The sequence below is a fragment of the Sebastes umbrosus genome, chromosome 6 (assembly GCF_015220745.1).
Source record: "Sebastes umbrosus isolate fSebUmb1 chromosome 6, fSebUmb1.pri, whole genome shotgun sequence".
Lineage (NCBI taxonomy): Eukaryota > Metazoa > Chordata > Actinopteri > Perciformes > Sebastidae > Sebastes > Sebastes umbrosus.
Window position 1 is genome coordinate 1202411 of NC_051274.1, and position 416912 is coordinate 1619322.

Consider the following 416912-nt stretch of genomic DNA (forward strand, 5'->3'; position numbering starts at 1 on the left):
AGCTGGAGCCTTGCCGTCTCTGAGCAGCTGTCAATCACTCACAAACTCTGATCAAACAGTCAAACTAGGCAGCGCATTATAGTAACAGAATATTGATTCATATTTGATCAGCGCTGCCTAGTTTGACCGTTTGATCGGAGTTTACGAGTGATTGACAGCTGCCTCCGTTGAATGAACAGACAATAGGAACGCTTTCTCTCTGAATGATCTGTGATTGGCCAAAGTCTCCTGTCAAGGGGCAGATGTTCTAAAGTCTGAAAACAGAGCCATGAGGAGGAGCAGAAGTCTAGTTTTCTCTCAGAACACTTGAATTACAATATGCTGAAAGGTTATTATGGAATTTTTGCCCAATGATGCCAAAAACATTCTGCCTACTGAAGCTTTAACATGTTTTCCTTCTCGCCCACTGACATGCAATGAGCATCCTTTTTGCTTTCATTTCCTTTGTTCTCCCTCTCGTGGCCTGAGCACCTCTTCTTCTTTGGTCTCTGCGGTGCTTTAATCCTTGATGAAGCGGTGTTTTCTTCCACACCATAATGGGATTCTCTGTTGTTTTTTTGCAATTCTTTGCATCCCAGTCTGTCTGCCATCGTTAGCCAAGGGGAGATGCTACTGGCCGCACGGTAACACACGTGTTCGCTTATTCGTTCGCTCAATAGCAGATCTAAGGACTCCTATTGATCACGCATCTGATGGTCCCCGCGCAAAACGTAAGGCCCGACACTGTGCAACTTCAGAGGAGATGCTGGCGGGGCAATGTGGGGAAGAGAGAGGAAGCGAGGGAGCACAGAGGAACAGGGCAGTTGGTGGTAGGAGAGATGAGAGCAGGACGCGACAACAGAGGCACTTGTGCATCGTTACTGTTTTGATGAGCTGGCAGTGGCCCCTGTGTGTGTGCTTGTGTGTGTGTTTGCGTCACACACACCAAGCCATCGCATTGGCAGCTGCGACAGAACATCTGGCTGCCTATCGCAACAAGGGAGCACAGCTCATTAAGCCCCAGAGTGAGGGAAAAGCTTGAAGAAAAACAAATGGGAAAGAGGAAATATTGAAAGAGGGGTTCTGAAATATGCAGCGTGAGACCGAGCATCACCTTGCTAATTCTCTCACAGCAGAGACACGGGGACCACACGGAGGCATTACCATTCCTAGGGCTCACAGCCTCCCAAGAAACCCCACTGGCTATTTACCCTGCCACATGGGAAATAAGGGTTTACATAAACCTGGACTAGGAAATGCACACTTTCCCAGCTCCCTGTTACACCAGAATTAAAAAATAGAGCGATAATAACGCGTTAACACAAATTTGTTTTAACGCCACTAATTCTTTAATGCGTTAACGCAACTTGGAGGTTAAATAACACTCCAAACTTACACTAAATTCTGTCAAGGAAAAACTGGCATGGCCATTTTCAAAGGGGTCCCTTGACCTCTGACCTCCAGATATGTGAATGTAAATGGGTTCTATGGGTACCCACGAGTCTCCCCTTTACAGACATGCCCACTTTATGATAATCACATGCAGTTTGGGGCAAGTCATAGTCAAGTCAGCACACTGACACACTGACAGCTGTTGTTGCCTGTTGGGCTGCAATTTGTCATGTTATGATTTGAGCATATTGTTTTATGCTAAATGCAGTACCTGTGAGGGTTTCTGGATCAATATCTGTCATTGTTTTGTGTTGTTAATTGATTTACAATAATAAATATATACATATATTTACATAAAGCAGCATATTTGTCCACTCCCATGTTGATAAGAGGATTAAATACTTGACAAATCTCCTTTAAGGTACATTTTGAACAGATACAAAAATATGTGATTAATTTGTGATTAATCACAATTAAATATTATAATCGATTGACAGCCCTACTAAAAACATAAATGCACACATTCAAAATGAGAATCTTTATTTAACACCTTGGCATTCACAGTCAGGGGACTAAACTCCCATCCTCCCACGCCACTCTTTCTTGCATAGATAAAGACAGAAGAAGATAGAAGCACACTCAGATATGCACACCATGCATGTGCACACACATACAGCATACACATACAGCACATACCCGCATTGCACATGCTTATACACAGTTGAGATAGAAGATTTATGAGATTGGAGAGTTTTGGGCTGATTATTTGGATCTTTTTGTTTGTTTAATCTTCCACCCGGTCAAAGGAAAGGGTGTCATCACACCTTTTTTTCTTCCCCACCTCCCCCGTCTTTGTCATCTCGAGACATGTTGCTCCTGCTGGATGCAGTATCCAGGCAGTAAGCAGGGACAAACTGCGCCACAGCCACATGAATCAGACATCTTAACAATCCTCATAAACAGGACATTATTATGAACTGAAGTTGTCAGACTGCTTAGGTTATTTATGATGATTCAAATTGCAAACAGGCCCACGTCGTATTCACCGGGGCTGTGTGAGTAATTACATTGATGATGTTTGACAGAGTGTTGGTTTATGACAGGTGGGCTGCGGCTGTTTGCAGGGACACATGGGCAGTGTGTGTTTTGTCTGGAATATTATTCCTAATGTGCAAGTGAGTGACAGTAAAGGGCGCACTGCTCCCTCTCACTTTGGGCCGAGACTGCGTCAAAATGAAAAAGTCCTTTTGGAAACTTCCATCCCTACTGCTGCCTGGTGACCTCTGTGTGTCCTCCTCTCTGCGGTGAAGGAACAGGGAGAGCAGACACTGATGACCACACCAGGAGAGCCTGCCAGCTAGATCCTGTTACCCACCTTGCAGACATCACTTGGGGCATTTTGGGCTATTTTCAACAGCCCCAGACACAACGGATACTACTACATCACTATCTGTTCATGAATCTGTCTTGGCTCGCTGGTCCCCTTTGTAAATCTGAATACAAATCTCGGAATATGAAGGTTTTTAGGAGGACAAATATTGAGTAAATATGTTTTTCCCATTAAAAGAGACATATTTGATTAACCCTGCGCTGCGGCTGCACCCTGCAACAAAACAGCCAAGTGTGGCCAGCTACATTTTCGCTGTTGAAGTGTTGCTCGAGCACTCGTTGACGTAGTTATGTTGTTAAATAGCACTGAGAACTGGCTAACGGCATTTTTTAGATAAAACGGAACAGAGTGAAACAAAAACATATGATTGGTTGATGTTTCGCCGCATCATTGGAGTGCGGAAAAAAGTTGAGACCAGGCTTCTGTTGATAATGACTGGTGGCCTGTTGTTGTGTCGCTCGCAGTGTGAACGCAACGTAAGCCATATCTCTAATAGCAACAACCATAGTATTTGTAAAAACTCACAATGATTCTTCAGTGACACATTTCATCAATTAAAACCAGAGGACAACTCAAGGTCTGAAGAGTGAAGCCAATGCAGAAGGGCCTTAAACTGTCATTCCTTCTAACAGCCAGCAGGGGGCGACTCCTCTGGTTGCTAAAAGAAGTCTGGTTGTATAGAAGTCTATGAGAAAATGAGTCTACTTCTCTCTAGATTTATTTCCTCAGTAAACATTGTAAACATGAGTTTATGGTCTCAATCTCTAGTTTCAAGTCTTCTTCAATACAGCATGATGTTCATTTAGTAAATGATGGTCCCATTTAGAGTCAGATAGACCATAAAGCAGGGGATGCTTTAGGGTGTAGCTTGTGATTAACAGGTCGCTACCACGTCGTTGTCTGTTTTTTCATCTTTGAACTTTAACCCTTTCACGGTGTGTTTTCAGTTAATGAAAGCCTAAAAATGTCTTATTCAGCTCTCTGCTCACTTCTGGTTGCAAAAAAAACAAGATGGCAACGGCCAAAATGCTGAACTTGATGCTTCAAACGGCAGTCCGCAAACCAGTGGGTGACATCACGGTGACTACGTCCACTTCTTATATACAGTCTGTGATAAAACCCAACTTAAATTCCATCAGAAAGACCGTCAGATTGGCATTTAACTCTTATGAAGATTCTCCCAATGTATCCACCTGGTGGCCTGGCAGGAGGCTTTGCCGCCACTACCCATCACACATTTTGTCATTCCTGACGAGGAGGGCACGTATGAACAGGTTGTGTGTTTCCAAGCTACTGGGCAGAGTGGACAGGTATGATAAGCATCATGATCTCGGGTCACGAGTCCAGGAGAGATGGGACACCGAGGGGAAACAGGCTAGCACCGGGCCTGTGGATTGTGTGGGGAGAGAGAGCTGAGGACAGAAAGATAGAGGCTGACCGCACTCTGCTGTCTGGTTGGCTCTGCACTGTCTAATGGAAGGTCTTATCACAGGCAGGGCCCACAGCCCTTATCTCACCTGCCCACTATCAGCCCCACACTGGATTATCCCTGAAGGGCGAATCTGCACGCCTTCAATCATTAACTCTATCACAAGGACCCATCTCTGCTGTAGCCTCTCTGTCAGCCATAAAAAAAGCAGAGAGAAAGGGATGGAGGGAGGCGTAAAGGGAAGGGGGGAGGACAGAGAAGCTATTTCATGCTCCTCACAGAAAATGTATCACAGGAATAGCGGTGGAAAACTTCACGGAAGTCCACGCTGTTGGTGTATTAGAGTTGGTCTGTGCATCGTCAGCCGAGAGGAGGCTGTAGGATGGAGAGGCTGTAGAATTTAGGTTCAGGAAACCCGAGACAAATGAGAAGGAGGTGAGGTGAGAGATGGAAGGGTCAAAGATGCCGGTCGTGCATAGGGGGTGGGGGTTAGGAAGATCATTTTTCATTTCCCTCCAAGAAGCCGGGGTCTTTTAAGAGGATTCCTCCAGATTTCATCCCCAGTTTCAAGTGCCTCTCCAGCGAGGCCAGTAGAGGCCAGATGGCCAACTCCGGCTAATAGCACAGCCGAGATTAGTTTGGGAAGAGTGGGAGAAGAAAGGGGTGAGGATGAGACTTAGGGAGAATGAGAGGCAGTTGGGTCTAGAGAGCAAGGAGGAACTCTGTAAATGCCCATCCCAACATCCAGCAGCTTATTCTCCAACAAGGGATGGAAAGGAGCCCAATCCTACTAAAGCCAATGAAAAGAATCATTTTGTGTTTTTCTATAGAATCTTTGAGGTATTCCTTTTGGATCCTGGCATTTGTCTTTTGTTTATTTCTCCACTGGAGAAGTTTTTTTCTTCTCTGGGTCTGAAGCACAAATCCCTCCTCGGGGTGGACTGTAAATGCCAGCCAACAAGCTGTTTGTTGTTTGGGATTTCAGAAAAGAACTACTAGTTTTGTTTGCTGTGTTTTGCATTTTTTTCTAAAACAAGGTTGTTATGGTGTACTAACAGAAGTACCATTTTAAAAATTCATTATGGTTAAATTGTCATCTCATGATTAATTATTGCTGCTGCGCAGCTGTAGGTCGGGGCCGGGCATTTTGAGGAGGAGGAAGAAGAAGAGGAGGAAGACAAATGAGAAAAACAGGATGGTCCACCATCATTAAATCTTCAAGGACTTAGCATGTTCGTTGTGCCTCTATCAGGTCTCGAACTCACAACCTCAGACACCAAGGTCAAGTCAGCATCTTGGTGAGGTTACTGCCCGGGCGAAAGTCCTACTTCACACTATGACTGAGGCAATCACCAGGGTTGCATGTAAAGGCAGATTTCAAACTAGTGTCAAAAATTCAGTTTCTGTACTTCATCCAGACAACATAGAGATGCCAGTAATTCATTTTGACGACGATTGATTGCTCCATAAGTGACAAACTGATGTTTAAAAATGCTTGATTTCCATTGACTGCAATGGTTTACATGAAGATAGAATTCAAAATACTGTCAAAAATACAGTTTTTGAGATAAAATGATGATATTTCCACACTACATCTAGGGTGACCTCAATATTTTGTCATATATTTTCAGAAACATTGGAGCTTTATTTAGCGATAATTTGCAGTAGCTGTGTACAGTAGTGTTTACACTAAAACATTGGGCTCAATTTTTTATTCTAAAATCTGTCTGGATTGTTTGTGGAGGACAGTCTGAAGATGCAGCTCAGCAAGTTTGGTGTGAAATGAGCAAAACGTTCAGGAGGAGATAGGTATAGTGATGGACTTCATAATTCCTGCCAGGTTGAAATATATGAACATTTCCACTCACCTGGGTCTACATTTTGGTGAAAGTTGCAAAGTTGTAGCACGTACGGCTGATTTGTTATGACTTTTCAAAGTTTTAAACTTTAGACGGTTGCTGTACCGCCACCATCAGGACTAGTAGCACACAGTTGACGAAGTTTGGCATCGGACTGGACCTATGTGCAAAGTCTGATTTATTTTCATGCATGGGAAGGCAGATTTCCTCGGAAGAAGAAGAAGAATAATATTGACAAAAACAAGTGGGCACAGTTGCCCGGCCCCTATTTAATTACACTGTTAGATGATTATGGATCTCTGTTAAAAGCAGATTTTAAAACCCTCCTTTCTAATGTCATTTTCATCAGTTTTTCTCTGCTTATCTGAAATGACATCACACAGGACCAAGAGCCCTTTGTAAATATAAACCACAGAGGGGGAGAAAAGAATGAACCTCAGTCTGACGACACTCCATCTTTCACACAGCTTCTTCTCTTCGTCTTTCTCTTTGACTCCGACTCCGTGCTGCTCTACTGCTATTATTATACCTGCGTACCCCATTTTCTTTAAGGGTGAAAAGTGTACACGAGATGAGACATTCAGCATTCTAGTCTCCGTCTCTCTCTTTCTGGCAGTCTCCCTTTCCCTTTTCCTCTCTCTCTTTCACTCCCTCTTAGCGTCTTATCCCAGTTCCAAAGCTTACATCATGTCTCTAATGTTTGTGAAGGGGGATGACAATGACAGTCATGTTGAGTACAGCCATCATGCAGCCACAGCACTCTGCTGTGCTGAAGGAAAGCCACGGGGCTGTGGTAGAGAACAGCAGGGAGCGCAGATATGACAAGAAGGGATGGGTTGCGTAGGGGTTTGGGATATGTTTTGTTTACGGGATTATTCACTAAGGGCCTTACATTCCTTCACTGTAACCTACCCTTTACTAAAACATTTTTCAGGGAAACACATGTTTCAGAATAAACACCCATCCATCATAGGTCTTATAGATAACATTTTTTCGTAGACGAATATTTTTGGCTGTAACGCAAATGAGCCCGTCCAGCACGACGCGTCCGACTCACAAAACTTGGACCAAGCTGTTGAACGGCCAGTTGAGTGGAGCAGTGCGTCCCCTAGTGTCCTCGCCGGACCGGGTGGACATGTACCGCTGGATTTAATGATATAGACATGACCACTGACTATTTGTGTAACAATTTTGCCACATATTCACAGACTGACCGTACGCGGTCCAGCCATATACAGTGTACTCAGTTTGGACCGAGTCTTGTTTAAAAAGTAATACATCCACAGACCTTGTAGAAAGGTGCCGAGTAAAAGTATGGCTTTTCCTAAAAAAAAAAAAAAAGATTATGATTGTGAATTAATCATTTGAAAAATGTTGACGGGTCCAAAATGAATGTTTTGTTTATCTCTGTGGAAGATATCTGACGTCAGGTTCCCACTTCTAACAAGGCTTGTTAGACAATAGTGTAAAAACGTTGGGATCACGCAGTGTTTCAGTGTCATCAGCAATCAAGTCAGTGTGGAAACAGATAAATGGCTGAGTTTGACACTGGTGTCTCCATCAGTTTGCAGAATACTTGAATATTTACCGTGGCAACAAGTGACACCAGACGTTAGCACATATTAGCTAATATCTTAGCTTAATCAAAAAACAAAAAACAATAACCCATAAAATTACATTTCGGTATATTTAAACAAAACCAACAACTACAAACAGCCATAGTCCTTACAACCTTAACTAATGTGTTGTCACTGGTTTAGATTGTCAAAGTGAGAAAAATAACAGCTTCAATCCCTGAAGCTTAGCTGAACGTTAGCATCTTGGCATTAGTGACGGTCGCGTCCAGTTAATGTTATAGTTCCCTCAAACAACGAAGATGCACATCAGAGGGGATTGAGAAGTGGGTGGCCGACAGAAAAATATATGAAATAAGGGTTTATTTGGACCAAACCAGAGTTGGTGATTGATGGAAAGGCTAACCAAGACGGTTTTGGTGAATTTTGTTTTGTTTCTCTCGAGTTTGAATGCAGTGTGTTTTACGATGCTCGGCACACACCTAATGTAGGCCTATAGCTACATGTTGCAAAATGACTTCATTTTTCACCACGAAAGATTCATCACTTGACATGACTGTCAAGTCTTACTACACTCAACCATGAAATACGCAGTTCGTGCAACGAACTGGCAACCACTTGTTGTAAAGTGAATGCAATGAAACAGGGGAGGGAGAACGTGACATCTAGTGGCTGAATGTTATCAATGTTATCAATAGCACCTTTCAAAATTGTGAAAATCACCATTATGGTACCAGCTGATTCATGTTGTATGTGTCTCTTCACATAGGTGTCAGACCGCTGCGTTGTGGCTCTGGTGCCCAAACAGACCTCTTCGTACAACATCCCTTCCTCAGCCAGCATATCCCGCACCTCCATCAGCAGATACGGTGAGTCAGTGGACCAGATTGCTCTTTTTATACCCTTGCTGCGACATTGATTACATTGATTTGCAAAATGACATACGGCATAACAATTAGGCAATCACGTATGTATGTATTTGCAAGCTTATTCAACAGTTAATCAACAGTTAATTCCATGCAAATGTAATCCTGTTGCACTTGTTGCCTCACAGACGCATCAAAATGTTTTTTTATATTAGTTGTTTCAGATATGAACAAAGCCAAATTCACTTCTCCCCGAAGCCATGGTCAGCCCTGTTTGGAGCTGCTCTTCTCTCTGCTGCAGAGGGGTTGTTGTGTTTTTTTGCAGCCTTTTTCTCTCTCCAACTGTGTGTGCTGCAGTTTGCTTTACTGTTCAGTTCCAAACTCTGTTGGATGGTACGATAATGGGAAGACTAGAGAGAGAAAGAGATGAAGAAGAGGGGGGAGGGAGAGACGTAACCATTGTTTGATTTTAAAGCCGTAATATGATTATAACGAGGATGCATTCTGTGCAGGACACTCTACTACTACTACATTAGTAGTAGACGTTGCACCCACACTTGGATACAGCAACCTAATACACACATGCATGCAAACACACGCCATACTTCAGATGTGCTTGTAGTTTGTGCCGCTGGGTGCCAAATTTGGTCCCATTCCAGACACACAAAGCAGCACCAGGCAACTTGTGATTGCTAATTATTCTGTGTGAATGATACTTCACACAAACCGCAGAAAAGATAAGTGAGCATGGCCAATTATCAGGATTGGGGACAGAAAGTGAACACTGCCTTTAAACTGCCTAACACAGAAACAAAACTATAATCCCTCCGAGCAATTACACGCTCTTATTTGGGATTGGATACCTGTGGATATTTTATGTGAAAAAAGACATTTATCTTCAGTGTATGTGTTGTAAAATAATGTGGAGTGACATTCGCAGCATAACTGATGACAATTATCCAAGTGTTAACTACTAGGGCTGTCAAAGTTAGCGCGAGAATCATGTGTTAACGCAAAATTCCTTTAAACGCCACTAATTTCTGTAACGCATTAACGCAACCGATATTTCGGAGGTTGTAGCGGGCTGATTTTTAAAGCTAGAGTGAAGTTACTGGTATCATATGAAACTAGAAAAACCTAAGGAATCCATCCGTACCAACCATGTCATACTAGCTTGTCGCAAAGGAGGCTACATAACGCTCCAAACTTGCGCAAAATTTTGGCGAGGAAAAACTGGCATGGCCATTTTCAAAGGGGTCCCTTGACCTCTGACCTCCAGATATGTGAATGTAAATGGGTTCTATGGGTACCCACGAGTCTCCCCTTTACAGACATGCCCACTTTATATTAATCACATGCAGTTTGGAGCAAGTCATAGTCAAGTCAGCACACTGACACACTGACAGCTGTTGTTGCCTGTTGGGCTGCAGTTTGCCATGTTATAATTTGAGCATATTGTTTTATGCTAAATGCAGTACCTGTGAGGGTTTCTGGACAATATCTGTCATTGTTTTGTGTTGTTAATTGATTTAAAATAATAAATATATACATTAATTTGCATAAAGCAGCATATTTGCCCACTCCCATGTTGATAAAAGTATTAAATACTTGACAAATCTCCCTTTAAGGTACATTTTTCCAACAAATAAAAAGTGCTATTAATTTGCAATTAATCGCGATTACATATTTTAATCGATTGACAGTCCTAGTAACTACTAACGTAACAACAGAGAGGAACCCTAATTTGCATTTGGTTGTTATTTTGTTATCGGATCTTAATCTGCCCTCTGCTTCTGGAGTTTTACCTCTAGTCATTACTCTCAAATATCTTAGTCACAAATTGCAATGAGCTGCTGGGAGGCTCTCTCTCGCATTCTTCTCTTGATTTTAACTTTGTGTGTGCGAGTGCTCTGGAGCTGGACGTGCATGGCATAGAAAGCGGAGGCTCTGCTGGCGTGTGCCCGTCCCTCATCAATCATGGGTTGGCACAGCAGGCACAGCTGCACCTCGACACCTGCTGATGGATTCATACCAATTTCACGTTCAACACTTAGCATCTTGACTCAATTTACACTGCCGGCACCCCCACCCACCCACCCCCCTCTTCGAGCCTTAAAATCCGCCAGAATACACTCCCATACTGCCTGGCTGTGTCCAGGAGCTGGGTGGCTGCAGCAGAAGGGCTGCGGATCAAAGAGTATAGAAGCAAAGAGGCAAAACTCAGTTGCTTTTTTTACAACAGCTGTTAGATGGAGCTGTGGTAGCACTTTTGCCATTTTGGAACGAAAACGCCAATGAATCCATGGCCATGGATGTATAAAGAGACGTATACATTTTTTCGAGGTAAATCAACTTCACCGTAAATAGCCCTCATTCAAATTGTTATGTCTTAAAAAAATTTAAATTCTTTAATAGCTGAATTCAGAGTTATTTTCCTCGGCATAATGAACGTGCATCAGACCTACAGGACTGCACCGCCCTGCACGCTCATAAGCCGTTTTTTTTGCTAGCTGTATGTGGCTGTAATAATGGATATATTGGCTGTAATTCATCACTTTTATTATCTTATAATACCCCCATGGGCTGTATGCTGTAAGCCTGTACCGTGGTGGATGTATTAACGTCTCTGTTCCCAAACAACCGGCTATCGGCCAGTAGCTAGTAGCACGACAGGCAGGGCAAAAGCACAGGACACAACCTCTTCTACTTCCACGGTCTGTGGTCTATTGGACCCTCTTCTACATCCATGGTCTGTGGTCTGTTGGACCCTCTTCTACATCCATGGTCTGTGGTCTGTTGGACGATTTTGGATCCTTGACATGAAAAAGTTTGAGATTGCTCTCAAAATCTGTGTGCTGGATTTTTCTAACTTCCATTTATGTCCATCGCTCACTTTATGCTCCTCTGGGAAGCAGCCAGGCAAAAAAGTTAAGTTAGGAAGTAAATAGTTATAATACTATGCATATTTATAATATTTTTATTGTTCAACACAGGCCATTTTGTTGCAGACATTAAATATGACAATAGAATAGAAATAATTATGTTTAACTTTTGTACGGCTCTTTGTTTGTCGCTTTCAGTCCAAAATGGCGGAAGCTTAGCTTCGCTGCTGGACGCTAACGTTGCAATAGAACGACCAATTGACTTTCACTTCTTAGCAATATACTGTACGTTCTTTGTGCGGGTGCCTGCTTAGTGTTAGGGGAATTGGGGAGTGGGAGTGGGCGAGGAAATACCAAAGCAGTAAAAACCAGTGACTGGATTAAGATGGGATCTGGGACCTCAATCCGCCCTGCACACATTCACATACGTATATTCAACCCCTCTACTCAGGCCCTGGTCCCTAGTGGTCACTGCAGAGGTGCAGGTCGGTCTTATTTGAAAGGTGTAAGTGGCTGTATCGGAAGCAAAAAGCTTTCTTGTTCAGCTCAGCCTTTGAAGTCAGGTCGGAGAGATCCTCATTGAGATCTTCGGATCCTGAATCTCCAGAGAGCCCGCTGCCAGGAGTGGATGCCTGCCGGTTAATTAGGGAAACTGAAACCAGCATTATTCAGACTGAGTGAAAAGCAAGGAGGCAGGAACACAAGAGCAGGCGACGTATGGATGAAGGAGGGTGACTTCGTTGCTTAACGAATTAGGGATCTTTTGATGCATTGACTAGAGTGTGACAGGGACGTTTTCAACATGGCGTCAGTACAATGTGGCAGAGAAGAGCCAATTATGAGTGCTTTTAAGAGGAGCCAGGCACAACCTTGTCTCCATCAGTGAGGCAGGGATTATATCAAGAGTGAAAAGGAAGAGAAAATGAGTTCAGAAATGGAAAAAAAATAAGAAAAAAGCTAACAACGATCAAATTATTCATGATAGAGAGAGCAGAGGCAAACGAAGCATAAATATGTAGTGTTTTGTAAATACCTCTGTCCTGCACACTGCATGTAGAATGAAGATAAATGGGTGGCAAGGTCTTGTGTGACATCTAGGATTCCAGTTTCAAGAGGGCCACTACTAATCAACTTCCCCTCCCTTTCATTACTTTGCTGTTCTATGAAATTATCCACCACTGCAATTTCCTTTACAGCACAGTTTGGGGGGGGGGGGGGGGGGGGCACAGAGGATTCGGCTTCATAATGAGTTGGAAATGAGATTGTGTATGTGTGTCATTTAATCATTTAGGACTGATAATTCTGCATCTCTGTCATTTTTTTTTTCCCTGGACAGACTCTTCATTCCGCTACACGGGTAGTCCCGACAGCCTCCGTTCACGTGCTCCCATGATCACCCCCGATCTAGAAAGCGGTGTGAAGGTGTGGCACCTGGTGAAGAACCACGAACACGGAGACCAGAAGGAAGGAGACCGTGGTAGCAAGATGGTCTCTGAGATTTATCTGACCAGGCTGCTAGCTACTAAGGTATGATATCACCACATCGCTGCTTAAAGGCCTTTACACATCGAGGGTGAATAAACCAGTGGGCAACCTCCGAGTCTGAAAAGTGAAGCCAACGCAGAAGTACCTTAAACTTTCATTCTTTCTAATAGCCAGCAGGGGGCGACTCCTCTGGTTGTATAGAAGTCTATGAGAAAATGAGCCTACTTCTCTCTTGATTTATTACCTCAGTAAACATTGCAAACATGAGTTTATGGTCTCAATCTCTCAATACAGCATGATGTTCATTTAGTAAATTACGGTCCCATTTAGAGTCAGATAGACCATAAAGAAGGGGATGCTTTAGGGCGTGGCTACTGTGGCTACCAGGTCGCTGCCATGCCGTTTCCGGTCTGGGAGTTGTCCGTGTTTTTGTCTTAGAACTTTAACCCTTTCACAGTGTGTTTACGGTTAATGAAAGTTAATTGTTAATTAAAAATGTCTTATTCAGCGTTCGGTTGTACTTAGCTCCACCCTCTCATGTCACTTCTGTTTGCAAAAAAACAAGATGTCGACAGCCACAATGCCGAACTCAAGGCTTCAAAACAGCAGTCAACAAACCAATGGGTGACGTCACGATGACTACATACACTTCTTATGTACAGTCTATGGAATAATCGTCACGAGAATGTGAAATTCTCACCTGCAAATATTATATAACTAGGGCTATTATTGTGAAAGGTACAACGGAAGGAGTGGATCTGGTATGCGCTGCTTTTGTCAAGGTTTGATAGAAATAATAAAGTGTGCCGTCTTCGCTCAGACTACAGAGGCTCCGAGTTGTTGTAGATAAATATAGGTGCAACTGATTGATTGTTGCCTTCTTTTCGCAGTGTGAAAGCTCAGAAATATTGACCTTGTTCTGAGAAAAAAGGCTTTTTTGCCGCATAATATTTGCGTTTTGTGTGAAAGTATTCATGACAAAAATAACAGTTTGAAAAAATATATTGGTGTGCAAATTAATAATACAAAAAAAATGTCCCCGTGGTGTAAAGGCCTTAAGTGTTGTGTCTCGTTGCCATCAAATTGCTAATCTCTGCGTACTCTCCTTTTCCCAGGGTACTCTACAAAAATTTGTCGACGATCTGTTTGAGACGTTGTTCAGTACAGTTCACCGAGGGAGCACTCTTCCCCTCGCCATCAAATACATGTTTGACTTCCTGGATGAGCAGGCAGACAAACATGGCATTCATGACACAGACGTACGTCACACGTGGAAAAGCAACTGGTAAGGGCCTTTTTTTACAAAAGTAATATCACATACAGCAGATCCTTAACATAACATGACGTATGGTGAATCTATTTTTAGGCTTGTAAAGCTCAACTTGTCTGACCTCAGAGAATTCACTCACCAAGTGAGATAACTTTTTCCTCTCTTACTCATTCTCTTTGTCTCTCCATCTTCCAGCCTTCCACTGCGTTTCTGGGTGAACGTGATCAAAAACCCGCAGTTCGTGTTTGACATCCATAAGAGCAGCATCACAGACGCCTGTCTGTCTGTAGTAGCTCAGACCTTTATGGATTCCTGCTCCACTTCAGAACACCGCCTGGGCAAAGACTCCCCATCCAATAAGCTGCTCTACGCTAAAGATATCCCCAATTACAAGAGCTGGGTAGAGAGGTAGGAGCTGATGCAATCGCTTTACACGCCATCCTGATCCCCTCTGTCACATCTTTTTTGTATCCTCTTACTATAAAAACTGGGATATTTGGGGGGAAATGATTGATAATTCTCTTTCTTTAGCCTACACTTCTCAACCCGATTGTGTAAAAGGCTTTTGTGAGCGACTGTTACTAGAAATTCATTGTTGGTGAAAGTTATATTATGGCTCAAAAACTTTGACTATCTAAAGAATTTGGGTCTCTGTTGAGCTATTACATTGATTCAGTGATGCCAAGTGTTGCCCCTCGTCTGCCTCCTCAGGTACTATGCTGACATCAACCGGCTGCCAGCCATTAGTGACCAGGACATGAATGCCTATTTGGCAGAACAGGCCAGACTCCACTCCACAGAGTTTAACATGCTCAGCGCTCTCAATGAGATCTACTCTTACGTCAGCAAGTACAGTGAGGAGGTAAGTGATACTTGCACACACGCATGTACTCACACATGCACTCCGAACATGAGCACAATTCTTTTTTGATGCATTATGCAGGAATCACTGAGGTCTGTGCAATTTACAAGGGCCAGTTTTGTACAAAAAGCAGGAGTAAATAGACCCTTTCACAGCCGACGTCACGAGTACATCACAGTGTTAGCTGGAGGCAACAGAGGAAAGACTGGAGGCAAAACACAAACCACTTCAGAGCAGGAGACTAAAGTTGCACATCGAAAAATGTCATCTTGCTGTGTTGTTGGCTGCCAGAATCCATCCATTTGAGATGACAAACTGTGATTCGAGGCTCTAGTGAGCTACAATATCGGCAAACGTTTCAGATATAGAGAGAAAACGTTGCTAATAGTTTAGCTTAGCTTTCTGCTTACCACAATTAGCCATCATGGCTGTTGCACCGTAACGGTGAGCTCACTGCTCTCACAGAAGGCTAAACTATAAGAGAGATGGAGAGAAAATGTTGCTAATAAACTAAACTATTAGAGAGATGGAGAGAAAATGTTGCTAATAAACTAAACTATTAGAGAGATGGAGAGAAAATGTTGCTAATAAACTAAACTATTAGAGAGATGGAGAGAAAATGTTGCTAATAAACTAAACTATTAGAGAGATGGAGAGAAAATGTTGCTAATAAACTAAACTATTAGAGAGATGGAGAGAAAATGTTGCTAATAAACTAAACTATTGGAGAGAAGAAGAGAAAATGTTGCTAATAAACTAAACTATTTTTGAAATGGAGAGAAAAAATTGCTAATAGTTTAGCTTAGCCTTCTGCTAAGTGTAATTAGCCGTTCCAGCTGCTGGCCGTAGTGGTGAGCTCACTGCACACACAGAAGACTAAACTATTAGAGGGATGGAGAGACAATGTTGCTAATAGCTTAGCCTTCTGCTAGCCGCAGCTGTGAGCCATTGGCTGCAGTTAGCAGTAGCTAAACTATTAGCAACATTTTCTCTCCATCTCTGAAATGCTTCGCCAATATTGTACGAGTCCCTTTTTGATAAGCCCATCTTGACACTAACACTGCGTCCCTGAGAGCGAGTATATTCAGCCACGCTCTTATTTGACTGTTGCTACTAGTTGCATTACTTTCATAGCAAGTTACTGTATCATTTGTACAGTAAGTTATTGTGAAATGACAGCTATATACTGTGACCTCACAGTAGTTATGGCAGTATATTACTGTGATTAGCAGTACGCTCCTGTAGAAGAACTGGATTTAACTGTAATTGTTAAAAAAAAAAAAAAAGCCAACCAAACTTTCCAGTTACTAGTTAGCTAATGTGTTCTCTGCCTCCACCTACGCTCCGCCCACACAAACACTTCATGTTTAGCCTACTAACAGAAAAGGGCTTTATGGCACAGGAGTATTTAAAAGAAAAGTTGTGGTGGGGGAAAGAAACATGAATCATCTTAGTGACTGCAACTAAATAAATGAATCAAAGACAGACAACCGATGGAGAGAAAGAAAATGAGAGCGATAATTATAAATGAACACAACATGCAACTCTAAACAGTAAACAAAGAGAGGGTGGGAAATTGTGTTTTTTGCTAATTAAATTTGATAAGACATTTACCTCTGTGTTCTATTGAAACGTCATCAGTATCAGCACCATCTCCATCCTCCACATGCTCTGCTTTGAGCTTCTACTGCTCCATACTGTTTCTCTCTCTCTCTCTCTCTCTCTCTCTCTCTCTCTCTCTCTCTCTCTCTCTCTCACCATTTTCATTTAATGACCCCAGTTGAACTGATATTATAAATTCCTACAAATAAATGATATAATAATTTATAGTGTAACAGATAGTTTTTCTCAGGTGGAGTTGAACTCTGCCCTTTATTAAATGTTTTAGAATGTTTTTACTTCATTATTTAGGTATATCTGGGCAGCATAATTTCTTGTCTGAGCTTGGTGATTTCCGATAATCCCTCCTCTCTCTGAACTACACACTGAGCTCCTTCACTTGCAGATTTCACCTGGAGGGCAGTCCCAGGCGCTGATTGCGTAATGAGCTGCCTCCTTAGCAAATTAGCTGCTAATTACACGCAGGTTTGAACAAAAGACGTGCAACAAATTTGCCCCATGCTTTTAATGTATGTTTATCTTGCCCTTGGTGTTCCCAGACCATTCGTAACTGTCAAAGGTTAGTGAGGTCAGCCCAGAGTCTTCAGTAGACTTCCCCAAAGCCCAGAGGTCTAGTGAGACCAGCACTTAACAAGGCAGTGCGTCTGATCTGCGGAGCAGAAAGTGAACGTCTGCAAGCTCTCGGCATGCTGCTCTGTCCTTGCGTCTGTGCTGAGTTAGAGTGGACTATCTGTTATATAGGGCTCTCGTGAGAGGAATCATGGGCAACACACACACACACACACACACACACACACACACACTGTCAGATCACAGGAAGCATAAAAATGGAGGGAAGGAAGAGAAAGAGAGTGCATTTATGGAGACATTCTGCTTCTAATGTCAGCTCCTCCTCTGGGAAGCATTAGCCTGACCTTTATGTTGGACCGCGGTGTCTCTCTCTCTTTCTCTCTCCCTACCCCTTATTTTCTCTCCTTCCTGTATGTTCCTTCTCTTTTTACCCATTATCCAGTCAGCTCCCCCTTTGCTCTCCATGAATCTCACACACCCACTTCTGCTGCCTCTGCAGTTGTAGCTGCCTGATGCACACGTGCATCGAGACATATGCAAACGCATTTTGCACACATGCACTCTACACACATGATGTACCCCATCAGTGCTGCGGTATCTGCCGTCTCCCAGAGTGCAGCGTGTAAAAACCTCACCTAGCATTAACGGCTCTTCATTCTTACTCAGCCCTTCACAAAGGGGCTAACCAGGCCAGAGCTGCAGCCTACTTAAATGGATTTGGGAGATGACAGTGGGAGCTGCACCTGCATACAGTGCTACAGATTAATAATAGATTGCTATCGGGGCCCAATGAGGAGGAGGAAACGCTCCGCCTGTAGCTGCCAGCCTTTGAGAGCACTTAAGCAGATGAGTGGAAGATGGTAGGTGTGGGCAGACTGATACTGTGTTCTGCAACAGGACAGGCAGCAAACAAAGGTTTGCCATGCTTTGCAAAAAACATTTTGAACAGATAAAAAATGTGCAATTAATTTGCAATCAATAACGATAAACTATGGACAATCATGTGATTAAACACGATTAAATATTTAAATCGATTGACAGCCCTAGTATCAATATATATTATTGATATATGTATCTGCCTTTGCTGAGCCTCTGAGCGACCCTAAGTAAGAATAAATGGACAAGAACCATTAATGAGCAAAGGGAAAATCATTTTCCGTTATTAATCTAGTGGGCCTCAGCGTGAATAAATGGTACATTGTGGGTCACAGTTTTTCTTTCTCCCATATTCATTTATTATTTATCCCTTACCTCAGAATATTTGAAATGACACATTGCATAAGAGGGGTCAATTAATTATTTTGTTTGATTCATGAATTATTGAGTGAAACACTGCATTCCAGTGTAATGTAGTTTGATGTGAAATGGATCTACAATAGCAAACAGATACACAGCGGCAAGCCAGAAACCATATGTTGACATAAAAGCTGCGGCATTTGGACACAGACATATCAAAGGTGGTGACAACTTGGCCTATATTGTGTTCTTTTTTTTGCTGTTTTATGTTCATATTAAAGGCCTTTGCCATGTGTGTAGCTGCCACTCTGACATAGATTCATCCTGACAGGGCAGACACTAGATGAGAGAATGAAGAGGAGAGCCTGTCTGAATTCCTTTTGAACCCGATTTGACAAATGCCAAATTTACAAGAAATGGGCTCAGAAGATAAAACGGGAAAGTCTAATACACAAATATTCTCCATGTTGTCAAAGACAAAGGCAGTGATGTAATTCTTATCTTTCTCTTTCATGTGATGTCCATATGGAAACCTAAAAGAACAGGCCCTGCTCTAGGGCTTGGTATACTCGATACCTTTAAGGTATCGACCGAAATAACGCAGTACCAAGTAGTATTGAAAAATCTCCAGTCAAACGATAGCTGCACTCCATCCTTTTATGCTCAGATCTAGAGAAAAATTTATATTTGTTTGGTTTTGCATCCACCGCGAGTGTTCTTTGATTTAATGCGACATGTGATTGGCCCACTACTGCAGCAGCTATAACCTATACAGCCGGCAACAGTGCTGACAGAGCTAACAGTGTTAACCTGGGGGGGAACTGGAGGGTGGGCGTTACACTTACTTGACAGTGTTGTCCCGCCACCGTGGCGGAATTGTGAAAGTGTATAAGGGCTTAGAACATTATGATATTATTGCAGTAATTTTTGGCTTGCTAATATTTGTTACACAGATTTGGTGCTAAATTTAACCATTTTTTACCTCTCCAGAATTTATAAAAATTATCAATAATCCCTCCAAAATACCACATTAAGACACTAAGATCTTGAGGAACACCATAGAAAAAGCCATGCTGTGATTTGGGATCAAAAACTTTTGACATTTAGAGATTTCTGCAAGAATTAAATTTTCAATACGATGGCGAGCACTTCTGTTGTGTAAACTGCTCAGAAACCCCCTTATTGTCAATCTAGCTAGGAAAGCCATCCATCATCTGAATGCTCTAGGTCTCTAGTTTGATCCACCCATCCTCTGAATGCTCTAGGTCTCTAGTTTGATCCATCCATCCTCTGAATGCTCTAGGTCACTAGTTTGATCCATCTATCCTCTGAATGCTCTAGGTCTCTAGTTTGATCCATCCATCCTCTGAATGCTCTAGGTCTCTAGTTTGATCCATCCGTCCTCTGAATGCTCTAGGTCTCTAGTTTGATCCATCCATCCTCATAATGCTCTAGGTCTCTAGTCTGATCCATCCATCCTCTGAATGCTCTAGGTCTCTAGTCTGATCCATCCATCCTCTGAATGCTCTAGGTCAATAGTTTGAATCCATCCATCCTCTGAATGCTCTAGGTCTCTAGTCTGATCCATCCATCCTCTGAATGCTCTAGGTCTCTAGTTTGTGGCTGTAAAGTTTCATGAGGCTGTGATTATCCTAGAGGTCATCAAAGGTCATTTTATACAGCGACATCAAAAGTTTCATATAATGGTCTCACTACAATGCAATGTCTCCTATGGGGACTAACATCATAACACATGAATACAGATGGGCTCATTGGATCCACAAGAGTCTCAGCTTTACAGTCTTACCTGATGTATACAATTCCAAGACTGTTTAGGGACCCCAGTAAGCAGAAATGTTCAAATACACCATTTTAGTATAGGGTACCCTATACCCTATATATAATAATGGGTACCCATAGAACCCATTTTTATTCACATATCTTGAGGTCAAGGGACCCCTTTGAAAAACGGCCGTGCCAGTTTTTCCTTGCTGAAATGTAGCATAACTCTGGAGCGTTATTTAGCGTTCTTTCTGACAAACTAGGTTGACATGGTTGGTACTAATGGATTCCTTAAGTTTTTCTAGTTTTGTATGATTCCACTCTAGCTTTAAAACAGATTCTGCTATAACCTCTGAAAGACAGAATAGTGGCTGGGCCCGCCAGCGGGCCGTCGATTGTTTAGAGGTAAGGGGACTGGTATTGGTAATGTCATCGTAATTTAATTCGTAATTTAATTCTTTAATTTAAAAAATATCCACCCCTAATCTATTCCATAAAGAAACACACAATTTTCTATTAAATGTATATCTATAAATGTATCACAACCAACAAGGATGCAGTCACACCATGTATTTTTTTATTGCTGCTGGTATTTGACCACAGTTTTTTTTCTCCTTGTACAGATCACAGCGGCCCTGGAGCAGGATGAACAGGCGAGGAAGCAGAGGCTGGCCTACAAGGTGGAGCAGCTCATCTCTGCCATGTCCCTCGAGAGCTGAGAGTGACCGCTACTCCAAGAGAGAGAGGAGAACGAGAGAGACAGGACCACAGTCTCTACAGGACCTCCCTAAAAAGGTCCCGCATTACTTACCTCTCATCGTGGGATCTACGACCACGAACCAGACCTGGGACCTCTCTGCATCCACAGCCAGACAGACATACAACTGCTTTAGTTTGTAATTCTCTCACCTCCTTCCATGGCGGCGCCAAGCTGAGGGCCCACAGACTGAGACAGAGGCCCTGCAGCTGGAGCCGATAATGGCGTCAGCAGAGAAGGCAACAACATGGCTTGTGTTTATTTTTTGTTAATTTTTCCTCAAAGGATATTTTCTCTCAGTTTGACAGGAAAATTGTGTGTAGTGTGCGGGTGTGTGTGCACGAGCGTGTGTTTGCATCATACTGAGGAAGACTCCTGCAAGACCGTGAGAGCAAATAGAGGAACAGATTTATTCTCCACTCAGTCAGAAACTCACATCTGAGTGTGAGACGGAGACAAGAAGAAAGGCGAGAAGCAGAGGTGCAGATCTCATGTTGGACAGTTTGCATTCAGATTTTATTTTTGTACTTGTACATTTTGAATATTATCAGTTGCAGTTGAAACCTCCACCCAGGATCCCACACGTGCTGTTGTATAAAGACATAAAGAGCGCAACACTACATCCGGGTAGTGTGGCAGTGAAACAGGCCATGGTCCACGTCTTCTCTCACTCCTTCCCTCCTCAGACTGATGCTCCATGTGACACAGACTAAAACCTCTGCTCTGTATCCAATCAGAAGTGTACAGGAAAACATGAAACTTGTGCTCACCACCTAAGAGTCAATGGAACTCCTCGCTCGTGGTGGTCACGGTTCAGCCAGCATGCTTGCACCTGAGGATGACGGAGATGAAGTCTATAGTGTATTTAGGAGATGACCTTAAATCAGCATCAATCTGGTGTCCAAGGCTTTGTTTCAGCAGTTAGGTCATCTGTGTATGTACCGGTTGATACTTGCCAATCAGTGTATGTGAATGTACAAATGTTTTTTTTTTATTTGTTTGTTTGTATGTCTATTTGAGTTTTGCAAACAGAAAGGGGCTCAGTTGAACTGAGCTCCGTAGAGATTTGCAGTAGCTCGTCAAGTGAACAGCTCCATTTGTCCGTCTTGGCCCAAGCCCGTCCGACTGCTTCCCCAACATTATTTATCACTTTTCTGCTAGAGGAGAGTGTGTGTCATCGGCTGCGACTGCGCTGCTCATACGGCACAGTATGTGCAGCATGTAGTTAGTAGGAACCAGACGAGAGCAATTCACTCTTTGCTAAGCCCTTCCACACCTTGGTTACTGTTGCTAGGTCCGTCGAGCTTTCGCACCCAGCATGTCAATATCGCGTTTTCAGCGATATTAGCAAAGAACATATGTTGCCAAGAAGTGAAGTCAATTGTTTGTTCCATTGTAACATCAGTGCCCAACAGAAAAGCTACGCTTCCGCCATTTTGGACTGAAAGCGACTACCGAGCACCGGTAGAAACGTCCGCCTAAAGAGTGCCATACAAAAGGAAAACAATTATTTCTGTTCTGTTGTTCATATATTTAATGTCCCTATCGAAATGGCCCTGTGTTGAACAATAAAAAATATTTAAAATATGATAAGCGTTTTCAGTCCAAAATGGTGGCAGCGGCTGTTGTCCAAAGGAAACAATAGCAGATTTCTGGAGTAATTGTTCCGAAATATCAGAGAGAAGTAGACAGAAAGGACTAAATTTGAGAGCTACGTTCACAATATCATTTGTCTGCGGAGTATTGTGAATGAAGAGGCCATTCATGAATCGATCCCAATGCAAGCGTTAGACACCCCACGCCTTGACAACTCATGTGAAGGACAAACGTAAACAGGAACAACAATGTTCTAAGTCAATATATTGTTGTTGTTTTTATGTTTAGTTATTACTCCCTTTAGCTTTCCATTATCTAACATAAAACTAAATTATCCCGCTTTTCCCATTTGTTTATAGCATGCTAGGTACATCATGGGCTTGATCCATACTCTGGATCTCACAAATTAATAATTATTGATATTCAACAGTTTGTTTCCTTACACGCAAAGCTAGCTAACGTTATTAACATCTTACTTTGGAGCAAATTAAGAAGTTTTTGTTGATCTTGGATGGATTCAGCTGCAAGTAATGTCTTCCACAGTTTAATCCATATCCCGCATCACTCTTCTTGTGTTCTTGGTTTCAGAAAAGCAAAAAAAATCCAACCCTCTGCTCTAAATTTTGAGGAAAACTGCCATCAGACTCAGATACACACCAAAGAAAGCTTGACAGGCCTCCTGCACCTAGTTCAGTTGCTAATAGGGCAGGGAAACCACCAGAGGCCCCACGATGCGATATTATCACGATACGATCTTATTGCAATTTTATAAATATTGCAATATGCTCAGTATTGCGATAAGATATATTGCCATATATTACCTTTTTCAACTTAAAATGATGCAGTTTCATCTAATAAGATACAGTTTTCACTCTGTTCATCTCAGAGTTTTCATTCATTTCCTTCTTGAGGTCAGAGGTTAAGGGACCCCTTGGAAATTTGCCATGCCAGTTATTCCTCGCCAAAATTTTGCGTGACTTTGGTGTGCTATTTAGCATTCTTCCCGACAAACTAACGCTAAGCTAATAGTTGGTACCAATTGATTTCTTAAATTTTCTAGTTTCATATGATTTTTATGAGCCCGCTACAACCTACCTCTGAAAGACAGATTAGCGAATTGTTTAACAAGTTAATGGTTTATATATAATAAGAAACGATACTTGACATCCATCTATCAATACAATATTGCCACGAAAAATGTCGCGATACTATGCTGTATCAATTGTTTCCCCCACCTCTGGTTTGCTGATGTATTGGACAGTCGCCTAGGGAAGGGCTTCGCGAAGGGTCAATTGCTCTCTGTAGGCTAAAACTCTCCATTATATAACCACAGTTTATATCTCTTTGGGATCAACTTTATGTGTACTTTGCATGCACGCTATCACACATCAGAAGTGTTCTAAGGGTCCATCTTTGATTTTTTATCAAGTGCCAGTGAGTCACGCCAGCTCCAGCTGGCCCGTTGAAATGTTAGCTTGTGGGAGATCTTACCCGACCACCACCCATGTCCTCCTCGCACAGACAATAAGAAGCCTAGGTCCGTGGGTTCAGTTTGAACAAGTGCCAAAAGATCCTGTTGTTTCAAATTGTTCACTAATGTGTCAAAAAATCGGTTTATGCTTTACAGAGGGAGCAGAGCTCTCATATTGGAGCGTAGAGCCGGTTGAAGTTGAAGCTTATATAACTGGAATGGTGAGTTTTGAAAGGTACGAAACATAAGCAGGAGAAAAGAGATCTGGGAATGAGGAACAAAACATGAAAAACACAAAAACAAAGTATGTCTCATGTTATGTGGCTGCGTCTCCTGACTTAAACCAAAATGTCACAAGTTAAAAGGCTGACCTTTCAACCTTCTAGCTGGATGACAACAAACTGTAGATTCCATCCTCTGGATTTCATTTTCTTCCAGGATAAATGTTCGCTTGTTGTTTACATCAAGTACTTGAAAATAGGTAGTATTAAAGGTTTGCACAGTATACTGCAATTGTATGTGTTGAGAGCATGATAAACACCAGTAGTGGGTGAAAGGTGCTTCTTTTCTCTGTGGCCTTAGATACACCACCTGCTTAGAGATCCTGATCTTATTAGTCCTCGACTCGGGCACAGTCCTTTCAACGCTCCGGAGCCCAATAGTTCTCCAGCGATACCCAGCGCCGGCACTCTGCTGAGAACTGTCTTAGCGAGATAAAGTAAAAGGAAAGGTGAAGAGGCTACGGCCCGGCTCGGGCAGACATCACCTCGCTCAGCACTCGGCTCGCCTGAGCTGTTTGAAGAGAAGTGTTGAGAAATGAGGGGAGAGGGAGAGGTAGAAAGAGAGAGAACCCCTTTAGCTCTAGTTTCCTGCTCCGGCTTTGAAGCTGCTCTTTGATCTGAGTCAGTTGTGTGCACAGTGTGATCAGGAGATGGAAAGAAGAGAAAAAAAACATCAAACTAACAGGCAAGGAGAAATGGAGGATGAGGTGATGATTGACGTGCTATGACTGAGTCCAGCCAGCGGGGGCAGAAGTGGGAAAGAGTAGCTGTATGGCGAGTTGTTTTAACATCTGTTAGCTAGACTGGATATTCAGATAGATATATACAGATATCTGCAACGTCATTTGGACTAGTAAGATTCCAACTACTTTTGCCATTCATGTGTTTGGGGTTTCTCATTACAGTTTTTTCTTTCAATTCATTTGTAGATATCCGCAATGTGAATTATGGATATCTGCAACTAAATTATTTCTAGTCCTTATTCCAGTTGCGGATATCTACAATTTAATTCTGATTGGTCAGAATTGCAGTACAAAATATCTTTAATTCCCCTCAATTCAAGATATCTACATTGTCCTTTTTAGATATCTTAAATTACATTTTAACTAGTCAAAATTATGTTGCAGATATCTCAAACTGGTATTAGGAATAGTCATAATTTAATTGTAGATATCTATTATTAAGTTACAGATATCTTGAAATAAATTTTGATTGGAGATATCGCATTTGGAGATATCTTTAACTTTCATTCTGCCTAGTGAAAACGTAATTACAAATATCTTGAATTAGAGTTTTGACTAGGCGAAATGACGTTGCAGATATCTGTAATTATGTCAGAAGCAGCGGCAAGTGGGAGGTGGAAGCTATTCAATCATGCTATGTCACTGCACTGCAACCGTATGGGTTTATTAAATGTGTCTGGACACAATAAATCTTCAATACGCTGTCATATCTACCACAACTCTCTAGTGAACAAAGGTCTCGTTTTCCTTTTTCAACCAATTCCTTAATGATTGGCTTTCCATTTTCTAACTATCTTATCAACAACAACAACAACAATAGCTTCTGCTGACACTGTTCAGATGCTTTGTTGGGCCAGTATCCAATGGGAAGCCTTGCATGAGCAACGTCATGCACAATAGTTCAGACTAGTCATAATGATGTTTGAGATATCTGCAACTATTATTTGGGATAGTCAAAACTGAATTACAGTCAGCTGCAATTGTCATACAGGATGTGTGATGAGTCGAGTGTCGTTTTCAGTGACATCACTGCAGTTTGGACTAGTCAGAATGAAGTTATAGATATCTTGAATACTAGTCACAATGTAATTACGACTAGTCAAAATGCCGTTGTTGATATCTTTAATGTTAATTCCAGATAGTCAATCTTAGCTAATGGATGTTAAAATGGCTTGCCATAGTAGCTGTAACCTCCTCACTCCCTAACCCCGGTAATCTGTAGGTACACAATGGCACACATATACAGTACATACACAAAGCTTCTTCCTTTTGATTAAGGTGTCTTCCCAATTCCAGCAAATAGAATTGTATCCTCCTCATACCTCACATTGCTTATATGGAGTAATGCTTTTTATCGTTTTAACAGGACCTAAATGCCTTTTTCCTTTTTGCAAAGGGATGAGAAATGTATGTTTATTAGAGTCTTTCCAACTCTTAGACGAGCTCCCCTGTATTCAGAATTGTGACGAACGTAATCAGAGGCACGCAAATTGGTTGAAAGTAAGTGGCTTTGATTTTTCTCTCAGAGATCATTTACTGTATATCAGGATGTTTCCGCTTGTCTCCTATGAGATTTTTGCATGCGTTTTAATTCAGTTCTGCCTGGTATTCCATATCGATCCACGCCGTCATTAGTCAAACTGTGATTCTTCCCATCTGTACATGTCTTGCATCACAGCTGAATGCACCTTTTTTTTGTGAAAGAGATTTTTTTTTGTTACTAGATATAGCCTGTTTCCATGCTGTACACTCCTTTCTGGGGAACATTTTAAATTCAGTTTGAACTGAGAAAAGTTTGTTTACTCTTTCTGCAGCGCAGAATCCCATTTGACTGCCAGTTGTGAGAGATATGGATAGATGCTCATAAACGCAACCTCATTTCAGCTCCAGCTGATTGCTAATTGAAGATGAATGGTGTTGTGGTTTTGACTGGCACGTGTCATTCCTTATACAAAACAAAGCATTTAATCAGCATTTTTTGTTTGTTTTCACGGCATCAGACAGAGGAACTGAAATCTCCTTCAATGTATTGCTCTCAAGTCAAAATATCACAAAGTATAAAATGAGTATCCTTCCATTTTAAACACATTGTAAACAAACCCTTTGTAGACACTGGAGTTCTGTAAAATAGTAATTACTGGCAATGATGATGATGACGATGATGATAATAATAATAATGGCTGTCTGTTCTTCTTGTTTTATAAAAGTGTTGTGAAAATTGTAAGAAACTTAAAGTATTTAAAAAAGGTTGTTCTCTTGTTTTTTTTATTTGCTTTGATTTTGTTATGATAATATATTATTGTGTACCTATTGTAAATATGAAGCACACCTATTTTGCAAGCCAAGGATTCACTTTGTACTGTTGTTATATATAAATAAACTTTGCTGGTTAAAAATTGCATAGAGCCGAAATATGTATTCATGTCTTTTTGTTGAGCAACCTCCCAATTTGGGCAAATAAAGAAGAGGGAATCACCTCCAACCCCCTGAAAATACAATTCCCACAATGCTTTGGAGAATGTAAACAGAAAGTATGTTTCCATAGATTCAGTAAGTTACATGCACATTACATTACATTAAATAAGACATTATTTCCATTGGGTAAAGTAAATACACATGTATGCATTGTAACAGGTTACCTGTTTCATGTACTACTGTCAGGATATAGCAACTGTTTTATAAAAATCACTTTTTTTAATCATATTTGCTCCAATCTGCCTACTTCAGCTTTAAGACAAGTATTTTTGGACTATTTGTAAAATTGGCACCATTAAAAGAATGCCAAATTAGCTATTAGCAGTTATTGTTTGCAATGTGCCCATGGATATATGGACAACTATCACTGGATTACCTTGATACTGAAGAAAACTTAAAAATTGGTGATTTTCAGGCAAGATGGAGCGTTTTTTCTTCAATGATTTCTAGCAGATTTACGGATGTTTATACGCGACGGACATCAGAGGTGATGAGATCCTCGGAAAGGGTAAGTCACACTGAATATAAGCATTTGTGTATTGTGTCTGTGTGTTCAGATTTGACTGAATTATTATGACTCCGAGAAGGAGTACTGTTTTGTCGGAAATTGCGGAAAACAGACGCTAAGGGGTTTAGATTGCTGCTAAAGTAGCCTAGCTTAACCCTCATCCTATGACCGGCAGAGGTCTACTTTTGTCATATTTCCCAGGGGCTTTATTCTGACATTACAATTTTTCATATTTTTGTCAATTAATTTGTTCCTAATGACTTCTCATCATTGTTTTCTTTTTCTGTTTTAATTAGTGCTTTTTAAAAAGACAAATGTATTGGGTCCTGTGGGACAGAATGTACCTTAAAGGGAGATTTGTCAAGTATTTAATCCTCTTATCAACATTGGAGTGGGCAAATATGCTGCTTTATACAAATGTATGTATATATTTATTGTTGTAAATCAATACATTTTTATAAAATGGTTGCTATATCGTGACAGTAGTACATGAAACAGGTAACTTGAAAAAAATCATGTTCCTCTGTGTCCTCCGGTGCTCCTAACGGCATCTGCAAGATTTCACAGTTCTGAGGAAAACAAACAGCAAGATCTGATCTGAGGTCTGCTGTCCATCTGCCGTCTATGAGAGCCGGCTGGCAATCACTCACGAACTCTGATCAAACTAGGCAACGCTGATCAAATGTGAATCAATATCGGTGTGCTGCTGTAGCTCACCTGGTAGAGCCCCCCCCCCCCCCCATTTCAATACTATCTCTGTCACTTTCAATAAAGGCATAAAAACAAAAACAAAAAAAAAATATAAATCAATATTCTGTTACTGTAATGCCTATTGCTCTCCTCAAATGTTTTCAGAATCATCTTTTGCCCAATGATGCCAAAAATATACTGCCTACTGCTGCTTTAATTACATAACTAATAATGTTTGGAGAAGAAATAAGTTCACATATTGCTATGATGGTTGTTTCTTACAGTTGTTTATTTTTGGGGTCCCCAGGGACCCGAGTGGGTAGTCCTTGTATGTTTAATATGTTGGTAAGATGAGGGTTAAATGCGTCGTTCCGTGAGCTGTGTACTTCTGCAGCCGTTACTGATGACGGTGTTGATCAGCGGGCCAAACCACAATAACTAAATCCCTGTTGTTTTCAGAACACCTGCATATATCTGTCCCTTTCACCTCCCGCAGTATATTATTTGCCTCGTATCTCTCCCTCCCGCCTCACAGTTTGAAAACCTCTATCCAAAAGGGGATGCCAATTTTGGCCTCTGTCAGGCACATCCTCAAACTCCCACAGTGTAGGTACAGGCGCCAGGGAGACACCGACCATCTCTCTCCTATCCCCTGGCTTCATCCTCCATTCCCCACTCACTTCCTGGCTAGCGGCGGTTAACAGAGTAACCCACGGCTGTAACAAGCTGAACTGCGGTCGTTTGTCTTCACGCGAGTCTGTTATCTCAGACTGGGCTCAGCTTCTCTGCGCCACCACAGGGGCTGCAATCACATTAGGTTGCTAATGGAAGAGTGGGTCAGTGTGTTTAGCTGGAATGAAAAGCCCCGAGGTCAGTGATTCCCCAGAGGACGGTTGTGGATGACCACTGAGGCACAAGCTCGTACGTTAGTAAACTAACTGGATGCACCTGTCTTTTATTAGACAGGAAAGAACATAGTAGAAAATAGTAGATGAGTGGGCAGAGAGAGAGAAGCAGGAAGAAGGTTCAGGTGCCCATGAAAGCGTTCAGTGAAGTCCTTGAGCAAAACACTGCGTCTCTACCAGCTTATTCTGTAATAATAATCACATTGTCATTATGATTGTTGGTTGTTTTCATCATCCACACTGTGAGAAAATACATTTTGGCAACCATGCCACCACTTTGCAAGAGCAGATTTAACCCTCGGAGACCCGCTGTCTTTCAGAGGCTGTAGCAGGTTCAGTTTTAGAGCTAGAGTGAATACCATTGGTATCATGCTAGCATGTCAGGAAAGAGCTAAATAACGTTCCAAATTAGGATACATTGTGACAAGGACAAACTGGCATGGCCATTTTCAAAGGGATCCCTTGACCTCTGACCTCCAGATATGTGAATGTAAATGGGTTATATGGGTACACACGAGTCTCCCCTTTATAGACATGCTCACTTTATGATAATCACATGCAGTTTTTTGAATGTATTACAAATGTGATATGTTCACCTATTCTAAAAATGCTATATTTGAATATTTCTGCATACTGGGGTCCCTAAACTGTCTTGAATTACATAAATCGGGTATCACTGTAAAGCTGAGACTCTTGTTGATCCAATGAGACCAACTGTATTCATGTGTGATGATGTTAGTCCCCATAAGAGCCATTTGATATAGGGAGACCATTTTCTTAATCTTGACCTCACTGTATAAAATGACCTCTAGTGACCTCTAGGATAATCACAGCCTCATGAAACCTTACAGCAACTGTCAAGTTATTGTTTAAATATGTGCAGTATCCCAACTTGAGAGAGATTGAAACAACCACTCGAAGATTTTTAACTGGAATCCACTCAATGACAAACAGCTTTTCCTTTTTCCCTCCTTTATTTTGTAGGTTGAGTTGAAAGTTCAGTTCATTTTGGAATTATTATTAGCCATTAGTCATTAGGTGAAAAACCTTTAAAATAGAAAAAATACAGAAAAAAAATATACACATTATTACAAAATAAGTATAAATAAAAACAAACTCATTTTTTGAGACCTTGCAAAATTCATTAATCCTTATTTAATTTAATACACACACTCCTATTAAATGCCTCATGTTAAATGCAAATAAGCAAGTGCCCACTGCTGCCATAGCCTTTGCCTTAACATAAAGGTAATATATATATGTGTATTATATTATTTTATTTATTTACCATTTTTAATTATTTACTTAAACACAAAGTATTTTATAATTACGTTTGAGTTCATATTAAATCATGCAGTAATTTTAAACTACATTTCCCATAAGCCCATGTAATTCTCACCACATTTGTGAATGAATGAACCAGGATATACCCGCACTTAACAAGCAAATCAACAAACAATCAACACCCTTTTAGCGCTTTGATCGTCACAATTCACCGTGCCTCTCACTGTATTATCTACCGGACATTCAAATGGATTCAAACAAACAATCGGCAGCATTAAACAAACGATCTGCTACAAACAGAGTTAAACTACCGGCACAAACAGACGGACTACCGTTCCCCGGTGCATAACAGCACTAAACAACAGCATCAGCGATATCTGTCAGGTAAACAGTCTCTCAGTCTGTGATCCAGTATATTCTGACCGTCTGCCTCTCACACTTTGGAGATGTCCACTCTGCACATAGTCTTACTGCAGATCGCAGCGCTGTTTGAATGACAGCACTGCTTGTTGACGCGTTGCTAACTTTTCCAGACCCTTTTTACTGTGACACTGAGAGTGTTGCTTTTCTAATGCTCCGGGCGTAATTAGATTAATTAGTTCCCTCCGGTTTACTCCCTGAGCACTCAGTTTTGCTAGTGGACTTATTAATTTACAAATTACTTTCTGATTTATTTATTTTCTATTTTTCTATTTATATTATTTTCTTAATTGCAATTTATTAATATTTATAAAGCTTAATTTCCTGGAACCTTCAGTTTGACTTGACACCTCCCACTCAATCTTCCCATGGAAACACTGGGGAGGTCGCCAGCTTTAAAGGCAAACTTGGTCTTTGTACAGTGGTCTTGAAACCTTTAAGATGTGTCGACTTGACTCTCCATCTGTTCCTCAGCAGGTAATAAGACAACCAGCCGCCTAACGTCCCTGTGAAGGATGGTCGCTTGGAATTTCCTTTTCTTCCCATCAGAGGTCGGATGGTTTGTCTTTGGTTTCAAAGCTTTTGTCACAGGAACATGGTAGCTTGGGAAGATCCTGACATTGATGTCCCTCACTATGCCTTTGCCGTCTGGATTAGTGCCGACGACTCTGCCAAGCTTGAATTGACCCCTCAGCGCATTTTGGTCGCTTAGCCAGACAATGTCCCCAACAGTGACGTTTCTTTGTGCAGTGTGCCACTTGCTCCTTACAAACAAGTTGGGGCCAGCGAGTTGACTCCAATGCGTCCAGAACTTGGAAACCTCTGACTGCATTGCTCGGAGTCTTTTGTAGGGGTAGCTGGAAAAGTCGAATGTCTTGAAATCCCCGTTTTGAGACGCTCGACCAAGAAGGAGCATATTTGGTGTGATATATTGAATACAGTCCTCCCGGCTCTGTACCCTGGCGTCAATTGGGCGGTCATTTGCCAGGCTGGCTACTATGTGAAGAGTTGTCTGAAACTCAGTGTAGCTGAGCACAGACTCCTTTCCAAGGCTCTGAAGTGCTCTCCTTACAATGTGTACAGCAGCTTCTGCAGCACCATTCCTGTGTGGAGAATCAGCCGGATGGATTTTCCACATCCACTCTGTTCCATTTTTTGCTGCCGTTTCCTCCAGGGTTGTTTTGTTCAGGCCATCCAAGAATCTGTACAGCTCCTCCAAGACTGGCTTTGCTCCAATGAAATTGGTGCCTGGATCTGACCAAATCTTTCTTGGATGCCCCCTGATTGCCGTGAACCTTTGATAGGCCATCAGGAACCCTTCAGTCGATAGGGTGTTTACTACTTCTCTGTGGATGGCTCTGCTGGCCATACAGAAAAATACAACCTCCCAGAGTTTTAGTGTCACCCTTTTGTTGATGTCATCTTTTACTTGGTAGGGGCCAAAAAGGTCTATGGTTGTGAATTCAAAGGGCGCAGCAGGTTTAGTTCTTTCTGGCGGCAAGTCACCAATTACTTGTTGACATTTCCTTGCCTTTGCCTTCCTGCAGATCATGCAACCATCGACAACTTTTTGGGCAATCCTCCTGCCTCTTATGACCCATACCCTCTTTCTCATCTTGAGTAAGGTTCCGGCCACTCTGTCATGACTCATATTGTGGGCCTCTCGAGCTAACAGCGTTGACACCCAGGCATCATAGGGCAAGATGGGGACACCAACTTGATCTTCTTTGAAAATTTGTACTCGGCTGCCGCAAACCAAAAGCCTAGACTCTTTGTCTTTGTATACTACCAGTCTGTCTGTGGTAGTGCTTGGGAAGGTTGCACCCTCTTGTGCTGCAAGAAACTAGAGACCTAGAGCATTCAGAGGATGGATGGATCAGACTAGAGACCTAGAGCATTCAGAGGATGGATGGATCAAACTAGAGACCTAGAGCATTCAGAGGATGGATGGATCAGACTAGAGACCTAGAGCATTCAGAGGATGGATGGATCAAACTAGAGACCTAGAGCATTCAGAGGATGGATGGATCAGACTAGAGACCGAGAGCATTCAGAGGATGGATGGCTTTCCTATCTAGATTGACAATAAGGGGGTTGAGCAGTTTACACAACAGAAGTGCTCGCCATCCAATCGCTGAATAATGCAATTCTTGCAGAAATAAAAAAAATGTCAGAAGTTTTTGATCCCAAATCACATCATGTCTTTTTCTATGGTGTTCCTCAAGGTCTTGGTGTCTTAATGTGGTATTTTGGAGGGATTATTGTTGGACATTTTTATCAATTCTCGAGAGGTAAAAATGGTTAAATTTAGCACCAAATCTGTGGAACAAATGGTATCATGCCAAAAATTGCTGCAGCAACTTATGAGACACAATAGAGCATGGGGATGATCATCATATACTTCTATTATAATGTTCCCTTATACCCTTTACAATTTATTTTAATTAATTAATTAATGTTTATTTCTGAGTTATGACTGGAACAACTTGACACACAGTGCTTTGATGCATCTCAAATTAATCTTCAGGTTCCAGCTTTCAGATGATGTACACCACTTCTATATGACATCTACTATTGACCTGCTATCTCCCCCTAAAGACCCCCTGTACCCACCTAAAAAAGACAAAAACGGTCTATTGTGGGTCTCAGAGGGTTAACTAATTATGTACAGACAGACAGAGGTGTGGTCATTCATTCATTCTACATGACATTAGTTTGACACAGTTTTTACTGAGATGGAGTAGTGGTATGCTTCTCAGCTTCTTGTTGCAGCCAGTTTATCAAGCAATATGTATTCTATATCTGGAGTCCCTTGGCCACCCCTGCTCCTGTATTTCCTCCAGGGAAGGTCTAATCCCCGCTGCTTCTAATCCTGTACTGCTGAGACCAATTCAAATCCACGCGGGACTTAACGCCCTGTAATGCCTTTACAAGTAGTTGCATAAATCTGACATCCCATTCGTTCTGGGTAGGATTCTCAGCCTGGATTACAAGACAAATTCTGAAATAATTACCGTAATGTGAGTTGGCAAAAGAGGATGCCAGGGGGTGATTTCTGCCCCATTTTGAAGAATAGTCGGGTCTTAATTTAACATGAAACGAACCCTGACACCTTGTTGGACCTCTGTGATTCTCATTCTGATCCTGATGGTTGTCAAATGTCTTTGTTTTCCCGTTGCCGCTGTTTGAGATCATCATTAAAGTGAGGCAAACCACTGCATTGAGGATTTGTAGCTCACACCTGTCACTTTGTAGCCATGTATTTGATTAAGAAGAACAGTTTTGTATTACCATGTATTGTGGTGTTGGCAGGGCTGTACTTCTGTAGACTCATAGTGTAGGTTAGATTTATGGGCGACAACTCCAAGTGTCCTTGAACAAACACCTCAAGCTGCACAAATTTGGGGCATTGTAAGGTGCTTGCTTCACACCAAACTGTATACCTGCACACCATTTATCATTTAGATTTATGCATGCAAGTCTTATAGGCTGTATCATAAAGATTCTGTTCAGAATCAGCTATAGCCCTATTTGCTAGGTTATCCTAGCAAAAAGGGCTATAGCTGGGATAGGGATATAGTCTATCTAGCAAATAGATAAACTATATTTTTACAGAAAAGACAAAAACCAACAGGGCATCGGTCTCTCAATACTTCCCCACGTAACTCTGTAAAACGGGTCATCAATATTAGGGGTGTGAGAAATCGATTCTTAAAAACACTATTGATTTTTAATTAGTAGTTTATATTAGGGCTGTCAATCGATTTAAAATATTTAATCGCATGATTGTCCAAAGTTAATTGCGATTAATCGCAAATTAATTACACATTTCTTTATCTGTTCAAAATGTACCTTAAAGGGAGATTTGTCAAGTATTTAATCCTCTTATCAACATGGGAGTGGACAAATGTGCTGCTTTATGCAAATGTATGTATGTATTTATTATTGGAAATCAATTAACAACACAAAACAATGACAGATATTGTCTAGAAACCCTCACAGGTACTGCATTTAGCATAAAACAATATGCTCAAATCATAACATGGCAAACTGCAGCCCAACAAGCAACAACAGCTGTCAGTGTGTCAGTGTGCTGACTTGACTATGATTTGCCCCAAACTGCATGTGATTATCATAAAGTGGGCATGTCTGTAAAGGGGAGACTCGTGGGTACCCATAGAACCCATTTACATTCACATATCTGGAGGTCAGAGGTCAAGGGGCCCCTTTGAAAATGGCCGTGCCAGCTTTTCCTCGCCAAAATGTTCTGTAAATTTTGAGCGTTAATTAGCCTCCTTCACGACAAGCTAGTATCAAATCAAATCAAATCAGAATCAGTATGACATGGTTGGTACCGATGGATTCTTTAGGTTTTCTAGTTTCATATCTTGCCAGTATCTTCACTCTAGCTTTAAACTAACTGAGCCGCTACAACCTAAAAATTGCAAGTTGCATTAAAGAAATTAGTGATGTTATTACAAATTCATGTTAACACGTTGACTCTGACAGTCCTATTAGAGCTGAAGCAGGCGAGATTGGAGCAAATATGACTACAACAAGTTATTTTTTATAAAACCATAGAACCCATTTTTATTCACATATCTTGAGGTCAGAGGTCAAGGGACCCCTGTGAAAATGGCCATGCCAGTTTTTTCTCTCCAAAATTTGGAGCGTTATTTAGCCTCCTTTGTGACAAGGTAGTATGACATGGTTGGTACCGATGATTCTTTGGGTTTTTCTAGTTTCATATGATACCAGTATTTTCACTCTAGCTTTAAACCTGAGCCCGCTACAACCTGAAAGTCACAAGTTGCGTTGATGCGTTAAAGAAATTAGTGGCGTTAAAACAAATTTGTGTTAACGCGTTATTATCGCTTTAACTTTGACAGCCTAGTTTATATTCAAAGACTTGTGGCAGACAGTGGCTCAGATTGCACAAGAAGTAGTGCTATGATGTTGGATGTTACAGGGACTGTGATAAATACAAATGTAGATCCCACGGTTCTGATTGCATGACTAAAAACTGTACTTTTTAGCAAGCTTTACTCAGTCAGGAGTAAAGTGCATTTGTTGGAGACTGTTTTCAGCTGCATATTAATACACATTTGATGTACTAGTGATATTTACAGCAAAAACATGGTGTATGTTGGATGGACTCAAAATAATGGCCGATGTTCATCATAATGAAGAAACATTATCCATCTATCTATGTTGTTTTTTAATAGTTAATGGGGTCTATGGAACAAAGGAATAAGCTATATCAGGCTTTGGATACACAGGCAATATTTGTTAGTATAATCAGTTTAGTCTTTTCGTGGGGTTTGTTGACAATAAGAAAAATATATAATATCATCAGACTTATCCTTTAACATCTTTTTTGTTTGACTTTGACATTTCATGATTCTACAGTACATTATTTAAGAGTGAAATACAAATGAATCAAGTATTTGTACAATATCATATTGTAGGTTGCTGTATTGTTGAATTTTGTTGGTTTCTAATAAAAATACTTGTAGAATATATAATTAATTTGTAAAATACAAATTAATCAAAAATACTAACTATCATACATTTCAGGATCAGCTTTATTGGCCAGGTATGAGTACACATAGCAGGAATTTGACTCTGGTTTTTGTTGATCTCATTGAACTTACACAGAAATAGAAGTACTGCTAAAACAAGGACAACAAGGCTGAACAAGAGTAAACAGAAACATTTAGCTAGTATGTACTTACAAGTGAAAGAAAATAAATATATTTTAAAAAGTATATATAGAAACAATACAACCATGAACAACAACGTACAATGTGTAAGTCAGGCTGTTTCTGTAAATCATAAACGATAATACGGTGGTGCACTGGTGCACAGTGTGAATATGCTGGAATTAATATAGAATGATTAGTGTCAACAGGTTATTTTATATACATGACATAGGTGCATATGTACAGTGAATGCATATATGCATGTCAGTTTACAGTATATACAGTAGGCCATATACAGCAGCTTAGATTTATAGGCCTATTTGACAGCTATATGTAAAATAATGTGTATTTAAACGCTAACATCTAAATGTATGGTGTGATTTAACTGATGTTAACTGTTTATCAGAGTTTGAGGAAGAAACTGTTCTTGTGTCTGGTTGTTTTTGCGTACAGTGCTCTGTAGCGCGTACCAGAGGGGAAGAGTTGGAACAGGTAGTGTCCAGCGTGTGATGGTCTTCAGGGATGTTACCTGCCTGTTTCCTGACTCTGGAGGAGGAGAGGTCCTGGATGGAGTGTAGGCTGGCACCAATGATTTTCTCTGCAGTTCTGATTGTCTGTTGTAGTCATTCTTGTCCTGTTTGGTTTTGCTGGTCCGAACCAAACAGTAATTGATGTACAGGAAACATGATAAATCAGGCTTGGATTTGGTCATAAGCAAGTGTGTATTGGCTAATACAAAGGTGCATTACCTCTGTCTGGAATTCATAACCCCAACTTGTATAGCTTATATTTTCAAATGCAGGTATTTTTCCTACTTAAAGTACACCATCCTGATTACCTACATCACTTTGATGTGATGTAAAATGCTCATTATTATGTATGCTACACATATGCAATGAGGTCGGAATGAGAAATTTAAGCTTAAAATGTTTGGTAAACTTAATTCATTTAAAGAAAAATAATAATTTGAGGTGTTTAAATTGAACCGATTGGAGTTGATGGAGGAAATGACAAATGAGTGACCGGAAATGTTAAAGAAGAGCAGGCCGATACATTCCAAAACACATGGCCATCTGAAGAACCAAAAAAAGCAGCACTTTTGACAGAGAGAAGACATAAGAAGCAGCACCGAGGTTGAACGGGACACAAGAATGAGATGTGGGGGGCGGTGGAAGTTGGTCGGAGGGAAATCGCGAACGAATGTGAATCCAGGTGTCATAAACTCTCAGCACAGGCTCTATTTATAGTCTGGCTTCCCGCCGTTGGAGCTGTCATTCTCGGTGTGCTCTGCAGCCCGTCTCGCCTGCCGCCCCGCTAGCCGCTCTCTCATTAGAACTCCACAGCACAACACACGCTCTGCATAATTCACAGGTCGGAGACTCGTACAGCAGCATGTGTTAGCCTCACACACACACAGCCACACGTATAGGAAATAGTACGAAAACAGCACACAAATGAGCAAACAGGTGCATAACGAGACCCGGGAATCATGCAAACATGCATGTTCGAATGAAAAGGGAAACGGCGCGGCTATTAATTAACTGCTTCGCTCGTGCGTACAGAAAGTTTCCCTCTGACATTTGCTGACAACAAGTTATTCCACTTTTCCGAGCACCGTGACTGTCCCTATCAGCGGGCGAGGCTGGCGATCAGTGTCTTTCCCTGGACGGGACTTGTGCCTGCTCCCTGAGATGGTAATGAGGCTCTCCCAGCAGGCCCACTGATGGCCTCCTGTTGTTTGGCCTCGTCTCTTTTAGCAGCGCGCAGCAAAAACAAAGAGGTGGGAGGATGGCGTCCATTCGACCCAGTGCCCCCTGGTCCACCCGTACCAACTGTGCTTCTGAAAAAGTGCAGGCGTAAGTGTTTTTCAGCTATGCAAATTCACCGGGGCATTAGAATACACAAGTGCACCCAGGAACAGGGGTGCGTTATGAATATGAAGTCACAGAACACACATAATTGGATTTTGTGTGTGTGTGTGGGTGCACCCTGTGTATACACACACACACACACACACATACACACACAGTGACACAAACTCTGCTTTCAGGCACAGGGTGCAGGTGAGAAACGCCTGCCAAATTTCCCCTAGCTGGAGCATTCGTTTGCATATGCAGATGTTAATTACCACTGGAGCTTGTATGGGCCAATCAGCATGCCGCTGGAACAGCTTGTGCATCCCCCCCCTCCCCCCCACAGTTACTCCCCCGGCTGATAATAAAGATAATCACCTCCGATTTCCTTCATGGCTCATTTTCTCCCGCTCGCTTCTGAAAGGCCAGAGCGCCGCTGTCTGATTTTCCACGCCGAGCTCTTATCAGCGCGCCAGGGCCGAGGACCGGGGCAGGGGGCCAAGTCGACGCACCGCCACCTGCCGCACGCTCACCAGAGGGGACAGATTCGTTCAGTCAGGGTCTCCGATACGGAGGGGTAATGAGTGTGAGATCATCCATCCGGTACGGTGTAATTGTGGTTGGGATGAAGTCGTGGATGAGAGCAGGGTCAGATCAGATGAGATCAGGTAGCGGTTGTTAGCACACAGACTGTCAGGGCTGAGTCTGGCCTGCTCAGTCACAATAAAAGTAGGTTCTCAAAAACCTTGAAATTAAGATGTAGTCCACTGAATCAATAGATAATATCCATCAGAGTGGTTTATCCTAAGCTCTTCATGGTACTTAAAGTGTCCAAAAGGTGATGAATCAGGATATTTAACATTGACTTCCATGATCTTAATTTGTCATTACAAAGCAAAATGTTTAAATTTCAACCCGATATCACACCAAAGCGTGTAATAGACCCGCCTGTCCAACAGAGGATAGCATGTGCCACGCTGCGGCCTGACTATTACACATGTGTATTAAGGTGCAGTACCAGCAGGGGGCAACAAAACCACTTCGTTAGGTTTAGGAAAAACATCATGGTTAGGCTTAAAATAAGTACGTTGTTGTCTTTTTATTTCGGCGTCCATATTAACAGGTTAGAGCCGCCACACGGCCCACGTGAGCAGCGCAGCTCACGCACGGCTCGGCTGCGTGTCACCTCTTCTAGAGATTCGAGGTCTCGCCTATTTTTACCGCGTGCCGTTCACGGCAACAACAGACAGTGAAAATGTTCTTTTGACAGTATCTTGACATCATACAAGCAACATTACTACAGTTTCAATATCTATATCTGTTTAATATATCACAGACAAATATTTTACATTTCCTGTCTGCATTTCAAAATAAAAGCCCTGTAGAAGGTTTTGGTGGAAATAATTCATTCATTCGTTAACACAGTGCTTTTATTCTGAAATATTGGCAGGAAAGGGTCATGAAAAAGCAGTTACTTGCAGGTCTTGCTACACACAGCTGATGTGCCCAATCTGGCCCTGGCGTAAGACCATTTTATACTACTATATCCTAAAAAATTAATACAACTCAATATATACAGACAGAAGGCCCTTGGACTCAACTGTAGTAAAGGGGTGAAGGCCTTTCACTATGAACTGGGTCACAGCTAGGTGACACTCATTCACCCTCTCCTCAGTCATCCTCCCACCAGCTGCGATCGTGAAGGGGCTTTGGGCTTGTCTTTAGCTGAGAGAGAGAGATCTCCTCTGGATTGGAAAATGCATCATTGACGAATGTTTTAATCTTATTACAAATGAGAAAAAGAGTTTGTGAGATTAAAGGTGCAAAATAACGTTTATGTAGCGTAAATAAATAGGAAATCCATTTTCTTAATTTCTCCACTACCAATTGCAGAACCATTAATGTCGGAGCCAGGGTTGGTAATTAACTTTTCTGTCCACCTGCCACTGTGGCTGGTGGATTCCAAAACCTACCAGCCACTTACCATTGTTGTTTTTGGCTGGTGAGTGAAGCAAATTTAGCAGCCACTTGCATATTTTACCAGCATTTGGCTTGTGCTGATTTCCAACCATGGTCGGGGCTTACCAATACTACAGTCTTGAAAAAAATTGCGGTCTTTCTCCCTTTTTATTTGACATCATAACATTGCAGTCAGTACAGACTCTAAAGCAAGAACGACGTTCTTATTACACGCTTTTGCCTATCGTGTCTTTCACACACCTTTACGTGCGACCGAGCTCTAAAATTTTTACACTCCTTTTAATCTCCTTTAACATAATCTGTTGTCGCTGAACATGTTGCACATTGCATATTCAGGTGATACCTCTTAAAGCAACCCATCTGTTATGGGCCCACACAAAAGATCCAATTCCCACTCACTGTCTCTCTCTCCGCCGCCCCCCCCCCCCTTTCTTTCTGTCTCCCTCCTCATGCTCCCTTGAATCCATTGTCCAGATAGAAACGTGCCTGGGATTGCAAGGGCTCGCTTTCGGCACACTTCTTTGAGAATTATTTAAGGCTTAGGAGTTTCTGTGAAATGAATATTTGATGTGGAGGACCTGAGCGTCTCCCGACGAGCCCAAAGCAACACTTCAGAGAACGACTGGGGTGAGGTGTATAGTTCCCTGCTTCAAAACACACACACACACCACCTCATCCACTAATCACCATATCCAAAAAAACACCCCTGACGTTTTATAGCGGGTTATTGAATGAAAAGGTCTGCCTCGTAAAGTCTCGAGGCTATCTGATCTGATCTTGGATGCATGTTGTCTGAGACTCTTCTTTTATTTGCCATCTTTGTTGGGCTTTAGTTCAGCTTTATTCGAGGTCCCTCACAATAATATGGGTGATTTTCCTTTTCTTTTTGACATGAATTGCTCATGTTCTTACATTTTCCTCTTGCTCTCATCTTTACCTCAATTTATGACATGATGACAGGTTCATGGCATGTCAGTTCCATATGTTTTCTATAGCAAGAATTGGGGGAATGTAACATAAGAGGATATGTTAAGTTTTTCCTTTTGCCACAAGAGTGCAGAGTTGAGCCATTCAGAAATCTCTCTTCCCCTTGTGACAGGCATGAGATGGCTTTAAAAGCCTGGTCCTGTAGTGCCATCTCATGGTCTGCTGTGTGAAATAACTTTGGGGTAGTATTTCCTTGTAAAATGAAGCACACCACTCAGAAAAACAGATATAAAACCAGTTAGACCAACAATAGAGAAGTTTTGTCTTTTTTAGAGGGCCCAGGGGATCTTTAGGGGAGATAGCAGGTCAACAGTAGATGTCACATAGAAGTGGTGTACATCATCTGAAAGCTGGAACCTGAAGATTAATCTGAGATGCAGCTCAGCACTGTGTGTCAAGTTCTTCCAGTCATAACTCAGAAATAAAAATGAATTAATTAAAACAAATTGTGTACGTGTACAAGGGTTTAGAACATTATAATGTAAGTATGATGATGGCCATTCCCATGCTCATTTATGTCTCAAAAGTTGTTGCAGCAATTTTTGGGGTTGATACCATTTGTTACACAGATTTGGTACTAAATTTTAACATTTTTTACCACTCAAGAATAGATCAAAAATGATCAATAATAGCTCCAAAATACCACATTAAGACACCAAGACCTTGAGGAACACCATAGAAAAAGCCATGCTGTGATTTGGGATCAAAAACTTTTGACATTTGGAGATTTCTGCAGGAATTGCATTTTTGGGCAATTGGAAGGCGAGCACTTCTGTTCTGGAAACTGCTCAGAAACCTCCTTATTGTCAATCTAGCTAGGAAAGCCATCCATCCTCTGAATGCTCAGGTCTCTAGTCTGATCCATCCATCCTCTGAATGCTCTAGGTCTCTAGTCTGATCCATCCATCCTCTGAATGCTCTAGGTCTCTAGTTTGATCCATCCATCCTCTGAATGCTATAGGTCTCTAGTTTGATCCATCCATCCTCTGAATGCTCTAGATCTCTAGTTTGATCCATCCATCCTCTGAATGCTCTGGGTCTCTAGTTTGATCCATCCATCCTCTGAATGCTCTAGGTCTCTAGTCTGATCCATCCATCCTCTGAATGCTCTAGGTCTCTAGTTTGGTCCATCCATCCTCTGAATGCTCTAGGTCTCTAGTTTGATCCATCCATCCTCTGAATGCTCTAGGTCTCTAGTCTGATCCATCCATCCTCTGAATGCTCTATGTCTCTAGTTTGTGGCTGTAAAGTTTCATGAGGCTGTGATTATCCTAGAGGTCACCACAGGTAATTTTATACAGTGAGGTCAAGTTTAAAAAAATGGTTTCACTACAATGAAATGTCTCCTATGGGGACTAACATCATCATACATGAATAAAGTTGGGCTCATTGGATCCACAACAGTCTCAGCTATACAGTCATACCTAATTTATGCAATTCCAAGACCGTTTAGGGACCCCAGTATGCAGAAATATTCTTTCTCTCCTTCTTCCTGAAAAGCTAACGTGACACGGTTGGTAACAATGGATTCTAGTTTCATATGATATCTGTACCTTCACTCTAGCTCTAAGACTGAACCTGCTACAGCCTCTGAAAGACAGTAAAGTTGGTTGGATCGCGGGTCTCAGGGGGTTAAATTAGGAGCTTGCAACTGTTAATGTCATGTAAACACCTGCATTTAACAGTTCAGTAAGAGCCATTTAAAAAATAAGCATATTCCTTTCTTCATATTGTGGTAGAACAAATAAATACAACAATTGTTTAACATCTGTTTCAGCAAAGCTGTATTTAAAACTTTATGTTGGTTTTTAATGGGGCCCCGAGAGACCATAATATCAGTCAATACGGCTAGAATTACCACGTTTTTTACGGAAAGACCACTGTTACTGCCGAGTGTTTGACTTATGTGGAAGTACTTCAGAGATGAATCGAACAGATACATGTAATGAGAGCCATCTGGGCAGCCAGCACTCCAATGAATTAATCCCACAGACCTTATCTGGCCATGTGCTGCCAGAACACACACAGTTTATTATGTACTTACAGGATGCCAATACGATGGTGGGGTGCTCTCGTCTGGTGTAGCGCAAACAGCAGCGTTTCCTTTTCTGTGGTTCCTCTTTGTTGTGATTAATGAAAGAACAGTCCGGAAAGTTAACCATTTCAAAAACAGGATATTAATTTGGAAACACGAATAACACTGATGAAAACGAATATGGTAGAATTCTTTAATTTCTTGTCCTTCTTCTTCTCCCTCTTTGCCTTTTGTGGCAAATTAAAATCAGAATAGTTATTAAATTGGACATTAAAGGGGACATTTCATGAAAAACTCACTTTCTCAGTGCTTGTGCTCATACATTTGGGTATCTGGAATGCCTACCAACCCACAAACTGCGATATAAGCAGGCTGTTCTCATACACCGTTCGTAGCTATGCCTACTATGCCTACGATTTTGCCTACGAGGCCGGTGTTCGTACTAGGGCTGTCACAATATAAATTTTTCCCAATACGATTATCATGGCAAAAAATTATCATCATTAAAAAATTACACAATCACTCAAAATACATCTTTAACTTTATTTGGTGCAACGTTTGTTTGTTTTCTTTCCAAAACAACAGATAGCAGTGTGTTTTACATGCCAGTGAGTGTGTCTGAACCGAATAAACTATAGATAGTATATCATAAATAGGCTGAGCTGACCTGCTCCTTTTTCTCTCCCTGATGATTTCTCACGTTTCTTTGATGCTGCTGCCTGACCACAAGAAAAGTACCAGCTGTCACTGTCTTGTTGAAAAGACTTCAATTAAGTTAGCCAACTTTACTTAGCACATATATTAGCTAGCTAGCTAACATAGTTATTAACTATCACCGGCGGGTCCGGCTAGCCAACACTGCCCAGCTCCAGCTGGCCGGCCAACATGGTCACTCTGAGTCATTCAGAATGGCTCTGGGAGACTACGTCAGTACGTCGGCAAGCCGGGACCCGCCGGTGGTGACGGGTGGCTCGGCTGGTTGGAGCCGGGTGGAGCCGGGTGGTGTTGGCCAGCCAGTGACCCAGCCAGCCAAAGCCGAGCAATGCCAGCCGACCGGTTCACTATCGCATTAATTCTGAATGACTACGTTAGCCAGCCAGCTCACGTAATCATTCACTAACCAAGATATGCTAACGTTGTACTCATATAACTCAACTGACATGTTTATAGCTATGCTAACATTACAACTTACTCGCTCTACGGTTGCAAAATGTTCAGCATGATGATTGTGAAGGTGACTATGCAGCATGTTTGAAGTATTAGCTCCTTTGGCTAATACTGTAGCCCCGCATTCGCTGCACACTCGAGCAGTATCAAGAAGGACTTGGTTTTTCTTGCGCAACCCGAAGAATTCCCACACTGCAGAGTTTACGTTTTTAGCAGGGCAAGTATCTCCTTTTCATTCGTCATCATTTTGACAGAATCACAAAGACAAGACGTGCGCTTGCTTGTGGTGAGTTTACTTTATAGTCTGTTTATGACGTCATGTCTGCGGCAAACTTTTATTTACTGCGTGCGGTAGAACACAAAAGAGAAATAGCTAAACCAAGGGCTAAATGCCATTGTTGTTGTTAAACACAATATATATCGTGGCTGGATTATTTACATGATATTACTATTTTCATGTTTTTAATACTGCGATTACCGCAAAACCGGTATACCGCGACACCCCTAGTTTGTATCCTGTGTGAAACCATTATTTGTCCGTACTTAAGTTATGTCACTAGGTAGTAGTTCGGGGTTGATGGGTGGGTAAAAAATCCACCGGACTTTTGACGAGCAGACCGCTGTTCGTGTCCCGTGTGAAACCAGAAGTCAACACGGATTTATTTGTCACGTAGCTTCCGTACTTAAGTGACGCCACTTCCGTAGTTATTTTAACCCAAACCACAATCTTTTCCTAAACCTAACTAAGTAGTTTTGTTGCCTAAACTAAGTTGTTTCCTGTGAATACGTTTATTTTGAAAAGGCTGTATGCATGTAGTGTGTGGAAACTGACACGTGTTGCTGGACATTTGTAGGAGAACACACGAAAAATTACGAATAACTTTTCATAAGATATCATACGAACCGTTGTATGAGGTATTGCGATATCCGAATCCTAATCGATATTATATCAATATCGATATTATATCGATTAGGGATGTTAATAATTAACAGTTTAACCGTTAACCGACATTAAGCATTTTAACCGATTAAGGCTATCGGTTAAACCTTAAGAGAGTCTGAGCCAGCGTTGGCTCAGGTCTTGAGCTCGCTTGAGCGAAGGAGTTGTAGCATGCGGACCCCGCTAAAGTTACGCCGCACTGACAGACTGTATGTGTGTGGCGGCGGCCGCGAGCACGAAGCCACTGGCAATGCTAGAGCTGCTAACGTAGCACAAACACGCAGTGTTTGTCGGACACTTGCTAAAGTTACACCAGACAGACACAGTGTCGTCACGCCGGGCAGACACACAGCTGACAACCTGCTAAACTAGACTAAATATGTGGTGGAGACTTTTACTGGCAAAGTGGCTGCATGTCCGCGACACTACACGCAGCATCGTAGCTGCTACAGTGACTCTCCTGACGGTGAACTGGAGACTCAGTTGTCTATTGTGCTCATACACTGCAGCTGGCGCACCGCTGCATGCGAGGCACACTTGTCGGTAATGGTTAATAATCGGTTAACAAGGGTCAGTTACTGGTTCCGAAAATTTTTCAAAATTAGTATCCCTAATATCGATATTGTGATATGAGACTTGATACCGTCTTAGATTTTGGATATTGTAATATGGTATTAGTGTTGACTTTTCCTGGTTTTAAAGGCTGCATTATAGTAAAGTGATGTAATTTTCCAAACTTACCAGACTGTTCTAGCTGTTCTAGTATTTGCCTTTACCCACTTAGTCATTATATCCACATTACTGATGATTATTTAAAAAAAATCTCATTGTGTAAATATTTTGTAAAAGCACCAATAGTCTACCCTACAATATCGTCGCAATATCTATATTGTGGTATTTGGTAATAAATATCATTATATTTATTTTTCTCCATATCACCCATCCCTAACATGAGGATACGTTGAAATAAGTAGACCCAGTCAGTTTTTTGTGGGCTGGCCAGATCAGAAAATGTGATTCAACAAGCCATTCAGATTTGGCTCCCCTTCCTATGTCACATGCAGGCTCATTAGATCATACCGCCCTCCCCCCCCCACCGCCCCCCATCTGAGTATCTCCACCCTCGGGTTGAGAACTACCTTTGCAAAGGTGCACCATATTTTTCTCGCTAGTCAATCAGCGCAGACTGGGATTTTTCTCAATGGTGGCTTAAAGAGAGAGGCGCTAAAACTGAGTGTTTCAGACAGAGGGTGAAATATGGAGCAGTGAAATATAAGTTGTGAAATGCCTTTTAAAGTTCTTAATGCTTTGCTCTCATTCTCTGCAAGTGCTTTCTTCTGCTTCTATATGCATAGACACTTACTAGATAGAAAATCTGGATCGGGGATTCAAAGCTCCTGGGGCTATGATTGAGAATCTCCGAGACCCAAAGCACTCCCAACCTTCACAACCCTCCCAACCTTGAGCATAAATCACTTCAAGATGTCTACCGAGCCACCCAATCAGAGCCAATTAGGGCTAGTTACAGGCCTGTAGAGTTTGCCCTTTTCCAAAAAAAATACAGGGAAAGGACACAAGGAAGCTGGGGACAAAGAGGAGACTCAATGGGAGGTTGTGGAGAAACAGAAAGTGATCAGAAAGAGAGAAAGAGGGGATATTTGTGAGAGGATATTGAGTTTTGTTATTATGTTGCTCTCATTTGAGCTGGGATTTTTCCCAAAAATGTTGCAGTTGTTGCTATGTTGACTAACTTTCCATGCTGTGTTATGTATCTGATCATACGTGCCCAAGATTGAGCATGCATGCTTGTCCGCTCATGAAACTGTATGTGCGTGCTTTGTGCGTTGGGCTGGGTCGGTTGGACCATGGGATTGATTTTATGAACAATAGGAGTAGGCTCCCTCCAGAGGGGGAGTGCTAAAGAAGAACATCTGTATGGGATCAAGGCAGCAGAGAGAATGGAGGAGAGTAAAAGGTGGGAGGAGAAGGAGAGGGAGGATTTTTGGCGTCGGGCTCTGTGTTTTGGAAAGTACAACAATGCAGACCTCTCAATCAATAAAGCAATCAGGTCATGCATATTGGAACCAAACGAATAAGAGAGGGAAAGTTTCTCCAGCTCCACACAAAATTGTCGAGACCGCGTATCGAATATTCACTTTATTGTCCCTGCAGGACGTTTTCAACAGTATTGTGTGTGTAAATTGTTTACACAGAAACATTCTTTGGGTTTCCCAGAACATGATGTCATAACAAAAGAGGTTGAGGAGGCCTCTGTTATATTAACTGTTTGCTTCTGTCTCCTTCGGCAGACTGTTTTCCTCAGAAGGACTCGTGAGTGGTGTCAAGATAATGTTATGGTGACATCATGTCCTGAAAGCTGTTGTGGCCTCAGGTTTCGTTCCTTCTTCTTTGTTTTTGGTTTAGTGGGTGAAGTGGGATCATATCCAACTACAAAGCAGGAATCTATGTCTGTCTGTATATGGGTGTGTCCGTCCAATCTACGGGTGTATTGCTGGGGCCCCAAGGACATGCAGCATCGAAGTTGGTGCAATTTGGGCACGCAACATGTTCAATATTATATATATAATATGAGTCGAGCATGATGTCCACAGCGGGCCTTTACAGGCTGCGACTCATTGGCTGCAGTTCACTTTTGCTGTTGGATGCTGGATATACTAACGTTACAACCAGGGGAAACCCTCGGGGTCTGAAAAGTGAAGCCAATGTGGAAGTACCTTAAACTTACATTCTTGTAAACATGGTAAATGGACTTGGACTTATATAGCGCTTTTCTAGTCTTCCGACCACTCAAAGCACTTTACACTACATGTCAGCATTCACCCATTCACACACACACTGATGGCAGAGGCTGCTAAGGAGCCAACTTTGCCCATCAGGATCTAATCTAAATACTCATTCACACACCGATGGCTATGCCTTCGGGAGCAATTTGGGGTTAAGTGTCTTGCTCAAGGACACATCGACACGTGACCTGGAGCAGCCGGGGATCGAACCACCGACCTTCCGATCGGTGGACAACCTGCTCTACCCTCTGAGCCACAGCCGCCCTAAACATGAGTTTATGGTCTCAATCACTAGTTTCAAGTCTTCTTCAATACAGCATGATGTTCATTTAGTAAATGATGGTCCCATTTAGAGTCAGATAGACCATAAAGCAGGGGATGCTTTAGGGTGTAGCTTGTGATTGACAGGTCGCTACCACGGCGTTGTCTGTATTTTCATCTTAGAATTTTAACCCTTTCACGGTGTGTTTTCAGTTAATGAAAGCCTAAAAATGTCTTATTCAGCTATCTGCTCACTTCTGGTTGCAAAAAAACAAGATGGCGACGGCCAAAATGCTGAACTTGATGCTTCAAACGGCAGTCCGCAAACCAGTGGGTGACATCACGGTGACTACGTGATGTCACCAACCCTTATCCCTAACCCCAAACGCCAAATTCACATCAGGCAGCGTCAAAGTGTGGCTCGCTGCAATAATTACATTTTCTACGTTCGGGAGGCGTGTTCATGTGTTTCAGGCAGTTTGAGACTGGGGGTATGCTTCTCTACATTGATCAACTCACCAGTGTATTCTGCAGAGGTCTGGCTGTTGTCTTACACTATGTTGTTATCTCCATTTTTTCTGTGTTGCTCTTTCTACCCAGCTCCCTTGGTGAGAAACTGGACTCCGGCGCTGCACCACCATCATGGTGTGGAAACACTTGGCCAGGTTCATCCCGTTTGTCTTATGTAACGGACATGGAAGGCAGGGCATCGAGATAGAACAAGCCACAGGGTCAAGGGTAAGTATAAATACATTTCCATGTTTGTCTTTCACTGGTTTGGGGTCATCGCCGGCTCTGTCTGCACACTTCTGGACTCACACACGGCAGGGCAGGTTCCTGGCTGTTAGGAAACATCACACACAAGGAGAATGTCAGGAAACAGAAGAGGAATTTGGATCTGGAGTGGCGATAGATGGATCGGTCAGCAGGATGATGAGGGAGGAGAGGAGCCCATCAGACTGAATGGAGAAGCACCGGCGGTGTCATTACACGAGAGGGAGGATTTTACATTGTTTCTTCTGCTCCATTGGTCAAATCATCACTGATATCCGTTCCTGGGAAGTCTTTCCAAACAGAGTCACTGAAAAGGAAAGCCTCTCAACTTCCAGGAATGTTTGTTTTTAACAAACTGATTGAATTATTGTGGCACAGATCCTTTCTCATACTGTCCCATATGACCCTGCATTGACCTCTTTTAATGGCATAGTGCCATTACATTCGCATCAGCTTCTCCTTCATCACAATTGCCTGTTAAAAACAACATAAGTAAAACAGGTGTGAAGTTTAAAGCAGAATGATTATAAATGAATAAAGGGCAGGTTCACAAAAAACTCTGTTCAATTATTTTCAGGTTTTACAGCTGTCTACAGCAAAAAACAATCTCTTAGTATTCAGGATATTGTGACATGCCACAGTACAGGCGAAGCATACCGACTAAAGAACTGGGCAGGGAGACAGATGAGGGGAAAAAAGGCCACCACTTTTATTGGGAATAGCAACTCTTGTTCTCTCGCAGTGTTCTCAAATTCATGCATTTTAGCAAAAATGTAAACTTATTAATGTAAAAATATAACTTGTGTGTTTACGCCTGTTAGCCTATCCAGTCACATGTCAGTCATGCTCCGCAGCTGGCTTTAAGACTCACAAAACACCCAAATCCTCAAAAAATACAACAACAAACCCAAAGAGGTCCCTGAGGGTGAGATTCTCTGCTACCATGTGTCCATCCTCGTGGTGTGCTCCCTCCTCTCCCCCCCCCAACCTTACTGCACAGAGATTCTTTGTGCATTTAAAAATAATTTCAAAATAAGACATGTTAAGATAGGGAGGGTGACCAAAGGGAGGGAAGGAATGGAGAAAGAGATATACTGTAAATTTAATCCACCAGAAGTACTCCCCTGCCAGGCTTAGCTAATCAGGATTCCTCAGGACACATGCTTCACATTCAAATAAGTGTTAGCCAAATACTGTGCAGAGGTAATCTTCCACAAACACATATCATGCCAGAGGAGAAGTTGGAAGATGGATGTGAAAACATGCGAATTTATCCACATATTTATATTACTCTGTCAAGTTTACTGGCCTGTTGAGGTCCATTATGTTCATTTATTTCTATTTGGGCAGTTTAAGGGTTAATCCACTGTGTTAAACCCCTTCATAATGATTCTCTAATAGTGTGATAATTGGCAGTTTAAATGTTATCAGAGATATTTCTATGTAATAGTGTGAAGTCATTTTTACACACAGCTGTTTATGAAATTGTCTTTTACTGAATTTAATAAATACTTTCTAATGACTGCCACATAACACAGTTGTTTGACTCTTAATTATTTCCCATTTTGGTATGAGTTGTTTTGAGCTGCTTTCTTTTGTGTTTTAGATAGGGCTGTAATATAAAATGTTTAATCGCGATTAATCACATGATTGTCCGAAGTTAATCGCAAATGAATCACACATTTTTCATCTGTTCAAAATGTACCTTAACGGGAGATTTGTCAAGTAGTTAATACTCTTATCAACATGGGAGTGGACAAATATGCTGCTTTATGCAAATGTATGTATGCATTTATTATTGGAAATCAATTAACAACACAAAACAATGACAGATATTGTCCAGAAACCCTCACAGGTACTGCATTTAGCATAAAACAATATGCTCCAATCATAACAAGCCCAACAGGCAACAACAGCTGTCTGTGTGATTATCATAAAGTGGGCATGTCTGTAAAGGGGAGACTCGTGGGTACCCATAGAACCCATTTTCAGTCACGTATCTTGAAGTCAGAGGTCAAGGGACCCCTTTGATAATGGCCATGCCAGTTTTTCCTCACCAAAATTTAGCGCAAGTTTGGAGCATTATTTAACCTCCTCCACTCCTTCGAGCCCGCTACAACCGAAAAATCGCAAGTTGTGTTAATGCGTTAAAGAAATTAATGGTGTCAGAACGAATTTGCGTTAACGCGTTATCGGGTTAACTTTGACAGCCCTAGTTTTAGATGTTTCTCCTGTTAAAACAGTGTCATTAATCCCAGCATATAAATCTGAAAAAGTATAATAGAATCCCTGAAAGAAGTGAACTGATTCCCAGCGAGGCATCAGGGCTCAACATGAACCATAAAAGTGGTTGCCAGGCTGGCAACCAGGCATCAGCTTTCATATGTTTTGAGTATTAAAGATACTATGCTGTTATACATCAGGTTAATAATGAAGATGTGACTTAAAAGAATAAACAAACAAAATTGTTTGTAGTTTGTGTTTTATCAAAACACAAACTATGGTATAATTTTCCATCCAGCTCAAAGATGCCAGAATACTCCCAAGATTTCACAAATTTCCTTTTTGTTTTTCGTTCAGGTTCATCTGGTTCTTTGTCACTTGAATCAATTTGCACTTTTGTTTGTGATGTTGACAGGTTAGTTGAACTTTTCACCCGACAGTCAAACAACATAATTTCATAGACTGTATATAAGAAGTGGACATAGTCACTGTGATGTCACCCATTGGTTTGTGTACTGCTGTTTTGAAGCCTCAAAGTCATTTTGGCCATTGCCATCTTGTTTATTTGCAACCAGAAGTGGCACTAGAGGGTGGAGCTAAGCACAACCGAAATCTGTCATTTTTAGGCGACCAAAATGTTACAATTAACTTTCATGAACTGAAAACACACCAAATTCTAAAACGAAAACACGAACAACGCCATGGTAGCGACTACAGATGCACCGATCCAACTTTTCAGTCCCAATACCAATAACGTTACCTGGGCTTTGGGTATCAGCCGATACTGAGTACCGATCCGATACCAGTATTTAATTAATAAGCTCAATAGACCAATAAATACATATATATGAATTTATTTATTTGTTCTTCATTATTAAAATAATAAATCGTACATTAACAACTTGGTAAAAATTCTTCAAAACTAACAGGAATTACAATTCAAATGTAAACTTTTAATGCAGCAACAAATTGGTCAAAACTTGAACAGGAATTAAAATTAAAGTATTTAATGTATATAGTATATAAACATAAAATTTAATTGAATAGATCTGCCCCATTGTCACCAATAGCCGATCCAGCTATTTTAATTAGTATTGGCCCGATATCCGATCCGGTATCAGTATCGGGGCATCCATAGTAGCGACCTGTCAATCTGTCAATCAAGGTAGCCCCGCCCTAAAGCAGCCCCTGCTTTATGGTCTATCTGACTCTAAATGGGACCCTCATTTACTAAATGAACATCATGCTGTATTGAAGAAGACTTGAAACTAGTGATTGAGACCATAAAGTCACGTTTACAATGTTTACTGAGGTAATAAATCAAGTGAGAAGTAGACTTCTCATAGACTTCTATACAATCAGACTTCTTTTAGAAACTAGAGGAGTCGCCCCCTACTGGCTGTTAGAAAGAATGCAAGTTTAAGGCACTTTCGCATTAGCTTCACTTTTCAGAACCAGAGGTTGCCCCCTGCTTAATGTGCTTCGGATGCCAGGTGCAGCGTTGTTTGGTTCCGGTTCTGACTGTAACAGCAATATTTAAATATCACTAATGCAACAACTATTCACAATGTATTTATTTTGGGGTTCACGTTTTGCTGTTTGCTGTACCTATTTATGTTGAAAAGTGGTTGCCACTGATGGCAACCAAAGGCCAAGAATTGGTTGCCAATTTCTCAAAATAGTTAGCCCTGGGCATGTTCAAAAACTCCAAAAATTTCCAAAGTGCAAACATACTGTATGAACAAAGCAGTTATTATAGAAATTCACTTTTTTTTTTTTATTAATTGTGAATGTGATTTTAAGGCCTCCTTAACAAACTTTAACAAGTACCTGGTCTGAAACATACATTGTGACCAGCAGGAGTGCCCGTTTCCCAGACACCAGCCTGATCTTGGCTCGATTCAGCCCCATATGGTTGCATTGTTTGACAAGCTTGTCTCCAGGCAGGCAAAAACCCAGCGGTGGGACTGCAGTGCTTCCAGATGTGGCCTGCCTGCATTCTCTGGAACAGTCCATCTCTGAGCGAACATGAATGGTGAACACCCAACATCACACAAAACACAACAGTTTGTCACTTTCTGCTGATGTGGTGCAATTGCAAAATTGCATGTGTGTTTCGTCTATGATGTCAGTGCGTTTGCATTACAGCATTTAAAAGAAAAGCGTGTGTACAGTACATGTAAGCTCGTATGTGTGTACTTGTGCGGTTCAATGGATGACTCAACGTCTTAGTCATCTGTCCAGGGACGCACAAAAATCAAGGGCCAAGCGTTGTGTGTGACGCCATGTGCTTTTACAGGCGTCTCAGCCATGTACACAACATGTAGACGGCGGGAGGAGTGCTTCCTGTTTACCAAGTGCATCTTCAAAAAAAAAGAATGAGAATAAGGACACTCAGCTTCTTTAAAACTGCAGTGGATAGAATTGGAGAAAATATGATTAAAAATAAGGTCACTATATCCTGACAGTAGTGCATGAGACAGATAATCTGAAAAAATCCTGTTCCTCTGTGTCCTCCGGTGTCCTCCGGTGTCCTCTGGTGCTGCTAACGGCATCTGCAAGATTTCACAGACTGGAGGAAAACAACCAGTCAGAGCCGAGCGGAGTTTTGAGTCTCTGACCAGCTGTCAATCACTCGCAAACTCTGATCAAATGGTGAAACTAGGCAGCGCTGATCAAATATGAATCAATATTCTGTTACTGTAATATTTATTTCTCGCCTCAAATGTTTTCAGAATCATCTTGTAGTGTACTGTTTAGCTGTAAAATGAGAAAGTTTGAGACCCGGCCATGTTGAGATGAGTTGAGGAAATACCAAGCACCGCCCACCAGCCGGAGCAAACTTTCTCATTTTACAGCTAAACAGTTCACTACAGGGTGTTTCTGAAAACATCTGAGGAGAGAAATGGGCATTACAGTAACAGAATATCAATTTATATTTGATCAGTGCTGCCTAGTTCGATCGGAGTCTGCAAGTGATTGACAGCTGCCTCCGTTGAATGAACAGCCAATAGGAACACTCTCTCTCTGAAATGACCTGTGATTGGCCAAAGTCTCCCGTCGAAGGCTAGATGTTCTAAAGCCTGAAAACAGAGCCATGAGGAGGAGCAGAAGTCTAGTTTTCTCTCAGAACACTTGAATTACAATATGCTGAAAGGCTTTTTTGGAATTTATGCCCAATAATGCCAAAAGTATTCTGCCTACTGCTGCTTTAGCGCCTTTGTACAAATCCTGTCTAAGTCAAGCTGAAGCCTGTTGTACATATTTCAAATTAACGTTCACATAGGAGTCCATAAGTGTTGAGCCAGTGTACTTTATTTTCATAGACAGACCACTACAAAACAGCTTGTATTTATCTACTTTCTACTAAAGCATCACCTGAGGCTTTCCTGAAGTGCAACCGCAGTCACTACGTTGCAGAAACAGTTTCACCACTAGCGTACTTTTCCCCAACATTTTCACCAGGAAACAAAACTTCAATAAAGATAAAGCTCAACAGGATGTCACCCACTAACATCTGGTCCTGGTGCACACACACACACACGCACAGGGACCAGGGACTGTTGCATTGGGGGAAACGGCTTAACAGCAGGCAGTTAGAGAAAGGGGTGTGGAAAGAGCAGAGAGAGAGAGAGAGGCCATATAAAGAGCAACAGAACACAAGCCAGGCTTTATCCTGCTGGACTGTCCCGCTTACTTAGACACTTAGACCTCACAGGAAAAAACTCCCAACTCCCCCGGCCCTTACACGCTCACTCATTATCACTTACCACACTTTTTTTACTCTCACACAGTCCCACCGGCTGCGCCGAGTCTGACCAGAGAAGGATGACTGCATCCATGTGGAGAATGAATGGGCTCTGGAGGAGGATGGCTGGAGTTCTGGTGCTCTGCGCTCTATTACTCAGCAGTGAGTACTCCGTTACCGTTATTGATTATATTCCTTTGCAACTCCTATATTCCCCTCTCTTCTTGTGTATTATGTGTAGAATTTAACTTTTTGCTGTTCCTTATAGTGGGCAAAATTCCGTTTGACGTCATGCAGTATGTGTGCATCAACAGTGGCTTTTTACATGCTGGTTGGGGGGTTTGCTTTGATGTGTTCTGCCATGAGGTTGCATGCAGATGCAAAGAGGCATGGTTAGCGGCGGGGTGGCTGCAGACACAAAGGGTCTGCTCAGTAGTGGAAAGTTGCAGTTGTGAATAATTATGCTTTACATCCTGCAGTGCATCTGGGTGGAGCTGTTTTGAATGTGTGTGAACGGATTAAAAAACCAAGCACACAACACAGTGCACATGTATTTTAATGTTAAAAAACAGGATCAGTTTGGTCTTATCTGTTGCATATGGCTGACTGTGACTCCAGTGAGTTATTTCATGTGAGCTGCGTGTGTGCTACACAAAGTGACCACATAAGACGTGCAGCAAAAAAAATGACTGTGTTCCCTGCAGATCTGCCAACAGCAAGTGTGCGTGTGCGTGTGCGTGTGTGTGTGTGTGTGGACTCACTGGGCAGTCCACTCCAAATCAGTCTGAGGCCCCGGTGCTAATTGCAGGGTGATGTATGGCTTGGATGGTGTTGCTGCCTCGCAGCTTGTAAAGTAGGACTAGTACTAGTTCAGCTCAACGTAACGACTTGTGCAGGTCCCATCTATGGGCGCAGGGGCGGGGAATGTTTGGGGTGACCTTGGGTAGACTGGGACGAGTGTTTCCAGACCGATGTAAATAACTACTTTAAAAGGGAAAAGATCATGAGATGACGGAACATGCTTGTAGTTTGCGCAATAAAAAGGGCACACCGCATACCGTCTGCATCAGTAGCTTAACAGATGGTAATTAGATTTACATGGAAATCTAATTACTCTGGGCACACCCCAGCAAGAAGATACAGGGACAACGTTTTTTAGGCACAACTAGCAAATCAAGCATGCTTTTTTTGTTGTTACTGTTATTGATTGAAAAACAGCTATTCTACTATCTTATTATCTTTATAATTAGGATTTTTAGTGATCGTGATTAACTGTTTGAAATAGGATCTTATATTAGCACAAACATTAATAACATTTTATTATAACCACTTTATATAACCACCATAAATTGATATTTAATTAAACTTAGTAATGCTTACTAATTATTAGTAATGCTATAATTTGTTATTTTAGCAGTTTATTGTTGCACATAATATAAAATTGTATATACTTTATATAAGTAATTGTTAATGATAACGGCAATATTTGTAAACCAGAAAGTGTTTGTAAAACATCTATAAATGTTACATATTTATATTTGTAAGACTTTGATGATGGTTAATAACAGGTTTGTAAATCATCTACAATCATTATTTGGATGGCTTTTATAATATATGCAACTGATGATTATAATACCTTGTTAAATGGTTAATAAATAAAGCATCTATAAACATTATTTAAATAGATAGTTAATACTTTGTCAATGATTAATAATTGGTTTGTAAACCATCTATAAACATTATTTGAATGGCTATTATACATGTGTCAACTGGTATTTATAATACCTTGTTAAATGATAAATAAATACTTTTTAAAGCATCTATAAACAATATAAACAATATCTAGATAGATAGTTAATAGTTTGTCAATAGTTAATAATTGGTTTCTGGACCATCTATACGTAATGTTTATAGATGTTTTACAAATGATTTCTGAAAGGTTTACAAATCATTTGGTAATCATTAACAAATACTTAATTTAGTATATAAAATCTATATGTACAACAATAAACGGTTAAATAAATAGTTTACTAATGTAATCAGAATGTAAATGTTATCGTCTCTTATCAGCTATGATGCAATGTAAAATGTATTAACGAATTATTTCATATTACACAAACTAATGATAAAATAAGAGAAATTATAGCTTCACTAGTAATTAGTAAACCTTATTTTTATTTGTTAACAGTGAAATAACTATTAACTAAGTTTAATTAATCATCAATTTACCATTTATAAATGATGGTTATTATGAAGTGTTACCCAAACGTCTGCCTCTGTTTTAGCTGTTAGCAGACAGCTTCTTATTTTCTACTTTAAGAATATCACATGGGTGTTGTCTCGAGACTGCTGACCCATCTTCAACTCTTCACCACATCCAACAGCAGTCCTCCGATCTCACAGACCTGCTACATTGTTGACACTTGTGTCCAACTGGCAACGCGGTGCGAATTTTTCAGAGGCATGATGGTCACATACGGCTCCAAAAAAATGCTCGCTTAAATACTTGCAATGGTTTATTGCTGCTATTGTTACTATGATCTACATCCTGCCAGTTCTACCGTCCTGTGTCTGCATACTTGTGTGGCCAAGTCACAATGGACGATCTGTCTCCTCGTTGACTCTTTTCACAATATAGGACTATGTGGCTGCAGTGGCATATGGGTCATTATTCATACAAAGACACAAGCCATTTTAATGTTTCATGCTCCATTATGACTGCCCTGATCTGCATAGAGAAGACTCTTTGTTAAGTCTCCTGTCTTGTTGTGTCTCGGCATGGAATCATCGCGTATCGTGAGGTTTAATCGATGACACATCAGATTCGGTGTCATTAGCCCCAGAAGGACGAATGGGTGTGGCAGCTGATCCCTGGTCAGTCTTAAAAACTTCGTAGTATTTCTACAAAACAAAGTAGAGCCTGACCATTAACTTTTCTCTCTGTGTCTCATATTTTGGAACCATGGAAACCAGCAAACAATTTGATTTCATTTCATTTCACAAAGGCCTTATTATTCATCCAAGTTTATGGACTCAGATAGTATGTAATGTTGTTTATGGAGAACACAAAGTAAACTTTCAAGCATTGTGCTGAGTCAAAGACAATGTGGCATCACAAATATTAGCTGGACAGAATCACCCGATTCGACCGTTAACAGGCCATTAAATAGACGTTATCAGTGGCACCATAGATGTGGGTCAGTAAGGGCATACTACGCAGCAAAAGTGAAAGCAATACTTAAAAACAACACGTTCTAACAAGTAAAACTGAATGAAACGTTACGTTTTGAACACAAAGAAAAAGGCTTCATTGGGTTTAGGCAACAAAACATCAACTTCTTTAGGTTTAGGCAAAAAACTATTTTTTTCACAGGGAAAAAATCATGTTTTGGGTTAAAATAACTACGAACACAAAGACAACTACACATCGTTAGCTTCACACGGGATGCAAACTCTGGTCTCTGTCGTGATTATTAAGGTCTCTGGAGGTCACTGTTGTGTTCTTCTTTCGGTGATCTACTATGTGAATAGATGATAAAACCTAGTGGGTGTAGTAGCCCCCTATTGACCCACATCTATGGGGCTTATAGCTACTGATAAAACCTATTCAATAGCCTGACAACAGTTTAATCGGCTGATAGAATATATGTTGTACTGGCATACTGTTTACCTTATACGGCAGCTGAAAACACAAATCACAAAAATCTTGTCAGGCTTCAAGTAATGCGTTTGTGTCTGGCAAGCCAGAGCATGGACCAATCGACATCCTGTGAAGAGCTACTGCGGCTATGGCTTGGTTTAGGTGTGTGAGACGACACAGAGAGGCGAAACAACAATGGCGGCTCTAGAGATTTGAGACAATTGATGGGAAAAATGTTTTGCTCTTCTCCCGACTGGCTTCTGCAAGAGTTTGATTGACAGATGGTTCATCCAATCACCTGCCAACTATTTTTTTGAAAGTTTCTGCCCTTTTCCAAACCATTAATTACTCTGGCGGGTCATACTGTACTGCAGGCTGCAGCTAGAAAGTGCAATTAATTCCAATTGTGTTTATCTACTCTCAACTCAGTTGTGCAGCTGGAAAACATCTTATTTTAGATTTCTAGGCTAGAAACACTGATTCAGAGTAAAAAAGGATGAGTGGATGGAAGATGAGATGCAAGAGAGACAGGATGAGAGACTTTGATGCACCTGATAAGTGAATGAGTTTAACTTTGTCAATCATCCTTGTCATGTATAACAGGCCAATCACCTCGACTCTCCGGCAAACAGATCTAGTTCATGCCTCCACTTCCCATGGCTGTCATTCAGTAGTTATGCAGGCGTGCAAATATGTAGCGCCGAAATGGGCACGGACTGCAATGTTGGATGATGTCATTCAACGCCTCTTGGAGTATGCCATAAGCTGTCGCTCTCTCAAGATTTTGGGGGAAAACCCAAGCTTTAAATCCGCTGTGGAGAAGGGGGGGAAAAACATTGTGTCAGGTTGTCATCCACAATGACTGTTTCTGTTGCTAAGTCGGGGCCTCGGGCCGAGCTGAATGAGCTGTGACAAGCACTGTTAGAACATTAAAGCACGATATTCACTCGTGGTTGGGAGATTCCATATTTGGCATGCATGCCATCGATGCTTAGTAGATTTGCGTGACACGCACTAAGTGGCCTTCACTGAGACAAGTCATTCAAGATGGCGTGAACTGAATTGATTGAATACAAATGAAGAAGAGACACAAGAGCTCACAGACTGCTGGATTCTGTTAGAGAATATGTAAGTGTGCAGAAATGTCCAAGACTTTGTTTCTCAGACAGCAGCTTGGCCCTGCCAACGTAAACACGGGCAGAATATTGCCACTCTCTTTCCCATGGCCTTCGGCTGTTGACCAGCATTCTTTCAATCCCGAGCCGTGATGGCGAAGTTCGACTCACGTCATCTGCCAGAGGGTGTGGGTCTTTTTTTATATAAGCCTTGGCAGATAGCGGTCTTATGTCAGGCTAGGGTGTGTGTGTCCACTTGGGCCCAAAGTTATGGCTGAGGAGCCACGTGAGCTTGCAGAGTAATTAAACCTGGAGCCTGTGTTCTGTCAAACTGCCAATTTGCCTCAGTGATTTGAGAGCCAGGCCAGGCTACAGCTGAAAGCATTAAAATATTCGAACAAACAGCGCCTGTCACCAGTGTCCGCTCCGTTACCTCGTCTGCTCGCTCCCGTCAGACAATCACCATAACAAGGGGAGGACGTTTTTTAAAATGATCCTCATTTGAAGCCAACTCTTTTCCAAAGAAAACATATTAATGATAAGAAAACAAAACCCACTGTCGCCGCCGACTAAACGACCGTCCAGGAAAAAGGAGTCGACTTGGAGAAGTAGATCATCTAGCAACAATATTTAACAAAACAATGTTAATGAAAAGCAGACGCTGCGTTAGCGTTCACATCTTCCTTTTCCAATTACTGCTGTTCTGGTGAGCTTATTGTTTCTTGTTCCCCTGGCACCCTGCTGCAATTTTACAGCTGTTGGTTTTTACCAGCATAAAGGAGGGATGGGGGGGGGGGGGGGGGGGGGGGGGGTGCATTGAAGTAACAAACGAACAAATGAATGAAGAAAGAAAGAAATCCCTTTTCACCGCTGTAACTCTCATTGTAGTGAAACTGACACGACACTTTTAAGCCAACAATATCAGGTACCAACTGTTTCATTATATTAGAATAACATATAATACAGTTATTTATGAAAATTAAAACTATTGTGATGTCTGATCTGTGTTGCAGTTTACGGGGCTCGGGTTAGGGTTAGGGTTCTGGGGGGTTGAACCTAACCCTAACCCTAAAGCTGCGGCGGCATGGGGGGTGCTCCAAATCCGAAGACACTTTGGCAGCAGCTCAGTGATCCTCCTTGCACTGATTGATCCGAGGTTATGGTGATGTCATGCCAAACACCAATAAAAGCAATGGGCACGTATAGCTCATAGTGTATGTTGGCTAACCAGTCTTCATGGACGAGGGGTATATTGTTTACCTCTGAGAATAAAAGCACTTAATGAGCTTTGGCTGAGGCCTTTTGACTGCCAGAATAATTGCTCCTGGTAATTAATGTTCGGTGAAAGGTATGCTGTTGAAGCCATGCTTTATACTTCCTAATTGAAAACAGAAGACCGTGCCCTTTTGCTGAAGGTCCTGAGTTTGGACTTTATTAATTTTTATGTGTGTGTGTATAAACAGTGTTTTTTTCTTTCTTAAAACAAAACTGCAGCCATATCTGGAAGGCTATTATTTCTCAATCTTCCTCTCCCACTTTGGCTCCTTAGACTCAGTCATATCAGAGCCAGATTGTTTAGGGCTATAGGTTTCGATATCTTTTTACAACCTCTCCCCACACACAGTCTCGTGTAAAAACAGCAGCTGGAGTCGGTCCACAGACATCTGCTGCTGCAGCCCAGTGCTGGTTCTGACACAGAGTAGAGAGCAGCTGCTGTTTCCAGTTTCTAATCCGCTAACAAAAAATGGACGGACTGTTTTGGAAACAGGTTTTAAGTTTCAATGCACCGCTGAAACTATTTTAATGAGTAAATTAGAGGTTGAGTAAAAACAATGATCAGTAGCTGCTATCAATCATAAGGTTACCTTTTCATTCTTCTTTTCGTCACTCTTGAGGGTTTTTACCAACCCTGCATCAGTGCACATGAAGGAAAGACGAATGTTTGATGGTATAGTGTGTATGATTTGCCGACATGTAGTGGTGTGGTTGCAGATTGCAACCAACTGGATCTTCCCTTTCCAAGACAGCAGTAACGTGAGCCACACTCAAATCTACATAGGGAGCGGGCCACCGTAGTTCCCCAACACGCTTGTGAAACTATGGTGATGTGAGCCGCAGAGTGCAAAACCGTGGTAATAACGTTCTCCTTGCTCATATGCCATCCATACCATAACTAGCAAAGGAAGGAAGTCAGATGGCGGATGGCGGTACCACGGTTTTGCACTCTGCGGCTCACATCACCATAGTTTCACAAGCGTGTTGGGGAACTACGGTGGCCTTCAGGTAATGTAAAAATGTGAAAGGCTCTCACTAGAGCCAGAGTTTGGTTTGTCAGTTCTAAGCTACTGTACAAACATGGTGGTGCAACATGGCGGACACCTTGGAGAGGACCCGCTCCCTATGTAGATATGAAAGGCTCAATCTAAGCTAACGAAAACATGATTCTTAGTTTCATGTGAATATGAAAACCACGCCTACCGAGGCCAACACATGGGCTGAAACGCTAACAAAATGCCTGTAGCTAGCTAAAAACATCAGATTTCAGCATGTCAAAGAATTATGTTTGCACCCTATGGAGTGCAGTTGATACCTAAAATGATTATGGGATGGGACAAGTTAGCTGTTAGCGTGCTAATGTTAGCAATGTGTTAGCAAGTTACTGTAGTAAGCTAAGGCACTTGCAAACATAATACTGCATAGCTTTCAGATTTATCCACATTCAAATACAACACAAGTTGCATACTGTCAAAACGCTTTAGCTTAAAGTAGGCAGTATATTTTTGGCATCATTGGGTAAAAATTCCATAATAACCTTTCAGCATATTGTAATTAAAGTGTTCTGAGAGAAAACTAGACTTCTGCTCCTCCTCATGGCTCTGTTTTCAGGCTTTAGAAAATCTAGCCTGTGACGGGAGACTTTGACCAATCACAGGTCATTTCAGAGAGAGAGCGTTCCTATTGGCTGTGCTCTGGTCATGTGACCGGAATTTGGCGTTCCTTCACCAGATTCCACAGTCCACACAAACTCTGCGCCACAAACTTTCTCATTTTACAGCTAAACAGTACACTATAAGATGATTCTGAGAACATATGAGGAGAGAAACAGACATTACAGTTACAGAATATTAACTCATATTTGATCAGCGCTGCCTAGATTAACAGTTTGGTTGGAGTTTGTGAGTGGTTGACAGCCGGCTCTCATAGACGGCAGCTGGACAGCAGACCTCAGATCAGCTCTTACTGCTTGTTTTCCTGCGGTATGTAAAATCTTGCAGATGCCGTTAGGAGCACCGGAGGACACCGGAGGACACAGAGGCACATGATTTTTTTCAGGTTACCTGTTTCATGTACTACTGTCATGATATAAAAATAACTTTTTTTAATCATATTTGCTCAAATCTCACCTACTTCAGCTTTAACTTACAGAAATAGGCCTATAGTTAGCCTAAAACTGACTTTGGACAAAATGCTTGCTGCACACGTAACCTTAGGCATACTGTGCATCAGGATCCCCCAGTCATCCAATTCTTCCTGCTGATGGCTTCACGTCTTATTGCCTGTATCCTCCGTTTTTTTCGGCAGCTTATAAAAATGTAGTTCTGGGTTCTTTACCCTGTTGGTAGTGCATCCACCACACAGCAGCTTTTAGGGCATTTTTCTGTTGTTTGCTAGCAGAAGATAGTGACAAGGAGGCATCTTCATGTAATACAAAGTCAGTGGAGAGCCATGAATTGTTTTCCCCTCCAGTGTTGGTGGGATTTAATTGCACTCTGTCTCTATAGATCCTCAAAATGCTACACACAGTCCCTTTAGGTTAGAGTAACATTTTGAGTAAATTATCATGTTATCATTTATCGTGTTTCTGTATTCCAGTGTTATCTGTAACCCCCAGCATGTTCACCTCTGCAGTTCGTAGAGGTCACTGTACGCCGTGTGCTGTGACAGCCACATCCTGTCCTAGGATGTGCATAGATAACATTCCAAACCTGTTGTTAATTCCTTTTCAAATTTTTTTTTTCAAAACTATGTTGTGTTTTGTTTAAAGACACCATAGAGGGGGGGGGGTGGAAAAGTCAACTTTTGTAACCCGTCTGTACAGAAATAAAAATAGTTTTCACGTTCAAGGGCCCAAGCGGTGTGTACTCCTGCGATATATTTTCTTCCTGATTGTCACTGGAGTAGCAAGTAGTAGTAAAGTGGACTGTATTTGGTTCCATGGGGACACTTAGTGGTGTACTCTTTTTAATTTTCGTACAGCCCGAGAACTTGAACAGTGTATTATTTGTTATTTGTTATATGAGAGGATTTGCTCCTTTTTCTTCTTCTTTTTTTATTTTAATGTGAATACCTTTAGACATTACCCTTTGTTTTATTTTTATTTTGTTTTCTTAATTATTTTTTTAGTTATTTTATAGACTAAATTAATTGGAAAAAAAACCTGATCAATTAATCGATAATACAAATAATTAGTGTAAGGCTCATTTCTCCATCTTGGTGTCCCTCCCTTAGCATTTCTTAGTGCCAGAATTCCCTTGAGCATTTATGAGATTGAAAGAATTCCTGATCTAAGCTGAAGGGACATTTCTACTCGTAGGGAATGAAAAGAAAGGAGTGAGGGGAGATTTTCGGCTCTTCTGGAAGCAGAGTACATGGATAAGTAAGGAGAGGAGGGTGGGGCACCTTATGACAGCCAAGGTGTTGTCTCTGTGGTCTGGGTGGAGGTCAAATGCAAGATTTAGAGCTGAAGCTTCCCCCACTCCCCTTACCCATGATGTCAGACACTTCACAGCTCTCTGACAGTACAGCACATATGCAGGGAGGGAACCAGCTCCCTGAGGGGACTCACTGCAGCTGCTGTCCCCTGCTCATACACTGACTGCACCCGCATTTTAATCAGGTGTGACTTTGTTTGTTTCTGCTGTACTTCCCTCGGTGTTCCCCACCCTAAATCTGAGCGCAGGAAGGGTAAAAGCTGGCAGTCACAATGGCAGGGAGAGAATGGGAAAGGCTGTGACAGATGAGTGAGGCGGAGACATGGTGAGTGACTGAATATAGGACCAGATAGCACTAACCAAAATGAACTTAACCTCTATCCTAAACCTGCAGTAGGCAGAATATTTTTGGCATCATTGGGCAAAATTCCATTATAACCTTTCAGCATATTGTAATTCAATTGTTCTGAGAGAAAACTAGACTTCTGCTCCTCCTCATGGCTCTGTTTTCAGGCTTTAGAACATCTAGCCCGTGATGGGAGACTTTGACCAATCACAGGTCATTTCAGAAAGAGAGCGTTCCTATTGGCTGTTCATTCAATGGAGGCAGCTGTCAATCACTCGTGAATTCCGATCAAACGGTCAAACTAGGCAGATCAAATATGAATCAATATTTTGTTACTGTGATGACTATTTCTCTCCTCAGATGTTTTCAGAAACATCTTGTAGTGTACTGTTTAGCTGTAAAATGAGAAAGTTTACTCCGGCTGGTGGGTGGTGCTAGGTATTTCCTCAACTGATCTCAACATGGCTGCCAGGTCACACCGGAGGACACAGAGGCACATGATTTTTTTTTCAGATTACCTGTCTCATGCACTACTGTCAGGATATAGTGACCTTTTTATAAAAATAAGGCAATTTGTTTGGCTGCAGCTGCTTGTAACTGAAAGTTAGCGGAGAGTGATAAAGACAGGCAGAGCATTGTGTGCAGTTAACAATCCACTCATTCAGCGTGCTGATGCCTCTGTTCCAGCTGAAGGGGAGCTCACTGATCTTAATAAACTACATCACTGCAGGGTCCAAAGACAAAAAGAGGTGCTCAAACCTGATGCTAAAAATCCTTGTAAGAGGGGAGACGGTGCCAAACTGGGAAGAAAAGCCTGGGTTTGATTTTTGTAGCTGTATGTCAGGTATGATAACGCTGTACTCACCACAGTAATTGCTGAGATCCCAGAGCAACATTAAAAACAAGTCCAATCAGACAATCGTAAATCATGTAAGAGCTTTTGTTTTTGTCTTTTTATCCCAAAGCAAACAGCAGTTCTCCATGGGCTTTAACAGAAAAGAAAGCAACTACTGAGCAGTAGAGAGGAGTCAGTGCAGGATGCTGCAGGATTGGACCTGAAACTAGATTTCAAACTGAACACACTAGGATCAGCAAACATCCAAAGTCAAAGTAGCAGCAGTATCAGCATTTTAGACTGATGTCTACACTCCCTCCAGATAAAGTTCTGCGCTCTATGTTCTCCAGCTTTGTGATCGTAGGTGTGTGTTGGTGAACTTGTGTGGGTATGCCTGGAGAAGTTGGAAGGCTTTTCCCCAGTGAGGAGGAGGGTTGAAAGGAAGTTGTCTGGCAGGAAACAGAACCAAATGTTTAAAAAAGAAATGTAGGATCTGGCTTTCAAAAACAACTACATTATATAGAGTGATGATGAGACACAGTCTCCCCCTCCACCTTATCATCTCTCTTCCCTGCTCACCCCTGAGTCCTCTATTGCCTGAATGTCTTGGAAATAAATCTATGGTTCACCACCTGACACAGAGCTTAACCCTGGAACACTCCCGTCTGCACTTATCTCACCACTGTCCCTCATGCATGCATCCGTCCAACCAGCACTTCTAGTGTTACGGAGCATTTTTATGTGTTTGTGTCTATCTCAGCACTCAGCCTTGTAAATATGATTGATTTTTAATGTGGACTAGATCCTGGAATTCAAGCTGTACATGATGATGTTCAAATACCGTAATGTCAGTTCAGTAATGACCAGAGTGCAAGTTATACAGTGACAATTTTAAATGGTGTAATTTAGTTTTTCTGGCATCATATCCTCATACAACGTTTTGTATGATATCGTACGAAAAAGTTATTCCTAATTTTTTGTGCGTTTTCCTACGAAAGTCCAGCAAAACGTGACGTACTTGTCAATTTCCGCTCCAGTCTTTTCAAAATAAACATCCTGTTTACAGGAACCAACTTTAGGTAGGATAGGTTTAGGCAATAAAACTACGTAGTTAGGTTTAGGAAAAGATCGTGTTTTGGGTCAAACTAATTCCGTAAGTGACGTAATTTAAGTTACGTGACAAATAAATCAATGTTGACTTGCGGTTTCACGCAGGACACGGACACAGGTCTCCTGGGCGAACATCCGGTGTCCCATGAGGCACGTGCTTCAGTGAAATTAATTCTTACAATCCTACAGTATCTTGTAATGTAATGTCTACAGTCTGTAGATGATGATGAGTTAAATCCATTACAGTGTAGACACTTGGCACAATCTAATTCAGAAACTCTGAAGGTAAGAAAGCAAAGTGTATTAAAGGGATAGTTCAGGTGTTTTGAAGTGGGGTTGTATGAGGTACTTATCCATAGTCAGTGTATTACCTACAGTAGATGACAGTCGACACGCCCCCAGCTTGGAGATTCAGACAGGAGTACCAACACCGGAGAAAAGCAACACAGTGCTCTGGACGGGGCCGGCTGACAAACGTATTTTAGCCACCTAAAAGAAAGGCTCACCTAAAAAATATATATATTCGTTTAAGTGTACGCTATATTTAGAATATTTTCACTGCTTTATCTTGCCGTCAGACAGCCCTTTCCTTCTCCTTTTCGATGGAAAACTGAACTGAAAGTGAAACTTATCTATGCTCTTTCCAGAGCCAGCAGGCCCTGATGACAAGAACGGTATAGATACGTTGCACCTTCAGTTCAGATCGGTGTCAGAAAACATTCTAAATATAGCATACACTTAAAAAGATATCAATTTCTTTATGTGAGCCTTTTTTTTAGGTGGCTAAAATATTTTTTTTTGCCAGCACCATTCACGGCATTGTATTGCTTTGCTACAGTGCTGGTGCTCCTGTCTGTTTCTCGATGCTGGGTGCACCCGACCGTCTTCTACTGTAAGTAATACAACTACTATTGATAAGTACCTCATACAACCCCACTTCAAAACGCCTGAACTATCCCTTTAAACTGTCTAGATAGCAGCTAGCTACCTGCCTACGTCTCCACTGGCTTTCACGAAGCACGCGAGCATAGAAGGCCACGAGCTGCTGCACCTCAGGCAGGCAGTCGAGACATTCAACTAACGTCAAGGTTATAAAATGGTATGGTCTACTTTAGGGGTGTCTGGAATCGTATTACAAGATTCTTCCAGGCATGACTATGAGAAATGTATTGTAATATACTGTATATGTGTACTATAATATATACATGTTTCGACACCCGCCGACCTGTTGTATTTTAATCCCCCCCTGATCCCTCAGGTAATTCGAACCCTAGTAATGACATTTCTTAATCCATTTCTCCATATATAATCCACGACAGTCAGTTGTGAAATTCTTGACAATCTTCCAAGGGATTAGACTTGCTTATTTATAACACCTGATATCTAATATGTTTAACTGAGTTTAGGAGCTGCTTGCATTCCCTTGGTGTTAAAAGTGGAGTACAGCTGGGTCAGCCTACAGACCAGTAACTCGTTAGCTGCAGCACATTCCAGCAGCATGTCAACAATAACGGTTGTGGTCTTGTAAATCTTCATAGACAGAGCCAATAACTCGCCTGAGGCTTCGTGTGCTAAATATGTCAGCAGGCATGGTGCTGCAAGGCATTTCAATCCACCAAATTACATTTGTCATTGAAAGTTCTGCCTTTGTGCTGCCTTATAATTGTTGTTGATTTGTCCAACAGGCAAAGAAAATGCAGTATTTGAACTGTCACTCAGCAGCACTGGCCCATATCATATCCTCTCTTTAACCTATGATTTAGTTCCTTACATCTGGCATGGCTGCACACCACACACCACGTCAAAGACTGGAACACCCAGACTGAAAGCTTCAAGGAGGACAGCCAGGGCAGGAAATCCACTTGATATAGCCCGGTAGTGAAGATCAGAATTGAGCCCAGAGGTTACATAGTCTGCAGCCTCGGCCTTATGCTCTCTGAGCCCATTAAAAACTCTCTGGAGAGACACCAAGGTTGTGTTTATGGAGTAGGAGTGTTATGTATGTTTCCCTGTGTTTGTGTTGAGGCTGGACGGTCCTAAAGGTTTCATGTTGATGCTGAGGGGCCTGGCTGGAAACACAGTGAGATTTCTCACACAGCTGCCTGATGTGTCCACAATGGGGGAGTGTTGCTGACATAGTGCACAGAGTTTCAGCATGTATAAAGGGAGTAGGTTGGAGTGTATGTTTGTGTCTTTCCATGCGCATCACGAGGGTTTATGTGCTTTATATATCTATATGTGTGCAAAATGTGTGCATGTGATGTGTGTTTAATCATGCGTATTCCAGCCAACTCTTAATACTTAACTGGTAAGACTGTGAAGTGCTTTAAAAACATTCCATACATATTATTTGTCCAAAGAAAATCTTTATGAGGCATAAACTGAGGTACTAGGTTAATTCAATGCAATGCATTTTTGTCCAACATTATTGCTCTTTTCAACATGGCAGCTCAAGCTGAAGGCAGTTAGCTGAAGGCCCCAATAGCACAGTTAGACATTAGTTAAACATTTATGTCCACTTACACCAGTTTAAATGCAGCACATGACCAGCTTTGGACAATGTTCAGCTAGCTGACGCCACTGTTGAGATAAAATTGACTACAGGAAGGAACACAGACTGTATAAAATATGGACGTAGTCTCCGTGACGTCACCCATACTGTAGGGTTCTGAAGGTTGTGAAGCTCACAGTGGGTGGATCCAGCCGTTGCCATCAGTGAGGGCTGAGGTGGATCACTGGTTGAGCTGAGGCGGACCCGGGTGACGCAGCAGAACAGATAGCTGGCAGCTAGCGACCTGGTACGGCACCCACCTGTCACTCAAAGCGGCCACACCCTCAATTATGGATAACTTTAAGCATTAGTATAATTTAAACGGGTGAGTTATATAGAAATTCACCAACCGTACAGTTTTCATTAACTAGGTAATAAACTATAGAGACCAAAACCGTTTTTGTACCAGGCTGTAAACATGTTTATTTCTGCTGTAAAGTTGGGCATTTTAACATGGGGGGATGGGGATTGACCATAGACTGTGTATAAGAAGTGGACGTAGTCACCGTGACGTCACTCATCGGTTTGTGGACTGCTGTTCTGAAGCCTCAAGTTCGGCATTTTGGCCGTCGCCATCTTGGTTTTTGGCGGCGCCATCTTGGTTTTTGGCCGTTGCCATCTTGTTTTTTTGCAACCAGAAGTGTCACGAGAGGGTGGAGCTAAGTACAACTAAATGCTGAATAAGACATTTTTGGGACCAAAAATGTTACAATTAACTTTCATGAACTGAAAACACACTGTGAAAGGGTTAAAGTTGTAAGACGAAAACATGGACAACTCCCAGACAGGACAACGCCGTGGTAGCGATCTGTCAATCACAAGGTAGCCCCGCCCTAAAGCATCCCCTGCTTTATGGTCTATCTGACTCTAAATGGGACCATAATTTACTAAATGAACATCATGCTGTATTGAAGAAGACTTGAAACTAGCGATTGAGACCATAAACTCATGTTTACAATGTTTACTGAGGTAATAAATCAAGAGAGAAGTAGGATCATTTTCTCAGAGACTTCTATACAATCAGACTTCTTTTTGCAACCAGAGGAGTCGCCCCCTGCTGGCTGTTAGAAAGAATGACAGTTTAAGGCTTCATTTCTCAGATCTGGAGGTTGCCCACTGGAGCAGCTAGCAGCTAGCGACCTGGTACGGCACCCACCTGTATTTAAATGGGTGAGTTATATAAAAATTCACCCCCCTGTGCAGTTGTCATGAATGGGGAAATTAGCTATAGAGACTAAAAACGATTTTTGTACCAGGGTATGAACATGTTTATTTCAGTTGTGAAGTCGGTCATTTTAACATGGTGGTCTGTGGGGATCGAGTCGTTTTTGGAGCCAGCCTCAAGTGGCCATTCGAAGAACTGCAGTTGTTGACACTTCCACGTTGGCTTCATTTCTCAGTGCTGGAGGTGCTGTACACATACTATCATGGTGGCCACTTGCCAGCTGCGAAAGAAATGATGCAACACTACCTTTTGTTTGGGGGTACTAATCTTCTAACTTCCCACAACAAATTTAGAACTTCATCCAGAGTGTGTTAAAGTCAGTCATGTTTATAGGATCCCAAACACACACAAAACCAAACATGTTGATTAACTAAATACTGGTAGTGGTGCACCAAATGTTTCTCTGATTGCAGGGTAGTTTCTGGTTGGATTTTAAACTGTTTACAGACACTACATTGGTTTCCTCCATGCAGAGGGGAGTGTTTAGAAAGGATGTTGTGTTAGCCTCTGATTTATACCAGAAAGTAGTTTCCTTGTTAGCTCTCTTTTTGATTGACAGCATGATCCTTGATTTGGCTTAAACACATCACTTTTCCTTAACATTATCTAGATGGCTGTCAACAGATAGTTCAAAAGAGAGAGTTTGCAGTTGTCTCTACATATAAATCAACATATTGCTTAGATATTTACTCGTCATAATATTATTCTGACTTTAGACTTCGAAAGGTAATTTAAACCTAGGGAAGCCATTCATTCAATTACCCCAAAAAACCTCACATGAACTTGGGAAATGCTTTCTTACTTTTCTTAACCTTCCTATGTCAGAAAGGTTTTAGCACCACCCAACTTAATCCCAAGATTATTACAGAAACAGGATCTCTCCCAGAGGATGGACGTGTAGTCAGGAGGTCATGACCTTCTGACTGAGCCGTTTATTTGCACAGGCCGCAGACAGTGAAAATTGGCCCACATGTGACTACTAATTAGTTAGAGCCCCTGAAAACACATGCCAGATTGGTTTGGCAACTTCGGGTCGGGCATGAGGCAAACCTCACCAGGCCAAGCTGTTCAAACCAACCCTCATTCAACCCCCATTGACCTCATTCACACAAACATGCCGCTGAGCATGTGCTTTATGAATTTTATTCCAAGATACCATAAAGCTTTACATCAGAACAGTCACAAAAATGAGATATAATGATGATCTAGAGAACTAGAACTTCCATATTAAACCTCTATAGTAAAAGTGTATTCACTGCAACAGAGGTTTTCAAACTTTGTGGGAGTGGCTGAGAAGACATGAGGCAAAGATATAGAGTGCTACAGGAATGAGTCCTAAAACCCGGAAGTGAGTTAGCATTTTAGCACTTCCGGTTCCGTCATCTGGAAGTCAATGGGTTTTTAGTTAGATGCCTGAAATAAGGTCTGTGGTTAACACAAGCTTTAGAGATTTTAATGTTTTGTTCTACGATATAAAATACATCAATAAATACTGCTGAATTTTGAAGCCTTTGTGTGTCATAAAAAAAGCAGTTGCAAACAGGTGGCTAAATGAGACTACTAAACGTCATCACGCCGACTCGTCCGCCTTTACAGCCTCCTGTATCCTCGCGTTCATGCGACCGTGGTTAGGTATAGCAGAGATAATTGTTTGGGGTTAGGGTAATGTTGGGGTTTGGTTGAGCACCTCAGAAGACGCCTGGTGTGGGTTAGGGATAAGGTTGGGTGCAGGTTAAGGTTAGGGGAAACAGATTTTCGGCGTTCTAAAAACAACGGGATGTTAGTTATTGTAGTTTGGCCCGTACCAACAAGGCCAGCACTTGGAGCTGAAGTACGTGCTGTGACAGCTCAGGGAGGGTATTAAGTTATTTTAAAACCTTAGCACCCAATTGTCACAATTTGAAAACTTCCTATCAAAGTCATAACTCAGTAATATCAGAACACATAGATATGATACACATATTTTAGAGTTAAGCTGACTAAAATTTCCCAAGGATATCATTATCTTTGTTGTCCATCACAGATAAACATCCAAAAATGTGCTTAGAGCTCAGAGAAAAAGATGCTCCTTATAACTCCAGATCTTGCCTGAGAATCTTCAGGTTTTTACATTTTCTTCAGCATCAAAGTAATCCAGTGATAGTCTTCTGTACATCCATGAGTACACTGCAATCCAGAACTGCCAATAGGGGTGTGACGATTCACTGAGCTCATGATATGATACACGATATTGGGTTCACGATCTCGATACGATACGATATTATAAAAAGAAATTTTAACAAAACTTGAATGATAAACAGCCTTTTATTCAAAAGACACAAAACTCAAATCAATGCTGTTGTTTGCCCTATAGTTCCATTTTTTATGGTATCAGTTCTTCCTCCTGTCCTCTGTCCTCCTGTCCTCCATCAGTCAGTAACAGTCCTTCCTCCTGTCCTCTGTCCTCCTGTCCTCTGTTCTCTACCAGTCAGTAACAGTCCTTCCTCCTGTCTTCTGTCCTCCTGTCCTCTGTCCTCCATCAGTCAGTAACAGTCCTTCCTCCTGTCCTGCTGTCCTCTGTCCTCCATCAGTCAGTATCAGTCCTTCCTCCTGTCCTCTGTCATCCATAAGTCAGTAACAGTCCTTCCTCTTGTCCTCTGTCCTCCATCAGTCAGTATCAGTTCTTCCTCCTGTCCTCTGTCCTCCATCAGTCAGTCACAGTCCTTCCTCCTGTCCTGTCCTCCATCAGTCATTAACAGTCCTTCCTCCTGTCCTCTGTCCTCCATCAGTCAGTAACAGTCCTTCCTCCTGTCCTCTGTCCTCCATCAGTCAGTATCAGTTCTTCCTCCTGTCCTCTGTCCTCCATCAGTCAGTATCAGTTCTTCCTCCTGTCCTCTGTCCTCCTGTCCTCTGTCCTCCACCAGTCAGTATCAGTCCTTCCTCCTGTCCTCTGCTGATGTCACTCACTGCTGCTGGTAATGTTAGGGCTGGGGCTGGGGGGGGGGGGTTAAACTGGTAAACTGATAAGTTTACCAGTTTACCAGTAAGATACATGAAGATAATAAATGAATACCACGGAGCCTCCGTAGTCTGCAGCGCATCACCGCTTCACGTCTTCCGTTCCTCCCTTCACAATAAACTCCCCGGACACATACACTGAAACACGGCTTACTAGAGGAACTAAAGTCATTCACAACTCAACTAAATAACTTCCACGTGTTAACAGTTAGCTGTTAGCCGCCGAGCTAACGTGCTCTGCTTGTGTAAACAGCAGCGGTGGATGAGAGACAGCAGACAGAGCAGATTGAAACGTCGCTTTCCTTCATGTTTAACCGCTTCATCGTGTTTATGCTTGTTGAACAGGTGTAATAACGTATAATAATACTAATATAATAATAATGTAATATCTTGGCTTTACACTTGCAAAGTTTTATTGCACTTACAGCAACGGGCATAGTTTTCAGCTCGTCTCCACCGCGGCCTCTCTGATCAGCTGTTCACTGACTGCGCTGTGTGTGTTGATGTATGTGGACCTATGAAAGGAGGCTGGGACACGGGCGGACATGGCTCTCGGGGTATGACATATGCGTAGTGTAACTGAAGCTGTGGCCGTGCGCTGCGATTGGTTCAATTTCGTGAAGGGCAGACCAGATTTTAGCATGTGTTGTACCCTGAAGATATGACGCGTACTCAGCCTCCTTTCAGAGGCCTTGAACAGCAGCAGGAAGAGGCTGCAGCTTTAGAAATTCAAAGTGTTGAGTTGCTATCTCTCTCTCTGTGTCTCTTGCTCTCCCTTCCTTGCAGATGAGGTGATGTGTCAGGATGATCCAACAGATGCGCCTGCTCCAGCTGCAGACGACAGTGCAGGTAGGATCCTTCATAAACATGCATTGAGACTTGAGACTAGCACCGAGGTCCTCCTGGCAATTATAGTGGAATTTTTGATAAACTATGCCAGTTCCGATTTTCTTAAATTATATCACTCAATGTCCTCTTCTAAGAGCAGCCATAATGCCATAGTGACATGACAAGTGACAAATCCTGACACACCCGGTATGTGCCTGTGTATAATAATATAGTCTTTGGATTGTGTTCTTCAGTGACGGATGCTGCGGCCTCCGCTGCAGCTCCAGATGCCACCGCTGCCCAAGCTGCAGGCGCTACTGCCACTGCTGCTGTCGGTGGCGAACCTGCTGCTTCTGCTGCTCCTGGAGATAGTCCGTTACCAACAACCAATGGAAACATTCCAATTGATAACATCCAGGACGGATTCACCACAGGCGCCACTGCTGCCCCCGTTGTCAACGAGGTCCCCCACATTGTTAGAACAGTGGTGGTGAGTAAAATCTAACTCCAATAAAGACTATGTGTTTTTATGCTGTTTAACATTTGAACAGATATTTCTGTTAAAGACACCACTTTTGTTTTGAAGGAAGATGTGTTTACAACGGAGGATGACTGATGTTGTTGTTGCAACCATGTGTGCAAAGTGTGCAGTCTTCTCCTGACTAAATGTCTCTCTGACTCCACAGCCTAAAGTGATGTGTGTTGGGAAGGAGGGCATTCCAGAAAGTGATGCTGTCAAGGCTGCAATCAAAACAGATGACTGTGTGAGTAAGACCACATTGAAACAAGAGGAGAGAGCTGAGCCCGGTTACCTTCTAGTGACTCGTTCCTTTTACAGAAACCTTATCTGGCCCCCGACACCTGGGGTCCAGAGGAAGTGGCTTACTCCACTTAGAGGAAGAAGATTAATGTGTTTTAAAGCGTTACAGTTGGAAATATGGCCCTGATAAAGGCGGATCTTTTCTCAGACATTCCTCAGGTGTTGTAAATCTTGAGACTGTGTTCCTGGCGGCAGACAAATGAAGAGGAGGGCTAATGTTCCCTCTCTTCCTCTGGGGTCCTTAAGAAAAAAGGAGAAATAACAAGGGTGTGGCTTCATTTAATATTGCAGCCTTTTAAGGGGACATATCAGGCTCATTTTCAGGTTCATACTTCATACTTTTGGGTTTCCACTAGAACATGTTTACATGCTTTAATGTTCAAAAAACACTTTATTTTTTCATACTGTCTGTCTGAATATATCTGTATTCACCCACAGCCTGCATGTGACATAGGAAGCGAAGCCAAATCTGAATGGCTTGTTGAATCACATCCTCTGATAAAAAACTGACTGGGTCATCTTATTTCACAGTTTGTGGGTTGGTAAGTTCTCCAGATACCCAAGTATATGTAGACAAGCACTGAAAAAGTGAGTTTTCCATGATATGTCCCCTTCAATACAGGAGCATTTAAGGCTTTTTACATCAGGAATGGGTGAGGCATCTATGTCAAATACTCCAAGCTTTAGTAAATGTCATATTTGGAGCCATCTTAGTATATCATTATAGATTTACCTTTCACTGTTAAAGATAGGGTCGACGATGTTGGAAAGCTAGCATAATTTGAAAGTAGCATGGCGTCAGGAGCTCCGTCTAAACCCAGACGTTTTACAGGATTACAGCAGCTACAGATGACGGCTCTTTTCCGGTCCTTTTTCAGAGCGCAGCAGTAATGGATCGCTGTCGGGGTGTAAAGACCATTTCAACCAATAGAACAAATAGTGTATACTGGAGAACATCGTCAACCCTGCCTTTAACACCTAATTGTGGGCGCAGTTGTTAGATAACGGCTGTGGCTCAGAGGGTAGAGCAGATTGTCCACCAATCGGAAGGTCGGTGGTTCGATCCCCGGCTGCTCCGGGTCACATGTCGATGTGTCCTTGAGCAAGACACTTAACCCCAAATTGCTCCCGGAGGCATAGCCATCGGTGTGTGAATGAGTATTTAGATTAAATCCTGATGGGCACCTTAGTAGCCTCTGCCATCAGTGTATGAATGTGTGTGTGAATGGGTGAATACTGACATGTAGTGTAAAGTGCTTTGAGTGGTCGGAAGACTAGAAAAGCGCTATATAAGTCCAAGTCCATTTACCATTTACCATAATGCCTCAAAACCCATTAAACTCATGGAGCCCTATCTTACACCCGGCACAAAGCGGTACACAGCGCAGCGCAACTGTCATTGCTAGTTTCAGACTGAAGCAGTTGTCATTTCCACGGCCAGCTCCCAAGTTGTTTAGGTAGCAAATGTACTTGCGCCCATCCGTGCACCCATGGGTGTGTTAATCTTAAATTGAAGTCTGGTCAGGCACATTGCTATCTTGAGGCAGCAGAAAGTGATTGTAAAGTCATGCACAGTATTGTCCTGCTATTTAAAGGGTGCAACATTCAGATAGTAAGATGCATCTACATAAGCTGGTTCACAAAATGCATACACTGCTTGTTACAAACACAGGGACGCACAGCAGCGCTCCTCCTCTCAGTTAAATACAGTGTCGGCACTAGAACAATGTTTTTATTTATGTCAAGGAAAATCCTAAATTCAGGCGGCAGGTGACAATTCAGAATATAATGGAACATAAAGAAGTAAGGCTCTCAGGCATTCTGTATTGTTCAACCTGCAGCGCGCTCTCAGCGCTCCTCCGGTCACTGACCAGACCAGAGAGATCACGCTGCACACAGCCTCTGTGGCATCTCCTCTCATCATCCCTTTGTGTGTGCGAGTGTAGACGTACAGTAGGCTACTTCAAAGTTTCCTCAGCAGAAAATGGCCCCCACTTCTCCAATTTGACAAATCCGCCTTTTAAATGGCAATGTGCCAGGTGCAGGCACACCTGGCTTTTAAAGGGAATGGGAGACGACACTCTGATTGGTTCAATTCCTGTTACCCCCAAAACACACCTATGTTTAATAAAGAGACTAAATACAACCCCTTTGCCCTTTGCGCTACACTTTGCCCCCAGATTATGTGCCGCTTAACTTGCAAAAGTGGAGTTGGACATGCCCTAAATGCACTTTAGACCATGTGTAGATCGTTTAAATAGGGCCCATGATGTTCAAATACAAGCCATAACATTATACAGTATGCCAGTCCAGGTGCACAGAGCCGAAGCAGCAGGTCAGATCCCAGTCCGCATATTTTAGTTAGCCTCTATTTGGTCATTATTACTGTGTCATCCACAGAGCCAGGGCCATCTGCAGAAGTCATCTGTCCAACTCAACCTGAAACTAAACATGGACTAGAGTGCCAGAAGCCTTAGCCAGCTGATGATTAGTTCAAAATGCACGTAGGAGAAAAAAACAAGATTCTTCCCTTCAGGCATGAGTGAGTGAATGGCATGACCAACCTTGATAAAGGAACAGCCTGTATCAATGGAACAAATTGAATAAAGCAGAAATTCTCTGTAGTAGTGGAAAATATGAAAGATGTTTCTCAAACTCATCAGTCGCTATAAAAGGCAGTGTTTGATACAACAAAATAAAAAACACATTGTTTTCCTTCTTCATGCATTATTTCGGTATCAAATGAAATCGTTGTGTTGATTCAAGTGCAAACCAATTGTAACCGGAGGAGGCCACGTAAGGTCAAGCAAAGCAGCGTATGAGACAACGTAGGATTCCTGAGAGCAACATGTGATGGGTCACAAGTGACGCCGACAGATGGAGAAGAGAGGAGATTCCATTCCACTGTTTTGCCGTTCAGCCCTCCAGAGTTTCTTCCTCCCTGCCTCAAAGATCTGGGTGTTACGGCAGAGTCCAGCTGTGGGCCCACTCCCAACTAACTGAGGATTCAGGGTTTGCTCACAGTGGTCTTCTGGGAGCACTGAGAGCTGTCTGGCTCACATTATAGAAAATGAAGAGTGTTCCCAAGTCGCAGGGCCTAAAGTTGTGCAACGAGGTGATTTCATAGTTCGGGGTTAAGGTGGGAAAAGGAAGGTGTGGTCGGCGAGTTTTCCATCCAACTGCATTTTGTCTCCATTACTCACACAAAGGCCTACGTGCGCTGATGGTCAGAGGGGAAAATCCAGGAACACAACTTGGATTGTTGGCTCTAGAGCTACAATTTATTCACAACTCACAATATATTTCATGTTTTTGTAGCTGTGAGAAGCTCCTCCATTTCCTTTGTGCATTGCACAGTGTCCACCAACAGACCAATGACTTTATATGGTTTCAAATTCACACTCATATATCTTTTAACCGTGACCTTATGTCTTCAACTTGTTTCCAGCTGGGTGTGACAAAGACCCCATCATCATCAGGTTCCTCCGTCTTTGTGGGAATACTGGTCACTGGTCTGCTCGCCGCCCTCGCCATCACTGTAGGTTACCTTAAATGCCAACGCAGGACTGATACCAAGGGAGTGAGGCTGGTAAGCACATTTTCTGTACTGTACTGTATGTTGCCACTCTGGACCTCATTAACTTATTGTTCTGGTGTACATGTTGATGCTGGCTCTACAGGAGTTGCCTATCAGTGGTGCATCATTCAGCACAAAGCCCATGAATTGAAAATCATTGCATAGATTTTGCCTTTTCCACTGCAGACCCTGCATAATGCTTGCTCGATCATGTTTGCAATGGTTCTGATTTGTTCACCTGAAAACGTCTTATTATTCTATTTCTAACACTGATTTGAGCAACCTTACATAATGACCTGTAGGTGTGTTTATCATAAATATGTAATTTCGTCACCATGTGTTCTGCAGGTTTCTGCAGTCACATCCCTCATTATAGATTCAGTAACACTATGCATAGATTTTCTCAGGCAAGGTTCATGTGTTACTGCATCTGAAATCAAAACAAGCACATTTTGGAATCAATTGCTGCCAATGCTTTAATTAGGGAATGTTGCTGGCCAGCTATCACAGAGAATACCCCGAGAAAGAGAGAGCGTGCGTTATCCAAAGACCCACGCCCTGCTCTCTGCTGCCTTATTCATCTGCAGAGCTCACTGTTTCATCTACTAGCCAGACACAGCTGTTTCTCTGAACCACTCACAGTATCACATGATAGAGGAACCACATTAGAGGATGTGTTTGTGTGCGTTTAGAAGCAATAGTGGAAGGGTGTGGGGGGTTGGTGGACACATCTGTGTACTTTATGTGCATGACAGAACTGTGTCTGATCGTCAAATCAAATGCTTCATTTTGGACTTCCTCGAAATATTTAATCCAAGGACCTAGCACAGTGAAGCTGTACTGATGTTTTCATCTTTTAATATGCTGAAAGAAATACATGGGAAAAAAAGGGATTCTCCATTATGGCTGCTATGTTAGTGTTAGAGACTTTAAGGGCTCTCTGTAAGAATCAGAAATGTCTTGTTAACAGTGACACCTGTGGGCATTCAGTCAACAACAGTCAGCGTCGTGTTGCTCGCGCTCATGCTCGCTCTACCAACACACACGAGACTGAACGTGATTGACAGGCATCATGTTGATTAACGTTAGCAACATTAGCAGCTAAAACCACAATATCACTTTATATTTCACCTGCTTGGCAGTAATGTTCGCTGACTAGACGAAGGTCTCTCCATGAATGGAAGGCCCGGCTGATGTTGATCCTAGTGTTAACTTTTCCTGCTTCGGCCTCCCGACCGTGGTCAGAAGACAGGGGACACACCGTAGCTTTGGTCTCCTGGGCCGGAGTCGATAACGTAACTTGCTCCGGATTTAACCCTCGTCACTCCACTCAGCAGCAGGAAACAGGACACGGGAAACCTCTGTTGGTCTGGAGGAGCTGCAGCATTTATTTCTGCACAAACGGCAACTTCCACTGAACATTCACTGATTTTCTCAAAGCTAAACTAACTCTTGTTTTCTCACAGACTCGCCGCCGCCGCTCTCTCTCTTTTGCTTCACCACTCAATTGCCATGCTCTTCACACACACACACACACACACACTCTTCGCACTGGCTCTGCTATTCTCTAATTGACCTATGCTACTCCCACACTAGTTTTCCCCGGACTTCGATCATATTACTGTTTTGCAAGACGGGCTTCAGGAGATATAACTGTTTTTTTTGCGCCTCTGTTGAGTTTGTGTTGAAGTCTGAGCTGTGGTAGGGGCTGATCGTTTGTTGTCGTTAGCGGACTCCATTTCTAACCGAATGTTAGCTATGGTTGCACACTGTTAGCCTAAAGCGGAGCTGAAGAGAGTAAAGGCACTCACGAGCGCGCATGACTTCCCAACGGGTGTTCTTCACATTAAAAGCAGTCTACAGGCTGATAGAGGAAACCCAGAAAGGCAAGTCTCATTTTGTAGGTTAGGTTACAACCTTTTCACACAAAAAATTATTAAAAAATGTTAGTACATATAAAAACTTGCAAACAAACTTCCCTTTAATACACATGGCTCTAATGTACACATTCATAAAAAAGAGGGGGCTGCTGCTTAACAGCTAGTTCAATATACCTACAAGCAATACGTATCCTGACACCCAGATGTTGTTGACATTTCCTATCTATCCTTTCCATGATGAGTTGTTCATTTGTGCTGTATTTGCAGGCAGAGGAGGCCTACCCAGCAGATCAGGAGAACCAGGGGAACACTCTTGTGTCTGTGGCCCCCCTCAACCCCCCTCCGGAAACCCCGGAGAAACCCAGCGTAAACGGAGAGACCCCGGAGGCTGACAAGACCCAGACTCCTCCTCCTCCCACCAACGGCCACTCCACCACCAAGACAGCAGACACCGAGCTGTGAAATAGTCTACTAATCATTGCAGCCCAGGAACTACCCCTACAAACACAACCATCCACCCACACACAAACACACACACACATACACACACACACATATGCCTATGCAAACTCCCTCCTCCCTCCCTTCTGAATCCTCTCCTGCCCAACCACAGAGAGTCCACAGCAAAGTGGACATCAGGGACTAGAACAATTTCCTACATCAACGCTCCTCTTGTTATGGTCCCATGCCTCACTCTCTTTGGCTATGTGCCTCAATACACATCAGGAAAACTAGTCTGACGATGACGATGATGGTGGTGATGAATGATGTTGATGATGACGAAGGCTCAGTCCCTGGGTTGTTGACGGCAGTCAGGCTGGAGGAGAGACAGGAGATGGGCTGTTCTGGGTGGGATAGAGTATATTTTAGCATTAGTCAGCACTGGTTCCCATGATGACTGCAGCCTCTGGAGTCACACAGCAGAGTCTCTCCATGTCATCAGGTTTAAAGAGGACATATCACGCTCATTTTCAGTTTCATACTTGTTTTTTGCGGTTTCCACTAGAACATGTTTACATGCTTTAATGTTCAAAAATCACATTATTTTTCTCATACTGTCTGTCTGAGTATACCTGTATTCACCCTCTGTCTGAAACGCTCCGTTTTAGCGCCTGTTTTTTTAACATCCCCCTCCCGAAAAAGCCCAGTCTGCTCTGATTAGCTTGCGAGAAAAATATTAGGGCTACCCCCTCTTATGGTACGAGTCCACAGTGGCGTTTTTTTAGCGCGAGGGATCACCTCGCTTCCCAGCATGGAACCAACCGGAACCGACATGGCGGCTCGTTTGGAAACTTTCTTCTCTTATATCAGAAAAATAGTTCACTGAAATATTTTTCTTTGTGAAAAATAAGCCATGCAGTTGCTGAATCTGTCTTTAATTTGGATCGATAACGGTTAGTTTAAAAGTTTCTCGGGCGAGTTGCGCCGGACGCAACTGATTTGCATAAAGTAGCCTCAACTTTATGTAAATGGGAGCGGCCAACATGACGCCACGCTACCAGAATGCATTGCACAGTTGCTTACATAGACAATGAATGGGAAGCGTGGAAAGGACGGAGGCTGTGGACATGTACCACTAATCTGTCGTTTTGGTCTCAGTCGACTGATTTCTTTAGTCGATTAGTCATTTTTTAGGCTTCATGCTGAATGACTTATTTCTAAGAAACTTATGAGCACATCTCTGGTAAACACAGGATTTAAAGTGGTGCTTTTGTGTGATTCTTTGTGGAGAAAATCAGTTTTACAGACCTGTGGATTCAATCAACTAATAGATTAGTCAACAAAATTGTCGACTATGTTAGTCAACTAAGAAATTCTTTGATCGAGGACAGCCCTAAAACATATGGTGCACCTTTGCAAAGGTAGTTCTCAAGTCGTGGGTGGAGATACTCAGATAGGGGGGTGGTATATTCTAATGAGCCTGCATGTGACATAGGAAGGGGAGCCATATGTGAATGGCTTGCTGAAACACGTTTTCTGATCTAGGCAGCCCACAAAAAACTGACTGGGTTGTTTTATTTCACTGCATTTCATTGTTTGTGGGTCGGTAGGCACTCCAGATACCCAAATGTATATATACACTGAGAAATGAGTTTTTCATGATATGTCCCCTTTAAAGCTCCAGCCAACCCTCCACTAGTAAATACAGCAGAAGCACATCAATGAAATTGTTCCTTACTTTATTGTAAAGCCATGACAGACGGAGAGGAAATAAATCACAAGGCCTTGAAATCTGTTTACAAACTCAGAGAGAAAATCCATCGGGCTCTGATCTTGTATCCTCTGATCGAGTTATCGATAGTGTATGAATGCGTGTGCTGCTTTCAAATCCCGCATGTGTGTTAACGTATACCTGCATCTGTACTGTGCATGGACTGTATGTATATCCATACATGCATCTAAGCTTCCCTTGCTTTTACTGTATATGAATGATGACAAGTGGTAGGTTTTGAGCAAGTGTGCGAGTGAATGATAAGTGTGAAAGTGCATGTGACATTAGCCATGAAAAAATGTACAATATTGTAAAAATGAGTTGGCAAAAGTGATGGCTCGCCAAGATTCCCATGGTGAAGAGTATTGAAGTTTTAATTGTGCCATTTTCTTGAAGAGGGGTAGCCCGCTTGGAGCTCTCCAATCCATCACTGCAAACTGTAGTGAAATCAATCACATAGCCAACAGGCCTCTTTACATCACCAGACTGACCGTCTGACCAACAGACTCATAAAGGCCTCGGACGCAGAGCCTCTTACTGTCAACTCTGCCCATCCATTTGTCAGCATTATTCTTTTTTCAATATACTGTGTATTCTCTTTTTACTATCAGTATTCTATTGAGCAGTGTGTATAGGATGATGCCTTTTTTGTCTTGTTTTTATTTTGTGTACCAACACTTCCTTCTATATGTGCCAAAGAATTCCATGTCATATCTTATGTTGTGCTAAAATATGTACTTCTGTGGCACCTTTATAAATTTGATCCAGGTAACAATAACATAAAGAAATATGTTCAAGGGCTATTACTGTTAGAAGGAAGCATCCAATGGCTCCAATACTGACAAGCGTGAGATCAAATATAAAATAAAACTGCAATGTTTTGTAGTTGTACTTTTCATTGCTAACATTCCAATGTGACTCATTATACTAGCACCCTGTAGTTGAAATTGGATTAAACGTGAATGAAAAAATAAAAAGCGAAAGATGAATAACTTTTAAGAATTGTGGTGTTTTCAGCCTTGTTTCATTTAAAAAAGAGTGAGTGGGAAGAGCGATGGGTTCTTTAACCACAGAAACATGTGTACATGTACTTGCACACACAAGCACCCACATACATACAACTAACACATGCTGAATTTAAATCCCGCACAGCCCATAAGGTCACACAGCTGGTTTGCATAAGCAGTAGTAATGACATCACTTCACACTGTTTTGTCTTTCACAGTTCGGGTGGGGCAGCGAAAACATTCACCAGCTGTCTTTTCTTAACGGCACAGGACATGTTCACGAGCATCATTTCAGTCCAGAGTCTACATACCATCCATCACCATGTTCATATACATATTTTAAATTAATTTTCTGTCACCATCCGCTGCATGTGACAGTGTGACTACATCCACTCACTCACGCCCTTCTCTCATCAGAAGATCAAGCCCCATGTGAGTTCCTACCCTGGCCTGTCATCCCTCCACACCCTACAAGGAAAATATTTCCTCAAGGCCATTGAGCAGTGCTGTACAACAGTCCTGTTGTCACAATATGCTGCGACCGTAAAGCAATAACAACAAGCACATACCACAGACATAAATATATTGGTCATCTACAATCTGAGACTGGCCAACTGCTGCACAGTGCAAATTTAAAAGGTGTAAATCCCAATGGATGTGAACATTGCTGTATACACTTAGACATCTCTGTTATTTGCATCCTATTTGACCTTGACCTTTGTGAGGTGAAAGCCAAGATCATCAGCGTCTAGATTAAAGAAAACAGACCCCACCCATGTGAGAATATTGAGTCTCTTTAGTCTGCTCTCAACCTTGAAGGGTTGGTTCAGTCAAATTACACACCAAAATATCCACATTTTCTTACTTATCCCTAAAAGAGTGCTCCAGGGATGATGTGTTTTTGTAGGCCAACCAGGAAGTAAGCATAACACCGGGTTGCTCGACAAAAAGCCAATGGGATCGTTCCATTAGGTTTGGATTATTGCAGAAAATAAACTCTAAGGCAAACCCGTTTATGATACTTACAAGTTTTGTTCAGCAAGATAATCTTCACAAACTAACATCACTTTTATGATTTTTGAAGCGTGGATGCAACCGGCAGAAGTAAAAAGCTAACGCTAGGCTATAAACGAACTACACCACGGTCGCATGAGCGTGTGTACACACAACGAGGCTGTAGAGGAGGACGAGTCAGCGTGATGACGTTTCGTAGTCTCATTTAGCCGCATGTTAGCAACCGCCTTTTTTAAGACACATAAAAGCTTCAAAATTCACGAGTGGGGTATCTACTGACGTATTTTACTTTTACTACTTTTACTTGTAACAGAATACTTTTACACTGTGGTATCTTACTTTTACTGAAGTAAAAGATCTGAGTACTTCTTCCACCACTGATTTGTAATTTGGGCAAACTGACCCTTTATATTTTTCCACCCATCGGCCCCTGTACTCCCACAGTATATCACTCCAAATGTGCTCTTCCACAGCTTTTCTTCAATGTCACACAAGTCCCCCGGCTCCAGCCTGCTCCCCACCCATCCTTCATCCCATCCAGCTCTTAGTTCCTCCACCCCTCTATTCCTCCATCCAGCCAAGAGTAGTGTATGTGCAGTGGAATCTGGGATTACGAACAAAACTCAGCTGGTTGTTTTTATTGAGGGGAGGCTCCCCCCTCAGCGTGGTTACAGCTGCCAAATACGTCATGTTTTCCCTCTCCGTGCCAAAGCACGCCCCTTCTAAACTCATTGATGGTAAGATAATATTGGGCGGAATGGAAGGGTGGGAGGTAAAGGAGAGCACACAAGAGACCGAGCGGGACCCCGAGGTCAGGGGGTGTGGTCCGCAGGCGTTCAGCCTTTTCTGATGAAAATTAAAAGCTGATAAGGTTCATGAAGAGGTTACAGGAATACCAGGAGGCAGTATGAGCAAAGGAGTCCATCAAGTCTTTGATCTTGCATGATAATGGATTTGAAGCAATTTTTAAAAATCCTCATAATTATCTGTTACATCATGTCTCTCATCCTGAGTTTCCTGTTCTCGGAAAAAACACAATAAAGAATGTTTACCAGCTTCCTTCCGCTCTGGAACATCACGTATGGTGCTGATACTGACTGGAAAACTATGAATAAAACAACATGACCTCTCTGATTCTTAGGCAATAACAAGATAATATCTGTTGAAAACATGTTTTCCCACTATAAAAATACATTATATTCAGTGATTATTATGGGCACATTGTAGTTATTCACAGAGTAATTAAGCACAAGACAAAGTAAATATGAATGCACATGCTGGGAAGTCATGACATTCCGTTTGTTTGTCTAGAAAAGAAAGAAAACCACCAGATATAGCAGTAGATTATTTAAATCGGTGAAGCAGAAATCATGTTTTATCATAGACTTAAAAAAAAAAAACAATATGGTTCAAACGTGCAGTAGCTGATTTTGGCCATTTGGGGGCAACACAAACAAGTTGCGAACAAATCCCTGACACGTGGCGAATTTATTAGCAAATAATTGCTTATTAACACATCCAGCAGATATGGAGCAACATTAGCATTCATTTGGAGTCATGATCTGGCTGTTTAGTGAATGTAAATCCCATTCTTTGAGGTCTGTTTTGGCTGCCACTAACTCCTGATGGAAATATCACATGAAATGGGCCTAATCATTAGGCATTAATCTAGGCCTCAGGTCATTACCATCAGTTGCATTCAAATTAACCGGTGATATTTGAAAAACTCAGGTCATTTAAAAACACGCACTGTTTTTCTGAATGCATTTCCAAAATTCCCAAACACTCTTCTAACAATTTGGAAGAAAAAATAATACCCCCGTTGAATGACGGAAAATAGTTTAACCCGCTTGGCCTAACTACGGCCTAACTAGAGCCGCCACACCTGCTACCTGAACAGGTAGGCCTATCTACAGCCGCCACACCTGCTACCTGAACAGGTAGGCCTATCTACAGCCGCCACACCTGCTACCTGAACAGGTAGGCCTAACTACAGCCGCCCCACCTGCTACCTGAACAGGTAGGCCTATCTACAGCCGCCACACCTGTTACCTGAACAGGTAGGCCTAACTACAGCCGCCCCACCTGCTACCTGAACAGGTAGGCCTATCTACAGCCGCCACACCTGTTACCTGAACAGGTAGGCCTAACTACAGCCGCCCCACCTGCTACCTGAACAGGTAGGCCTATCTACAGCCGCCACACCTGCTACCTGAACAGGTAGGCCTAACTACAGCCGCCCCACCTGCTACCTGAACAGGTAGGCCTATCTACAGCCGCCACACCTGCTACCTGAACAGGTAGGCCTAACTACAGCCGCCACACCTGCTACCTGAACAGGGAGGCCTAACTACAGCCGCCACACCTGCTACCTGAACAGGTAGGCCTATCTACAGCCCACACCTGCTACCTAAACAGGTAGGCCTAACTACAGCCCACACCTGCTACCTGAACAGGTAGGCCTAACTACAGCCGCCCCACCTGCTACCTGAACAGGTAGGCCTAACTACAGCCGCCACACCTGCTACCTGAACAGGTAGGCCTAACTACAGCCGCCACACCTGCTACCTGAACAGGTAGGCCTAACTACAGCCCACACCTGCTACCTGAACAGGGAGGCCTAACTACAGCCCACACCTGCTACCTGAACAGGGAGGCCTAACTACAGCCGCCCCACCTGCTACCTGAACAGGTAGGCCTAACTACAGCCGCCACACCTGCTACCTGAACAGGGAGGCCTAACTACAGCCGCCACACCTGCTACCTGAACAGGTAGGCCTATCTACAGCCCACACCTGCTACCTGAACAGGTAGGCCTAACTACAGCCGCCACACCTGCTACCTGAACAGGTAGGCCTAACTACAGCCGCCACACCTGCTACCTGAACAGGGAGGCCTAACTACAGCCCACACCTGCTACCTGAACAGGGAGGCCTAACTACAGCCGCCCCACCTGCTACCTGAACAGGTAGGCCTAACTACAGCCACCACACCTGCTACCTGAACAGGTAGGCCTATCTACAGCCCACACCTGCTACCTGAACAGGTAGGCCTAACTACAGCCGCCACACCTGCTACCTGAACAGGGAGGCCTAACTACAGCCCACACCTGCTACCTGAACAGGGAGGCCTAACTACAGCCCACACCTGCTACCTGAACAGGGAGGCCTAACTACAGCCGCCCCACCTGCTACCTGAACAGGTAGGCCTAACTACAGCCGCCACACCTGCTACCTGAACAGGGAGGCCTAACTACAGCCGCCACACCTGCTACCTGAACAGGTAGGCCTATCTACAGCCCACACCTGCTACCTGAACAGGTAGGCCTAACTACAGCCCACACCTGCTACCTGAACAGGTAGGCCTAACTACAGCCGCCACACCTGCTACCTGAACAGGTAGGCCTAACTACAGCCGCCACACCTGCTACCTGAACAGGTAGGCCTAACTGAGTGCTTCTCGGGAAAAAAACGTGTTAAAAACCTTTTTTATCGTGCATTCGACGAAATATGTTTCATCCCGGTGGTTAGAAGAGTCTTGTGGATTCGGAAAACACCGTCAGAACAGCGGTGAGTGCTTTTAAACGATTTTCTGGATTGTTCCTCACATTTCCTCTGTGACCTGAATGGAACCTGAATGGAACCGGGGCTAAACCGGGGCTAGCAGCTAGCAGCTAGCAGCTAGCTCACTTAGTCTGTCTGTTGTTTGGTGCTGGGCAGGTAACGTTAGCGTACAGTGGGTTTAACGGAGCTTTTCTTTAGCTGAGAACAGTTGCCGGCTGCCGTTTAAAACCACTGAGAGGAGGAGAGGAGTGAATTGAACCAGAAGAGTACATTTCCAGTCATAAAAGCAGAACTATGAGCTAAAAGATGCTCCAATACTCAATAGAGCTGAGGGTGATAAATAATACATTATGTGGTCAACCCCTTTCACATACTAACGCTTGTCATAATTAACATAAAACTATTGATTATAGCCATATGTAAGAAGTAGCACGTGTAGGACAGGCTAGTTGAGCCACAGGTGCTCCATCCACATTGAGCTCTGCTAACAGGTGCTCCATTCACATAGAGCTCTGCTAACAGGTGCTCCATCCACATCCACATAGAGCTCTGCTAACAGGTGCTCCATCCACATCCACATTGAGCTCTGCTAACAGGTACTCCATCCACATCCACATAGAGCTCTGCTAACAGGTGCTCCATCCACATCCACATAGAGCTCTGCTAACAGGTGCTCCATCCACATCCACATAGAGCTCTGCTAACAGGTGCTCCATCCACATCTACATAGAGCTCTGCTAACAGGTGCTCCATCCACATAGAGCTCCGCTAACTTGGCTTCTCAAAGTAAATGAGATGAGTGCTGCTGGCTGGAGAACTGGCTGCATGCTCAGTCGCCCTGGAAAGGAAATTATTACACAAATTTGTAAATATACTGTTACTGTGGAGGAGAGTAAACAAAACAGTTGTCAGAATTAATTGCCATGGATAATTTAATCTCACTTAGTGTTCTGTGAATCAACAAAGAATTCATCTTGCATGAGTTTACACAGGCTGAATCAAACAGTGTATCAAAGCAGGAGGGTCAAAGAGGGATAAATCTGAATCAGTACACAATCTGACAAAATATCCTTTCCAAGAACTGTGACCAAAATGGAAAAAACATGCTGACCAATGTACAATTGATCTTAACCCTGGAATCAATTCCTATAGTTGTGTCAGCGATCAACCAACCAATCAACTAAGAACAAATACAGTTATGAACAGTTTGAGTGGAAGAGGAAGTTTCAGAAATGCACTCCACTTGACCTTGATGAAATGATTTGTTTGGCAGCTTGGCAGCAGTGAAAGGGATTTTTTCTCATGCAACACCCTTGAATGATCACAACAGTGTGCATCCACCCACACTCTCATAGACATTCTCTCAAAATCCAGAGTTTAAGTGCCTGAAAACTGGGGAGAAACGTAATATACTTTAACATACTTTGAAAAAAAAGAAAAAAACATGCATCATGGGAAATGTATTATGCAGTTTCAAAGCTGGGATCCACATTAAGGGAGGGACCCTCTGTAAGACAAATATGGGGCCCCACTGACTAATGTGCACGCATGAGGGAGTGACCAGATACATCCTACTTGTAACTGTCCCATCTGACAGCTGTGTCAAAGGCCAGTGAGTTTTTAATTGATGCTAGCTTTTAGCCCTGATAAAAAGTCACTACAAAATGAGTTTATTGTTAGTAAACTGCAGGTTCATGTCATGTATGTGTGGTATGAGGCTATACGTTATGTATATTTTTTAAATCTCCTAGCCTAGGGTATCATAGAATTTTCTGAGGAGTCTTTTGCTATGTAGTATCTTTCTGGAATTTCTAAAATTACTAAAATCACTGTTAAAATGAAGGGACTGTGCTACATTATAAAAGAAAAAAATATACTATTGAACAAATTATGAAAATTTAAAAACTTAAATTAAATATTTTGTTTCCATAGACACCTAAATCGCAAACAACAATGGAAACTTAAATTGATATCCCGTCTGTTTCCTGCACATTGCTATGTGCTGTCGTTGTCTGTTCCCAACATCTGCTGAGGGAAACAATCTGGAAGGCATTGTCTCTTTCTTTTTTTCTTTTTTTCCAGTGATGCAACTGTCCACAGAAGGCACATCACAGCTGTAGTAAACTGTAGACCACGCAGTTGATTGCATACTAATGATAATTTACTAGAGCTGACTTAGTAGTGTAGTAGTGCAGACAGATGGCAAAATAACACTAGAAACTGTACTATAAATAAAATAAATAAATCTAATTTATCAGGCTTATAAAAAGGTGTGCCATTAGCCTCTAAATACTTAAACTGAGATGTTCTTTTAAAATGTACACACAGGTAAATCCACAATATTCTGCAAGTGAGCCCACATTGAAATAATATAAACTTTAGATAGAGTGAATCATGCAGAGGGAAGTGAAGTTTGAGTGTGATTGTTGGGTTAGGATGCCCCCTGCTGTGGCCTTAGGGGCAAACTAAAAAGAGCAAAGTCAAAGTGAAATGAAACAAATGTGTTGGTAGATATGTTCCTTACTGAATAACGGGGCCTTGGCTCTGGATCCAAAGGAGCTGATTGATCATGAAAATAGCCGTGATGAAATTGAATGTACATGATGAAACTGAATGTAAGTAAGATAAGGACAGATAAAGATAAGATAAACTAAACTTAATTGATCTGCAGGGAAACAGAACTGCCACAGCAACAATTTAATAACCTTAAAACTTAAAAAAACTAAAATACTATTATGATCATCTATATGTTCAAAATGAAGCAGTAAAAGTACTAAATAATATGTACACCATACATTAGTAACTGTAAAGTGTATTAAGACACAAATGGCCATAATTAAGTTAGAAAAATGCCAATAAATTTGAAAAAATGGCACTTGAGGTAATGAAGCCAATGGTGGGTAAATAAAAGTATCGAAATAACTTTTACATACTTCCAAAGTTACTTTATTAAGCTATTTTATCAGCCCAAAACTGAGGGTACATAATAGCTTAGACTCTAAGCTATTATGTACCCTCAGCCTGGAAATATGTCCTCTAAGCCTTAGAGGACATATTTCCAGTTACAGATATTCAGTACACATTGTTTCCCACATAATGTGTGTAATCCTGTAGCTTGGTGTATACTCCTGCTTTTAACTGCTGTGGTAAACTCAAATTACATAGGATTCTTTTAAAGGCCTCTGTTCTCCATCAGCTTCTTTCTATCGGTGATGGGGTCCTTCACGAATACACAATTTTCTGCCAAAGTTAGAACAGCTTTGGTTAGAGATTTCCGTAGGGATGCACCAATCCAACTTTTTCAGTCTTGATACCAATAGCGATACCTGGGCTTTGGGTATGGGGTTATACCGAGTACCAATCTGATACTTAATTAATAAGCTGTATGTCTCACTGTGTGGAAGTGACTGGGATCATTCTTTTATGTGTAAGGCAACATCAGACTTGACTTAAACATTGCTTTCTTAACTTTGTAAAACAAAATGTAACAAATAAATACATAGATAACATCAATTTAGTGAATTGTTATTTATTATTAAAATAATATATTGCACACAGACAACTTACATAACAGGAATTACAATTCAAATATAAACCTTTTTAATGCAACAACAAATTGGTCAAAACTTAAACAGGAATTTAAATCCCAGTATATACAGCTCTGGAAAAAAATAAGGGACCACTTCAAAATTATCAGTTTCTCTGGTTTTACTATTTGTTGGTATGTGTTTGAGTAAAATTAAATTTTTTGTTATATTCTATAAACTACTAACAACATTTCTCCCAAATTTCAAATAAAAATATTGTCATTTAGAGCATTTATTTGCAGAAAATGACAACTGGTCAAAATAACAAAATAGATGCAATGTTTTCAGATCTGGAATAATGCAAAGAAAACAAGTTCATATTAATTTTTAAACAACACAATACTAATGTTTTAATTTAGGAAGAGTTCAGAAATCAATATTTGGTGGAATAACCTTGATTTACAATCACAGCTTTCATGCGTCTTGGCATGCTCTCCACCAGTCTTTCACATTGCTGTTGGGTGACTTTATGCCACTCCTGGGGCAAAAATTCAAGCAGCTCAGCTTTGTTTGAGGGCTTGTGACCATCCATCTTCCTCTTGATCACATTCCAGAGGTTTTCAATGGGAATCAGGTCTGGAGATTGGGCTGGCCATGACAGGGTCCTGATCTGGTGGTCCTTCATCCACACCTTCACTGACCTGACTGTGTGGCATGGAGTATTGTCCTGATGGAAAAAACACTCCTCCGAGTTGGGGAACATTGTCAGAGCAGAAAGAAGTAAAGAAGAGCCAGGCTGAGGTTTGCAAAAGACCATAACGATTGGACCATAGAGGACTGAAGAAAGGTCATCTTCTCTGATGAGTCCAATTTTCAGCTTTGCTCAACACCTGGTCGTCTAATGGTTAGACGGAGACCTGGAGAGGCCTACAAGCCTCAGTGTCTCGCAAATACTGTGAAATTCGGTGGAGGATCAGTGATGATCTGGGAGTGCTTCAGCAAGGCTGGAATCGGGCAGATTGTCTTTGTGAAGGACGCATGAATCAAGCCAAAGTACAAAAGTACAAAGTTGTCCTGGAAGAAAACTTGCATCCTTCTGCTCTGACAATGTTCCCCGACTCTGTGTTTTTCTCTTTGCTTTTATTGCTGCTTTGTAGTGGGCAGGTTTCAGCTGGAAAAGGGGATGTCAGGTGTTTCCGTGCACCAATTACAGTTTAGCAAATTTTAATAAAAATGTGATAACTGTTGTGAAGTTGTTTGCTAATGTTGCCAGGCAGCACTCTAAATCAAATTTGATCAAACAACTCTCATGATGAAGCTGATTAGCTGAGATTTTGAGTGTTAAATAAATAATAACTACGGATTTGTTTTTTTCCCAAACCTTAAGTTTGATTGTTGCTTATTTAGCTAGAAGCCAAGGCAGCTTTCATGTACGTCTTTTCTGTTGATTTATTTATTTGGGCTACCAGGAAGTCCCATTGAGATCAAACATCTATTTTACAAAAGAGACCTGGCCAAGGTAGCCGCCGTACAAAATCACAACACTTTAAAATACAACATCTGCAACATATGTATTGTATGCAAAAATGAACAATAAAACAGAAGAGCAGCTGTTTAACACAGTGGCCTCTTAAGAAAGACAACATGCCTCCATCACCACATTCTTTATGACATTAAATTCATGGGATGATGAGAACAGTGTAAGACCACAAAATCAACTGCTACAGTCTTCTTTGTTGATCTTCCAGTCGACTGAAAGGTGAAAATAATCTAGCAAAATAGTGAGCTATTATAGGCAAGATCAATAACTTTGAGCTGAGGTCCCATTGTATCTTATATTATGCAAATAAAGTAATAAAAACACGTATAGGCTTGAAATAATTATCAATTCAATATTTATATTGTCTGAATGTGTTTTCCTTAATCCCTCAAATAATGTCCTTAATTCTACAACATGTTATCCATGCCGTTGCGCTCGCGTTCCCTAAAAGAGGAAAGAAAGGGAATTGAAGCTAAAGCGGAAGTTTGGAGCAGTGTGTGCTCTTGTTCCGCCTGCGCTCCCTGCTCTGTACCGTGGATGGAGAAGAGAACGCTCTGTTCTCTCTCTCTGCGCCTGTTTGTAAACCTGCGTCAAAAGCACGTGATCCTGTTGACGCCATTCTGCGCGACGTCCAATCAGAAAACGGGGGTGTGTTGGGTGGGCGTGGTTTGTTTGTGTTGCTGTGAAAATGTCGATGAACAGGAGTTTTCATGAATGCGAGGGACCACTCTGGGTTTGATCCTAACTGGGAGGTTGATGGGAGGTAATGGCAGCGGTGACGGACTAGTAATGCGTAGTAAAGAGAGCGGAAGTGTTGCGGAAGAGGCGCTGTCGGTAAGTCATCGAGACTGTTTATTTACATTTGGCTACTGGTCCAGTCAATCTTATCCCATCAATTACATGGGCATTGATGATACAGTGCCTATATGGCGGCCGCTAGGCTGTTTTAGTCATATGGTTGTTTAATTATCATTTGTTTTAAAACTGTTTATTGTTTTTTATTAAAGGTCAGTGATCATTCTCGCTTCACCGTGATTTGATTATTGTAGTGCGCACTTTCCAGCGTTGTTTCCAACGTTTCCCGGAAATACGCAAGGTATTTGCTCTCAGCTGTTTCCATATAAAACATATCGTGGGTAAGGGGGGGGGGGTATTTGTGCCTCATTGTGTTCGGAGCCAGTGAGAGGGCAGTGGAGCAGGGTGGGATGGAGAGATGGAAAGGAACAGTGTGGGATGGAGAGGAGCATGGTAGGGTGGAGAGATGGAGAGGAGCAGGGTGGGATGGGGAGGAGCAGGGTGGGATGGTGGGATGGAGAGGAGCAGGGTGGGATGGAGAGATGGAGAGGAACAGGGTGGGATGGAGAGATGGAGAGGAGCAGGGTGGGATGGAGAGGAGCATGGTGGGATGGAGAGATGGAGAGGAGCAGGGTGGGATGGAGAGGAGCAGGGTGGGATGGTGGGATGGAGAGGAGCAGGGTGGGATGGATGGTGGGATGGAGAGGAGTAGGGTGGGATGGAGAGGAGCAGGGTGGGATGGAGAGGAGCAGGGTGGGATGGAGGGTGGGATGGAGAGGAGCAGGGTGGGATGGAGAGGAGCAGGGTGGGATGGAGGGTGGGATGGAGAGGAGCAGGTTGGGATGGAGAGGAGCAGGGTGGGATGGTGGGATGGAGAGATGGAGAGGAGCAGGGTGGGGTGGAGAGGAGCAGGGTGGGATGGTGGGATGGAGAGATGGAGGGGAGCAGGGTGGGATGAAGAGGAGCAGGGTGGGATTGTAGGATGGAGAGGTGTGTGCTGGATGCTTGCTGCTGCAGGAGGATGTTGCGCACTTCAATTTACCTCCGGAGTGAGTGCTCTTTGCATCCATGCGGTACTGCGTAATGATTTCATTTTGTGATGGTAGATGTTGTTATTGTCTATGTCTATATTATTTTTTGTTTGCTAGTAGTAGTTTACACTTGAATACAATTGATTCAACTTATTATATCCCTAATGTCGGAATTCTAAGTAGCAGGAGTTTAATTTAAAGTTAAAGAGGACGGGGAATTACTTTAAACTAATGTTTTGGAAAAACAAAATCTATATTGTTGCTACTTTTTCACAAAATTTAAATTATAGTCCACTGACTTTGAATTGTGTCACCTGTCAGTGTGTCATGTTGTGCGTAGTTAGCACCATTTCCAGCTGAGCATACTGTAATTCATTTATACCATATGTCAAGAAATGTAAAATGAGTTACTACTTCATTCAACAGCATTTTGTTGCATATAGGCATAAAGTTGACATTATATAAGTTTGTTTTTTTCATTGTTCATTTGCAGAAATAGATTTTCTTCAATGATTTTTTTTTTTTTTATTTAAATAACGTATTATTGATTATTTCGGGATATATTTGTGTTGTTTGTGAACCTAAAGTGCGTGTGCCTGCTGTGCCAGTGCCTTGACTCAGCTCCAACCATCCAGAGGTTTCTATGTCATACGCACTTTTTATTCCTGATGTAAACAAACCCTCCAGAAGCAATACCCTCACTTTAACACAGGGTGGCGTATTTGTGCAGGCTTTTACAGAGCATGAAGTTATCAGTTCTTGGAATGAGTCAGATATTTGAAGTATTCATGCAACACTACAGAGTGAGGGTAAAACAGCATTTTGCACATTTACATGAGAGCAAGGGTATTAATGTTTTCATCCATTTTGTGCTTTGTATCTTTGTTGACAGGAGGACTAGTGCTTTGGAAAAAAAATGGCCCGACATCTCCTGACGTCAGAACCCCAAACCGACTGCAGTCGGCTCACCGATTGATTTGCTGACTGCTTCAGAGGCACAGTAAGAGAAAATGTTGTTTCATGGTGTGATAGACTGGGCTCTAAGGAAATAAATATGTTGGAGAATAGAACATCACAACAAAGGTAAGCTTAGAAATTGCTTGCCTTCCAGATAAATATTGCTATTTCTCTTTCCACAGAGGGAAAGCAGGTATTACTTTTGAACTTCATGTGAAAGGTAAGAGCCAGTACACTTCACAGCAAACACAGCCAGCAGCATCAAGGATGAATGGCACAACGCTGCACTGTTTATATTAATTATTGTCATAGCTGAATAACAGTTGGCCAGTTGCACAAAATTATAAAAGCCTACAATTGCACAGCATCAAAGTGTCACATTATATCTGTACAAAGGTAATTTTTCTCTGACTTTGTCTAACACTGTGATGCCAGAAACCGCTGAGCTAAGGGGAAACATTTGAATTCACTGTGTTGTATGTTTGACATGTCTCGAAATAATGTCTGGGATTTCCTCATGACCTGCCGAGGACAAGGCTCTTCTTGTTCATCATACAGGGAATGATGCTGGAACACGTGCTGACATCCTCAGAGAGAGCCTGTCTGCATTCTTCAGTGGTAACCAGGTAATAACAGAAAAAAGATTACACTGTTTACTTTGAATAAAACACTGTAAGAACATTTTTTTTTTTTGCCTAAATGTGTGTGTGTGTGTGCGCATTTAGGAGTCCATTGTTCCCAATACAGCCAAAAGCAATATCAATGGAGCTGACTGGGCACCTTTCCAAGGGAGAGATTAAGGTTTAGGAAGTGGAACAGGCATGGCTGATAGATGACATGGCTAAAATTAACACACTGCCCACTGGATGAGGAGCATAAATAGCAGACAGGAAGGGCCGGCACTTGAATGCATCTTTAAAGCCGTAGCGTGTCTCTGTCAGCATAAACACAAACCGCTGTCACAGTGAAACCTCCTGTTCTCGTTAGAGGCTGCAGGATGTTGGGAAAAGCAATCATTCCCAAGTTATCAACATCGAACTGCCACGGGCACATGACAGCATTCAATATAAGAGACACTAAATTCATCAGTTATTTGATATAGAGTGAAAAGTAATGCGTTTTAGAAATGCAACTATTTTATCAATCAATCAAACTTTATTTGTATAGCACCTTTCATATCAGGTTAGTGCAGTTCAAAGTGCTCCACAGATGACTGACAAGCCGTAAATAAGGCAGATCAAGTGTGGACGTGAAAACAACAGAAAAGACAAAAACTATTCAGCCATTTGACAATATGAGGCCAATGCACGCAAGATGATAACAATGTGATAGAATAGTATTAAAAGCTATAATAACAGTAATTGTAATAAAACAATGTAAAATAAAAACTAGATTAATAGAATAACAGTAAAATTATAGAACTTAAATACAATAAGATACATGATTAATAAAATACAAACACTTTTGCAACTTAAATACAATAAAATAATGTAAAAATTAGGGCTGTCAATTGATTAAATTATTTCATTGCAATTAATTGCATGATTGTCCATGATTAAATTAAAAATGAATCACACTTTTTTTATCTGTCCAAAATGTATTTTAAAGGGGGCGCCCGATAGCTCAGTTGGTAGAGCAGGCATCCTTATATCAATGCTGAGTCCTTAGCGCGGCAGCCATTTCCGCATGTCACCTCCTCTCCCTCTCACGCTCTCTAAACTGTCCGCTGTCCTATCAATGAAGGCTTGAAAATGCCCAAAAAATGATCTTAAAAAAAATATATATATATATATATACCTTAAAGGGAGATTTGTCAAGTATTTAATACTCTTATCAACAAGGGAGTGCTTGCTTTATGCAAATGTATGTTTATATTTATTATTGGAAATCAATTAGCAACACAAAACAATGACAGATATTGTCCAGAAACCCTCACAGGTACTGCATTTAGCATAAAACAATATGCTCAAACATGGCAAACTCAAGCCCAACAGTGGGAGACTCGTGGGTACCCATAGACCCCATTTTCATTCACATATCTTGAGGCCAGTTTTTCCTCGGCAAAATTTAGCGATAGTTTGGAGCGTTATTTAACCTCCTTCGCGACACACTAGTATGACATGGTTGGTACCATTAGATTCCTTAGGTTTCTCTAGTTTCACATGATTTCTGGACCTTCACTAGCTCTAAAACAGTAACTAAAAATCACAAGTGGCATTAAAACGATTTTGCGTTAACACGATGTTATCGCATTAACTTTGACAGCAGTAGTAAAAATATCTACAGTATCTTCTTAGCAGGAAATGTGGCACCAAACCAAGTGCTCAACTTACATTCATATTCCTCAGTTTTATTATCTTGCATACATAAATCTTCACCCTAGAAGAGAAGATAGACCTCAATCCTCAGATCAATACCCTCAGCATCTACCAGCCTGCTCAGAGCAAACATGCCCTGATCCCTCAGATCCCATATAGCCCGAGAGTGAAAGCTGATTTGTTTGGCGATGCTCTCCTTTCTCAGTCCTGTAAGGTGAAGCTGTAGGCTCCATATCCTCTGGCTCCAGTGGGGAATTAGGACAGCCCGAGCTACAAGTGCTTTAGGGAAGAAAATGTTTACAGCCACATGGAACTCTTGACCTGTAACTGGAGGATAATGGAAAAGACGAGACATTAAAATAGAGGGATGGTTTATGCCTTGTGTAAACTACAAAGTTTAGGTGGTCAGTGAGTCTGCACTGCAACGTAGTACTAGAGTTCTAGCACACAGTTGTGATGTTAGGAATGCACATTGTGCCCAGTGGAAGTATTTTTCCAAGTTTGTAAAACAAATGAATTATTGGTGGTCAGTTGACACAATTAGTTTAGCTTTTTGTTAACTGAAACAAAGCTTTTATTTCAGCTAAAGGGGACTTTATGCTTCACAAATGTGGACAGATCTAATAGCAGCCTTGTTGAGAACAGAAAAGCTCATAAAAAGAGACCTAACTAAGCTGGGTCCTCTTATTTGCACTATCACAAAAATTGGCAATTTTTTGTAGCTACACTATCACAAATTTGGCTAATTACTACCATGATAGATATAAACATTATTTTTCATTGGACTTGCATTCCCCAGAAAGATCCCCTCCTCATTGTAACACCGAATAAGCATAATGCTTACTACCAGTTATAAATATAGTGATAAACAGAAACCCATTTCAATTTGAATCATGTTAATACCACTTTGTTTTGCCCTGATATTCCGGCTGCATTGTAATCAGATGTCTCTGTAGCTTGGCCGGCTTCATGGCTTCGTTCACTAGTACCTGAAGACACATGACGCATTTTAGTCTCCCATTGCTGTCGCTTGATATAACCCTCGTCATATTCTCTCAATTTAGCTAGTTTGGTTTTAGCGCCCCTTGACGATATGGACTATCTCTAATTTTTCTCCATGCTCGCCAGCTAGCTAGCTGGCTAATAAGCTAAGCACTAGCAGGAACGGTTGGTTGTGCCCAGAGTGAAGAGACTGATTCATGGCAGATTAACGTGATTTTTTACAGTCATATCAGAGTTTCTATTGGCCCAAAGCTAACGTGGGTGGGAGTTTTATTGGTGCATATTGTCCCCATCTGTAAATAGAGCACAATTTTATCATTTATAGCAAATTATTTTGTCCCTGGACCCCACTTTGAGAATCACTGTTGTATATAATAGAATACTAGTATAATTTGGTCCCATTGTTGTTCATGTGGCATTGGTTGGCTGGCTACTGTAGCATTCCCAAGGCTGTATTTGCCTTGACTCCTATCAATGTTAAAAGTAAAATAAAGTCAAATTGTTGATTTTTAGGGCATTATTTTACACTCTAAAAAGTGTTTTCCTCCTTTTATCTCCCCACAGCTCCATCCGTCTGATTTCCACTCCAAACGAAGAATCATCTGATCAAGGTATGTGAACAATCAGATAAAACTGCAACGACTCAAGTTCTTAAAATACACTCTGCTAATGTTTGACTGAACCAAAACAGACTATAAATAAGACAGGAACGCAGTCCATTTAAAGGAACAGCTACATTTCTGGTTTTCATTCAATACAATACACAGTCATTTTACAAGATTCAGGATTAGTTTTATTTTGAATAGAAGCAGCGGATAAAACCGTTTCCTTTATTGTGGTAGGAAGCACCAAGAACTGAAAAAAGGAAGTACAAGTGTGGTAGGCCTGTTCATGGTAAAGTGTCAGTGGGGTTGTGACAGTCAATCACCTCACACTGTGTACTATTTTTCAACGTTTGCTCCACTCTGGAGGTAAAAAGAAGCGTCATTGAATAAGGAACGACGTGTATTTTACATCAGAAATCACTGTAGTTACCAACATATGGGTATTACAATAGTATCACATTACAACACAAATATTCCCTTCGGTGCAGATTCAGAGATGAGTGGTATCCCTCCTTCCCCTATTTAAAAAAAGCCAAAAGACCATCGGAGTGCTTATGCAACTGATACACAAGCTGGTGATGTGCCTTTAAAAACAGTGGGTTGTCAGGTGATCGAGGAGGCTCAGTCAGCTCACCCTCACAGACAGAGCAGCCAGTGCGTCTCTAGCCGAGAGCAGAGAGGAGTGCGCCAGAGAGGAGGGCAGCGGAGAGTGAGACCCAATTATAAGGGGACATGGGGGGAAATGGGGACACAGCAGCGTCACAGAGTGGGGGACAGGGAGCCATGGTGGTAGGGTCCCTTTAACTGCAGTCTGCTCATGCTCACTTGCCTTGTGTGGCAGCTAAGCTAGTGTGGTTTTGGCTCAGCCTGATCAAGAAGTTGCGTTGTGTAGCCACAACAGTGATATAAAAGCACAGAGAATTAAGTGCTGCGTCACACTGGGGGTGAGGAATAGCGTGATGCGTGCGCGTGCGTGCACGCATGCGCACGTACATTCGTGTGGGTTCTTGCTCTGAATGTGTGTTAGCTAGAAGTAGCAGTCTTAATAGCAGTTCTGCTGTTGCAACAAGATGAAAATAAAGAGTGCGTGTGTTTGAGAGGCGAGCAGAAAGGGAGAGAGAGGGAGATACAGGGAGGGAGGGAGAGCAAGTCAGAGAGTGAAAGAGAGAGAGCGAGAGATTTTGGATTAGTTGCTACGTCACTTTTTCATGTCAAGAGAAACTGAAGCTGTGATAACAGAAGCCCAGAGTCATCGAGTTTTCCACCTGAAGTCGTCACAATGGTTTCGGACAACCTCGGCTTTCTCCTCCTCTTCCTCTTCCTCCTTGGTAGTTTTGATCTGCTCTACCCGTCTGTGTGTGTGTGTGTGTGTGTGTGTGTGTGTGTGTGTGTGTGTGTGTGTGTGTGTGTGTGTGCGCGTCTGTGTGCACTGTGTAGGTCCTGCGAGCTGGTATCGGGGAGTTTCAACATGGATGCTGAAGATGTGACACAGTTTCTCTAGGTCTTGTTGTGATAGCATGGTAAGGTGTGTGTGTGTGTGTGTGTGGTTTGGGTGGGCAGAGGTGCGACAAAAGGGTTAACAAAAGAATATTCTGGAGGGTTCTTAATATCACAGCGAAGCTCGGTCAGGAATGTTTTGCTGAGAATTATCAAGGCATTCGAACATCGTTTTTTTTTTGCCGCCATCACCTTAAGGAATACGGATGAATACATTGGTGAAAATAGGTGAATACAACCATGCATGGTGCCGTCTGACCTATTATGAAACAGTATCAGACATTGAATACACCATTATATGGGAGTGTGTGCAGACGCAGCCAGGTGGACATTACAGCAGCCTTCAGAAACGACAGGATAAGTTCGTTGAATTCAGTCAATTTTGATGTCACTAGATGTGTACATATACGTGTCTGTGTTGGAATTGCTGGCCTACTTGTTGTGGTTAACTCTTGATGGAGTTGAAGTTAAGAATGAGCATGGAGAGGCAGGCATGTATGAAGGCTGGTTGGGATCCAGCCGTATGTTGCTGTCAGACAGCAGATCAGCTTGGTGTCTGTGGCTAGTGGCACTTTTGTCATGTGATTTGTTTTCACCCTCCAGGGCCACCGGGATTCGGCAAAACCCTTCCCAAGACACATTTGTTTCTGCGTAGTTAGGAGAGACAGAGATGGTGACGCAGTCATTTTTTTTTGGGGCTGGACCTCTCTTCAACCAAGTACACAGCTCATATCTCTCCCTTTCTCTCTCTTATCTGTTCATCTGTCTCTCTCGGAGAAAGGGAGCAGCAGAAGGGGCTAAATGTCACGGATCAGAGAGAGAGAAAGAGAAGGAGAGAAGGAGAGAAGGAGAGAGAAACCGAGACCGAGAAAGAGAGAGAACTTGTTTACCTTGCTCTCTTGGTGACTCTGCTTTGGCTTCTCTCCAGTTGACATGCACTGGACTTCCTAAAGCTGCTGCATCACAGGCCATCGTGCCAAAGCTGGATTCTCATTGGGTGGGAGGAGCTCCACAAGCTGCACAGCAGTGCTCTATTGGCTTATTGCAAGCAGACAGCTGGAGTTCAACATCTGATTGGTTAAAAAGCACTGTTCTCTTATACAAAGGCTTTGCAGTTGCAGATACACTTTTCCATGGATACACAAGTACCGTGTATGTTTATATGGGTTGACCTGTTCATATATTGTTAATGGTAAAACATTTGTTTCCTTTGTAAATGTAGAAAGCTGGTAGGTGATGTATCAGATCACTGCCTGTGTTTTTTTGTGAAGTCATTATCATACATCTATTGTCTAGCCTATGCTGACATTTCTATCGCCGTGATAACACATTGTCTAGTTGGTGCCGTAATTTCCTAATAATTTCTTTGATAGTTTCCTGAAAAGAGCCATTAAATGTGTATTAACGACAGGGAAATAGACATTAATCAGTCTGTAGCATTGAAGGAGATCTATTGGCAGAAATGGAATATAATATTAATAAGTATGTTTTTTTTTTTCATTGTACCTGAAAATAAGAAATGTTGTGTTTTAGTTACCTTAGAATGAGCCGTTATATCTACATATGGAGCCAGCCGCCGAGTTTCTACAGTAGCTCAGAACGGACAAACCAAACACTGGCTCTAAAGAGGGCCATTTGTGTTTACACGTTTTTGCGCCGGCCATCGTAGTTCTCCTACACGCTTGACACACGGGGGAGGTTTCAGTTGGTTACAATCGCCAACCTCACTACTAGATGTCGCCAATCCTACACTCTGCACCTTAAAAGGGATAGTTCAGGTGTTTCTCAGTGGGGTTGTATGAGGTACTTATCCATAGTCAGTGTATCACCTACAGTAGATGACAGTCAGCATGCGCCCAGCTTAGAAAAGAAGACAGGAACCCGCACGGAACCAAAGCAATGTACTGCTGTGGACGGGGCCGGCAGCAGAATGTATTTTAGCCACCTAAAAAAATCAATATCAGTTTAGGTGTACACTATATTTACAATATTTTTGCTGGTTTACCTTGCCTCCAGACAGCTATACAGATGATGTTTCTGACAGGGAACTGAAGCGGTTATCTATGCTCTCGCCAAAGCAACCAGACTCCATTGAGAAAAAAAACTGTAAATTTACCTTGCGGAACACAGAAGTTGCTGGTCTACTGTTGCCTTGATTGGTTAGTTTGTTTGTGTTATTGTGTGACTTTGGTTAGTTCTACAATTTCATTTGAAGTTTGCATTCACCAAACAAAATAGCACAAACAAACTAACCAATTGAAGCAGCGGTAACCCAGCCCACTCTCGTGTTCTGCGAGGTAAAATTACAGTTTTTTTCAATGGAGTCTGGTGGCTTTGGCGAGAGTATAGATACAATGGCTTAAGTTCACTGTCGGAAAGGGCTGTCTAAGGCAAGGTAAAGGGGTGAAAATATTCTAAACACAGCGCACACTAATATTGATTTTTTTTTTTTTAGCTGGGCCTTTCATTTAGGTGTCTAAAATACTTTTTGCTGCCGGCCCCGTCCACAGCAGTACATTGCTTTGCTTCTGTGACTCCCATCTGCTTCTCCAAGCTGGGGGCGTGCCGACCGTCATCTACTGTAGGTAGACTATGGATAAGTACCTCATACAACCCCACTTCAAAATACACTGAACCATCCCTTTAAGCAGGTGTTAATTTCCAGACAAATTTCCTTGAAAGAACTGCTAAAATATGAATGACTGGAAATACTGACAGAGATCCATTTAAAGGGACTGTTTGTAACTTTTTACATGTATAAATCTACCGGGTCGGTTTCCCATGCGCGCTCAGACTTTCGTCTGGTCAGCTAACATTACTGCCAAGCAGCTGAAATATAGAGTGATATTGTGGTTTTAGCTGACGTGTGTCTCCTCACTGTGTTGAGCGATGCTCCTTCATGTCTATGTAGAGCGAGCCCGGTGCTGACTTTCGTTGACTTAACGGCCACAGGTGTTGCTGCTAACAAGCATTTCTGAAAATTACAAACAGTCCATTTAAACCAGAGTAAATATGTTTATTTGATGACAACATTTTATTCTCCATATTCTTGCCTGTTGACACATTTCATATTCTTGCATGTAACCAGTAGCCTGCTGTGCAGTGACAATGTCTAGGCTGCACCAGCAATTAATCAGAGTTAATTAATTGGAAATGTACACGGTCTGCGTGTGAAATCGCATGCTATGCACTACTGTGTACTACTACTGTGTGTGAATTAACAGTAGTATGTATCTTTTCGGATGCACTGAACTGTAATTACCACATCACTTCCTGAGAGCCTTCTTGCCGGTTGGAGAGGCGTAACCATGGCAACCCGTGCCAACAATCAGCTTTACCGGCATCTGCAATCCTAATTTTAAAAACATATTACGCCTAGCAAAGTGAAATCTCATACTTGCACTTAGATTGAAGAGTTATTGACGTTACAGCAGAGCTACCGCTTTAGTCGCTGTCCGTCTTTTGTCCGTTATGAATGTTGTCGTCACTACCGCATCGCATTGTGGGCAGTGTCTGAAATTCTTCCTCACCTCTGATATCTATGTAGAATGCTTTAGAATTGAAAACACTGAGTCAGTGTTAGCAGACATTACAAATATGGAATATATCATGTAACCTTAATTCCTGACTATGTTTAATTTAAGAATTGCTTTTTTTTTTTTAAATAGTTTTTCCTTATATTAAGAAAAATATGTGACCTGACATTTTGACCTGCCGCAGCCAACATTGACCCTGTATTAGGCAGGCGCTCATATCATTCCCTCATTGTGGGATATTTATTTTGCCGTAGTGTCCAGTGCGAGTGAGCAAGAGATATATAGATATAGACAGGCAGATAGATATTGATATTAATGGATAGATATTGATATATATGGATATAGATATATAGAGATAGACATATATAGAGAGAGAGAGATAGATAGATATAGAAATGTCAGAGATATAGAGAGATGGATTGATTGATTTTGGATTAGTTGCTACGTCAGATATAGAGCTAGAGATAGATATAGAGCTCGATATATAGAGTTAGAGATAGATAAATAGATTGATTTTGTATTAGTTGCTATATCAGATATAGAGCTAGAGATAGATATAGATAAATAAATTGATTTTGGATTAGTTGCTACATCAGATATAGAGCTAGAGATAGATATAGAGCTAGAAATAGATAGATAGTATGGAATTTCGGACGCAACCTCCATCTACCAAATGACATAGTCCCTCCCAGGAACCTTCCTACAAATTTACAATGACCCATCAGCTCCTTTCTAGGAAATGATGGAAACTAAGGGGCCTGTAAAGTAAAGTGTTACCCAGGCCTTCCTGTTCACTCTGAACTGTCAGTAAAAGAGAGCTGCTCAGCATCTTCTGCATAGCCTGACACTCTGATACCGGTGAGGAGGAAGGATTTAAATCCCTAGACAAGAGAGGGTTTCTCGTTCTCCTGGCTCGTAGTCCAACGTCCAAAAGATACCACATTCCTGAGATGATGCAAGAGCGTGTGGCTGCCCGTGGTCTGCATTGCAGCTCCAGCCTCTCCAGTCAGCGTCTTTCTCTCTCTCTCACTCTCTCTCCTCTAAATGTGCTGATGGTATAACATACTGTATACTATCGCTGCCTGTTTATTTTTTCTTTATAAAGATGACCGTAAAGAAAATGATGATTCTTAGCATCAGCGCTGAAGCTGGTACTCACCCCATCACTATGGGGGGGGTCATTCCTTATGAATAAGTTAACATTACGGTTAGTTAGTCTGTGTAGGTTTCACATCAACACAAAGCCTAACCCTGACAGTCAGAGATAGAAGTACACTATTCCAGCTCCAGATATGTATATCTTTTTAACAATGAGCTGTATATTAACTTGATCATATTTTGTACGTGTTAACAAGTACGACTGTAAGCTAACAAATTGCTTATCATGTATGTTTCACTGCGGTTTACTCACTCAGTGATTTACTGTTGCTATTATAATCCTATTACTCTGTAAATATGGACCACTGTGAAGACTTTCACCCCCATGGGCTTCCCCAGGATGCTTCACAGTTCCATCCTGATTGTGTCGGTGACCGCTCTCTGAAGGCCTCCTGTCCCTTTAAATCTTTTATAAGCGTTACACAACAGGTCCAGTGGCACACAAGCCACAAACAACCCCGAAAAAGAAAACTGACAGGGTTGGGTTGAGCTAGCCAGGCGAAGGAACCAGACACCTACGGACAGACAGGCCCTCTGATCAGAGCCATCACTGTGGCTACAGTGTAAACACACACACACACACACACACACACACACACACATAGCTTTACATACAAAAGGCCCTGACAAAAAACAAAAAAAGGCTTGGCTCGGTCTATCTGAAGCCTGATAAGGACTTGTAAGGGCCGTGGGGATTTTGTCCTTCCTCTTATTGTGAAAATCAAAGTAAATTGCATCTGATGTTTTGAGGCTGGGGCCAGGCTTCTCTGATTTTGCTTTTGTCAGTTTCGAGAAAAGTGCTATTTGTGCGAGTTGTCATTGTAAACATGAAGAAATGAAGGCAGACTGTGTGTGGGTGTGTGTTCTGGAGAGACAAGGGGGGTTTGGAGCAAGACAATGAATTGTTATTGGTCCTTTCACCTGCATGCAAAGAGTAAAAACAGCAGGAGGGTAAAACCAGATATTAGAAACGGTTGGGTAGTTTTGTACTTTATTGAGAACACTTGGCAACAAGTCAGTGAACTGGCCACTACCTGTCCTTGCCCCACCCTCTCAGTGTTTAGTAGCTGCGTGTCTGCGTCATGGCTCTCATTGCCAGCGATTGACTGCCACTTCCTTGCTTTTTCCCTTGTAGTGGCCGGAGAGTGACGCACCGTCATCCCCACTGTTCCACCGAGAAACAGAGAGAAGAGGACTCATGGAGATCTGTGTGTGCAGAGCTGCAGGTGAGTCTGAAAGACAGTGGCAGTGTTTTGTGCGTCTGTTCTTGTTTGGCCCTTCACACATCCGTGAAGCTTGGATCAAGTATCAGATCAGTCATGTGGGCGTGTTAGAGACAAATGGACAGAGAGAGAGGAGGGGAGGTGGAGGGGGAGTGCTTTCTCAGTGGTTTTCCATTTCATCACTCTCTCTCTTTCTCACTTCATCTACTTCCCTCCTCTGCTTTCTGTCCCAAACCAGGGCAGGGCACGAGCATGAGCCGAATCCATCCCAGAGTGCATCACACTTGAGGTCTCTGATTGACAGTCTCCCAAGATGCTGTCAGGATTCCCTGGAACCTACTCTTGGTCCTGTGAAAAACAAGGTAGAGAAAGACACAATTTAAAGCTTACTATGCCTTATTACTAATTCATCAGTGTAATGGAGACCACTGAGGCATTGTTTAAAAAAATAATTAACTACTTGCAAATGGCAAGGCCTCCAGATGAACCAAGACTTAACACAGCAGTGTATCTAACAGCTGTTATCTCTTCAGTGTCCCCTCACACATCTTATTTAAAGGGGTGGTTTGGGTGTTTTGAAGTGGGGTTGTACCCAGAGTAGATGACGGTCGGCACGCCCCCAGTTTAGAGAAGCAGATAGGAGTACCGGCACGGGAGCAAAGCAATGTACTGCTGTGGACGGGGGCAGCAGCAACATTTAGTTTAGTTTAGTTTAGGCTGTCAAGTTGACACAAATTTGTTTTAACGCCACTAATTTCTTCAACACAACTTGCAATTTTTAGGTTGTAGCGGGCTCAGTTTATCATACTAGCTGGTCATGAAGGAGGCTAAATATTCCTTCCTCCTGTCCTCTGCTGATGTCACTCACTGCTGCAGGTGATGTTAGGGCTGGTGGGGGTGGAGGGGGGGCTAGTTTGTCTACCAGTGAGATACATGACAAACTAACCTAAACAGTGAGACTACACAGCCTACTGCCAGCTTTAGTTTCAGTCTTGTGTAGCCGAGGGTTACGCTGCTCCGATACTTTATGAAGATAATAAATGAATACCACGGAGCCTCCGTAGTCTGCAGCGCATCACCGCTTCACGTCTTCCGTTCCTCCCTTCACAATAAACTCCCCGGACACATACACTGAAACACGGCTTACTAGAGGAACTAAAGTCATTCACAACTCAACTAAATAACTAACACGTGTTAACAGTTAGCTGTTAGCCGCCGAGCTAACGTGCTCTGCTTGTGTAAACAGCAGCGGTGGATGAGAGACAGCAGACAGAGCAGATTGAAACGTCGCTTTCCTTCATGTTTAACCGCTTCATCGTGTTTATGCTTGTTGAACAGGTGTAATAACGTATAATAATACTAATATAATAATAATGTAATATCTTGGCTTTACACTTGCAAAGTTTTATTGCACTTACAGCAACGGGCATAGTTTTCAGCTCGTCTCCACCGCGGCCTCTCTGATCAGCTGTTCACTGACTGCGCTGTGTGTGTTGATGTGTGTGGACCTATGAAAGGAGGCTGGGACATGGGCGGACATGGCTCTCGGGGTATGACACATGCGCAGTGAGACTGAAGCGTTGCGATTGGTTCAATTTTGGCGAGGGCAGACCAGATTTTACTGCGCATGTGTTGTACCCTGAAGATATGACGCGTACTCAGCGTCCTTCCAGAGGCCTTGAACAGCAGCAGGAAGAGGCTGCAGCTTTAGACCCGGAGCACGTATGTACGTAGTACTCGTGGCACGATATTTCGTCACATCACTACTATATTTACTTTTGTCAGTTAACCTTGCTGTCAGACACAGTCTGTGGCTGTATTTGAAACCGCCTACTACATACTAACATACTGATGTATGCAGTATACAGTTCATAATGCGTATTGCGTTCCTTAGTAGTATACAGTATGAAACTGTTAAATGTATTCATTTTGCAGTATGCTAGACCAGGCTTTAACCTTTAAACCAGCTCTTAAAATTCTGGACAAAAAAAAGAAACTCATACCACCATTGCAATATTATTGAAAAATGCAGCTTATTGAACTTTGAATTTTTTTTACTTTACATTTCTTACTGTAGATTTTGCTTTTTTTTTGCATACTGCATACTACATTTCAAGCTACATATTGGCCAAATCAGTACGTACTGCTTTTATAGAATGCGTTTTCAAATACAGCCTATGTTTCCATCTGAGAAATTGAGCCGTTCTCTATGCTCTCCCCAAAGCCACCAGGCTCCATTGGGGAAAAAACTGTCATTTTACTTCGGAGAACACGAGACTTGCTGGTCTACCACTGCCTCGATTGGTTAGTTTGTTTGTGTTATTGTGTGACTGGTTAGTTCAAATTCAGCAAAGTCACACCATAACAAACCGATTGAGGCAACGGTACTGTAGACCAGCAACCCCCGTGTTCAGCGAGAATTTTTTTTTTTTTTTTTCAATGTAGTCTGGAGGCTTTTGGCGAGAGCATAGATGTATACCATGGTTTAAGTTCCCCATCGGAAATGGCTATCTCACGGCAAGGTAACCAGGGAAAATAATAAACCCTTACTGATTCTTTTAGGTTGATAAAATAGGCTTTGCTGCTGACCCTGTCCACAGCAGTAGATCGCTTTGCTTCCATGCGATAACTCCTGTTAGCTTCTCCAAACTGAGTTTGTGCCGACCGTCATCTACTGTAGGTAATACACTATGGACTATGGATAAGTACCTCAACCCAACTTCATAACACCTGAACTATCCCTTTAAAGCTTCAGTAGGCAACAAGGTTTCGGCATCACTGGGCAAAAGAGGACACTGGCACATGATTTTTTTCAGATTACCTGTCTCATGCACTACTGTCAGGATATAGTGACTGTTTTATAAAAATCTATTTTTTTTATCATATTTGCTCCATTTCTACCCACTGCTGCTTTAAGTCAACTTTCCCAACTGAAAGAAGGAACGAGTCTATTGTGATTAAATGCGATGTGTATTTGTGTCATTATTGTGAGTGTTTGGTGAAAGCAGCAGTAGGAAGAATTGGAGCAAATAGGATTTTAAAAAAGTCATTTTTATAAAACGGTCACTATATCCTGACAGTAGTGCATAAAACAGGTAATCTGAAAAAAAAAATCATGTTCCTCTGTGTCCTCAGGTGCTCCTAATGGTATCAGCTGGAGCTTCGCCGTCTCTCATCAGCTGTCAATCACTCACAAACTCCAAATGATGCTCAAACTAGGCAGCGCTGATCAAATATGAATCAATATTCTGTTAGTGTAATGCCTATTTCTCTCCTCAGATGTTTTCAGAAACATCTTGTACATACGGTCACTGTTTAGCTGTAAAATGAGTGTGACTCGGCCGCCATGTTGAGATCAGTTGAGGAAATACCAAGCACCGCCCGCTAGGGATGAACCGATCCGACTTTTTCAGTCTCGATACCGATAGCGATACCTGGGCTTTAGGTATCAGCTGATACCGAGTACCGACCCGATACCAGTGTTTAATTAATAAGCTGTAGGCCTCACTGTGTGGAAGTGACTGGGATCATTCTGTTATGTGTACGGCAACATCAGGCTGGACTTAAACATTGCTTTCCTAACTTTGTAAACCAAAATATGACCAATAAATACATAGATATACATTTATTGAATTATTTATTATTTTAATAATAAAACATACACCAGTAACTTGGTAAAATTAACAGGAATTATAATTCAAATATAAACTTTTTTAATGTAGCAACAAATTGGTCAAAACTTAAACAGCAAATATAATTCCAGTATATAATGTATATATCATATAAACATAGAGCTGAATTGCATAGATCGGCCCCGATCCAGCTATTTGAGTCTGTATCGGTGCATCCCTACCACCCACCAGCCGGGGCACACTTTCTCATTTTACAGTAACAGAAGTATAACAGAATATAGATTCATATTTGATCAGCGCTGCCTAGTTGGACCCGAGTTCACGAGTGATTGACAGCTACCTCGTTGAATGAACAGCCAATAGGAACGTTTTCTCTCTGAAATGAGAGATGCTAACGAGGGATTATCAACACTTAGTGACAATGTGGCAGCCTGGAGAATAACACTTCTCGGTCACTGCCAAAGACATCAAGAACTCCCAGCAAGCATGCTGATGCTGTGGGAACCAACGCACGGGCATCGATCACAGGGACGTCCCACACCAACACACATGGACGTACTGAGGAGAGATGCTGGACAGTGCTGGCGAGCTAGCCAGATGTATGGTGGACTGAGACAGCTGGAAGCTCCTCTTGAAAGCCCGTCTGGGGACGACCAAATTACATCAATTCCGATAGTTGTATTATCACTCTTTCCATCCACCACTATTGGTTTTGTGTTATTAGTCCTACTTGTATTAGCTATTACAGCTGCTACGCTACTATTCTCTCTCTCTCTCTCTCTCTCACTCTCTCTCGATCTATCTATCTATCTATCCCCCCATCCGGTCTCGGCAGATGGCCTCCCACCCAGAGCCCGGTTCTGCTCCAGGTTTCTTCCCAGTAATCGGGGAGTTTTTCCTGGCCACAGCGTGCTTGGTGGATCTTGTTGGGTCTCTAAACTATGGTGTACGGTCATAGACCTGCTCTATATATAAAGCGTCTTGAGATAACTTCTGTTGTGATTTGACACTATACAAAAATAAATTGAATTGAACTGAATTGAAATGACCTGTGATTGGCCAAAGTCTCTTGTCACAGGCTAGATGCTAAGATGTTATGTACGGTAAGAGCAATTTGTCTTCCATAACACACTTTTCCCCCTTGAAAATATAATGAAAATATTCCAAACTAAACATTTTTATGTATCGCAACTCCTAAGTGTGGGCCTTCTCTCTGGCTACTACCATATCAGTACCTGATTCCCATCTACACTATCTTTCTTTTAGGCTCTATTTTAATTACAGTACATGCAGATATCAAGCAATGTGTGTCTGCAGCATCTGAATCACTCTTTTGTTCTCTCAGATATCGTTCTGTTTCAATGAATCTAACTGAAATGTGTCTGAAATCCCCTAAAGGGAGTTCTGGTCGTATATTCTCCATTATAATGGAGAATGACTTCTTTCTTGTGTTAAGCTAACAACTCATTTTACTAATTGTTTTCCACTGTTTTCTAATCTCATTAATGCCAATTTCCATTCTTTTTTAGATTCGAGGTTGTTTTACGCCACAGAAGGATGCTTTTTGGCAGATGAGCCCCCCTTGGAAGCTGGCTTCAGATGGTGGCTTAGAATATTGTCATCTATCTAGCACCATTTGAAATCAGTGTTCTTGGGGTGGGAAGTGGATTTCACTGGCCAGCAACAGGCAGCTGTGAAGTGTCGCCAGAGGGATAAAGGTATCACCCCCTGAAGCACTACTCTACAGTGACGTTCTGACAGCTCAAGCTCTTTGTCCTCTCTCCAAGGTTGACTGATTACTTTTGGTGTTCAGAGTATGCTTTTGTTTCTAGCACCATTTGAAATCGGTTACAGTGAAGAACACATGTCATCTTACCTTGAGGAGGATTTTGCAAGTAAGCTGTGCTCTTTATTTTACAGACTGTGGATTGACTGTAGTGAAATTACAAATTACTGTGTTTAATTATAAATTAAACAAAATGACACTCCCCTGGATCTTTCATTGATATCTAAATTGATATTTGGAGGAAGAGGTATAGAGCGGCGAAGTCCCATCCCTTCCGGTGGACCACCATGGGACCTTATTTTAGTAAAAATATGAATGTAGTCAACGGCGAGAGACAAATAGTTTTTTGATCCCATTTGAATTGCGCCATGAATCACACATACAATGTTTGATAATTTAAAACATCATTTTGAAAGGCAAGAAAATCTGTTTGTTGTAAAACTGTTGAAGTATCAGACTGAAAATATGTCATTAGAAAGACGACACACCCAAAAGTCGCGTAAGTGACGTCTCTCGCTGGAGCTACAATGCTGTGTGTTTTGCTCTGGGATGGACTCACATGAGCAACGGGTCTCGCTCGTTCTCTCACTTCCTGTCTGAGAAAAAGACCAGAGGCCTGTACTACGAAGCAGGATTTGTGGTTAGCGAGGTAACTTCAGGGTTAACCGTTCAGGGTTTTCAGTCTTACGACGGTGGTTCACTTCTTACTGGGATGGATCACCATGGTAACTGATGATGAGCTGACCTGCTCCGAAGCAGGTTATGCTCCAGAAAAGAGGTCAACTCGTATGAAAGCACTGCCGACTGTACTGACCAATCAGAGCTCCGTGAACCGATCATATGATAATATTTCACGAATACAAAAAAGTTACAGTCATAATCAGACTAAAAACAACACAGTTTAAACTGACAGAACCAGGAAGGACAGCTGGCTGTATGCTGTGGGTGTTTACCGCTTTGATTTATATTTTTATATTTATTTTTTTACTTGCTCTCAAGTCCGTTTCACACCGCCGGAGACGGGGACGCAGCTGAAAGAAGGCTGAAATAGTTCTACACGCCATGTTATTAATAATAACCAAATGTAGGCTACTGTAATCTATTCATCCATACTCTTCTGAAAACTAGTTATATATCACTGCCCCATCTAGACGTCTATATCTGACTTTTGAGTGTTCCGTTAAATTATTAAGTCTGTTAATTTACATATTCACATGTCGTGATTTTTTTCTTTCTCCAGCTGTTCTTCCTGCATCTGGCAGCTTCAACTGTGTTACTTTTAGTCTGAATTATGTGTTTAACTCCTTCGTATTTGTCTAATATTATTATTTGCTCTTCCTTTGTAAAAGATGTGCCGCTCTGCTGACAGTAGACTAGTCCATGTCTGTGATTGGTCATATGGTGCAAATCCCGCCCCTTTCACATGAACAGCTCATAGTCAGATGGATGATTGATTTACTGAGTTGATAACCCCCGTCCCAGGATAGCGGTTGTTCGGGTTAGTGAAACCAGATAAGGAGAAGATACCCTGGGTATGTTGAACCGAGTTAAGTTAGCTAGCCAGCTAGTGTTGGTGATGTATATTGTGCGAGACGAGAGATGTAGTTCACTGAGCCGTTACACACTAAACTAAATGACACTGTGACAAACCTACGACAAACTGCCACTTTGTTGACTTGAATTTTTGTTTTAAATTGATAAACATCATATGTGATTCGTGTCGCAATTAAAACGGGATCAAATAACTTTTTGTCTCTTGCCATTGACTACATTCATTTTTTCCCAAAATAAGGTCCCATGGTGGTCAACTGGAAGGGACGGGACTTTTCCTCTTTTCAGATCCTTTAATTAAGTCACAATCCCACACTGTAAAAATACTCTATACATGGTGAGTACGTATTATTAGCTAAATTGTATTGTTTTGTATGTAAGACTTAAATCTGCAAAGAAACAAAACAGTCACATATATATAGTTCCATAAAAAGTACAATATTTCCATCAACTTGTAGTAATGTAAGTATAAAGAAGCATTACATGGAAATACAGGGAGGTCAGTACAAGTACCTTACAACTGTAGTTACCTACTGTACTTGAGTAAATGGATTTGTGACATTCCACCACTGGATGTTTGGGATAATGTTCTAGTCAAATCCACAAGGTGTCACTGTAACATAACAAAGAGAGGAATGATGTCCCCTTGATCATGAGGTAGACCCAGGACAGGTCACTAGTCCCAGGACAGGTCACTACTCCCAGGACAGGTCACTAGTCCCAGGACAGGTCACTAGTCCCAGGACAGGTCACTAGCCACCACAGCCCTGCTGCTGTGAGGCAACACTACTTACCACTGCACCACCCTTTAAACCATCTTTCATTTTCAAGACCTTAAAGTGAGTATTTGTTCTATTGCTCATATTAAATAGATAGTAAAGGGATTACAGATTACTACTCTATATTATACAGTAGTTTATTCAAGGATAGCCACACCTTTAGATTTAGTCATAAGGGTTATATTGTACAGGCTATATGCACATTAAGAGTACAATGTGGACACATACTGTGGCTGTGGCTCAATTGATTACAAATAGTAGTGCCAAACTAATATAAAAGCCTTACTTCTTCTTCAGAGTAGTGTGGGGGTCAAATATCAAACTGACACTCTGGAGGAGGGATGTGCCAAACATGACATTAAACATGGCTAATTATTTAGCATAAACATTAAGCTAAGGTTGACCCACAATTAAATGTCCATTAAAAAACGTTCAACAACTGTTATTTTCCTTTCTTTTTTTTTAGATTAAAGGGTGTTTTACGCCACAGAAGGATGCTTTTTGGCGGAAGTGCCCTCCTTGGAAGCTGGTTTCAGATGGTGGCTTAGAGTACTGTCATCTATCTAGCACCATTTGAAATCAGTGTTCTTGGGGTGGGAAGTAGATGTCCCTGGCCAGCAACGGGCAGCTGTGAAGTGTCGCCAGAGGTGTCCAAGTTTGACCGATTACTTTTGGTGTTCAGAGTCTGCTTTTGTTTCTAGCACCATTTGAAATCGGTTACAGTGAAGGACAGATGTCATCTCACCTTGAGGAGGCCTAAGCTGTGCTCTTTATTTTACGGACTTTGGATTGACTGTAAGTAAAAAGTCATAATACCACACTATAAAAACTCTCTTCACATTGTGAGTAAAAGTGCATAAATATTACAAGTATTATAAGCTAAATGTATTGTTTTGTATGGAAAACTATAATCCGCAAAGTAACGAAACGGTCAAATACATGTAGTCACGTAAAAAAGACAATATTTCGATTGATATGTAGTGATATAAGTACAAAGAAGCATTAAATGAAAATAACAGTGGATCAGTAAAGGTACCTTACAATTGTACCTGGGTACTGTACTTGAGTAAATGGACCTGTGACATTCCACAGCTGGGTGTTTGTCTGCCAACTTGATCAAAGGATCATTTGAACAACTTTCTAGTGAAATCCACAAGGTGGCACTGCAATATAAAATATTAGAGGGATTCTGTTTTTGGAGTAGTCTCTGTACCCACGGTTGGTATTTCAATTATGTTTAGAATAGCTATTGACAGTTTCCACTTTAATTAGTTCTTACAACTTGCTTAAGACATTTCGGATGTCTCCAACCCGGGACAGGTTGCTAGTCAATCTCATAGAAGCGTTTCATTGTGTGACTGATTGTCTGTCTCTGTGTTCAAACTCCCCTTGAATCCTCTAGCTGTGAGCTGACAGCACTAACCAGTGCACCGCTGTCAACAATGTTTCATTTTGAAGGTGTATACATCATAAAGTGAATATTTTACTGCACCTGGGTCAAACAAGACTTAGTAATGATAAGAAAGCTTCTGTATGTATTGTACAGGCTATATGCACATTAAGAGTACAATGTGAACACATATAGTGTGGTTGGCTGTGGAGCAGGAGGTAGAGCAGGTCATCCACTGACCGCAGGGTTGGTGGTTCCATCCCCACAGTCCATGTGTCGAAGCGTGTTCCAAATTACCCCCGATGGTTAGCCACACCTAGCCACTGCCTGTGTCAGTGTAGGACTCAGTGGGAGAATTAGAGGCAAAAATTGTACAATGCCACTGTCTGTTATTGTTTAATTTAATCAACTGATTACAAAAGGTAGTGCCAAATAAAAGCATGCCTCAAAATAATACAAAACTCTTACTGACATGTTCTGACACACATTTTAGTTCAATAAATACAGATAATAAGCCACGCAAGTGCAAAAATTTCAGAGATCACAGTCTATCCATCTTTATGTAACCAGACACAACACCTGTGTCCTAATACTCTTAAGGTATGCTTCTTCTTCAGCCTTCTTCTGATTAGTGGGGGGGGGGGGTCAACACATATTAAACTGACACTCTGGAAGAGAGATGTCTTCAATACCAAAAATTTGGAGAGGAAAAAATATATTTTTAAATTAATTTAATTCTTTTTTATTTCTCTTTGTCAGGGGAATGTTTCTAACTTAATTTGGTGAAGCTACAGGGCACACAAAAAACATACCAAACATGCCATTAAACATGGCTAATTATTTAGCATAAACATGAAGCTAAGGTAGGCCCACAATTAACAAACATACAACAACTGACACAAAAGCTCAAACACTTTTTGCATTAAGGCATATGGAACGTGCCTTATATTCAGGCACTATGCACGGGACTGTTTCACAGATCCCATTGTCATCCCTAGACAGATTGAACCCGGAGGACCGGTTTATCGGCTAGGAACCTGTCTTTTACACAAGTGATTTTTCTGGTGAATAAACTATTTCCATTTCACTTACACAAATGGTGTAATTTCTGATAGAAGTAAATAGGGCCTAAATGACTGAGGGCAACGATTTTTGAAATTGGTCCAGTATTGAGGGAGTCCACTGCAGCTGCTAAATGGGCTGTAATGTAATCATTTGGGGCAACCCGGTACCGTCAGTTTATGTCCACTAAAAGTGCTTGATTTTGCCACTGAGAGGATCAGATTGGTATTATAAGTGTCTGACAACATTATGGAAAGGACCCTACAGAGAAATCAAACCTTTTTCTTTACCTCTCTCTATCTGTTTATTACTATATCATGTGACTTGATGCTGGAAGACAACGGTGGAAACGTGAGTGAGAGTTGGAGAGGAGTGCCATGGAACACCGGTGTTGTCAGAGTTTGTTGTGTTGGACTACAGAAAGTGTAGCTTAGTATTATCTAAAAGATTTTCAATATCATGGCGGATAATTAGCGGATTTTGCCAATGTGGATGCAATGGGAGGGTTCCGAACGAGACTTCTCCGAGCGAGACACACAATAACAAACAGACCGGGTCGAGCGAAAAGTAAGAAAAAGGTTTCATTTCTCTGTCGGGTCCTTTCCAGCCCGTTTAGCGGCTGCAGCATTTTCCCTCAATACTGGACCAGTTTCAAAAAGTGTTGTCCCCGTTAGTCACGTAGACACAAAAACATGGAGAAATAGGGTTGAATAATACCAAAATTACCATTTAAGCATCAAACTAAATTTAGATTTTTTTGAATGTTTCTGAAGTTTAAACAAAAAGTGTTTAATCCTAACAGCTGTATTTAAGGTCAAGCATGCAAACTGTCTTTACTGATTTTGCTTGTTTGAAGCTGACAGTGTAAAGGAGCTACAAAGTTCCGGCTGAGCTGTGCTCTGAGCTATAGTGCAAACATTTTAAATCAACATGGAGTTCAAGCCTCTCTGATAAACAGGAAATCTAGTTTCATCATGGTTACAGTGTAGAAATGCTGCTGTGATGTTGTAAAGGAAAGGGAAGGCATCTCAAACATCACTGAATTGAGTTATGCAGAATAGGAAAACGTGGTTATGAGTGGTCTATCAAAGATTGAAATTATTGTCAACTAATAGAGGAGTCTAGGTACAGGTTTGAGCTCCATTGGATGAGGTTTGTGAATCTCAGACTGGCATTCAGAAACTCATTTTGGGGGTTTCATAAGCCTGCGCCATCCATGTGCACATGGACGGCACAATTACATTCAAAGACTCTTCCAGTGACGTCCTCTTCTCAACCGCTCATCTTTACATTAAGCAATGCTGGACCAACAGGACTGTTCCGCTTACTGCAGGGAAAAAGACGCAAAGAAAAATAATCCAATTAGACATTTTAGACAAATTATAAAAAACCCTATAGTCTTGTGAAAGAGGAACAAATGTGAAGGGTTTTTAGAGAAGTAACAGGTTAGTTAGCAGCCCAGGATAATATAGAAGAAGGAAGAAAACATTAGTGATACATCATGGACATACAGTATGAATTATTAAAGCAACATTTTCACATATTACTCTTCGTCAACATATCATTATCTGTTCATTTGGTAGAAATGAGTTCAAGTGTGCTTGGCGGTCCATCTTCTTACCGAGAGTGCTACCTCCTCTCCATCTTTTGGAACCACATTGTCAGGTAAGCCTCTCCGAGAGCTGTAACCCAATAATGACCGGTCAACGTTACTGCTTATGCACGACCAGGCAGACAAGAAGCGAGGAGACTTTAAGGAAGTCCAGAAAAACACCCTCTTCACTCACAAGACCAGCCATGTTCAAAGAATAGCACACCCACTCACCCCAAATAGGACTGTTGTACCAACAAACGCTCTGTTGTCACATTTTGAGCATATTTCATTGACATGGCCTCCATCTTTTTATTCACAAGGATAACCAACCAATTCAGTTGCCTTAAGGGCCCAAGTTGTGAAACTTGGAAGCATGTGTAAGTATCAAAACTTTATACAAAGAGGTGTGACGGTTTATGTTGTAGACACTCTCCTACAGCTCACAGTGAGTTTGGCATTACACATGAACACCTCCACCCCAACAGGGAACTAAAGCGGTTTCATCACAAAGATTAGCAGAAATGTGACATACCAGCAGCCACTACTTCCTATTTTGCAGAGATAAAATTAGTCAATGTAAAACTTGAATGAACCGGAAAGGCTATTTCAAACAGAAACTTCCGGTCGCACTTCAACTGACCAGTGCTTTGGTTGAATCTAAGATTCCTTTAAATGGCATTATGTTCCTACGGTTTAATCCAGATCAAGTTTGCAAATTGCACTAGCAGACCCTTGTGCAGAGGATTGTGGGTCAGAATAGCTAGAAAAGCGTGCTGGCTTGCAGACTACAAAATGTGACCGGATGTAGTAGGACTTCCTGGTATTTTGGCATACTGCATTTGACACACTATGTATTGGAACACACACTACAGCTTTTTCTGGCATACTAAATAGTGTGGTAGTATGGTTATTGGAACGCACAGATTGTGTGTATATGGAGAGGCTGTGTGCTGCGACGTTACCTGTGTTCTCTCCAATGACCAAGACAAATTTCTCCCAAGGGAGACAATAAAGGCTAATCCCTTCTATTTTTAGATGTGGGAGATGTGTGCCATTCTGTTACTAGAACCTGTTTTTCCTCTTTGGTCATGTAAATGTATGGCATCCATGAAAAAAGAATAGGAAACAATAAACGCAGTAGAGTATTAACAAAAAACCTGCACACTTAATACTTAAACATGCTTTATCATCTTTGTTGCATTTTGCTGATTAAAACCACCATAAGGCCCTTTGGGGCGGAGCTCTGTCCACTGAGTGACCTCCAGCTCTGTGTAGGAGAGTGACCCCTTATGACAACACTGACACTGTGTGGTAGAGAAAAACCTTAGTCCAAAAGCCCTTACAATGCACACGACTTCAACATGCAACACTTGACAGACAGAGAGAGCTTCAACAGCATGAGGAAGCTGACTAAATACAAAGCACTGACATAAAAAAAGGTTGGAAAAGCCTTGACAGGGATAAAGCGCCTTTAATGTCTGAGATGTCAATAAAAAACATGCAGGCATGCAAACTCATCAGGGTGGAAGCGAGGAGGAGGAAAAGGTGATGCAACCCTCCTGGGTTGGTTTTTTAAAACCTGCAATTTGGTGCATTCTGGCCATGAGTTGATCTCTGGCAAATACACCAATTTATCTATGAAAAGTATCAAATAAAACATTTGACCTTCAGAAAAGTATGCTGGTAATGATGGAGTCCTATTTCCCTCCTCACTGCCCAAAACTTGTACTTATTTAACTATCCAACTATATTTTACAATAAAAATAACAGAAACATCTGTTATAACATCTGTACTTATTATCTTTATCAACTTTAAAGGCAACCAGAATCTACAGTACATTAGTCAAAAGAAAAAAAACAGGGCTGTCAAAGTATCGTAACGCGTCAACGCAAAATCATTTTAATGCCACTAATTTCTTTAACGCATTAACATTGACGCAATCGAGCTGTCAGAGGTTGTGCGGGTGGACTTTAAAAGCCAGAGTGAAGATACTGACAGAAACTAGAATCCATCTGTACCAACCATGTCATACTAGCTTGTCGCACAGGAGGTTAAATAACGCTCCAAATTTACGCAAAAGTTTGGCGTTGAAAAACTTGCATGGCCACTTTCAAAGGAGTCCCTTGACCTCTGACCTCCATATATGTGAATGAAAATGGGTTCTATGGGTATCCACGAGTCTCCCCTTTACAGACTGTTGAGCATATTGTTTTATGCTAAATGCAGTACCTGTGAGGGTTCCTAGGGAGGGTTCCACATTGGCTATATGTCAAAAGTCAATTACTTCTGTAATTGTTTTGTCCCGTTCTTGCGTCTAAAGGCTGCTTTAAAGCAACAGGGATAAGGAGTTGGGCTCCGGGTTGTTTTTTTCCTAGTACCGGTGATCGGCACCCCTGGGTGATGCTGTAAAATTGAACTGTCATTCACATGCCCTACTACGGTGGAGCGACGCTGACACAACATCCTCGTTTAATACACAACCCTCTCTCTGTTGCTGTAGTAGCTGACCTGGAACCTGCTGGCTGGTCTTCCAGCTCCAGCGTTTCATTTGCTCATTATCGGACCCCAGGAGGACTAGCTAGTGCCATTGGTATCAGCTAACGGGGATCCTTTATAAATAAATAAATAAAGTCATAGTGTGACTGACTTTCACGCCAATCCTCTTGTTGTGCTAACCTCAGCACTTCTTGCTTGCAGCGTACGGCTATAAGTTTCCGATCGGAACTTGCACTTGTGAATTTAATATTAATTCGATAATTCACTTTCGACAGAAATCCGTCTGTAGACTGAGCACTTGCAGCCATTTACACCCCCCTATTTTGCAGAAAGGGGAAGAGTTTGCATGCCTGAACATGGAGAAAGTAATTGTAAGGGTTAGTCGGCGGAGTGGAATAAAACAACATGTTACCGTCGCTTCTCCTTGATGATTGCCGGGACTCCACAGAAATAGCATCCACAGGCAGTGAGGACACTAACAATGAGGACTATTTTGATGAGAAACAAATAGAGATGTTTGAAGATGATGGGGTCATAAAGCCAACAAATGTAGTGCCATTTACTTTTCTGATATGAAAAAGGTTAGATTGGTAATCCCAAAAAGCTTCTTTTTTTTTTAAATGAAATTATGGCTTTTGCTCTTTGTTAGAATACCAACTCAAAAATGATTGTTTAAACCTTATATGCACCTTCCATACCAAAATGCAAACCATTTATCAAACACCAACCACAGTAAAGTGACACACATCCAGCCATTACTACATGAGTATGTTGTAATGGCTGAATGTGTCACTCTGTTATTTGTTGACCCAAATAAGAACATGATGGCCTCTCCAGAACTCTACTGTAATATAACCAAGCTGTTCTTCTGAGGCCATCATGCTTTTATTTGGGTTAACATTACCTCTTTACATTCTTGATCTACTGTTCAAGGATGAAGTTGAAACTTACCCGTCAAACAAACACCCAACCATACAGCTTTGGTGTCTCCATCATTGCTAGTTCCATCTGAAACAAAAGTGTAAAGATAAAACATTTTAAAAAATCAAGTTCATCTACTGTATCTTACAAAGACAGATCAACTAGGGCTCAGCAATGTTTTGAGGAAACATTAAGGTGAAGGACATAATGATGAGATAAAGTGTTGAGGAATGGCTAGTGTGTTGTGCCTGATGTGATTTAAGAAGGGTATGACCGGATGATTGCTTTACACGTATTGAGAAGATTCTATCACCACTGTTAAGTAAAGATTTTCTCATGAAAAAGCCTTAACAAAAGTAGATTATATTGTTGCATTTATTTAAAGTGAGTTTTTCAGTTGGCATATTGTTTGAGCCAACTGGAACGTGTTTAGGGTTGCAAAATTCCAGGAATATTCAAGGTAGAAGCATTCCATGGAAATTAACGGGAAAAAAACATCAATAAAATGGGAATATAGTGGTCATTTGTTTGTTTGTTATTTGTTTGTTATTTTGCCAAACAAATCCCTTAATTTGTAAAATACTGTACATACAATGTGAAATGTGTCGAGTTAGCTTGCTAGCAAGTTAACTAATATGGAGTATAGCACAATGTCTGGGGTGAAGTGAAATTTGAGCCAACAATGTGGGCTGTGTGCCAACCTAGGGTTTAAAGTGAACAACTTATTTATAAAAGAAATGTTTAACATTAAAGAATGAATGGTAACGGATTCATTAAAACTCCTCAGTTAGCATTAGCATGCTCAATCAAGCTACATCCCACATGGCAAGGCCTGTTGAAAGAGGCTGGCTCACACTTCATCAACACCTCATATCTTTGGGGGTATAACACATATGCAGTCAAATCTGGTCTGAACTCGCCGAAATGGAGCCAATCGCAACGCACGACTGCAGCTTCAGTTACACTGCGCATGACCCATGTCCGCCCGTGTCCGCCCGTGTCCCAGCCTCTTTCAATAGGCCTTGCCACATGGTAACAGCTAGCTGGCAAAAACTAACAGAAGGTGTTAACAATTTATAAACTGTGTACTTTGCTTTAGGCTACTATCTGCTGGTTAACTGAAATATCGTTTTTTTTTTTATTAAAAATATATTCACTCCAGTAATATAATCAAGACATACATGACTGCAGAGTGCAGTAGAGCTGGCCCTAGTGTGGGCTGCACACGTGATGGGAGAGCGTGTTGCTGAACGCAGTGCATGGTTACAATTCAATTAAATGGGCATAGTTTTAACCCCAAATATGCCATAAGACCTAGTATTGCTTTTTTATGTATATTTTCCCCCCCAAAATAAGTTCACTATTAAAAAAGGTATGGCTTTTTATATTGAAATTGTGGAAAATTCTCAAGCTAACAGAAATGTTCCAACCCTTTGCAACTCTTGAGTGTGTGCACTGCAAGTTGCAATTTCCTGTGAGGTCAAAGTGTGAAAATACTGACTTTGCTCAGCCCTAGTATAAACAGAAGTATAAAAGCATGAGTGTTAGACAGATTTCTTAGTAAAGCAAAATTCTGTAATTATTTCAAATTCGGAGTGAGCAATATGAGCAGAGACTAAACTATAAAGGCTTGTTCATACTTCACTAGAATCATTCAACTGTAACAATATACCATCAAATAGGATCATTCAACTGTAATTCCTTAACACAAACACAATGATAGCTGTTGGATCCAAGATACATTGATATGCTTTGATACTGTAAAATAGTTCAGTCCTTTGGAGTCAATCACCCCAACAAGGCTTTTTTGGCCCAAAGAAATTGCAACATTTTATCAGGTGACAACACTGAAGGACTATAGATGGTTCCTACTGTAAGCATTTACACGGACTATACCTGTAGTAGTGGTAGTAGTAGTGGTGGTGGTGGTGGTGGTGGACAGTTTAGGTTGGGGTGGAATTGCTGCAAAAACATAGTTTTTGCAGTATGTCAGGTATGTGCTAATATCACATAGATACACATTCACTTTAATCATGTTATTGATTCATAATTAAGAGCCTGCAGAAACTAGCTAAAGTGCATTTCACACACACTGACTTTTAAACAAAAGAGTATTTTTTTTAATTACCTGTACTATTACAGTAACTTCCATATCTTTCCATTAATTTGCAGTCCTTTGGAGTCAATCACCCCAACAAGGCTTTTTTGGCCCAAAGAAATTGCAACATTTTATCAGGTGACAACACTGAAGGACTATAGATGGTTCCTACTGTAAGCATTTACACGGACTATACCTGTTGGTTTGACGGTGACAATAGGACGTATAGTGGTGGTGGTGATGGGGGTGGTGGTGGTGGACGGTTTAGGTTGGGGTGTAATTGCTGCAAAAACATTCATAATAACATTCATAATTAAGAGCCTGCAGAAACTAGCTAAAGTGCATTTCACACACACTGACTTTTAAACAAAAGAGTATTTTTTTAATTACCTGTACTATTACAGTAACTTACATATCTTTCCATTAATTTGCAGTTTCTATTACCAATTCGTGCTGCTATTTTATGTTGAAAACATGTAGGAGTAAGCTAATTTAACTGTACTGGATTGTTCCAGCATTGTGTGGAAGGCACATACAAAGACACACACAAAGCACATACATACTTGCATATAGAAAGGTGTTATATTAAGTGACCGGGACCTTACTCCTTTAAAAACTTCTGCCCATGAACAAAAGAAAAGTTTTCACAAAAGCAGTAAGTAAGTATTACACAGCAGCAGGGCCTCATCCAAAAGGTACGCTAAAAAATGGATGCAATATTTCTGATGATGGTAAATCCTGATTTTTGTGTTATCAGTATTCTGTATGAGCATAACGAAACCATCCAAAATGCACATCCAACTGTGAGAAATATTTGATGCACTGCAGCCTTGTTGAAATTATTAAGTGGTCATTTTGGTATTTTTCAACCTGGACCTTATTTTCCCATGTTTTTGTGTGTAAGTGAATAATGGGGACAACCATTTTTGAAATTGGTCCAGTATTGAGGGAGAACGTTGCAAACGACAGCTGCTAATTGAGCTGGAATGTAATCGCTCGGGGCAACTCCTCACCGTCAATAGAGCGCTGCAGGGATGACGGATTTTAGTAGGCCAACCAGGAAGTTAGCATCTGCCTGGTATCCCTCGACAAAAAGCCAATGGAATTTTTCCATTGGCTTTTGGATTATTTCAGAAAATAAGCTCTGTGGCAAACACACGTTTATGATTCTTAAAATAAATGCACACCACTTTTATGATTTTTGGAGCATAAATGCAATCAAGAGAAGTAAAAAGCTAACGTTCAGCTATAAAAAAAACGACACCACGGTTGCATGAGCGCGATTATAAGCAACGAGGCTGTAAAGACGGACGAGTCGGCGTGATGACGTTTGGTAGTCTCATTTAGCCACTTGTTAGGAACCGCCTTTCATAAAGACACATAAAGGCTTTAAAAATTCCTGAGTGGAATATTTACTGACTTATTTTATACTGTAGAACAAAACGTTAAAGTCTCTTCAGCTTGTGTTAACCACAGACCTTATTTCAGGCATCTAACTAAAAACCCATTGACTTCCAGACGACGGAACCAGAAGTGCTAAAATGATAACTCATTTCTGGATTTTAGGACTCATTCCGTTAGCACTCTATATACTTCCACTAAAAGTGCTTGTTTTTGCCACTGATGGGCTCACATTTTCATTAAAAGTGTCTGACAACATTATTAAAAGGACCCTACAGAGAAATTAAACCTTTTTCTTACCTTTCTCTTTCTGTTTGTTACAGTGTCATGTGACTTGTTGCAGGAAGACAACGGTGGAAACATGATTAAGAGTGGAGAGAGGAGTGCCATGGGACACCGGTGTTGTCAGAGTTTGTTGTGTTGGAGTACAGAAAGTGTAGCTTAGTGTTATCTAAAACAATGATTCCCAAAGAGAAGATTTTAGTTGGGTCGTCAAATCAATTTGCAGAATTTCCGTACGCCTTTGAGTCACATGAGGGAACCTGAATATTCGTATTTTCTGATAATTGTAGCCTACTTATAACATTGAATCTAGTGTGAAAGGCAGCGTACATTCTGTTTGTTTTACTAATGAAAGGAAAAACACGAGGGCCTGTTAACACTGCCTAAATGCATATATTTAGTTTAATTTAAGTATTTCAAGTATTTAACATGTTCCAAATGTTTTCAATAACACGTGCATGAAACAAAGTTGTAATTTCTCAAACATATACAGCTTCAAATTGGCTGGTTTATCTATTCAAGATAATATGAGGTGATACAGAAATGGCAGTAAAAGTGATCAGGAACATTCATTTACCCACAAATTCACTCTTATCACGATTTATAGACAAGGCCTATTGTGAATTTGGGTCGGGATGGTTTGTCATTTATAAAAAGTGGGTCCTCAGAAAAAACGTTTGGGAAAGACCGATCTAAAAGATTTTCAATGAAATGGCTGAATGTTTAGCTGATTTCAACAATATGGATTTGACACGAGATTTGATAAGACTTCATCGAGCGAGACACACAACGTAACAAACGGACCGGATCAAGCAAAAGGTAAGAAAAACCTTTAATTTCTCTGTCGGGTCCTTTCAATAATGTTGTCAGACGCTTTGTAAATTGACGATGAGGAGTTGCCCCAAACGATTACATTACAGCCCGTTTAGCGGTTGCCGGTTACAGCGTTATCCCTCAACACTGGACCAATTTCAAACATTCTTTTCCCCATTAGTCACTTAGACACAAGAACATGGGAAAATAAGGGTCCAGGTTGAAAAATACCAAAGTTACCCTTTAAGTCCATGGCTCTAAATGATACTTCAAACCTTCTCCTTCATATCTTAGCAATCAGAGGATGTATGGTAGAAGACTTGCTGTTCATTTTATGGATTCATTTTAAATTTGCCATTTTATTTTATGTTTTTTTATGTAGTAATTTCCTAACATACGTAAAAGGGGCATTTGAGTGTGAGAAAAAAAAATCGTGGAAATAAAACTTAATTTAACTACAGAGCAAAGGGGAAATATCTGTTTTAATTTAATCTAAAAGGGAAACCACAAACAGCTACATATATAGAAAGTTATGCCATTAAGCTCATCACTTGCAAGAATGCGATGGTATCTGGATAATTATAAAATCATGTTTTCATCATGTTCAAACATAACAGGTGGACTTTTCTTTACAGACCTAAACCAAGTAGTAACTTTCATTTATGACTTACCTTGACATTTTGGAAATTCAGGTGACCACTGACGGCCTATTTCACATGTCAGGGTGGGCTGTCCTATCATAGCAAACCCGGAATTGCACACGTACGTCACCGTAGCCTGGTATCTATGAGGGGGTCGAGAACCCCCAACCCAGTGCGCATCTGGAATATTAGGCTCTGGACATTCAACATCTGCAGGCAAAGAACATTTAAAATGGAAATTAATAGAATTGTCCAAAATGTTCTTCTCCGGTCCAGAGTATGCGAGACTATCTGTCACAGCTGAGTTTACACTGGGAAAATGTTGAGAAAGGTTGGAAAAAAAACAAAAAAACACTTACAGATACATGCTGGAGGAGCAGGCTCAAACATCCCATTAACTGAACATGATGATTCACTTGATCCAGAGAGTGTCACATCGTTTTGACATGTGTACTGTACAACTTCTCCGTAGGTGTAGGTATCTTTGTTTGGCCTGAAAGTGACATTCTTTGGCGCAGGTGGCGGATTACAACTCACCACTGCAAAATAAAAGTGACATCTATTAAAATGGAAATAGACACAAATGTAGTCATGTGCCTTGTATTAACACACAGAGATTACCAACCTTCACATACAGGCAACCTGCCCAGCCACCCTTGGGCTCCACAATGGAGATGTTCTTGGCCAACCCTTCTGTAACTATTTAGGGGATCAAAAAGATATTAATTATTTGACTTTTCTTTTCTATAATAGTAATAAAAAAAGTGTCTGGCCTCATATTTCATCCACTTAAACCAGCGTCTTTTGTACTTTGATTATTCATTTCTAACTCTATTTAATCTGGGTAATTTCCTACATTAAATCATTGTGTTATAACTCCTCCTCTTTGACCAACACCTCTTATATTGTCTCTTAATCTCTGACTCTATAAGTTATTCTCTCCATTTCTGAGATTTCCTGGATTGTTTCCTTCCATCTTTGAATCGATGGACTTAAGAGTTTTAACCAGTAGTTACCGGTAAATACCGGTCTGTTTCCTGCGTTAACTCAGGTGGTGATTTTCCAAGAATAAGGGACAACAAATTTCAAGAAGGATCTGTAGTAGCCCTTTCATTTCACATGACAGCACTGACTGGTTAGCCCTACTGAACACCCACATTGATTAGAATACGTTTTTTGATTTAGAACATATTGGGTGCTGACATTTTACAATTAAATACGCTTCTGGCAATTACATATTTAAAACTAAATCTCGGAACATTAACCATCAGAGTTACCAGTTAATTACTTACCCAGTTCTGCAAGTCACCTTTAGTCTATCGCCGAACTCTGTCCCTTCAGGGTAATCGATATTCCCATATTCCACATCTCCAGCAGAGCCACAGTTATTCCCTGAAAAAAAAACCCTCATAAGGATTAAATTCCTCCCTTAAAAATGTCTGGATATGATAGAGAGGCGAGGTCCCGTCCCTTCCAGTGGACCCCCATGGGACCTTATTTCGGAAAAGATATGAACAGTAGTCAACGGCAAGAAACAAATATTTATTTGATCCCGTTTGAATTGCGCAAAGAATCACACATACGATGTTTGTCAATTTAAAGCATCATTTTGCAAGTCAAGAAAGTCACCGTTTTTTGCAGGTTTGTGGTAGTATCATTTCATTTTGTGTGAAACCGCTCAGTGAACTACATCTCTCGTCTCGCACAATATACGTCACCATCACTAGCTAGCTAGCTAATTTAGCTATGTTCCATGCACACTGTAACGTTATTTGACCTGATGTATTTTGTTAGTGACTCCTGCTCTTTTTATCAGACGGGAAGAGAAAGAACGAGCAAGACCCATTGCTAGTGTGAGTTCATCCCAGTAGGAAACACACCGGCATCATTGCTTCAGCGACAGAGACGTCACTACGGGACTTTTGGGTGTGTTGTCTTTCTAATTACGTATCTTCACAGTCTGATACTTCAACAGTTTCACATCAAACTGCAACTTTCTTGACTTGCAAAATTATCTTTTAAATTGACAAACATTATATGTGTGATTCAATGCGCAGTTCAAACGGGATCAAAAAATATTTGTTTCTCGCCGTTGACTATAAGCCCCAGGAAGAGCGCCAGGCGTTGATGCAAATTTTCGTAGTGGCCAAACAGCGTTACTACAACTTCTGTGTCGGTCACGTGATGCCATTGGGCCAAAAAAGACTTTTCCCCATAGACTTACATTGGGAAAGAGATGTCTGTAACTCAGAGGATCTTTTTTTGAGGTAAACCAACTTCCCAGTACGAACACTTGAATAGCCCTTATTTAAATCATTAGGTCCTAAAAGTGTAAAATGCACTAATAGCTGAATCCAGAGTTATTTTCCTTCCTCCGTTCATGTGAATGAGACTCGGACCAAGGCTGGGGGCAGAGTTACAGGAAACACTACTGTTCCTGCTCTATGGGCCCAATGGATGCGGAAAATCACCGGATGATCCGGGTACCTTATCACACGACAGTCGAGCCATTTTGGATTCAACTGAGCAACTCTCATAGGAATGAACGGGTGCCCACATTCAACGCTGTATCCAGTTCTCTTTATACATCTATGGTTGACTACTGATCATATTTCTTCCGAAATAAGGTCCCATGGTGGTCCACCGGAAGGGGCGGGATTTTGCGTTTTTATTATACACAAATGATTCACCAGACTGGTTACTAGATATTATCAGTCACTCATCTATTCATTCAGCATTTACTAAATGGTGCAAAAACCAGAGAATATTGCCAGTTTAGACTAGTTGTGAAATACTGCTACTATTACAAATTTGAATGTAAAAATGAAGTGCAAATATTCACTATTGCATCTCAGCCGCAGAGTACTCCAACTGCCAGCAGTGCAAGTGATGGCCGTAGACCCTGCTTGCACGTAGCCAACATTACAGGCAAAAGTGACTCTTGTCCCATCTGGGTATGTTGGTAAGTCGTCGTTCAATGTCATGTTGCCTCCTCCAACGGGTCTGAGGCAGTCTTGAGCTATAATGAAAAAGACGGACAGAGAAAGAACACCAGACGTGAGGACAAGATAACTTAAGACCAAACACCAGCTTGTGCATAATCACACATACAGTAAGTCACAAGCTTATCTGCTCTGCCACTCACCTTGAGCTGTAATGGCAAGGCCAAGACTGCTCAGCAGAAGGAGGGAAGTGACACACATGACGGGATCTGGCCAGTCTGTCTGAAGTCAATGAGCTTTCTGGCAAAGACAAATGCAAATGTAAGCAAACCCATCAGAGTACAGTAACTTATTAACTTGATTAACATTGTTCATACTAGTGCTGATTCCAGTCAAGCAGAGCAGTCTCTAAGGAACACATCACATTACAGACATGCAATCTAACAGCAAGTGACTGTAGGCTACTTACATCGAACTCAAATATCAATATAGAATGCTCAGTATCACAAATGTTGATACATATTTGCTTAGAATTGTCCTTTTGTTGCCTTATAAAGAAATCATCACGCCAGACTCCATTCAAAATAGATCAATATTAGCTGATTAGCGTGACACTGCTGATGTACCTGATCTCACCGACCTAGTTCACAACTTCTCTATAGCAACAGCTTCGACTAGCTAATTCGGCATATGTTTCAACAAGAGAATTACACAAATGACAATTTAGCAGTACAATTTCAGCGCGTAAAACTACTAGCTCACGCATGTTGCTCCCTCCGTCTCCCTCCATCAGAACACGGGGTGGGCGGTGACGCTGCTCAGCTTCAACTAACGCTGGAAACCGAAATCGAACCTCCACTTCTACACCACATATGCCGAATGTACCAGTAGATCCTCGGGCTGGGGGAGAGCGTTCAATTGTGTTCAATTGAATGAGCTCATTATCAACACATGATTCAATCCGTGAAGTCGCCTGTCAACACTGGCTGGGCGAAGCTAGCTAGCTAGCTAGCAGTTAGCCAACCAAACATCAACACACGTCAATAAGACCTGGTTTTAGTCACCCTTCTGTTCTCGGTTAGTTGTGATAGTGGAGTTTGTTCGGATCAGGTTTTTGACTTACCAAACTAATGTGAAGAATCACTTTGGTCCCTGCTGATCCACTGATCCACAGAGGTGAAGAGAGTTGCTTTTTGTTCTTGTTCTTGACTAATGCCTGAATTCTACCGGAAACAGGAAACAAGAAACAGGCGTGGCCTTTTAATCAGTGACGCACATCTTGTCCTGAAATCACCAACTTTACAACACACTGGCTGTTTTCGAAACCGCATACTGCATACTACTGAGGAGCGCAGTATGCATCCTCAGTAGTATGCAGTATGGAACGTAAATCGGTTTATTTTGTAGTACGCGAGGCCGAGTTTCGCGGGCTTCCGGTTTTGGAAAGCTTAAAAAAAACTTAAAAGTTACGGCTTTGCTATGGGTAAAGTTAACGTTAGTAGGACAGATTACGTTCGTTACAGATAGACAGTAGCACTTATGAATTGCTGTCCTTACATTAAATTAGAAAAATAATATGCTATTTTTACATTTATATTCCTCCCTGTCCACCGCTGTCACCGGGATGTTGACGTCCGTCATTTCCGCCATTACAAAAATTTCCAAAAAGTGACCGTCGCAGTGCATTGCATTGTGGGATACAGTAGGCGAGGTAGACTGGTCTGATGCATACTGGAGAATTTTTCCAAATCAGTACGTCATCCGGGTATTTTTGGCATACTGGAGATTTTGCTTTTGTTCGCATACTGCATACTACATACTACATTTTGGCCAAATCAGTACGTACTACTAGTATAGTATGCGGTTTCGAAAACAGCCACTGTTAACCATACATCCATGGTTAACCATGCTGTTAACTATGCTGTCAACCATACTGTCCAACATGCTGTCCAACATGCTGTTAACCATACTGTCCAACATGCTGTTAACCATACTGTCCAACATGCTGTCCAACATGCTGTTAACCATGCTGTTAACCATACTGTCCAACATGCTGTTAACCATGCTGTTAACCATACTGTCCAACATACTGTTCAACCATGCTGTCCAACATGCTGTTAACTATGCTGTTAACCATACTGTCTAACATGCTGTTAGCCATGCTGCTGTTAACCATGCTGTCCAACATGCTGTTAACCATGCTGCTGTTAACTATGCTGTTAACCATACTGTCCAACATGCTGTTAGCCATGCTGCTGTTAACCATGCTGTCCAACATGCTGTTAACCATGCTGCTGTTAACTATGCTGTTAACCATACTGTCCAACATGCTGTTAGCCATGCTGCTGTTAACCATGCTGTCCAACATGCTGTTAACCGTGCTGCTGTTAACCATGCTGCTGTTAACCCCTGAAACCTGAATACTGATCAAATGATAACTGGTTTACTGGGTAAAAATACTCGATTACAAGTAAAAGTCCTTCATTCAAACACCAAAAATGATGCAGAATGGCCCATTTCTGAATAATAAGCTATATAGTATATCACATGACTGGATTATAATTATTGATGCAAGTTTGATTTATGTAAACAGAAATGACTGAATTAATTTCAACATGGTAAAGTTGATCAGCCTATTTTCATCTGTAGTTTGAGATTCATCCTATTATTGTTACTGTCAATATGTACATTATTTATTTTATCTTCATTTATTATTTTTGTAATCTTATTTTCTTTCTTTTTTTCTTCTTTTTAAAAAATATGAATTAAACTTTGCTTATTGTTCTTTATCCTTTTTGCATCTGCAATGGGTGAGGGTTGGGTGGGAGGGGGCTTTGGATGAAATAAATAATGGAGAGGAAAAAATACCAAAATATGGAAGAACAATCATTGTGTGCTCTTTTTGTATGTTTCTGTACACCTGATGTTACTCCCAATAAATTATTATGAAAATATATATTATTGATGCATTGATGTGTATATTTAAAGTTACACCTAAAGGTGATGCAAATATGAACTAGCCTAGACCTACTTTCCTAGGCTACTATTGGATAGCTTAACCATTAATAATAATATAATATAATATTAGTTAATTTATTGCTTGTATTCAATCTAAATCTGCAAAGTAACTAGTAACTAAAATAATAATAAAAAAATGTAGTAAGAAAAAGTACAATATTTCCCTCTGACATGTGGAGTCGAAGTAGAAAACATCATGAAATTGAAGCCTACTCAAGTGAAATACATTGTACTTAAAGGTGCTATTAATAACATTGATAACATTCAGCCATTAGGTCACATTCTCCCTCCCCGTAAGTTGTTGCCAGGCACTTACCGCCAATCTCTGCCGTTTATCTGTTTTTTCCACACTAACTGACGACCCAGAGATACCACGTGATACCAACGTCGTTTTACTATTGGCTCACAAGCCTTGTTAGAAGTGTGAACCAAACGTCAGATATCTTCCACAGAAATAAACAAAACATTCGTTTTGGACCCGCCAACATTTTTTAAATGATTAATTCACAATCATAATGTTTTGTTTTTTTCAGGTAAAGCCAAGGATCTGTGGATGTATTTTTTTTAAATATTGGTCTACATAAAATGTTATCAATATAACTTTAAGTAAGCTACAGTATTTGAATAAATTCAGCCCACTTAGTAACATTCCACCACTGCTGATTCCAATCATCATTTAAGCCTGTAAAAACTGCCCTGTATGCTCCAACTTATTTCCAAACAAACATGAAATCAATGCTACACCAAGAAAAGCCTTTTTAGCTGTTGTGTATTCCAAGATAGGGTTTATGAGGCCATGGGCAACTGGGCTCAGTACCTAGCAGTCCCCCTCCCAAGAGCTGCAGGGTCCATGTGTTCAATACAGAGGACTAGACCTAAACATCATATAGAAAACCTGAGGGGACAAACAGAAAATGTACAGATCTCTAATGTGAATGCTGCTCCTTTGACCTCTCCTGTAAACCACACATGGTTAGATGCCTGATGTGTCTCCTTGAGGCGAGTCGCAATTTACCATAATTTCAATGGTAACGATGGAGACCATTACACAAGACATTCATAGAGCGTGATGTAATGGACCCAACCCAGGCAGGGTCAATATGAGGAAGTGATGTACTTCCCACTGAGCTCAAGCTATTGGTCTTTTTATATGAAATGTTCCTCTTTCACTATTTTTCTCTCGTGCCCCTGAATCACATAGCCCATTTCCCTCTTATGTCACTTCCAAGCTCTTAAAAATAATACAGGTTGACTTATGTAAGGAAGTTTTTGGAATTTTTGGAATGGAAAGTTTTATTTTTAAAGGGGACCTATTATGCTTTTGTGCTTCTTCCCTTTCCTTTAGTGTGTTATATAATTTTTGTGGATGTAAAAGGTCTGCAAACAGGGTCCGAAATGAACTTTTTTCACTTCCTGCCACTGTGGCAGGTAAGTATTTTTTTTTGTCTGCCAATCAGATATTTTATCTGCCACTTTTGAAATCTCTCTGCGCTAAATGAAGGAATAACATTTTAGATCTGATGTAATTCAATGTTTAATATATTTTACATGAAAAACATTATATACATGGTAAATTACAGTGTTCAAATTACACCGTAGCTTCCGGAGGAGCCCTGTTTTTGGGGGTCGGGAGGGTACTGTAGCCTACACAGTGCTGTACTTTGTTATTGCCATCTGTTGTGGTTATTTGCATAAAAACACACAATTAAAAAGATTATGATTATTTAAATATAATATTTATAATCAGGTCATAATTCCCTTTCTATTATCTATTTTATATTGCTGTGAACAAAATAGCATTTGGTCGAAAAACAAGATTTTGCATAGGGCCCCCAAAAAGTTAGGACCGGCCCTGCTTGGAACCGCTAGCTGGAACCGGCCCTGCTAGCTGCGCTCCTAAAGTTGGAGGAGCTGCTGGAGATGCTCCTGTCATGGGGAGAGATGCAGCATGTTGGTACGGACTAAATTCATTCATTGCAGCCTTATTATCCATTGAGGACGAAGAGAGGAGGAAGTAAATAAATAAGTGGTTAACATTAGTAACATGATTTGAGCTGTTGCAGAGTTTTGACTCCTCGTTAACGTAACGTTATCTTCAGCTCGCGACGGCTGCCGGCTCGTTAGGGAGCATTAACTGTAACGTTACCGTTAAAGGGACTCAATCTAAGAATCAGAAATTGCTTAACAGCGACACCTGTGGCTGTTAAGTCAACTAAAGTCAGCGTCCTGTTGCTCGCACTTGTGCTCGCTCTACATAGACATGAATGAACATCGGTCAAAACAGTGAGGCATCACACGTCAGCTAAAACCACAATATCACTTTATATTTCACCTGCTTGGCAGTAATGTTAGCTAACCAGACAAAGGTCTCTCCATGAATCGATGCTGATCCTAGTGTTGGCTTTTCCTGCTTCAGACTCCCGACCGCGGCCGGAGGGAACGGGAGACACCGGAGTTTTGGTCAGAGACGATAACGTTACTCGCTGCGGTGCACAGTCTATTCAGTCAGCAGCAGGAAACGACACGGGACACCTCTGTTGGTCTGGAGGAGCTGCAGCATTATTTCTGCACAAACGTCCATTCACTAGATATTCTCAGAGCTAAACTAACTCTCCTGCAGTGTGGAGTGTGCGCGCATGCACGTGAGAGGTGGAGCGAGAGAGCGTGTGAGAACGAGCGCGGTGTGTGAGTGAAGGCATGCAGAGGAGCAGAGGAGCAGAGTACAGCAGAAACTCCGGCCCTGGAGACCAAAGCTACGGTCTCCCCTGTGTCTTCTGGCAGTGGTCGGGGGTGGAGCAGGAAGAGTTGACACTGTTTAACAGACGGGCTTCACTAGATACAACTGTTTTGGTGCTTCCGTGTAGTTTGTGTTGGAACAGCGTAGCCACACGGGAGCGCGCATAAGACACCGACCCGCAATGATTTCTAAGAGTGTAAGAAGTTAGAAACGGTCCCTTTAACATCAGACAGTCTAACATTAGCTAACTGGTAACGTTAATACTAGAAAGTTTGCCTCATTAACTTGGGAATAATTCCCCATTGCTTGAAAATAAGCATAATAGGTCCTCTTTAATTATTTTGACAATGTTTTAATGTGAGTCGTACTGAATCAGGGAGCAGCTTCTCACACTGAGAACAAATGGAGAACAGCATGGGTCGAGACTCAACACCACTGCCCAGTTTTACACGGCAGTTACTGTTCATCAGATGTTCAAGGATTAGATCTCATGCTTTCTAGCTTCTGATGGGAATGCTGTCATAGATGTTGTATTCTGTATCGAGCACTGAACATATTCCTCTGCCAACACTTGGAATTTTTTATCAAACCAACATAGACAATATTTCCATGCTATAAAACACCTCACCGCTGATTCATTGTTTGTTCAAGAGATTAGTTTCCAAATATGTGGGATGAGGTATTTGCATTTCTTTATGTTCCGAAGAAACTATCCTTGTGTACATAGGCCTGCATCACTCATCATAAAATTTACAGTTGTACCTGTAACTGCTTTACACTCACTGAAACAGAATCTGCAACAACAGCAAGCTTTATTTACAGTTTTATTTACACACACTCCTTTGTTTAATTGTCTCTCAAATCATACTTATATATCAAAATAAAGCCAATATACAGTATTAGAAGTCGGTGCTAATGCGAGGGCTTCATTAAGGCATCTTTTGGAACATGATGGAGATGAGTCATGCTGTTTGTGGGCAGGATCCGTGGGTTCGGCTTTCTGTTGTAAAATTAAGTCCAGGGCCTGAAACACGTCCACTGTTTCCTGATATTCTGTTGTATGACCGGTTTACATGGAAGAATGGAATGGAAATAGTCATTAGTCATGGTGATAGGGGAGATAGCAGGTCAGCAGTAGATATCTCATAGAAGTGGTGTACATCATCTGAAAGCTGGCAACCTGAAGATTAATTTGAGATGCAGTGTGTGTCAAATTGTTCTAGTCATGAATCAGAAATAAACATGTATTAATTAATTAATTATTTAAAATAAATTGTATATGGGTAATAAAAATAACACTTTTATACTACTTTCAAAAAACTGCACGTTTTCTGTCCCAAACTGCATGTGATTATCATAAAGTGGGCATGTCTGTCAAGGGGAGATTCATGGGTACCCATAGAACCATTCATTCACATATCTTGAGGTCAGAGGTCAAGAGACCCTTTTGTAAATGGCCATGCCGGTTTTTCCTCTCTAAAAATTACCCTAACTTTGGAGCGTTATTTAGCCTCCTTCGCAAGAAGCTAACATGACATGAACCTACTGGAGCCTCTAAAAGACAGTAAAGTCGGCAGGTCTCAGAGGGTTAAAACTATTTCATTTTAATATAAAATGTAACAAATGCAATGTTATTATAGTAGCCTATTATTTTAGCAAACATGGTGACAGATCATTCCTCTTTTTTTCACCTCTTGGTAAGGCAAGCAAAGACCTCACATAACTTGTATGTGTATGTGTTGGTATTGGAAAGCTATCACTTGAAATAGAATACAACGCTGATCAGTTTGATAAATGCTGCAATGAGACACTGATAAACACGCTGACGTACGTTATGACTCAGACTCTTTACAAATCATTAACATACGACTTCCAAAGAACTACCACTGTAAACTGCAGGTCAGTGAGCCAACTGGGGCATTCGCCTGACGCGAACCCTCCTCTTCCTCTGGGCACGTTTCTGTCTTGCTTTTGTACATTTGAGTACTATGCACAGAAATATCAGTAAGGCCGCAAAAGCACCCCAACGCAGCAATGTATACCAAAATGGCACTCCTGTCCATGCCCTGTAAAGACAAAGATTTTTGATTAGAGACTGATTTTTAGACAACAAACACTTTGTGGATCCATTTTTAGATATATTAATGAATGAATCTAAAAAGTATAGTATAGTATAGTATAGTATAGCATGCTTTAGTATAGTAGGCTATAGTACAGTATAGTATAGTATAGTATAATATAGTATAGCATTGTACAGTATAGTATAGTATGCTGCTATAGTATAGTACAGTATAGTATAGTATGATATATTATAATAGGCTATAGTATAGTACAGTATAGTATAGTATAGTATAGTATAGTATAGTATAGTATAGTACAGTACAGTACAGTACAGTATAGTATAGTATAGTATAGTATAGTATAGTATAGTATGATATAGTATAGTATAGTGCAGTACAGTATAGTATAGTATAGTATAGTATAGTATAGTATAGTATAGTACAGTACAGTATATTATAGTATAGTATAGTATAGTATATTATAGTATGATATAGTATAGTACAGTATAGTACAGTATAGTATAGTATGATATAGTATAGTATAGTGCAGTACAGTATAGTATAGTATAGTATAGTATAGTATAGTATAGTATAGTATAGTATAGTATAGTATAATATGATATAGTATAGTATAGTGCAGTACAGTACAGTACAGTACAGTACAGTACAGTATAGTATAGTATAGTATGATAGAGTATAGTACAGTATAGTATAGTATGATATAGTATAGTATAGTGCAATACAGTATAGTATAGTATAGTACAGTACAGTACAGTATAGTATAGTATGATATAGTATAGTACAGTATAGTATAGTATAGTATAGTATAGTATAGTATAGTATGATATAGTATAGTATAGTATAGTACAGTACAGTACAGTATAGTATAGTATGATATAGTATAGTATAGTGCAGTACAGTATAGTATAGTATGATATAGTATAGTATAGTACAGTACAGTATAGTATAGTATAGTATAGTATAGTATAGTACAGTACAGTACAGTATAGTATAGTAAAGTATAGTATAGTACAGTACAGTATAGTATAGTATAGTATGATATAGTATAGTACAGTATAGTATAGTATAGTATGATATAGTATAGTATAGTGCAGTACAGTATATTATAGTATGATATAGTATAGTATAGTATAGTATAGTATAGTATAGTATAGTACAGTACAGTATAGTATAGTATAGTATAGTATAGTACAGTACAGTATAGTATAGTATAGTATGATATAGTATAGCATTGTACAGTATAGTATAGTATGCTGCTATAGTATAGTACAGTATAGTATAGTATGATATATTATAATAGGCTATAGTATAGTATAGTATAGTATAGTACAGTACAGTACAGTACAGTACAGTACAGTATAGTATAGTATGATATAGTATAGTACAGTATAGTATAGTATAGTATAGTATAGTATGATATAGTATAGTATAGTATAGTATATTATAGTATGATATAGTATAGTACAGTATAGTATAGTATGATATAGTATAGTATAGTGCAGTACAGTATAGTATAGTATAGTATAGTATAGTATAGTATGATATAGTATAGTATAGTGCAGTACAGTATAGTATAGTATAGTATAGTACAGTACAGTACAGTATAGTATAGTATGATAGAGTATAGTACAGTATAGTATAGTATAGTATAGTATAGTATGATATAGTATAGTATAGTGCAATACAGTATAGTATAGTATAGTACAGTACAGTACAGTACAGTATAGTATAGTATGATATAGTATAGTACAGTATAGTATAGTATAGTATGATATAGTATAGTATAGTATAGTATAGTACAGTACAGTACAGTATAGTATAGTATGATATAGTATAGTATAGTGCAGTACAGTATAGTATAGTATGATATAGTATAGTACAGTACAATATAGTATAGTATAGTATAGTATAGTATAGTATAGTATAGTACGGTGCAGTATAGTATAGTATAGTATAGTATAGTATAGTATAGTATAGTATAGTACAGTACAGTATAGTATAGTATGATATAGTATAGTATAGTGCAGTACAGTATAGTATAGTATAGTATGATATAGTATAGCACAGTATAGTATAGTATAGTATGATATAGTATAGTATAGTGCAGTACAGTATAGTATAGTATGATATAGTATAGTATAGTATAGTATAGTATAGTATAGTATAGTATAGTATAGTATAGTACAGTACAGTGTAGTATAGTATGATATAGTATCGTCACCTGCTAAAAAACAGATCTTGATCAGTTTGATTGATTAGTAAAGACCGGTTTCTTGTGTCAGAGTGGATTTTCACGGTGGTTTGCTGGATTTTCACGGTGGTTTGGCAGGTGCTCATTCTGTTGTCACAGTCATAAAAGGGTTGGCCTGATGATTAAAAAGAAAGACATTACAATGGCCTTCTTTTATGAGCTTGTACTTTGTGCAATAAGGATTTCACAACAGCCCCAAAACAAATCAGACCCTATCAGTCCATTCTATAAAGCCATTGTTTATAATGTATTATATATTCCTATTCATATTCCCCTTTGTGTGTGATTTTTATAGAATGTTTGTTTATAGAAAAATAAGACAATCCAATTGAAAACTGGTGCAGTTTACTGTATGTGTCCTTGCAAGTTTCTTTTTTAATACGGCCACTAGGAGTCGCCAAAGTCAAATCCTACACACCAGGGCTTGAATCCATTATAAATTAACAATATACAGTATACATAGCCTAACCATAGTCATAATAAAAATAATGTTAACTATATTCATGATGATGAGGCATATCAATATCAATAATTTACAATATCCCAATCACCAATTTTTCATGAGGTGGAGTTTTTTAATATGCTTTCATGGTAGTGATTTCCTATTCTATAAGTGAAGGATGTATTTGGATGGCAACCATCGCCATGTGTTGATCCTGACATCAGAACCGCAAGAACAAATTGTGAAAAGTGTGTTGGCACAGAGGAAGCAGAGCCACAGCCTTACCAGAAGAGCAAAACTGACTCATAGACCCATAAATAACTGATTCTTGGCTTCCTGTTAACTTTTATCCTCCACTTGTACTATGTAAAGTTTTAAAGTTGAAAAGCATAAAGCTAGGTTGCTTTGTTTAGCCTTGATCTATAAAACTATACAGTAAAACTTCAAAACAGCTGATGAAATGTTATCTGGAAGCAATAAGCATTCATAATGACACAAACCTTATTAAAAGGTTATATTGTACATACTGGATAAGCACTGTATAAAAGCACCTACAATATATGCACTTATTAATATCAATACACCTTTGACTTTACTTTAAACAAACCGCGAGGTGTCATAAAAGCATAATTATATGCCATAACCACACTCACCATTTATTATGGTTGCAGAAAACACATTAAAGCTAGAGTTGGTAATCTTCAAAAACATTTTTTGTTATATTAGTTGAAATTTTCTTAGCATCCCTACAACAATCAATAAATCAAATGCTCTGACCAGACTGGCTATAAGAAGCGGCCTTAGTCACTGTGACGGTACTCATTGCTTTGTGGACTGCTGTTTTGAAGCTTTGAGTTCTGCATTTTGGCCATAGCCATCTTGTGTTTTTGCTACCAGAAGTGACACGCGAGGGTGGAGCTAAGTACAACTGAATGCTGAACAAGACATTTTTAGGCGACCAATATGTTACAATTAACTTTTATGAACTGAAAACACACTGTGACAAGGGTTAAAGTTTTAAGAGGAAAACACAGACAACTCCCAGACCGGACAATGCCGTGGTAGAGACATGTCAATCACAAGGTAGCCCCGCCCTAAAGCATCCCCTGCTTTATGGTCTATCTGACTCTAAATGGGACCATCATTTACTAAATGAACATCATGCTGTATTGAAGAAGACTTGAAACTAGTGATTGAGACCATAAACTCATGTTTACAATGTTTACTGAGGTGATAAATCAAGAGAGAAGTAGGCTAATTTTCTCATAGACTTCTATACAACCAGAGGAGTCGCCCCCTGCTGACTGTTAGAAAGAATGACATTTTAAGGCACTTCCTCATTGGCTTCACTTTTCAGAACCAGAGGTTGCTCACTGGCTCTCACAAAAAAAAACGGTATCTGTGACTGTCGCATGACTGTAATAAGCCCGTACAATAATTTAATTCGGCCCAAATGAAATGATTGGACGGGCTATCGCCTGCCTGCCTGCCTGAGTCTTCTGCTAGCTTGACAGCTGTGAGTACTAACAATAGCCATGTTCATGGTTTAAGTTCATTATGAGATGTTTACGTTCATAATGATAATTCAAGTGGAGTGGCTTTTGAGGGAGGCCTGAAGGGACGGACTGTCAGTGTTGCCGACTTCCTCTCTAGATTTAGGGATTTTTGGAGCTAATGCTGCTAGCTACTTTCATTGGAAAAGAATTGGCAACACTGGGCTGGGTTTTTGGTTGGATAATGTTAAAAATCTACCGTAGCCTACTCTTGCTAGTTTCTTAAGTTTACCAACTTTGCTTTAGAGTTCATGAACATTCATACATAACCGATAGAGCAAAGCATTATGAGAGATTCTGAGAATTATTCTCGTGAGGTAATGTCTTAAAACCAGGGCTGTCAAAGTTAACGCGATAATAACGTGTTAACGCAAATTCCTTTTAACACCACTAATTCCTTTAAATCAATCAATCCATCGGTACCAACAACGTCATACTAGCTTGTCATGAAGGAGGCTAAATAACACTCTGAACTTGCGCTAAATTTTGGTGAGGAAGAACTGGCATGTCCATGTTCAAAGGGGTCCCCTGACCTCTGACCCAAGATATGTGAATGTAAATGAGTTCTATGGGTACCCACGAGTCTTCCCTTTACAGACATGTCCACTTTATGATAATCACATGCAGTTTGGGGCAAGTCATAGTCAAGTCAGCGCACTGACACACTGACAGCTATTGTTGCCTGTTGGGCTGCAGTTTGCCATGTTATGATTTTTAATGCTAAATGCAGGACCTGTGGGGGTTTATATCTGTCATTGTTTTGTGTTGTTAATTGATTTCCAATAATAAATATATACATTTGCATAAAGCAGCATATTTGCCCACTCACATCTTGATCAGAGTATATAATACTTGACAAATCTCCTTTTCCGGTACATTTTGAACAGATAAAAAATGTGCAATTAATTTACGATTAATAGCAATTTAATATTTTAATCGATTGACAGCCCTATTTAAAATCTTTACTTGTAATGTCTGATGTCCTTTTGTTGTATTAATACTTCTGCTATAAAGAAAATGATACTGACTATGATGCATTATAGCATTTCTTATAAATAATTCTGCATGTGTTATGAAGCATTCTGTGAAGGTATCGATATAAAACATTCTAAACACAGGCTTCTTATAAAGTGTTCTTGCTTTGGAGAGAATACGACATGACATCTGTTCTTACCCTGCATAGAAACGGCATAGATACAGCTGTGGTCTGCAGGCGTCAGAACCCGCACAGAGAAGATATCACTCTCATGACTGCTTATGTCATTACTGGCTATACAGTAATAATCGCCGTCCTTTTGCACAGTGCCGCAGTGTAGGTATAAGTCTGACGAGTTGTGAAGCAGAAAATCCTCATGGTGTGTGTGTTGGTACCAGGCGTAACGGACGCCAGTGCCCTTTGTACAACCACAGCGCACGGTCACTGGCTGACCCCAACATGTCGGCCTGTCCACAAGAGAGCTCAAGGGCCAAAGTCTGGGTTTAGATACTGGAACTGGCACAAGAAGAAAGCAATATATTGGAATTCAGCTTGATAGTATATAGGAGTAAATGTCCAAAAGCAATCCATAAATGTTTATAACATTGTGTTTTATTCTTACCTTCAGTGATAACCACTTTAACTGAAGTCATGATGTCAGCATATATTTTGTCAATCCCAACCCAGTACACTCCAGCGTCGTCAAATTGGAGATTAGTGACTTTCACAAACAGGCCTCTTCTTCCTGTATCTACTATTTGAGACCTGTGTGTTTTTCTGGGACTGCCATCCGAATCTACCAAAATCTCACAGGTGCTTCTAGAGTCCCCACGGCACCAGTACTTTTTACTGTACAAGAATCGGTTTGCTTCATACTCGCACTTAAGAAGGAGCTCACCTCCAATATGTGCTGTGATGTCCCTTTTATCACACTTGAGCTGAAGACTTGCTGAAAGACAAAAGTCCAATCAGACTGAAACTGCTCACAGCAATCAGATAAATACTCTTGTTTCTGGTTGTTCCACAATATATTCAGCTTTCTATTTAATTCATTTCCTTTTTGACACAAATTTTGATATTAAAGTGGCAGTAGGCAGAACGTTTTTGGCATCTTTGGGCAAAAATTCCATAATAACCTTTCAGCATATTGTAATTCAAGTGTTCTGAAAGAAAACTAGACTTCTGCACCTCCTCATGGCTCTGTTTACAGGCTCCTGTGATGGGAGACTTTGGCCAATCACAGGTCATTTCAGAGAGAGAGCGTTCCTATTGGCTGTTCATTCAACGAAGGCAGCTGTCAATCACACACAAACTCCAATCAAATGGTCAAACTAGGCGGTGCTGATCAAATATGAATCTATATTCTGTTACTGTAATGCCTATTTCTCTCCTCAGATGTTTTCAGAAACATCTTGTAGTGTACTGTTTAGCTGTAAAATTAGAAAGTTTATAGCTTGGTATTTCCTCAACTGATCTCAACATGGCGGCCGGGTCACAAACTTTCTCATTTTACAGCTAAACAGTACACTACAAGATGGTTCTGAAAACATCTGAGGAGAGAAATAGGCATTACAGTAACAGAATATTGATTCATATTTGATCAGCGCTGCCTAGTTTGACTGTTTGATCAGAGTTGGTGAGTGATTGACAGCTGCTCAGAGACGGCAAGGCTCGGCTCTGTTTGGTTGTTTTCCTCCGGTCTGTGAAATCTTGCAGATGCCGTTTGGAGCACCGGAGGACACCGTAGGACACAGAGACACATTTTTTCAAATTACCTGTCTCATGCACTACTGTCAGGATACGGTGATATTTTTATTTATATTTTTATTTATATTTTTATTTATATATTTTTTTGTCATATTTGTTCCATTTCCACCCACTGCTGCTTTAACTCATTTCATTTTCATTTTTTTGCCCACATTTTCATTTTCATTTTGCAAAAACATGCAAAAGCATCAATAGGTCACACAAAAATTCCTATTGTCAATTCAAGTGGGTTGGCAGCACATGTTGGTTTTCAGGTGATTACGTTAAAAGTGAAATTACAATTGCATTTATAAATACTTTCTGTGCATGTGAAAGGTTTTTTTGTGTGTAAAAAATATTTCCACGTTGGGCAGATCACACAAATTTCACATATTAAGAAGACTGCATGTTGTGAGAATATAACATGATAAAATGGTTATCATAAACATATCCAAAAATCATGAACTTATATACATACATACATACATGCATACACCTATACATACATATATATATACACACATACACATACACACACACACACACACACACACACACACACACACATATACATACATACATATACATACATACATACATACATATATACAGTATGTATTTATATACATATACATACAAATATACACATATATACACAGGTATTGGATGAATAATAAAATTACAGTCACTATTAAACTTTGTTATTGAAACAGATGTTTTTAAAAAAAACTGCCCATTAAATGGACATTCTAATCCAGTTTTTCATTCAAAATGCATAGAAACTAGTTTCCTTTTTAGTATTTTGAGTATTATAATTATTAATACAAGTAGCGCACTCACCATGAAAAAGCCAAATCAGACACAGTGTCCTCATTTTGATGTTTAAAGTAAGTCTGTGCAATCTCACCGACTGTAATCGGCACACAGGAAGCTGTAGAAGTGGACTGTGGTGCTTGCAGCTTCCTGTAGGTGCATTGTGGTTTAAAGAGATGCTTTCGTGTGCTGCTATGTATGCCCTGAACACACATACTGTACGTCATACTGCACAAATTAGGTTGTGTCATTGAAAAGCCCCTTGAAACACTAGTTTCATAACTGGGAAAACTGCATTTTGAATACGGCAACACACATTGCAGTGTTACTCGTTCTTCCACCTTTGAGATAATCATTCCACTCGGTCACTTAGATTATCGTTAGACTGTGTTTCTATTTTGTCACAAACTAGCCTAAAGTCAGTGACAAAAACACAGATTCACGCAGTAAATAAACTTTAAATAAGTTAAGTTTATTGTAAACTTAAGGTAAAATATCACTAATTATGTTAATCAGGTAGGTCAGTAATTAATCCAGCGTAGTGTGATAGTCATCTTTTACCCAGATCTGGCCATATTCTACTAATGTAACGTCATTATCCACCAGAATAAATGATCAAATGTAGTTTAAGAAGTAAAATGTACATTAGAAGGTGTCTTCTGTAGACAATTTTCACTGAAAAACGTCATCCCTTCCCATTCAACACAGTCACTCTACTGGATGGCAGCCATCTTGGATTTCTGAGTCAAAAGTATGTCATAACATCAAACTGATATTAAAATTGTAATCCCCGTGGTCGATTTACACGAAAAAGGGTCTTCATACGTGATTCTAAGTGCTGTTTGGCCCTCTGGCAAAAAATCCCAGGATGTTTGGAAGGGACCTGGGGGTAAAAGATTTTAATTTGAGGTTCTGGACCTAACTATGATGGCTGCAAATAATTCATTAACCTTCACCAAACCAGCTGGTGGGAGGAAGAGAGAAGAGAGATGTTAGAGATGAAGCCACTTAAATAGACTGAGGCCCAATTTACTCAGATGCAGGCAGCTTCCTGACGTTCTTCCTTACTCTGCTCATCGGTTCCTGAGCCAGGAAGTGAAACCAACCATACCAGCAGCATGCAGAGGTGGAGGGACGTCACAATTTGCAGGAACAGATTGATTCAATCCGATGATGATAAAATCCCACAAACCTCTGTGTAAATTGAACCACTTAGTTCCATGTTAGTTTAGTATAAAGCCACTAGGTGTCACCATGGTAGTGATGTAGTGTGCAACATCTGCTGAATGCAGTGTGCAATGTTTCCTTCATCCTGTCGACTAAGGCACAGTAGACTACCTCTCACATGAACTGCATGTCCGTTACTCTGGTAAGTATGTTCTCAGTACGTCTTGATACTGGTATTTGCATCTTTATATCATTATGCTAGCTGCACAGGGTATTCGTATATATGTACAGTATACGTTTCATCATTTTTATTCATACTCTTATCCAGCTTGCTATGTGTAAAAAAGAGAAGTTGTACGGGTGACTTAATGCCCATAGTTCCTTCAAACAGAGCTCCTCCAATTGCTCTTTAAAGCCCATTAGTCAAATTAGAAACTGTTCACCCACTAAACAAATTACACAGGCACGGCTCTAGCCCTTTTGGTGCCCTATAGGCGAAATTTGGATGCGGAGCCCCCCCCACCCCCTGCTGCGTCTCTCACTCGTGTGGTGTCCACACTGTCAGCCCTTTCTTTCTACATTGAGTTTGCCTTTCATAATGGCCATTTCATTTCATTATAAATGTCATTTATATTTACTTTAGAAAGAAAAGGTTAAGAAGTGTGTGCTCATTTGTAAATAGTAGTAATAATCCACAATCAAAACCTGATACTTAATTCATTCATGGAGCCTTGCAAGTCACTGCATAACAATGACCTGTAAATATTTCAGAATAAAAGCCTTGTGTGGTGGTGCCCTAGGCGAACGCCTATATGGCCTATGCCTTAAGCCGGCCCTGTACATTTTACAAGAAATGGCAGAGTTTACTTGATAGTGTTTTATCCACTGCGCGGCGCCTCACCAAAACAATACAGTAGGCATAAATGAAGAGAGTTGAGTGCATTGCTGATAAATGCTGACTCAGAGCAAAAGGATTTTCAGGATTCTCAGACACCCTCTCTCTTCACCACTCCCTCTGCTTCCATCCCTACCCACGTCCCTCCTCCACTCCTCTTGTTGCTCCTGAATGTCGTCCAACAGGCTAGACTGCCTTCACTGCGCTCTGACATTGGGTAGCAACAGTTGTTCGTGATTGTTTATTTGCATAAATGTGTGGCCCACTTATGTTTGTGGGTGTTTCCCACCTATAGTCCCTCTGCGACGCTGTCATGCAATGCAGTGAGACACCCGGGTGACTTTAGGACCCAGTGAGAGACACCCAGGGGGCGCGGCAATATTTTTAATCTGACCACAGAACCTGTTAGCTTACTCTTGCTTCCTCTAAGACAGTTCACACGTTCCCTCACAATAGTTCCTTGATGTGACAGTTGCAATAGAGAAGTGCTCTGTGCAGCAGCAAACAGAAGCGCCACGGCCCCTGAACCCAAGCCTCGGCGACCCTAATCCATGACCCCTGGATGAGGACCTTGGTGTCCTGACATGACAGGTGTGAGAGGTGCCCTATCTCAGGCAGTGTACAGCCAGCCATGGAGCAGCAGGCCAGGATACTGAGGAGCCTCCTGCCCCAGCTGGAGAGACAGGAGGCTGTGGACGAGCAGGCACCGAATGGCATTGCCGGGGAGTTTGCGGTGAGTCAACAGTTATGTTCCTCTTGTTGAAGTACTGTTGTGAGTAGTATAGACGAAGCCTCCACATAGTAGACTTATTTATTCCGTGGCTTTCATTATCACATCACCAGAAGCCGTGTTATATTGTTTACTCTGAATGAATTGACAGTAAGTACCGTGAGAGGGAAAGTTCATAGTTTTCCAGGCTTCCAAAATGTCACAAAAGAAGTCATGTTCAGGGAAGTAATACGCTGCGATAGTAACGCCACATTTGTGCTTCCTCTTTGTCGCTGAAGGCTCATGAACAAGGAAGACCCATAGGCAAATGCATTATAACACTCAACAACTAACAAAAGATTATTCAGTTGGTCATATCATTGGTTCATTTATCAGTCTTGTGTACATTCACACAGAAGCACATATGTACACACAAAAAAATAACCTCCTCTTCAGAAGTCTTGACACCCAGGATGACATCATCTGTGGGCTGCTGCCATGGTGATGAGTGACATGCCAGTGCCTGAGGACAGCACCGTGTGCTTCACATGCTGCTCCCACCCCGACCACTCCAGAGGAAGGGGTCTATTGCATCACTTCCTCTAAGAACAAAAAGCACTCTGTGGTGTCGGCAGCGCAGATGGTCTGCGAGGCCTTTAACAGACTGTTTGGAACTGGCCTCCGAACAAAAAGAGCAGTGTCTCAACAAATCCTGTAAAGCACAGACGTGCCATGTCTTTAATTTGAGCGTCAGACCTTCTGCACAGTAAATTCCGGATGGAAATCATCTCAGTTTGTGAGCAAACGTGCCAGTTTCTAGTAAAGTGAGTCATAGATTCTGGTCACCCGATGTTGAATCACATCAAAATTGACCATGTGCGATTGGTCACATGTAATCTGCTTGCCATTTGCCTCCTCTTTTTCCTGACTCTGCTGTAAGACTGAACAACTATGAAAGTACTGCAAAAAAAGGCAAAGAATTCTGAATTTTAATAACACAAATGCGCCACCACTATTTGTGTCACAGCAGTAAGGTGGTGAGATGTCTGTAAAGCATTGTACACAAGGCAACAATATGAAACTAGCATTACCTCCTTACAGTTGTGTACCTCCGGCAACCAGTCAAGTTGCAGTTTACATCCATGTCTGTCCAAAATGTCATCACTTCATCATTTTATCCTATGAGACATTTGTGTAAAATTGTCATAATTAGCATATGAATTCTTGATTAATGGCCAAAAACGTGTTTTGTGAGGTCACAGTGACCTTTGACCACCAACATCTAATCAATTAATTCTTGAGTCCAAGTTGACATTTGTGCCAAATTTGAAGGAATTCGCTCAAGGCATTCCTAAGGTATCACAAGAATGGGACGGACGTAAGGTCACAGTGACCTTGACCTTTGACCACTAAAATCTAATCAGTTCATCCTGGAGTACAAGTGGCTGTTTGTGCCAAATTTGAAGAAATTCCCTCCAGGAGTTCATGAGATATCGTGTTTACGAGAATGGATGGGACGGACGGACGGACAACCCGAAAACATGATGCTTCTGGCCACGGGCTGTCGCCAGCGCGGAGGCATAAAAAAAGATATATACATTTTTCAATACAAAACATTAATTTACTAATTGGCCCAGATATATTTACACTCATATTACTAATAATAATAATTAAAAAAAGCACTCAACAGCGTGGCGCACCCTATTTTTCCCTGATAATGCGACACTGTGAGCAACAAATCTGTGTTTAAATCAACAGGAGGAGAGTTAGTAACGTTAGCTGTTAGCAGCCGTTAGCAGCACAGTCCTGATTGGTTAAATAGCGGAGCTATTAACATTAAGGGAGGTGCCATTGAGTTACAATTATGAGGCGTTCATGGTCTGCTCAGCAAAATGACAATTGGGTGAAGGTAAATTACAACTTTATCATGATGTGTTCAAATGTAATCTCGTAAAATTAAGTTTGTGGCGAGAAACTTGAATAAATCAATTTCTTTGTAGGAGATGTTTTCACATCAATATAAAATAGATATTAGAGAGAATTATGACCCGTTTAACTTCATAACCACTTATCAAGATTTTTTAAAATCAAAGCAAATATTGAAATAATCATAATCATTTGAATTGTGTGTTTTTATGCAAATAAACACTATAGATGACAATAACAAAGTACAGTACTGTGTACAGTAACCTCCCTTCCCCCAAAAATAGGGCGATAGATCGCAAATTAATCACAGATTTTTATCTGTTCAAAATGCACCTAAAAGGGAGATTTGTCAAGTATTTAATACTCTTATCAACATGGGAGTGGGCAAATATGCTGCTTTATGCAAATGTATGTTTATATTTATTATTGGAAATCAATTAACAACACAAAACAATGACAGATATTGTCCAGGTACTGCATTTAGCATAAAAAATATGCTCAAATCATAACATGGCAAACTGCAGCCCAACAGGCAACAACAGCTGTCAATGTGTCAGTGTGCTAACTTGACTATGACTTGCCCCAAACTGCATGTGATTATCATAAAGTGGGCATGTCTGTAAAGGGGAGACTCGTGGGCACCCCCAGAACCCATTTACATTCACATATCTGGAGGTCAGAGGTCAAGGGACTCCTTTGAAAATGGACATGCCAGATTTTCATCGTCAAAATGTAGCGCAAGTTTGGAGCGTTATTTAGCCTCCAACAAGCTAGTATGACATGGTTGGTACCAACAGATTCCTAGGGTCCATAGGGTTTCTAGTTTCATATGATGCCAGTATCTTCACTCTAGCTTTAAAACTGAGCCCGCTACAACCTAAAAATCGCAAGTTGTTATTATCGCATTAGCTTTGACAACCCTAGTTATTATGAAACTTGGTTTTGCTAATCAGGAGTTGGGTTAACCTAATTTAGGTGTGTTTACTGGACCCTTGACTATATCCATGCATACAATACCTCAATATAAGCCAAAGCATGTTACAGTACATGTTACAACATTATATTCCATTAAAGAAACAGTTTTCTCCCATTTGCACCTGTCATGTTTTGTCAATGAGCACCACCTCAGCTTTTGACTGTGACTATTATTTCTGCTGAATTCTATTTCATGACGTTGTGAAATAGAACAGACTCCAAACTACATGCAAAGAAAACAAGGTATTAAGTTCATAATGCTGCAGACATGTTTAGAATGCTAGGCAATCTTAATACAGCAGAAATCTAATAGTCAACTAGATAGATCATTAAGTTTCATAAAGTCAGCATTTTAACCACCACAGGCACATTTTTAAACTTCATTCATCAGCAATGTAGAATTGGGCTGGAAAGCGTTTCCCTTCATGTGCTATACCGTGAGAAAAAAGTCCTCTGACATTCACATACGACTTCAAGGAATTATGACTACAATGAACTACATGTAGTTGAATGTACAGTAGTAGGATTCAGTTTCTTTCCTGTTTTTCAGAGGTTGAAAAGCCTGTCAACCAAGTACCGCACTGACAAGACCTACCCCACCAAGACAGCAGAGAAGCAGGAGAACATCAAGAAGAACCGATACAAAGACATTGTTCCCTGTAAGCTTTGCTCAAGGCACATTTGTGCAAATTGCGGTTTGCCATTTATACTTAATATACAAAATCTGTATCACTGCATTTCAGATAAGATATGACGAGGACACTATGACTTTTTAAACCTCCGTATATTTAATCCTCTGACACATTAATGACGAAACTAAATGTAGATGGATCAAAGAATCATAGGCTTACAGTACTATGGGTTGCATGACATTTAGATGCAAATACATTAAACACTGATGCAAATTATGTCCGTAAATTAATTAATGTTGATGTGTATGGCGACCTGAAATTAAGAAAATGTTATAAATAATTATGTTATGACTCCTGAGTTGTGCGACATTGATATTCTAACTACATATTCCTCTCCTTTTAGTTGACCACACCAGAGTAAAGCTCACTCTCACCACAGCTAAAAATGACTCGGAATACATCAACGCCAGTTTCATCAAGGTAAATTAAAGGTGCTCTATACCAGTGGTTCCCATTTTCCTTGAAGCCCCTTGAAGCCTTCTTTTGTGTGCGTCAAGTGGGAGAGCAAATAGGTTTTTGACTGCAGTGAAAGGCTAAACGCCAACAAATATGGATTGAAGCAGAATATTTCTTTAGATTTTGCTACTAAGTAGTAAAATATATATCTTGGTGAGTGTGTTATTATGATTTTAGTTATACATGAGCAAAACTAATTTTGACAACCTCAGAGCAGACAAATCCTGGCGCACCCCCTGAGATCTTTGGTGTCCTGTAAGGGGGGCCTGGAGCCCAGGTTGGGAACCACTGCTGTATACGATATAAAGAGCATTAATATAGCAAATAACTAATTGTTTTGTAAAGATATAGAGGAGTAATGTCTACCTAAGTAGAGAATGAAGTTGCTCTTCCTGTGTTGCAATCAGAGCTTCTCTGTGCTTTGTTGACATTGCAGCTGTCTGTGCATGCCTTTCAGTGCATGTTCATGCATGTGAGCGTGCCCCACTGGGTAGCTCACGGCAGCCGCAATGCACTGTGCTCATACAACGGTTACAGCTGATAAAGGGCCTTTCACACAGAACACGATAAAAACAACACTGCGCTCTGAAACACATTAATACCAATGGTGCTGCTCACCAGGGACGTGCGCTGAACCTAGCAGCAAGCGCAGCTCAAACCGCGTTCTGTGTGAAAGGTTCATAGCGCCAATCTGACCAACGGCGCCGTTGCAGAAGCGTAGCACCCACCCTCGAGTTCCCCCACCAGTCAAACTAGTCATGTTGAAAACAGTCAAACCAACACCAAACACCGCCCATTGGCCTGAGCGGATTGGGCCGTTTGGGGTTTTGTCATGTCTTTGCTTTTTCTGGCCGGACTTGGTGTATCTGCACCATTAGTGCTGTTAGCAGTTAGCTGCGAGCCACCGGCTCAGGCGTCGCCATGTTGAGAGCCGTGCGGAGGCAATAGAAATGCTCCCAATCTGGTATTTAGCACATTTAACAGTGTCCTTGTAGAGGAGAATCATTTATATTCCTGTAAATTGCATTTTCAGCATATGTACATATACTGTAGGTAACTAATTTGTGCAGATGTTACTAACATCCTGTGACTCTTGACTATAAGCTGTGTTTTGTCTCCAGGGAGCGTCAGGTTCAAGGGCCTACATTGCTACTCAGGGTCCTCTGCCTCACACAGTACTGGACTTCTTGAGGATGCTTTGGGAGTACAATGTAAAGGTATGACCCGCCTTTCACATGGACACAACAAGCTGTTTTTTAACACATAATGTTGCTCTCAAAACTATTAGGTAAGATGATCAAAGGAGCTCTGACCTTGCTTACATGAACTGCCCTTTTGAACTCCTTGAATCTAGATCATAGTGATGGCCTGTCGAGAATTTGAGATGGGAAAGGTAACACCATTTTCTACATTTCCAATTTTTTCCTCAACAGACAAACTGTGTTCCATTGCTTGTAAATCATCTTTACTTCTGCATGCTGTGTGTCAGTTTACCGTCAGCTTGCTGTGGTTTTATAAACCACTACTCTAGGTCACTGCTTGTGTTGGTTTGATGTGTAGGTGTGAAATGTAAAATGTGCCTCTGTATATTTTTTTTTGTTTGTAGAAAAAGTGTGAACGCTACTGGCCACAGAAACAAGAGCCGCCATTTGTTTGTGACCCTTTTACAGTTTACTGTGTGAGTATTTTTATTCTTGCACTTCCTCAATGGTGGGTTCCAGTAGTTGAACTGTTCTATAACATATGCTGACAATATAATCTCACACTATCTTCACACAACATCTGTTTCATGCAACACTTGGTTCTGCTAATATTAATACAATACAGAAGAAACTCACATTATTAAACAGCAATAACTAGTACTCACCTTAAAGATGCACTGTTGGCTTTTCTTTTTACAGGATTCTGAGGAAAACAAAGGAGATTATCTGACAAGGACGTTAAGGGTGACTTATCGCAACGTAAGTAGTGTTTATATTGTACCCTGACTGTGAGAATAACTGACCGCTAATTCTCCTGAGACAAGCAAAAGATTATCAGCTGACATTGTTGTTAGTTGCTACAAAGACTAGAGGCAGTCACAAAATGAATGTGGTCATATTTTACATTTTTGAGACTACTAAAATCATTTGTTAATCTTTAGCTTTCACAATGATACAGTAGCAAAAAGCAAGGTAAATGTTTTATTCTCTGGAAAGAGGCTTGTATTGTTATTGTCTACAATGCTTTTATTTTTTCTAGTGTAGCCGAACTTTGAAACAGCTGCACTATTACAACTGGCCAGATCATGGCGTACCGGACTCCATCCCTCCCATTCTGGACATGTTGCATGAGATGCGTTCCTATGAACCCAATGATGACCTCCCCTTTTGCATCCACTGCAGGTCAGGCTTCCCTATGGAACTCTATTTAATTCTCCTTGAGAAAAGCAATCTTTACCATTAGATGTATATACAGACGTAGGCAAAGTTGTTGGTAACGTTCCGTTAAAGAGAGAAAAACCCACAATGGTCACTGAAATAACTTGAAACTGACAAAAGTAATAATAAATAAAAATTCACTGAAAATTAACTAATGAAAATCAGATATTGTTTTTGAATTATGGTTCAGCAGAATCATTTAAAAAAACAAACTAATGAAACTGGCCTAGACAAAAATGATGGTAACATTAACTTAATATTTTGTTGCACAACCTTTTGAGGCAATCACTGCAATCAAGTGATTTCTGTAACTCTCAATGAGACTTCTGCACCTGTTGACAGGTATGTTGGCCCACTCCTCGTGAGCAAACTGCTCCAGCTGTCTCAGGTTTGAAGGGTGCCTTCTCCAGACAGCATGTTTCAGCTCCTTCCACAGATGTTCAATAGGATTTAGATCCGGGCTCATAGAAGGCCACTTCAGAATAGTCCAATGTTTTGTTCTTAGCCATTCTTGGGTGTTTTTAGCTGTGTTTTGGGTCATTATCCTGTTTGAGGACCCATGGCCTGCAACTGAGACCAAGCTTTCTGACACTGGGCAGCACATTTCGCTCCAGAATGCCTTGATAGTCTTGAGATTTCATTGCACCCTGCACAGATTCAAGACACCCTGTGCCAGATGCAACAAAGCAGCCCCATAACATAACCGAGCCTCCTCCATGTTTCACATTAGGTACAGTGTTCTTTACTTTGGATGCTTCATCTCTTCGTCTGTGAACATAGAGCTGATGTGACTTGCCAAAAAGCTCCAGTTTTGTCTCATCTGTCCAAAGGACATTCTCCCAGAAGCTTTGTGGCTTGTCAATATGCATTTTGGAAAATTCCAGTCTCGCTTTTTTATGATTTGGTGTCCTCCTCGGTTGTCTTCCATTAAGTCCACTTTGGCTCAAACAGTGACGGATGGTGCGATCTGACACTGATGTACCTTGACCTTGGAGTTCACCTCTAATCTCTTTGGAAGTTGTTCTAGGCTCTTTGGTTACCATTCGTATTATCCGTCTCTTCAATATGTCATCAATTTTCCCCTTGCGGCCACGTCCATGGAGGTTGGTTACAGTCCCATGGACCTTAAACTTCTGAATAATATGTGCAGCTGTAGTCACAGGAACGTCAAGCTGCTTGGAGATGGTCTTATAGCCTTTACCTTTAACATGAAGGTCTATAATGTTCTTTCTGATCTCCTGAGACAACTCTCTCCTTAGCTTTCTGTGGTCCGTGTTCAGTGTGGTACACACCATGACACCAAACAGCACAGTGACTACTTTTCACCCTTTAAATAGGCAGACTGACTGATTACAAGTTTGAAGACACCTGTGATGCTAATTACAGGACACACCTTAGTTTAACATGTCCCTATGGTCAAATTATTTTCAATCTTTTCTAGGGCTACCATCATTTTTGTCTAGGCCAGTTTCATCAGTTTGTTTTTTAAAATGATTCTGTTGAACCACAATTCAAAAGCAACAGCTGATTTTCATTAGTTAATTTTCAGTAAATTTTTATTTATTATTACTTTTGTCAGTTTCAAGTTATTTCAGTGACCATTGTGGGGTTTTCTCTCTTTAACGGAACGTTACCAACAACTTTGCCTACGTCTGTATATATTCTACCAACAATGTGTTGGATTTTGCAGTCAAATTAGATGGGAATAACTCTCTCTAGACCCTCAACCCCCCACACCACGGGTCCAGTGCAACCACACTGACTGCACTGTCTATATTTACACCCCTGCTATAAGGTGTTCCACAGGGCTCAATACTTGGGCCTCTATTCTCACATGCTCCCACTGGGCCAAATTATAAAACAACACAATATGACACAAAATGTACGACAGACAATGGTGTTCATTCACAACTCCAACAGGCTACGTTGTTTGACTGCTTAAAGAGTTTTGCAACTTGGATGACTAACGACTATCTGAAATTAAATAAGGACCAAAGAGAGATTATAGTTATTGGGGCTGAATCAAAGAAAGACAGAACTTTACAGGTTCAGATGCAAAAAGCTTGGTATCATTAGTATCATGATGACTTAACTTTAAGAAAGCACTCCGTGTCACTAAGTTTACACTACTTTCAAATTAAGAAATATAGCAAAAGCAATTTCTGATGCAAAGACATTGATTCACACTTTGGCCCTCTCTCACCTTGACACGTCATAGCAGGGTAAACACAGGTGTAATTGATGAAATGAATTATGGTCCCGTTCTATTTAGTGTGTCACAGCCATTTCAGTGAGCCAGCATACACAATACCAGAGGCCTGGCCCATCTAAATGGAACTGGGCCATAATTAATGTTATTAATTACACCTGTGTTTACCCTGCTATGTCAAAATGGCTGCTGTGCTCTTTTAACTGGACTAAAGGACTAACTGAGCAAAGGGCTGCCGGTCTGAAGCAAACCCAGGCCAAGTACTCAGCCTACATGGGGCGCACGCTCTACCAGGTGAGCTGTAGGTCGCCCCAGCTGTTAAAAGACAGCACCTCACAACCATGTTAGCATCTTTCCCTGGCTCCCTGTCTCCTTTACAAAGCCCTGAATGGTTTAGCACCTCCATACTTACTTGACTGTTTCTGCCTCTACACTCCTTTACATAATTCATATTTAATATACTTCTGTAAATAAAAAAAAAAAACATTTCCAGACTTAAGAGAAGTTTATAATGACTATTATCACTATTATTGACAGGGTTTATTTTATTGCAGGCAAGCAGTGATCACACTGAAGGATCACACTTTTGGGGCCTGACTGAGTAGTTACTATGGGAACATATTGTCTGTGGGCAGCATGTATATGTCCTCTACTTTAGGCCTTAGAGGTTAGGCACCCCCTCCCTTTTCTTTGAGACAGGAAGTGTGCGTAGGCGGGTAGCCAACGAGCCACTAGGTTTTTCTAAGTGTATGTGGGGGCATCATTTCCCCTCAGCGTTTCCAGCACTTACACTTTGGCTGATTTAAAACCCACATCTACTTTTTACCGAAACGTACAAATTAAGGAAATATTCCGTTTCTGTGAATCAGTGCAAACAGAGCTATTAGATATTTTTGTGGTGTGCACAAATTTACATGAAGTTGCTATAGGGGGGATATTGGATGGTTCGCTGGAAGATAGGTGTAGCTTAGTCATGGAATCGGCTACTTGAAAGGAAGAAAGGTGTGCCATCTCAACAATATAGAAAATGAGTTTCATCTTCTTTGCTGGTGTCCTTTGATTGGAAACTATAACTATGCAATATTTTTTTAGCAGGATTAAAATCAGAAATTGATTTTGCAAATACGGATGATACACATAGATTGAGCTGGCTGTTCCAGAAATGTGTTATTTTTTGTTTTGATGACTATTTAACTAACTTTGCTGTGTACTATGGATATAAATACTGTAGAAAAATGCATTATGAAAGCATGCCACAGTATGAAAGCATGCCACACCATGACGTGCCCACACCTCTTCGAGGATGATGTGTCAGAGATGGAATGTTGAGTCAGTGGCAGATCCAACCTACACAGCAGGAAATCAGCCCACCTCTGAGTTGTATTACTTATTAGACAGCTGTCAAAGACCTTTCACTACAAAATGGGATTTTGTTCCTCAACACTCACAGGAAAAATGACATTCATATTGTACAATCCAACCCTACCACTAACTGCCGCCTCATTGAGTTGAATCAACTTCTGTCTGACACAGTGGCACAGGTTTGTTGATGACATTGATTACTGTATAGAGCACAATCTTGTGCGATTTTGTGAATGAGCAAATTCTATATTTTTCTACAAATTACTTCTTATACCCATACAGTATAATATCAGGTTTTGAGTCAAATCTTTGATTTATCGAAGAAGTCCACTGAGATGAGCCTTTTTAAAGGGGACACATCATGCTCACATTATAAGCTTCATACTGGGTTTCTGTTAGAACATGTTTACATGCTTTAATCTTCAAAAAACACATTATTTTTCTAATACTGTTTGCCTCAATATACCTGTATTCACCCTCTGTCTGAAATGCTCCATTTTAATGCCAGTCTCTTTAAGCCCCTCCTCCCAAAAAAGCCAAGAGGATTGGCTTGCGAGAAAAATATGGTGCACCTTTGCAAAGGTAGTTCTCAAGCCGTGGGTGGATATCATAGACTGTATAGATTGACGAGAAGTCACCACTTCCTCCCACTGTACAAAAGTGAAGCCAAAATATCCTGGATACAGGAGAAGCCATCTTGAGATTTTGACGTCATTTGGAGCCAGAGTCTGCAAAAATAATGATCAGGGTGTGCTGGTGCCGCGTTATCGAGGCCCCGCCCACACAACCGCCCGAGCCAATCAGGAGGTGAGCACGGCCACTGCTTGTTAGCGTGAGCCACCTAGCTGCTACATTATGACCATGGTAGTCGTTTGGCTAGAAAGACACAAAAACTTACTATAATATCTCTATGACTACATTTACGATCAAATTGACAAATATTCTTTGACACAGACTCGTGACAGATATGGAAAGTTAAAGTTACATCTTTCTCGTACAATTCCAAATTCAACTACTTCACTCAGAGCAGCTGTCAATCACAGCTGTCAATCATGTCTAGCCCCCTTTTTATAGCATCAAATAACTAATTAAAACCAAACCTTTAAGAAAAGTTAACACATTTACATACATCAGTGTGATGAGAACTACTTAAAATGACAGAAACCATCTTCTGGAAAAATTGATTTGACGTGTTCTTTGACTTTTTAGTTTGGCCCATGTTCCATCCGGGGCGATCAAGATGTTTTGGCTTCACTTTTGGAGGGCTGTCATGTCGTCCATCTTTATATACAGTCTATGGTAGAGATACTCAGATGGGGGCGGTGTATTCTAATGAGCCTGCATGTGACATAGGAATGGGAGCCAAATCTGATTGGCTTGTTGAATCATGTGTTTCTGATCTAGGCAGCCCACAAAAAAATGACTGGGTTGTCTTATTTCACAGTTTGTGGGTTGGTGGGTCTCCAGATAACCCAAACACACTGAAAAAGTGATGATATGTCCCCTTTAAGATGGTTGAATTAGGAGTTAGAAATGACAATCAGCGTTTGCTTAAGCCTGCTTAGTACTGAAGGGGAGCGGTTTGGACAGTGCAGTACAATGAGTACCAGAAATACTAACGACTAATAATTGTTTAAAATGTGACTTTTTGCTGCTGTGATTGTAGTGCTGGCTGCGGTAGAACAGGAGTCCTGTGTGTCATTGATTATACCTGGAACCTCCTGAAGAAACAGGTGAGATTTTCCTGCAATTACACGAAACCTTCTGCACATTATCCATGTAAAGCCAGATTATTCTAACAGGAAAGATTCAAGCTGTATTGTGCTGTTTGTGTGCTTGTTTTTAGATGATCACTCTGGATTTCAATATCTATGACTTAGTTCAAAACATGAGAACCCAGAGGCACTCCATCGTTCAAACCAAGGTAGTTGCTGTTTTTTTTTTAACAAAGCATCACAAATCTTCCAACAAGCAGAACCACATTTCAGGAAACTCTTCATGCTTCCTTCTATCAAAGATCTTTTGATGATTCGTGTTTTCGTGCATCATGCTCCAGGGCTGTGTCACCTAACAGAGCAGGTTTTTGTTGTGTAACCTCAGGAACAATATGAGCTAGTGTACAGAACCATCAAGTTGCTGTTTGAGAGATATCTGCAGTCCGTGGATGCACAGAGCCGCAGAAATGAGGTGAGCGACCGGGAAACCTCCCTTGTGAATGAGCCAGAGTACATAAGAATACAGTGGAAATCTATAATACATGCTTCACCAATGCCTACTGACAAGCACAACCATCACAATCAGCAACAACAGCTGTGGTAGGCTTGTGGTTTCAGTAACAATCATATAGAATGCAGTCACGTCTGAGTGGAAAATCATCAAATTTGCAGACAAATGAACTATGAAGGGTGTGTCAAAAAGGCTACTGCTTTACTTGAAGTGAAACAGAGGAAGTTAGTGATATGTTCAACTGTAAGCTCCTCGGTATTTACAAGGGCTGCCAATCGATTAAAATATTTAATCGCGATTAATCACATGATTGTCCATAGTTAAATGTGATTGATCGAAAATGAATCACACATTTTTTTTATGTGTCGAAAATGTACCTTAAAGGGAGATTTGTCAAGTATTTAATACTCTTATCAACATGGGAGTGGAAAAATATGCTGCTTTATGTAAATGTACAGTATGTATATATTTATCATTGGAAATCAATTAACAACACAAAACAATGACAGATATTGTCCAGAAACCCTCACAGGTACTGCATTCAGCATAAAACATATGCTCAAATCATAACATGGCAAACTGCAGCCCAACAGGCAACAACAGCTGTCCATATTCATTAACATATCTTAAGGTCAGAGGTCAGGGGACCCCTTTGATTGTAAGTTTGGGGAATTATTTAGCCACCTTCCCGACAAGCTAGTATGACATGGTTGCATTAAATGTTGTGTTAAAGAAATTAGTGGCGTTAAAACGAATTTGCGTTATCGCGCTAACTTTGACAGCCCTAATCATTTATTTAGATACTGTATAATATCGCACACACCATGATAATAAACGCACATATTTGCCGAGCATGAATGCATTTACATGCACATTTTCTTCATTTATCAAAAGCTGTTGTGGCTCACACTCCCCTGTTGAATTGGCCAGGTGACGACAGTCCCGTCCGCCATCACGCCTGACACTGAAAGCGAGCTCTCTGACCTGAGGGAGGAGTCGGATTTGCAGCCACAATTCCAGCACCTGCTCGATGAGGAGAGGGATGTTCTGCTTCAGTTCCACACTCCCTTGCCTTCAGAAAATCCCATTACCTCGAGAGCCAAGGATGTGCAGAGGGACCAGGAGCAATGGTTCCTACTCCAGACCCTTCCTGAGTCCAGCCAGGCCTCACAGGAGGGACCCAGGACCTCCATCACACTGGTGCACACCAACCAGAGAGCCCCTCCAGTAGAGGGAAGGATACAGGAGAGCGACGACGTGCCGTCACTGAACCCTCCGCCTTCACCGGCTGTGGCAGCAGCCATTTGTCTGATGGTGGAAGACCCCTACTTTGACACCCCAATGAGCTCCCCATCATCAGAGGAGGCACCGATGGACTCTACCATAGACGGAAAACAATGGCCAGCTAGTCCCATCTTCAGCATGCCCTCATTGTGTCTGAATGACCACACTCTGGAGCTCAACTCAGGTAGCTGGTCATATTTGTGCACATGCTAGTCCAGAGTACAGAAACTACAGGGTCGTAGAATTTCATTTTGTAGATAGTTGCATTAACTGATGTGCATTTTGTAGGAACTGAGGAGGTACCTCCTCCCCTACCTCAACGAACCCCTGAATCCTATGTGATGGCGGTGGATGCAGGTTGGTGTTCTCAGTGTAGATAGAAAGTCTGGAACATAAAACATTAGTTTCTATGAGCATATTCCTCACTTTCTTACGTTTGTTGTATTAATTCCTATTTCACAGTTTCTGATCGTCCAATTGTGCTGTATACATTGAACTAAGCACATATGGCTTTCCTGTTATATTAAAGGGATAGTTCAGGTGTTTTGAAGTGGAAGTATTACCTACAGTAGATGACGGTCGGCACGCCCCCAGTTTAAAGAAGCAGATAGGAGTTACATTGAGCAAGCAAAGCAATGTACTGCAAAACGTATTTTAACCACCTAAAAGAAAGGCTTACCTGAAAAAAACGATATCAGTTTAAGGTTACCCATATTTAGAATATTTTTACGACTTTATCTTGCCATCAGACAGCCCTTTCTGACAGGGAACTCAACTGAAAGGGAAATCACAATCATTATCTATGCTCTCTTTTTAAAGCCACCAGAATCAGTTGACAAAAACAGTATAGATAAGTTTCACTTTCAGTTCAGGTCCCCGTCGGAAAATATTCTAAATACCATCATCTACTGTAGGTTATAAACTGACCTCTTACAATCCCACTTCAAAACATCCAAATGATCCCTTTAATCTTGCTATGTGCTAATGTGTCCTGGACTTTAGAGGATAGACATGTTATATAACATGGTGTGATTTTTGTCTTTCAGAGCACCCAGATCCCTGTGAAAGGTTAATGGTTATCATTCCACCCAATGCTGCTGCTGAGGCAGTCAGGGAGTTGGGAGGTGAGAAAAGTAAGTGAAAAATATCTGAATCTCTTAAATATCTTTTATAGCACACTCAATTATGCTTTTCTTTCAGTGCCACATCTCTGAAGATGGTTGATACCATTATCTTTTCAATGTACATTTTAATGTCTGCAAGTGTAACTTTGGTATTTTTCAACCTGGACCTTATTTTCCATGCTTGTGTGTCTAAGGGACTAATGGGGAAAATGATTTATTAAATTGGTCCAGTATTGAGGGAGTGCACTGAAACCGGCAGCCGCGAAATGAGCTGCAAATTTGGCAATATTTCTGATTTAACCCCAATGCTATAAGGGAACCATACTGTTGATGAGGCGGTCACCGTGCGGAGGACAGAGCGGTCGCAGCCATTGTGCGCAACACGGCGGCGCCTGGTGAAAATCTGACCAAACTCTGACCGGCTGGCACTCACGTTTCCACCATGGATGTATTCCATTTTTCCACCGTTGTCTTCCCACAACTCGTCACCTCACCAGATTTCAGAGCGAGACTTCTCTTTGAGTCCTTGACTCTTTCCATAATGTCAGAAACTTATAATAACAATCAGAGCCTGTCATGGCAAAAACAAGCACTTTTAGTCAGAGGTGGAAAGAATACTAGAATATTGTACTCAAGTAAAAGTACTTGTGTAAAAAATGTACTTAGGTAAAAGTAAAAAGTAGGTCAATTAAAATGTATTTGGAGTAAATGTTACTGCGTAACATTTTAAAAGGGGGAGGAGGGGGAATGATGATATATGATAGCTTACTAATGTTAAATTAACATCTTTAGGCTACGAAATAGATTGTATTAAATGTCATCTTAAGCTACACTAGTCAGACAACATCAGCAACAAGACCCCTTATGTCCAACCAAGAGATAGCACTATGCAGTCTGTGCGTACTACTGATTATCAATTACAGAACTATACAACCGTCCTCCTCTGTGGAGCCTCACAGGAATTGACCTGCGACAAAACTCAGACAATTAAACAAAAATGATCAACAATAACTAAAACTAACTATGGATACCACGGCGCCTGAAACAGAGTAAATGTAATTTGTTAATTCCACCACTGCTTTTAGTGTAAATGACGGTGCCAGCTTGCCCCAATAGCACACGCAACTATGTTATGAATTGGTTGTTGACGCTCCCGTGGAGAGTTCAGTCAGTATGTTGTTGGTACCCACCTGTCTGAACGGCACTGTGAAGTCCTCCACAATATGCGGCTGGTTCAACTTCTCTACTCGTTCATTATTAAAGCAGAATATATGCTAACCAGTCGACTCGGCCTCTCTGTCCCACTGTGCTCCTCATATGACTTTGTTACTATAAAGAGAGTAAATGTAATTCGTTAATTCCACCACTGCTTTTAGTGTAAATGACGGTGCCAGCTTGCCCCAATAGGATCACACTGTAGGCCGTGAGCAGCTGCTGGCTTCAGCGTTCTCCCTCAAAACTGGACCAGTTTCACAAATTGTTGTCTCTATTAGTCACTTGGACTAAATGGGAAAAGGGATCCAGGTTGAAAAAGACTGAAGTTACCCTTTAAAGTAGGAGTGACTCTTTGATGTTGAAATGTTGAGTATAATATCTATAACAAACTATGATACTTTTTTAAATTTTTCCCAGGCAGCCCCCCCTCACCCGTCCCCCCACTTCCAGAGAGAACACCAGAATCCTTTGAGTTGGCCCTTGATCAAGGTGACTTAACAATATCATAAACAACAATCCTTTAAACAAAAAACAATAATCTGTATAAAAGTTTGACATAAAAATTGAATAACAAAATAGATTATTCTTGTTTGTCTTTCAGCTCCTGTGGAGCAGAAGTCGGAGGTCACACCTGCAGTGAACCTGAACAGAATAGGAATGTCCTCAGAGTGGTCTGGTGACTCAAAGCCAGCTGTCACCGGGTCTCAGAGTGAGACCAAACCGTGGCTGAGGAGTAAGGTAAGGCTGATGTGTGACTTCCTGTCAGTTAGTGCCATGAGAGTTTGAAAGATAAACTGAATGATGAATTATGCATATTCACATTTTTTTTGCAGCATCTGTTTGACAAACAATGAATGTGGATGATACATGTGTCACCTGAACCAGTGGTGGCTCAAATAAAAGGCGATTTAATCCTCTTTCACTACATCATAACTGATGGGTTTCTGAAGATAAACATACTTTAAGATGAGACCACCCAGGCAAAAACATAAGTTTTTCATGAACTGGTCAATTTTCAGATTTGGGGCAACTTTTGGTTCCATAACATGTCTTCTTTCAGACTAGTGGAAAGAAAACATCCAAAATATACATTTAGGTGTTTATTTTACTACACTTTGTCTATTTACGTCTGTAGATTTCTCCTAAATTCACCCAAAGTTAGCATTAGATAACGCCTCACACATTAACATTTTTAAAAAAGTGTAATATGAAAAATAATTGTCTTAATGTAAGTAATGAACTGGGGGAGTTTCACGGTGATATCTATCAGTTAACATTTTGTACCCTGTAGTGTTTTCAAAATGTATGGAATTTTACAATCCATATCTTTATAGGCCGTTTTCTCTAAATGAGTTTTGAGAAAGAAATCTCCACTTCAATAACACTTACATCCACCACACTTTCCAGTTTCATTCTTTTCTATATTCTAAAGATTTTTACATAGGGGTTTGTTCATATATCATTCATAGCCTGATTTATAGAATATTTTATTCCTAAAAACATGCCGAAAATTTATATTTTTTATGGCTTTTAACAGTATTTTCTGATTTATGGAGTGATAAAAAGAGATATCCAAAATCCCCTCTGTGAAACTCTAATTTGTCAACAAAATGAAACCAGAATTTTGAACCTGGCTTTATCCGATGTCCAGATTAATGTTTTTGGAAATGTATTTAAATTGATGCAAATTATATAAAACGCATCATTTGCATATTTAAACATACATTTTCACAATTGTCTTAATGTCAGTAATCAATTGGGGAAGTTTCATGGTGATATCTATTAGTCACCTTATTCACCTGGGGTGTCTCCCTGTAATAAACAGTTCAACATATCAGTTATGTAACAGCAACATCTTTCTCTTTGTTGCAGAGTCTGAAAGCAAAAATGACCTTCACAGGTAAGATATTTATAACACACTGTTCTGGGATAATATATATATATGCATTGGCTAATAATGTAGCCAACCAACAATGTGATAAATGATGTGATTGCTACATGTAGCTCTGTCAAAGTAACACCACTAATTTCTTTGAAATTAACTATGGACAATCGTGCGATTAATCGCGATTAAATATTTCAATTGATTGACAGCCCTAGTAATTACATGATGATGTATTAAAATTTGCTGATGTAACACTTATGTCATTACCATATTATGTGCCTGTTTTAACCCAATTAGAGAGACTCAGGCAGTCTGCCAGTAGTTATGAAATTACTAAATGTGTGCGATAATTTCAATAGTATTTTCTTGTACTATCTCCAGTAGCAGTAACACACCCTGATCTTGCATCAAGTCGAACTTCAAACCTCCCCTCTAACTGTCCACCTCTGGACCCACCGACTCCTCCGCTGCTTCCTCAGAGTAAGCTCACTAGACTCAATGAAAAATCCACAAACATTTCTGTCTATGCCACTTCAAGGGAAGTTGTGCAAATGTGTAAAATCATAACCAGTATAGAAGTTGATTATCTTTGGTTGTGCAGCTGAGGAGAGCCTGACTCCTCCACTTCCTGACAGAACCCCAGAGTCCTTCATCCTCACCACAGAGGAGGGTGAGTATATCATCACCCCTCTTTTAACAGAGACACATGCTGCAGTACTCGTTGTCTAAGTGAAGTGCTCTTTTCCGACAGTTCACGAGAGAACAGCGTGGCCCTTACCAAGGGTGGGCTTTTCATCTGAGTGGGACGGCACTGCTCAGCCCAAGAGATTCCTCGACGTTGTTATGAGCAGGAGCAAGGTAATGATCTTATCAAAGAAGTCAAAAACTAGTGTCTAAAACTAAGTCAAAGAGTAACACTCACTGACTCATTTTCCTACACTAATCTCAGTGCTTTTCCATTCAGTGATTAACATGCTACATTTCCATTTGATGGGACATTAACATTTTTGCTTTTCAATGTTTCCCCCAGAGCGTTCGAGCTAAAAGTTCCAGACAAGGTAAGCTATTTTATCTCATGAATAAAGACTCCTTCCTCTTCTGCTTTCAGTCTACCTGACCTGGCAGTTAAAGGATAAGGCTAGCAATATTCTATATTTGTTACACTGTATATAGCAGGCTATATCCCATGAGAAGACCAAAACCAACAATTGCTAGTCCATCTCTTAAAGGAACAGTGTGCAACATTTCGGGGGATCTCTCAGCAGAAATAGAATATAATATTCATGTTTTCATTAGTGTACGATCACCTGAAACTAAGAATCGTTGTGTTTTCGTTAGTTTAGAATGAGCCCTTCAAATTCATATTCATATAGCTTCAAGATGTCCACGATGTTGCTCCGCCATGTTTCTACAGTAGGACAGAATGGACAAACCAAACACTGGCTCTAGAGAGAGCCTTTCGCATTTTTACGTTACCTGAAGGCCACCGTAGTTCTCCGACACGCTTGTGAAACTGCGGTAACGTGAGTCGCGTGTTAAACCGTGGTATCGCAAGCCTCCGTCTGACCTCCGTCTGACCTCCGTCTGACCTCCGTCTGACCTTCGTGGCTCCTAAAGCAGGATTATTATGGTGAGGATGGCCTCTAAGCGAGGCGAACGGCGTTACCATGGTGTTGTACTCGGCGGCTCACATTACCGCAGTCTTGGAAAGGGAGGAGTGAGCAGAGGAGTACTCAGATCTGCAACCACACCACTAGATGCCACCAAATCCTACACACTGTCCCTTTAATGCTTTCTATCTTCCCCAGCCTGTCTGTGGCACTTAGCTCAAGCCTATTCGTTCTTACTGAAGATTTAAGTCGTGAATATAGGCTTTCATTTAAAAAAACATTTTTTTAAAAAAAGGGCTAAATTCCCAAAACAGCTGGACATTGTAGTTGTAGTTTTTATCAAATGTTTCTCAAACATGAGTAAATAGTATATTTGTTGGGGACTATTTTCAGTCACAGGTGTGGTGTGCAAGTGAGAGTTAAATGGGGAAAACACCTAAATTCAGAATTCCAATTTGTTATTTTCATGGCCTAGTAAAATTCAATCAACATTTGTGAACATGAGCTGCTCTCTCTCAAAGCCAGAAACCAGAGAATTAAGTCTCAAACTTGTGATGTCAGAGGGCACTGGTTATCAACCTGGGGGTCAAAACCTTTTTTTTAGTTTTTTTTTAATAAACAGTTGGCCTATATCTTTAATAATATAATGCATTCATTTTTGTGAAGAAAACTAAATGAAATTGTTATTTTTCAAAGTTTGGATTATTATTAGATGAGATATAAACAGGACGAGGGCAAGGTGAAGACCTGAACACGAGCTATATCCACAGAGCCTTCCCTCTCTGCTAAACAGCCTCGACCTGCATTAGAAAAGTACACAGTTATATTAGAACAACAAACCATAACAGGGAAAACTCATCTCTGATGCAAAATTCACAGGAAAAAATATGCAAATAATTCTCAAAATTCATCCAAATTGCTCGTTTTACACAAACATCCTGCCTATTGTGTTCACTATTTGGTTTAATTGTACAGTTGTTCTGTACTGTTATTGTTACGCATTGAATATAAAATGAAATATCAATGAAATATGTCACTTAGTCAGAGGTCGTCAGTTTACTCAATGATGGAAAAGGGGTCCCTTAAGGAAAAAGGTTGGGAACTACCGTCATAGGGTATAAAGTCTGGGGCTGCTCCATAGACAATGAATGGGACACTGATTTTGTGTTGTTTTCTTTTTTTATACCCAAATGAGCTTTATTCTATCGTAGTGTTCTCAGTTGTGAAGCAGAGAATGTTCCCATCTACTCAGAACATTCCTCTGGTGCTCTCAGTGTCATCTACAACATCTCTCTCCCAATTCATCGTCTATGGAGCAGCTCCACACTTTATACCCTATGACATCACAAGTTTGACTTTTAGTGCTCTAGTTTTTGGATTTGGGAGAGAGTTGTTCATGTTTACTGATATTTTTTGGACTGTCTTAGACCATAGGAATAATGTGTATGAATTTCTAAAATGGGCTTAGTTCCCCTTTAACAGCAGCAGGATGGTGTATGGGTTTGTCTCGATATAAACAGTGCTCATGTCAGTCCAATTGCAGCTCAATTATGTGTTTTTAATAGCTTTTAGACCTACAGTATATCGCAGGGGGGAATTAGTTCTATGAGGCTTTGGCTGCACAGATAATAATTCATTGTTTAATGTAGCAGTTTGGGTCAGAGGCTACACATTTTTTGTTGACTGTAATCAACCAGTTTATCAAATTTTTTCGAGATGGCATTGTGTGTTGTTTGTTGAGTACATACAACAGCCTGCAGGTTCGAGTTTTAGAAGTACCTATATTCACCTGTTGGAGGTATCCTTTACCAAAACAAGAGATGAGACCTTGACTGGTAAAATGCCAGCTTCGTTGCTGTCTTGTTCATGATTAATGTAAAACACGGGGCTTCTATGAAGGGTAGTTTATCATTGTGTTTCTACTGCAGAGCCCCTCACTGCAGCTCGGCAGCTCACTCCACCTCCTGTGGTTGTGGCTGGAGCAGGAAGTGGTGAGTTGCTTCCGACATTAGAGGGGCTGCACACGACACAGTAGCCTCTTTCACACACATTGGTATTATTAGACACATATTGACTAAGTTATTAAATAAATGTGCAAGATACTGTCATAAAAATGTTTAACCACATACATCTAAGGCTGTGGAGATTCCGAATAAGACTCGATAATAATTATTCTTTCTCACAAAGCCTAATGTATCTAGCACATGGGGGGTCCGCCATTAGGGCATTTTCAAAAGCAGCAAATCGCTTCACTTCCTATCTGTTTCTGTGTTCATCAGCACAAGTCGGGCAGCATGATGTGAACCGCAGGCCGTCCCTGAACACGGAGACATCAGGAAACAAATCAGACAAAAGCAGCGAGAAGGGCATGTCTCGAACAAAGGTAACACACGAGCTACACACTACTAGTTAAAAGGAACATTTGAAAGTGTACCTAACTAAATCTATGCTTTTGTTTCCTTTGTCCAGAGTCTGAAGTTTTTTAGACACAAACTAAAACGTAAGTGCTAATTTACATTTTAGCTAAATAAATGCACTGATGTTTATTTGAAAAGTAGGACTAACATGTTTAAAAACTATATTCTCAGCTAAAACTGCCCCTCCGCCGCCTCCCACTCAACCTGGAACACCACCTCCATCAAACGGTGCCTCATCTTCAGTCTTCAAATTTGGTAGGCCTGCGTCTACTTCACTATGACATTAAAGAGGACCTATTATGCTAATTTTCAGTTGCATACTTGTATCTTGGGTTTCTACCAGAACATGTTTGCATGCTTTAATGTTCAAAAACTAGGGCTGTTAGAGTTAATACGATAATAACGCAAATTAATTTTAATGCCACTAATTTCTTTAAAGCATTAACGCAACATGTGATTTTTAGATTGTAGTGGGCTCAGTGTTAAAGCTAGATGAAGATCCTGGTATCATATGTAACTAGAAAATCTAAAGGAATCCATTGGTACCAACCATGTCATACTAGCTTGTCACGAAGGAGGTTAAATAACGCTCCAAACTTGCGCTAAACTTTGGCGTGGAAAAACTATCATGGCCATTTTCAAATATATGTGAATGTAAATGGGTTCTATGGGTACCCACGAGTCTCCCCTTTACAGACATGCCCACTTTATGATAATCACATGCAGTTTGGGGCAAGTCATAGCCAAGTCAGCACACTGACACACTGACAGCTGTTGTTGCCTGTTGGGCTGCAGTTTGCCATGTTATGATTGGAGCATATTTTTATGCTAAATGCAGTACCTGTGAGGGTTTCTGGATCAATATCTGTCATTGTTTTGTGTTGTTCATTGATTTCTAAAAGTAAATTTATATGTAGATTTGCATAAAGCAGCAGATTTGTCCACTCCCATGTTGATAAGAGTATTAAATACTTGACAAATCTCCCTTTAAGGTACATTTTGAACAGATATAAAATGTGTGATTAATTTGTAATTTAAAAGTTTAAAAAAGCTTAACTATGGACAATCATGCAATTAAATATTTTATTCGATTGACAGCCCTATTTTACATGTTCAAAAAATGCTTTACTTTTCTCATGCCAGCTGTGCTGCAGCACTTCTTTTGAGCTCCTCCCAAAAAGCCCAGTCTGCTCCGATTGGTCAGCTGGCCCACTTTGTTGTGATTGGTCAACCAAACCTAATTCTTCGGACTTTGCTCCAACTCCGCTCTAGCTAGCTTTGTTCGAGGGCGCGCCAAACTAACCGCTAGGCAGGTTTTATGCAAATGTGTTACATGGTGACATCACCATGTTACAGAAGAAAAGGCGGGACTTTAAACAAGGCATTTCAGTAGGAGTGTTTCTGTGGGGGAGAGTAACTCCCTTTGGACTGGACTTTGGGTTTTGTAACTTTGCAGACCTTTTACATGCACAAAAATTATATAACACATTAAAGGAAAGGGGAAAAGCACAAAAGCATAATAGGTCCTCTTTAACATATTATACAATGTTACATACTATTTTTATGACACCATCTTCATCTTCCACAGGATTTGGGAACCGTTTTGGAAAGCCAAAAGGCCCCAGGAGTTATCCAGAGACCTGGGTTTGATATTTAGAGTCTCCAAATATCAAAAATGGACCTGTTCTTCTAATGATGATCAACATAATACATTGCATCGCTAAAGGACTCATATACAGTGGGCCTGAAAAGCACTGCGAGACAGCACAGCACAGTAGCACCCTCAGCAGCAGAGAACAGGAAGTGCTTTTTTTACCAGCTCTGATGCACTGTACAGTATATGCACAGTACATCAACTAAGGTTGATTTTTAATTATGGCCTCATTGAACAACATGGACCGCCACTTGGACCAATGACTTGAATCTTGAGCCTCTAGAATAATTTGCTTGAAGTTTGACGCTTCTCGTTTTAACGCTCAAAGCAACGCTGTCAAACTCAAATAGATTTAGTTATGTATGTGTGTGAGTTTGTGCTTTTTTGGCATAAAATAAGAAAACGGGTATAACGTTGCATGTAGTTCATCAGCATATCACTTTTTCTATTAAAAAGACAACAAACTAAACATCATTCAATGTACCATGCGTGTCATTTAGTCTCTGCCATAATTTACACATCGCTGTGTGGTTTTTAAATGAGTTTAAAAGCATTGTCAACATCTTAAAATGTATATCTGAAGGTACAGCAAATGCGATGTATACTGAATATGTATATGATGCAACTGTACAGTTAAACCGTGTTACATACACCGGTTACACACAAAATTATTTATTAAAAAATATAGAAAGTCTATGCATTCTCATTGTGTTTTTTTCAACCTACTTAACAAGACTGAAACATATTGATGAAGGATCTCTACTGTCTGTAACTTATCACCCAGGAAACTGATTCAAAACGCCTCAGTACAAACATGAACAACAGCAATCATTGGTGCTAGAACACAGATCATCACAACAAACATGACAAAACGGTCGTCTTATTTGTGCTAGTAAGTCAAGACCCTATGACAGCCATATTTCTGACCAACTAAAATAACCTGCTTCCTGATTAGGATCTAGTATGTTTGACACTATGTTGTAGTAATTGTTTCTTCCATATGAAATGCAGATGTAGAAATCAAAAAGCATCATGTGAGCAATATTTGTCATAAAAAGAAAAATAAAACAACCGCGCCAATGCCCATTTTACCAATTTCTACTCAAACCTCACAGTTTAAAGGGGACATTTCATGCTCATTTCCAGGTTCATACTTGTATTTTGGGTTTCTACTACAACGTGTTTACATGTTTTAATGTTAAAAAAACACGTTATTTTTCTCATATTGTCTATCTGAATCTGCTCTGATTGGCTTGCGAGAAAAATATGGTGCACGTTTGCAAAGGTAGTTCTCAAGCTGTGGCTGATATATTCTAATGAGCCTGCGTGGTTTCTACAGTACCAAAGGTAACAGGGATCAGGGCTCGAGCTTAACGGCGTCCCAGGGATGATAGAACATTTCCCCAATAATGCTGCATAGAGTGCTCCAGGGATGACATATATTTGTAGGCCAACCCGGAAGTTAGCATCGCACTAGGTTGCTCGACAAAAAGCCAATGGGATTGTTGCATTGGGTTTTGGATTGTTGCAGAAAATAAAATCTGTGACAAACACACGTTTATGATATTTACACATTTTGTTCAGCAAGATAATCTTCACAAACTAACACCACTTTTATGATTTTTGAGGGTGAATGCAATCGGCAGAAGTAAAAAGCTAACGTTAGGCTATGAACTAACTACACCACTGTTGCATGAGCGCGAGTAAACACAACGAGGCTGTAAAGGAGGACGAGTCGGCGTGATGACGTTTAGTCGTCTCATATAGCCACTTGTTAGGAACCGCCTTTTTTAAGACACATGAAGGCTTCAAAATTCACAAGTGGGATATTTACTGGCGTATTTTATGTCATAGAGCAAAACGTTAAAGTCTCTTAAGCTTGTGTTAACCACAGATCTTATTTCAGATATCCATCTAAAAATCCATTCAAAAAACCCACTGACTTCCAGACGAGGGAACCGGAAGTGCTAAAATGCTAACTCATTTCCAAGTTTTAGGACTCATTCCTGCACCACTCTATTGTGAACAACAAATTTGTGTTGAAATTGGCAGGAGGAGCACTAGTAACGTTAGCTGTTAGCTGTTAGCGGTCGGTGGGCAGCACACTCGCTTGGCTAAATAACAGAGATTACAGCCAATGTTAACGGAGGTTGGATTGAGTTACATTATGATCTATTCAGTAAAAATTAGTAATAGGCAAAGGTAAATTATAACCTTATCATGATGTGTTCAAATGCTAAATTTAGTTTTTGGCGAGAAACTTGGGGCGTAGCTTCAAGTTCCTCGCCATCCATATTTCTGACTCCCTCTCCTGGTCCCTGAACATCAGTTGGGTCATAAAAAGGACACAACAGAGACTTTATTTTTTGAGGTGTTTAAAGAAACATGGTATGTCCACAAAAACCCTCATCAACTTCTACCGATCTACAATTGAAAGCATCTTAACAGGATGCATACTGGTCTGGTTTGGCAACATTACATCATATGACCATAAACTCCTGATGAGGACAGTGAAAACAGCATCTACAATGATTGGATCACCGTTACCAGTTACAGGACATTTACACCACTCGCTGCAGGAAGAAAGCTCTTTGTATCATGCAGGACACAAGTCATCCAGCATATATACTCTGTTCTCTTATCTCCCTTCAGGGAAGCGCCTACTGAGCATCAGAGCTCGGACCTCTCGCCTCAGAGACAGTTTTTACCCTCAGGCAGGCGGTCAGACTGCTAAAGCAGCGCTAAATGAATGCAGAGCTGTGGATTGTTTTTATGGATGTTTTTATGGTTTTTAGGTTGTTTTATAATTTTATACTTAGGTAATGTCTTATTTATTGTAGTATTTATCTAGTGTACTATTTATAGATTGTAAGGGCTGAGAGAGAGCCAGGGTAAAATGCCTTTCATTGCATTTCACTGTACTTTTAAATGCATATGACAAATAAACTTGAAACTTGTATCATCAGGGATTAATAATATATTCGCAAAAAAACAGTGTGCACAGGGTAATAAAGGAGAGTGTGTTGAAGTACATGGGATTTGTTTGTTTTTTTACCGTGGTATGGAATTGAGAATCGTGGAATTTCACTGGCATTGGTATCGACTACTAAATATCTGATATCATTACATCCCTACATGTGACATAGGAAGGGGAACCAAATCGGAATGGCTTGTGGGTTGGTAGGCACTCCAGATGAAACAGTGAGTTTTTCATGATATGTCCCCTTTAAATTAGACTAACCGTATACAGTACAAGGCACTAAAACATAGTCAGTGGTAGAGCAGAGGCAGTATCACATCATCACTTCTTTTATAGAGGACGACAGAACGAAGGCCTCTGTGAGGTTCAGATTATCTGTAAATATCGTACTCTGATCAGTAACTCGGGACGACCATGTTCAACGTTATTTTAGGACAGACCATTCTGAAAGAAATGTGAAGTTCACTTCCATCTCTCACATTGCTGAACAGTTCAGTCTCGGATCATTTTCCTTGAGGCATCATTATTTCAGATTTTGCTGGAACTATGAGAAAAGAAACAACAGGCATTCGCAGTATAAATCCACACAGTAATACTCCCATACAACCACAGTAATCCTCAACAACGGTGCCACCATCGCCCGAGTGACACATCACCAGGGAATTTAAATCAAATGAAAAATGAGAGCACTGACAGCATTCACATATTCCAATCCCAGCTATAACAATATACAATAATATTTACATACCAAATTCTGAAGACAAACTCAACACCTAAAGAAAAGATTCAGACCATTATTGCCAAGAGCAATAACAGTAATTCTTTTGTCATTTAGAGGTGTTCCTTTAATTAGACAACATATGAACATAGGTTTATAACCAGAGATGAATATTTAAGACTGTTGAGCTTAATCTTTAGAAAATAAATAAAATATCAAAAACAGTATCAACAGTAAGAAAAAGGGCAGTGTAGAAACACGGGTTTTAAATGAAAACAAATGTGCAAACTGCAACTTCTAAAGCTGAAAAAGTGTTTGAAGTAGAATTAGATGATTATAAATCTCAACCCAAAGGAAAGTCTTCTTTAAAGGAACAGTGTGTAACATTTCTGGGGATCTATTAGCAGAAATGGAATATAATATACATAATTATGTTTTCATTAATGTGTAACCACCTCAAACTAAGAATCGTTGTGTTTTCATTAGCTTAGAATGAGTCCTTCATATCTACATGGGGAGCGGGTCCTCTTCACGGAGTCCGTCATGTTGCACCGCCATGTTGCACAGCCATGTTGCACCGCCATGTTTCTACAGTAGCCCAGAACGGACAAACCAAACACTGGCTCTAGAGAGGGACTTTCGCATTTGTACATTACCTGAAGGCCACCATAGTTTCCGAAGTGCTTTGTGAAATTGCAGTAACGTGAGCCGCCGTCTGACTTCCGTTGCTCCTAATGCTATTATGGTAAGGATGGCCTCTGATTCACGTGAACGGCATTACCATGGTCATGCACTCGTCGGCTCACGTTAATACAGTCTTGGAAAGGGAGGAGTGAGCGGAGGGGTACTCAGTTGGTTGCAATCTGCAACCGCACCACTAGATGCCACTGAATCCTACACACTGTACCTTTAATTTAAAAGAAACATTTTTAAAAAAGACTAATTTTGTTTTTCCTGGTTTACTGGCTGTAACCATTCCGAGAAATCTAATATGTGGCGAGCTTTTGATTCAAATGCCAAAGGCCCAGCTTTACACCTAACAATGTCCTCAATCTATGAAACTACTGTATATTCAAGGTACGGTATGTCTGTATGCCTCTGTTGCTGAAATGAATAAAACAGTGTAATGTCAATATCTAGCTTCCAGTGTAATCATATATTATGTATGTAAACTATTATTCCACCTGCCACAGACTTCCATCTTCCATGAAATAATTATGACAAAAAAAGAAACAGCGGAGCCTTGAACGGAAATTAAAATGTGTCTCTTACAGTAAATGTGGCAACGCATATCTTCAATCTAAAAATAATAGTTTCTTTATGATTCACACCTTTTGAATGAGACAGTAGAGAGTTCCAGGTGCCATCAAATAAAAAAAGAACAAAATGTGTTACACAGTCCCATTAAATCCTTTTGGCTGAGAAACATATGGGAACATTTTATCAACATTTAAAGATACAAAAACAAATAATTTAAAGGCTTCCTGATTGACAGATGTCAGTTTTAGTCTACGATTCCTTCATATAGGCTCTTACCACACTGGGCAGAGAGGTCATTTAGGGAACTCTGCTGTGTGGAAGGATGGGCTCTTGTGAAGGTGGGCATCCAGAGTGGACTGTTTCCAAGTAAAGGAGGGGATCCTGGTATGTTGGGGGCAAGTGAACGGATTTGGTGGGCTGTGGAGGGGCTGGCTGAGGCTCCTGGGGAGGTGTTGCCGGTCTCTGGAACTCAGGTTCTTCAGTCTTGGCCACGCCACCTTGGATGTTGTCTCCCTGTGGTCGTGCACAGGGGGTTACGGTGGTGTCAGGCCTGGCAGGAGAGGAGAAAGAGAATCGCCCTGAGGTGGCACTGAGATCATTGGGCCGCCGCTCCTCCTCCTTGCCCTCCCCCTCTCTGTGGTACTGTTTGAGGCGGATGTGCCAGGCCAGGCTGCAGACCGCAGACACCGTCTTAAACTGGTGGATGACGTTCCTCGGGATGAAGTAAATGTCGTCGTCGCAGAGCTGGACGCGGACGTAGCGGATGCCCTCCCTCCTCAGCTGGTTGAGCTTGGCGTCGTCTACCCACTGGACACACTGCGGGAAGACAAACGGTGGTTTCAGGTTTAACATTTTAGCACGATCTGTAGTATAATAATCAGAAATAAAGATGTGACATGACACATCCTAATTGATTATGTATGAAAAGTCCAGATCTCACCTGAGACACTGGGGGCTCATACAGATCCAGCTGCAGCCTGTGGACCACTTCATTGAAGTCCCCAGCTTGGAAACACACGACGTCTTTGGTTATCCGAGGTCGGTTATTCCTGGAACGGATTACAAAACACACAGACATACTGATCTACATGTTACTATGTCCCTATGGTCTAGCGTGTGTCGGACAAACCAAACAACCCCTTAAAGGACCACTATGTAATATATTTACTGTAATAAATCATAAAATGAAAATGATGTTCATCAGAGATTAAGGAAACATACTGGCTTCTCTGGCAACAATGCTACAGCCAGTATGTCCTCTTTAGAAATTTACATTCCGGTCCAAAACATCCGTTTTTGTTTGGCCGGTGTGACCCCATCCACTGCCCATTTCAACACCTCGTTTCCACATATGAAACTAATTGTTACTCAATCTGCCCTCTGCAGCCACGGAAGAAAGCAAACCATCTGGATCAACAGTGATAACGTTAATGTTAGATTGTACCCGACCTGAAAAGACTCGGCACATCTCTCTGTGGTCCGTGTGCAGCTGGTTATCAAAGCAGCGAGTATTTGAGACAGACAGCCGGTGAAGTGATTCGAACTACTGCTGCTGGCCAGAGGATAACACGGTCGGGTCTAGAAGGTAACCCCCAAATTGTAGAAATGTGTCAGTCAAACCAGAGTAGCGGACGGGCCACGGCTCCGATGTTTTGAATTTGGACTACCGTTACCCATTTTAAACGCTAGTTGCCAGTGCTATATATTGTTCCTTTAAACAAGGAATATCAGAACTAAACTGCAATATGCACAGGCAATATGGATCATGCAACTGCAGAACATTATGCTGAAGCAAACCACGGTTCACCATCTTCATTCAAATTCCGTGGGATTGAGAAAGTCATGATGCCTACTAGAGGAGGTGATGTTTTAAAGACACTGGCCCAGAGGCAAATGTTTTGGATACACACACTGAACACTATGACACCAAGTCTTCAGCTTAAAATGCTTTTTAGGTTAGGACTATAATCTATAAACGTATAGACTACGAAGGTGACCACTGACCACGATGATACAGGATCATCTGTAAGACCAGCCTATAATTAAAAACGAATGAGGTATATTTACGTGTCTCCATATTGCCATCTAGTGTATGGTCTTAATAGTGAACTAATAACGGCTAGAAACAGTGTTTAGTGGAGCCCAGTACTGTATGTGATGGGGTTTGGATCAGATTCAACTATAGGTTATGCCTGTGATTGGTCCCTGTATCTAGAGCCATTAGAAAAGAAAAGTGATTGGTTCCAAAATAATTGGATCCAACACCCAGCTGGGTGTTAACTCTTCCCTTGTGTATATTACTGAACTGAATATGTTTACTCCAAACGCTCTGAAGAAGACTCCGTGCTGTGAGCCAAGTAAACAAGTGAAACGTTAGGAATTTCTCCTCCTTGATTTGGAAATCTGGGATGTGCTACTCTATCACATTTTTTATGCTTATTGGATTTTGGGTCTAGCACTCCACCGTGTATCCCATTGTTGAAGTGCAAGCTCTTTTACCAAAACATACTGTATACTCCTTCCTCATCACATACCATTATGTCACTGCAAACATTCATGTTTCCCAACATTTCTGTTAAAGCATATCAAAAGACACTCACCATTCTCCAAAGTGCACTGCCTTCAGTACCCCCACAGCAGCAGTGCTCTGCCAGTCAAAACTCTGGCCTACATGGTCAGCATGGGCCTTAGTCCGGTCCTCAAACAGAACCTCTCTGGGTTCACTGGCCCTCGGCAGGTAGTGCAGATTTTTGATCTCATTCATGGACCTAGACATAAAGATGGAAGGATGGGGGGGATAGGGAAAGAACAAGAAGAGACGGGTTTTCAGTCAGCACTTTCACAATCATGCCTCAAGTCATAATCACAACAATTATTGTTTATCATATGGATATGGAACTGTGTTTATGTAGTTCCTTTGCAGCTGGGGTTGTACCTTCGTCTTTTGAATGGAGACTTGGGCATGTCAGCAGTGGGTACCATTTGTTCCCCTGGTCGTACCCACATGATGGGCCCATCGTCACTCTGAGAGCGACAGTCCAGCTTCAGACTGGAGAGGCTTCCCCACGGTAGGGTCATCTGTGGTGACGCGCACACACACACACACACACACACACACACACACACACACACACACACACACACACACACACATTCATACACACAGCTGTGTTGGTCAGATAGTAGGTTTGTGATGCAACTAATGAACAACGTAATTGCAAGCCACCAAAATAATAACAAAATACTGTATATGATTTAGTTTATGCTGACATTATTGTTATGAAAAGTACAACAGACTGAACAGATGTTACAGCAATAACAATGAATCAGCAATGGGGTTATTATGGAGTGTGACACTTCTTTATGAGCTTCTTGAGTGAAACATACTGTATTCAGCATATTAAGTGACTCTGGCCTGAAGTTTAGAGGAGAACAGACAGATGATGGATGCACTAGGAGAGGAAATCACCAGAGGCCCCACGATACCATATTATCACGATACAATCTTATAGAGTGCTCCAGGGATTACGTATTTTAGTAGGCCAACCCGGAAGTTAGCATCGCCCTGGTTTCCCTCGACAAAAAGCCATTGGGATTGTTTCATTGGGTTTTGGATTATTGCAGAAAATAAACTCTGTGGCAAACACACGTTTATGATATTTACACGTTTTGTTCCGTAAAATAATCTTCACGAATGAACACCACTTTTATGATTTTTAAATGCAATCGCCAGAAGTAAAAAACTAACGTTAGGCTATAAACAAACTACACCACGGTTGCATGAGCACGAGTAAACACAATGAGGAGGTAAAGGAGGACGAGTCGGCGTGATGACGTTTAGTAGTCTCATTTAGCCACTTGTTAGCAACCGTCTTTTTTAAGAGACATAAAGGCTTCAAAATTCACGAGTGGGATATTTACTGATGTATTTTATATTGTAGAACAAAACTTTAAAGTCTCTTCAGTTTGTGTTAACCACAGACCTTATTTCAGGCATCTATCTAAAAACCCATTGACTTCTTGATGAGGGGAACCGGAAGTGCTAAAATGCTAACTCATTTCCAGGTTTTAGGACTCATTCCTGTAGCACTCTATTACGATTTATTACCTTTTTTCAACTGCAAATTATGCAGTTTGTCAACAGCGGTCTTATCTAGTAAGATACAGTTTTCACTCCGTTCATCTCAGAGTTTTCATTCACATATCTTGAGGTCAGAGGTCAAGGGAACCCTTTGGAGATGGTCATGCCAGTTTTTCCCAAGGCTTATTGAAAGAGGCTGGGACACGGTCTTGAGTTATGGGGTATGACACATGCACAATGTAAGTGAAGCTGCGGACGTGCGTTGCTATTGGCTCAATTTTGGCGAGGGCGGACAGGGCATGTGTTGTACCCCAATAATATGACGCGATGATGACGTGTGACATCCTCTTTTCACCCTCCTTGGTTTTTCCTTAGCAAACTTTTGCAAAACTTTGGAACATTATTTGGCGTTCTTCCCGACAAGCTAACATGACATGGTTGGTACCAATGGGTTTATTTGGTTTTGTAGTTTCATATGTTACCAGTATCTTCACTCTACCTTTAAAACCCCCGACAACCTCTGAAAGACAGAATAGCAGCCGGATTGTCAAGATGTTAATAGTCTATATAATAAAAGATAAATACTTGACGTTCATGTTTCAATACAATATTGCCATGCAAAATATCACGATGCTATGCTCTACTTATTTTTTCACCCACCCCTAGGATGCTCTGCGAGTTTAAATCATCCAATCAGGTGGCAGCCAGAGCAGAAACATTTCTGTTCCAGCCAGGTTGCCATGGTGTGGTTCAGTACATAATGCTGATGCTACAAAAACTTTACTGCTGTGTGAGTCCAAACTTTCCCCTCCAATATGGTCCTTAGACTATTTATAAAAATATTATTATTATATTTTAAAAGTGAATCTTGCTCTGACCTTGAGAAAGGGTGACTCTTCCAGCATGTCAAGGAACTCTGGGAAATAGTCTCCAACTTCCTCGTCCACAGCTCCCACCAAGCTGATCTGCCTCATGGGTCCGGACCGGTAGGTTCCTGAACAGTAAGTCCGGCTCACCTACAGAAGGACAAGAGAAACAGTTTGTCATTCAATGTGTCCCATTCGAATCTACACACTCATTGTATCCGTACTATATACACAGTAGTATACTCTATATCTATTTTCTTATATATCTACAAGATAGATTTCTAATGCTGTACCGAAACATCCTCACTTCCTTGGCGTTGTCATCACCGCTCCGAGGAAGCAGTATGCAACTTACAATATTATATGTTAATATATGTTTGTCTGACATAATCCTTTAAGCTGGAGGTAGAATTTGCACTCGCACCACAGGGGAGTGGCTGTGACGAAGCTACAGCAGCACATTGTGCCTAACGGATCCTTTTTACTCTGAAAATCCACACACATTCACACTGATGGATTCCTTACATGCTTATGAGTGTGTCCAGGAGATAAGCTGCAGACCACAGCCTATGAGTTTTAAACTATTATATGTAGATGCCTTCTTCTTTACAAAGGAACTCAAAGCTACCACGGTGAAGGTAACATAGAAAATATGCCAGACTGTAATCATTGGTTTTAAGGCTATGAATCTGCATAATGTTATTATCCTGGTATGTGAACAGTGCTGGGAATATAATATGTTTTTATCAGACAGTGTGCAGTTTTATGTACAGCACTGACCCAGCAAACTGCAGTAGATATACAACGAGGCATTTTAGTGCAATCACTCTGCTTTCAAAGCATCAGTGTATTCTCTCTTCAGTATTGAAATGACCAAACTAGGTCTACTTTGCCGACATACTGTAAGCATAGAACCACTGAGCTCTGTCTGTCCTCTGCAGATCTATAGTAACATCACACATGGAGGAATCCTGGCTCACTCTGTCTCCTCTCTGCCATCTTTCTCAGGCAGTGAGTGTGGGTAATGGCGACTCCATTATATCTCTGTAAAAACTGGGAAAACTTGGCACCAGCACGGGTTTCAGATTTTATAGAGTGTACTTTGGACTGAGTCAACTACTGGGTGGCGAACAGTCCTACATTTACTGTACTGGGAACTTCTTTTTATGCCCTAAACACACTACAGTCAGGTCGTTGTTGTTTTTTAACACATGTCATCTAATCCACTATTATCCAAGGATCTAATTTACTAATTTATATTATTTTTAGTCACTTAACCCATTTGCGCCCAAAGACTATATTTAGTATGAGGAGGAAAAATGCCACAACATTTTTTCTGATTGGTCTAAATCCATGAATCGATGTTGATACTGTGTTTCCTGCTTCAGCCTCCTGACCGCGGTCAGAAGGAACAGGGGAGACAACGGAGTTTTGGTCGGAGACAATATTGTTACTCTCTGCGGAGCACCATCTATTCAGTCAGCAGCAGGAAACGACACGGGAAACCTCTGTTGGTCTGGAGGAGCTGCAGCATTTATTTCTGCACAAACGTCCACTGTACATTCACTAGATATTCAGTGTGTAGTGTGCGCCCATGCACGTGAGAGTGGCACGAGAGAGCGAGTGAGAACGAGCACGAAGTGTGAGTGAGGGCAGGCAGGCAGAGGATCAGAGACTTTGGTCCTGGAGACCAAAGCTACGGTCTCCCCTGTGTCTTCTGACTGCAGTCGGGAGGCTGGAGCAGGAAGAGTTAACACTGTTACAACAGACGAGCTTCACTAGATAGAACTCTGCGGTTTTGATGCTCCTGTGTAGTTTGTGTTGGAACAGCGTAGCCATACGGGAGCGCGCATGAGACACCGACCGGCAATGATTTATAAGAGTGCAAGAAGTTACATACGGTACCTTTAATAGGACAACTTTGATTTTTTTTTTTTTTTTTTTTTAAAATCACACTTATCAATGGTCAAAGTCTGGATTTTTGAAAAATGAGGAAAAACACTAAAATTGTGTTTATTATATGTCTTCCATATGAAATATTTTTTTCTCACTGCATATATGTGCATATCTTTGATATTAAACTTGTCATGAGTTCATAGATACCATCATAGATCATAGATGCTTGATTGTGCTCCTTGTAGTCTCTGAGATACAGCCATTTTCTTATCATACTATATTTAGTCTTTGGGCACATGGGACTACTGTTTTTTCAGAAATGGTAGAAAATGCCCTAGAATAAGCAGGAAGTTTTCTAATTTCCAGTACACACATTTGAGGGCCTCCTATCTGAATTAGTTTCAATGCACTTTCTGGAAGTATGTCTGTTTGCTTCTATAAACTGTGCTTCTATAGGTGTTTGAAGTAGGCCTTGAACTTTTAACCTCCTGATCTGCTGGGCTGTCACGACGGGTCAGAGGAGAGATGGAGAGAAAATGTCTGACAAGAAAAAGTACAGTGCACAGCACGTAACAGATTCAGCACAGATTCATCCAGGGACATTCTCTCTTTGATTCCATGTTTCACAACTATCAGGTCAGCAACAGTATCTAGCCGTTCACCACTGTTCACCACTATCCTCTGCACCGTCTCCACTCTCACTGTGAGGCGGTTCAATGAACATTTCTTCCACATCCACATCTTCTGATTGAAATAGTTCAATTAACAGCTGTACATTGTACTTGTTTTCTTGTGAGCCATTTTCTCTCTATCTGTACTCTGACCCGAGTCATAAGACCCCATTTTCTGACATTTTATAGACTAAACAATCATATTAATTGATGATGAAAAATAGTTGTTAGTTGCAGCCCTAATTTAAACCAAATCCAAAAAAGAAGCTGACCAACACCAAATGGCCACTGCTCTCATCAGAAGCTATGATCTGTGAATCTTGTTGTGATAAAAGTGCAGTTGTTGAGTACAAAGACCACTTGCCTCTTTACATACCTGAGAGTGAAAGTTGGCAATGGTGGTGGTCTCGATGTCTTTCTTGCCCAGTATCTCCATCTTGACTGGTGTGTTGGGGAAGTTGAAGGCGAAGTAGTCCAGGAAGTCAGGTAAGAAGGCGGCCGCACTGTGCACCACTGCCAAGGCGTATGCGGCTGCACCTCGAGGCTTCTCAGCGAAGGCCAACTCCAGAAACTCCTGGGCGAAGCATTCCATCTCAGCCGGGCTGAGCCGCGCTATCTCATCAGCATAAGCGTGCAGAACTAACCCCCCGCCGTTGGCTTGCCTTTCCTCGTGCATGAAGCGTCCGCACCAAGTGCCCGTCTGCAGGCAGGAGCTGCGGATGTAGTGGTCTTGGTGGGAGAGGAAGGAGGCGTGTCCGGGTTTGAGAGCGTGGAGGTGGGGTTGGTAGTTAGCGTCTCTGCCAGCCGGGCGATTGCTTTCGTGCTTCACGGTAGCAGGCAGAGGCGGATCAGGGCGGACGGGCAGGGTGAGATCTGCCCCGAGCCCTGCACACACAGTCTGAACCGCTTTGTTGTGCATGTACCGGACTTTCTTCTTGGCAACGTGCTCACCCTCACGGTGCTTCTTCTTCTTCTTTTTCTTCTTCAGGAGATATTCCTCCAGTGTTAGAGACTTGACGTTGTCAATGTGGGGCCTTGGCTCTGCAGGTACAGGGATAAGTAGAAGTCAGAGGGGCATGGTGCACGTACAAAGTGGAGGGGAAGTTGAAGTTTGCTCTGTGACCTTGCTGAACGCTACATCTGATTATTTTCTAAATAATGCATAATTCATTAATTAGCATGCAATGGCTTCCCACACTAACAACATTATTGTGCAGGAGTTATCAAACTTATCTGTTATTAGCAAGGCCGGCTTAAGGCATAAGCCATATAGGCGGTTGCCTTGGGCGCAACCTTCTGGGGGAGGCTACTGGTCACCCTCTAAAAATAATAATAATAATAATAATAATAATAATAATAATAATAAAAATAATAATAATAATAATAATTAAAAACAATAAATGCCGGTGGGCGCCCTTAATCATTTTCTGCATTGAGGTAACAAATTAAAAAAAGAAAGAAAGAAAGAAAGAAAGAAAGAAAGAAAGAAATACACTTTTCACACCTGTAACTCTCTTTCTCACTTTCTCATCTGCCCGCTGCTGTTATTTGTTTAGTGTAAATTGCAGTGAAACTGACTAAACACTTTTAAGCCAAAAATATTAGGGACCAAAAGTTACAGTTATTTATGAAAATAAAAATCTTAATTTGTGTCTTAAAACAATTGTGATGTCTGATGTGTGTTGCGGTTTACGAGGCTAGGGTTAGAGTTAGAGTTCTTTGGGGTTGAATCCTAACCCTGATGGTACGTGTCCACAGAGGCGTTTTTTATTGCGAGGGATCGCCTCACTTCCCAGCATTGGACTTGATGGGCTGCACACACAAGGCACTCGGCACCTGATTGGACGAACGCTTTCTCTCGTGGGCTGCTGCTCACAGCTTTCAAACCAGAACCAACATGGCTGCTTTTTTGTAAACTGTCTTCTCTTATATGACGGAAATAGTTCACCGAAATGTGTTTCTGAAAACATTTTATGCGAGAAATAAGCCGTGCAGTTGCTGAATCCGTCTTTATTTTAGATCGACAGCAGTTAGTTTAAATTTTCTAGGGAGTTTCCAGAGGCGGAGAGTCACGCCAGAAGCCCCTCGATTTGCATAAAGTAGCCTAGACCTCAACTTTATGCAAATGAGGAGCTGCCAACGCGACGCCCCGTCTCTCGAATCGCGCCGCCGCGCTACCAGAATGCATTGCACGGCTGCTTACATAGACAATGAATGGGAGGCGTGGAAAGGACGGAGGCTGTGGACATGAGCCATAACCCTAGAGCAGCGTCGCCGCCATAGACTCTAAATCTGAATGTCATCTAGGGCACCAAAAAGATGATTATTTGTCATGCACCCTCAATTGACTTACACTGGACTGCAGACCACAAATTTATAGGAATTTGGGGGCATTATATATCTATTTACTTCTTTATAATGGCTCCATTGTACAGTGTGCCTCTCCTGTTAGAGAACAGGTAAAAGTTACTGAAACCTGGTAACCAAAACACGCCTTTCACTTACTGTTAGGTATTAAAGCAGCAGTAGGTAGAACTGGAGCAAACATGATTAAAAAAGTTATTTTCATAAAACTTTCACAGACCGGAGGAAAACAACTAATCAGAACCGAGCTGGAGCCTTGCCGTCTCTGAGCAGCTGTTTACAGCTAAACCATGCACTACAAGATGATTCTGAGAACATCTGAGGAGAGAAATAGGCATTACAGTAACAGAATATCGATTCATATTTGATCAGCGCTGCCTAGTTTGACCGTTTGATCAGAGTTTACGAGTGATTGACAGCTGCCTCCGTTGAATGAACAGCCAATAGGAACGCTCTCTCTCTGAAATGACCTGTGATTGGCCAAAGTCTCCCGTCACGGGCTAGATGTTCTAAAGCCTGAAAACAGAACCATGAGGAGGAGCAGAAGTCCAGTTTTCTCTCAGAACACTTGAATTACAATATGCTGAAAGGTTATTATGGGATTTTTGCCCAATGATGTCAAAAACATTCTGCCTACTGCAGCTTTAAGATAGGTGAGTAAAATCCAAAATGCCTAACAAAATAGGTTTGTTGTTCAGTTTATCTGTCATGCACATACACAAGCACCAACACACAGGGCAGGAAGAACATGAGTCACCTCTTGCAACTTGTCAATGACTTGTGTTGTCCCTGGACACCCCTATGGGGATATCTAAAAACAGATATCCATTATTTAATAAGATTTGGACATGCAGAAAATAATAAAACTCACCCTTCTTTTTCTTCAAGTTCACATTGGCCTCTGTGTTTTCCTTCTTGAGCTTCAGCTTCAGGTCTTTGTCCCGGGTCTTCTCGTGGACATCCTGAGGTTTGGCCTTGACCAGGTTGAGAGGCGGTATCGTGAAGAGCGCAGCTGGCTGCGGAGGAACCGCGAGCTTCTTCTGCAGCTGCTCTGGTACGTTCCGCGGCGGAGGAGATGGAGGTACAGTCGGGTTCTTTGTACCGTTGGTGAGACTGTGACCGTGGTGGTGGTGATGGTGATGGTGGTGGTGGTGGCTGTGCAGGACATGTTTCTCCGCGCTGAACTTGTGGGGTTTCGGGTTGTGTTGCAGCTGATGCGGCTGCTGGCTCCACTGCTCGGCGGGTTGGTGCTGCTGGTGCTGCTGGTGGTGGTTGTGATGGTGCTGCTGGTGGTGATGGAGATTCACTTTCTTCGCTTCTTTCACACACTTCTCCCGTTTGTCAGCCGACGGCGACAGCTCCCTCTTCTTCTTCTTCCTCTTCTTCTCCTCTTTAATGAACCTGTCGAGACTGTCCCTCACCTGTTCTTCTTCTACTTTGGCTCTGAGCAGGTCGACTCGGGCTGCCATCTTTGCACGTAGGCTCGATTTAAAGGGGCTCGGGGGTTCCTACTGCGCAGGCGCCCGAACATGAAGCGTGTAGTCCTCCTGCCGTTAGTTTGTAGTTCATTTCGCTATCTCGGGTCTGTTGCGCACGCGTAACTTGCAAAGCTACATGGGAGTTTGAGTGTAATGTACTCTGACTGCATGCGACTTCGCACGCACTCACTTCTGTTCAGCTGACGTAATGGTTAATGTAACACAGCCACGAGAGGCAGAACTACCCAGTCTACACTAGTGAGACATGCTGTCAACGTGAAGGAGAACATACTGTTACTGTCATTCAGCTTCACAATGACACACTAGAGGTGTCAAACACCACTGACTTGTATTAAAGGTTAAGTTCACCATTTTTTCAAAGCTGCCCTAAAACATTAGTCAAGTCCCCATATGTACATTGAAACAGGTTTCTATCATTCTACTGGTGTAAACTGGTCATTAAGAGATCCCTTCCTGAAGCTTTCAATGTAAGTACTGGGGGACAAATGCAAAGTCCTCGTTCTGTGCAAAAATATATTTCAAAGTTTATAAATATGATGCTTCAGCAGGCTGAGTTAGACAAATCAAGTGAGCATCTTCCAGAGTATCCAAAGTATAGTAGTAGTAGTAGTAAAGTAGTTTAGGTACAAAACTCCTGCTATCTCTCACTGCAGCTGAACACAGAAACACTGTCTATACTAAAGAAACTGACACATAAACTAAGAATGTGTATTTGCACAAAAGGAGGACTGGGGACTTAAATTGGAAACAACCTTTTAATAGGCAGAATCAGACCGGAATTAATGGGATAAATGATAGCAACAAGCAAAACCTGTTTCAATCCCGAGCTGCAACGATTAATTTATTAGTTGTCAACTATTAAATGAAACGCCAGCTAGCTATTTCAATTAAGTGGTTTGAGTAATTTTTTTAAGAAAAAAAATAATCTAAATTCTCTGATTCCAGCTTCTTAAATGTGAATATTTCATGGTTTCTTTACACCCCTATGACCGTAAACACCATTTTCGGACATTTTCCAGACCTAACAACTAATCAATTAATCGAGAAAATAATGAACAGATTGATTGACAATGAAAATAATCGTTAAATATAGCCCTAGTTCATATGGACGCCTGACTTAGGAAAAACTTGAAAAATTGGGTCTTTTAAGAGCATCTGTGGTGGCAGTCAAAGACATTTAGAAACAGTAATATTGCAGTGGCACACCTACAGTACCAATATAAACTGTACAAGAGGTAAAAACTTCTGAATCTTGTAACAGGCCTATAATTGTTTTACTTACAAAAATTAAGTGCAGGATCAACAGGATATAGTCACTGCACTAAATCCACAACAAAAAAACAAAAACACTTGAATCATGTTTATTCAGTAAACCTTTATTTATCAGTGCATGAACAGAATGCCATGACCACATTATTTCTTTTCACCCATTTTATATCATTTTCCTCTCGGCTCCCTTAAAAAAATAATGAAACGATTTACAGAGGATTCTTCTTTTCTGCATGAAGGCAAATATTTATACAGGTGCTGTACAATTTATAAACATTTCCAACTACCATGATGTCAAAACTAAAAGTCTTTTTTAATATATTTATATATGTTGGAGCAATGCAAGGCCACAGTATCATACATGGTAATGGCATGAACAGTAAATAATACAGTAGCCCATCGTATCAACAATAAAGTGGACAATAAATTAGTAAGCGGTCTCACAGACCAATAGATGCATGTGTTACTGCCGTACATCCCTAAACAGGCTGATGGAGGGGGTGGGGTGGGGTGGGGGGGGGAGAGGAGGGGGGTAGGGGAACGGTTCGAGCAATGACTCGGATGTGAATAGCAGTTAATGAACCACTAGATGTCTCTGTACTCCACGGTAGCAACATTTAAACAACACCAAATTTTGTCTTCAGAACAGGGCACAGCTGATCCCAATACATTTTATATATATATATATATATATATATATATATATATATTACTGAAATTTAATTAAATTTAAGTCCCCCAGATGACATTGTATGTGAATTGTATTACATTACTACATTTTCTCATCTGGGAAAATGCATCCATGAAATGAATACATTTTTCAATTAAATAAATTTCAGTAATTAGTAAGTAATTAATTTCAAATAGGACTCCCACATAACCAGTCAAGCCATTTTCACATTATGCACTGTGTGCAACCACTAATGGGATATTGTGATGACTTCCCCTATTTGTGTGGATAATTAACTGCATTCTTAGGGAGTCTGGTTTTATTTACATACTATTTTTCCTCACATTATGGGTTATGTACTTAATAAAAAAAATAGATTTGGAGGTTAGAACGAGGCGAAAGGATATGTTTTGTGCCTATATTTGTGATGATAAAAATACAAATTGTTATTATAAGTTGAAGGCAGAGGTCTCTTCTCTTCTTACAATCAAAGCTCTGTTAATTCAACTCATCTAAATGATGTGCCAATATATGTGTAATCGCTTTGTTAAATAATAATATATGTTTCAGATTATAGTCGATGCTACAGCGACGTCTAAAATACACAGGCCTACAAGTCAGCTTGTATACATACACACACACACACACACACACACACACACACACACACACACACACACACACACACATAGCCAGAGGACCTAAAATACAGAGGTGCTAACAGTAGACGACATTATGAATCAGGCTTGTGTGACCGTTTAACAGATCATAGAAATAGAATGTATAGATTTCATAGTGTTATTATTTTAGATGCCAATGCTTGTCTACACATTCTATTTCCATCATTAAGTCCACATTAAAAGTGAAATGACTCAGCGTGGATATGTGTACTAGGTTTTTGTTTACATATAATTTCAATAAATTACATTATGCTTTATTATTAACACACATGTAACAAACATTAGAACTATAACCACAAGTATCTGGTCTGCTGATTGATGCATATAAAGCTCCGGGGTGGTCTGTCCACCCTCTGGTAAGCTAATGGGGTCAAAGAGTCTTCTCATGTGCTAAATACAGTTCACAACTCTAGTCGGGCTCTCCAAAAAAACAGACAGTAGAAGACGCTCTGTCACCCTTTAAGAGAAACTCACCCGCTTCACTTTCTAGTGCATCCGTCAGTGACAGCGACAGTGTATCTATCTCGCCAGGAAGAAAAGCTGAGTGACTGCGTGAATATGTCTTAAACCTTCATAGTGACAAAAAGAAAAAAAAGAGCAGGATCCTTCATGGAGGCGGGTAGACGGGGAGAACGCTTCATCCCGTTACCCACAAACAGTCTCACAGTGAGTGCAATACGGAGCAGCTTCTTTAGAACCGGAGTCTCTGATTGGCACAAAATAGACTTCATCTGCACTATCCTGTTAATAGCACGCGTGTCAGATCAGACATCTTGATGCAGCTTGATGCAAACTGACCGACCCGAGGCAAACTGGGTGAAAAACAAAACAAAAAAGCAATGAGAAGCTATGTTGCTGGTTACACAGTGATCTGCTTTGTTCGAGATTGCTAAAAAGTAAAAACTAAAAATCCTTCCAATTCTGAATGTCCATCTTTCAGAGGCTCAGCTTTTTCTTCATACACGCAGGAGGACGTCAGACATCCGCGTACGTTGTGTCCACCTGGGACTGGATCTTGGCAGAACTGGGAACTTTCCACGGACCGGGGGTGATGGGAGCCTTCTTGCTGGTGCTGGTCCCGTTGCAACTGGGGTCCTGGATGCTACTGCTTGAACCTCTGGGATCCTTCCTGTTCGCTTCTTCGGTTGGCCCGTGGTGCTTGCTTTCCCGATATTCCCCCTTCTCTTTCCGACTCCTCCGGTTCAGGGTGCCGCTATCAGGATCCGACCCTGCCCTGTCCCTGTGGGATTTCTGTGCCGCTGCCTCTTGCTCGGCCCTTTTGCTCTTCTTGTGGCGCTCGCCGGTCCCCGAGCTTTTGTCTCCGCTCTCCCCCCTCTCCTGCCAGTAGGCTGCATCCTCCTCCTTGTGCCTCCCTTCTCCAGAGGTGACGCCGGGCTGTTGGCCAGCTGGACGCCTGGGGCTTTGGGGCTCCTCCAGGTTCTTTAAAGGCACAGCAGGGTCATGATCCCTCTTGGAGCTCTTCCTGGGGCTAGAGGAACGGTGGTCTCTCTGCCCTTGAGCTTTTCTGTCTTTTCTCACATCCTCCAGTGATCCGCCGTGTCCTCGCTCGGTTTTCCTGGGGCTCTGACAGCGCTCTTCGTGATCCGCCCGGCCGTCAGCGTTTCTCTTGGGACTAGCAGGCTTGGAGTTGTTCCTGCCTGGTTTTCTGGTCTGGGTGCCGGGGCTGGTGGTACGCTTGTGGTCGTGGTGAGAGAGCTGCTGTCCTCTTGATCTGTTCGCCTGCCCAGCACCGGGGGACCCGGGTGCCCTGGGATCCCCCCCAGAGAACTCATCAGGGGCGGTCATTTTAGGTGAAGATGGGGACAGTTCCGAGGTAGAGAGGGAGACAGAGGATGGAGAGGCCGGAGACGAGTGCCCGTCAGATACAGAAAGTCTGGGAAAGCTTGAGGTTGGAATGGTTACTTTGTCCTTTGAACCTGAGAAACAAGCAATGGGAAGTAAGATGTACGCACTCTAAGGATCTGCATAAGCTAAAATATCCCTTACATGGGATACTTCGCACATTCAACAAAAATTTAAGATAATTAAATTAGGGCTGTCAATCGATTTAAAGGATTTAATCGTGATTAATCGTAAATTAATAGCACATTTTTTATCTGTTCAAAATATACCTTAAAGAGAGATTTGTCAAGTATTTAATACTCTTATCAACATGGGAGTGGGCAAATATGCTGCTTTATGTAAAAGTATGTATATATTTACGATGGGAAATCAATTAATGACACAAAACAATGACAGATATTGTCCAGAAACCCTCACAGGTACTGCATTTAGCATAAAACAATATGCTCAAATTATAACATGGCAAACTGCAGCCCAACAGGCAACAACAGCTGTCAGTGTGTCAGTGTGCTGACTTGACTATGACTTGCCCCAAACTGCATGTGATTATCATAAAGTGGGCATGTCTATAAAGGGGAGACTCGTGGGTATCCATAGAACCCATTTACATTCACTGATCTGGAGGTCAGAGGTCAAGGGACCCATTTGAAAATGCCATTTTTTCTCACCAAAATTTAGCCCAAGTTTGCGTTATTTAACCTCCTTCACGAGAAGCTAGTATGTGTATGTTTGGTACCTATGGATTCCTTAGGTTAGTCTAGTTTCTTATGATGCCAAAATCTTCAGTCTAGCTTTAAAACTGAGCCCGCTACAACATAAAAATCGCAAGTTCCATTAATGCACTAAAGAAATTTGTGGTGTTAAAACGAATTTGCATTAACGCGTTATTGTGTTCACTTTGACAGCCCTAAATTAAATATCTCATGCAACAGAAGCACAATATCCTCACATTGTGAAAAAAATATGTCCACCTTGCTCGCTTTCTGTAATAACCCTCTGTAATATCCCGCTAAATATTTGCCTTGTTTGAGATATTCATCAGCCATCAATGGAAAAGATGATAGTGTTCACCCAACACTGACGTTTCAATTTCCCCCCCGAGCTGATAAGAATTGCGCAGCTGTGATTGAGAGCAGATATATGCGGCAGAGAACCAGAGAGAGAAAAAAAGAGTGATGGACTTTGTGGTGCTGAAATGAGCTTTTGGATTTCTAGGAGCGACAACTCGTAGAAATTCATTCTAATGTGGCCTTTGGATTGAAAGGTTGATGCCAGTGAATGCACACAGATCCTTTCGCCACTTGTCACTCACTGATCAGTATCTAGTTCAGGGTTTTTTCCTCCAGGATGTGGTGTGTGTTCAGTGGCATCACAGCTTTTTGCAATACCCTTAAAATCTTGCAGAGCTCTGAAGCCTCCCAGCAGCTCCTGCAGGTCTGCTTGTTCTTCTAGGACTCACTGCTTTGGTTCAGCCCTCCAGGGGGAAGAGTAACTCTGCTAACTGATCTATGTCCGATTGATCATGGGGGATGAAGGAAGGGGACAGAGAGCGACATTTAAATCTGGGAGATGAATCACTTTGAGAGGAGAGGTCAAAGGCAAAAGTACAAGGTTTACCAAGGTTATTAGGGACAGACCAAGAAAAGCAGTGAGGCCTTTAGTGATGCTCTGGTTTCATGTAGAAGCACAGGGTGGAAGAAGAGTTCAGACCTATAGGAGGAAAAGATAAATAGGTAGAAATAGACGGCCGTGCCAGTGCAGAAAACAGGAGCAGATACAGAGCTTGATCCAGATAGAAGTAGAATGACAGGAGAGAAAGGTCGAGAAGCTGGCAACACATGCATGAGAATAAAGAAACTCAGCACCCTGCTGCTATCAAGCATATCCATACAGAAGCTTCTATGGTTAATATGCTATAGTGTAGATCTATGTGCAGTGGTAACAATGCGTGCGCATGCATGCAGCTGTCACTCACTGTGATCCGGGACCAAGCCCTGGCCGGGTCGAAGCAGCAGGTGAACTTTGCTGCCTCCTGCTTGGATCAGCTCAATAGCCCGAGTGTGTGTGATGCCCTGGGTGGCCTCGCCGTTGATCTCCACTATCTGATCTCCAACCTGTGGTGCAGATATAATCCGTTCTTACATGTTACAAGCGGGGGGTTCTTTCAAAATGTACTAAGCAAGAGTAAGTGCATTTTCTGTTCTTTCCAGTGTTCTTTTGCAGTGTGCAGTGTCCGGTTCTGAAAAGTGAAGCGGAAGTGTCTTAAACTGTCATTCTTTCTACCAGCCAGCAGGGGGCGACTCCCCTGGTTGTATAGAAGTCTGTGAGAAAATGAGCCTACTTAGTTTATGGTCTCAATCACTAGTTTCAAGTCTTATTCAATACAGCATGATGTTCATTTAGTAAATTATGGTCCCATTTAGAGTCAAATAGACCATAAAGCAGGGGCTGCTTTAGGGCGGGGCTACCTTGTGATTGACAGGTCGCTACCACGGCGTTGTCCGGTCTGGGAGTTGTCCGTGTTTTCATCTTACTACTTTAACCCTTTCACGGTGTGTTTTTAGCTCATGAAGGTTAATTTTAACATTTTGGTTGCCTAAAAATGTCTTATTCAGCATTCGGTTGTTCTTAGCTCCACCCTCTTGTGTCACTTCTGGTTGCACATAACCAAGATGGCGACGGCCAAAAACCAAGATGGCAAAAGCCAAACTGTCAAACTCGAGGCCTCAAAACGACAGTCCACAAACCAATGGGGGACGTCATGGTGACTGCGTTCTTGATTCTTTTGAGTGAGACCGGAGGTTTTAACCTGCGAGACACGCCTCCCCTCAGGGCGCGGGAGAGTTGAAGGTGCGACGGAGTGGGAGAGACAAAAGAAAATACTGGATGAGGTGAAAGGGACAGGTTTATTTGGCCCGCTTATCAACACGGTCAGCAGTTGGAGCTGCAGCAGAGCACACAAGTCACAGAGGCAGTTAAGGTATTTTAAAGGGATAGTTCGGGTGTTTTGAAGTGGGGTTGCATTAGGTACTTATCCATAGTCAGTGTATTACCTACAGTGGATGACCGTCAACACACCCCCAGTTTGGAGAAACAGACAGGAGTTACCGTACGGAAGCAAAGCAATGTACTGCTGTGGACAGGGCCGGCAGCAAAACACATTTTAGCCATCTAAAAGAAAGGCTCACCTAAAAATTTCTGTTTAAGTGTAGGCTATATTTAGAATATTTTCACCGGTTCACCTCGCCGTCAGACAGCGCTGATGGGAAACTGAAGCCGTTGTATCCATCTACGCTCTCACCAAGGCAACCAGACTCCATTGAAAAAACTTGGCAGAACACGGGGGTTGCTGGTCTGCCGCTGCCTCCATCTGTTAGTTTGTTTGTGTTATTGTGTGACTTTGGTGAATCCGAACTAACCAAGGTGAGGTGAAATTACTGTGGAGTCTGGTTGCTTTGGTGAGAGCATAGATAACTTCATCAGTTGCCCTTTGGAAACATAGACTGTATAGCTGTCTCATGGCAAGGTAAACCTACAAAAACATTCGAAATATAGCGTATACACTGATATTGATTTTTTTTAGGTGAGCATTTCTTTTAGGTGGCTAAAATACATTTTGCTGCCGGCCCCGTCCACATTAGTACGTTGCTTTGTTTTCGTGCGGTAACTCCTGTCTGCTTCTCCACACTGGGGGCGTGTCGACCGTCATCTACTGTAGACAATACACTGACTATGTACTGATGTATGTACCTCATACAACCCCTCTTCAAAACACCCAAACTATACCTTTAAAACCATTATCGCCCGATTGCCCCAATTTGTGTAAGAAATCGTACTCCTTTACTGAGTCACAACTCTGTAAAATCTGAACACACAGACATGATGCACATATTTTCAGTGTGACTTACACTTAAGGATATCATTATCTGATGTCCATCACGTATAAAGTCTGTTAATCCGCATAGCAACCATAGAAAAAAAGACGCTCCATCAAAATCGTTTCAAGTTTTCTTCAATATCAAAGTGATCCAGTGTTAATTGCCTGAACATCAAGGAGTACATTGCAAACAGTAACTACTAGTAGTTAATTCGGCATACTTTTAATAATGGTGCCACACAAATTCTAGCTGACCGCAAACAAACCCACTCCATGGCAACATTATACTTCCTGTCTACATCCTCCAAAGCACCAAATTATGGGCACTGTAGCTCCAAAACTTAGAGCATGATTATCCCCCAAATAGAAATAAGACAAAAATATTATAATAAAAGGGTAGAAAATCCAATCATTTTAACTTTGGGTGCAGTTGTGTTGATTTTGTCTGCGGAGGGCCCACAGTGTCAGACTTTGAAAACCCCAAAGTAAGACCTATCAATAGTGCCAAGTAGTATTTCCCAGTTTATTAAAAAAAAAAAAAAAACCTCACATGTATCCTGCCGTCTTTAAGAGCAGGTCCGTCCTCAGCCAGTCGCAGGATAAACAGGCCCATGTTGTACTCCTTCCCTCCTCTCAGACTGAAGCCGAAGCCCCGCTGGCTGCGGTCCAGCTCCACCACAAAACAGCCCTGTAGTTCACAGACGAGAATACAAGCTTTTGAGACTGGGGCACTTCTTGACAAACATGCCATAAAGGTTACAGGCTGGTTGATATATATTTTAGTCCAGTGAACTAAAAGGACAACCCTCAGATTAAGAATGTACTGTATTAAACTGGCACCAGAGCAGAATGAGTCAATTAGAAGCGTCATGTACTGAGAAACACATAATAATGTTGGCTATGGTCTTACCTGCTTAGAGCCTGACAGGCCAAGTGTTCCCATCTCTATTGGTGGGAAAGAGTTCCTCACCTCAGTGTCACCGTTCCTACCCCATAAAAGACCAAACACACACACATTATAATGTGACTGTAGATTTGAAATATATTTAGTCATGTTTTAAAGGGGACATATTTAGCTAATTTTCAGGTGCATAGTTGCATTTTGGGTTTCTACTGAAACATGTTTACATGCTTTATTTCAATCAATCAATTATTTTTCTCATACTGTCTGTCTGAATATACCTGTATTCACCCTCCGTTTTAGTGCGTGTCTCTTTAAGACCCCTTCCTGAAGACAGGAAGGTGAGCCAAATCTGATTGGCTTGTCGAATCACATGTTTTCTGATCTAGGCAGCCCACAAAAAAAACCCAATTAATTTTTATTTTGTTTTAGTTTTGACTTTTCGATTTCATTCTAGTTTAGCTTTCGTTAGTTTTCAGAGTGTGTTTGCTAGTTTTAGTTTTTCAGAAAGGTTTAGTTTTAGTTTTACGGTAGTTTTAGTTTTTGTTTGGGCCACTTCTAATGTCTCAGAAGTATGTAGCTATATAAATACAAAACACATGGTTGGAGAACTGTGTAGGAATGACCATAATGTTTAATGTTTAATCTTCCCGCTACTTTAGTGAAGCAATTGCACCATCTCCTGGAGGGTCAAGTCTGTTCAATTTATGTGGTTAGATGTTACGAGAGTTAACGGAAATTCATGCCGTCTCCTTTTTTCAGTGGTGATATATTATAGCTGAAAACCTCAAACTGAAATGAATTTACGTTCGTTCGTATTTTATTCGTTTTTAACCCAGGCAATATAGTTTCAGTTTTTCTTAAAGGATATAGCTTTTATTTAGTTTCACTTTACTAAAAATATTTTCCACTGCTTATTTTTGTTAAGTTTCGGTTTCAGTTGGTGGGCACTCCAGATACCCAAATGGATGTGCACAAGCACTGAAAAAGCAGGTTGTTCATGATATGTCCCCTTTATAACAATATGGCACAATATCTCTTCTTGAGATGAGAATTGAATGTCAGCACATAAATAGCATTTGAAAAAGTCTTAACAGTCTGGAGAAACAATAAAAGAAAAATTATTACAAGGTTCAATTTCAGCATGTGTTTCCATACGATCTGTGGGGAAACTTGTGCCTAAAAGTGTATGCAGTCAGTACTGTGCTATGTATAATCTTCCACCATCTTGTATGTGTCATGTTGGCAGTAATGCCTGTGTGTGAGCTACAGCACATATTGAAGAGAGCAGAGAATAGGTCTCGTTCTCCTCCCCTTCTGCTGTGTCCAGTATGATCCACACACTGCCACGCCTATATCACAGCAGCGGGAGCCTCTTTCTGTTGCTTTTTATTATACAACACAGATCTATGTAAATCCTTTAGAGAGCCATGTTTCTCATACAGGAAGATAACGGGGGCATACTTTAATGCTTCGCAGAGCTCATTACAATGTCTTTGTAGGAACTTGGCTGTGCTGACACGCTATCTAAAAGAGTCTAGGCCTTCTCAGCAGCTCTGGCGTGGAGCGGAGTTTACACACTTCATGCAGCCGAGCTGACAGCCTCAGCTCATATCCAACCCGGGCTGACCCAGGGCATGCGTTGGAGATTAGACGCAGAGGGAGGCAGGGCGCTGCCGAGGAATGGACAGAGGGCTAAATGAGGAGAAGGGGGAACACATGCTGATATAGGCAGCGAAACGGAGCGGGTGAGGGCGAAAAATTATGCTGCTGCGGCAACGGATTAAAAAAAAGTCTGACACAGGTAATCTTGTTTAAAAAGGAAGATCAAAGAGGAAGAGAGACTCTCTGTTAATGGGCCTCTTTTTCTTTGCTTCGCCATCCAAACAGTGACCACGGGGGGGATTTTCTGTCTTTCTGGATAACAAGGACCACAAGAGATGCTAATGGGCCACATCGTAGCACAAACCAGAGCCTGCTTTGAGAGGATTTAGGGCTGATTTGTGGTTCAAGTGGCAGGACCTGTATTAGACTTAGTCTCCGGTGGACTCAGTGTTTGAGAGGGACGCTGGAAAGCTTGAGTGAATGCTTGCATGTGTGTATATATTCGTGTACCTGTCTGGATAGCTGGGAGGCTGTTGGCCCATAGCTCTGTGTTGCGCCGAAGGGCTCTGCTTGGCTGAATTTGTTCCAGATGGAGGAGCGCTGTCTGTGAAAACACAACACACCCATTTAGTACGAGGCGCAGATCTTGTGCATCTGCTACTGAACGCCACAAAGCAAATCTGTGCATCAACATCCCTGATATCTTATTCCCAGAAAAATACTCCTGATATTCTTTGTGGAAATCAGCTTCACAGGACTGAGACCTACCATCTTCAGGCACAACAGTGAGGGTGACAGCATTGCCGGCGTCCTTGATGAGCTGGACGATATCGTTGTGAGACAGCTCCATGATGGACAGGCCGTTGACAGCAGAGATACGGTCTCCCACCTTCATCTGACCTATGCGGTCTGTAGGGCTGCCCTCAATAATACGGCCAATCTTGTGAGGTATGACTGAAACAGGGAAACACAGACATGACAACCTGGGCTTTTTTTTTTTTTATCTGAGCAGCACTGAGTCAGTAACCCCAAATCAAGATAGCATTTTTAAATTCAGCATTGTACAGTCTTTCGGAGTCACTGGGATCAATAGGATACATGGCTCCACTGTAAAAACATGGAATGAAATGGTACAGGATATTATCTGATATACAGTATGCCTATTTACAAAATTTAATTCATTGAATGATGTCCTTACATTTGAAAAAAACAAACAAACAGACAAAATGGTGAAAAACAAGACTACAACCAAGCCAGCTGTGTGAGGCTAGGACTCGACATAGCAGTGCTGTGAGCTAAATGCTAACGTCAACATGCTAACAGTGTTTACTTACTGATGTTTAACATGTTTAATGCTTAAAGGGGACATATCATGAAGAACTCACTGTTTCAGTGCTTGTGCACACACACTTGGGTATCTGGAGTTCCTACCAACCCACAAACTGTGATTTAAGACGACCCAGTCAGTTTTCTGTGGGCTTCCAAGATCAGAAAACATGTGATTGAACAAGCCATTCAGGTTCAGCTCCCCTTCCTATGTCACATGCAGGATCATTAGATCATACCGCCCCCCCATCTAAGTATCTCCACCCACAACTTGAGAACTACCTTTGCAAAGGTGCACCATATATTTCTCGCAACCTAATCAGAGCAGACTGGGCTTTTTTGGGAGGGGGGTTTAAAGAGACAGGCACTAAAACGGAGCGTTTTAGACAGAGGGTGATTATAGATATATTCAGACAAACAGTACGAGAAAAATAATGTGTTTTTAACATTAAAACATGTTCTAGTAGAAACCCAAAATAACCCAAAGGCCTCCTGCTTGGATCAGCTCAATAGCCCGAGTGTGTGTGATGCCCTGGGTGGCCTCGCCGTTGATCTCCACTATCTGATCTCCAACCTGTGGTGCAGATATAATCCTTTCTTACATGTTACAAGCGGGGGGTTCTTTCAAAATGTACTAAGCAAGAGTAAGTGCATTTTCTGTTCTTTCCAGTGTTCTTTTGCAGTGTGCAGTGTCCGGTTCTGAAAAGTGAAGCGGAAGTGTCTTAAACTGTCATTCTTTCTACCAGCCAGCAGGGGGCGACTCCTCTGGTTGTATAGAAGTCTGTGAGAAAATGAGCCTACTTAGTTTATGGTCTCAATCACTAGTTTCAAGTCTTCTTCAATACAGCATGATGTTCATTTAGTAAATGATGGTCCCATTTAGAGTCAGACAGACCAGAAAAGCAGGGGATGCTTTAGGGCGGGGCTACCTTGTGATTGACAGGTCGCTACCACGGTGTTGTCCGGTCTGGGAGTTGTCTCTGTTTTCGTCTTACCACTTTAACCCTTTCACAGTGGGTTTTCAGTTCATGACAGTTAATTTTAATATTTTCGTTGCCTAAAAATGTCTTATTCAGTGTTCGGTTTTACTTAGCTCCACCCTCTCATGTCACTTCTGGTTGCAAAAAACCAAGAAGGCTACAGCTAAAATGCCAAACACTTCAAAACGCTTCGCTCCAAAACGGCAGTCCACAAACCAATGGGTGACGTCACGGTGACTACGTCTACTTCTGATATACAGTCTATGCTAACTTTTGGGGACAGAGCTTTCAGTGTGACAGCCCCCCCCCCCCTTACCCTCTGGAACTCTCTCCCCATAGGAGCTCCGCAACCCCCCATCTCTGGACAGCTTCAAAAGACTTCTCAAAACCCACCTCTTCACCAAGGCCTATGGCCTCTAGCTACTGCTATGTTCAGTTTGTTGTGTTTATTTATGTCTATGTTAAGCGTCCTTGGGCTTCTTGAAAGGCGCTATATAAATCCAAGTTATTATTATTATTATTATTATGCTAGCACTAAACCTAAAGTACAGCTGAATCTGTTGGGAATGCCATGAGTTTTGAAGGTCACAAACCAAAGACAAACTAACATTTTGATGGCGCTAAAACGCGAATGGCCCTCTCTAGAGCCAGTGTTTGGTTTGTCCGTTCTGGGCTACTGTAGAAACATGGCGGCCGGCTTCATGCAGAGGACCTGCTCCCCATGTAGATATAAACGGCTCATACTAAGCTAACGATAACACAGCGATTCTTATTTATTAATATTATATTCCATTTCTGCCAACAGATCCCCCTAATGTAACACACTGTTCCGTTAAGTCCTTAAATTACCTTATTTATTTTATATAACACTATTTTTCAAAAGGTTGTATATAAGATGTGTTTTTCTTAATGTCTGACCTCCAGGTGGGGGCTTGTTCTTCGACGTGAGGATGACAAAGCCGAAGCCCTCGTTGTCTTTGCGCTGCAGAGTGACGTCAAAGCACTCCGGTCGAGAGGACTGAGCGGGCTGGACTGCGTTCGGAGCGTCTGCACGAGGCATCTTGGGGGAACTGTTGACCAGGGCGGACGCTACCTGCTGGGGCTGCTGACCGTTCTCCTCCTCCTCGCCATCTGACAAATGACACAGAAACATGAGGGGGATTGCTTACAGGAACAGCTCCTCTCAATAGGTTACAGAATCCCATCAATCTAGTGATGATACTGGTACGTCTATCCATCGAGGGTCAGCTCAGATGGTAAATGACATTACAATTCGTCACTTTCACCAACATAAATGTTTATTTTGAGCTGACATACACTTTAATCCGTGAGCATTTATTCATCAAAATGTTCCCAATTTGTTTTCAGATCCTTCCAAAAAGAATCCAAAGCACAGCGGCTTTATTGAAGATAGCCTCTTTGCTGCATTTATTGCACACATGAAATACAAGACTGCCATCTCTACACTTGAGATGAAAGCCCTTTACAATTTGCTATTCATATGACACGCTGATCTACCTCCATCTCTCTTCATTTTAGTTCGCTTTGCTGACTCCCCGTTTTGTCAGCCGGCATCAGGGAATCTCTCTCTAAAGCCCTGCTTTGAAAGCATAAACCCCTACATGATTGATGCTTAATTTCTGCGACTCGATCAAAGCTGTTGTTGCAATACATCACATCCAAAGTCATTTCAAAAAGTGCTGCTACTATTCACGGGGTGGTTATTTGTGGGGGTAAACAAGCCTGAATGCAGAAGGGCTTTGTGCTGTTGAAAAAGAAAACTCAGCATATTCTTTTTTTTCGGTTTCATCCTTTGAGATGTAAATCAACTCTACCAGCTGATCTAATCTTCACTGGCCTTCAAACAGCTCCCATCAGCCTCGGCAGATAAACACAGAGCAAAGCCACTTTTGCAGTTTTCTATTTTGGTGGGTGAAAATACTTCATTCACTTTCCTGTCATTAAAGTAAACACGGCATCCTCTTTCAAAACTTTACTTTTCTATTCAGGAAAGTGTCTGCATAGAATAACATCCTACAGTAAAAGTCAATTTTGACTGAACTTCATTTATCCGGATTTATCCGCCAGGAAGTCACCCAGAACAAATTTAAAAGGATTAGATTTTAAAAATCCCAGATCAAAGCTTCTGCTCAGAGGTCCTCCTCCAGCATACGGATCTAAACACAAGGAGTAAAAGCAAGAAGTCGTGCTTAAAAGCACTGAGTGCTCTCAGAGAAACGTAGAGCCCATTATTCAAAAGCAGACTCTACCCGAGTGTGTCAGTTTCCTGCGGACTGTGAGCATGACTTGGCCGTTACGGGCAGCGTTGGTCATCAACTCCAGCACTTGTTTGTGGGATTTGCCCTTCACTGGCACGCCGTCTATACAGAGCAGCTCATCCCCCGCCCGCAGGCGCCCGTCCTTCTCAGCGGCACCGAGCGGCACGATGGCACCGATGTACACCTGTGGAAGCAAGGGGATACGAGAGAAACAGCTTGACACAAGCATGAGGATTGACTGGCATTATGGTAAATAATCACTTGAAATTCTTTAACCCCTACGAGACCCACTTAGAACTGTGTTTGTCTTTTTTAGGGGGGTTCAGGGGGTATTTAGGGGAGATAGCAGGTCAGCAGTAGATGTCAAATAGAAGTGGTGTACATCATCTGAAAGCTGGAACCTGAAGATTAATTTCAGATGCAGCTCAACACTGTGTGTCAAGTTGTTCCAGTCATGAATCAGAAATAAACATGAATTAATTAAAATAAATTGTGAAAGTGTACAAGGGTTTATATCATTATGATAGCAGCATATGATGGTCATTCACATGCTTTTTTATGTTTCATGAGTTGCTGCAGCAATTTTTGTGTTGATACCATTTGTTACACAGATTTGGTGCTAAATTTAACCATTTTTTACCACTGGAGAATTGATAAAAATGATAATTATCCCTCCAAAATACCACATTAAGACACCAAGACCTTGAGGAACACCATAGAAAAAGCCATGCTGTGATTTGGTATCAAAAACTTTTGACATTTTGAGATTTCTGCAAGAATTGCATTTTTTGGTGATTGGATGGCGAGCACTTCTGTTGAGTAAACTGCTCAGAAAACCTCTTATTGTCAATCTAGCTAGGAAAGCCATTCATCCTCTGAATGCTCTAGATCTCTAGTTTGATCCCTCCATCCTCTGAATGCTCTAGGTCTCTAATCTGATCCATCCATCCTCTGAATGCTCTAGGTCTCTAGTTTGATCCATCCATCCTCTGAATGCTCTAGGTCTCTAGTCTGATCCATCCATCCTCTGAATGCTCTAGGTCTCTAGTTTGATCCATCCATCCTCTGAATGCTCTAGGTCTCTAGTTTGATCCATCCATCCTCTGAATGCTCTAGGTCTCTAATCTGATCCATCCATCCTCTGAATGCTCTAGGTCTCTAGTTTGATCCATCCATCCTCTGAATGCTCTAGGTCTCTAGTCTGATCCATCCATCCTCTGAATGCTCTAGGTCTCTAGTTTGATCCATCCATCCTCTGAATGCTCTAGGTCTCTAGTCTGATCCATCCGTCCTCTGAATGCTCTAGGTCTCCAGTTTGTGGCTGTAAAGTTTCATGAAGCTGTGATTATCCTAGAGGTCACCACAGGTCATTTTATACAGAGAGGTCAAGTGTGACAGTTGGGCTCATTGGATCCAAAAGAATCTCAGCTTTACAGTCATATCCAACTTATGTATTTCGGAGACTGTTTAGGGACCCCAGTATGCAGAAATATTCAAATATACCATTTTTAGAATAGTCAAAAATAACACATTCATACTGCATTTTTGCCCCAAAACTGCATGTGATTATCATAAAGTGGGCATGCCTGTAAAGGGGAGACTCATGGGTACCCAGAGAACCCATTTACATTCACATAACTGGAGGTCAGAGGTCAAGGGATCCCTGTGAAAATGGCCATGCCAGTTTTTCCTCGACAAAATTTAGCCTAATTTGGAGCGTTATTTAGCCTCTTTCCCCACAAGCTAGTATGACATGGTTGGTGATGATGGATTCTAGTTTCATATGATACCAGTAGCTTAACCTGAGCCTGCTACAGCCTCTGAAAGACAGTAAAGTCGGTCTGAGGTTAAGTTGCTTTGAGCATCTGATGCCGCGTTTCCTACGTGCAAAATTTGGTTGTTGTTTTTTTGACAATCCATTTCCCCATTGTCCTACAGCAAGAGCAGCTATTTAACTGAATGCAGCTCAAATATTGATTTGCTTGGTGTCTGACTGCCGTGGTCTAGTATCTGAGGGTTTGGGATTCTAGCAGCCCATCAAGCCTGGTTGTAAACGGCTGGACCCGCTGCTACGGTACCTACCGGCTGATCCGGCCCCTCGCCCCCGAGGACTCTGAAGCCAAAGCCGGACTCCTGGTTCCTTTTGATGTACACATCCAGGTCCTTGGTGTTAAGAGCTGCAGAGAGAGGAGGACAGTAGGGAACGTTTCTTATTCGCCATGAAGACAAGACCCATGAATTATGCGGTTTGTATGTTCTGTGTTTATCGGGCATGTGGGTAATATATAATGCAGTGGTTGTAAGCCTGCGGTCAAGGCCAGCAAGTTTAAAGAAATATTTGATTCAAATATCTAAAAGTTTATAATATTTTATAATGTCTTGCTTAGATAAGAGATAACATCTTTAGCTTTCTTTTGTCAGATAAAATGCCCTAAAGTAATATGAAATGATTTAAATTCACAAGTAGAGCAAATAAATGATTAAAAATTGATGAATGGATAAGTTGTGATCAACAGAAAACCTTTGCTCTGTTTCATATTATTGTACATTTAATACCACATAATGTTGATCAGACAAAACAAGCCATTTTAAAACATCAATTTAAACTCTTGTGGGCATCATTATCTTTGACAATACTTTTCTACCGGAGGAATAATTTGTATGATTGCTAGATAAGTAGGGGGTGTAACGATTCATCTACTATATCGATGTATCGATTTCTATTCCTACAATACAACTACATCGATAGGTACTCGACAAGTTATCCTTCACGGGAGACGTATATCAATATAACATCGATTTGAAACGTAAAAATCGATTGTATCGATATTAAGAATTTGCACTTTGTATTTAAGGACGACAAATGTTATATGAATTAGTATTGAATTAGTATTAGTAAAGAAATGTTAAACGTAACTCCAGTTCTCCAGACATGCCCGAGCTCTGCTCTCTGCAGCGTGAGCGCGCATCCATGACTCCTCCTCTCTCACCAGGTAGCGGCTGGAGGGAGATGAGCAGCGGTCTGCAGGAGACAGGGAGCGGCTTCAACCACAAGAGCTTTCCCCGTGCGCTGTCGGTTTTTCATTCAGAGAAAATGACTTTCCTTTCCCCCGTCATGATATATACTGTATGTGAATGCAGCATCAGCCTCACGTATCCAACAGGAGAGCAGACGGTCCGCGAGGCAAAGTATCACGACAAGTGATGGGAGTAAAGTAAAAAACTAAACAGAAACTCAACTAACGTTAGTCTAACATAGTTTAAAATGTCTTTCCAGATGTTTTCAGGTATGAAAAGACCCCAAATGAACACTGTAGGTGGACTATTTGATTACTATAATAAGATTATTTAAACAGCGTTTGTACAGGAATAATTCTGCCATTAATCGTTGTTTACTTGTTTATATCCATAATTAATTTATCCCTGATTCCCTAACAAGAAAAGCTTTGAGGAATCCTGACCTGCTCTGTCCAGTATCACATATTTATTTCACAGTCACACTGACTGAATTTTTGGCAAAAAAAGTTACTGTATCGATTTCAAATCATTGAATCGTATCGTATCGCTCTAGATGAGCCAAATATTGTCCTGAATCGTATCGGAACCATGGAAATCGTATCGTAGTAAAAGCATATCGTTACACCCCTCTAGATAAGCTACAATTACCGCCTCACAGTTGTATGCCTCCACCAACCAGTCAAGTTGCAGTTTACATCCATGTCTGTCCAAAAGTTAAAGACTTTTGTGTGAAATTGATTAGCATACGAGTTCTCGAGTTATGGCCGAAAACATGTTTTGTGAGGTCACAGCGACCTTTGACCACCAAATTCTAATCAGTTCATCCTTGAGTCCAGTTTCTTCAAAATTGTGGCAAATTTGAAGAAATTCCTTCCAGATGTTCCAGAGATATCCCGTTCAAAAGAATGGTACGGACGTGAGGTCACAGTGACCTTGGCTTTTGACCTTTTAACAACCAAAATCAGTTCAGTTCATCCTTGAGTCCAAGTGAAAAGGACCGCTCTAGGAGGTCCTTCCTACCAGCTGTACAACCAGCCCCCTCTGAGTCAGTGACATTTTGTTAATTGCTCATTTTTATATTGCTAAATTTTGTTTATTGCTAATTCTTGTATATTGCCAAGTTTTGTATTGAAAAGTACTCTTTAGTTTTTTTGCACAATATTTTGGTCTATTTTGCTAAGCTGCTTTAACACGCTATAAATCTGTGCCAAGTTTGAAGAAATTCCGTCCAGGTGTACCTATCCATATCGTGGTCACAAGAATGAGACGCACGGACGGACAACTCAAAAACACGGCGGCATTATGTCATTAGTCTTGTCACACACGCATCCAAGATCATGTTGAATAGTATCAAGAGGGTGGCCCCTTTCAACAGGGGCTTGAGCCAGGGGGGCTGAAAACCGCTCATGCATTTCATGGTGTACACTCACGCTTGCTGTCCAACAAGGCCTTGGACTTGAGGTAGAGCTCAGACGCGTCTGGTTTGGGTGAAGACGAGCGCAGGGTGTTGGTGGGGAAAGGGAGCGGGTTGGGGGCCACCTCGGGCTGACCGAGGGCCTCTGTGCTGTTCATCTCCTGACGCTGTGGCGGTGCGATGGGCTGGGAGCTTGGATGGGGGGCCTGCTGGGCTGCGGGATGAAGCACCTGTTGAGGAGTAGGCTGGGATATGCCTTGGGACATGGGAGCTGTGCACTGCAAGGCAGAAAACATACTTCTAAGAACACTGTAAATGTATTCTACCCCTATATAAGGCAAGGTAAACCGCCAAAAATATTCTAAATATAGCGTACACTTAAACTGATATTGATCATTTTAGGTGAGCCTTTCTTTTAGGTGGCTAAAATACGTTTACGCTGGCAGCCCCGTCCACAGCAGTACATTGCTTTGCTTCCGTGTGGTAACTCCTGTCTGCTTCACCAAGCTGGGGGCGTGCTGACCGCCATCTACTGTAGGTAATACACTGACTATGGATAAGTAGCTCATACAACCCCACTACAAAACTATCCCTTTAAGGTGGGCTTACCCTCCAGAATGACAATCCTAAACTCCTGCACATGCCTTCATTTTCAAAAATAGTGCAACCACACATTGTAATCCTGTATTAAACCAATAAAACAGTATGAGTAAGCCTGTTGTTGCCTCTCTATTTTGAGAGTGCAGCATGGAGGAGCAGCCCAAGAACAAGCTGTTGAACATGGCATATCATCTTAAACACCCATACGCAGAGGGATGTTGAGTTGCTGTTTGCCAGGAGCCAGCATATTTACCCACATGCAGTTCCAGAAATAACAGCCTGGCTAATGTGGGCTCACTGAATAATGTAGCTAACAACAAGCTTCCACAGCACACACACACACACACACACACACACACACACACACACACTAAGTGGTGCTTGCGGTAACCAAGCTAAGAACCTTTTCTGTTGAATAATTCAGCTGCAGTTTTATCATCAGTACATTCTTTGTTTCATCCTACGAAATGGAAGAAACATTAAAAAGAGTTGTTTCAACTTACTGGTTTTAGGGATTTCACAGGAGATGTCTGACCTGGAAGGAGAAAGATAGAGGTGGATGTTAAATTCTACATTCAATTCATTAAGAAAAACAACAAACATCTATTCAAACATAAAGCTTAAAGGATGAGTTGTTCATCTATCTGTCTTCACTGCACTGACCTGTTGGCTTCCAGTGTGGTGCTTCACTGAACATCCTCTACACATACTCTGCACTTTGTTTTCAGTCACTTAGTGAAATAAGTAATAGTGCCTATAGGTTTTTTAGAACTGAAGTTTTTAGGGCTGTCAAAGTCGACGCGATAATAACCCGTTAACACAAATTAGATTTAACGCCACTCATTTTATTAACGCAACTTGCGTTTTTTAGATTGTAGCGGACTCCGGTTTAAAGCTAAAGTGAAAATACTGACATCATATGAGAAAACGTGAGGAATCCGGTGGTACCAACCATGTCATAATAAGTACATTGGGAATTTATCAGTTCACTCAGTAACATCTTTTGTTTCTATTAGGGCTGTCAAATTGAACGCGATAATAATGCGTTAACACAACTAGATCACCATAGAGTGAAGATACTGGCAGCATATGAAACTAAACAACCTAAGGAATCCATCGGTACCAACCATGTCATACTAGCTTGTCAGGAGGGAGGTTAAATAACAATCCAAAGTTGTGCTGAATTTTGGCGAGGAAAAACTGTCATGGCCATTTTCAAAGGGGTCCCTTGACCTCTGACCTCCAGATCAGTGAATGTAAATGGGTTCTCTGGGTACCCACGAGTCTCCCCTTTACAGACATGCCCACTTTATGATAATCACATGCAGTTTGGGGCAAGTCATAGTCAAGTCAGCACACTGACACACTGACAGCTGTTGTTGCCTGTTGGGCTGCAGTTTGCCATGTTATGATTGGAACATATTGTTTTATGCTAAATGCAGTACCCGTGAGGGTTTCTGGATCAATATCTGTCATTGTTTTGTGTTGTTAATTGATTTACATAATAAATATATACATAAAATTGCATAAAGCAGCATATTTGCCCACTCCCATGTTGATAAGAGTATTAAATATTTGACAAATTTCCCTTTGAGGTACATTTGGAACAGATTAAAACTGTGTGATTCATTTGTGATTAATTGCTATTAACTATTTTAAGCGATTGACGGTCCTACTGTAGTTCTTTTCATTTAACCTCACTCTGCTTTCCTCTCTGCTGTCAGTGAGTCACAGTGTAATCCAACCAGTAGGGGGCAGTATACTCCAGTTGCAAAAATGACTTCCATGTCACTACAGGATGGGAGACACAGAGGTGACCCTAGGCCATGGGAAACATGCACTACTCTGGGTTAAACTTGCCAGCTGTCTGCTACACTACCAGAACACTGGAAATATCTGCAGTCTGTAGCTTTCAATAACCACTTTTTGATGACATCAACAGAATTAAATACATTTACTGAATGGGGTGGGTTTCGGATACATTTTTAATAAGTTTGATTAATTCCTTTTCAAATATTAGTAATGCAAAAGTACTGAAGGTATCTACCTGCTCATATCATATCATATCATCGAGTGCAACTGAGTGCAGTTAATGTCCCACGGGAGAGGGTACTGTATCTCATTTCCAGATTTAAATCCCGAACAGGGATCAGGGCCAAATCATTTCCTGTTTCATCTCTCTGCTGCTGTCATCGGAAGGGAGTTCTAGCCGCTGGCTGGGAGCAAAGCCTAACCTAATCCTGGTTTATGGGTGACTTGAGGGAAGCCCTGCGGTGATGCTCTTTTTAGTCTTGGAAAGCTGTGATCTCCTGCCCCTTTTTAAGCAGCAACACACACCCTGCATATGCACACCTACCATCAAAAGAATCCATATAAGGCTGGCACAAATGGGCAAATAATTAGTTAATAACAGCAGCGCACGCACACACACGCACACAAGGGACAAGCCCCAGGAGCTCAGAGCGGAGCCCAGCTGAGTACATCTGATATGTGGGTGCAACACTGATCTCTGGAATCTAGGCTACTGCACTGCAGTAAAGGCAAAAGGGAACAAGCCCTTCGAATCTGTGAACGCCTCAAGTAAGAAGAAGGGCAATAATTACCCACCATGCACTCCTTCCCTCCTTCTCTCTTTCTCTCTGAGCAACGAGTGAATCACTGAAAACTGCCACCTCTCTTCTCCTTCCCAGCACAGCTCACCACGTGACTAAGCATGACTTCCTCCCTGTTTGGTGAAGGTGCATGGTGCATGATGCAGAGTTGGTGTGGACCAGAGAGCGTGAAATTGCTTTATTTAACATCGGGAGAATCTGTGTGTCCAAGCAATACCTCCAGAAAACCACAGTCCACCCTGGTATTTATAGATTAAAACATGTTGCTAAATCTCAACTCAACTAAGTTTAACAATGTTGCTTTCTCTCTTAAAGGGCCAGTGTGTAGCATTTAGGGGGATCTATTGGCAGAAATTGGAATATAATATAATAGTAGTTTTTATTCAGTCATTACACAATAAAATAAATATAAACAGTATATACAATCTAGTATACAATATGACTGAAAAGGCACAGACAGAAGCATAATGCTTATATATGCCTATCCTAAATTCTTATCAATTTAGGCTACCCTCCAGAAAATCAAAATAATCATCAAAAAATAAAATCAATAAAAAAATAAAATCGAATTAAAAAATAAAATCATGTAAAAAAATAAAATCAAATATAAAAAAAAAAAATCATAAAAAATCAATAAAAAAGAAAAACAATTAAAAAAAGAAAGTCATATAAAAAAAGAATATCAAATTAAAAAAAAGTAAATCAAATAAAAAAAAATGAAATAAAATAAAATCACTTAAACAGGCGTTAAAAAGTATGTCTTCTTTAGGGTATAATCAGCTGAAAATAAGAATTGTGTTTTCGTTAGCTTAGAATGAGCCGTTATTATCTGCAACCTCACCACTTGATGCCGCCAAAACCTTCACTGTACCTTAATGAAATTCATTTCAAATGCAAGCAGGTGGGCTTCTCACCTCTGTTGTTTCATTAATTGCTTTCTTTTGGGAGAAGGGAAAGTAAGATAGAGGGACAGACTACAGGCGACACAAAGCTGTGTGGGGATTAAACTGATTTCAGCAGCGTGGGACTAAAGCTCCAGACTATCTCCGGGCACTAACACCTGTTTGTTGTCTGAACAGTAACCTGAGTAGATTAATACAGACAGCAGCGATTTAACAGAAGAGATGTCACAGCGTCAGCACTGTAACCCCCGCCAGCTGCGACATACTTCTGAGGATTAGTTCCATGTTGCAGGCTTACCTGCAGCTGCAGTGAACACATTTCCACTCTCGTTTCTGCCAACTCACCTCCTCTGAGCACCAGAACGTTGACCTCGCTGCCCACGGGAAAGTCTTTGAGGATGTCCACCACCTGGGAGTGGCTCAGCGTCTGGACGTTTTGTCTGTTGATCTCCTTGATGACGTCGCCCTTCAACAGGCCGCGGCACCACTGGGCGTCCAGGATCATCTTCACTTTTTGGCCCAGGGGGCAGTCGGCGATGGCGAAGCCGAAACCTCCGGGGCCTTTCACCAAGGGCACGCTCACCAGCTCCGGCTGCAGCAGAGTGGGGTCAGGGCCTTCTTGGTTGTGAGGAAGGTGGTGGTGCTGGTGAGGATGGTGGTGGTGACGTCCTCCGTTGGTCATGGGTGGTACGGCAGCAGTCTGCCTGGAGAGGGTTCCTCCGTCTGGGACTGTGTAGTGGGGGTCCTGTGGCGTGGAGGTTGAGGGGGAAGGGGAAGTGTCCTTGGAGGTGGAGAGGCCTCCTGAGGCCTCCTCGCTGCTGCTGGAGTCCTCAGGCAGGGGGTAGCCCCGGCACAGGACCATATCCACGTACTGGTTGATGGGGATGGTCTGGAACATCTGCACCACATCAGCGTGAGTCTTCCCCAGCACACACGCCCCATTGATGTCCACAATCACGTCACCTAAAAGAACAAAGAAACTAGGGCTGTTAATCACTTAAAATAGTTAATAGCGATTAATTAATCGCATATTTTTTATCTGTTCAAAATGTTCCTTAAAGGGAGTTTTGTCAAGTAGTTAATACTCGTATCAACATGGGAGGGGGCTAATATGCTGCTTTATGTAAATGTATGTATATATTTATTATTGGAAATCAATCAACACAAAACAATGACAGATATTGATCCAGAAACCCTCACAGGTACTGCATTTAGCATAAAACAATATGCTCAATTCATAACATGGCAAACTGCAGCCCAACAGGCAACAACAGCTGTCAGTGTGTCAGTGTGCTGACTTGACTATGACTTGCCCCAAACTGCATGTGATTATCATAAAGTAGGCATGTCTGTAAAGGGGAGACTGGTGGATACCCATAGAACCCATTTACATTCACATATCTGGAGGTCAGAGGTCAAGGGACCCCTTTGAAAATGGCCATGACAGTTTTTCCTCGCCAAAATTTAGCGCAAGTTTGGAGCGTTATTCGGCCTCCTTCCTGGCAAGTTTCCTTAGGTTTTCTAGTTTAATGTGATGTTAGTATCTTCACCTTAGCTCTAAAACTGAGCCCGCTACCACCTATGAAGAAGAAAGATCAGTTGTGTTAATGCGTTAAAGAAATTAGTGGCGTTAAAATGAATTTGCGTGAACACGTTATCGCGTTAACTTTGACATCCCTAAAAGAAACATTTGTTAAATTTGACAGTGGGGACTGTGATCACTACATCAGCACACAAGTGCAAATAAAAGAAGAAACACTAATGTCGCTGACAAAGTTATCACAATAAAGTCATAATTATGGAGCTGGATTGCACAAGTAGAATCTGTTTCTCCTTCTGCTCTTCAGAAAATTCAAAGATGTTAATGTGGATGGAGAGAGCGAGCGAGAGTATAAAATAGAACAAGATCACTGACATGCCGCTCTCCTCTTCCTCCTTTCATCTCCCTACAAGGGGGAGGGAGACTCTCATCACCCCTCGCCTGGCTGAGATACAGGCCTGGATGGATGGCCGGCTGAATTGCTGACTGGCTCGCTGGCTGAAAGCCCAGTGGAGAATTCAGCCCACCTACACAATCAATACCCTCTCCTAGCAAACACAGCTAAGGTTTCACTCTGAAATGAGCTCCATATCACGATGCAGTGCCTGTTCAGAACCCACTACACATATCTCTAATGACTTATCTAATAACTAACCATCCACAAAACAATATTGTGGGTAAAAGTCTCAGAAACTTAAAAAACATTCCACCCTTGGCATAAATAAAGTCTCCAGGCCTGTAGTCAGAAAGTCTTCAATCCAGAAGAATGTTACACAGTTCAGTACTTCCTGTTATTACCTAATAATTACATTCATTTTTTAGTTTAATCAATTACCTTCCTTCCCAATGGAACTGAAACATTGAAAACAATGACTTTGTATTCTACGTTCACGTTGATTCTCAGCAGCTGCAGCAGCAGCAGCACTGCTGTGGCTGGAAGACCTTTCAATGCAATCGATATGACTGTAATGTGAATCCAGAAGCACTTCTCTAACAGTAATTCTGATTACTACAATCACCATGCATGTGATTACAGTGTTTATATGTATAATAAAAGGGAATTTACTCAGCCACTGACATGCGGGTGCTACTAAAGTAGCGCTAGTGAGTTTATAGACCGCTTCAATGGAATTGCAATAGCTTGGATCTCTGTTTACTTCCTGTCAGCTGATGTCATTCAAAGACACTGCAACAGGAAATAAACTGGGATACATTTGGAAGGTTTACAACTATGAAATGGTCTATAGAAAGCAGACTAGCAAAGCTACATGTAGCATACATGTCTGTGTTGTTTGAATGCATGTCAGTGTGCTGACTTGCCAAAAACTGCATGTGATTATCATAAAGTGGGCATGTCTGTAAAGGGGAGACTCGTGGGTACCCATAGAACCCATTTACATTCACTGATCTGGAGGTCAGAGGTCAAGGGACCTCTTTGAAAATGGCCATGACAGTTTTTCCTCACCACAATTTTGTGTAACTGTTGAGCGTTATTTAGCCTCCTTCCCGACAAGCTAGTATGACATGGTTGGTACCAATGGATTCCTTAGGTTTTCTAGTTTCAAAAATATTTTGACATAACTATCCATTTAAAAAATTAGACAGATTAAAGTTATGAAAAAAACATGGTTGTGTTCTGTTCTACCTCGGTTGGGGGTATCTTAGTTCCTCTACTTAAACTCCTGCATGTACACATCATACAGATAGGCAGGCTTTGTCACCCAGCAGCCTTTGCAGGACTATTACATCTGTTATATATGACTGCATATAAAATACGGGTGTCAACCATAAAATGAACATGTGCTTTATTGACAGAAGTTTCCTATTTTTAGAGCTGCTCCACTGAACACTGAAACTTGATCAAGCAATATGCCATTCACGCTAAAGAACCTGTTCTCTAAATGTGTGTACTCGGGGTACATGAAACGGTATTATGTACAGTACGTATGTGGATGCCAAGTCGAGTGTCACTGTGTGCATAGGCGTACATGCCATGCAAACATTATGCGTGAATGCGACACTAGATTATGTTTTGTTTAGACAAGTAATAAAAGCCTGTTTGTCTCTCCTTAACTCTTCTTTCTAGCAATTCAATAGCATTTTGAACATGTAGGATGGCTCTAAGGAAGCTAAGCCAGTCAAGATAATGGAGATCACTTTCATAAAGGGCAGCTGTGGCTCAGAAGGTAGAGCAGGTTGTCCACCAATCGGAAGGTCGGTGGTTCAATCCCCAGCTGCTCTGAGTCACATGTCGATGTGTCCTTGAGCAAGACACTTAACCCCAAATGTCTCCCGAAGGCATAGCCATCGGTGTGTGAATGAGTATTTAGATTAGATCCTGATGGACAAAGATGGCACCTTAGCAGCCTCTGCCATCAGTGTATGAATGTGTGTGTGAATGGGTGAATGCTGACATGTAGTGTAAAGAGCTTTGAGTGGTCGGAAGACTAGAAAAGCGCTATATAAATGCAAGTCTATTTACCATAAACAGTCTGGGGTCTGTGGGGGAAGACATACCTGAGGCAATTTTGTTGTCATGCGCAGCAGGCCCATCTGGAAGAACGTTTTTGACCTGAAGGAACTCGTCGGGTCGGTCTCCTCCTATAATGGTGAACCCAAAGCCCTGGGGGCTTTTTCTGAGCGCCGTCTGCAGGATGGAGCCCTGCAGCTGAGACGGATCTCGCGTGAAGACCCGCGCTCCCCTACTGGGCTCCTCCGCTGTAGGGATGACGGTGGGAAAACAGAGGAGAGAGATTGACAAGGGGTAATGGACAGGGAAATGGAGAAACATATCTTTAATGGCCTAATTAGTGTAATCACTAAATTGCTTCTGTTGCCTCCACTTGAGCACATTACACAGTTGTATTCTAACAATAAATAGTGAGGTATAAAATTCAGCTTTTATATTACATGAAGTGGCATTAAATCTATAGATGAGAGCAGCACATCTTAAAAGTTCACAGATTTACGTGCCGACACGGACTATGTGATGAGTAAGCGTGCATGTGTGTGTGAAAACGAGCCCGAGAAACTGAAAAGCTTTCTCACAAATTGCCATGTGTCTCCATCATAACAACATTGGCACAGTGACAATGTGTTTGACAGCACGTCACTCACTGCTGGTAATTACACGAACACTCTGGGAGCATCGTGATTTAAGTGCAAACTCAAACAAATCACACATGCACTGCACGCGCACACACATATACACACAAAACTTGCGAGTCTGCTGTGAATCTGTTTATGAAGCTAATAAACATCCAGTTATTGCATAATGTCCATATTCTGCCCCGGCCTCACCGCAAAACAACCAATTCCTTTCACTGCGGTGATGAATCCGTCCTGAAACGCGCCTGACATTTTCCAGGTAAACTTTTCATTGCAAATTTCCTTTTGTGGAGCCTGAGCCTGCAGGATGTGTAAAATGGGGCAACTTTTTAGAAGACAGGAAAGGAATTATATTAGACGGTGTGTGTGTGTGTGTGTGTAGTTGTGAGGAAGAGAGCGAGATAAGAGCGATGAGACAGAAAGAGACAGAGAGAAATAGAGTTAGCCTTGACAGAAAGAGGGAAATTCTAACTAAATTCTAGCTCGCCCTTCCCTGTGGTGTGTGAGCCTATGAGATAGTGAGTTATGTGCCGTGTCCCTGCATGCTGGGCTTCTTCCCTGGCAGTTCCCACACTGATAGATGGTGGGACATCAATCTCATTAGGGAGGCTACAGATAGAAGCAAAGCCGCCGCCGCCGCCCCCCCCCCCTTCCTCCAACACCACTCTCAATGTGTGTGTGTGTGTGTCATGGGATTTTGATTTGCATAATTGCATAGCAATTGGCAGATGACCGCCCTGAAGAAAAGAAAAAAAGATTGTGATTAACATGACATTCCAGCATCGGAGCTGTGTCAAAGATATTTTCAAGATTATATATGTAAATTGATGTTGCACAAGCGTATGCATCAGACGGCAACCTCTGGGTCTGGGAATTGTATGCGGAAGTACCTTAAACTTGCATTCTTTCTAACAGCCAGCAGGGGGCGACTCCTCTGGTTGTATAGAAGTCTGTGAGAAAATGAGCCTACTTCTCTCTTGATTTATTACCTCAGTAAACATTGTAAACATGAGTTTATGGTTTCAATCACTAGTTTTAAGTCTTCTTCAATACAGCATGATGTTCATTTAGTAAATGATGGTCCCATTTAGAGTCAGATAGACCATAAAGCAGGGGATGCTTTAGGGCGTGGCTACCTTATGACTGTCAGGTCGCTACCATGGCGTTTGTCCGGTCTGGGAGTTTTAGAACTTTAACCCTTTCACAGTGTGTTTTCACTTCATGAAAGTTAATTGTTACATTTTGGTCACCTAAAAATGTCTTATTCAGTGTTCGGTTGACCTTAGCTCCACCCTCTAGTGTCACTTCTGGTTACAAAAAAACAACTTGGCAATGGCATAAAAACCACAATACCAAGATAGCGACTGTCAAAAACAAAGATGGCGACGGCATAAAACCACGATGGCGACGGCATTAAAACAAGATGGCAACAGCAAAAACTAAGAATATGACGGCATTAAACCAAGATGGCAAGGGCCAAAATGCCAAACTTGAGGCTTCAAAACCGTAGTCCACAATCCAATGGGTGACATCATGGTGACTACGTCCACTTCTTATATACAGTCCATGGTATGCATGCATAACATGAAATTCCTCATGACAATTTAAGGTGTGGGCATGTGTGCAATATGTTGGTTTGACATGATTCACACCGCCCCCAGGCCTTCCGTGTTCACACACTACATTAAGAGACTGTCAGCACCGCTTCTTACATGATCACCATGAAAGCAACGCTGACAGAGGAGTGAAGAGAGAGCGGGGAGTGGGATGAGGAGGGGGCTATACACCGCAGCCATGTTTACATGGTCTTGATTAAGCCGTGGGCCACAAAGGGACAGTCTGTATTCTCGGGGGTGAGGTGATTATATGAAATGTCAGACAGGATTGTCAGCGCTGTAATTACGGCTGAGCACAGTGCTGCGCTTTGCTCCTGTGCTCTGCAACATTGTCTGGGGGGGGGGTCAGGCAAAGCCAGCCTTGTCAAAACAGTGTTTAGATGCCACCTCACGTACGTCCGCACACTCCATACTAGACCACTGGCCATTAATTCTCATTAACAAGGGTGGGAAGGTGCAGAATGTGCACAGGGGGAGGCAGCTGAAGCTGGAGGCTTGGAGGTGGTGCACAGGGGCTGCGGCGAGGCTCAGCCGTGGGAGGTGGGGTCTGCGTACAACAGAGTGAGGCAGACAGCTCTGTCCAAAGGGTGTCTGAAATACAGAGGCTAGCTGGAATACTAATGTGTTCACGCTTTGTGTGTGCGCTTCATAGATGAGTAGAATAATTCTTACTCATGTTACAACAACAAAACGCGTCTCAGAGCTTCACGTTGACGGAGAAGAGGGTGATTAGAGCAGTCAAGCAGCAGCGTTCGCCACAGGTGGTAAATGATGAACAGATGACCCAGTAGAAACGCAATTTATGATCATAATTCACTTTCAACCGCAGTCCCCTCCTTCCCCTTCTCCATCTCTCGGCTCTCTCTCCCCTCCTCTGTTCCAAAGAGATCTTTGAACTGCGGCGAATGACGGGGGCAAAAGCATTTTCAAAGAGACCTCAGAGCTCTCTCCCGATTTCATAATCTACTTGTCAAAATGAATTCTGCCGCCCAGTGAAGCGCTGCTCCATTATTCAAATTGAATATCATTGCTTCAGAGGCTATGGGCTGTTTATCAGCGGCCCGTCAACTGTTAGAACATCTTCCAGACAGATATCTCAGCATGACGGAGAGGATAAAAGTGCCCTAGTATTTGGATAACTCATCCAATACCTTGTTATATAGCTTTTTTATCTTCACTGAACAAAAAGATAAAACTATAATGCCAGAACCTGCGTCTCAATAAGGCTGTGGCTTCATAACGCCTGAACAGCAGGAGGAGTAGGAAAAACAAATGTAAAAGTTACTGAACTAAAGCACAATGGGGGGGGGGGGGGGGGGGGGGTTAACTACACACTGACTGCCACCATTATTTATTTTTGAAAACCATTTTGTGTAATAAATGTTGTGAAAGGTGAGAAGTATTTACATGCATCCTCTCTTGTCAGTACTGAATGCAGTTTGAGTGACATAATACCGGCCATGAAACTTATAAGACTAGAGTCTACAGCCATACAAGACATTATGCACAGAGGCATTTTGAGCTAAATGCTAACGTCACTATGCTAACATGCTCACAATGACCATTTGAACCAGAGACTGTATATAAAGATGGACGACATGACAGCTCCCCAAAAGTGAAGCGAAAACATCTGGAACGTCCCCTGGTGGCTGGCTGCAGTACAGGTCATGAATCCCGCCCCCTCCATGTTAGAGGATGGGACATGGACCAAACTAAAAAGTCAAAGTACACGTGAAATACATGTTTCCCAAACATGGTTTCTGTCATTTTAGGTAGTTCTTGTCATGCTGATGTTTGTTCAAGTGTTCAGTTGTTAGTTTGGTTTAAATAGTTATTTGATGCTATAAAAGGGGGTGAGACGTCATGACTGACAGCTGTGATTGACAGCTGCTCTGAGTGAAGCAGTCGCAGCTGGAGGCTCAGGAATTGTACAAGAGAGGAGATGAATCTTGAACTTTCCATAACCGTCACCAGTCTGCGTAATAGAACATGTGTCAATTTGATCATAAATGTAGTCATAGAGATATTATGGTTAGTTGTTGTGTCTTTTTAGCCAAACAGCTAAAGTGGTGCTAACGTAGCAGCTAGGTGGCTCACGCTAACAAGCTGCGGCCGCGCTCCATTTGTAATTGGCTCGGGCGGGTGTGTGGGCGGGACCTCGATTCCGCAGCTCGAGCCCCCCGGATCACTACTGCGAAGACACTGGCTCCAAATTACATCAAAATGTCAAGATGGCTGCCCCCGTATCTGGGATATTTTGGCTTCACTTTTGTAAAGTGCCAGGAAGTGGAGACGCGTCGTCCATCTATATATACAAAACAATTTGAACACATTGATGTTCAGCAGATATGATGTTTACCATGATCACCATTTAGTTGTGTGTGTTAGCATGCTGACGTTTGTGAAATGTTAAGGGATCACCAAAGTTATAGCAATTCATCTTGAATGAATGAACCCAACTTTCATAGTAATCCATCCAACTGTTGTTGAGATATTTCACTAAAAAACACAAATGCCAACCTCATAGTGGTGTTAGAGGAAAAGTCACGAGTTTCCCAAAGTCAGTAGCATTCATCAGCATTAGCATTCAGTAGCATTGTGTCTGAACACAATTTCATGTCATTCCGTCTATCTGTCCTAACTTATAAAGGGAAAAAGGCCAAAAAAAATAAGAATCTTTAAGAAAAAACAAAACAAAAACGATTTCACGTCAATCCATCCATTGGTGATTTATTTCAATCTGGACTAAAGTGGTGGAATGACCGAGCAACCGCCATCCTTACAGCCACGCTGGAAGACACATTTCTAAGAAATAAAAACAGGATTTTGATTTCTCTTTAAGGATTATCTATAACTAGAGTCAAAGACTGAAAATATACATTCATGTGTTACGTTGTGCTCCCTCTCGCTCTTAAATTCAATTTAAAGCAAATGATCTCACTTCCTGTCTATTTCCCTGATGACCAGCTAGAGTAAAAGTTCCCATTGAATGTGAACATTGCAGAACTGACTTAAGTTCTCTGTAAAACCACAATATCAATGTCTATAACGTTGAGTTCCTCCTAAACTGTAAAAACACATTTATTATGCCAGCAGAAAATTCAAAGCAAATTGACATGTCTCAGTGTGGTTTTGTTTTTCAAAATAAATCTAATTTAATTTCCTGAACTGACATTCCCTCCCTACTACTCTCTCCCCATTGACACTGGTTTACAGAACATTCGGCAAAAAATAAATGAACAGTGACAGAACTGAGGCCTGTACTACGAAGCAGGATTTGGCGATAGCAAGGTAACTTCAGGGTTAAACTGATAAATGCAAGAAGAACAGATGGATTTATGCTAGGGGTGGAACGGTTCACAAAATTCACGGATCGGTTCATATCACAGTTTTGGGGTCGGTACATTTATGTTACAGCTTAGAGGTCAAGTTCTGATTTCAACATGCTTTTCATTTATTTGGCAAAACTAAATTAACAAATGTTTGCCTTAACAAAAGTATGTCTTACATAAAGAACAAACATTTCTTCATTGTCAGATCTTAACTGAAAGAATAGGTCTACAGTCATTAGTGCAAACAAAAAAATGCAGCTTTGTTTTTTTTCATAAAAATATGATGTAATTATAGACTAAGGCCATCAACATACATTGAAGCATAAGCTCAACCAGAACTATAATTAAAAAAAAAAGAAAAGTTTAACATATGTCTCATTCCCTGATCATCAGCTCTTAATTGAAAGATTAGTTTTTCCACTCACAAAGTGCAGTATTTGGAGGAATACGGTTGGATTTCTGCGCCACTGTGTTATTTAGAAATAATTAATAAATATTGTAGCGTCCCTTGTCAATGAAGCTACGAGGCATGAACTCGTTTTGCTGGTACTTTATTCCTCAGCTTGAACACAGGCTACTGTGGGCCGTAGCCAACGCCAGAACAACAAACCTGTGTACTTTACAGTGTGCTATCTGCATTAGCAACTCACTCTAACATCTCCCGCTTCTCGTCTCACACACACACACACACACACACACACACACATCCACGAACTAACAGGAACAACAACAACAACAACAACACTCCCTCCTAAAGCCTCAGCCACTCACAGGTGGCTATCTCACACAAATCACTGTCATAGGTAACTGATATGAGTGACAGGCTGCCCAGCCTCTAAGAACACCCAACTTCACTGGCGATGCTACTTCGCTGACATCATGTAAAACTCACTAACTACAATAACAGAACTATTAACTTTAGCTGGATATAACACAGTCATCACAGTCACAGTATAACATACCAGTTAACCCCACGTCACCCAGTCCGTTACTATATAAAACACATTACAGGGACAGTGCTACTGGAATTACTGTGTTGCTGAAGTGTATAGCGCGGCTCAAGTAACGTTACGTTAATCATATGCTGAAATCCAGCGTCCTCCACGACTGCATAAGGCTGCATATCTTTCACTATAAACCTCCCCGATGCTGTGGTTGTGTTTGTTGCCCTGTCTGAGTCGGAGTCTGAGTCTGCATGTAGAGGCTGTTTAAATGCTGCGGGGAGAAGGCACCGCTACTCTTTCCTACCCGACTCTCTCCTCCTTACGCTAACGACGGACACAGTGGAGTGTTGCCGCTAGCATCAACCACACGTGTTGCACAGTGCTCACACAGTCGCCGTTTTATCCACCACTTTTTTCCCGTCATTTTCATGTTAACACTAAATCCGTAATGCTTCATATAGCAGAGCCAACCGATGCTGGTGGATCCTCTAACTGGACTTTATCGTATCTACTCGCCATTTCCTAAACTGACTGACAGCCGCACTCTTCACCGTGAACGGGTCTGGGTCACGCTTCATCAACGCAGTAAAATCTGGTCTGCACTCGCCTAAATTGAGCCAATAGCGACGCACGACCATAGCTTCAGTTACACTGTGCATGTGTTAAACCCCGTACTTCAAGACCCATGTCCACCCTTGTCCCAGCCTCCTTCAATAGGCCTGGTTTTCTAGTGTGACAATAACCGGGAGCCTAACTCTACATGGAAAAATACACAATCGGCCTCATAACTTATTTCAAATGAATCAGACAATTCATACACGTCCCGAACCGTGACTACAGAACCAAACGGTTCGGATTTTTTACCTGAACCGTTACATCCCTAATTTATGCTGTGGGTGTTTAATTGCCTTTAATTATATTTTTATATATTTTTTTTTTTTACTTGTTCTTGAGTCTGTTTCACACCGCCGGAGACAAGTCACACCGCCGGAGACGAGGACGCAGCTGAAAGAAGGTTGAAATAGTCACACAGGCCGTATCTTTCTTAATGGGCATAATGAAGTGTAGTCCATTCATCCATACACAACTAAAAGCTATGTTTATCTAGACAACTGTATCAGACTTTTGAGTGTTCTGTTAAATTAATAAGTCTGTTAATTTACGCATTCACACATCTGGAGTTTTTTCTTTTGCCAGCTGTCCTTCCTGCATTTGGCAGCTTCAACTGTGTTACTTTTAGTCTGATTAAGTGTTTAACTTCTTTGTATTTGTCTAATATAGTTTGCTCTTCCTTTGTAAAATGTGCCGCTCTGCCTGTCTGTAAGTCTGTTGACTTGTTCATGTCTATGATGGGTTTGCAAACCCCGCCCCGTTCATGTGAACGCGCTCATATCCAGATTGAGAAACTCTGGGTTGATTTACAGAGTTGATAACCAGCATCGTAGTACAGTTTAGCGTGATCTCTGTTGTTCGGGTTAGTGAAGCCAGATAACGAGAAGATACCCTGGGTATGTTGAACTGGCTCCAAAGTACAGGCCTCTGATCTCACTGCATTGCAGATCTTTCCTCACTACATTCAGCTGCAGAGGGCTGCACTGTGTGTTAGTGTAGTTACCTGAGGGTGTGGCTGCTGGCGGCAGTAGTGCAGTGGGCGTGTCACCGCTCAACTTTCTCTTAGCTTCCTGTACTGGATTCTCAAACTGGGTCTTCTGGTTGATGTGGCTGCGCAAGGGAGATAACAACATTAGATGAACAAGAATTGTAAATAGTAACAAAGTTGTCAGATAAAGCTTCACTGTGCGGAGGTGATGCGTTTCCTTCCTGTTTCTGATGGCATACCGCTCATCACACATCCTACTATTGGTATTCATGCAGTTTCCTCCATCAGTTGACTACACACAATCTGACTGCCAGCTAATGATTCTGCTTTTGTATTCACCTGTGGTCTTATGTTTGGCCTCCGAGAACACTGCCTGTCCACTGCTTTATTTTTCTTTGCCTGTTATGCAAACCTGTGATTTGACTGTGAGAGCTGGATGTGAGATAACCTATGCTGGATAGACAGCATGTCATCTAGAATACAGGCTGTTCTAATACATATGTAAACCACAAACCCAAAAGTGTAACACATACAGATGGATTGAGAGCATGTCGACACCTCAGAAATAAAGAGATGAATTGACATCCCCAGTTAATTCAAAGAGAATTGGACAGAGAGGATCAGTCATGGATGGATTACTCAATGGGCCTACCGGGCTCAGGCTCAGGAGCCCAAAGTGTCAGGGGTCCTTCACCTAAAAAATGTCACTCAAAGAGACATACCAACCAGGAAGAGGCTCAAAATGACCACAAAGAAACTAAATAAATACATAAACTACTAAGACCAAGAATACAAAAAGACCAAACAACTACAAAGAGACTCACAACGGCTATGAAAAGGGGTAAAACAACAACAACAAAGAGACACAGAATGACCATAAAGAGACAAAACAACCACAAAGATACTCAAAATAACAGACACAAAATGACTACAAAGAGACACAAAACAATTACAAAGAGACACAAAACAACTACAAAGAGACTCAAAATGACCAAAAAGAAACACAAAATGACAAATACTGACCACAAAGAGACTCAAAACAACTACAAAGACATTCAAAATGTCTACAAAGAGACACAAAATGACTATGAAAAGGGGAAAAACAACCACAAAGAGACACAAAACAACTACTACAAAGAGACACAAAATGACTACAAAGAGACACAAAACAACTACAAAGACACTCAAAATGACTAGAGAGAGACCCAATGACCACAAAGAGACACAAAACAACTACAAAGAGACATAAAATGACCAGAAAGAGACCAAAACAACAGCAAAAAGAAGCTAAACGATAAAGTCCGTGTGTCTTGCTCATAAGGTGGGGCCTGTTGCATGTCTGTGCCCAGGGCCCCGATGGCTCATAATCCGCCCATGGGATCAGTAGCAATCTTTCCACATTGTCATGATGGGATCAGCATCTGCTCAATGCATTGTAATCCCAAGGATCAAAAGATTAAATAAACTGTAGATGGATGTAAACGACAATGTGTCTCATTCTCATATGACATGCCCAGAGATGGCCTTCTTGTTAAACAACTCAGACGATAAACAGCCTTGCTAACTCAGGATCAGCAGCTACACTGGGGAATTCACACCAAACTCAATCTAAAAACAATTAATGTTTGGCAGGTTACACACCTGTGTGCTGAAACATTTCCTTCTACCTAGATGAAATGTTCCCCCCGTGGTTAGATGGTAACAGAGAGAGGTAGCTCATCTGTGCAATGATCTTGAGCAGTTATAAATCTCGGTCATCACAGCACCTTGGGAAGGCAAAAAAGCATTGATGCTGCACAGCGAATCAGCCACATGCTGAGACACTGATGATATGTATGTATATATGTGTGCGTGTGAGCACATTCAACACTGCGTATGACTCATGCACAGATTTACCCTCCCCATTAAGTCTGGAGAGATAAACATCCCCCTCTCTTTCATTTCCTCTCTGTCTAACTTTCTCACCCCTTGATTGCAACACCTCGCGTTTTGTTGGCCAGTTGAGGAAATAATGAGACTTTGTGTCACGTCGTCGCATTCGGTCGTCCATTCACGGCAAAATTTGCCAGACAAAGAGACAGAGAGGGAGGAGAGGCAGCCTCTCAATGACCCTCTTGCATAAACAGGTTCGCTGGTCCCCCCCCCCGGGCCGCCCTCCTGCCTGCAGGTCTCTCCCTCTTTGACCACAGTAATGGGAATCAAATGGAACATTGTGCTCTTGTTTACACTCTTGATCAGAATGGAATCTCGCCCTTGTTTCCCTCTCAGGGACCATAAACCTTCATTGTCTGTTGCTGCCTTCACAAAGCTTGTTACCCACCAGTGTTATCTGTGCTGACATAATTGCTTTCTGCAGGACTGTGGGAAACTATCATATGGACAATAGTGCATATACCGCACATATCACATATTTCACATTTAATACTTCTATACCTCTGGAATTCAGCGATAGGGCTTTAAGTCGCATAAGATGTGAATATAATAACACAGAACTCATTCAGAAAAGTGTAGTTAGTGAAATCAAGCATGCAGACACAGCTATACACAGGTATACAGTAGGCTGACACAAAGAGACTGAATATGAGCAAGCCACATCTATGGAGGACAGAACCTGCCGAAATAAAAAAATTATAAATAAATGACTTGATAAATAAATATGCCATAAAATGTACCAAAAATAATATAGGCATTAATTAATTGATTAAATGAAATAAATTGATATTTCTGTATTAATTTGCTTCTTTATTTATTTACCTTTGTATTAATTCCCCTATCCATCTACTCTTCTATTTAATTATTCCTCTTTATTTATTTTTATTACTGTTTAAATTTATTTGTCTATTTTTGCATTTATTTTTTATCTATTTTAAATGTATTTATTCATTATTAAATTGTATGTATTTATTTTTACATTTTATTTATTTCTGCATGATTTTCCCTTTGCGTCATCAATTTAAGTCACATTTAATCAATTAATCAATGCGTTCATTTATTTTGAATATTATTTTTGGTACATTTAATGACATTTATTAATTTATAAATGTATGATTTAGCAGGCTCCGCCCTCCGTACACATCCTCTACAATCCATCATAATTCACAGCCGTGTCCCCTCTGGGACCCTTCATGCACAGGGAGAAGTTTACTTACTCCACGTAGTAGGTTCCGTACTGTGGGTCCTCAATCTTCTCCCAGCCGTAGGGCAGCTCTGGTGGGGGAGCAGATGGGGAGAAGGCACAAGCGAATCACTTTAGATACTGCTGAGGCACCACATGGACTATTGGACACACGCAATGAGGCGTGGCGCTTTGACTGGCAGCTTCCCAGCATGCTTACCTACACCTAGAGAACAGGAGGACTGATTTTTATTCGTCACTATGTGTTTAGGGCTTTAGACACACTGTGGAAGAGGCAGGAGGAGAAAGAGGAAATGCTGAGTTGTTCTATACAGCCTCCTTGGAAAATAATAGCCTTTCTTTCCAGCAGTGTGTGTGCGCGCAACATCTTGCTGCTGTGTGACAAACACATGCGGCTCAGAGGAGATCTTAACGCAAGAGGGGCCAGAGGAAATTGCCTTTTGAGAGATGCTGCACTGATGAGCTCCCCGCATGTGTCCCAGAAGCCATTAGGAGGAGAGGGGCAGGCTGGAGGTTTGTGCTGTGTCACCGGCACGACTGTGACCAGGCCCGCTCAGCTGTTCAATCGTCGTCTGTTTAGCCAGCGCCCTCTTCAGAGAGGCAGGGATGCGGCTCATGCACCCGTTGCTCTATGCAGCGGGGAGTTGGGATGGAGAGGAAGTGTGTGTGTGTGTGTGGGTGGGGAGGACTGAGGGGTATGAGTGCCCAAATGTTACTACTAGGGCCGTCAATCGATTAACATACTGTATTTAATCACAATTAATGGCATGATTGTCCATAGTTAATCATTTTTTATCTGTTCAAAATGTACCTTAAAGGGAGATTTGTCAAGTATTTAATTCTCTTATCAACATGGGAGTGGAGAAATATGCTGCTTTATGCAATTGTATGTATATATTTATTATTGTAAATCAATGTACAACACAAAACAATGACAGATATTGTCCAGAAACCCTCACAGGTACTGCATTTAGCATAAAACAATATGCTCCAATCATAACATGGCAAACTGCAGCCCAACAGGCAACAACAGCTGTCAGTGTGTCAGTGTGCTGACTTGACTATGACTTGCTCCAAACTGCATGTTATTGTCATAAAGTGGGCATGTCTGTAAAGGGGAGACTCGTGGGTACCCATAGAACCCATTTACATTCACATACAGTATGCTAAGGTCAGAGGTCAACGGACCCCTTTGAAAATGGCCGTGCCAGTTTTTCCTCGCCAAAATTTGGCGCAAGTTTAGAATGTTATTTAACCTCCTTCGCGAGAAGCTAGTATGACATCGTTGGTACCAATAGATTCCTTAGGTTTTTTAGTTTCATACGATACCAGTATCTTCACTCTAGCTTTAAAACTGAGCAGCTACAACCTAAAAATAGCAAGTTGCGTTAATGCTTTAAAGAAATAAGTGGCGTTAAAATGAATTGGCGTTATTATCGCATTAACTTTGACCGCCCTATTTACTACCACACCAACTATCGTGGAGATGTGGCCTCACCTCCTTCCTCGCATTTCTCAGGAGGCTTTGCCTTCTTGGCGAGGCGGGGGTCCAGCCAGGTAGTGGTCTTGCTGTTGTGACTGAAATACAAAGAAGAGACGTGGCTTCAGTACAAATCGTTTTACAAAACATGCTGTGACAATCAAGCAATTAGCAACTCTCAGGAGCCACGTTACCCAGGAGCTGTTCCACCAACTCTAGCAAACAAACAGAGCTAAACGCTCACCAAAAACAGTGGCTAACTTCTAATCTTTTGGGATCAAATGGCTTATTAAAGAAGCCTTTAAAAGTTTAACAAAGCTCAGAAGACTCCTTTGAGGTAAAAGGAAGAGAGAGAGAGAGTAAAGAAGAGGAATACATAGAGCACAGAAAGCAAAGAGTGAGCAGCTGCAGGGATCATAAAGAGCAGAACTGAGAGAGCGGGTCAGGGGTGGCGAGCTTCATTTAGCCTGTTGTTTCTCCGGCTGGCAGAATGAGCTATTGATTTAGCAGCGAGCGGCAGCGAGCGGCAGCGGCACCTGGCTCTGTCAGCGGCTCAGCATTGACTGCTTGCCACACTAACGGGCCAGGTAAACAATGCGGGGGCCTGCTGCTTTTAGCACCAGCCAAACAAACCTGACATCAAACACCGGGGAAATAAGAGAAACAAATGTAATGGAGAACAACGCAACTGAGCCTTTCAGATAGCTTAACACCTGCTTTGATACAGTACAGAGGAGTGTGCGGTTTGGGGGAGCAGAAAGGACTTACAATAGATATAAAACAGTAGATGTGACATGTTGTAATGACTTCCCATTCCAGGATGTAACCAAGCCCTCAGAAAGAGCGCCGGTTGTTGATGCCAACTTTTGTAGTGGCCAAACGGTGGTACTACAACTTCCGTGTCCGTCACGAGATGCCATTGCGTCCAAAAAGACTTTTTCCCATAGACTTACATTGGGAAAGAGACGTCTGTAACTCAGAGGATCATTTTTTTTTTTAAGTGAATCAACTTCCCAGTATGAATACTTGAATAGCCCTTATTTAAATCATTAGGTCCTAAAAGTTGTTAAATTTTGCAAAACTGCGAGCTTCACCTGAACTGCTGAAGCACAAATCTCCTTTCTCCGACTGGATTACTTTACCTGATCAAGACATGGATTCTTTTTCTATTTGCTTTACTGAAGGGAAAATCGTGGCATGAGGTAAGCTGATAACAAGTGATGTTAATGTATGATGACTGCCTGCAGGTTTCAAGTCGGCTAATTTGGGGTTAGGAGTGGCTTGCTGGATTTGACTTGAAATATTATAAAATGTTATTTAGGACGAGCGTTTCCCCTTGTCGTTACCATGTTGTTTTCACTTGATTGGCATTGAATCAGCTGCTTAGCGGTCAAATGTTAGGGTAATATTAATAACTTTGTTATAACGTTAACGTTACATTTGAGCTAAGTTTGCATAGCTAACATTAAAACGTCTGTTTAGCTAACAGAACGATGCTGTTTAGCAATCAGCATAACTTTGACTTTAAACTCAGCTGGTCCGTTGCTTGGTCGCCAACAGTAAAATCAGCTAGTTCACTAACTTTTTGTAGCTTTAGTTGACCCATAAGTAAAAAATAAAGATCTTTTCTACTCTATACTGACGTGTGGAAAGTGATGCCAGCCTCCCTGGTCTCTTTGGATGTTATGGTGAAGCAGTTAGGTGCTGAACAGGTGGCCATTGTAAAAATACCCAGTTAAGTTGGCGGACAGTTATCCCATTAGTTATGACGTAATATCAAATCTACTGTTGTATATCTATGGGACTCACTGCCAGATCTGTCAACACCATGACGGTAAAAGAGATGCATTGTGAGTGGGGTTAGCACAATGCTGATGTAATGGGAGAGTAAAATGACCAAAACAATGCAAGCAAGTAGCAGGAGAGAGTCAACTTACTCTATGAAATAGACCATGCCGGTCTCTGTGTAGGCCATCTCCCAGTTTTTAGGCAAGGACTCCTGACTTTCATCCTGCGTGTTCCACACACGCAGGTCCATGGCACCGGCCGACTGGTTGTAGCTGGGCACCGTCTTCCTCCACTCCGCCTTGTCCTTGTGCTCTGTGACCCGGCATGGCGTGAGGGACACGGGCATGGAGACAGACAGAGGGATGGGTTGGGTGTAGGGGTACGGGAGGTGGTAGAAGGAGAAAGAGACAGGAGGTGAGAATGTGGCGCCATTGGAGCTCCTCCGGGCTCCTTGCATCTCTCCCCGCTGCTGCTGCTGCTGCTGCTGCTGCTGCTGTCGCTCCAGTTGATCTTCCTCTGTACACTGGGTGGACGGTTACATCCACGAGAGAGGAAGGGGTAGAGAGAGAGAGAGAGACAGAGAGAGGACGGAAGCGCAGCAATTGCCATAGGATTTGCATGTCAGCAGCGATGCACTGGGAACTGCCTCCCAGGCAAGGGCAAGAGCTGACCAATGCTTCAACCCGGCTGCGAGCGCCACATCACAACTCTATTAGCATCACGCATGCTGCTGCATGTGTGTATTTGCCTAATCTTGATGTGTGTGTGTGCCTGTCTGTGTGAGGCTCTTATCTGCAGGTTTTCATCTGGCTGTGTGTGACCTAGCTTCATCATCGTGGCATTGAATGCTCAGTCTGTTTGGCTGGGGTAATTGAAAGGCGGGGATGGGAAGTGACAGCTGTTGACTGGAAGAAGCCAAGAGCTTTTTTTGTGTTGAAATCGGGGGCCTCTTTTTCATCATGGAACCACGCGCTACACTTATGAAGTCAGAATAATTGACGGCACGCAGACACTCGCTCCAGGCTACAGCTGCTTTCAGCGCTTGTAGAGATACATAAACTGGGCTGTTGCAGACACGGGCATGCGGGCTTCATAAAGTGACGAGAGTGCTAACAGGACACAAAAGAAACGGCAGTTAACAATAACGCACGGACATTATTAAACTACCTTCAAGGCATGGCGTCTTCCTCTGCCCCTTTTATTCTACATCCACACCACTTTGACAATCCAATCTAATACAACCACATTCTGGCAAACGTATAACAAACTGCATTTGAGGTTAAACAACTCATGCACTACAGAATTAGGAGTGACATCCTTCTACAATGAGTGTTTTTTTCTTTCTTGGCTGGGCTCCACACTGCCATCATCACTGCCCAGGGCCACAGAGATGATGCGTCTCTGACAATGTTTCTCTCTTTTGCTCCTGGATGTGAGATGAGCAGTTACACGCTCACTGATCTTTTTTTACTGACTTCCCCTCCCTCCCTAGACATGTTACCATGTCTCACAGAGTGAAGATGCTAGTCCCTTCCTCCTGTGGATACACACAATACACACAAATAGTTTTGATTATTTGAATAGCCGTTATGTTCCAGATGGGAGTGGGAGTCATGACAGACTGTATAGAAAAAGTAGATTGAGTCACCGTAAAGTCACCCATTGGTTTGGCCATTTTTAAAGCCTCAAGTTCGGCATTTTGGTCGTTGCCATCTTGGTTTTTGGTCGTAAAGCATCCCCTGCTTTATGGTCTGTTTGACTCTAAATGGGACCATAATTTACTAAATGAACATCATGCTGTATTGAAGAAGACCTTAAACTAGTGATTGAGACCATAAACTCATGTTGACAATGTTTACTGAGGTAATAAATCAAGAGAGAAGTAGGCTCATTTTCTCAGAGACTTCTATACAACCAGAGGAGTCGCCCCCTGCTGGCTATTAGAAAGAGTGCAAGTTTAAGGCAGTTCCGCATTGGCTTCACTTTTCAAACCCTGAGGTTGCCCCCTGGGTCATGCAAGCCAACACGATCGCCAGGGAATCGACATTTCCTTGAGAACATACCTGAACTTGGTGTGTTCAGTACATATACCGTATGTGCTAGTAATGATAGCACTAACATGGGAAATTGTTATTACTCTGCCATTGATAAAAAGTCTTCACAACCCTTGCCGTTGCATTGCTCTGGAATCTAGTTAGGCTGGTGTCAGTTAAAGGTGCAGTGTGTAGGATTGGGCAACATCTAGTGATGTGGTTGCAGATTGCAACCAACTGAATAACCCTCCGCTCACTCCTCCATCCATACCATAATAACACTACTTTAGGAGTAACGGAAGTCAGATGGCAGCTGGCGGTGCCAAGGTTTTAAACTCTGCAGCTCACGTTAAGGCAGCTTCACAAGCGTGTGAAAGTGGCCTTCAGGTAACATAAAAACATGAAAGGCTCTCTCTAAAGCCAGTTTGGTTTGTCCGTTCTGGGCTCCTGTAGAAACATGGCGTGTCTAGAAGTTAACCTTGCAAGTTGCGAAATCTGCCAATGACCTACCCTAACCTTAACTATCTCGCGAGAGTTTTCCAACTCGTGGGTGACCTTCTAGACATGACCGTGCAACATGGTGGACTCAGTGAAGAGGACCCGGTGCCTACCTAGATGACGGGCTCATTCTAAGCTAACAAAAACAAAATGATTCTTAGTTTCAGGTGATTATACACTCATGAAAGCATTTTATGAATATTATATTCCATTTCTGCCAATAGATCCCCTGAAATATTACACACTTGCTCTTTAAGATATTTACATGAATTTACAGAATGGTCAGTCTTAAACTATGCTATGAGCTGCAAATATCTTGACATGACAGTTCAGCTATTCTCAAGAATCACAAATACACCAAATAACAACATTGGCAATATAATTCAATATGCGTTGTTAATTAGCTGTTCTTGCAGCACTGGGTCTTTTTCTTATGCAGAGTGGCTCACTTGGCTAACAATCTGGAGTGCAGCACCGGGCCAGGATGTGTTTGAGACTGGTCAGAGGCCCGTCATTGAAGCCATAACAGAGGACAGGACAGCTGAGGGAGCCTAGTCCAGCTGGAGCAGCTAAGAGCCAGAAGCTGCTACGATGTTCAGTTGGCTGGTTTGAGATGAGAGAAAACTATTTCATATGGATGGTTGTTATGCAACGTGTTGGCATATAGTCCTGACTATTACCATTTTATTTTGTGGAGTTTTATAATAACACAGCAGTTAGAGGTTTCCAAACTACTTTCACAGTGAGGACCGTTCTCCATTAGCTGTAACATATTCGGATTTAGTTTGTGCCGTGAGCCATGTGAGGACATCCAAACAAGGACAAAGTCTATCCCTTTAACCGAGGGATTGCTTCTATTGATCCCAGCCAGACTTTGACTGCTTCTTGACTTTGCAGTGCTGTGATTTAGTGCTGACCTTGCATGCAGAACAGCTAATCCTGACAATGTTTGTTTGGGGAAAGGAATGATAAGGAGGAAAGAAAAAAAAGATCCTGCTGTTTTGCATTCAGAGAATAATATGATGAATGCTGGACAAAACGAGAAGAAATGTGTTGAAAAGTGGTAGGAAGCACAGCTGCATTACAACTAGCTGGAAGAATGGCAGGAGCAGTAAAAGAAGGAGACAATGTTGTCTCTCACCAGCCAGGCCGTTGACCATAGGAGGCCTCTCTTCTTCCTCTTCCTCCTCCGGTGCGGCGCTGTCCTTTCTGTCCATCTTACTGACGGAGGTTGTGCGTTTTCGCTGGACCTCCGTGTCAAATTCCTCATCGAACAGAACCTGGTCCACCAAGTCTGGCTGCACCGGGCTGGGCTCTGCAGGCGGTTTAGGGGTCCCATAGTAGTTACCTGGAATGAGGAGAGGGAGACGGAGACAACAAAATATACTTGTGAATATGTTTGACTCTTTGACTACATCCATTGCACAACCCTAACCTGTACTAGAGGTAGATAGGACGTTTTACTAACTATCGTTATCAGCCCAACTGGGCTATTATTGTGGCCGATGGCTGCACAGCCGCCACCGGCCACGCCGGGACATACATCACCATTTTGCATGGAGGCTCCATACACAAAGTCAAGGTAGAGGGGGAGAAATAAAGTTATCTCTCAAATAAACTGGAAAAACAAAGTTCGGAAACTTGTGTTTGGTGGATTATTTCTCTGTTGTTACAATGCTAATTGGCATTTTATTTAAATCGTTGGAAAGCCTGTTTATTTACCTTCGCAATGATGTCCAACTTGTAAGGATCATGCATTTGTGGGATGAGCAGCACAGCTGATTATGTGGGGAGCGCCCAAGAAAAATTTGCCAAAATGCTCCGTCAATGGTAAACAGTGTATTCTCCTGTTGGTGTTAACTCTTGTTTTGCGTTGTTTGGTGGATTGGATGATTGAACTCTCTATCAGTAACAAGGAACAAATAAGACATACTGGCAATTTTACACTTTATTCATTTAATACAATATGTCAGGAGCCTCAGTAGCGAGTGGAAGATCCATACGCAGTCACAACAGCCTGGCGCCTTCTCCTCATGCTGGTCACCAACCTGGTCACACGTTGCTGTGGGATGGCGTTCCATTCCTCAACCAGGATTGGTTGCAGGTCAGCCAGCCTGGTTGTGTTGGTCACTCTAACACGTACAGCTGATCCCACAAGTGTTGAATTGGGTTGAGGTGTGGACTCTTGGCAGGCCGTTCCATTCTCTCTACTCCCACATTGTGGAGGTAGTCTGTGATAACCCTGGCTCTGTGGGGGCGAGCGTTGTCATCTTGGAGGATGAAGTTAGGTCCCAGATTGTGGAGATATGGGATCGCCACTGGCTGCAGAATCTCATCCTGATATCTCACTGCATTGAGATGGCCTTCAATGATGACAAGCCTTGTTTTGCCAGTGAGGGAGATGCCGCCCCCCCACACCATGACACTGCCCCCACCAAAAGCTGTTACTCCATCGGTGCAACAATCAGCATAGCGTTCTCCACGTCGTCTCCATACTTTGACCCAGCCATCCAACTTTGGCAGACAGAACCTGGACTCATCACTGAACATGACATTCCCCCACATGTTCAGGTTCCATTGTCTGTGTTGTTGACACCAGCGCAAACGGGCCTGACGGTGAAGGGCAGTCATTGCAGGATTCCTGGTAGCCTTATGAGAATACACTGTTTACCATTGCTAGAGCATTTTGGCAAATTTTTCTTGGGCGCTACCCACATGATCAGCTGTGCTGCTCATCCCACAAATGCATGATCCTTACAAGTTGGACATCATTGTGAAGGTAAATAAACAGGCTTTCCAACGATGTAAAATACAATGCCAATTAGCATTGTAACAACAGAGAAATAATCGACCAAACACAAGTTTCCGAACTTTGTTTTTCCAGTATATATAATGCAACACTATCAGGTCTTTGTCCCAGACACAAGACAAGCAGACTGGGAGGAAAAAAATCATTCAACTGTTACTTTAACTTGTTACTGTACCAATTTGGTGTTCTCTCCTCCAAATAATCCAGCCACGTAAACATCCATTCATGAAATGATATCACACACTTAAGGATCCTCCTTACTAAGGCTGACTCCAATGCTTCGAAGCTATGACCGTTGCCATGGTAATCGACCTCCAAATCAGTATTCGAATGCTTCATTTTTTTTTATATATATGTATAAGTATGTAATAATAATGTATAAATCCCCAAATAGTCCATGAAATAGGGAATAATCCCACAACATTATTCGTATTCCACATTAATTATTATTAGTTATGCTCAGACGGATATCGCTATTTGTTATGTGTAGAGGTGTGTGTGTGCACAGTAGTGCGGCAGCGGTGCTTTAACGAAGCTTCGAATACCTTCGAATATTTCTCGACGAAGTTTCAAAGCCCAAAAAAATGGAATTGGGGACAGCCCTACTCCTTCCCCTGGGAATATGCACAGACAATGGTTTGCAAGGTATGTAACAATGTACGAGACGTGCAACAGAAGTAATCCTGGCCAGTCATAGTGTAAGCCACAGAACGGCGCATCGACCATTGCAATTAAATAAAAAAAATTCCAATGATGTATGTTTAAAACGGTGTATGCAAAAGTAGCCGACTGCGCTGCTGCAAAGAAAATATCGGCTTTTTCCTGCTCCAAACTATCGTTATTATATCGGCCTTTAAAAATCCACTATCAGTCGAACTCTAACTTGTACACTCCATTACTACAAACCTAATATTAACCCGTACACTCAGCTAACCCAAAATATACTTCTAATCCTAAACCCATGCACTGACCCCAAAACAGCCCCTCGTGGAAGCTAGGACTTGGAAACTGTTGGACCGCCTTGCTTGGAGGATTTTTATACCCTTGTGAAAACATTTGGTCCTCATGAGCATAGACATACCAGAATGCACGCACACACGCACAAATTGTAGATCTCGTCTTGGCTTTGCAATACACCACAGAATAGAAAGAGACAACTACACACCAGTACAACTGCAAAACCACTTCTTTGTTACCAGATCAAGAGGAGACCATCTCACCTCAACTGTAGCGGTTGTTTAAATGTCTTTAAAAAGGCAGAGGGGAGTCGGATTGTTAGCTACAAATCATATCTGGCAGAGCTGTATTTGCTGGATCAAAACGAGGCCAAGCTTTCATTGTCGTAACTCAAGTTTTGGAACAGTTTCCTGGATAAGGGATAGTGTTTTTCTCCTCAATTTTTGACACCAATTAGTCTTTGCTAATTCCCATTGGATACCGCTATTGCTGTCACTACTGACCAACACTGTTGGCCCGGTATTGTTTTACCCACAGTACCATATGCCTCATCCAACACACGGAGAGGCCCAGACCTGCTGATTAGGCAGGCACACCTACCATCTAGCAGGAGCTTGTAATGTAACAACAGAGACATGACCCCCTGCTGGCTTCCCACCTGTGAAAAAACATACTTTGACACGGAAGCCGTTTTTTTCTTATTTGTTTTATTTTATTCTTAAAGCTGCAGTCGGTAACTTTGAGCAAATGATAAACAGTTATTTTTATAAAACTGTCACTATATCCTGATAGTAGTGCATGAGACAGATAATCAGTGAAAAAAAAAAAAAATCACGTGCCACCGGTGGGTGTCCTCCTGTGCACCTAATGGCATTTGCAAGATTTCAATCAGAGCCGAGGAGTTTCTGGGCAGCTGTCAATCACTGCTCGTGAAACTCTTTGAACTCTGATCTGTCAAACTAGGCAGCGCTGATCAAATATTAATCAATATTCTGTTACTGTAATGCCTATTATATGTCTCTCCTCAAATGTTTCCAGAAACATCTTGTAGTGTACGGTTTACCTGTAAAATGAGAAAGTTTGTGACCCGGCAGCCATGTTGCAAACAGTCGAGCCAAAACCAAGCACCGCCCACCAGCTGGGGCAAACTTTCTCATTTAAAGCTAAACAGGCTCCTCGGCTCTGATTGGTTATTTTCCTCCGGTCTGTGAAATCTTGCAAATGCCGTTAAGAGCACCGGAGGACACCGGAGGAACCTGTCTCATGCACTACTGTCAGGATATAGTGAAAGTGTTATAAAAATAACTTGTTTTATCATAGTTGCTCAGTTACCGACTGCAGCTTTAATGTCCAATTCAATCTTTGTGTTTATGTACTCTTTTTTTTTATTATTTCAAAACAACAGACTAGGCCTGTCACAGTTGTAGTTTCAATGCCACTAATTTTATAATGCATTAACGCAAACGATCTTTCAGAGGGTGTGGCGGACTCAGTTTTAAAGCCAGAATTAGATACTATCGTATGAAACAAAAATAGCGGAAAAAATGAAGGAATCCATTGGTTCCAACCATGTCATACTACTGTAGCTACTAGTGAAGGAACCGAAATAACGCTCCAAACTTGCACTAAATTTTGGCAAAGAAAAACTAGCATGGCCATTTTCAAAGGGTCCCCTTGACCTCTGACCTCCAGATATGTGAATGTAAATGGGTTCTATGGGTACCCACGAGTCTCCCCTTTACAGACGTGACCTCTTTATGATAATCACATGCAGTTTGGGGCAAGTCATAGTCAAGTCAGCACACTGACAGCTGTTGTGTTGTTAATTGATTTCCAATAATAAATATATACATACATTTGCATAAAGCAAGAATATTTGTCCACTCCCATGTTGATAAGAGTATTAAATATTTGACAAATTGCCCTTTAAGGTACAATTTGAACAAGTAAAATATGTATGATTAATTTGTGATTAATCATGGACAATCATGCGATTAATCGCATAAATATTTCATATTTTAATCAATTGACGGCCCTACAACAGACTAAGCTAAAAAGCCTGGACTGTTGTACTGTCGTATTTACTGCTCCATTCCCCGGGGAACTGTGACTAGAGCATTTACGCCAAGGCAGGCTCTCAAGCACTCGATTGCTCCTTTAAGTCCATCAGCTTGCCTTTGCTGTCATGTCGGCGCCTAAGGCAGCAAACAGCCTTACAGCACAGAGTGAGTCTTCGTCTTTCCTCAACTATAGGAGAGGGCTGACCCACTTTACCACTCGCTACCTTCTCTCTTCCTGCAGGAGAATTAGGATGAAAACTTCAAAGCACAAGAGGTGAGAGAATAGTTGGGAAGGTTTGGTACAAATATTGATTCACTGGTTCTCTGTGAAACCACATTCCTCCGAGTGTTTGTGTGGGATCTGCAGCGTGGTTGAGACTGAGCTGTGTCTGAGTGGCTGAACATTGTATTGTAACAGTTAAACGGCACATCAGGGAGTGGACAGCCACTGTGACGAAGGAGTCCGCTGGGAGGAAGAGTGAGAAGTGAGAATGGAACAAAGGAGGAAGGACTGCAGAGAGAGAGAGAGAGAGAGAGAGAGAGAGAGAGAGAGAGAGAGAGAGAGAGAGAGAGAGAGAGAGACAGCGCTCTTCCTGACACAAATGTTGTGACAATGAAATTAAGGTTCTACACAAAACAAAATGAGGCAAAATCTTGCTTTCTTAGAAAAGCGTATTAAAGCAGCAGTAGGTAGGATGATGATGATTAAGTTTGTGACCCGGCAGCCATGTGGGATCAGTTGAGGAAATACCAAGCACCGCCCACCAGCCGAAGCAAACTTTCTCATTTTACAGCCAAACAGTGCACTACAAGATGTTTCTGAAAACATCTGAGGAGAGAAATAGGCATTACAGTAACAGAATATTGATTCATATTTGATCAGCGCTGCCTAGTTTGACTGTTTAATTGGAGTTTGCGAGTGATTGACAGCTGCCTCCGTTGAATGAACAGCCAATAGGAACGCTCTTTCTCTGAAATGACCTGTGATTGGTCAAATGTTCTAAAGCCTGAAAACAGAACCATGAGGAGGAGCAGAAGTCTAGTTTTCTCTCGGAACACTTGAATTACAACATGCTGAAAGGTTATTGTGGATTTTTTGCCTTATGATGCCAAAAACTGTTTGCCTATTGCGGCTTTAAACTTTTGTTTGCCATATTGAAAGTAAGACAAACAAGATAGAACATAGATTTGGACATAGATTTGCCTCACATGTAAGTCACAATTACAGAAAAGTGGAAATAACCATTACAATTTGTTGAGCAGCTTCTTTATCAGCTATAATTATTAGCTATGCTAAATAAACAATCAAATCAAAAGCTCAATTTATCTGAGCATCATGTTAAACAATACATTATAACTGATTACGGTAATTACATTAATCTGTGTTTAAATGGATGATGTATTAATATCGGTGCCTTATCGAAAACCATTAAATCCTATACTAGGTTTATAATTAACAGGATGCTAACTGACGGAATGCAAATTGAGGGAGTAAAATAAATCAGAAGTGGTAATTTGCTGTGTGCACTCTGAAGCTCAGGCACACGTAGCCTCTGTGAGTACCCATTAGACGGTGGCCACAATAAGGAACTGCAGTGAGATGGACCGTGTTGTAATTATACCGTACTAATGAGCCACGGCCATTGATGAGACTGTAAACTTCATTCAGTGTGTGGATATAAAAACCATGCCGCCTGAAAAAAATAACTCTGGAGGAGAATTAAGTGAGATGTCTCTTTGAGGAGTCGGGTCTTTTCTGTATAAATTTATTAAATGAGCAGTTTGTTTGAATCTCAAGCGGCTCCTCATTTAGTTGTACTTCAAGATATTTCAACAAAATTAGGTTTAATTTAACATTTATATCCCGCGACTCTGGGGCACTCAGCGCTCTCCAGCTTTCCACAGTCAGTCATATCATTTTATTTAATGTGTAATTATATTAAAATTAGGGCTGTTAATTAAAATATTTAATCACGATTAATGGGAAATTAATCGCACATTTTATATCTGTTCAAAATGTACCTTAAAGGGAGATCTGTCAAGTATTTAATACTCTTATCAACATGGGAGTGGACAAATATGCTGCTTTATGCAAATGTATGTATATATTTATTATTGGAAATCAATTAACAACACAAAACAATGACAAATATTCATCTAAATATACATCTGTGTCTTCAGTGGAGTAAGGGTCAGCTCTCTCAACTTCACTTTAGTGCTTCTGAGTTTTTTTTTTCCCAGCAGTGAATCACACCCTGAAGCATAAAGCGATACTCAACGCAAACTTGTTTTTGTATCACATCTGTCCTAGATAGAGATAAAGAAAGCCGTATAGAGAGCAGCTTGACTTGTTGTCGATTACATTGGATTCCAAAAGAGACAAGTTTACGTTGTGGAGAAAATAAATACATACACAAGCACTCGGGCTGTAAGTCCATTAAAATATTTAATCACAAAATTAATCACACATTTTTTATCTGTTCAAAATGTACCTTAAAGGGAGATTTGTCAAGTATTTAATACTCTGATCAACATGGGAGTGGGCAAATATGCTGCTTTATGCAAATGTATGTATATATTTATTATTGGAAATCAACACAAAACAATGCCAGATATTGTCCAGAAACCCTCACAGGTACTGCACTTAGCATAAAACAATATGCTCCAATCATAACATGGCAAACTGCAGCCCAACAGGCAACAACAGCTGTCAGTGTGTCAGTGTGCTGACTTGACTATGACTTGCCCCAAACTGCATGTGATTATCATAAAGTGGGCATGTCTGTAAAGGGGAGACTCGTGGGTACCCATAGAACCCATTTACATTCACTGATCTGGAGATCAGAGGTAAAGGGACCCCTTTGAAAATGTCCGTGCCAGTTTTTCCTCGCCAAAATTTAGCGGAAGTTTGGAGCGTTATTTAACCTCCTTAGCAACGAACTAATATAACATGGTTGGTACCGATGGATTCCTGTTCCAGTTTCATATGATGTATCCTATGAGTCCTACCCTCAAAATCGCAAGTTGCATTAAAGAAATTAGTAGCATTAAAATGGATTTGTGTTCACACGTTATTATCGTGTGAACTTTGACCGTCCTAATTGTAATAATGTAGTTACTAAATACCCAACGTTCCATTTAATAGAGTAAGAATGCTCATCCTATTAAAATTCTAATGTCACAAAAAAATCCCCCATCTTTCTCTTGATGTGTATATAGAGTGTTTCACTATATCAAAATTTTTACTAGCTCCGGCAATATCAATTAGACTTTATTATTAAAAACAGCCAAAACAAAAAAATGGGCTAGATGAAACGGATGGATATTTGTGATTCTAATAGATACATGATTAATACAGTAAATAAACAGCTAAGGAATATCAGATTAAATAATACCTAAAGGAACAGTGTGTAGCATTTATGGGGATCTATTGGCAGAAAGGGAATATAGTATTAATAAGTATGTCTTCTTTAGTGTATAATCACCTGAAAATAAGATAATAGTATTTGTCGTCTACATACAGCGCGGGTCCTCTTCACAGAGTCCGCCATGTTTCTACAGTAGTCGAGAAAAGACAAACCAAACACCGGCTCTAGAGAGAGGCCATTTGCATTTTCATGTTCTTGCATCAGCCACCGTAGTTCTCCTACACGTTTGGCACGTGGGAGAAGTTTCAGTTGATTGCAATCTGCAACCTCACCGCTAGATGCCGCCAAATCCTACACATTGCACCTTTAACATGTGGCAGGCACAACAACTAAATTAAAACGGTGAAAGAATAAAAACAAACAGACAGTGTTCTTACTTTAGCACATTCTAGCAGAAAAATTGGCAATAAATTAGCCTTGATAGAAAATAAATTCTTCATTTGATAAAGTATTGAGTAGTCAGAAACTGTGCTTGTAAATTAGCACTTATATTGCTGCTGCTGCTGTCTGGATAGAAAAAGCCACACTTAACCAGATCTGAAGATTTGTGGTTCAGAATGAGCCATTTAGTCCCTGGCCCACCAGTAATTAGACTGGCAGAAGAGAGATAGTAGTTTGCCCAGTTCATCATCTAAATTCAATATAGTTATAGCTGCTACCATAATAGCTCATTGAGTGACGTGGATGCTGCTGCTGTGCTTGCCCTCATGACTGATGCCAGAGAGAGACACAAACACTGATCCAACCTGTCTCCTGGTCCTGATACATAATTCTGCCTCATTAACAAATGCCCAATGTCTCATTATCAGGACAAAGACCTTGCCTATTGGGATGCCAGGACACATTCTAAAATCAGTCCTCATTTGAATAGGATGTCTGGTCACCCTTTGGCAACCCTGGTTATGTTAGAGGGACCAACTCCAATCTTCCACCTTAATTGCTGCCTTCGATTAAAGGGTTGTTCATTCTTGTGAAATGTAAAAGGAGCCTGGGAGCCACCATGCTAACAGCTCCCCATGACCATGTGTGTGTGACAAAAATAGACACCTGTTGATACGGGCACTGGATCAACACGTCAACATGCTGTGTTATAAAATGTAACAATGAGCAAGAAATGGAGCAAAAATAATTACTGCAAGGAAAGAATCATTCTTCCCACAAGCTGTTCTCGACTGATGGATCAAATCTCTGACCCTGATATTCTCCAATATGCTGTACTGTAGGTCGCCCACTCACAAACACTTCAGCTACATGAACATTTCAGGCAATAATACAGTATACAACACACACATACAAAATGTATACTTACTACTGTCCTGTACTAGCCTAAGAATTCAATATGGAAGGCTAGAACTGTCCTACATGCCCCAGAGGTCCATTCATTCCTGATTATGGACACCTTGAAAGGCATTATCCCACTTATACCATGGTCAAAAAATAATAATATATAAATAAAACCATTCATTTGTATTTTCATGCATTTTGCAGCCAAAACCTACATTTTTTCACAAGTTAATATTACCCACTGAGCTACAGCCCTGACTGACACGCTTGCATCGCAAATGATACACATTTATGAGAAAAAAAATCCTCATGAAAATAGTATATTTTTTGCCTTTTATTGTCCTGGCTATTTTCTGCGGTCATTATCAAACCTGGGGTGCACTTGCTAGTCTGTTAACAGCGCCTAATGCAACAGCGTCACCAAACTTGTAACCAAGCAGCGTAACTCGTTTAATTCACACCTGATTGGCAGATCATTTTGTGTCAGAAGGGGGCAGGATGTCTGCAAATTTGATTGGATAGAGCTTTAAACAGGTTTACAAAGTGACGAGGTTATAAAATGTATGCACATATTCTTTGAACCTTTAGCCAGCCACTCAGTAACGCGAGCCACTTGTTGGAGACCCCTGCTATAGTGTATACAGCTCAGGACATAATGGAGGAGAATGATGTGTAGAGGTCCGCTTGGAACCCAAATGTTGGTTAAAATAAATCGTGAGTAGTGTTTTCCAATAGCAGTGTGCAGGATTTTCTTCATTCATTCAGCTTTATTGTTCAACTCCTGTGCGCCTACACCCAAGAGTTCTGCTTATGGGACTATCACTAGAAGAATAAAAACTCTTGATGAGGTTCATATACGTCTCAATTTGGTGGCTATGTTTAACCTGTTAGAGGTAAAGGTTTGTCTTTAAGAGAAGAAATGGACAGCAGATACAAATATTACAGCTCATCACACTGTAAAATTCTAAATTTCTGGTCATCAACAGTTTATGCAATTTCAATCTGGCATCCCTTTAGTCACGCTGTGGCAAAATGACAAGTAGCAGTCGTGTTAAAGGTAACAGCAGCAGAAACAGTGGGCACGGAAGGCTGATAATTTCGGCATAGTGTGATTACATTAAAGCTCTTTTTTGCGGCTTTCTGAGAGTGGTGGGTGGACAGTGTAAAGCAAAGCCACTTTCATTTTAACAGCCTGGGCCAATGCTTGCTTGGCACTGTCGGTAAATTACACGGCCATTCACCCATGTTACACATACAGGGTTGTGTTGGCTGCCAGTAAGAAGCAGTTTCATGTCAAAGGGAGCATTTTTTTAAAACTTGCTTCCCGTTATAAGGCTCTGAACTACTAAGTACTAACTGCTAAGGCCATGTGTGTTTATGGGTGAGAAAGAATGTGTGTATATGTGTGTGGATGTCACGTCATCCATTTTAGTCAGCAGCTGCCAGCATATCTCATCTCCAACTCGTGAGAATCTGAATAAATGAGTACAACTGTGACCACAGTTACATCTGCATACATAACCTCTCTAAATCACACTATACCCTTCAGAAAAAGCTCTCATTTATGGCTGTCAAAGTTAACGCTAGGGATGTCCATAATTAACCGTTTAACCATTAACCGACATTAAGCATTTTAACCGATTAACGCCATCAGTTAAAACGGTTAAAAGAAATGTTAATAATTAACTCAAAAGCTGAGCGGCTCAGAGGAGCGGCTCGTTTCTTTAAGGAGAAAAGCTGGTCCACCTTAACAGTCCACCTTGAGAGGCGGAGCCGGAGTTGCAGGATACAGGAAGTTGGCTCCGGTCTCTGGCTCTCTTGAGCGGAGTGGAGGAGTTGTAGTTTCGTAGCATTTATTCACCGACAAACAAACTGTACACACACTGCTACACCTACGATCACAGCTAGAACGCCACCAACAACCTCACACTCACCGCCAACACACACACACGGTCTGTTGGAAACTCACTAAAGTTACTCAGACTACGTGTGCGGCGGCGAGCACGAAGCCTCCGGCAATGCTAGAGCTGCTAACGTAGCACAAATACACACTGTTTGTTGGCCATTCGCTAAAGTTACACCGGGCAGACACACAGCTGACAACCTGCTAAACTAAACTAAATGTGCGGTGGAGACTTTTACTGGGAAAGTGGCTGCATGTCCGCGACACTACACGCAGCATCGTAGCTGCTAAGTTAACGCTCCCGGACGGTGAACTGGGGACTACCGTCAACCAATATCTGTTGTGCTCCTGCAGCTGGTACACCGCTGCATGCGAGGCACAAGTCTTGTCGGTTAACAGTTAATAATTGGTTAACAAGGGTCGGTTATTGGTTAAGAATTTTTCAAAATGAGCATCCCTAGTTAACGCGATAACGCAAATTTGTTTTAACTCCACCAATTTCTTAACGCATTAATGCAAATTGAGAATTCTAAGGTTGTAGTGGCTCGGTTTTAAAGCTAGAGTGAAGATACTCGTATCATATGAAACTAGAAAACCTAAAGAATCCATTGGTACCAACCAACTTGCCCCAAACTGCATGTGATTATCGTAAAGTGAACATGTCTGTAAAGGAAAAATAAATAAATAAATCGCAAGTTCACCCGTTATTATCGCGTTAACTCTGACAGCCCTAATAAATATATACATACATTTGCATAAAGCAGCATATTTGTCCACTCCCAAGTTGATAAGAGTATTAAATACATGACAAATCCCTCTTTTAAAAAAGGTACATTTTGCACAGAGAGAATTTTTTTGATTAATTTGCGATTTATCGCAATTAACTATGGACAATGATGTGATTAAATATTTTAATTGATTGACAGCCCTACTTTCATTGCTAGCTGCGATGGAAATGCTAGAGAGCAATGTGGTCATGCTCGTTTAGTATTGTTAAATGGTTCTGTGTTTTCAAACCCAAATGGGAATCGGAGACATCCCTTATGTTGTGGAAGTTTGGGAAAACCTCTTGAGGGTTTGTACTCGGCCTTCACCAGCTCCCTCCCAAAGCTCCCCAGTTTATCCCCCCGACTCTTTGAACCTGCCAGCCACAGTCAGAGACCCTCATTAATCATTGAGGATGGGCTTCCACTCTCTCGAGCAGTGCCCTGGCTGCCCAGGCCTCATCAGTGACTGCCAGTGCCCCAGGCGGGTGAAGCCCATCTTGTGCTCCAGCCTTGGCACAGGGCTCCGGCCCTGCTTGGCATGGATGCCAACACTTCACAAGCCAACCTTGTCAACCCTGCATTCCTCTACTACCCGTGCTTGTGTGTGCGGTGAACAGCTTCACAATCCACTGTTAGATGACCTGCCTCTCATCCTTTCTAGTTTGCGTTCATCTCCTCAGTCTGTGCAGTGACACCCGATATAACACATCCTCCCTATCTTTACTTTCATCCTTTCTTCTTATTGAGCCGCTCTCATCCATCCTAATTATTCCACTTTCTGTTCCAGATTTTTTCATTTTTCTTATTTTACTTGGACGTGTGCAACAACAACCCTAATCCGACTTCTATGATATCAGCAGTGCAGTCCTGAGAGCGGAGGTACTTCTTAATCCTTCAAGCCTCTGATTTGCCAGCGTCTAGGAGTGGGCAGCTGTTGCCAGCGCAGCACCTTTGCACCCTCCCTCCTCCATGACTTCTGGCCTGATGCCCTGTTTCTATCTAATCCGCAGCTATGCAGCTTTGCCTCAGAACTTCACAAAGCCCATTATACAAGAAACGACCCCATTATAAAATGGTTGTAAGTGAGGTGGTCCAGCAAAACAAGGGGGACGGTAAATGGATATTTCTTTTCCAATAAAGCCCATGATTTTCGAGGGGGAATACATTTGAGTGAAAAGTGTGAAATAAGACGACCCAGTCCGTTTTTTATGAGCTGCCTAGATCAGAAAACGTGATTTAACAAGCCATCAAGATTTGGCTCTCCTTCGTATGTCATATTTGCAAAGATGCACCAAATTTTTCCTCGCACCAATCAGAGCAGACTGGACATAAAGAGAGAGGGGTCTTAAAGAAAGCCGCTACAATGGAGCGTTTCAGACAGAGAGTGAGTACAGGTATATTCAGACTATGGCTGTCAATCAATTAAAATATTTAATAGTGATTAATCACATGATTGTCCATAGTTAGTCGTGATTAATCGCAAATAAATCTCACATTTTTTATCTGTTCAAAATGTACCTTAAAGGGAGTATTTAATACTCTTATCAACATGGGAGTGGGCAAATTGATAGATTATCTAAAGCCTGAAAACAGAGCCATGAGGAGGAGCAGAAGTTTAGTTTTCTCTCAGAACACTTGAATTACAATATGCTGAAAGGTTATTATGGAATCTTTGCCCGATGATGCCAAAAACATTCTGCCTACTTCTGGTTTAATACATTTTCGCATTATCACCATAACTTGGGAATTAATGACACATATAAGTTAACACAAATGCTGCTGAAATCTTTATATCCACTGTTGCTAACAGCTGCTTTTCTTGAATTTTGCTTGTCCGTTTCAGCTCCCGTCTCTGTTATGAATGATTCATACTACTGGCTCTCCTGTACCGACCACAGTGAGGGATAGAAAATTGGATATGCCCTAATTCACATACATGCACACACACTCTGGCACACACGCAAATTTAATTCCCGAGAGTTTCGGCACAGCCAAGGTAGCAAGTATTACTCACACACTGACTCTTTCATCATTCTGTAAAACAAAAACTGGCAAACTAATCCCTCTTTGTTTTTGGTTTAAACGTCCCCATCCACTTCACCGACGGCTGAGTCAACTTTGCTGCTAAGACCTGCTTGGAATGCAGAGAGCGAGACCGTCGGGAGTTGAAAATGTAATGGATTAATGCTGAGGAGCGATCTCATAAACACACAATTTTCCTCTTTTGTGCTTGGTTAAGTATTTTCATAATATTGGTCTTCTGAAATAACTTTCTATTACTGGTGAGCGATATGATAACCAATCTGCAAAGTGCTCATTGTACACAGATATTGGCTCCAGCAGAACAGTGGGAGTGAGTGTCACTCTTGGTTACAGATTAACCGTGGATACATCCAGCCCCTGTTGTTCGCAGGTCTGGAGGATTACACAGCGGTGAACGTGGTGGCCCAGGAAGATGTTTCCATTCAACTGGCCACATAATAAGTAATATACAGAGAGAGATGAATAATGACTGACTGCAATGAAAAAGTGGGTGGGAGTGGAGTGTGGTTTTCCCCGAGCCCTTGCCACTCAAAGTTCAGCTCAGTTCAGATTTTGTCCCACAAGAGGGAAATTCTTTTTGCAGCATGGAAACAATAAAACAAAACTAAGCAACAGAAGACATAAAAAAGAGTGAACACTAAACCCACAACACAAAATAAAACAAAGAGTCCATGATATTAAAAAACTGCAACAAATGAAAAATATAAGGGCATAAAACAAAGTGCTTGGGTGCACCAAGAGGCAGTTTATGGTATCATTAAATCTGGTCTGTTTACTGCGTATAGAATTCAATCAAAATTATTATAAATTACACATAAAACCTTTGGCTCTGACCAAAGGGGAATTATGTTAAATTAATTAAACAGGTAATACAAGCAGCGTCTCCATAAAAGTTAACTATTTTCACATTTTTGCACCACCAGCCACGTCCCTGTGTAAAGGCCTTTACACACAGTGGGAGTGTCGAATTAACGACACAAATATGTGAAATACTCCCGGGAATATTATATAACAAGGGCTTTTATTGTGAAAGGTAGGAATGGAAAAAGTGGATCTGGTCTGCGCTGCCTTTGTCAAGGTTGAAAGGAGTAATAAAGGTTGCTGTCCTGGTTCGGACTACGAGTGTCAGTGTTGTTGTTTCATAAATATAAGTGCTACTCAACCCGTTCTGCACAACGTGATTGGTTGGTTGATGTCTTTATTCATGGTGCCAAAGCTCAGAAAAAAAAATTAACCACTTTTTCGCCGCGTAATACTTAGTGTGAAAGAACTCATGACAAAAGCAACGGTTCAAAAAAATATATTTACATGCAAATTAATCACACGAAAAAAAAGTCCATGTTTTTTGTCTGAAATTGTTGCAAGTTGAAAAATAAATAGGACTTCATGTTGTGTCAATAATGTTTTCACACCAACTCGAACAACGAAAGTTTCGTCCCTCAATAAAGTTTTCGGAACAGGTTTGACTTTCTGCATTGTTCCGCATCCATCAAAAGCCAAAAGAGGGTTGTTTGACCACTCAGAACCACCGTCCGTGCAAACATCATCATCCAAAATAACATGATAAACTGATTCAAGTCTCCCAGCACAGAGCACTTTACGATAAAGAAATAACAGAACACAGAGATGCAGAATTTAAAGATAGATGGTGGCAGGTGATCGCAGACCTGCTTGGAGTCAGGGATGGTCGCAAAACAAAAGTGATTGTGCTCTAGGATGCTAAATGATAGATTCTTACTAATGTCATTCATTCATTCATTAGCCCTGTTTGGGACTAGCGCTATCCATTGTCCGGCACCCACATTTAATTCAGTTTTGTCTTGTATTGCGAACAAAGAGAATAATCAAACGCATCAGACTCAGTGTACAAAGTTTCTGTGCATTACCGTGTTTATCAGGTGACGGATTTAAAAAAAGCATACGAAAAACATGGACTTAGTGAGCAAAGGCCTTCACATCCTTCCATTAAATTTAAAAGAAAGGTTTCTCCAAAGCAGTGCATTTCTGTGTGACTGGGCCCTAATGTTACAATCTCCAGTCTACTGGCTGTAGCAACTAGTAACAGCTCTGTAGTCAATGACTAACTCACCGCAGGGAAATCATTCATTATGTGGTAAATATCTCTCCCTTTCTTCCCTGCATTCAAGTGCCTGTCTGTCTGTAAAGCTGTGTTTGTGTGCGAAAACTTTATCTAACAGATTATCTGTGGCGACTCGGAGGTCAAAAGGCTGTGCATTAATGATTAACTTTCTGAGGGCTTCTGTGCCTTCAATGCATGTATGGTTGTGTTACATGAAGCAGGGAAGGGCAGAGCAGATCCATTATTCATCCTGGTGACTGGTTCATGGGTTCAGGGTTGAAGGGCCAGTCTCCCAGGCCAACATATGGGATAGAGGGCGGCTATACGTAGCCAGCACATGTACGACACAATGTGCAAAGGACCAGGGTGAAGCTCCTTTCAGCAACAAAATCACTCGGGGATATATTATCTCCAGCTCGTTCACATGTACGGTGACAGGCTGTTGATGACTTGGGCAATGTGTTGACTTCCTCTGATGACCTAATGGTGCACAGCTCAGCAAATTCACAAGAGAACTAATAACCCGGGCATCGCGTGGGGATTCATCCTCAGCTGCAGCTGTGTCCCCAGGGTGGGACGGGGCCATGTAGTGAGAACTTAATACTCTGTTTCTATGGTTACTCCTCATTCTTTGGGCAGTAGTTGTTCTCTTATGGTATAAATCTTAAGTTAGATTTATTCTACTCTATCTCATTTCTAAGGGGACTCTGGTGTGGTTTGTTTGTGGCAGCAAAACTAACCAACCACAAGATTTAATGATAGATATGTGATTTTAGCATCAATTTCCTCCTTCAAAATAAACTCTCTATATATTCCCATCTATAGTGTTGTAGACAGAGTGTGTGTTGCATTGAGACATACCATCATAGGTGCCGCTCTCCAGCAGCAGTCCACTTTCTTCCAGGTCACGGAACTCCCCCACGCTGATGAAATTGTAGTCCACTCCAGGAACCTCCCCCTCTCTGGGCTGCCGAGTGGTACCTGCCAACAAGAACGCAGATGAGGACAGAGGGAACATCCAAACAAGTGGAATGTGTCATTCACTGACTGGGGGGGGTTAGCTAGAAGTGACACTGAATATGTTCATGTAAGGTTTTGAGTGTGGTAAGTCTTAACAACCAGGATGAAAAAGCAGGTGGGAAGGAGGTGTATGACATGGTTTAAAGATGAGACAATGAGTCAAACAGTTCTTCACAGAGCTCGGCTCTTTTTACTGGTGATTTTTAGCGAGTGACAAAAAGAACTTCACAATCTCACCCATGGCAAACAGGCAGCTGGACAATGAACCCGGTTTCTTCTAGGTAACACAGACTTTAGTCACTGACAAAACATCTAACATGGTTGCTCTCCCAAATTAGCTCTGAACCACTGGCTCCTCTCCAGCTGGCCTAATTACCAAATGGACCCTCCCAACAATAAAAGGCACCTGAACACTCCCCAAATAAATGAATTAACTGTATTTACAATTAAACCATCACCATACTAATATAATATACAAAATACACATGACTATACAGTCTAACACAAGTTAACTAGGAAGCATAATAAACTTAAGAAACATCAAACAATCCCAACTTAACAAAGCAACCCCACTACCCACACCCCTCTCTCTTCCTGCCACTTGGTTTGGTCTAACAAGGTGACTGATGGCAGCTGGAGACCTGTGGCTGCATTCTCACATGTGCACTCTGTGAAATCACGCCTCCAGGAAGTGGACTTCAGAGAGAGAGTGATCAGTGCAGTTTACCAAAATAAAAGCACAACATAAACTTAATCACTTCCTGTATTAGATTGTGTTGTCCAACTTTACACTGTCACTGTGCATGTGTGTTCTTTTCAACTTGAGTGAGGGAGATGCTTTCCAGCTCTCTCACAGTTCACATGCACATTAAAAGTCCACCATTATTCCGAATTAGGGCTGTCGAAGTTAACGCAAATTAGTTTTAACGCTACTAATTTCTTTAACCCATTAACGCAATTCGATATTTCCGAGATTGTAGCGGGCTCAGATTAAAAACGAGAGTGAAGATACTGGTATCATATGAATCTAGAAAACCTAAAGGATCCAGTGGTACCAACCATGTCATACTAGCTTGTTACGAAACTTACGCTGAATTTTGATGAGGAAAAACTGGCATGTCTATTTTCAAAGGGGTCTCTTGACCTCTGACCTCCAGATCAGTGAATGTAAATGGGTTCTCTGGGTACCCACGAGTCTCCCCTTTACAGACATGCCCACTTTATGATAATCACATGCAGTTTGGGGCAAGTCATAGTCAAGTCAGCACACTGACACACTGACAGCTGTTGTTGCCTGTTGGGCTGCAGTTTGCCATGTTATGATTGGAGCATATTGTTTTATGCTAAATGCAGTACCTGTGAGGGTTTCTGGACAATATCTGACATTGTTTTGTGTTGTTCATTGATTTCCAATAATAAATATATACATACATTTGCATAAAGCAGCATATTTGCCCACTCCCATGTTGATAAGAGTATTAAATACTTGACAAATCTCTCTTTAAGGTAAATTTAGAACAGATAAAAAATGTGAGATTCATTTGCAATTAATCACGATTAACTATGGACAATCATGTGATTAATTACGACTAAATATATTAATGGATTGACAGCCGTATTCCGAATATAACAATATTGCGAATTTGATATGGGTCTTATTCCGAATGAAGTATTTTCCGATTAAGACATGTGGGATATGCCAATTCTGTTTTTAGATTTATTTTTGGACATGTATACAGTATAATGCATTCGGAATATGCGTCTCAATTGGGGGTTTCACGGCAGTTTGTGACACACAACCTCTTGCCTGTTTATGGCCAGCTAACAGTTTGCAGAGATGCATGCCCAAAAGAAAAGCCCACATTTCTGGTCAGAAGGAGAAACACACCTTCTGTTAAACATTATGAAAGACTTGGATATCAACAGGTTTTTTGGATTTGCCCAAATATCACAATGTTGACCTTTTTCAAGGAGGTGGTTGAATGAATGAAAGAGGGAGGCTGTCAAACAAGTCCTCCACCGGTTACGTTAGTAAACGGAGTATGCACGGCTGCATGTAAACGGGAATATTAGTGGAATATTCATTTTCATTACCCATGTAAACAGCTTAGTATAGGAAGATTGTCTTTTTTGGGATAAGGCCAAAAACCGGCATATTTTGTGCATATAAACGTAGTCAACTGTATCTCACATGCACACAGGGATATGATTCAAGTCCAAATACAGCACTCGAGTGAATCTGTGTCTACATCATGAATAGTGAACAGAGCTGGAACCACAAAGCTATGAATTAATTATTAAAATATGAAACTGAGAAAAAAACATCCTCTGCCCAGCAGCACAGCTGTCAGAATACAGAGGAAGTGTAACTGATGATAATGATAATCAACAGGATTTTAATTGCACGCTTTTACTTTGAGTTCTGTGCAGCACCACTTTTAATCCTTAAAGAGATAGTTTGGGTGTTTTGAAGTGGAGTTGTATGAGGTACTTATCCATAGTCAGTGTATTATCTACAGTAGATGACTGTCGACACAGCCCCAGTTTGGAGAAACAGACAGGAGATACTGTACGGAGGCAAATCAATGTACTGCTGTGGACGGGCCGGCAGCAAAACATATTTTAATCACCTAAAAGAAAGGTTTATATCAGTTTAAGTGTACGCTATATTTAGAATATTGGTTTACCTTGCTGTGAGACAGCTTTACAGTCTATGTTTCCGAAGGGGAACTGAAGGCGTTATATATGCTCTCGCTAAGGCAAACAGACTGCGATGTAAAATTACTGTTTTTTTTCAATGGAGTCTGGTAGCTCTGGCAAAAGCATAGATGGATACAATGGCTTCAGTTCCCCGTCAGAAAGGGCTGACTGGCGGCAAGGTAAAATAGTGAAGATATTCTAAATATAATGTACACTTAAACTGATATTTATTTTTTAGGTGAGTCTTTCTTTTCGGTGACCCGTCCACAGCAGTACATTGCTTTCCTCCCATGCGGTAACTCCTGTCTGCTTCTCCAAGCTGGGGGCGTGCCGGCCGTCATCTACTGTAGGTGATACACTGACTATGGATAAGTATAATACAACCCCACTTCAAAACACCCAAACTATCCTTTTAAGGATGCAATTAAATACTATATTAATGCAATGCACGAGTGAGGAGAATTAGAGAGGACGGCTTTAGTAAGTTGTGCACCAAGTACATGAATGGATGAAATATATCAACCTCTGCATATTTGTTGAATAATTACACTACTTTCATATTTGCTGTGCCTTCACGAAGCAATTTCTCCTCAAAATCCCAAGCACAGCTTGGTTTCCATGGCGATTTAGTGGAAAATATTGATTAAACATAAATGTATAATGGTGACTTGGCAGTATAATGCTACTTAAAGCTGAAGTAGGCAAGTTGGAGCAAGTAGTATGCTATTCTGACAGTAGTGCATGAGACAGGTAATCTGAAAAAAAACATGTGCCTCTGTGTCCTCCGACTAGTCTTAAAAAAAGTAGCCCGTGACAGGAGACTTGGCCAATCAGAGAGGGAGGGTTTCTATTGGCTGTTCATTCAACAAAGGCAGCTGTCAATCACTCACAAACTCCAATAAAATGTTCAAACTAGGCAGTGCTGATCAAATATGAATCAATATTCTGTTACTGTAATGCCTATTTCTCTCCTCAGATGTTTTCAGAATCATCTTGTAGTGCACAGTTTAGCTGTAAAATGAGAATGTTTGTGACCCGGCAGCCATGTTGAGATCAGTTGAGGAAATACCAAGCACCGCCCACCAGCCGGAGCAAACTTTCTAATTTTACAGCTAAACACTACACTACAAGATGATTCTGACAACATTTTACACAAGAAATAGGCATTACAGTAACAGAATATTGATTCATATTTGATCAGCGCTGCCTAGTTTGACCGTTTGATCAGAGTTTACAAGTGATTGACAGCTGCCTCCGTTGAATGAACAGCCAATAGGAACGCTCTCTCTCTGAAATGACCTGTGATTAGTCAAAGTCTCCCGTCACAGGCTGGATGTTTTAAAGCCTGAAAACAGAGCCATGAGGAGGAGCAGAAGTCTAGTTATCTCTCAGAACACTTGAATTACAATATGCTGAAAAGTTATTATGGAATTTTTGCCCAATGACGCCAAAAATATTCTGCCTACTGCCGTTTTAAGTCAAAATCTTGTTTATGCCAGACCTTTTCTGGGACATTCTTATTTGCAATAAACCAAAGAGTTTGTGAATAACCCCAGAGCATCTTCATTGTCAAAGTCCTTTCCAATAACACTAAAGGTTACAGCCTTACCACCTGTTTCTACCACTGGGGAGAGATCTGTTCACGTTCATAAACCTAGGCTAAACTCTATAAGGTCAAGGGAGTAAAAACCACTGACATGTTTTACAGTGTATCGTCCCCTTCACGGTCAGTTGCTTTATGTCTGAAATGATCTTGAAGCAACACAAGTTAAACTTTTTCTCCTCCTTTTTAAGATATTTACTTCTGTTTTTCACCTAAAACGCACTGTCGATCCAAAAGTGAAACTCCACACTTCATTCCAGTTCACACAAAGTTAAAGTCATTAAATAATAATCCACCATAACTGCTGCAACTGGTTAAAGAAAGTGTCATGTTTTGCCTTGATGATACTCTCATCTGTGAGACATTGAAAACATGTTGTTATGAAAATGATTTTACGCTGCCTAACATGCCGACTCTGCTTACCGTCATCTAAGATGTAATCAGGGCTTTTACGATACCTCAGCTGAACTGCTGCTCTGCTATCAGGCTGTGCTGCAGGCCCGGGGGAATTTAACTCAGAGTTTAATAGGAATCTATCCCCGTTTTTCATTTTCTTTCTGTGTCAACATCCATCCTGACTGCGGTATGAGCCGTCACATCTGAAACAGCTTAGTCTGTCGCAGAGACAATCTTTTATTCCGTCAAACAGAGCAATCAGAGACCAGCGAAAGCCACAGAAGGAGGAAATATGAGCTTGTTTTTGGAGGAAGGAGCAGGGAAATGTGGTTATTTGGCTTTTTATTGTTTATTCAGCTACCTTACCTGAAGATTCTCAAATAAGTTGGATCAGTTTTAGCACCCTTACAGTTCTAATTCTCATAACAGCACTGTCTGCCTTTGTGTTATCATCTGATGTCTCAAGTGTTGCTGTAATATTAAGAGGTGATTTTAAAGAGTTTTACAGACACTACAAGTGAATAGGATAAAACATATAACTAATACATATCACCATGAAACATCCCCAGCTGATTAGTTAGATTAAGACTATTATTTTTTTTTTATATATATTTTTTTTTTTTGGGCGCCTGGTTAGCTCAGTTGGTAGAGCGGACGCCCATGTAACAGGCCTCAGTCCTGACCGCGGTGGCCTGGGTTCGAATCCGGCCTGTGGCCCTTTCCGCATCCACTCTCTCTCTCTCTCCCCTTTCCAAGACTCTATCCCACTGTCAATAAAAATGGTAAAAATGCCCCCAAAAATAACTTAAAAAAAAAAAAAAGACTATTATTTTTTGTACTACAAGTTTTCTGAAATTGTTATGTTTGAATATGCAAATGAGGCATTATCTTAACAAATATGTGCTAATTTGCATACATTTTCAGAACATAAATATGAACATTGGATTAAGTTGGGTTAAAAAAAATCTTGTTTCATTTTGTTGACATATTAGAGTCAAAGGTTTTAACAGAGGGAATTATGGATATCTCTTTTTTTATCACTCCATAAATCTGAAAATACTGTCAACAGCCATAAAAAAAAAAATCAATTTTGCCATATTTTTAGGAATAAAATACTATATAAATCAGGCTATGAATGATATATGAACAAGCCCCTCTGTAAAAACATGCAGAATATAGAAAGGAATGAAACTAGAAAGATTGGTGGATGTAAGTGCTACTTAAGTGGAGATTTCTGGCTCAAAACTTTAAAGATATGGACTGAAAAATTCCATACATTTTGCAAGATGCTACAGGTGAACAGGGTAACAAAAAACAACTAATAGATATCACCATGAAACCAAGTTACGGAAGAAAAGGCGGGATTTCAATCAAGGCGTTTCAGGCAGTTCAGGAGCAATGTTTTTGTGGGGGAGAGTAACTCCCACTGGTGTAGCTTCAGGCTTTGTAACTTTGCAGACCTTTTACATGCACAAAAAAATATATAACACACTAAAGGAAAGGGAAAAAACACAAAAGCATAATAGGTCCCCTTTAAATATGCAAATGCGGCATTATCTAATGCTAACTTTGGGTGAATTTAGGAGAAGTCTAAAGACACAAATAGACAAAGTGTAGTAAAATAAACACCTAAATGTGTATTTTCTTTCCACTAGTCTGAAAAAAGACATGTTATGGAAGCAAAATTGCCCAAGATCTCAAAATTGAGCAGAGGATGAAAAAACGATGTTTATGCCTGGGATGTCTCTCCTTATACAAGGAATGGTGTAAACAGAGGCTGTGGAAGCTATCTGTGCTGTTCCATTCTAGTTCAGTGATGCTAATTGCAGCTGAACAACAGAAAAGAAACAAAGTTGGTAAAAAAATGGTAAAATCCTACTGACAGATACCAGATCAGTCAACTTTAGATTTCTAGAAGAACAAGAGGGACTGTTGGACGTTGGCTGTCGTGTCTGATGAATACACAACAAATCAGAATACTATACCAACAATATTGACCTCATGCAGTTTGCCCAATTTGAGGCAAATATCAGATTAAAGAAGATTTTTGGAGCATAAGCTGGTTCTCAACTGGCTGAGATAGCTTACCTTGTGTTGCAGCAGTAGCTTGATGTTTTTATGGTAAAAAATTAAAGGAGCATTGATGCTTAACTTACCAGTATGATGCATGTTGTAAGTAACTGATAATATTTGCATTCATCACAAACAATTACTAAACTAGCTTTGCTTTGCTTTGTTTTGTCTCATTCATGTATTCATCTAAAGTAAGAACGAATGCTGATTAATACTCAAGAATGAAAGATATTATATCACAATATGTCTGGTATCATAAAGGTTATTTAATTAAATGAAAAATAGCATGAGTTTTGAGGCAATGTGAAAATAAAAAGAAATCATGATCAAGTAGCTAGCACTTGCTGCATTTCACCTCGTAACATCTCCATTTCTTCCTTGAGGCCTGCATTCATAATTATATTTATGCAATCTTTGTATGAAATATAGAAGGAAAAACTTTATTTGATTCATGTTAAACTTTTTATTTCTCTGTAGTAGGAAGACTCCATGATGAGCTACATCAATGCAAAGCTGTATTCTGCCTTTTGTCTCAGTGGCTTAAAAACTTAAAAGAAACCCTCTTCAATCTTCAAAAAGGACTGAAAACCTGGGGCACTTTTTTACATTTCTACTATCCTTTTTTTAAATCTGGCAATGAGACTCGTGGAGCTGATTGCCGTGCCGTGACGGATATTAATGCCCAGGGATTCATAGTTAAAAAAAGAAGTAGTTGGTGGGGGAGTTGGGGGTCGGGATTTAGCCAGGCTTCAAGGATTTCAAGGTGCCCTGCCTGGACCCCTGGCACTGTCTTGAGCTCCTTCTGTGGGAGGCAGCAGTGACACTTAATGAAGCCTCGCTGTGTGTGGCGCAAGAAGGAAGTCATGCTCCTCTCACTCTGAGACGCCGTTCGTGCTGCTGTAATGAGCACAGGCATCACACTGTAGTGGCTATTTAGGCTCCTCGCGCGGTCACTGTGGCTCAGCGCACTGTGATAAACCACTGGCACAGAATGGACAAGAGACATATGCTGAGCTGCTGAAGCCAGACTGCAACGTCTCACGTAGGATACGCATGGCACTCGTTTTTATATCTTCGAAGTGGACTCAAATGTACAGAATACTAGAACATGATGTGTGCTGTCAGTGCTTGACTGTAATAATCTCATTGAGATGTAAGAGATTGACATATTACAACTTTATACTGAAACCTACGACATACTTACAAACTTAATACAAGACATACAAACTTAATTAATTACACATTTATGAAGCTGGAATCAGAGAATCTTTACTTTTTTTTCTTAAAAGATTACTAAAAACCAAAGAATTAATTATCAAAATAGTTGGCGATTAAAGTGGCAGTAGTCGGAAAGTTTTTGGCATCGTTGGGCAAAAATTCCATAATAACCTTTCAGTAGGGATGCTCATTTTGAAAAAAATTCTTAACAGATAACCGACCCTCGTTGACCGATTATTAACAATTAACCGAAAAGATTTGTGCCTCGAATGCAGCGGTGTACCAGCTGCAGGAGCACAACAGATATTGGTTGACGGGAGTCTCCAGTTCACCGTTCGGGAGCGTTAACTTAGCAGCTACGATGCTGCGTGTAGTGTCGCGGACATGCAGCCACTTTCCCAGTAAAAGTCTCCACCGCACATTTAGTTTAGTTTAGCAGGTTGTCAGCTGTGTGTCTGCCCGGCATAACTTTAGCGAGTGGCCAACAAACAGTGTGTGTATTTGTGCTACGTTAGCAGCTGTAGCATTGCCGGAGGCTTCGTGCTCGCCGCCGCACACGTAGTCTGTGTAACTTTAGTGAGTTTCCAACAGACCGTGTGTGTGTGTTGGCGGTGAGTGTGAGGTTGTTGGTGGCGTTCTAGCTGTGAACGTAGGTGTAGCAGTGTGTGTACACTTTATTTGTCGCTGAATAAATGCTACGAAACTACAACTCCTCCACTCCGCTCAAGCGAGCTGAGAGAGACCGGAACCGACTTCCTGTATCCTGCAACTCCGACTCTGCCTCTTAAAGTGGGCTGTTAAGGTGGACCAGCTTTTCTCCTTAAAGAGACGAGCCGCTCCTCTGAGCCGCTCAGCTTTTGAGTTAATTATTAACATTCCTTTTAACCGTTTTAACCGATAGCGTTAATCGGTTAAAATGCTTAATGTCAGTTAACGGTTTAACGGTTAATTATGGACATCCTTACCTTTCAGCATATTGTAATTCAAGTGTTCTTAGAGAAAACTAAGACTTCTGCACCTCCTCATGGCTCTGTTTTCCGCCTTTAGAAAAAGTAGCCCGTGACGGGAGACTTTGGCCAATCACAGGTCATTTCAGAGAGAGAGCGTTCTTATTGGCTGTTCATTCAATGGAGGCAGCTGTCATTCACTCACAAACTCCAATCAAACGGTCAAACTAGGCAGCGCTGATCAAATATGAATCAATATTCTGTTACTGAAATGCCTATTTCTCGTGTCAAATGCGTTCAGAATCATCTTGTAGTGTACTGTTTAGCTGTAAAATGAGAAAGTTTGCTCCGGCTGGTGGGCGGTGCTTGGTATTTCCTCAACTGATCTCAACATGGCTGCCTGGTCACAAACTTTCTCATTTTACAGCTAAGCCGTGCACTACAAGATGATTCTGAGAACATGTTTGGAGAGAAATAGGCATTACAGTAACAGAATATTGATTCATATTTGATCAGCGCTGCCTAGTTTGACCATTTGATCGGAGTTCACGAGTGATTGACAGCTGCTCAGAGACGGCAAGGCTCCAGCTCGGCTCTGATTGGTTGTTTTCCTCCGGTCTGTGAAATCTTGCAGATGCCGTTAGGAGCACCAGAGGAGACAGAGGAACATGATTTTTTTTTCAGATTACCTGTCTTATGCACTACTGTCAGGATATAGTGACTATTTTATAAAAATTACTTTTTTTAATCATATTTGCTCCAATCTTGCCTACTTCTGCTTTAACTGTAATAACCTTATCGAGATGTTAGAGATTGAGATGTTACTGCTTTAAATATACGGCTACTTACTAGCTAAGGAGCAAATTGTAAAGTGTTTTATGCATTTCTACAGCAAATCTGTGGGCAGATTCACTCAGCAAGATGAGAAAGCATTATGCTCATTATGTCATCAGTATCTTCAATTAATCATCACTGCTTTATTGTACTTTAAATGCAACTTCAAATGATGCCTTTAAATGACTTTCCCTTCATGCAAAATGTCAGAAATGAGAGCTTTCCAAATGCTAACTGGGAGTTGCACAGATAACAAACGATGTCTGGAGCAGTCATAAATGGCAAAAAAACATTTATTTATTTATTTATTTTTAACTCAGCTGTGCAGCCCAGAGAATTGCAGCTGCTCTTTCATTTACGCCTGTTGGCCTTGATGTCCATTTCAAAATCACTCGAGTATAAAAGCAAAAATCCGTCCTGGTTATTTATTCTTCTATTTTAAGAGAAGCACTGGAGAACAAAAAAAAGAAGAGAGAACTGAGAAAAAAGTTCTCTTTCACACCTTTAATTGTAAGATAACTGAGGTCCGACTATAATCAGAAACTGAAAATAAATGTCTCTTTTAATTCAGTACTTCATATATTCAGTCTCAAAACTCATTTTGGTTAAATTAGACATAAAACCAGGAGAGTGTGTCATTCCCCTCCATTCCAATAGAGTTTCTTTTGTACAAGCCCTGAAGTCTTAAAGCGTATTTCACTTATGGTAGATAATGTTAGCCTTCCGTATCAAAGTCTACTCAGCTTATTAGGAGGTTCATTATGAAGTGGATAGTAAAGTTTTGGTGGACGGACGTTGAGGAGGAAAATAAGTTAAATGTCTTTTTAAAAAGACAGGAAATGGAGGCCAGAATATAGGTAGGATGGTACAGGTGTAGCTACAGATGACAACAGACCAGGCTCCATCTGGAGAGGTCAGAGGGCAACAAGGAGACAGAGAGTGGAGACTGAGCTGCAGAGGCTACTCACAGGGAATGGTGCGCAGATACAGGTTGTCCCTGATCACCTGCTGGAGCTTATGGTCCAGGGAGCCCTTCTGGAACTGCAGGCTGAGGTAGTGACGCAGATCAGTGTTCAACACTTTACCTAGAGGGAAGGAAAGAGAAATCTGTGTTAACAACAATTATATCACGTAGGAGGAGGAGGGCACCTACATGGCGCTCGTTTAGAAAACACCCGCTCTGATGATTTGATTTTGAGACGATCAAAAAGACATTCTGAAATTTAAATTCATAACAAGCTACAACACACTCCTGTGATGGACAACGACATGTGCTACAAACCCCGAATCCAAAGGGTGCTTGTCCTGACAGCAATTACTTGTACCTGAGAAGGCTAGGCGCTAAGTGGCAAAGATATTGAAGCCGTCACATATGATGAAACATTAATTATATCATTGTCTGGGTGAATACTCGATTCTGATTCGCTGCAGGGCGTCCAGTCATTTCTGATAATGGACACCTACTAAGTAGCCTAGTTCGGGTGAAACTGTCTGTTCGCAGTCCTAATACGTTAGTCCTTCAGTGCCTCATCCTCTGAACACCGACTGTGGCTACTGTAACACACAAGTTTCAAGAAGTACGTTTACACTGCCCCTCTGAACTGATACGGTCACATGAGCGATCGTCTCACATTTACTATTCAACTCGCTACTTCAGGCTGTGACCGACAGTAACGTTACACATGGCCTCTCATTTGTTCCTGAAAATCTTGATATTGATTTGGGGACAATGACGTGGCTGGATAGCTAGCTAGTCTTGTTGTCAAACATCCTGTCAAATTGTGTTTACTGTTTGCATTGTTATTGTCTTTGAATCTTGCTGGCATAATGTTAGCTTTATGCTAGTGTTATGCTAACCAAGATTTCGTGAAAATCTTGATATTGATTTTGTGACAATGACATGTCATGACGTGTTGTTAAACATACTGTCAAATTATATTTACTGCTTTTAACCGTAGGCCTATGCAGTGTTATTATCTTTAAAGTTAGCATTATGCTAAGATTTAGTTAAAATCTTGATATTGATTTGGGAACAATGACATGACTGGATAGCTAGCTAGTCTTGTTGTTAAACATACAGTCAAATTGTATTTACTGTTTTTCAACTCTACACAATGTTATTGACTTTGACTCTTGCTAGCATAACGTTAGCTTTATGCTAATCAAGATTTCATGAAAATCTTGATATGGATTTTGGGACAATGACGTGGCTGGATAGCTATCTCGTCTTGTTCTTAAACATACTATCAAATTATATTTACTGTTTTTCAACCGTATGCAATGTTGTTTACGTTGAATCGTGCTAGCATAACGTTAGCTTTCTGGCTCGTAGCTGAGCCAAACGGTTCTTTAAGCTGAGCAGTCTAGAAATATCTCCCGTTGCCAAGTCGTAGCTAAGGTTCATCCTATTTACTGGATTAATGAACGCTTCCATTTCATAGGGACCTTATGGGATGGTAATGATTTTACCAGGTATTAGCAAACCCTCAGGTTTTGCCAAGGAAACAGACTGGATTGGCAAAAACTTTAGATTTTGGTTGCAAAACACATTTTGGCAAGTGACGATGATATAAGTGGGATAATGCCCTTCAAGATGTCCATAATGAGGAATTAATGGACTTCGTAGAGGCTGTGTGTGCGACGGTTCTGGCCTCCACGTCTTCTATTAATTCCTGATAATGGATACCTCTTTTATTAAAATCGAGATGCATGCATGACAAAAAGCAGGAGGCATACAACATTAGCTTCTCGGGAACGACCGCATTTCAAGCAAAGTCTAAGGAAGTGAAGGGGCTGCACGGCTATCTTCAAGGAGGAGGGAAATTTACTATTCTCTGAACCTCTGAGCGACAGAATGTCAGAGAGAGGAAACGGGGAGATAAAGAGAGAAAGAAGAAACAGAGAGAATTCCCTTGTGTTTGCTACAGTAGAACTCCTGCTGTGCACGGGGCAACAGCTCCTTCCTCGGGAGGGGACACACAGATGTGCTTTGAATATGGCTTCAGTTGCACTGCGGGCATCAATAACCAGCGCTGACTCCTTGAAGCTGTCTAGCAGGGGGTACACAATTAACCTCACAGAGATGACAGAGGTAGTGAGCACTAGGGTCCACGGTCTACATAAAACATCATGCTGCAGTTCTGACAGTTAAAACAGCAACATGCACCAGTGTTCATTTTGGCAGCTATTTTACATTTAGTCTTAAGTCTTAGTTTTAAAATTAAAATGCTTATTAGTTTTAGTCACATTTTAGTCATTTTTATCCTCCATAGTTTTAGTCTAGTTTAGTCAACGACAACTCAAAACGTTTTAGTCCAGTTGTAGTCACCGAAAGGTCATTCGATTTTTGTCAAAAATGTTTTCTCTCTTAATTTTTTTCAGCTATTATTTTTATTTAATCTTAGTCTTGTTTAGTTATCAGATTATATAGAACATTTCTGTAATTTTGATCAAACTTATTTCACATAAAATTGAATTTTATCATTATTTGATGAAAATTCACAAGTTGAATGATGAAGAATGCAGCTTTGCAGTTAGTTCAAGTCGTCCTGACCGAGCTCATTAGTGATGCGCAGCACCCCGGACCCACTGGTCCGTTATGAGAAGAAATCCGCACCGTCCAACATATAAAAATATGCGTTACTCAACCACCTGAACCGTCACGTTGGCCGCTCCTCATTTGCATAAAGTTGAGGTCTAGGCTACTTTATGCAAATCATTGGTGTCCAACGCGACTCGCTGCCTCTGGAAACTCCAGAGAAAATTTTAAACTAAGCGTTGTCGATCCAAAATAAAGACAGATTCAGCAACAACATGGCTTATTTCTCGTATAAAATATTTTCATTAGCTATTTTCGTGATATAAGAGAAGAAAGTTTCCAAACGAGCCGCCATGTTGGTTCCGTTTTGAAAGCTGGGAGCAGCAGCCCACGAGGGAAAGCGTTCGTCCAATCAGGTGCCGAGTGCCTTGTGGTCTAGTGGCAGCCCATCAAGCGTCCAATGCTGGGAAGTGAGGCGGTTCCTCGCGATAAAAAGCGTCCCTGTAGACCAAGAGACGGACTGCGCGCCGCTGCCGCAGCACGTTGTGTGTGTGTTTGAGACAGAGAGAGAGTGACAGAGTCTAAAACTACATATTAGTCTTGTCTTTTTTCATCAACGATATTGCATGTTGTTTGTACCGTCTCGTTGGAAAAAATGTTGTTGACGAATATATTTCATCATAGTTTTCTTTAATGAAATTAACACTGACATGCATCGATATCTGTATCTGTAAGTGCTTCATCAAAATCTAGTTCCATACTCTATATCTGCTTTTTCTCTTTTGTGTGGTTTCAAACACATCTTCTCTACAAGGCCAGAATGTGGTCATGTTTGCTGTCAATGTCTGACGCGATTCTCTGACGCAAGTGTTAAGATCCCTGAGATCTTCTGCAGATCAGAAAATGTTGACAAATCAAAGTCAAGCAGCAGCCAGGCTGTGAGATCCGCATTAGAGGAACATCAGTCTGTGAGATAATACACCTCTCCCAGCACGACACCTACAGAGATTGTTTATACATGACTTTCCCCATCGTGAGTCTAATTCTGCTGATGGCTAATCTGCTGATGAATATTACCACGCAGTTTGGAGTCGGCGTACCAGACGATGCATACTCAAAATTCATTGTAGACTTGCTTTGATTTCAATATGAAACATTTTTCAACTCCATTCGAATGTATTCACCAACACACACTCACACACACACACACACACTCACACACACACACACACACACACACACACTAACACATAAAAGATCCCGTCTTTCAAAAGAGTGGCAGAGTTCAAACTAGCAGAAATTTGCAGAAAGAAACGGAATAAAACATAATCACGCTGCGTAGTAACAAAGAGAAATATTCCCACAATAAAACAAAAAGAACATTTGAAAGTGAGGAGCATCCTACGCATCCCACACTACAAGAATCTGACTCTGAAACTTGAGCAGCAGTTTTTTATGATCAGCAGGAAGTATTGAAGGATGGACTTGGCTGCCGGGCAAAAAAAAAGCTCTCGCTTGCCAAATTCAAAAATATTGTAAATTAAATGAAGTTGTATTATTCATCACCTAAGGGGAGAAAACGACTGCATATCAGCAGCGTTATGTAGCCTGGTTGAGGGGGTCGATTCCCCCCCGCCTTTAACATCTGCCAAAAGTGATGCAGAAAATCCTTTCATTAAAAGCTTTTTGAGTTTCTTGCTTACAGGGTGTTCAACACAACTGAACACTTTTGCTCCGCTGGCACACACATGAGCTAATAATGCAAGTAATTACAGAATTCCGAGGCTTTCGAGCATGCCTGCTGCTTTGCTTAAGTTGAAACAGTCCAGTAACTGCAGCATGGCAGAGGTGCGGGGCCAAGGGAAGCATGGTTCTCTATTATGTAACTCTATAGACTTTTTTTACTGGCACGATGAATGTGAGGAATTTAGGTCAAGGAAACAAAAGCCGGGTCTGGCTACGCTTTGCATCTGGGAAGCCGCAAGCCTGCGGTCCCTGTTCCCAGAAGCTATGAGACATGAAAAACCCCAAAACACACACAAACAATATTCCCTCCCCTGCCGGGTCAGGCCTGTTCCCATGTTAAAAGGGGATCATGGGAGTGATTCTTCCTCCACCGGGGCTTTTATCATGCTTGGATTTGCCGCCCTGGACTCCATTTTCCCTTCGGCCTTGAAAGATCGGCTGGTTTCAGTATGGACAACGGATGGAGCTAATTGTCACCACAGGATTCCTGCAACTAAGGGTAGATATCCCACTGGGTCAACAAAATCAATCTCTCTTTCTCTTTCTCTTTCTCTTTCTCTCTCACACACACACACACACACACACACACACAAACACATGCAAATCACCTCCCCTGCCCAAAAGCAAACTCCCACTCAAGTGCTTCTAACAGGGTAGTCTTTGTGGCCCGCCTGTCAGGTTGTGTTAGTGCGCTACATCATATCTCCAGAGACGGGGAGAGAAAAGAGAGAGAGGGAGGGGGCCGCAAACTCTCAGCTCCCCGCTAGGTTACAAGGCAGCGCATCACTGGCCTGCCGAGCCGGTAGTACGAGGCATGCGGGACACAATGGAAGCCTTTGTGCCTTGTCATCTAGCTATTAGACACTCTCTCATCCAGAGGGGGGAGTGCGGGGGAGTTGGTGGTGGAGAGGGGGTGCTGGCGTTCAAGGATGGCGAATCATTAAAAACAGAGGGAGCGAGGGAGGGAAGGAGGGAGAGGGGGGATGTTTGCGGAGAGGAGTAAGGATGATGCATGGGAACGCACGTGGAAACTCACCCCGCCTCTCTCTCCTCCCGCCCTTTCGTCATTATTCTATCGCTCCCATCTCTGACTGTGCGTCTTTGCCTGCCTCGCTGTGGAGATGCATCAGCCCTGGCAGATCCCCAAAGGGCTCCTCACACCTATGTTTGAGATCAGTTTCCGAATAATAGCTAGCAGCCTCACATGCATCCCCCCATTTTTCTTTCTTCCACTGCTGGCCACTTAACCTTTTGTTTTCTCCCATTGCACAAGCCTTTGCATTCAAGTGATGTGTGCGTCTATCTGTCCAGCCGATTAGACTTTTGTCAGGCTATTATATAGGCACTATCAGTCACTATAAGCCCCATAAATGTGGGTCAGTAGGGGCCTACTACACCCACTAGTAGGTTTTATCATTTATTCACAAGGTAGATCTCCTAAGAAGGTATAAAAGAACACGACAGCGACCTATAGCGACTGTAGTAATTATGACAGGAGCAGAAGCGGAAGTCAGGCGCTGTAGTATAGACAGTTTGAGACAAAACACAGGGCTTTCACCCAGGAGTCCGGAGTTTGCACACTACATGAAACCAACAACGTGTGGTTGTCTTTGTGTACGTAGTTATTTTAACCCAAAACACAATATTTTTCCCTTAACTTAGAGTAAACTTAAGTGCTTTTTTGTTGCCTAAACCTAAAGAAGTGAAGTTGTAGTTTTGTTGCCTAAACCTAAAAAAAGTTATAGTTTTGTTGCCTAAGCCTAAAGAAGTTGTAGTTTTGTTGCCTAAACCTAAAGAAGTTCACGGTTTCCGGTCTCGGCAGATGGCCGCCCGCCCTGCGCCCGGTTCTGCTCCAGGTTTCTTCCCAGTAATCGGGGAGTTTTTCCTGGCCACAGTGCGCTTGGTGGATACTGTTGGGTCTCTAAACTATGGTGTACGGTCAAAGACCTGCTCTATATATAAAGCGTCTTGAGATAACTTCTGTTGTGATTTGACGCTATACAAAAATAAATTGAATTGAATTGAATTGAGAAGTTGTAGTTTTGTTGCCGGAACCTAAATAAGTAGTAGTTTTGTTGCCTGAACCTAAAGAAGTGAAGTTGTAGTTTTGTTGCCTAAACCCTAAGATGTGAAGTGGTAGTTTTGTTGCCTAAACCAAAAAAAGTTGTAGTTTTGTTGCCTAAGCCCAAAAAAGTAAAGTTGTAGATCTGCTATCTAAACCTAAAAAGTTGTAGTTTTGTTGCCTAAACCTAAAGAAGTGAAGTTGTAGTTTTGTTGCATAAACCTAAAAAAGTTGTAATTTTGTTGCCTCAACCTAAAGAAGTTGTAGTTTTGTTGCCTAAACCTAAAGAAGTTGTAGTTTTATTGCCTAAACCTAAATAAGTAGTAGTTTTGTTATCTAAACCTAATTAAGTTATAGTTGTGTTGCCTAAACCTAAAGAAGTTGTAGTTTTATTGCCTAAACCTAAAGAAGTTGTAGTTTTATTGCCTAAACCTAAAGAAGTTGTAGTTTTGTTGCCTAAACTTAAAGAAGTGAAGATGTAGTTTTGTTGCCTGAACCTAAAGAAGTAGTAGTTGTGTTGCCTGAACCTAAAGAAGTGAAGTTGTAGTTTTGTTGCCTAAACCTTAAGATGTGAAGTGGTAGTTTTGTTCTCTAAACCTAAAAAAGTTGTAGTTTTGTTGCCTAAGCCCAAAAAAGTAAAGTTGTAGATCTGTTATCTAAACCTAAAAAGTTGTAGTTTTGTTGCCTAAACCTAAAGAAGTGAAGTTGTAGTTTTTTTACCTAAACCTAAAGAAGTTGTAGTTTTGTTGCCTAAACCTAAATAAGTGGTAGTTTTGTTATCTAAACCTAAATAAGTGGTAGTTTTGTTATCTAAACCTAATTAAGTTATAGTTGTGTTGCCTAAACCTAAAGAAGTTGTAGTTTTATTGCCTAAACCTAAAGAAGTTGTAGTTTTGTTGCCTAAACTTAAAGAAGTGAAGATGTAGTTTTGTTGCCTAAACCTAAAGAAGTTGTAGTTTTGTTGCCTAAACCTAAGAAGTGAAGTTGTAGCTGTTGCCTAAACCTAAAGAAGTTGTAGTTTTGTTGCCTAAACCTAAAAAAGTGAATTTGTAGTTTTGTTGACTAAACCTAAAGAAGTGAAGTTGTAGTTTTGTTGCCTAAACCTAAAGAAGTTGTAGTTTTGTTGCCTAAGTCCAAAAAGATGAAGTTTTAGTTTTGTTGCCTTAACCTATAGAAGCGAAGTTGTAGTTTTGTTGCCTAAACCTAAAGAAGTAGTAGTTTAGTTGTCTAAACCTAAAGAAGTGAATTTGTAGTTTTGTTGACTAAACCTAAAGAAGTGAAGTTGTAGTTTTGTTGCTTAAACCTAAAGAAGCCGTTTCTGTTTGTGTTCAAAAGGTGACATTTCATTCAGTTTTACAACATGTTAGAACGCATTGCTTTAAGTTTCACTTTAACTTTTACAATGTAGTAACGACCCACATCTATGGTGCTTATAGCGACTGATAACGCCTATTTAATGGCCTGAGAACAGTCAAATCGGGTGACCTGTCACTGGTTCCACCGCAGCAGCCCATCTCTGTCTGTTGCATCAGTCTGGATAAAGGCAAATAAATAACCAAGCCTTTGCTCGGGCTCTGTTGCTGGTAGTTTTCAGTATTTACACATCATGTGTAAAAGGAGGAGGAGCAGGAGAGGAGAAGAGAGAAGACACCTTATTTAGATCAATAATAAAAGATCTAAGTAAGAATCTGGGTAAAGAGTGAAAACATATCGTCTGGATGTACTTACAAAACCCACACTTTCTGTCTGCCTCTCTCTTTCACACATACATCCACAGAAATGAAAAGAAAGCACATGCTGCTGCCCGTCATCCGTTCCCCGGTCCCCTAGGACACTTAGATTTTGGTATCTGCCATGGGAAACTGCTACTCTCAGCTCACCTCACCATCTGTCATTTTCTGTAACTGATGTCAAAACTATTGAAGTGCTTTGCTAAAAAAGTCTTTCATTGAGAGACAAGTCGTTTTTCAGCCAAAAGCCTGGACAAGAGCTTCACTTCTTGTATTATAAAACAGTTTCAGCAGCATAGACCACCATTTTGACTTAATTTCTCTGCTGTAAAGCACACAGTCAACAGCTACAGCACAACAAAGCATTTGAACTGCCCACAATCCTTTGGAAAAGGAGTTTTATATTTATTTATTTTTTTGCCAAATTTACAGCAAATGTCATTAAAAACAAGAACAAGAATCTGTGAGGTTCTGTGAGGTTGTGCTCATGTAATCTCTATCAACATATTCTGCATTCACATGCATGCAGAATCTGTAGACAACAGGATAAGATTTGGTATCAGAAGCATTCTAGTTTCCGTTTGTAGTCTGAGTAGTATTGACCAATCGAGTTGGCATTGACCTTGACTGGTTAAGGTTAGGCATTGACCTGGACTGGTTAAGGTTAGGCATTGACCTTGACTGGTTAAGATTAGGATAGGCCGTCGGGCAGCGTGTCTCCCAAGAGTTTTCGCGGGGGGTTACCTTCTAGACTTGACCCAGAAATATAGCCCTTTGCCCCCAGAGGCTTATCTGTCGTCAGACTGAGAGCCGATGGGTTCCAAGATTGGTATTTGGGAAAAGCGGTTATTTGAGCTAAATACTAACGTCAGCATGCTAACATGTTCACAATGACAATGCTAGTATGCTGATGTTTGGGTATTTGCTCATAAATCAAAGTATTGGACAAAATGGAAGTTTTGATCTAATGGTGGCGAAAGAAGAAAAGTGAAGGGATCCCCAAAGTTAATACAGTTCATCCTGAGACGGACATGAATATCTGAACCAAATTTCATGGCAATCCTATAATTGTTGAGATATTTCAGTCTGGACCAAAGTGGTGAACTACCATTGCCATCTATAGAGCCATGCTGCTAGCATGGCTAAAATTATGCTCATGAGCTACAATTTTGATGGAATAAAAAAAAGTTAAACACTTGGCGAAGACGGAAATGTTGGAATAAAGCAACTTCTTGGCATAAAAGCTTGCACACTAGATACTGAACACTCAGGTGAAACTATCAATCATAGTGCTGCATGAATTTGGCACAGGAACCATTCTGCCAAAAGCAAAAAGACCTGTGTTCTGTGAAATCCCCGCAGCTTGTGCTCGCTTCTTGGCACACCAGCATGCCCTCACTTCACCGGGACCAAAACAATTGACTAGCAGTAAAGATATTACCCAGTAAACGGGCAGTCAAATCACAATGGGCTCGCATAGAGAATGCTTTTGCTAAATGAGAGCGGAAGCAATGCAGAGATGTCACCAGCAGGGGTGTCAGTGGGCGTCTAATGAGGCAATTCTCTAACAGTAGTGCAGCTCCGGAAACAGCGAGAAAGCCCCCGCCATCTGCTAATTACCACCTTGTTAGGTTCATTTGGCAACTCAGGGTAACAGAATGTCCTGCCTCATTCTGTGTGACAGGCAGAGAGAGAATCAACAGTGTACTGGCATCTTCTCTTTTTTCCTTAAGATGGCAATTCTGGCATGTCTGGTTTTCTCTTCAAAGAGCAGCAGGCACAGACAGAGAGGCATTTTGGGTTCAACCGCCAATGGTCTCATCCCCCAAACAAGCTCATGTTCACTGAAAGTGATCGGGGTAGAACTAACACCACTCCCCTTAAACACTCACCCTCGAAATGGGAGAGGCGTGGAGTGTTTTCCCGTCCGAGACAAGCCCCGTTGCTCTTAATGCCACTGTTTAAGCTGAGAGCTGTAATTGTCCAGTGAAAAAAAGAAGTCAGTGTGAAGTCAATTAGTGGCTGCAGAGCCCCAGAGATTAATTGTGGACGGTGGTGGGCTTTGGGATGAAAAATGTTACGTGAAGGAAATCAATGTCCCCAATCGCCCTTTTCCTCCCCTCGGGTTAGATACATCCCTCTTAAAATCCAATTAGTGGGATGGTATCGCCACATAAGGTCAGTCTGCACAAGCTGGGTGTTTTTGCTAGAAAATGGCTAATGACCAGGTTGGAAACATCCTCATACAACATCCACTTTTCCAATTGTATCTCGTTGATATACAGACAGAAAGACTCGGTCAAACCCAGTATATGGCTGGACCGTGTACGGTCAGTCTGTGAATTTGTGGCTAGATTGTTCTACAAATAGTCAGTGGTCATGTCTATAATGTTAAATCCAGCGGTACATGTCCACCAGGTCCGATGAGGACACTAGGAGACGCACTGCTCCACTCAACTGGCCGCTCAAGCGGTGACGTACCCTCTCATGGAATGCACCTGATTGGTCCCTGGTTTTCTGCCTGCCGTTCTAAACAATCCACCAAAATCTACTTCTGAAAACATGATGAGTGAGAAATAGGCGATGCTACTGCTGAAGCTGTTTTCATTTTAGAATTAGATGGCCTTGTTTGACAGCTTGGTCCAAGTTTCCAAGAGCCGGACACGTCGCGCTGGACGGGCTCATTTGCATAACGGACTCTGCCCCGCCTTTTAATTTTGAAAGAGCAAACGGCCAATGAGGAAACGATGACACTCGTCCGACTAATCATGCAACTTCATCACTCAGTCAGACTTTTGCGTTTATAGGGCTGGCCCTCTGCGGTCCAGCCAAAAACGTTGTCCTTAGCAACATGTTTAATAGCAGAAATCATAACCCGCGAATCTCAAATTCCTTCCGATAACAGGCGTTGAGGTGCTGGAGGAGAAGTGACTCTTTATGCGACTATTTGGGGCTTGCTGTGCCACAAGGACAATGCCATTATCCCTCCATGCACCCTTGACAGAATAGCACGATCAACTCTTTAAGCGGATAATTGAAAGGAATGGTCTTGCTACACATTGCGTGCAGGCTTAATGTTGTGGGCTTATTATAGGCAATGTGATAATCATCAGCGCACTTGGCATAGACACAGATGGCGTCCCAAAGCACTCAGCATTCAGAAATATATTCTTGGCTCCGGATGGCTTGCCTGCTATTGTTGGCCGACTGTACTAAATATCCATTAGTTGCATGTTTGAGAAAACTGGCTCAGTGCTTTCTTGGCTTGTTTAATAGTACACACCTATTCTGTTGATAAATGGAGTGTGTGTGTCTACAAGCTTTAAACTTTAGAGCATCCAGAGGTGAGATCACATTTATTCAAGGTACCCTATCCCCCCTAATCACTGTGTTGCAGCATGTGACAAAAGTGCCAAGCTTTCTTTTTTTCCAGACAGTCCGAAGTAACCTTGAAATTGTCCTTCTAATCCCATTGTGGCTTAGAGAGGAAGACATTTAACAAAAAGCTGAAATAAAGCTAAGGTCGATCCTCTCATGTCTTGTCTGTCCCTTTTGGATTCTTAGTTGGGGCAGGGAGGTGAAAGAACAGTCACGGCCACTCCGCGGTCATCCTGAGCGGGTGGGGCCTCCTACCCTCTCCTGTCGACGTCTTGTGATGTGGAGCAGACTGACAGATCATGACATTAACCTCTCCTTCGCCTGGTATCCATGTCCAACCGCTTTCCTGAGCGTCGCTATCTGCCCTGCAGTCTGTCAGGTACAGGACAGCTCAGTGGACACTCCCATCACCACTGCAGTGGTTAGAGCTGACTTTGAGTATGTTAGAGGGGAACATTAGGGATAACTGTGCTGATTTAAATGATCTGATCTTGTACTAAAGCTAATTATATATATAGCTAAGTAATAGCTAATTGATGGATTGGCACAAAACTTTATACAGACATTCATGGATCCCAGACGAGGTATAACTTTGGTGATCCCGTCTTTTCATCTAGTCCCAATATTGGTGTTTGTGGTTTTGAGTGAAATAAACCAAAAAAAATCAGTAAAACAGAAAAACAACAAAAAAACAATAAAATCAGCAAAGAATAAAATACAACCAACAGAGGGATCATAAAAACAAGAAACATCTGGGGATAAAATACATTTTAGAAAGCAGACTAAAATGGCCAGAGAGGGATGATAAAAGCAAACATCATATTAATTATTCAAAAACGCTTTCCTATAAAAGAAAGTTTTTAGAAGGGACTTAAAAGTTGATAATGAAGTAGCGAGTCTGATTTCAATAGGCAGAGTGTTCCAGAGTCAGGGGGCTCTAACCGCAAAGGCCCGGTCACCTTTGGTCACAAGCAACCAGAGGTGACACGAGAGGGTGGAGCTGTGTACAACCCAACGCTGAATAAGACATTTTTAGGTGACCAAAAATGTTATAATTAACTTTTCATGTACTATATTCTGGGAACAACCAGCAGAGCTGCATCCGCTGATCTCAGGGAACGCCCAGGCATGTAGGGGTTCAATAGATCCTTGATGTAATTTGGGGAAAGGACGTTTAATGCTTTAAAAGTGAGCATTCAAATTTTAAAATCTATTCTGAACATAACGGGCAGCCAGTGTAAATTGGCGAGCACAGGAGTGATGTGTTCGTATTTGTTAGTGCCTGTTAAAATTCGGGCGGCGGCGTTCTGCACCAGTTGGAGTCGGTGAATGGAGCTCTGGCTGATACCAACATAAAGTGCATTACAGTAGTCTAGGCGGGAAAATATAAAAGCAGGTATAACTTTATCTAAATTGGAAGGAGTTAAAAAAGATCTGACTTTAGAGATCTTTTTGAGCTGGAAGAAGCGTGACTGAACAACTGCCTTTACTTGAGCATCGAGACAGAGATCTGCATCAAACATTACACCAAGATTCCTAGCAGTCTGTTTATACTGAGGGATCCAGGCTTGACGTGAAGCAGGCTGGTACACATTGTTGGACCAATGGCTAGAAGTTCAGTTTTATCGTCGTTAAATTTAAAAAAATCTCTCCAACTATACCGGTTCAGGAATGAGTCCTAAAACCCGGAATGAGTTAGCATTTTAGCACTTCCGGTTCCCTCGTCTGGAAGTCAATGGGTTTTTGAATGGGTTTTTAGTTAGATGCCTGAAATAAGGGTCTGTGGTTAACACAAGCTGAAGAGATTTTAACATTTTGTTCTACGGCATATATCCCACTCGTGATTTTTAAGCCTTTATGTTTCTTAAAAAAGGTGGTTGCTGACAAGTGGCTAAATTAAACTACAAAATGTAGGGATGCTAATTTTGAAAAATAAATGAACTGATAACCGACCGTCGTTAACCGATTATTAACCGTTCTCTGTCAAGATTAGTGCGTTTCACTCAGCGGTGCTATTTTGAATGCCTAACGAGCCGCACAGCTGCAACAGAGCCGATGTGCAAATAGGTTAAAACTCTTAACGTCGGTTAACGGTTAAACGGTCAATTATTAACATCCCTAACAAAATGTCATCACACTGACTCGTCCTCCTTTACAGCCTCGTTGTGTTTTGGTGTAGTTCGTTTATAGCCTAACGTTAGCTTTTACCTCTGGTGTTTGTATTTACACTTAAAAAAATCATAAAAGTGGTGTTCATTTGCAAAGATTATCTTACAGAACAAAACATGTAAGAATCATAACGTTTGTTTGCCACAATGCTTATTTTCTGCAATAATCCAAAACCCAATAGAAAAATCCCTTTGGGTTTTTGTCGAGGGAACCAGGACGATGCTAACTTCCGAGTTGGCCTGCAAAAATATGTCATCCCTGGAGCACTTTATTGGATAGATTGCCATCAAATTTGGGACAGACATTCATGCCCCCCACAGGATTAATTGAAATAACTTTGGTGATCCCTTACCTTTCATATAGTGCCACCATTGGGTCAAATGTTTCATTTGCCTAAGTTAAGTTTATGACCAAATTCCTACAAAACTAATGACATTCCCATCATCCTCAGCTGCACTTTGTGTTTAGTGCTAATTAGCAAATGTTAGCATGCTAACACACTAAATTAAGATGGCAGACAACTTGATGGTAAAAATTATACCTGCTAAACATCAGCATGATAGACCTTAGCATTAAGGCTGCATTCACACTAGATCAGGCGTTGCGGCGATGTAGGCAAATGACTTTAATGGCCATTTGACTGTGACGATTAACGTCTTCTGTCCCCTCATGGCTGTGTTGTACAGATCAATTCTCAGAACGATCGCATCATGATTGTTTCTGTAGATTTTGTGGTCTTTCAGTAAGCTAGTTTTGACCAGGAAATAATGTACATCGTGGCTGAGCTGACAATAGTGGTTTCATTTACCAATGAGCAGAGTGACACTAATGATTCAGTTACTTGTGAGGTTCTGGTTGCCACTCTGGGCAGTGTAGAGTTCAATACGGAACCGGACACTGAGACTCTGGCCAAAGGCTTATGTCCCACAGTGTAGGGGCAGTCATTCAGAGAGACAGTGCAAAAGTAGCAACCAGCAAACAACAGAAGGCATTGCTCAAGCGTGTATCTATGACTAGGCAGACCGATAGGAAGAGAAGAGAGAGAAAGGATGGAAGAGAGGATGAAAAGGGCCAGATCTTTAATAAGGTGGTTTTAGACTTTTTAGCTGCTGGTTTCTCTTTCATCTCCAGGCTCTGATGTCCCAGCAGCTTTAGTCCACTCTAAAATGCACAGGCCTAAACCTCGAACAGCGAGGTTAAACCCCTTGTGATGCACACAAACAAGATGAAATGATAAAAATGTTAACATAATGCAGCAGAGCTCAGAAGGGGAGGAGGTTATCTCTGTATGTGCGTGTGTCAGCCTTGGAGCACATATCCTCTTCGCCCCATTGTTCATTTGGCTGATCTGTTGTGCTGAGGCCGTCTGGTTGTGACGCAGAGAAGAAGAAGCTCCCTTCTGCGCCGTGCATCATCAAAAGCCTGCTGCTGTTTGCCATCGCCGTGCTTTTGAAACCTCCGTCTGTCTATCTACACACAGACGCACACATACACCTGCTGTACACGCACAAACCCACGGACAAACAAAACCTCACACTGCACGTGAGCATACATGTGCATACACACTCGACAGCTTCCAGAGAGACTGAATGAGAAACAGAGATCAAAAGAGGGGAACAATCTTTTCCTCCTCATCTCCATAATAGAGAGCGATCTTTACGTCGTATGGAGAGAAGGAGACAAAGGGTTTCGTCGTCATCAGTGGATCAGAGAGAATGAAAGAAGCGACAAGGGGAGAGATCAATCAGTGCATTATTGAAGGATGGAGGAGAGAGAGAGGAACCATATAGAGATACATGGAGCCAGCGGCGGGAGCTTCTGCAGCTCTGTGGTTTACCGTTCTGCAGAGCAAGTAAAGTGATGTGCTCTTAGCCTTAATAACTTGGCCTGTCACTGACAATATGCCACCCGATGCATCAGAGAGAACCCCAGGGGACACAAATCTCTCTCTCTCTCTCTCTCTCTCTCTCTCATATACAAACACTGCTAACATTTTAATCGCAAATTAATAGATTTGTCAAGTATTTACTACTCGTAACAACATGGGAGTGGGCAAATATGCTGCTTTATGCAAATGTATGTATATATTTTATCATTGGAAATCAATTAACAACAATAGCAGCCCAACAGGCAACAACAGCTGTCAGTGTGTCAGTGTGCTGACTTGACTATGACTTGCCCCAAACTGCATGTGATTATCATAAAGTGGGCATGTCTGTAAAGGGGAGACTCGTGGGTACTCATAGAACCCATTTACATTCACATATCCTGAGGTCAGAGGTCAAGGGACCCCTTTGAAAATGGACATGCCAGCTTTTCCACGCCAAAATTTTGCATGTGTTTGGAACGTTATTTAACCTCCTTAGCAACAAGCGTAACATGGTTGGTACCGATGGATTCATCAGGTTTTCTAGTTTCATATGATGCCAGTATCTCCATTCTAGCTTTAGAACCGAGCCCACTGCAACCTTAAAATAGCAAATTGCGTTACAGCATTAAAGAAATGAGTGGTGTTAAAATTAATTTGCGTTAATGTTTTATTATTACTTTTACAGCCCTGATTTTAAACCAAAAAAAGGATGCTGTGAGATCTGCAAACACACACAGGTGACACTGTTAAATATGGTCTATGTGTGAGTAAGGCTCGCTTCAAAGGCCTTGGGTAGTCAGCAGTGATGTTTTAGGCGCGTCTGCTAATAATATGCACAACAGAGCAGAAGGCATTGTATTGGAAAGCACAGCCCGAGGCGCTGCAGTTTGCTGATTTGATGTGTGCATCTCTTGCCGGGCTGACCCAGATGCTGCCGCCTCGATCCTTGACTCGCATACATCTTCAAATGGCGTCCTGCTGACACAGGCGTACACCAGGGCTGCATTTGCATACATTAGATCTGAAACAATCAGTTTCATTAATCGATTAGTCTGTTATTAATTATTACAGCCATTTATCAAGTGAGAACACCAGCCAGAATTGTAATGCAAACATGTGCTTGCATTTCTCTGATTTATATTGGTCAGATTGAGTAAGCAAGTAAAGTACAAGTACCTCAAAAGTCTCCTTATGTACAATACAGTACATTCTGTTGGTAGTTCTTTTGTACTTCACTTCAATGCAGGGCTTACTGCATTCTATGCGATTGTAGTATTTTGCTTCTTTTAAATAAATGGACCCACATGTTGCCGCATCACCTCTCTTCCTTTCTTTTGAATTCAGTTCTCTTAACCTGTATATCATCACTTCTTCTCATGAGGTTCAGGGGGAAAAGGGGCTGTGGCATCATTATATCAAATTGAGTCAATACAAAAAAAATACCTCGAGGAGTTTAACAATGAATGATTTACTTCCCCTCTTGCAATAACCTTGTTTCAATGTTTGACGTAGTATTGAATTGTACGGTACCTTGAGACTCACACAATGGACATTCAGTATCCTTAACAACAAGTGCACGGTGCGCAGTGGACCGTCTAGTGAAGGAATAGTCCATTATGTAAAGAGTGACACAATAAAAGAAGCGCTATGAGTGCATTGTGTGAGTTATTGCAGCGCATGTATACATGAGTTTCAATTGATATGTTTTATATCTAAACATCATGATATATGTATAGCTACAACCACATATCCTGCCAAAGCGTGTAATAGACCCGCCTGTTTACCAGAGGATAGCGTGTCAGTGTCAAATATTACACGTGTGTGTGAAGGTGGAATAGCCTACCAGCAGGGGGCAACGAAAACACTAGGTTTGGGCAACAAAACCACTTCGCTAGATGTAGGAAAAACATCATGGTTGGGCTTCAAATGAGTACGTAAACTAAGTAAAATACGTATGTAAACAATGTAACATAAGTAAGGAAAACACGTCACAAACGTAACTTACAAAACAATATACCGGTCTGGAACACGGGTCCCCTAGTTGAAAGTCCTGTTTGTTGGACCCATCCACCTCCCCTCCCACCATAAGCAGTCTTTCTCACTTTTTATTCTACGTCACTAGCTCTGAGCGGAGCACATTACACGGATGCATTTACATTGCAGTCATAACAGACTAAATTGCATACAAATGTTCTTATTGCATGTGTTTGCCTTGCGTATTATCATGTCATTCATGCGCCTTTTCGTACAACCGGGCTGGCAGCTATTAGGGGCCCTCTTAGTTAGGGGCTCCAGGCATTGTCTTACCTTGCCTATTGATAAAGTCTGTTCTGACATTAAGGACTTCTCATCAATGTTGCCTTAAAAGTTGAGATCCCAATCTTGAATCTTGAGTTGACACTTCCTGGGTAAACTCTGAAAAATGTGCTGATGGAAAGGCTCCACAACAGCTACTAAATGAACTTTCAATCTCAACTTTTAAGCCAACATGGATGAAAAGCCGTTAAAGTGCAGCAAAAATAGTGAAATTCAAACATCTACAATTCCGCGACAACTGGGCAAACTCCATCTGCTGAGGAAGGTTGTGTGATACTATCGACTGTACTCCAGCACAGCTTCAAAACGGACCTTGTGATGAGACAGTTGTCAAGAAAACAATACTTGTATAAGAGGGCATTTTTACGAAATGGTAAATGGACTTGCATTTCTGTAGCGCCTTTCTAGTCTTCTGAACACTCAAAGTGCTTTACATTACATGTCAGCATTCACGCATTCACGCACGCACGCACGCACGCACGCACGCACGCACGCACGCACGCACGCACGCACGCACGCACGCACGCACGCACGCACGCACGCACGCACGCACGCACGCACGCACGCACGCACGCACGCACGCACGCACACACACACACACACACACACACACACACACACACACACACACACACACACACACACACACACACACACACACACACACACACACACACACACACACACACACACACACACTGATGGCAGAGGCTGCCAACCTGCCCATCAGGATCTGATCTAAATACTCATTCACACACCGATGGCTCAGCCTTCGGGAGCAATTTGGGGTTAAGTATCTTGCTCAAGGACACTTCAACAAATCGCCGACCTTCCGATTGGTGGGTGACCCGCTCTCCCTCTGAGCCACAGCTACCGCAGACAAAACGGAACTAGTTACTACAGAAAGTAATTCCAGGTCCAGGGAATCCACACACACACATACAGTACACACACAGTTACAACCTGATCCCTGTTGTCCATCTGCGGGAGGTCAGGCAGTGATCGGGTGCACAAAGAGAAACCACTCTCCTACATTACATCCATCCGTCATGTGCTGGAGCCTCTGGCTGCAGAACAGGATACTCGCCGCTGCACTGAAACGAGTCATCTGGCTGGACTTCAGTCATTTCAGCCTTATGTCCACCTAACATCCCTCCTGCTGATAGAGCTGGTGTGTGTGTGTGGTTAGAGTTATGGTGGAAGGGTTACTGAGAGCAAGGGTATGACTTTAGCTTAGTGAAGCCTATAGATATTGCTCGGCCACTGGATACTGACATTTAGTCCGTGATTTATCTGTAGCTCTTTGAAGGCGCACACACGAGGGGCTGCTCAATAAGCTGGGCAGATGCCCAGGGAGGAGAGGGCAGCCACATCAGTCACTCACAGCAGATGAAAAGGCTTTAGCAGCCAGACGCCAGAGAGCAGATATGAAGAGAATCAGAGGCAAAACCTCCCTACAACCGCTGAATGTCAACTGAGTATTTACCTCACGCTGGTTTCAAGGCTCTCTCTCCGATGACTCTGTGATTTGTATTCTTGCAGTTGCACACAGCAGACGTTAGTTATGTTTTTAATAAATAATTCTTCCACATGACCGATGGACTCATGGATGGGGGGTGTGGGGGGGGTGAACTGGAGTGAATCAAAATGAACATCTGTGCGCTTGCTGTTACGAGACCGATAGAAATGGGGTTTGGCTGAGTCATCCAACACTTTATGTATAAACTAGGCAGCAGCCTCTGCATCTGAAAAGTGCTTTAAACTGTCATTCTTTCTAACAGCCAGCAGGGGGCGACTCCTCTGGTTGTAACAAAGTCTATGAGAAAATGGGCCTACTTCTCACTTGATTTATTACCTCAGTAAACATTGTAAACATGAGTTTATGATCTCAATCAGCCCGGTCACACGAAAAGGCGTATAAATGATACGATAATGCGAAAGACTTTTGGCATGTCATTTGTACGCCATGTCGTCTGTACTGACGCAATCTAAACGCGTCCACGTAAATGTGCTAAGCTCAGAGAGCCCAAGTTATTGCTTGTCATACTTTTCATTTAAATAAAAAACACAAACGCATCTGGATTTATGTATTTCTTGGAACAAGTCAGTAAAGAGCCTATTTAGTCTCTTAGCTTTTGATTGATGGCAGTCGCTACACTTGTTACGTTGTTGCCGTACGTATTGTACTTAGTTTACGTACTTATTTTAACCCCAACCATGACATTTTGCCCAAACCTAAGTGAGAGGTTTTGTTGCCCCCTGCTGCTACTGCACCTTCATATACACTTGTAATATTCACACCTCGGCGAGGCAAAATGAGACACTGACACGCTATCCTCTGGTGGTGTTCATTTAGTAAATGATGGTCCCATTTAAAGTAAAATAGATGATACACCAGGGAATGCTTTAGGGTGTTGCTACCTTGTGATTGACAGGTCGTTGCCATGGTGTTGTCCGGTCTGGGAGTTCTCCTTTCACCCTTTCACAGTTTGTTTTCAGTTCATGACAGTGAATTGTAACATTTTGGTTTTAACATCCACGTCTTCTATACAGTCTGTGGTGTAAACACGACAGAGTGTGCAGACAGATCACAGCATGTAAAATGTGTTGGTAGCTATCGTCAGACAGAGGTAACACATGCATATAATAGCAACTCTGCAAATGTGTATTCAGACTGCTCCCTGTAGGGTGCATTGCAGTGGCAGAGAAAGAGGCTGTGACTATATGCCGGAAGGAAAACAAACATTTGTTAGATCCCCAACAAAATGTCACAATGATCCAGCAAATCCAATTTATTAGCACCTTGAAGATATAAGGGGCTTTCTGTCAGGAGTGAACCGAGCACACGGAGAGCGTGGCAGTAATGACACCCAGCCTGAGTGGGTGAGTCATGGTGTTGCGTTGCTCAGGGACTGATCCCGTCAGAGCTGATTTAATAGAGTATAGAGTCCTCTCCCTGTTGGTCCATAGGTCTTTGTTATTAGTATGATGTCAGGGAGATAGCTCGCCGGAGCTTTCCATCGGGGGATTTGGGATTTTCGTTAGACTGATTCCTTCCATGTGTGATGCTTCCAGCTGACTCACTGAGGTTTGCTCTCGTTCATACTGGCATGCAGTCACACACAAACAAACAGAGAGGATAGGTCAAACCCCCCCTCTCCACTCCCGAGAGGTTAACCTTCACAGGGTGGTTTCGATCATGACAAAAGAATGGGGCTCAGGGGCGAGCCAGATCTGTGAGTAAGCATAATAAAAATGTAACTGATTCAGTGGACCAGCATCAACCAACTCTCCTGACGAGCTACACACGCACGCACAAAACCACACAGATATTATTTCAGAGGCATATTGCAATGCCAATAATGCTTGAGGACATGATCACCCCTGACCACAAACACATTGACTCACTCCCACTGACTCACTCAATGATACTTATCTGCGTTATTTTGCCACAGATGCTCATCTAATACACTGAAGATGCACTGTACCGCAAATCACAGAGAAATAAGGAAACAGGACACCAAAAATTGCAGTGAACAATACCCATAAGGTCAAGAATGTGGGAGGGAGGGGGGATATGAAAAACCAGACGGAAAAAATATTTGCGGATACACAAGTTGACGGAGGCTCCATATGTAGTAGGTGTACTCTCGTGTCCATCTTCGACGCCCCCTTGCACAGCCCGAGTCAGAGGTGCACCGCGATGAATTCAGAGACAAGCGCTCCTTGCCTCTTTTGTGCTCCTCGAGGCTTCTTTTGACAGCTGAAAGCTTTGCCATCTCTTAACGTGGAGAAGTGTGTCTTGCTCCGCAACAAAACAACCCTGCTCTTATGTGTGGAGTTCTATGAAAAACAAGTTTGGCGCTGGCAGCACTGAGGGAGAAGAGAGAGGGAACAGCGTGGCAGCGCAGAGAGACGGCTGCACGTACACCACCAACTTTACTTGTTCTTGGTTTACTTTCTATAGATGCTTTTTTTAATCGTCCATCTTTGGACCAACAGCGGGTACTTGGGGAACTTATTGTGGTGCGGACTATAGGGGGTTTCTTCTTAAGAGCTCCCTGAGAGGAAAATGGCAGCTATTATACATCATCTTAAAAAATCACAAAAGAGGGAGAAGAGTTTTGGTAATCAAAGTTGAGAGATCAGGTTGTTCATGTCTTGCTGGCATTTGAATTTGTTTGTGCTCTGTCTGAGGAGAAATGCCACACAGTGTGGAGTTGGGTTGTCATTCATGAAAAAAAAAAACGTTTTTGTTCGGGGTGGGAAAAAAAAAATCAATTCACATATGTGTGGCAAATTTGTTTTCAATAATTTTGAAATCGATTTTTTAATGCTAGAATCGATATATTTGCTTCATTTGAGTCTATGTGGAGGTAGAAGGAAGTTACCACTTTTACTGTTATAGTCTGAGTAACGTGACGTCATATCCATTCCGTATCCGTCAACCAAAACAAACCACAGCGAGCCGTAACAAGAAAGTAGAAAAAACGTTGGAGGGTCAGCGTGGATACGACCTGCACCCTCACATGTTAAATCCAGCGTGGTAAACACTACACATCCAGTAAAGGATGGAAACACTTTGGGTTTCAAACATTGCATGAAAAGCAGAGCTAGACATCACGGCTAAAGCTGCATGCTAACTCTGCCATGGACAGGAAACGTTATCGTAGTGCGGTAACGTGCAGTCGAGCCGGCCGTCGCTCTCGTCTCCGTGGTGAAATGGGCCGACGCTACAACTGTAGAGCACCCATATACTGACATTTCTGTTAAATACATTCAAACGGCATCGATGGAGCTGACCATGGATGGATAAAGAGAACGGAGCTGACGGGAGAGCTAGAGACGGACTTAGTTAGAGGTAGTATACACGCGTGACTACGTCCGGTTTTCAAAATAAGGTGTTAACAAAGGGAACTGTATATACAAAATACATCTATGGAAATAAGATTGATGGATTATATTCACCAGAAGTATGAAACATTACATGTCCCTTATAAATTAAAAAGAAAATACCACTAATCTGTGAGGGAAATGTCTTTATTCTTTGAGTTTGGGGTTGCTGGAAAAACTTAATAAATAATTCCTGATAATGACTGATATATTTGACTTCAGGACATCTCTGACTACATACATGCTGAAAAGCAAACATTTTCATTTTATCAATTTAGATATTTTCCAAGTCAAAGTCACTAGCAGTGTATGATTCTACTTTTTCCCATGGTCTAGTGTTGAAAAAGTTAACAAAAATCACAATAAATGGTAATATCGAATCGCAATACTTTTAAATTGCAATACATATCAAATCAGCACCCAAGTATCATGATAGTATCAAATCGGGAGTTACGTAGGTGTGTCGTGCATGTTTGTATTGAGGTTTGCTACGCAGGGTGGTACAAACTATACTGCGCACACACACACACACACACAACACACAACACACACACACACACACACGCCCACAGGTGGCTGAGCAGATTAAGGACGTGAATCCCCAGGTGAGGGGAACTCATTAGGCGTAATTACTACATTACAGGACGTCCCTTTTACTAGAGCACACGTCCCAGCGAGAGTGAAGAGAATGAGGACCATTTCCAAAAGACAATGATGAATTTAATTAACTGTGAGATACTACTGTAGGGGAATTCATACAGCTATGCGCCATAATCCGCTTTCCCTGACAATATTTTTGAACAGGGTTATCAACGGTGAGACGGAGCAAAGAGCTGGAAGCAGGAAGAGGACTGAGGCTCGGTGGCAGGGCATCGTTCCAATTTCCCATTAGGGTTTCCCATTAGTGGCTTGTGTCTAGAAGGTAAAGCACAAATTGCGAAACTCTTGCAAGATGGTTAAGGCTAGGCATTGAACTCGAACAGTTAAGGTTAGGCATTGACTGGTTAGGATAGGTCATCGCAAAAGTCTTTACAATTTGTTTTCGCAATTTGGGGTTTACCTTCCAGACAAGACCCGATTAGTGGGCACCTCATGGAGGCATGCTGTCTGCTAAAAGTTGGTGCCTAGGGCCGTGATTTTTCTGTTTGGGAACCACTGGCCAAGGGGACTTGCCTGAGATGGTAGACTACGCGACTCCTTCTAAAAACTTCACTCCGTCACATCACAGTCAGTAGCTCTCATTAATGTCACCTTTGAGGAAGATTGGAAGCCAAATGTCAAGAGCAAAGAAATTATACTCTCCATTGAACACGTTGACACTGTCTACAAGCACGGTAGAGTTGTGCTGCTGTTTATGAAAATGCCACAACAGCCTCACTGTCATTTCATGATCTATTATTCTACACGCTGATTCATATTCACGGTTGAACCGTGTGGAGGCGAGATTTACAGCAGTTACACTGCACGTCCTCAGGAAAGAGTATTTATCACTAGACATGCTGCTTCCTGCATTTACACTACTAAAATGTAAAATGGTCATTTAGAGATTAAATGTAATAAGAGATTGCGGCTTTCATAATTATATCAGTCATAACTGAGTACTTCCATCGCTTTGCACCTCGGGGGTTGATTCCGCGTTACTGCGCTCAGTGTGAATGACAAGTCTGTCAGGAGGCAGGTGTAAAGAATCTATTAGGGCCAATGAAGAGACAGCATGCTTTTGCGGCGCAAACCCTAATTTTCAATTACAATAGTGGATTAATAGCAATCAGCACACCCAGGTGGTGCCTGTGATTAGCTAATCTGCAGAAGCATGCATAATGGCATCTGTTCCACTCCACACCTCGTGCCAGCGTGCCCTGGTTAACATGCTGTAGCAAGCAAAGGAGGAAGAGGAGGAGGGGAGAGGGACGTACTTCCATGAGAAAATGTTTATCATGAAAAATGTCCTAAATTGTGAGGCTCGCAAGGTCACACTGTAACTTCACCATTCCCCTCATTGAATCGGTACAACCAGTAAAGAGGGACGAAGCGAGAGAGGCAATTATAAACCGAGTTGAAATGGCCCGACATCACACAGCATCTCGGCCGGCCCGGCCCGGCCCCCCGTAAAGCCCCTCTTGGGAAACGCTGGCACATGTGCAGAAATCAAAGTTTGGCACTTCAAAGACATTCTGCCGCTTAATCAAGTCGACACAAACCCGTGGCAATGATGAATTTTTTTTCACTCGTAAGTGGACAGAGGAAGTTAAATGCTCACAGCCAATCTTCTTAATAGGGAGGGAGGGGAAGCTGAGAGTAGGCGCTAATTCAGAGGAATAAATACATTTTCAATTAGACAGCAGAGGCGGTGAAGGAAACGTCATTACCCAACAGTCCAGCTCTCATCACGCAGCCCTGCTCGGATCGAGGCATCACTCATTGTTGTGGACTTTTAACTATTTGTCTCGACCGTCCTCGGGCCTGCTTTGACTTTGCTCTCCATCTTTAGATCAAAAACACGCGGAAAACACAAAGATAATGAAACTGTACTGCGTGTGAGTGTAAACCAGTCTAATTATCTCAGCATGAAATTTACTGGGCCTGCCAGGGACAATTTGAGCTGGTTTATTTCACTTTATTATTACTTCTAAGACAGCCAAATGAGCTTATTGACCCCTTGACCTCTTCTAGTCTGGAGTACAGAGGCGTCACATAGGAAGTATAAAAGTGTGGATGATGAGCTGTCTCATTCATTGACATAATAACTCAAAATTAAACCATATTTCCACCCCCCTTTGTATGAAAAGCCATTAATAAGTTGTTGACACTACTCGCATGTGGCAAAACACACATTATAAAGTAAAAAAGCTCGAGAGGCAGGCACACACAAGAACCAACAGGATGACAGCTGTGAGTGTGAAATGTTTGTAATGCCTTTGGAATTACCAAATTAATTGGCCTCAATCAAAACGACAGATAAACACAAGCTGTAATTGACAATAAAAGGGACCAAGCACGGCTAGAAACCTAGAAAAAAAAACATTTTTGAATTCAAGATGGCTGACTTAATGAATTACATTTTAGGAGGGGTCAGGCAACTTTGTTAAATAGACCTGACGTTATCTGAAACCTTCCCTGGACCGCAGAGGGAGACTTTGTGAGGGTTGGAAATGGAAAGCTCATCTCAAGATCTGGGCCTCCATCAGTCAGTGGTCCAGATATGGAAGAAATTGAGGAAAATTCAGCAATGCTGTTTATCTCACTAGGAAATCATGCGACCTCACAGAGGGACATCACAGATTGTTCCCAGGGGGAACTGTCTGTCTCTGTCAAGTCTGCTTGAAGACCAGAACTGGATTTTCAAATTGTTGTTAAGATGGTTTTCTATTAAAGGACCAGTGTATAACAATTAGAAGGATCTACTGGCAGAAATGGAATATAAAAAATGAATAAGTATATTTTTTTCAGTGTATAATCACCTGAAAATAAGAATCATGTTTTCGTTAGCAGAATGAGCCGTTTATATCTCCATAGGGAGTGGGTCGGTCGTGTCTAGAAAGGAACTAGCAAATTGGGGAAACTCTCGCGAGATGGTTAAGGTCAGGCATTGACCTTGAATAGTTAAGGTTGGGATAAGTCGTTGGGTTTTGCAGGTCTCAGATCAAATTTTTGCGATTTGCAGGTTACCTTCTAGACACGACCGAGCGTGTCCTCTCTTCACAGAGCCGGCCTCCATGTTTCTACAGTGGCCCAGAACAGACAAACAAAACCACTGTGATAACTTTTCCTGAATGGGCCGGAGTCGGTAACGTTACTCACTCCGGAGTTAACCCCTGTCACTCCACTCAGCCACCCGGACACAAGACACAGAAACCTCTGTTGGTCTTGAGGAGCCCAAACTGCAACTTCCACTGAACATTCACTTGACATTCTCAACTAACTCTAAAGTAACTCTGTCTTCTGCTCCACTAGCTCACACACATTAACCGACGCTCTCTCTCTCTCTTGCCTCAAACATACATTTTGTGCCAATCCATGTAGCAAATGTCTGATTTAGTGGAAAATGTAACCAGCTAGAAGTGCTCAAGGAAAGGTCAGGGATCACTAAAGCATCATGGATATTTGTACCAAATATCATGGCAATCCATCCAATAGAAGACAAGTTATTTCAGTACGCACCAATGTGGTGGACTGAACAACTGACATTATCATCCTTAGAGCCACGTCGCGAGCATGGATAAAAAAACGTGTAACTATGTTGAGACTCTAGACGCCTTTGATGCACTAAATTAACATACTTGTACGTTCATTTTTATGAGCATTCTATTAGCTATAACTCCAGGAATTCAGATAATTCCAAAGAGTTTATATTGTTTTTGCTGTAATTGAAATAAAAATCCAGCTCCAGAATACTAGAGTACAGTGACAAAGAATAAAACTCCACTTTAAATTGAAAGTCAGAAAATGCCATCAGAACAAGGAGGACTAATCTAGTTGAAGTCATACCCTGAAATGAAGCCGTCTTTATTGTCAAAAAGGATAGCAGTTTTCTTTTATGACCCCAGGGTCAGATAAGAAACCAGCCAAGAAAAGGATCCCTCAGACTGATGAAGCACAAAGAGATAAAAGATAAAAGAGTGCTTTAAGTAGACACGGGCTGTAAACACCAACAACAGCATCGCTCCCATCTAAACGCCGTTTGTCTGAGGGCAAGCAAAGAGATGAACCAGCCTGTGATCGATGCCGCTTCTATACGTCCTCCCCTCCTGCCGCCGGCACAATCACGCTGAGCATGGCGAGAAATGAACATAGGCTCAGATTTATGATATTGGGAGGCATTGTTATGAAAAATGATAAAAAGCATTTTCGAGATTTTCAGATGAATGAGAGTGAGAAAGAAAGGCAAAAAAAGGGGGAACAGTAATTGAATTCTGCAAGGATAAATGTTGGAACGCCAGCCCATATTGGATGCAGCTTGCTGTAGGGTCCTTTTTGAATGAGAATAATAATGAAGAAGAATGGAAAACAGACAGAGGTAGGGAGGCGAGGAGGCGGGGTACCAAAGATTTGCATCTTCTGTTCTATGATATCACTGTGTGTCAAATCCAGCCTGCCAACACTGTATATATTCAATATATTATATATTATATTCTATATATAGACTCCACAGGCTTTTCACGTAGCGTTAGGCTGCTTGGCATGCCACCCGCCTTCATCCCATAGAAATATTAGGGGTGGGAAAAAAGATCTATGTATAGCGTGTTTTTTATTACAACTTTTAAATAGATTTTTTTAATGCTAGAATCAATATATTTGCTTCATCTGAGTCTATGTGGAGGTAGAAGGAAGTTATCGCTTTTATTGTTGTAGTCTGAGTAACGTGACGTCATATCCGTTCCGTATCCGTCAACCAAAACAAACCACAACAAGCTAAAACGACAAAGCAGAAAAGGAGGGTCAGCGTGGATACAACCTGCACCCTCCCATGTTAAATCCAGCGTGGTAAACACTACACATCCAGTAATGGATGGAAACACTTTGGGTTTCACACATTGACAGGAAAAGCAGAGCTAGACATCACGGCTAAAGCTGCATGCTAACTCTGTCACGGACAGGAAACGTTATCGTATCGCAATAACGTGTGGTCGAGCCGGCCGTCGTTCTCATCTCCGTGGTCAAATGGGCCGACGCTACAACTGTAGAGCACCCAGATACTGACATTTATGTTCTCTGCATTGAAACGGCCCCGATGGAGCTGACCATGGATGGATAAAGAGAACGGAGCTGACGGGAGACTATGTGTGACTATGTCTGGTTTTCAAAATAAGGTGTTAACAAAGGGAACTGTATATACAAAATACATCTATGGAAATAAGATTGATGGATTATATTCACCAGGAGTATAAAACATTACATGTCCCTTATAAATTAAAAAGAAAATACCACTAATCTGTGAGGGAAATGTCTTTATTCTTTGAGTTTTCGGTTGCTGGAAAAAATGTAATAAATAATGTCTGACAATGACTGATATATTTGACTTCAGGACATCTCTGACTACATACATGCTGAAAAACACACATTTTTACTGGATTCATTTAGAGATTTTCCAAAGTAAAAGTCTCTAGAAGTGTATGATTCAACTTGATGGTCTAGTGTTAAAAGAGTTATCAAAAATCGCAATAAATGGTAATATCGAATCGCAATACTTGTAGAACCGCAATACATATTGAATCGGCACCCATGTATCATGATAGTACCGAATTGGAAGATGGGTGTATTGTCCCAGCTCTAATAAATATTAGCTGTGGTGCACACAGAGCAAGAGGTTCATACGCTGCAAAGTTGTCTGATGGAACAAAGACAGGCGAAGACAGAGTCAGACAAAGCAAAAGGAAGAGGATGAGTTATAATATAGACGTCAAAGCTGACTGTCTCCATAACTGAGAAAAGGTACTCCTCCGACATTTGCCAGAAACAGAAAAACATCCGAGAAGCATGACATCAGATTAGTGTCAGAATGGTTTCAATGGGTTGTCTTTTCATTTCTAGGCTGCATTCAGACCTCAGACTTGTTTGGGAGAGAGAAAAAAGAGGAAGGCAATCAGCAGAGAGAAGCATCAATCATCCTGATGCCTGCTGGGGATTTCAATCCTGGTGACTGCGCCGCAGATACACTGTGCAGGTTGTTTTGTCAAGAAGTAAAAGCAGTGTCACACGCAGTTCTTCATTCTGCTGGGAATATATAGTAGTGCTGCTGCTGCTGCTGCTGCTGCTGCTGCTGCTGTGTGACTGAACGGGTTTTATTTGGTTTCAAACAGGGTAAATGTGTTAAAACATAACATCTGTTATAACTTGGGTTAATGTTGTGTTCCTTAAATCCCCAGCGCAGACACTTTTCTGGAATACAGCTCTATCCATGATGATGCGAAAGATTGGAAAGAGCTGCAAAACATGATCCTAATGGATTCTTTGGTCTTTGGAGGTGTTTATGTTTTTCTAACACACATTTCTACTAATGTCCAACTGAACATCAGCACTAAGAAATAGGTAGGTATAGGAGGTATTTCCAACATGCATCCTTTGATTTTCCCATACTTTCTTCCGAAAATACAGTAGAATTCATTTTCAGCTGTAACGTGGGTGTAATTGGGCTCTTTCAGCCCCTCTAATAACAATAACAAGGTTCTTACTCGACTGTAACCAGCTACATTACAGTATCCACAGACAACTTAAAGGGATAGTTCGGGTGTTTTGAAGTGGGGTTGTATGAGGTACTTATCCATAGTCAGTGTATGACGGTCAGAGCCCCCAGTTTGGAGAAACAGACAGGAGTTACCGCATGGAAGCAAAGCAATGTACTGCTGCGGACGGGGCCGGCAGCAAAACGGATTTTAGACACCTAAAAGAAAGACTCACCTAAAATAATCAAGTGTACGCTATATTTAGAATACTTTTGCTGGTTTACCTTGCTGTGAGACAACTATACAGTCTACATTTCTGACGGGGAGCTGTTATCTATGCTCTCGCCAAAGCAACCAGACTCCATTGAAATAAACAGTAATTTTACCTTGCAGAACACGGGAAGATGCTGGTCTATCGCTGCCTCGATCGGTTTATTTGCTTGTGCTATTGTGTGAATTTGGTTAGTTCAAATACACCAAAGTCACACAATAACACAAACTAACTAACCGATCGAGGCAGCGGTAGACCAGCAACCCCCGTGTTCATTGAGGTAAAATTACTGTTTTTTCAATGGAGTCTGGTGGCTTTGGCGAGAGCATAGATGGATACAACAGCTTCAGTTCCCCGTCAGGAAATGAAAATATTCTAAATATAACGTACACTTAATTTATTATATGATATTTATTTTTTAGGTGAGCCTTTCTTTTAGGTGGCTAAAATGTGTTTTGCTGTCGGCCTTTGCTCGTGTCGGTACTCCCGTCTGCTCCTCCAAGCTGAGGGTGTGCCGACCGCCATCTACTGTAGGTAATACACTGACTATGGATAAAAGTATCTCATATACCCCAGTTCAAAACACCCAAACTATCCCTTTAAGATGGAAATACACTGAAACTCAACATGTAGTCCACAATGTCAGAAAAGCCACGATGTGCACACGTTTCTACCTTTCCCTGAGGTTAAAGAGAGAAGGTAACGTCATAGTAAGTGGCAGGGATTATAAAGCAGAAGTTGTTGGTGCAAGAGCTGAATAAACAGCGTCTGATTTAAAAGTATTGCATTTACAGTACAGGTACCAGTAGCAACATTTCCCAGTGTGTGCTGAACACTGATTTGAAAATGTAGAGTGGGCTGGTTCTCAGAGCTTGATCCCAGTTCCGGTCATACTTTCCACCCTTCCACCTCTCCATCACTGCCAACACGGAGGCAAAAGGCTTTTTTCACAGTAGAAATTTTGACCTGTCATAGCAGGAAAAAGCACTGATAACATTAACAATGGCTCCGTTCCATTCAAGTGTCCGAGTAAGCCTCTGACAGTGACATAGCAAGCACAATACCAGAAGCAAGAAACCGAAGCGGCTAAATGGAATTCAGCAATTATTAATTTTATTATTCACACCTGTGCTTTTCCTACTGTGACATGTCAAAGTGTCTCCGGTGGAAAAGGCCTATTGTTGCAGTTCAGCAGTGAACATAGAGAGGGGCAGAATGAGAAACTTTGGCATCTGGGGAAAAGAATTTGAAAGGAGCAATGAACTTTTTGCCATTTTCAGAATGTCAGAACGACACTTTTTGGGAGTACACAAAGGCCTTAAGAGGCTTAGATCTACTCTTAATGCTCCTAAGACAGCCAACAAAGTGATGCTGAAACCTGCTCATTACAAAACATCAGCAACAACTTGACTGTGACACAGAAACCACAAGGACAGGCCACTGTCATACAGCACACAGTCATTCATATATATGATTACCAAGGACTAATGTATAACCATATGGCCTCATTTCCCTGGCCGTATATGGCAGAATGATTGATGCTGGAGTTGCTTTACTCAATACACAGTGGAGAGGCAGTAGTTGGTGTACTTGTAGCCAATCAGACAGCCTGCCTGCTTGCATGCAGAGAGGCCAAGTTAACTTCTGACTGTCCTTGAAAGCTGGCACCACCATGCTACTCCACAGTGCCGTAATAGCTGGCTGGATGAGAGCAGCTGCCTTAATTCCCAGGCGCTAAGGCATCCTCAAGTCTCTGGGGTTTGTAGTCTGTTGTACTCTGTGTGTAATTGGTTGTGGACAGGTCACAAAGTAGAGATCACAACCCCCTAGCAGTCTCCTGAGCAATGGGCCGAGGTGGCCCAGGGAGATTTTGGTTAAATTCCCCTCTCAGGAAACAGTGGGGCCTTGACAGGTCGCCAATGTTCTGCTCTAGACAGTCCAATCACTACAGGACCTAAGAGGACATTACTAGATGGAAATAACCATTTGCAGCACGACTTCGCAGCTCAAAGAGGTGGCCATGCTGAGTTAACCTACTTAGAAACATCTAGTAGCTTTTAAGACGCAAGGAGGCAGTCAGTGGAGAAAATACACAGTACCATGCTGCAATTGAGCCAAAATCGGTTCTTTGTGTGCATGTAAAAAACATGAAAACACTACTACTGTTTACATTCAGTTCATCTTTGGATCACTGTTTTGGTCAAACATAAGGTAGGGTAGGTTTATGTTTGTGAAGGTTCTCAGTCATCGAGGTCATGGTATCCGAGGTAGGGTAGGACTGCACAATTAATCAAATTTTATTCGCAATCACGATTTTGGCTTCCCAAAATTAAATGAAGTCCGCTCATAGAAAACTCTGCTGCATAAATCAAGCGCTTCCTAAACTAACACCTAGAGATGCACCGTCAATCAGTCCACATGTCGTCGGTGTGGAAGTTCTTCAGTGTGAGTGAAGAAGACATAAAGCTGCAATTTGTCACCACTGAAAGTTTAAAATAGGCCGCAGAGGAACAACCTTAAAAACATTTGGAACAGCTAACTTAATTAATAAAAGACATTTATTATAGTAACTAGTTCCAATGATGCTGCTCAGAGTGATCACAGTGACCGGCTCATCTGCCAATGGCACGGAACTTGAGAGCTCCATTTATGGAGGTCCATTGAGTTACATTATGGTGCATTCAAGCTCTACTCAGACACTAAAAATGAGTATTGGGCGAAGGTAATTAATGTCGCTATCATGATGCATTCAAATGTAATCTTGTAAAATGGAGCTTTTTGCAAGAAACTTGAATAACTACAGTTGTTTGAAGGAGATGTTTTCACAGCAATATAAAATAGATAATAGAGAGGGAAATATGACCTGTTTAACTTCCTAGAACTAGCTCTAAGCAATTTATACTTTATAATTAAAACAAATGGCAAGATTTCTTTTAATCAAAGCAAATATTGAAATACAAAATACAATAATTTATTTCCTAATCATTTGAATTGTGTGTTTTTATGCAAATAACCACTATAAATGACAATAACAAAGTAAAAGGATAACATTTAGAATTTGAATGTAGCACAACATGGAAGTGAAAGCAGCCCTCTGTTTATTTAAATGAAGTGCAATTGCATTAAAAATATTTTTCCCTAAAATCTATGAATAATCATGATAAATAATCGTGATCTCAATATTGATCAAACCAATCGGAATTATCATTTTGGCCATAATCATGCAGCCCTAATGTAAGGGCAATAAAAGAAACAACCGATTGTTCTGTAAGAAGAGTACACACTGATCTGTTAAGAGAAGAAAACAGTTTGCAGACTGGAGACAAGACCAGTCTGGAATTCAGACTTTGCTCCTTTCTCACTGTGCCAGTTATCAATGCAAACAAAGCCACAGCAGACATACAGTAAATACTTTATCAATGCAAACAAAGCCACAGCAGACATACAGTAAATACTTGACATACTGCTCTTACCTGATACAGTCACAACAGGTTTGGAATTTGATGGAAGAAGAGGATCCACATGGGGAAAAAAGAAAAAAACAGTAAAGATTAACATTTGTTTTATATTATAAGCGTCAAACTGACCTATTATATTCAATGACATTGGAATTCAGAAAAGTATCAAGTTTATGACAAAACCAGCTTCAAGACATTCACAGAACCATCTCAAGATGATATTTAAAATAGCTCTCCACACACAGAAACAGCAGTGGGACAGGCGAAACTCAAGGTAAATGGTAAATGGACTGTGTGTTTATAGCGCTTCTCTGCCTCCTGAAATGATGACGGAGAACATAAGACTTTCTGTACCTCCATGAATTGATTTGACCTGAGATCTGCCGTGTGTGCGCAAACCGTGAAGAGAACTCTCAACAGGTTATGAATCAAATTACCACAGAAAACAAGCACTATTCATATTCATTACACTAAAGTGACAGGCGGCCTACCACTGGATGTATATTCAAGTGTACAGGTACAGTAATAAAAGGTGCCCTGTATAATATTCTGCATCAAAATCAATTCAGGCTAAGCGTGAGTAAATAAAACGTATTTATGACGTCGAACTGAATCCAAGCAGTCACACTGAGAACTTTAAGTTGAGTTTATGAAAACTGAAACTTCCTCCTACTATTTAGAAGAACTGGACAAGAGCCTCAATACATATTCGGCCTATTTTCTATCAAAATAACAACATATTGTTGCAGAGCTGCTGCCGAGCAACTGCCTCTCAACACTAGTCTCTCTCCTGCTGTAACTGCCCCTCTGCTTTCATAAATTGTTTATGTAAATTTTTTTTAACGCCACTTATCTTTTTAACACATAACGCAACTTGCAATCTGGAGATGCGATCCTTCCGGATCTGATGGGGGCAGCATACACGCTTACAGGTATTCTCATCTGCCGTGAAATGAAGGCAGAAGAAGAGTGCCTAACAGCACGGAAAAAAACAACTACACGTGAAAGATACAACAAGAGCAGCTGCAGCGCCAGCTCCGCCACTAGCTCCGCCTCTAGCTCAGCCAACGGCTCCGCCACTAGCTCCGCCTCGACTCGTTGAGAAGACAAATAGTAAGAGTCGGGTATGGAGGTACTTTGCGTTCGAGGCGGATCATTGAGGAGTAATAATACATTCACAAAAGTCAATATGCAAACGGTGCCGTCGTACTTTTCAAACCAAAGGAAGAAATACTTCCAATTTAACCTCAAAGTACCTCAAAGACAGACATCCAGATCTTCTCAAAGAATTCAAGGTGAGTGAGTTTCGATTCATGTTAACGTTAAATGAACTTGTTCTCTTTATCCTGATATAGCCGACATGTTACCAGTATTTTAGTTTGAGACAGCTGGCATTGTTTTGTAGCCAAGTATGTTCCTTCTACGCTTGCAATGGCAAAACGCTAATGACTACCGTGTTTTGGCTAACGTAATGTAACCATAGCTCGTAGTAGTAGGCTATCGTCCTAACCGGTCTGTGTCATCCCTCATCAAAATGTAACATTAGCATTTGAAATAAATATGTAATGGTCTGTCACCATGTCAGTGAATTAAAACTACTGCTTGCATTCTGAGGATATCTATAGAGAGAGTGCATGTGTGCGTTACAGCCTCTGCTGTTTTCTTACAGTCACTGAGCTGTTTCTGAAGAATAGTCTCATCATTTTCCTTTTTTTTAATTTTTTTTTATTGTGGTATCGAATTGGGTTCTGAGAATCATGGAAATTCACTGGTATTGGTATCAACTACTAGATTTCTGGTATCGTGACATCCCTAATTTCTGGACAATATTTATCAATGTTTTGTGTTGTTAATCGAATTCCAGTAATAAATATAGACATATATTTGCATAAAACAAGCATATTTGCCCACTCCCATGTTGATATATACTCTCCCTTTAAGGTACATTTTGAACAGATAAAAAAGGTGTGATTAATTTGCCATTAATCTCGATTAACTATTTAAATCGATTGACAGCCCTACTAAAAACACAAAGAGCAGTGATGGCACATCTGCAAGATTTTCTATACAATACATATTCATATAGTGTGGCTGGTATAGTTTAGTGCTGAGACTTCATTCAGACAAGCTAAGATTAAACCTGCGAGAGTCTAAGAACCGTCTGTGTGCCACGAACTACATGCACAAAAGAAGGTCAGATAACTCCACTTCCATTTGCTTATGACAAGTCACCATAATAACCCATCTGCTGTGTCATCTACAGTGGTTCAACTGTTCTCAGTCCCTTGCTCTGTAACAGAGACATGAGACCAGGGATCTTACTAGATAGTATATCCACACAAAATCAAGGACCATCTCTGACTTGTTCAGACCTTAGGTGATGACCCCCGTCTGTATCAGACAGGTTTTAATCCTAATATCCGTCATGTTTCATTATGTAGTGTGTGTTTCTAGTGAGAGAGATATTATATGCCATCTTTCTCAGAACCCTGAGGGTTCCTGTAGACTTTCTTGGAGGTGTGGACTGCTCAGAACAATCAGTCAGCCTGCAGACAGCCTCTACTTGTCATTACTTTCAGTGTGACTGAGTCGGGAGGGAGAGATTTTTTTTTTCTCTAACCAGCAGGCGTTCTCTGCACACTCCTAGCGGGACCCTTGGTCCCCCATCCATCTGCTGGCCGTCCCTCACACTCATTAATTTTGCCCGTCCCCAGGTGGCTGCTTGTTGGTGCGATGTGATTAAGCTCAAATGAACCACCAGGCAGGAATAAATAGAAGCTTGAGCCCCTCCGAGGAGACCGGCGAGAGAGAGAGTTAAGAGAGAAAATGCTGACAGATCTTTCTGATCACAAGGTGTGAGGGACTGTTTGTCTCTGTGGGCTCCAAACCAACGATAAACTGTTCTGACTGGGAAGCTAACTTCATTTCAAGGGTTTCTCGAAGAAAGATGAGGTATGGTAATAGAAACTGCTTAGAATGTGATTAAACTCAACACCTTGATGCAGGTGCTTAAATGAGTACATGTGTTCCCTGTTCAAACTCAAAACCCACTTTGAGACTAGAGAAATGGGTTCTCTTGGGTACCAACTGAGTTAAGTGTATGACTGAGCCTCCAATGTCTTTAAATGAAGACCCGTCTCTATCTGAAATTCTGAAACATGCATGGATGGATGACTTAACCGGCCAAACCCCTGGGCCAGAGCCTCTGTTTGAAAAACGTCTGAGACAGAGAGAGACTACAGAGAGACACAAAATGACCACAAACAGATGCAAATCCACAAAGAGACACAAAACGACTACCAAGACACAAAATCAATAAGAGATACAAAATGACCACAAACAGATGCAAAGCCACAAAGAGACACAAAATGACCACAAAGAGATTACAAAACAACTACAAAGACACAAAACCACAAACAGATGCAAAACCACAAAGAGACACAAAATTACCACAGACACAAAACCAATAAGATATCCACAATGACTATAAAGAGATGCAACATGACCACAAAGACACAAAACGATTACAAAGACAAACAAAACGACTACAAATTGATGCAAAACGACTACAAAGAGATGCAAAACGACTACAAAGAGATGCAAAACGACTACAAAGAAATGCAAAACAACTACAAAGAAATGCAAAACGACCACAAAGAGATGCAAAACGACTACAAAGAGATGCAAAACGACTACAAAGAAATGCAAAACGACCACAAAGAGATGCAAAACGACTACAAATAGATGCAAAACGACCACAAAGAGATGCAAAACGACCACAAAGAGATGCAAAACGACTACAAAGACACAAAACCACAAACAGATGCAAAACCACAAAGAGACACAAAATTACCACAGACACAAAACCAATAAGATATCCACAGTGACTATAAAGAGATGCAACATGACCACAAAGACACAAAACGATTACAAAGACAAACAAAACGACTACAAAGAGATGCAAAAACGACTACAAAGAGATGCAAAACGACTACAAAGAAATGCAAAACGACTACAAAGAAATGCAAAACGACCACAAAGAGATGCAAAACGACTACAAATAGATGCAAAACGACTACAAAAAGATGCAAAACGACTACAAATAGATGCAAAACGACCACAAAGAGATGCAAAACGACTACAAAGAGATGCAAAACGACTACAAAGACACAAAACCACAAACAGATGTAAAACCACAAACAGATGCAAAACCACAAAGAGACACAAAATTACCACAGACACAAAACCAATAAGATATCCACAATGACTATAAAGAGATGCAACATGACCACGAAGACACAAAACGATTACAAAGACAAACAAAACGACTACAAATAGATGCAAAACGACTACAAAGAGATGCAAAACGACTACAAAGAAATTCAAAACGACTACAAAGAAATGCAAAACGACCACAAAGAGATGCAAAACGACTACAAATAGATGCAAAACAACTACAAAAAGATGCAAAACGACCACAAAGAGATGCAAAACGACTACAAAGAGATGCAAAACGACTACAAAGAGATGCAAAACGACTACAAAATATGAAAAATTACCACAAAGAGACACTTCGTTTGTCGTATCTATTGTCTCTTTGTAGTTGTTTTGTGTCTCTTTCAGTCGGTCTCTTTCAGTCTGGGGATTTTCCTCCAATGTAGCAGGGGCTTTTACATGTCTGTGACCAGGGACACTTTGTTTCATAATCCGTCCATGAATATGAAGTATATTTTCACGACTAATGCCAAATTGTATACAAGACTAAGTGTTAAAATATTGTCCAAGGACAGTGTTGTCACCATCAGTGCACAGCAGCAGTGATTAAAATGTAATTTCTTAAATGGAACACTATTCGTCCCACTTGTATGATCGATCACCAGCAGCTCTGCAGGTACTGATATGGACAAACGTGCACTGATTGGCCAGATGTTGATGCTCGCAACCTGCCATACCTTTCTATTCTGCTGGCCACCTGTGTTCCTCTGAGCTATCCCTGCACTTCTCTATGAGAACTATTATTGAGTGTCTCTCCAACCTTTGTCCTCCTCTCTCCTGAGGCTGCTCAGCTTGGGGCTGTCTCGAAGGCCTGTCAACCCGGCCCTCTCCACAGTGACTCGGCATATTGACAAGCTGTCTGCAGAGTGGCTGGACCATTCGAGCCAGGCGTCTCAGCCCAACGGGGTCCGAGTGTGCAGATACTGGACTGGCCTTTTGAAGTGATGGAAGTGTTTTCAAGACCGGTCCATCTGTCCTGTTGGCTATTGTGTGAACAGGTTTACAAAGCCAAACAAGAAGCGTGATGTTCATGGGGATGTTTAATAGCTCTGCTCACTGTTGTCATCAGGGCAAGGGTGGAGAGAAGAGATGCCAACTGCAGGGCATTAAGGACATGAAGATATGAAAATTGGCGTGTGTGTCACTATTCTCCATTGATGTGATGAAAGAAAAGCCGGGTTAAAAGGATGGAAGGTGCCCACCCACAAGGCATCTCCTCCCAAGATCTTTAATTACTTTCACGTGGCTCGTTCTAACGCTATCTCTGCATCGGCGCTATCATAGCTATATGGGAGCATCATTAAAACACAGATGGACCCCGTGATCAGAACGTCTGCTAGGAAAGATAACGAGAGGTATGAATATCCATGACTTTAACAACCTGTTCCTGAACCCAGTGTGACACGACACCACATATCCATCCCACCTCTTTTTCTTCTTTGCTCTCCGAAGCAGCACTAAGGATTCTCAATATTAGTACACGCTGACCTCCTTCTCTTCCTCCTCCTCCTTACTCCTCCAGGGACGTTTGATCATCCCTTCAGCCTTCAGTCCTCCTAATCAGAGCCATCTGGACTTGTTTTGCCTCTGGACTATGTTGCTGCATTTATGCAGAAGTTTGATCCCAATTGTGGCCATGAAATCCCTGTAGAGGCTTAAACTAGTCAGTTTAGAGCTAGAAGTTTTGCTAAAAATGGATAAAGTCTTAAACAAACTGAACCAGAACCAGTGATTATAAAATGAAAAGATGGAGGCAGGTCACCATATGGCTGGGCAATATATCAATATTATATCGATATGGTGATATGAGACTAGATATCGTGTTAGATTTGGGATATCGTAATACGGCATAAGTTTAGTCTTTTCCTGGTTTTAAAGGCCTATTACAGTAAAGTGATGTCGTTTTCTAAACTTACCAGACTGTTCTGGCTGTTCTATTATTTGCCGCTGGATCACAAACTTTCTCATATTGCAAGGCGAGTAACAGAACCTTACTCAAATCTTGAATCATATTTAAAGCTCTGCCTAGTTTGATCGGAGCTCACGAGTTTCACGAGCAGTGATTGACAGCTGCCAAGAGACTGCTCGGCTCTGATTGGTTGTTTTCGTTCGGGTGCATCGAAATCTTGTAAATGACTTTAGGAGCACTAGGAGGAGGCAGAGGAACATGATTGTTTCCCCACAGATTATCTGTCTCATGCACTACTATCAGGATATAGTGACCGTTTTATAAAAATAACTTTTTATCAAATTTGCTCAAAATTACTGCCTGCAGCTTTAAAACAGAAGCTTTCATTCACATCAACCTAAGGGCTAGCCAAACTATTTAGTAACTAATATTCCTAACTTTATAGTGCAACATCTAGGATTTAATAACCATTATATAACTAGGCAATGTTTGAACCTCCACGCAGCAGATGCTACCAGGCCTTGAGGTATGAACTTGCAGCATTATGTGCAGCCAGTCATCACTACAAAGGACTGAAGTCATACTACTGAAAGCCTAGGAGCTCAACAAGACATCCACCTGTCTACTCGGAGTTTAGGATCCAGTTCAAACTCTACAGCAGCTCTTTTGGGATTCAAAGGAAGATTTGCAGAGTTAAAGTGAAACTAAAAAGACTCTGATTCTTGTCAGTATCACATACCCGCCCCCAGAAGGGTTGCTTCTTATGTAGCTTGTGTTACATGTGGTTCTCTCTTTAAGTTTGTCACTTGTGAATATAATTTGCTAAGCTAGTGCCAAAAACAGCAGTGAATATTTTTAACTTCTTGGAACATACCAAGCAAGGGTTTGGACACCACAGAAGTGGATTGCTGCAAGATTCGTTTGAGAAGTTTATATGTGCTTGTTAGGGCTGTCAAAGTTAACGCCATAATAACACGTTAACGCAAATTCGTTTTAATGCCACTAATTTCTTTAATGCATTAACGCAACTTGTGATTTTTAGGCTTTGGCAGACTCAGTTCTAAAGATAGAGTGAAGATATTGGTATCATATGAAACAAAGGAATCCATCGGTACCAACCATGTCACGCTAGCTCGTCGTGAAGGAGGCTAAATAACTCTTCAAACTTATGCTAAATTCTGGCGAGGAAAAACTGGTATGGACATATTTCAAAGGGGTCTCTATGGGTACCCACGAGACTCCCCTTTACAGACATGCCCACTTTATGATAATCACATGCAGTTTTGGGCAAGAAATACATGTTAAAAATATAAGTATATATTAGGGCTGTCAAAGTTAACATGATAATAATGCATTAATGCAAATTTGTTTTGACGCCACTAATTTCTTTAACGCATTAACGCAACTTGCTATTTTTGGGGTGTTGTGGGCTCAGTTTTAAAACTAGAGTGAAGATACTGGTATCAAATGGAACTATAAAATCTAATGAATTCATTGGTACCAACCATGCCATGCTAAATTGTCGTGAAGGAGGCTAAATGACGCTATGAAGTTGCACAAAATTTTGGTGAGGAAAAACATGTCCATGTCATGTCCATTTTCAAAGGGGTCCTTTGACCTCTGACCTCCAGATCAGTGAATGTAAATGGGTTCTATGGGTACCCACGAGTCTCCCCTTTACAGACATGCCCACTTTATGATAATCACATGCAGTTTGGGGCAAGTCATAGTCAAGTTAGCACACTGACACACTGACAGCTGTTGTTGCCTGTTGGGCTGCAGTTTGCCATGTTATGATTTGAGCATATGTTTTATGCTAAATGCAGTACCTGTGAGGGTTTCTGGACAATATCTGTCATTGTTTTGTGTTGATTTCCAATAATAAATATATACATACATTTGCATAGAGCAGTATATTTGCCCACTCCCATGTTGATCAGAGTATTAAATGTTTGATAAATCTCTCTTTAAGGTACATAGACAACAGATTAAAAATGTGTGATTAATTTGCGATTAATCACGATATTTTAATGGATTTAGAGCCCGACTGCCTGTGTATGTATTTATATCCTCCACAACGTAAACTTGTCGCTTTTTCCAATGTAATCGACAACAAGTCAAGCTGCTCTCTATACGGCTTTCTTTATCTCTATCTAGGACAGATGTGATACAAAAAAAGGTTTGCGTGGAGTATCGCTTTATGCTTCAGGGTGTGATTCACTGCTGGAAAAAAACAAACCAGAAGCACTAAAGTGAAGTTGAGAGAGCTGACCCTTACTACACTGAAGACACAGATGTATCTATGACAGTAGCTTTACAGCAGGGGGCAGGCAGGCAGTGAGATGTATGTGCAGCCCAGCTGGGATGATCCCTAATGATCTCCATGTAAGAACATGGACGACAAGTCATTTTGCTGCTGTTCTATAAACTTGCACTGCACCTGGGAAACGGCACACCTGCAGGAGGTATTGAGGAATTCTTCTGATGGAATGTAACACAGTCCTGTCATGTGCTGTCGCTGTGTGGAATGCCTTTCCAGTGACAGCAGTGGCCGTCACCTTGCTAGATTTCCCAGCTGCAATGCTTTATTACACTGTTGCACCGATCCTTGACCTCTCTCCCCAGGCTGTCCTCGTCAACAAGGGCCTATAAGATGTGATGTATGCTCTCCTGTGCCTCTCCCAGTCTGACATGAAACCTAAACTGGTCTGGACGAGACTAAGGCATGCCAGAAACCGCAGCAGGAAGGGCCGGCTTCTCCGCATTCACAAATCCTCCGCACATGCCAAGTAAGTTTGAAATGAATATCAGTCCCCGCATAACAAAAAAAGAGGAAAATCTTATTGCTTCAAGACAGGCAGAGGCAGCTGCATTGGAGATACTGTATGTGTCATTAAGTTCAATGTTGAGTGGAAGTGTGGTTTAATGAAGACAAGTTCTGAAAACGCTCTTTCTCATTCAAGAAACTTGACCTTTGTGAACTAGAGAGCACATACCGGTAAGTAAGTACGAGACACATCCTGCTATAAATCACAGCATGGTGGAAGAGTTCATATTCACATGTTTTACACCCCTTATACATGCTTGCATACATGTTTTGAGGGGTTCATGTGGGCTTACAAGATGTGTGTGTAGTGTCTTGTCTAGCCTTGTTGACTGCCATGGTCCTAGCAAATACTGTAAGATGACATTCACCGATGGCAGTGGCCGATGTTTGTCTGCTGCGTTGCATCAATTTTGCGCCGGCTAAATGTTTTGGTGGTTATTTGCGGTCGGTCTGGAACAACAGTAACCAGCTGCTGATTCAGAGAAGACGTAAGAGGGCAACGGCCGTGCATGAGTATGAAAGAAATAGTCGGCCGTGTGTGTGTGAATATTACTCAGAGAAAGATCAGCGACAAGAACGTTGTAACCTTTTGCATTTACATTTAATCACATTTCATTTATATTTCACAAAACAAATATTGTTGTTGGGCTGTGTAAGTACTGAAACATCCTTGTCATCGAGTAGGTACTGTTGTTGTATACTGTAGCAGCTAAAAGCTGTTATTTGAAGCTGCTATTTTACAAAGAAAATATTTGTATTCATGTGAAAGGAGGTTTTCTTCATGAAGTTGTATGATTGAATTTGTGCTCATTCAAAGAAAGTGTATTGAAATGATGAATGACTTTAAAACAGCTCAGTTCTTTTATAATGAAGTTGGGCTGTCAATTGATTCAAATATTTAATCACAATAATCGCATGATTGTACATGAATCACACATTTTTATCTGTTCTAAATGTACCTTAACGGGAGATTTGTCAAGTATTTAAAACTCTTATCAACATGGGAGTGGGCAAATATGACTATGACTTGCCCCAAACTGCATGTGATTATCATAAAGTGGGCATGTCTGTAAAGGGGAGACTCGTGGGTACCCATAGAACCCATTTACATTCACATATCTGGAGGTCAGAGGTCAAGTGACCCCTTTGAAAATGGCCATGCCAGTTTTTCATCGCCAAAATTTAGCACAAGTTTGGAGCCTCCTTCGTGCATGCTAGTATGACACGGTTGGTAACGATGAATGAACAAGAAAAAAATTGGTATATGGGCATCTGCTGACGGACAGCAGCCCAGTGTGGTGCATCCCTAGAATGATGTGCATGTATTTCTGTGTGTTTGTGTGTAATGACAGTACTTAAGAGGAGGCCAGGGGGCTAATAACTCCATCACCTTTGTGCTGGGTTATTACTGCCCTCATCTCACGTCTTTACTCAACAACAGTATACTAACTAGATGCTGATGAATGCCAGTTATTACCTCACAACATTAGTCACACCTCGTTTTCTGAGCTGATGGGACAAAACAGGCTGATTTGGACGTCAGTCAACAGCCACAGAAGAGAGGGTTTACCCAAGAATAGCTTATGAAGCACTACTTGTTTCTTGCCTTTAAGATACAATAAGATCCCAGTTGCTAAGCTTCTTGTGACATGCTCAATTGAGTGTCTTTTGGGTACGTGGTACTTTTTGTAGCGCTGAACAAAAGGCACTGTCTTCCCAGCACATCCTCCACAAACAGCTCGCAACACTCGTCATGTGGGTGAGACATTCGGTCCGACATTCCCGAGCGCTTCCAACACCTGTCTAAGACCATCCGTCACGGGGGGGGGTTAAATTATTGCATGTGTACTGTGTTGCTGTTGTTGCAGATCTTTCTGGCTCACAGCCTGCAAAAGGCTTCAAAGTGGAGATGAGAGGCAGGGCTGTACTGTAGATGCTGCCTCAGTGATGCAGTCATATTTTACCCCCATGCAGCGGGGTGTTGTGGTAGCCAGCAGCATCCTGAGGGACCCCTACTGCTTCGCCTGAGCTCCACACAAAGCCTTGTCTAATTATACTATGGGAAAATAGCACAAATGACTTCATTTGAATGCAATGGGGACTGGTGGAATATTTACTCAGGTTTATTAACTGAAAGGAGGGAGGAATCATTCATCCCCACACACAGAGGAGCTTTTTCAATCCAAACACAGCGACCGCGTTGGCCAGGTGCAGTGTTGCAATGTTAATGCTCAACTGAAAACAGAAACAGAAACAGTGTTTTCATGTTGTTGTGGAAGTGGAGAGAGCTTGGAGAAGGAGCATCTCCAGAGACAAATGGTTTAAAGGTCATGTACTGTATGTCAAGAGCCAAGCGTACCTCAGAGGTGGCCATGACCTGAATCTCTAAAAGGAGAGGTAAAAGGCAGGAAGGAAAAGAAGGGAGGCAAAGGGAAAGAAAGAGGTAAGGTGAGACTGAGAGATGTGGACAGAGAGCCAATAGGCACATAAGAAACAGAATAAGAGAGCAGAGGTAGAAAGAAAAAGGTGGAGGCAGAGACCTGACTCTATTTCAATTCAAAATCTGTAAAAACACACAAGTTTGTACATTCTGACTATAAATGAATCATTGAAAAAACTAAAACCTTGTTTTTTACAGCCTCGCGTTTTTATGCCTCCACCAAACCAGTCAAGTTGCAGTTTACATTCATGTCTGTCCAAAACATCATCACTTTCTATTCACACTATTCTAAACACATGTTTTGTGAGGTCACAGTGACTTTGACCTTTGATTACCAAATTCTGTTCAGTTCATCCTTGAGTCCAAGTGAATCTTTGTGCCACATGTGAAGAAATTTGCATTCACAAGAATGGGATGAACGTACATACAGATGTAGAGACGTACAGACGGACAACCCGAAAACAAAATGCCTGAGGTCACGGCTGTCAAAAAACGTTTTTAGCAATTCTGTGATGGAGAATTGACCCCACGTCAATGTTAATGTACTGTGCATGTGACCTTACTCAATAACTAGATACGATTATAGCCCATGCTGGCAGCTCTGGGGCAACAGCTCCAGGAGGGGACCCCAAACTTCCCTTTCCCGGGCCACATTAACCAGCTCTGACTGGGGGATCCCGAGGCGTTCCCAGGCCAGAGTGGAGATATAATCTCTCCACCTAGTCCTGGGTCTTCCCCGTGGCCTCCTCCCAGCTGGTCGTGCCTGGAACACCTCCCTACGGAGGCACCCAGGGGGCATCCCCAACAGATGCCCAAACCACCTCAGCTGGCTCCTTTCAACGCAAAGGAGTAGCGGTTCTACTCTGAGTCCCTCACAGATGACTGAGCTTCTCACCCTATCTCTAAGGGAGACGCCAGCCACCCTCCTGAGGAAACCCATTTTGTCCGCTTGTACCCGCGATCTAGTTCTTTGGGTCCTGACCCAGCCCTCATGACCATAGGTGAGAGTAGGAACAAAGATGCTGATCCTGATGATGCCGCTAGTTACAATTGACCAAATTTCACTGTAATCCATTCCAAAGCTGTTGAGATGTGTCACTCAAAATCACAAATGTGAACCTTATGGTAGCTCTACAGGAAAAGTCAGGGGGTCACCAAAGACATTAGTTTACATCATCTGAGAACCATGGGTGTCTACAGAATTTCAGTCCAATCCATTCAAGAATTGTTGGATATAAACAACTAGACTAAAGTAGGGGACTGACCATCTACTGTACATAAGTGGACGTAGTCACCGTGACGTCACCAATTGGTTTGTGGACTGTGGTTTTGAAGCCTTGAGTTCTGCATTTGGGTTGTCGCCATCTTGTTTTTTTGGAACCAGAAGTGACAAGAGACGGTGGAGCTAACTACAACTGACTGCGGAAAAAGACATTTTTAGGCAACCAAAATGTTACAATGACCTTTCATGAAGTGAAAACACACTGTGAAAGGGTTAAAGTTCTAGGACGAAAACACGGACAACTCCCAGACCGGGCAACGCCGTGGTAGCGACCTGTCAATCACAAGGTAGCCCTGCCCTAAAGCATCCCCTGCTTTATGGTCTATCTGACTCTAAATGGGACCATCATTTACTAAATGAACATCATGCTGTATTGAAGAAGACTTGAAACTAGTGATTGAGACCATAAACTCATGTTTACAATGTTTACTGAGGTAATAAATCAAGAGAGAAGTAGACTCATTTTCTCATAGACTTCTATACAACCAGAGGAGTCGCCCCCTGCTGGCTGGTAGATAGAATGCAAGTTTAAGGCACTTCCACATTGGCTTCACTTTTCAGAACCGGAGGTTCGACACTGGGATTGCCCGACCAACTGACAGACATTTCCATCAATAGAGCCATCCACATGGCTAATAAGGCTCGTGAAACATCCCACCCCAGTGGTTTATTGGTACTTGGTAATTACTTTCCAATCTGTAAGTGGGCCAAATAAAGAAACAAACTGTAGTGCTATAAATGTGTGCAACCTATGTTGCAGCAGTATCCTCGATGGGCCAAGTGCCCAGTTTAGCCAGCCGTTAGCCAACAATAGGGAGAGTCAGGAGGAGCTGGTTTGAGGAGAGTGCATTGGTTAACGGATGCACGGCAAGACTGAAAGCAATTGGCTCCTTATTTATCAGTCCATTTGGTTAATTAAATAGAAGGCACTGCGAAAGAATTTGGGCTGGCTGTATTATCAACAGCTCGAACTAATTAATGTCAAGACGCTATTTAATTACGGAAACCATTTTGGAATTATACACACCATTAGAGTGTTTTCTCGGCCCTGTCAATAGCGTATCAGGCGGTTGCGGTGGAGAAAGAGGGGACGAGCGGGACATGTGAGGAAACGAGCAAAATTATAGGGAGAGAGAAAGAGCTCAACACAAAGATGCAGGTTGATGGCCAAACAGGAAGGGGAAAACATTTATCCACTGCAGTGTGATACGCACTTGTGCTTTTGAATTCACACAAGCCTGCTTTTCTCCCCATTAACATGCGAGAAGAAATGAAGGATTACATAAGACTCCTACAAAAAATCTTGGCCAAAATGATGACATTATTCAATATTATCTTTAAGGTGACACTATTTGCCTATTTTGCTTCGATAAAAACATATTTAGGTGTTTATTTTACTACACTTTGTCTATCTGCGTCTGTAGATTTCTCCTAAATTCAACCAAAGTTAGCATTAGATAACGCCTCATTTGCATATTTAAACATAACATTTCAGAAAAATTGTAATGCAAAAAATAATTGTCTTATTGTAAGTAATGAACTGGGGGAGTTTCACGGTGATATCTATCAGTTAACATTTTGTACCCTGTAGTGTTTTCAAAATGTATGGAATTTTACAATCCATATCTTTATAGGCCGTTTTCTCTAAATGAGTTTTGAGAAAGAAATCTCCACTTCAGTAGCACTTCCATCCACCACACTTTCCAGTTTCATTCCTTTCTATATTCTGAAGGTTTTTACAGAGAGGTTTGCCTGTTAGCCTGTTCACAGGAAAAGGTATATAAATGCCTCCATAATGAGCAAGGTGTTTAGCGTGCAATAAATACGCCTTTCTTGAATTCCGCATGTCATTTGTACGTCATGTATCCTGTACTGACCGCAATGTAAAAGCATCCACTTAAAAACACTATGGTAAGAGTTGGTGATGTAGAATATAAAGAGAGAAAGACAAAAAAGCGGACTTGGAACCAGGAGACCCGTGTTCCAGACCACTGTTGACCGGTGTGTTGTTTTGTAAGTTATGTTAGGGATATTTGTCACGTGTGTTTTATTGACGTTTGTGACGTGTTTCTGTACATGTTTTACTTTGTTTAAGTACTTATTTAAGCCCAACCGTGACGTTTTTCCTTACCTTAAATGAGTGGTTTTCTTGCCTGAAACATTTGCGTGGTGTACAATATGACATGCGAAAAGGCTAAAATGCGTACACATGACACTTGGAATGTCTGTGTAATGTTGTGGTATTTATACTCCTTTCTGTGAGACCGGATTAGTTTGTTCATATATTATTCATAGCCTTATTTATAGAACATTTTATTCCTAAAAATATGGCGAAAATTGATTTCTTTTTATGGCTGTTGACAGTATTTTCTGATTTATGGAGGGATAAAAAGAGATATCCAAAATCCCCTCAGTAAAAACCTTTGACTCTAATATGTCAACAAAATAAAACAAGAATTTTGAACCTGGCTTTATCCAATGTTCAGATTTCTGTTCTGGAAATGTTTGCAAATTAGCACATATTTGTTAAGATAATGCATCATTTGCATATTTATACTTTCAAATTTCAGAAAACTTATAATACAAAAAATAATTGTCTTAATGTAAGCAATCAACTGGGGAAGTTTCATGGTGATATCTCTCAGTTATCACCTGTAATGTCTCCCCTTAAAGTTCCTCAATCCTAAAATGGAATTAGACCTCTCTGCTGTTGCTATGGTGCTCTTACTGTATGTGAGTGGCAGAGAATATAAAGTGCTACCCTTGATGGCCCTACCCAGTTATTGCAATAAAGATGTTAAATGCGCTAATATAGGCCTGTCACTGTGTGAAAACTGTTTTAATTTAGATATATAATTATAGCAATTATCATCACCCCACTGTGCTACCACAGAGGCTACAGAGTGTATTGTGTATGTACAAAAATGTGGGCTTTGCATGCGTGTGCACATGCAATAGTGTCTTTTAATCTCCAGTCGAGGCTGTGACAGCCCTGGCAGCGGAGTTCAGCAGGGGCGCCACGATTGGGCTGCTATCTGATGTGCTGTCATTCAGCTGGCATTGTGGCAGCACTGAGAGCTCTTCACCGCCCCTCTGATGTGCCTTTCTTCCTTCTACCCTCCTCTGTGTCCCCAGCTTTTTCAATCCCCAGTTATCTTGTTCCTGTCCATTGCTTTGAAAGTTGTTTTTTTTCTCCCGCCTACTTCTCTTCCAGACATCAATCAAAGTCTTTATCTGCAATGCATAAATTCTCATTACTGGTATCTTAAGAAGTCATACAGTAACACTACAGAAGCACAACTCTAAAAGGCCACAGCTTGAACTTCTCCACTCTCTTTGCCATTGTTCAGACCTGGTATTAACATACATACTGAGTGACCCAATCATAAGTGGAGAGCTCTAAATACAGGTATGAACGCACTCAAGACGCAGGTCGTTCAGACCACATTCAGAGGTGGTCCGGGCCACATGTGGTCACATTCTTTTAGCAGTGTGTAGAGAATGTGTCCTGGGCCACATTAAGGACCGCCTACTCATCTGACGTCCTGCTGGGGTCCGCGGGATCACTACGCTCCTCAGGTGAATAGACAGGCAGACGCGAGCGCTTGTTTGCCTCGCACCATGGAAACAGCCTCTGTGCTCTACTGTATCCTGTCGGTACATCTGTATTTTATCAAAATATATCTAATTTATAGGCTACATATCTACAGACTATCAGACTAAGCACGCAAATTGCATTATTATCATACTGTTGGAGATGTGTCAGTGTTATTGTTCCGGTGCTTCCGGTTCTGAAGCCCCGTGCTCCGCTGTTGCCTGGCAAAGGCGGCGGTGCCGGCAGCACGGAGGTCCCCGGGGACCATTGATACAATAACTTTTTTTATTTTGATGTTAATAAAATGTACCTGCATTCAAGAATATGTGGGATATTACTACTGACATTCCTGTAATATTGCGTCACAACGTCTGCTGTATTAGCCGTGTGTTTACTGCGTGTTTATTTGCATATAGAGCGGGAAAGTGAGATCTGATCACAAGTGGTCACTGGAGACTTGTGGAGACGCATTCTAATGCCAGGTGTGAACAGACATACTTAAAGATGTCCACTTGTGATCTGATCACTGAGGACGTATGTTAGGCTTGCCACGGTAGTCGGTGTTACCGGTGGTCGGACATACTGTACACCGATTATATTACCTGCCCACAGGCCCCACTGTCGTTTTGCTTTTTTCTAATAGAAATAAAACCCATTTAATTCATTTTGGCGTATCAGCACCGTGTTATCAATACACAGTCGGACGACAGACGCTACAATCTGAAACTGAAAGTGTCTGCTCCATACGGAGTCTCAGCTCAGAGCAGCAGGAGTCAGATTTGACACACGGAACGAGAGAGTTGACAGACAAGACGATGGCGGAGGATTTGGTGTCAAAGCGAAAAGCAAAAGCGCCTATTTGGCATATTCAGATAAACCCAATGCTATAAGGGAACCATGACATTACTGAGGCAATCGCCGTCTGGAGGACGGAGCGTTCACAGCCGGTGTGCACAGCGCAGTGGCTCTAGGTAGAAATCTGCGGCCTCGTAGCAAAAGCTGGACCGGAGAAGCCATCCGACGGTAAAGATCAAAGTAAGCGCTCTACAGATGTTGAGAGACGTCTTTTCTTGTAAAATGTCCGGTGTAATCGGTTTATTACACACATTTATTAACCGGTGGGGAAATGTCCTCACCGTGACGCTCCTAACGCATGTTAACGCGTGTTAATGCCAGGTGTGAACAGGGCCTCTGTGAGTCGGTGCATACTACCGAAGCTTTTGTTTGGAGCCTCGGTTGAGGTGTTCATCTGATCAGTGGAGCAGCTCCGAATTCATCACATGAGTCATCACATCACTGCAAAATGCCATCGCATTTACATCCTGCTGTTTCAAATGAATCCCAATAAATTAAGCAATATTATGAATAGTGAGATATGAATGAATTTTGCAGAAACATAAATTCCGACTACGAGGGTCAAAAGTGCACGTGCCTATTAAGTTTTGAAGAGAGTTTTAATTCCAGGTCTTGCCATCATTAGCTACTGACCCATCATTATGCAATGAAAGCCAGCGCTCAGCCCAGCCAAAGAGCCGCTTTGCCTTTTTTTCCCTCTTCTCCTAGCGGAGCCCCCCTGATGGTTTAAGCCTTAGGATTTGCCCAGTTATAGTGGCTCGGAACTAAAAATAAACACATAGAGAGAGGAATGACCCAAAGGCTCCGACGCCTTCTGCCCCGTACACGCGCACACGCACTGCTGTCTGACCGACGGTGTCCGCAGTCAAAGGAGTCGACGTCCTTGAGAGAGCGGCACGATGGCTGACTTGGCTGCCTGTTCTCCCTCCTCCTCCTCCTCCTCCTCGCTCTTTTGCTTTCCCTACAGCAGGCTGAGTAGATAGTTAATAACAAAACACTGTTGGGGAGGGAAAAACAGAGATTGGACATGGACGCACGCCTCTTCTGCGTCAGCCGAGCCGCTTTATCTGGGCGCCGGCACAGAGCGACGCTTTTTGTCCCACAGTGGGCCGACTTTCTGACAAAATAAGAAAATAGAATGAGGGTTTATTTTTCTTGCCTGTTTGGATATTTGTTTTTTTGGAGCTGCTTCATGAAATAGTTGCTCCCTCAGAGATTAAGCAACGGTTTGCCTTGGAAGGAATTTGGGATATTCTAGACGCAGAGCTGTTGAGGCTGTTTGACTAAACATATAATCTAAAGCAAGGTTCAGAGGAACAGCCACACCACAGCGGTCTACAAAAAAATATCATTCAAAGTATCCCCCTCCTCAGCTCACATAACCACATACACACACACACAATACACACAAGAACTCTGAAATGTAGTGATGAAGTCCCGACTTATGGCTCACTTTTCCAGAAGACCGCAATTCTTAGCCGCCAGTTCAGCAAAGCCACTTCCTTTGGTCAGAACATGTACATGCCTCATGCTCGAGCTTTGATTTCAGACGACAATTGAATATGCAATATTACAGACAATGAGGCCGCTATGTGTCCCTGAATGTTTGTGGTCCCATAAATAGCACAGAATTAGCAAAGGGTCAAGTTACTGGCAAGGGCAACCGGCAGTACAGCAATGCATACAGAGAGAAATGCACACACATAAACCTTCCCACACTTTTTATTCCATTTGTGACACAAGGTGGTCCAATTCTACCTCCGACCCAGTGAGTGAGACCGGCTCAGTCAAACACATCCTCCATTAAACAGCTTTCAGTTACAGTTGGTTCCAAAATCGCTGTCCGAGGGGGTCCTGAAAAGGTTCACAACCACCACATCTGCAATAGCTACATTTAACTATATCTTCATGCATTTACCATGTGCACCATTTTAGCTTTGTGTGTTACAATTACATACAGCATTCACTAGTTAGTACAAAACACAAGGCACAGCTGAGGCCGATGGGAATGGCATTCTTTTTTTTGCAGGTTTGGTCCTGTGAGTATTGGACAAATTAAAAGGGGGCGACTCCTCTGGTTGCTAAAAGAGGTCTGATGTGTATAGAAGTCTATGAGAAAATGACCCTACTTCTCTCTTGATTTATTACCTCAGTAAACATTGTAAACATGAGTTTATGGTCTCAATCGCTAGTTTCAAGTCTTCTTCAATACAGCATGATGTTCATTTAGTAAATTATGGTCCCATTTAGAGTCAGATAGACCATAAAGCAGGGGATGCTTTAGGGCGGGGCTACCTTTTGATTGACAGGACGCTACCACGGCGTTGTCCGTGTTTTCGTCTTACAACTTTAACCATTTCACAGTGTGTTTTCTGTTCATGAAAGGTAATTGTAACATTTTGGTCACATAAAATGTTTTATTCAGCGTTCAGTTGTTCTTAGCTCCCCCCTCTCGTGTCACTTCTGGTTGCAAAAAACCAAGATGGCCATGGCCAAAAACCAAGATGGCGACGGCCAAAATGCAGAACTCCAGGCTTCAAAAACGGCAGTCCACAAACCAATTGGTGACGTCACGATGACTACGTCCACTTCTTATATACAGTCTATGGTCTGAACCAAAGACCATTTCCACCCGTAGAGCTATGCCACTAGTATGGCTAAAAAATGCCTGATCAAATGAAGGTTAGTGGCCCAACGCCTCTACTTTGCGGTGCCAATTTGAAAAAGAACCTCTGTTATCAGTCAACCTATTGCAATAACCAATCAGGCAAAATATATTATAATCAGTCTGCTCCCAAATACACTTGACAATGAGCAAAGTACACAATGAAAAGCTGTTTATTAACATTGGGATATTGAGAATTCGGGGCAAAGTTCATCTAGTTTAACATTTTATGCTCTTGTTTGGGCTGATTGCCTGAATGTAATAGCTGTGCCTCAATGCACAAGAAACCGTTTGTCCTTGGCACCGGGTACGAATAAAAGATTAAAAAAGAGGCGCCGCACAGTCCAATCATCTGCACGACAAGCCATACTCCATGCTCAATCAAACTTCTACATATATTGATGTCTGACGAAAAAAGCAGAGGAGAAGCCCCGACAGACAGAAGCTCTGACAGAAAGAAGTTATAAAAGGTCAGATGCTACTGTGGCCAAAGAGGCAGAGTTAGTTGTAGCGTCCTTTTCCCTCCCCACTTGTTTTAAAGAGGACATATCATGAAAAACTCACTTTTCCAGTGCTTCTGAACATACATCTGGGTATCTGGGGTGCCTACCAACCCACAAACTGTGAAATAAGATGACCCAGTCATTATTTTGTAGGCTTCCTAGATCAGAAAAAATGTGATTCAACAAGCCATTCAGATTTGGCTCCACTTTCTATGTCACATATATTTTTCTCACAAGCCAATCAAAGCAGACTGGGCTTTTTCGGGAGAGGGTCTTAAAGAGACAGGCACTAAAACGGAGCGTTTCAGACAGAGGGTGAATACAGGTATATTCAGACAGACAGGATGAGAAAAATAATGTGTTTTTTGAACATTAAAACATGTAAACATGTTCTAGTAGAAACCACAAAAACAAGTATAAACCTGAGATTTAGCGTACTACGTCCCCTTTAAATGAACATGGAAGTTTATTAATTGTACTTCAGCTGTATTTTACTCATTGAGGAGATCTAATCTTCCATTATATTTAATTTATATTTCAATTTCAGTTCTATTACTAAAATATTGCTGAACAGAGGAGACGTCTCCCACATGTTTAATACCAGAGCTAACCTTGCTGATATTGCTGTGATAATATTAGATAATGATCATGTTTGCTCAACAGCAGCAAACTGAGCTCTGTGGAATTGGGTTGAGACTACAGATATTAGCACAAATATGAGTCGGCATAACTGCTTCTATTAACGGGACTGTTTTCCAGCTGCACTCATCCTGCAGAGGGAGATTAGACCCACAGGGATAGCGTTACTGAACCCAAATGTGGCCAGCCACTGCCATGTTAATTGTGGCTCTGACACATACTTTGAGGGGAAACTGCAGCGTTTGCTAATTGTTGAGGTGAAGCGGGGCCTCGATCAGCCAGCGGGATGTTTGTTTTTTACCCATTCAGAAAGAGGAGATCAGCTCAACACGGTTCATATTTGAAATCAAACAAACCTCAACAAAAAAAAGAACAATACCACCCCCGCATTCCTGACTCTCGCTACACTACAGAACGAGATCCTCGCCTCTTCCCCTTCAGCACACCAATACAGCAGTGTGGTTTCTTCTTCTTGCGCATGCCGACAGCTTGCGCCACACGATCTCTTGGGCAGCCTCATCTCTCCTCATCTGAATATTTATGAATGTTGTTAGGCGGCCACATTCCATTATCGGGGAGATTGCCTGGCATGGGGCTCCTAATCCTTTCACCTTGCTCGCGTCTGTTTGGGAGCCTTGCACTTCATCCAATTGCAGTCTGTATTTCACCATGTTGCCTTGCTGCCATCAGCATGACGGTGTTATGGAGAAAAATGAGAGGTGAAAAATAGTATGGGGGAAGAGGGGTGGCAAGCAGTCATGTCACATAAAAAAATTCAAACAGGAGGAAAATGAACGGAGTTTTCAAGGTTGCAAAACCTAAATTAAATTGACTAATGCCGACCTTTTACCAAATGACTTTTGAAGCGATTTCATTGTCGCAGAAGTATTTCCAATGTTGGAATAAAATCACGAGAGTTTTGCTAGAGTTGCGGCACGCTCACGTGATCTAGATCGTTTAGTGTAAGGTGGCCATGAAACTCCAAGTCCAAGCTGGGTTAAGTCAGTCTTTTTCTCGTCTTGATGTTCCGATAAAATCAAACAAGTTTAATATTATTATTCAATTCAACAGACGGGTTTCTGTGCAGCGTCATCACAGAGATGCATGCGCAGCTAGGGGGCAGAAAGCATGGCATGTCTAGAAGAGCCAAGCTGCACAGCAGAGATGACGAGGAGTTGTTGTGCAGTAAACTGCACCAGTCACAGAAAAGATGGATTGAAAATGTTTAATATTCCGAGGAGATCACATGTCTTTGCTAAAAATAGCAAAGCAGCGGGTAGTAATGGCGAGCTGTCATGCTCCATAGATCGATAAAAATGAAGTGATCAACAGCAGGGTGATTGACCCACACTCTAAGGAAATATTTATATAGATTTAGAGACTGCGCCTTAAAACTTAAAAGTGATGCAAGACTTGGTTACGGCTGTAAAGTAATGAGTAAAGCCCCAGTCATGTTTGTATACAAGAAATCCGTCAATTTCTGTCCACTTCTTTGTCAACAGTGTTTCTTCTTGTACATTTCCACCAGGAGCAGGATGTGACATCGTGTCTAAAGGAATCTAGTTGTAGTCTTGTAAATAGTGACCCTGCAAGATCCCCGGTCTTTGCAAAATGTTATAGTCTGTGACTTTAAGATGTCTTTAGATGTGAGAGGGTGTCAGACTGCAGTCTTTTCAAAGTCTCCTAGTATATGGTAGGTGGAAAAACATGCAGGCAGGGCAGGGTGAGAGTGAGTCAAACTTTCGGGGCAAAGGTCAAACGATAAACCCGCCAGTGAGAAGAGGCATGGATGCATGCCTTTGCATTTACACTTGAGTTCTCCCTCTTCATCTGCACTTCCTGCAACAAGGCACTCACGACGAGATTTATTAGCAATCTCGGCCTTGCAAACAAGAGGTGGTCAAAGAGCTCCAGCAACTCCACTACTGCACAATGTCCTCATTGTTCCCCGGTATGGTTTAGAAGTGGGTGTATTTGACTAACATCCTCTATTCACCCTGCTGCAAACAAATACTGGCGAATAGGGGAGGGAGAGGCTGGCCCAAAACGGCTAGATAAGAATCAGGTCCAGCAGCAACAGGGTCTTTTACCTTTCCTTGATAGTAGAATGGAGGTTCCCTGAGTAGATATCAGATACACAAAGGTGGAAGGTTGAGAGTGTTCCTCCAGATTTACAGATGAAGAGCTTTTTATATAATAAAAGCCTACTTGAACTTATGCTGTTTCTATTCAGCCTTCCATTGTAATAAATCTGGCAGCATGCGATAAGTTTGACCCAACCCCCCCATATGTGTAACTGTCAGCACAAACTGATACTTTTCTATGAAACATTCAAAAGAAGACGTCTCTGTGAAGCATGTGCACTCTCCCCTCCAAGGCCACTGCTTTTTTTTTCTTTTTACGGAACAAAAACGACAAATCTAATAAATGTTCTTGTCATCCCACTCACACAACCCAAAGTAAATGCTGATGAAGAAATTCACCGTGGCAAAAGATGGCTCTATAAGAAATAAAAAGAAAAGTGGTGGGATGTTTTGAGTAAAAAGAATAAGAGCCAAAAATACACCCGAGCGATTTTTTTTAATGTTTGAGGCATGCTTTCATCGAAGTCATCCGTGACACCGCTGCGAGCACACACACACACACACACGTGCACGCGCACACACGTACACACCTTGATTTCGTCCGCCTTCTCTTGTTTGCAATCTATATTCCGATGCAAAAAGGCTGGAGATGTGATTGCCGACAGGGACATGAGAGTAATTTAAAAAACAATCCCGGGCCATGGGGGGAATTTAAAGCTGTGGTTAAATGAGGAAGCTGGGTAACAGAGGGGACGGGTCTTAGACTGGCGATGGATGACTGCAGAAGAGGACGCGGCGCACATAAGAACCTGGATATCTCACGATTACTCATTGTTGCACATTCAAGGTCTCCATGTTAGCCGCTCTCTCCTGCATAACAAGCTCCACTTTATAACCAAGACCATTCTCCCACTATGCACATGAATCTGAATCTCCTTCACCTCCGCACACGCGCACGCGCACGCGCACGCGCACGCGCACGCACACACACACACACACACACACACACACACACACACACACACACACACACACACACACACACACACACACACACACACACACACGTGTAAATAAATATATCCTGCCCAGAAAACGCAGACACACACTCAGCCTGTCAACAAAAATCCAGCCTGCTCTCACACGACACATTTTGATGTAAATGCATATTAAAGCGCTGAGATGTGTGAAGTGTCGGGTGTGTGTTCATGATGGATAGGCATCTGTGTATCTGCTCACTCACTCACACTCGTATCGACAGCAGAAGTCAAGGTCGAGCGTGCGGAGCCTCTGTGTGCTCTGCATAAGAGCAGCACGCGTTGCAAAAAGCAACCAAAGGGCTGCGTGTAATTGGGATACAATGACTTTTGGAACAGATCTTGTGTTATATCGTGGCCTTTCGCAGGACGTCATTCTCCTTTGATTTTGCTCTTTGAGAAATGACCTTCACAAAAATGTCACAACTGTCCGACGAGTCCACGTGCCGGAGCGCGATAAGCCACAACAATGTGGCCTCAACCAGTCATTAACGCTGTGGCTTGGTAGAAAGTGGGGTGACACTGGTTAGTGGTGGAAGGTGAGCGCTGGCAAACGTCTTGCATTCTAACAGGCCCTGTTACGTTAATACTGTCGCAAAGATGAGGCAAGAATGGGAACGTGCAACGTGAGAGAGCTCATCAATCATAATAGAGGTTAATGAGACTGTTTGGCCAGAATGATGTGACAGTGCACACGTAACCTGACCCACCAGATGGTTTGTTACACAGAACCATCTGAGAAGCCGCCATTGGAAAAGGACAGGCACTTGAATGAACCAACACCTTTCCCATCGAGAAAAACCTTCAGTGTCGTTCTTTGCTCTTCTTTCAATGAAGAAACACTCTTCAGTTCTGATAGAACTGAAGCTATTGCAGCATCTACGCTAACCTCTTCAGGAGCCGCCATTGTTGTTTTGAACGAACAGTCGCCTCTCTGTGTCCTCACAGACACCTAAGCCACGCCTGTAGCTGCCTGTAGCTCCTCACAGGACGCTGATTGGTCCGTGCACTGGCTTGCCAGACACAAACCATGGATGTAAAAGAAGACCTGGATACGATGCCGCCGCTCAGCCTTGTTTCCAAATTTTTCCATAACCGGACACCTCAAACTGCAAACAAGGTCGATTAGGACTCTTTCTATTCCCAATCTTTATTTTATATTTGTAAAACTTTCCAAGAGCTGAGAAAAGCGATTTAAAAACCTGTGACGTCATCAAAATGTTAAGTCTATGGGCTGAGCGCGAGCTCGTGGGCGGGGCCAGCGAGAGAAACACTACTGCACATATTCAGTGGGCCACATAACCCGGAAGTAAACCAGGAAGCTAGGAACCTTTCTGGCTTATGTGCCAGGCGAGCAATTCTCATTGGAATGAAAAGGCACCATCTTGGGGTCCGGTATCTCGTTCTTTTAATACATCCATGACACAACCGCATTACTTGAAGCCTGACAAGATGGATTCTCGTGTGATCTTGTGACATCGCGAGAGTCCAGCTGCCATGCAAGGTAAGTGCACATGTGTGGTTGGGTGGGAAAAGATCATGATCAATGGGGCTTGCTGTACTAAGGCCACATTCAGACCAACATCAGAAACAGGTTTATTAACAAGGAATTTAAGCTGCTTGTGTTTTCTCGTACACGTTTCTGACACCAGCAGATTGTTCAGAGTGAAAACAACATTAAGAAAGTTGAAGAAAGACTCTGAGGTCTTTTTCTTTTCCAGTAACACATATCTGGCAAAGTAAATACAATTACTGTGAGGAATAGAATTCAAGGTTCCCTGTGGAGTTTTCAGCCTGTAGTAGAGCTGTGGTAACCTTGCACAGCAGCATCAGTTATATCACAACTGGAGGGTATTTCTTCATTGAAAGAGGAGCAAAACAACGTCACTGATGGCCATGTTTTTGCCTTCACTTTGTTTCGCTTTCGAAGGTGTGATTGACAGATGGTTCATCCAATGACCTGCCAAGGATTTTTTGAAAGTTTTTGTCCTTTTCCAAACAGTTTCCAATGACGGCTTCTCCAAACCATCTGACACGGTCAGGTCAGAGCTTTGCAGCTGTTTTTCTATGAGTGTGTCCCCATCTGCTTTGGTCTCATGTGCATGTGCGTCCTGGTGCACATGGATGATGCGGTACACACTTCTGCCAATGATTTCACACTATTCCAATGATCTACAGGTGGCTGTAACACGCCAAGACATGCAGCAAAGCGCCAACCAAGCCAGGGAAGATGAAGACTGCGGGCTCGTAAGAATGCATTGCAAAGGCTTTATGCTTCGTTAGAGATGCACACAGTGTGTTTTGGTGCAGATTCAACATGTTTACTGATGTCAAACTGGATGGAACTAAAGACTTCCCTCTGATCCTGTGTCAAAAGGGCCTGCCCTGCCCCGTGATCCGATGGGTCCAGATGAGCAGCAGCTCTAAAGTGATTAGTTCTGGGTGCAGTGGCCTGTGGAGGGCCGAGCAAACAGAGGGAGACAGGCAGCAGAATGAGGCTCTATTGTGTGAGCGTCTGAGGTGGAGGAGAGGTGAGCCTCGATGGCCTTGCACCGTTAGTCCACATTGTTGGCTCTGACCTGTTTCATTTCATTGTCACATCGCAAGTTAATTTAAAATCGGAGCGGTCTCATAACTGACTGACCGCGGGTAGCCGACACACACACTCAGCCACGCAGATGCACATCCACTTATCCTCCATCCAAGGCTGCACACTTGGTTTGTTCTGCCTTACTCTGACCACATGTTTGCTTTGGTGTATGATAACCCACTGTCCAATACTATTGTAACCAGGGTGACTAAAATGATATATTTGGGTGTAAAACTAACTAACTAAAGCATTAAAACAACTTGCCATTTTTAGGTTGTAGCGGGCTCAGTTTTAAAGCTAGAAAACCTAAAGAATCCATCGGTACCAACCATGTCATACTAGCTTGTCAAGAAGGAGGTTAAATAACGACACGAATTTACGCAAAATTTGGCCGACGAAAAACTGCCATGGCCATTTTCAAAGGGGTCCCTTGACCGCTGACCTCAAGATATGTAAATTGGTTCTATGGGTACCCACGAGTCTCCCCTTTACAGACATGTCCACTTTATGATAATCACATGCAGTTTGGGGCAAGTCTTAGTCAATACAACACACTGACAGCTGCTGTTGCCTGTTGGGCTGCAGTTTGCCATGTTATGATTTGAGCATATTGTTTTATGCTAGATGCAGTACCTGTGAGGGATTATGGATAATATTTGTCATTGTTTTGTGTTGTTAATTGATTTACAATAATAAATGCATACATACATTTGCATAAAGCAGCATATTTGCCCACTCCCATGATGATAAGGAGTATTAAATACTTGACAAATCTCCCTTTAAGGTACATTTAGAACAGATAAAAAATGTGTTGCGATTCATTTGCAATTAATCACGAATAACTATAGACAATCATGCAATTAAATATTGTAATCGATTGACAGCCCTAGTATATATGTAAATATACTGTATGTTTTCTGTGTATGAATTTTGTTTATTTGGGGAGATTTTGAGGAGTCCGTCGGATTACAGAGAGGGTAACATCTACTGATTTACACTGTAAATAGTGTTTCATATATGCACTTTTATTCTAAATATTTTTTTGCACCAAACTGCACTTTGGGAGACCAACACAATAAATCACCTCCATCATTATGTCTACGCCTGTGTACTTACAATGTTGAGTCAAACCAAGGCATGCATGTGTGTGTGTGTGTGTGTGTGTGTGAGCGAAAGAAAGCAGATGTTTTGTTTCCAACTTGCGTAATGATGTAAGGCCTTGACATTTTTCTACAAAGCAACGTCCTTTTTTCCGTCACTTCTCAAGTTGTTGACAACCACAAGACGACCATGAAATCATCGCTGACAACCAATGAGGCAGCAGGAGGACGTCCGTCGTGTTCCTCGGAGAGAAGTCGTGCCGCAGCAACAGCAGCTCCTTACAAAGCCAGGAAGGAAAAGACTGAAAGCAGCAGAGCAGCAATGAGGCACCTGGATCTAGGCCATGTGAGTAATTGAAAACAATAGTTGTACAACGCTAATGAGATTACATCATATTTCCCTGGGAAATGGGCTTCGAGGTGATGAGGTGAATTACTTTCAATCTGAGTGACTGGATAGAGTCAATCAGTCCATATAACGTGCCCGATTGAGCTTTAGCACAATTCTTCACGCTGCAAAAAGTAAATAAAATAATGGTATTTATCATAAGTGAAAAAAAGAGTGTTCAGAAGTATAATAATAATTATATATATATATATATATATATATATATATATATATATATATATATATATATATATATATATACAAATATATATACACAAATATATATATATACAAATATATATATATATATATATATATATATATATATATATATATACATACATACATACAAATATGTATTTTTGATATAGTTAAATTAGCATGAAAAGGTGTTTTCTCTTCACTGAGGTGTTATCAGCATCTGGTGGCTACAAGGCAGAATTACTTAATTTCTGATGTTCTAAACTGTAGCTACAACCTGAATATGAGATCTGAGCACCAAGGTGAGAAATGTTGATTAAATACTTCCCACAATTAAGCCCAGATAATATGAGGGACACACACATTCCATGTTTTTCATATGAGTTTCAACACCAGAAAAACGGACTTAATTGTATTGTTAACAGTGGAAACCGCTGATATGGATCAAAAAGCTTGGGACAGAATCATTCCTATACAAATGCTGGTTATTAATTTGCTTACAGTAATCAAGTAGTCCGCTTACGGAGTACATTTCAGGGTCTTTTCCTATTTGACAACTAGGGCTGTCATACGATTAAAATGTTTAATCTCACATTTTGTATCTGTTCAAAATGTTCCTTAAATGGAGATTTGTAAAGTATTTGATACTCTTATCTACATGGTAGTGGGCAAATCTGCTGCTTTATGCAAATGTATGTATATATTTATTATTGGAAATCAATTAACAACACAAAACAATGACAGATATTGTCCAGAAACCCTCACAGGTACTGCATTTAGCATAAAACAATATGCTCCAATAATAAAGTTGTCTCAAGCCCAACAGGCAACAACAGCTGTCAGTGTGTCAGTGTGCTGACTTGACTATGACTTGCCCCAAACTGCATGTGATTATCATAAAGTGGGCATGTCTGTAAAGGGGAGACTCGTGGGTACCCATAGAACCCATTTATATTCACATATCTGGAGGTCAGAAGTCTTTGAAAATGGACATGACAGTTTTTCCTCGCCAAAAGTGAGCGTAGGTTTGGAGCGTTATTTAACCTCCTTCACAACAAGCTAGTACGACATGGTTGGTTCCAATAAATTCCTTTGTTTTTCTTGTTTCATAGGATGATTTTAAAACTGAGCCCGCTACAACCTAAAAAACGCAAGTTGCATTAATGCGTTAAAGCAATTAGTGGCGTTAAAATGAATTTGCTTAATGCGTTATTACTGCGTTAACTTTGACAGCCCTAAAATATACAAATATCAATTAAATGGTTATCTGCATTAGAAATAAAAAAAAAAAAGAACATAGAGAATATAATAATCATCCGCTTAGAAATCAATTTGACCCGGACAGACGTGATCACTATGATAAAATCAAACGTCTAATCCTTTGATTTGATCTGTATTAGTTGGTAGAACTCTGCAAATTCTCCTAAAACATTAAAGCACTGAAGAGACCGCAAAACCCAATGAAATGATTGTCTTGAAGAAAATAACCATTTGGAACAGGGTAGTGTGTATATGAACAGTGAATGCAGAATGATATTCACATTTAATGAGATGCTGACAATAGAATGCAGCAGAGGAAAAACATGTTGTTTGCCCTTTCAGGAAATAAGGTGTATGTGTCCAGAATTAAACAGGTGTTCTCTCGGGAGGGATCTGAAGCTTGATTTGATGTCGGAGTTGTTTACCGGTTCCTGGATGGAGCGGTTGTAGGAATATTGATCATTGCCCAATGTCTTAAATGTTTGTAATGATTTTCCAGCTGCATGTTGGTTCATGCGAGCCCCAATCACACAACCCATGATACATACACAAAAAGAGAGGAGGAGAGAAAAGAACACTAGAGATCAACAGGCACACACTCAGGTCAATACTACCTCATCAGCTCTCAGATTAATAAGGGCGGTCCAGACACCACTTTGGTAATGAGGCAATTAACTCCTCATCTGGCATTTTCATCCAGCAGCTCTTGAACAACAGACCAGCCGGTAGCCGGGACTCAGAGAGGAGGGTGGGGGTGACAGGGAGGTGAGGCCCAAACAGGTAAACAACGTAATTCAAGTAATGTCAAAGACGAGGACAGCTGACGGAAAAGGCAAGGGGAATAGCGAGAGAGGGGGAGCGAGTCAAAGGCCGAAGAGGAGGAGAAATGAGAAAGAGATTGATGGAGAAGACGGGAGGAAAAGGGGAAAAGGAGCAAGCGTCGAAACTGAAGCAATTACCCGCCGTACCGTGTTCCCGTCCCCGCTCCTCGCTGCAGCGCTCATGGGAGAGAGCGGGAGGTGTGAGAGCGCTCTGAGCTGTCAGCAGAGTCATCCTGTGTCTTCTCTGACCCCATCATCACAGGTTGCTCCTTATAGGTGAGCTATAGTGTGCAAAGGCAGTCTATGTGGTCGGGTGTACATCTGCACATCATAGTGAAACCTTCACTCATGTATCGCATTTGTTTTCTTATTAAGATTTGAAAATTTTTCATAAAAGGTTTTTAATGCTTGAATCGATTATATTTGCTTCATTTGAGTCTATGTGGAGGTAGAAGAAGGTTACCGCTTTTATTGTTGTAGTCTGAGTAACGTGACGTCATATCCGTTCTGTATCCGTCAACCAAAACAAACCTCAGCGAAACGAAAACATTTTAGAAAACGTTGGAGGGTTGTCGTGGATACGACCTGAACCCTCACATGTTAAATCCAGCGTGGTAAACACTACACATCCAGTAATGGATGGAAACACTTTGGGTTTCACACATTGACAGGAAAAGCAGAGCTAGACATCACGGCTAAAGCTGCATGCTAACTCTGTCACGGACAGGAAACGTTATCGTATCGCGGTAACGTGGCGGTCGAGTCGGCCGACGCTCTCATCTCCGTGGTCAAATGGGCCGACGCTACAACTGTAGAGCACCCAGATACTGACATTTATGTTCTCTGCATTCAAACGGCCCCGATGGAGCTGACCATGGATGGATAAAGAGAACGGAGCTGACGGGAGAGCTAGAGACAACCTTGGAGAAGTTAGCGAAACATACACGTGTGACTACGTCCAGTTTTCAAAATAAGGTGTTAACAAAGGGAACTATATCTACAAAATACATCTATGGAAATAAGATTGTTTGGATTATATTCACCAGAAGTATAAAACATGACATGTCCCTTATAAATTAAAAGAAAATATCATTAATCTGTGAGAGAAACGTCTTTATTCTTTGATTTTTGGGTTGCTGGAAAAAAATGATATATAGAATGCCTGACAATGACTGATATATTTGACTTCAGGACATCTCAGACTACATGCATGCTGAAAAACTAAATTTGTACTTTCTTAATTTAGATATTTTCCAAAGTAAAAGTCCCTAGAGGTGTATGATTCAACTTGTTCCCCATGTGTACATACAGGGTCTAGTGTTAAAAAAGTTAACAAAAATCTTAAATATCTTAAAAATCGCAATCATGTCGAATCGGCACCCAAGTATCATGATAGTACCGAACTGGGAGAGAGGTGTTGTCCCAGCTCTAGTGAAAACAGCGGGGTATAATCCACACTTATAATGAATAAGGAAATGCACTCTTTCGGCCTCGGATCTACATGTACAGAAGTTTTGGTCTCAAAATGGAAGATCGAGCTGTTTAATTATTCATATTGATATTCTGTCAGTGTACTTCATGAGTGGGAAATCAACATCCTTTTGCAGCAGAACTGCTGGCAACACCATCTCCCTGGCGTGCTCCTACGCAGTACAGCGTTTAAACATGACAGTTTTCTATTGTATGTCCAACTGGCCCATTATGGACAACCCCATTTAGTGTAATCACGTCTCAATGAGGAACAGTATTTCAACGCCGCCCGGATCAATGCTCCCCCAGCGTTGCGCACGGCTTGGGAGAAATCAATGCGCCCTGTGTCGGATGAGACTCATTCGCGTTGCTCTGTGGTGCAAAACGCAGGATGCCCGAGGATGGGAGACGCAATAAGGAAGGTGTTGCTGCTGCGTCAGGGAGACAGAGAAGGAAGAAAGGTGCGTGGGGGGGGGGGGGGATGACTGTGACGTAGTATCGATCCAAGTTGGAAAACAAGCCCAGGATGCAGGAAGCTGCAGGGGAACGGATGCTCGATCGATCCGATCCCTGGTGCCGGACAAAGCCCAGGATTATGGATGTTTGCATGGAGAAAGGGATGGATGGGAGAATGCATGGATGGTTGGACAGGCCGACTGAGAGATAAAGACAGATTGGACAGATAAATCTGGGGGCCGGCAACAGAAAAATGTGAGCTGGCTCACGGGAAATTAGTCTTCCATGTGCTGTAGGATTTACACCATGACAATGTCCATCTTAATACTGCAGATGTGATATTAAACTGACTCTACAAATGGTATTATATAACAGTCAATTGCAATTAGCATGGAACAGCGTGCTTGGAGCCAAGCCCGGTCATAATCCGGCCAATGTGTGGACAGAGAGCATCACTGGGCCTGCTCACTTAATCCCTCTTCTCATACTCACTCTGAAGAGCAGGGGGGGAATGGGAGGCCAGTTGATACATTTACAGGCAAATTTGGTTTAGACGCTCTTCAGGAAATGAAATAAGTAAAAGGAACAAGCACGTTGTATTAGCTGTAAATTCTGCCCAGCTTGCATCTGCTCTTGCTGGCAGTTTTCTGCGTCGCGTTGGAGCAGCAGACCATCGCTGATGGAGAGCCACAGATGGGGGAACGATGTTGACCAGATTTTGTCTCCGCATCCTCGAAAAAAAGACTTAAAACCTGCGTCCTCCAGGGATTACTGACGTCTTGTAGGAAATTGGCCTAATCCAAAAACAAATCCAGCGGGATATGTTCTCGCAATTCATCGATTGTGGAGACTGTCCTTTTAACCGCACGTTTGACAGATCTTTTGTTGCCACGCTTCGCCGGCTGCGGCCTCAAGGCATCATTCTAACAGACGCCTATTAGCCAGCCGGGACTCGACTTGATTACACAAGAGCTGCATTACAGATGCCAGAAAAGTAATCCCTTACATATTAATGATAAAATGCTTAAAATGTTTATTCGGTTGGAATAACATTCATCAGTAGAAAACATGATATATTCTAATTTATAGACTGATAACTGTTCTTTCTGACTAAAGGCCTTTACACAGGGTGTAAAGAGGTGTTTTTTTCAGTTTGTCAACTGTTGTTTTTGTCCTGAATACTTTCACAGAGAACGACAATATTAGTAGTATTAGTAATCTTTTTTGGAACAAGGTCGATTTTTCTGAGCTTTCCCACCGCAAATAAAGGTATCAACAAGTGAAGATACTGTCATCACATGAAGCTAGAAAACCTAAGGAATCCATCGGTACCAACCATGTCTTACTAGCTTGTCAAGAAGGAGGTTGAATAACGCTCCAAACTTGCTCTAAATTTTGGCGAGGAAAAACTGGCACGGCCATTTTCAAAGGGGTCCCTTGACCTCTGACCTCCAGATCAGTGAATGTAAATGGGTTCTATGGGTACCCACGAGTCTCCCCTTTACAGACATGCCCACTTTATGATAATCACATGCAGTTTGGGGCAAGTCATAGTCAAGTCAGCACACTGACACACTGACAGCTGTTGTTGCCTGTTGGGCTGCAGTTTGCCATGTTATGATTGGAGCATATTGTTTTATGCTAAATGCAGTACCTGTGAGGGTTTCTGGACAATATCTGTCATTGTTTTGTGTTCATTGATTTACAATAATAAATATAAACATACATTTGCATAAAGCAGCATATTTGCCCACTCCCATGTTGATAAGAGTATTACTTGACAAATCTTACCTTTAAGGTTCATTTTCAACAGATTAAAAAATGTGTGATTAAATATTTCGATTAAGACCCCTGGCATCAACCAATCACGTTGTGCAGAACGGGTTGAGTTGTGCCTACATTTATGAAACAACATGGAGGCTCCGTATTCTGAACCAAGACGGCGAACTTGATTACTCCCTTCAACATTTACTAAGGCAGCGCAGACCAGATCCACTCATTCCCTTCTTACCTTTTACAATAACAGCCCTAGACATATAATATTCGCAGGAGATATTTTGCATATTCGTGTCATTTATTCGTCAACCCCCCTCCCCCGGTGAGTAAAGGCCTCAAATGGTTTCATTCCAATAGGCTTTATCTCAGATGTGCAGTTTACCTGTAACAATCATAGTATCTTATTCTTGTCTTTTTTGTAACAATATGTTGACAATTATTCATCAACGATGCTCTGCACAAACACACACGCACACGCACATGCACAGACACACACACAGAGAGCAACAGACTGCCGGTGTTATCAACCACTGTGTCATGGCAACCTTTGTTAATTACACTGCATCTGTGCCTCTCCTCCCCCCCTGCTTCCCCCTTCCCTCTCCCCGCTCCTCTCATCCTTGCTCCACTCACTGCTGCACCCAAACTTCCTCCTCCTCCTCCTCTTCCTCCCCCTTCTAAATTGGAATCAACAAGACCAGATCTAGTGTTGCCATATGTTTTGTTAGGGCCCTCCCTGAGAGCAGCGTGGCCCTCCTCACCTCTCTTTCTGTCCCCACAGGGTACCGGTCGCCCGCTGCCAATTAGCCTCGGCTTATGACCCAACCCTAACCGAGCGCTTCCTCCCTTACAAAGCCCCTTACATAAAGGGATCAGGAGTAGGACATATGCCCCTGTGTCTCCTGACGCTGCTGCCATATTTTTAGGCAATATCGCGATACAAGATATACTGTATATTGCCATATTTTCAAATATCCTCTAAGAACTTCATAAATGCTCGATTTAACCGTTTGATGCATACAATCACACCAATATGATGATTCTTGTAGTCCCTGCAGTGTATGTCTGCATTATAACCTTCTTGTTTATATTCATTAGTGGTTTCTGTTGGAACTATTTTAATCTGGCATGCAAAAAGGGAGAAATCCCAAGTTCAATTTAACAAAACAGTATCCAACAGTATTCACTTTAACCAAATAGTTATCTGGCAAGACATGCTTTATATATTTTGATAAATATATAACACACGCACGCACGCACGCACGTTAGCCTCTGTTAGCTGGTTGGCCAACTTTTCTCTCACTGAAATGTAGAACTCCGGTAGAACTTTCTCCGCAAAAAAGCTGCGACCAGGCAGTTCATATTTTGGATCAAGTGTCTTAATGAGTCTTTTGAATCCGGGCTTTTCAACTACGCTTCACCGTTGTTGTGATGTAGTTGTTTACAGCGGCCGTGATTTCTTTGCATTTTGCACTTTTTTTTGTCCTCTGGGATTGCTTTGGAAAGCGAGGAAGCCATTATCCGCTTCAGTTCTTCCGCTTTCTCTGGGCTCATTCTCTCTCCGCTGCGTCCCTCCATAAACAAAAACACGCCGGTTGAATACGTCACACACTCGCCCAGGAGAGAGGTCTGGATGGGGGCGGAGTCTGTGACATATGTGTGTGTGTGTTTCCGAGAGGGAGCCGGAGGGGGAGAAGGAAATGCCAAAGCGAGTCTCATGCCGGGGGTGGCTTAAAAACATTACATGACAATTTGTAGTCACGATATAGTCATTTTATACACCACGCGTAGGACAAGGCGCGATACATCCACTATATTCAATATATTGCCTCCCCCCTACAAACAATGATGTTTTTTTACTAAGCCTAACACAGTAGTTTTGTTGCCTTAACGTAACTAAGTAGTTTTGTTCCTTTTTTGTTTTGTTTTGTTTCCATTTACAACGTTAATCACATGTTTAAAACTGTTTAAAAACTGATTAAAACTGTGACCATAATCCGGGAGAAAATATGATTCCCTCAAAATGTATTTTGGCTTTGCAGTTTAGTTGTATGGGAATGTCATTCTGTGGGAGACAGGGTCGCGTGGGAAAACAGAGGGACTTCAACCAAAATGTTAATGTTGGTATTTGAATATGTAAGGAACACCACTGGGAAACTACAAAATGATATCAAAAACGCAAAAAAAAAAAAAATTAGAATGTACCCGCCCTTTAACTAGTGTTGGAGGTCCTCCCTGTGTGGTGTTCTTCTCACATTATCTGTTGTGCTGCATTGCGATGCAGCACCTGTAGGTCTCAAGACAGATCAATAGATAGCATGATTGAGAAGTTTAACCCCCCACCCACCCAAGGCGATGGATTGATCCAGTCATTTTAGGACGAGCAGCAGAATAATACACCATCCTTCCTCTGGTGAACAGGATAGAGGGGAGTGGGAGGACCAAAGGTGTTGCCATGGAAGGGGCTGTGCATTAATAACATGGCTGTGGGGGAAGAGGGCTGCTGCTGTCTCCTCACACTGACATACAACACTGAGCCTCTCTGATCCTTCCCATCTGAGTCATCAGCAGAGCTCTCATTTCACCTGCACATTATTCTGTGCAGAGACGGAGTCCAAGTCTTGGTGCACTGTGTCTGTGTTGCCTGTGTTATTAGAAAGGGAACAGAGAGGAGACGAAGACAGAGGAGACAAAGACGGAGAGGAGCCGAAGACAGAGAGGAGACGAAGACAGAGAGGAGACGAAGACAGAGAGGAGACGATGACAGAGAGGAGACGATGACAGAGAGGAGACGAAGACAGAGAAGAGTCGAAGACAGAGAGGAGATGATGACAGAGAGGAGACGAAGACAGAGAGGAGATGAAAACAGAGAGTCCTACGTGATGAGACCAGACCAGGACCCTTATCAGTCAGGCATGGAGCTCAACAGTAAGGATCCGGAAGTGAAATTCCCATTCATAATCTAAATTGCGGATATCATTATTAGCCGTAAAGTGGTAACCATCCCAGGTAGACTCACCACGAGCTAGGAGATGGTGAAACAATGGTATATTCTTCTGTAGAAGTCATAAGTCTGGAAGATATTAACCTCGTTTTAAAAAAAACATGTTTTATTTGCAATATCATGGAGAAATACTACACTACACACAATCTGAAGTGTAACAGCGACGTTTCTGATTGGTGGAGCTCGCTGTTACCATGGAAATGTATACTGCACCCGCGAACAGCTAGTGAGGGTACGTGCTCATATCTGCTGCTCCGTGGTATTCTGCTCCCGGATTTCAAACCGAGCCAACATGGCGGCTCGTTTGGAAACTTTCTCTTATATTATGAAAATAGTTCACCAAAATGTGTTTCTGAAAACATTCCAGTTGAGAAATAAGGCATTCAGTTGCTGAATCGATCTTCATTATTAGATCGACAATGGTTAGTTTAAACTTGTGCTGTCAAAGTTAATGCGATAACGCGTGAACACAAATTCATTTCAACGCCACTCATTTCTTTAACGGATTAACACAACTTGTGATTTTTAGGTTGTATCGGGCTGAGTTTTAAAGCTAGAGTGAAGATAGTGTGTCACATGAAACGGAAGGAGGTTAAATAACGCTCCAAACTTACGCTAAATTTTGGCAAGGAAAAACTGTAATGGCCATTTTCAAAAGGGGTCCCTTGACCTCTGACCTCCAGATATGTGAATGTAAATGGGTTCTGTGGGTACCCACGAGTCTCCCCTTTACAGACATGCCCACTTTATGATAATCACATGCAGTTTGGGGCAAGTCATAGTCAAGTCAGCACACTGACACACTGACAGCTGTTGTTGCCTGTTGGGCTGCAGTTTGCCATGTTATGATTGGAGCATATTTTTTATGCTAAAATGTAGTACCTGTGAGGGATTAATATCTGTCATTGTTTTGTGTTGTTAATTGATTTCCAACAATAATATATACTTACATTTGCATAAAGCAGCATATTTGTCCACTCCCATGTTGATAAGAGAGATTAAATACTTAAATATCTCCCTTTAAGGTACATTTAAAAATATATGCAATTAATTTACAATTAATCCCGATAAATATGGACAATCATGCAATTAATATTGTAATCGATTGACAGCCCTAGTTTAAACATTTTTCAGGAGTTTCCAGACGCGGTGAGTCACCATTTGCAATGGTTTATGGGATGAGTAGTTTCTTCACTCTTTGCTTTTATTGCCTTTATTAGCGCAGCTGGGGAATGACAGGAAACGGGGGAGAGAGAAGGAGATGACACGCAGCATGACAAAGGCCACAGGTCGGGCGGTCACTGGTGAGCTCTATTGTCCCAAATCCACACCTGCTCTTAACCTTAGTTTTTACTGTCTGACACTCTCCTCTCTGCCATCGTTCAGTGCATCTCCTCCTCCTTCTTTTCCTATCAGCTACATTCTTCTCCTCTCCTCCCCCCACCTGCTCGCTCTGCTATCCTCTTCCATCATTCTACCCTGCGATCTCTGCTCGTGCAGCAAGCTTTTACCGAACAGCACGCTGCCGATGCAGTAATAAAAGCTGCCCCTAAGCCAAATTGCATGGCGGGGAGAGAGCGCAGCGAGCGGTGATTGCGCCACAGATTGCCATTTGTGACCTGCCACCTTGAGGTCTGGAGGTTGGAACATGCATGGTGACCTTCGTGTGTTCAGACATCAGATATCTTATCTCAGTCTCTGGAGGGCCGATGGTGATGATGGATGTCTATCTAATGGGCCTTTTGTTTCACTCTTGATAAACTCTATTAGACCGCACTGCTGGTGTTATTGATTTAACAGCATTCTACCAAGGCTAAAAAAAAGAATCGAAGATTTGTTGTTTTCTTGAATATTCCACGCGCGCATCTAAACAGTCTTCTCCCGATCTTCCTCTTTACGTAAATACTGTAACCAAGTCCGAGTTGAAGCCGAGAGCAGACGGAGGTAGAGTTTTCTTGATCGCAAAAGTGCTCTCATGGCTACAAATCCAGAGACCGTGGATCCTTAGATTTATTTTCATCTGCAAGTGGTCACACAAATCCCAGGTGAAATTTCTCATGGTCGAAGGTCACTGCAGCGGAGTGTGGGTGGGGGATGAAGGATGAGGTGGGGTTGATGGAGGGGAAGGCTGATTCAGGAGAATGACATGCCAGGAGAAGAGCTGAAGAGGGCAAGTTCACCACAGGGTAAGATAAGGGAACCTGTGCCGGAGGTTACAGTATTATCTGGTTCTGCTTCTTCCACTTGAGAGAGAAATGATTTATGTTTTATCGCGTACAGAAAGCTTCTGCTTGGCGTTTTTTGTTGTGATTACACAGAGTGAAATTTGAGCACGGAGGTCACAATAGATGAGATTACGGTAGTGAAGTACTAAAACCTATTCTCCTCTGTTTTATCTCGCACAATCACTTTAATGAATCAATAAAACGCATGTGTAGCTCCTCTGTGAGCACTGCAAAATGCACTTTCACCTCACACCAAGTCAGGTAGGAAAGAATGAAACTAAACAAGAGTCCGGTGGTATCGATTTGGTCCGATAACCACGTCTGGGGACCAATTTTAGCTCGACAAGGTTTCAGGCTTCTGACACGCCGTCTGGACAGAGCTTTTCAAACAGGGCATTTTGTTTGAAAATCAACAATTTACTGACATCAAAGTGCAGCTTGCAAAGGAGACTTTGCTCATTACTGAAAATCAATACTGGCTTTCTTAGCTCACATTCTGAAGATGCAAAAAAAAACGTTTCAAGTCCATACGTTTTTGCATAGTATGCAAATGCAAGAACAATATTGTTTTCCCGCAGCACTTGCAATCTTCACACTGTAGCTTAATACACAATGGGCCTCATGCAGGAAACAATATATGAACACATTTTCTCTTATTTTTGTTAGTATCCATAATTTGTTCTTATTTGTTAGTACCCATTGAATTCTGGGATTCACCAATCTTTTCTTATTTTTGCTCTTCTCTCAGGTAAGAGTTAATGTTACGAGTGGTCGAGAACACTCTTACCAAGATAACAAAAAAAAACACAATCCACAAATTGTTTGTCCAAAGCAAGGAAACATAGGTTAGAAATTTGAGGAACATACAAAAAACACATGAATAAAATCAAATTTAGATTATTATTAGGGCTGTTAATCAATTCAAATAATTAATCGCGATCAATCTTATTTGATCACACATTTTTTATCTGTTCAAAATGTACCTTAAAGGGAGATCTGTCAAGTATTTAATACTCTTATCAACATGGGAGTGGGCAAATATGCTGCTTTATGCAAATGTAGGTATATATTTATTATTGTAAATCAATTAACAACACAAAACAATGACAGATATTGTTAAGAAACCCTCACAGGTACTGCATTTAGCATAAAACAATATGCTCCAATCATAACATGGCAAACTGCAGCCCAACAGGCAACAACAGCTGTCAGTGTGTTGATTTGACTATGACTTGCCCCAAACTGCATGTGATTATAATAAAGTGGGCATGTCTGTAAAGGGGAGACTCGTGGGTACCCATAGAACCCATTACATTCAGATATGTTGAGGTCAGAGGTCAAGGGACCCCTTTGAAAATGGCCATGTTTTTGCCAGTTTTTCCTCGCCAAAAATCTAGTGTAAGTTTGGAGTGTTATTTAGCCTCCTTCGCGACAACCTAGTATGACATGGTTGGTAGCAATGGGTTCTTTAGGTGTTGTAGTTTCATATGATACTAGTATCTTCACTCTAGCTTTAAAACTGAGCCCACTGCAACCTAAAAATCACACTTTAACGCGTACAGAAATTGGTGGCGGAAAACATATTTGCGTTAACCCCTTATTAACGCGTTAACTTTGACAGACCTAAAAAAACATATTATATGTATTAGAGTAATTATAATGATTGGATTATTAAATTCAAGGAATACTTTTGGTTCATTGATCCCAATTAAGACAGTAAAAACCCTAGGGGGATATTGCGTGGATTACATACTGCTCTTCGATGCTTTTTGATTTTCCTGTAACACCAGTGCTGAAGATCTGGAAAATCACGTTAACTTTGTTTAAGTTTATTTAACATTTCGCTACTGCTGTTCTGGAATTCATCTGTCTGTCTAAGTTCACCTTCTTCTTTTTGTGGCATCCCTCCAGAGAGTGTTGCTGCATGAGGCCCAATGTCATACTTTTATTATTATTACATCAGCACTACAAATAAACTACTCAATGAAATCATGTTTAAAATGAGTTTAGCTAGGCCTCCGCCGTATGTGCATTGCGTTATCACAAACCAGCAGCAAGAGGCAGTTGCTTCTTTTTCCTCATCAGTGAAATGCTGCACGTTCCTGACAGCGTAGCGTGAAGAATTATAGAAATATTTCAACTTTCAACTAAAGGCCACGCTTCAAACAGTCTATCTGTGGTCACTTAGCAACTACAGGAGCCTCGACCGATGCAAAAACGTCTGATCAATGCTACTTGGAATAACAAGTGCTGGCATGCCTTAAGGCCTCTGATTGATTTGGATGTTTTCTATAGCAACAGGCCTTGTTTCTCCTCTTGACACTTGGACTGCACACTGAGCTCAGACAAACATAAAGGACTATTGTTCACAGGCATGCATGTACAGGAATGCTCAGAGCCTCTACCACTGATCGTTTTCACTCAGTGCTCGGATTCCATAAAGTGACCAAAGTGTCAATAAAGTTCGTATCCAAACTTTGTACGAATTTGACAAAGAAAAGGAGAGAAGGCTTCAGACGTGATTACTTCTATCTGGCTGTGCAGCAGGAGGACAAAGAGAAGAGGTTGCTGGCTTGGCTGAGCCGGGGGCTGACAGCTCTGAGAAGCTCTGGGCAGAGGTAGATAAAGATATCAGAGTGGTTGCATACACACTGACAGGAGCTGGACGGGAGACAGGAGCTTTTATGATTCTAAATGCTCAGTGTTTCTGAACATCTAGAGTGAGAGGTGAGGGAGGATGCGGAGGCACTAATAAGAAGAAGGGCAGAAACAGACAGCGGGGCAAGACAAGATAAACAGAGACTCGGGGTAAAATGGAAAAACAAATCTTCGGCTGCGTTACATCATGTTATTATGGCGTGGTTTCACAGAGGTCAGCGCTGAGTTGTGCGTTTTGCGTCAGGTTGTCAAAGAACTACACCAGAAATGTGATGCCAGCTGCAACTCTGGTCAGTATTTAAAGGGTAACTTTGGTATTTTTCAACCTATTTTCACATGTTTTTGGGTCAACCTGAGTAGTGGGGACAACAATTTTTAAAATTGGTCCAGTAATGAGGGAGAACGCCGTAATTGGCAGCCGCGAAACGAGCTGCGAGGGCAAGAGAGCAGCGTCAATGTAACGTTACGTTCACTGAAAGTGCTTGTTTTGCCACCGACAGGCTCAGATTGGTATTAAAAGTGTCCGACAGCATTATGGAAAGGACCCTACAGAGATGAGAAATGTTTTTCATACCTTTTGCTTGACCGGCCCTTTTGTTATTGTGTTTTTCACTTTGAGAAGTGTCATTGTGAAATCTGAATATCCGTATACTCTGGAACAAATTCAAAGACCTCATCCACATCAGGGATGTCACCAGATTCCAGCAATTTAATAGTCGATATCAATACCGGTGAAATTCCATGATTCTCGATACCAATTCGATACTGGTAAAGAATAAAAATAAACTATAAATCCCATATACTTCAACGTACACTCCTTATTACCGTTTGCGTGCTGGTTTTTTGTTCGGAAATTAAACAGGTCATAATTCCCTCTCTATTATCTATTTTATATTGCAGTGAAAACCACTGGATTTATTCAAGTTTCTCGCCGAAAACTAAATTTGACCAGAATACGTTGAACACATCATGATGTTGTTAGGAGTCTGAACAAATCAGAATGTAATTCAATAGCAACGTCATCTAACGTTAACTAGCTCTCAGTCTGCCAATTTCAACACAGACTTGTTGCATGCAGTGTAGCAGTATCAGGGAAAAAATAGGGTGCGTGCCCTGGACACGTCGATAGTGAGTTTACAGTGTCCCAAACACATATTCTATCGTCCCCAGGATGATGGGACGCATTAGTCTCAAGCCCTGATAGTTCCTAATGTGCCTGTGGTACGTTTTCAGAATTTTTTGACACCGCACATTTAGTTTAGTTTAGCAGGTGTTCAGCTGTGTGTCTGCCCGCATAACGATAGCGATTGTCTGACAAAACAGTTTGTGTTTGTGCTACGTTAGCATCTGTAGCTCTGCTGGTAGCTTCATGCTCACCATTGTCACACACATACGGTCTGTCAGCGCGGAGTAACTTCAGCAAGTTCCCGACAGACCGTGTGTGTGTGTTGTCGGTGGCGTTCTAGCTGTGAACGTAGGTGTAGCAGACGGTGTGTGTACAGTTTATTTGTCGGTGAATAAATGCTACGAGGCTACAACTCCTCCGCTCAAGCGAGCTCAAGACCAGAGCCAACTTCCTGTATCTGTAACGCCGGCTCAGACTCTCTTAAGGTGGACCAGCTTTTCTCCTTAAAGTGACGAGTTTTTCTCAGCTTTTTAATTCATTATTAACATTTATTTTAACCGTTTTAACCGATAGTGTTAATCGGTTAAGATGCTTAATGTCGGTTAACGGTTAAACGGTTAATTATTAACATCCCTAGTTCTCTCAACATCCCTAATATACAAAATCATCTAAATATTCAGGCATTACATTATAAATCTTTTAGATAACACTAAGCTACGCTTTCTGTGCTCCAACACAACAAACTCTGTCTTGGCCAGCACTCGCGTTTCCACCATGGATGTATTCCACTATTCCACCGCTGTCTTCCAGCAACACGTCACCTTGTGAGATTTCAGAATGAGACTTCTCCTTGAGCGAGACTGTTTCCATGTCAGACACTTATAATCACATCAGAGCCTGTCATGGCAAAAACCAGCACTGTTAGAGGAGCTGTCAGCTTGCCCCAACAGGATTACATTGCGGGCCGTGAGCTTTCCCCTCAATACTTGACCAATTTAAAAAAAAATGTTGTCCCCCAAAAACATGGGAAAATAGGGTCCAGGCTGAAAAATACCAAAGTTATCATTTAAGAGCACCACTATTGCTCAGTGTAGAGAAAAGTACACATTGCTGCACACTGTGCACAAAGGCAAAAGCCGATGGGCATACCAGCAACACAGACACAATAAAACACGCAAGAATGTCTCCAATATGACAAATCAACTGTTCCTGCACAGATTTCTGTGAGGATACCATTTCAAAAACTCACAGCCTCCACGTTCACTTTTAACCTATCTCCAGAGAGACACTAGTCAGGGAACAGAGAACGAGACAGCGCTGAGGCATGCGTGGAGAAAGGCCTTGAAATCGGCGAGCCTTGGAGCGGGAACGGTCTGAGAGATCTGTTAGGAGAATCTTGATGGAGAAAAAAAAATCACTTGGAATCGGGAGACTTGCTGCAGCTGCTTCTACTGAGCACAACATCTATGGCAGATAACCATGCACAACTCCAACACAGACATATCTAATCAACCCACACGTGCACACACCCTGTTTCGTGTACAATTACAGTGAAAAATCACATTACACCGTTCTGCAATCAGCAGACTCTCTTTGGGATGTATTAGGTGAACTCCAGGGGGCCAAATGAAGCAGCGAGATGATCATGGAGAGAGACACAAACACAGACAGAGAGCTGAGATACGCAGCTCATACTTGAAACACACAGCTGCTCACAGAATAGACACAACTTACTCCTACACATCTACGCCCTTTCCCCCCAATACACACACATACACACACTCTAATCCATAGTTCACTTAACAATGACTTGCCGCTGTGCTCACTGAACTACAACAAAGTATGTATGTCTGCGTGGTGTGTGTGTGTGTGTGTGTGTGTGTGTTAAGTAATGCCCCAGCTGGTTCCAGCAGAGTGCAGCATTACACACTCATGTTGTTCTTTCCTGACCCCCAAGACAAGGCTCGGCCAGGACACGCACAGCACCTCACACAACCCTAAACGCCTCCTGACTGAGCCAGCCCTCCACGCACGCACACACGCACACACGCACACACGCACACACACAAACACGCTCTACTACTCCAAAGTGCTTCCTCCCTCCCTGAAGTCTGAACACAGATCAGCAGAACAATAGCTCCATTAGCCCACCCTCGGCTCCCTCCCTTTCTCGGGAGAGATATTTCCTATAGTTGTGTAATTACTTTGAATGAATAATAACACCCCTGAGCATTAAAAAAAACAAAAAAAAACATGTAACCTTGTCTGAGGAAAGAGATCTTGGCCCGAAGGCAGCGATAGTATAGTGACTCTTTGGCTGCCACCACGTGCGAGCCACTCCTCTCAAGAACCTCATTTCACCTTGTTGTTTGCACATTGGATGAACCATGCACATAAAGCTAGGGTTGGTAATCTTCAGAAACTAGCAACGTACATAGGATGGGTACCGAAAACCCCATATTAAACGGGCACCGGTGCTAAATTATTAAAGACCGGAGTATTGATAAGCTACGACATTATCGGTTCTTTTATCGTACGTTTTAACGTTTTGGTGTAATTTATTATTACATTGCAGCACACGAAGCACGCCGCACGCATGTGCACACACACACACACACAGAGTGAATTCAGCGGACAGCAGAGCAATAGAGGGCGCTGTGGAGACAGAGAAGTGTACCAGGTGAAGTGAAGATAACTCGTTACAATAAGTGCAATAAAACCTTTATGAGTGAAAAGCCAGTGCTTAATCAATATACCTGTTCAAAAAGCATAAACATGATGTCAACATGTAGAAAAGCGATATTTCAATCTGCTCTGTCCCGCAGTCTCCTCATCCACCGCCGCTATCTTTACACAAGCACAACGTGCTAGCTCGAAAATCCTAAATCTGAAGTTGTCAACACTGACACTCACCCAAACTTATAATTATGAACGTAAACATATCATAATGAATGTAAACAATGAACATGGCTATTGTTAGTACTCATGATTGTCAAGCTAACAGCTTGTGGAAGACTCCGGTGACATGCAATGAGTGCACAGACAGAGTGCATGCAGGCAGGCAGGAGCTCGTCCAATCATCAATGAAATGATTGGACGAGCTTATTACAGTCCTGCGACTGCCACAGATTCCATATTTTTTTCCATAGTTTTTGATTTATTGATTGCTGTCAGATGTAATGAGAATTTCAACAATGCAACGAAAAATGTTTTTGAAGAAAGATTACCAACCCTAGCTTTACAAGAGCTCAGGAATAACATACGGTCTGTTAAAATCATTATAAGGATATTCATAAAGATAAAAGGTAAACAAAACCTGTGTCGCCACAGCACACACACATCCATGCGGGAATGATTTCATTAAAAATTACACAGTGGTTATTCATCAAGGCCAGTGCTCTTGCCCGACTCTGTGCGTCAAAGCATGCCAGCGAGATAAGCAGGACTCCCATCATAGGCCTACTGTTGGAGACACACCATCAAAAAAGTTCCAACTTCCTTTCAACTCCTCACCTCCAGCATTTCTGACAGCTCTCTTATGAGGCATTTTCAAAGCGCAACCACTTCAAAACAAACAGGTTCATTGCACCGATGGGATTTTGTATAACTTGGACGGTTTCAAAGAGAATCCGTCTTAATGTGCCGCAGTGCAGCGGTGTTTTGAGAACATTGCTACCGTTTTTTCTTGCACCACGTGGGCAGGCTTCAAACCCAATGCCCAGCATGTGACCGGCGGGCCGACGCAGAACGGCTGACTTAAACCATCACATGCTTAACTTATGCTCGACCGGTCAGATGTAATCTGTCAGACACATTAAATAGGAGATGTGCTTTACAAGTCACATGGTGCCCTCACGCTGTGCTGGTGTGGGCTAATCCAACATCATTGATATTCACATCAAACATGAGGCTGGCTGTCCATCAAACAGCTGAGTCCAGACTCAAAGGCAAAACTCTTTGAATTTCTTGAAGGAAGTATTGTGGGTTTATTTGAAATACTCTGTAGAAGCATAATATATATATATTAAAAAAAGATGATTAAAAGATGGACAGGTGTCTTTTTTTACTTCAGAAGATCTCAAAGCGTAAATGTGGATAGAAAGGTTGAGATGTTGAACAGTGCTGTAGCTGCAGGCTGTCACCAGTGAGCAAACACTGGAGCTCGGTTCATACTGGATTATTTTACACAGACCGTGTATCATGCTCCAAAAAGGACCAAAGCACGCCAGTCTATTTTTGAGGGTAAATACGTGTCACACACTTCACTGCTGCAGGCAACTATTTCCTTCAAAAGCAATTAAGCATTTCATTTAATATCTCGGTGCTAAATAATAAATACATGGGGGGGGGGGATAACAGAGGAGAAGAAAGAAAGTCAGAACTCAGTAATCAACAGTGGACCAGTTGGATTTAAAGAGGACATATCATGCTCATTTTCAGGTTCATACTTGTATTTTGGGGTTTTTACTAGAACATGTTTAAAAAAAAACACATTATTTTTCTCATCCTGTCTGTCTGAATATATCTGTATTCCACCTCTGTCTGAAACGCTCCGTTTCAGTGCCTGTCTCTTTAAGACCCCCATCAATCATATTCAAATCATAACAGAAGTTAACTCGAGAGCTTTTCATATAGAGCAGATTTAGACCGTAGTCTATAATTTAGAGACCCCAAAAAGAGATCCCCCATTAGCATGCACTTGGTGCGACAGCGGCAGGAAAAAAATCTCCTTTAACGATTGGAAACCTTTGGCAGAACCAGGCACTGGGTGGGCGGCCATCTGCCGGTGTGCGTGACGCAGCAGCGCTCGATGGAAACCTGTGACCGCGCAGCGAAAGCTGGACCGGAGAGGCCAGAGCCAGAAAAACAGCCATCCAACGTGAAAGATCAAAGTAAGCGCTCTACATGTACAGATATTACGTGCCATCTTTTCTTGTAAAATGTCTGGTGTAATCTGTGACACCAGTGTTGTCACATGATAATTAACCGATGGGAAAAGTTCCTCACCGTCACATCACTAATCTAGGCAGCCCAAAAAACTGACTGGGTCGTCTTACTTCACAGTTTGTGGGTTGGTAGGAACTCCAGATACCCAGATGGATGTGCACAAGCACTGGAAAGGTGAGTTTTTCATGATGTGTCACCTTTAAGTCAACACTTGGACTTTGATAAGTGATAGATAACACAAACACTGGAATGCATCCACCCACATACAGTACAGCCAGAAACTCCCTCCTAGGCAAACTAACACACATGCACACGCACACGCACACGCACAGTTAATACACTATTTCAGTCCAGCCATCAACCTATTTCCCCACTACAGGAAAACTGATTTCAATTAGGCTTTAGAGGTGGAAACGGTAAACAATGATTTTATTGCTAACAGGCGTGAGGCTTTGTGTAGGCCTGTCTGTGTAACAGGAAAAATGGATTGAAGTTTCAGAGTCCAGCGACAATTGCCCCCTAGCTAGAGACAGACACCGCTGAGCGACTGGATTGGCGCCAATCAACACATGAGATTGTTGTGACATTTCCGACCAGCCCATTATCTGCAAATCGTCCGTAATTCGGCAGTGCTGCTGATGACTTAATTTAGCCCCCCCCCCCACACAACCAACAGACAGACAGAGAGACAGACAGCGTGGCTCATCTCTCTCCCAGATGTATAGGCTTAGCGGAGACCTCTTCCTCTCCTAATCCTCCTCTTTTCTCTCTCGTAGTCTCTCTCACTCATCGTTTTCCCTCTTCTTTCTCTCCGTTATTCTACTCCTGCGCTGAATTGAAAACAGCCTGTAGCCTGCGACAGAGAATGTCAAATGCCTCCTCGTCCTCATTACAGAGCTTCCCGAAGGCGCCCCCTCGCCACCAAAAGGCTTCATTTCTCATACACTTGCAGAGTGTTAAACCCTGTTGCTACCTACCAAACACAAGGCAAACATCACTGTCTACTAAGAGCAGAGTTATTATTATTAACGCACTTTTTTTTTTTCACATTGCTCTCCCAGTTTTGCTTAGGAGTGATTTACCGGTGCAGATAATGCATCATAAATCAAGTACGCAACTAACATCGCTGTTACAAACGAAATGTATTATTAATGAATCATCCATATTGCCTTTGATTCCACAGGATTGGCAAGGAAGGCTGAAAATAGACTACGCGAAGCCCTTGGAGCAGGGTTACTAAAAGAAAAAAATATATAGAGAGTGCTGGATGTGAAGCAGATCAAAGAGATCGCACTCGCAAGCTTGACAACTAATCGCAAACAGAAACAGTTTTAGGATGTATGGTTGACAGAATATCATTTCATACTGCAGCAAGCAAGCGTGTGTGTGTGGTGTGTGTGTGTGTTGTGTGTGTGCATGTGTACAGCTGCAGTGAATGAAGTCAGACCGTGCGTCCAGAGAGATCCTGGGATCAGGCTAATTGGTCTCACTGCACTGTCTTCCTCCTTTTCTTAAAACACAAATGGTGCACATTCACACACACACGCTCCCCAACAGCACTCGTCCTTTGTTTCTGAAGCTCACCCCCAAACCCCACCGAATGACTGCGGTCTTACACTGCGTTACACGGATGGTCTGAGTCTGACAGGATTCAGTTTACCTGTCCTCAGGTGAGCAGGCCGGGGTTAAAGCGGATGTGAGCCTCTGTGTCATTTTAAACCCTGAACTGTGAGTCTTTCTCTTTAAATCTTTTAAACGGGGAGAAGATAATCTACTATATCCCGTTCCAGGGCTTGGATGTCGGCAGGTGTAATTGATACCGTTTGGTAGTCAGGTGCCGTGGCTCGATACTTTCATCCTGTCGTCAGCCTACGCTGGTTGTCAAGGACAGCAACAGACGCAACTCTTTGTCGTTTATTGTCAGAAAACAAACCGCTTTCAGGGTCGCAGGGTTGAGACGATTACAGATGATAGATTTGCTCTGTGCTGTATTGTCTACTTTCACCTGTCCAGGGTCTACAGAAATGAGCTAGTAGCTAAATTGGTACTAAGCATCTTTTTCTCTCTATTGAGGTTAATGTATTTTTGTTAGGCCTGTCAACGTAACGCGATAATAACGCGTTCATGCAAATTCGTTTTAACGCTACTAATGTCTTTAACGCATCTTGTGATTTTTAGCGTGTAGCAGACTCAGTTTTAAAGCTGGATGAAGATACTGACATCACATGGAATTAGAAAACTTAAGGAATCAATGGTACCAACAAGTCATATCTCCAGATCAGTGAATGTAAATGGGTTTCTATGGGTACCCACGAGTCTCCCCTTACAGACATGCCCACTTTATGATAATCACATGCAGTTTGGGGCAAGTCATAGTCAAGTCAGCACACTGACACACTGACAGCTGCTGTTGCCTGTTGGGCTGCAGTTTTGCCATGTTATGATTGGGAGCATATTTTTATTATACTAAATGCAGTACCTGTGAGGGTTTCTGGACAATATCTGTCATTGTTTTATGTTATTAATTGATTTTCCAATAATAAATATATATAAATTATAGTACATTTGCATAAAAGCAGCATATTGCCCACTCCGATGTTGATAAGAGTATTAAAATACTTGACAAATCTCCCTTTAAGGTTCATTTTGAACAGATACAAAATGTGCGATTACTATGGACAATCATGCGATTAATCACGATTAAATTATTTTAAATCGATTGATAGCCCTAATAATAATCTCAATTGATTTTATCATGCATTTTTTTTTATGTTTTTCAATTAAAAACATTTGTTTGTTTGCGTTGAACAAACAATTTGTGGACTGTGAAAGCAAGATGATTTTTTTTATCTTGATAAGAGGGCTCGACCACTCTTGTCAAAAAAAAGAAAACATTGGTGAGTCGCAAATATCAATGGGTACTAACAAAATAAAAACAAATCGTGGATTTCAATATTTGAAATCGATCAGACAGCCTTAATTTTTGTACATGATCCCTGATATAAATAAATGTATATAAACTAAACTTCCACCCGAAATCTGCTGGAGCAGCAAAGCGGCTCACATGCGACGACAAACGTCATCATTCTTCAATCCTGGAAAAACAGGCTCCGGATGGAAATACAACACTGCTTTTAGAAACTCCCCCGAAACCAACAACAAGTGTGGCTAGTTTTACATACATGGCTATCAGGCGAGCCTCCCTCTGGAGACAAAGGGGGAGGGAGGGCGCTGATGAGCTTCACACGAGACTGAGGAGGTAAACTGATTGCGAACCGAACTGCATTACCTGCACCCGCTGCCCTGGAGCCGGAGGATGTTCCTGAACAGTGCTGTTGCTAACCAACCTCACATCAAAAACAACACTTGAGTCGCCCCTGTAGGTTCACTGAACATGACATCTTTTGATGATGTTTACATGCATTGCATTAGGTAAGGGCATTGTTCCACTTCCCATCAGCAGACCCTCTGTCCTTTGAGGCAGGCGAACACTATAAACCACACAGACGGAGAGTATAAAGCCTGCTCTACTTTAGCCAGTCTCCCACATTAAACCATCATAGATGAGCAAGACGAAAACAGAAGGACAGAGGAGATAAAAAGAGAAAAAAGGGAGGAAGGGGCTGAGAGGAGGGAAGTGCGGGGCCACTCGTGCGCCCTGCCACCCTGCAACACCAAGCAGCCAATGATGGATGAATAGGAGCACATCCAATAATAGGAAACGTCCGATCATTAGCTGAGTAACAGCAGGCTTTTGGGGAATCATGTGTGCCCTCTATATGTGTATTATGTAAAATTCTATCTAGTTCAGCAAGGCTTCATTGTCAAACTACTCATCAGCAAACCTACAGGGGATAAGTGCCAAATGTGTTTCTATTTCTAAAGGTAGCCATCAAGGCCTGAGGATCAGAGCGAAAACAGCAAGTAAACAGCAAGTAAACAGCAATCTGCAAATCACGGACTTCAACTCTCAGCTTGCTGCTTCGTCCCACACTAAAGTCAAACAGAGACGCCCTTTTCACGGCCTCCCGAGCATCGGTTATTCATGCAAACTTGGCATCATCACGCCGTTATTTGCTGGAGAAAGAGCTGGTTGTGTATTTGCATATCGTACTAGAGGCGGCCCTCGCTGGAACGTGGAGATAAAAAAAAAAAAACAGACAATAAATCAGGGTAAACAAACAGAGCTGGCTGGAACAAACAGAGCACGGAACAGAGAACAGAAGGGTTGAGATGGAAGAGACAACACGGGTATCAAGGACCTGCACAGACTGATGCTCGCGCTGTTCCAACTGTTCTTCATCTGCATACACCGTTTGAGGACTACACCGATGGTTTTCTGTGTTTTAGATCATTACCTTTAATGTTAAAGTCGCCTTATATTTTACATTTCTGCCAGCTGTTTTGCAGAACACAGCTACCGTACTGTTTGTAGAATCAACCACTTCCTACTTATAGGCAGCCATCAGTTTGTATTTCATTCATTCAGTAAAATCCTCATGAAAATCGACTTGCAGAGAACTTGAAGCTTACTTGAGAATGCTAATACAGCAGGAATTATTTCAACATCTTTACTATATTTTGAAGAGAGAGAGTGTGGAGAGCAAAACCAGCAGCCTATTTAAAGGTGCAGTGTGTAGGATCTGGCGGTATCTAGCGGTGAGGTGAGGAGACTGCGACCAACTGAAGCCTCTCCTGTGTGCCAAGCGTATTTGCAGAGCTACGGTGGCCGCGCCCGAAAATGCGAATGGTCCTCTCGAGAGCCAGCTGGAGCAGAGCCAGCGCGTATAGTGTGTGTGTACATGGAAGCTGAGAAAGAGAGAGCCGGCAGCCGCAAGAGCGAGTAATGTTATTGACTCCGGCCCAAACAGGAAAAGTTACAGAGTTTTGATTTGTCTGTTCTGGGCTACTGTAGAAAACATGGCGGACTCCGTGGAGAGAGGAGCACTCCCTATGTTGATATGAATGACTCATTTTAAGCTCATGAAAACACAACAATTCTTTTCATCAGGGATTATACACTAAAGAAAACATACATATCAATATTATATTCCATTTCTGTCAATAGATCCCCTAAATGTCACACACTGGTCCTTTAATACAATAAACAAACAAACTGAACATCATTTTCAGAACACAGATTAGATTTTCTGACAATACTGCTGACTCTAAAACTCTCAAACACATCAGGAGTCTTCAAAAAGGTAAAAAAAGGTTTAAAAAAAAAAAAAAGTTAAATGAAGTAAAGGTGCAGTGTGTAGGATCTGGAGGCATCTAGCGGTGAAGTTGCAGTTTGTAACCAACGTAAACTTCTCCCGTGTGCCAAGCATTGTAGGAGAAACTACGGTGGCCGACACAAAAAAACGGTGAAAGTCTCTCTGTAGAGCGGTGTTTGGTTTGTCCGTTCTGGGCTACTGTAGAAACATGGCAGCCGCTCTGTGAAATGGACCGCCTCCACTATGTAGATATGACGGGCTCATTCTAAGGTAACAAAAAACACAGCATTCTTATTTTCAGGTGATTATACACTAAAGAAAACGTACTAATTATATATTAAATTCCGTTTCAATGACTATATACTGCTAACAGACCCCCCTAAATGCCACACAATGGCCCTGTAAATCAATTATTGCCTGGAATGTAGAAAAATGACATTCTACCATAGCATCTACAAATGACTTAACAGCCGGTAGTTAGTAATGTGGTTAAGTGGATCTTGTACTTCAGCTCTTATGTGTCTGTGTGTGTTTTGCTATTTGCTGTTGAGGTAACCCACTGAATGGTCATCTGCCCTAAGCAGCTACATGACTGGAGCTCAGTGATGTGGTCTCATCGTGGTCATGGCAGGAATCCCTCTTATCCACGAGCTGCCATTCAGTCGATGTGTGACTTGCAGAGGTGACTAAGTCATCAACCGCATCCCTGCCAAAACCACACTAACACAGTCCACTAACACACCCTGCGAGAGTCCACTGCCTGAGTCTATATCTTATCAATTCTATATATTTATTTATCTATTTATTTATTATACTTGTATTATTATTATTATTATCATTATTATTATTATTATTATTATTATTATTATTATTATTATTAATAATAATAATAATAATAATCTATTTGTTATTTTTATTTATATCTATATATTTTGAATTAATTTTGTTTTATTTATTCTTCTAATCCACTAAATTTAGATGATTATTATTATTAGATTATTATTTATATATATATATATATATATATATATATATATATATATATGTCTGTGCATATGTGTGATAGAATGTGAAGGTATGTGAGCATGTACCGTTATGCTGGCTGTCCAGAGTTTGTTAGCGTTTTGTGTATGAATGTTTGCATAGTTGAGGAAAAAATCCAAGAAGAATATTGTAACATAAAAATTATTTGCAACATTTTATAATAACCATCATTCATATCATAGTATTAATCAGAAGCAATTGTTATCGTCTCTTAACAGCTATAATACAATACATATTTTATAAACTAATAATTTCATATTACACAACTAATGATAACATAACAACTTATAGCATTACTAATAATTAGTAAACATGATTAATTATAATGTCATCATTTGTTAACAGTAAAATAACTACTAACTAAAGTTAATTAACTATCTAATAAATGATTTAATTTATTTATCAAACTAATATTTACCATTTATTAATTATGGTTATTATAAAGTGTTACCAAATATTGAAATATCTTTTTTATCAAGGATGATGCTAGTTACCAGACATACAGACGTAGGCAAAATCGTTGGTACCCTTCCGTCAAAGAAAGAAAAACCAACAATGGTCACTGAAATAACTTGAAACTGACAAAAGTAATAATAAATAAAAATTCACTGAAAATTAACTAATGAAAATCAGATATTGTTTTTGAATTATGGTTCAGCAGCAGAATCATTTAAAAAAAACAAACTAATGAAACTGGCCTAGACAAAAATGATGGTACCCTTAACTTAATATTTTGTTGCACAACCTTTTGAGGCAATCACTGCAATCAAGTGATTTCTGTAACTCTCAATGAGACTTCTGCACCTGTCGACAGGTATGTTGGCCCACTCCTCGTGAGCAAACTGCTCCAGCTGTCTCAGGTTTGAAGGGTGCCTTCTCCAGACTGCATGTTTCAGCTCCTTCCACAGATTTTCAATAGGATTTAGATCAGGGCTCATAGAAGGCCACTTCAGAATAGTCCAATGTTTTGTTCTTAGCCATTCTTGGGTGTTTTTAGCTGTGTTTGGGTCATTATCCTGTTTGAGGACCCATGGACCTGCAACTGAGACCAAGCTTTCTGACACTAGGGCAGCACATTTCGCTCCAGAATGCCTTGATAGTCTTGAGATTTCATTGCACCCTGCACAGATTCAAGACACCCTATGCCAGATGCAACAGAAGCAGCCCCATAACATAACCGAGGCCTCCTCCATGTTTCACATTAGGTACAGTGTTCTTTTCTTTGGATGCTTCATTTTTGCGTCTGTGAACATAGAGCTGATGTGACTTGCCAAAAAGCTCCAGTTTTGTCTCATCTGTCCACAGGACATTCTCCCAGAAGCTTGTGGCTTGTCAATATGCATTTTGGCAAATTCCAGTCTTGCTTTTTTATGATTTGGTGTCCTCCTGGTCGTCTTCCATTAAGTCCACTTTGGCTCAAACAGTGACGGATGGTGCGATCGGACACTGATGTACCTTGACCTTGGGAGTTCACCTCTAATTTCTTTGGAAGTTGTTCTGGGCTCTTTGGTTACCATTCGTATTATCCGTCTCTTCAATATGTCATCAATTTTCCTCATTGCGGCCACGTCCAGGGAGGGTTGGCTACAGTCCCATGGGACCTTAAACTTCTGAATAATATGTCCAGCTGTAGTCACAGGAACATAAAGCTGCTTGGAGATGGTCTTATAGCCTTTATCTTTAACATGCTTTTCTATAATGTTCTTTCTAATCTCCTGAGACAACTCTCTCCTTAGCTTTCTGTGGTCCATGTTCAGTGTGGTACACACCATGATACCAAACAGCACAGTGGACTACTTTTTCACCCTTTAAATAGGCAGACTGACTGATTACAAGTTTGAAGATACCTTGATGCTATTTACAGGGACACACCTTAGTTTAATATGTCCCTATGGTCAAATTATTTACATCTTTTCTAGGGGTACCATAATTTTTTGTCCAGGCCAGTTTCATTAGTTTGTTTTTTAAAATGATTCTGTTGAACCACAATTCAAAAACAATGTCTGATTTTCATTAGTTCATTTTCAGTAAATTTTTATTTATTATTACTTTTGTCAGTTTCAAGTTATTTCAGTGACCATTGTAGGTTTTTCTCTCTTTAACGGAAGGGTACCAACAACTTTGCCTACGTCTGTAAGTAGGCATTAGATAGTATGTACAAAGCTGAGATCCTTAGACGCTGATGGGAGAAACAGAATCAACCAAATGCTAATATCCTACTAAAGGATCACAAAACTCTAATGAAAAACAACCGATTCTACAGCACAACTAAACCTCAAAGAGACTGTATGGCAATCAGGTTTGTTTTGCTACTTCAATCTATGCTGTAAATGAATGCAACACAGACAGTAGAGATGATTTTCTGCCACATTTGAGAGGCAACACCTTCATTTCACAGTCAGTTTTGCAAAGCAAGCACAGGGCCCTTTACATTAGCATAATACACACATCTCAGATGACACGGCACATTGTGATCACACAGCGCTGAAAACAAGACCAGTCTGCATGTTTCATGACAAGAGGATCCATTTCCTCTCGCTCCATATGTCCAGTCTGGAGCCGCCTCGTGCTAAACCGCTGTGAGGGGTCACGCAGGTCAACGGGCGGGTGGGTGTCTGTCAAGAAGAATCTGGACTTTATCCATTCATCTCTTGTGCGTGTGTACATGTGCATGTGTTGAGCAGCCGTGCCCTGCGTCTGCATGTGTGTTTGCTTCTCAACCTAACTGTCAACAGAAGTGTTGAATCAGTGTCAGCTCTGCTACTCTGCCAGCTCCTAAAGACCCCCCTGGCAACAGGCTCTAAGGCAGCAGCAATGCCATGTGCCATAACAGCTCTGCTAAGACCCTGGACCAGTCAAGAGGAAGTCTGATATCATGAAAGCAGGGCGAACCTGGCCATCGGCCCTCCTCAAGGCAACTCTTTTTTCCAAAGCCAAATTTTAGACCTTTCAAGTCAACAGATTTGAGCCAGTTCTTTTGCTCAAGTTTTCACTTTTTTCCTCAGCCAAGGCGAGCCGTTTTGCCTCAGTTAGCAACTCTCTGAGAAACTGAGTCATCAATCAGCTCTATAATTAGTCTGTGGTGGAAAGACACTTAAGATTGGATCCAAAAGGCCTGTTGACATCAGGTCATTCAGGACAGTTTAAAGGAATAGTTTGGGGATTTTGAAGTGGGGTTGCATGAGGTACTTATCCATAGTCAGTGTATTACCTACAGTAGATGGCGGTCAGCACGCCCCCAGCTTGAAGAAGCAGACAGGAGTTACTTGCACGGAAGAAAAGCGATGTACTGCTGCGGACGGGGCCGGCAGCAAAACTTATTTTAGGCCACCTAAAAGAACGGCTCACCTACAAAAATCAATATCAGTTTAATAGTACACTATATTTAAAATATTATCATCGCTTTACCTTGCCGTCACACAGCCTTTCCAACAGGGAACTGAAGCCGTTGTATCCATTCTAAGCTCTCACCAAATCAAAACCACACTTCATTGAAAAAAACAGTAATTTTAACCCCACACAACACAAGAGTTGCTGGTCTACCGTTTGCTTCGAACTGTTAGTTTGTTTGTGTTATTGTGTGACTTTGGTGAATCTAAACTACCAAAATCACACAATAACATAAACTAACTAACCGATTAAGCATCGGTAGACCAGCACTCCTGTGTTCTGTGAGGTTTTTTTTGGCTGGACCGCAAGAAGGCCAGCCCTACAAACGCAAAAGTCTGTCACTGACTGACTGACTGAATGATGAAGTTACAGGATTGTCAGCCGACTGTTGGAGTTTCTCATTGGCCGTTGCTCTTTCAAAATGAAAAGGCGGAGAACAGTTCTGTGTTTAGGTGTTCTGGGGATCGTGTCAGTGGTTCAATGTATCATTACATAGTGCTGTTGTTGTGCATGTGCTATTGTTTATGTCGTTTAAGTTACGTTATGTTGTGCTTTGTATTGTGTTACGTACATTCACACCAAGCGCAAAGCACATTTTTTCGTCTCGCTTTCCTCCAGAAAATAACCACTGTTGCTGCTTGTACATGTTGAGGAAGTCCCAGATATGTCAGAAAACCAAACGCTGTTGTGTCTGGGTTCATAAGGTCACCTGGCGGCGAGCTGTATTCACATACAGTGCCATTGCACTGACTGTATCTAGCAAGCCACACGTTGCTACTGCAGTATGAACCACAAAATAATAATAATATAATATAATAATAATAATAATACAATAAACGGATCAAAATGATGCCAGAATAACTACATTATGATGTCGATTTGTAAAAAGACCGAATTCATGCTTTGTCAGGTCTGTCCGCAAGACGACAAGCAAACAACTTTAAGATGCTTGTTTTCTGAATGGAGTTCGGATCGATCCGCGCCAGCTATTGCTAACATTGTAAGCTGCTCCATTAACACTCCATCATAGGAATAAATATGGCAGCAACAACATCAGTGATCCCAGCGGGAGAATCTCAACACTGATAACATTTCGCAAAGTATGTTTAATGTTGTTACACACCACTTATATGGTGAATGCTTTTGATACACATGCTTTAATAAAAAACTGAAATACTGTTAACCTTGCATACTGTATGTCATGCTAATACCTTTTCACCTTGTATAGAATGTATAATATACTGACCAGTAAATGTTACCATTTCACTATTACTGAATGTCATTTGCTTCATTATAAGTTGTCTTTCAATCAAACATTAAGATATAAGTGGAAAAAACGGTTCTTGCAACTTAATTTACAACATTTCTTGACTTTTTTTATGCATCGCTTCACAATGTCGTCATATGCTACTTCCAGTGGTGTAGTGGAGGGTGTACGCGGGTATACGGAGTATACCTACTTCTTATTCTAGCGGTTTACAGTATATCCACTTATTAGCCAAAAAGACATTGGAATATATAGATATATACTTACTTCCTCCTCTGTAACCTACCCATCTCTACCTAGTAGTTCACCCACCTAATCGACGACCACGCTGGCTACTGCAGTACATTAAGAAAGACTTACTGGATTTAACATAATAGACATGACCACTGACTATTTCTGGAACAATTTACCCACAAGTTCACATACTGACCATATACGGTCCAGTCATATACTCGGTTTTGAGCGAGTCTTGCTTTGGCGAGAGCATAGATAACGGCTTCAGTTCCCCGTCGCAAACATAGACTGTATTGCTGTCTCACGGCTAGGTAAAACAGCTATATTCTAAATATAGCGTACACTTAAACTGATATTGATTATTTTAGGTGAGCCTTTCTTTTAGGTGGCTAAAATATGTTTTGCTGCCGGCCCCGCCCACAGCAGTACATTGCTTTGGTTCAGTGTGGTAACTCCTGTCTGCTTCTCCAAACTGGGGGTGTGTCGACAGTCATCTTCTGTAGGTGATACACTGACTATGGATAAGTACCTCATACAACCCCACTTCAAAACACCCAAACTATCCCTTTAAGCTGTGTCAACATTTCTTTTACACATGAGAAGGAGAAAACAGGTTGTAAGATTGCAGTAACACCAGTTGGACCGCATTCCTCCTCAGTGAATGAATCCTCCAGAGATGTAGTAAAGGGAGTTGGCGTGTCCTACGAGTACAACCACTTGAGAGTGTTTTTTTGGGGAGATCAGTGCGATCGCTATGACTGGAATTATATACGTCATAAGACTTCCAGACCACGCCACCTTGAAACCACTTTCCATTTACAGGAAATGCATGAGATATGATGAATGACTGGCATACAAATGATGGTCTTTGAATGATGCAGATTGTTTTGATACGTTGTAGTAAAGAAAATGTGCCACACACACACACCAGAACAGGTTTACAACCCTTACAAAAAAATTAAAATAGCTACTTTCTGAGGACTAAAAATGTCCCTTTGATGTTGTGCTACACTTGCGTGGCGTGGCGTTGATCCTCCTCAGTACCATTCTAATTGCTCAAATATGGGTATTTTAGTTGGTCAGGTTGTGCCTTTCATAAAAGGGCAACAACATAACCTGAAGGCCTTAATGCCTTGACGACAGAAGCAACTGTCTCCTTAAAGTAGAAGCTTTCACCGTGATCTATTAGCAGGAAGAGAAACAATGTGAAATGTCTGTCAGAACAAGCACCTGTTGGTAACAACATACTGGAAGAACTGCATAGCAGGTTCTCACTGTGCTCAACCAAAACCAAAATAACTGCATTCCACCACATGATCACCATTCCCAGATAAACACTCAAGCCCTACTGTGGCACATGCACTGACAACAATGAAGTCATTTGTCGACGCACTATAGCAGATATCTCAAGGAATGGTGTTACATTACTCCATTACCAGTTTCGGACTCGTGATGTAATAAAACTGATAATAAACAACATCATCCATACTGACACCTGAGAAACATGTTTTGCTGGAGGAAAATATTTTCCAGTGAATGGATGTATGACTGAACAAATTGTTCTAACTGAAGTGGTTGTTGGAATGAATCCTGGAAAAGCTAACGGAGCCAAAACCAATGACAAACATTATTCAGCAAACATCAAGAAAACACTGTAACAACCAAGAACACGGCTGAAGGTCGTCATGTGGACAGGAAGTATAAATATAGTTTGAAAAGGACTGCAGAGCTTATTCGTCCACTCCTTTGAACCCCAGGGGGGCATCAGTGGTCAAAAAGGTGATGGGAAAAATATACAACAAGTGTTCCCTGAAGTAGGCCGTGTCACAATAATTGCTTGGTTGGACGATATATTGTGCCAGAAAAAAATGCTATAAACAATATTATTGTCATTTTAAGGCCATTATATTACTAATTATATTATATTTTAATTCTTTGAGACATTGGAATATGAAAATAAATATTAAAATATCCCAAATATATTAAACCTAATTTAAATAAAAGCACACAACCAAAACAATAAATTAAATGGACTCTCTGGCTCTGTTAAAACAAAGTGCAATGTCTGCACAATACCCAAGTGTTACAATGGTCGGGATCATGTAGACCAGGGGTGCCCAATACGTCGATCGCGATCTACCGGTCGATCGCAAAGGTAGTGTGGGTAGATCGCATGGCATTAAAAAAAAAAAATTAAAAAATTTAAAAAAAAAATTAAAAAATAGACGTCAGTCTATCAGAGCAGATTGAGAAATGTCTGTCAGAGTTGACAGACGCTTTTCAAAGACTTTGTTTTACTGGAGCCAGTTGCTACATTCATGTGCTACCCTTTTCGGGAAGATGCTGAGGCTGATTCACTCGCATCAAAAATTGCAACACTGTTTCACCTGAACTCATCTGGAGTGGAGGATGAGATTTTGACCACTACAAGCTGACATTCAGCTTAAGTCCAGGGCTCATGGACAGTTCTGGAACTTACTCACAGAGGAAAAGTACCCCAACATGAGGAAATGTGCTACCTCCTTGACTGCATTATTCGGCTCCACTTATTTATGCGAGTCAGCCTTTTCCCACATGAAGATTATTAAGTCCAAATACCGTTCCACCTTGACTGATGATCATTTGGAAGTGTGCTTGAGGCTGGCTATCAGCAGCTACTGTCCGGACTATGCATCCCTGGCTGATTCCATTGCAGTGCAAGTCATCAGAGTAAGGTAATGACAAAAAATGTACAGAGTTATATTGTACAATATGGGTTCATGCAGTTATGCAAGGGTTCACCCAACATATATTGTACATATAAAGAATACTCAATATATTTATAAATAAATATATGTTTTGCATTTTTATAGTAGGTAGATCATTTTGACTTGGTCATTTTATAAGTAGCTCGCATGCTGAAAAAGTGTGTGCACCCCTGATGTAGACTAAATGTATGTTGATTCTTATGTAAAAACACGCATGAAAACAAAACGTGCAATATCAAGGTCTTAACGTAAAAATTATTGAAGTCATGTCCATATATTGTACGATAAGTCGATAATGTAAAATGATCTGAGGTTATGTCCATGTATCGTACGATAAATCAATAACGTAAAAATGATCTAAGTCATATCCATATATCGTACAATAAGTCAATAACGTAAAAATTGTCAACGTCATATTCATATAAAGTACGATAAGGTCAATAACATAAAAATGATCAAGGTCATATTCATATATCGTACGATAAGTCAATAACGTAAAAATTATCAAGGTCATGTCCATATTATCGTACAATAAGTCAAAAACGTAAAAAATGATCGAGGCCATGTCCATATATCGTATGATATGTTGATAACGTAATTGTCATGACGAGCCTACCCTAAATGAACCCCGACATAATGTGATCACCTTCCCTAAAGCAGGAGAAGAGACTTCCACTCTACAAACCAGCGCAGACAGAAAACCTAGAGAGGATAGTGGTTTTCTTCACAGCCGCTCTTCAAGGGCTGCATTTGTTTGTAGCAACACATCAAACCTGAAAGCTGTTCAAATAATCTGCCTGGCTGCGGTATGTCAAGCTTGAATGACTGATACTGGCGATAGTGAATACATCAACGATTGCATCACTACGACATCAGGATTCCATTGAGGACAGGTCCTTCTGCTTACTTCAAACAGTGAGAATGTGCATGTGATCTCTTGAGTCAATTTGCTCGAAGACCTTAGAGAGCCGGCGACGGACAGGCTGCTGCCAAAGCCTGGGGGCAAATTTCTCACCGTGTGTGTGTGTGTGTGTGTGTGTGTGTGTTTTGGCCATACATTTTTTTTTTAAAAACCTGACAACCAAACACACACTCACAAGTGCAGAGGGTGCAAGTCTTCTTCTCATTTCGGAGCGATTCTGCAATTTGTGTCTTGGGATTGGCTTATTAGCAGATAATAAGAAAAAAGCCTTCATGAGCAGAATACTGAGAAGGCAGGCTGTCAAAACAGATACAATCACTGGTTACTGTGAGCTCACTAGCACCCGCCGCAAAGGCAAAAACATCATGAATAAGAAGAGCTGGGAGTCAAATGTACACTGTGAGCAAGACGTCGTCCTCCTGGTGTCCTCAGCTCTCATAAGAGCAGGCCGTGGGGGGGAGGGGCACACCCGGCAGCTCCGGATGCAGCGCTTTGCCTTAACAGGGACGAGATTGGACCAGATCAATAACCTGTTAGAGATGCTAACAGACACCCATGAATTCTAATGAGGACACTCAGAGAACCTCATCTCCACAGAGCATGACATCTCACCACGGAGGGAAGAGGGAGGGCAGACGATGCATTAATAACAGAGTGAGAAAATGGCTGCCTCATGTGTCCCCATCGGGACAAATGTATCTTTGGACCGACTTTGTGTCAATCCTTGCAGCTATTTTGTCTTAATATGATTTCATCTGTTTGTCTGTCCATGTCTAAACAGCATTAAAACAAGGCTGCTAATGTCCAGTAAACTCTAATGATGCCAGCTGAATTTAGCCATGGATAACACCTCTAGCTTAACCTGATCATCAATCAGACATATGCTAGCAGAACTTTAATTTCATTCTACAAAAGGACAAAGGAAGACATTAACCCCTTACAGTTCGGGTTTATGGTTATGGTTAAATGATGATCAACAATGATTTGAGATGGGGAAAGGTTTCATAGTCATCAAAATGCTTCAGTATGTGTTCAGTGTCACAGAAGGGTAGTAAAAGCAATTAGCAATACTGCATTTTGATGACTTAACCTAAATAAACCTTTTAACATCATTCAAAACATTGTTGATGTAGGGATGACACATACCAGAAATTTAGTAGTCGATACCAATACCAGTGAAATTCCCATAATTCTCAATCCCAAATGTGATATCATGGTTAAAAAAAACAACAACACTAGATCCCATGTACTATTATTACTACTGTACTTATTATTAATCTCTGATGATACGCCTCAAGTGTCCCCGTCAAAAGTAAATAACACATTAAACACTTCCTGTGATTTATAGGTTGTAGCGGGCTCAATTTTAAGCTAGAGTGACGATACTGCCGTCATATGAAACTAGAAAAAACCTAAGAATCCATCGGTACCAACAACATCATACTAGCTTGTCGCGACTAAGGCTAAATAAGGCCCCAACTTTGCAAAGATTTCGTAAGGAAAAACTGTCATGGCCATTTTCAAAGGGAACCCTGACCTCTGATCTCAAGATATGTGAATGAAAATGGGTTCTATGGCTCCCCTTTACAGACATGCCCACTTTATGATAATTACATGCCGTTTGGGGCAAGTCATAGTCAAGTCAGCACACTGACCACACTGACAGCTGTTGTTGCCTGTTGGGCGCAGTTTGCCATGTTATGATTGGAGCCTATTGTTTTATGCTAAATGCAGTATCTGTGAGGGTTCTGGATACTATTCTGTCATTGTTTGTGTTGTTATTGATTTATAATAATAAATATATACATACATTTGCATAAAGCAGCATATTTGTCCACTCCCATGTGATAAGAGGATTAAATACTTGACAAAATTTCCATTTAAGGTACATTTAGAACAGATACAAAATGTGCGATTGATTTGCGATTAAATAGCCAATCATAAAAAAACAGCCTTAATTTGAACAGATCATGATAAAGTTATAATCTACCTTCACCCATTAAATGTTACTAGTAGAGCTGAAGGCATCATAACTTACCTCACTGCAACCTCTGTTAACATTAGCTATTAGCTCTGTTATTTAGCCAAGCAGGACTGTGCTGCCAACCGGGCTGCTAACAACTAACGTTACTAACTCACCTCTGACCATTTCAACACTAATTTTGTTGTTCGCAATGTAGCATTATCAGGGAAAATTTTCTATGGTCCCCGGGACAACCACGTTAGTCTCGAGCCCTGACCCCTGGTAACTATGGTACATGAGGTACTGTAGAAAAACATCAATTTTTGGAATGACTTGGTAACCAACTATCGGTTCACGTGACATCCCTATGTTGATTTATCATCTAACCCAACCACAAACCATAAAACCTAACCGCCGGTAGGCAGCATGGGTTTTTTAAGGGGTTTAAAAAAGGCACGAGGAAGCTTCCATGTATTTCCGTGTATTGTAGATCATGTCACTGACATGAAATACTCTCCCATGCAGAGGTTTGGCAGAAACAACAGCAGAAGGGGCCACAGCAGCAGCTGGCTGAGTAGGTGGTTACTGTGTATGTGTGGAGCGGCCGGTGGGCTGTTACATCTGTCTGATATGAGATGTTGTCACGGGCGCGAGCAGAATGGGCCGAAAACGACTTCTTTGAGGTGGAGGTACCACGTACTAAACAGCTGAGTGGGCTGCGCCTGCAGAATGAGTATTGACGAAGGCCCATCAGCGCGGGCGCGGGGCCAAGACTGAAGTACCACAGCCTGCCAGGAGATTGAACTCCGACATTGAGTCCTCTCAGCATGATTTATTACCAGAGTGTAAAGAACCGATCCCAACTGGAGGGACAAAGGGATGCGCAAGTCCACACTACACAGAGGCAATCCGTCTTAGTCTCATCATTACCTTCCAAATTAATACTCCTGAGATGAATCCATGAGAAAGCAGCACTCAGTGTCACAGAACAGAGATGCAGTAAGGACCTATGAGCAAAATTAAAAGACAGGATACGTTGGCAGCATTCAAAGCATGGCGACGGAAGCACGCTCTCCTTCTCAATAATTGTGTTTGGCCTCAAAAGGCAACCAGAAGTGGAAACCAATTTCAGATGTGCCTTAATTTTTTCATTATCATGCATGCTTGCACACACACATATGCAGGCAGCTCACACAGACTTGACCATGATTGGAAATACCGACTGAGCAGAAGAGTCTGAAATAGTAAATGTTGCCTTGATGAACAGGGGTAGAATCATTTCAGACAGTCACAACAGAGAATCAATACTATTATCGTGATTAATGGGAACGTAATGCTTTCAGCCGTGAGATATTATTATTGCTCTTTCTCGTCTGTTCCTCACTCTCCAATCTTCTTCTCCTGCTATTCTGCTCCTTCTCCCTCCTATTGTCTGCACTCCTCCCTCTTTGACCCCATTTTCTTTCCTCTAAACCTGTTCGTCATTTCTTTTTTTTATCCTCATACTTTAATCCAACGGCATCCTTCAAACGAGGATCCTTCTCAGGAAGATTTCTGAAGCAGCGATGTGCCAGCTGCCTCGTCTCTCTACTCTGTCCCTGTTATTGCCTCTGTTGCAACACCACAGGGACGTTTCATACAGAGCCAGCCAGAAACAAAGTCCCCAAATAGGCTCTCCACAGAGGGCAGTGAGTGTGCATCTGGAGGAAACTCGCTTCAATCAACTATCAGATAACCTGTCGGCTGTACCCCTCTCTCCACATCTGCACCTGCGTATTGATTCATAACAGTCCATTTCCGTCACATCGTCTCTATTTCCTTTTCTGAACCAAGATGCTGTCTGCTACACAAAAGGGACAGTTTCTTTGTTAATCAGCCTGTGGACGATCTGTCCTCAGACACATCAGGATCAGATGGTGGTGCAAAACCACTTATTGTGTGATAGCAGCTCTCTCCAGCCCAGCTACCCCCCTGCTGTTTGCCTCACAAGAAGAGGGGGGGGGGGTCTCCTTATCAGAAGAAGGTCACTCGTGGGCAGTGCTCAGTGCAGCAAAAGCATGACAATGTTAATGGAAAAACCCAGGCAACAGTACAAAACAGTTACAATACCATCGCTGTGCCAGTCATTGAATTTCTGACTTTCTCGTAGTTTCTCGTAGAGCATTGATGCTATTCCCTCTGATGTGTATGAAACACAGTAGAGGGAGGATTTTTTTTATGGAAAAAAATCCTTCACCCCGCAAAACAAAAAAATCAAATGTTTTGGAGTTATTTTTTGAAAATTGAAATGTGAAAGTGGTTGGTGCATAGCCTGAGAAAATAAAACGTTAAAAAAGTTTTTGTTTCTCTACATTTTGTCTTCACTATATTTCATTAGCAGAAGCAGCGCCCCAAAAATATCTTGTTTCCCTCTAACTGTGGTGATCAGTGTCCTTTTGCAGCGCTCGACAGTAATGATTGTCAGGTCGCTCATGCCGGGCAGCTTAAAACATAGTTATATTATAATCAATGTTGGCGATTGAGTCTTTTACTACAGCCCAGGAAGTACAAGCCGCAATACATCGAGTATATTCGATATATCGCCCACCCCTAGTGGCAACCAGGGTCTGAAATTAGCACCCGCCAAATGCAGGTAAATTGTTGGCGGTGGCGGATAAAATTGTCAGGCCATCCGTCACTTTGGCTGACAGGGAAAACGCAGGGGACGGGAATAGAGAATCGGTTCCCAATGATAACATGTTCCTAGTTGTCCGATTTCTTGGCATCTCATGCCTCTGTGACTATCGATTCCTGTTTAATTCTTTCTGACAGTTAAGCATCCACAATGACGCATTTGCACGCTGTCATGGCAGAGAAAAAAAGCATTCAAAATCAGGGTGCACCCTATTATTTCCCTGACAATGTGACACTGAACAACAAATCTGTGTTGAAATAAAAAAAAAAGGACAGCTAGTAATGTTATCTGTTGGGAGCCGGTGGGCAGCACAGTCCTGCTCGGAGCTGCTAACGTTAACTGAGGTCCCATTGAATTATACTATGAGATGTTCAAGCTCTGCTCAGTGAAAATGACTATTCAGCGAAGGTAAAGTAAAGTTTTTTGGTGAGAAACTCTAATAAATCCAGTTGTTTGTAGGAGATGTTTTCTCAGCAATATAAAATGGATATTAGAGATGGAATTATGACTTGGGGTAAAACACAAACTACAAAGAATTTTGTTTGGTTACTGTAATAAAGCTTTTATTCTTTTAAGTTATATTTTCATTATGAAGCTGACGTATAACTGCATAGTATCTTAATTAGTCAACTAGAATGGCACTCGGAGAGCGCAGACCTCCGCCAAGCTGCCCGACTGCCCCCCTCTCCGTTCAGCTTGCGCCATCATCCACATGTATTTTTGTTAATGTTGAGATCAGCTGTACGTAGCAGAGCAGCGTAAAACATTTCATTCAAACTGGACAGAAACAAAATAAAACTCACCTAAACCGTCGTCGTTACTCTTTCCAACAATCACCAAGTGTGCTCCGGTCCAACTCAACTGTAATTTCACAGAGTTTAATATGAAAAAACGCTAAATCTACAGGTGCCGGTGTCGGTGCCGGTGCCGGTTTAAAGTTAGTGTTGACGCCTGTTTAGCAGCAAGAAACATAACTTTTAGGAGCATAGAAACATTAAATCGCAGTGAAACTTAGCTTAAACAATGTGCATCTTTTCAGTAAAAATGGGTGAAAATTTGTGTGATGCAGCAGAGGAGGATATTGTTCCTCATGATATAGGAGCTGTTATACTGTGTGTATATATATATATATATATATACTGTTTAGATGCTGACCTCATCTTATCTGAAAAGGGAGGAACAGCTGCAGGGATGTCTCGCTGTTAGAGGGAGACCAATTAGGAGTCAAGCTGAGGGAAGGAGGGCAGGAGTCTCTGAGGAAGATTTTCTGTGTGTGTGTGCGTGTGCGTGTGCGTGTGTGTCTCTAAACTACACCTTCCATTCCCACCAGCAGCAACCTGCACACGCTGCTGCTGCTGCTGCTGACATCGCAGCACGACCAGTCAGTGAGCAGAAAGAGGCAGTCTTGGTGAATCAGCACGCACTCTTCTCCACTGCCTTTACACATGCCTGCCAAGTCATGGTGCCTGCCAGTGAGAAGAGGCATGGCTGATTTGAAAATGCTATCTTTGTTGCTGGCCTGTTCGTTACCGCAATGCGGCTCTATGGACAGCATCAGCGAGGTAGAATGAAGAGGGATGCCCGTGTCACCGAACATCTGGGGCCGATTTGGGGAGCTCTGCCTTTCGCTGATGGTTCCAAGACTGTAAAAATTATGCAGCAATCATATCGGGCAAACCTTCATTCTCCTCCTTCCATCATTCATTTCCTCGACTGACTGTGTTTGTCATGCACTGCAGGAAAAGGAGGAAAGAAATGCAAGACAGGAGGAGGCAGAGGTGTAAACTACTGTTAGACAGGAGGGAGTGGACGAGGAGATGGTGAGGCGGTGCAGAGCTGCGAGTTGCTCTGCTCCACAGAGGGATGGAGGGGATGGAAAAGGGCGTCGGAGGAGTGCTTTGGTATTCAGAGCAGCCGCTGCCGTATGGGGGCCCATCCGCTCGCACCGCCGTCCCTCGCCGCTGACAGGCTGGCAGGGCGGAGGGCGGAAAAATGTGACAGGTTTGGGGAATGAGCCGGGAGAGCAGCCAGTGGGAGGGGATGATGGGTGGATGTCACATCAGGTGTACAGCTGCGATACGCATACACTTAAACACACACACACACACACACACATACACAGAAAATAGGATGCAGCAGAGAGAGCACAGAGAAGGGTGCCAGGAAAGCTCGGAATACTGAATGGCCTCCGTGTTTTAGAGCTGCAGGAAGAGCGCGAGCTGAGAGGAGGAACTGGATTATTTTGTATTTCATTTGAAACTGTTCTGAGGGTGTCTGCTACGGTCAAGTATTGTTCATGGACCTTGTTTTTTTGTGCACTCAAATGATAAAGAGAAAGGGCTGTATTCTGGTGCCTTAGTTGTCTGGTTACAGTGAAATTCTCACCTTCTTTACAATGTAAATTCTGAGACAAACCTGGGCTACGCCGTTAGTCTCACATATGACAAAGGCAGCCAGTGACTGGAACAGAAGTTACATTTGCTGTGGGGAGAAGGAGCCACAGAACCTGAGAGATCCTGACAGCTCCCCTCAGCTGGTTTGGAGCAGCTTAGTCATAGAAGCACTGACTGCACCGAGGGGGCTGAGGAGGGGGACCACATTAACACAGACAGTGCGCTTACTGCTCCGCTGCGCTGCTGATGGCAAACATATGAAGTGTTACCCTCAATATGACAACACCAGTGAGGCAAAAAAAAAAAAAAAAACTGAGGTTGCGTAATTTGGAGAGGAGAAAAAAAAGTAGCAAATTACCATATGATGTTAAGGTTGCTAAAAAAAAATCTGTTCTGTAGCAGCATAATAAAAAAGAAATTTGGTGGTGTATTTTTCTCATTCTTCAGAATAAAATGAGACTTGCATGCAAAATGCATCAGCAATAGATTCTGGAAGCAGGAACACTTTCAATAGTCAAAGACATCAACATCTTTGGTGGGGGATTCTGCTAAGACTCAACAACTTGCAACCTACAGACGTCGTAAAAGAGATGGAGACAGCAGGTACCCCCCCCCCCCCATTGATAATGGCCGCAACAGGCCAAACTGCAACATGAACCAGTGAGCAACTCCAGGGTCTGAGAAGTGAAGGCCATGTGGAAGTGCCTTAACCTTGCATTCCATCTAATAGCCAGCAGGGGGCGACTCCTCTGGTTCTATAGAAGTCTATGAGAAAATGAGCCTACTTCTCTCCTGATTTATTACCTCAGTAAACATTGTAAACTTGAGTTTATGGTCTCAATCACTAGTTTCAAGTCTTCTTCAATACAGCATGATGTTCATTTAGTAAATGATGGTCCCATTTAGAGTCAGATAGACCATAAAGCAGGGGATGCTTTAGGGCGGGGCTACTTTGTGATTGACAGGTCGCTACCTCTTAACCCTTGTCGTGTGTTTTCAGTTCATGAAAGTTAATTATAACCATTTTGATCGCCTAATAATGTCTTATTCAGTGTTCGGTTGTACTTAGCTCCACCCACTTGTGTCATTTCTGGTTGCAAAAAACCAAGATGGCGACGATCAAAATGCTGAACTCGAGGCTTCAAAATGGCAGACCAGAAACCAATGGGTGACGTCACGGTGAGTACGTCCACTTCTTCTATACAATCTATGACATGAATACTAGTAGAGCTGCAATGATCAGTTGATTAATCGATTAGCCAAGAGACAGAAAATAAATCGGCAGCCATTTTGATAATCTTCTAATCTTTTTAGTCATTTTTTAATTTATTGGTTCCAGCTTCTCTAATGTGAGAATTTGCTGTTTTTCTGTGTCATACATTATAGTAAACCAAATATCTTTGGGTTTTGGGCTGTTTCTCTTTGATGGTGCCACCTCGAGCTGTGGGAAATTATAACTGACCCTTTATAGACAAAACAAATTAATTGATTAGTTGAGAAAAATAACAGGCACACATATTTAGTTTGAGTACACGGTGCAACTCTCACTTTCCCCAGCTGAATGCAACAGGTTTGGTAAACATTTTCAGGTAGTTATGGGATTATGGGAGATTGTAATGTAATGAACCAAACAGCGTAGAAACAGACAAAGCAGGTTGGAGGGAAAGTAGGTACGTCAAGGTCAATTAAAACACTTCATCAAAAATTCAGTCCTGGGACGCTCTAAACATCACAGGTTGGTGATGTATAACAGTGTAAGAGGATCCGAGGAGGACAGGAGGGTCCTTTGAGTTTGTCTCGGTTGAAGAAAGCCCAACAGGTGGAATAAAAAAAACCCACTGCAATTATCTCTCACTCAATTATTCAAACTTCTTGTTACCTGGATTCCTTATGGCATCATTTGTCCTCAGGATGCTTTTCTGGTCTCTTTAGTTAAAAAAAAAAAAAAAGAGGACTGCATGCTTGAATAGAGTCTATTAGATCCAAGACAATAACTAAAAACTGAATTTGTCATGATTTAATGTGCATATCAGAATAAAAGCCCCCGGTGGGATCCATCAAGTACTTTAGTTATCCATGGCTCGCTCTCCTAAATGAAAATGGTAAATAAAAAACTGAGAGCAGCTCATTTTTATCACCTCTCCTTGGGTATTAAGTGGAGTGGGATTGTATGAAATTACACATTTTTGCAGTTCATTTCTCACTAGATACTCTAGGTATAGCTACTAGAAGCTGTGTTACGGATGTACACTCAAAATATAAATGCTCCTCTGTAGCTAGAGGACTCCTGGGGATTTTCAAGACCTCATTCATCTTCTGAATAAAACATTACTGAAAATAAAAATATCTATAAACACTTCTTTCCCTTTAGTAAACATCCATTGCAACTTTATGAAGAAAGAAAGCGTCATAGGATAATCACTGCCCTAAATTAATGTATACTGGCGTCACTGAGCGCTTGTATTAATGATGATGTATTATGATTCACGTTGAAATGTGCAATGTCTGCACAATGCCCAAGGAATACCTGCTGTTTATTCTGGCATCATGTTGACTAAAATAATAATAATAATAATAATAAGTCGATAAGGTACAAATTATCACGGTCATGTCCATATATCGTACAATAAGTCGATAACATAAAAATTATCGAGGTCATGTCCATATATCGTACGATAAAACAATTACGTAAAAATTATTGAGGACATGTACATACAGTATATAGCACTTTAACCCGATGACGTAAAAATTGCCAAAGTCATGTCCATATATCGTATGATTAGTCGATCGTAAAAATTACTGATGTTCATGTCCATGTCGTATGATGAGTTGATACCGTAAAAATGATCGAGGTTATGTTCATATATCGTATATTAAGTCGATAACTTACAAAATTTCGAGGTTGTGTCAATACCTCGTACGATAAGTCGATAACGTAAAAATGATCAAGGTCCTGTCCATATATAGTACGTCGATAACGTAATTATCGTGACAGGCCTACCATTACATGACATTAAAGCAGTGAGGTACGGCCATAATGCCACTACAGCTCATACTCTCAAGCATTAGAGTAAATTTATCAACCAAAGTTACCAAAAGATTTTTTGACATTAAATGTTTTTAGTAATTGCATAGATGTTTCAGTCTATAACTTTACAGGGAAGAACACTTAACCCCACAGGAAACACTTTGCTCTATGATGAGTGTTTTTCCAGCTGTACCTTGCCTTCAGAAATGTATTCATATACTGTGTTCAGATAGAATCTCTGGAGTAGCACTGTATAATGTGAACCATTGTCATCTCCGTATATCATTATCATTGATTATCTTTCAGGCTTTTTCAGAGAAGGTAGAAGGTTTTGAAAACCCTTTTCCCAGTTTCCATTTTAGACCTGATTTGTGAATCTAGTTTGCTCCGGGACCCGAGAGCTAAATGGTCCATCCATTAAGCTCCACGAGGCAAAAACAAGCAGATCCAAGTCTGTTTACGGCATTAATCAATGAGCTGCCCACTCACAAGTCTCTAAGCTGCAATAGGTATCTGTATCACTATACGCCTCTACTCTCAATCGCCCCCTCAAGGTTACTGCCTATTGCCTTGCTCCTCTCTCTGGATGGGAGCTGCATACTGAGTGCATCGCTTGGTCTGGAGCCAGAGGACCACTCCAGGCAAACTTCTGTTTTCTGTCCCGACAGTGCAGTGGGGAAGTGTCGAGCAGTCTCAGCTGTAGCGACGGTGCAAAATCATGTTTGATTTAGGAGCTGAGGGTGTGATTGTCATGGCAGGGAGGTAGAAATTACTCCCTTAACAGTTGCAGATTCTGAACAAAAGTTGTGCAACATTTTAAAGATTTGTTAGATGTATGTAGTGGCTAGTGAAAAAACAGAACATAGTATACTGGTGATGGTATAGGATTGGAAGGGATGGTTCCAAGGAAAAAGTGAGAATCAGAGCGAAATACAGAATAATATAGCAAAGGAAAGAAAATACCAGAGATGAGCGGGAGAGGCAAAATGTGATGATAAGGCAAAATCATCTAAGGGGAGAAGATAAAGTAAAGACAAACTAGGCAGCAAAGAGGGAGAGAGGGGAAAAAATCCAACAGGGAGACACATTGAAAAAATGTAAATCCTCCCCTTTCAGGCTGATGTAACTTTTGTTTTTGGCACACATGCAACACTGTGCCGTTTCTTTAGAAATAGACACACAAATCTCACCTATAATTAACTCAAAACTCCTCTAGCATTTATCCTCCCTCCCAACTTTGCGAATCTCACGAGAATACAAGTTTACATCCACGCCAGTCGGCCAACATTTGATCCGCCCATCAGCCACCTCATCTTGGCACGGAGCGAGCCATCAATGATGGATGACGTTTGAATTAATCATGAGGAAGGGGCAGAGATATAAACACACAGCGAGGGCCCTGAAGGGAAGTCTATGGTAAGCAGCCTGCGCATGTCAAAGCGTGGCTCGAGCATCACTTAACAGACAACTAACATTACATAACAGGGTGTTAAAACCTGTTGTTAAAACAGAGAAAATGCACTTTTGACAAACTTGATTCTAATGTCCTAACACAAGGAAACTCTAGTATACACAGCCCAACTAATACAACATTATCATACTGGATGCCTCCAATGTGTGTTTGAAGAAGGGATATTCAGTCTTGATAGCGATACCTGGGCTATTGGTACCGGCCGACACCGAGTTCCAATCCGATACCAGTGTTTAATTAATAAGCTGTATGCCTCACAGTGTGGAAGTGACTGGGATCATTCTGTTATGTGTAAGAAAACATCAGGCTGGACTTAAAACATTGCTTTGTTAACTTGTAATCAAAATGTAACAAATAAATCCAAGCTATAAATCAACTGAATTGTTATTTATCATTAAAATAATAAATGGCACACCAGCAATAGGGATGCATCGATACCAATGCCGGATTGGATATCGGGCCGATACTGACTCAAATAGCTGTATCGGGTATCGGTGACAATGGGGCCGATCTATTCAATTCAATTCTTTATAGATTCTATTTACATTATATACTGGAATTTTAATTCCTGATAAAGTTTTGACCAATTTGTTGCTGCATTAAAAAGGTTTACACTTGAATTGCAATTAATTTTGCAGATTTTTGGGGGGATTTTTATTTATTATTTTAATAATAAATACAATTCAGTAAATGTATATCTATGTATTTATTTGCTACATTTTGTTTTAAAAAATTAGGAAAGCAATGTAAGTCCAGCCTGATGTTGCCGTACACATAACAGAATGATCCCAGTCACTTCCACACAGTGAGGCCTACAGCTTATTAATTAGACACTGATATCAGGTCGGTACTCAGTATCAGCCGATACCTAAAGCCCAGGTATCGCTATCGGTATCGGGACTGATAAAGTCGGATCGGTGCATCCCTAGTAGAAGTGACTGGGATCATTCTTTTATGTTTAAGGCAACATCAGGCTTGACTTAAACATTTCTTTCCTAACTTTGTAAATCAAAATGTAACAAATAAATATAAAATTTACTGAATTGTTATTTATTATAAAAATAATAAATTGAAAACCAAAATCTTCAAAATTAACAGGAATTACAATTAAAGTGTAAACCTTTTCAATGCAGCAACAAATTGTTAAAAACTTAAAGGGACTGTAAGAATCAGAAATTGGTTGTAACAGCGACACATGTGGCCGTTAAGTCAACGAAAGTCAGCGTCCTGTTGCTCGCGCTTGCCCGTGTGCACGCGCTACTTGAATGTGAGCGAGCATCGCTCAAAACAGTGAGGCGACACACGTCAGCTAAAAGCACAATATCACTCTATATTTCAGCTGCTTGGCAGTAATGTTAGCTGACCAGACGAAGGTCTCTCCATGAATCACTGCTGATCCTAGTGTTGGCTTTTCCTGCCTCAGCCTTCCGACCGCGGTCGGAGGGAACAGGGGAGACACCGGCACCCGGTCAGAGACGATAACGTAACTCGTTGCGGAGCCCCGTCAATTCACAAGACACGAGAAACCTCTGTTGGTCTGGAGGAGCTGCAGCAGTTATTTCTGCACAAACGTCCACTGTACATTCACTAGATATTCTCAGAGCTAAACTAACTCTTCTGCAGTGTGGAGTGTGCGCGCATGAACGTGAGGTGGAGCGAGCTGTGAGTGAAGGCAGACAGAGGAGCAGAGGAGCAGAGTACAGCAGAGACTCCGGCCCTGGAGACCAAGACTACAGTCTACAACTTTGCGGTTTTGGTGCTTCCGTGTAGTTTGTGTTGGAGTCTGAGGCACACGTGTGCGTGCGCACACGCGAGCGCGCATGGGACACCGACCGGGATTGATTTATACGTGTAAGAAGTTACAAACAGGAATTAAAATTCCAGTATATAATGTATATAGTATATAAACATAGAATTGAATTGAATAGATCGGCCCCATTGTTACCGATACCCGATACAGCTATTTGAGTCAGTATCGGCCCGATATCCGATCCAGTATCGTGCATCCCTAGTTTGAAGTGCTATAATTAGTGAAAAGTTTGGTCTCATGTGATTCTGATTTCAACCACATCCAATGACCCTAATCAACAACCTATAGCTGAAGGACAGAGAACCACTATAACTGCCTGACCGTCATGGTCAAACTGTGTCGCCAGGCTTTAGCGCAGCATCCTGGGGATTTAAGCATATGGATCCAATTGATTCAATTACAGACTTGGACTCACCTAAGCGCAAGCAGGCCGACACTGTCTAAGCTGGCAAGGCGACCATTAACAAATCCCGGCTAAGTGTTTGCAAAGCACCGCACTCAGCAGTGTCTCTATCAAACCCATCCATCCATACAAACACACACACCCCTTCTGTCCCACATGACTGGTAGAGTCTGACTGTCAGTATGTTTTGGCACATTTCACACACTCATTAGGCGTGTCTGTGAGCCATGAAGAAGCGCATACTAATTGTAAGTTAGGTAATAACAGACACATAAATCCAATCAATAAGCTTTTAGCTGAGCTCAAAGACAAGAGAATTACAATGACATTAAAGCAGTGTGTTGAGCCTTTGTGCGTGCATGTGAGTGTGATAGGTTACAGGCAACACTTGTGCACGGATGCAAAGAAGATTACAGGCTCTAGTGCATACAGATATAGTCAATATGAACAAGTACGCTTATACACTACAGGTCCCTCACTGATGCTATTTGGCAGGATTGTAGAAAATGTTATGTCTCCACACAAATATATAGGAAGCATGCAGTTAGACTATTTAGATATGCTTACAGGGGAAAACAGCCTAAATTCAGAATTCCAGTATGTTATTTTCATGGCCTAGTAAAGTACAATCAACATTTGTGAACATGAGCTGCTCTCACTCAAAGACAGAAACCAGAGAATTAAATCTCAAACTAGTGATGTCATAGGGTATAAAATCTGGGGCTGCTCCATAGACAATGAATGGGACACTGATTTTGTGTTGTTTTCTTTTTTTTATACCCAAATGAGCTTTATTCTATCGTAGTGTTCTCAGTTGTGAAGCAGAGAATGTTCCCATCTACTCAGAACATTCCTCTGGTGCTCTCAGTGTCATCTACAAGGTCTCTCTCCCAATTCATCGTCTATGGAGCAGCTCCACACTTTATACCCTATGACATCACAAGTTTGACTTTTAGCACTCTAGTTTGGGGATTTGGGAGAGATTTGTTCATGTTTACTGATATTTTTTGGACTGTCTTAGACCATAGGAATAACGTGTATGAATTTTGAAAATGGTATAGTTACCCTATAAAGCTGCAGTGAGTAGTGGCATATGAAAGATTTCACAGACTGGAAGAAAACAACCAATCAGATCCGAGCTGGAGCCTGCTGTCTCTGAGCAGCTGTCAATCACTCACCAACTCTGATCAAACTAGGCAGCTCTGATCAAATATGAATCAATATTCTGTTACTGTAATGACTATTTCTCTCCTCAGATGTTCTCAGAAACATCTTGTAGTGTACTGTTTAGCTGTAAAATGAGAAAGTTTGTGACCTGACAGCCATGTTGAGATCAGTTGAGGAAATACTAAGCACCGCCCACCAACCGGAGCAAACTTTCTAATTTTACAGCTAAACAGTGCACTCCAAGATGATTCTGAACACAACTGAGGAGAGAAATAGGCATTACAGTAACAGAACAGTAATTCTTATTTGATCAGCGCTGCCAAGTTTGATCGGAGTTTACGAGTTATTGACAGCTGCCTCCTTTGAATGAACAGCCTATAGGAACGCTCTCTCTCTGAAATGACCTGTGATTGGCCAAAGTCTCCTGTCATGGGGCACTGTAGATGTTCTAAAGCCTGAAAACAGAGCCATGAGGAGGTGCAGAAGTCTAGTTTTCTCTCAGAACACTTGAATTACAATATGCTGAATGGTTATTGTGGAGTTTTTGCCCAATGATGCCAAAAATATTCTGCCTACTGCAGGTTTAATGTTGTAGTGCATGCAGATGTGGGCACTATGAACAAGCGTGCTTAAACACAGCAGGTCCCTCACTGATGTTGTTTGGCAGGATTGTACTAAAGAAAGAGTTATGTCTCCACATGAAGGAATGTGAGGCATGCAGATAGACAGTTTAGATATGCTTAAGCCAGCTGACAAACACTGTTGACCTGCAGACATATAGCTTCCAAATATCCATAGGACTGCACACACCTGATCCATCAACACAACGCCCCCCCCACCCCAACGGGGCACAGCTGGGAGGTTGCACTCCCCAAATCCCTCTTATTTATCATGATACTAGTCGCACCTGTCCCAAGCTTCTCAATAATCATGTTAATGTAAGCACACTACATAGCACTGTTTTGGTCGTGTGTGTGTGTGTAGGGGGGGGGGGGTCTTTGTGATTTAAATACACACCTGGTTTCACAGTCTTCAGGCGGATGGGCTCCCGAAAGTGGCGGACGACAGCCAGCGTGTCTCGGTTGGTGAGTCCGCTGACCGGAGTGCCGTTCACCTCAAGCAGCACGTCCCCGCTGCACGGGAACCTCCCGGAGAGACACACCATGGCCTCCGACACGACGTGTCCGAGGTGGGGGAACTCTCCCAGCTCGGCTCCGCCTCGCACCTCAACCACCGCCACCAACTCCCCGGAACCCCCCCACGAAAGGGTGCACTCCTGCACTTTGGTGGACCAGTGCTTCTTCTTCTTCAGTGTCTTGGACATTGTTGGTAGCTCTTATAAACCCGGCAGGAAGTCCCAACAACGATTGTCCTTCAACGCTTCAGGACACAGTGACGCACGGGACAAAGCATCGCAGATTAGAGAAGTTGAGGCTGCTTTCTCGTGTTGTATTCCATTCCTTTGATTCAGATGAAAGTCCCTCTGTTGATGCTCTGTCCTTCCATTGAATCTACTCGAGCATCACCTGTCTGCGGACTGGGATGAGAGCAGCTGCGTCAGTGTCGCAGTGAAGCGGAGAGAGGTGGTTGTGATGCTGCTGGGGCGGCTCGATCCCACAATCACACCACACCACACAACAAAACACAACACTACACCCCCCAGCTCAGTTCACAGCAGTAGAGAGACACAACAGCAGCAGCTTCTTCCACGGTGTTAACAGCTCGCTATGAAGGAGCTGGACGGACCCTGTGAGCCCCGTCAGTGTGAGAGCCTGTCAGTCCCAACAGAGAGGAGTGGATATTCCACAAGATGCCCAGAGAAGAAAACTTATTTAAAACGAAAATAAATGAAAACTGATGTCCAAAAAGCTGTTGTCTCGGTCCGAGCGAGTCAACTTTACTCTGCGCACCTGTCCTGATGTCCTGCTGTCCTGCTGTCCTCTCTGCGGTGACATCAGCAGAGGCAGTCCTTGGAAACGGACAAACACACCTGGCCCTCCTGTGAACCGGGCTGGTTAACGGCTCCTTTCCACGCCGAAACCCGGCTTCTTGTTCTCCGTCACGCTCTCCCTATCCTCCCTCGCTTCTCCTGAAGCTCTGTGCTGATTGTTTCCGACTAAAGAACTACGCAGCAACATGTAACAGACGTTATCCGTTCAGGCTGCAGGCTTCACTCCACAACTTTTTTTCCTGATCTTTTTCCGTGTTGCTTTCCTGATTGCTGGAGTTTCTGTCCAATCAGAGAAGGGGGGGCGGGCCTAAATCCTCTCCGTTGAACCAATAGTGAACGACGAGGGGCGGGGCTTGTGATTGGGAAGCGCTGGATTTGGTTTCCATGGAGTGTTCAGCGAGGCGGAGCCGTGGGCGGAGCTCCCGCACTAAAACACCGCCTTTCACGTGGGAAATGTTTATTGTTTAATCCGGGATAGTCGACCTACAGTTGGTTTACAGTGTTATCAAAGTGTTCATTATTCAATGGACTACAACTTCTATATGAACATAACATGGGCTTTATTATATAGTTTCGGGTCCATGAAATGCAGCCTGTCTCTTAGCGCTGAGGATTCGGCTACTTGATGGAGGCCATTTCTTGTGAGAGTCTGCCCTCTAGTGGTTGTAGGCTGGCACCTCATCCCCAGCACCTAGAACCAGCGCTCTACTACTATAATACAATGTCATTTCCTAAAATACACACAGGTATTGTTGTGCCGTTTTAGATCTAGATTTTTTTTTTTACAGCATTTAATGCACACATTTTTGTAAAATGTACATAATCTTCTGTCTTTGTCAATATAAATCCTACTGACTGTACATACAGTATACATACATCTTTACATGTAGGCTACATACTGTATATAATCATACAGTCCGTTTATATCTATTCAATATTTATTTTTTGCACTATTTGTATTGTTTACAACTTCCACACCACTTGAGTTGTATATAGACATTTTATTCTATTTTATTTTATTTTATTTTATATATCTATATAATATTTATATATACACCTATTTTTTCTATTCATCAACTTTATTTGTCCAGCTTTGTTGTCCATGTCACTAGCTGTTATTTCTATTTCTGTGTAAGTACATTGAGAGAGATTCATTAAACCGGAGTCAAATTCCTTGTATGTACTTGGCAAATAAACCTGATTCTGATTCTATATTTGTAGATTAGTTAGACACCAGCACATCCATAAACAGCATCTGTACTTTCACACACACTTTGTTTTTATTGGTTTAATCTATTTTGATTTGGTTTAGAGCCAAATTTCCCACATGGAACCCCAAAAACAAAGTGAACGTAACACTTTTGTGGTTATAATATTAATCACAGTTTAATCAGTTAACTGTTAAGGCAGTAAGTGTGAGCATACCACATTTTAATGTTATCATTTGTGGTGATTGTTAATGATTAACAGTCAGTCAACTTTCAGACGGTCAGCGCCCTCTCAGGCAAACGGACAAAGCTGAACCCGTTTTCTAAAAGCAGCTGATAAGCAGCCTTGTTATTGGGATTTTTCCACTTGCTGCTGTTCTTTTTTCTATTGTAAGGTTGGAAATGTGTGTTCGCTCCAACATTGTGGCTTCAGGTATCAGGTAGGAAAACTTGTAAGTCATTTGTAGCAATTAGACTTCATCCCTTGCTTTTCAATTTTCAGTTACCTCATAGTTTTACTTTCTACACAGGGATAAACATTTTTTTAATTCCATCTGCTGATATGATGTGCCATTTCTCTCATATGTGAGAAATGCCAGCTGCTCCTCATGGATGTAGCAATGATACCTCGCTCCCCATGTGCTGTAAGTTGTTCACATGGCACTTTTTGCATTGCAAACTCATGCTATTGAATAGGCTACTCCTCTCCTCTTTCTTATTCTGGACCTGCTTCCTCTTGTTCTAGATGAGGAGTCAGCGGGTCCACTTGCTATGATCATCATCCCTTGTCTGTTGGCTCTCAGCACAGTTTTAGTGGTGGCTCTGATTTTCTACAGTCTCCACAAGAACAAACAAAGAAGACAGAGCACCTCAGCTCACTTTACAAATGGTATAGTTGCAATAACTGTATAAAACCACTGAAAAACACTATGAAAATCTCTGAGATTCTTTTTCATTAGTGCCTGAGAGCAACACCAGGTACTAATATATCTCCGGCTCACAATAAACCTGCATCTACTGTTGTGTTTTTAACAGGCCAGCAGAGTGTATCCCTGGCTGCAGCGTCTGTCAGCGCTCCAAAGGTCCAGGCAGCTTTGTATCCCTGGGAAATGCCTGAAGAGTGTGTTCTTGAGGGACTAGAGTTTTGGCAGACGGGTCGCCATGGCCCCATTTGTAAAGGTCTGCTGAAGAAGAGAGACGGAGCCCCCTCTGCTGTGGTGGTTAAGTCCCTCCGAGGTACAGCGTGCATCTGACATAAGGCCAGAAAGATCAGAGTCTTTAGTGTACAATAACAGTAAAAGTATGCGAAGAGATCATTGGTGTTTTCAGAGGAAGAGGTTCCATCTGAGACCCGACTTTACTGTCTTTCAAAGGCTCAGTTTTAGAGCTAGAGTGAAGGTACAGACATCACATGAAACTAGACCTAAACACAAGGAATCCATTGGTACTAACTGTCATGTTAGCTTGTCAGTAAGGAGACTAAATAACACTCCCAAGAAAAAAGCTAAATTTTGGCCTTATTTTCAAAGGGGTCCCATGACCTCTGACCTTATACTTTGCCCCTTTACAGAAATGCCCACGTTATGATAATCACATGCAGTTTTGGGCAAATACCATGCAGTTGTATGAATGCAGTATAAATGTGTTATTTTCGCCTACACTAAAAATGGTGTATTTGAATATTTCTGCATACTGGGGTCCCTGAACAGTCTTTGAATTACATAAATTGGGTATCACTGTATAGCTGAGGCTTTTGTTGATCCAATGAGATTCATGCGTGATGATGTTAGTCCCCATAGGAGCCATTTCATATAGTGAGACCTATTTTTTAAAACTTGACCACACTGTATAAAATGACCTGTGGTGACCTCTAGGATAATCACAGCCTCATGAAACTTTACAGCCATAAACTAGAGACCTAGAGCATTCAGAGGATGGATGGATCAAACTAGAGACCTAGAGCATTCAGAGGATGGATGGATCAGACTAGAGACCTAAAGCATTCAGAGGATGGATGGATCAAACTAGAGACCTAGAGCATTCAGAGGATGGATGGATCAAACTAGAGACCTAGAGCATTCAGAGGATGGATGGATCAAACTAGAGACCTAGAGCATTCAGAGGATGGATGGATCAGACTAGAGACCTAGAGCATTCAGAGGATGGATGGATCAAACTAGAGACCTAGAGCATTCACAGGATGGATGGATCAAACTAGAGACCTAGAGCATTCAGAGGATGGATGGATCAGACTAGAGACCTAGAGCATTCAGAGGATAGATGGCTTTCATAGCTAGATTGACAATAAGGGGGTTTCTGAGCAGTTTCCACAACAGAAGTGCTCGCCATCCAATTGCCGAAAAAATGCAATTCTTGCAGAAATCTCCAAATGTCAATGAAAAGTTTTTGATACCAAATCACAGCATGGCTTTTTCTGTGGTGTTCCTCAAGGTCTTAGTGTCTAAATGTTGTATTTTGAAAGGGATTATTATCATTTTTATCAATTATTGAGTGGTAAAAATTGGTTAAATTTAGTACCAAATCTGTGTAACAAATGTTATCGACCCAAAAATTGCTGCAACACCTTATGAGACATAAGTGAGCATGGGAATGACCATCATATACGTCAATCATATTGTTCTGAGACCTTATACACTTTCACAAGTTATGTTAATTAATCAATTAATTTATTTATTTATGAACTGAACAACTTGACACACATATCAATCTAATTAATCTTCAGGTTCCAGCTTTCAGATGGTGTCTTAGGGTTAAGGTACAGCATTTATAATTAAAAACACATTATAAGATTGTTCACTAACCCTCTGTTATTAACTCATATAGATGGCCCCAACCAGCCTGAAGCTAAGGAGTTTGTGGAGTGGGTCCTCTTCCACGCCACCGTGTGTAAACATGAGAACGTGGTGCGGATGTTGTACTGCCAGACCAAGCATCTTCCCATGTATCTGGTCTTAGACGCCTACAGCCCAGGGAACCTCCTTCACTTCCTCTGGACCCTCAGAAATGTAACGGTTGTACACAGCTTTGGTTTAAAGGTGCTCTATACGATATCCAGAGCATTAATATATCAGCAAATTTGTAATGTAAAGATATAGAGGAGTAATGTCTACCTGAGCAGAGAATGAAGTCTCTCTCCCGTGTGTGTTGTAATCCGAGCATGCTCCACTGGCTAGCTCATAGCCGCCATTCAGCACTGCTCTTATTTGGCGGTTACAGCTGATAACGCCATCCTGACCGATGGCGCCATTGCAGAGGCGTAGCACCCACCCTCCAGTTGCCCCTCCAGTTAACACCGTTAGCTCTGCCAGCACTGTTTCCGTTGTTTTCAGGTTAGCGTTGTTAGCACCGTTAGCTACGAGCCGCTGCCATGTTGAGAGCCGTGCGGAGGCAATATGCTCCCAATCTCACGTTTAGCACCTTGAAACCTGAACATCCTTCTCCAAAACCTAAACTGAGCACATTGATGATGACTTTTTCTTTCCTCTAGAAGAATTCAAACATTACGGATCAATCACTGACCTTCTCTGAGACGTCAGTGTTTCTGGTGGCAAAGCAGGTTGCAGCTGGCCTGGTGAGTCACTTTTTGTTGACTACTTATTCCCAACAAACAACTAGAACTGAAATGAGCTAAATTTAAATGTCTTGCTCTGCTGATGATGTCATTCTGTACCTCAGCAGGTCATGGTCCACATACCAATTCCCCCAATGTTTCTCTTGAATTTTTAATTGATATTTCAACCAAAGATTGATGTTGTTGTGGCTGTAAATGACCCCTCCCTCAGGATTACCTGATGTCACAGCACAGGCTGGTGCACGGCGATGTTGCTGCCAGGAACATCCTAATTGGCCCAGGCCTCTCAGCCCGGGTGTCTGGGCTGGACGTGGCATTCGGAGGACGCAGAACAGATCCACCAATTAGGCAGAGGGCAGCAGAGGTGCCTCTCAAATGGCAGGCTCCAGAAAGGATCATGATGCAGCTCAGTATCGACAGGAGTGACGTGTAAGGGCAGCGTTATGGCTAAGAAAACAAAACACACACACACACACACACTCACACACAAATATAATTAATATGAATCAAACCATTTGTTAACCTTTTCTTTTCTGTAGGTGGTCATTTGGAATCTTACTGTATGAGCTGATTACCTTAGGTAAAGCTGCATGTTCTATTATCTCGACGCAAATTATTTAAACCATCAGTATTTGTGCCTTTTCACGTTTTAGCATCTTGTACTCATTTCTACAATCTGTAGTACTGGATAGTGACACACTATCTTCAGCATCACATTTATTCAAGAATTCTTCTCTTCTTTGTTGTTTATCTCAGGCTCTCCACCGTACCCTGAGCTGGAGCCTCTGTCTGTGCTTCCAAAGCTACAGGGGTCTTATCGAATGAAGAGACCACAGAATTGTGGAGGACCTTTGTAAGTAAACTTGTAAGAAATAGACCCACTTAACATGGAGTAATATACCGTCACTTGGTGTAGTGTTAACAATTGAGTCGATTTACACTCATGATAGTTGCATTTCAAATTTAAATACTCTTCACAGTCACTGCATATATAAATTATAAATGAAGAAATAGACATTTTGGAAATACAAGATTTCGCTTTCTTGTGAAGATTCAGATGAGAAGATTGATGCCACTCTCACGTCTGTCTGTAAATATGAAGCTAACACCAGCTGGTTAGCATAGCTTAGCACAAAGACTGGAAGCAGTGGGAACAGCTAGCCTGTCTCTGTCCAAAGGTTAAAAAAGAAATCCACTTAATAGCCTAAATCTAAAGCTCACTAGTTAAAACACTTCATCTCATTTGTTTAATCCATACAAAAACCAAAGTGTAAAACTTATAAGGTGTTGGTAGGTAGATTTTGTTACCTTTGAACAGAACCAGATTGACAGTCTTTCTGCTAAGCTAAGGCTGTGGCTTCAAACTTAAAGGGACAGCTTGAAAGATTTAGTGGCATCTAGCGGTGGGGTTGCAGATTGCAACCAACTGAATACCCATCCACTCAACCCTTCCTTTCCAAGCGTGTAAAGAACCTACGGTGGCCTTCAGGTAACGTAAAAAACGTGAAAGTCTCTCTCTAGAGCCAGTGTTTGGTTTGTCCGTTCTGGGTTACCGTAGAAACATGGAGGTGCAACATGGCGGACTCCGTGGAAGAGGACCGCTCCGTATGCAGATATGAAGGGCTCATTCTAAGCTAACGAAAACACAATGACTGTTTCAGGTGGTTACACACAATGAAAACATAGTTATGAATATTATATTCTATTTCTACCAATAGATCCCCCTAAATGCTACACACTGTTCCTTTAAAAGTTGCTTCAGAGTGTAGGAAGACTGGGCCACACGTAGTGTTTCCCGTCTGTATTTGCCACACTGGACCTTTAACAGACAGACATGATATTATTGGTATCTACTCATCTGACTTTCAGTGAGAAAGCGACCAAGAGTATTTCCAAAAATGTCAAAGTATTCCTTTTAAACAGATCTGTTTTTCCTTTGTATGCTTCTAGGTATGATATGATGAAGTACTGTTGGATGTGGAGTTTCAAAGACCGACCTGCATTCTCTGCCATCATAAAGCTGTTGGAGTCCTCACAGCATTTAGCAGCCACTAAAGACATTTGTGTTCCAGAGGCCATAGATATATTTGAGTATAACAGAAAGGCAGGACTGCTCTCATAGGCTCATGTGCTACCAAACAGGCCTATAGCAACTTCCACTTATAGTAAACAACATACTCCGATCAGCCATAACATTATGACCACCTGCCTAGTATTGAGTAGGTCCCCCTTTGGCCGCCAAAACAGCCCTGATCCGTGGAGGCATGGACTCCACTAGACCTCTGAAGGTCTGCTGTGGTAGCTGGCACCAAGCCTTCAGTAGCAGATCCTTTAAGTCCTGTATAATTTGCGAGGTGGGTCCTCCGTGGATCGGACTTGTTTGTCCAGCACATCCCACAGATGCTCCATCAGATTGGGATCTGGAGAATTTAGAGGCCGAGTCAACATCTCCAACTCGTTGCCATCCACATGATGTAAAAGAAAACGTGATTCATCAGACCGGGCCACCTTGTTCCATTGCTCCGTGGTCCAGTTCTGATGCTCATGTGCCCATTGTAGGCGCTTTTGGCGGTGGACACGGGTCAGCATGGGCACCCCGACCGGTCTGCGGCTACGCAGCCCCATACGCAACAAACTGCTCCTCACTGTGTGTTCTGACACCTTTCTATCAGAACCAGCATTAACTCTTTCAGCAGTTTGAGCTCCAGCAGCTCTTCTATTGGATCAGACAACACGGGCCAGCCTTTGCTCCCCACGTGCATCAATGAGCCTCGGGTCTGACCCTGTCGCCGGTTCACCGGTTTTCCTTCCTTGGAACACTTTTGGTATTTCCTGACCACTGCAGACCGGGAATATCTCACAAGAGCTGCAGTTCTGGAGATGCTCTGACCCGGTCGTCTAGCCAGCACTAGTTGGCCCTCGTCAAAGTCGCTCACATCCTTACGCTGGCCCATTTTTTCTGCTTCCAACACAAAGTTCAAAGTTCAAAATGTTCACTTGCTGTCTAATATATCCCCCCCTGCCAGGTGCCATGGTAACCAGATAGTCAATGTTATTCACTTCACCTGTCAGTGGTCTTAATGTTATGGCTGGTCAGTGTATAAACTGTGATTATCTCTAAGATTGCAATGTAACATCCACTGAGTACTGTTGAATGTCTACCTACCTGTCTACTTATATATGTATTTTCACAGTTTTATAGTCGAACATTAAAGGTACTGAAATTCTAAATTCACAGCACTAATATAGCAGCAAACAACTATTTGCTACGTAAAGATATAGCGGCGAAATGGCGTCCTGAGCAGTGTTGCCAACTCTTTTCCGATGAAAGTAGATAGCTTCCAAAGTCAAAACGCTGTCCAGATCCACCCATGGCGTCGTCATGGAAGCATAATGCCCACCCTCCGGTTTCCCCCCAGGTAAACAGTTTGCACTGTCCGTGCTGTAGTATAGAAGCAAAGAGACGAAACTCCACAAAGAAGGCGCTGCCACCATTTTGGACTGAAAATTATTATATATTTATAATATTTTATTGTTCAACACAAGCCATTTCTGTAGAATATGACAATAGAATAGAAATAATTTTGATTTACGTTTGTACGGTACTTTTTAGGCGTACGTTTTACTGGCGCCTGGTAGTCACTTTCTGTCCAAAATGGAAGAAACTTAGCTTTGCTGTTGGGCGCTGATGTTGCAATGGAACCGTGTGGAGGCAATCCCTCAATCATAGATATGCTCTGAATTTCGAATTTAGCACCTTTAATGATATGATGAACTAATGACACTGAAAGCAAGTCATTTCATTATTCCCTCTTTATTGTCAAAAAATATACAGACAGTAAAAGTAAAAACACAGATTTTATTATTCATTAAGATGGGTTTTTCTAATAAATTGGCAAAGTACAGTTTTTGTATCTGAAATGCTCTTGGCATGCATAAATTACTGTGACTCCACAGTTTGAAAACCAAAACACCCACACTGGAAAGCTGAATGTACTAGAGTAGCTTTTTTGTTCAGTCTGTGTATGCACTTTACACTGTAGATTGGTTATTGTAACCATGTCAAGAACCACACTTCTTGATTTATGAAATTCTGCTTTAGTTTTCCCTCAAAAAACTATTCAGTCATTTAGATAACTCATAATGTTAGAAATGTATGAGTTATCTAAATAAGGCTTCCTAATGGAGTTTTAAAATAAAATGAACACAAAAGTTCATGTTTTGGAGTTCTGATATTGCTTATAAGAGGGCTCAAATCATTAAATCATTATCATTAAAACCACTGAACTAAAATTGTGAGTGAGGTTGTACCTTTTATTTTGACACCTCTGATTACAAGCTCAAAGATGACCGTATTCACAAGGTATGGAGTCTAAATTTATATATGAGTATACTGCACAAATACACATCGCGAAACACAAAAAAATGTCCCTCAGACTGAATACTGGCCAAGTTAAAGATTAACAACACACTTAAACTCTCCTTCCTTGTGGGTTTAAAGCTGCTCCACCACTAGTAGTGCTCTGGTGCAATGTTACGACACCTTTAGGTGCCTCCACCTAAAGGTGAAGTTGCAGCGAAGCGAGGAAGAGCAGGATTCACAGCCTGTGTGTTGTTGCTCTTTAAGGGTAAATTCACACTGAATCACAAGTACTATGTGATCCAGTGTGGATTTACTATTTAAACTGCAATGCCTCTTAAAACAGAGGCAAACACATACAATGAGCAAATAAAATGACACATAGAAGAAATATGACGATCTACCACATCATTTCTTGGACCACAACTTGGTAAAAAGTCTGAAAAAGTCCCGAATTCACAGAAGCCAGAGTTGGGGTCAGTTTATTTTCAATTGAACTTATCTAAAACATATTCAAACCACAAGTCTAACAATAGGAATGACTGCACCATCATGTTCGAAAGTTTCTTGCTGTAAGTCACATTTGAGACCCCTACAAAATGGAGAAAGTGGATTTCGAGGACATTCTGACCTGAATGCTATGAAAGATAAGTGACCTCAACCCTGATACAAACATTAACAGCTAACACACGACTGCTCATAGTGCTGTATGAATGCCCATAACTGTGTCATAGATAAACGAGAAAGGACATTGAATTTTGAATCTGGAAAATGCTGCTGAGAAATCATGCTGTATATAGACTGATTAAAGGCCTTACCTATATAATGTAGCACTTGAACAGTTACTCATGGGACTATGCTCAACACACATCATAATAAGAGTTATGATCCTGTGCGATTACACATTAAACATTAGAGGCAAAAATCTATTCGTTTTTGTTTCATTTGAAATAATTTGTTTTCATATTGTCCTGTGAGAAAATGATGTGCCCTGCTGCTGCATGTTCAGAACATTGATGAAAGATTGGATTAGTACTGAGATTACACGGGATATAAACCTGATGAAAACAAGCCATCCGACCCCTGGCTTCAGTGAAAATGCAACAAAGCAACACAGTCTCACAGCAGTTTGTGAAGCAGTCAGGAAATGTAATCTATTTGATTGTTGTACATAGACACGACTTTCAACTATGTATTTTTCATGCGTTTTCCTACGAATGGTCAGCAACGTGTGATGCATATGTCAATTTCCACTCCTGTCTTTTCAAAATAAAACTACTTAGTTATATTTAGGAATAGATTGACTTGGTTAGGCTTAGTCAACAAAACTGCTTATTTAGGTTTAGGAAAAGATTGTGGTTTGGGTTAAAATAACACTGAAAGTGGCGCAACTTAAGTACGGAAGTTACATGACAAAGTCACGTGTCATGCATTTTCCTAAGAATGTCAAGCAACAACAACTACTTACTTCTGTTTAGGAATAGATTGACATGCTTACGGCGTGTCCACACCGCCCGCGTGAGCAGCACCTGACGGTTGCGGAACCTGTTGTTTTTTTATTTCGGCGTCCATGTTAACAGGTTAACAGGCTGTGTGTCAGCTGCGTCTCTTCTAGAGATTCGAGGTCTAGCCTACTTTTAATGCTAGCCGCGCGGTTCATTGCAACATTCACACGGGACACGAACACTGGTCTCCTGGGTGAATTATGTGGATTACATATGAATTAATTTCGTGCTGACCATCATAAAAAAAAGTGAAATTCGTGTCTATGTACACGAATCAATACATAAAGTTGCATGACTATTTCACAACCTGATGTAAGACTGGGCTGAACAAAGACATAAGACAGCATGAAGGTTAACCCTTACCAGTAACATTAAAATGTCCTTCTCATCCTTCATCTCTTCAATATGGGTTCTTTTTAGAGGTGTCACCTCAAAATAAAAGGTCAAATAGAGCAAGTGGTCGCCTGTGGAGCATGAGCATGTTCAGCTTGGATCCTCCATGACAGTAGGGAGCAGCAGCAGTCTGGAAGCCTCAGTGCACCCGCATGAGGGTCAGAGAGGAAAACCTACATGGGAGTTTTGGACGAAGCCGGCACCCATTTTACACTTTACTGCTCCAAAGAGATGTTGGGAACAAAATGTAGGAGACTGACCACAGCAGGTAGTACACACACGCAGGGGGGAAGGAAGAGCAGAATACCATGACGACTCCTGGAAATAAAACAAATATAGGAGTTGAGTGAGAACTTATAGGTAGAATACGTAACATTTGTCGGTTGTTGTTTGTAAAATAAAGCATTATTTTCTGATTGTTTCACAGCGGTTAAGTTCGAAAGCACAAAAAAAACACACAACTAACACACAACCCTGTTGGAAGGTGCCGAGTTGCCAGATTTTGAATGACTAAGTTCGTTGACTAGGTGACCGACACCGAAACAGAAATAGGCCTTAAGGGAAATGAGTGTCACCTGTCATGACCTTTAAGGAGGAATGTGCACATGTTTGTATTTTTACAACACAGCAGCCAAAGGGCAAGCTTCATATTGTCTGTTTTTATTGTTGTAACAATGTCTGTGCTGCCCTCTTGGCCAGGTCACTCTTGGATAAGAGATTTTAATCTCAATGAGTTTTTTACCTGGTTAAATAAAGGATATACAGTATATACAGCGGGTAAAATAAGTATTGAACACGTCACCATTTTTCTCAGTAAATATATTTCCAAAGGTGCTATTGACATGAAATGTTCACCAGATGTTGGTAACAACCCAAGTAATCCATACATACAAGGAAACCAAAACAAATAAGTTCAGAAATTAAGTTATGTGTAATAATGTGAAATGACACAGGGAAAAAGTATTGAACACATGAAGAAAAGGAGGTACAAAAAGGCATGGTAAGCCAAGACAACAGCTGAAATCTATCAGTAATTAGAAATTAATCCGACTCCTTGTCAGTGCAAATTAATATCAGCTGGTTCAGTCCCAACTGATGGCCTATAAAAAGGTGTCTCATTACCAAGGTGTCACACAAGAAACATCTCATGATGGGTAAAAGCAAAGAGCTCTCTCAAGACCTTCGCAACCTTATTGTTGCAAAACATACTGATGGCATTGGTTACAGACGCATTTCTAAACTTCTGAATGTTCCAGTGAGCACTGTTGGGGCCATAATCCGGAAGTGGAAAAAACATCATTTCACCATAAACTGGCCATGACCAGGTTCTCCTCGCAAGATTTCTGACAGAGGAGTGAAAAGAATTATCAGAAGAGTTGTCCAAGAGCCAAGGACCACTTGTGGAGGGCTTCAGAGAGACCTGGACTTAGCAGGTACAATTGTTTCAAAGAAATCAATAAGTAATGCACTCAACCGCCATGGCCTGTATGCAGGGTCGGCGCCAGAGTGTTAGGGGCAGACGGGCAATCAGCTTTGACAGGGGGGCATTTGTTTTCACCTCATATAGCCTTTATTAAGTGTATCTTTAACATTATCATGTTTCATGAAAGACAGAAACTGACAGAGAGGTGTATACATACTGTCACTTATGCGCACAGGCGCGCACGCATGCATACACATGCTGTTATGTCCACAAAAACAGGTTATAAACTAACACCGTGTCCTAAGTGGATGCGAGCGTCCGACTATCGCGCTGCATCGCGCATCTGACGCTCTCTGTCCACTGAATCCGTTAGATCTGCACTTCTGTTACATCATGTAAACAAACCAGGAACATATCAGCTGTGAGCTCCAGATCAGACTGGAGCTGAAGACATAACCACCTCAAAGATGGGTTAGTAGTACTTGTTATCTTCCTACGTTCGTACTTTTTTTTTTATCAGAAAACACACGTCTTATATTGTGATATTTACTGGAAATAACATACGATATAGCCAAGAGCAATTAGGTTGTTATCTAGTGATCTCCTCCAGCTAGCTGCCACCTTTTTATGGTTTCTGTTTCGAAATGAGGAGGTACTGGAGGCTACAGATAACTCCCCGGGCACGCCGTGCGTCTTGCTCATGCCAGGGTCAAAATGTGCACACACGCAGGTGCCGAGATCCAGTTAACAGGGAGTTAAACAACATATTAATCTAACAGTCTGACTGATTTCTTCATAACTATATTTTAAGTTAATAAAGACTAAATGTGGATGTTTGTCTCACCAGTTGTTGTCCCTGCTCAGCCTGCTAACATTAGTCCATTGTTTTATTCCACAATACTGAACAGAATAATCCAAACAGGTAGAAAAAGTAAGATGTGAGAGGAGCACAGGATGCTTTTTACTCTCTTGGTCCTAATTGTGCTTTAATGCACCAGGTTTGTAGGTCTACTTTCTCTAATTTTTTTCTATTGAGCTAGATTTAAAAAAAACAAACCAAAAAACAAACACGCAAACGGAGCGGATCAAAACGAGGCTTCTTACTGAAATATTGTCGTGACGGTTCATATTTCCCAGAGTTTCCATAGTTGTCTCTTTGCGCTGTGTGTTCGTGTTTTATTTGAACCATTAGTGAGGTGGCTGTTATATTTTTTGACAGGTAGCTCGGAATAAAGTTTCACTAGTGAACGCTACGCATGTAACTGCGAGCGTCAATGCTTGTGCTGAAAGTGTCAGTAATCAAGTTCATATTTTCATTTACATCCAGGACAACTGACCCGGTTTTCTTGGCTCATTTTATCTAAACTAATCAGCCATTCCTCTCAATATGAGTGACAGGAAAAAATAGGAACAAGGTTTCCGATAGAAGTTCAGACAAAACGTCACGCCGCGCTGTGCAGCACCGTGTTGCTCACAGCCAGTTAGGACCCTCCAATAGAAAACAATGTAATCAAGCCCAAGTACATGTCCTAGTTGTTTCCTAAATGCAAAACTATCACTGTTTTGTGCTTTATTTTGCATTGCAGTGTTAAGTCCTTCCATTACCAAACTGAATGACTTAATTTTACTTATAGCATAGCTGTTATTTCAGTTTCGTTTTTTGTCAGGAGAGAATTCAGCTGAGGGGGCACAGTGACCTTTTTGGACGGGCCTGGACCCCCATGGCCCGCCCCTAACGCCGACGCTGCATGTATGCACGCTCACCACGCAAGACTCCATTGCTGAAGAAAAAGCATGTTGAAGCTTGTTTAAAGTTTGCTGCACAACATTTGACAAGCCTGTGAAATACTGGAAGAATATAGTCTGGTCAGATGAGAGCAAAGTTTAACTCTTTGGATACCATAATACACACCATGTTTGGAGGACAAATGGCACTGCACATCACCCTAAAAACACCATACCAACAGTGAAGTTTGGAGGTGGGAACATCATGATGTGGGGCTGCTTTTCAGCATACGGTACTGGCAAACTTCACAGAATTGAAGGAAGGATGAATGGAAAAATGTACCGAGACATTCTTGATAAAAATCTCCTGCTATCTACCAGGATGATGAAGATGAAAGGAGGGTGGACATTTCAGCAAGACAATGATCCCAAACACACAGCCAAGGAAACTCTCAATTGGTTTCAGAGAAAGAAGATAAAGCTGCTAAAACGGCCCAGCCAATCACCTGACTTGAATCCAGTTGAAAATCTATGGAAAGAACTGAAGATCAGAGTTCATAGAAGAGGCCCATGGAACCTTCAAGATTTGAAGACCGTTTGTGTGGAAGAATGGGCCAAAATCACCCCTGAGCAATGCATACGACTAGTTTCTCCATACAGGAGGCGTCTTGAAGCTGTCATTACCAACAAATTCTTTTGTACAAAGTATTAAATAAATATCAGTAAGCGTGTTCAATACTTTTTCCCTTTGTCATTTCACATTATTACACATAACTTTATTTCTGAATTTATTTGTTTTGGTTTCTTTGTATGTATATATTACTTGGGTTGTTACCAACATCTGGTGAAAATTTCATGTCAATAGCACCTTTGGAAATATATTTACTGAGAAAAATGGTGACGTGTTCAATACTTATTTTACCCGCTGTATGCTGTATATATATCCTGTTCACTGTGTGTGTGTAGCTGAGCGCTGCTCGCGGTCCAACTCAAACTGACACATATAGCATAGATAGATAGATAGCAGCACTCTGCACACAGCAGAGGAGAGACAGAGGAGCAGAGGGAACACTGGAACACATGCACATAAAAACACACAACCCATTCTCATCCGTGAAACCCTGACAGAGCTAAAGGGGGACTTGTGGCTCGGTATCAGGCGTCGAGGGGTGTGACAATACGGCAGTATTTGACGACCTGAACACCCTGCGCGCTATTAGAGACTGGGGTTTACACCCATAGACTGTATATAAGGAGTGGATGTAGTCACTGTGACGTCATCCATTTGTGGACTGTTTTTGAAGCCTTGAGTTCAGCATTTTGGCTGTCGCCATCTTGTTTTTTTTTAAAGTTTTAAGACAGTAACACGGACAACTCCCAGACCGGACAATGGCCCTGGTAGCGGCCTTTCAATCACAAGGTAGCCACACCCTAAAGCATCCTGCTTTATGGTCTATTTGACTAAATGGGACCATAATTTACTAAATGGACATCATGCTGTATTGAAGAAGACTTCAAACTAGCGATTGAGACCATAAACTCATGTTTACAATGTTTACTGAGGTAATAAATCAACTTCTATACAACCAGACTTCTTTTAGCAACCAGAGGAGTCGCCCCCTGCTGGCTATTACAAAGAATGCAAGTTTAAGGCACTTCCACATTGGCTTCACTTTTCAGACCCGGAGGTTGCCCCCTGGTTACACCCTAATTAGGGCCCAAAGGCTCTTTGCTGATGCCTAGAAACATCCCAAGCACAGCAAACAAAGAAGTAAAGAGAAAATAGAGGCAGAGCGCATGGTCTCTGCAGATACAAACACTGCTACACACTTCTATGTGAGTCATAAGTGACGATTGAGAGGGATTATTTTTATCAGTCAATACATTGTTTTTCAGAAAATTCCTGCATATTATAACCTTTAAGAGGAAAAGCACTGAAAAATTACAATTGACAAACTCAACAGCAGCATGTACTGGCAAAAAAATGTCCTGATTATGGAAAATATACACATGGCTAGATACCACTACCTAATGATGCTAAATGTTGTACCTGAAATCTAACTTGATGAAGAATTTCTAATTTTAATTATACTCAGTCATTATGCAGTCATTACCCTTGATAGTTACACTCTTGTCCAACAGAGATGTGAATCCTAGTGGATTTTTTTAAATGGCTTTACCTCCAGCGTAGACTGCTTTCTTCCAGGCCTGGGACTCCAGCACTCTGTCATGGGGGTAGAAGTTCTGGCTGATCATAAAGAGGATCATGGCCACCGCAATGACCCGCAGCATGGCCAGGTTTTCCCCCGACAGCAGAGAGGCACTGGCCAGGATGCCAGAGGAGTAGATGCAGGGCAGGCCGCGGTACATGAACGGGATCCCTAGGGACCAAACAAGAATACATCTCCAGTAAGTCCTTGAAATAATAAAACAGCGTACAATAACTCTACATTTTTGAAACTCACCACTTGAAAAGAAACAGAGGCGAACGAACACAGACAAGACGTAACACACGCACAGGATGTTGTCCAGCAGGTCAGACGTCCTTAGAAGCAATGACGTGGCGATCCCGAAGGTCGTGAAGTCAGCGAAATCATCGAGCTTTGCACCTGAACATGAAAATAGAAAAATGTGAATACCAAATGTGGCTCTGGGACGTTCTCAAGGACATATGAATTGTATTGTACTTGCTGAAAGACACTACCCATAAAATAATATAAATAATAATACAAATATTGGATTCTGAATAATTGACTTTACGGTACCTTCACACCAAGCATGAAGCAAACTTTTTGTGCGGTGCGATTATATACCAAGTCATTGCAAAGAGACGAATAGACACAAATTTGGCAACACAAATGGCAGGAATGACGCGGGAGTTGAAATATTTCAACTCGAGCGAAAAATTTGCGTGACGCTGTGTCGCGAAAGCCTATCAGTGATGAAATCCTCCTCCTGTCGTCACTGACGTCCTGACATTGTTGAATCAGAAATTGAGGAAAAAACTATATTGTAGCCATTTGTGGACAGCCACCCAGAGCTACGATAGTACATCATATTTGTACAGAGACCGGACGAAACTCTGTGTATAATTACTGTATATGTGTATAAACCACAGACTATCTATGACTGTCTATGGTAGAAACAACAACGTCGCTGTCGTAGTTATGCCTAGATGACGTTATATTGAGTGTTGATGGAGCAGCTACAATGTTAGCATAGCCTGGAACTGATCGATCCGAACTCCATTCAGAAAACAAGCATTTTAAAAGTTGTTTGCTTGTCATATTGTGGACAGACCTGATAAAACATGAATTCAGACTTTTTACAAATCAACATCATTATAAAGTTATTTCAGAATCATTTTGATCAGTTTATTGCAATTAAATCACAGCACAATCTGTTTATTTTGGGTTCATACCACAGTAGCAATGGATGGCTTGCTAGATACAGTCAGTGTAATGGCACTGTATATGAATACAGCTTGCCACCGGGTGATGTTATGAACCCAGACACGACGGCGTTTGATTTTCCAACATATCTGCGACTTCCACGACATGTACAAAGCAGCAACAGTGGTTATTTCTTCCATGGTTGATGGTGGATATGGCGGAATGAAAAGTTGTTGGTACTATGGAGACAAGCCCCTTCTCCTCTCTGGCACGTCTAGCGTGAATGAAAACAATTTATACCGGCGGTCCAACTCACGTGAGTAGAGCGAGGCAAAAATTTGTTTCGCTCTTGGTGTGAATGCAACATTAGGAAAGCTACTAGTGAGCGCCAACTGTTCTATTATTACACTTCTTTCCATCTGACAGTGCCTTAATCATGAGTTTACATTCTATAAAAGTCAGTGTAGATACGTTATCATCTCCCCTGTATAGTCACTGCCAGTGTTACTGGCACATGACAGTGGGTTGTGTTTGTGCAAAAAAATATCCAAGTGGAAATGTCAGTGTCAGCCCAACGGGCGGCCATTCTATAAACAACATTCTCCACTGCCTCGTCTCTTTATCCCTCAGGAGCACGGAGCATGTTTTGCATGCAGACGAGGATGAGGTGATTCAGGCCACGGCTCAAATGACCGAGGTGGAATTCCACAGCCCAGGGTCAACAATTTTAGCAATTTCAGATATGCAGAGAACTCAAAGCAATGGGATAAGATAGACAATTGGAGCGTGATCCCGTGGAATTAGGCTGCTTAATCAGAAAGTGATTGTTCATTTGACATAATACGTGCGGGTGGCACAACAACATCCACCTGCAAAGTCATGCAGAAAAACCCTGTCGGGACACAAAAGCCCCCTGAAATGTGCAGCCGACGATGTATTGTGATGCACCTGGGAGCTATTTTGGGCTTCGGAGAAAATGTGAACTTTCACACTGGAAGCTTTTAAAACAGCTATTTGTGCCTCTTGGTTTATTACATACGCTGCTGTGGTCTTTTGAAAACAAGCCACAGTGCTACATTTTATGTGCTGTGTATTTGCATTGGGTGCCATTCAAACTAAAAAAAAAAACTGAAAAGTGTATAACTTGCTTCCTTAAAAATATAGAAAAACTAAAAAGCCGCTGATTTGATGAAGCTCAAACTACATTACATTAAATATGTATGATTCTTCTATTGGACACTTTGTAAGATTATCCAGAGTGTTTCAGTGGCAGAGTTTCCTTTTACTGGTTCCCTTTGTTTATGACTTTGTGCGGCCAAATTACAAAGTCCATACAAAGGACTGTGCAGCGAGCCCTGCCAACACCCCAGTCGAAGTTTATCTTTGGTAAGAGCTATTGACAACAACACTCCACTTACCCAGCGCAGAGCAGGCACCGAGTCGCCTGGCAACTGCTCCGTCTGCCAAATCCAGCAGGTAGCCAATCAGGACCAGCCAACATGCAGCATGATGGTGCCTGAATAAAACAAGTGAGAGTTTAGCTATTTGATGACAGCAACCCATTTCAAAGGGTAAAATATTAGAAGGCAGTGCAAAAAGGCTAAAACTATAGTAGTGTCGGTTAGATTTCAACAGTGTTACAAATAAAGTTTTCTTGATACTGGCCTTAGATTTTCTTATCTGCACTTGCTTGTGCCTCTCTACACTAAGCATCTCATCTGGTTAAAACCATGGATGTATTAAGAGAACTGGATACAGCGTTGGAGGCGGTGCCCCGCCTCCAACGCTGTATCCAGTTCTCAGTGGCGCATGATGCCAAAATGGCTCGGCTTCCGCCTGGAAAAGTACCCGGACCTTCCGACGATCTTTTGTATCCATTGGGCCCATGGAACATGCGCAGTAGCGTCCGCTCGGTCACATGGCTCGGTCACGGAGTCCTTATGTCCTGTTGTCGTCGCGGTCTGGGTCTCATTCACATGAACGGGGGAAGGGAAATCATTCTGGATTCAGCTATTAGTGCATTTTACAACTTTTAGGACCTAATGATTTAATAAGAACTATTAGAGTGTTCGTACTTGGGAGTTGATTCACCTAAAAAAATGATCCGCTGAGTAACACACGTCTCTTTACCAATGTAAGTGGGAAAAAGTATTTTTGGGCCCAATGATATCACGTGATGGACACAGAAGTTGCAGTACCACCGTTTGGCTACAACGAAAATTGGATTCAACGACCGGCGCTCTTCCTGGGGCTTGGTTAGATCAGAGATCTGTCGTCATTAAAAGCATTAGTTACTGTACGGTGGCCCTGAGGGGCAAAACCATAGAAATAGAATAGGAGTAAAATGGACATTGAACTGTTTTCCGTGGTCATTTGACTAGCACAAAAGAAAACGCAGATTGTTGTTAGTTGTTATGGCGACAACAGAACACACGGCAGTGGGGCCGTAAAGTGTGGTCGCAGTGGTTTTGTAACATGACTTACTACACCACTGCTCGTTATAGCCGTTACTGTAAAACCTCACCTCAGTGAGTCTGTAACTTGCCGTAAATCAGTTTAGTACATACAGAAGTTAGCTCGCTACAACCAAGCCCCCAGAAAGTGCGCCGGGCTTTGATGCAAATTTTTATAGTGGCCAAATCGGGCCAAACCCCAGTACTACAACTTCCGTTTCCGTCACATGATGCCATTGGGCCCAAAAATACTTTTTGCCATCGACTGCCATTGGGAAAGGGACGTTTGTAAATTAGTGGATAATTTTTTTTTGAGGTAAATCAACTTCCCAGTATGAACACTTGAATAGCCCTTATTTAAATCATTAAGTCCTAAAGTTGTAAAATGCACTAATAGCTTAATCCAGAGTTATTTCCCTTCCTCCGTTCATGTGAATGAGACCCGGACCGAGGCTGGAGCGAGGGCTGGGAGGAGGAGTTAAAGGAAACGCAGCTGCGCCTGCTCTATGGGCCTAATGGATGCGAAAGATCGCAGGATGATCTGGGTACTTTATCATTTGGCAGTTGAGCCGCTCTGACCAGTCTGCTGCGTTGATTTGAAATGAAATGTCTGTTGTACTCCTATTCTATTTCTATGGGCAAAACACAACAACACTGGATGAAAAAAACATATCGCTGGTCGTAATCATTATCTTTTTTCAGTAAAAGACCAAAAAAATTATAATAATAATAATAATAATTTGAATACAAATTAAGGATTTGCCTAGGGCTTTCAAAGCCAAATTTTCGTAATTACGGTGGCCCTGAGGGGCAAAAATATATATAATACAATATAAAAATACAAGCAGAACCGAAAACACAGCATTTCACAAAACACATCAACAAATTATTTTTTTTATGATTTGAGATGTTGTTTTTTCTGATTTGTTAATGCGTTTTGTGAAATGTTTTTTTGTGTGTTTTCTAAATGTGTTTATGTGGTTTGGGACACATTTTATATATTTTCTGTTTTGTTAATAGATATTGTGACATGCTGTTGTGTTTTCTATTTCGCTTATGGTTTTGGCCGTCAGGGCCTCTATAATTACTAAAATTTGGTTTTAAAAACCTTAGCCAAATCCTTAATTTTTGTTTTATTTTACTGAAAGAAATATTACAATGATTACGACCAAGCTATAGATTTTGTCCATCCTGCAGCTGAGCCTGACTAACGTTTCAGATAGTAAACTCCAATAACGGCGTGTTCACTCACCCATTTAGACTGCTGAGAATGGAAGCCATGCCCATGACCATGTTGGCAACTGACAGAGCATTAGCTGCATTTTTACGTGCAAACTCCTTGATCTGAAGTCCTGTGGCTTCATCACTCAGAAAGAGCTTGTTGGTACACTGGAAGAGACCTGAGACCACAAAACAGCAGCAGTTAGTAGTTGTCTGTGTCATAGGTCAATAACCTCTGCTCTGCTAAAGCTAAAAGCTAAATCCCTATTGTGATTGGGTGGGTGTCCATACCAGCTGACCTTCTGATGAAGGTGTTTGAATGAGAATAGTTTAATAATTATTTCCCAGTTGGAGTCAAACTTCAGTTGAAGTGAAAGGAAAAAATGTGTACAAATTCTGAAAGTAACCTTAATGCTTTATAGTGGGGCGGCATAGCAAACCTATTGTTCATTTTGTGATTAAAGCGCCAGATTTGATACATACATAGCTTAATATTTTTAGAAGAAAACTGGATATTGGGCCATTGCAGATTGGCAATCTGATGACCATGGTAGCCATTTTCCCAAATGCACAAGGGTTAAGGTTGCAAGTGGCAGGCCACGCCCAGTGGCACCGGACGGGAACCGTAATACCCAAAGATGACGGCCACGGCAACCAGGGTGCGAGTTTGTGATGGTTGAATATCCAGTTTTGTTCCCAATATATCTATCAACTAGGGCTGTCAATCGATTCAAATATTTAATCGCAATTAATCGCATGATTGTCCACAGTTAATCGCTATTAATCGCAAATTAACTTCACATTTTTTGTCTGTTCAAAATGTAGCTTAAAGGGAGATTTGTTGTATCAACATGGGATTGTGCAAATATGCTGCTTTAAGCAAATGTATGTGTAAATTTATGATTGGAAATCAATTAACACAAAACAATGACAAATATTGTCCAAACTGCATTTAGTATAAAAAATATGCTCCAATCATAACATGGCAAACTGCAGCCCAACAGGCAACAACAGCTGTCAGTGTGTCAGTGTGCTGACTTGAATATGACTTGCCCCAAACTGCATGTGATTATCATAAAGTGGGCATGTCTGTAAAGGGGAGACTCGTGGGTACCCATAGAACCCATTTACATTCACTGATCTGGAGGTCAGAGGTCAAGGGACCCCTTTGAAAATGGCCATTGCCTCATTTGCGACAAGCTAGTATGACATGGTTGGTACCGATGGATTCATTCGATTTCTAGTTCCATATGACACATTTGCTAAATTTGGAGTGTTTATAACAAAATGAACAATCTTTATGATACGTTGAGCTATGCAGCCCCACTATTACCAGTCATCACTGAATAATAATATTTTGTACACCATCTAGTGGGAATCCATATTGTAGCACATGTTTGCATATGTATTTTTCTCTTTTTTTTTTTTTTTTTACTGCTTTAAAGCAAAATGTTACTTTAACATTGATTCCCCTGTCTAATGTAAAAGAAGCATCACTTACCAAGACGTATGTTTATTGGACGCAGACCGACCTTACGATACATTCATCCACTTTCAGATCACTAAAATGCATTTGTTACTTTTCATTCGCAGCCTACAGCATGCAACATTACATCATCTACTCATTACAATATCAGTTATATCTATGCCATGAACATTATTATACATATTTTAATTTAAGAAAAACATGCAGAAAACTTCAATATCGATAGATAATATTTGCATAGGATAAACATCAAAAGGATACATGTCTCAACAGGATGTATGTGAAGTGTTAGCGCTCAATTGTAATCTTATTAGGGGTCAAATACACACAAATACTGTTGTGGTGAACAAACTGTGGACATTTAAGGGACTACCACATACACCACTGGCTATAGTGAGAGTGAGTTGGACCTACTGCATTGACACATACCAGACGTGAGATCAATTAGCCTGATCAAACATAGTGACCTGAGACAAGGACATGGCAGCAGCACTCACAAATCTATTAATACCACCGCAGCCGAGGCTTTAATGGCGGTCGTGGTATAAAGATAGATCTACAACCTCTCCTTGTCTCATTGTTTTTATAACACATAGTTTATATTCAAATACTGAACTGCATGGGGTTATATAGCCAATTGTAATAATTGTATTAACTTTGTTTAAAGTGCAATTTGTAAAACTTATAATAACTTGATATCTTTAGTTGTTTGGAGAAAAAATTTGCAGTATGAACGATGGTAAATGCTACATCTTAGTCAGCAAGATGGAGAGACTGCTGACACTGCCAAAACTGCCTCGGCCCCCACAAAGCTGTGATGTTTTCTAATGAAGTCAAACAAAGACATCTTTGTTTTTTGTCTGCCTCCTCTCTCGTGAGTTCATTACTTTTCTCTCAAGTCATGATACTGTCCAAGACAGAATGCACAGATAAGATGACCTGCAGAATTTAAATATGTTTTAAATGTTGCAGTAGCAACCCTTCAAGTGTTTTTCACCCTGAACTTCCTGTGATTCCAAAGCCAGGCGAGTTCAAGAGACTCTTCATCTGAAAGAAAACAGCGTATGAGACACAGCGAAAAGCCAACAATAACTTTTTCACTTGACAGCATGCTTTCTACTTCTCAATTTGGGATTTTAAAACAAATTACAACCTGGCATTTGAATTATGATCTAAAAACTGTTCATGGGTAAACAAACACAGCACATGGGTTAATGCAGATTCTGCATTCTTCTGAAAATCATGTAATGCACAAGTTTGCAAAATGAATAATCAGGTTCATGAACTTCATTAACACATGTGCAGCTCCACAGGCAAATCAGCGAGGTTGCAGATCTTATATGGTCAGGTTTTACTCTAATACACTGTCTTGGTAACTAATAAAGAGGATAGAGACTGAGTCACCGTCAATTTCAAACAGGTCTCTATTTCTGGGTTGCTGCCTAATGACTGCAAAGCATGATGGGAAGGCCCTTGTTATGTAATACCCTGCTATGTTACCTGGAAACAACTAAAAAGACTAACGAACAACAAGGAAAACAGTTCATAACAGAGATAATCTGACTGAACAATATAAACTATTTACATTTTAACTTAGTTTTGTGATAAAGAGATAGAGTAAAAAAAATAAATTGCAATTGCAATCAATTATAAATAATATACACCAGTCATACAACATTTATTCCTGTACATTCTATTGGGTGTAGTTTGTGAATCTGTAATATGAATTCACAGTATATTATACTAACATGAGTGAATATCAGCAATAAAACATTCTATTTCAATATCTTCAAGCTGTATGAACTATGTGCAATATACATGAATGCATGTGTACTGTAATGATGAACTATTCACATCAAGTGATGTTGTTGCCATGTACATGGACAGAATTTATAATAACTGCATATTATAACTGCATTATATACACTATATGTATTCTGTGGTTAATTAAAAAAAATCAATATTGATTCCATTTTATTCAGGCCAAGCATCATCTTTAAAGCTCCCTTGGCACATTCGTAGTTGTTTTCCTGCCTAATTTAATCCAAGCAGATGTAGGTTTTAATCTCTGGCACCCATGCACAGTAATCCAGATTATCAGGTAAAATGAAGTACGTACCAGAGGAGGGAGTCAGCAGGATCATGATTGTCTCTGGTTCACAGCACATCAGCTGGAAAATAAAGATTTACAAGTGCTTTTGGCATGATAGATACATTCTGACAATCTGAAAATTAAACAATAAAAATGAGGTAGATCATCATGCCACAACCAGTCCTTAGTAAGATTCAGCTACAGAAACCATATGCCTACACATGTAGCTACACTGCTTCCAGTTGTACATCTGTATCCATGAGCAAATCATTTTCTAAATGCATCACTTGACTCGTCTCTCTTTTCTTTAATTTGTTGAAAGCATACTGGCAAAATCTCAAATACAGAAGGGTCTAATTCAACCACGGTGCTCTTTAATGCCTCCCGAATGTCCCCCTGCTTCCGCAGCCACCTGCTGGTTTACATGTGAAGCAGCGGTCCTCCAAAGGCTGCCTCACTCTTACTGCATCCCTCTGCACAAAAACAGCACCACAGCCAGAGGCATGGAAATAACAATACATTAAAAAAAAACACAATATTCAGTAACAATGAATATTTAGAGCTGTCTAACATAGCAGCATTTCTTTAGGAAAAGGCTGGAGAAAGCGGCGCAACTGCGTCACAGCCAGACGCTCCGATTCGGCCTATATTTTTGTCCCAAACATATCCATCCATTATGTGTGCTGAGGATCCATGGAGCTCCATACAGGCTCCAGGCTCCATGCAGTGCGTCGCATCTTACCTGAAAGGACCTCCAAAGATTACAGTCTAGACAGATCCTGATGGAGACGTGATAACGTGCACCTTGCTCTCCTTGCTTTTCTTTGCTTTTTTTTTTTTTTTTATCACGCGGATTGATATCTGTGTCTGTTAACTGACTGGTGTATTTGAAGTGACTACGCTATTAACAGCATATAGTGCACAACATGTGTCCGTTACCTGTCAATTTCACAGCCGCTCTTTCTGCGCGTCCTTTTAAAGACCCAGGAGAAATCCGCTGGAATATTCCACCGGAAATGACGTCCCCGTTGCCTCGAGATGCTCTAGATTCTTCTCTAGTAGTAATGGGCTATTCTCTAATGGATACCGCTATACCAGGCCTGTGGAAGGAGGCTAGGACACGGGCGGACAAGGATCTTGGGTTTGAGGTTTAGCACATGCGCAGTGTAACTGAAGCCGCGGTCGTGCGTTGCGATTTGCTCATTTTCGGCGAGTGCAGACCAGATTTGATTTATACCACCAAGGATAAAACGAGTTAATGACGCGTGAGCTAACCTCCTTCAACAGGCCTTGCTGCTATAATTGAAATAATATGCAGACAAAAGAAGTGGAGTACATTTTTTAAGAATCCATCCTTCATTTTTTTTTTATGCATTATAAACAAAAGCTGCATTATATCGTCAAAGGAATACAACAAATATTATTTATATAATTTTTTGTATTATTATTATTTATCTATTTCGTTAAAAAATAGTTTTGTGATAGGCCACTGCTATTAGTAGTCAATTATTTCAATGTTAAGACCATATAGAGCCAAAAGCATGGTGTTATTAGACTACAATAATCTCAATATTGCATATTTAGTGTTTTGAAGAGGTTATTATGTCAGAAACATTTTTGCATATTCATGATTACCTAAAAAATACACTGCACGTCTGCACCAACAATAAGCTGTCCTCTACTACGGGAGATAAATGATTAAACACAAGTGAGTGGAATTAGTTGAACAAACAAACTAATGCACACATGTGTGGTGCATCCCTGAAATCTTCAGTCAGTTGAGTCTCTCAAGCAAAGTCCAAGTGTTTTTGTGCTGACTGACATCTTCAATAATATTTGCTTGGCATTTTTGCAATTGGGATGCGTCTCCACTGGGGTTTGAAACTTGTTTTGTCACCAGTCTTTGAGACTCAAACTATTATTTTTCACTTAAAATTGCCAGTTCTGGGGATCAGGCAGTTGAATGGCAACCCTTCATATTATAGTTCACTCATTAACTCTTAAATGAGTGAACTATAATGACCATGACAAACAATATATATATATATATTTTTTTTTTAAACAGACCCCACAGTTTGTTTTTTTATATAAGCCTCTACCAAACGGTTGTGCTGTCACTTCATAGAAAAAGTAAAATACAAACCATGTTATTATGCTAGTAATATGTTATATACCAACATACATATGTCAATTTCTTACCATGAAATTAGTAGTATTACCAGCACTAGTATTATTTCAACGTATTTATTCTAGAAATTTACCACATACTATGATTCTGTAAATTCTGACTGTAAATATGCAAAATTTCTTGAATAAGTACATTGAAATAATAGTTGTACTGATAATACATCTCAGAAATGGTGAACAATCATACTGATATAACGTTTTCATTAAATATATAATGGAATAACATTAAAGCAGCAGTAGGTAGAATTCCAGCAAATATGATTAAAAAAAGTTATTTTTATAAAACGGTCACTATATCCTGACAGTAGTACATGAGATAAGTAATCTGAAAAAAACTCATGTCCCTCTGGGTCCTCCGGTGTCCTCCGGTGCTCCTAACGGCATTTGCAAGATTTCACAGACTGGAGGAAAACAACCAATCAGAGCCGAGCTGGAGCCTTGCAGTCTCTGAGCAGCTGTCAGTCACTCGCAAACTCCGATCAAACGGTCAAACTAGGCAGCGCTGATCAAATATGAATTAATATTCTGTTACTGTAATGTGATTTTTCTCCTCAAATGTGTTCAGAATCATCTTGTAGTGTACTGTTTAGCTGTAAAATTAGAAAGTTTGTGACCCGGCAGCCATGTTGAGATCAGTTGAGGAAATCCCAAGCACCGCCCACCAACCGGAGCACAGCCAATAGGAACGCTCTCTCTCTGAAATGGCTTGTGATTGGTCAAAGTCTCCCGTCACGGGCTAGATTTTTTTAAAGTCTGAAAACAGAGCCATGAGGAGTTGCAGAAGTGTAGTTTTCTCTCAGAACACTTAAATTACAATATGCTGAAAAGTTATTATGGAATTTTTGCCCACTGTTGCCAAAAACATTCTGCCTACTGCAGGTTCAAATATGTAAGGGATAATATACAGCGAGCATCCACTTCGCGTCAGGGTGCAGCATCGCCCTGTTGGGGATTCTTTCACAACAATGACCCGCTAGCTGTACATTATCCCGCTTATTACACGATTGCTTACTTAGGAATCAATATTTTGACAGAAAAAAGATCCGCCAGACAACAATTTCCTGTTTCCTGTAGGGGGCGCTATGACTTTCACTTTTAATGTCACATATATGTCTTCAGGCCTGGACTATTATCCAGCTTGTGAAGTTTGGGGCAGATGGGACTAGGTAAAGTCAAGTAAAAACAGCATTCTGTGTCATGGCTAACAATCAAAATTCACGTACGACATCACCGTTCAAGCGATCAAACATTCCTTCGCAGAATATTATCACAGTAGTTTGAGGGTTATACCACCCAAATTTCACTCGAATCCAATGAACTCTCTAGGAGTAGTTAGTAAAAGTATGCATAAAATACATAAATTACATGAAAAACACAATATTCAATATGGCCGACTTCCGGGTGGGCGGAGCTAATGAAACCCAATTAGGAATATGTTTCAAATAATGAGTGGAATATGCATACCAGGTTTCATGAATATAGGAACAACTTTGACCAAACTACGGCCTAAAGTCAAGTTACAACAGCCTCCTGTGTCTTGACGAAACATCAAAATTCGCCGCGCTGCCCCAAGAACGCCGTTTCACAAAAACACAAAAGCTTCGTAATTTAGTATCATGAAGGTGTTGAGATTCTGCTGCCCAATTTTGAGATGGATCGCTTGAATCCTCTAGGAGGAGTATCGCAAAGTTCCATACTTAAAAAGTGACAAAATGGCGTCTTCGCACATGACGTATGACATCACCGTTCGAGCGATCAAAAATTCCTTCGCAATTTAGCATCACAGTGGTGGATGGGTTATACCACCCAAATTTGATGCGGATCCGATAAACTCTCTAGGAGGAGTTCGTAAAAGTATGCATAAAATACATGAAAAACGCACATATTCCAAGATGGCCGACTTCCGGGTGGGCGGAGCTAATGAAACCCGATGACGAATATGTTAGCAATAATGAGCAGGATGTACCTACCAAATTTTATGAATATAGGATCAACTTTGACCAAACTACGGCCTTCCACGCATTAGGGGGCGCTATAGAGCCCACTAAACACGCTGAACCCAAAAACTGTACGTTCACGTAAAGTTCACAGGTGTCCATCTTTTTGACAACTTTCATGAGTTTTCGAGTATCCCAAGAGCGTCAAAGGCATGTTCAAAGGATAAAAGACATAAGGGGGCGCTAGAGAGCCAACATGCCACGCCCAAGCAAAATTTCACTACTAAAATAAAGTAAATACTAGTTTGGATGTGTGTGTAAAGTTTCATATTTTTTTGTGCATCCTAAAGTCCTCAAACATGTGTTCGTAAATTAAAAAAAAACGCAGGAAGTCCAACACGGCTGACTTCCTGTTGGCCGAAAAAATCTAAAAAATATTTAATCCAGGTATGAGGGCGTGAGTTATGACATACTTGAATTTTGTGAAGATCGAAGAAACTTCCTCTGAAAAACTGCCTACATTAGGGGGCGCTATCTCGCCCCCTGGAGACACCCCAGCCGGGTCACTACAGAACATTGAATTTCGCGCCACTTCTGACGCATATTCCACTTTTGGTGAGTTTTTGGGGATGGGAAAGGTCCCAAAAACGCAATCTCCGGGCAGAAAAATAATAATCCTTAGAAAAACAATAGGTTTCCTTGCACTTCGTGCCCGGGCCCTAATTAAAGCTGCGAGCAGCGATGAACGGGCCCTCGCCCCTGCGGGCACGTCTGGGGAACGCGCACGTCGGGGCACGTACATGTCTTCAGGCCAAGACTCTTATAAAACATGTCAAATTTGGGGAAGATTGGACAATGTATAGTCAATTTACAACAACTTCCTGTTTCCTGTAGGGGGCGCTATGACTATCACGCATAATACCACATATATGTCTTCAGGCCTGGACTATTATCCAGCTTGTGAAGTTTGGAGCAGATTGGACTATGTAAAGTCAATTTACAACAGCTTCCTGTGTCATGGCGAATCATTTAAATTCTCCGCCACGCCACGTCAACACCGTATCATGAAAACTCACGATTTGAGCAACTTTTCATCGCAAAGGTCTTAAGATACTACTGACCAAATTTGAAGTTGATCGGGTTAAATCTCTAGGAGGAGTTCATAAAAGTATGCATAAAATACATAAATTATATGAAAAACACAAAATACAAGATGGCCGACTTCCGGGTGGGCGGAGCTAATGAAACCCAATGAGGAATATGTTAGCAATAATGAACAGGATGTGCCTACCAAATTTCATGAATATAGGATCAACTTTGACCAAACTAAAGCCTTCCAGGCGTTAGGGGGCGCTATAGAGCCGGCTAAACACGCTGAACCCAAAAACTTTACGTTCACGTAAAGTTCACAGGTGTCCATCTTTTTGACAACTTTCATGAGTTTTCGAGTATACCAAGGGCGTCAAAGGCATGTTCAAATGCTAAAAGACATAAGGGGGCGCTAGAGAGCCAACATGCCACGCCAAAGCAAAATTTCACCACTAAATCAAAGTAATTATTAGTTTGGATGTGCGTGTAAAGTTTCATGAGTTTTTGTTCACCCTAAAGTCCTCAAACATCTGTTCGTAAAATTTAAAAAAAACGCAGGAAGTCCACGATGGCTGACTTCCTGCTGGCCGAAAAAATCTCGCAAATATTTATTCCAGGTATGAGGATGTGAGCAATGACATACTTGAATTTCGTGACGATTGAAGAAACTTTCTCTTAAAAACTGCCTACATTCGGGGGCGCTATCTCGCCCCCTGGAGACACCCGAGCCCAGTCACTCCAGAACATTGAATTTCCCACCAGTTCTGACACATATTCCACTTTTGGTGAGTTTTTGGGGATGGCTAAGGTCCCAAAAAGGCGATCTCCTGGCAGAAAAAGAATAATACTTAGAAAAACAATAGGTTTCCTACACCGTTGGGGTCCTGGCACTTTCGTGCTCGGGCCCTAATAATATGCAGACAAAAGGTACTAAATATGTGTAGGACAGACTGAAAGAAGTGGAGTACATTTTTTAAGAATCCATCCTTCATTTTTTCTATGCATTACAAACAAAAGCTGCATTATATCGTCAAAGGAATACAACAAATATTATTAGGGCCCGAGCACTTTCGTGCCAGGACACCGTTAGTGCCAAGACCCCAACAGTGTCCTGGCACGAAAGTGCAAGGAAACCTATTGTTTTTCTAAGGATTAATATTCTTTTTCTGCCGGAAGATCGCATTTTTTGAGGCCTTTCCCATCCCAAAAACTCATGAAAAGTAGAATATGCATCAGATTTGGCGCAAAATTCAAAATTCTGTAGTGATTGGGCTTGAGTGTCACCAGCGGGGGAGGTAGCGCCCCCTAATGTAGGCAGTTTTTCAGAGAAAGTTTCTTCGATCTTCAAGTATGTCATTGCTCACATCCTCAAACCCAGATTAAATACTTTCGAGATTTTTTCGGCCAACAGGAAGTCAGCCATGTTGGACTTCCTGCGTGATTTTAAAATTTACGAACACATGTTTGAGGACTTTAGGATGCACAAAAACTCATGAAACTTTACACGCACATCCAAACAAGTACTTACTTTGATTTAGTGGTAAAATTTTGCTTGGGCGTGGAATGTTGGCTCTCTAGCGCCCCCTTATGTCTTTTAGCCTTTGAGCATGCCTTTGACGCCCTTGGTATACTCGAAAACTCATGAAAGTTGGCAAAATGATGGACACCTGTGTACTTTATGTGAATATACAGCCATTGGGTTCAACGTATTTAGACGGCTCTATAGAGCCCCCTAACGCGTGGAAGGCCATAGTTTGGTCAAAGTTGATCCTATATACATGAAATTTGGTTGGTACATCCTGCTCATTATTTCAGGCATATTCCTAATTGGGTTTCATTAGCTCCGCCCACCCGGAAGTCGGCCATCTTGGAATATGTGCGTTTTTCATGTATTTTATGCATACTTTTACGAACTCCTCCTAGAGAGTTTATCGGATCCGCGTCAAATTTGGGTGGTATAACCCTCCAACTACTGTGATGCTAAATTGCGAAGCTTTTGTGTTTTCGCGAAACGGCGTTGTTGGCGCAGCGCGGCAAATTTCGATGTTTCGAGATGACACGGGAGGCTGTTGTAACTTCACTTTACATAGTCCAATCTGCCCCAAATTTCACAAGCTGGATAAGAGTTCAGGCCTGAAATCATATACGTTCCATTATTGAGTTATGGTGATAGCGCCACCTACTGGCTACAATAAATGGTTGTATAATGCCACCCACCCTCATAGAAGTGCCTTTTAAGGATGCCCCACAGGTTCTCATCATGTCATTTGCAGCGTCACGCACTCCACGCAGAAAATATCCTCTAACTATTGTGTGCAGTGTCCGACTTTCATGATATCATAAGTCATGTGAGAAGACGCCATTTTATCACTTTACAGATATGGAACTTTACGATACTCCTCCTAGAGGATTCAAGAGAGCCATCTCAAAGTCGGGCAGCAGAATCTCAACACCTTCACAATGCAAAATTGTGAAGCTTTTGTGTTTTCGCGAAACAGTGTTGTTGTGGAGGCGCGGCAAATTTCGATGTTTCTACATGACACAGGAGGCTGTTTTAACTTGACTTTACATTGTCCAATCTGTCCCTAATTTCCCAAGCTGGATAAGAGTCCAGGGCTGAAGACATATATGTGCCATTATGAGTGATAGTCATAGCGCCAACTACAAGAAACAGGAAGTTGTTATAAATTGACTATACATTGTCCAATCTGCACCAAACTTGACATATTTTATAAGAGTCCCAGCATCAAGACGTATACGTTAAATTATGAGTGATAGTCATAGCGCCACCTAAAGGAAACAGGAAGTTGTTATAAATTGACTATACATTGTCCAATCTGCACCAAACTTGACATGTTTTATAAGAGTCCCAGCATCAAGACGTATATGTCTTGATGCTCTAGTCAATTTATAACAACTTCCTATTTCTTGTAGGTGGCGGTCTGTTATACATACTGTAGCAACGGTCTGTTATACATAGCGACGGTCTGTTATACATAGCAACGGTCTGTTATAGAGAAATTACAGACCGCAGAACGCTGTGATTGACCAATTAGAATCGAGAATTCAACACAGCCGTGTAATAAATGATATTAACAACAGTGAATGTTCATAAGTTTTTCTTTTATTTCATAAGAATTATAAATGTATTATCTTAGCATCACTACATTTAGCCTAGCCTATTCCAAATGCAGGCGAGTTCAAGAGACTCTTCATCTGAAAGAAAACAGCGTATATGACACAGCGAAAAGCCAACAATAACTTACACTTTTTCACTTGACAGCATGCTTTTTACTTCTCAATCTTGCATTTTGAAACAAATTTCAACCTGGCATTTTAATTATTATCTGAAAACTGTTCATGGTAAACAAACTAAATAACTAATTTGCTAAATAAATAATCGGGTTCATTAAGTTTAATATCATTAAAGAGTCAGTGAGGTTGCAGGTCTTAGTTTTACTCTAACCAATTAATACACTGTCTTGGTCAGTAATAAAGAGGATAGAGACTGAGTCACTGTCAATTTCAAACAGGTCTCTATTTCTGGGTTGCTCCCTAATGACTGCAAAGCATGATGGGAAAGGACTTGTTATCTAATACCCTTCTATGTTACCTGGAAACGACTAAAATGTGATGATTCTGTTAGTTTTTGTTTTTAGTTGTTGGATTTTTGTGTTTGCTTTCTCTCTCTCTCTCTCCCCTTCCCTTCTGTCTTTTCCTCATGGCAGGGCATGTGTGTGTTGGGGGGTGTGGCTGGCTCCGCCTTCGGCAGCAGACAAAGCACACCAGGTTCCACTCACCTCATCAACCTCCCCATAAAAGCCTGGGCTGTATTCGAAACCGCATACTATACTAGTAGTACGTACTGATCTGGCCAAAATGTAGTATGTAGTATGTAGTATGTAGTATGCAGTATGCAAACAAAAGCAAAATCTACAGTATGCCAAAAATACCCGGATGTCGTACTGATTTGGAAAAAATCTCCAGTATGCATCGGACCAGTCTATCTCGCCTACTGTATCCCACAATGCAAAGCACTGGACCGCTACAGGCTACCGTTACAACAGCAGCCAAAAACGGCACACTTTTTTAATTTTTTGTAGATATTTCATTACTAAATTCACTTCTGAAAGTTTTTGAGGCGAGAAATCAACTGTGTAGATTTTGAATATCTGCAGTTTTACGAAGTTAGTTGGCGAATCGAACATTTATTCCACGGTTGTCGGAGTTAGAAGCTCCACAAAATGCCATGACAGCTAGCTAGCGCGTGCCGGAGTCGCTGCCAGCCAGCTGGGTTGTCACGCTCAGAGACCGCTATGAGCTGGCTGGAGCTCTCTAGAGACCGGTCTGTAGACGAGGGGCTTTTATTTCCTTGTTGACGGATCGGTTGTTTACATTATAAAGTAACAGGAACCTGGAACCTCTGTTTAGTTGCTGTAACTGAAAAAGCAGTTTGAGTAACATAAATGTTGTGGATGGATATTTTATATTTCCCGTCTCCCCTCGTTGATGATCCTGTTTGTCTCACTTCACTATGAGCTGTTAGAATAAATAGTTTAAACCTGCCGTATCTTATAAAGTAAACAAGCAGAACATAAACAACTAAATCAATGCAGTATTTTTCGACAATATTGTAATTGTGGTACGAATTCGTTTTTTTTTTGTCCAGTGCTTTAAGAGCTGGTATAAAGGCTAAAGCCTCATCTAGCATACTACAAAATACATCGCTTTAACTGTCACATACTGCATACTACTGAGGAACGCAGTGTGCAGTATGTACTGTATACTGCATACTGCGTTCGTCAGTAGTAGCCTATGCAGTAGGCGGTTTCGAATACAGCCCTGGGGTCTCATTTATAACCGTTGCGTACGCACAAAACGGGGCCTGAAATGTGCGTACACCACTTCCCACGCAACAGTTGTGATCTATAAAAACAAACTTGACGGGAGAATGTGCGCACCGCTACGGAAACTTTGACCAATGCGTACGCACATTATGGAGGCACCGAGGTAGGGGGAACTGGAGACGCAGATGGTGAGGTGGTGAATTGAAGCCAGACTGTAGAAAATAAATGTCTACAGTCTCTCACACATTTAACTTCTCTTCATACTTATATCCACTTTATCATAAACATTTAAACAGCAGTGTTATTTGTGCTAGTGAGCCATAACTATTCCACAAGCACCTTACAAATGTAAAATATATAAGGCAACTCAAATCTCAAGTCAAATTCCGTTCAGTATCTCATCAGCGCTGTCTAACCATCACGTTCCTCCACCACCGGAGCTCAGAGGAGAGGACCGGACTACCGACAGTCGCAGTCAGCTGTGGAGCAGCTGTTGAAATCATCATCATCGGTTGTAGAAATCCAAGATTATATCAAATAGCATTAAAGAATAGCAGAACAGAGCGCCTATAGTTTTAATAAGATCTTCTGATAGTGTGCAGATATCACCAAGTACGATATTAGTTTTCATAGAGTTGTTGTGTAAAATCGGTGCAGTGAACATGACATGACTTATTCATTTATTTATGGTTTATTAGATAGGGACAGATACAGTATACATAGACAAAATGAAAACAGCTATCCGATGCAACTTTAAGACTGTCTCCAATGCGTCACCGCAGTGCGCCACTCTGCCTCCTCCAGTCACCTCCACCCGGCACATCTTCACCAGTCACCTCCACCCGGCACATCTTCACCAGTATGGAGAGTGTAAATTAACAAAGTGAGGAAATAAAGCGGCTCTCACACAACCGTTACACTCCATATCCTCATTATCATTATCAGTCCTAATCATAATGCAAGACAAGTTCACCATAAAAACTTAAATAAATAAATACATATATACATAAATAAATAGTGTTAACCTATCAAACTTCCTTTTTTCTAATGATATCCAGGTGGAGGATATTATTGATTGTCTTGATCATTTTGACAAGTTATGAATTGATCAATGTGATTGCCGTAAACATATAAACACAGCGGTGACACTGGTAACATGCTGCATGGTGGTGGTGGATATACCGGCACTGAGGACTATGTGACGTGAATGGTAGGATGAGGAGGGAACGAGTGTTCAGAGACCTCCTCACCTACAAGCACCTTGATGTCTGTGTCAGAAAAACTCCTTTTCTCTGTCTTCCTCTCGGTAGTCGCCGTGATTCACCGTAAAGATCCACTGATCAACAGGCTCATTCACATGCAAAAACATTCATGAGGTGCTTTGCATTGACCATTTATGGTTGAATGTGGGCGTGTCGAGGGCGGAATATGAGGCGGATCCACGTGCGCAAATTTCCAAGTGGACTGTGATTTATAAAGGGAACATTGCCTGCAGGTGTGCTTACGCACAGTTTTATAAGTCTGAATTTTTTTTGGCGCACGCCATTTTCGGGTTTTGTGCGCACGTACATTTTTAGTATGGATCCTACGCACTGTTTTATAAATGAGACCCCTGATCTACACTCCACTACATTGCCAGATAATTCCGTCTCATTGGTAGTGCATCGTGTACCTTCTGTCCTAGTGTTTTTTCAAGATTGCTATTTTTCTATTGTTTGCTCGTGACCTCCTTACTTACCTGTTTTTTTCCTGTGCACAGATTATCCTGTGTGCCTCGCTGCTGCTCCTCCAGTGGCTGAGATATCCCATGTGTTCAGTCCTCGTGTTCCATTCTCTCCTCGCCACGAGCCGGCCAGCTCCTGCCCTCCTGCTTGTGTTTTTCCTCTTATTTGGAAAATGAACTTTGTTTTAAATTTACTTACCTGTGTCAGTCCCTGCTTTGGGGTCCAAACTAAAAACAAAACCTAACAGAATTATCTGGCCAAAATGGACCCTGCAGAGACTGAGAAGATCAGACAGGCTTTGTCCTCTCAAGGAGCTTGCGTTGGGCAACATGAGAGGGTTCTTCAAGAAATAATGGACACACTTACCAATCTTACTACCAATATGATTCAGCTTGGCGGTCGCATGGATCAGGTCTCCACACATCTCTCCACGTTGGTGGCTCCAGTCCACGCTCCGGCTCCAGCTCTTCCAGCCAGCCTTTCTTCCTTTCCCGGCCATCCCCGAGAGCCATTCATTCCCACTCCCGTCAGGTATTCAGGAGTGTTAGGGTCATATAGTCAGTTTTTGCACCAGTGTTCTCTCGTTTTTGACCAACAGCCTTTAACTTACACCTCCGATAAATCCAAAGTAGCTTTTATTATGAGTTTGTTATCGGAGAAAGCATCGGCTTGGGCTGCGGCCATGGTTAAAAATAACTTGCCTATTTGTCAGTCTTTTCCATCCTTCACAGCTGAAATGCTTAAGGTTTTTAATCACCTGCTACAAGGAAAGGAAGCCAGTAATCAGCTCCTTTCCTTACGTCAGGGCTCCGATTCAGTCTCCACATATTCCATTGACTTCCGCATTCTCGCAGCTGAGAGCGGGTGGGATGAGAGGGCGTTACAAGGGGTTTTTCTTCTGGGATTAAGTGATGATTTAAAAGATGAGCTAGCTGCCCGGGACGAGACTTCCTCCTTAGAGGGCTAATTTTTTTAGCCATTCGCTTTGATAACTGCCCCCGTGAGAGGCGTAGGGAGAGAGCAGGCAGGCAAAGTGTTCCCATCCCCCACTCTTAGTCCAAGGCCACTCTTCAGTCGGCACTATCTGCAACTCATCTGCAACCTTCTTCCACCTTCTCTCCACCATCGGGCTCATCTAACCCCATCACGAGGAACCCATGCAGGTGTGGAGGATGAGGCTCACTCCTGCGGAACGTCGACGTTGTTTCTCCCAGACGCTCTGCATTTACTGCGGGCAGGCAGACCACATCACAAAACCAAAAAGAAGTTTACAAGCAGAACCTCCCCATGGCTGAGAAATAAAAATGTTAGTGAAAATAAAAGAAAATGCCGCGCAGCAGAGAGAAAATGGAGAAAAACAAAGATCACTATCCACCACGACATCTATAAAGATGGACTATCTACCTATAACAAAACCATCCGTCTAGCAAGGAAAGATTATTTTTCCAGCATTATTACAGAACACGCCGGAAATTCCAGAGTTCTTTTTTCCACCATTGACCAGCTGCTAAACACTGTTCCTGTCCCCCCACTATCCTCAGCAGCTAAGTGTGAAGAGCTTGCCCTATTCTTCATGAACAAAATAACTTCAATCAGAGCTAGTATCACTACTAGTGGAGGTGAAACTGACATCAGTAGATCCCGCAATGTAACCATGAGCACTTTTACATGTATCACACTAGGTGAACTTTCTAAAACTGTCAGTGAATGTAACTCTACAACATCAGATATCGATCCTATACCCACAACATTCTTTAAGCGAGTGTTTGATAGTGTCTCAGGTCCGGTCCTACACATTATAAACACATCCCTTAAAACTGGCGTTTTTCCAGATGCTTTTAAAACAGCTGTTGTAAAGCCCTTATTAAAGAAACCCAAATTGGATACCAGTATACTAGCAAACTACAGACCGATATCAAATCTACCTTTTATTAGTAAAGTATTGGAAAAGATAGTATTAGTCCAATTAAATTCCTTTCTTGAAGAAAATAACATCTTGGAAGTCTCTCAGTCAGGTTTCAGAAAATATCACAGTACTGAAACTGCTCTCACCAAAATAATTAGCGACCTCAGACTTAACTCTGATTCAAATAAAGTATCTATCCTTATCCTGTTAGATCTTAGTGCGGCATTTGATACCATTGATCACGACATCCTAATCAATAGACTTGAAAAGCTTATTGGGCTCACTGATAGTGTACTGAACTGGATCAAAACATATATCAGAGGAAGGAAGTTTTATGTTAGCCTAGGAGACCATATGTCTAAGAAACATGAAAACTGCTACGGGGTTGCACAAGGAAGCTGCTTAGGTCCATCACTCTTTTCTCTTTATATGTTACCACTTGGTGACATCATCAGAGAACATAATATTGATTTCCATAGCTACGCGGATGACACACAATTGTATATATCAGCTGAACCTAATGATGCGACAGCCATAAATTCCATTACAAACTGCTTGTTGGCAATAAACAAATGGATGAACAATAACTTTCTCAAATTAAATGAGGACAAAACAGAAGTTCTACTTATCGGCCCCAAATCTAAAAGAGAGATGCTAACCACGAATCTCGGAGGTTTAACCGCCTGGCTTAAACCTGAGGTGACAAGTCTCGGTGTCATCCTGGACGCAGATTTGAATTTCAACTCCCACATTAACAAAGTGACCAAAACAGCTTTCTTTCACC

General features: G+C 41.6%; 10 protein-coding genes and 4 long non-coding RNA genes across 33 annotated transcripts in view; 7 read left to right on the forward strand and 7 right to left on the reverse strand.

Moving 5' to 3' along the window:
- Positions 1 to 23511, forward strand: part of plxna2 (plexin A2) — a 275749-nt gene extending 252238 nt beyond the window's left edge. Inside the window, 6 exon segments of the mRNA XM_037773809.1 lie at positions 8393 to 8492; positions 12708 to 12898; positions 13972 to 14141; positions 14322 to 14534; positions 14838 to 14988; positions 20820 to 23511. Of these exon segments, the coding sequence (XP_037629737.1) occupies positions 8393 to 8492; positions 12708 to 12898; positions 13972 to 14141; positions 14322 to 14534; positions 14838 to 14988; positions 20820 to 20915 (921 nt within the window). The 3' untranslated portion in view covers positions 20916 to 23511.
- A 31857-nt stretch (positions 23512 to 55368) lies between these two features.
- On the forward strand, positions 55369 to 76325 carry LOC119489228. Its single transcript, XM_037771424.1, has 4 exons — positions 55369 to 55962; positions 75118 to 75180; positions 75414 to 75649; positions 75846 to 76325. The coding sequence occupies exons 1-4, from the start codon at positions 55881 to 55883 to the stop codon at positions 76104 to 76106; spliced, it is 642 nt and encodes a 213-aa protein (XP_037627352.1). The 5' UTR covers positions 55369 to 55880; the 3' UTR covers positions 76107 to 76325.
- Positions 76326 to 79391: 3066 nt separating this feature from the next.
- si:dkey-261h17.1 lies at positions 79392 to 82495 on the forward strand. Its single transcript, XM_037771425.1, has 2 exons — positions 79392 to 79568; positions 81704 to 82495. The coding sequence occupies exons 1-2, from the start codon at positions 79407 to 79409 to the stop codon at positions 81896 to 81898; spliced, it is 357 nt and encodes a 118-aa protein (XP_037627353.1). The 5' UTR covers positions 79392 to 79406; the 3' UTR covers positions 81899 to 82495.
- A 12312-nt stretch (positions 82496 to 94807) lies between these two features.
- On the forward strand, positions 94808 to 114043 carry LOC119489230. Its single transcript, XR_005207132.1, has 7 exons — positions 94808 to 95133; positions 97018 to 97125; positions 97265 to 97708; positions 100967 to 101013; positions 108334 to 108424; positions 108660 to 108783; positions 113583 to 114043. It is a non-coding gene; the product is annotated as an uncharacterized LOC119489230 (long non-coding RNA).
- A 3896-nt stretch (positions 114044 to 117939) lies between these two features.
- LOC119489220 (membrane cofactor protein-like) lies at positions 117940 to 133091 on the reverse strand. Of its 13 annotated transcripts, none has more exons than XM_037771402.1 (13): positions 132934 to 133091; positions 132014 to 132110; positions 131711 to 131887; positions 130161 to 130260; positions 129494 to 129567; positions 129228 to 129407; positions 128899 to 129078; positions 125928 to 126014; positions 125530 to 125595; positions 123664 to 123720; positions 123125 to 123200; positions 120243 to 120303; positions 117940 to 119948 (listed from the first exon to the last, which is right to left on the reverse strand). In XM_037771402.1, exons 2-13 carry the CDS (start codon positions 132069 to 132071, stop codon positions 119946 to 119948), a joined length of 1119 nt encoding a protein of 372 aa, XP_037627330.1. In that variant the 5' UTR covers positions 132072 to 132110; positions 132934 to 133091; the 3' UTR covers positions 117940 to 119945. The 13 variants fall into 13 exon arrangements, with proteins under 13 accessions (XP_037627330.1, XP_037627331.1, XP_037627336.1 ...); XM_037771403.1 differs by having other exon boundaries at positions 132014 to 132106; positions 132934 to 133088; XM_037771408.1 differs by lacking the exon at positions 125928 to 126014 and having other exon boundaries at positions 132934 to 133090.
- A 6011-nt stretch (positions 133092 to 139102) lies between these two features.
- LOC119489227 lies at positions 139103 to 146035 on the reverse strand. The gene is made up of 4 exons (XM_037771423.1): positions 145491 to 146035; positions 145067 to 145384; positions 141868 to 142012; positions 139103 to 139631 (listed from the first exon to the last, which is right to left on the reverse strand). Exons 1-4 carry the CDS (start codon positions 145519 to 145521, stop codon positions 139466 to 139468), a joined length of 660 nt encoding a protein of 219 aa, XP_037627351.1. The 5' UTR covers positions 145522 to 146035; the 3' UTR covers positions 139103 to 139465.
- A 3681-nt stretch (positions 146036 to 149716) lies between these two features.
- ptpn22 (protein tyrosine phosphatase non-receptor type 22) lies at positions 149717 to 174349 on the forward strand. Of its 2 annotated transcripts, none has more exons than XM_037771394.1 (26): positions 149717 to 150222; positions 153650 to 153758; positions 154135 to 154211; positions 155369 to 155464; positions 155602 to 155640; positions 155854 to 155925; positions 156149 to 156208; positions 156489 to 156631; positions 161905 to 161971; positions 162085 to 162162; positions 162339 to 162425; positions 163395 to 163932; positions 164037 to 164105; positions 164795 to 164881; positions 166505 to 166576; positions 166689 to 166825; positions 167960 to 167987; positions 168357 to 168452; positions 168574 to 168642; positions 168724 to 168830; positions 169003 to 169030; positions 171511 to 171573; positions 171862 to 171965; positions 172052 to 172082; positions 172171 to 172254; positions 173588 to 174349. In XM_037771394.1, the coding sequence occupies exons 1-26, from the start codon at positions 150121 to 150123 to the stop codon at positions 173647 to 173649; spliced, it is 2505 nt and encodes an 834-aa protein (XP_037627322.1). In that variant the 5' UTR covers positions 149717 to 150120; the 3' UTR covers positions 173650 to 174349. The 2 variants fall into 2 exon arrangements, with proteins under 2 accessions (XP_037627322.1, XP_037627321.1); XM_037771393.1 differs by having other exon boundaries at positions 149723 to 150222; positions 168354 to 168452.
- LOC119489231 lies at positions 154117 to 177876 on the reverse strand. The gene is made up of 4 exons (XR_005207133.1): positions 177533 to 177876; positions 171362 to 171371; positions 170151 to 170161; positions 154117 to 154127 (listed from the first exon to the last, which is right to left on the reverse strand). It is a non-coding gene; the product is annotated as an uncharacterized LOC119489231 (long non-coding RNA).
- A 769-nt stretch (positions 177877 to 178645) lies between these two features.
- On the reverse strand, positions 178646 to 190037 carry LOC119489216 (lysine-specific demethylase 9). The gene is made up of 7 exons (XM_037771395.1): positions 189361 to 190037; positions 186502 to 187166; positions 183571 to 183708; positions 181547 to 181689; positions 181212 to 181379; positions 179552 to 179660; positions 178646 to 179427 (listed from the first exon to the last, which is right to left on the reverse strand). Exons 1-7 carry the CDS (start codon positions 189956 to 189958, stop codon positions 178909 to 178911), a joined length of 2340 nt encoding a protein of 779 aa, XP_037627323.1. The 5' UTR covers positions 189959 to 190037; the 3' UTR covers positions 178646 to 178908.
- LOC119489232 lies at positions 189427 to 205436 on the forward strand. The gene is made up of 4 exons (XR_005207134.1): positions 189427 to 189543; positions 201601 to 201801; positions 204084 to 204415; positions 204528 to 205436. It is a non-coding gene; the product is annotated as an uncharacterized LOC119489232 (long non-coding RNA).
- On the reverse strand, positions 192600 to 377865 carry magi3a (membrane associated guanylate kinase, WW and PDZ domain containing 3a). 4 transcript variants are annotated; one of them, XM_037771392.1, is made up of 22 exons: positions 376655 to 377865; positions 264150 to 264266; positions 253252 to 253371; positions 236201 to 236407; positions 232678 to 232840; positions 230759 to 230838; positions 229274 to 229343; positions 226140 to 226246; positions 218042 to 218242; positions 214330 to 214947; positions 210974 to 211005; positions 209887 to 210148; positions 207521 to 207615; positions 205430 to 205622; positions 204078 to 204290; positions 201622 to 201807; positions 201364 to 201457; positions 199258 to 199333; positions 198898 to 199035; positions 196446 to 196584; positions 196088 to 196180; positions 194406 to 194544 (listed from the first exon to the last, which is right to left on the reverse strand). In XM_037771392.1, the coding sequence occupies exons 1-21, from the start codon at positions 376959 to 376961 to the stop codon at positions 196128 to 196130; spliced, it is 3471 nt and encodes a 1156-aa protein (XP_037627320.1). In that variant the 5' UTR covers positions 376962 to 377865; the 3' UTR covers positions 194406 to 194544; positions 196088 to 196127. The 4 variants fall into 4 exon arrangements, with proteins under 4 accessions (XP_037627317.1, XP_037627318.1, XP_037627319.1 ...); XM_037771389.1 differs by lacking the exon at positions 196088 to 196180 and having other exon boundaries at positions 192600 to 194544; positions 376655 to 377863; XM_037771390.1 differs by lacking the exon at positions 196088 to 196180 and having other exon boundaries at positions 192600 to 194544; positions 229274 to 229331; positions 376655 to 377862.
- On the reverse strand, positions 282392 to 284604 carry LOC119489236. The gene is made up of 3 exons (XR_005207138.1): positions 284321 to 284604; positions 284265 to 284275; positions 282392 to 282402 (listed from the first exon to the last, which is right to left on the reverse strand). It is a non-coding gene; the product is annotated as an uncharacterized LOC119489236 (long non-coding RNA).
- A 1231-nt stretch (positions 377866 to 379096) lies between the features above and the next one.
- Positions 379097 to 384964, forward strand: si:ch73-206d17.1 (tyrosine-protein kinase STYK1). Of its 3 annotated transcripts, none has more exons than XM_037771399.1 (10): positions 379108 to 379236; positions 379327 to 379440; positions 379542 to 379685; positions 379832 to 380032; positions 381641 to 381822; positions 382305 to 382388; positions 382600 to 382817; positions 382928 to 382968; positions 383145 to 383241; positions 384339 to 384964. In XM_037771399.1, exons 2-10 carry the CDS (start codon positions 379389 to 379391, stop codon positions 384508 to 384510), a joined length of 1191 nt encoding a protein of 396 aa, XP_037627327.1. In that variant the 5' UTR covers positions 379108 to 379236; positions 379327 to 379388; the 3' UTR covers positions 384511 to 384964. The 3 variants fall into 3 exon arrangements, with proteins under 3 accessions (XP_037627329.1, XP_037627327.1, XP_037627328.1); XM_037771400.1 differs by having other exon boundaries at positions 382308 to 382388; XM_037771401.1 differs by lacking the exon at positions 379327 to 379440 and having other exon boundaries at positions 379097 to 379236.
- A 1219-nt stretch (positions 384965 to 386183) lies between these two features.
- tmem269 (transmembrane protein 269) lies at positions 386184 to 403519 on the reverse strand. Of its 2 annotated transcripts, none has more exons than XM_037771422.1 (7): positions 403378 to 403519; positions 402466 to 402517; positions 398892 to 399039; positions 396605 to 396702; positions 394260 to 394403; positions 393975 to 394175; positions 386184 to 388964 (listed from the first exon to the last, which is right to left on the reverse strand). In XM_037771422.1, the coding sequence occupies exons 2-7, from the start codon at positions 402512 to 402514 to the stop codon at positions 388855 to 388857; spliced, it is 750 nt and encodes a 249-aa protein (XP_037627350.1). In that variant the 5' UTR covers positions 402515 to 402517; positions 403378 to 403519; the 3' UTR covers positions 386184 to 388854. The 2 variants fall into 2 exon arrangements, with proteins under 2 accessions (XP_037627350.1, XP_037627349.1); XM_037771421.1 differs by lacking the exon at positions 403378 to 403519 and adding an exon at positions 403181 to 403371.
- Between the last annotated feature and the right edge of the window lie 13393 nt (positions 403520 to 416912).

Bases quoted from the DNA above. Each gene is read 5' to 3' on its own strand.
- LOC119489228 (XM_037771424.1), top strand. From the start codon at position 55,881: ATGACTGCATCCATGTGGAGAATGAATGGGCTCTGGAGGAGGATGGCT. The intron at 75,181-75,413 runs GTAGGATCCTTC...TGTGTTCTTCAG, and splicing joins AGCTGCAGACGACAGTGCAG to TGACGGATGCTGCGGCCTCC. The intron at 75,650-75,845 runs GTGAGTAAAATC...CTGACTCCACAG, and splicing joins ACATTGTTAGAACAGTGGTG to CCTAAAGTGATGTGTGTTGG.
- si:dkey-261h17.1 (XM_037771425.1), top strand. From the start codon at position 79,407: ATGTCTTCAACTTGTTTCCAGCTGGGTGTGACAAAGACCCCATCATCA. The intron at 79,569-81,703 runs GTAAGCACATTT...CTGTATTTGCAG, and splicing joins ATACCAAGGGAGTGAGGCTG to GCAGAGGAGGCCTACCCAGC.
- LOC119489220 (XM_037771402.1), bottom strand. From the start codon at position 132,071: ATGTGTGTCACTTCCCTCCTTCTGCTGAGCAGTCTTGGCCTTGCCATT. The intron at 131,888-132,013 runs GTGAGTGGCAGA...TTTTCATTATAG, and splicing joins CCTTGCCATTACAGCTCAAG to CTCAAGACTGCCTCAGACCC. The intron at 125,596-125,927 runs GTATAGTCCGTG...ATGTTTTTGCAG, and splicing joins TGTCACCGTCAAACCAACAG to CAATTCCACCCCAACCTAAA.
- LOC119489227 (XM_037771423.1), bottom strand. From the start codon at position 145,521: ATGACTTCAGTTAAAGTGGTTATCACTGAAG. The intron at 145,385-145,490 runs GTAAGAATAAAA...TTCTTGTGCCAG, and splicing joins TAAAGTGGTTATCACTGAAG to TTCCAGTATCTAAACCCAGA. The intron at 139,632-141,867 runs GTGACGATACTA...TTGTCTTTACAG, and splicing joins CAAGATCTGTTTTTTAGCAG to GGCATGGACAGGAGTGCCAT.
- ptpn22 (XM_037771393.1), top strand. From the start codon at position 150,121: ATGGAGCAGCAGGCCAGGATACTGAGGAGCCTCCTGCCCCAGCTGGAG. The intron at 150,223-153,649 runs GTGAGTCAACAG...CCTGTTTTTCAG, and splicing joins GCATTGCCGGGGAGTTTGCG to AGGTTGAAAAGCCTGTCAAC. The intron at 155,641-155,853 runs GTAACACCATTT...TTTTGTTTGTAG, and splicing joins GAGAATTTGAGATGGGAAAG to AAAAAGTGTGAACGCTACTG.
- LOC119489216 (XM_037771395.1), bottom strand. From the start codon at position 189,958: ATGGCAGCCCGAGTCGACCTGCTCAGAGCCAAAGTAGAAGAAGAACAG. The intron at 181,690-183,570 runs GTCAGAGCAAGA...GCGTCACCACAG, and splicing joins AAGAGTCACCCTTTCTCAAG to ATGACCCTACCGTGGGGAAG. The intron at 181,380-181,546 runs GTACAACCCCAG...CTTTATGTCTAG, and splicing joins TCTCCATTCAAAAGACGAAG to GTCCATGAATGAGATCAAAA.
- magi3a (XM_037771389.1), bottom strand. From the start codon at position 376,961: ATGTCCAAGACACTGAAGAAGAAGAAGCACTGGTCCACCAAAGTGCAG. The intron at 264,267-376,654 runs GTGTGTATTTAA...CCTTCCCTCTAG, and splicing joins CCTGAAGACTGTGAAACCAG to GTAAAGTGTTGAACACTGAT. The intron at 199,334-201,363 runs GTACACGAATAT...TTTATGGGGTAG, and splicing joins CCTCCCAGCTATCCAGACAG to GAACGGTGACACTGAGGTGA.
- si:ch73-206d17.1 (XM_037771399.1), top strand. From the start codon at position 379,389: ATGCCAGCTGCTCCTCATGGATGTAGCAATGATACCTCGCTCCCCATG. The intron at 379,686-379,831 runs GTATAGTTGCAA...TGTTTTTAACAG, and splicing joins CTCAGCTCACTTTACAAATG to GCCAGCAGAGTGTATCCCTG. The intron at 383,242-384,338 runs GTAAGTAAACTT...GTATGCTTCTAG, and splicing joins CAGAATTGTGGAGGACCTTT to GTATGATATGATGAAGTACT.
- tmem269 (XM_037771422.1), bottom strand. From the start codon at position 402,514: ATGTGCTGTGAACCAGAGACAATCATGATCCTGCTGACTCCCTCCTCT. The intron at 396,703-398,891 runs GTGAGTGAACAC...TGTTTTATTCAG, and splicing joins ATTCTCAGCAGTCTAAATGG to GCACCATCATGCTGCATGTT. The intron at 388,965-393,974 runs GTAAAGCCATTT...TTTTATTTCCAG, and splicing joins GAAAGCAGTCTACGCTGGAG to GAGTCGTCATGGTATTCTGC.